The following is a 576,716-nucleotide window of genomic DNA, read 5'->3' on the forward strand; positions in this document are numbered from 1 at the left end:
CCCTTGGAAAAGAGAGTTTAGATCTCAGCGGAACTATCCGATAAATAAAGGTTAAATTAAAAAGAAATTAATTTTATTAATAATTAATATTCTCTCATTAGTGCATGTTTTAGTATATGTATATATAGTTACATATTAACTTTACACATTCTCGTCCAACTCAAACACAGCCTTGTGGCTTCAAACAGCTTGCAAAATTGTCCTGTTAAGAAATGGTCAGTGTGGCTATTTTTTACCTCCATTTGTTTCAATTGCTAAGTCAAAATATCAAATGAAATTTCTAAATGCTTAGATTCCTGGCTCACAGCTGGCAGCAATGTGACATATGTTAATTCTGCTTTTTCCCCACATTTTCTTTGTTCCACTGTCTCTGTAAATCCTCTGTAACTGCATCAGCATCTCTCTGTCATGTCAATGGATATGAGTTCATATCGTCTCTCGTCGTTGCGTCTTAATTCTCTTTTATTGATTTGAGCTTCTCCATCTCTGCTTCATGTGGCTGTGCTTTTCATTTAGAAGTTGCATTTTATTAGACTGCCTTAAGTGGCTGCTGGATGCTAAAGGCTCGTGTAGTAACCCAATTACAACGTCCATTTACATGAGATCTGATGTAGCACCCGGGACAGTTATTCCACCATATCCTGTGTTTTACACAAACATCTTAACTTTAATTATAATGCAATCAGCATTTGCAAAGTATAATTAAGAAAAACTTTAATTCTGAGGCCATATGTACTCCAAATCCAAGAAAAATACTTCAAATGTATATTTTTTTTAAATCGTCCATCATGTATTTTTAAATTCAATTTTTTTAAAGTTTGTCGCAGTCATTCATTTAAAATGAAATATTCAAAGCCAGGATTTGTATGGCTGCACCATTCCATCAAGTGGAAGCATTCTGTCCTGAATTGTATACTTTTGTCGAAAGCAATTGTGATTTCTGCCTCACAAGAACTCATCACACTAGAACGCTCCCTGTAAACATTTAATCATTGGAAAAAGCCGAAATGTGCTTTACATCAGGTACTGTACCATCAACAAAACCTGTTTCTGAAACGCAGTTATTTTTCTTATAACAAAAAAATATATAAGCATTTTAATAATAAAATAATTAACGTTCTTTTTTATCATCATATACAGATGCACAATTTGACCTCTGCATTAATGACTGAAGCACCAGTTAACAAGTTGAAAAAGTATTCAACATTCAATATTAATAGAATTGTTTTGAAATATTTGACAATATTTTGTTAGAATATTTTAATATGTTTTGGGCACTGATTTGGTTTGGAGATTAGGGTTTGATGTATGTGTTGTGAATTTATATTTTTTTATTTATCTTTTACTTACATACTGCAGTTTGTCTCTTTTATGTGAATCATTTCAATATATTTTGTTAATTTGTTAAATGTAATTTAATATGTAAATGTACATAAATACAATTTAAAAAGGTTAGGCTATCAACTTTCTTTTCTATTATTATCAAAATTATTATTATCACAATAACAATTTTTAACAAAACCTTTGTATAGAAGCAATAATAATTTAACGTGTCATAATAATGAAGCTATTTGTATGTATTATTATTACTTGTAGCAGCAAACGTAAGTTAGTACCGTAGGAGCATAGTAGCAGCACCTGTAGTGTCAGCACTATGTGAACCGACCTGCAGTGTGTGTGTGTGTGTGTGTGTGTGTGTGTGTGTGTGTGTGTGTGTGTGTTGCAGTGTCAGCAGCAGTGGCTGCTGATGCTGATGAAGTGCAGAGGCTCTGGGGCTCAGGAGGCCATCCATCATCTCCATCAAGCTTAAGTGAGGCTCTCTGGACGGGGACGCCACCAGACGACGACCCGGGCCACCGGTCTGAGCTGGACTAAATAAACACCAGCCCCTTCATCATCATCATCATCATCATCATCATCATCCTGAGATCCAACTTGGGTCAACAGCAACAGCAGAGAGAGAGAGCTGGTGGGTTGCATGGTATTGGGTGGTGACATTCTTTTTTCATTAATTTTGAACATCCGACAATCACTCCACCACATCACAAGCTCTGACAGAATTGTATACGTCCTGGGAACATGGCATTGGCATTGAACTTCTTCATTTTCAACAAGAGTGAGCCTTCTTATATTGTATTGCTGTTTTACAACTGTATAGCACTTTGGTAAACTTTTCTTGTTTTTAAATGTACCCTATAAATAAAATAAACTTGAAACTTGAGTCCTCTCGTTTCCTTCTCATCTCTGGTGAGAGTTGCACGTGCTCAGTGCCGACTGGGCACTTGCAAGAAAATGGCAGCAGGTAAGGACAATTATCCTGTAAACCTGGAGGAATCCTGGAGTTTAGTTGGGTGGCGTTAGAGAGGATGTGAGCAGTAGCTAGATTTCTGAACCACTTACCCAACCGGGAGAATGAAAAAAAAACATTAATGTTGAACCCTGGCAGGTCACTGCCTAATTTCATTCAAACATACATTTGGAAAAAATAAATGAGTGAAAGATTTCATATTCAAACCAGTTCATTACAAAAGTGTGTCAATGTAGCGTACTGCTTGTTATGACTGATAAGCTGTGGGTGAACGTCTTGATGTATGACACATAATGAATACTCCTTTGTCTGGTCTGGATGAATAAACATTACATTTGGCCATAAAACACCAATTCAACACCTTTTCTATCACAAATGTGCTTTAACAGTTTAGATCACAGTCACTGGGTTCAGCTCTCATCGACTCACTGAAAAAGACAGATTTGCACATCCCTGAGAGAGATGCTCACAATGACACAGTTGATTGTTGCTCTCACTCTCACTCTCACTCTCACTCTCACTCTCACACTCACACTCACACACTCAATCGCGCAGTCAAGTAGTGCATTCAGTGTGCACACAGTATAATGTAGCTTCATCTTTTTCAGTTAGCAGTGAGTCGACTTACTTTTATTTATGGTGCTAAACTGATAAATTAACAGACAGTTTATTTATACCATTCTTGGAAATTGCTGAATTAATAAGCAATTTAGGTCATAAAAAAATGCCAAAATCACATGAACAACTAAATAAAAAAATCATTAAATTATGTTTTCAGTATTATGTGTGACACAACCAATAGAAATACTACTGATGCTAAAACTGCTGCCACTATTCCATTCTTTCTTCAAGTCAGGTCTGATTCCATTGCAGATATATGGTCAAATGTACACAGGATTAAAAGGAAGTGTCACTTTGTGATACTTTTACCTCTGACGGAGAATGTGACTGTGTGCGTGTGTGCATGGACAGGTCATGCATCTCTGCAATCTCTTCATTTGCAGTACATAAAACACTACCACCCAGGAATAGCTCATTCACACACGCACGCACACACAAACACAGGTCAAGAGCCAAAGGTCATATTGTGTCTGAAGAGGATTTACTCGTTTGGCTGTTTGATCACACACACACACACACACACACACACACACACACACACACACACACACACACACACACACACACACACACACACACACACACACACACACACACACACACACACACACACACACACACACACACACAGAAATAGAATTGCAAAAAGCAGAGTGGCCGGTTCCACATGTGCTGTTGAATGACCTGGACCAGACTAATAGATATTATTCTGTTGGTGTCCTTTTATTATAAAAAGGGATCTGATGATGTAGATATATATTACTTGGTTGTTTATTTGAAGACTTTTTCTTGAATTTCAATGTATTCTCACATTTTTGCTTACATTGGATTCTTTAAAAGTGAAATTAGTATTTACTTTTATTGTATTAAATATCATTATGCTGAAACTTTGCACATCTGTTCTGATGAAACAGTAATATAGCTAAGTTTGATCACAGCCCTCTAACCCACCCAACAGCAGTAGTCTTAAGCATTAACCATTAGCTACAGTCACCATTAATGCTGGGGTGGCCAGACTATGACCCGCAGGCCGCGTGAGTTTTTAAAGATAAACTAGAATATGGCACATTTCTAACGAATTGTGTTGAATGTGATTGCACATCCTACTTTAAACACTCGATGTTGCCTAAATGTAGTAAAATGATCTGTCTTAACCTCTTGGTACAGTAACCGATATTTTTGTACCATCTTAATATTACATTTACAGATTTACATCTTTTGCATCGTAGTCTTTTAAGTGGGGCCTTAGACCATAAGCACAAACAAAAGAATTGGCAATTTCTGCCTGTTTTAACTTTACGTTTATACATATTTACACAAAACATCAAAATATTTCAAGTGGGCAATTATATTACAGATTAAAATGATTCACTTAATTTTAATTCAATTAAGAGCAGCAGATATATAAATACATATTTGGGGACACCAATGAACTTGGACCATGTCAAACAACTGTTTTCGTATATTTTGATAGAAAGCATATTTTGTACGGCACATGGGCTTTTCTGTCTTGAACACTGATCTTCGTGGAGTGTAACTGTTTTAAATTACATATTCGCTACTGTTCAGCCCGTGACTGCATATATTTGTCTGATTGTGGCCCATAATCCAAAAAGTTTGACGGCTGCATTATAATTTTAGAGTTTTATTAACATGGAATCGTTCTCCCAGCATCAGTTTTGAGACCTTATATATTCCTTTGTGTTTTATTAAAAATATAGAAAGCAGAGAATCTTGAAATGTCTGTAATCACTTTCCTCTTCATCTATTTGATTTTTCAAGCTGTACTGTGAGCCATCACCATCATCTAGTGAGGAAGAAGAGCCAGATCAATCACTGAACTAAATGTGCATCACTCAGTGATACAATGAGTGGTGAATGATTCCTGAGTAAGAACTGAACGTCGAGCTGTAGAACTGCAGGTGGTTGAAACGTGTCAGTAAAATCAAACCCAGATTTAATGAGTCAGATAATTGCAACAATTTCTCAGTACATTTTGTCAGTCATAAAGTCTTCTGGTAACCACAAAGAAAAAAAAAACACACACAACAGGAAGTGCATTTCCTTCATAATTTAAAGAAAACAATGAGGTTATAGCTCTAAATCAGAGATAAAGAATCATCAACACTATTAATGTTGTGAGTTTAGCCACGGTCAGATTTACAATCCAATGAAGAGGCTCTTATTATACAGAATTGACCTAGAAAACAAATCAAAAATGAATACATGTTGGTTGGTATTGCAACTAGCTTTCTAGTTCGGGATTTAAAAAACTGCTTCATGTTGTCATTCTGTTGGTTGCTATGGTTACATTCAGTGACACCTCACTGTTGCGGCTACATGCTAGCTGCTGGGACTCGAAGCCACTGGCAGTGACTATTATGCTGCATTGAGGTCTGATGGCACCATTGTTGAACTGATTTCATCATTGTGTCATCAATACGTCCTGATCAAAGTATTTTGATACTTTCCCCTAATGTAATGTCATGTGTGAGTAACCACTTTAATACATTCAATTTCAATCATAATGTGGACAAACGCTCACACGAAATATTAGCTAGTCGGTTCCTACAACACTGTAAATACTACATGACACTTGCTTTTACCTACATGTGCGACAATCAGAATTATTATGAAACCATCCATTTTAACGAATGCAGTCTTTAGGATTTACATGCATGTTCAATCAGTTTTCTCTTTAAAATTCAGGAGTGGACCCGTCATTTGAGTCATGTACAGATAACTTTCTCCACAGCGGAAGAAAGCGCTCATCTGATTTATTAATCAAAGATTTCTTAATCTGAATGCATTTGGAGTTTTAATGAGACCGAAATGAAATAGACTAAGATGAACTCATACACATAACCAACGCCGCTGCCAGGATAATTGGTCTACCAACACCCAACCTCGCAAAGCTTAACAATAAGCATTGCTAGCATTCTAACCTCAACAGAGCAGGAAATCACACAGCCACTCAATCACCAGCTCACCCTCCTGCCTCTGGGTGCTGTAGAGCACTGAGGTGTAGATGGACTCGCTTCGGGTAAAGCCTGATCCCTGCAGCCATGCAATAAACAACAGGCCCCGCTGAATAGACCTGAGTGTGTCCTGTTGTCTGTCATTGTAAGTTGGTACTGTTGAGCTGTTGTATGTACTATTGTCTAACGTGCTGTGGAGAGAAATTTACCTTTGGGGACGAGAAAGTCCAAAGTTTAAAGTCTTTGTGCAGTTTGGTGAATTGGAACACATACAAGCAAACCTCAAAAGAAAAACATAAGAGAGATTAAGGATAGGAATAAGACAGTGTTCTTGCATGAACGTGTCTAAGATGGAAAAAAAACATCATTTAGTATTAGCCACAGAAAAACAGATCTAGTTGAATCTTGACACTTAGACATTCTGGTTGATACCACTGGACAATGCATCAAGGTCATTTGATTTGCCGAATAGCTCTAATGTTACTGGAAATGCTACTAGAGATATTAGTGAGTGGAATTAGCGTCCCCTGTGTCACTTGTCCCACTGGTAAACGTGAAGCTGTTGTCCAAGTGGAAAACAGCAGCACTATCCCGGGATCTGTGAGGGCTGTGTTCCTCCTCCTCCCTCCACCAATCAGTAGTCGCCATCCGTTAGTGCAGTATCAGAGCTCGTCTTCATTGTTCCACAGTGACACGGTTTGAAAGACATTTCAGATGTTTCACACCTTTGATTAAAATCAAATAAGCACAGTCTCTCTCACAGTACAGTGGTGAATTTCATTCCTTTTTCTGGCCTTTATCGTAAGATTTATTGGTTGTTTTGAAAATTGTTAAAATCCATTTCCAGTGTTCCATACTTTCATGTATAGCAACCCAATCACCGGTTCCTATTCTTCAGTGCAGTGTGAGGATCTCTGGGACATCTGGTAGGTGGAACTACGCGGCCACGTGGCCAATCAGGTATATGTTGTCGTAGAGGTGGCCTACAAAGTCATCCGAGACGTTATGTGCCGCTCGGCGAGTGTTCCTGATAAACTCCCTCTTGGACATTTTGTTTTTGACGTGGGGGCTGGTCAGGTCGATGGACAGCAGGATCAGACTGTAGCACAGCACATACACCGCATCTGCAGAGAGATGATAGAGGTCGTTTTTGTTTCTCGCCAGCTTTCACGCAAACTCAGGAGAGTGAGGCTCTAAAGAGGACAGGTCATTTCTGTAGTGTTCAAACTGAGAAGTCAAAGCCCCACTAGAGTCCCATAAAGGCTGGTTTCACTGGTCAGATAGAGAGACTACCCTGTCATGGATTTCAAGCATGTTTAATAAAGTCAGGACCTGAGCCTCATCTCACCTTAAACCCAAATATTACTGAAGAAAGAGCCACAATAAAAGGGGGAGAAAAGGGGCAGTAAAACAAACAAGACTTATTAAATGACATCCTAAGATGATGAATAAGACACATACATCTATACTGTACTATTTATAAATTGCTCTCTAAGGAGTGAAGGGGGAGAACAGCAGTGAAATGAAAGCGCTGACTTGAGAAAGGCAGCCATCCATCCATCTCCAGCCTTGGGCTCGAAACCATTTCACTAATCCTACTAATCATTTGAGGAGGTCCAAAGAGTTAACAGTAACTTAGTCAGGGATTGGTTTCTGACATTAGCCAAGCCCTCAGTTGGTAGATGCACGGTCCAGTGACAATACTGAAGCCAGGGATTACTTGAAAATAAAACCTTGATGGTTTCCCCCTCATTTTGTGGTTGGGCCAATGAGTCAGAAGTAACTTAAAGTCTGAGTTTTTGGCTCGAGTTATGGTCAGGGTAGGTTGGGTACTAATAGTCCGAAGAGGACGTTTCTGAATATTCCGATGACCCCCTAACCTCTCTTGTAACATAAAATCTAAATTACGACCCAAACACCAGAAATATAAATGGAATCACTCTTTGGAATCGACTGAATGTATTGAAGTTCTCCAGAGGATAAAGCCTCTTTCATTTGGGACAGTCCATGAGCTTTCCTCTAGTGCCACCTTCAGGTCAAAGTGTCAATGTACACAACTGTGATGACAGTTTGTGTAGACAGTTGTGTACAAATGGATCGCTTTAGCTTACAACAGCTGTAGTGTCTGAGTATATCTTGGCTACTAAGTAACAAGAAATTGCAGGATAGAAAAGCCAAAAGCATGTGCAATGTAACATAGATCCATTCCGCCCAATTCAAAATAGTTCTATGGTGTGACAACGGTGGAAGGAGATGGAAAATGAATGCAAAGGTATCCCAGTACAAACAGTGATCACAGACCACAAATTAATGTTCACTCATCGTGCCCATCTGAACCCCATTGTCTCATTCAGCCTGCACACCTGGTTTGATGTTATAAAGCAATTTAACTTGTGGATCCAGTTATGAAAACTTAGATGGGTTGCATATGACACAGAATTTAAACCAAATTGTATAGATTCTAGATTCAGGTACTGGACCAACCAATACTGCTTTCTGCACAATAACGGAGAAAAACACATTACACAGTTTTCAGACATTGAAGGAAAAATACAATTTAGAAAAGTATGATTTTTTCAGATATTTACAGTTATGGCAGTACTTTATAAAATAAATTAGGAAACATGAGGTAACTATGGAACCTAATGAAATAATACAATTAATAGTACGAGCATACATTGGCAGCTCAAAATCAGTAATTTTATAACTTTACCAGAGAATTACCACGGGCAGAGGAACTACCACAACATATATCAAGGAGAGATGGGAGAAAGAACTAGAAGATAAAATATGGGTGTAACCGCGTTCTCTACTTCCTGTTCTGTGTATTGTGTGAATTTGGCTGGAAGAACCTTGTTCGTTTCTTTATTACCCCTAAAATGAAGACTTAACCACAATAAACCGTACATGCTATAGAAACTGTGGGGAGGGAAGTGCAAACCACCATCATATCTTCTGGTGCTGCCCCAACATACAAACATTCTGGTAAAACATTTGGAGAACTATGCAGCATATTCTTGGCCAGCAGATCCTATTCACATGCAAGTTACTTTATTTGGGCGATCTACCAGAAGGAATAACAGGAAATGACAGATACCTCCTGAAAATATTAGTGGTAGCAGCAAAAAAAGCAATTACTCGTAAGTGGCTACAAACCGACCCTCCTTCAGTAGAAAATTGGATTGAAATCATTAAAGAAATTCACGCTATGGAAAGACTGACTTTCCTTCTGAGACTAAGAAAAGACACATACATAGCAAGATGGACAAAATGGAGAAAATATTTGTCAGAACAAGGACATTGGCTGGTGACTTGACCTCCATAACCTCATACCGCTTTTCTTTACTCTGTTTAGTGTTGATGCTCATTATCTCTTAAGAAGACAAGTACTCACTTCAAACACGATGCTACTCCATGTGTTTGAATCTAGACTTAAAATATCTAAGTATAACAAAATGTAACAGAAAGTGTCAACAGTTAGTGATAACACATTTATTTTAAAACTCTAAAATGTAAAATGTCAGCAGCAAATATCTTGGTCACAATTTCTAATCTAAATAAATGTTTCTGTTTTTTCAGTTAGGCTTTACATAAGATATGAAATACTTCATGTGTGTACATTTTTAAGATGAATCCTCCCTTAACCTGGAAAATGTTCACTACAACACAACATTGTTCACAATCTGATTACAATGAAACTTACTATACATGCTTCTTAGATCACAATCCTTTGTGGTTAATGCATGGCATTTCCTCTTTAGTCACTCTTTGGCCACCTTATCAAGACTGTCTAATTGACATGAAATCAATCTTCTGCCATCCTCGCATCAACATTTCTATGTTACAGTAAATAGACTTTGAGATCATAGAGATTTGTCAAGATGTTGCTGCACTGTTTACACAGGGTTACCTGTTCCTTTATTATGCCTGGTTGTATTACATAGTGGACAAGGATTGCTTTATGAAAAACGCAGCATAGCTAAGACTCATTTGTCTCATTTGTCTAAACCAGACTTGATTGTAACGTGTTGTTGTCAGGCCTGCTGCGTACTAGTACTAAAAGTCCTCAAGTGGCTCAGAACGCTGCAGCTACAATTTGACCTAAAACTAGACATTTGACCACATTATACCAATCTTAGCTTTCCTACTTCTATCAGATCAGTCTTTAAGGTGCTTCTGAACAACATTCTAAATAGACATGCACCGTCATGAAGTCCGTTAAACATATATTTGTCCCTGTTTCCGGAGTTAAAAAGCAGTCAGCAGGCTGCAGGGTCCATTCCTCTAATAACCTCACTGCTGACATCATGCAGTCCAGCTCTGTCAATTTGAATTCAAACTCATATCTCATCTTGTCTCTTTTGCACTTTCAACTCATTGCTTAACGGGCCAGTGAATATCATTTCTATGTTAACTATGTTTTATTATTGTATAATTATCTGAAACTAAGAATCGTTGTGTTTTCGTTAGCTTAGAATGAGCTTTTCATATCTACATAGGGAGCAGAGCAGGTCCTCTTCACGGAGTCAGCCACATTGCATGGTCATGTTTCTACAGTAGCCGGAACGGAGAAACCAAACTGATTCTAGAGCGGCCCTTTTGTGTTTTTATGTTACCTTGTTTGCCACCGCAGCGCTCCGATATGATTGTGAACCTGTGGTAACATGAGACGCAGAGTGCAAAAAGTAAATACAATCACCTAAAGTATTTTTATTATGGTAACGATGGCCTCTGAGCGAGGCCGTACCATGGTTTTGCACTCAGCGGCTGACGTTATTGCAGTCTTGGAAAGAGAGCAGTGAGCGGAGGGGTATATCTGCTGGTTGCAATCTGCAACCTAACCACTAGATGTCACCAAATCCTACACAGTGGACCTTCAATGATTGATTTCTTCAGATATGTACCTGCTACCATTAGTCTCACTGAAGGTGAATTCGGTGGTAAATTTGCCCATTTGCTATGTAAAGATATAGTGGATTAATGTCTACCTGAGGAGAGAATGAAGTCACTCTTCCTCTGTGTGTGGTTTACTCTTCTCTTTTCCCTTCGGTGTGAATGGTGTGCTTGAATTTTGCCTCTAGTGTGTTTGTGCTTTCTGTCCTTTTATGTCTCCATGGTGGACAGGAGGCCTTGTGGCTCAAGTTCTATCTGCTTAGCACCTGAAGTTGCTTGACTTCATCCTGGATCATATTCTTTACACATGTTTACAATCAATCTAGTGCTGGGCTGTATACCCGTATGATATGAATTTTTTACACACCCTTATACCAGTGCATGGCCGGAACAACTGCTGTCACTCTTCAACAGGCAGCTAGATATATTGTTCGCCGCTAAGAAGGCTACAGTCGGAGCTAGTTGTATTGAGAACTTTATTTATAACACAACAATTAACAACCCACAACTAACTCTCTTTAAAAGGGCAAAACACCACGACACAACAGTCTGTGACACATAAACAATTTGTAACACTAATGATTGTAGATTTATAAAATGTCACCGCCGAAAGGCATGCTGGGTACAGCTCACTAGCTAGCCTGCTAGCACAACAGTCTGCTCTCCCAACAGCTGGGAGAGGCTCCGTCGCTCCAGTAACGTTACATTAAAGAACAGAACAGCGACGCAGGATGAACAAAGACAGACCGGAGATGCACCGATAGAGTTTGACACATATGCAACACTGATTACGTGTAATATGTGTGGTATTTGTTATAAATGTACGTTGGTACATAGAGGGTGATAAGATGCTGTACTTGGAGGGGTTTAGGACCCAGGGGAATGTAGGTGAAGTAAACAGGAAGAGACGAAAGACATGCCACACAAACAGCGTGTAGACCAGAGAATCTCAACTGGTGGGTAGTCGCGACCCGTTTTCAGTGGGTCGCGGGCCTTTGCCTTAAAGCAGCGGAGTTATTCATGCTCCTTTGCAGCATTTACGGCACTTGTTCAGCGGTGCAGGAAAAATACAGGCCAATGCGTTGTAAATCACGTCACGTGATGCAGTTTAGCCAATCAGATAAGGGTATTCTGATACGTTTCCTGACTCCAGTGAGATGTACCCACACCGTGACACAGGGAGGAGAGACAAGGAAAGACATCACAGAGCAGATCTCTTATATATTTTAAAGTGAACATTAAATAACTTGATGGTCTCTTCAAAGAATCAAATGGCTAAAAAGACCACAGTCTTCAACCTGTACACTAAAAACACTGTATTAATAATGTTTGCTTAATAATTAAACCGCACAATAAAATATATATTAAAACACCGTGAACAGAGTCTTACAATATACCGTGAAACACATTTTTTGCCCAGCACTAAATCAATCTAACCTTTTTTTATCCTGATTTCCCATATTGTAAGTTTGCTATATTGACTGAAGTTAAATGATCATGAAATAGTAACAATCGCAAGAAAATTTCTTTAGTTTTTACAGTGAATATTTAGTTGTGACTGACTTGGTTTTATACCAGCATACATTTAGCGTGAAGACACTTTTGTTGTTTGCTATGAAGCACAGTTTCATAAGTCCGCCTAAGACCCATAACTATAACTATTGTGTAAGTATTATTATTATTACCAATAAGCATAGGACCACAACTACAAGCCCTTATAGTTAACATACAGTATGTGCTCAGTATTTATGTCTGTGTGTGTGTGTGTGTGTGTGTGTGTGTGTGTGTGTGTGTGTACTAACCAGCACTGAGGCCCAGCTCTCGGACAAGGACAGGGTTACAGGTACAAAACCTGTGGCTGAACTTGGTGATGAGGGTCTCCAGATACTCTCCTCTCTCCTCTGGTGCGTGGATGTGTCTGAAGAAGTCCCGCAGAGCGTTGGGGAGGAACTGGTTGCTGAAGTTATGGAGGGTCACCAACTCGTCCAGGACGTCCCGCCTGCACATCCATAGACACACACAAATACACACCAAATGGCATGATGGGACATTTTTATTTGTACACAGGTAATGAAAGTTACTGAATTATCAGATTTCAAAGACGAGGGGCACCAATAATGTATATTTCATATTATAGCAGACACATTAGATAACCAGAAAAATAATAATCTAAAATCATACATCTAATTATTTTAGGGCATGGTTAAAGGCAACACAGAAGAATCGCACAAAAGAGCAAGTATCACGTGTTGTTGTGGAAGTCTAGTGATGACATTTCTGGGTATTCTGTGTGGTTCTGTGTTAACCTCTCATCCAGGTAAATCCTCAGCATCTTCCAGTGGAGCCGTCTGGTGTAGAAGATGAACTTAGCCAGCTCTGTTGGATGATCCACTAGTATACCTTTAGACATGAAATAATTGATGCCCTACACACACACACACACAAGAGAGTGAGAGAATCATATCTTGTGAATGCAGATCTAACAGTCTTAATTCATCCACACACACACACACTTTGTTGATGTCATCATTCTGAGCCTCTGATGTTTCACTTTTCTCTCACTTCAACTTCAAACATCATTTAGTCGCGACATCACTGTTCCACACATCGACATGTGCTCACACTCAACACACACTGCAGAAGCTGTCATGTGTTACCTCCTGTGCATTAGCATTGAATGTCAGGCAGCCTTCATCTAGTTGTAAGTAGAGTCTTCTATATGAGAAACCAGCAGGTAGTCTTCTGTTGTAGATGGAGCAGTGTCCCCATGTGGACTTACACAGCCTGATGGATCGACACATGTGGGTTAAAGGATAGAAACAGATAAAAAACAACATATTAGAACTTTACTGCATACATGTGGTGAAAAATGAAAAGCTGTCTGGTAAGTTGACAGAAAACAACTGACAGCAGTTGACAAAACAAGTTTTTACTACCTTGAACTTTCTCCTCAAAGTCTATCTGTCATCATTTCTTTTGTATGTCAGTGTGGCAGATCACACAATGCAGTTCAGAGATAGACACTATTCATTTAAAGTACTGGCCCATTGGGTCACCAAACCCCTACATTTGGTGGCCAAAGTATATTTTTGGTGGGCCAAAAAATGCATGTAAAACAATACAGCCTTTCTTAACTGTGACAATGAAAAGACATTAACAGAATGGAAATACACACTAATCTGTTTAAACTGAAAACTCAGTGTCTTAGCTCCGAGCCCTCTTTTCCCTTAACCTGTATTTAGACAGGTAAGCTTATTGAGACACGCACCCCTGCCATAGATATTCGTCGCTTCCCAGGTCCTGCCACACACAGCCAGCCAGGCACAGGTCAGTAGCATTCAGGTATGACAGGATGGTGATGCCTAATTCAGGTGGCAACATCTCCAAATCTATAAAACCATGTTGTTCCTTACCTACAGTAACAGAGAAAACAGATCAGTCAACTGTTTTACACGTCCGTCTCGAAGTCAACAGGTTTTTGAATGGGTTTTTAGTGAGATGCCTGGTCTGTCTTCAACACAAGCTTAAGAGATTTTAACGTTTTCTTCTACAACATAAAATACGTCAGTAAATATCCCACAAAAAAATGTTGAAGCTTTTACGTGTCTTAAAAAAGACAGTTGCTAACAAGTGGCTAAATGAGACTACAGAGGTTGTCGGGGACATTAAAAGTCATCACGCCGAACACGGAAAGTCATCTACTCACTAGTCAGCCTCTACAGCCTCTTGTCTGTATACTCACACTTATGTGACGGTGGTGTAGTTTGTTTATAGCATAACGTTACCTTGTGAACAAAACGTCTAAGTATTGACAACATCAAACAGAGTTTATTTTCTGCAATAATCCAAAACGCAATGGAAAAATCACATTGGCTGTTTGTCGAGAAAACGAGTGCAATGCTAATTCCGGATTGGCCAACAAAAATACCTTATCCCTGCAGCCTTCTTTTGCTGATAGAGGACAGTAATATTCCATTTCCCAACCCTAAAATGAATTAAAGAGCAGTGCAGAGCTTTTCACAAATAAAAAAGGTAGAAGGAGGTAGGACAAGCGCTCAAAGAGATTGACTGCTTTGTTGCCTCATGACTTCTGTTGAACACACCGCAAAAATAAGCAGCTCTCTCTTATTGGCTGCCTTAAAAGTCCGACGCATTTCACAGTTGTAAATGTAAACATTCCAGATGTGTTCCAGTTTAGTTCCTGTTACAGTGTATGTGAATGACATAAACTGACAGGAAGTAGACCTGGTCCCATTGAAACACTCTATTCAATATGTGGACGGACTCATTGCAAAAAGCACAGGTGACGGTTGGCTACTCATGGCCCGTATCATACTGAAAAATTAAGAATAGAGACTCCTGTCCTGTGCCTTGGTGGAAATGTTGAATTTGGTTTAGATTTAATCTAATCAACCACTGCAAGAGTAGAAATATTGCTTGCACTAAACTTGCATTCCATAAGACTAAGATCCTTTTAGTAGTTTTTCAAGCCTAATCCTAATGTACTAACTGGTGTTAAAGCCCTTAACTCACCTCAATGAAATCAAATGAAGGCAGCAAAAATGCATGAATCTTGTTGGATTATCTATCTCTGTTTGGAATGTATCACTCTGTACGTGATTCAATGGAAGTGATGGCTTCTTCTGTAGGTGGGCAACCGATCCCTGTTATTTCTAACTATGCTGACTGTATACACACACCATCATAAATAATGGAAAGGAGAGGGGCAACCAAAGATCTGTGAAAACATTCAAAATGCATAATAAGAGCGAGTGTTAGTAGCTAGAGTGTGTTCGTACCTCCCATGCGTGTTCTCAGCAGATGATAGATGTCGGGGCCATAACACGGCTGAGGAGCTCTTTTCTGGGGGTCTCCATCTCTCCCTAAAAGAAGATACATTCATGTTTCTATTATTATTCCATCACTTTCATGACTTGCTTACTGCTATTTAGCATGACAGAGAAGCAGGAGACTATCCCAACATGCATTGTGGTTTAAGACTGACCAGACAGACTGAGTTTTTGTCATCATTTAACTTGATCTACCTTATGAACCATCCCGACCCCTTAGGTCATCTGGACCGGTCTACTTCCTGTTCCCAGAGTCAGAACTAAACATGGAGAAGCAGCGTTCAGTTGTTCTGCTCCACATTTCTGGAACAAAGTCCCAGAAAGCCACAGGTCTGCTGAGACCCTCAGCTCCTTTAAATCAAGATTCAAGACTTTCCTGTTTGCTGCTGCCTTTAATTGAACCACATTCAAGGATATTAATCAATTTCTGCATTTCTGCATTTTATTACTGTATTTTATTTCTTAAACTGTACTGCAACTTTTATTCTATTTTTAGCTTTTTAATGTTTCTACGAATGTTCTTAATTGTTTTTAAATCTCCTTTTCTTTTGCCTTATGTTTTGATGCTTTTATGTGAAGCACTTGTTGTTGAAATGTGCTGTAGAAATAAACTTGCCTTGCCTTACCTTGATCAATAGATAAATTCAGTCTGATTTATTATCTTTCGCGCTTTTTTATTCTTACAGTTTTGTTAATATTATGTTCATACAGTATGGTTTTACTGGTGTCTTTCTTCACAATGTACAGTATTTACGTTTAGTTTATTGTGTAAATTGTAGAACCCTGAAAATGTGACTCTCATTATAGTGTATATGTATGAAATGAGGTGCTCGTTGAATTTCAGATGAATGAAAGTAGTGAGTTTTTTGCTCTACTCGCCTCCTTTGAGTAAAACGTTTGCATTTTTGCCAACATGGAACATGACTTACTGTAAGCCACTACAAGAGATTACACTTCAAGGCTTTTGTTTGCAAAATCCACGGGGCATAGCAACAAGAAAGAGACACATTGCTCGGGGCAAAACAATTACAAGAAAAACAGCTTTGAGAAACACCGGAGCAAGAATGACAGGTGGGGTCAGATTTATAGCACACACAAGGATGAAAGTATTGGAATCCTGGAAACAGAAAACTAGTAAGAGTACGGCTGATGGAGACCAAGCTAATGAGGTGGATGTAACTCTGTAACACTAACCACTGATGAAAACCACTTGTTATTGCTAGTTGTTATTTGGATAGTGATAGATAAACATCCAGTGTATTTTATCCACTTCATTTAAAGAATTACTCTCACTTTTGGCAGTAAACTGAAGCTTGATGCGACATGACATGGTGCATGTCATTTTCAGCAATGATTCTGCACAGATTGAGTTAGATTTATTTCATCGTCTGTCAATTTGAAACTGTGTTGGTTCTTTTAAATGTCTTAAGAACTTTTATAAAGGTACACAATGACGTCTGACTCTGATTTACCTGCCCTTATTCTTTTTTTGGTGTCTGGTGGAATTACTGAAGGAATACACCAACAGTGATTATATTTTTTTTAAAATAACACAATCGTTAGGTTCAAAAAGTCTAGTCAAACAATTAAATAAATCCATATTCTTTATTTTATTAACATTAGAGGTACATAACATAAACTTAAAAAAAATAATGATATTTAAGTTGGTGCTTGCTGTGCGAATATTGAGTTGAATGTGTATTTATACAGACTGAAACCCAGAACCTTAAATAAATATACAAATAAACCTTAATAACAAACTCATATTGTATCGGAAATTAAACACAAACTTTGTGATAGCAGCAGTCACGCACAAACTTTAAAATCCTCAGCCAAAAGTAATTAGTTAAGAAATGTGAGGATTACCTTGCTCTTGTCCTTGTCCTCCTCCTCCTCCTCCTCCTCCTCCTCCTCCTCCTCCTCCTCCTCCTCCTCGGTCAGCCAGTCGGTCTGCAAGCTCTTCCTGAAGCTGCAGCTGTTGTCTGGGAGGCAGCCTCCACAGTGCTTGACCCATCTATATGGCAGCGCAGTAACACAGTACAAGCTGGTCACTTGGATGATGATATAATATAACAATATGCTGTAACACAGCTGACCCACGTGTATGGTAATAAGTGACACACTGTGCCTGCACACTCGTTCTCATTTATACCTCACAGGAGTACTGCTCATGATCAAAGGGTATACTGTGAGCAGCACATTGGACAACTGCTCGTACAGCAGTATGTTTACATGCAATAATCTGCTCATATTTGTGATGATCTATTTCAATATCCCATTTATGTATTGTGCATAAACAATATGTGGTTACATACATCTGACTAAACTAGTTGTGGTTTTCCAAAAGTCAACATCTTATCTATGTGTATGTCAGTGAGTTACTAATTAGGCAGGAAAACAATTAATATAACCTGTTATGATCTTCCATTACTGGCAACCTAATGGAGCAGGCAACTCCACAAGACAGTGTGAAAATCAGTTCAGGGAAAAAAATCCAGAAACACTTTGATTGAAGATGATCACAAATAAGATACGACTCACTCATATAAGAATACCATATGCCCACTGTACTTCAAACAACATGTAGTAACCACTGGGCGGAATGCTTCTCAGATTGTTACAATACATTGTCTCGTATCATATCATTCCGAATATCCACTAGTGAATCAAATAATGCACCACTAGTTATATACAAAATCTTCCCAACAATCTGGTGTTGACAACGGGAATGATATAATGTGTTATTATCATTTCCTCAGGTTAATTTGTTCGCACTGCTTGTCTTTCATGTTAAAGCATATGTGCTGCTGAAAAACACTAAAAACTGGTAAAACCAGACTGTTCCATGTAAGTCTCAATTCTTAGCAGTGTACAGTGATACAGTTTGATAGACTCAATCATGCCTATGATAGTATCTTCTTCAATAAAATACAGCTACCATTCAACAAAGTCAGATTATATTTGGGTCAGCTACAGCTATTTTATAATTCAATGCATAATGTTTTACAACTGCTTATTCACTTCATTATATTATGAAAACAATAATCAATGAACTAAGTGATCATCTATGAGGGCATGCTATATATTGCATTCTATAGTTTCCTGTGTTAGACAATATTTCAGAGTTCTTACAATTAAGAATGCATGTAACCCTTCTGACACCTCCTCAGCACCTACTTAGAGCATTGTCACAACTCTGTGCTGATGAACTTCAGAATAGAAACAAAGCAGCAATGCACTGCCGGACGGTCCTTCTTTAGCATTAAACTGCCCACACTTCTTTCCTCTCAGCCTGTCTAACGTCAGCTGTGTTGCATAAACAAATCCATTACACTGTTGTAAACATCAACGTTGGAAGTTCGAGCAAGCAAGGTAGTCTGACCTTCAGTCCCGCCTTCCCTTCTATATCATTGGTCACACATATCACAACAGCGTTCAAAATGGAAGGTCAATGGCTGAATTAGCTTTCACTCACAATCTGATCTTATAAATCCCCGAGTTAGCTTACAAAGCTAGTTTAAGTTGACGAAGACACTGCCGACCCAAACAGATTGATTTTGCTGCACTAGGACGTTGGCCCCATTTATTTTTAAAGCATGGTGCAGTATTTCCTAATGAGTACGATACAGTAACCCTGAACTACTTACCTGAGTTTAGTAATTCCTCTGACAACCCGACCGGCACACAAGTACAGCTGGAAATAGGGTGTCCTTGCTATCCAACGTATCCAGTTGTCATGTCACTTAGCAAAATACAATTACAAATAAAGCAGTTGCTCCCGTGCTCAGGAGGAACCTTTCATGTCGTTGTTCTACCACTACCATCCTCTGTTTTCTCACTCCTCCTCCTCCTGTGCCATCTGCCCCGGTCATCACAGAAACTGATGAACTGAAGGAAAATTAAGACTTTCACAGTGAGTCAACATCATTCGTTTTCTTTGTGAATACGCGCTGCCTATGACAAATTAATAAACTAACCTCAACGGGGGAAAAGCAGAGAACAGTGTGCGTACAGTTTACGTCTCTGACGTCAACCTGCGTGCAACAGCCAATCATATTTCGTGCTGTTGATCACCCGGTAGAAACAAAACGACTGTTCCTTCGTTTCCCCAGACGGGACGAAATAGAACTTAGCTAGGCAACACTAGAAGACTGCAGCGAGCTCATTGAAATTAAGACACTGTCGTTTGCATATTCAAACACAACGTAAAGGTTGTCGTTAGTGTCTAATTTTGCGTCGACCGTATTTGTGTTGCCACAACACAAACTAACTCCAGTTAGCCGTTTAGTTTGGCGCGTCTCTCTCTTTGTTACAGATGATGCAGTCCACTGGAGATGTGCAAGGATGTCTTCGTAAACTGGAAACTCTCCTGCGGGCGATAAAGTACCCAGGATATGTCGACTACAACGGGTAACAAAACAACACATATCTGCCTGACGGACGCTTTATAGAAGCACAGCAACTCCAACGTACATAAAGGTTTCTAGTGCTAGAAGCCCACATAAAAGCACACGTTAATATTTAACTAACTAGCCTGGCGTGACATGTAGCATTAACGTAGTCAGTAGGAAGCTAACGCTAGTGGTAGCGGCAGTCAGCAAGTTTAGCTAACGTTAACCGCTTACCGTGTTGTCAAACGGAATATGAAAGATGTAACTGTTACATTTCTAACAGTTAAATAATACCGATGCAGTTTACAGTCGGGGACAACTAAAACATTTACATTTTCTTACTATGCTTAACGTTACGTGTAAGACTTTATCTGCTGTTTGGTTCAAACAAACACCAGTATGTGATGGCCTCTGCCTCAGCTGGTGTAATCTGCAAATGTTAATGAATGACCTACCTCGTTAGTCTCTAGGTGTTCATTGGCCACCATTCAAACACAGCAATGGTTATGAAATGTGAGAGCTGGCTGGCATTGTTTATGTTTCAAGATCTGATACACAACTTTTTACATGTGCACCAAACCATTATGAGCATAACACTTCCATGTAATAAACATCAGAACCATGTGTTGAAAATGTAAACTGTGAGTTGACATAAACAAATGCAGAGTGTGTTCAGATAAATATGTATTTGAACATAGAGTCTATGTCAATGCATATGTCTGTCTACACACATGATGTTTCTGAGCAGCATTACTTGATAGACTGTATGTTTGGTCATCTAGTCCAGATTAATTCAGATCAATAATAATGAATTCATAATTACCTTTCCACATAGAAATAATTGTATATAAATCATCAGTACATCACTGTTTAATTGCCAATGAGTTTATATTCACTTCATTAAGCAAAATATGTCTGTTGACTTTGCCAACTATGGTCTAATACAATTCTGGCACCATAAAGCAATGAAATGTGTTCGTCACTTTTTGCCAAAACACAACTGTGTATGAACTTGATTTTAGGATGAGTTGTGACAACTGCAGAATTTTTAGCAGCGTGGACTTTACATATCAGATTATCTCTGTCCTCATTTGCAGTTTTTCTCACAGTTTAGCACGTTGTTCTTTGTTTCTCCACCAGCCTTTCCAAAGGAGATCCCTCTGCTTTTCTACCAATTGTGAGCTTCACCCTCACCTCCTTCTCGCCACCTTTTGCTAAGCAGCTAATGGAGGCTGGACTGGAGCTGACTGGCAAAACTGACCTCCGATTCACTGACACTCTTTATAAGGTAACACATACACACATTCTGAGCACTGTGTTTTCACAGATGCAGCTTTGCAAAATGTTGTCAAGTTTCTCAATTCCCATTCGTCTATATTTTGGGCTATATAAATTGATTTGAATTGAACAGTGGATTTTTATTTTATACTCAAAATTCTTCCTGTCGTCCGTTCCACTATGAGTGTGTGTGTAGGTGCTGAGAGATATCTTCCACTATAAACCCATACTGACCAAGCAGCAGTTCCTCCAGTGCGGTTTCTCTCAAAGGAAAATCTCTGTCATCTGTGACATCATTAACTTGGTCCTGAAGAAACACAACCAGCTGAAAAAGGTACAGAACTTTGTAATGGTTTATTTGTATCTACATGTGTGTCTATGTGCGTCTTGAAAGCAGATTGCATAATCCGCAAGTGTAATTGGTAACATTAAAGGCAGCAATGCCGTCTGCCTTCTTTTATAGATTAATCTGAGATTTTGGATCATAAATTCATCAGTTCTGCTTGGTGACACCAAACTATTGAAGAAAACTTCTTTCAAATAAGCTTTCATCCAATTGATTTTATGATTTTAAAGAGCTGGTACTTAAAATTTCTCACAAAATGATGGGTTGCATAATTAAGAATGCTGCTTTGTGGAGACAGTGTCAATTCTGATGTTATTAATTTAAGCTACACATCCAGACGTGGTACCTTTTTCTGATTTGCATATTTATTTAAAACAAATGCAATACAACAATGAGGCCCGTGGATTGATGGAATAAACACCTATTACGAAGACGGACCTGCCACTTAAATGAGAGAGCTTCACTGCCACTACTGTTTTTTGAGGCATAAATAGAGCATTTGCCCAAAGTTGGATGACAGATGTGGTCCAGCTTAGTTGGCTGGACTGGTAGCTCTGGATTAAAATTGTAATGATCATCGGGGTAATGAAAGTTTCTTTTCACTAAGCTACAGATGGCCTGCGTGTTCCAGTCACACTACCAGGGGACAGCCACGCACAGCCATAAAGTGTAGCAGTAACTCAATCCCCGAGACCTAAAACAAATCATTGGACTGCTACTATCTGTGCGGTGACAGTAGGGAAGTTTAGAGGTTAACAAGACAACGGTCATTCGACAAACAGCAACTCTGTAACATAACCAATGGGATTGTGTGTTTATGTGCGATGTAGCCAAGAGTAAGATGTCCTGCCTCACACAAGGATGACCGAGGAGAAGCTCATCCAACACTAACTGATGCAGACACTGTAAGTATCGTGTAAAGATACCGGCACACACTCTGACCTTACAAGCCCAAAACTGTATTTTCCGTCGACACATCAACACTGACCACAGAGTTCAGTGTTGATGTATCGAAAATATATATTTTCCCTTTTGACTTGTTTCATTTGAGGAACAGAGCAGGTGTATACCCATACAAAATAGACAATTATGTATATTCTGTACAATTTAATAAAACAAAAGGCAGCTTTCTTGACAGTACAGATACCTAGTTAAAAAGCCAATTACCTAAAGACAAAACAAATTAGTTGTCGATTATGAATGGATCCGTTCTTGGGTAGTTTTGTTTTTGTAAATGCAATAAGCTGTTCATCAGGCATAAGTTGTGAGAGCATTGAATGCGCTTGTCAGAGGGTGTGTTTTGTTACAGAGAAACAATTCATACTTTTAAATCTAAATGAATGTCACTGAAATATACAGAACATTAGCAAGGATGTCAAGTGGTAAATGAGCAGCAATCAGCAGGTAGGGGGTGATATTTACAGAAAGGTGTGATGTGTCAAATGAATGAAGAAATATGCACTAGGACCTTCTCTTCAGTTAAATACTATTGTGTTTTTATGTGTTTAAGGTGTCCGAGAGGCCATTTGTTGTGAATCACGTAGAAAATTCCTCTACTATTCCTAAAAACTCCTCTTCTGTGGAAGAATTCTCCTCCAATGATGTAACCTGTACCTCTCGTAATGACGTGTACTCCTCCAATTCTCCTGGAAATGGGATCACAGAGCTGGCAGGACATGAGGAGGACAAGGATAACATTCTTTACGTAAGCATTTATTTAACCAGTACAGAGACTAAAGCCGGGCTCTGACTACAGGAGTTTTAAAATCATGACACGCATAAGAAGAATCTTCACAAATGTTCTTCTCTCTAATCTCAAACATGCACACACTTCGAGATTTGAAGATTTGTAATGGCACATCACAGACTACAGGGTATTATTAAGATTTTTGTGCCAGAGGGAGCAACAAACCACCTCACGCGATCCAATGGGGAAGCAGATGTAAACAAAACTGGCCTGATGTGGTTCTACAACTTGCTGTAGAAATTCTTTGCAGTGAGAAACGACAAAAGCAGAAGGCTAAAAGAGTCTGGATGAGAAAAAGAATGGGGAAACGTGGTCAACACGGGTTCTTCAGTGAGAACCGGAGGTGGGATTTTAAGTGTCCGTTTTAATGTCTGTCAACAGTGGTATGCTAGCTAACGTTATCCTCAAGAGCTAGCAAGTTTACCGTTGCATGGAAACACCATCAGCTGCCACGGCTCGTCTCTCATTGGCTATTATGGTTATTATTATTTCCGTTTGGAAATTAGTGAGGCTGCGAATGGTTCAGAAGGATTAAGATTAGATCTGTAGTCACATTAACAGATTATCTGTGCCGAACATCAGTAGGGCTGCAAATCCGGTAACTAACGATTAGTTACCGGATTTTCCCTCCAATTGTCGGGGGGTGATTCAGGGTTGAATTGGCCCTAAACTCCTGTAGTCTGAACCCATCTTTAAGCAAACGCAACCTTCGAGTGGTCACGTTGTTCTCATGGGAGAAGCTACAATGCTGGGGTTTGAGTTCTGTTCCGGAACCTTGAAAGGCCTACAGTTCTGAGGACCACTGGATCAACCACACATCTTTGCAGAGGAGTTGGAACACGTGTAATGTAACTGTGTTTACTGTGTGTCAGTCATCAGAGGTCGAGGGAAGGCTCTCAGCTTTGGAAGCTCAGCTAGGGAGTCTTCTGTCTGGGATGGTCAGGCTCAATATCCTGGAGAAACGCCTGGAGAAACTTGACAAACAGAGAATCACAGACAAGGTTGATATGACTTTCTTTACTCTACATCTTTAATATTTTCTTTATTTGACAGGCAGCAAGAAAAGTGGGTAGCTCAAGTCAATCAATCTGTTTGGTTCATACAGGACTCAAGCTCAAGGAATTCCCGTTGGCCCTTAGCCCCAGAAAATAGGATTGGGAAGGAAACTTTATTTGGGATAAGACTTGAAAGAAAAATACCCTGCTACGTTACAATGAACAGAAATTAAGGAAACGATAGAGATTATGGCCAAAAGTGGCCATAGGTGTGAAACCTCTCTCCAGAGCTACTGATTATTGAAACTCGGACCGGAGAGAGCAGAGCAACATCTTCACCAAGCAACACACCTCCGCTTAACAAATGCAGGCAAGCCTAATACAAGCAGTTATCAAAGTCATTCTACTGGACACTTTTTGAGATAAATGTAAATAAATAGCCAAATTGAAATCAATATAACAATAGCATGTGATGAAAAAAGAAATATGCTAGCTGCCTGTGTAGACTACGTTCCATAGCACCCGCCTCGATATGTGCAGCCAGCCAGCCCAGGAGGTACGATTTTAAGATAAGATATACTTTATTGTCCCCAAGGGGGAACATTGCTTGGGCAGTAGGGCTGTACACCGCTGCAATCCTCTCAAAACAATACATAGCCAAAAGACAAGGTAGAAAAACATGTCAAATGGTGGCCATGCCCTGATAGATCCAAATAACTAAATAAATAGGCACCATAAAACAGGTAAGAATCGTGAAAGACGTGAGACCGAATACATGAAACCACATAAAACAGTGCCTCCTTCCTGTGAACCACAAAAACAAGGATTGACCTGTTTTCTTCATTGTGAATATTGTTATTCATTAAGAAAAACTTAAAATTGAAATGTGGCTATAACTCTCATTATGCCACCCTTGATGCCCGTTTTTATAAAAGCAATAGCTCACTTCAGCCTGTGATACGTTGTGATTGTATATTATATTGTTGTAACATACCATTGCAGCCACCTTTTCTATTTACCATGTTCTACTCCAGAATGAAGAAGTCATCACTATATCCAGAGAGAGCTGGGAAAATGTGATGAGCAGAGTTCTGTTATTGGAGACTAAACTAGATCTGAGCAATATACAGGTAGTGTACATGCTGTGACATTTCATTTGAATCTCCTCCTAGAATGTTACACTGAATTTCTGGTTTTGTGGTCTGTTTCTGCTTGTTAATGTGTTTATTTTACTAAACAAGCCTTTTCACATGACAATGGTGGGTTGTAACAAATTGCTAATCAAAGCTAATGCCCTGTAATGTAATGTATACACTACAAGATGAAAACCCTGAAGACAGGTCGTTGTTTGGAGGGCTACAAGACAGAATTATTGGATTTTATCTGGAAAAGGTCAAATAGCCTGTCGTAATGAACACTAGAATGTGACCATGATCAATACTGTAATAAAGTGAAGTCAGTCAGTCATATTGATGTATCAGGAACATAGCTGTTCAGTTGCATCAAACATCTCACGGTTGCCGAGACGGTGAGGTAAGCATGTGCATCTGAATAGACTGGTACATGAAGAACTTCAGTCTCATGATGCTCCATCTTCACTCAGTCAAGGACAGGGGGTTGATGACGGAAGGTCACTGCACTTACCAGATTACAACTGTTAAATCTGTTCGTAGTGGGAAACTTAAATAGGTTAAACTGTGGTGTTGGTCTCCTTCAGAGGTGGTTAAACTGTGATTAGCTTGAAACTAGCACTATACCAGTTTTCAGATGAATCCTTGACTAAGCACATTTTTAAAATGACTTTTGCTTTCTCGTCTCTTTATCTTAGTTAAGTGTCCCGCTGCCATGTCAGTCATCTGCCTCGTCCTCTTCTTGCACCATGTCTGATTCTTCAAAGGTGAGACAGCAAAGGACTCATCTTGCTGTCACGATGGATACAAAAAAAGATTAGATTTCAGTCATTAGGTCATTATATTATTTTATTTTATTTTATATCAAACAAGTAATATACTGTAGCCACAACATTGAGGAAAGCTTTGTTTTCTTGTCTGTCCTGTTTCTTCTTCCAGGAGGACCTCAAAGACAGACTAGAGAGGATCACCAGCATGTAAGTTCTCCAGACTTCACTGAAAAGGAGTTCACATTCACCACCTCCTGGTTGGGAAATCAGTCTGCTCCCTGATTTTCAATCATTTAAGTTGTTTGTTTTTAGCTTTCCCTTTTTCTCTTTTAAATTGTGGACACAACTTAAGCTCCAAATCCGGCTAACCTTGTTAGCTGTGCCCTCCAACAAAACGACAAAGTTAGCTGTGTTTAAGATCTGTTAGCTTTCACACAGGGGATTTTAAGTTATTGATCTTTTTGCTGTATCCATCCTGCTTTGATAATAGCAGCACCAGTTTCCCCTCCAACCTTGAATCTTATGAATGTTTTTTTGATCTAGTTGGTTTATCAGATTAATAATTAAATCATTTTTACAATTTGTGTGTTTGTGTATGTCTGAACATTTTAGGTTGAAGAGCACCTCCAGTCTGCTGAAGAATACGGAATCTTCCACAACACTGCAAATTAATTATGACAAATATTCATCACTTTAGTTTGGGTTCATTGAAATAGTTTACTTTTCTATTGTTTTGGCATTGTCAATGTTCCTAATTTAACCTAATTATCACCATTATCTGCCTGTCAGCTTGCTTTGTATTTTTCCTAGCAAGCTATCTGAACTTCAGACAAGAGAATCTACTGTTGGAGCTTTTAACTCCAGTCTTACGGGCAATGACTGAATGAATGTCCAGGAATAAAGGCCTCGGCTGATGAGAGCAGTCAATGATTTTCTAATTATCACAAATAAATGCACAAATGTTAAAACTGAAGGTGCTTGTTTGAAGTTTTTCATTTAGTGAAATTGGTAACTCATTTCTCAATATTGTGTTCACTTTTTTTCACAACTCACACAGTCAGCCCAACAGAAGTCAATGTTATCTATACTGTGGATCACTTTTCATTGCTTTGACAATGAACACACAAAATCTTTCAAGGCTCATAAACCAAAAAGTAACCAGAAACTACCAATAACGACTTTGTAGACCCCTTGTAAGCAAAGCCAACTCATTGACAGCAAGTGAGGAGATGAACATAAAGAGACCATAGTCGGCAGTGGTCTAGGCTGCATATTGTCACATTGAAGGACTGCCTACTCGACACACGTGTGTCGCAATAAAAGCTCCAGGCGTACACTCTGCAGCTCAACAAAATAGCTTAATATATAGTTATAGCGGATTGCTTGTCTATGTTTTGGTTCTGCATCCTCTGAACGTGAGTTCATCAGAAATCAAGAACGCGGTAAGCTTCGTGTTTCAACTGTTTCACTGCTGACAAAGAATGAATCTTGTAAGGCCCTGATCAGACGGAGCATGTTTAAGCAGCCTGGGGCAGCTTTTTGTTATTAGGTCAAACAGATGGGTGCATGCACATGTTTACTTCCGGAAAACACTGCTTTTAAACTATTCTACTGTTGAATGTGAATTATGTCATAATTAGGGCCCGAGCCACCGACAACGTCGGGCCAGCGAAGGCCCTATTGTGTTTCTAAGGGTTATTATTTTTATTCTGATTTTTATTTGCAAACATTGAGCGCATATTTGGAGTATTTCCCATACCCCAAAACTCACCAAATTTTGCAGACTTGTCAGGTCTGGTGAAAATAGCCATCTGACATAGGTTGCATATTTGTGTGTAAAAAAATGGCTCTCTAGCGCCCCCTACAAGGCGGCCCGGCGACGCCCCTTGGCCAGTTTGTCCGATTGACTTGAAAATCAACACGCATGTCCTAATCCGCTAGATCTAAAAAAAAGCCTCTCAGACCTCTAAGCTCCGCCTACTTAGATTTTCCGCTCCTCCTACACGCTGGCTCCTATTGCTACCAAAATTGCTGTGGATCATTAGTGGATGTAGATCACTCAGATGTATCAAAAGCTTTTTGATATCTCTTTGCGTTGAGAAGATATGGACCAATGAACTTCCTAGGGGCGTGGCTTAATATCAATACACATAACTTCTCAACCATTTGTCGAAAATTCACGAAACTTTCAGCATATGTGCACATCGCATACCGTAACATACCCTGAGATTTTTGTTGCATTCAACCAATAGGGGGCGCTACAGTAAACCCACAAATTTGTGTTTTTTGGCACTTTTCGCATTTTGCAGCCTTCGTACTTCAACGAAATCCTCCTAGAGAATTTATGCGATCGACTTCAAACTTGGCCAGGATGCTCTTAAGACCTTTGTGATTAAAAATTATTAAAAGCTAGAGTTTTCGTCGAAGAACCTTGACGTGGCGTGGCGGCCATTTTGCATCATTTTTATGAAAAATCAAGTTGTTATAAATCTAAGGTACATTAACCAATCCACACAAAACTTCTTGATGCCACTTCAAGCATGAACACACGCAAATTAAAAAAAATGCAATAACTCATAGCGCCACCTACTAGCTGAAGGCAATTTTTTTTTTTATACTTTCATTTATTCCTCCTAGCCACGTGACCCGATTAGTCTCAAATTGTGCTAGGATGGCCTTAAGACATTGATGAAGAATCATCATAAGTATTGTGAGTTTTTGTTGAACGCTGTTGCCGTGGCGACGCATCGTTCGCCATGCAAAATTGAAGTTGTTATAACTCCAAGGTACATTATCCAATTTGAACAAAACTTCTTGTGCATGATGCCACTTCAAGCCTGAACATACCTGATTTGAAAAAATTCTAAAAACTCATAGCGCCACCTACTGGCTGAAGGAAATATGGTTCAGTAGGTTAGGATGCTCAAAAATTCATGGCACTTTGCACATGTGTCAAAGGCATCGGAAGAAATATGTGGTATGATTTCTGGCCTTGTCCGTTTTAAATTGCCTCTGTAGCGCCCCCTACAATATTTCAAAAGAGCAGCCCCGGCGCTACGTTTGAGCTACATGTACGAAACTTGGTAGGCACACGTATCCTGTGGAGACTTAAAAATAAGTCTCTTGGCACCATGCTGGAAAACCTACCAGAAGTCGGCCATTTTGATTTTGGTGTCATTTTTCCTTAGCATAGTACTATTTGCAAAGCATCATTTCCAGCATCAGGCGGTCCACGCGGGAACGACGACGTCTCGCTCGCGGACGCGCCGTCCCGCGGTCGCGGACGTTCTCCGACGCGCAGGCCGGAGTCCCGCCTGCAGCCCCGACGCGCCTGGGAGGTGAGGGCCCATTCATCGCTGCTCGCAGCTTTAATTTTCTTCTGATTTTCATCAAATGTTATTTTAAGAGATTTGTCTACATTCACAAATGATTCTGGGGCACTTACACCATTTAACCCTCACCCTACCCATTTATTTAAGACACAAGGACTGAACAACTGAACAAAATAAAACTACTGAAAGAATAAACTATTGTAAGAAACAACCATCATAGATAGATGTTAACTTATTTATTCTCAAAATATTACAAGTTATGAAATTGGTGTCATCGTTATTTAATTTGCTTGAGTAAAACAGAAACAGACAGAGCACATGAGGAAATCTGTGTCTGTCTCATATTCAAAATTACATTATAGAGACTCTAGTTATGGATCGTTATCTAAGAGCTCTGCCTTATGAGCCTAAACACGTAATCAGTCACCAGAAATGAACAACGGCCACAGAGTTGGTAGAAGCAGTGGAGCAGCAGCCTACCAGGCGGCCTCAGACATGCTCGGCCCTACCCGTAAAGAGCCTATCGCTTCTGTCCTTGTCCAACCTGGTGGGCCTCACCAAGAAGGTCCTAAGCTAGCCAACCCTCATTTTGGCCCACCCCATAGACTAGTTAGTCAACCTAGGCAGCCACGAGGATTCTGGACCACCGCAGAGTCCGCAAGCAGCCCTCGTGTCCACTTTGCTGCCCTCATGGGGGAAAGGAGAGACCGCAGATCAACCTGCCCCGTAATGGTGAATCAACGAAATGTCGAAGCCTTGCTCGATTCTGGAAGTGCCCGGACCCTGATCCGTGAATCTGTGTTGGAGGCATCGGCCCTGGCTCATGGAGACCCAGTTCCAGTGGTTTAAGGGCACATTTAATGTTGAGGTGGGAGTAATCAAGACCCTTCCAGGTCCAGTACTGATAGGTCGTGATTTCCCGGCCTTCCGAATGCTGTGGAGAGAAGCCCAAACGAGGCTCAGACGGGAGCCCCGAAGACGTAAGCCCCATAATAATGAAATATTGTGTTAATGTTGCAGAACCATGAGAGAGGACGGCGGCCGGAAGGAGACCAGCCGATCCGTAACTTCCTGGATGACCGAGACGTTCAGGCCCGGCACCAGACATAGACCGTAAAGAGGGCAGCAGGAGACATGTACGAAAGTGGGGAGGGCTGGACTTTGATCACGTGAAGACAGGAGCTGAACTGGAGAAAGAGTGGACTAGTCAAAGGCCTGGACCAAAATCCTCTATGGACATGATCAGGTCCATAACCGGCCGAGAAAGAACAGAGTACCTGCACTGGAAGAAGGAGCGTGAGCAGATGGAAGGAGAGACTGTGTTGGTATGTTGTTGTTTTCTATCCACTCTAATTCTGTTAGGTGGTCAAGGGCTATACATCTTCAGACTGCGGGAGTACTTTGGGTGCATTCCCCCCTCTTTATTCTTTTTCTTCTTCTAATTTTCCCTTTAGGTGTTATATTATATGTATCTTTAATGAATAGATAGTAAAAATAACAAGCATTCAGTGCATTCAAAACTATGTGCAAACTGGTTACAGTTACAAGATTAACCAAGATACACACACAATATAAGAGAGCTATCTACCCGCGTATCCTTTCTAAGGTTGCAGCAGGCTGAAGCTCATCCTGGACCCAGCCAAAGGCCAATTCATACTTTCTGCTTGTCCACAAGGGTCCACATTGGTCTGTGTGACGTAAATGCCATTACGCGTGCAGTCCGAAATGTGTGACTGCAGAGATTGTACGCATAGCAAGCCCACCAACTGTGCACGGTCCAGTTTTGCTCCTCTCCAGTTAGTTCTGAAGAGAGGTTGTGTGAGGATATGCGCCGTTACCCACATTTGTATAATTTGTCTTTCAAGAAAGACAAAAACAGTCAAATGGCATTGAACTCCTAGCAAACAGCGTTATGGTGCATTACCACAAGTGGAACAGAGTGCTGATTGATAAATGTGCATGTGTGGAACATCAGACCGATGTAGACCTTCAATTATAGTATGAATGGAACCACGTTCAAGACTGTATAAGTCCGCAGTTGTCCGTGGAGTGGGTAAAGTATGCAGGGTGAAAGTTTGGTTACACTCTGGACAGGTAATCAGGTTGTTTCAAATATTGAGAGAAGATGAATATATTTGTAACATGATACTGACAATGATGTTTAAGTTATATCTTAAATCTTGAAACTTCTTCCAGAAACATGTGACCTCCAGTGCACTAATTGTGAGTGATAAACCCTCACTGTAGGACTGGCCTGGATGAACTCTCAGAGGACAAACAGCAAACGCAGACTGGGCTTTTCTGGAAGGGGGGCTCTAAGACATAATCAGACAGACGGTATGAGAAAAGAAATGCATTCTTTGAACATCAAAGCATATAAACATCTTCTAATAGCAACCCTAAATGCAAGTATGAACCTGAAAATAAGCATATGTCCCCTTAAATTGAGGGAACAAATTATATCTTAGTAAATTGTGTCCTCAGTATACTTATTATTTCTCTCTATGGCCCATGCCCTGGCTATGATCAACAGCAAGACGGTCTGATTGCTGCAGCTTCGAGTCTCATGTAGATGATTAGTTTATATAGAAGGTAGCGCCCACTACTACAATGAAGTTACTTTTTTTTATAGTAGACTGTTGTGTCAGTCAAAGCAATGGATGTGTTCTAAGTAGGATTTAACTCACGTTTTGTCAAATTCTTAAATCATTTTATCATCATTTGTGACTTTGATGAAATGGTGGGGCAAACAAATTTACATAAATATGTAATGATTATGTTAATAGACGTGTAACTGTTGTATCCAATAGATGGCGGTAATGGGAAGGATGCCAAAGAGAGAATGAATTACTGTGCGTGCCAGGCAGTCTGAACCATAGACTTTCTCACCGTCTCTCTTACATATTGTACTCTATGACTGTCATAAGTTAAGGTAAGTTATTGTGCTCATGGTTGTGAATGGAGTCTTCGAGTCATCTTAGCAAAAGGAGTCGGAGTTTGTCCTGACAGGCAAAGATCGGGGCAAAAAGGCTACACCAATAGCGCGGGAGATTTCATCCTATATCGTGTCGAGGCAATGTGACGTAGTTTTCTGCCACGGCTGACTGTGATGTTCAGCAAACATAACAGCATACAAGGCCAGAAAGAAGCAGAGACACCACGACTAAGACCAGTATTTGGAAGACTATGGAAGAAGTTCAGCAGCCGAAGCCAGACGGGTAACTAGCTTTAGCTTTTTGTCTTGAGAGGCACCACAAGCACCGAGAGAAAGTAAAGTTACCGGTAACGTGAGGCTATGAGACAGACACTCTGGTGGAATGAGGTCCGCCCACATGCTGTTGTGTTTTTCTACACTGTGAACTTGTTTCGTCTGTTTTACGTTCAGTATTTCCGTTTGTCATATTTCAAACACTAGCCTGAGTGAATCTGTAACGTCGCCACACACACCACTCTTTCACCCTGCTTCATATTGGAACACACGCGTTCACTTTGTTAACGCCTACATCGTGTAGAAAGAAAATGACGTAAAGCAAATCTTTGATTTAACCCTCAGCCTACCGAGAGGACTACTTTCATATCTCACAGTGTCTTTATTCTACCATTCCAGTTTATTAGGATTGTCATGTCAATCAATTAGTTCTTAATGACTTCATACCATTGTTTTGTGTTTCAGTTTTATTTAGTGTTTTTTTAATGATAGGGTACCAGTCAAAAGCATCCAATTGCAGCCTGTGCTGTTATAAAAGATACATGACAATAGATAGAGGAAATGTTAGCCATCAGTCCTAGTAAAGGTTCACAGTCTGTCACTGTCAGTCATTTTATAAGAGACACACAGATGTCCTCATGTGCTCCGTTTTCCTTTTACACAATATGCAAAGGATATGTAACTTTCCTAAATTAATAATCCGATTTTTTTTCTTCTTCAGATTTCATTAATTGCAGAACTAAAAACGTTTTGCTATGGATATTGTTTGGTGGTTTATTCAGTTTTTTCAGTTGGTAGGATTGGGGTTAAATGGTGTAAATGCAACAGAATAATTTATGAATGTTGACATAACTTTCAAAATCATATTTCTTCTGTTTTAAATTTGAAGAAAATTACAACTAAATTCATCAACAGCAGTTTACAGGCACATTGTGCGTTTAGGAAGTAAAGATGTGCACGCACAACGTTTTCCAGATGTCTCCTAGCTTGTTTGACCTGCTGTCCATGTTGTTGGAATGCAACATGTAACATATCGCGACATAGCTTCTCTGTCATTTTAGCATGAAACGACTGACTGCCAAAAACCCACAGCACTCGATATTAGACAGTCAGCTGCAGCAGAAGTTGACTTTTGTCAGCAGTAGACTTACTCAACAATTTTTGAAATGCAAAACCTGCAGATCTGTGTTGGGCACAAACACACTGACACGGGAACGATTTAGAAACAATTAATAAGAGAACTAGAATGGCAGACAATGACCCATTCACATGATCCTTTTCATGCGCTGGGAAGTCGTTCTTAAACGCATCCTTATCTGGAAACAACATGGACGCTAGAAAGATGTGTTGCGTTATATTGTTTAAAGAATTGAGGGGGTGTTTACTCAAATTTTTTTTTTCCATCAGGGAACATATTTTTCCGATTTAATCCAAAACTACGTGAACCCTGCAGTGTTGATGAAAGCAAAATATAATGCATGTACATACGAGCCAAACCTTGGCAGAGGTACTTACGTACTTGTGCTTTCTTGTTGAAATGTGATTGTGACGGGTTGTTGTGTGTGTGTGTGTGTGTGTGTGTGTTTGCGCGTTTTTTACTATATAAAAACAATCATTACATTTAGAAATTACCATTTTAAGACCAAGAATTTGAGGAATAATATGGAAAAAGCCATGCTATGATTTGGTATCAAAAACCTGACATTTACTTTTTTGCAAGAATTCGATTTTTTTTTTAAGATTGGATAGTGAGTGTTTCTGTTCTGCAAACCCTTATTGTCAATATACTGTGGAAGCTATACATCAGGCATGTCCAAAGTCCGGCCCACGGGCCAATCACGGCCCGAGGTCAGATTTTATACGGCCCGCGCCTTCTGTCTTAAAATGCATTATTTATGGCCCGCCAGCACAGTCAAAACGGAATGAATAAATCATACAAATTCAACATGCAATTCCTCTTTTCACCTCATGGTGGCAGCACCACTCTGTAACTGACTGGCTTTTTTTAATTGTCTCTGACCCTTCAACTGTCATGGCTACGGCAAGTAAAATAAGGAAAGTCGATACCGAGGGCCGCCGCTTTCATATTTTTTCACCGAAAACCGAAACAACTGTGTCTGCCTAGTTTGTCATGAGACTGTTGCCTTGTTTAAGTGATATAATGTAAAGAGACACTACGAGACAAAACATGCTAATACTTCAACAAGCTATCAGAGAGCGACCGTGCTAGAAAAGTGAAGCAACTCCAAGATAACTTGGCCACACAGCAGCGGTCTTTTTCGCGGGCCCACGAGTCAAATACACCTGCAAACTTGTTGCTTTTCAGCGAAATTAGCCGTTTTGAATGAAGATATATCATCCACGTGATCCGTAGATGTTTTCTCTTTAGGGGGGGGGTCACCTGGCCAGCCAGCCTTTCTCAGATTGGATTGAGACGAGGAAAAAAGGTGATGACGTGATCTTCGCAATAAAACATCTTTGATGTGTCGAGTCTTGGCCAATCAGCGTTAAGATGTCTACACCGTCTTTCCCTCCTTTACAGTTCAGACTTGCGCGGTTAAGGATAACGTCCACTGCATGCGGAACTTTGTTTGTTAACATTCGTCATTATCGAGATTTAGGAGGAAAAAAAACGTAACGCCATGAAACATGCCCGGTTCAGTTCACGCGGTCACTCGTTAACGTTAAACCGGAACACCGGCGGATCTGCTGGCAGGTTGTTTTTTTTTAACTCAATTTTTGATAGAACGATGATGAGGTCCAGATACTGATGAGATGATGAGGTCAAAGAGCTTCAGGGAGAGGACGCTGTTTGTGTAGCGCAGCTTGATGCAGGGCTGACATGTGAAGGAGCTGGGCCTGGATATAGGTGGAGCTGGGCCTGGATAAAGGTGGAGGTCTACTCTAAACAGACGTGAGTACAGCTTCCTGCTGTCGCAGTGTTTTAGAAATATTGATAAAGCAGGGTATGCTAAATGCTGCCTCTGCTCCAAGGAGATGAACTACAGTAACAAGGGCTCACGTGCCCTCTCATCACACTCCTAGACACTGTTCACTGTGATGACCACAGCCAGGGTACTTCCGGTCCCAACAGGGCCCTGAAGTATTGCTAGAGAGGGTTAAGGTGCCTGTATCTTCATTTCAGCGGGTTGCTAATGCAGAGGTGTGTATAGATCACAGCTATTACTTTACTCTTCATTCTAATTTAAATAATTGAACTGGATTGAATGCATATTATTTGCAAATAGAAGATAGGCCACAATTCTAACAGCTTTACAGTAACAGTGGAAGTTAATACAGTAACAGGGTTCAATGAAAACTAATCACTTTATTTGTACAGGCGATGGTTCTCGCTACTCTTGCTATCTTTGTTTTTAAATGACAAACTTTTGAAAATGAGACCTCGTTCAATGGATTTTATCTACATAAAAAGTTAATAATAATAATAATATTGATTGAAAAAAACTATCCAGCTGTTCAACCAGAGCTGAAATACTGATTAATAACTGAATAATAAATTAGTTTTTATCTTAAAGTAAATGTCTTATCACTTAATTTTCTTCTCAGAGTACACCAGAATGCTACATTTTAAAGAGCATATTTAAAATAAAATTATCCCTGCTGTGTCATTGAAAATATAATTATTAAATAATAGTGTATGTATAGGCAACTTGTATTGTTTAAAATAATGTCAGCAGGGACTTGGCCCTTGGGCATCTTCACATTATCAAATCTGGCCCTCTTTGAAAAAAGTTTGGACACCCCTGCTATACATCCTGTGAATGGCTGTAGTTTGTGGTTGTAAAGTTTCAGTAGACTGGGATTATCCTAGAGATCACAACATGTTATTTCATACAGTGACGTCAAGTTTCGGAAAATGGTCTCACTACATGAATTGGCTACTATGGGGACTAACCTCACCACACATGAATACAATTGGGCTCATTGGAACCACACGAGTGTCCGCTTTCCAATCATACCCAATATATGCAATTTCAACACTGTTTAGGGACCCGTATGCAGATAAATATTTAAAAACACGCAATAGGCTCTAGGTCGGCTTAGAAAGTCCAAGGGTGACGGTGGCTCGCGGCTCCTTGCCTGGACCTCGCTGCTGTCCTGGGCCCTGGACCTCGCTGCTGTCCTGGGCCCTGGACCTCGCTGCTGTCCTGGGCCCTGGACCTCGCTGCTGTCCTGGGCCCTGGACCTCGCTGCTGTCCTGGGCCCTCTTTCCCTTCTCCCAGCGTGACTGTCAACCAGCGTGGATAATGTGTCAGGGGTTGTGGTGATGTTGGCAACCCACTCCACCGGTCTTGAAACGCGGAGCCCGTTGCGTTCTCCATGCTTTATGTGAGTGATCACCATTCATATTTATTCATCATATCCTTTTACTGCATATTATGCACAGTAAGGAGTGGTGGAACGGACCATAGTTATACGGTACGGAGAAAATACAGTCTTTTATCTCGTAATCATTTGCATTGTGTTTTTTTTGCATATAACCACTATAGATGACTTTAACTGAGTAATAAGGTAACATTTAGAATTTCTGACGGTTTACACTGACTTCACGGCAGTTGAAAATATTGTTTGCGACGGCTGTAAAAACACTACTCTGGAGCCTTGTGTACCTGTCACAACAGGATTGGGACATCCCTAAAAGTTCTCTCTGCCGATCTGATCCGTGGTCCAGTGATACGAGCTGGATACCGTGATACCGTGTCTTTTGTGATCCATTTGACCCATTTGACCATTTGATAACATTCTTCTCAAATGATAATTTTGGTATTTTAAAGTGACTGTTTATGGTAATTGTGTTGCAAATCATTAGCAGTTTACTGTGTACACACAGCTGGTAACATAAGTGGACTTCAAACATAGGAGCGTGGATGGGTGTGTTAACAGAAGGAACCACTGCTCAGAAATGAGCTGTGAATTCAGTAAATGGAAAGCCTCAGGTCACAAAACATTTCAGCAGTTTTTGAATTGCGAGAAACATTTTCATTCTCTCTGTCTTTATGTGTTTCTCTGTAGCGGCACAACTAGGAAGAGGGACGACTACCTGGAATGGCCGGAATACTTTATGGCTGTAGCCTTTCTATCGGCCCAAAGGAGCAAAGACCCAAGCTCACAGGTGTGTGTGTGTGTGTGTGTGTGTGTGTGTGTGTGTGTGTGTGTGTTTGTTAAAGGGCTGTAGCAATTAGATACTTTACAAAGTTGATCTAATTGATTTTTGAGAAAAACGTGTGGCAGCCTAACTGACAAATCTGATATAAGGGTTCAGTAGGTAAGGGTTTTACTGCGTCAACTGTACAAGACTGTTGATTCATCCAGAGTTACTGTATTATCTGTTTTATGTATCCAGCGTGATAACGTACAGTTCGCAGTTGTAATTCAGATGTGTTATTTTCAGGTTTTACTGTGTGTAAAATGTGTTAATATTTACAGATTCCGATGAGAATTGTCAATAATCGGCATTCGTGATGTTATAAAAAACCTAATCAAGTCACAGGATTTGGAAAAAAACTATTTCGTGGCCTGAAGAAGTTTTGTAAATGATTAATAAACCAAGAAGTTTTGGCAATGTTGTGGACATTTGCCTCACAGATACCTATGTAATATAGAATATGTGGTTTAGTTCATCTGTAGAATACTCCAGGATTAAAATAATCGATGGCTGCAGCTCTACAATACTTCCCGCTCCAACCTGAGTTGCAGCTTGTACTTTTTGAAGACGATTAAAGTCTTCATTTGGACAATGAACTTATAAGTTGCGGCTCGAGCAAAAAATCCAGGGCATGCAAAATGTGGACTGTAGAAAAACGTTAATCATTTTGAACATGGAAGGCAGCGCTAGCTAACCATGCTTTCCCCAGTCAAAATCCGTGCAGGCTAGGTGGACTGTAGGTGTCAATGTGACAGACTTGCTACATAGGTTTCATCTGGACTCTCATTCTAGGGTGTAGCATGCTCGGACAATAACTTGGTGCACTAGGCTTGTAGATGTGTTCGGGCTTCACCCATATAGTATCTTAATCTGGATTCACATTTAAATTCCCACTTCCATAGTGGCCTAGCTGGAAGAGGTTTTTATTCCATTCTGTAGGTTAGTAATGCAGCACAGGGGAGAGGCCCATAAGCTCTTAAATCATTATTGGAAAATAAACAAAATAGGAAGATGCTCTTAGAGCAAACTTAAATCTTCAAACAAACCGAGCAACATATTAAAAAGATCTTCCCCCATACATATAGACCAAGTATGTGTAGAAGATCATGATGGTTGAAAGAAATGGATGTTCGTCATTCATGTCCAAGCCTTTAGAATGTAGTGACTGTTTCATTTAATGATGCATTATTCCTTGATACACTGAAAAATGCCAGACTAAACTGTGGAACCTCTCTCCGTCTCTGCAGGTGGGCGCGTGTATAGTGAACCAGGAGAATAAGATAGTTGGCATTGGTTACAACGGGATGCCCAATGGCTGTGATGATGATGAGCTACCCTGGTCCCGTTGTGCTGACAACCGGCTTGACACAAAATACCCTTATGGTGAGAATACATGTGCACACGCACTTCTTGCTTTGTCCTCGCTTCAATTTTGGATAATCATCTTGGTTTTGATTTTTTTCTGGAATCAAATGTGCACGAAGAAAGTAACAAAGAGCTCCTGGTTTCATCCACCACAACACAGAACTCCATAGTAATCATCTGATTTCTGGAATTTCCATAATCCAATTTTAAAGGCATTTGTGTGACTTCAGTACTTCATTAGTTGTCCATACTATGCTGCTGAGTTCTCTCCATGCATCAAGTGCTAAACTTTAGCCTGTAGAGGGTGGTAGAGGATAAATAAATAAATGTCACTGTTTCTTCTTTATCTCTCTCTCTGGTTCTCATTTTCTTCTCCCTTAGTGCTCAATTTAGGTACAAATAAGCAATCAGCATCTTTCTCCACTTATGATGACCAACTTGACTAGATTGACCAGGTGGTGTTTAGACTGAGACTTGTACCTCCACCCCAATACAATGGAGTTTAGTGCAATTTTGTCCGTGGTGCCTTAATGCACTGAAACTGTTGAAGATCTTATTCCAGAAGTGGTGTCAGGGTTACTCCACCATCCACAGTTTTCATTGGAACAATTTTCAACCAAATGTAAATAATAGAATGAATGTGAACTGGTTCCTGCATGGAGTGTGCCAAGATGGTGTCTTAACGAGAGAAGTAAGTGTGTTGTTGCGTCATTTCTTCAGTGTCATAGAAGACACACACCTCCTAGGAGCCAGGCTCGTGTATGTTATGCCTGTGTCTCTCTGTGGCTTGATTGCAGTACAACCTAAAACTCATAATGTCTTGTACTGACTGGGGTCTATCTCAACATTCTGTCCCACAGTGTGCCATGCAGAGCTGAATGCCATTATGAACAAGAACAGCGCTGATGTGAAAGGCTGCACCATGTATGTGGCTTTGTTCCCCTGCAACGAGTGTGCCAAGCTCATCATTCAGGCCGGTGGGTGTTTACAGCACACATACTCACTCTTACCTCCAGCGGCGCCGGTAGCTGTAATCCTGTACGCACCGTGTCTACATTTCTTCTTCTTTCTTTTGCTTGTTTTTGTTGTTGCTGATGATGCTGCTAAATGAGGGAATCCGTTGCTTTTGCGCTTAATGCTAACTTTTTAATCCACGTTTCGTTTCTCTGGGCTTATGCACGCTTCCTGAGACCCTGACAGTAAAAATGTTGTTTGAACGCCAACAAATATGGATTGAAGCACAATGTTTCATAAGATAAAAGCATGTTTAATTTAGAAATGATTACATCTTTTTTCTGTGAATGATGATGATTGGACTTTAAAATGCAATGAATATACAACATGCCAAAAGAAAGGGGACAAAAAGCAGAGCAGCATTCCAATCTTGAGTTTAAAATGTGAATGTCGCCGTTCGTGTCGAGTGTGTATGTAGGCTATGTTATGTGTTGAATTGTATACAAATTAATCTCAAAATATTAGCCAACAAACTAAAAGAGATGCAAATCAAATCAAACTAAATGACGCTTTCAGCTAAACCGCATTTCTGTAAATATCTTTGCATCGAAATAAGACTCTTTATTCACTTATAGAAGTAAAATACATACCAAAACCTTTTACCCAAAATTCAATCAACAGAGTATTACTTTCTTTATTGTTCTCCTATATTCCTGCTAATAAATATATCTTTGCATCACAAAAGACTTAAGATAAGGTCCTTCTTCACCTGATGTATATATTACAGCACATTATGCTTCTACTCTGGACTGCAGCTGAAACATTCAGGAACGTTTCTCACAAGCTGATCAATTCACAGATTTAGCGCTGCAACTAACAATCATTTTCGTTTTTGATTAATCTGTTTATTTTCTTGATTGATTGATTAATCGCTTTGGTTTATAAAATGTCGATTAGTGTTTCCCAAAGCCAAAGATGATGTCCAACTAATGTTTTGTGCACAATTTGAAGCTATTCAGTTCACTGTCACAGGGGAGTAAAGACACCAGAGAATCTGAGAATTCTGACTTTAAAAACTAATAAAAAGAGTCAAAGACTCACCAATTCAATGATTATCAACATAGTTGCAGATTAATTTAATAGTTGACAACTAATCGATTATCATTGCATTTCTACTTGTATTTAGATTCAACGTTTGAAATAAGGAACCTTTCTTGGGAAACCCTTCAATTGAATATATTTTATATGAAATTGATTTCATGGTGTGCAAGGAAATCTTGCACTCCATGTAGAACATTTACTTATGAGAAAGAACGGGTCGCTCCATATACAACAGTACGTCAGACTGTGTGTGACTCACATGACTGTTTATAGTTCCTGTGCTATTTCCTTATGCAAGTTAATGATCTGCCTCAACATACTGAAATCACAATGAAGTATTTATTATCCTCCATAAAGTGTGCTCACAACAAACCCGGTTCTGTTCACCTACTTTGTATTGTGGTGCAGGGACGGGACAGGATTTAATCACAGATCGAGATAAAACAGTTGATTGTGGTGAATTTCCATTATCTGGATAATCATGAACGTCGTTACCAGTGTTAGACAGAACTTTACCCTTTGTTATTGCAGGGGAACCTTATGATTTATTATTACCTTAACATTGTGTGTTTTTCACTAAAACAATAATTGTGAATGTAAGGTGAAGTGATTTCAGTATGTTGACGTCCCAGTGTAAGAATTGTAAGCACATTTTGATAATTATAGGGATAATGTGAATCACATCACTCAAGTCAGTTTCATACATACCCATTAACTTCCAGTTGACCTTTTCCTGCTAGACCTGTCCATCACCCAAAAGACTAACGGTGCTAAAGAGGGGTTTCCTTCCTCATTAAACTCCTCGCTCCATTTCTGGGTCAGGCCAGATAACGGCTCTGTGTTAAATGAACGCAATGGGCAGCGGCGTTATCGGTATATTGATTCAGGTATCGGTGAGACAACGGAATACGATCCAGGAAGTGAGTTTGTAGTTTCATCAGACACCTGGAAAGTTCTCACAGTGACAATGATTTCATTTGAAGTGTTTTTCTATAACATGAAATATTCATTAAACTAAAATGAAAGTAAAAAATCATCTTACGGGATGGTTAATTAAACACCCAGCTGACCTGCTTCATCTGGACTGTGTCGGTGTGTGTTTGATGATGACACACCAACTTCAGATTCATATACAGAAATCCAGAAATCTCTTATGTGAAGTAACCCAAAGTGCAGCTTAACGGCTTCAAAAGGAAGAGTATTTGAATGACTGTTCCAATGTCAAGGATCTTTGCAATTCTACCCAGTCCTTTGTTTAAAGGATTTTTAAGGATGCGTTTGAGTATCCTGAGCAAGGACTAACTTTAAACTTTGTTTCTACTTTTGGCACACAGCACGAGACTCGATCAGTGGGCTTTAAATAGCACTAGGCCGGCAATGGCAGAGAGACAGCGGCTTACAGCCAGCATGTCACATCTAACTCGGGGAATTAAGGCTTTATTTTGCCCAAAAGAGTTGGTGTCTGTTAGAACAGTGGAGACAGTTTTGATGAGATTTATTTTGTTTCTGTTGGGTTTGAATGAATTTATAAATGTACATAACATACAATTAATATACGCTCTCCTCAAAGCCACAAGACTCCATTTAAAAAAATACAACAATTTGACCTCACCGATTGTAAAACACCCCTCATCCAAAGAAAATAAAACTCATCAAAACTGTCTCATAACACATAAGGTGGGTGCGGGTATTAAGAACCCATACAACTTCTGCATTGGCTTTGAGTGTGAAGACATGAGAATTGGCACATTTGAATATGTTTGGTCCAATAAGAAGCCTAACTATTAGTTGCTATAGAGCATTGGTGGCTAACTACGGCAGTGAAATGAAAAAAAAACTAAAATATGGCTCGAGCATGGTCTACTACTTCATATGTACATTGCGCTCCTTAGTTTGAACACTAGCTGTCGCTGCCATTTTGTTCAATTACTAGTCGATGAAAACCTATTGGATTAGGTAAACATGGCGAAACGGAAGACTGGAAGTGAGTGCCAAAAACTGGTTGGTTGACTCCAGCCCTAGTGTGTTATGAACACACGTGGATTATTTGTTGCACCGGTAGATGCTTCATTTGCCATCACTACTCTAAATCTCCACTAGTGGGATGGCTCCCTTCATTTCCAAGAGTATGAATCCCAAATGCAGAAATGAGAGAAGCGATTTCTGAAATGAACCTCCATGATGCATCTTACTACTGGCATATATTGCAATGTCTTCGGGCAGTAGCAGCCACTATGTTCATTTGTTGCGAAGTTTTCGAGTGTTCACTGTACAAATGTGTTGGCCAGCATTATTGTCCTATTCTCTGAGCCTTTTTGAGGTGAAAAAGTGTACAATTTATTCTGAGGGAAGTCAGGAGAATTATTAAGATGTGTCCTCTGGCTCAGAGCTAAATATTTCAGGTCCTCAAACAGTTGGATGGATCTGATGCATAGCATGTCTGTGTCTGCCAGGGACACAAAAAACGCTCTGCTTTCTTTTTCCTGTTCTATCTCTTCCTGCTAAGAAGACTAATACTGGTTTTTGTTTTGCACTCCTGCCTTCTGCATCTCTAATCAATCCCCCCCTCTGTCCAGGTATCAAGGAAGTGATCTTTCATTCTGATAAGTACCATGACACACTGGAGATGATCGCTTCCAGAAGGCTGCTCACTATGGCAGGCATAGGTTACAGGTGAGTAAGTGTTTTTTATTATTATTATTGACATAAAACAAGGTCAAGGGATGCATAAAGGAACATATCAACAAATAAGAGAGAATAAAAAAACGTGTGGAGGTGTTGCTCCCTTAAAGGGAAGGTTTGGGTGTTTTCAAGTGGCTTTGTATGATCCATAGTCCGTGTATGACCTAGAGAGACAGCAGTGGGCACGCCCCCAGCTTAGAGAAACAGAGTACCGGCACCCCCACGGCAATGAGCCGCGGCCTGTAAAGGCCCGCTGCGGACAACATGCTTGACTCAGTCCGCACAGCCTTGAAGCCCCACTGCACAGCGTGATCGCTTGTTTATTCATAGTTTATTAATATTGAACATGTTGTGTGTCCGAAGTTGTTGCATCACATCCTTGGTTCCCCAGCAATACACACACCACGTGTGATGTAGATTAGTTCTCAAGTTATGTGAAGGACAGACGGACGTAGTTCAGACTCAATCCTTTCATAGTTCAATTAAACTATCCATCTTTATAATAAAATTGAAAGATCCACCTTGAACTGTACTTCTGCCAACATTCCCAGTTAGAGGATGATGAAAAGTAAAGCTAGCTATCTGCCCCAAAACACACCCAGGAATATGAAATTCACTCTGGTTTACTGAAAAAACACAAGGGCCAGAGCACCACAGTCAACAGCAGCGGTCATGACCTGCAGGAAGCGGGTGGTGATGAGTCTTGAGGGTGCTCCAAGGCATGCCAGAGGCCTCCTGGTTGATTACATTAAAGGTCAGATTGCTAAAGCTGAGAAAAAGTTCCTAGTGCCTCTGCTATGATTGTCTGTCTCTGACAATGTCAGTCATGTCCTTCAGGAAAACATGGCCGAGTGGTGGAAGCAGACCAACGGCCAAGAGAGAGCGGGCAGTTTACCAGTATTTTAGAATTAAAGGTCATTGTTATTTAGCCAATATTCAGTAAACCTGGATACTCTTTAAGGCCCTGTTTACATGTGTACAGAAAATGGATATTTTTGAAAAAGCATGTAGAAAAAAGATGTAGAAAAAAACACAACCTGTTCACTTTGTATATCATTTGGGAAACGATGACAACTTAACATAACAGATCAGTCAAACAGACCTGAAGTTAACCCCGTCGTTCCATCATGACCGCTCACCATAGACTGTATATAAGAAGTGGACGTAGTCATCGTAATGTCACTCACTGATGTTTTGAAGCTTTGAGTTTGACAATTTGGGCCGTCGCCATCTTGGATTAAGGCTGTCGCCATGTTGGCTTTTACTGAACGGTGAATGGAAGTTACCATATTTGGAATGCAGAGGAGTGACGTAGAGACGGCTCTGGTAGCAGCAGCGACCTGTCAATCACAGTAAGCCCGCCCTGAGGCATACTCTGCTTTATGGTCTGTTTGACTCTAAATCATGTACTAAATGAACATCACGCTGTATTGAAGAAGACTTGAAACTAGAGATTGAGACCATAAACTCATGTTTACAATGTTTACTTCTCTCTTGATTTATTCCCTCAGTAGAGTCATTTCCTCAGACTTCTATACAACCAGAGGAGTCACCCCCTGATGGACATTAGAGAGAATGCAGGTTTAAGACACTTCTGCATTGGCTTCACTTGTCAAAACGAAAGTTACGAATGTAACTACGGTTCTATGAATCCTGGATGACCGCCAGAGGCAGTGTTTAACACTGGATATCTTCTCGCGCACTAGACTGCAGCCAAACACTGTACAGGCATGATCCTGATGCTCTATAAGAGAAAGAGTTGTGCATTTTAGCGGTTTGTTTACTTGGACTATACCTGTATACATTTGCACTCTTGCTCGGGATAAAGTGAGTTAATCAGCAAATTTACACCCCGTCTACACGTATAGATATTTTCCTCTACATTTTAAAATAGAAATCTGTCCACACCACCTTCGTCTTACAAAATATCTCCATCCACATTAAGACGCAATAACGACTCAGTAGGTGGCGATAAATGCATCGTCAACGATACCAGAGGAGAAGTGTGAGCTTAGTTTCTTTTGGTGGTGTTAATAATAGCAGGAGCTCTGAGTGGCAAACTCCAGTTCTATTTCATCCTTACTGACCGCCAGAGGCAGTGTTTAACACTGGATATCTTCTGTCTCGCGCATGCGCAGGTCGAATATTTATATCAACAAAGTCACCTGTGACCTCGGATGACCCCCGTCGTCTATAAGTTCCGGTGTCATTCCGAGTTCAGTCCTTTTTCATCTTCTCGCTATGCAGGTTGGCTACCATGGTAGCATAAGCTTAAACAAAGATGTGTCTACGATCAAGACATATTGGAGCTTGTCGCTGTAGCCTTGTGACCACCGGTCGGAGTTGCGGATCTTTCGCCCTCCAAAGGCTGCGACAAGCTGTCCCTCTTAGGAGGGAGTGGCGTTTGTCGCCGTTCGGACCATTGAGCCCCGGACTGGTGGACGCCCCTATCATCGGTCATCACCAGTCTGATAAGGGCCACCGAAGTCGTGAAGACAGCAATCGGTGAGATCGATTAACATTGTTTTCTATAACAGTTGTTCGTTTTTCCACGGTTGGCAGAGCGCTTCCGCTCTAGCTAATCGAGTGGCATACCGACGAGAGCGTAGAATATACGCCGTCATTCCGCCCGTCACAGATACGGCTATCACAGTTAGCAGTGTCCTCGCTCAGGCTAACTTGATGTGATGCTAGTTCTACTAGATCGGCATTAGCATTGTGTACACTGACTTTGTAACCTTACGGCTGTCACAGCTAGCAGAGTGTCCTCGCTCAGGCTAACTTGGTGAGATGCTAGTTATACTAAATCAACACTGATGCTGTGTCCATTGATGCTTTTTATGCATTACGGCTGTCGCAGTTGGCAGTGTCCTCACTCAGGCTAACTGGTGGGACACTAACTAGACTAAGCTGGTACTGGGATTGTGTCCATTGACTTTGTAACCTTACGGCTGTCACAGTTAGCTGAGTGTCCTCGCTCAGCGTAACTGGTGGGACACCACTAGTTATAGCGACTGTCCTAGTGAAGAGAGTGCCCTCGCTCCCCTCTCACTGTAAGGACTGTTTTTTTTTTGGCCTGTTTCCACAGTGGCAGAGTGCTCTCGCTCAAGCTAACTGGTGCGACACCAATATCTGCAGCGAATGTCCTAGTGAAGAGTGTCCTCACTCCCCTCTCACTGTAAGGACTGTTTTTTGGTCTGTTTCCACAGTGGCAGAGTGCTCTCGCTCAGGCTAACTGGTGGGTCACCAATATCTGCAGCAAATATCCTAGTGAAGAGTGTCCTCACTCCCCTCTCACTGTAAGGACTGTTTTTTTTTTAAGGACCAGGAAGCAGTTCTCTTGTCTTCACAGGGACATGCCTGCACCCCGCAGACCTAGGGGTCCCACTTGGTTCCCCAGGGCCGTTTTGTCAGCCTCCAGCTTACCCCAGTAGCCGCCACAGGCCTCAGCGTCCCGCTGAGAGGCCGGCCAGCTACCAATACAACCCTACTTAAGTCCCCGCCGGGCAATCTCCGAACTTGGGGACTAACAGTCGCCCCCATAACCTCCAGAGGCAGGGGGGCCAGGAGACTATGTCTCCGGGCCGGCTGTCGGTTTTGTTCTCCCAGCAGCAGATTCCCAAGGGAGAGTGGTTCACGTCTGTCGACGCCTATTCCCATGTTCCCATGGTGCATCACCACAGGCAGCTTCTTCGTTTTGCCTTTTGAGGCCGCCACTTTCAGTCCAGGGTGCTTCCATTCGGACTCTCCCTTCTTCCCATGGGTGTTCAGAAGGTGTGTTACTGCTGTCCTTTTCCCCTGCAAATCACAGGGCGTGAAAGTACTGCTGTACTTAGACGACTAGCTGACCTGTGCGCCATCCCGGCTTCAGGCACCTCAGGACACTGCTCGCATTCTCTCACGTGGCCCGGTGGGGCTTCAAGGTGAACATGGAGAGGAGCTACCTGAGCCCTCTTCAGAGCATAACCTTCATTAGTGTGGCCCTATGAGGGCCTATCTGTTGCCCAAGCCTATGGACAAGATCCCCCACAACCTCTTCCGGGGGGCAGACGGTTGCCCTACATCCTTTTCTCCGCCTATTGGGTAAACTGACAGCTGTCTCGACTGTCGTTCCCGTGGGTTTGCTGATGGCTGAACAGCCTTCACTTGGATGCCAAGTGGCACAGACAGGGCAATAGTAGTATCAAAACAGTGCCTACTCACTCTATCCCCATGGAGGGAGAGTGCATATCTGGCAAACGGTGGCCCCATGGGCTCGGTTCCATTCCGCCGGGAGATTGTCACAACAGATACCTGCCTCTCAAGGTGCAGTGTGACAGAACAGGACTGCTTGGGGGCAGTTGTCTGCTCAAAGACCTCAGGGGCAAGTCAATGTTCTAGAGCTAAGTGCTCAAACACTTCCTCCCATATTTGAAGGGAAAGCATGTACCTCTGCTGTGTTTTCACATAAACCATCAAGGGGGCACCAGATCTGCAGAAGTTGCTATGGGGATCACCGTGCCCTTCTGACTTGGGCGGCCCCTCGCCTGACCAGCCTTCGGGCAATGTACCCACCAGGAGAACGGAACCAGGTTGTGGTTTTCCTGTTCCGTCACAAGCCTCCACCGGGAGAGTGGCGGCTGCATCCAGACGTGATGTCGACCCACTGCCCCCACTGGTTCTCCCTGACGGAGAGGACCAGTCCTTCTGGATCAAGATGCCCTGGCTCACACGTGGCCAGAGGATCTTCTTAATGCCTTTCCACCATACCCTCTGATCTTGCAATGCTTCTCAGAGTTCTTCCCCGACAGGAGGGACCTCCTGTCGCAACTAGAAGGCCGGACTTGGTATCCCAATCCCTGCCGCCTTCAACTATGGGTCTGGCCCAATCAGATGCTGAGTGGCTGCATAGAACCAGTCAGACTGACTATTCTGAATGCCAGGGCGCGATCTACCCATCTGCAGTACGAAAACAGGTGGAAGCTGTTTTCTGACTGGTGTGCGGCTCAGAACAATGTCCCAGTACAGTGCCCCGTGCCTGCTGTACTGAGTTTCTACAGTCGCTTCTAGATAAGGGCCGGTCGCCCTCTAAACCCTTGGAGGTATACGTGGCCGCTATCTCGGGGCAGCATACTAAGGTCGACAATGACACAGGAGAGAGCCACAGACTGGCGTTCCTCTTCCTAAAGGGCTCTGCAATTGCGTCCCCCGAAGGCCCCTGCATGGGACCTACCCTTGGTACTAAATACCCTATGCTTGTCTCCTTTTGAACCCCTGGCACAGGCGGAGCAGAGATGGCTATCGGCCAAAATGTTTTTTTCTCTGGTGAAAGACTCATGTCTGAGGTGGAACTCAGATGGCTTGGGTGTCACTTTGTGGCCTAATGCAGCATTTTCTCCCAAAGGTGTTGACACGCTCACATATCAACCAGCCTGTCCAGCTCACGCAGTTTGGCCCTCCCGTCAGGAGGGGAGAGGTCAAGGCTGCTGTGCCCAGTGCGGGCCCTCAGAGCTTATGTGGAAGCCACCGCCTGCATACGGCGGTTGGAGCAGCTCTTTGTCAGTTATGGTGAGCCTAAGAAGGGCTGTGCTCCTTCTGAAGGACAAACAGCGCCTATCCCACTGGATAGTGGAGGCCATTGCCTATACATACAAGGCGAGCGACCGTGCTCTGCCATCCGGGGTGAAGGGCCACTCTACCAAAGGTGTCTCCACGTCAGGGGCAACACTGAGAGGTGTGCCTGTGGAGGATCTATGTGCTGCGGCCTCATGGGCATCACCGAGCACATTCACCAAACACTACAGACTTAAGGTTGCCACCCCTCACCCACTGGGGAGGGTTCTTTGGCCAATTTTCTCTGCCGGAGCTATACGAGGTAGTTATGGTGATTCCTCGTGACTCTGTTGATATAAGTCATCCAGTGTTAAACACTGCCTCTGGCGGTCAGTAAGGATGAAATAGAACGAAAGTTACGAATGTAACTACGGTTCTATGAATCCTGGATGACCGCCAGAGTTCTTGGTCACTCGGAATCCCATGAACTCGCGAGAAGATTCCGTAGGACTGATCTCAGGATGACACCGGAACTTATAGACGACGGGGGGTCATCCGAGGTCACAGGTGACTTTGTTGATATAAATATTCGACCTGCGCATGCGCGAGACAGAAGATATCCAGTGTTAAACACTGCCTCTGGCGGTCAGTAAGGATGAAATAGAACTGGAGTTTGCCACTCAGAGCTCCTGCTATTATTAACACCACCAAAAGAAACTAAGCTCACACTTCTCCTCTGGTATCGTTGACGATGCATTTATCGCCACCTACTGAGTCGTTATTGCGTCTTAATGTGGATGGAGATATTTTGTAAGACGAAGGTGGTGTGGACAGATTTCTATTTTAAAATGTAGAGGAAAATATCTATACGTGTAGACGGGGTGTAAATTTGCTGATTAACTCACTTTATCCCGAGCAAGAGTGCAAATGTATACAGGTATAGTCCAAGTAAACAAACCGCTAAAATGCACAACTCTTTCTCTTATAGAGCATCAGGATCATGCCTGTACAGTGTTTGGCTGCAGTCTAGTGCATGACGTGTTTTGACACTATGGCTAGCGGACGTCCTAGATATTTTGTAATGGTGTGCTGCTGTGCCATATTCTGCGTTGGACTATAACCGTTGTCAGATTCGTTCATTTTGATTTGTGAGAAATCACTTTTTGTCGTCTGTTGCAATGCTGGAAAACCACACTAATGTTGCCTTTTGTTGCGGGAGGGCCTCGCTTGCTGTTGTTTGAGCCTGTGCTCGCTTGCACTCCGTATTCTTATTTGGACAATAATGCTTTAAGTTTGAGATATGTTCCTTGTCTGTTAACGCTGATTTCCTGCAGTTTGCAATATAGATACATATTCACACTTGTTTCTGTTAATAATTTGTCCAGACCTCGTGAGAATGTATCGGGGGTTGGGGACGGATGAATGTATGACTTGATAAGACAATGAAGAAGAGACTTTCATCCTCCTGCTTGTTTTCATGTGGTGTCCTCATACCTGACTAATGCTTGTGGTGTTTTTTCCTTTGTGTTTCTGCAGGCAGTTCAAGCCCAAGAGGACTGAGATTGTCATTGATTTTAATTCCATTAACCACCCTGGAATGCTGAACAGCGCCAAGTGAAAAAGCAAACGCTCACCTTGGGGAGCTGAATGAGGCAGACTGACGAGATTGAAAGAGACTTTGATGCCTCTTTTCTGTATGTCTTCTTGCCCCCTGCTTTGTCCAAAGGAAAACTGAAGGATACCTTGACTTTGGCTTTTTATATTCTGATTAACTGGATATTAAAGATGGTTTAATTTGGCGCTTGGCCCTTTGTGGATAGCTGTGGCAGAAGGTCTTTCGATGCTGCTTTCACACTTTTTTCCCCTTTTAGAACTCTCTTTGGGTTCAGGCATACACAGGGACTCTGAACACACTTTCTCCAATGTTGATTTAAAATATCTTTTGTGTTGTGAATCTGATCTTCTCTCGTCTCTCTGCTTAGGGGAAAACCAGAAATCAGCTTTTTTTTCCTCTCTTTTAAGAGAGGTTCCAGATTAGTGTAGAGGCACCTTGACAATTAGTTCATTTGACCTTTCACATTCACAGTGGAAGCTGCATTCAGTCGTTTTACGATTTGTTTCATTCAGGTCTGTCCAACCAGAAAGTAGCTGCTGTTACAATTTATTCTGTCTTCTACTTTAAGTGTAGCTCTTTCTTTAGACGGGCATCTAATACTGTACTACAGCTCACATTGCAGCGCACCTCTGAGACCTATTCAAGGCTAACGCAATCATTTATTTTATTAACTGATAAAATAACACCAGTTTGTCAGATTAGAAGGATTAATGGAGCTGCTTTGTGAATGGCCCAATTATTCCAACATTGGCTCCTCTTATCTTTACACACTGTACATGTTTTTGTTTCTGGGTGTATGATATGGGTTGTTTTTTGAATTCCCTGTCGGGGATATGCATCTCATCTTAGTTTTAATAACCATTTTACGATTGTTTTCTGAAAGACGTTGCTGTCTTCAATTGGTGAGACAGTTTCTGTAATATGTTGTTGAATATCTTTCTTTCAACCATAGTAAAAATGATGCAGCGGATTCTGTTCTAACACGTTTTATAGTCCCAACAGGCTTTATAGTCCCAACAGGCTTTCCTCAAAGCCACAAGACTCCATTTAAAAAAAATACAACAATTTGACCTCACCGATTGTAAAACACCCCTCATGGGGTGTGTTTGTCTTCAACTTGATCTGAAAAACAGATTGACTTTTTTTGTTTTACAACATATATGCAGGCTACAGTAGGCACTTATGGACATGTGGCTAACATTGGCTACCGTGCATCGTATGGTTCTTATGTCTCCGTCACACAGTACAATGAATATTAATGTTTCGGCTGCCGTGTAATTGGCCTGTTATGACAAACTTTTCATCCAGAATAAACTAGACTAGTTTACAAACCTGGATTAGTTGTAAGAGTAGTGGAAGCTGGTGGTTTTAGATAATAGCGTCACCAACAATGTAATCGCTGCTCAGCAGCAGGAAAATATATAGGCTCAAGTGTTTTTGGCTATTTTAAAAAGGTTGTTTTTAACTATTTGAAAGTCAAGGGATTGGAAAATGACATAAATTGTTCATTATTTTGATATCTGTTCCCTGGCATGAACATTCCAGAGACTCATTGTTTCCAGGAAACAAACAATTTGGCCCAACACCTGGTTTGGTGGCTGTTTGCTCCTTCATGCTTGCATAGATCACTGAACAAAAGTTCACAGTGGGGGTAGTTGAGAGTTTGGGCATGTGTTGAAATGCCTCGGGGTGTGGAGTGTGCAGAAAGCCAGAAATCTGGCATTGACTCTTGGGAAACCCCACCAATTTAATATGCTCATTTTGTGCAACGAGGCAGTAAAATATTTCTAATGAACTAAGCCGCCACCAGCTTGAGATTCAGACCTGATGAAAACCACAGTCTGATGAGACACATTAAGCACTTTCTGCACCACTGGACTGGGCTGCATTTTGATTTTGGCCGCTAAACAAAGAGCGAGAGGCGGATACTACACAAACACAGAGAGTGGGTGCAATCGAATCACATGCTTTATTAGCTAAGGCACTGCTGAGGTAAGAGCAGAGCAGAGCGACAAAGCACTCTCGGGGAGGAAGCAGGGGCAGACTGAGGAAGAGATGGAGGAGCAAAAAGAGGGAGTCTTCATGGGCTAAATAAACGAGAGCAAGTCCCGGCCTTGCTCTCAATAACATAAACTGCATGTATAAACCCACAGCAGACAGACATGAAAGAGCACAAGCAAAGGAAATAATGTCAACCTCCAGTCTTTCCTCTACTCAAGCAGGCAGCGTGTTCACGTGTTTGTAATTTATTTAAGACCGAAATGAGTCGGATCGTCTTCACATCAAGGCTGATGATGCAGAGTTTGTCGGTTTCCTTTTCATTAGCTTATTAGGTATAACTGAGGACTTGCTTCATACTTGTCTGATCACTTTTGTTTGAGAAGTCCTGCGGACTTCAATAAGCTGCTGAGTTGAGTAATGATAGCAATAATGTACCTGGTAGAAAAGCACTGTAAGTGCATCCCATTTACATTTGGGATGTATATCATGACCGAGTCTGAATACAGCCGCTGTGTTGCGTTTCCTAGTAGGCTCCTTTGGTTTTTAATATTTGATGTCAGTTTTCTGTTCTCCCTCTGGTTCCGTTCACCAGAGAGGAACTTTTCAACATTGGACCTTTTTAGTTTACAAACTACACTTGTCAAACTTTTTCACAACTTTTCACCCAACCGTAAAGTTCTGCAGAGCTTTTAGTCGGAGGAGCAGCAATGACATAGTGACAGCTGATGGATGTGGAATACAGCAATTGTAGCCAACATACAGAGCCATGCAGTTTTGTATTGTACTTCCCTGTAGTCCTGGTCACATGCATACCTCTGGTTATCGTTTTGTATGCCATAAAAAGTGTCAGGCCATGATTATTTTCATTATTCATTTATCTTTTATTATTTTCTAGATCAATCGTTTGGTCACTAAAATGTCCATCCCAGTTATTCAAAGTCCAGGGTGATGTTTTTAAATGTCTTGTTTTGTCAGTTCAAACCCAAAGATATTCAGTTTAGTATGATATAAAAACAGAAAAGCAAGACATTTGAGAATATAATATAGTATGCCTAAAACATTAATAATTTAGTATGTCATAAAAAAATGTCAAAATATGTTGTTAAACAATGGCATAATATAGTCTAATTTTCCTGTGCAGCCCTCATTTGCTGGCTCCTTTAATTGTCTTTCAAACTTGAGAAAGCCTGTCCGTGCTAACATGTCTCCTGTCACACTATTTGATCTGTTTCTTGTTTCATAGCATATTTGACTTCTTTACTTTGGACCTTAATGTTTACGTCACCCTATAAGGATCAAACAGCCTCAGGTCTTCTGTCAACCTGAGCTACTGGTCATACCACTCCGTCTCGACTAAAACACACAGTGAAACCTCTGCACAACCTTTCAGCATGACTGATTCTTCTACATGTTACAGATACAAATACAAGCCATCAATCTGCATCATAAAGCTCCTTTGGTTTAGTGTGGGAACACACTGGGCCTTCCTGGATCGGAGCTGGTTTTTAAATATCAGCACCTTCTATCGGTGAGCTATTCCTGAAGTCCACAGTTTACTTGTATCTGCTAAGATTTGTCATTTTAGGAGCAAACTTGAAGAATCTCAAGATTGGTTGGCTGGACAGGAGTCTTGTCCTCTCTGCTATTTGCAGACAATGTGGTCCTGTTGGCCTCCTCGGATCTTGACCTCCAGCATTCATTGGGGCGGTTTGCAGCCGAGTGTGAAGCGGCAGGGATGAGAGTTAGCACCTCCAAATCCGAGGCCATGGTGCTCTGCCGGAAACCGGTGGATTGCTCCCTCCAGGTGGGGACGGAGTGCCTACCTCAAGTGAAGGAGTTTAAGTATCTCGGGGTCTTGTTCACGAGTGAGGGTAAGATGGAGCGGGAGATCGACAGGCGGATCGGTGCGGCTGCAGCAGTAAAGCAGGCGCTGCACCGGACCGTCTTGGTGAAGAGAGAGCTGAGCCGGAAGGCAAAGCTCTCAATTTACTGGTCGGTCTACGTTCCTACCCTCACCTATGGTCACGAACTCTGGGTCGTGACCGAAAGGACAAGGTCGCGGGTACAAGCGGCCGAAATGAGTTTCCTCCGTAGGGTGGCCGGGCTCAGCCTTAGAGATAGGGTAAGGAGCTCGGACATCAGGAGGGAACTTGGAGTCGAGCCGCTACTCCTTCGCATCGAAAGGAGTCAGCTGAGGTGGTTCGGGCATCTAATCAGGATGCCTCCTGGACGCCTCCCATTGGAGGTTTTCCGGGCACGTCCAACTGGGAGGAGACCCCGGGGAAGACCCAGAACACGCTGGAGGGATTATATCTCCCAGCTGGCCTGGGAACGCCTCGGAATCCCCCAGTATGAGCTGGAAAATGTTGCGGGCGAGAGGGAAGTCTGGGTCAGCCTGCTGGGCCTGCTGCCACCGCGACCCGACCCCGGATAAGCGGAGGAAAATGGATGGATGGATGGATGGATGGATGGATGGATGGAGTCTTGTCCTTTCACTTGAGACTTTTAGGCTTCAGCCTGTCTTGCTGTTGTTGGGGTGCTCAGCCTGTGGATCACGCTGTTTGCATTTTATTCTATTGTTTTATTGTTGTTTAAGTTCTACCTATTACACAATGAGTTGTTTTTTCTCAAATTGTTTGGCATAATACGCCATGATATTTTAAAGCATACTTTACGATGATAAATGTAATCATATTTTATGGAATTGTATACTATGATACTTTATGATTCTTTTATGACTGACTATACTATCATGACATTTTATGACTGATACTATACTATGATAATTTGTCAAAAACATCATAGTATTGTATGCCATCAAAATTGTTAATGACTCTTTGTTTGCAGAAAGCATTCCCTCTATCCAGGACTTCTACACCTCCAGAGTCAGGAGACGGGCAGGAAACTGCAGACCCTTCACATCCTGGACACTAGTCCTAGAGCACTACACCAAAACACTACACTTTTTTCATATATATTTACATCTTTAGTCAAATGTTCATGTTTACCTTGTTGAGCTTTGTTCTTGCTTTATGTAGCTGAATGTCTTTTTCTGGGTAATTCTTCACATACTTGGCTAATTCTGACACTGACTTGATGCACCTGATGTTTACTTGATGGTTTGGAGACCTGAGGAAGATTGAAATGTCTGTTTGATAAAAGTGTTGTAGTTCGTCAGACACTCTGTGGTCCAAATCTCCTCAGGCTGAAGTTCATTATCTTTGAAATTCTGTTTATTGGGAAATAAACCATGTATGATCCTGCTCTTTTGTTTTAGTCATTCAGGGATTCAAACCAGCAACCATCCTGTAACATGTCCCCTGCTCTCCCCCCGGGCCACTGCTGTCCTCAATGCAGTCAGAGAAACCATAAAAGAGAGGGAGAAACGTTCTGCATAAATGATCTCATGTGAATCAGACTGAGTGAGTGAAAATGCTTGTTGACATAACCTAAATGACTAGTCAGTGTGATGTAGCTGAGAAAAGGCCACTGCTAGAGAGAGAGCACCAAAGTCTTACCTCACTGTCTCATCCTGAATCAGTGTGTTGTAACAAAGTTCAAGCAAGAACGAGAGCGAAAGGAACAGAAAGAGCAGAGTTCAAAACCCGCTACCTCCTCACCATTTGTGCTGCACGACAGCTCAACAGTTTCTTAAATTACTTCTGCTTCAAACACATATTATAAAAGTTCAATCAAAACACATGTAGCACAGTGTGTCTGTGACTGAAATCTAAGTTTAGGCATTTAACCATGCCTGGTTCATCATAGACACACTGGTGGTTAACTGCTGCCTTCTGGCCAATCACTGGAAGAATCCGCTGATCTGAGTGACTCATTTCTGCCTCAACTTTGCCAGGCTTTTTGGAATTATTGTTCATTTAGTCAAATAGACCATAAAGCAGGGTATGCTTTAGGGCGGGGCTACCTTATGATTGACAGGTCTCTACCAGAGCTGTATAAGCCCAAAGCATCTTTGTTAGTCTTTCCACTGTTCCAACAATCACCAGCTACGGTTTGAGAGACTGGATAAATAACGGATAGAAGAAGTAACTGCCGTCACATATTACCGTTTACCTTCTAACCCTGCTTCTGGTGCTGACCAGTGCGTCGGTGACGTCGAACGTGATGCACCAAGAACCCCCCCCCAGCAAAGCCAGAGCACCGGGGCGGCCACATGGCCTAGTTCGAGCGAGGTTTCACATGTTTTAAAAAACCTGCATCTATGCGCTCAGTTTGGTGGAAAACTTTCTTGTCTCATCTTGTCTCAGATGAGACATGAAAGGCAGACTCCTAAGTTCTTTTTAAAGAAAATAAAGCATTTTAAATTTCATTTGTGTTTTGATAACTGTTACATATCAGTTATCATATGTAACTGCATGTAACAATATCACACAATATCACACAGCTGCATGGTACTATGACACCACATTCATTGCTGATAGCAGCTTTTCATTGTTTGCCTTTGAGAGTGGATGGAAACAGAAACACAGATGTACAGTAAAAACACAACAATAGTTTCAAGGAGTTTTATTCTTTACCGTAGAAACACTGTACATAAATTACTTTCTCTGAGACTAATATTGATGTACGGATAAGTGGAATTTCTCAACCTTCAAAATAAAAAAGATCAACCCATAAAACATTTTCAACTCGTCTCTGAAAAAAGATTGGTAGCATATGACGTTAACACTGTAAAGTTCCTGTTCTTTCCTTTAAAATGATTTAAGATGCCTTCCCAACCTTGTAAACACACACATACACACAAAGAAAACTCCTCTGAGAGTACAGAGACCCACAATCAATGAGAAAACATCCACATCGGTTTTTGATTACCGTTACTCATTAAAGTCACTGACGGCGATGCACTGTCCCTTTAAGGAGAAACGAGCAAAAAACGAGGAGAGAAGCAACGATTAGTTACTACTCACAGCAACCCTTCCCCCCAAAGCCATGACAACATGTTTCTATTGCAAGCAATACTACTACCGTTGACCGATAAAAGCACAAGGTCTATGCATTATGAGTCACATTTTGCAGAAGTGAAGGGCTCCTGGGCTGACAGGGGACCAGTGTTTAACCAGACCGGTGAGCCCACTCGGTCCGCAGAGAATCAGAGACCGCCGTGGCACCGTGGTCGCCCCGTGTCCTCACAGTCTGACACTGTACAACTTTATAGACCTCGCAGGAGGACGGGGGGCGAGAAGGAGTGGCTTTACAACTGACCAAACAGATAATAGATAAGAAGGAAACAGAAACACAACTCAAAGTGTTTAGTTCAGATCATAGTCCATTCCGGTGGTGGTGGTGTAATAATAGTAGTAGTAGTGGTATAGGTAATACTATGCAACTGTTTTTTGTTCATTTTTTATCCCCTTTTTGTCTGAAGCAAATGCAAGTTTATATATAAAAACAAAACAAAAAATCAAAACAGAAAATAGTCTTTTTTTGTCACTCGTACAAATTGTAGTCCTTTTTTGTGCCCGTTAGAGAGTGTCCACAACAGTTCCAGTTCCTTCAGTCATGATGGCTCATGGGGGTCTATAACCCAGAGTGACTGGTCACACCTGGACCCACACAGATATGATACCTGCGATATCTGCGAGGGATCCACAGACATTTGTTACGTCGACTCCTGACAGTTTACAACTGTCGAAATGCTTGGGGGCTCATCTCATTGTGATGGCTGCGGAAATGCTCTGTCAGCGATTTGAACGAGTTTCTACACCCCACTGTTTCACAGCTAGATAGCACTCCGGTTAGCCCCGCCTACCAGAGAGAGGGGGAGGGGCATGCGTGCAGGCTGTTTATTAAAGGTAGAGGACAGGGTGAAAGAAAGAAAATATAGATAGAAAAAGAAAGAGAGAGAGAAAAGGCATTGGTCCGAAGACTAAACCTTGTTGCAGGCGCATGAAGATTGTTTGTAACTATCACAACTGTAGTTTGTGTTGCGGGTCATTTGCGTTGAAGTGATCGTTCACTATAAATCCTACTCCTCAGAATAAAACTAATTTGCAAAAATGGGGTCACTTCAGTGGCTACTTTTGAGTCTCAGGACAGTTCATTCTGTGACATCCACTTTGTGTTAAAACTCAACTTTTTGTTAGTCTTTGACAGTCACACGGGTAGAAATCGATGCCGTGTTACCTCCTCCCTATCTCACTCTGCCGTAGGAACTGCATGTTGTTAGCACTGTCTGCTAGCTCGGGATACTGCTCTATGGATAACACATAGTAGCCATCGTACCCCAAAACCTTCCCGCTGCTCAGCAGCTGCCTTTTCTCTCCCTCCGTCCACAGCCGAACTCCTTCCTCCCCGTCTCTCACCCGCTGCTGTTCGCGGGCCCATGCGCTCGCCAGCGCCCTCTGCCGGGCGTGCTCCAGGATTCGTGCCTTCTCTTCGTCCAGCGTTGTCCCGTATCGCACGTGGAGCGCCAGGGCACCGTACTGCAGCTCCACGTCAGCGAAACGCCGCGTTCTCCCATTCAGCACCGTCGTCGACTGGGACACTGTGACGTTCACACCGTTTTCCAGAGATTTTCTGCCCGAGGTGAGCCGCAGCGCGCTGAGGTCGTTCTCTGGCAGGCTGGTCTTGATGAAGTAGTGCGTGTCTCGTCCCTCCACTGTGTAATGTAGGTCTTCAAGGTAAAAGGCATTGTTTAAGACTGCAGCCACTTTGATGCAATCCTCATTGGCAATGTTGAGGGCGTTGGTTACCACGCGGCCTTGGATCACGGCGAGCATCACTCCCTTGCCAATCAGAGACTTGACTGTGGAGAACCACAGCCAGGGTTTGGCGTGGCCTGAATGCTGCCGGCTGAGCTGGATCTCTGGCATGCGCTCAAAGGACAGGAACGCCTGAGACTGACGGGTCACCTCCTGCTGGACACCTGAGATAGACTGAGGACGAGAGGAAGAGGAGCAACGTTTGACATCATGTGCTGCATTACCACATACGAAGTTCATTACACACTGCTTTAAAACAACATTACATGACAATATTTTTTGACGTTAAAGCCGCTACATTTTAAATTCAGAGTGGTTACGTTTTCACAGGTTTTGAGCTGAAGCTCTGACTACACACAAGTGAATTTAACACGAGTGTCCTGTCTATGGGGCCCTTTAGGTTTCACGTTTCAGATGGTAGGTTTATGGCAGGTGGGCTAATCCTTTTATTCATCAAATTGATATCAGTGATATTACATTGTTTGATTTGAGAAAGCTCCAGAATATCACCACCTGTATGGGCCCCGAACCCTACATGTTCCCTACAATCTTTGGATTCCTTGTGCCCTGATAACAAATTCAAGTTGAGTGAACTGGTAACAGGTAGGAAGTTAGGACAAACACACTGAAGAAGAACAGTGATTACATGCCATCGTGGTAAGGAGCTGGATATTCTTATGTACTCTAGCTACATACACCCACAGGTATTGAATAATACCTGTGGGTGTATGTTATTGTTATGTGATTGTATGTGTATTACATTTTGATTCTCCCTCCCAGGGACTGGGGGAGAAAATGAGACATCTGGCTGTATCTTTGGACACTGTATCTATCACTTATGTCTTTATTATTTTATTATTGCATTTACTTGCTGTGAAATAAAGGCCTGGCCTGGCCGATCAACATGCCTGTAGCTTCTGAATGTCCCGGTGAGCAAGGCCATTACTGCACAAATAAGTCCAGTACATTAGCACTTCAAATAACCTTTCCCTCCACATTTTCTGTTTGTCCTTTCTGAATCTGCCACATCTATTTTTGTCTCTGTTTTCATTAAGAAGTGTTCATGTCACGTCTCTATTTCACTGAATATCAGCAGTCTCTCTCTCTTTGTGAGAGAAGTGTGACTTCCACCAAACAAGTGTATAAATAGCAACCGTAACAGAGCGGCTGTACGGAAAGAGGAAGGAGCAGAGAATGCAGCTTTAAGCCAAAAGAAGCAATGCATGATTGGTTTCGCTGGATGACTCTTTATTGTCTCCTCCTCATTATTCTCAATCCATTTCCTCCTCTTACCCTCTGTTTCCTTATTTTCTTTTCTCGGGTTCTATCTGGATTTCCTCACCTTTTCACCTGCTTTGTTTATTTAGTTATGTCATTTGTTCCATGAGTTTTCTCTCCATTGCATCTGCTTTTCTTCTTTATTGTTTTTATTATTTTGCATATGAAATGAACTTTTCTTTCCTAATGGTCATTTCCTAATAGTATAGTATACCTTCATGATATATAAAACAATTTAATGTTATATTCAGTTTTCCTTTTTCCTATTTATGGAGCTAAAAAATGTGTGCTGCTACGCCATTGCAGGTGAAATAAAGTTAAAATATATTCAAATAATAGCACTAAAATCATAATACAGTTATGATCACATCACTGGTTGTGGCCTTGAAGGTTTGAGCAGTGCAGCAGCAGCATGTTGTGCTCCATGTTGATCTGATTCAGCAGGATGAGTTCAGCCTGCTGCTAATACAACAGGCCATTGCTGCTCTTAAGCCATCAGCCTTTCTATCTAAGAGTACTCGGTATACATACAGGCAGGTCGTCCCACAGCTGGCTCTTCTTCATCTCCAGTGACGGCTGCGTCAGGTCAAACTTGGGAATGGGGAATCCTGGGATGGCGTTGTGGAGATGGAAGCCAAATGTGACCAACCAGATATTGACATCTACAGAGAAACGGAGCATTGGATGTGGAAAAGAGAAAAATAAAAGAAGTTGATGAGCATGTTGCTTTGATGATTTGCACTCAATAGAGGCGTCTGTATATTTCTTATGATAACTTTATAAACCCTTTTAAAAGGTATAATATGCAAGATTTTCCTAATAAACAATGTATATACTGATCAAATATAATCCCTCTCAATCATCACTATGACCCTTTAGACATGTGTCTATATATGCAGATTTAGACGCTGCCCTCTGCCTGGATTTTCTCTGTTCTTGTGTTCATCTTGTCAGCAAATAACAAATAGCACAGTAACATCACTCAGGGTTCGCGGGCCTTTCAGGCTGTCAAAAACCTCCCCTTTGTCACACTCCTTGGTGTCTGATACCAAGGCACCCTTTAGCGTCTATGATACAAAAACTCACTTCATATCTCCGTGTTAAGTCTACTTTCCTCCTGGCAGATGGAACTTTTTGTCACCTGTTGCATCAGACTTATTTCACCATGCTGTTCACTTTCACTAAACAGCTTTCAGGATAGTAAAAGTATAGTGTGTGTTACAGCCTGCATTTCTAAGAATTAGTAAAAAACCCTCACTACTCTATTCAGGCTGATGGAATACAACATAAAAACCCTATTCGTTGTCAAACTGCATCCACTGCAGTAATTAAGTAATGCTAGCATGTTGTCACAATTTCTTCTACAAACAAATGAAACGATGAGCTTGTGTTTTTAAAAACAGCTTGGAAAATAGAAATATGTTTGGTTATCCGGCTTAAACATGTTTTTAGTTCCTACATTTACTATATTTATAGAAAGTAAAAGTATTAACCGTAGTGAATAGAAGGAGACCCAGAATAGAACTTTTTAGGACAGCTGTTCTTTTATAGCACTTGGTTTGAAACCATTGAAAACTCCTGCTCCACTTTTTCTCACAGAACATCTTTTGACCCAAATAGTACAATCCCTCTCGTGCTTCTTTTCTTTAAATGTCTCCTTGTTACCTGTGACGTATTCTTTGACCTGATGAATCTTGCTGATAGGGTTGTTGCCTCGAAACATGTAGAGGTTGAAGGGCTGGGGGTCTTTACCAACACGTGTCCATGTGCTGATGTCAGGAGTGGTCCACCTTTGTAAAACACACACACACACTCTTGTCAAATGTGACAATGACAGAACAATAGCGTCCTGTTGTAGAGAATAACCTCTCACGCTTGGACTGTAAAATGAGTGAATACCTTCCAGCTGGGATGTCGTAGTCTCTGTCTCCAAAGTGTAGCAGTCGTGTCAGAGGATCATACAGGCCTCCATGGAAACCAATCACCAGCACAAAGTCTGGGTTGGAATCAAAGTAAACCTCCCCGTACGCTGTGTACTGCACCTGCACACACACACACACACACAGATTTATGATCTGATATGGAGACACAAAACCATTTCAGTAACAGATACACACACACACATTCACATGCACACATACCTGTTTAAGCAACAGTCCGTTGTTGCTGAAGACAGCCAGAGGGGTCCCGGTGTTATCACATGCAATATAAAACTCCTCTCCACTGCTGATCTCCATAGCAAACACATGGCCCTGTGCAACAATAAACATAACAATTAAATACATTATGAATATAATGGTAAATAGACTTGCTGTTGTATTAGAACTCCACGTGGCAACAGGAGGGCTATAAATAATGGCATCACCATTATTATGAATTATTGTGGGTGTGGGTAACTGTATTCATAACAATAAAACACTGTTACGGGTTCCTTAACCACTGCTACAGAGAGAACCATCACCCCCTCTCTAATTGAGAAGCTGCACATTCACCGTGTTTTCCCTCTGGTCACTGGAGGGAAACCTACATCACACGGACTATCATAAATCAAAAGTTGAGAGTGAAAACCAAAAGTGACTCATAAATAGCAGTGAGTGGGAGATCTGTTCAGAGAAAGCAAGACTCCTCCACATGCTGCTCAATTTGTCCGTCTCTTGCTAGAAACACTGGAGAACTTCTGAGTTTGGAAAAATAAATTGTCCGTACTTTCCTTGTCAAATTTGACCAAATACAGTATTCTAGCAATAATGACTTCTCCAGTGCAGCTACCTGCAGATCGTAGTAAAAGGACGTGATCTCGGAGCTGGAGTGGTTGTAGACGTGAGTGATCCTGGTGGGGTAGTTCAGGTCAGCGTAGAAGAATTGCAGGTGTTGGCCCAGACTGTTTCTAGAAGCCACACGCCGACCCAAACCGTCATAGCGGTACTGGATGGTCCAACTAGCCGCTTTACTGTAGACACGAACTAGAAGACCTGAATCACAGATGAAGAAAAAAGGATGTGAAGAATGACGAGACAACATTAGAAGTATTGATTTCAGTGAGATTGTTACTTTTATCTAAAATGCTAAAATTTTAACAAAAAAAACTAGGGTTGAGGCTCTGCCACACCAGTGTTTAAAAGAACAAACATTGTGGCAAAGCTAATTCATTTAATTAGAATCACCTCGATCACAGGCCAAGTAAGCTTTGACACATGAGTTGGTGCTGTTGACCAATAACAAGCTGTCTTGGTGCGTCTTTATGAATCCCGCTACTCTTCTTGGCAGGACAAATCAGGTTACAAGTACCTTGCATGTACCTTACGTGCAAAAGCCGCCCTTTGCAGCATTTTGCTAGGATTGTCCAGGCGTCCAGGCTCTCTCCATTTTCATCCAAGGTCAGCACTGTCGAGACAGCGTTATTATGAATGCTCTTCTTTGCGAGACCCGCCCTGCGTAGCTTATTGAAGCACAGACGACCTGAACAAATGCTTTGTCCTATGCCCAGACCAGTCAAACTGTACTCATCACAAGAGGAGAGCATGATTTAAACCCAAACTACTCAAGGTCAATGCCTAACATTAACCAATCGTCTCAACAAGTTACGCAGGGCGGGTCTTGCGAAGAAGAGCATCTTCATAATAACGCTGTCTGGACAGTGCTGACCTTTAATGAAAATGGAGTCAGAGAGGAAAAAAAGGAGGAGCTGTGTGGCTTTTATTTAACCCTCAGCAACCAAGCTACCACGCTAAATAACTGGCAGTCATAAAGCTAGCTACCTCGGAGAGCTATTATACCATGATTGTAACTAGCTATCGGTAGCAAGTTCCCAGCTGGTACATATTCACCAACAAGCCCTACTACAAGCCCTACTAGTAGTAGGGCTTGTAGTACTAGTCACTACGTCATCAAGCTTCTCGCACAGCTTTTCATTAGGACGCACATATAAACTTCTCTGTGTCACTTTCTGGAGTGACCGGGCTTTTGTGTTACCATAATAACTCTCACCTTTGGAGTTGTATTCAAATATCTCGGCTCCTCTCTGTCTCAGGAAACCGTCTTCATCCAGCCTGTACTGAATGTCTCCCAGACGAGTGATTCTGTCCCTCAGGTCGTAGCGTAGAGGGGTCAACCGACCACTGTTGCCCGGGTTCAGCAAATGCAGATTCCCATTCAGGTCATAATTATACCTAGAAGGCCAGAACATTATACTATTAACATCTGGCATCATCAAATGATGGGGCTGTTCTCTGTTTAATGTTCTGATCCTACCTCCACATCATCTTCTCATTGAGGGAGACCGTCTGTAGCTGTCCGTCAACGTCATACTCGTAACCATATTTGGTTGTGTTGGCGAATGGTCCAATCTTGATCTCACGCTTGGTGACTCGGCCCATGTTGTCGTACTGAATGGTGATCCAGTACATCAGAGACCTGAAGATCTCATACTGGATCTCCTTGATGCGGCCGTGCTGGTCGAAGTGTTTGGTGTAGGTCATCACTGCTGTGGAGATGATCTAAGACAGGGGGGGAGAAACTATACATGACTGACCAGACAAGACATGGGCATCGACACTAATCAAGAGCCATCCAGGGACACAAACACAGTGACAACCAGACAACATAGGAGCCAGCCATCTGATTGCTATTTGGGGTTTACAGCATTAGCTTTAGAAGAATGGTTTTTTTTAGGCCTTTCTATCAAGCATCTCAGATTCACTCCTTAGCCGACTGAATGGTTCAGCTGTTATGAGCCTCATAGGTGTAGCAGGCCCCTTCTAACCCGTGTTAGAAGGGGCCTGCTACACCTTTTAGTGGGTAGGCTGCTACCATCTATTGAATCAATCAATATGAATACAAGAAGACGACGTTGACCTCTAGTGTCATAGTTATTATGATGGGAGCTAAGGAGGAAGTCAGGTGACTCATTGGATGGTTCAAACAAACAGGACTTTTACTCAGCACATTGCTGTCTGTGTCCCGTGTGAAACCTAAAGTTGACGTTGACTTAGTTTACCATATTTTTGTTAGGTGGCGTACGCACGGCACTAATGCCAAGTTACATAAGTTACATGAAAAGTGTGCTTATTTTACCCAAACCAGGATCTATTCTATTTAATTTTGTACTTGTATTTTAAAGATAACATGGAAGTCCCTATTTCTTTTTTTCTACCTTCACACGGTTCAGTGTTCGCATTTCAAAATTTAATTTGATTTATTAAGGTCTTTAACATATTTTGTTTGCAGAGTAAACCTTTGAAAAAAATGGGTATATTTACTGACTATTATTCTTAATAATAATGATGTCAAATACACCATACTATCTGTCAAATCATCAATTACGTAGAAAATTGTTATATGTTGTTCTAGCCGTATCTCCAACCCCAGTCCTCCCTGAAAGGATGGGGGAGGATGAAAAAGTAAAGTCAAACAATTGAGGCTTTAGCTGGGATGTCACTATGTTTGACCTGCACACTGATCAAGAGGTGGAAGGCTGTGGGTGACGCCAAGGTTCTGACTTAAACGTCCAAATTGAGGATGTATGATGTTCTATGCCTTTAAATGCCAGATTAATATTAAAGTATCACCTCTAACTGCATTGATTTATCCACCGTATCAAGATTTATGAGGTACTTTTTCTTACTTATCCATCATTTAAGGACAATTTAAATGAATGCATCCAATCCCTTCTTACCTGATTGATATCATAATAGATGACTCCGAACTTCCCAAACTGCTCCACCTTTCCAGATATATCATCAAATTGATAGAGATCGATTGGCAGTGGTGTCTCATTGATTACAGCCTGCATGCTGGTGACTCTGAAGCTGTTGTCGTAGGTGTAGTCAAAGCGTGCGTTCACCATTCCATCCTCGCTGAAGCGGAATATTTGCCGGTCGACCAGCGGGCCGATCTGACGGTACCGGATGGAGCAGATGAAGCCTTCACTCTGCAGGTTGACGGTCTTAAGCACACCAGCGGTCTCATCGTATGTGAAACTGACCCGCGTTGAGTCATAGAGGATCTCTGCCAGCTTGTTCTGGTGAGACGAATAAAAAAAGAGCAGTTTGTGTTTACCATAATGGACTTTGTAGAATATCAGATCCTATTCATCCAGGATCAGCAACAACATCAGTTACATTTAATGACTGACTTGAGTGGTCTAGTCAAGCTGTCAAAGTCCCTGTTCATTCTCTGCTGCAGCTGCTGCACCACCACCCTGGGGTCCACCTGACTCTGTTTCTTCATGGTTCAGGCTCTACTGATGATCTCTCCCTGCCATGACTGTCAAGTATGCGATGCAAAAACAGATCTTCTTTCCATTTATTATATATAGATTATACTGTTCAGGATCATATTCTGAAGAAATCCTATTCAAATGTATTCACAATGTGTAACTATTCATATGTGTGTTGACTCAACAGATAATAATGATTAACAACTGAAGGACAAATGATACATTATGTTAAAAGTCCAAATTTTGCAATATATATTCCATTTTTATTAAAATTATAAAAAAAAAGAAAATGTTCATTGCAAAGGACAATATTGCTATCGTACACAAATATAAAATATTGTATTTATTAGTATATAAACTATATGTACTTGAACATATATATATGTAAAAGCAAAGTCCCCGACCTGTCTACGATATTTGTAGAGTATGCGGCGGCCAGTGCCTAGATGGGCGACTCGGAGGAGCTAGAGACAGAGGAAAAAGAACATCAGTTTTAAAGGGGACATATCATGCTCATTTCAGGTTCATGCAGAACATGTTTACATGCTTTAATGTTCAAAGAACACATTCTTTTTCTCATATTGTCTTTCTGAATATATCTGTAGTCACCCTCTTTCTGGAATGCTCCGTTTTAGTGCCTTTCTCTTTAAGCCCCCCACCCCCAAAAAAGCCCACTCTGTTCAGATTGGCTTGCAAGAAAAATATAATGCACCTTTGTAAAGGTAGTTGTCAAGCTGTGGATGGTATATATTCTAATGAGCCTGCATGTGAGAGAGGAAGGGGAGTCAAATCTGAATGGCTTGTTGAATCACATGTTTTCTAAGCCCACAAAATACTGACTAGGTTGTCTTATTTCACAGTTTGTAGGTTGATAGGCACTTCCCTTTAATATCATGAAAATAATCAGACTTGAACAATTCTTAAGAAATAAAGGTGTGGAAGCTATTGTGTAAGAAAAAAGAACAACAGCAAGAAGGAAAACAAAAAATACTATCCTAAGACCTTACACACACACACACACACACACACACCTGTCCATCTTCAGAGTAGTCCACAGTGACGGAGGCGTTGCTCTCTGGGGGGTTGTAGATGTTTCTGTAGTATCCTATGGATCTGATAGTCTGCATGGTGTGTCGAGCCACGCTTGGCATGGTGACCGCTGACAGTCGGTCCCCAGAGTCGTAGTCAAAGATGTACTGGTGCTGGCTGTGCAGCAGCAAGACCATGGACTGTTAGAGAGAGGGCAGAACAAACATGCTATCAGAGCAGTAAAAGACACAATAGAACAAGCACAATGAGACACTTTACACTTACTGGAAAGTGTCAGCGAGCATGGCTTCAAATCTCTAACAGTATCGGTTGCCCAGCAGTGGCAAGGACAGAAGAAATAAAGCACCGGCACTCACAGAAAACACCCTTTTTTGTTTTATTTTTTGTGCAAGGGGTAGTGTGCTCTTAATGCAGCATGACGGATGTGGAGTGGTGGTGGGCGAGCAGTGTAGCACATCAGACTTTCATGCAGATCTTAGTTTGAGTCCTGTTATAGGCACTGGACGTAAACAATAATTATAATTGTATACCTTATATATGTCATACTCTGGGGTTGAGCAAAAATCATCCAATATTGACATTCTTCTCTGACAATACAGTTGGTTTATTAAAGAGGGTAGCTGCTTGGATTCCCTTCAAAAAAGCGGAGCCTTTTCCACCAAGTGTCCTGGTATAATCAATTTCTTTAAATGGTCAGTCAGTTCGTTGAAGCAGGATCATGTTGGCTGTTACGAGGTTTTCTCGTGAAGTTTTCTTTATTTTTTTAAAGCGCCTTATCACAACAAATGACACGTATTGAGAAAGACTGGACATGGTAGTTTAGCTTTCTACTTAATAGATTTTAATTCTGAAAATAATAATTTGTATTTGACTGAGACTCATTTGTTGCTCTGTCTACCAGAGTCTGGTCCGGGTGATTGTGCTTTTGTGCAGTTTGTGGAACTGAACCGCAAAAGCACAAAGAAAGCTCAGACAGTTATGAAACCGATTAGGACATCGCCTGCACATTTAACCAAACTCCAACAAACAAAGCCCAACATATTCCTATCATAAGCAAACAAGGCTGGGCGAGGAAATAGCTTTCACAGTAAAACACGAGACAACATGTTTGCTCTTTAACATCATTTTTCCTCAACTTGGATGCCCTGCTACCTCATCCGTCCCATGGGTGTTTTCCACGCTGCACTGGCATTGGGGCCTGGGGCTTAGCATGGATAGCTCTTCTACAGGATTAGAACAATGTGACACCAATTTCCCCCAGTCAAACAAAGACAAAGCCATCACTCTCAGGAATCCTCAGGGACCTTCCTGCACTGTCATTAGTAGAGGACGATAATCTGAAATGTGAGGAGAATGCAGATCTAATAAATAAGAAGACACAGCAGCAACTCTTCTTTGTGTGGGACAAAACTGTTTTAATCTCCTGGGTGTGTGATACTTGCCTCAGGCAGGAGGGAAAGATCACCTTGACCTCCAACTGAACAGGTCCGAGGAGTGAAACTGTTAACCCGTAAACTGGCTACTCACATTACTATTTCTGATACCGATACTATTAACGCACATTACTGACATTGCTTCTTCCCCGTAGTATTCACCTCGCAGGTTGCCATGGATCCTGGTTATACCTGGACCCTGGTCTGGCCTCCTGCCGTGGTTCTGTCATATGCATTAAATGTGTTGTAACTCTGTTATGTTGTTCATTCTGTACACATGACATCTATCACACTTCTGTCCATCCTGATAGAGGATCCTCCTCTGTTGCTCTCTCGAAGGCTTCTTCCTTTTTTTCTCCCTGATGAAGCCAGATTGTAAATTGTACAAAACAAATTGAATTGAATTGAATTGGCCGTGGTTACACTTTTATTTCTATGTGACCTTTAGCATCTGATCATGCCAGGATGTATTAACTGTCAAGTCTGTACGCTCTGAGACCAGAACTTGCTCACATTGGGATCTGATCAGCCAGACCACATGCCCGAGGTGGCCTGACTCGCACTGAGTTCTGATCTCAGTGAGCTGTGCCAATGAAGGCACAATGTGGACAATTTATCAAAGTAGGTCTCCATCATCTTCCCCCCACAAGGGAGTTCCTCTCCTCTCAGGAGCGAGAGCAGAGGGAAGAGAGGAGGAAAACTGGGGCTGGAGCTCATCTGAGACCTACTGTCTGAGTCCTGTTAACTTACCGCTGAACCCAACATTCCCTGATTTTGCTGCTTCAAAATAAAAGGTTTTAAGTTACAAAACAGTAACAATTTTATTGTGAAGAATTTCTAGGAACATGTGTTTTGGAGGCTGCTGTGTCTCTTGTCTTCTAATCAGAAAATCGGCGGTTCATCCTGGCTCCTCTAGTCCATCGAAGTGTCCTCGCATGGAAGCCCCTGCCATCAGTGTGTGAATGGGTGAATGTATTGTACAGTGCTTTGAGTGGTCAGAAGACTAAGGCGCTATACAAGTGTAAGTCCATTTACCATTTCTCACCATATTACTGGAGCTCCTGAGAGGACACAAGGTGTCACTACCGCCACTATCGCCCTTGTGGGGGGGAAGATGATGGAGACCTACTTTGATAAATTGTCCACATTGTGCCGCCATGCTGTACACAGCTCACTGATTATACTGGTTAGTGATGTGTGTACATGTGACCTATTATACTGTAGTTAGTGATGTGTGTACATGTGACCTATTATACTGTAGTTAGTGATGTGTGTACATGTGACCTATTATACTGTAGTTAGTGATGTGTGTACATGTGACCTATTATACTGTAGTTAGTGACGTGTGTACATGTGACCTATTATACTGTAGTTAGTGATGTGTGTACATGTGACCTATTATACTGTAGTTAGTGACGTGTGTACATGTGACCTATTATACTGTAGTTAGTGACGTGTGTACATGTGACCTATTATACTGTAGTTAGTGATGTGTGTACATGTGACCTATTATACTGTAGTTAGTGACGTGTGTACATGTGACCTATTATACTGTAGTTAGTGATGTGTGTACATGTGACCTATTATACTGTAGTTAGTGACGTGTGTACATGTGACCTATTATACTGTAGTTAGTGATGTGTGTACATGTGACCTATTATACTGTAGTTAGTGATGTGTGTACATGTGACCTATTATACTGTAGTTAGTGATGTGTGTACATGTGACCTATTATACTGTAGTTAGTGATGTGTGTACATGTGACCTATTATACTGTAGTTAGTGATGTGTGTACATGTGACCTATTATACTGTAGTTAGTGATGTGTGTACATGTGACCTATTATACTGTAGTTAGTGATGTGTGTACATGTGACCTATTATACTGTAGTTAGTGACGTGCGTACATGTGACCTATTATACTGTAGTTAGTGACGTGTGTACATGTGACCTATTATACTGTAGTTAGTGACGTGTGTACATGTGACCTATTATACTGTAGTTAGTGACGTGTGTACATGTGACCTATTATACTGTAGTTAGTGACGTGTGTACATGTGACCTATTATACTGTAGTTAGTGATGTGTGTACATGTGACCTATTATACTGTAGTTAGTGATGTGTGTACATGTGACCTATTATACTGTAGTTAGTGACGTGTGTACATGTGACCTATTATACTGTAGTTAGTGATGTGTGTACATGTGACCTATTATACTGTAGTTAGTGATGTGTGTACATGTGACCTATTATACTGTAGTTAGTGATGTGTGTACATGTGACCTATTATACTGTAGTTAGTGACGTGCGTACATGTGACCTATTATACTGTAGTTAGTGACGTGCGTACATGTGATTTATGATATAGTAAAACACAATATGGTTTTCATTGTGTCACTCTGTACCTTGTCCAAGTAGGTGTAGCTCCACGTCTTTCCGTCAGCAAAGACTCGGGAAATGATTCTTCCCTGACTGTCGTACTCCCACCTCTCTGTGGTTGGACCCCTCTGGAGGCCTGTCACCTGTCCCGTACTGGACAGACACAGACACACACACACACACACACATATATAAGACTATGTAGAAGCTAAAAATCGAGTTCATACCAGAATGTGTCATATCCAAGCCATGTTTTTCCAGGTTAAATTGAAAGTGTCCCTAAAATGATGAATTTACTAATTTACTTATGTCAGTGTATTAATGCCGCAGTTCCTTTTAAAATGTTAATGCAGTCTTAGAGGCTGTTTTAAAGTCCCATGTTCCATATAATCCCGAATCATAAACTAAACTTTTTTTTTAAGATGATCTTTTTGGCCTTCATTAGATAGATAGAACAGTTAGGCTGAAAAGGGAAGACAGAGGGGATGACATACAGCTCAGGGTCAGATTTGAACTCGGTAAAGAGCTCAGCCTTGATACATGGGGCACCCACTCCACCACCTAGGATTATCACGCCTTCATTTTTATTGATATTTTAAAATGCAATTGCTATTGTGAACACAAGGTGTCACTGTCGCCATATAGGCAGATGCCTTTTTCATACCGAAGAAACTTTGTCAGTCCAGTTTCTTATATTTTGCCCCCTCAGGGTGGACAAACTGTTAGGAACACCTTTCGATACAATTGAACATGCACACACAGACACACACTTTGACCTCAAAAATAAACATCAAGTAGAACACAAACTGAAAATGTATAAGCTTTGTAAGAGTAGAATTAATGGCAGAGCTGTTGTACTGTATTGACTTAGACCAGTAGTCACTCATAGGTGGACCGGACCCAGACCGGACCCAGACCGGACCCAGAACGGACCCAGACCAGACCAGACCAGATCCAGACCGGACCCAGACCGGACCCAGAACGGACCCAGACCAGACCAGACCAGATCCAGACCGGACCCAGACCGGACCCAGAACGGACCCAGACCAGACCAGATCCAGACCGGACCCAGACCGGACCCAGACCGGACCCAGACCAGACCAGATCCAGACCGGACCCAGACCGGACCCAGAACGGACCCAGACCAGACCAGACCAGATCCAGACCGGACCCAGACCGGACCCAGACCAGACCAGATCCAGACCGGACCCAGACCGGACCCAGAACGGACCCAGACCAGACCAGATCCAGACCGGACCCAGACCGGACCCAGATGCAGTTGTATCTGGACCATGGCGTTCTCCAAAAAGAGAAATGTGGACACTGAGATCAGAGCCTTTACCAAGAATGGATGTTAATTCTTCACACTGGCAGTTTGAAACCAGTATGTCTCTAGTATTCAGAGGTCGTGACGATTGATAAAAGCGGTAATGTGAAGCGCCACTACAGTATATCTCTTTTGAGCAAACGTACCCACTCACATCCAAAATGAAGGCACAGAAAATAAACAATCTATTAGCTCAATATGATCAGAATCCTAACACATTAATTAACTGACCAACAATGATGGTCAGTGAACAGAGAGGAATAGAGAATGGAAATAGGAATAGCAAGTGGTTTCAAAAACCACACACACATTTCCCTTTTTAGAAGAAGATCATCTGGTGTTCTTGGTTGACATCACTTCTGAATGAAGCTGCAAGGCAGTTAAATTCAGTTAAATTCATTTTTCTAAAATGAAGTGCTTTATTTTAAGATGCACATTTTTCAAAATCTTTCTGTTCTATTTTATTCTTAAATGCATCCCTTATTTGACTTGAAACGAGAGAACATTTATTTATTTATTATATTATGTAATATTTATAATTTGAAAATATTGTTGAGATATTATTTAATTTAATTTTCTTTATTTGATTTAACAGTCAGTTTGTGACTACATACAGACAGTATACTTCAATATATACTGTATGTAAACTAAATCATAGTGACATTTAGACATTATTGTGATGTTCCGGACCTTTGTATGAGGAAATTCTCTTTAATTGGACCTCGTTGAATTTTAATTGAATATCCCTGACTTCGACTATACAGGTGTACTTAATAAAGTGGCCAGTGAGTGCATCTGTGAAAATGGGGAAATAAGTGACGGTGTTCACATCACTGAATTTAACCAGCACAAAGCCTGTTTCTCAGCAGGATGTAGGTTTGTTCCATGTTAACCACAACAGACTTTTTCAACTTTATTTTGCTTTCTTTGTTCATTAGTGAGAATGTGGTGCTGGAAAAAACCTTTCTCCCCTTAACTAAGTCAGGTTATAGTGTCTCCAAGTGTATGTAATGTGTACAAACAAGTGCTGTTAGATGTCTGAAGTTGTAGATACAGTGAATACTGAAGCTATCCCTTTTTAACAGCTCTTTTGGACTTTTCTTCTGAGCCCAGTGGCACTGGCTTATCTCGTCTTCACCCTTTACATCTCAGCTTTCTGTATTTGAGCAAAGAAACTATTAAATACCCTAATATAGAAGCACTTACCTGGAGTAGGTCAAGTTAACAGACAGTAGCTTGCTGCTGGGAACCCAGAGTGTCGGATGGCCTTGGGTGTCATAGATGATCTTCAGCAGGAACTTCCTGTGGTCATCATAAATTTTCTCTGTTCGGAGCGAACGATCGTAGTCCACAGACAGCAGGTTCCTACCGTTGACCTGTAGGGGTGGACGCAAACAAATAACCACTGAATCATAGAGATCTCTGATCAGCTGAAACATGAAATGCTTAGTATGTGAAACTGATCATATTACATGCAGCAATGCTGAACCCCTGCTATGCTCCTTCATGGTCTGACTAAAAGCATAAAACTATTTAAAGGCGCCAATAATGTTGATTTCACCCCACAATACAAAAGTGTATAGATCAAACAACGCTGTTTTATTCGTAGAGCAATAGCAGAAGAGGGATTAAATAGATTGGCCTGAAGGTGGCAGTAGTGTTTATCTTCCTGGGAGCATGAATGTCCTGTGGAAACCATGGCAATCTGCCTGTTAAGTGAGGAGATGTTTCTGTGTGTTGCTAGATGAAAGCTCATGGAGAGTGCAAAATGGAAAGAGCCTTTGGGCAGCATGAACATGCTGAGTTCATAAAGATTTACTCATTTCATTTAGATATTATATACACGTGGAAATTAGTGCTGGAGCAAAGGTTAAGGCGTGACCAAATACTAAAGGAATCAACCAGAAAATGTCATCACTATCTGCATGGACAAACAAATCTGTTTCTCTGTTCTTTAATATCATGTCACTCATTCTCCAGGACCACGGGTGTTACTTGAGAAAGTTAACATAAACCAAAGGGACCATATTAGCCGACTGCTACACTGCTGGCAGACTACTCCGCTGTGAGGAGCCTAGGATCACAGTTTATCGTCCCAAATGTATGCAACAACGATTCTGGCACCCCACACCACAACAACATGACATTTTGATGTGTAACTTCAGCCCTACTCCGCCTTCACACTTTGTGTTTGCCTCCAGTCTTTCCTTTGTTTTGCCCCCAGCTTAACACCGTGAGGTAATCATGACGTCGGCTGTAAAAAGGGTCTGTAGGCTGAACAAACAAGAAATAAGCCCTGGTGTTTAATTCTTGTTAATAACTTGTTGCTCAATTTAACATATGCGCCTCAAGCAGTGAATTCAAACAAACTTCTGATCCAAGACATCCATAAAACACTGTAGCACCACAGCTCCTGCTACCCGCTCTTTATCGCTTTCTAAATGACTTGCTGTTTGTTCAAACACCAATTTACGAAGACAGATAACCCAGGTTCGGAGCTGAACTCACCTTATGGATCCTTGAAGCAAGGGGAAATACTAAGAATGAATTGTTTTACAGACCTGTTTCATTAAAGATAGAGTCTTGCTGGAAAACATTCAAGTCATTTTTCTCATCTTTTTATTCAGCCACCCTGTCATTCATGAATTAGCACCAGTTGAATGCAGCGAGGTGAATAAATGGGGGCAGAGAAAGAAGAAGGATATTGGGACGGTGGCTAATGGCCAGCTGGATGAGAAACAACATGGGATAACAGCCAACAGACGTGCTGAGTGAAACACACCACACCAGATGAAACAAATCATTTTTTCAGATTGGCATGGCCTGTCACGTTCATAATGGATTGGAGCACTCTGTGACTTTTATTTCAACTCAGTGCCAAAGGTCTCTCAGGTCTCTCAGATGGTCCTGTCTTCACTTCAGCCACTCATTTACCGTAATAACTGGTATAGAGAGGAAGAATTTCTGGGGTGTATTTACTGTACTCATACAGCGTTCGTAGCTATATCTTCCCAAATGAATGCGCAGCAAGTTCAAAAAACAGTCTCTCAGCCAAGAGATCATTGTTCCTGCACCATGTGAAACGAGAAGTCAACATTGATTTATTTGTCAATATACTAAAGTCATGCCACTTCCCTAGTTATTTTAACCCAAACAACGATCTTTTCCTAAACGTAGCAGTGTATCATAGTTTGATTGAATCCAATCAGCCATACATTATTGACAAACATGACAGTGGAAGTCAAATATATCATAAATACACAATGAACAAATACATCTAGGCTAACAAAGACTAACAATACCATCAAAAACTGCCCTACATTTATTTAATTCATCTCATCAAACTTACCAGCATTGACATTCTATGTCTGACAGCAGCTGTTTTCATTATTTCATCCAACAAGCTGCTAGGACATGCAGTTTCACATTACCTCACACGCTCAATGCACATTCCTTAGTTGGATGAGCGCACCACATAAAAACAGTATGAATATTAGCATTTAGCAGAAAGGCTGGTCAAAGGTTCCCTGCTGTTCATCCCGCCCCACAATCACCCCATCATCATTAACGCCTTATGTTGTCATCTGGTTGCTGCTGCGGGACAGCTGGACTGTCAAGGTGTTAGTGAAGACAAATTCTCACACACACCAATCACTAACGTGTGGCTGACATATACAGTGTACCTACTGTATTCATGCTCACCTTTGCACTCCCATTTACTGAAACACACCTACCTGCAACTCATTATTGCCAGCTCACAATACAACACTCCCCATTACCACTAGTGGGCCACACATGCTGTTGCATTCATTAGGGTTTATTGGACCATGCTTAGAATGGCACCATTGTGTCGATCAAACTCTCCAGAGACCACATGACTGCAGAGTTTTCTCCTATTAGGCTGGGCTAGTTAGAGAGCACTTCATGTAATATTCAAGCACTGCAGACAAATCACTGTCCCTTCCTTCTCCCCTAATAGCTTGTAAGAACAACAGACACAACGCCATAATGGACAGAAACAGAAACCTCCTATGTTACCCACAGCAAGCTGCTTGCAGAGGGGGACAAAATGATAGGACTGATATGTGAGCATTGTTGCCTTCTAGCAAGAAGGTACTGGACTTACATCTAATGTCCAGCTGGGGCCCCTCTGTGTGCAGTGCACCTGTATGCTTTCCCTCCGTCTGCGTGGGTTTCTCCCTCCAACAGCAGGTGAATTTGAAACTCTGTAATGTTTGCAGGTGTAAAGGTGCTGCTCTATTCAGCATGTGATATCCCTGTGTTAATCCTAGATTTATACAATAACTACATGATTAATTAAACTGAACCCTGTCCATTGGACCATGTGGACCCTATTTTGTCTTTCAGTTCAGAAAAGATGCCCGTGTTTGTAGATCACTAGTCAGTCTCAGCTGGAGAGCACTCACCCTGAGCTTCCTCCCAAAGACGATGACTTTTCCACGAGTCTGTTCCTTCCTAAACCTCCACTCCACCAGGTTCTGGCCATTCTCTCCCGGCAGTGTCATGTTGCGTCGGGCTACAGTTGGGTTAGCAGCACCTCGAAATGGATATGAAAAAGACATGAATACCAACAACATTTTAAACTACAACTGGTACAGCTACCGCCTCACGGTTGTAGCCGCCGCCAACCAGTCAAGCTACAGTCTACATCAATGTCGGTCCAAAAAGTCATCACTACATCATTTTATCCCATTAGACATTTGTGTGAAATTGTCATAAGTTGACCATCAAATTCTAATCAATTTATCCTTTAGTCCAGGTGGACGTTTGTGCCAAATTCCCTCCAGGTGTTCCTGAGATATTGTGTCATGAGAATGGAACGTGAGGACAGAAAACATCCTGCCTTTGATTGCAATATCCCGGGTACCTTGTGCACTATGTGGCGCTGTATACTTTTTTACAATGCATGGAAGATCATCCTAATCCTGCAAATATGGAAATATTACTGAGCAACTTTTTTTATCAAGTACAATATAATGCTCAAACTCGCTCAGACAATACACTCTGCAACGCAGTACATGCCAGTATGGATTTTGATCATTTACAGAAGCCATTAGCCTCTCTGGAAGGTTTAATGTTTCCCCCTCCAGACTTTTAATGATTTTACCTCAAGTTGGGCTTTGTGTGTGGTTTGAATCTTCTAATGTAGCCCATTGAATGTGAATCACATATCATATCGATACAATTTAATTGCTACTAACCATGTTCCAAAGTCTGCAGCAGTGTTTTAGACCATCAAATGAAAATCAGCCTGCAGAGACTTGACACTTGAGTTGGTCATTAATCACAGTGAGCATCACTTCTGTATTTATTGTTGTGTTGTATTAAGTTATATTGCTGCAGTTCGGCAGGTCAGCTGCTAATGCAGGCTTGTAAGTCTGAAATGTCTGCACTACATCACCATGCAATGATGAACAATGACATAAAGAAAAGCAGGCATATTTATTATGACGGATCACCGACAGGACGTGCAGCACATTTCAAGCTGATTATTATTATTAAGATGTAATCCAGTGGCTATCTAGAAAGTCAAAAGAACACAACGTATTTGAGTCATTAAAACGGTTGTGCTGCTTAGGAAAATGGTCAGCAACAATTTAAATACAGAAGATTTGCTGGAGACGCACTAAAATGTGAAAACACTGGTACGGCTTGAAAGATGATCTGATCAAACGCATTCAAATATGATATTTCATGATACTGATGATCCTTTTCACAAACGGGCTCATCACATGGGCAGACAGTTGTGATGGGAAAAAGGCCTCAGACAGCGCCTGCCACACAAAAACTCTCAGTCTTAGATGAAAACCATTTACATTGAATACTTAGCGTACTGAGCAATTCATAACTCATAAGCATTCAGCATGAAGACAGCCTACACCCATGCTTTACATGTACTGCATGGTGGTAAGCAGGATAGAGTCATTTAACAGAAGCAGCAAGGACTCAGCCTTGGTACATGGGGTATATTGTATTCAAGCTTCAAAAATCATAAAAGTGGTGTCCTTTGTGAAGATTATCTTGCTGAACAAAAGCCTAAACGCTTGTTTGCTACAGAGCTTATTTTCTGCAATAATCTAAAATCTAGTGGAAAAATCAAATGTTTTTTTTGTGGATGGAACCAGTGTGATGCTTAGTTCTGGGGTTTCCTACACAAATCCCTGCACCGCTCACTATCAAACATTTCGGGTAATGTGCTCAAAACTGCATACCTGCCAGTATATGGGGCTCCGTCTGGTAGTGTGTGTCCATCCCATTGGCATAGATGACCCGCAGCGAATGGTCATTACCCACCTGGTAGCTGTTACGAAGCTGGTCTGTGAGACAGAGACGGGGAGATGATTATCATGAATTACAATACATACATTATCATTACAATACCTAACATTGATTTTATGTTTGTTTCCAATGTGGCAGATTTCAAGGGATTTCTTCAAAAACACTATCAATGCTAAACTGAACTGAAAAGGAGAGAAAATGAAAGACAAAGAGAGGAGAGCAAGAAAATGCATGTGTGTATGTGTGTGTGTGTATGTAAAGAGAGAACAGAGTACAATTCATTTCCGTGGGCCGTGTTTGAACCTGCTAATGGAGCACAGAGCAGGTATTAACACCCGCCAGCCTCTTTTAATTAGGTTCCCCTTGACCTCTCGCAGGACTAATGGCTGTGTGTGCGTATGTGTGAGTAAGAGAGAGATCAAGGCTCTCCCGCCTAGAGACATTTGTTCTTTTTTCTCCCTCATTCTGATCCTTCCTTCATCAGGTAAATGATTCCTGTTTGTCTGATTGTGTACAAAATATTTCCTAAAAAAAAATTCTACTTTATTCACAAAGTTTTCGAGGGCAAACAAAAAATAAATAAAAATAACATCAACACATTTGATGCCAAAGTTATCCAATTTCACACAGTGATAGTGTGCAGTGTCTTCTTTTGTTACACATTGTATTTCTGAGGGAATTAGCTTTATCAATTATTTTCAAATGAAATATAAGATATATAAACTTTTTTATTTGAATTTCTTTTAAAATAGTTTTCATCTTCATTTGAGAGCAACTACAAAAGTCTTTATTTGTTCCTCCTTAGACTCACTGGGATTCTTTTCTTTTTGGAACTCTACCAAATGTTATTTCACAATGACATGGAGGGAAAACATGCAGCACTGGTTATCTAAATGATCTGGGGTCAAGTAATTCAAAGATAGTTTAACCTTTCAAATCTGTTCAAAATGTGATTCCTGCAAAAAGCGACTGGCCACTGTGTTATTTTTTATGCTGATTGTACGTTTTGGTTAAATATTGTGCGGTGGATCTGATCCTTCACTTCCACCCACACACATCAATTTTCGACCACAAAAGAGAGGCTTCGTACAATATGTTATGAATGGGGACAGGCAGCACACACAGCTTAGTAGAGCCAGCCCATGATAATGCATTAGTGTGAACATTGACTGTATTTTCCCTGTAGAGCCTCATTGTTGCCCGTTTTCACAAAGCAATCAACAACAACATCTAAATGACAAAATACAGCATCTGTATTAGCTTGTTTACCATTTCTGGGCTGCAGCTACACCTAATATGATTTCACATTACCTGGACCACTTGCACATTCTGCAGTTTAGATGATAGCGAGGAGGCGAAAGGATAAATAATGTACATGAATTGATGGAGAGGAATGCTACACTTGTCGATGGCTTTGAATAACTTATTACGTTCGGATCAATACTGCTCTGCCGTGAGGGAGACGCTACTCTGTTTTCCTCTCACTCGGGGCACATGTAGCATGCTCTGAAACAAATCACTGACGGCCACTCGAGGCCTCTCTTCAACTGGCTCATTAGTTCAGATTTAACAAGGGCATCAGTGCAAAATTATTGTTTTCCCTCGCTGTTCAGACCGAATGTCTGACATGAAGGATGATAAGGATGGTGAAACTTCTTTTTTCCTTTTGTAGTTTCCCTCAAATCGAGAATTATCATTGATGGATCTCTCAGGTCTATTCTTACAAGGTTTAAAGGTGTAAAATACGAGATTGGGAGCATTTCTTTTGCCTCTCAATGGCTCTCAACATGCGACGGCTGAGCTGGCGGCTCGCAGCTAACAGCGCTAACAGCGCTTAAATTGAAAAATATGGCAAGAGTGCTGACAGAGCTCACAGGGTTTACCTGAGGGGGAACTGCAGGGTGGGCATTAAGCTTCCGCTATCTGCTCTTTTTTTCTTTCTTTCAGTTAGTAAGTAGTTAATGGTTATGGATTAGAACAAAGGCAGGTCTTGCAGATGGAATTCACGTAGACATTAACATACTCTATCAATACTGTTAACTGTAGCTCAGTACATACAGTGGTCCCATGGGGCATTCACCAGAGCCAGAGGGTAATATTGTGGAAAGCAATGAGAATAAAACATTTTGCAATATGGCCATTGGTCAGAGAAATATAGATTTACTGATTTGGAGTGTTTGCCCTGGTTAACTAGGACTGGTGGTGGTTGCTGAAGATTCTGAACTACAAAGCTGAGACACTTCTGGATTACCATGGTGAAGTTATATTTACAATCGTGTTAAGGGAAGACTTTAGAGCCTGATCTACTCCCAAGTGGACGTGTACATTGCAGACACCACAAACACCAGGACGCGCTCCACACGCGTTCCACACATGCACAGTAGATCGGCGTCTACAGGAAGACCTATTCCATGGATGTAGTGTAGTCTGTATGATGATGTTTGCACAGAATCTACATGTACACCCTCTGATGACAAAATTTAAGTCAAGCGGATGCAGTAAGTATAATACTGGCTTTTCTTAAGGAGATTGGTCTGACTCCAAACTCACAGCAACACTACTGTGTAACATTTACCAGCCTCAGCACCGAGCAACTACTACTGTATCAGCTACTGCTGGTTTCTCTGCTGTCTTTGTAGAGCATACGATGTGTGAAACCTTGCACTTTAGTAGAAACCTCTACTTTAATGATGGGCTTTCTCCAAAGTGATTCATTTCTCAAACACAGCCACTCATCAGTGATTTCAATGGAAACGGCACCATTGCAAGAAAAAAAGAGCTGTTAAAAAATGTTGAATAGAGAAGACACAGCTCTTGTTTCTACTGGGACAATATCATACAGTCTGATTCACATTACGAAGGCATTTGCAGCACACAATCTTTAGCAAACTTTCTTACTTACTCTGTCACACACAAACACATAGACCTGTACTTCTATCTTTGTGAGGACCCTCATTGACATAATGCATTCCCTAGCCCCTTACCTTCACCTTATCATTAACCATCACAACTAAACTTATCTGGTCTTGAAGTGAGGACCATACAAAATGTCCCAACTTTCTATAATTGTCCTCACTCTGTTTAACTGTTGGTTAAAAATTAATTTTCAAGTAAATTCAATTCTATCTGTGTAGCCCAATATCACAGATCACAAATTGGCCTCAGAGTGCTTTACAATGTATATACCGTGTCTGGACCCTGGCATTGGATAATAACAGGGAAAATAAGGAAGCAACATCAGGGAGAGCAACAGAGGATAGACAGAAGTGTAATAGATATGTCATGGGTAGAGAATGAACAACATCATAGAATTACAACACAGACAATCCATATGACAGAAATGATACTGAGAGTAGTATTTGCAGCAGTGGATAGAATAGAATAATAATAATAATAATAATAAAAGCAGTAATAGTAATAGAAATGTGAATACACACACACACACACACACACACACTTGCGTAAACACCTTACCCTGCACCAGCGTGTAGAAGGAGTCTATTGATGACAGGTTGGTTGTGATGGAAACGTCCTCATCCCTCCCTGACGTCTCAATGTCCACAGCAACAGCCCCTGACGACATGTCGCCGTGGAGATTGGTCACCACGCCGGTGGGGAAGGTCACATTAGTCAGACGACCCTCACTGTCATAGCTACAAGGACAGTGAGGGATGCAGGGAAGGGGGAATAAAGGGACATTAGTGTCTATTACTGTAATGTGCTTTATGGAACCCTGTAGAAAAAAAAATACTCTACATCACACACACACACACACACACACACACACACACACACACACACACCTGAATGTGCTAGACCTGGTTATAAAGAATAGCAATTTCAGAGGAGGTGGAATGAAAACTGGATATACTCAGCAGGAGGAAGAGCTTGAATTCCAATTAATCTAATTCGAGAAAGTCAATGAATTACTCAGTTATGAGACTAGGTTTTCAATTATTTAATGTCTCGTCAGAAGACTAATCGTTCGGTGTCCACTGGTCCAACTAAAGCTTATGTCTCGACATAAACTAGAGGAGACAGGGAAGAAATCAAAGAGTGTATGTTATAAATCTATTCGTTCAGATTGATGTTGCCCACTTTGAGGTGATTTGTGCAGGTGGAGATCATAGGAGCTGATGCGATTGTCAGAAATGCTTTCTCAATGCCATGAAACCATTAAGAGCTAAAATAATTCTTAGTAACTTGGTAAAGTACCTGTAGATGGCTTATGAAATACAAAAACCCAACTTTATTGTTTGTTTTGTTTTTGCCTTTTGATTTCCAGCCTTCCATTATCACACAGCAGACATGTGCCCACATATAAACAGAGTAATGCTGCTCACTCATAGAAGGTCGTCCAGCCTATTTGGAGGCTTTTGGTAGCGAGCAAGCCACTGTTGCCATGGTAACTAAACAAGACCAGTTCCTGACCCTGAGCCGTGAGAGTCTTCAGACCACCGTTAGTCCCGATGGTCAGCCAGATGACCTATACACACACAAAAAGAGCAACAGCCACAGTAGAACATGGTTACGTGTTGGGAGTGTACCAGTCCTCTCTTACTTCATGTCAGCCGTCGTCTCAGACAGTAAACATCAACGTTTGCTTCATTTAAATATGAATGTTGTGTTAAAACAGTGTTTCCTTGAAACTTTAGTGAGAAGCACAATAAAGATAAAACAACAATAAGTGGTCCATTTGCTGGCTGAATGCAGGTGTTTTGATCACTGTAACTTCTGCAGCATGGCAAAAGACTTGCTCATCTCACCTGGTTGTCAGGGGCAACCACACGTACAGGCATCCTGTTGGTATCTCTACGGATACGGAGGGTATTCCCGCTACTGTCTGTCACCGCGGTTACATCCTCCTCATTGCTGAGAGTGAAGGAATGGAGGGTGGTAAATGACAAAGTGAAAATGAAGTTTGAAAAGAAGGACAACAATGAAGAAAGTGCCGAAACTAAATGTATTTCAAATGTAACAAATATTTCAAAGCAACTATGTGTTCATTTCCACACAAACCAACCTGTAGCTGAAGTTGTATTTATAGTCCCCAGTGACCAGAGACATGGTGAACTGGTGAGTCCCATTCCCATCAAACACATAGAGCTCTTGGGAGGCTGGAGAGGCCACTTCATAGGAGCTGGGACCTGAAGCCAGAGAGCCTGAAGACACACAGACAAGCAGATGGACAGACCTGTGATTGCTGTATCATTTACTGTATCTTCTTTTTTACTATACATATATTTATATATATATATATTATATTATATACGTTGGGAAATATCTGGGACAGTTCTGCTGACCAGCTTGTGCAGCAATCAGAGCCTCAGATCCTCCATTGAGTCTGCCTTGCCAGTGTGTAGCCACTGTTCAAACCTAAAGGTCATTGTTGTACAATTACTGGGTAGTGTGCAGGATCCTTACAGGCCCAAATATGAATCCATGTGGTCCACATACCATGTAATACATACGTCACGGCATGCAAATAAATGGAGATGCCTCATAACACATGAACTCTACCATGATTTTTTTCCATCTTCTTTATTCAAATTTTTGATGGGGGACAACATAAGTGTATTACACAGGATAGATTTCAAGAAAAGTATGGAAATACTCTGCCATTAAAAACAGTACAGTTCCCCATATTATTAGCACCGATACTTTATTAAGGTGTTTTGAAAAGAGCCATATTTACACTGCAAAAGTGTTCTTGCCGACTTTCCACGGCTGGTCGACAAAGCAGACAAATACGCCACTTAAGTACTGTAGCCCAGGGTTATGAATTATGCCCATACTTATGAAGGGAAACGATAATAACAGGGAGGCTACGGCGTCTGAAACAAGACTGCAACCTCTTTGTTGCTCCCACTATGTCAACGGTAGCAGCGGCCCACTACAGATTCACATATTCCGTTCTGACCTTTCACAATAAAAGCCCTGGACATATACACTGCATCACTGCTTACGGGAGGGCTACTTCAGATTCAGATTCAACTTTATTGTCATAGCACAGAGTACAAGTACTTAAATTCACTCATAGCATTTCACAAAGGGAACTCAACAAAATAGCTTACAGTACTGCTCCCTCTTCTTTAGAAGTAGCAGGGAGACATGTGAGGTGGAGAGGTGTGAATGTGTAGCGGATCTAAAGAAGAGCTTCACCAGTCCTGGTTGGATATTAAAATAGATTATGAAAAAATAAGTATGAACGCACTATGGTACAAAAATTCACTCTTGTTTATGGCTTCTTTTCACACCCTCCACTGCCTTGCATTGTCAAAATATATCTCCTCCGCGAATCGCCACCTTACCGTGGTGGAGGAGTTTGCGTGGCTCAGTGATCCTGGGAGCTATGTTGTCCGGGGCAGTAGCCCCTGGTAGGGTCTCCCAAGGCAAACAGGTCTCAGGGGAGAGCCCAGACTAAGAGCGGTTCAAAAGAACCCCAATGATAAGCAGCCCACGGACTTCAGCCACCTCGCCCGGACCAGGGCAACCGGGGCACCCTCCCGGAGCCAGACCCAGGAGAGGAGCTCGTCGGCGAGCGTCTGGTGGCCGGGCCTTCGCCCATGGGGCCCGGTCGGGCTCAGCCCGAAGAAACAACATGGAGCAGCCACCCTGTGGACCCACCACCCGCAGGGACAAACATCGGGGTCGGGTGCAATGCAGACCGGGCGGCAGGTCAGGCCGGAGGCCTGGGCGAGCCGATTGCCGGCAGCATAGACTAGCTCTAGGGACGTGGAACGTCACCTCACTAGCGGGGAAAGAGCCAGAGCTGGTGCAGGAGGTGGAGCGATACCAGCTAGATATAGTTGGACTCACCTCCACACACAGTACTGGCTCTGGAACCAAGCTCCTGGAGAAGGGTTGGACTTTGTCCTTTTCCGGAGTTGCCCAAGGTGAGAGGCGCTGGGCGGGAGTGAGGATACTCACGAGCCCCCGGCTGAGCGCCGCTGTGTTGGAGTTCTCCCCAGAGAACGAGAGGGTCGCCTCCATGCGCCTACGGGTTGCGGGAAGCAAGGCTCTGACTGTGGTTTGTGCTTATGCACCAAACAGCAGTTCAGAGTATCCGGCCTTCTTGGAGTCGGTGGGAGGGGTCCTGGAAAGGGTGCCGCCTGCCGACTCCATAGTTCTCCTGGGGGACTTCAACTCACGTGGGCAATGACGGAGAAACCTGGCGGGGGGTGATTGGGAGGAACGGCTTGCCCGATCTGAACCCGAGTGGTGTTTCGTTATTGGACTTCTGTGCTAGCCATGGTTTGGCCATAACGAACACCATGTTCGAACATAAGGTGGTTCATAAGTGTACCTGGTACCAGAACACCTTAGGCCGGAGATCAATGATCGACTTTGTAATCGTATCATCTGATCTGCGGCCGTATGTCTTGGACACTCGGGTGAAGAGAGGAGCAGAGCTGTCAACTGATCACCATCTGGTGGTGAGTTGGATCAGATGGCAGGGGAACCGGTTGGAAAGACCCGGCAAGCCCAAACGTATAGTGAGGGTGAACTGGGAACGTCTGGCGGAGGACCCTGTCCGGGAGGTCTTTAACTCCCACCTCCGGAAGAACTTCTCACACATCCCGAGGGAGGTTGGGAACATGGAATCCGAATGGACCATGTTCAAAGCCTCTATTGTGGACGCGGCCGCTAGGAGCTGTGGCCGGAAGGTCATCGGTGCCTGTCGTGGCGGCAACCCGAGAACCCGGTGGTGGACACCAGAGGTGAGGGAAGCCGTCAAGCTGAAGAAGGAGGCCTTCAGGGCCTGTTTGGCCCAGGGGTCTCCTGAAGCAGCTGAGAGGTACCGGGAGGCCAGAAGGACTGCAGCTGCGGTGGTCGCGGGTGCTAAAACTCGGGCATGGGAGGAGTTCGGGGAGGCCATGGAGAAGGACTTTCGGTTGGCCTCAAAGAGGTTCTGGCAAACCATCCGACGGCTCAGGAAGGGAAAGCAGGGCCTACCCCAGGCTGTTCTCAGCAGGGGGGGGAACTGTTGACCCGGACGGGGGACATCGTCGGGCGGTGGAAAGAACACTTTGAGTAACTCCTAAACCCGACCAACATGTCCTCTGCAGAGGAGGCAGCGCCTGAAGACCTGGGGGGCTCACCCATATCCCTGGCAGAGGTCGCTAAGGTAGTCAAAAAGCTCCTTGGTGGCAAGGCGCCGGGGGTGGATGAGATCCGCCCTGAGATGCTGAAGGCGCTGGACACTGTTGGGCTGTCTTGGCTGACATGCCTCTTCAGTGTCGCATGGGGGTCGGGATCAGTGCCCATGGACTGGCAGACCGGGGTGGTGGTTCCCATTTTCAAAAAGGGGGACCGGAGAGTGTGCTCGAATTATCGGGGTATCACACTACTCAGCCTCCCGGGGAAAGCTTATGCCAGGGTGCTGGAAAGGAGGCTCCGACCATTTGTTGAACCTCGGATTCAAGAGGAGCAGTGCGGATTCCGTCCCGGCCGTGGAATAGTGGACCAGCTCTTCACCCTCGCAAGACTACTGGAGGGGTTCTGGGAGTTTGCCCAACCAGTCTACATGTGTTTTGTGGACTTGGAAAAGGCTTTCGACCGGGTCCCTCTGGGATTCTTGTGGGGGGTGCTGCGGGAGTATGGGGTGCCGGACCCGTTACAACGGGCTATCCGGTCTCTGTACGACTGCAGTAGGAGCTGTGTCCGCATTCTCGGCAATAAGTCAGACACGTTCCCGGTGGGTGTTGGCCTCCGCCAGGGCTGCCCTTTGTCACCGGTCCTGTTCGTGACTTTCATGGACAGGATTTCTAGGCGCAGCCGGGCGGTGGAGAATGTCAGGTTCGGGGGTCTCGGGATCACCTCTCTGCTATATGCAGACGATGTGGTCCTGTTGGCCTCCTCGGATCTTGACCTCCAGCATTCATTGGGGCGGTTTGCAGCCGAGTGTGAAGCGGCGGGGATGAGAGTTAGCACCTCCAAATCCGAGGCCATGGTGCTCTGCCGGAAACCGGTGGATTGCTCCCTCCAGGTGGGGACGGAGTGCCTACCTCAAGTGAAGGAGTTTAAGTATCTCGGGGTCTTGTTCACGAGTGAGGGTAAGATGGAGCGGGAGATCGACAGGCGGATCGGTGCGGCTGCAGCAGTAAAGCAGGCGCTGCACCGGACCGTCTTGGTGAAGAGAGAGCTGAGCCGGAAGGCAAAGCTCTCAATTTACTGGTCGGTCTACGTTCCTACCCTCACCTATGGTCACGAACTCTGGGTCGTGACCGAAAGGACAAGGGTACAAGCGGCCGAAATGAGTTTCCTCCGTAGGGTGGCCGGGCTCAGCCTTAGAGATAGGGTAAGGAGCTCGGACATCAGGAGGGAACTTGGAGTCGAGCCGCTACTCCTTCGCATCGAAAGGAGTCAGCTGAGGTGGTTCGGGCATCTGATTAGGATGCCACCTGGACGCCTCCCATTGGAGGTTTTCCGGGCACGTCCAACTGGGAGGAGACCCCGGGGAAGACTCAGAACACGCTGGAGGGATTATATCTCCCAGCTGGCCTGGGAACGCCTCGGGATCCCCCAGTATGAGCTGGAAAATGTTGCGGGCGAGAGGGAAGTCTGGGTCAGCCTGCTTGGCCTGCTGCCACCGCGACACGACCCCGGATAAGCGGAGGAAAATGGATGGATGGATGGATGGATGGATGGATGGATGGATGCTTGGTTTTTTGATATATGAAAAAAATGATAATTTTAAGTTACACGTTCTGTTGTTGTCTTTAGGTTTTTGCCGTGGTATCGTTTCATATCAGCATCGAGATACTTGAGGCAGGTATCGCTTCAAAGCCATCATTTTGGTATTGTAACAACACTAACAGTATAAACATACCAGTAGGTGGCTGGTTGCATCGTATAGCTCGAATCCGGATGTTTCCCAGATCAGCCATGTACAGCGTCCCATCCGGAGACACCACCAAAGACGAAGGACTATTAAGCCTTGCGTCTTTAGCATAGCCCTCTCCTGTTTGATAGCAGTCACAGTTGGCATCGTTCTGCAAGACAGAGGGAGGTCGGGAGTGGGGTGAGGGGTGGGTAGGGTGACAGACAATGACATTACATGAGCAATTCAACTTGGCTTATATAATGGAGAAGTGGGCACCATCAAGAATTCAACTGGTGAAAAACTCTCATGAATCAAATGTTCTTTATTGTGTTATATTACTAATATATTAATGTTGACTAGATACTAGCTGCAGTGACTGTGCTATTGTTTTACAATTAAAGTACATATATTCTATATTAAATTGTATTCATATAATTATTTGACTGCTACACATTTATTGTGGGTTTGCTGACCTGGACTGTACTATCATGAACCAATCAAGATTAAGATATAAAATGAAGAAATAAAAGAAGGACATGGAGAATGCTTTTCAATGTCAGCTCATCTGTATGTAAGGGGGATGTGGTACAGACCTTGCAGTCACAGTCAGATGGCTCTCCAGCTAGAGGGGTCATTTCTCCATCAGTCGACACCTGGTGGGGTGAAAGTCACAAATAGACATTTTGCAACAGAAGGGTTCAAAAGAAGATTCAAAGTTGTGCTTCCTTGATGCAAAAATTGTTCATCTGTTAATCAGGAACTTACTGCACATGAATGTACCGTATACTGTATTTGCTGAAGATTACCTGTCGGATCCGGTGGATTTTCTTTTCGTCTGTCTCTGCGATGTAGAGGACACCGCTGTAGGACAAAGCGATGGCTGTAGCTCCCTCTAGCATGGTCTGGACCGCTCTCTTCCCCATAGTATATTCTATGCCAGGTACCTGGCAGTGCATGGGACGACCTGCCACGATACGAACCTGAACACATACATTTGCAAAGTTGTTTCTAGCTGCTAGCAAAAGTTGATTTACGAAACTAATATTTCATGAAAAAAGGCACATGTAACAGGACATTTGTAAAACATGGACTGTGGTTTATGTGGGTACCTGTCTATTTTCAGTGATCTGCAACACAACGTTGTTGTCCAGGACGTAGATGGAGTTATCCATGGGATTGATGGCTAGATCTGTGGGCCATTCTAACCGAACCTGGATGTTATGATGAGGGGAGAAGACAGAGAGAGTTTCACATGCTACCCTGACAATATACTTCCATTAAACTATACTGTATTTTGCTATCTGATCCTGTTGATTCTAATACTGATATAGGGAGTATTTCATGGTTTGATAATGACAGATGGTTTAAAAATGATGTAAATAAAATCAAAACCTTCATGATCTCTAGGTCTGCTGCCTCAGTAAAGAGAAAACAGGGACAGTTCAACTGGACTTGTTAAAACTACAGAGGACTGAGGGGGCATCTGTGACAGTAAATACACCCTCCGGATCAGGTTTACATGACATAAGGAGTTATTTTAAAGTACTTCAAATCTAAAGAAATAAATCTGGATGTGTTGTTTACATTAAATGTCTTCGATAAACTATGTCTATACCCACAACATGGGGTGTTTTTAATATCAGCCAGTTTATATATTGTCTACTAAATGTCCCCTTTGTTCAAATGCTGCATTCACAAACATTAAAGTGACTGTATGCTGAACTTGAAAAAGAACTACATGAATCTACAGAAAGCTGTAGTTGAACATGTGTGGGCTGTCAGTTCCACAAGTGAACTCAAGAGGTCAACTAGATAACTGCCAGAAGTCAAACTGAGCTAAAGTCTGCAGTGGAGAAAACACGGTCAGAGTTCAGATAAGTGCAACTCTGCAAGAAATGCCCCCAAACCATGATCCTGTGCCCACAAAACAAAGACCACAACACACACACTCTCCCTCTATCTCTCTCTCTCTAACACACACACACACACACACACACCTTAGGCCTTGTTTAATCTTTTCCTTAAGGTCTAATACTTGACACTTGCCCTGTGTGTGTGTGTGTGTGTGTGTGTGTCTGTGTACGTAGGTGGTGTTCTTTCCATTCTGAAGTCCATACCATGTATGAAAGATTGTACATTCTCACTAAAAACAAGCTGTAAAAATAAAAATATTTTTTTTCCCTTCTTCTATCTTACTCTCTGTCTCTTCTTATTTTTGCCAGTCTGATGAGTTTCTAAGATGAATTAAGGAAAAGTCAGTAACTAGATCTTAATCGTTCCTATCAACTGGATTGAATCTCAATCGTAGAGACCTGCAACTAATTTACGTTTACTGGAAACATTTAAATCCAATGCAAGTGTGATATTGTTTTATATATATATACAGGAAAGCAATCAGAGTCTGATGGGTGCCCAGAGCAAACTTAGGTACTCCTTGAATGTTACCTGTCTTATGTGCATGCTGGTGTCACAGGTCAAAGGTCGTGCAGAGGTCAGGTCATTGCTGCCCAGCACTGTGGAGATGATTCCATTACGATCCACTTTCCTGATCATAGTCCCATCCACAAAGTAAATCAAACCGTTTCTATCAACTGCGACGCCTGTAGGGAACACAAACACAAACACAAACTTCAGTATATAGTTGTCCAGTTGATTATCAATACATCAACTTTCTGAAAATGAAAGTGAGGTATTTCTCCTGTGGGGGAGTCCGGAAAACAATCAGTAAACGAGCTACGCAAAAAAGATCAGGACAAAAACTATTCAGAAGGATAGCCTGTTGTTTGAACATTTGCAAACTGCTTTGAGTGAGATGGAAGCACAAAGGGGCCTATGAACTGTATGTAACAAGCCTTTTAGAATTAGTATTAATGAGTATCAGTATCAGAATCAATGTAAAGGCACAAGACGTTTAACAAAACAAATGAAAATTACCTAGATTTCTATTCAATTCCATCTCTAGGTTTCAGGAGTGGAGTTAAATGCAGTACTGTATGTGTATGTAGGTCAGGAGGCCTATCGATTAAATGTGAACGTACAGTAACAGCCTAAAAAGTGTAAAATAAGCACGTCATCATGGCTACAACACACAAGGTTCATGCTTGCATAACCAATCAGTCAGTGTGTTTTCATTCAGTGATAATGACTCATTTAGAATATGTTCCCATCCAGACTTAAAGCAATGATGTTATGCCAACCATTAGTGACACTTGCAAATGCAGGGGAGCCTCCAATTTGCATAACATCTTTATTCAGCCACATTTATTGTCAGGGACATTGATGCCGTTGAGCTTTGAGGTGCAATAAACACAGACCCAGTTGTGAAGGACCTATATCATCACTGTGGTAGCGGTATTCCCATGTTGCCAATTAAGTAGGAGATGGAAGAGTTTATGTGAATGGATGTGTGGAGTTGGGACTGTTTGGTGGACGGAGCAATTGGTCCTTCGCTAAGCCCCACCCAAGCTGTTAGAGCTACGTTACCATGGAGCCCACACTGTCACTAACTGCTTAATTATTATCTATTTTTGGGAAGCAGTTTCCGAGAGAAGAAGACAGAAGGGTCTACAATATGTGTTTGAAGGATCTATCCAGGATGTCAAACTGATTCAGCAGTGAAAACAGGTTGAAAAGATAAAGATAGAAGCTATCATTTTTCGTTCTTTATTAATACCTGTTGTGCTATTATTGTTAAAGCTCTCTCTCTCTCTCTCTCTCTCTCTCTCTCTCTCTCTCTCTCTCTCTCTCTCTTTCAACCTAACAGGTCGAGGCAGATGGCTGCCCACCCAGAGCCCAGTTCTGCCCAAGGTTTCTACCCGTTAAAGGGGAGTTCCTTCTTCTCGCCCCGGGGACTTTGAACGTTTCAGTACAGCTCTACAAAATTCTAGCGCAACTAGGATGATTTTCTAAGGATAAGAAAGCTGATGGAATTCCTATGTTCCCTTTTCTAAATGTCAAACCAAATATGTGTGATGGGACAAACTTCCCACTCCAGGCCATGATTTGAATTAAGTATGAGTGTACAGGTCAAACTTTTGTGCCCTTGTTTCTGAACTAGGTCTTGAGAATCTTCCTCAGCAACAATAGTTATGAGGTAGGCTTGAAAAAGAACCACCAACATCTCTTGTGTTTTGTGTGTACCTTTTGGTCCCAGTAGTTGTGCCTCTGTAGCTTTTCTTCCATCTCCACATCGTGCTTCATCAAATGGAGGGCATTGTTCCCCTGTACCAGCCACTACTTCTCCATTACCTGAACACACACACACACACACACACACACACACACACACACACACACACACACACACACACACACACAAACAATTGAAAAAAACGGATTACTTTAATTTCTGTCAACATGGTGTTTTACTGGGGAAATTAAGTGAATGCTTACTGATGAGGTCACGGGCGCCGCTGAGCATCTTGGGTCGGTAGATCCGTCGAGAGTTGGTGTCAGACACATACAGCTGCCCCGTTACTGGGTCGGTGGCTAAATAGTAGCGGTGAGCAGGGTTGTTGCTATGGAGGGTGGTGATAGATGAAAGGGGAGGTGGGTAACAAACAGGATGGGGACAAGAAAGAATTGGTTTAGTCGTGCTATATCTTTAACAACTTCAGTATCTCTGACACCAGGGATTGAACACTTAAACAATTCAAGAAATACACCCAGTTTTGAACATGGACACTAAAATCCCCCATGTGTCCTTGATGGATTGTTTCCTTCAGATCGCCCTGCTGACACATGATCCAAAGTCTGACTGGAAACAAGCTCACAATGAAATCACCATCAGCAGAGCAGGTTTACTTTGGTTCCAGCATCATTATGATGGAAATAAAAGAGACTTTCTGGAGCTGAAAATAATGAAGAAGTAATTAATAAAAGGAGGGTTGATGAACTGAAAGACAAGAAACTGGTGTTAATTTACTTCCAGTGGAATACCAGGTGCTTGAAGGGTGTGTGTGTGTGTGTGTGTGTGTCGACAGTAGTTTGGTCAGTCTGAATAGACCTATGTGGTAGAGATGGGCCTTGACTTGACTATGACACATTCTTAATGATGCCTGCCACACTGTCATGTAAAATCCATCACACATGCATGCACACGCACACAAACACACACACACACACACAGCAAGTGTCAAGCATCAGACCTCAACACACTTGAGCGTGGATGTATACATATGCACTCGCCTCTAGCCATGAGTCTCAGCGGTTGGCGATAATCAGCAGATGATCACAGGCTGTTAATTAAGACAGCTAAAAATAGACAGGACTGTCTGTGCTTTACTGTACGTGCTGTGTGCCCTTTTGTTTTCATTTATCCTTTATTTAAGCAGAAAAACCCCACTTAGAATAAAAACATTTCAAGATGGAGGATAGGCAGTATCACAGACAAAACCCTGGTACCAAACAGACAAGCATAGGGACAAGGAATAAGGAGTGGTGGATGAGGCGATGCTGGAATGAGGAAAGGATAGAGGACAGGACAAGAGGAAGCCTGAACATGAGGGAATACACTTCTGAGAGAGTAGTAATGGAAAATAATGTGTAGGAAATAAAGTAAGAATGAGGAAAAGAAGGAGACAAAAGAAGGAACTAAAGGCGAGAGAAGAGACAAGAACTCAAATAAGAGAGGAGGGCAACCAATGAAACAGAACTCAGAGTCAAGATGGCGTGAATAAGTAAACATGAAGGAAGGGCAATAGGTAAAAAAAACTCAATGACATGACACAATTGTGTTTTAATTAAAGTCGATTTTGAATTGAAACTGCATTCGGATGAGTAGAACAAAAATGAGACCAATCATTGCACCTTGCCAGTGGCAAAGAAGCCCCAGGTATGGTGCTGCTCTTTATGTGTATGAGGAGATATAGTAGAAAACTAACTGGGTTCAGCTTCATTTTCAGAAAAGGGGAAAGGGGGGGGGGGGGGGTAAGCCAGAGTAAGTTGTCTTTCCATGCACTCTGGAACGACACATAGAAATCAGTTTCATGGTGTGACAACGCTACGCTTAAGGTTTGGTTAGATTTAGGCACAAAGACTACTCAGTTAGATTTAGGCAAAGAACATGCTTTGGGTTAAAATGTGTACTTTGTTATGGTGAGGGAGCAATCGTGGTCATACTTTAACAAAAAGGGAAACAAACAGCAGTTCCCCTTGTTCAATGCCGCAGTCACATGCAAACCGGATATCTTGTCTGTGGATGACAGCAGTACGGTAAGATAAGTTGAGGCCGGCAGAGAATACTGGCAACGATAACGGTTGCCTTCCAAAGTTCAAATATTTCCCATTTTGCAATCCTCCATAATGGAATTTACAAATAGATGTTACGTAGCTCGCTCACACAATGAGAAAGTTAAGTTTGCAATATAATGTTAAGAGAAAGCTGCATTCAGAATAAAACATATAACAGACAGAAGTTAGGAAAAGATGGATCACCCTCTCTCTAACCAGGTCACAGAAGTCGTTCACTATTTATGCTTACATCAAAGCTCACACCTCTTTAGAAGACTGGCTGTTTAGTTGGCTTATGGTTCTCTACCAACCTGTAGGATTATGGCACATGTTGGAAACATAATTGTATGAAGTAAGTGTATATCTTAACCGTTGGTATATCCCTGTCTAACTCTTTAATTTGGCTACAGGTGAATGTCCTATTTTCCACTCATACATAAACCAATACTGCAGTCTAGCAGGGGTTATAGCCTGAAGGTATAAGTTTGAAGACTCAAAATACCTTCTTTACTTTTACATTAACAGGGGATTTTACAGAGCATTTTGACTGCACAGGAGTCGGCATCAAGAAAATATGAGGGCCGCCAGGGCTTGTGACAATAACTGAAAATGTGATCGGTCACCCTGTCATGAAGCTTCACTGTTAGTCACCAGGAACATTCAAGTGTCAAAGTCAGATTTCCCTCTCTAATGGTCACAGTTGTTCAAATTGTTAATCTTCTCGTTGCTCCTCACTCAATCACCGCCAGTTAAAATCGCTCCTGAAGGACATGACAGTGCTTATAAAGAGTTGCCTCTCCACTGCCCGTTGGGTGGCTTAGTTGTTAGGAGGAATTTGCAGAGTGCATTGATTGGATCAAAGACAGAGGCGAAAACCGGGCCAGCTCTGTTTGATGCATGGAAAGCATTTTATTCAAACTGGAGCCTTTGGCTTCTTCAAACACCAGTGGGACATGTCATCACCCAAGCCTGTCAACTCTGAGGACATCAGAGGAGAAATTCAAGAGCTTGAGTGGGAATTCTCCACCAGGTTTCAAGATCTTTAGCAGTATTGGGCCAGTGGGTTCTTTGTTGGTCAAGCCAGAAGACTTAAAGGAGAAAAATCTGGATTTGCCCCCATTTAAATGGATTGGATTTTAAAATGCAGCGTAAGTCCCTTACTGGGACCCATAGTTCCCCCAGGTACTAGGACCTTTTGAGGAACTCATTGTGTTTAGACTTTTTAGATGTCAGCGGATTTAGCGCTCTAGACTACTATAGAAGTTAAATTAACTTTGAGTAGTGTTGTCTGACCGAACAAGATTATTTTAAGTCCATCTAGATGAGTAATCTTAGTTACACAAGTATTCAGAGCATTATCTGATCCCCGACTCATCAAAGGACAAAGAATCATGTACCATCAAGATTGGGAGCGCATGGAGATATCGTGAACTGCTTCCCGTAACCACTTTGCAACAGCAATGTATCAACTTCAAAGACATTTGCTAGACCCGTTTGGTGGGAATCTGAGGCCAGCTGAGGACTACCATTTCCTGACTCCTTCAACCGGCAACCATCGTTTTCTAACAGGAATCATCACCCACTGCAAGGTCTTTTGGAAATACGCTGCACAAAGTAGGAAACTCACACCTTCTAATATGATTAGGAGTTGGTGTCGGATAGCGCTCAGAATTCTTAATATTACATTTACATTATTCATATTTACATTTATAGACCCCCCCTGCAGTGTGCTCTCCCCACCGCTCTTCTCCCTCTACACTAACGACTGCACCTCAGAGGACCCGTCTGTTAAACTCCTGAAGTTCGCAGACGACACAACGGTGACGAGTCTGCGTACAGACGGGAGGTTGAACAGCTGGTCCTCTGGTGTGGTCAGAACAACCTGGAGCTAAACATGCTCAAAACTGTGGAGATGACAGTGGACTTCAGGAGGAGCCCCCCAACACTCACACCTCCCCAGTGTCAGTGTTGTTGTACTTGTTTTTTTTTATTTATATTTTTTCCTGTTTATTTGTAAATTCTGTGTAGAACAACAAACAACCGGAGTCAAATTCCTTGTATGCGTACGCATGGCCAATAAAGCTGATTATAGGTTAGAGTAGAGTCGGTATCTTATAGGAAATCACATCCTTCCTTCACTATCCCAAATCATTCCCATTTGCAATTTGAAACTAAGTTCATTTATTCATTGGTATCACTGTTCATTTGTTGATCCATCTATTCTTTCATTTGATTTTATTTTAAATAAAACACATATTATAAGTTATTGTCTGTCATATTCTTTCAAAGCGGGAACTAAAGATCAATGAACTTAGAACTTACTACTGCGATATTGAGACTAATTAATTAATTACATTTATTAATTCCTTTTATCTATTTTCCTTCCAGAAGGAGGTGCCGCAGAATATACAAGTGCAAGATTTAACATAACTGCTACACACCACAATGTCCTTGATTATTTATATGACATATTATTCACCTTGTTTATGTGAAAAGTGTGTAAAGAATGTCTGAAACTAGCTGTTGTTTTTGCTTTGCCTGTATGAAAACTTTCACGACCTTGAATGAATTTGAAAAGGACAGCAGGACCCCCCCCCCCCCCCCCCCCCCCCGACGTCTCTCCTTGCTAGGGGCTGCTGTTAAAGTGATGACATCATCTGAGCTGACAACGGAAGAATAGGCTCGATTTTGTGTGAACACTTGTCCACATTAGAGAGGGAAAGAGGATGAGACTGAGGGAGACAAAGACAAAACTAATGAGGGGGTTTCATGTGATGTAAACATCAGGGCTACTCTCCTCTCTCTGCCCCTTAGATTAATAGCTGAATGGATTATTCAATATTTCCAGATGTTACCAGTTGCTTTGGTGAGTAAAATGTGATCATGACAGAAATGATGGCCAAAACTAAGCTAAGCTAATTTATTAGCTGCTGTGAAGACTGTATGTCTGTCTGGTCAAACATCATCTGTTTGTCTGACCCATTTTGACAGCTACTCTACATGATTCATTCTGCAGCTATAAAGCATTAATGGACTTCAGGAAGAAATTACAAATGCTAAATTAGCCTGCTAACAGCTTGATCCAGCTCACTGTCTCCTTGATGCACCTTGGGCTAAGGACGTCAGCGTAATCAGGTCTGAAAGCTGCCAGGAATGAGCAACAGTGATTGTTTTTATTTTAAAAGGAGATAAGAAGAATGAAAGAAATGTGCAGACTAGAGTCTGGTGCGTAAGCAGCAGAAATGGATGGTGGAATGAAAAGAAGTTTAAAGGTTGAAAAAGATTAGTCACTCTTACCTATGTCTGAAATCTTTGTTTCTTTAATACAGCGCAAGCAAAGGAAGGAAAAAAGAGGAAACACGAGTTAGTAGAGAAATTGTTTTCTAAAAGGTAATATGACTAAAATCACTGGAAGAAAAAACATACTGGAAACCAAGAGAAAAAGTTGCAATCAGATTTAGAATTTAAATCATGCTTCAGAAGTCAATAGGAAAAGATTTCAGTTGTTAGAATAGGAGTTAGAGAAATGAGCACTCAACAGTGTGCCAGAAGCACATTTCCAGATTCCGAGCACTAAAACACTGATCTTTTCTCTTTTAGCACTTTGGCTAAAGAGTAAGTACTTGAATGTTAATCAGTGGCAAAGTGTCCAATCTGGCCACGCATCTATCCCTCTCTTCCTTTATGTGTTCAAGTACTGTTCAAAGTCATCCGAGACCAATGATGTGGAGTTGAACAGTTGAGTGCCGGAAGGAAAGCGGAGGCAGAGAGATGGATTCAGATGCAAGGTTTACATTTAAAACCAAGGACTCACAAGTCAATCAGCTCATTTTTCACACATGTGTAAACTGTAGGTCATATTTTCTTTTACTCAAATCCACCAACTATCATGCATTTGCAAAGACCCTGAGAATCCGATGGCAGAGTTTTACTGTTAAATGGATCCTGAGTCCTCTGAGTGAGACCTTTATCTTTGTGACACTCAGGGATGTATTCTCTGGATTAGGTTTAGATCCCCGATCTGGCACCAGCGGCCATCCTCCCTCCCCTCTTACCTCAGCTCCATGACACTGGTAACATTCCCTGAGGGGAAGATCCTCCTGATGTAGTTGAAGTCTCCAACGAAGATGCTGCCATCTGCTCCGCAGGCCAGAGCCAGGGGCGCTAGCAGCTTATTGCCCTCTGCCTGTCCGTTACAGCTGGGGCAGGAGATGCTGCGGCGACGTCCATTTCCTGGGACAGGACGTTGAATCAATTGTTACCGACTGAAACATTTGGTTTCTGCTCTTTCCACAAAACAGACTGATGCACTGTCCACCATCTTAGAGACCCAGGGTATAGCATCGCTATACAGACTGAGATTGCAGTCTTGGTGAGTACACAGAGAAACTACAAGGAGGAACTACACTGGATATGTGAGTTGCAAATGCCTGAACTAGGAACTGAACCAAATAAGGAAAAACCTTAAAAGATCTAGCAACATGCTCCAACCCAACAAACCTATACTACTGAGTCCATACAATCTAAATTTAAAGTCATCAGTTCTATAAACAACAAAGCCAATTTCTAACTATTAACTTGACCAAACTTCTGAAACTATGAAAGCCTTTCAAAACAACACTGCTATCTTATAATCTTCACTTGTGGCTCCGGCCTGTAGCTTACGTTAGCCATCTGTGTGTTTTCTGTGCTACTGACTGGCAGCTGTACAGTCTGTGCACACATTGATAGTGTATGTATTTGATTGAATCCAATACATAAACTGCAGCCTCTAAACCAGCAAAAATAAGAAACCGTGTAATTCTCAAAGCGCCCGCAAAGGGTGAGATGCAGTCATAACTGTGCTGCCAAGCAAACAGTGTGCCGGTGCTCCTGTGCTATTTGCATGTATTTAAATGAGGTAATATGTAGACATTTGGCAAAACATTGGCCTATATTTATGCAAATGAGCCTCATTGCAATTCACAAAGATCAGCGCTAATAGTCACTTGCAGTTACTGTGTGAAATAATTAGCATCCTCAGATAGTTGCTGGTAACTGAAGGGCATTTATAAGAGGTGTCTGCTCAAACTCATTTATTTAGGGATACAATGACAGAATGCAATGACAGTTGTGTCATGAAAAATAAATGAACAAAGCTGCCCTACATGTCAATTTGAAGAAAAGTACGGTTACTATATAAAAGAATAAACAGATCATTTCTTCCCTCTCCCTCCTTACATGCTTCCCTTCCTGTCTCTTGATTTCCTTCAGGAGCTTTGGATGGAAGAGGCACTCTGGCCAGATCCTCCTGGCAAGACCTCTGGCTCTGGCTGACTCTCACTGGCTGACTCTCACCCCTCACAACCTACGCATTGGCTTCAAGTGCATTTATACTTTGCCACATGGATAATTGTACTCAGCTGCAAACCTTTATGGATGTGTTTGCGCTGTCAGATAGCAGTTGCAAGTGATGATGCAGCTATCAGAGGCTGCAATCCATTCTCTGTGAATTCACCCCTCAATTTAGTTTTTCTTTTAACAAAGATTTCCCAGAGCTAGAGAGCTAGAGAGCAACTAGCACTCAGAAGGTATTTTTTCTGGGACCTGTGGCTCTCACACTTAAACCATTAGAGCAAAATCACTGACAGGTAATATAATACTATATTATAATCAACTCTGATCACAAACATGCAGGTTCAATCAAGTCAATTATACTTGAATCTGTATTTACCCATGATGCTGCTGATGACCGGGGGCTGCTGGGATATGAATATGTTCTCACCATTGCCTTTGTACAGTATACCTGGTGGAGAGAAGACATCAAGATGAATTATAGAGAGCACAGAAAGGCAGACCAATTCTACTTTGCATTAACGTCTGTTTTGTGATTGAGAGTTCAGGTACATTGGAGTTGAGATTTTATTAACACAGCTGAAATATGGCACAGATATCGTCCTTTTATTAATTAAAACTCTGATCCGGCCTGTCATTGGGGTTCTCAGTGATTATTATATTCGCTTGTTCATTGGACTATATTGCGTATTTGAAAGCGAGGGTGTTGTTATGAGGTTGGTGGATGTGGCTTAACCTAAAGCATGTCTATACTGAGTTCATGTTCATGACAGGTCAAGTTTTACTTGACTCAGTGTAACTAAAAGGAAAAAAAGTGCAATTTGTGGATCAGGATTTGTGCTCATTTCATAAAACATTATGGAATAAACTTATTTTCACTACACACATGAACTAAAAACAGCACCGCTTTTCCCTAACCCAACCCAAATCTTCAAAATTCTGGAAGAGTGTCAGCTAAAACAAAAAATTTGATATGGAGGAATTCGCGAACAGTGCCGATGAGGAGGAAAGTGTAAAGTATGATTGTGTGTGTGCATGTATATGCGTCTCTCCTTCCTATTATGTTTTATGAACCCTGGTCCCAAAAAAGCCCAGACTACAGACAGCAAGCACACAGATTTGTTGATAAGCTTGTGTTGAAACACATGACACTTTCTCTCTCTTTCCCCACGGGGGTCCCAGGGATCATACAGCATGTAAGATTAAAGGGATGCTGCTGCTGCTGTGTGTCTGTGTGTGTGTGTGTGTGTGTGTGTGTGTGTGTCTGCGTGTGTGTGTGTGTGTGTGTTTCACTTTTAAGCTAAGAAAACCAAATCATGGAAATCCGCTGTAGTTTAATGCCCATGGTACTGTATTTAGATGAAAATCAGTATGGCAGCACACTGGACTCCTAAAACATGTATCAGACTGAAAAAGGCAACATGTCAATGACAAACATTTCTTAAGATATAACGCAACACAAACAACATATTGCCTTTTTTATTCAGATCACAACCACTTTGTTCCTACACTGATGAATTTAAATAGCAGGTGATGCAGAAACAAAATGTGTTATCAGAGATTAAATGTCTGCAGGATGAAACCACCTGAATGATACTACTTGGAACGTGTTGTCTTTAGGCCAATCTAGACTCTAATATCTGTTGTTCTGTAAGAGAGGTACGGAGGCAGACAGTGGGACAGAGTTGTTCCACCACTGAGCCGGCCGCACAGGCCTCTACAGAGCCGACTTCTGCGTGAGAGGGACAGCCAGCATGGCCGGACGGGTGTGACGTTTTGACGACGTGTTGTTTGTGCGCCCTAACCACCGAGACATAAAGAAAAGAAACTCTAGCAGCAGTTAGCAGCTAACCTAGGAAATCTAGGAGCTCCTTAGCCTCAGGGCAGACGACCTCAACACACAGTTCACCTGCCATTATTGTTTAGGATGAAAGTCGCTGCCCGATGCGTACGTCATTCGTCACACTAGACACCAACACTATTGTGCTAAACCTCACGCCTCTTTTGTTCCCGGGATGTCGGCGTGCTATCTAAAAGAAGAAGAGAGAGGGGTGTGTTAGCTGACTTGCGAGGAGGTTTATGTGAATGAGTTGTAAGAGGATGAACAGAGGAAAAGAGAGGGATGCATTCGTTCTTCAAAGTGAGACATCAAAGAGGAACCTCCTGTGGTGAGCTGAATTATTAAAGCTCTGCTGCCATCTTGGAAAACCAGCCCACATTACGCTCCATCCGTCCATCCACCAGCTCTACATTCAACTCTTTATATGGATGCATATACCCTACAATTTACAAGTCCTTCAAACCCAGCAGGACACATCGCTATCGGCGCTTCAATCCTATATCAGTCGGTTCCCTTCCTGTCAGGCTTCCTCTACGTGCTTCTCCTTCTCTTTCCCTCTATCCTCCTCTCCCGCTTTCATCCCTCCCTCAATTGGTAGATGTTGATTGATCAACAGAGGCCAAGCCGGCAGGGTTCCTCTCATGCTGTGCTGTGGTCTACTCACAGGCAACCAACTATTTGCCTGACTGGAAAAAAAGTGTGCATATGTATGTGTGCGTCTGAGGGGGGCCAAAGAGAGAGAGAGAGAGAAAGAGGGAGAGAGAGAGAGAGAATCAGAGAGAGAAGGAGAGAGAATGCGAGAGAGCGAAAGAGAATGAGAGAGAGAGAGATAAAGATAGAGATAATGATAGAGAGAGAGAGAGAAAGAGAGAGAGAATGATAGAGAGAGAGAGAGAGCGAGAGAGAGAATGATAGAGCGAGAGAGAGAGAATGCGAGAGAGCGAAAGAGAATGAGAGAGAGAGAGAGATAAAGATAGAGATAATGATAGAGAGAGAGAGAGAATGAGAGAGAGAGAGAGAGCGAGAGAGAGAGAGAATGATAGAGCAAGAGAGAGAGAATGCAAGAGAGCGAAAGAGAATGAGAGAGAGAGAGAGAGATAAAGATAGAGATAATGATAGAGAGAGAGAGAGAATGAGAGAGAGAGAGAGAGAATGAGAGAGAGAGAGAGAGATAAAGATGGAGATAATGATAGAGAGAGAGAGAGAATGAGAGAGAGAGAGAGATAAAGATAGAGATATTGATAGAGAGAGAGAGAGAATGATAGAGATTTTTTGATTTTTAAAATCCTTTTATTGATCCAGAGCAGATCACTGTTTCGTCATTAATTCATAGACTGAATAACTAAACAAAACATCTCATCCAACCACAGAAACATACCAACGTCTCATACATGAACGATCAGCTCTCCTTCCTCCCCCACGGAGCATAAGACCCCCCCTGGATGTCAATCAGTCCTTGCCCCCCTTCCTCGACAGGCAGGTACAGAGCTGCTGCCCGGACCCAGTGCTTGCCCGACCAGAAAAAGTTGACGATGGATCTCTGGATGTCCTCAATCAAGCCTCTCGGTGGCGTCAGAGCGATGAGTCTGTGCCACAGAGTCGAGGCAACTAAGTTATTGGCAGCCAGAACTCTTCCCCTATATGACAACTGGGGTAGTAGCCATTTCCATTTAGAAAAGCGAGCACACACTTTATCCTTCACTCCCTCCCAGTTTTTTGCTTGAAAGCCCTCGGTGCCCAAAAAGACTCCCAGGACTCTCAGTCCCTCTTTGCCCCACTCAAGCCCACCCGGCAGACTGGGTACTGCCCGGTCCCTCCACTGTCCCACCAACAAAGCTTCGCTCTTGGCCCAGTTCACCCGTGCAGATGATGCCTTTTCATAAACCAATAAAGTATCCTGCAAACATTTAACGTCCTTCTGACTGGTAACAAAGACACACACATCATCTGCATATGCAGATACAATGGGAGGACGACCAAGACTGGAGGACCCCGGCAGTGAGAGACCGCCGAGTCGACCTCTCAATCTGCACAGCAAGGGCTCAATGGCTAAGCTATATAGTTGACCTGAAATAGGACAACCTTGTCTTATCCCTCGCTGTACAGGGATTGGCCGACTCAGCCCTGCCCCCGTCTTCACCATACATTGAGCCCCATTGTACAGTAACCCAACCCAAGCCACAAAACCATCACCAAAACCAAAAGCCCTAAGTGCAGAAAACAGATATGAGTGATCCACCCTGTCAAAAGCTTTCTCTTGGTCCAAAGACACAACACCAAAGTTTACATTATCGTTCCTGCCAAAAGTCCAAAATGTCTCACATGAGGAAAATATTGTCCATAATTTTCCTGCCAGGTATACAGTATGTTTGGTCTGAATGTACCACTAAGTCCAGGTTGTCTTTGAGTCTGTTTGATAAGGCTCTGGACAACACCTTATAGTCCGTACAGAGGAGGGCCACCGGCCTCCAGTTCCTGAGGAGTGCCAGGTCTCCTTTCTTTGGCAGCAGGGAAAGTACCGCTCGCTGACAGGAGACCGGAAGAGATCACTGACCACACAGAGCAGTAAAACCGTTAAAAGAGACTCACCTGATCATCCGCCTCAACAGAGGAAGAAAACACACCGTTAAAGACCCGAAGATCAGCAACCATTCAAAACTAGCGCCACTCGCTCTTCCGCAGTCTCACCTCCACACTCACACTCACTGGAAACGGAAAGAGAGAGAGAGAGAGAGACAGAGAGAGAGGGTGAATCAAGCTCCGTAGAAAGAGAGAGGCAAATCGAATTGTCCTGCTGTGTTAAAAGAGGGCCGTGAGGATTTCTCACACAGCTTTCTAGATGTGTGTGTGTGAGTGTGTAAATGAGCACATTTGACCTTGATCTCAAAAACCCACTAAGGGCTGGCACACTGATCTGAGCTCAACAATCTAACGCCAACAAGGTCACAAAGATTTGGCTCATAACTTTGGTAGAAGTTTCACTTGAACACACGGGGTTCATAATCCAAATAATCCAACACAAAACTTGGAGGTGGAATTGAGAATATGGGTTTTTTACAGCACAGGGTTCTGCTTGTTCACTGAAAGAAAGAAGGTGTGGAGTGCACCAGAATGGTGAAATCATAGATTGGTTATTCTGACTGCTCTCCATCACTGAATGCTCCTGCTGCTGATTCAACAAGGTGAAACGTCTGAGCAGCTGCTGATAACAGCAGACTAGACACAACTGTGCTGCAAGAGCTTCAGGTGTGGTCAGCAGTGCCCGAGCCCGACACAGCTGGCTGTTAACGAACACACAGAAGCACTCGTGCACATACATCCTTATGATAATAACTACAGGGCTTTACTGCTTGACAATGGATCTAATTCACAAATATTGATAAATAAGTCTTCAGTCATACACCAGACAACACACACATAGAATAAACAAGGGTTGAAGGCAGTCAAATACTAACTGACACACATGCACACAGAGTGTATAATGCATGAAGCAAGGTGAATAATGACTGTAGGTTGTCAGTCAGTATGAAGAACAGCCTTCAGCCAAAAAGATGGTCCCTACTGGACAAGGACAAATGAAGATCTTTGAGGTCTGAAAACCGTTTTCTCTTCATTCAGTACCAGTAAATGGATTTGATCTTCATCTCTGCTGTCAACAAGGGCATCTGAAATGAATTTGTAAGAAAAGTCTGTTCTGAATATTTTGTCAATATTCTTATTATATTTACTGCAGTTTCGTTTATCACATATTTGGAAACAAATTATATTTGATGGAAATCTCTGAATTTCTGTTGAAGGTGAGGGAATGTTCAGTTCATAACTAAAGTGTATTCTGGAGACCATCACAGAGCAGAGAAGCAGAAGGAAGCTCAGGAGTGTTCTGTCCCGGGACGACCATCCTTTGCACAGAACCTTTTAAGAAGCAGAAGCAACCAGCTCCTATTGCCAAGATGCTCCGCTGAAAGGCTCAGGACGACTTTTGTTCATAGAGGACTTTTTTATGAATCATGTTGATACAATGTCCCTTCCACTGTTTATTCATTCACTGTATATGGCAACTACTTACAATGTTATTGTCTGCATACTGTTCACATTGTTGTACAATAGTACATCTGCTCCTTTTCTATTTATGATTTTGCTTCTGATTAGGATTGCAAATTTGAAGCACTTTCCTTAATCTATCGTTGGTAACATTAACGATCAATACAAAATACAAAAATACAAATGAAAACATCAAACTTTTCCTGATACTGAACAATACCAAATGCATTTTCTTTTCTCAATCAAATGAGATTTTTGTTGTACTTATTTTAGTCAATAAACTGGAGATATATTGCTGATTTTTAGATGTTATTGTACTTACATTATTTAGTTTCATCATTCACAATTGTTTTTTACTTGTTAAGGCCATTTTGTTTGTAAGTTTACTGTCCTAAAATCAACTCACTTAACACTTACATTTGGGATTTGCGTCAAGACAATGGTCAGAAACCCCCCACAAAAATGGAAAGTTGTTTTAAAGTTCAGTCATTTAGATTTTCTTGTGTCGTGATAAAAAGCAACACTTTCTCCTGTTCTCTGGAGCAAAGCGTAAAGCACCCCGACTGTGGCTGAGCTGCTTAGTGTCTGAATAATGGAGTGCAGCGCTTCACGGGGCAGCTTACACACTCACACTCCCTCTGCACACACACTGGTGTATGAACACATAGACGAACATGGGCTCCACAAACTCACAAGTACACACAGAATACACCCTCACAAAGCATGCACAAGGAAAGGAAGCAGCCCCTCTACACATAAACACACACACACACACTCGCTCTCTCTCTTTCATCGAGTCTTATCAGAGTTGTTCAGCAGTGCTCACTACTCAGTGCTTACAGATCACACAACACCAGGTGTGTGTGTCTGTTTGTCCATCTGTGTGTGTGTGTGTGTGTGTGTGTGTATGTGTTTGTGTGCGGACAAGCTCCTGCACACCAATCCAGTGTGCCTCTTTTCCTCCGTTCTTTTCTCTAACGGCCAATTTATTAGCTTATGTTGTTCAATAAGAATCAGCACTCCCTTTGATTTGATGCAGCTATATGAAGATGAACAAAGTGAAAATCGCAAATTGTGAAGTATTGTATAAAAAAATATCCAACTATACAGGAGATGCTACTGTTGATACCGTTTGTCTGAATCAAAAGAAACAATGTTCGGACTCGTCACTCCTGCCCTATAGGGCTTCATTGCACCCTCCATGGGAAGCTGATTGGTGTTTAAAAGCTCAAAGTGATTATAGATTTCATTTAACATGACATTTGTAGAAATGATGGATTAGCAACATACAGGATTACTGCATAGATGAAACCACAGATTTACTGACATAATATTGGTTTTATCCGAAATCACTCACTCATTCACAACTGCTTACTACCCATCCAGGGAGTTCAATGTAGAGGACTCACGTTTCTATACATACGTATATATATATATTAAGAGAGAGAGAGAGAGAGGACTATATAGTGAGCTGATCAGCTAAATGAAAAAACATTTTCATCAATTAGGCTACTCGGGTAATTTTCTCTGTGCTGTTAATGAAGTCATTCCTGTTGCACAAAAACGTGCCAGATCATTTTTGTGATAAATACCTTGTGAGCCATTATGTGTAGTTTCCCCACTCAGAGCAAAGTGCTCCGAGTGATTTTAGTTCCCCCTGGTAATAGGGAAGCAGCGTATGTCCAGGGCTTTTATTGTGAAAATGAACGGAAGGAGTAATGCATATGCTCACTCTGCCGTTGTCAATGTGGGGGTGTATTTTCTCAAAGCAATAAATAAATAGAAAATAATTTGTGTTTGTGTTGTGATACTATGCTCACATAAAATATATTATTTTCCTGCCATAACTCATGGATTTGTCTCTCACTCCTCTTGTCCGTTGCGCAGAGCATGATGGTGTATGGTGCCTGTGTTAGTGATCATCATTGTGTACTTCTTGTCAAGATGCATTGTGGGATGCTTTGAGTCCACTATATGGGGTTTTATAATTCTTACTGTGTATTTGGACTGCATTACAAAATGGTGAACTCACTACATACTCACTACTCATTGAGTAGTGAGTGATTTTGGATACAGCCACAGACTTCTATTCCTCATAGGAAAGACAGAGAGGAATTAGTGTTGTGGAATGCCTCTATGATACTTAATACCGTCCACTGTTTCACTTTCACTTGCAATGATCTATTGTGTGCATAAACCTCTTCTCCTCCAGTTTATCTCAAAATCCTATAAACGTCATTTTTTAAACATTATTTACCATATTCTGTATGTTCTTTTTGGCACCGCGCAGGTCATCTGCATTTTGGTTTACTTTGTGCAATTGACCCTTCGCTGCTGCTTTTTTTAAAGATTGTAACAGTGAATAAATCCCTACCCACCTTTACAGTAACAATGCGGTTTCTTAATTTCTCTGTCTTCAGTATTTGTTGCCAGGTGATGTGGTGGTTCACTTCTATAATGTGATCTGTAAGATTCAACTTCTATCTTTATCTTTTTAACCTGTTTTCAACGCTGAAAACAGGGTTTGACATCCTGAACATATCCTATATTGTAGACCCTTCTGTCTGCTTCTCTCTGAAAACCCTTTTTCATTTTTAGACCATATTTCTTCAGGGAGTGCAGTTAGTGATAGTGTGGGGCTGTGGGCTCCATGGTAGCTCGGACTGCTTGACGGAGTAGCAGCGGGCCGCTTATGTTCTCAACGGTCCAAGACCAGCTCTTACCAGTTGTTGTTGGTCCTTGAATGGACTAAATGAATAGTTCAGTAAACAAAAGCAAATCAATACAAATATTTTAAAAAGCAGCCTCACTGCCATCTTCATCTGAAGATTAATATGAAGTTAAAGCTACAATTTGGACAGAATAAATTCAGTTCATAAGAAAGTAGCTGATCTTTCCTGTCAAAACATGAAAACACAGAAACAATGAAATCGCTGCCCGACGTCAACACTCACTGAACAGGGATGATATTTCCAAATCTAACTCATCATCCCATGCACATCATTAGTGGAGCTACAAGACAAACTACAAAGAAAGCACAGCAGGAGTGTTTGATGCTCCCCCCCTCTCCCAAACACACAAAGACAAGATTATTCTAGTCCATGTGGTGTCTTTTCGTCAAAAAAGGACAAACACACATTGTGCGTTGCAGTGTTGTCCCTTCAAGAAAAAACATCACACCCACAGAGACCAGCACACATATAGACAGGAAATCACAAATCACACCAGCATTTTAAATGCACACACACTCACGCAGACACACACGCACTGAATTGGGTGACAAGGTGTTGAAAGCCCAAGAGGACTGCAGGGAGAGAGGGATGAATGGCAATGTGATGGATGAGGTGACAGATAGAGGACAGCAAGGAAGGGAGGAGGAAGAGGAGGTGGGGCGGTTTGTAAAGTCAAAGTGCCTTTAAAGCGGCAAAATGATTTTTTCTAAATATGTATCTATCTTACATGGAACAGTTATTGAAAGGTGAGCTATCTGAAGGAAATGAATCTCTCTTCAGTCTCTCTTCAGATAAAGGCAATCAATATGCCTGTAGGTCATTCTGTAAACCGCACAGGAGTGACAGTGATGTATCCTTCACAAACCAGCTGATTATAGCACACATTAAGAATCAGAGAATTAAAAAAAAGGAACGTTCACACTGTGCTGTATGCTTCATACTCATGTGGAAATTAGTGAAGGAGACCTGGTATGGGGCCTTTGTTGTAGCATAGCTATTTGGAAATGTGTGTGGAGAGTTGTCCAACTACCTCAATCTGTGTGTGCATGACTACATTTGTAAATGTGTAAAAGAATCTCTAAATGCGTTTGTGAATGTGTACAAGTCTGTATTTAGAAGCCGCGTGTTTGTAAATGTGTAAAGAAAAACTCAAATTCTGTACTCAGATTTGAAAGTGTATTGAGATTTGCTTAAATAGATATTACTGGCTGAAAAGTCTTAGTATTTTGCTCCTGGAAATACAGACAACTCATCAGTTACAACTCAGACACGCCTCTCAATTGACCCTTTGTTAAATCCAGCCCCTCAAATCTCAGCCTGGCCAATCATAGCCTAGCATTGGGCCAGCACTGACCAGGGTCCGAGAGCTACCGGGCTCTGCTCCATAGACTCAAGCAATTATTTCAGGTTTTATTCACGTTCAGACTGGTTTAGTGGATTTGGAGCTAGTCCTGGTTAAACATTGTGTAATAGTGATACTTGTTACCTGGATTGGAAGGAGATAAACATTTCTAAAATGTTAGGTTTCTACATAAAAACTCTGAGCTAACATTAGCAGAGTACGCAAGCACATCATTAACTAGCGTTAGCACTATGCTACACTAGCTACTGAAGGTATGCTGAATGTAAACACATGCTGCTTTTGCTTTTTAATGATTGTGACATGAAAATTCTTAATTTTGCATTTTAAGATAAAGGATATAAATGTAGTTTTTTATTCTTGTTCTTGTTAATAATATCAACACTGAAATGAAGTGTTTCATATTATTGCTTTTTTAACTAGTCATACTAATTAGTGAAAAGATTGAGTGACAAAGGAAAAGTCATTAGTTATAGTTATTAGTTGGACATTAACATCAGCATTAAGTCTTACATTACTGCATGTTGGTGTCATGTTAGTGTCAAGAATCCAGAAATCTTGTTTTCCCACTCAAACAATATAATCTGATGTACCTTCCAGCTGGAATATACTTTATACTATTCAGTCAACATATCTCAACCCTGAGGTTTCATTGCATTATCTAAATATAATAATAATAATAATAAAGGAAATGAAAATAATAATAAAGGCATATAAGATGACAATACACAAAAACAAGCAGGCAAAGAGAGAAGAGTTAACCGAGGAGGAGACGAGGAGGAGGGACTGGTCTGAACTGACTGTATGAGATGAGGAAGCCAAATTGTGTGAGTGTGTGGGAGAGAAAGAGAGAGAGAGATGAAAGGCTGGCAAAATACCACTGGGCAGCTGGAACAAATCCAAGACGCCAATGAGGAACACACACACACACATCACTAAACTCTTTTCCTCCGCTCCATGGACCAAAGCCTGCATGACAACAATCATTTGGACAAGTGCTGAGATTAACATACTTTTAAACTGCTATTAGCGTTTTCCCTTTCTTCCACATGTAGCTAATGTGGAGAGAGAGGGAGAGATAAGAAGGGAGGCTATGTTTTGTATTTTGAGCTTCACATTTATGTAGAAAAGAAAACTCTTAACCTGGTCGGGGGGGAAGTGCTTTCTGAAAGTACAGGAAACTTCAGGGTGAGGTTTGCAGGGATGACCTTTCATTCATGAAACACACACAGCGCCACTGATTCAACTCGTGTACCACTTCATTCATATAATAAGTAAACTGGTATCGATTTAGGACCATTTTAGAACGATATATATCATTATAGTAAAGCTTTACTGTCACTTTCTGATTAATTTAAACAGAGACTAGAGAAAGAGAGAGAGATCGCAGAGCGGTACAAAGAGACAGAGTGACAGTGCTGTGAATTAGAGAATATAAAAGTTATTTTCTGATTGTTTCATGGCTTTTTGTTCTAAAGCTGAAATAAATAGCAATCAAACATTCAACAGATCTACTGTGGAGACAGAAGCTACTCTGCATTTCATTCATTACATCCAACATGCAGCAGTAAATACTATGCAGCAGCAAATGTCATCACAGAGACATGGGAGGCTTGGGAGATAAAACCAAGGTTTCTTTTTTTTAGATGTAACGGTCGGTCACACAGAAATACAGGACAACCTGCATGACAACAATCATGCAGGTTGTACTACTGTACATACTACTGGTGGTCGCAGTAGTATGTTCACTACTGCGACCACCAGCAGCCCACCTCAATCTCAAGGTATTTAGACTGCCACACAGACGACAATTGGCTGAAAGAACGTTTTAGTTCCTTGAAAAGTATTGATAAACGCGGCCTATGTAAGCATTACAATGTAAGCATTACTATGTAAGCTGCAGTACAATAGTGCAGACTGTGGTTCTGTCATGTTATGGCACCTACCGTTTTGTACGTCCAGGATGTGATGTTTGTCCAGCGTCCATCCTCCCATGTTGGATGCATCCAGCTCGTAGCCTTGCAAAATGGCCGTTCTCTTTTCCCAGAGGATGAGGTCCAGGCAGGACTCGTATTCAAACCCCACCGACACTAATAAACACACAAGGGGCAAGGCCAGTTACTCCCCTCTGTCCTTTGACTGTGCTCCTGTTCAAACCAAATGGGAAAGCTGCTGTGACTCAGGTTTGAACACGAAGCGAAACACAGACTTAACCTCCATTTGTAACATCCACTGACTCCTGCTGCTGGTTCACTGAGGGCCTTCATTCTCTGGTCCAACACACACAACACGCACACGCGCAATCACACACTTCGACTTTCTTCTTTGCACTGAGAAAGTTTTTGTCAGGCCTGTCTGCCTTTCTCTGTGAGGTACAACACTTTAGGATGGGACGTTTGAGTACACACACACACACACACACACACACACACACACACACACACACACACACACACACACACACACACACACACACACACACACACACACACACACACACACACAATGCTGTGCTCTGTCAAGTGCATTGTGTGAACTGGCAGCCACAAGAGATGTGTGTATTAAATTGAGAAGAGACAAAGATCTTCAGGGGGAGGAGCGAAGGAAAGCTAAAACTGGTGATACACAGAATGTGGCTAATAGCAATGCTAGAATTATATTTTACAGTAATTCACTAATTTTGAGGTGATAGTACAATAACAACAATAATACATTAAGTCACCCAAAGACACTTTACAAAGCAGATAAGACAGTCAATAAATAATACAAATTACAGTTTTTTTCAATTGCTAACAAGCAGTGTTCAATACTGAAACCACGTGTTCAAAACTCTTCACACAGTCTGCATTACCAAGATTCATTTTGGCCAAACGGTTAATCTAACCTCCAAAACTCACTCAGACCAACAAAACACTTCAAACACGTCTCAAAATAAGCTCGTTCCACCGATCACTGGCAACAAATTCTCATTCAGAAAACATGCATGTCACTCAGAACACACTGACCTAAAAAACACCAGCAACAGGGAGCATTACATAAATCATGAACTTTTATTTAGTTAGAATGAATTTTCACATAAACAGTATTTCAATATAGAATAACAGATTTTTAATTTATTGAATGTACTAAAGCATACGTATGTAACAAGAATGAATCAGAAATATATATATATTTTTAATATAGTACTTCATTTGTGAAAATACCGTAAATAGGTGACAAAAGAAAAAAAAAATCCTGAAATTCCAGGGCAAAAAAAAGAAAAAGTCAACAACACGTGTAGTCTAATCACTCATTGTGAAGTTCTGTGATGGTTCTAGTCCTCCCTCTCTCTTGGATTAGGCCACATGTTCTCATCAACATCACATCTGATGTCTTCTCTGGCAATGCATCTTGGAAAGTATCTTTAGGAGTCTAACCCAACCCTGGCAGTCTTCAGGAGAAATGTCTCCACACTCCGCATTCATTACCTCCAGTAAAGTCATCTGGTCATGTGGATGGTGGTCATAAACCTTCCACCTCCATGCAGAGAAAACTCCTCCTATTGTACTGTACTGTAATATGTATCATCTCACCTGTTGTTTTGCCGGAACATTTGTATTATTGACGCAACTGTTGAGCGGGGCAGATTAGGTTGCACCCTTAGACCGGCCTCTCTCAAAGTGAGACCGTGGTTTACAACATGGTCAGTAATTGTGGCCCTTATTTCATCCGATATCACCGCTCTTGGTCTTCCTCTCCTTTGTCCTCCACGCACTCTCCCTCGTACCACTCCTCTTTCCCCACCAACCTGTCTTCTGTGATCCATATTTCCAAACAAAATCAGTTCCAAGCTACCGGTAATTAGACTAAAACAAGACACCTGGGCTGGCTTTGAGCTGAAATTGCAATTAGCTTGGAATGATTATTATTTCATTTTCATTCATTTTCTATATTTCAAAATAATTACTGCAGAAATGTTTGAAATTTGCCATCATTCTGATTTGAATGTGCTTTTATCAGTTTTGAAAGCAGTGTGTTAGCATATGAAAAATGTCCTGCAAATACATAGTTTTTTGCAGTTTGTGGAGTTTGAATGACAAAAGTGTTTGTGAATTTTGAAAAATGTGGTGATTGAATGCATTTTGTCTGAAAGCAATGAAAAATGATTCACAGTTTGGTCCGTAGACACTTGTGTGTCGCTGGACGTGTGAAGAGTTTTGAACATGTGGTTTCAGTATTGAACACTGCTTGTTAGCAATTGAAAAAAACTGTAACAGTGAAAAGAAAATAACAATAATGATAATAACAAGGACAAACACAGTAATAAAATATCTGGACAGATTAAAACAAACATTTATAATAGGCACATTCCGAAGCACCAGGAAAAGCTAATCTATTTAGGTGGGTTTTCAGTTGCGAGCTAAAAGAAGCAACAGATGGCGTCTGGTGCAGACCCTAAGGATAAGCATTACAAAATGTAGAACCTTTTAGCTGTGATAGGTGCTTGGTTACCAAATGTTAAAACTTGGGTAGGTAACATTAAAGAAACCAACAAGGATAAGCTAGAATTTTCTTAATGCTCCAACCGAAAAACCCAGCCCATTGTTGTGGTCTCTTTTCCAATGAAAAGTCACAAAATCTTGGCCTACCACCAAAGCCCCTCCCCCAAAATTAACATAATTAATTTAAACAACTAACATTGCTATCGTTAATACTCAGCTGTCAAGCTAGCAGCTTGGTAAGAATTTGGTGAAGCACAATGAGTGCACCATAGTATGCACACGTATGTAGACAAGTAGATAGACCACCAATCTTTCCATGCCGGCCATATGAAATGACTGAATGGCCTTATTACAGTCAGAGGACTTGATTTATTGATTGCTCTCTGGATTTAAAGAGCATTTCTTGAAGACTACCAACTCCAGCTTTATTGGGTAATTATGAGGCAATATGGAATTAGCAAATATCCCATAAGCAAATAATGAGCTGATGGAGGGGCAAAGAGGAAGGGCTGGTGTGTTCTGGTCTAAAATCAGTTTATAGCTAATGTTTGATGCACAGATCTTCCAATAAATTCAACCTCGGTTTTAACAATTGCCAGACCAAATATTCTTGTGATTAGGCTTCCTTATTTTAACTTATGAGCACCAATTTGACAAGTGTTACAAAATGTAGCAGTAAATTGTCTTGATGGTCAACCCATTAAGCTGGGCTACCATAAGTAATAACTCAGCGAGGAGTACGCATGCTGGACTTTTCCCTCATAAAGGTGTCAGAGGGGTTAGCATACCCATTATGTCCTAGCCATTTCCCTGTTAAAGCCTTTCTGCAGACCCTTTTTGAACTTAGCTGTAATTGTTCAGCTTTGTGTGTGTTCAGGACAAGTCAGCACAACAGGAATTCCCTCCTCTCCACAGGAACTGTGTACAGTAAGTTGTCATACTTTAATAGTGAGTGCAGACCAGGACTTATTTTGTGTTGAATTTAATTGTTGTAGACATTTTCTCTCCATCTGTGTCATACATTTCTAAAGATCCTCCACCCCTGGGCTACTGAGAGGGTAACAGTTGCATTGACCAGATTAACGTAGCGGTTCAGACATTTTCTCCTCATTTCACTGTAAATTTGTCGCCAGGAATATCTCAGTTCATTCAAGTATGAATATGAACTTGTTTGCACAGACAGCTGGCTACAATCCAAGCAGCATTGATGTTATACTTGCCTGCTTTACATCCAGGAGACAAACTCAGATTCTGATTAGTGAAGCCAATGCAGTAGTGCCTTAAACCTGCATTATCTCTACTGGCCAGCAGGGGGCGACTCCTCTAGTTACAAAAAGAAGTCAGATTGTATAGAAGTCTATGAGAAAATGACTCTAATTCTCTCTTGATTTATTACCTCAGTAAACATTGTAAACATGAATTTATGGTCTCAATCTCTAGTTTCAAGTTTTCTTTAATAAAGCATGATAAATTCGCAGGTATACTTTAGGGCGATTGACAGGTCGCTACCTTGTCTGGCAATTGTCCGTGTCATCTTTCATCTTAGAACTTTAACCCTTTCACAGTGTGTTTTCAGTTCATGAAAGTTAATTGTATCATTTTGGGGGCAGCCGTGGCTTATTGGGTAGAGAGGGTCTTCTGGCAAACGCAGGGTTGGCGGTTCAATCCTCAGCTGCCAAGAGTCCTGTGCCGAAGTGTCCCTGAGCAAGACACTAAACCCCTAACCGCTCTCCAGGCGCTTCTCTCCCAATAAGCTAGGGATGGGTTAAATGCAGAAGTTACATTTCATATATATATGTACCTAATTTATATGACGACAATAATACAATTTAAATTTCAACATTTTGGTTGCCTGAAAATTTCAGATTCAGCGTTCGGTTGTACTTAATTCCATCCTCTCGTGTCACTTCTGGTAGCAAAAAAACAGAATGGCAACGGCCAAAATGCAAACTCAAGGTTTCAAAACTGTAGTCCACAAACCAATGGGTGACGTCATGATCACTACTTCCACTTCTTATATACAGGCTTAGTTCACATCCTGTAATATGTCTTTGTGTTTAATTGCATCTTGCAGACCAGTAACCTTCATTTCTGACATCACACACAACCAATGCTCCAAATAAACGCAGATACGGAGGTAGAGAGAGAGAGAGAGAGAGAGAGGTAGAGAGAGAGAGAGAGAGAGAGAGGGAGGTAGAGAGAGAGAGAGAGAGGTAGAGAGAGAGAGAGAGAGAGAGAGAGAGAGGGAGGTAGAGAGAGAGAGAGAGAGGTAGAGAGAGAGAGAGAGAGAGAGAGAGAGAGAGAGAGAGAGAGAGAGAGGTGTAATCATTTACGGTGTTCAGCCATATTATCGTAGCAAGGCCAGGGATTCTGACCAGTGACCTTCAGGGCATAACAACACTTAACCTCCAGGCTTCTGCTCCCATTATTTCATAAAAACAAAGTGAGTTAATTGTAAAATCATTAGGGAAACCACAGTTGCTATTGCATTTCCATTCTCTGTTGTGAAAAGAGAGCTGGCATACTTGTCTATAGAAGTCTGCTGTGAGGCTTTCCACGCGAACGTGTTTCAGATCATACATTGCAGTTAATTAGCTTGGCTCCCCATCAACTTCAGGAGTGTTTTTAAATTTCCCTGTCGACATGAAGGCATTTCATAGTCAGGCCCCTCTGTACTAAGAGGAGCCTCAGGTTCTCAGAGCAGGTGTCTCTGGCTGCTCCAAGTCAAGGTTGAAAATCCAAGGTGATCATGTTTTTGTTGTTGTTGTTTTGGAACAGCCTTTCACTGTCTCAGAGAGGTCAAAACAGTGCACACTTTTAAAAGGTTTATGTTATGTTATTTTATTTTAAGCAAACTCACCAACTGCCTCGGACAGTCCATAGACGCGTTGGCCATAGGCATCCGTCTTGTCCCATATGAAGGTGTAGGAGAGATTTGGTTGGGCGGGGAACCATTTCTGGAAAAGGCGTCCCACCACTGCCACCATCAGGTGAACCTGTAGAAACAGCACCAGACACAAAGGTCACCGAATGGTAGTTCAGGTTAGGGTTCCATTGATATGAGGGAGAACGCTGCAAACGGCGGCCGCAATGTATATTACATATCTTACCTTCATCAGGTTGAAAGGTATTGATGACTGCGTCATGGTGACTTTGAGGATCGGTTTATACCCCGCTGCTCTGGAGCTCAGGTAGATTAGGTTTAGATCGCTGCCTGGTATTGAGGTTTCTTCCTGTAAAACCTGCAGAGTAACACAGAAAATACATCAGCACCCAACACTAGCTTACTGTCTCGAAGCATCATATTTGTAGGGGAATGGACTGCTAATTGGCTCGCAGCTCAGAGGAGAGAAAACAAGCAACCATCTGGGACCATGACAGGTGTGCATATTTAAGAGCCTGGATACTGTTTGACTCAATACAGTCAAATGTATGCGTTAGAGCTGGGTGATATGGTTATCAGAAACAGTTTTAATCAGGATTTGGCTTTACAAAACAATTTATCTTATCAGAACCATAATGCGTGCCCCAATATCCCCCTTTTTAATCACTACTAAGAGAAAATGCTGTAATACTTAATCGAAATGATCAGAATTTGGCAAAATACCTGTACTGGCACTTTCTAAATTAAACTGGATCACATAGAGGTTTACAATAAGTTAAATTCACTGCTGACAACAATACCTATGAGCCTAATTTTGTATGTCCAACAAAATAATGAAGAATACACTTTCACTATTAGGTGCTGCCGGTAGTGGCATCACATAGATATCATTGAGTCTGTGTGGGGAAGGAATCATATTGGATCAAAATTGATCTGCCAGACAAGGCGGATCTGAGGCTGCGTTGTATTCTGACAAGGTCTACCATTGAGTGAGTGAATGATTACACTTGTTAATGTTTTGGCCACGAGCTACAGCTCCTCAAAATAACAGAAATAATCAAAGATAGCTGTGTCCTAGTCACTGCTGTGTGCGAACATGGTAAAGCAGCTGCTAACGAAGTCTGGCTGCACTTGAAACATTCAAGTGATGTCTCCAAACCTGAGGGGGTGCTTACGCATCTAAAAGTCCACATCGCCTGTTACATCTTTGAAGGACATCATCTTAATGTGCATATTCTATTAGGAAGACTTGCAGGTGAAGGGCGAGCAGAAGGACACTCTCTGATTCAGATCAGAACACACACAAACATGCATATTGACACCTCCATGACCTTTTAAAACTCACAGTGAGACACCGTTTTTATTTTCAAATCTGCCACTTCGCTCCCTGCTCACTCTCAAATGACACATAACCTTTGCTCTTTCTCTGCTTGTTAGAGAGAAGAGAGGAAAAAAATGACTGAAGGGAATGCATTTACAGGTGTACGTGTGTTTGAGTATGCTTATCATCTAGGCAGGTATATGAATGCAAGTGTTTTTATCTATTTTATCCATCTATGTGTCCTTGTGTTGAACCTGAGCAAGGTGAGCCATAAAGCAGAGGACATGCGACATGTCACAACGTCACTGATGATCACTGAGTGTCAACAGTGGGATGGCACAGAGCTGCTGGAGGAGAGTGAGGGTAGCAGCATGCCATCAGACTGGCAAAGTCACAGAGAGAGCAAGAAAGTATGAAGAGTTTTTTTGGTATTCTTATCATAGATTTGGCCATTATTTCTATCAGTTATGATAACAATGTACTCACAAAATGAATTGCCGAGACATGAAGGTTCAAGTTACACAAACAGTAAAATGTGTTGTAATCCGGATTAAAATGTGTGTCAGTATACATCATTGCACAGGGAAACTATGTGCATGCACACCTACAGCAAGCACAGTAGGTAAAAGTTGAAGCAGTGAGTCAGTGCGGCCGACTGCTCGTTTTGAAATGGCCCGCTGTGATTCTTTTCAAAATAAACTAGAATATGGCTTGAGCATAGCCTTTTTCTAACAAACCGCACTGTATGTACATTGAGCTTCTTAGTTTGAACAATAGATGTCTCTGATATTATCAACAAATACTTGAATTACATTGATAACTGGTCGATGAAAACATTTAACTCAGACGATTAAGTAAACATGGCAGAACCAAAAAGCCGGAAGATAGAGACTGAGTGAAAACAAAAAACTTGTACTTTTACACAGAAGTCCAGGGGAAGTGTGTTTGCTTCATTTGCATAGAATCTGTTGCGGTGATGAATGAGTATAAGGTTAGACGACACTATGAAGCTAAGCATCAGTACACTGATACATGGGGTGTTCTGGCTTAGAAACACTGATCTTCTTGCAGTGTAACTGGTTGAAAACTATGCAGTCACTATTGTTAGGCCCTTGACTTCATACATTTTTCTTTCTTTGGCCCCCACTCAAAAAAGTTTATCGAACCCTGACCTAGACAGTTTAGGAGACATGTTTAATGTTCTCTTCCAAAGGGGTTTGGCTGACCTGGGGGTTTGTTAACAACCTTGCTGATCACCTATATGCTTGTGTTTCTTGCCCCTACAGTTGGCTCAATTTCTGATTACACTGGTGGGGTCAGGTGTACGAGCTTACACCGTTTTCATTTTATGCAAACTGGCTAAACCAGCATATGTCATAATGACACGATTTGGCAAATTAAAAGTTAGCCGACATCAACAACATGTGCCGACGGCTTCCTTGTGCTAAATCCAATGTGTAATACATTATATGAAGCAATACGACAACGTGCTTAACGTAATGTCATGTTTATTTATGAACAGACTAATGGAGCCACTAGTGTCTGACAGGCCGTGCGTAATTTACTGCCGAGCTGAGGCCAGCAACTTGAAGGAGATCCAATTTCAGTAGATGTGGGAGGGAGAAGAGGCGCACGGTGCATTTGTTTACTAGAACGTTCATGTACTTTTTGGGGTGACAAACTATGCCAATATGGTTATTATGAGAAATTTAAAAAAATGCCCAACCCTATTTGCCCCGCCGGCAAGTATGGTTTTATAGATGTCGCTGTGCTTCCAGATGTCAGCAATTAACTTCTTGAGCGCAATGTCATTATTACCCGTAGAAATAAAACTACTCCTGCAGTCCTGCATTTCCACGGAAGTTACATGATATAAAAGAACACACAAGGGTTGAAGTGTGTCATTCTTGGCACAAAGTGTTCAAGTGCTAGTACTGATTTTCTACTGCATGGAAATTGTTCTTTTTTTTAGGGTGCTTTGGTTTCCTTTCCCACTACCCTCAGGGTTGAGGGTTTGCTTATTCCACGAACGGTTTGGCTGGTGAAAAAATACAAACATTAGAAGTTCAGAAACTCAAATACATTTTAATTTATTCCCATTTTAGACATCTTGAAAGGATAAGGAAGACCTGTGATGAATTGAATGGACTCCAAAAAAGAGAAGATTGGGAAGAAATATCAAAGAATACAAAAATGAAACAAGAAAAACAAAGCTCCTCAGGGAATGATCCATTTAGAGTGTTCCTGTGTTATATTTTTCAACTGCACTATTGCCTTTTCATTAGCCAGGCATTTAGTGTTCATTACAGATCCATTACATCCCCTTTAAGACTGCCCTTTTCTCTGCCCTCCTCACTAATGGACTCAGCTCCACCAAAAGCTAAGTAGCGGCTTTCCATTCGTTTGCTTTTGATCTGCACTCAGACACACACACACACACACACACACGCACACACACACACACACACACACACACACACACACAAGCTTTCTTTCATCCACACACTTTTTCTCTTCATCACAGATAGTCATGCGCATACACACATGCTTGTCAAATAAAAAATAATAATAGCGCCCTGGTTTAGGATTGTAAAAATATAAAAACACACATGGAGTTCTGTCATCCGTTTCATTTTCTCTGAGGACTGCTTAAAGCAATGTGACGATAAAGAACCACACAGATGTGCTATTAGCCTTATAGGAAATTAGAGGCAGGACAGTGTGTGTGTGTCTGTCCAGGACAAAACCTGTTAAATGTGTTAGCATTTAACAGTTTCTCTGACAGCTAGCCTTCATATCATGTTAATGGTGTTAAATGTGCTAGTCTGAGTGTTATAAAGACAGTATACAACTACATTTTTTTATTTTATTCAGAACATTTGGGGACTGGCCTCATCTTGTTTAAGAGGAAAACAGGAGTTATGCACTATATTTCTATAATTCGACCTAATCTGCATCACTCATTGACTCATTTTTAGCATTATGCCAATTGGAGCTGTCATCTCATGAAATAAATCACACAGTTTGAGATGAGGGCTCAATCTTACCAGATTTTATTCTTGAATTATACAGTCCAGGGATACATTGGTGTATATGTGCTGAATATTAAAATATAATACACTACTTCTTTCTCTTTCTTCTACTTGAGGGATAATACGTTTTCCAACAACAGCTCCCATGATGCTATGCGGGCTGTATACAAGAAGTATTCTGTTGCCATGCAGTCACTGAGGAACACTGTGGGCTACAACTTAAGCCCTTCTTTGTTTATCTGACATTAGTTTACACTTTGGTAGATTGACATCATTAAAAGTATTCTGAATTAGCTATTAGCAGCTCTGTTTTCCAAACTATCGTGACAAAAAAAAGAGTATTCTCAAGAAAGTTCTGGACTTATCAGGAGTATCTTTTTTACGATTTCTGATTGGATATATGAACATTTGTTTGAGATGGACCCAGCAAGTGTATGTCACACTGAATTTAAAATATGTGTATTGTATCTGCATGATCATATGTGAGTTATATCTGCAGAAGAAAGAGGCATTGAACTAAATGAATGCCTTAATGATTGATACTTTCGGCGGCTGATACCTTATGTACGCTGATACTTTCCAATTACTTTTTTAACTTAACTAACCATGACAGAATGATTCCCTGACCATTCTGACAGGCTGAGTCGTATTTGGCTTTGGATATTGGTCTAGTTACTTAAAGGCCTCCTCTGTGGGATTCCCTACCTGTGTTTCAGGTATGATGGGGCCATCCTCAGTTGAACTTCTGTAAAACGTAGAAAGAGGAGATGCAACGATGACAGGACTGGGTCTGATAAAGCCACTCAGGTCACAGCTAGGAATGTCATTCTCCTCCTGAAACAGCCGGACATAACGTGTGACATTTAGTCTTTTCATTGACTGAGAAACAAAGAGTTCATTAGTCACATACATAGTCAGCCAGTGAGTCAGTGTCATTTAGTGTATAAGTCATTGAAAGAACTTGACCACAGCTAGGAATATCATCTTGCTCCATGAGGTAATCAAATAACTATGTCAGTAACAAATTCAAATTCAAGTCAGTGGAAAACATCAAAAAGTCAAAGACAAAAGTTTCAAAATTGTGTTTTAAGTAACTAAAACGTATAAAAGTGTAGTTTCTGTCAGGCACTCATCGGTCCATGACTCTGTGATGCCAGACAAATATGTAGACAGACAGCAGTGACACCGCTCACCTTCTTCATGACCAGTGTGTCCATCACATAGAAGACATTCCATGGCACCCACACGGTTCTGTACTGCGTGAGGAAGGGAGCACGCTCAAAACTCAGTGTTAGGGATGCCCCACCATTGGCCAGGAGATCGAACCTGCAGCACATCACAAAATACAAATACATATGAACTGTAAGTGCTAGTGCCCTTACTATTAACTGTGTTTATATTTCTGGCCCTTATCGCTAACCTTCTTTATGTTTTTGGCCCTTATTTTTGACTCTTATCGTTAACCTTGTTTATATTTTTGCTCCTTATTGCTAACCTCGTTTATGATTTGGGCCCTTATTGTTAACCATGTTTATATTTTTAGCCCCTAACGTTAACCTTGTATATCATTTTGGACCTTTAATGTTAACCTTGTTTTTTATATTTTCGCCCATGTTGTTATACGTATCTGTTTCTTGATATTTGTATTTCTTGATATATTTCTTCTCTTTATATTTGCACTCTTTCCTACTTTGTACTGCAACTGCTGCACAACGATTTCCCTTGGGATAAATACAGGTCTATGTTATCCATATGTTGTTGAGCGTGGGTGAGTGAGTCTTTGCATGTCTTTTGTTCTCTGTGTGCTTCTGTGTGTCTGTGCGTGTGTACTGGAGTGTGTGTCCTGCTGTGATTGATGCATCCTTTTGATTCCAACGCAACTGTCTTACATTTCTACTCCTGCACACATTCACACCTCTTCAGCCGACGTGCTTGAGATTGAGGATAGAGCCTGTAGAGCAGTGGTCGCCAAACTACGGCCCGCGGGCCGGATGCGGCCCGCCTCCACATTTGGTCCGGCCCCCTGAACAATACCAGAGACGCATTATGATTTTTTTTCAGTCTGCACATTTAATCGAATTTTAATTGCGATCACGATTTTGGCTGCCACGATTAAATGAGCATGATCGTCTGCGATATTGACGTTTAAAATACGTGCTCTGCTACATATCAAATCAAACGCTTCCTGAATCAGCCAACCACCAGGGGGCGAACGAGATGAGAGCTGTCATGCGCGCACCCTGTAGAAGTAGAAGAGTAGAAGAAGTAGAAGAGCCGAGAGATGAGAGATGGGAGCTTGAAGGACGAGTACTTGTGCTTAATTTATTTACACGCCGGCATGTCATGTCTGTCACTACATGGTCGCGCGTTTTCAATTCCCCTGCTCTCTGTATCGCGCACGGTGGTGTTCCGCCCCGATCCGCGCGCACGATGCAACAGTCGCTCACCTGCGCGTAGCACCCCCCCCCCCCCCCCCCCCCCCCCCCCATAATCGGGCCCTAGGTCAAACGATATGTTCAGTGATGTGGCCCTCACAGGAAAAAGTTTGGGGACCCCTGCTGTAGAGGATGGAGGGGCCGAGCAGAATATACATTAAATGTGATTTAAGTACGTTCCCTTTGTTTTGTGTGTGTTTTGTGCAATTTGTTAAGTGCTATATAAATATGAGGTAATCTAGGCACTTTCTCAACGATTGAATGATTTATTTGTTGATTATTGCTGTTTTATTTCTGTTTGCCTAAAACATGAAGGAAATATGTTAATGAAACAGGTTGGTTGTTTCAGGAAGGTTTTGCTACAAAATGTTTGTTACGTTCATCCCTTCTAAATGCTACTCTACTTAAGTTACAATTCACGATTTACTATTATATCATGATTGTCAGAATAATTTAGACTTCTCAGTCAGTGGTACTATACATGTACCACACAAGTACATACAAGTGTTACACAGTTTGATGGTTTTTGGCCTGTATGTCAACAGGATATGAATGGATAGAGAACAGTATTGCAGGGATATAAGAACCATGTTTTGTTATAAGAAGTGTCTCATTTTTAACGTACATATATAATAGAAGTTTATAAATATTGTGTATACAAATAAATAATAAATAATCACACACATGCCATCCTTGCGTGTTACAGTGTATCCATGTTCAGCATAGTGGACAAACGTCACGTTGACTCCAATCAGAGGAGTTCCGTCAGCTGTCAACACCTGACCTCGAATTATCGACACCAAGCTGGAGAGAGAGAGAGATGGTAGAGAGAGGTTATCTTTATTACAACTGCACTATTCATCATTATTTCTAATTGTTATATGTTACTGTAACAAATTGAGAAAACTTAGCCATCACGGTGCGGAAATACCACCATGTGTCTTTGACCCGAGTCCCTGTGGTTGGGCTAAACCAGTGCTAGACAACTTTCTAGGACCAAACACACAATAATAGACTCGCATACTACCACTCAGAGAAACCACTGCCTTTCTCATGCTCACTGTTTGTTACTCCCTGTGAGAGTGCAGTGAGACATCACTTAAAACAACAACTGTGGAGGAAACTGCTGAGCTGTGGGAGTGGGAGCACTGTAACAGGACACTGATGTTACTGCTACACTCATAGCATGCCTGCACATCCTCATCACACTGAAATGCATATTTACACCACAGCACTGATCTCAGCAGCCACATTCAGTTTAACTCAATTTGAATTACCTTTCTTCTTTACCTTACTACTATTATCCACTTTTACTTATTTATGGTAGAGTTCCACTGAGAGCAATGCTGTCTTTTTCAGGAAGCCCTGGTCATTTACACATTACAAAACCAGTCTTATCTGTTGAGAGGTTTGGGGATTTTAACCAACAACCTTCACAAGCTTGCTGCTCTAACCTTTAGGCCTGCACTTCCCCATGTTTAACGTATGTTATGATGTTTACAATACAACAATATTTTTCTATTTTGGTCAATAACTTCAGAACCATTTACCCTCAAAACGTTTCTGTAATCTTGTTCTCAATTTCGCACCCGTTTTCTGTCCATTAATGAACATGCATGTCGCAGCGATAAAGGTCATTTAAAATCTCTGTACAACAAATGTCATGATTCATTAATATGAACTAAAACATGGAGATTTTGGTGTTTATTAGGAGATCTAATAGTTCAAGCTAGTGTTGATAAGTATTGAATTGAGAATAGCTTTAAATCTGACCAGTTCACAGACGTTCTATTATTCAGTACCCATGAGGAAGAAGAAATGAAGTCAGCCAGAATCTATTGCAGGTTTTACAGCCTGTGGAGTAAAGTCGTACCAAAAGACAATGAAATTGTTTCTGTTGGCAGAGATCTCATATAATAATCAATCAATAATCAATAATGATTACAACATAATATAAATTAAAATATATTGATTATATCTGGTCAGGAAGAGATTCTCATCTCATCAGATACAGACTGGATCCCATGTTAGTTTAAAACTGACCAGAATCTGCCTCAACTATCAGTCCAACCATAAAGCAATTTACGCTTTCGGGTTGTGCAACTTTTTCTTTTTTTTCTCTCTTATTTTCCATGTTTTCAATGACTGGAACCCCGAAAAATGTAGCTCTTGTAGGGACCTGCGTGAGTCCTAAACCATCAGCAGGCAGCATGGGTTAAAAGCACGTCCTGTATGAAAACACAGCTGTTTACCATCAAAATAGCCCCTACACTGTAAAACGTGTGTGCCAGACGTGTTACAATAGTACAGAACCTTATATTAGAATACTGCAGTTTAAACAGGCAGATTATGTAAAACTATGTCAATATAAGATATGATACGTGTTATCGATCAGCCAGACAGCATCGGAAAATAAATTCTGCACACCTGATTGGGATTTTCTTCTTCTGAGCTCTCTTGCATTAAAACAGGTGCTTCTCCCTGCAGTTTCAGAGTAAAACCATCCACCAGCTTATCGAAATCCAGGGTCCTGACTAGATCGCTAGCACTAATAGCCAATTGGAAAGTCTGGATTTGGACTCGGAAAATTTGCTATTCATGCATTTCAAGTCACAAAAAGAACGTTGAGCTCTTAATAAGCTGTCAGTCATTGTGCATCATACTGATTATGTCCACAGAAAACCGTCTGTATGTGTACTCCTAAAGGTGTGCTCTGCATATGTGCATACACTATGTACCACCGTGTATGTTTGTGTCCCTCTACAAGTATAATGTGAGTATATGTTTGTCAATGCTAGCTCAAGGGAAATTAAAAGATTGCTTCTTTGTCTTTTAAAGTGTGACCCCCCCCCCCCCCCCCCCCCCCCACACACACACACACACACACACACACTACTGTTTTGGTCTAAGGTCTAATAAAACATTTATATATTGTAAGGTTGCAGGCCCATTCCATTATGGAAATACAGGACATTTATATTACAGGGTTGTGGCCTTCTGCTCTTATGAAACATTCAGGCTACCACAGAAAATGTGACAAAAGACGAACGGCTGAACAGAATTGCCGTCATGTTTCTTCTGACAGGGGCCCTGCCTGTCGCGCTCTGTATTTTGCAGACAACCACACGCTCTTTTCCTCTTATCATAATTAATGAATGTTATGTCTGAGGCAGACGTGTGCATAAATGGCTTTTAGGCAAGTAAAAAAAAAAAGCAAACCTGTACTGTGAACTCTGTCTCACTGACACTTTTTCTGTTCTATTCATCCAGACAGAAAGCAGAGTCAACTGCTCATACTATGGTAAATATAAGTAGGGTGGGCTATGACCCGCAGGCAGAAGAATGAGTCAAACAATCACCGCGACAGAAAGAAAAAAAATATGAATGATCTCATTATGATGAAAACCAACTGTGTGTTTAAAGAACTGCCTTTCAGTAAAGCATGTAACAGATGCATGAAACTGCTCAGATTTGTTTCATACCTTATATTAAAGAATACAAATACAAGAATCTCTTCTTTTTGGAGCATCAGTCTTGATGTTTATTACATTTCACTCACAATATCTTTATCATTTGGCATCCAAAGGCCAAGAATTGGTTGCCACTTTTAATCATAAAAAAAGAGACAGCAAAAAGCTAAACCTGCACCCCAAAATAAATTAATACGGAATGTTTTTAGTATTAGTGATATTCAAATATTGTTGCGACATTCGGAACCAGAAGCAGACAATGCTGGAGGTGCGTTGGTGCGTTTACTTGCGTGCACACAGGCATCTGTTTTAAGGACAATTTGTACAGACAACTTTCTAGAGCAGGACTTAACGGTGAATTAGAATCTTAACTTTTATCAGTTAACGTCTCGTTAACTACAAAGAAACTACAAAGTACAAACTACAATCAAAATTTCAGTTTTGGTAACCAAAAGCTGATGCCTACTTTAAAAGTGAGTGTTGAGCACGGATGTGAAAACAAAGAAGAACACATTTAACACTTCCAGAGTCCACTGCATTGAAAAACCTACTAGATGTTGACAACAAACGAGTGCTTTCGTCTCATGGTTTGAAATGCAGGATTAAAATGTGGATTTGCTAACAACCTGTCTGACACTCATGCTGCCCTGCTGATGTTACTGTATGCCAGAAGAAAACAACAACACAGAGAGCGACACCGTTACCTTTTATTGAACGGGCTGTCTCCAGTGATGATGTGAGTGGATTCAGGACCAACTAAGAAATGGATGCGCTGGTAGAAAGACCTGGCAGCCTAAGGGGAAATAAAAGGACATACATAGATAGACAAATGCTGCTTCCTTTTGTTACAAGAAATGACAGTTAAGTTTTTATTTTGACTCAATTTCTGATTGGAGCTCCTTACTTGCTGAGGAGCCAATGGGGATGGAGACTGGCTGAGCACCTCCCCCGGGTCAGGTGACCCTTTGCAGTATAACTGGTTCTGACAGGAGGGCTGCAAACAGCAGTCTGGGTCCATACAGTCAGTCAAGCCATCTGAAATACACACACAATTATTATATTCAGAAACCTGAGAGGCGAGGACCTGAAAATCAAATGGATGATGGAAAAGTTACAGGTGGATGAAAGGAGGATGGAGGGATGAAAACAGGATAAGGATGGATGGATGAATGCAGGGACAAGCAGGCAACAGAGGGATTAAAAAGCAATGAAGGATGATGAAGGGATTAAGAATAATAAGGACAGAGGAATCAAGTGGCAATGATGAAGGCATGAAAAAGAGCCAAAGATGGAGGTTGATGGGTGGAGAGGATGGCCACATATACCATTAAGAATTGGGGAAGAAGAGAGGACAAGTCAGATACTGTGTTGTCTAAATAAGATAATTCAAACATGAATGAAATAAATAAAAAATAAAGGCAGAGATGGAGAAAATGTAATGAAAAGAGAAAAAAAAGTGAAAATGTACAGATGAACATAAGTGGATGGATCAACGTGTTGTGGCATCAAAGAGAAGAAAAAGATGGATTTCCCGATGAGGGGGAAAAAGAAGAAATTGACAAATGAGGGATAAAATGGAGCGATGCAGTAGAATTAGTATGTGAGCAGTATGTGTTTATTAGGTGCTGCCAAGAGAAATAAAGACAAGGAGGAGTTATGGATTGAAGGAAGAAGAATGGAGGGCTGCAATGATGAGAAGCAGGGGTGGAATGATAGAGAAAGAGAGATTAGGGAGGGAGCGATAAGTGAAGGACAGGGAGAAGGAGGAGGTGTGGAGCAGAGAGACAGATGGAGAGATGGAAGGATAGAAGGAGGTATGTAAGGTAATAAAATATGGGCAGCCATTTGTCTCTGTTAGTTTATAAAAGCCGTTGTACATCTGGTGAACAGGCACCAGGGACTGCCATTACACACACACACACACACACACACAAGCCTACACGCTCGCACACACACACCTACACACACACACACCCACCCACCCACCCACACACACACACACACACACACACACACACACACACACACACACACACCTACACACACACACACCCACCCACCCACCCACCCACACACAGACACACACACACACACACACACACACACACACACACAGACAAAGTAATCCCCCTTCTCTCTGAATCTTCTGTCTTGTTTTCTTTTCTTTCCTCTCTACCTTTCCAGTTACCTCACTGCGCTCATCAACCCTAGCTGATAGCTGATGTTTTGTGCTAGTAAGGCTAGGGCTGGCATCGTATCTTGGAAACCATTTTTAAATTGGTTGAAATTCTCTTTTAATCCTACCTACCGGTATCCACTACTAAATAGGCAACACCTGTTATGAATTGTGGGCTATATTCAGTCTCTTTCTCTTGCTTTCTCTGTGCTTCCTCACATTGTTTTTAAAAAAGTGACAACATAGTAGCATATGTGTGGTTTTGTGTTACTGTGGTTATATGATGTGTAATTCATGGTGCTGTGAGACTGCTGCTGGACCTCCTCGTTAATACAGGTGTGTCCGGGAGAGTAAAAACGTTTTGACTGCAGTGAAAATATGGATAAAAGCACAATAGTTTGCTAGACATGTTGTGAATTTCAGAAATGATTACACACATCTTTTTTTCAATAAATTTGACTTTTGGAATAAATACTGAGATAATTACAGAGATGGGGGCCCAGTGCTGTGTGTGTGTGTGTGTGTGTGTGTCTCTGTCTGTGTGGGAGAGAGAGGGGAATAGAAGGGAAGCCGGTGGACTGTTGCTCGCAATGTGTCTGTACGTTTTTAATAATAATAATTTGAATGTCAACATTTTGAATGAATCTTTGACTATTCGGTACAGCCCTAGTAATTACACTTGTAGCCCCAACTCCAGCAGGAAAGATGTTCTCTAGCATATTTGATGCAAATACATCTATTTGTTGATTCTTTGGTTTTTAAACCAAACAAAAAAGGAGAGCCTGAAAAGGTGAACGAAGTGATGTGCAAGCTCTGCCATAAACAAATCGGGACTTAAGATGAAAACACCACAAATCTCAGGTCTCATCTTAAAACTCAACATCCCGCAGAATACGCAAGTCTGCAACCGACTCATCCACAAAGAGTAGCCGGACCAAAACTTCTACCACGGTGAATAATCAGCCCTCAATTATCAGGGCTTCAGCAAATCTCTGTCTTCTGCTTTTTTGTTGGACAATAGCCGCATAATTTGTTGTTATCGTTGTTTCAGCTATGAGTACTTACAAAAGTTCATGTTCTTTGTTTACGTTCATAATGATAATTGGGGGGAGTGGCTTTAGAGGGAGGCATGAAGGGACCGGCTGTCAAGCGTTGCTGGTTTGGTGACTTTCCCCGTTAAATTTAGTGACTTTTGGAGCTGGTGCTGCTGGCTACTAAGAGTTGCCAACACTGGGCTGTTTTTTTTTTTGCTTGTATCATTTTAAAAAGCTAGTTAACTCTTGCTGGTTTCTCCAATATTTCTGACCCCAGATTTAAAACACATTTCTAACTAATTCTATTGCATTTTTTTCGATTCCAAGGTTCCAGTATTCCCCCAAGGATTATGACAGGAGCTGAGGAGCTGCAGTTTGCAGGTACAGTAAGTGAACAACCACTGCAGGTACACTACACATCAATGTGCAGCTCTCAGCAGGTGGCAGATTAGCCACTTAATTATTTAAATGTAGAAGTTTCATTCCTTTCAGATAATCAACAGTAGAGCCAAAAGTGATACTAGACTGCTTAAGCAAACATTTTTTAATAAATCAGATAATGATGTATTGGTTTTTATGTGTCAACAGAACACACAACATAAACAAACATTTTGGATAAGAATCCCTTGAATTTGGTAGCACAGGGTCTGTATTTGAAAAATAATCCCTCAAATATATCATCAATGCTTTTTGAAATTTGAATTTATTTGTAAAAAATAAAGTGATCGCATTTAATAATAAAAAAAGGATCTGGGGAATTAAGCGTTGACTTGCCAGGAATGAAAAGCGTTACTATTAGTTGATTCAGGAAATAAATGAATTCATGGCACACTTTTTAAATAACACATTTTTTAATCTTTGGAATTGGGGGAGGGTATCATGTATTTTCAAGTCAAAAGGCTCAGGTCCAAGTAACGTCACGAGTCATTGGTGTCAAACTCTTGCAGTCTCAAGCCGAGTTGGCAGTCTTTTTTGATCTTGTCGAGTCTAAAGTCAACAAACCTCTGATAGATCCCATACTTAAGCTAATACCTGTATTGACTTTTGTTGTCTTACTGTGAGTCAAGTGAGAATTTGGTTGATTGGTTGATGCAAATGAAAATGTATTTTTTGAAGGGGAGCATACAATTATGGCATAACTTTTTATACATGATCATCCACACGCTGATGTCTCCGGGACTCTCTACATTATGTGGATGTAATAACTGTTGGGCTAACATTTTAAATGCAAGTGACTTTAACATAAAAGCTAGACTAGGGTTTTAAGATGAGACTCGTTCCTAAACACCCCATCCTATCCATCCATCCATCTATCCATCCAACAAATAAACTGGGTTATCTAATAGTGGATATATCATGAACACAAATATACCTCCTTCGTTGTCCTTGCTGTCGGTACAGAGTGTTTCCATGGCCACGTGACATCCCGCTCCTCTCCATCCTGATTGGCAGATGCAATGCCAGCCGCTGGCCTCCAGAGTGCACCGTCCATTGTTGTTGCAGAGACCTGGACAACCCTCTGGGCACAGGAGACAAACGCATGGTTAAAACAAAAGTTAGAGCAGTGGGAGAGACCGGGACGGGGTCACGGCTGGCCATCAGGGTGTGAAATAGACTTCAACCAATATACGTTTTTGAAGATAGGTGATCATAGTTTTGTACTGGAGCTCTGATAGATGAGATAAATCAATAATTGTCACAACGCAACATAGAGAGTAATTCCCTCTCAGCTTGGAGTAAAAATTCTGAAACCGCACTGAGACCTTCACAGGAAAATAAAGAGCTGGCAGCCTCTTAAGGCATGAGGTAGGGTTCATTGCAGGTTGTATACACTGCTGGGTGGAATCCTCTGACACCACACTGAAGTATTTCTCAGTTCACCCATCTGACGAAATAAAAAAATATATATATTGTGTGGTCCAGAAGTAACTTTGGCTTAGATGTAAAACAAAAAAATCTAAATAAGGAGAGGTACAAATTTCACAATTTTCACTATCTTAAGTATGGTTGATTTGACAAGAATCTTGGTTAAAATAAACGTTGACAGCGTGTCAACAGCACAGCAGCTGCACAGTACTGCTGTGCATAGAAGTGATTCGTTCCCTATAAATGTCAGCATTAGAGATACCCCAACAAAAGTTTCACTTTGAGACAAGAATGGCATTGAGAGTAGGCTACTACCTGGACCATCTTGTCTTTTCTTAGCAATGTATTATTGTTGTTGGGAAGGGTCTGGTGAAGTGGGGTGGGGGAACATTGTTTGTCCTTGTCAATTGTACGAACACAGTGTTGGGGTCTGACTCTGACCTCATGGCTGACTAAGGCCCTCACATGTGCTTTTCAACAAAAGAGCATATGCTGGCCTGATGTTTAACAAGAGGCCTGATCCTGGTAGATGGGACACTCAAGATCTAAGGAATGTGCCACACCTCAGAGTTCCAGCCAAACGAAATGCTGGTCCCTCATTGGCCAAAAGGTTTTATGACCTGAGGACAAGCATCTGATAAAACCAAGCGCAAGTTTCAAATCTCTCCTTTCCGTCCGAGCTCGCTTGGTGCCAGGAGGTCCACAAGGAAACGTTTGTCTCTCAAGAAATCCTATTAGATCTCAAGTCAAATTTGCTGGACGAACATACACTGTGTTTTTATATTTTTGTTTTTGGATCCTGCAGTGAGAGAACGGATAACTTCTACGACCCGTTTTCTCACCATTAATGTATAAAGTGCCGGCCAAAGGATGACAATTTCCTTTTTCTTCGCCGAAGAGCCCTCCTCTCTGCAGAGACTGAGGCTGAATTGCGCCACGCTTGGAGCTGCACACTCAAAGGAACGATCCGACCAAAAGAAACCTTCTCATAGTAAGAGTTTAACTGGTGTCTGGGCTTAATTTAGGTCATTTATTGTGTTATTCCTTTAGCTTGTTTTGTTTAAGTTACTGAAGTGTTTAGAACGTGTTATTGTGCAAGCATCGCGGACCGCTGGGTCCCGTTATATTGGGTATTTTCTGCAACTGTAACCGTGTTGTATTAGTCACTGCTGGTGGATTTGGAGATTGTGATTTTATTACTTTAAAGACCAACACCACGGTGGGCCGAACCTCGATTCGCCGGCCAGGATTCGGGGTAATAAGAAAGCATTGTTTGTGTTTCACCGCCATCTTGTTTGTATGCCCACGGGGCGCGGCCCCGCTTGAGATTGCATTCTACCACTGTCTGAGTAGTTCACTCCTCCCCTACACACATACACCCCCCATACACATACATGCACATATGCATATATATATATATATATATATTCTCACACCACAGTTTGCTCACTTGACTTTAGGTATTAGACATATGATTGTATGATAGTGTTTGTTGGCTTTTGATATTATTTGGATTTAATAAACTGTTATATTTTAAAGAGCAGTCTTCTGTGATTACTTGTGCATATGTGTGTGAGAACAGCTGGATGTAGTGCCTGTGCTCGAATTCAACCTTCACGGTTCACTCTGAATGTAGAGCAGTACTTTGACTGTGGACATTCTGAGTGAACACTCATTTTGAGACTCAATTTATAGTTTGGTTATCGGGCCCTGTTCGCAGGGTGGTTCCCCGTTATTATTAGTAATTGTTACCGTTATCATTAGTAATTGTTACCATTATTATTAGTAATTTATTGATGTTAATAACTCCATTTCGTTCCCAGCAGCAGAAACATTGCTTACAGGAGCGTTTTTAACAGCGCCCACAGCCTAATAGACACATTGTGTAGTTGTACAAGTAAGTTGGAAAAAAATAGACTTAAAGCACAAAAATACGCTTCGGATTGAAATAATTTACATGAGAGACATGAGCTGTTACGTGGCCTGTGTAGATGGCTGTACTGATTACAACTGAAGAGTATCTCTTTCATTAGACACACAAGACAAACAACTACAACATGCAGCTGAAACGTGTCCAGTTTGTACAGGGAGACATGGGGGACTGCTTCAAGCACCTCAGCTCTGGCCACTCTGTTGAGGAACTTGCAAGTACATGGAGAAAATGATGGGTGTATTAGTGAAGCAATCCCAGAAACAAATCTATTTTGAAAAAAGCAATAGAAACTGGTTCCTGTCATATATTGTTACCATGGAAACAGCTTTTACGGGGTGTCTTTTACTGTGACGGAACACAAATATAATTTTACAAGTGGTATGATTGCATACGAAGTCAATGGATAGTGACACATATTTGCCCGCGGTGGTACGAGCTGAAGTTTCTGTGCAAGTTCAAAATGTGTCAAATTCACTAGAATCACCAGGACTTTATGAATTTCATAAAAGTACAGTGATGAGGAGAAGGTGGAGGGAAATAACAAAGAACTGAAGCTGAGTTCAGCCAGATGTTCTGGTTTCTGTTTGTACTCCGAGTAGTATTGACCAATCACATTTGAGTGGGCTTTGGTCAAATGCAGGTAAACAGTCCTTATGTAGAGCAAAAGAAGGGGAATGCATTGGCCGAAAATCTATTTGGGAAACAACCGGCTGTCTACTGACGAAGATTTAGCTTTCTATTGGTTTAAAATGACATCGCATAAAATGGCTACTTGTGAAACAATCCGGTCGTAGACGTTGTCTCTCAACTCCAGTCTCGCTTCTCAAGTTGCTAATCAGACTGTAAACAACGAGCAGCTCACAGAAGAGGAAGACTTGGCCCGGATATCAGCTGGCTACACTGGAACCCCAGAAATATAGCCCCCATGCCCCCAGAGGCTTATCGTTGTCAGAACAATAGTCGATGGGTTCCGAGATTGTTTTGGGGATAACATCATAACCATCCTGCCCCAGTCTCAAGGTCTGAATGCTGTTTCAGAAGCTTTACTCACCTCACACGACTTCTCAAGGAAATACTCAATACTTGTTTTTGTTTTAATTGAAACACATTTTATGTCAACACAGAATGCTAGCTTCAGTTCAAAAATACCTTCAAGAGACATCAAAGACCCATATTGGTTAAAGCCTGATGTGTATAAAGGCATTTGGCCCTGTGTGATGACCCTTTCTCCAACAAATGGAGTGACAGACAAAAAAGACAGATAAATATATTAACCCACATGTGAGGGACACAAACTGACAGACAGACAGACAGTCAGCCTTCGGTGAAATGCACTGAAGTTGTAGTTTCACATGAACCACTAAGATTGCCTACAGCCAAAATGGCTACTGTGCACTGCATGGCTTTAATCGGAAATTGTTCAAAATAATATTTTATCTGTAAACAAAGAAAGAAGGTGTTATTGTTGCACAATATGATGATGAAAAACAGGGCATACAAAACAAACAAAAAAAAAAAGTTGAAAGGGAAACATTCTGAGGATGTTGAAAATTGTAAACATTATCTGTGAAGTCTAACCAAATCTGAGGGGAGTTTGACACCCAGCCAGTTGACAAAGACTATTGTTTTGCTCTAAAATAGGGATTCCTTTGGTCTTGTTCGACTTGTCAGTGAAAAAAACAACATCATCGCAAGTTAAAATCCATGTGAAAACACAACAGGTAGACAGATACACAGCGCACAAAGTAAAGGGAGGACAGGGTGCTTTGGACTGCATGCCTAAGAAGGCTATACTTTTTGTCCCTGTTTGACATTCCTTGATCACAGAAAAGACAGTGAGGCTGGCAATCAGATTAATTAAAGGTGGGAATCAGAACCAAGCAAAGCCCAGCTGGACAGACAGAACAAGGGATGGAGGTAAAGATGGAAGGTGAGGAGGGGAAAGGGAGAGAAAGATGAAGAGCGAGAGACAGGAAAGGGAGGATAAGATATATGGAGGACAGAGGAACAGCAGCTGGCTGAATTCACGCATACATATATCAGGCTTGTGGATGCAAGACAAAACAGGAATCACACCTTGGGTTTGTGTCTGCTTGTATGTGTGTGTGTGTGTGTGTGTGTGTGTGTGTAAGCACATTTCTGTTTTGTGAGTATGTGCATGCGTGCATCTTCATCTGTATAGTCTGTGTTCTGTGTGAAAGTCAGAGACAGGATCAATAATAATGTGACAGAAAAACAAACAACTGCAGAAATAACAACAGAGGTATAACGATAAGACAATACAAAAACACGAGTGCCGTGCGTTTAGAAAGACTGATAGACAGAGAAAAAGACTGAGGGAAAAAGGAAAAGACAGGAAAAAATGAAATGAAATGGAAAAAAAATCTGAATCAAAGGAAGTGAACAAAGCAATGCGAAGTGGTGGTGTTCTGGGATAGTAAGGCCTTTATTAAGTCTTTGGCATGAATTACCTTTATATCCTGAGAATAGGAGAGGGCACGAGGGAGAGAGGGAGGAAAATTAGGGAAAAAAAGTAAATTGAAACAAAAGCAGCACTGCCAAATATACTCTCTGTGATGGACAGATGGAAATGGCAGCCAAAGGAAGAGGAGGAGAGGAAGAAAGAGTTGGGATCACAGGAGGGCAGTAACATAGAGAGAGAGACACAGCAGTAGAACCTCAACAGAGTCAAAATGATCTCCTCACTCAAACCGGTCTTCTTTCACATTTAGACCACACAAGAGGGAAGAAAGACAAAAGGCAGCAGATAAAACATTTAAATAAAAAAAAGTTCCAAAATGTTTGTTTTGATTCTCTAACAACGTCTTCTCCTCTGATTGTGTTCTAGATAAGATAAGATAAGATAATCCTTTATTAGTCCCTCAGTGGCACCTTTCAGTGAAAACAAAAGCATCTGGGTGGAAAATAATACAGTTGCTGTCAAACAGAAATGGTTACATTGATATACTGTTAAATGTAGTGCACGTTAGCATTTTGAAGAAGTGGTGAGTAGAAGCAGGATGAAGCTGCAACCACCGCCGCTCATGTGTCCTAAGCTGCCGTTCCTCTGATGACCACTAGATGCTGACTCCAAGAAAGATGTATAACCCTGGATGATGGCATGGAGCTTTAAAGACATGGTGATTAACTCGCATTAAAGAGCAAAAGGACCTTTTGAGTTGCATTATCAGCGTAGGATCAATCATTTTTGGAGCTTGACATAAAGTCAGGATCGGGACAACACTAAAACACTTGGTCTGTATTTTATGGGCTATTTCTATTACTTTTCAGATCTGAAATTTGACAATTTCTGTTCAACTAATACCTACAAAGTGAAGGATTCACTATTTTCTCACTAAACGTTAACTCCTGGTAGTGTGGAGAGAACTGTGAAACAACATTAGACCTTATTGTTGGGAATTTGAAGGGTTGTGTAGTTCACTTGACCTTTAAGCAGCAGACTGGACTTAACATTCTGTTACAGACCAAAAACTAATGTTAACGGCTTTGTTTTTTTACAATAACTACAATCTTTCCCTGACCTGAACCAAGTGTTTTAGTTGCCGATCCTTAACTTTAAAAACTAAGGTTTAATCACCACAACTGTAAAAACCATCATGTACGCAGTATGTAGAGTACACAAAAGCCGACTGTGCGAGTCAGATTACGGCTACTTAAACACATTCACACCCATGTAGGAGTACGTCTGGGTATAAAGACAGGGACGGGAGGAGAAGCAGCTTACAGGAAACCTAAGCCTAAAGCAGAGCCAGGATTTCACGGAAATGTTCAATATTATATTGTCTGTCCTTGTACTGAGTCTTCTAAAAGATGACAGATGTGTTGACCATCCAGAGCCACTAAGAATGTCAAATATTACAATGTCAAACTTGGCTCAAATTTTTTTCAAGGGTTTTGTTTTTGGAATTAGTTCTGTTTCGTGCTTAATTTCCTTTTTGTTTGTGATCCAGCTTCAACATAACAGTTAACTGCAGCTGTACAGTACAGAAACTTAAAATATACATAATCAATGTCAAACCAATTCATAATAAAATGATAAAAAGCCAGAGACCTCATGTTGGAGGTCAACATAACTCAATACTTTAGAGACTCCTTCCAATTGTGACTTTCTGACCTCCATTTTTTTGTAACTTTTAATGGAAAAGAACAAGAGACGCTCCGATCCAAAACTGATGTAGGATCGGTGCGTCCCTAAAAAGAACAATTTACTGCTAAAATAATAAAAGGGGGCTTGCAAGAAATGCAGGAGGCTGAAGTTTGGTTGAGTCGGTGACAAACACACAATGTTAGTTATATTGTATTGTGTCAGGATGAACTACTTCGTGTATCATTGTTGTCGAGGGAGTCCCAGTATTGGAAAACTAAAAAAGTCAAGCTACTTCTGAGGAACCAGTGGACAACATACAGAAAGAAATTCATTCAAAAAAAGCTGTAAAGTAATTCATTCTTTTCTATCGGAAAACATCAAAGTGTGCAACCCAATATGCAAAAGGAAATAAAGCCAATGTGCATTTTGCTAAGGACAATAATAAAGTCCTGAAATGTTCAGAGCAACAGTAAAAGTACATGTCATCAGAGCTGGCAAAATGATAGAGGGGGTGAAGGGAAAACACATAATATACTCAAGATACTTCAAATAAAAAAGTCTGAATAGATAAATAAAAGCAGCCACAGCTCCACAGAACATGAAGAGAAAAGCCAAAGAAGAAGGGATGATGAGAAAAAGCTGGGGATGAGGAGAAGAAGAGTACAGTACCTTTTACTCTAATGTCCGGATTGTGAGCTTTGAGAAGGAAGGACAAAAACAAAAGAAGAAAAGAGATAGATAGGAAGAGCATTTAGTCCAGAAAAATAGACAGTAGAATAGTAAAAAAGATCTCATATCCAGTATCACAATCAGTGAGGGCAGCTGATCACAAGGGAATCAATGAAAACAAGAGAGAAAGAGAAAGGGAGACAGACAAAAGGAAAATATAATGTTCTGAGAACCTCATTAACACAAGTGAATTTTCAGGGTCCAAAATCAGGCCGACTTTTGTTTCTGCTATTTTCTTGTTAAACACTGAACTGCTGTCTTTACGAGAAATACAAATCGTAAACATGATGTAAGCTGGGATATTTCCATGCTGAAATATAAATACAGCCAATCAATGAATATGGAAACAAAGCTACAGCGTGGTCACAGTTCCTAGCAAACCTAAACACCAGGTATAAATGTGAAGGTTAGAGACGAGAGGACAGAAGACGTATGAATCCTCTCCCCAGCCTTGCAGTCTGTCTAAACAATCGAGCTGTTGGCCAAGCATTCCAAATGGATTTCCCCTCATCTCACTGCTGTTTGCAACTCGTTCCCAGCAAAGCTGTAGCTGTCTGTCTGTTTGACAACAAGAGAAGCGTTTGGTGGTGAGCTGAAGCTGCCATAGAGGTTCTACTGCTCATCTGTTTCACTGTTGAACTAGTACCACACAACAGGATAGAGTCTCCCAACTCATAGATACTCACTTAAAAACCCAATGTCATTGTCAATACTGTAGATACCAAGCAAATTAAGTTTGTGTGTATATATTTGATTTGATCTTATTTGATTCAATTCAGGGGCCTGCGATCGATATGAGACGATCAGTTACATTTCACAAAAAAATATTTGTCGATTTAATTCTGGGCTCTGTAGGAGGGAGGTGCACTTGGACAGAAATGGTAACATAGATGTGCCATGAATATTTTAAAATAAAAGCATATCTTAAATATGATGTATTGACTTTTTCACTTTACATCAATGACATTGAATCGTGGACGATTGAATCGGTATATCAATCCAGATCAATGTTATTGTTCTTAATCATTTTTTCATTCTTCTGTACAATTCTATTTCATTATGATCATCTAAAGGTGTCAACTCACAAAAAGCAGTCTCCTTTTTTTGCGGCTCTGAAAAACTCACTGTACACTACCTGCTCAGCAGCAAACAGCAGACAGACTGTCTGTTCAGGACACGTCTCAGAAACTAGGGCCACAGACGCTCACCATCGGCCCAACAATGGCTGACGGTGGGTTTGTCAGGGCTTTAAGGCCCCGAACGCACTGAAAGCATATGACACACATGTTTTGTAACACAACTTTTGTTTTAAAAATCGTCAAACACACACCAAAAGCGCTATAAGGCGAGTCCAACTGCTTTGAAAAATGACGACACAGCGACCAAAGCTAGCGGCAGACCAAAATAAAACTTGGTTGCTGTCGGGTTTGTGTGCCCTCTGCAGGATGGTGTCTGTATTCAGCCAAAGATTGTTTATGAGGTAAAAGAAGCAACAACAACCACAACAGAGATGCGTCTTCCATCTAGCAGATCATGTGACGGCTATTTCACATTATCCAGGTAAAGTTTCATCTATTATCCATCATATTCATAATTTAATCATATCCACTTTATAGTTTTGAACCAGGACCTTCATGATTGAGACCAAGTTAAATGATTAAGAGTTATTATAATATTGCCTAAGTAGGGACTTTTCCTAAAATAGTGCTGGTTCTGTGGTGTTGGCATTTCAAATGGAATGCCTGCCGTGTGCCATAGGAGCATCAATTCTCTTTCAGTGCGTTTGGGCCTTAAGAGTCAGATATTCTTCTCAGGAGTAAGTGAAGACTAAACAGAGCTAAGAAGAGAGTGAATATGGGACTAACATTCAACAGTTGGACAGACACACTCCAAATTAATGTCAATGTTAGTCTTTATTAGGATCACAATGTATTAATCTAAATTCTAGTGCAGCAACCTGGATCATTCTTAGATAATATTGATTACTATTAACAAGGGTTGGACTATCCGTACTAGCAGTGTTTTCACTTGTTTTAACTTGTGGGCTAACCACAGGTGATAAAAAGGAGTTCATGATGATGTCATCTCCCAGCAAGATGGCAAACCATGACTGACTCTACTGGACAATTTAGTTTTTTTACAACAATGGATATCATTTTCACAAGAGACACTATCGCAGCTCTGGTATCATTGGACGCCAGCGACAACCAACAGAAACATGGACATCCGTATAATTAGCAGCAACAGTTCCTGCTAATCTCACCGTGGCAGCAGCCATGAAGAAAAGAGGCTATAATATATCTGTCATGGCGTCCTATTGCAGAAGAAGAGTTCGCCTACCCACCAACTCTTCTAAGGCTGTGTAGTGATGTGCTACTGTTTTATTGTGTCCTACTGGGAAGTAAGTCATGAAGTCATGCCGGATTCAAGTAGAACTTTACTGTCTTTTCATTGCGATCTGACTGCCGCATTTCCTCTCACTGTCTTTGCACAGAGCACAGATATGCTTTTCTAGTCATCCTCATTTCACTACATGTTGAAAAACCAGTGACAAAAAAAACGCTTGCATGTGGAAGTATGAATCCCATGTGTGTGCATCCTGAGTAACATCTTAATCACAGCCTCACTTTCCCTTCTTACACGTTTTCCTGTAGTGTGTGTGTGTGTGTGTGTGTGTGTGTGTGTGTGTGTGTGTGTGTGTGTGAGGCATGTGATCCACTCACCAATATTGCAGTGCTCCCCTGTCCATCCCTGGTCACACTCACACTTCCCTTCCTTACACACTCCGTTCTTGCTGCACAGAGGGTGGCAGGCCTTCTGGTCACACACCGTTCCTGTCCAGCCCTCCTCACATCGACACACACCGCCGTAACAGACGCCATGGCTGCCGCAGTTCACCTCACACACCTCTGTTGGAGAAACAAAAAGAGATATTAATACATTGAATCACAATACTAACTGATTTTATACTTTATACTGTATTTACTAGCTCATGGCACATCAATACTAAACTTCAGTAAATGTGGTTTAAGGCACTTAAAAATGATCATAAACAATAGAGTAATTATGCATAATATGAAATATGAGTCATGGTATCTGCCTGGATTGTAACAATCTGTGTTGTGAGTGTGTTCATAGGTCCAGAACACACCAGAACAAACAGTATATTTGTGTTTGTGTAATTCAATTTTTTTGCATGTGTGTTTCACAAAGCGACAGCTCTTAATTGGTTTATGTTTAATGGGTTTGAGAAGACAATACTCGGCATAACAGAAGTGAGAACGCGTACTCACACACACGTACTCTTTCCTGTTTTTATGTCAAGCCATCTGTTACTGATCTGCATTCCTCCAACAGCTTTTATTATCTCACCTCTTTATCTGCATTAGTGCTGTCACTTGCTGCTGTTTTTTCCCTGACCTAAACCGAACCCTCTCTATAACAGCGGCAGGTCAGAAAACAGACATATGAATCTTGTAAAAGCCGTATTCTTGAAGTAAGGAACTTTCAATTGACTTTCAATTTGCAAATGCACTGACACAAAAACTATTCTGTCATTTAGTTTTGAAGGACTTGTTTTATTATTTACATATAGGAGGAAATGAAGTGACGGTTATGCTTGACGGTGGATTTGGTTAAATACTTTAAAAAGTAAATATGTCCTGTTTCATGCTGTAAGTTAGCATTGACTTTTAAAATAATCAACCAAGACCACAATCTTTTCAAAACCTTAATCAAGTGCTTTGACTTTCCTAAATATGATCATAATCATTATTATTGCTTTAGCTGCCAGCAGAAGATATTGTCGGGAAAAAAACACATTTTGAAAGTCAATGTTTTGCAAGTAACATTCAATATTATTGTTTCTTATTTAAAGAAATGTAATTCAGGTGTCTTTATTCTAATACCAGTTGTATATGATGGTTATTTATAAGAGACACGGTTGTGCATTGGTACCATAGCAGAATATTTACAGTGTTGAGAGTGTCTCCAAGAGAAAGTTCCCTTTTTTGTTTCTGAACTGTTTCAGTGATTGTGTCAACATGTGTCATGTTTTATCTTACTTATTTATCCACAAAGACCATAAAAAACGTATCTGTGCTACTTTTTCACATCGCCCAGATTGTTGTACTCTGACTCCTTCCACTGTCAAGAGACGGCTCTTTTATTTGCAGCTACTGCAAACCACAGCTGCAGGGTGTGCAACACACTGCAAGTCATCTTGAGACCATCGCTCCTCTCTTCTAGTTTCTCTTTATTGGCCGCCAAAGAATTGATTTGGAGAGGCTGCTGATTTCACTGGTCTTAATGTGGTTTAGCCCCCAGCTATGCCAATGACCTCAAGCAAGGTTCTCCTGGCTCTTTCAAACTCCTGGCTAACTTCTAGAGGTGAACATATTTTTGCCATCACAGCAGCCGTGCTGCAGAAACGTACACTGCCTGTAAAACTAATCTTTTAAATCACTCCACAGAATTATGTTTACAGGTACTGGTTTTACATACTGGACCGTCTTATTCACCTTATGCTTGTTTTACAGAATATGTATCCCGTTTTTTATGCCTGTTCCTAGGGGCTCACATCTCTAACACTGTTATCTTAATTATGTTCTGCTCTGTAATTGCTTTTTAGTTTTAGTTTTATGCAGATCTAGCTCTTCTTTATCCACTCTTAATGCTTCCGTAAAGCACTTTATTAACTCTGTAAAGCTTTGTGCCATGCTGCTTTTACAAATGCCGTAAAAATGAAGTCTAGACTTTTTATAGATTGTCTAAGTCATGAGACAGACATGAAAGACAGGCGAAAGACAGAAAGAAACATCTACAACGACAGATTGTCCCACCACAAGACATTAAACGTGACACACACCTAAAGAGCATTCGGGCCCGGTCCAGTTCTGGTCGCAGGTACAGGTGCTGGTCTCTGCGTTGTGGGTGCCGTGACCCGAACACTGGTCCGGACACATGGCCTTTGCAATCTCACAGCTGGCTCCGCCCCAGCCGGGCTGACAGTGACACTCCCCATGAATACACACCCCATGGGCTGAACAGCTGGGGTCTATGCAGTCCACTGGAGACAGAGAGATGAAGAGGGGGAGTTAACCGTATAGCTAATAGTGACTGTCGTACATATAGTACACACACACACACACACACACATTACATTTTGTACAGTTTTGTACACTTGAGGGAATCAAACTTAACTAGGGCTGTAGTCAAGACCACTTAAAGGGATAGTACTGATCCATAGTCAGTATTAGCTGCAGTAGATGACAGACGGCATGCCTCGTGTTTGGAGAAGCAGACAGGTGGTACAGCACCGAAGAAAAGCAATGTACTGCTGCGGACTGGGTCAGTAGCAAAACCTAAACAAATCAATATCAGTGTGCACTATATTTAGAATATTTTCGACATTTTAACTTGCCATCAGATAGCTGTTTCTGACGGGGAACTGAGGCCGTTGTATCCATCTATCCTCTCGCCAAAGCCACCAGACTCCATTGGAAAAAAAACGGTTATTTTATCTTGCAGAACACATTGGGTTGATGGTCTCCCTGTTTTTTTTTGGTTTTTCTTGGTTTTTCTTGGTTTTGGCAAGAGCAGAGATAATGGATTCAGATCCTCGTCAAAAACAAAGACTGCATAGCTATATCACGGCAAGGCAGACCAGAGAAAACCTTTTAAATATAGCGGACATTTCAACTGATATTGATTTTTTTTTCCTTTAAGTGTTAATTATGTGATGCTGCTGCCCTCGTCCACAGCGGAAACTCCTGTGTGTTTCTCCAAACTTGGTGCGTACCGACCAGCGTCTAGTAGGTAACACTCGGACTATGGATAAGTACCTGATCAATACTTCAAAACATCCAAACTGTAAGACCAACATGATTTAGTATGACTCCACCGGAATTATATTCCATGCAGTACGGTGAAACTCTTTCTAACCATAGAGCATAATGATGTCATTAATCTGTTGAAGATATGATACACTGACATTCACAGCTAACATGATTAGATCCAGCTGCTTGATTTAGTCAGCTAATGTGTTATTTTACTTGTTAACAAACAAACTAAAATAATTCAGGATTCTCTTTATTTTATTTCAAAGAACTAAATCAGGAATGACTCAAACATTCTGTAAACACGGTGAACCAGGAAGAAAACATGATGAAGTACTTTTCTGCAATTTGACACATATATTCAAAACTTTGGGGGCTTATTTTAAAACTTCACTCAATACGTTTTAGTAGTTCAGTTCTCTCCCACTGTATATTAGGCTCAAATTTGTATATTTAGTCAGTTTGTTTTGCTGGTGGTTATTGAAAATGTCACTCACTACTACACTGCTGCCACTTCTCTTGAAAAAGAGCTGAATCTTGTCTGCTTCACACACAAAAATGAAGGGGCATAACATATTCTACACATTAAAAACACTCTATTCACAGTACAAATGAATTTAGAGAGCACAAACACAGTAGTCAACTGCTGCTCATCATCGTCCCTTGATAGGTCTGAAATGCTGATATGAAAGGTTATATCTACACAACGTTACATTTCCATGAATAAGCAGCTGACCGAGGACAGGGCTATAGCTTTCTGTTGTTTGTAATACACAATAACAAGATTTGCCTCAACATCTTGACCTAGAATTATCAAATTAAATTAATTTATAATTGCTAAGCTGTGATAGCAGCGGTAAAAAAAAAATCAGCTCAGTGCCATAAGACTCCCGCAGCTTACCTGTACTAACTAAATAGAATGCTACGCTATCACAAGCCATGAGATAGCGAGCTAGAAGACTAATCAGCAGTATTGAGAGATGGCTGTTAACTTTAGCTGATAGGCTAATTGCCAGCTATCTTGCAACGCAAACTATGCCTATTTCTCAAATGTATGTAAGGTGTGTGTATGGTTGGAATTAATCAAATTTGATTTTCACAAAAGGATTGATGCTCTACTAACCAGTTCAGCAACACACCGTGACGCTGTAGGCTACACCTCCTCCAGTATTAATGCATACCTACCGCTGCAAACCAATTACAGGGTTGTGTCTGGAAATTAACTCATTCATTTAGAAAATGTGCTTAAGCTCTTGCGAGAATCCCTGCCAGACGACCTATCCTAACTCATTGACGTATATAACCTTAATCATATCGCGATAGTAGGATTTTCTTTATCAATTATAGCAATACATTGCATTGCACGAAGAAATATAACTATATATATAAATATAACAATATATATATATATATATATATATAAAAATAATATATATATATATATATACACACACACAAATAAATAAAGAGTAGTATGTAATGTCTTTTGTCTTGCAATAAAAAAAGAGTATTTTTCAAATGATTTGAGAAGCCTTAATAGCTTAGAAACTGTAGCTCAACACAGAACACACATAAACACACATAAGCTCATAAACACAAGCTTTATGGACAAGACAAATAGCGTTGATGCCATTTTTTGTAGATTGTAAGCCTTTATATTCAGAAACAATACAACTTTTAATATTGGTGTCAATCTGTTAAAACTTAGATAAAACAATAAGGCAACTTCCATCCAGATCCCTTGACCTTCTAGACATTACCCGACTTCATCAAACCAGTTTCATCAAACCAGTACCATAGGGAGTGGGGAGTTGTGACATTTTCAGGTATTCTGTGACATTATTAGAATAATATACCTGACTCATAATGTGTGATCATAACTACATACTATATATTTTACAATAATAAAATAAAATGTTGTGACTTTCATCAGCTGGTTGCTAACTGCCTGCTGTTTGGTGCAGTGCAGGTTGCATGCAGTGTTTATATCTATTTATTTGTTTCAGGGAACCTGCATCTGCTCGTTGTTCTGATGCTGACAGTCAAGAAAGAACTCAAACCTGGAACCCATCCCCCTTCATAGGCTACTCACCAGCCACCGGCTCCTCTGCCCTCTTTCACACGCAGTGCCGCTCTTTACAATTTGACTGTGATACTTTATCATGACAATTCTACGTGGCATCTTTGACATAATTTGCTGATTCAGCAGTCGTAAATGGGATTAACACACACACACACACACACACACACACACACACACACACACACACACACACACAGGCTCCGTTGTTCAGGGAAAATTCTTTCTCACTCTCTCCTTCTTTACACTCACTCACAAAGGATTAATGTGATAGAGGATTGAACTAATCTGAAACTAATCTGGTTACCGTCCCCTATGATTTGTATTTGCATTTTTGAACGAGTGTGTATGCATATGCAGCATGTGCACACCTTTGTGTCTACATTTGTACACACCTGATGTGAAAGTGTGTCCCCGTGTAGAGATGCTGTCAACCACTCTGCATTGTCTGTGTAGCTATGTGTGTGTGTCCAACCAGCAAATAGCAGATTAGTATTGATCAATTCAGATTAAATTAGTGTAGTGTACAGTTTGGAGCCTAATTTAACCAACTACCTGTCAGCAATTTGACAGTTACCATGTATGTGTATTTGTGTGTGTGAGAAAGAGATTAGAGTAAATTAATTTAACCATGTGGTAGTGCTGTCTTAATGAACAAGCTGTCAGCAGCTGCACTTTAGGGGTGATTTTAGCTCATATTTACATGCAAGTAGTGGGATTATAAGATTGTAAACTTTAAAAAATGACTTTAAACTTACAGAACATAACATGTACCTGTAACAAGTACATGTTATACATGGAAAGATCATTACATGAGGTGAATTACAAAAGCTTCAGGTGTTTGCGAGATATGGAAAACATGTTCTTATTTCACAGAGCAGCAACATTTTACATATAAACATGGAGAACTAATAAATTGGGATATTTTGGCACAGTAGGTGTAACAAAGTGCGCTGACGCCAAACAAGAAATAATCAAGTGTCTTCTTTACGTCTTCCAAAATACTTCTATTAACATATCGACAGCAGTTTAATTATCCACCTAATAATACATGGCATTCATTTAGTGTCCTGCAAGGTCCTCAATAATGTTGGTTAAAACAATGTAAACTTTGCAAGTGAAACCGATTATGAATTATTATTCTATTATAACAAATTGCATGCTGTTTGTATTTCAAAAGTAAATGTCATGGGTAGCAATAAATGTGCGCTAAATCAATTATTTATGTTGACATTTGACATACTGCCAATAACATAATATGTAACTAATGCACCTTTTTGTGTTTGTCCTTGGAGGACATTAGTCTTACCTTCCTCACAATTGTCGCCCTTATAACCAGTATTGCAGATGCAGGCACCCATTATGCAGATGCCGTGTCCTCCACAGTGGATGTCGATACACTGGTTGGTTGGCACGTCACACTCAGTGCCTTTCCACCCGCTGTAGCACTGGCAGCGGCCACGGGAGTACTGGCCATTGCCACTGCACAGCACTGGGCAGGCAGCTGGACCAAACATGCAGTACAATGGATCAGTTAGACATGCTGGCTTTATAGACTGGTTAAATCAGACACTTGAACCTACAAAGTTCCCCTTAAGCTCACAAATTTTCAATTAGTGTAGTCTTAAAATTTCACAAATGACTATGTCCACGGTCAAAAAAGACAATTGATTTCATCTCCCAACAATTACTGCCTCTCTATGGGTGGCAGAGTATTTGTATTTGTGTGTGTCTGATTACCTCGAGAGCAGTCAGGCCCCAGAAATCCTGGGAAACAGTGGCATATTCCTGAGAGACAATCTCCGTTTCCATGACAGTTCTGAGGACACTCCATAATCGACTCTGATTAAGAGTGAGAGTGAGAGAGAGAGAGAGAGAGAGAGAGAGAGAGAGAGAGGTGGTTTAACGTGTAAGTTAATTGGGTAGACTGGATATGCAACTGTACGTACATCTTAAAAAAATAACACACACATAAGTGCACACAGCATCGGCCCTCTGTGGTTGCCGTAGTTACAGCCAGTCCAATCAACACATTCTAACATCCATTTATCCCGCTGCCTTTCTTTGGCTCTCTCTCTTTTTCTGTCACACACACACACACACACACACACACACACACACACACACACACACACACACACACACACACACACACACACACACACACACACACACACACACACACACACACACACACACACCATTGCTGGCTCTCTGCCACACCTAACCATTTCCTGCACACTCTTGCATGCAGAAAAAAAAAAGAAACATTGGCAAAAATTCCAATTGTTTCAAAAATGTTCCATTTTAACAATAACTACCATGTAAAAATCTTTAAAAAATGTTATTTGACCGACTACATGATCTTGTGAATGCTAATAATATTATATCAGATCCACCATAGAACTGATTTATTCAAGGTAAGAAATTACCTGAACATTTCTACTGATTCAAACAACACAGCTGTACTCTTTCTGTTAGATTTCAGTGCTGCATTCCATACAATTGCTCATGGCAGATTTTTTTTTCAGACTTTGTGTGACAGACATTGGACATCGAATACGGTACGCACACTGCTTTGCACTCTTTCGTATTATAAAAATATGTAGTTTTTATCTGACTTCCTGTAATGACAAGGTTGTATAATGCAGGTTTAACTGGTGGGCTCACAGTCATTAAGTAATGTTGTATGATTGTTGTCATGTGTACTTTAGAAGTGCACCTACACCTCCTAACACCAATAAACAAAACGTACAGTATTCACTTTATTACAAAAATGCGGCTTTCTCTCACCTATGACAATGGTATTGTAAGAGACTTGTTCTGTGCTGCGTCCGTCGTTGTAAAATGCCAGATGCCAGATTCCTGTGTCCAGGTACTGGATGAAGCCAGCCTCGTGCACGTTCACGGAGCGTGTGCGACGGGCTCCTCTTCCAGACTCCTCCTCATGTGCACCAGCTGGGTGTGCATGTCCTGCGTCCGCGTCACTGAGCGCTCGTTTGTCTTTGGAAATGAGGCGACTACCGTCCAGTAGCTCCACAAAGTCGTACTGGAGGACGAGAAATACACAAGACATTGAAGATATTTTTTCTCAGTACAAGATTTAGCATAACTGTAACAAACTTAAAGTTGTACAGCATTGTATATGTTACATTACTGGGGGCAAGGCCTATGGATAGCAATGGTGCTCAGTCCAAGTGTCTGTCCATCTTAACAACTAGCCAGATTTCCATTGAGTTTTGGAAGATCATCTATGAACTTCAGAAAAATATGGATTTTGGTAAGTCTCTGACCTTTTATCTCACATAATAGTCAACTAACAAAACACTTTGGTCCATGACAAGATATATCAATCGCTAACGGATGGATTTACAAGGAATTCAATTTAGGTATTTATGGTCTTTAAAGTTTGATTCCTGATGTTTTAGATGTAGGGTTTAATAAACAGCCTTATGTTTGCTATTTTTTTTAAATTTAATTCATACATGACATGGATGATAATTGTTAATTGATTCAGTCTACTTGTTGATAGTTTGCCTCTGATCAAATAATATTTTAATCTTTTAATCACAAACTTAGATTAACACACAGGTCACGGTGAACTTTGGCCCTTGACCACCAAATTCTTATCAGTTCATCCTCGAGTCCAAGCGGACTGTTGTGCCTAATTTGAACAAATTCTTGTCTGACGTTCCTGAGAGATCTAATTCACAAGAAGGGGCCGGCTTTGAGGTCACATTGACCTCAATCTTTGACCTTTTACCACCAAAATCCAATTACTTCCTCTTTGAGTCAAAGTGGACTTCCAGGCGTTCCAAAAATATCACGTTCATGAGAATAGTGGACGGCCGGACGACCTTAAAACATAATGCCAGTGTGGAGCCATAAAAAAGAGAACTTAGATGGATTAAGGTTACGACAAGGACACACACACACACACACACACACACACACACTCACAGCACTGTCGATTATCTAAAGTGCTAACATTGAGCTGTGATAGGGGTGGCATTGTATGAAGCTGTCTTTTACAGATAAGTGGATTAGTCCCTTGATAGAAGACATGATTCATCACACAGAGATGTAAGTGTAGTCAAAGGGTAGTTTAGGTTTGTAAGAAGCTTATCTGCTTCATTATTAACCAAGAATCCATAAAGCACTTGACCTAGACACACTTGCTAAGTTGCAAAAGGGATTAATGGTTTTGACATTTTGAGAGGCAGAGTTTTTTCATCACTTGTGGTATTTGTTAAAAGTAGAAAGGCCAGAGGATTCTGGGTGGTTGAGGGCAGACTTTCTTAAACGCTATGTCAGAGATCTCCAAATAATGGTGGCTACCGATCTGATTAGATAACATTTCTTTCTGTGGACACAGATGAAAACACCAAATCCTTTCTTGAACACAGGGTTGTTATTTAGCAGTGGACTCCGGTGCTGCCCTAGCTTCTGTGAACTTTGCCTTCTCATATTGTTCTTTCTCACACATCTCATGTGAGGGCCCATGTTGGTGGCAGTTTTACCATGGCATCTATTTCAAGCTTAACTGTCCGAAAAGTGGATTCCTCTCTGATTTGCACAAACTTTCTCTTCCAAATAAGGTTCTGTCGATGGTTTTCATTCTATGCTCACATGGTTGGTGGTGCTTAGTGATTCAAGCCCTTTTAAGACATGGATAAGGTATGGATGCATAACAATGCTGGCTTCAACTATCGGTTAAAGTGATGGCATTTTGTCACTGTTTTATCAAATCCAGTGGGGCACAATGACGAGACGTTAAGTTGGGACTCCCGTTATATTCTTACTTGCTCTCATGCTGTATGTAAAGCCCTTTGCGTGATATTCATTTATTCGTCAATGTTGAGTAAGTGTATTCTGAAAAGACACTAGGCATTTAACAAGCGTACATTGACACGTCCAAAACTGACACTTGAGGGGTAACTAAAGCGTCTGAAGTGTAGGGTCACTGAATTAGCATGTAATTGTATGTGCATTCACATGCATGTGTTTGTGCAACCAACCTGTGTGTGTGAGGGCGGCAGGCCTTTGCGTCCATACACTCCAACAAGAGCGTCTTTCTGGACGGAGATGTTGAATTTCAAAAACTGCGGTTGGTCAATATATAGCTGAGACCTCCAAAACACACCTTGAATAAAGAACAATAACAAACAAGCAGGAGTCAAAATCTTTCTTTTGTTCTAGATATATGTTCAGAAAATCCCCTCTGTACACCACATCCATCAATATGCTCACACAACAATACATGGATCCTAGATACTCCATCACGCACAATAGAAACACATATTTCAAACATTATATTATCAATTTTCTTTCCAAAAAACGTATTTCTTTGCAGCTGTGTTGACATGAATTATTAATTTCCTGGAACTGATGTCAGTATGCTGACTCACTTATTTAGAAATAAAGTATGTCCCATGCTTAAAAACATTACAATGAATTATATTGCAATCAGCTAAATATTTAATCTTTAAAACCACTTAATGATTATTTAGAGAGGCTCAAACAGTATGTAAACGATAATGTCATAATAAATAAGGGACAATGTAGGCGAGCTGGTCATTATTGCAAAAGGAACACCAACAGGTTGAGCAAAGAAATCAATAATTTGTATCAAAATATTGATTTGAAAATGTATTGCTTCCAAAAAAAAATAGCCCTGTAGCTTAAACATAGTAACAGTCTGTTATTCATCTGCTAAAAAGAATATCAGAATGCTAATCAGAACTGAATATCCAACTAAGCTGTGTAATAGAAAACAATAGTCACCCTCCAACATGCTTTGATTATTAAGGATTAACATAACTGTCGGTGCTATAGAGTAGCATTCCTTTACTTTGTTAATGATCTTAATTCATGGTTTTGCTTACAATATGTCCAACCATACTAAACTATGAACTATCTTAGTACAATGATTTGTTTGATAATTGTAGTTCCCATTTATGGTAGCCCAATATTCAATTAACACATTCACACTAATATAAATGGGGGAGACACAATAATAGACACAGTCAGTGTAACACAATACAATTCAACAACCAAAATGATCATACAGTTGAATCAACACCTCTCTAAAACAGTGAAATCAAAAACTGAAAAATGACTGTATAACGACACGGTAGTAGGATATATTGCAGGACTGTGGGATTAGACTTCATCAGTTTCAGCTTGGGGCACTTTAAAAACTGGCAATTTAGTGTATTAAGCTTTTGTGAGTGTATCTTGTTGTGTGGGAATTTACACTTTGTTCATGACATATTTGTGTGTGTAACTTACCTGGTGGGACATCTTGTATGGCTCGTCTACCCACGTCCACCTCTCCTGTGTCAATGGTACTGTTCTCCAGAAGAAACATTTTACCTGCAGAGAGATAAAAACAGAGAGTGCAGGAAATGAAAATCACAGTCTTGACCCTTCACTAAGCCCCGCCCTCCTCCGTCAAGCTGTAAGAGTTAACATTACTGTGGAGCCCACGCTGTCACAAGCTTCACACCCCGAAAAAATTTCATACCCTATTTGGGAAAAAGTAAAGGTGATTTAAGAGAGAAGAAGACAGAAGAAGACAGAAGGGTCTACAATATGTGTTTGAAGGATCTATTCAGGATGTCAAACTGATTCAGCAGTGAAAACAGGTTGAAAAGATAAAGATAGAAGCTAAAGCTACAGATCACCTGGAGATCCAGAGAGAAGACGATTAAATGAAAGAATAACACTGTTCCTGTAAAGCCAGGTAGGTCTTAATTCACTGTTACAATCACTGAAAAGCAAAAGCAGCATGTGTGGACATTCATTCATTTGGCGACTGTGGCTCAGAAGGTAGAGCGGGTCATCCCTTAATCAGAAGATCGGTGGTACGATCCCCAGCTCCTCTAGTCCATTGTTAAAGCGCTTTGACTGGTCAGAAGTCTAAAAAGGGCACTATACAAGTACAGTCATTTACCATTATAGTGTGCTGCAAGAACGTGTCTTAAAACCAGGAAATGAGTAAACTAATTTGCACCTCCGGTTCCCTTTTCTCTAAGTCAATGTGTTGTTCTATGATATTAAATTTGGCAGTAGATTATCCACCTGTCTTTAAAGAGACAGTTGCTAAAAACAAAAGAGACAAAACAGCCATCATGCTAACTCGTCTGCCTACAGACTTGTGTACTCGCACTCATATCACTATCGTGTAGTTTGTTTATAGCCCGACATTATCTTTTTACTCCTGATGCTTGCATCCAGCTTCAAACATTATAAAAGTGTTGTTCATTTGTAAAGATTAAAGTGCTTAAAAAAAAAAGTGTATCATATACCTTGTTTGCCGCAGAGCTAATTTTCTGCAATAAATCCCATTGGCCTTTGTCGAGGGAACCAATGAAATGCTAACTTCCGGGTTGGCCTACAAAAATACAACATCCCTGCATCATGCTATAGCCATGTCTAACTCCGAATCCACAAAACCAGCCTGAAAATGAAGAAGCTCTGAAACCATTGCAGGACAGTCTTTGGAGCAGAGCTGGACAGCTGGACAGATGTCAGACCCTGGTCAGAGCTGGCTGATGCCACGCTAGAATTGGCCAGTCTGCATTCTCGGGGTAGATTTAGCAGGGGTCAGTTAAAATCATCCCTTTTCAATCATTTCATTTTTAATTTAATTATTTTAACTTTAATTAACTTTTAATCCACATTTGTCTGAGCTGTACCTCTCCAACATGTTGTCATGCAACATGACTTATGAAAAGGTTCATAACCTATCAACTTCACTTTGGTTAAAGTTTGGGGAAAGTAGAACACTTCACACAGTTGTCTCAGTTGGGATCCAGACCTCCATCAATGTAATTGAATGTAAACGTGTCTATAACTTCTATAAGTACGATATGAGAGTTATATAACTCAGTATAACTTGCGATGTGTAGACATCGAGGGCAGACAGACAGTTATGCGCTGCACTCTCCCCATGAGCCTGGCTGCTGTTGGCAGATTTAACGCCCGTTGTGAGGCCAGATTGAGCGGGTGAGCGAAACACTTCACATGCAGGAATCCCACTAACTGAACGGCAACGCCCACGTTAGAAGCATTGTCGGTTACAACCACCAGGATTTTGTCGGCAATCCCCCATTCTTATGCTGCATTTTGCAGGAGGTCTGTCATGTTTGCCCCGGTGTGACTTACATGTACTGCTCTAGTTTGGAGAAAACGTGAGTCAGCAGTCGCCAGTCCTCTGTGAGATATTGTGCTGTTATAGTCACATAGGAATCCACTGCACTTGACGTCCACGCATCACACGTTAATGCAACTCTTTCTGCTGTACTCAAAGATTCCTCCACTTTAAGCTTCACTTCTCTGTAGAGCTTGGGCACGGTTGTGTCTGTGAAAAAACGCTGTGTCGGCCTTCGTTGTTAAAAGAAAATCCAAAATAAGTCCAGACGTCTGATTTAAAAGCGGACGGCGTATTTCTGATTTCTTTCTCTGATGTCTCCATCTTTGTTTTGACCAATCACACTGACCCGTGACCTCTGCTGACCTCACCAGAAAACAACTCAGCGCCATCTAGTGGACTGAAAAAGCAATTGATTTTATTTTTCTAGTACCAAAAAGTGTATAGTTTATAGAATAAAAGATCGATACTTGGCTTCCGTGTATCGATACAATATTGCCACGCAAAATATACTATGCTGTATTGATTTTTTCCCCCAACCCTATTAACTCATAACATCTGGGCAGTAAACCAACACTGAACCTGATCTGTGTGTGTGTGTGTGTGTGTGTGTGTGTGTGTGTGTGTGTGTGTGTGACAGTCTATACGTTAAGCGCATTCGCTACATTCATATGAGCTTCAACATATGACACAAGTCTTCAAGCCCAGCTTGAAGGCACACTCATCCATCTTTATCTCTAACACAACACACTCACACCACTGGCCTCCCTCTCTCTCTCTCTGTCATGGCCGAGCAGACCATTCTGTTGTTTTTAAGTTCTGCAGAAACAATTGAGGACAAACAAAGTTCAATAACTTGACTCTGCTCTTAATTTCTCTCAGTCAATTCAATGTGACCCATGGGGGAAGGCTTCCATCGGAGTTCCTTTTTTTTAGCGTCATTCCTCTCTAGAGAAAGTTGAGCTGCTTCTATTTCATACGGCACATTGGAGGTTTGTAATAAAAACAAAAGTTGACAGACCGTCTATTTGGCTGGTGTATTATGATGGGAAAAAACTATATCCTACATATTTAAAGCTACATTGAGGAACTTTTATTTTTTGTTGATATTTGCGGTCTCTGTGACAAAAGCAGTAGTGTTTTCCACACCAGAGTCCCTGCAGCAGGGTCTGACAGTCTGCTCTGTGCAGTCCAGGTTCTAGTTCTCTAGTGCCCCCCTTCACTCACATATGACCAGCTGAACCTGCATGATTTTGTCTGATTTATGGCAAAATCGGATCCGTTGGCCACAATGACAAGCATTAAGAAATTCTGTATAGAAATAGCCAATCCTCTCGCTGATGTTTCATTTACTTATGTAGGTCATATAGAGGCATCGTTATTAAATTGAGACAGTTTAAATGTTTCAAGTCCCTCAGAGTAACAAACAGAATACACTGTTGTGTCCTGTACATCACTATTGACAGTTGGGTGTCCTGAGGGATGTCCATGAAGCTGGCACAGTCTGAGTGTGAGTGTGTGTGTGTGTGTGTGTAGGCTTGTAACTGTGTAACTGTCTGTAAGAGAAAACACAGCTGACAAAGCTGTACGCTGTGGGTTCTAGTCATCACACACATTTTGCGTGTACAGAATGTTTTGGTGCTTTGCTTATTTGGTCATTTCTGGCCCTTGGATTAAACCTCAGCTAAATATACTGTGCCATGCCTGCATACCTGTATTTATGAGTATCATTTGATATAGTCATTAGACACACTCAAGTTCAATTAGACTGCTAAGGTGAAATTAGTTTAAGCCTAGGATAAAACTATAGATGGGGAAGCAGACTACAGAAAAGACAAACATGGACAAAGAGAATCAATATTGAGCTAAAAACACTACAGAACAGAATTGGCTGCATACCACTGTATATACAATAATTGATTTGCATCTTTGAATGAATGATACTTGAAATAATAATTAGCGTGAGGTTCAGTTGATACTTTGATTGATGTATGATGCATAAGTAGAGCAGGATTAGTAGGGGTGGATCCATCTGTTAATAAGGGGACTTCATTATGTCGAGGTCTGTTGTTCCCCCATTAAAAAACTGGATGTTCCCCAGAACATCCCCATGGTAAATCCTGGTGACTTAGGATATTTCCAAGTCTAATATGTAACTGGTACTGAAAGACATTTCTTTGTCATGTAATAGTATATAAATAAAACCCATTCCCAATGGAACATGTTTCAATAGATTAGCTTACATAGACAATAATGAAAATAATTGTAAAGTGTGTGAGAGAGAGAGAGATAGATAGATAGATCATACGGAATACATGTCTTAAATGTTGCAGTGTTTAGTAGATATTCACTTATTGTATGTACGTTTGTATTTCACGCTTGCTAAAGCTCTTTTATATTGAATTGAAAATTGAAGAGAGAAGCCATTTAAACCAAGAAAATCCTTTCACATTTTTTTTTCTACATTAATTATTTATTTTATTATTACTGTTTGTCCATTGTGTAATGGTCAAGTTATGTACTATTGGAAAAAACATTATTTTACAAATATATTTCAGAATGAACAGGAGTACTATAGTACATTTTAGAAGGTTCTGTGTACATCAAAACATTTTGCTGTTGCTACAAGATGTTCAATAAAAGTTGGACACATCCAATCACTTTTAAAGCAAGCTGTTTTCATGTACTGTTCACAGCTATACCTATATGAAAAGTGATACACTATAATTCATATATTACCCATGTAATTATGAATCAGAACTGGCAGTCCATGTATTGAAGAGGTGAGGATGAACGAAGGGTCAAACAAACACTGGACAGTAACCCAGGAGACCGCTGTAAGCAGTAGTAAGTAAACGTTGATTTATTTGTTACGTAACTTCTATGTGTAATTAGAGCCACTTCCATACTTATTTTTACCCAAAACTACAATATTTTCCTAAACCTAACCAAGTTGTGGTTAGGAGCACTGATCGCTTGTGTTGCTGGACATAAAAATACTTTTTTAAAGATACCATATGAACCATTGTATGAGGATACGTTAGTTAAAGTGACGATGAACTAAAACTTCAATTTGATGCTAGAAAATCAGCTTGACTGGAAATGGCTGGGTATGTCACTTCCATGCTACTTTTCACTATTCCTTTTGATCTGAGAACGACTAACAGAAGCTCACGTCTCAAAGAAAGTCAGAGTAGTGTGCGAAGACCGGCAGATGGTAACACCAGGTAAACACTGCAGGCTATACTGTGAAAGGATGTGTTCATTATGTTCAAATTACCTGACAGGATGGAGGGAGGGACTGTTTACTGGCAACCATTTCGACTAAGAATTACATTCAAATACACAGATTATGTAAAACCCCTTCTGGAGGAAACATAATGCCACTTACACCATGTTTTTTTAAATCTATATGTCAGACAACATACATTAACTGCAAGATGTTCCCTGCCAATGCATTTTGCACATATGTTCATACTAAATGGATCTTCTACTAACGCAGCCTCCACTATCACAGTCAAACACTATCCATCTCCGTGACCTCTGCACTCTTAAATCTGCAGCACACTACTTCCTGCATTGGCACTGAACATAAACCACAATTGCATATTAGTTGCATATGGATTTAATTATCAAAAGACAAGGGGTTGTCTGCAGTGCTGCAATATGAGGATATGTAACATTTAATACAGCAGGCAGAGCTTTCCCTCAGGTACAACGATTTCTGTTTGAGGCTAAGTGGCCTTCTCCTTACTGCGTCACAAACTGTAGAAAAACTGTCACTGGAGCAAACATCATCCTCAACAACTTTTCTCACACTTTTTGTTGCTTTTCTTGTCAGAAGAAAGGATTCAAAAAAGTGTTTAACTCACCATTGTCTGTAGACACCATAAAGGTGTTGGGAGTTGTATCTCTTTCCCCTCCTCCGTTTTCAAACGCTCCATATCCCTCATTCTCCTGAAGCTGCCAGTTTAGACCAAACAGGTGCATCGCTAGAGATGAGGAGGCAGAAGAGGACACAAGAGGGAAACAGGTAGGTCAATACAGGGTGGACAATTAAAAAGAAGATAGAAAAGAAGAGGAGAGGAGATGGAAAGAGAGGACAGGTAAAGGGAAGATAAAAGAGGAAAACAATAGAAACACATCTGCCTGAGTCACTAACAGACAAAAGAAGAATGAACATATATATATATATATTTATATATATGTGTGTGTGTGCGTGGGTGCTGGCTGTGTTAAGCGTACTGAGCAGTATGTTTTTGGAAACATGAATAACAACAAAAATGCTCTCAGGCTAGATGCAAAAATGAAATGGGCACCACACACACACACACACACACACACACTGAAGCCACAGTAAAAACTAAAATAGTGCCACACACAACCACTCCAACCAATTTCCCTCATTCTCTCCACATACACCAGTACCCAGGGAAAGATACAATGGAGTGTGTTAGCATCAAAGGACGCCTCCAGCAGCTAACCTCTACCACCTACATGTTTCCTCTCTTGCTCTCTCTATCTGTGTGTGTGTGTGTGTGTGTGCACGCCCGCCCTTGGCTCGTAAATCATCTGCTCACTAGCTATCTCCCTCCTCCTCCCTGCATCTCAATTGAGATGTAACCAGATTTTTCAGAGGCCAAAAAACAGTCAAATTGGTGCAAACCTAACAGAAGAGAAGCAGCCACACCGGTGAGTCCATTTCTATTCACCATCACACCTCCCTCCTAAACGTCACTCCTATATTCTGCATGCTGTCTGCTCAGCTGTGCTGACTGTCCAATGAAAAGGTGCAGACCCGAAGGGGCATTTTATAAACTGAAGCGGCAGAGGGGGAATTCCGTTTTCTGCTTTGCCTTGTCAATCCAACAAAATTAGACACCACAATGTAATAATGTAGGATGTTGTCTGAGTTTACACTGACGTATCTTTATTACACAGCACATTCATTGTTTCCAGTCTCATTTTGCTGGAGTCAGGCAGGTCTACAATATGTCAAGTCAAGTGTTCAGTATTTAAGGACCTGTGGAAAGCTTGCCCTGAGGGTGGCGCTAGAGGAAAGACTACTGAGGAATTAAACATTGATGGGGGGGCATAAATGTGCTCAAGTCTGCTCATGCTCTATACATCATTTAGAAATTACGCCTCAAATTCAGTTTGTATAACTTTAACCGTGACAACAAAATGTTCTCCAGAAACGGGAACGTGATTTGCAAAAACTGCTTTAAAAGAATACATGTAACCTACAAGGTGTGCAGAATGTTAATATTTGATCAACTTTAAGAGAGAAATGATTGAAAACAAACCTCATATCATGTTGAGTGTGTGTACGGCAAAATGTATTTCATTCATTGGTATTTTGTGCAGTTGAGTTCTTTGTAAGTTAAAACATGTAGGCATTCTATGACAACCTGGAGATAATCAAGGCATTTAATCTACATTGCCTGTAGTCCCTAGTTATTTTACGTTGAGAGAAGTTAGTTGTTGAGCGTGTGAGGTGGCCCATGTCCCATGACAGCGTATGACATGATAAGAAGCACTAACCTGTTTGTGCTGGTTAAACATGGACAAACACATGAGGAGCCTGGACTGGATTCCTCACACAGCAGATATTAGACAGAGCCGTGTCAAGGACCAATTACTGATTCAACTTGGGAACATTTAGAGAGAGAAGACCAACTCGCACACTCACACACACACACACACACTAATTCCGCACACACAACTACACCTCAATGCCTCATTCGATGCCTCATTAAATTAGAGCCGTGCTGTGCCAGCACGTTATCCACAACCCCTCCTGGTGAGGACAGGAGCAAAGGGTCATGGGAGAGTGCTGGCTAATCGACAGGAGCCTGTGTGTGTGTGTGTGTGTGTGTGTGTGTGTGAGGATTAATGGCCATGGTTACCAGTCATACAAGACTGGCTCCCTCTAAAGGAACCTTTTTAGGAAATTTTAGGAATTAAAAGAACATTTCAGAGAAATTTAGTGGTGGATTTAAGGAAGTTAGGGTACATGAACGTCATGGTAATTTGGCATCTACTATACATACAACAACGCTAGAACTAAGGTGATTAGGTATATCAACTACCCAATATTTCCTATTCTTTTTAAATATGAACTGATTTGTGATTTCAAGCTGTGAAGAGACGTCAGTGCTGGATACCATCCTAAAAAATCCCTGCAGCAGCAGAAGTACTTGGATCGATGGAAGACAAACTATCCCACTGTGTTCAAAGAAGGACTGGAATCAACAACCTAGCGCTCACGGTCAGTCTTTGCAAACTGATCCCAGTTCAGCCCTGATGATCTGACACACACAGACAGACTGCAGCGGCCTGATTCACCCCTTTTAATGAAAAGAAGTGTAAGGACATACCAGCGGAAACAGTTTTGCTTGTTCTTATGTTTTAGTAATAGTGCTGTATTCACAGGTGTAGCTGTTGAAAATGACTCATGCCCTGAAGAATGTGAAACAACTATAGAAATGCTGACAGAAGAAGAAATGCTCCCATCACAGCCGTAGTCCACCCACTGTTTCCACTTATGTTCTCTGATTAGACTTCATCTCAGGACTGTGTCTGAGTGCTCAGACTGTCCTTAGTAGACCTTTATCACAGAAGGCATTTTGACTTGACATAGGAGGAAAATCACAGGGGTAACTATGAGCATTAATATCAGCTCCATCCCATTTAAAGGGGACATATCATGCTCATTTTCAGGTTCCTACTTGTATTGTGGGTTTCTACCAGAACATGTTTATGTGCTTTAATGTTCAAAGAACACATCATTTTCCTCAGACTGTCTTTCTGAATGTACCTATATTAACCCTCTGTCTGGAACGCTCTGTTTTAGCACCTGTCTCTTTAAGGTACCATCCAAATCAAGCCCAATCAGCTCTGATTGGCTTGCAAGAAAAATATGGTGCACCCCTGCAAAGATAGTTCTGGGCAGCATATTCTAATGAGCCTGCATGTGACAGAGGAAGGGGAGTCAAATCTGAATGGCTTGTTGAATCACATGGCTTTTTTTTCAAATCCAGGCAACCCACAAAAAACTGACTGGATTGTCTTATTTCACAGTTTGTGGGTTGGTAGGCACTCCAGATACCCAAATGTATGCGCACAATTAACAGGAGTTTTTCAATATATGTCCCCTTTAAGTCCAGTGAGTAAGTATGCCTAATAGCAGAGAACACAGAAATGGATTGCAGCCATTAGTTACAACAGTCCATTTCTTGCTGTGATCAGTCCACTCTGTATTTTGTTGCACCTTTATCATTCTGATTTGTTACATGGAAAGTGAAAAGTTATTCGAGTCCAGTATCCCGAGGAAGTGCATCCATATTGGATGATTCTGCACCACACGATTTATGTCCACTGCCACGCTGAATGCCAGAGCAGGAAGTATTATGACTTTAGGTAGTGAGGCTGAAACTACGGCGGGGAGCTGGATGGCTATATAGCTTGTCTGACTTCCATGCAAGAAACTGAAGTTGGCAACCAGACACAGACCTGTAATTAGTGTTTGCTTTTTATTTACTGTGACATCGATGTCTTCCTTAAACTTAACCAAGTGATTTAACTTTTGGACCCTGAGCCTTTTTTTAGGCCTTTTCTCGAAAATTGTAACCCATACAAAAGAGACTACAATTCTGTAACTACAAGGTCTATTTTAAAAATGTTGATGCTTGAATAACACTAGGGATTGTGAGATTTGATGAGATGAGTAAATATTGTGTATATGTTACTGGTTAATAGTAGCTGAACAGCAAACACGGCAAACAGGGAAAATTCCCAAGTTCGTCTGAAGAAAAAGCACTGTAATTTATTAAATGAGGCCCTGGCTAGCCTAAAAACATTCCCAATTCATAGCACAAAGGGTGCAGGTGCCTCACAAAAAGATTTGGTGTAAATAAAGTGAAGCAAACCCCAGTTATAGGTGTTTATCTAAAAAAAACATGCCAAATTCTCATTTTCTAACCAGAATTTGTAGCTGTTCCATTTTACTTGTATATACTTTATAATTATATATTTCACTATATTTCACTTTATTTATCACTCATATTGTACAATCTATCATAACAGAGCTGTTTGGCATCATTCTGACCCATTTTGACCCATTTTGACCCATTTTGACCAGTCATATCTCTCCTGGATGTCTCTGTCTGTTTGTCTGGAGCGCTTGCTCAGGCTCTGCCAGGCGGATCTTGTCATGACACCACTCGTTACAACCAGGTGCTCAAAACGAACACACTCATGTGTTCCATGAAGTGATTGACAGAATTTTCAGCCAATAAAACTCCAAAACCGTGCAGCGGTCAGCCCCCAAGCCCCAAGCCCCCTGTATGATTCGCCACCGGCATTCTGACCACCATGTTGGCTCAGATGAACGGAGAAACGCCATTTTAACTTCCAGACGTACCTACTTAGCAGACGAACACATTACTAATAAGGAATAATTGCGGATTTCTACGACGCTCTCTTCGGTTAAAAATCTCACATACCCGCAGTGTCATGTCGCTTAACCCGACCCATATCTTAACTAGAGCTGAACAATTAATCTAATTGAAATCGACATTGCGATGTGACAGAATGCAATTTTCAAGTTGCAAAAGCTGCGATTAAAAGAAAGAAAGTTTGTATTTTTAATGCTACACAATCTAACCAGCCAGAGGGTGGGAAACACCTGGCAACGTGGGCTTCACCTGCACACACACTGCGCTATGCTCCACCTGACATGAGCAAACAACAGACAACATCTCCCCTGTGCTGCCCAATCACGGTCTGGAAGCTGAAGCAGGAACAGTTAACATGTTAACAACCAGGTTTTGAGTTCTGTGAATGTTCACACCAGGCCTGTTGATGTCCTGTCATGATGATTATATTACATGCTTGAAGTTTCAAGTTATAATAGATACTGAAGGTTTTTACGATTCAATAGCTAAACAAAGATACGTTATTCATATCCATTCATGCATCAGTTCATCAGAACCCTTTGGCCTGGCCTAAATGAAAGAGCAGTTTATATGTTGTGTTGATTATACTATAGAAGGATTTATTGCTTGTGTAGAATGAAACATACAGAAGATAAGGAACTTCAAAAAATCTAATGCTGAATGGAAACAACTTCAACCTGAGCAGAGGTCTAATGAATCTCAGTGAGTGGAAACAGCTACTGCAAGTAGGTGTGCACATCATTTCAAACATTTTATTTTACATTTCTAATATGTTCTCATCATATACATTATTCATTAATATGATGTAAATAATTGATACTATTTAACCCCTTGCTTCATTAGACAGCCTTTACTTTTGAGGATAAAGTATGTATTAGACAACAGACACAATTTAATAATCCGCAGTAAGGGGAATTCTTCAGGCATATCAGCTGACTCTGAAACAAGTGGTATCGCTAACTAAATGTCCAGGTATTTCCCTGCAGCTCTTTGTGTGTACAGGTGAAATGATATGATATAGAAGGCAGCTAAAAACAGTGCATTTTCTATAAGAAATTACAAGTAAATTATAGCTGACATCTAGCACACAGAAGAATTAAAGAGATAATAGGCTAAACATAAGAACCACTTCCATCATTTAAATGAACTGATTTATAAACATGTCTTTGAGCTATGTTTTGGACATAAATGCTGAGCAACGTGTGACATTGTGTCCTTGTTGTTTCGCAAACTACTGTCCTGGCAGAATCACAAGAGATTAAAATCAGTCTCTGCTAATTATTACAAAGCATTAGGCTTTAGCTACCAAAAGGATACTAGACCCATGGCAATAAAGCTTGGGCCTGCATGCAAAATCTATTGCAAACTTATTTGGACTCACGCTGATGGGAATAATCAGATGAACTGGTTTTAGACCAGTGTGGTTGAAGAAAGTCATCTTTGTGTGAGATGTACGGGACCAGAAAAGACTTGAATTAATGGATTTTACAGAATCATTAAAACTCAGCACACCCCAGTGGGAGTCACAAAGAGACATTCATGGTAATGGGATTACTGAGTGGGAGTGTAACAGGTCTCATAGCCGCTGAGGATTGGTTCGATGCCGGACCTTGTTTTATGGGGCACACCTTGGCTGAGTTCGTAACAGGGGAAGCTTTATGTGTGTCTGTATGTTTGTTTGTTAACACAGTTCTTCTGCCTGTTAGCACATAAACTCAATGACTAGGAAAGAAAACAGCAATTCTGGATCATCCTTTTATATTTGCATATGTGTTGCTAAAGGTGCATGCATGCAGCAGCTGGTCTATTTCCATGCGCTTTGCATGTGAACTATTTATTCTACCAGACTGTTGAAGAGGAGTAGTGGTGGAGCCCGGTAGCACAACAGTCTGTTAACAGCTGGGAGAGGCTCCGTCGCTACAGTAACGCTACATTAAAGAACAGAACAGAGCGATGCAGGATGAACAAAGACAGACCGTAGATGCACCAATAGAGTCTGTGCCCAGGAGAGGAGCTGTCTCTGCTGTTTGGAAGTGTTTTGGTTTTAAAAAGTACGACGTCCAAAAGACTATATATTACAAAGTTTGTCGAGCCACTGTTGTTGCTGCTGGTAGTAACACGAGCAACTTACTCCAGCACCTCAGCAGAAAACAAGCGGTGGAGCGACATTACGAACGCAATAACGATCCAGCTATGCAAGGACATGGTCCCGCTACAGACAGTCGAGAAAGACGGGCTCAGAGCAATGAATATAACACTGGATTCAAGGTACGTCTTACCGGGGCGAAAATACTTCAAACCGCTATCCCAACTTTATACGAGCAAACGAGCAAACCCTATAGTAAGCAAAGCCTTTAGACATGATGACATTAAAATGTTGTATATTCTATGTACTCCTGACAGTAGAATAAGCCACTATAAACCTATATAAAAACACAGTCATGGGAAAAAAAAAATACCGTGATATACCGTGAAACCGCCAGAATCTTAAAATATACCGTGATTAAAATTTTTGGTCATACTTTCACTACTTTTATGCAAATGCCAATTCCTGTTTAGCTGTTAGCCGGACGCTTCCAGTGAGTCCGGCAAGGTTGAAGAGTTGCATGACTTCAGTGGCACACTCTTAAATTGAGTGTGGATATCACAACATGTTCTGTTTAAGGGGATGTTTTGCACAAAAAGAAAAAATAATAATTGTGACAAATATTAAATATGTAAGAATAACACATTTCAGCACTGGCTTTGTCAGCTCTAAACCTAAATAAACCCGACAATAAACTCTTTGAGTTATTACTCTGAGAAGATTCCTGCCTTTCATCAGCACCCTGAGGGAAAGTGAACAAAGCATTCCTACAATTTGACAAACTACATATTTGTCTGTCATCACTGTTCTGCAGAGTTTTTCTGATAAAGAGAAGAATTTAGGTCTTTAAATCAATATTTTATTGTGGCTACATTTAAATAGAAATATGAAGGAGAAATGATCATGTGAACCATTTATTGACTCTGATGTAGTGATGTTGAAAATCTGACGGTCCAGCTTGCCAACAATTCATCACGGCTCACTGTATTATCAAAACCATATTTCCAAAGAGTATTCCAGCTACAATTTACCGTGAAATCTGCCTGACATATTAGCCTACATATCACCTATAGCACATCCTGGAACATGGTGGAGAGGGAGGGGGAGGAAGAAGGCCTGGAGAAAGGAAAACCCTGGCAGTCTGCTTATCTGATGGGCTCATACCACAGAGTGGAAACCAACACATGCAGCAACAACAGTACAAGAACGGCTGATACAGAGAGAGCTAGAGAGGCAAGGGAGCTGGACAAGATTGGAGGAGAGAAGAAGTGGGATTAACTTTGGACAAAGCCGAAATAAAAGTCCCATCTGTCATCTTGCACCTGGGCCAAACTAAACCTTTCAGACTAATGTGTGTGCATGTATCCACAGCACTGATTAGCGTGTGTCTGTGTGTGAAAGAGGGAGACAAACAGAAAAAAGGTGTGTGTGTGTGTGTGTGTGTGTGTGTGTGTGTGTGTGTGTGTGTGTGTGTGTGTGTGTGTGTGTGTGTGTGTGTGTGTGTGTGTGTGTGTGTGTGTGTGTGTGTGTGTGTGTGTGTGTGTGTGTGTGTGTGTGTGTGGTTTTACCTATGCAATAACAGAGCAGGACAGAGAGCAGTACAGATAGTCCTACTGCACTGAGGGCTGTACACCTGAGGGAAACAAAACAAAAAGATGGTTGTTGTGTTGCTGTCACCTTCATCAGTATCGGTTTTGTCTGAAATAACCTCCATAATATAAGACACATTTTCTAGATTCACTGCTGCATCTTCGCAATTGCTTAATTTTGGATGTATGATCAACTTTCACAATACACTCTATCTGTAAACGACTTTATTTGTTGTCATCTGTTCCTGGAATAGCCAGTGCTCACTAAAGTGCTACACTCTGACAACCCAGGCCCCCATCCCATGATGCTGTTCAGCAACATGCCAGAACTACACAATAACTGGTCTTAGCTAACATTAGCAGAAAGACATTTTAGTAGTGGGGGAAATTTGCAAATGTAATAGTACATGTAATATTGTACAAAAGTACAGTTGGACACAGGAAAACAGCCAGTTATTATTAGCCAGAAAACCATGTAAAATTGTATATTTCATATTGATTTAACAGTTATACAAACAATTACAACAACAACACCCTGGATGCTCTTGTTTGCAAAGTCTTGAACCCAATTAGATGCCAGCTGGCCGGCAATTGGTCAACTTGAAAACTTTATCAAATCTGGTAGCAATTCATTTTGTTTTCAACTTCTTTTGTGACTGGAAAGTAGTTGTCTGTCCCAGCCAATGTTATCTGTAGGGAATTCTAATGTATACCAAAATGAGTTGCACAGAAGAGAAGGCCAGCACCACTTCCACTGACAACTCCTCTCCAAGACCTTCTGATAGTTTCTTCCATCTTACCTCCATGAGCAGTATTTGGAGGATTTTTTGAACTTGAACGCAGAGCGGGACAGGGTGTTCCTCGGCAGCGGCCTGGTGGGCGGGGAGTACACTGAGCCGGTTGCCATGGTGTAGCCAGGAGTTGCCGTGGAGAAGAGGGGGGTGGAGCCTGTACCTGTCTTAAAGAGGAAGTGCCTGGAGAGCGGAAGAAGAGAGAGAGGGAGAGAGATTAGTTTTGGTACATTAGCAGGGAACATTGGCTTTGTTTATATGCACTGACGATGATCTGCAGCACACAGTTATCACACAGTTTATTTACACAGTTTAGCGTCAGGTAACTGTGTGAAGTATGATTACTACTCTATCCACGAGTTCTATAAGGTTATCCCTTCTAAACTGCACTCAGGCCCGGCTCTAGACAAACAGGAAGCCCTCGGAGACACACACAAACAAGCAAAGATTAAAAGTGCTGAACTATTTTATTGCAAATGATGGATTCTATTATCATGTCTTTCAAGATTATTGAGATCTTTAGTTCTTGCTGAAAAATAAGATTGTCATTAATTATTGAATGTATGAGCTGTGCTTGAACAGCGTTTTGAATACATTTGGTTTCAGACTATAACATCATACATTGCTGTAAAACCTAATAGAAACTTCAGTTTTTCTTTTGACAACTATATTTAACTACAATCAATAAGTGGAGATGGATTTCATGTTACATGCAAAGCAGCCTATATGTACACTGAAACATTACATCAAACTTCACTATGGACAGCATGTTTTTATTGTTGTTACTGTGCTGTAGCCTACAGACAAAGTTAACACCATTCAAATCCCAGTTATGAACAACATGGATCAAATATATGTGGCTGCATTTAAGTTTTTAAAAATACATTCCTCCGCATTATTGTTTCATGTCTGTATTTCATACATATTGTCAATTACATTGCCCCAACACAAAAATAGCCTAGATGGGTATTTTTAGCGGAGCAGAGCTGAGAGCCGCTTCGGAAACGTGCCGCGACTCGTCTGCTGGAATCACAGGCTGTCTTTGACCGCGATTAGCTCCGGCCGCCAGAACGCGGCGCAGCTACTCCCAATGGAATATCGATCCACCTGCAGCTGTTATTGATATAACATCTTCTCTGCTTTCCTTCATGTTTTATTTTTACATCACCTCTCTCACACATTGTGCTGCTCATCAACTATATAAACAATAAGAACTACCACTGCCATTGATTGGTTTTAAGTCTCCTAACTTTCGTTATTCAAAAAAGGATGTGTGGGGCCCTACGTAGTTGCGTATTCAGGGTATAGGGCAGGCGGGCACTGACTACACTCCATATCATGTTTACCAGTGCTTACCTGTGACATTGATATACTTTTGGGAACATTTCCAGGAGCAAACATTTCCAAAAACTGCACTTCTTTCAAGTGCGCATGGCACAAGACACACAAGTGTGTGACGCACAAGACTATTAAGTGTCTTGAAGGATAATGGCATTTTAAATGAACTTATGTAAGTGTCTCTAAGCCATGTTGGTGAGTACAGACTTTTCATAGCCAATAGAACTGATGACCAGACTATCCTTGCTTTTCATTAGTATAATCTGTTCTCAGATCTGTTCTGAGTTTGAGGCTGTTAGTTTGGCTTATGTGGGTTTTCTGGAGACTAGAGAGAAAGCTCTGTTCTTTAAAGTCTCTGTGTTCAGCTCTCAGGACTTCTGTTGCCTCGACCTGAATCCCTGTGGTTTGGAGTTTAATTTCAACCCTGCCACTGTTCCTGTTTGTACTTTCATACATCAGCCGTATTTCACTGTTGAGTTGTGTAATTTTAGCGTTAATGCAAACCAAACATTTATCGTTGCTGCTGCTTCACATTAAGAGCTTTCCACCAGGGAACCAACAGGATGACTTTTATTGTGAAGAATTTATAGGAAATGCTGTGTGTTAGCGGGGCTTCATTAGTGTTGCTATTCTTCAATAAAAATGGTCTAATCAACACACATTTTGCCTATTTTGTCAGCAGATCAGCTGTTTAGGTTTACTTACCAACAAATGCTCACTCCTAACTCTTCAGAGACAGACCCTTGGGCAGGGGCCTTAAGCTTCAAACTGTGTTGCTCTAGGTTCCCCTCTAGCATCAGTTTTGGACATGTCAGGGATGAAGGGTAAATTTCCTCTTGTTACATGCATAGTGTCTTTTAGAAATAAACTTCCATCTTCACACAAAGTCTGGTTAAGGCAATAAAACCACTTAGTTTGATTTAGGAAAAGAGCAAGTTTGACTTTAACTTGACTAACGACTCACGTGATTAGCAAGTGACAAACGCGTCACATGACTAGTGAATCATGTGATTCACATTACTCACGTGACTAACAACAACTCACAGGTCTAATGACTAACAAGACAAAATTTCATCAATTACTTTTAGTTTGACACGGGACACAAACAGCCTCCTGGAGGACAGTCCTTGTTTGATCCATCAACCATCCTTCCGACCCGCACTGTGTGGAGTATCTCACTCTTTATGCGTCAGTTGCTCGAGCAGACTAATATTGAAGCAAGTGGGTTTACATTGGTGCTAGTTGAAAGTGTGGTGCGTCAGTATTAGATACCAAAAGGGCACTGACCAAGCGTTGGTATTTGTCAGGTGTCAAGTGACATCGGGTTGGATGTCTGGATTTTTTGTTCTTGTGTCTCTTAAATTGAATAAGTTTAAATAAGTCAACATATCACACAGGACACGAAGAGCGGTCTCCTGAGTGACAGTCATGAGTTTGTTTGACCCAACCACTCCCCTGACCTCCTTCATACACTGACGTTGTCACTTTTTATGCTACGTCACCTGGCTTCCCCCTTTACTTCAATCATAAAAATGGCCACTAGAGGTTGCAGCCTAACAATTTTGGCTGCCACTATCCTGTGGTGATCCAGCATACAAATTAAGAGATAGAGTGGGGCCATACCACCTCAAATCTATGCTCCCGATGACAACTGATAACAGCCACTTAGAGGGCTAATAACACTTTAAGCCGGTGACACAGATGGAAAACAGGGTAAAGTGAGGCAGATATATTGCAGGCCACTGCAGTGACATGGTATAAGCCACTATGACACACCATGACACTCCATTTAAACCAGTGTTTTGTCTTTGTGTAGACCTCAATGGCTGGGACTCTCATAAGTCAGTCACAATGCATTCTCATACTGTTTGCACAGTCAGGTGAGAAAGCTTTATTATGCTCATTAACTTGATTAATGAAGCCTGTGACATGCATCTTTTTGTCTCATCTCTTAACTCAAGCACAACCACCTTCTGCAACCGGTCCAGAACTAATTTATAAACTATAATTCATCCACTACTAATTCTCATGAACAGTGAAATACAACAACAACGTTGCCAATATTTATCAGGGAACTCTGAAATGGTTGAGATTCGTTTTGATTGCTTTAACAGGGACGTTTATAAGAGTTGGAGGCCTTAATTCTCAATGAGAAGATGCTTTCTGTTTTCACCAAAACAAGAAACTCTCAAAACACTTATGTGTTATCACCCAAACAAGCCAACCAGGTGACAATGGTCTATATGAAGCTAACATTTACACTGCTGCCCACATGATAGCCAAACTGTTCCTTTTTCATTTGCAAAAAGGCTGTCGTTCCCACGGAAGAATTTCCATGAAGAAAATTACTGGCACACTGTGCATGTATGGCTGCAGTAATTACCAAGGTCAAAATGTCTAATTAATAACAGAACCCTGGCTAATGAGCATCTGTAATTACAATCAGACTGCTCTCTAAATAGGCAGTGTGATTAACAATTATAACCTATTATAACAAGGGTCCTTCAATTAATACCTGCCTCCAGGCAAGAGATAGGAGTTTAAGAGACTGAATAAATAGACAAAGACACTGAGCATTACTGTGTTTCGTGTGTGAGTTCTACCGCAGCAGTTAAAGCACAAACATATTGTTAAGCATTTAATGAAAAGCATGAAATGTATCCAGTCACACAGGCAAACAACAAACCCAGACAACAAGAGGAGATGCTGTATTTCACAGGATCAGGGATGACATGATGAGGCAATGTCATCAGATCTGTTCTTTATATCGATGTTCATCATGTCAAATCAGGCAACATTAAATCAGTAGTTTACGGACATGTTCCACATCCACATGAATGAAAAAAAAGAATAAGTGCAATATCCCTGAGTGCTCTTCTTACATATACTACTATACTATTCTGTTTTGCCTTTGGTCGCTACTTAAAAACACATTTTTTATTCTATCAATTTATCAATCTGACATGAAGCTTTGGGAGGTTAACAAGTATCTACTTGATGTGATGATCAGCAGTTAAAGGTCAGAGAAAACTCATTAGTATTAGTTTTTTACTTTAAGTGGAGCGCTGTGAATGAGTAAAACACTGCTCCTCAGGACTCACAGCACTGCTGCTTCTTATCTGCTAGTTCATGTCATCTCCCTGATGTCCCTGGTGTAAATCAGGATGGATGGATGGATGGTAGGGATGGGCCATTCCAGGTTTTTTATAATTTCTTATGTTGCTGTATTTTTATCAACAGGTGAAAAGTAGTAATGTGACCCGACAGATGGTTTATTACACAGAACCATCTGAGAAGCAAGTAATTGGAAACTGTATTGAAAAGGGAGGGCACTTTAAAAAACAGGTGATCAGATGACCCATCTGTCAATCATACTCTTGCCAAATCCATTCAGAAGAAGAGCAAAAACACTTTCACTTCCACACACTTTAATGTTACATTATTAGGTTTTATATTGGGATAGCAAATCTCTTAAATCTTTATCTCTTGCAATGTGCATCACATTATGTCTTCCCCTCCCAGTGGCTTTTAACATAAACTTCCTGATTTTGTGCTTTAATTTTAAGTTGAAGTTTGTTGAAATGGAAAACTACAAATACTTCTTGCAAATGTGATCTCTATCTGACATGGTATCAGAGAGCTGTGTGTGTGTGTGTGTGTGTGTGTGTGTGTGTGTGTGTGTGTGTGTGTGTGTGCACAGGTACATTTTTATGCCTGCCACTTCATTATTTATCACCATATTAAAGTGTAAATGAAATATAGCCACATTTCATTGTGCTTTCATTCAAAGTGAGAGGACGAGACACAGAGGCCAGACGTAGACACAAAATGACACACATATATACACACACGCACACACACTTACATGCATGATTTGATGGAGATCAAAGGGCAATTGGGGAATGTAAAACGTTGCAATTTTAACAAGCTTATGTATAAAAAAGAAAACTCAATCTAACAAAAAAAACAAAAAAAACACCTGAAATGTAAAAGCTTGTTTAGTCAGAAAGTAGCTGTCACTGATATCAGCTGAATTAAACATTGTCAGTTGTTAGTCACGTGACTAGTCCGTTTGAATGACTTATATGTCACTTTCATGGGAGTCATTTATCAGTGACGTTAACGTCAAGCGTGATCTTTTATAAACCTAACTAAATGCTTTTGTTGCCTAAACCTAAACGTCCTGTAAAAATGGAAGTCATAGACATTAATTACATTTTTTTAATCGCTTATTTAATTTAGTTGTATGTAAGTAAAATTGTATTATATTTGATCATTAGTTTATCAATGTTTTTATTGCAAAATGTTATTCTACTTTATAAATATTTCATTGCACTTAATGCTGTTTTATTGTTTTTTTATTAATTTAGCTTTTATTTCAAGCTGTTTTATTTATTTATTGTTGAAGTTATATTGTATTTATTACATGTTTAGCATCTTATTTTTGAACATACATTGGTCTCAAATGATCAAATTGTTAAATTGCTGAAATACTGTCTTTTTTGTGGTTTGTACTGTTCACATTAGTTCCGTCCCATTTTCAGCTTGTCAGTCATCTGTGAAGTATTTTGAATTGCACTAACCTGTATGAAAGGTGCTATACCATTTACAACTTGTTCGATTGATCTGTTAGTAGTTTGTCATGCTTGGAAAGCTGAGCATGATGGCATGTATTTTTGCATTGATGGTCATATTAAGCAGTTTGTTCTTGTGATACACCAGAGAAACACAGGGACATTCATCATGCTTAGCTGAAATTACAGAGACAGGAATCACATTTGTTTTACAAAATCTGTCACCAAGAAGAATTACAGTTTACCAATACCCAGTCACAAATACATATAGGAGTAAAGCCTAGGTTTTCCCACTATGGTTTAATTTCCACTCAGATAAGATACATTTAAGGATACAGCTGGATCCTTGCATTTTTTTAATGATTTAGCATGAAACTAGAAACCTTTAAAGGGTGTAAATCAGCAGCTTTGATCATTAGTCCTGGTATTTGCATCATCTCCACTGCAAGTTATCGTTATATAAATACAGCCATTGTTGTGACATGAGGTTTTTCATGATGCTGCTGCACTGGGACATAAACCAGGACTGGGACAAACATGCAGTAGAGCTGCAGATAGCAGACCAACTGGTCTATATGTCTTTGTGTTTAAGTGCAAGTCAATTATAGCAGACAGAGCGAGGATAATCAAGTGTAAAATGACTGTTACCACAGTGAGCTTAGCTGAGAGTAGCATGTTGTCAACCATAACTAATCTACTAGTCCGCTCATAATAGCAGCCCTTGAAATGCCCTATTCTACAACCTGCATTTACATTACATTAACACTATTTACACCGGGCCTTTTAAGTGTCTCTAACAATAGGAGCAACACAAGGAGGCTGAGCTTGTGTGTGCGTGTGTGTGTGTTTAAGTGTGACATAAAGTAAGAAAAGAGAAAACGCAGACAGGTTACGGGTCCTCGGGGAAGAAAATGACTGTAACTAATGTGTGGATAGCAGATGTTGTATATACAGAAGCCTAGCAGGCATGTCTAACACTGTGACAATAGCCAATGAACAACAGCTTTCTCCATACATTCACGCACACAGCCACTGCCTACAGTATGCGGGATAAAAGAAGAATGTCATTTACATGTCACCATTTAATTGCTCTTTCTCTCCATGCCGAAAATCCTGCAACCACCCACACAGACCTGTGGAAACGAGTGCCTCTGATGTGTGTCTAGTTTGGCTGCCGTACATAATGTCCTGTCCAGAGAACAGGGAGTTTACAGTATACCAGAGGTGGCCACACTTTTGATCTTGGGCCATATACAGAAAAACTTAAAGGGCCAAACAATAGTAAATGCATTGTTTTCAACCAGTTAAACCGCAAGAAAACCAGTGTTCTAGACCAGAAAAGCCCATGTACCAATTCTTTTTCTATCAAAATAACTACACAACACCACTAAACACTTTAACGTTGGACATTACAGTCTTAAACTGGTGTACCCACATACTACAAAAACTGTTTCTGTATCTGCTGCACATACCTTTCATTTAAATTAATTCAATTCTTTTAAACTCTAATACAGTGCATGACCTAAGTCCCCACTTAAACTATTAGGATGAAGTGTGTAAATATGTAAGTAAGTCAAGTTAAAACAGGCAGAAAACAAATATTGGTTTATGTTCATGGCCTAAGTGCCTTAAAATATGATGATGCAAATGTAAATGTAAGATGTAGCTCTGTTTAATATCAAGATGTAACAAACATAACAGGCATACATATTAGTTTCTTTGCTAAGAGGTTAGGACAGAGATGATTCATCTAAATTGAATCAATATCTAGTGTTTAAAACAGGATGTGTAATGTACATAAGGTGTAATTCATTAGAAATTTGTTTGAGCAATATTCAAGTTTATTTCTAAATATTCACCATAGTTTGCCAACCCAGCAGTATACTATAACATTTGACTGGCTTATTGAAACATATAGATTACAATACTTATTTGTTTATTCACATTCCACTACAGTGGAGTAATGAATGTGTGAAAAGTATTAAACCACATTCTGAGATATTTCTATTTCATGTAAAAAGCGTACGATATGCAGCGAGCATCTGCAGCTACTCCACCAAATTTCATAGAGACTTGAATCAATCTTCTGTTTACTCCTTTTGTATCTCTATTCAATTTATATTTGTTTATGTTTAAAGGGTTTTGTCAGAAGCATCTCCAATAGAATCCTAGAAGGTAAATGAGTGTCGCCATGGTAATGTTGCTGGCTATATTGAGTGGCTATTAAAATGCCTGGCAGAGACCAAGAAGCCAAACTAAGCTGAGGAGGAGAAAAGTGTGCTTTTAGATGAATATTCCAAAAGAAAACACATATTCTAAAATAAACAAGATCCAGAAGTACCACCCTGACTGAAGCTAGCAATGCAGTGGCAAGAAATAATAGGCCAATAAATGAATTAAAAAAATAAATAAATGAATGGTGACAAGTTGCTATTGAAAGTACTTTAAGGTTGGTTTTGTTTGCCAAGAACATTTGTGCAGTTCAAACATAACAATAAACCCTTAGGGCATGAGTTAAGTTAAATATGCCATACACTTTTAGGATAATACATATATACATGTTCATTAAAATAATAATATAAATAATTAGCAGCACTCATATTCACTATTTCCAGACACTATCATCACAGTATATTTTCATTTCGGGACCCAATACTGCAGCTGTGTGTGTGTGTGTGTGTGTGTGTGTGTGTGTGTGTGTGTGTGTGTGTGTGTGTGTGTCTGGAGAGAGATTGACGATCAACACCTGCTCAATCCAGTGACCAGTTGGGTCGAGTGTCCCCTGAAACAACAAGTGCACATTAATGTGTGTGTGAGAGAAGAGACTATGATTGTCAGAGGATATGTCTTTGAGAGAGTGTGTGTGTGTGTGTGTGTGTGTGTGTGTGTGTGTGTGTGTGAGTGTGTGTCAATGGAGGGATTACCACCTCTAAATGAGGACATTCACACCCTCCTGTCATATGTCACCCCATTCTCTCCTGCTTCCATCTCCTAATAAATGCCCACAACGCACCTCTTTACTGTCTCTGTGTCTATATCGACATGTTTATGTGCTGTCACTCACAAAATCAGCTGGAGCTAATAGACAATACAACACTGTCAACATAAATCCTACACGCTGTATATACAGCACACAGACATCTCCACAGGTACACACATACCATAATACTCATCCCATCCATATCCATGCATAAATTATAGCATCATAGATAATTAGTAAACATTGTTATTTATCATTGTTTGTTAATAGTAAAATAACTATTCATTTTAATCAGCTATCAATTTAATATAAAAAGTTACCAATTCTGAGCTACAAATACAAAAAGTGAAGCTGAAACTGCATCTGTGTCAGAGTTTCACATGTATTTGATACTTTCCTCTGAAGTACTGTCTTCTATTGACTTTGAAAGTATATCGTTTGCATTTAAAGAAAATCTAGGCTGCAGACTCAGTCCTCTCCCTGGAAAGATGTCCTGTTTTGTCAGAAAATCATTTCCAATACATTCTATTTTCAAAGTATCTGTATTTTCTCTATTCTCATTGGAAAGCATAACCCCAGTTTCTTTCAATACATGTAAATTGTTTTTGTGGGATGTGGAGCAGATAGTGGGGGACACTGTATCTATGTGATGGCAATATACTGGAATAAATGTCTTTCCATAGTTGAAATAATATCCCTAGAACTAGTACTGTGTATGCAGAAAATTTGACGGATTCATTTACGTGTCAAAATATTTTTTCTTTTGAAATGTTGTACTTGTCATGTGTACTTCACACAGAAGACAAATATTAAGCAGCAAAGTAATTATTTCCGCAGAGAGGTTGATTTTTCTGAGCACTCGCATTGAGAGAAAAGGCTTCAACCAATCAGGTTGTGTGCATTGGTCATATATAAAAAGTGTGGACAAGGGTTATGAGTAGGACAACACGGAGGCTTCGTAGTCCCAAAGGGTCAACCTAGAGGGCAACCTTTAATACTCTTTCATAATTATTAACCACAGGGAACACAAATTCACTTAAACATTTTGCTAAAAGGAAACTACGAAATATATTACAGACGCTTAAGCTTTACAACAATTTCCCTCACACTCTGGGTCAATAGGATCCTGGTAGTTGGTCCACTTCCTGCACAAATCTACTCAAACCTTTTGTTGAACAAATGTTGCAACTGCTGCAAATTTGCATTGCTGGCGGTATGAATAGTTTCGATGCGAAATATTCGCATGCAAAGAAAAAGCAGGGGGACAGGAAAGACAGTCAAGGTATCATGTTTTGTGTGTGTGAGTGTGTGTATACGTTTGTGTGTCTGTGTGTAAAAGAGGGTCAGAGAGAACAGTATATAGGGTAAAGGTATGTGGCAGTTGGTGAGTGTTTTGTCTGTGAAGATTAACTATAGTCTATATGATACCATGTCTGTTTGACCCACACACACACACACACACACACACACACACACACACACACAGGTCTATCTGATACCATGTCAGCTGACAGGAATGTTGAGGAGAGAAACAGCCAGTGTTTGAACAGGACATAAACCTGGACCAGACGGGTGTGTGAGAGTGATATTGATCTTTACATCAGGTCTGGTATGGTCAGCATGTCAAACTCTAAAAAGACGATCATGATGGAGTTTCATTGATTACATATTAACTCTAGATTTAATCAGTTTGTTGTGTGGGACAACCTTAGTGTTACAGCTTCCAAAAAGTCTTTGCATCACCACTGATTTCTATACTTTGACTTAGTTGTGTACTTCACCATATTAAGAAGGTGACAGGGAAAGCTTTGAAATCGTCTCATCTTTTTCTTCTTTAAAAAGGAAAATATTCAAACAAAAGACAGAGCGACACTGACTGAAGAGTTGAGTGGGAAACTTGAGTTGCTGATGAAATATTGGTCTTTCAAAGTGATCTGGCAGTTTATACTTAAAAGATTGACACAGGTTTGAACTTGTGTTTTAGACCAAATTGCTGATGAAATTTGACAGAGAAGAGACATAATATGGGAATTAAAAGTGGAGGATCTTGAGGACATAGTAGAACACAGAAGGGCAGCAATAGACCATCATCTGCCCGTGTAACTGCCACATAACTGCAGGGCTGTCACTGTGAAAAAAACAATTCAACGCAGACATGAATGCTGATGAAAATGTTTTACCAAAGAGATTCATTACATTTTGTACTCTTTATGAACATGGATGGTCATTAGACACCCTATGTTCGGATACTTGTCACTGTGGATATAAGACTCATATTAGTCTGCATACATCAACTATCTTGCAAAGTGGGATGATAAGGATGAATGCTGAACTTTTTTTGGAATGTAACACTATTCTATGTAAAATGCTACCCTCAAACATAATACTTTATTAAAGTGATGAACACCTTCTCATTCACAACTGGTCAAATTGGCCCTCAGTTAAACATTGACGCTCTATGTACCCCTCTGGCGTCGGTTTTAGATGTGTCATGGATGGTGTGTCAGTTTCCACGCCTTACACGTGTCTTTTCAAAATAAACTTCCATGTTCGCAGAAAACGTACAGCTTCGGCTCGCATACAGCCTCTCCAAAATAAACATCCGAGGTTTAGCTTTTAGATATATTTACGCTTTAAAAAGTACTTGGTAAGGTTGAGGCAAAAAATAACTTGGTTTGTGTTAAAATAAGTACATTTTTATGTAAACTATAGTAAAATAAGTCAATATAGACTTGATTTCACACGGGACGGGAACAGTGGTCTCCTGGGTGAAAGTCCTGTGTTTGTGTCAAAAAACTTTTTTGCCAAGAAACTGACAGTAGGAAGGACGAACCAAGCAACCAGTAGGCGTCAGTACATTCAGCTTTGAAGATGTTGGACTGGAGCGCTGACTGCTGAATGTGTGTGATTTGCCATTCAGGCAGAGCCTCCAGGTCACACGGCATTTATTTTTCAGCTCCAACCCGCAAGTTGTCTCATCTCCCAGTCTGTCTGAGTGTGTGTGTGTGTTTGTGTGTGTGTGTGTGTGTGTGTGTGTGTGTGTGTGTGTGTGTGTGTGTGTGTGTGTGTGTGTGTCTGTCTGTGAAAAAGAGAGAGAGAAGTACTATTTCTTACACACACCCTCATACATACCACACTCACAGGGACTGTTTTTTCAATGGGGGGGTGGGCTCAGATTTGAAAGATGATTCTCTGAACTCTGCGTGTGTGTGTGTGTGTGTCTGTGTGTGTGTGTCTGTCTGTGTTAGCCTTTCATATGAATATAAAGCTGAGCCAGGGACATGGTTTGGCTGTCCCAGAGGTCCAAACATTCTCCAGCACACACATGCAGCCAAAGTGCTGGGGGTTGTTAAGATCTTAGAGACAGACATTTCCCCCCTCTATCAATCTATCAGCATCCCCTTTTTTTACTCAGGGAATGAGACAAAAGAGAGCGAGACGGAAAGAGAAGAAAGAAGGAAAGACGGAGTTGGCTACAAATTGTCTGGTGAAATAAAGGTGAAGGTTAAAGTTACCCTCATAAATTGTGTGTGTGTACTAGACCTTCAATAGGATATACAACCTCACCAGGGTTCATGGTTTGGCTCTCCCAAAAGTCCACACATTCTCTCAAACACACACGCAGACACACACACAGACACACACACATGCACACACACACACACACACACACACACACACACACACACACAGCCCAAATACAATGGCAGACATTTCTCCATCTATCAATCTGTCACCCTCTTTTTCTCTGTGGGTGAAAGACATTAACGAGAGTGGGACAGAAAAAGGAAGACGGAGTGAAAGAGGGAGTGGGCAAGAAATTGTCGGGTTAACAGAGGGTCAATGTTGCCCCCATAAATTGTGTGCGTGTGTGTGTGTGTGTGTGTGTATGGCCAGATTGGATGCAATAGGCCATTACACTCACCTGCGTGATGTTACACTCTGCTGGAGAGAACTGTGATTTTTAAAATATCAGAGACCGGCGAGGGGAATTTGTGTTCAACAAAGACAGAAAGAGAGAGCTACAAATTGTTCAGTGAACAGGGATTCAAGGTTCAAATTATCCAATAAAGCCTGTGTCACCGCTGAAAAGAGACACGCCGACCTCGGGTGCTCACTTGTGCTTTGAAAGGACAACTGCGATTAGAACTGTAATGCCGTGTTCACACTAGGAGCGACACAGCAACACACTACAAGACATTTTCAATGGAAGCCAGTGACATGAAGCGACAAACTGAGGCCCGACACTTGTTGCTATGTGACAGGCGTGACACGCTACAAATCCAATTTTGTAGCGCTCCAATGATGTGGTAAAGCATCAACCAATCTGGTTGTTTTCTCTCCCTGTTCTATTCCGTCTAAAATGCCTTTAGCCCAATGCCAGTGCTATTTACTGATATTACTACATCAACGAGCGCTTAAGCAACATTTTGACAGTTACTCAGCAACACAGTAGCTGGCTACGCTTGGCCGTTTTGTTGCTTTTGTTTCTCGTAGTTTGAACACACAGGTCTGGGAATAGGCTTCAACAAAGCTAGTTTACTGTACACTTGATTGACAGTCTGTCTAAAGAGATCAGAAAATGAGCAGTTTATTGAAAGATGTCTTAGATGTTGGTTGGAGTTCCTTTGTCTTCTTGTCACATTATGTCCAACAATCACTTCCCTCCATCTTGTTCTGCTCTGACCGCTTTATGCCAGACATTTTTTAGAGGCTTATGACATCTCTGGTAAAAGCTCTTTGCGAGTACACTTTCCAGACCTTTAAAGTAGTAAACTGCTACTTTTTCAGTCTCCCTTTACATCATATAATAAGAATCCAACCATAGCCGTTGAATTTCGGTGGACCCCTCTATTTAGGGAAAAACCTGATACACAGGAAACGTTTAACAAAAATAAAAGGACGGTGCAGAAATAAACACAATTTCATTCTACATAGATTTCTTTATCACAAGCTACTGTATGCTGGTTCAGCGCCTTTGTTGGCTGAAGGTCATGAAAGTGTTTCACATGTTTTTCCACTGGTGTCCCCCACAACACCAAAACAATTAGGATGTCAGTCCATTTCACTTTGTCACACAGTCACGTTCAAATCAATGTCTCTTCCTTTCAATCTTGTATCCTGCCAGGATCTCTTATGAATAAATGATGGGGTAAACTGTATTTCCTTTTCCTTTTAATTAATACAAGGATCTGTTGAAGATCTCCATGGCACCCATGATGAAGTGGTGATCCTGTTTCATCTTTAATACTGGTGTCACTCTCCATAATACATCACACGGAGGCTGCCTTGCACAATGAGAGTGAAGGCTTGGGGTTTTCACATGACATGAGATTCAGCTTTCAAATACAAAACATGTTTTGTAAAAAAATTTAAATGAATAAATAAACAGCACAGCAATGGGTATTAAGATTCTTCCTGAATTACTTCAATCAAACATATTATTAGTCTGCTCCTCCAGAGTAAAGTATTTTAACACATCTGAAATTATTTTAATGACCCTTAAAATTAGAATAAACCAATTTGCAGTTTTTCGTGACATTTTCAAATTTCTAAGAGTTTCATACAACAACAAATATGTTCAGGATGAAAAAGACCAGATCAGGATTGACCCTGTTGCTTATATCATCTCATTATTAATCATCTCATTATTATTATTATCAATCAGGACAAAAAAAGACAAAAGTTGAAACAAATTTAAGAAAGGGGATTTCATACCTTCTTGTTATGTGAGGAAAAAAATCGATCTAGTTTTAGTTTGATTGGCTGTTACTCTTGGTTTACAGTTTGGGAAGCTGTTACACTTGTGTGTGATGTGACATCAAATGTACTTTCATCTTTGTCTTTTCAGGGTGAAGAATATTTTAGACTGTTTAGTTTATGTGTGCTGCTTGAGGACACTTATGTTGGTGTTAAACGTTATAAAAATAAAAAAGTTGAAAATCTGGAAAGCCCCACTAAGCATTAGTCAATGACATCTTTCCATCACCCTGGTGACCCTGCTGACTCCAACTTTTTAGTTGGATACAAAGTAAGTTGGTTTACCTTGTTTCCAGAGGCACATTGCTACCCAGCACCCAGCTGTCTTGCAGCGGGACGCTCTCGGGGGGTGTGGTCTGCAGCTCGGCTGGTGATTGGCCGGCCACAGGGGCCGGGTTTCCAATAGGAGGGGTTAGCTGCCGTGTCGAATTCAGCGAATGGCCAGCGTGGTGCGAGGAGCCCAGGGACTGGTTGAGAGCTGTTACTGAGGGCTGCTGTCGGTGAGGGGGAGGTACCGGAGGCAGGGTGGAGCCGTGGTGATTGGATGGTTGCTCTGTCAAATAAAGAGGGAAAGCATGTTGGTCATTGTACTGCATTTATTAAACTTCTTTCTATCCTGCTCAGGGGAAAATATTACATTATATATATATTATATTCAACACACACACAGGAGCAGATTGTTTGCTTCCCAACTCAGTTGATCCCTTTCCTCACGTTGCCAGGTTTTTTGGTTTGTGTTTTGTTGGTGAGCCATTGGTTACTAAACGTTTAAGCATTAGTTTCAGGGAGAGTGTGACAAGACCTGACAGATTTGTGATTTGGAATCCCCTCAAATCATAAACAGACATCTGGATAGTTAACAGAAAAAATTCCATCAGATTGCACTTCGCGCATCTCCATCTTTCAAAAAAGAGAGAGCAATCTGTGGAAGACTTTTACTGGTCATCAAAGTAAATATGAATTCCTGTGCAGTAATTGGCAGAAATCTAACTATGGTGCCTGTAGCAGTTCAACCTAATGAGACGATTCCGACGGTGATTCTTTCTTAGTCAGACATCCCCTCTAAAGATATCAGCCCTGAGGCTACAGATGCACAGATTGAAGATCAGTGGCATAACTTTACCTTTATGAAGGTAGTGGCCATGAAATGAAATGCAAAGTTAAACATTCACCTCCACATAGTGTTCTGTGTGTGTGTACAAGTCAGATTTTGTGTGCGTGTCCCAAAAGCCATTTATGGCTCGAAATGTGAACTGGTTGTGTTTGAGTGGTTGTTCTAAAAGTGAATAGATAGATAGTCTGCAACTGCAAACTGTTGCTGCTGTTTTTCTACATCCAAAATGTACAGCAAGTTTATACAAATTCTAACTTTTCAATTGGTTTAATTTAATTTTAGCTATGACTTTTCAATTTCATTTCAGTTTAGTCTTAGTTAGTGCTCAGTGTGTTTGCTGGATTAAGTTTAGTTTCAGTTTTTCAGAAAGGTAGTTTCTAGATTTAGTTTTCTTTTTGTTGGGACCATAATGTCTCAGACATGTGCAGCTACATATACATAGAGAATACATGGTTGGAAAACTGTGTAGGAATGGCCTCAAGGCTTACATCTTTTGATTTGTACCACACTGAGAAGAAAACTACCACAGTTGGTTAACATTAGACCTGAACTGAATAGCTTGGTTAAATAGCATTTGATACACTGTTTAGATCATGCTATTGTTATTTATTATACAAGACTAGACTGCATGTGAAAAACAATAGGGATTCATTTTAAAGCAGCAGGAGAGTGGATGGAAATTCATGCTGTCTCTGTTTTTTGGGCAGTGATATGTTTGAGCTTAAAAACTAAAACTGAAATGAATATACATCATTTTTTGTTAGTTTTTTAAGCTGGCAATATTGTCTCAGTATAGTTTTAGTTTTTCTTAAAGAATGTTGTTTATATTTAGTTCACTTTACTGAAACTTGTTACATGCCTTTTTCTCATTTGAGTTTATAATAACCCTGGCGGACACGTGCTGTTGACGAGTCCTCTCATGTCCTGTTCAATTGTATATCCCTGAGCTGCCATTCCCCAGAGTATCAGGTATTCCTTGTTTACTGCCAATGCCCGATGAGATTTCAATCAAATGTATAACGGTGATGAAGAAATTCAATGAAAATGTAAATGTGTCGACTCCATCTGCTGATGTCAACATCATCTTAGACAAATGTCAGAAAGAAGCTTGTAGCTGTCAAATTCAACATTTACCGACTGTGGGCTTGGATGTTAACCACTATGTAAATTCCCTTGCGGTCAAGGCTGGTGAGAATTGTGACCCAGTGCTGCGCTGAGCTCAGCCAGGCTGAATACTGATCTGTGATTGGCCTTCACAAAACCCTGCTCGTTTTCTTAAAAATATTTGTTTAAAGTTGACCCGGCTTCAACTTTTCCCTGCTGTATTCTTTCCCAGTGCTTTTTGGCTTCTCTTCTGTCCTCAGGGTGCTCTGAAGGAAATGAATGGCAATGCTGGTATTTGATTTGCATAAAGAGCATCACGTCTCCATTTCCCAGCCCTGCTGTTATTCATTCTCCACTGCCCTCACTGGAGAAAATAGAAAGCAAAGAGAGAAAAGGAGGGACATGTGCAGGAGCAGTAGGGTGGACGAGGAAGAGCTTTTTGTTTGACGAGAAAGTGCCCCCCCCCCTCTGTCTCTTGTCTCTCTCACTCTTTCTGTTTCTCTCCATATGCTGTTTTGCCAGCTTAGTAATTGCTCCACTTATGCAAACCTTCAAGGCTAAATGCTGAAAGTCACACACAAACACACGCATGCACAAAAACACACGCACACACAATAAGTCAGATTTCTGGATGATTGTTGAGGCATCATTAACAAGTCTACATCTGTGTATCATCACTGAAAATGTATATCTAAACACCTTTCATTCACTTGGATGCTGAAACACACATACACACACATTATTCTGGGTACTGTTTGCTTAATAAAAAAAAAATCCTGTGAAAATGGAAGTTTATTTTGAAAGGACATGATGCGTTTAATGAGCATATATTGACTCGCGGTCCCGAGGGGGTACCAAGCGTTGGTATTTGAAGAGTTGGGAGTGAGAATGTCTTGTTCCATGTTGTACTGCAACTGACGTCCTGGTTATGTGTGGATGTGAATGTGAGTCCCAGCTTGCGGGGACAGCTACTGTGCCCCACCAGGTGACATCCAACTGGGACATGAGGCCTCTCAAAGAGCAGCCGCAGGCAGCTTTCCAGGGAAATACAGGGGTCATCAGTTCAGCCTGGTCTATTTTCTAGCTGCACCAAAAATCACCTGTGTGTTGATTTGTTTTTCTGGTTGTTAAACATGCCGTCATCTTCTACCTGGACCTGCATCAAATGTACATATTACATCTAGGACTGTCCTCGGCTGAAGAAATCTAAGTCGACTAAGACCAAAACGACCAACTAGTCAACTAATCGACTAGAACGGGACGGCCCCAATAACATCGATACAGTCAGTGATAATCATTAAGACAGCTTTTCTAGATGTTCCAATGCCATTTTCACCACTACCAGTGTATATATATATATATATATATGCAGTATATGAATTAACCAACAATATTTATTCAAGTTTCTCAAATATATAATTAATTCATAATTATAACTCAATGTTGCTTTCGTTTAGGTTAGCTGTTAGCTTCGTTATTCAGCCAATCAGGACTCTTCTGCCCACCTGCTGCTAAGAGCTAATATTAGTTCTCCTGCTGCTGATTTCAACACCGATCACAATGTTTCATTATCAGGTGTGTACTAGTAGATTGCACATGTGCAGTGAGAGTATACTTCATGATTTACTTTATAATAGTAGAGCTGACACGGTCGTTATTTCTAGGATTTCCCCTTTATCAGCCAGTGAAGAGCTACTCAAAGCTTTTGAATGTTTTATGAAAATGGCCCCTGAAGTGTTTTCATTAATCATTCATCGCCATTTGCCAAAACAAATTGGCATGGACTCTTAATAGTCTCTTGTCTGATTTGATTCCTCTGGCATCAAGGCATTCTTTGGTCCTGGTTTCCACAGTCATCATGTCATTTCTAACATGGTTGTCAATGTAGTTATTAATGACATGGTACTGTACTGTAACTGCAGCTCCAATAATCATCCGTGGTGTGGAGGAGGAATGGATCGCCAGTAAAATCGAAACTGCACATGTCGAAGACAAAGTAAATAAAACATTCAAGGGCATTTAAAACACAGTTCATGTTTACTGGTCAAATATGAAAGTTATATGACTCACATGACAACCTGTGGTTCCTTGGTTCTACCACTGAACCCACTAACATGGTCATTAAAATGGTTTCTTCCTCCCCTGCAGCTCTGCCAGGGACAAAAGATTTGTGTAACTAAAAAGCTGGTCAGTTACACAAGTGGACTTCACCACCCAATATCAGTTCCATATATTAGCAGATTAAAATAAGATAGGACAAAGTGTAAGTTAGCTGAGTTCAAATCAATTTCCCTGTGTTCCAAAAACCATCAGGGAGGAAATGGTCTATTGTTAAATACTCTTAAGGCAGATAATTATCTGTTACACCCAACTCCCAATTCCTGCAGGACAATAAACAGTCAGGTCACGAACCAGCACACTGGATTTATTTCAACAAAAAAAAAAATCCAGATTGAGAAAAATAAGAGCGAGACAGAGTGAAGAGAAGACGGGGGCAACAGACCCTGAGAAGAACAGATACAGGTATGCAAATCAATGAAGTAAGATTAGTGGAGTGAAAAGCAGTGGCGCCGCATGAGAGGGGACAAAGATATTATGTCTCCCCACTTTCATGTGTTATAGTAATAAAGTGGTAATGTCTAAGACAGGTATTACGGTCATACTGATGTATAATAGTAAATAATGTCTAAGCCTATGTCCAACAGGTTGGACCTTTATCCAAACATAATCAAACTTGTGTAGCTTAATTCAAATGAAATTAAAGGGATCTGACATTAAGCTAGACATCCATCTCGCCAAAGTTTCAAAATAATCTGCTTATATTTTTACACTTTTTACACAACTCAATGAATGAAAACCGCGCAGTCTAAAAACAAAGTTCTATTATAGATGCAACCTCTTAATTTTGCTTTCAACGTTCTCTAGAATATAATTTTTGAGTTTGACATCGTTAGGTTTAGAAGATGTTTCTATAATATCATCCAGCACATACATTATGTCATACTTGTAGCAGGACTAAACATTCATTTATTTTTTTAATCGATGCACAATCAGTATTGTGGAGAGGCTGCAGTCTTCTGCGTCAGCTCCCAAAACAAATCACAGTGTGGAGAAAAATAATGGACGCAACTCCTTGACTCCAATTCCCTGATTATAAAAGAAAAGTACGAGAGCGTCTCAATTTTAGCGTTTAGTCTTTGAAAGTCATTACTGAGATATTTTTTTATTTTAATTTTATTTTGACTTGCCTCACCCAAAAATATGAAACCATTGAACAAAGTAATGAAACATAACTGATATCAGAACATATTCATAATTCTGTGGGATGACATTAAAATGTCTCATTAAGTCAGTATTTGTCAAACTGTGGGGCGCGCCCCTCTAGTGGGGCGCAGTGGTATTACAGGTGGGGCGCAGGGGGAAATGCAGAATTTTTTTATTATTTCAAGAACTTTATTGAGAACTTCACATATTACAAAAGTACAAAATACACGGACATAAAACTAAATGATAAATAAAAACATGGCGAAATACCTGTACTTTCGTGTAAATGTTTACGTTACGCCGTTAACAGGTTACGATGCGCATGCGCGACGGCCAAGATCGTTGGTGACTCACATTAGTAGCTTAGTGTGCAAAATAAAGAGACATTATGGAGATGACGTCCGACTCTACCCGGAGCCTGAGGTTTACAGCTCAAACACTGAGTGAGTTCTGGCTTGGTGTGGAGAGGGAGCATCCACTCATCGGACAGAGGGCTGTGGGCATTCTGCTTCCCTTCGCCACATCCTACCTCACTTTTCTGCTGTTGCCTCTCAAAACAAAATACAGATCTGAGCTCAACATGGAGCATGAACTGAGAGTGGCCGTATCAAGTCTGCAACCCCGTTTTAAAAAGATTGGTCGTGGAAAGCAGCTCATTGCAGCCACTAATGCTGATAAAACCTGATGGCTCACACATATCTGCACTCATTTTGTTTTCTTTTGCACAGGTTGCACGTTATTGTTGTTTTGATACGCAGTGTAAAACTCAGTAAAACTCTATATTGCCAAATATTTGAACTTATTTTGTTTAGTTTTTCACAGGTTGCATTTTTATTGTTAATATCTTGAAAACAGGTTAATTGCAGCCACAATAAGCTATTTTTTGTCAAATATTAGTTATTTTTTGCACAGATAGAACTTTATTTGCATTGTTCTAACAAAGTGATTGCACATTGTATTTGTTTTTGTCTGATGGAGCAATCTGGTTTACTTGAGAGTGATTGCAATTTTCTTTATTCTAGTATTTGAAAAAGCACAGATGGAGGAGTCACAAAATGTTATTTCAATAAAAGTTCAACATGGACCATTTTGATACAATTTTGTTGGGGCGGTGGGGCATGAATATTTGTCTTCCTCCAAAGTGGGGAGTGACAGAAAAAGTTTGAGAACCACTGCATTAAGTATAGGTATATGACGTGTTTCATGTATGACCATCTATTGTGCAGGTCTGAGTGCCAGTATCTCCTGATATAGCATGACTACTTCATCTCTATAAGTCAGAAGGCAAATCACTGTCAAAATCCGAGAGCGCAAATGAGATCCATGCGAGTGCGAAAATCGTTGCGTATAACAGTCCTGCGCGTATTTTACTTTGACGAGCACTTTTATATCACTCCACGAGCAAAATTCACTCTTTTAGCTGCTCGCTTGCGAGTAGTTTTTCTTTCTGACAGTAAGTGGGTGGACCCAGTCTCCATTGTATCTCTACATCTAATTGGTTACAATCCTCGTCTTTAGATAAACCGGATATCACTGACACAGACTCCAGGTCTGTGAGAGGTGGTTTTCAATCCACCACTAAACACGACTCCACTACATCTCAGGATGGTCTACATTTGTCTGACAGGTTTTGTAAACTTTTCAGACTGTAGAGGCTGATGAAATACAAAGTATGTTAATAGTGTTGTTAAATACAATAATACAAAATGTTAAAGTCAAGTTGCTCAGATTGGTCAAATCTCAAATCTCTTTGATCTTAATTGATTAAAACATGATGCGATCATATTTAATCATACTGTTGTGTTTACAGAAGAGATATAATGTAGTTGTATATAATATGAGCAACAATTTGGACCTGCTCAAAGATCTGGAGCCAAGATTAGGGACCACTGTTTGTATATTAACTGTTTGCCCAACTTAAACCACTGACAAGTAGTTAGTGTTAGTGGATGAAAAAGTATTCAGATCTTCACTGCAGTAAACGTACTAATACCTACTGATGAAACACTAATCCACTACGAGTAAAATACCTGCATTCAAAACCTTAGTCAAGTATGTTATTATCAGCAAAATGTACTTTAAGTGCAGAAAGTAAAAGTACCCGTGCAGTAAAATGTACATTATTTGCTCCTGACCTGTAGTGCAATCTGAAAATCTGACGTCTGTGTCAGTGATATCCGGTTTATCCAAAGACGAGGATTGTAACCAATTAGATGTAGAGATACAATGGAGACTGGGTCCGCCCACTTACTGTCAAAAAGAAAAACTCGCGAGCGAGCAGATTAAAGTTTCGCGAGCGACTTTCGCTCGCGTGAGTGTGAATTTTGCTCGCGATGAGTGATGTAAAAGCGCTCGTCAAAGTAAAATACGCGGGCGTTTGTTTGATTTCCGCGTGCATGGATCTCATTTGCACTCTCGAATTTTGACAATGATTTGCCTTCATACGGGCCGTGCATTTTATACCTGGGCCTGCACTCGAAAAAATTAAGCTCAACACCTACAAATACACGATGAGAGCAGATACATGAATACCTGCATGACGGGATGCGGCGGCATTAACGAACAATGCATATAGTCAAAATCAATTCAGCTAAAACACGCATTCTGCCACACACTCAAGAGCACGGGCCATTCAAATATTCATATCAGAGGGAACAATATTACCCATATCATGAAAACGACACGATAGACAAATGAACAGAGTAGTAACGATCACTCCCTCCAGGAAATACACGACTCCATAGTTCTTGTTCCTGAGGGAAAATGAGTCCACTTGAAAACACATGAGCGCAACATAGGACGTAACAATAGTTCCTATCACATATAAAACCAAACGAAAATCCATATTCATAAAAACAAGTTGTACAAATAATAACATATAAACAAGCATATTAAATAATGCCATAACTAATATGTATGGCAGTTAAAGCTGCTGCAGTTAACTTACCAAAGCTGCTGTTCACTATTTAAAGACAAAGTCCATCCTCCTTTCCTTGTTAATAAAGAGTTTAATCTCACGGTTGTTCAGTACATCCGTGCGTTTTAGTTCCAGTAAGAAGTCCTTCCCGATTCATGGACGCCAGTGAAGACAGTCGAGCCTCCCCAGTTGTATTTCTTGAATACGTTTTAATGCGTTTGAGGGCTGAAAATGTCCGCTAGACAGAGGCAGCAGATATTGGGATTGTCACCGCCCAACATGTCACACTAGCCCACTGACCAACCACGTACTTATAGGCCAGCTAGCAGGCTCTGGCACGTCAAAGAATACGCCCAACATGTCAAACTCACATACTCGCTGATACCCAATCCAGCTAGTATTGGTATCGGAACAACTCTGAAATGAACATTGATCAGAAATATCCCTTAGAAATGTTGGTTGAATGGATGATTTACCGATTAGTTTTAATCTCATTCCACCTAAAGGTGTCTTGCAGCACACTTATATGTCAGTCATACTAAAATGATGTCCCATTGGGAAAAACACTATGTAAATATGAGATGATTACCTAACTGTGGTGTTCCGTGGTTGCTCTGTAGGCAGCCCTCTGCCTTTGGTCATTGACATACCAATGCACACCAGAGCCAAAATCACATGGTTTAGCCCCCTTTCTCATTGCTTAATTACCTCCCAGAGGGACTTTGCTGTGTGCTTGAATTGTTAACTGAAGAAACATAATGTAAGATGAGCTGACGGGAAATTTGATAAAAGAAGGAAAAAAGAAAGCCTCATTCACGATGAACACCATGCTTCTGTGATCCTCCTGGAACTGCTCTGTGTGAGTCTCCGTACTGTAGTTACAGTGTGAACCCTCAGGCATGATTGTACTCCAGAATGTGAGTGAGTATTTCGACGGTGTAATGGACTGATGCACAGTAAATTGCCATCTCGGTGGAGCAGTGAGGTGAGGTGCTGTTGAGGGCAGAGGTTATCTGTCAAAGCTAGTGCGACGACAAGCTTCACTGTGACTCCATCTCAATGTATGTATGTCTTTATGCCGAGAGCTGACTCTTTGTTCTTTTACGGCACGTATTCTCTCTCTGCATCACCACCTTTCAACTCTGTCTCTCATAAACCGAGTCAACAGATACACATTTCTGTTGTCAGTGTTTCCAGGGTTTTATTCTTCTGTTCTTAACTAAGAATTCGGAGTAGACTCAAAAAAAGCAGATCTCTTTTCTAAAATGAACATTTAAAGCAAAATATGTCTGATGCAAAGGAACATAGAGCCATTAAGGCAACAAAATTACCTGGTTCGGCAATAAGTATGGAAGTTACGTAACGATACTATGTTGAAATAAGTCAATGCTGACTTGGTTTCACACAGGGGACATAGACAGCGGTCCTGTGATTGTTTGACCCGTCTTCTCCTCCCCTCCCATTAGCCCCACACTGATTTTCTCTGTCCTTATACTACGTCAGTTGCTCTGACCGTCTCATAATGACGCGGTGGGTTTACATTGAAGTTGAAAGTCTGTTTAGTCTTATACAGACAGAGAGTGCCTTAGTGCGTTGGTCTTGAGACGCCAAGGGTCACTGACTAAGCGTTGGTATTTGAGGAGTTGAGAGGTTGGAATAACCCAAATTAACCAAAACAGCACAAAGGTAATGGAGTGAGATAAAACTAGCCCTACATTCTGTCAAATGTTATTGGCATGAAAAACTAAATCTTGTTAGAAAAAAAAAGAATAATTAAAACTGCGAGCAGTGAGTTGTTTTTTTCCCACGTGGACCGCGTCACGCTGGAAATGATGCTTTGCAAATAGTCCACCGCTTCCTCTATCCGCTGCCTGCCGCTACAGCACACGCACAAACATGCATTATGTTGCTCTATAACAAGTGTAAACCATATTGTGTAAAAGTCATGTAAATCAGATGCTGTTTGTCAGAAAACGCTGATTTCCTTTTGCCAGCAAAAGTGAGTACTAGTGAAAATTAGCTTGTAGACATCCTCAGGCCATGAGTGTTATCAAGTATGGGAAGTTTGGGACCGTTTGGTCCAGTGGAGTTACATCAGCTTTTTTGATGGGGAATCACGTAAAGTAGCCGCCCGCTACGGCTAAGCCATTCTGTCAAACGTAAAGCTTTTGATAACTTTTAATCACAAAGGTCTTGAGATTTTACTGACAAAATTTGAAGTGGATTTGACAAAGTCCCTAGGAGGAGTTCGTTAAAGTATAGCAAAAAGAAATAGGCCAAAATCGATGGAAAAATGACACAAAAATCGAAATGGCCGACTTCCGGTAGGGTTTAGATCAGGGGTCTTCAACGTTTTTCAGGCCAAGGACCCCCAAACTAATAAAGAGATGGAGCAGGGACCCCCTACTATATATATTGTATACAATTGTGTTTTGTATTAAACTGGGCCTAGTGTCATGTATAAACATACCTTGTTATTGTGCATGCAATACTAAGCTATTCAAATAATGCAGAGGTTGATATATTCATGTTGTTATTTTAAACATGTAAAGGTACAGTGAGTAGGGGGGCCGTGCCACTGCCATTTAGAAACATACCGTGTCAACTGATACCAATGCCAATATCAACACTGTCAATTGCATGATAATCATGCATACAAGCTATTCAAATTGACGTTTGTATTTTAAACATAAATGTGGAAACGAAAATGAGTGATGGCCTATTAGTGCCACTGCCATGCATACACATAGCTGTTATCTTGCATACAATACTGAACTATTAAAATAATGGAGAGATTTATGTTTGGAAAGAATGTTGAAGACCTCTGGTTGGTGAGCATGGTCCCAAGAGATTTTTTTTTAAAGTCTTTATGGGCTACATGAGTATACCAAGTTTTGAAAAATTGTAGGGGGCACTATAGAGGCAATTTAAAATGGCCAAGCCAAAATCCCATATAAAATATGTCTTCCCATGACCTATGACACATGTACAAAGTTTCATGAGTTTTTGTGCATCCCAAGCCACTGAACCATCAGCTTCCTTTGTCATAGCGAATGATGCGTTGCCACGGCAACAGCGTTCAACGAAAACTCACAATATTGGTGATGAAGCATCTTCAATGTCTTAATTAAGGCTTTCCATACCAAATTTGAGTTTGATCAGAATAATTGGATAGGAAGAGTAAATAAAAGTATAAAATGTGAACTTTCCTTTTGCCAGTAGATGTCACTATGAGTTATTGAAAATGTTGTAGCATCATGCATAAGAAGTTTTGTGCAGATTGGATGATGTAAATTGGAGTTATAACAACTCATGAATTTTATACATTTTCATCACAAAGGTCTGAAGAGCATCCTATTGTAAACGCATATAGATATCAAAAACTTGATGATGTAGATCCAATAATGATCCACAGCAAATTTGGTTGCTATCGGACTCAGCGTGTAGGAGGAGTTTGCAAAAATGTGTTTTTCACAAAATTCAAGATGGCGGAAAATTTCGGTAGGCGGAGCTTAGGAGTCTGAGAGGCTTTTTGCAGAAATAGCGGAGCTGGACATGTGTGTTGAATTTCAAGTAAATCAGACATACTGGCCGAGGGGCGTCGCCGGTCCAACTTGTAGGGGGCGTAGAGAGCCATTTGTTTACACACAAAAATGCAACCTATATCAGATGGCTATTTTCACCAGGCCTGACAAGTGTGCAACATTTGGTGAGTTTTGGAGTATGGCAAATACTGCGCCCCAAAGTGTAAAAATAAAAATCAGAATAGAAAATAATAATAATCCTTACAATTTCAATAGGGCCGTCGCTGGCCCGACGTTGTCGCTAGCTCGGGCCCTAAATAGTGAAAACAAACAATAAAACAATAAATGAAGGGAAGGCCAATTGCAGCTCAGGTCAGGGTTCGTGTTAAACTCTATCACTGTTGACAGAAAATTGAACACGGGGAGGAGAAAAGAGGGTACAGAAAGAACAGGAGGTGACACAAGAAGTCAATTAAAAGTTTCAGAAGCACAACAATGGTCAACAGAGTTTAGACGAGGTTGAGAGAACAACATGGCCTGAAAGAGGGGCACAGCAAGAGGCAAAGGCAGAAAGATAGACAAAAGAGAAGAAGGGGCAGGAATTAGAGATTTCTAGGAGTGAAAAGAAAAGAGAAGTGAGACTAGATCCTGGAAAAAGTAAAAGGCTCATCGACACAGTGAAAGAGGTCAGTAAAAGAGGTAAGACTAGTGGTTTTTGAGGCATGAAAACTCATTCCACCTCTGGACTCCCAGTAAGGAGAGGGAAGTGAGGAAGGCCTCTGTCCCCAGCCACAGGCTGCCTTTGTGGGGCATGTAGTTGGAGAGTGCCCCTCTCTGCTCAATGACCCACACCAGGGCAAAGGACAGAAAGAAACACAGGAAAACAGAGACGGAGGCTGCAGAGATGATTGAAGGTGGGATAATTCCATTGAGACAGGCTTAGTATTACATTGCAACAAAGATCAAGAATACAATTTTACTTCAGATGTGTTTAGCCAGTGCCAAACTACAGAGAGAGAACTGTTTTAGGAGGTCAGACACTGGGCGAGAGGTTCATAGTTTTGACAGAAATAGACAGAAATGTCTGTAATGACAACATGAAACAACATGAATTCTTATGAACAATTCATAATCAGACTGAAACCCGGAGGGACAGAAAGTAAAGGTGTGCATTGGGCACAGAGCATAATATGAATTCACACACACTGACACAGTATGTATTGAAACTTACATAATTAAAAGGCAGATCTATTCCTTTTAGCATGGTCAGGTTTAGACATGTAGAAAGATGAACTGCCGTGGATTCTGTCCGATTCTTCTTCTGAAAACCAAACACCCCCCAGACTCTTCTTCTCCATAAGACATAATGCACTACACACAGCGGAACATTCTGTTGCTTTTACAACTGCTGGCTGCATGCCACACAACAAGAATTTACTTTTGCATCTCTAAATTTGCACAGCAAAAGCTGCTGTTTGTTGACAAAGATTTACTGTTGAGAGGACTATGGAACATGGGGGGGTTATGGACAATGAAACATGCAATGTATTGCATTTGTTTGCCGAAGGAGCGTCTTTCAGCTAGTAATGTGAGAGTGTATTTATTAATCTCCACATTGGCCCAATGTCTTTGCAATATTAACCCAACAATGCATGGTATGCAGGAACCAAACCCAAGCCTCTGGTGTCAATGTCCTTTGTTTTGTATTCTCAACCATTCATTCCAACCTCCTTCCTTTGAGTTCCGTGTAGTATATGAATGCATGTCATACTTTCTGAATTGGAAAAAAAAAATTGCCAGTGAAAGTAATCAGGGCAGTTAATTAGAATAGTATAGAAAAGTTCTATCACAAGGTTATTGTTTTTTTATTTCTTAGAGCACAGGGTAGATTTCTGATGGAAATATTTAATGTGAACCCTGAATTGTTGCTTCTATTAATTATAAAATATACTGGCAGACTAATTATGCTACTATTTTACACAAATGCACTATTTTCAAGCAGACTGAACTTAAGTCTCTCAATGATGGTCCTCATCAACTTATCAAGAAACCTGCACCCAGACTTTAATTGAAAAAGAAGGGAGTGCATCAGATTAATCTCCGGCTAGATTGAGCTGTATAACCTTTAGAATCTAACATAGTTTTGAGCTCTTAACGGTTCGTTCTGTTCTTCATAGCGATTCTCTGCTAGCCTACAGCCCTGCTCAATGCCTGAGGGCCTCTTGGTCACTCACAACCACATCAGGAATAAAGTGTGATGCAGCGTTCATTAACTCTGCTTCAAATTGTGGAACGCTGTCTGTGAAGATATTCAAAATCACAGACTGTGGATACTTTTATATGATGAAATATATTTTAGTATTCTTTGTCTCATCTTTCTGCATGTCTTTTTACCTCAGTGCACTTTGACCACCATGAGCTATATTTTATGTATGAAATAAAAAAAAAGAAGGGGGCAGAAAACAAGGGATTGAACTACTGGGGAAACTCCCTGAGAGATGTGAGGCCATTCAATACCTTCATCGTCAACTGGGTGGATTGCAAGACCTGAATTGATGAAGTGAAAGCACCATGTGTGTATCTAGCAAAAGAAAACCATCGACAGATGAGTTGGAACCCAGACTTTTCTCTCCAGACAAGACTGGAAACATAAAACTGTGTATGAGAGTGGTGATGAACAGAGCAAAATGCTGAGCGGAAAAGTCCCTGACGTTGATTGCTCCAGACAAATGGCTGAAACCATAATTCTGCTAGTTACCCAACGGAAACAAATCCCATTCCAGTCTGTTAAAAAACATTTGGGTTATCTATTTTCCAAATCTGATCTGAATTGTTATCCCTCCTCATAACGACTGAAGGACAGGTGAAACTACATGTACCTTGTGTTACGAGTGCACAGAGAAATTAAAACTCACCTAAATGAAAACATGAAGGCTTTTAGTGTTGCACTTCAGCCTTGTGGCCGAAATTAGTATTTCAACAACAAACACTTTTCAACAGTAACTTTAACCTGCCAAACATAGTTTAAAGATGAATGAAAAAGTAACTAACAAATTACTTTGGTTGAAGATTTTTTGTAACCTGGAATTATTTTTCCCACCTGTTTGATGGATGAAAAGTAAATAAATGAGGGACTTAGAAAGATTATCTATGCAAAACCTTTTTTGCCCTGTTCTAAAGTAATAAACACAGAAGTGAAACTATTTAGATCATATTTAGAAAGAAGATCACCATTTTGTATTCTCACTTGCCTCTCAGGGCTTCGCTACATCTGCTTAAGATATGATACAATTTTCTTTCCCTAAATAGAAAGCTTAAGCAGTTTCAACTTTTTATAATAAATATGATACATCATTTTTGAACAAAATGTTTATGGTGAAGCCAAACAGTGCAGTAACCTGGGCCTGAAATGAAAGTAATACAAACGTTAAAGCGTTAAAAAAACTTTACAAATGTGTGTGTGTGTGCGTTATGGTGGTGCTCTTCCTCCTCACTACTCTCCAGTAACTAATGTTCCTGAATTTCTTTGCTGTAAAATTGGTGTTTTCATGGTCACTGCATCTGACAATACACATCACCTTTTAAGGAGAAAGAGACGTGGAGAGGAAGAGAGAGGGGGGAAAGGAGGAAGGGGAAGGGCAAAGTGAAGACCTGGAGAAAGAAACAAAAAGTGACACATGTAAAGGTATTAAGGCAAAGTGAAAAGAGAAGAAAAAGGGGAAGGGAAAGCATGAAATGAAAACATAATGGGATGCAGCAAAGAAGGGAAGGAAAAAGCATGAGAGGGAAAGGGTAGCAAGTCACAGTGCTTCTACAACAACAGGTCGGCCAGGACTGACAGTTTGTACTCGGAGACCATTTTAACGGCAGCGTTAGCATCACAGTAATCCTCTTAGACACAAGCGCATCCTCTTCGATACAGGGGATTTCACTCCATGTAATTAAAGAGGTCATTTAAGCTACAATGGTCCACATTTATAAAAAAGGAAAGTGGGGCCACATTGTACTTTCAAAGTATTTACCTACTGTAAATTAAATGCTGGTGCTATTTCCACACAGGAATCAGTGACTCTGAATTCTAGAGTTCAATGAGAAATTTTGTCAACTGTGACGCTCTTGTAAATACATTATGGAGTGGCATTACAGTGGTTTCTAGCCAGAAAACAGTGCTCTGGAAGCTGGATAGGTTGATCTCACAAAATAAAGTCTTAACTAAGCACAACCATATCTTTTTTGTAAATCTAAATATTCTGTTGAATGAATTAATCACCACTCAGATCCACTCCCATCTGATAACCAATTTCCTGATTAAACTATTAGCTACAGTATATTTTAATCTGCACCGATATTTGTATTGTAGTTGTGAAGGCACAGCATGATTCCATGCCTCCAGCTCATCATTAATGAGTCCTGTCCAGTGGGTGGGGACTCAGAAATATAACAAACAAGATCTGTTTAAATTGGTGTCAATTCAAATTGCAGTGGCGGGCTGTGCATTTTATACCTGGGCCTTCACTGCTGTCCTGCAGCTGAAACACAGCTACGGTTATTATTTGTTTTGTGCCAAAATATAGCCAACACCTATAGATAGAGTGCGTCTCCTCTCTGCTCTGACTGCAGCGCGAGGCGCCTGTGTGTGCTTTGGGGCGGCGGAGGGGCTCACAGCAGCTCCCGCTGCTCATTCACAACAGTGCAGAACGTATGTGCTTTAACGTCAGAGTCACCAGAAAAGTCTCCAATAACACCAGAAAAAAGTTGCTAGATTTGTCACTAGTAGCTTTTGACAAAAAAAGTTGCCATGAGGGTTTGGAAAGTCGCCAGATTTAGCGAGAGAGTCGCCAAGTTGGCAACACTGGCACCGGCTAAATATGTCCCCAGAGCAACATAGGATGTAACAATAGTTCCTATCACATATTAAACCAAACAAAAATCCATCTTCATACAAATAGTAATATATAAACAGGACAAAGTCCTCCTCCTTTCCTTGTTAATAAAGAGTTTAATCTCACGGTTGTTCAGTACATCCGTGCGTTTTAGTTCCAGTAAGAAGTCCTTCTCGATTCATGGACACCAGTGAAGTCAGTCGAGCCTCCCCAGTTGTATTTCTTGAATACGTTTTAATGCGTTTGATTGCTGGAAATGTCCGCTAGACAGAGACAGTAGATATTGGGATTGTCACCGCCCAACATGTCACGCTAGCCCACTGACCAACCACGTACTTATAGGCCAGCTAGCAGGCTCTGACATGTCAAAGAATACGCCCAACATGTCAAACTAAAGATCTGATTGGTTGAACACTGACAATCAACAATATCATCCCCATTCACTTAACCTGCACTTGGATTCACTGGTGAGTCTGCAGGCTGGGGCCTCTCTTCTTACTAGAGACACAGAGGTGAAATCTGATTGGATAAAAGCTCTACTTAAAACAAGCTGCACTGAAGCAGAGCAACTGAGGAGCACAGTAGCTGTGCAATGAGAAGATAAGATAATGGGAAAAATATTTTTATAAATGATAATACATGTAGTGTATTTAAGAAAGATTATTAGATTATAAAATAGCTATAACTTTGTGATTCTGTTTAGGCCAGCAGAGAAGGCCCTGATGGCCCACCAGTGTCAAATTGTAATGTTGTTTGTAGCCTATAACTTATCACACATGAGAAAAATAGCACAGAGGTCACCTTTGTAGCTTACATTTTGACCTTTTAGGAATGAAATTCAATAGTATGCCCTCTATTGTAAAGTGTGAGGGAATCCCTCCACAGACAGCTGGACCAATAACAGCTGAACCTCTACACTAAGTATCCCTCACACACTGAGAAACAGACCAGCGCACAGGCTTTATGAGTAATACAGTTCTCAACACTATCCAAAAAACAGTTCCCTCACTATTACTAACTAAATCCTAAGTTATATTCAACATTTTCATCCCAAAAAGTGTTTATTTGAATTTGTCTGTGTTTTTTTTTCAGCAGAATAACCACATCTAATGAAACATGAGGCTAAAAAACAGCAGGCAATCTGGATTATCTCCTTGTATACCAATCTGTCAGTCTGTCATTTCCCATTTTCACCATGTATAAGTGATGGGCAAAGCAGGTGAATGGATGAGGCCATGTCTGGGTAGATATACTATAAATGTGGAGTATCAGCTGGGTTTAGGTGTCTGTATATCCAGTTCAGGCTCTCTTCAGATACAGGCTGACTTGTGGTCTGTGATACTTGATCAAAAATGACTTGAACATTTTAGTACCAGCAGGATAGAGCATGATCTTTGTCATACAAAATACACCATAGAATGAAGTCCAACATTGAGACTTTACAAAACAACCATTTAATTGGTTGACTTGAATCTTATCAGGTACTTCATTGCTGTGCTAATGTGGCTGACTAGCACTTGTGCCAATGAAGCTCATTTGGTTAAGAATGGAGCAGCAAAACGAAAGAAGGTGCTTGCTGATGATAGGAATACTGATGGTTACAAGGAAACAAGATTAATGAAAACAAGGAAGTGGAGAGATAAACCATGAGATAGAAGAGGGCATCAATATATGTTCTTTTCCTCACATTCAATTGATATGGACAAAATCTTCTTCTTCGCTCCAACGTTGGCATGGCTCGATTTCCATCTTTTCTTTCTCTCCCTCCACATCTTCACATCACCTCCCGCCATCCTCTTCATCTGACCCCCTCTCTTACTCTCCTATCCTCTCAGTTATTTAGTATAGGCAGCTGCAGCCTTTTCAGAGCCTCTCATCAGTCCACATTTCTCACTCCTTATTGTAGCACCAGTGCACTGACCCCTCATCCACCCTCCCTCTCCTCTCTGTCTCTCTCGCCCTCATTCCCTCATTCATTTTCTCCTGCCAAGTCAGCTCTCGGTGCCCTGTCTCTCTCCTTCCTTCCCTCCTCCCTCTATCCATTCTTTTACTCTCTAGCTGTGGCCAAGTCGTTTATATGGAAGACTGTGTTCCTCAAAGCCACTGGGTCTTCCTTTGCTTTCTCTTTTTTTACTCTTTCATCTGTTTTCTATCCTTTTTTTGTCACAGCCACCAGGATTTGTTTGAACGTATGTCCCACTCTTTGTTTACACATTTCCATCATATTCCCCTTTTTTTCTCACTCTCAAAATGAAATGTTCTTTTTGGGTTGAGTATGAGATGAAACATATTACTGAAAATACAATTTAATCTCAATAACAACCAGAATAAAAGCCCCTTGAGACTACAAGGTTCCCTATATGAAGATTGCTGGATGGAGTGCACATGCTGACACTTTTGCTATTGTTAGAGTTTTACCAGCAGAAGGGCTATAATGATGACGTTTGTCATGAGGGTGATGTTTGAAGAGAGGATGTGGGTACATTAAAATGAAATGGGTTTTCCCCATGGGACCATGTCCTCACCAGAAAAGCCACTACATCAGATGTGTTTTCAAACAGCTTAAAATAAGACAAGCGCTGCATTTTCTGACAAGCACCCAATTGCAGTCATGAGAAAAGCGAAAGTGATGGTCATTTGATGACACAACAGAGTATTACAATCACTAGTAAAGTAATCATGATGTTGTATACATATTTAAAACTAAATATTTAAGGTTTGAGGTTGAAGTGGCTCATACATCACCTGACTTTGACAGAGGAGACAAGTCAGTGTTATCTATTTAAATCCTGACCACAAGTAGCTTCATTACCAAAACGTAATGGCAACGTGACCATAGAGGTGTGAGATCAGGATCCACTCTTAGTAAATGTTTAGTAAGGTTTATGAGGATCCTTTTGGAATGCTAAACAGAATATTGTCATTCAGGTTTTGAGTTCTGCTGGCAAACCACCAAAAGAAAAATAAGAATGCATATAAATCTACCACATTCCTTTTGTGAGTAACAAAACATTACCTTAGTACAATTACACTTGGTTCTGCTGTCAGTAATTGAGTGAGGGATTGTGTTCAACACCAACATATAAAAGAGCTTTTACTGTGTTGTCTCGACTTGCTTGCTTATCTCCTCAATTTGAACATTTAGGGCTTCATTTATATATTGAGAAATGTTAAGGTTAATCGTACCCACTATTGACATCGGAGACAAACTTGTTTGTAATTGCTCTGCTTCCATTAGATGTGTGCTGGCAGGTTTGTTTGGACCTATTTTATTCATAACAGCATGTCTGTCTTTTTCCAGGCAGACGAGAACAGGCTTTCCATAGAGACCCCGGGTACAGAGATTTATTGGTCGATATGAACGCTAATTGACAGGGCTAGTGCTGAAACCGATTCTACTGCGTTCCGTCAAGAACAAATACATTTAAACGAAGTGAAAATAACATAATTATACACTGGTCAAGGTTCCATTTATTCTGGCCAAGATATGACACTTTTAACTGACACATGCAGTGTCAAGATGGTTAAGGTTACAAGAAAAGTCTGCTTCACAATCTACCAATGTGCACCAAGTGTCTTATTCAGCAGATGTGTGTAAATTGGCGTCCTTGGGCCCACTCTGTGGCTGTAACCCACTAATCCACACAGCGGAAGCGAAGCCAACATTACCCTGGAGTGAGGTATTTATATATGGATATGATGTATTTTGAATGATAAAAAAGATGCATCTGGAAAACACATCAAGAATGCAAAATGGACATTATCTCAATGTGTATTTGATTGGTAAACAATATTATTTATTCAGAATTCCTATCTTGAAACACGTCGTAGCAGATGTTAGCATCATGTTGCACATTTTAGACATTTTGTTAAAAGGACACCAACAACTTAACTTAAATTGCCCAACTTCATAGCAGCATTGGTTTCTTTTAAAATAACCCTATTAGCCTTCTTATATTATACAGATGTCAGTTCTAAAGTTTGTCCACCTTATATCATCACAAAACCTACAGTACCTGGTAAAATAGTACAAGCAAAACATTTGCCCTCATCCTCCTCCAAGATTAGCACTCACAGAAGTATTTGATAATAATGTGACCCAAGCTGGTTTCACTCACAGGGTGTCGAGTACAGACGCTTGGGCGCACAACGTACCCTAAAGCATCTGTACGAGATGCACCAAGCTTTCGGTCAACTCCAATGTTAACCTAGTCTTGTCATTATTACACAATCAGAGCAACGGACATAACTTAAGAGCAAGAGGAAGTCTGCAAAGGGTGGGAGCGAGGGCTTGTTGGATGCGTCAAACAAACAGGATTTTCTCCCAGGGAACTGGGTAAACTTAACCAAGCTGTTTTGTTGCTTAAACCTAGGGTTGTCATGAGAACCAATGACTCAGTATCAATGACAATACTCATGTATCTACAGTATTGCATGTAAGTACTTATAGAATATTTCCCTGATAATTCTGATGTTGTACTGTGAACAATAAATTCCTGTTGAATTCGTCACGACGATGGACAGTTAACGTTAGCTGTTAGCAGCTGGTGAGCTACACAGTCCTGCTTTGCTACATAAAGGAGCTAAGAGCTAACATACTGAGGTTGCATTGACTTGCATTATGATGCCTTCAAGCTAAATTCGTTAACAAATACAAAAGGGTGAAGTTAAATTATAACATTACTATGATGTGTTCAAATGTAATCTTGTGAAAGAAATGTTTTGGTGAGAAATTTGAGTTGGATCATCAGGTCCTGAGACCCGGCAATTCGTTTTTGTACACTGTAGTGCACATTAAGTTTTTGCTAATTCCTCTCATACTCTATATGGCACTCTATTGAGTCCTGATGTTCCTTAGAGAGACAACTGCAGCTTTAAAATGACATCACATGTGGGGGGGGGGGGGGGGGGGGGGGGTGTGTGTGGCATTGCCAACTTGCCTTTGCCAGTCTTTTCAAAATGGCAGCCATCACAACAAGCATATTTTATGGAAAAAAGACAGGTAAGCATGATATTCGTATTTAAAAATGTGTAATGTTATATTTTGATTGTTTTTAGTAAGTAAACATCTACGGAGTAATTTGAGTGAGTTTTCAGAGCTGAGCTTTTTTATTGTCGTAGGAAAAACAACTAATTTATTAACGTACACTGTAGTGCATGCCAGGACTTTGTGCTTATGTTTATTTCAATTTTTTTAGTGGAGAGCTCTATGACAGAGAGGATTCTTAAAGTAATCAATGAGGGAGATTCAGACCTAGACCTATCAGAAGATGAGAGTCCAATGGCCGAGACAGGAGAGGGTGAGAGTGAGGAGGTTCTAGTAGTTATTGAAGAACTTGTAGAGGTTAGTGAGGAGGTTCTAGTAGTTATTGAAGAACTTCTAGTGGTCAGTGAGGAGGTTCTAGTTGTTATTGAAGAACTTCTAGTGGTCAGTGAGGAGGTTCTAGTTGTTATTGAAGAGCTTCTAGTGGTCAGTGAGGAGGTTCTAGTTGTTATTGAAGAGCTTCTAGTGGTCAGTGAGGAGGTTCTAGTTGTTATTGAAGAGCTTCTAGTGGTCAGTGAGGAGGTTCTAGTTGTTATTGAAGAGCTTCTAGTGGTCAGTGAGGAGGTTCTAGTAGTTATTGAAGAACTTCTAGTGGTCAGTGAGGAGGTTCTAGTTGTTATTGAAGAACTTCTAGTGGTCAGTGAGGAGGTTCTAGTTGTTATTGAAGAGCTTCTAGTGGTCAGTGAGGAGGCTCTAGTTGTTATTGAAGAGCTTCTAGTGGTCAGTGAGGAGGTTCTAGTAGTTATTGAAGAACTTCTAGTGGTCAGTGAGGAGGTTCTAGTTGTTATTGAAGAGCTTCTAGTGGTCAGTGAGGAGGTTCTAGTTGTTATTGAAGAGCTTCTAGTGGTCAGTGAGGAGGTTCTAGTAGTTATTGAAGAACTTCTAGTGGTCAGTGAGGAGGTTCTAGTAGTTATTGAAGAACTTCTAGTGGTCAGTGAGGAGGTTCTAGTTGTTATTGAAGAGCTTCTAGTGGTCAGTGAGGAGGTTCTAGTAGTTATTGAAGAGCTTCTAGTGGTCAGTGACGAGGTTCTATCAGTTATTGAACTTGTAGAGGTTAGTGAGGAGGTTCTAGTAGTTATTGAAGAACTTCTAGTGGTCAGTGAGGAGGTTCTAGTTGTTATTGAAGAGCTTCTAGTGGTCAGTGAGGAGGTTCTAGTTGTTATTGAAGAGCTTCTAGTGGTCAGTGAGGAGGTTCTAGTTGTTATTGAAGAGCTTCTAGTGGTCAGTGAGGAGGTTCTAGTAGTTATTGAAGAACTTCTAGTGGTCAGTGAGGAGGTTCTAGTAGTTATTGAAGAACTTCTAGTGGTCAGTGAGGAGGTTCTAGTTGTTATTGAAGAGCTTCTAGTGGTCAGTGAGGAGGTTCTAGTAGTTATTGAAGAGCTTCTAGTGGTCAGTGACGAGGTTCTATCAGTTATTGAACTTGTAGAGGTTAGTGAGGAGGTTCTAGTAGTTATTGAAGAACTTCTAGTGGTCAGTGAGGAGGTTCTAGTTGTTATTGAAGAACTTCTAGTGGTCAGTGAGGAGGTTCTAGTTGTTATTGAAGAGCTTCTAGTGGTCAGTGAGGAGGTTCTAGTTGTTATTGAAGAGCTTCTAGTGGTCAGTGAGGAGGTTCTATCAGTTATTGAACTTGTAGAGGTTAGTGAGGAGGTTGTAGTAGTTATTGAAGAGCTTTTAGTGGTCAGTGAGGAGGTTCTAGTTGTTATTGAAGAGCTTCTAGTGGTCAGTGAGGAGGTTCTAGTTGTTATTGAAAAGCTTCTAGTGGTCAGTGAGGAGGTTCTAGTTGTTATTGAAGAGCTTTTAGTGGTCAGTGAGGAGGTTCTAGTTGTTATTGAAAAGCTTCTAGTGGTCAGTGAGGAGGTTCTAGTTGTTATTGAAGAGCTTCTAGTGGTCAGTGAGGAGGTTCTAGTAGTTATTGAAGAACTTCTAGTGGTCAGTGAGGAGGTTCTAGTTGTTATTGAAGAGCTTCTAGTGGTCAGTGAGGAGGTTCTATCAGTTATTGAACTTGTAGAGGTTAGTGAGGAGGTTCTAGTAGTTATTGAAGAACTTCTAGTGGTCAGTGAGGAGGTTCTAGTTGTTATTGAAGAGCTTCTAGTGGTCAGTGAGGAGGTTCTAGTTGTTATTGAAAAGCTTCTAGTGGTCAGTGAGGAGGTTCTAGTGATTATTGAAGAACTTGTAGAGGTCAGTGAGGAGGTTCTATCAGTTATTGAAGAGTGTCTAGTGGTCAGTGAGGAGGTTCTAGTTATTGAAGAGCTTCTTGGGTTCAGTGAGGAGGTTGTGCACTGTTGTACACTACAGTGCACATGTTGTACAATTTTACTTTATTTATTTAAAAAAATATTAATTAAAACACTTTTTTTTCCTGGGTCTCAGGAGGATTGTTTAGTTTTTTACCTTGATATCATGAGAATTCTGAAATTTAATTTATTGGTATCAACTACTACATTTTTGGTATTGTGACATCCCTACTTAAACCTAACCACCAACGTTTCAGAGTGTTAACCATGTGTTACAACGTTAACAGCCACCGTTTCATAAAGTAAACCAAGTATTACAATGTTAACCAGCACCGTTTCACAACTTTAACCTCATGTACGAAGCTAACCTCCACTACATTAACCATGTGTTAAAAAGGTAACCACAACCGTGTCACAACCTTAACCACGTGTTACGGTAACCGCCAAGCAAAATACCCAGGACTTGAAAAAGACCAACCATAAAACCCTGCAAATCTTTGAGAGCAGTGCAAGGCTGAAAAACAATGAGAGATTAACACCAAGGATGTGGACAAATCTCAACCAAAATAAAGAACTTTATCTTTTGTCTTTACATTGCCACAAATATCAACTGGATTAAACTCAAACAAGACAAACGGGTTGTAGTATATCATTTCAAAATATTCTTCCATCTGTGTCTCATTTCATAGTCAGGGCAGTGCACTGGCTGTCACACACATGCACAAGCACACACACACCCTTCCACTTTATCTCCTTGTCTGCCTCTCTCTCCGTCTCTCTGTCTCCTGGTATGGAGTCTGCTACAACATTTTGATTTACTTAAGTGACTCCATTCTGCAATCAGCCTCAGACGTGAGCAGTGTGTTTGTGCCTTTTACCTTGCATGTGTGTTTGATGCTTGAATACCAGCCACCATCCACTACCCTGGGGTTCATTAGCCTGATCAATGATTGACTCTCTTCTCGTTCTCTCGCCTCTTACAATTTTCTTTCAAATATCTTTTCTGCAGTTTGACCCGGCTCTGTGCCTCTATCCATTGATTCCTTCTCATGTCAAGAAGGGTCTTTTCTTTCGTTCATCCTTCCTAGTCTCCATCCCTTCCTCCCATCATTGATCAGGTTTGGTGTTGAGGAGAAATATGTTTTTCTCTCTCTCTCCTTTCTCCCTCCTTCCTCTCTTCCATTCAATGGTCCATTGATTAGTTCTGGTGTTGAGGAGAATTGCATACTTGGTCCCAAAGTAAAAAGCACTAAGTGTTATTCGTGTTTCTCTCTCCGCCTCGGTCTGACCTCCCTTTTGCTTTCAGCATAGACGCTGTCAATAGGCCTTGGCGTCACCCCTGTTTGCAAAGAAACTTGTCTGTTTTCTGTTGCTTTTCCCGCTTCGAGCTGATAGCCATGGCATCTCTGAGGCATCTAAAGGCTGGATGCTGGAGGGGTTTTGGCGTCTTTTCACTCTTGGGGAGAGCTGAGGAGTGGCGTGCTATTACACCAACTTTGTTCACTTGCTTTAAAACAAATGCCACTGCATGGGTTAAAACAATTTACAGAGCTAATACTGGCTTTTTAATGGAAAATATATATGGTGCAGTTTTTCTGAATAGTTACTTTATTTGTTATATAATTAATCAATATCACATAACTTGAACCAAATAATGTGACATTTTGATCAGATAAGAAATTGTCTTTTTAATATCCTGTCTTTGAATAGACAATTTCAAATTGGTAGCTAATTATTGTTTGTAAGTAATTATTACACAACACATGGCTAAATACGTAGCAGGTAACCTGAGATGAGATGAGATGAGTTATACATGCAAATTGTAGCTGAATGTAAGACAGTAAATGACAATAGAAGTCCTGTGACAACATGTTACTTTCTGGTATTGTTTTGAGGATCATGAAAGACTAGTTTTGTACCAGATTTTTTGATCCAGAAAGAGTCTATTGTCCATTTATATCTTTGTAGTACGTGAATAATGAGAGAAATAACCGTTGTCATTCTGAGAGACTGAGGTGCATTATAAGAATGGGTTGGACACTGATCAAGCAACTCTGCTACACCCAAACAAATGCAGACTGGAAACTGATTCCCTGGTTGTCTATGTGCTTCGGTGATCAACAATAATTTAACAGATTTGTTTATGATCCATCTTAGATTCTTCTGCCAGAGTGAATACATTTTTGTATCAATTGTAACAATTGGCTTCCCACTGCAGAGACATCCATAGATAGAAACAACACTGTCATACTATGCTTTAAAGTCTGCTCTGTTCAAACACCTTCATCTGCATATCGTTCTTTTACACTCTAAAGAGTGATGTGTCAGTTTCAACACTATTGATATGCAAGCCACCACATGTTTTCAGTGCCTTAAGTGTGAATACAAACACATAAGCAAAGGCTATGTTGAATGAATAAATTGACAATAGCACAACAAATCAACCCTTTCTGTCAATTCAACGAACAACAGAACGGACCGATACTTTTATCGTCTCGTGAGCACATGACTGTGATGCCCTGCTCACTGGTCAGCCAGAGACATCAATTAACACTTCGACTCGTACAAAATGCAGCAGAGTACTAAAAACAACAGGAACAAGAGAACATATCACTCACTGCTTATATAATGATGCATGTGATTCTGACTTGATTCATTGGTTGTTGCCTTTTATGTTTTTGGTTCTTGACCATGACTCTTGGTCCTTTAATACGTTATTTTATATCTATTATCGTACTTTTTGACCTTTTTAACGACTTTGCCTGTTTTTGTTTTTTAATCATATATATAATCATTGTTATAAAAAACAAAAGTGGTTTCTTGATTTTTTGATGAATGAATATGCTACATGCACATTTGTATGAGCACTGTACATTACCACACAAATAATGCTCTCGTGGTAAATTCAGCATCACATACATTTCTACAACAACAGAGTGATCCTCACCGATCTGTTCTTAGTTTCCCTTTTTGAACATGAATACTGATTTCATCCACTAATTATCTGCAATCACTTCTACTTTGCCTGTTTTTTTCTGATAGTTGTTGATTTACCATTCATGAACCTTCCTGTATCCCATGTCTCACATTAAAAGCCAAAGCAGGAAAGGGATTAGATTATGTCCTTTGAGCCTTGAGCTGGAAGGCTTTTAATACGAAACACCTGTGGTTCTTTTCCTTTCTGTAGTTGAGGTAAATAAAGGCTACTATTTTAGGATTTAAGGTAGCCACTATTGCCAATAGCTGGAGTAAAGCAATGTCGCATTTTACACTGTTGACATTTAAGCTTTATCGCCATTACATAAACCAGCAATCGGGGACGAGCACACGGGGTGGCTAAAGTGGCTCAAGCTGCTGTTACGCCATTAAATCAAATCAAATGCTGTCGTTAAGACAATAAGCTCCAAACTGTGCTTCACGGAGCACCAAGCAAAACGTGTGAGATGGCTGCAGCGCATTCAGACCTTTAAATAACAAAAAACAGCCTTTTGCCTGATATCACATTGATTAGCTTATAAAAAATCACACTCACTCCCGTTATAAGGCAGTGTAAAGTGGCGACTGTGGCTGAGTGGAGAGCAGGGCCATCTTTCGATCAGAGGGTTGATGGTTCAGACCCTGGTTCTGGCGCTGCTGGTTGCATTTTGTTGTGTCCTTGAGCAAGACACTTAACCCCATAATTGCTCCCGTAGCTGTGCCTACAGTATGATAGCATCTGAATTGTAAATCGCTTTGGATAAAAGTGTCAGCTAAATGACTGTAATGTAAAGTTCTTTCTCATTTAAATAAGTTAGCCATCAGCAGCAGAAAGGTAACTGCAGTCTCTAGTTTTTGCTTTATAGCAGATATATATATTTTTTGCAGCGATCGCACAGTGGGTACTTTGAAGCAACCAGACTCGCATGGTAATTGACCCTCTGTTGAATATAGTAGTGGGACTGTTGTGCACATGCATACCCTCATATGACTAATGCAACCCTTTAAAATATGTGATTAAAAACAATTACACAACATATGTTGTGTTGATGAAGATTGTTTTTATATACTCACTGAAAGGAGTTTCAGGCTCTCTGGAAATTCAACATCATCTGCTGATAAATAAATATTTGGGATCCAAGCACGCTGGCACGCTTTACATCTTCAGAGAAGTATTTTCTTCTTTTGTGGTCTGATTTGTGGTTTTGCGGTTTTGCGGTATCACTGGCAGCCATAATGTAATATTAATTATTGATATTACCTGCTTGCTAGTGCTAGCTTTAGGGGTAAGATAATGTAGTCGGTTATTTTTCTTCCTTCTCTGGTGTAGTTTAGCTACCTTATTTGATATTTACCTGGAAGCAAGTTGGCATATTTGTCAATTATATAATGTTCATATTGAGTGCTGCACATTACAGTGACAATGCTCTTTTCAAGGAGGTGGCAGAGACAGAGGCAGAGGCAGAAATATCTGAGGGATGCAGCAAAGGGAAGTGGAAGCCTGCTTTCAAAGCAGCAGACAGCCAATCACCTGAAATATCAAACGTGCAGTTCTCATATCATTTATCTCCATTAAAGTATATTTGTATCAATGTCTTTAGTTAATGTAAAGCTATGAAATCATGGACAAAATGTGTATTTTCAAAACAACAATTAAATTGGACATTGGTATTCTATGTGTATCGACAAAGTGTCCTTGTGTGTATTTAGTGTTCCAACATCAGAGGGAGACATGGGGACAATAAGTGGTGTTCTTTGAAACTCAAAGTATGCATTTGCTACTACATTTTATAAAGTAACTCCGCAGATACAGTAGTATAAAGCCATCAAGTATTGATCAAGCTCATTACATTTTTGATAAAACAGTCAAAAAACAGTCATTTTAATACCAAACTGATTGCTGCAGCTCCTCTTGATAATAATGATAAACGTACTATTCTATTTCTATTGTGTGTAAATGGTTTGCCTACAGCCTGGTGTCACTCCCAAGGTGTCAAATACCGATGCGTGAACATTCAGTGTAAAGAAACTACACAAAAGGCTTCGTTATGGTGACGCCAGGGGCTCGGCCACTGACCTGGTCTGAGAAGGCAGGTGGCACTAGTGAATCCTGGTCATTCTTGACATCCAAATGAAACACTGTGCTGTTTGTTCTTGACTTACACCAGTCCCTTCTCAGTCAGTCAGTGCAGCCAGGTTCACAGAAATCTCACTGAGATGCAGACAGGGCAGCACTGCCAAACTGCCCATCGGCTCACACAAGGTGTTTTTCTTAAAACTTGATGTTCCAGCATAATTTAGATTGATACAATATGTCCTCTATCAGCCATTAATGTCGCCTGTACATCACTGTCACACTAGTTTGTAAGATTGGCCTGAACCTAAAACCCATTTTCCATGACAGACTTTCAGGAAGAGACTTTATGGGCATAAAAAGTACTATTTGCCGCTGTCTCTGATGCTTCACACAGTACTTGGCTGTCCCAATAAATAGCCAATAAATATATGTGTTCTGAGGGAAGAAGGGAATAGAAGAGCCTAGATTTTCTCTTTCGTTCTCACACTGTGTTTCCCCCTGCTCAGCATCCTCCTCCTGTAAACAAGGAGTTTAAAAAAACATTGGTTTCTGCATTTATGTACGTTCCTCTTCATGTGCAAAAAAATATAAGCTAGGGGCCTCTAGTTTACTTTGCCTCAATGCTGGACTTCCCGCAAAATCACTGGTGCAAAGAAAAGAGAGCTGGGAGGAAGGATACGGAGTGATATGAGCAAATAAAAAAAAAAAGAATGTCTAAAGAGTGCAGGAAGTGGTGAGAGATATTTTAGATGTTTGGCTGAACATTGCTTGGTTAGGTCAGGCTGGGACTGCTTTGGGATAAGAGGACCACACGCACATCCACAAACACCCACACATGCACAACCTTTTAGCCATTTAGAGACCCTATTCCAGAGCTGTTTCTGATTATGTTTAGAGGGCAATGTATATACGAGGAGACGTCTGTCTGTCTCTCTATTTCCTTCACTCCATGCAGCTAACTTTCTGTTTCTCACTCTCCTTCCTCAGAAATCTCCTCCCTCTTTATTTCTCCCTTTCATGCCCTCTCCTGATGCAGCCTGACTCTAATTGTGGTTGTCTTAGTTCCTTTCTTCAAACCATCAAAGTATGTTTCCTATCAAACTCCTGACTACAAGAAGACTGATCCAGGGTCATTGGCCAGCCAACACGACTCTGCATCTGGTCCTTGTCAACCAACACAGGCAAACAGATCTCAGATCAGTACTCTGATTTGATCCAAACTCAGCCCCTTGTGGTCCCATGTGGTTCAAACAGCCAGACTTGGGTTTCATCCTCAACTTTTGCAGCCTAACATTTGCCATGTGGAGAGCTTCCAGGAGCAGACCTGATGAAACATGGTTGGACCGATCATAAATGGCAGCTGTCTCACCTTTGTGTGTCCATTGTTGAAATGAGAGTGAAAGATATGCTTTGCACACTGCCTTAATTGAGAATTGTCTGTTTAAGGAGTTACTGACCAAAACAAAGTGGCCTGATTTGATTAATGGAATTGATCTAAACTGTTTTAATTCACCCCACTTATTTCCCCAAAAAATTGATTTCAGCTGAGTCATGCCTTTAATGCTTACTGTAGAATTTCTATAGTCGAACACAGTGGAGCCATTTGCAATGTTCCTCCAGCACTTCTTTCTTTACATGACCCAATAAGAAGCAGAGTTATTATATATATATAGAGTCGGGCAGCAAACTCCTGGTCTGAAATGAGAAGCCAATGCCGAACTGCCTTTAACTTGCATTCTCTCTACTGGCCAGCGACTCCTCCGGCTGCAAAAAGAAGTCTGGTTGTGTAGAAGTCTATGAGAAAAGGACTCTACTTCTCTCTTGATTTATTACCTCAGTAAACATGAGTTTATGGTCTCAATCTCTAGTCCAGTTCCAAGTCTTCTTCAATACAGCCTCGCATACGTTTTCTGATAGATACTGGAATCTAATAGTCACGATTATATTTACCTTTTTTAATTCATAGTTTGCTGACCTTCGCTTGGACTCACAAACTGAATTGGTCTCTTTTGTGTTAATATCAGTTGCTCTCGAAGAGTAGACACAATTTTAAGGTTTTGTGTGATAAGACACAGAAGCACATATGAAAGGGAGGGAAGGTTGGAAAGCAAACAAGCAATAAATGACTGAGAGCAGCCGTGACAGAGATGGAGAAAGTGGACCGATCTCACGAGCACAACCATTGGCAGCACACTGGAAGTCAACAGCAGTTCAAACCTCCATACCGTGCTTGCTTGCCAAGTGTGATAAGTGATCTCAACATTTATTATAAGTAGGAAACATGAAAAACAGCTACAGCTCATATATGCCGGAGCCTGCAATAGACGACAGTCACAAATGAACTGAGGGAGGGAAGATAGTGGAGGGAAAGTTGGGTTGACTAATTTGACTCCCTGCCTGGTTGAGAGGAAATATGACAAAATATGAGCAGGTATCTGAATAATCAGAGCATGTGGACGCACATGCTGCCAAGCATCTCCTGCAACAGCTGGATGTTTAGATTGAGACGTAAGAGTTCCCAAGACAGAGGGAGGGCCTGCAGAAGTATGTAATTTCCCCCAAAAAAACTATCGCTCTGATCTCACTTACATAGGACAGTTAATCCAAATGCAGACGGATAATAATATCCACATTATCTTTTACAAATGACTGGGATTTGACTGATGTTGTTTATGTAGACAAAACCCTCTTGTGGGTTTGTATTTTTGGGTGAAGCTGTTGAAAAATTAAACTCTGTAAACATGTTCATCATTTGTGTTGCCAATAAATATAATTCAATAAGATTGTTGGCGAGCACTTTTTTTTTTCTTCTTTTTTTTACAAAAGGGAAATATTAACCCAATAAATCTGTCAAATTCCAGTTCAGATTACCAGGAGAAATGAAGTAATCTCTAGGAAGGTATTAAAGTAAAGTCCCTTTACCATGTGTTACAGGTAAATACAATCTGGCAGCATACTCCTCTTCATCTTCTTCCTCCTCCTCTTCCTCTGGCTCAGCCACGTCGACTAACGACAGTTTGCCATGTGGACTGGCTGATTGTGGATGTGAGTGGTCAATGACAGATGATGGACAGGAGGGGGAGGGCATTGGAGAACCTATGGAGGAACACAATCAAAAAAAAAAAAGGAATGATGAATTTGATTAATGAATAAAAGTAACAACAACAACAGCAACCAAAGTCTTTAAAAAAGAGAAATGAGTGAGCAATGAAGTATGATGATGTCTGCCGATGGTGTGACTAAAACATTGTGGAATGAGACTGAAGGAGTTACAGCAACTGAAAGACCATTCCTGGGTTGGAAATGATCCTTCGCTAAAGCCCGCCCCCCGCTGCTACTCCGTTAGGCTGTCAGAGCTACATTACCATGGAGCCCACACTGTCACTAACTGCACTCCTGAAGAAACATGATCTCATTTTTGGGAAAACGACAAACCGATTTCACTGAGAAGACAGAAATCCTCTCTGTCCCTCCTCATCCCTCTCCCATTTCAAGAACAAAGTTTGATGAAATTCCACATCGAGTCTTCTCTTCCACTGACAGTGATCGTAAAGGAAGTTCTAGAACTGTGTGAGGTGTTAGTCCGTCTGCATCAGGCAGCGCTGGCTATATGCTGTTGCCTGTTTGAAGCCAGACTCACAAGCAGAGTGACCAAAATCAATAATGTATCGATGTGGTAACCTTGGCATTTAGTGTCCTCAGAATGTTAAATGGCCCCGCTCTGTTTGCACATGTGCATATTTGTGTTTGGGAGTCTTTGTGTGTGCGTTTCACCGAGACAGATAAACTCCACCTTCCATTACAAATGTGCTGGCCAAAAAGAATTTAATTAGTTGGTGAAAAAAAGACTCATGTTTCATTAACAGCACTTGCCATGATGGCTGCCTTTACAGATACAAATGTGATATGTCTCTTTCAAAATCACTTAATCGCTCACATTTGCAAGCAAGGAGGGAGGAATTGAAATACAAAATCAATGTTAGATTATTTGCAGGAAAAGATTTGCAATCTTGTTTGGAATGCAACACAGCTCTGCTCCTTTTTCTCTAACATGGAAACATCCTCATACTTACACGACAGAATAGCTTGTTTCCCAATGACTCCTAAAACCACATATATGACCGCACTATTTAACGTTGTGAAATGAAATTACTTGGATAGGTTTAGGAAAAGATCACGTACATGATTTGGTTACATACTAAGATAGTTACACGCTAACAGTAATTAACTTAAAGTCGTTTTGACTTTTGGTTTCACACGGGACACAAACAGCAGTCTCCTGGGTGAAAGTCCTGTGTATATTTGACGCATGCATCCACCCTAACCCCCACAAGACTTTGTGACTCTTTATATTACCTCACCTTGCTTCCTACTTTGCTTCAGTCACAATTTCTACGGCCAATAGAGATTGCCGCCTAACAATAAACATAGATATAGGTCGTAATAAGCTGCTTGCACTGATGACCTATACTGACACTTGTTAAAAAACTAAAATAAATCAGTTGTACTATTTTCTTTAACGGAGTAACACAATGAGTAGGACATCACACACTCTACATCTATTGCTTACGCATGAGTTGAGAAGTCCACACACTGAAGCAATTTCACACACACAGTCACTCTTGTCCCTTCCAGCTATCTACTGTACTGTGTATCCCATCCTGACATTCACTTGGTGTTTGGCAGTTTCAGGCATACAGCGACATATACATCCCAAATAACACGACACGAGTCTCCGTTTAATTATTTACTAGAATGCCTTTTCTTCTTCGTCTTTCACGAAGATAGAAAATCACATGGATGTGGCATTTTCTATTAAATACATAACCCCCACTATCTCCCCTAGAGTGATGTTGTTTATGAAAAACAAGAAACAGGAACAACACAGGATTACTGCTACACTACATGTGGGCAATATTAAACAACAGAAATGATCGGCACTGCACTGTTGTCTATGGCAAGCCCTCCCTTTCAATTGATCCTTCTGAGACATGTTAATCAGTTTCCAAACAAGTGCACCTGCATTTATTTTATGGTTATTAACATTACCAAAATACAGTTTATAATGCCTTAAAAAAACGCTTTTAATTAATTCCTCAAGCAAACAATGAATAGTGCATTATGTTACCCAACTCATTTCAAGTAAATATTTGAAATTTGTAATACTTTACTCATGCAGTATTTTAATAAGCAGCAGCTTCTGTACAAGAAAATCACCATTTGCAACCCCAAACTATTAGATGTTTAAAATCATGAAAGAAAAGTATGAAGAAATATATCTTTCTCATCCAACAATGAACACTTTTAGCCCTACGCACATTGTTTCCTGCTGAAGAAAATCATCTTCAGGTCACAAATAAAGTACAGTATATAGTTTTGATAGTTTTAATGCAGCAAAGCTCTGTAGTGTTGCCCAATCAGGAGGAAAGAGTGCGTTTGTAGGGCTCTTGTGAGTGTTTGGGGCAGCAGGATGGTGTGTGTGGGATTGAGTCAAAGTAAGTGAGTGTGTGCTCAGGCTCACCCATTCATTGGGTTCATTGGGGTGTTGCAGATGAAGCAGATATATGAGGCTTTGATACACACACAATACTTAGTTAGTGAATATGCTCATTGTTGGTCTGGTCCACATGTGGGAATGTTGACAATAATGAAACAAAAATACATTAAATATTAACATTAATATTAACAGACTTATGTTTTCATAAATAAACACATCTGTGTCATGACTGGAGGCCCTTTTTCTTCCACCCTTAACTGACTGATGGGTTTGAGCTCACTGAGACAGGACTGACAGACTGAGTGTGCTCTTATTGTTCTTAGTGCATCAGACAGTACAATGCTTTCATCTGCCTGCTCCTCAATATTTGCAAACCGTATCTTTAATGGAACATTGGCTGTAATATATGTATGCCATTAACGGGTTTCCAAAATGATTGGTACATAGCGTATTTCTTATATATCCTATTAACAGGAAATTGTTAACAATCTCATCATTGAAAATAAAAGCAGATTACAGTTAAGTGCTTCTTTGCCTTAGAGTAAATGGATTAGTATCTGCTGTGGTCAAAACAAATCTAAAGGCTTCTGCCAGACAGGGGTTCCCACACTGTGGAGCTAGATATTTAGTCTTTCAAGGTCTCTACTAGCGCCAAGAAAAGAGAAAATGGGATCTTAGTTTTCACATAATCATACAGCACATCAAACGATTACTGCAGTGTGTATGTCTGCCTGTGTGTGTGTGTGTGTGTGTGTGTGTGTGTGTGTGTGTGTGTGTGTGTGTGTGTGTGTGTATGTGTCAGAGAGCGGTTAATAAAACCATCATTTGCTTGGTTCCTACAGAGACTGGTGGTGTTTGTTGTGCCAAAGGGCTTGGATTCAGATCCAAGGCTAGTCTACTCTCAGTGGTTCAAATCAGCCAACACTGCCTGAAGAACACACACAGGCATACAAACACCATATCAATGGTGCACATATACATGCACAGGGATGCATAACTACAAACACACACAATACACACAACAGGATCAGAGTGTATAAGAAACCATCTATGCAGAACAACATGGTAGGAGGAGCGGTAGACTGAGAGAAATGGAAGCGTCTTTTCCCCCATGAAAACATTTGCAAAAACAATTTTCTGGAAAGTTTGAAACCTGCATTGTTTATCTCCATGTTTTATTTGCTAGCAGTCTTCTTCCCTGCTTTAGTTGGTGTATTATGAGCACCTGTAGATCAGCCCAATAGTAGATATAGAAACCATTGACATTGGAATGTCCTACATGCACATGCCTTTGCATACGTACGTGTGCACGAGGACAAAGAAAACGGGGAGCCACACGTAAAGCATTGCTCCACAGCGCTATTAGCAGACATAAACTCCAGGGTACCTTTAAGACGCTGATCATGAACTACAATGTCCCTGATTTATTTCCAGCGCAGGGGACTTTTGTGTCATCTCCCTCTCCCATTGGCTAGCCGATGAATATATAAAATACAAGAAAAACAGGAGGAAAAGAACCAGCTTTAAAGAGTACGGGAAAATGAAGATGGCTAAACAAAAAAAAGTAAGAATAATGGTGAAATCAGAGACGATGATTCCTTTGAAACAAAAACAATTCACATGGCAACATGGCTGCATTACACACAAATGAATCACTCATGGGAACTGCGGTTTGGAGCGGCCAAATTTCCAAACTGCCTTGTGAAGCTTTCAGGCATTTCACTCAAAAGCAGCAGGTCGGGTGTGATGTGTATGAGCACTGTGACAGCCACTGAAGTCCAACCTGAGACTTTGACATATTAATGTATGTTATCCATGTCTACAATACATGTGATAGGAATGGTCATTTTCTGTTGCCAAATTAAACAGCAATTACCAACACACCATATCCATACAAACAATAAAGACGTGAACTAAAATATCTACAATATTCACACATATAGCCTCAAAAGCTGGGACAGACAGGCTGCTATGCATAGAGAATGGGACCTGGAGTTTCAGGCCAGCACCAAATGCTGAGTTTCAGAGAAGCAATTCAGGAGAAACATGTGAAAAGCTTGTTTTAATGGCCACAGAAACAGGAGAACAGAGTCGTTTACTACTCTAAGCCACCTGTGAGGTGGGGATTGCTCCTATCGCGGATACAGGACCGCAATGGGAATCAATCTCGCCAGCTTGGGTGTATTGAAACAGTTTCGACAACATGCATCGCAGACACAAAAATACAAACAAAATCTACTACTCGGAAAACAAACTGTACAACAAGGAATGAAAGTTCCTTGCGTGTAGTACGGCGGCTATGTCAGATCACAACTGTCCAGTCGAAGCACATGCTCACTGAGCTACAGCTTCATGAGAGGCCAGAGAAAAACCCACCTGCATTGTTGTGGAGTTTGGAAATAATCTCTGGGTTGACATTCTCTGTTTCTTTCCTGCTCTCTCGATCTCTGTCAATCTCCATATCAAAGACGCCCTGGTAGAACACCTTGTTACTGGGATTACAGAGGGAGAGAGAGAGAGACTGAAATATTTCTTTAAGGCCTATAGAAAGACCGTACCTCCTTTAACTCTAACTCATGGACTTCTGTGTGTAGTTGTGTGTGTTGTAGTAAATGGGTCACAGACAGATGTTGTGATGCAGCTGTCCAGTCTGCTCCATGGGGACACGGTGTTAAACTGGCTATGATTGTCCGGGAGCTTGTTGTTCTGGATTGAGACAATATTCTTTCATGGCTCTGATCAATGGAGTAAAAATATCTTTGCAATGAAATACTCAGTCTGTCAACTGGCTAGGTGCCTCCTGGATCTCCCCACAGAGCCTGAGGGAACGAGGTAATGCTGCATTCACATCATGAGGGAATAATCGTCAGAACAACATGGCGCTTCAGAGGTTTGGACGTGTTCTGGTGTCTGAACCGAAGCCATCGAGACTGGAATGAAATGTTTAGGAGGCTTTGTTGCTCCTGATCTGCTCGGTTTACAATCAGCAAACATTAATTCAATTATGATACATTTTTAGTTTATAATGAAAGGCAGCAAAACACTGGAATGTATTTTAAGAGTCACAAAATAATATGAGTAATACATTATTAGAAATGAATCCTTTGGTAATGAACTTGGTAAGTCTTTCAATAAACCTGCGATATACAGTCCAATGTTTTATCATAGGAATTTGCTGCATGCAGCATTGCACTATGCTCTGTATGCTCCCCTTACCCAACCCAACCCAACGCATCCCTCTCTCTACTCGACTTCAGATTATGCCTGAGGGTGGGAGGATGCAGAAGAGAAGGTGGAGCAGAGCACGAAATGATGGGCTAGAAGGAGAGATGAAGGGGTGGCCGAGACAAAAAGATCTCCCAAGCAACCATTCTGACAGGTGACTGAGATTTTGCTACAGTTTACTTTAAACAACAAACAAACAAATCTAAGGTGACTGATGCCTTTCTCCAACCATAAGCTGAAGTTACTACGCTGAAAGAACTTTGGTAGCAATCTATTTCTCCATAAAGGGGTTCATTTCTGGAGGTAACACTGAAAGCCCTTGTTTATTTTTATCATCATGAATGATGTCGACAAGAACAGACTCAAAGCTGCAGCCTGGACTGAAGAACAGTTGGAAACAGCAAAGCCAAAATGAGTCCATCTTTTCTCAAACCATGGAGAAAAAACAAACAAACCGGCACATTCTGTTGCATGACTTATTACTAATTGGGAATTTTCCCTTGTGTGGCTTGTTTATTTTGTAATTATCTTATTATCTTGTCAAATGCTTGCTTCTGTGGATTTAAAGTCTTATAGTCTTGCAAACATTCAGTCTCTGTTGTTTTTGAAGAAAGTGCTGTGGAGATTTGTTTGATAGAAAGAGGCCCCCTGTGTACTTTAGCAATAGCTGGTTCACGTCATCTGAATGGAAAACTCTGCAGAGCTTTTTAACCCGGTCGCCTTGTCACGCAAAACGAGTCGAACCTTAGATCTCACCCAGCTGTTCTGTAGAGACAGACAGTTTGTGTATCTGTATGTTTTGAACACCTGGCTCCTTCACTGCTCTCCTCATTCTTCATCCCTGCTTGGCTTGGTTTTGGCACACACACACACACACACACACACTGATATCAGCCTGCTGTCCTGAGGTAGCTCCCTCTGTACTCTCTCACTGTGTTCTTGGCCTCTCTCTCTCTGGTCTTCTTCTCTACTTTTTATTCGTCCTGCTGTTCTTCTGTGAACTCTCGTCCACACCGGTCACCCCCAGCTGTGCAGCACAGTAGGTGTGCTCTACTTTGCTTTGTAAAGTTTCCCTGGATGAGTCAATAACAGCGACATTTACATTTTAATGCAAATTCTCCCAAAGTTAAAGCTACAGTGACAGTAATGTTTTTTTAAACGTTCCCTGGACAAATTAGGGACACAAAGAAGTAGAAGAAGAAGTAATTAAAAGTTAGGATGCAATATACTACAAACACGAATACAGACAGTACACACATTTAGCGTTGTCCAGCTCTGGAGCAAAACAGCATCTGTAGAGGACTGATTAAGTAATAATGATCAACAGCAGTGACAAAAATCCTCACAACTCACTTTTTAGATATTATTGGAGCGAAAGAGATTTGTGAAAACCAACTCATTACAGACTCTTCCCCCGTTACACCAACTTTTAGTGGAGGTAGTGACACAAATTATGAAACTTTGATCAAACTACAAGCAAATAAAGGTGACAATAACAATAAATCAACAGAAAATCAAACACAGATTGCAATAAACTCAGTCAAATAATGTAACATGGTTGTATTGCAAACCTCTTGGACCTTTGGTCATTGGCTGACATTGAGACCACTACGACAGCATTTCTTGTTACAGACACTCATTCATTTGTGATTCATAACACTTGAGTGTCAAATCAATCACAGCTTTTAAATAAGTGACTGATGTTGAACAACTTGGCACTTACAACATCTAAATATGAAACGTTGGATTGAAAATGTAACCAACCACTGTTAGTTTAATGAAGTACACTGACATAACTGGTTTCCTTTTGTTTTAGATTGGTTGTTGGTTCCTTAGCATTTCATTTAGTTATTTGTATAAATGACTAATTGAATTCAAAGGCATTTTTTGGTTCTTCAAAAGGTGGTAGTTTTTCTTACTTGCACCTAAATGTCGGTCACATAGACACATGTGAATATATCAACACTTTCTCACTCCCAAGTCGCCAACTCTTGGTGTCTGATACCGACACACCCTGTAACGGCTCTATGAGACACACATGGTTTCACTAAGTCCAACTAAAGTTTCTTTGCATGTAACAAGCGCTGTGAGGCACGCTGTCCCTGACACGGTTACCTAGAGCATGACAGTATGATGCGTAGGGCCACTGACCAAGCAATGGTATTTGAATAGTTGGGATTGAGAATACACAAACACACAGACAGGGTACTAATAAGTTAAGTGGCCACCCAGAAGTTAGCTGTTTGTTAATGTCACTTCCCAACACAGAGGAGAAGAAGAAAATAACATTTCTGTTGTTGTGATCATAGGGAGTGGAGCGGAGATTATGTCTAAGAGGCTGCAATCAGAAAACAGAATATCTCCAGATGTAATGCTTGTCACAAACAGTTTGCTTATGTTTACATACTCAATGCCTTCTGTTGCATATTGTGCCTACAGTACATATCTAGTGTAATGAGCCATATGTCTGATTGGAGCAATTTTCTCTGACTCCTTGTATTCACATTAACCAGAAATGGTTCTTGTGAAACAGGCGTGGACCATTGTGAAACACGTTATTGTAATGCACAATGATTCCCGAGCAGAAATCAATCACTGCGATAGAGAAACAGACGTACCCCCTGGAGTTCTTTTCTGCAGCACGGGCTGGTGGAGAGATTGTGGAGAAGCTCAGCTAATTTAAAAAAAAAATTATAAATTATGATTTGGTGAAAATGAACATTTCCACATATCCGTGTTTAGGCAGAAGATAAACGTACAAATAGGATTACAAATTGGCGTGAGGCTGATCTAGGGTATATTTTTATACTTTGTCAACGTTAGCAATACATGAACGGCTAAACATGGACACACTCCCTACCAATCTGTATCAGGCCTCCACGGTTATATTGTGAATCACCCTCATCAGTTAACATTGCATGAGCAGCTATTCTGCCACGGGTGTATCTGCTCATGGAAAAGTAAAACTATCAGTCATTTTGCTTTATTAAAGAAGACTAAAGAAGACAGTCCGCACAGTAAAACAATCAACCATTGTCTTCCACATCACATCCAGTACATTCATGTGTTGTTTCCTGCGTGAGAACATAATACTGTGCAGGAGAGGACTCCACCAGTAGCAGTAATTGATTGGCTATTTCTGATAAAAAAGCTCACCATAAGTTAGATACAAATAGAGTATAACAGAGAATATTTGCTGTTTGAGTCTGCAGTGCCTCAATCACTGTGTGATTTAGGCTGATCTGAAGGCTGCAGTAGTTTCACATAGTAAATGTGGCCTGTGGCTACTTTACAAAATCAGAGGCTTCTCTGAGTCATTATGGTTATATATAGAAGAACCTATTTGTGGGTGCTTGGTGCATGCAGGACCTCTTGTGATGTGAAAAGTGAAGTCAGACTCTCTTCAGTAATCTCCAAATGCTACTAAAAACATGAACACAAAACACGCAGTCGACACAGGGTAATGAAGTTTAACATGAGCTTGTGAGGGAGAGACCAACTCTGTCATGTTAACCTACATCATTTAGGACTGGGAGGATGTGTTTGTGTGTATGGAGTTAATGGTCATCATCCTGCTAAATAGGCAGCGTCCAAGTGAATATGTGTGTGTGTGTGTGTGTGCGCATGTGGCAGTCCATAAACAAGGTGTCAAGCCAGGCCATCACACACATGCTAATTAAATGAGGGCTAGATGCTCCTGCTCCCTCCTCCTTCTCCCGCTGTACAATACACACTCACAGACATACACTGACACAATTCCAACTGAGGCCGGACAATGGTAGTTAACTGTATACACCATGCCTACACACACACACACACACACATACACAATACCGGCTATCATTTTGGTTCAGTGAGGAGGAAAAGAAAATGTCAGTAAAAAATCTTCTTTGTTTCTTGTCCCCCCACTTCTTCTGGAGACGGACGGATAAGGGGGAAAGAAAGCAAAAGAACAAGAAAGTCAAACTTAAGTGGCTAGAGTACTCTGCACTCTCCGTCCTTCATTATCTCTGTCTTTCTCTTTTATGAGTCTGTGAGATCATGTTGGCCTTTTGTTCTAGTGGACTATAAGCCAGTGTTAAGCCACTATGTCCCCTGGGTGCAGTTACAGTAACAACCATGATGACAGAGAGACACATGCTGAAACCATCTAGCCGCACTCCCTCAGCAATACAATCCTGACATGTACGCGAGTGTAGAGGAGAAGCAGATTGTGAAAGAACAAAAGACAAATTTCCACCACATGAACTCAACAACTGTTCCTTTTATTGTCAGCACTGATTTGATTTGAAGTGTTTTTTGATTTCCGCGCTGCTGTGATTGGTTTAACGCTGACCAATGGGGGCAAGCGTTGATGGTAACAAATCCTGTCAGAGAGGTGCAGGCCCAGGAAGACTACGCAAAACCTGTGATTAATAGGATCTGGCAACCAAGCTGCCAGATCCAAGCTAATCCATGTTGGAGTGTTTTGACTAACAGGTGTTACATTGCTGGTGTGAAAAAAAAGAAAAAATAGAGTAACCACAATGTTTCCATGACATACTCAGGTGTATAATCAACCCCACACACACACACACACACACACACACACACATGCCCTGATGAACACGTAAACATGCACACACACAAGGTGTGCCCTGTCCCCTGACATCAGCTTTTTTCTGCTAATGCGTCCTTAATGAATGGAATGATTTGTACGTGCGTGTGTTTGTGTGTGGTATAAATTCGACCGATCCATAGGGGACACCACAAGAGAGAGCAATACATTACCCTCTCTTTCAACAGCCACACTGTCTGCCTCCTCCGAGAGAGCAAAGCAGCCAGCCGACCAACTCTCCTAATCTCTCGAAGTCGAAGGCAGGAAGTGGAAAATGGTGAGATCAACATGGTAGTTGTGCATCTCCCCGTGTACTAATTGTCGAGCTCATCTATTTGTCTTTGTCAAGTTGTCCTCTAAGAACAAATCTCTGAAGCATTTTAGAATTTCTTTTCAACAAACAAAGTTGTGACGTAGGAGTAAGGAGAACTGATACTTTTGTACCAAGCTGATGCCCAAATTGTGAAAACGTGACTGTACTTATTTTTCTACAGTACAACACGCCCTGGAGAGGCATCCCTCCTCTGTTGCGCTCTCTGTTTTTTGGGGGGAGTACTTCCTGTTCTGATGTGAGGGTCCTGGGACTGAGGATGTCACATGTGTACAGATTGTAAAGCCCTCTGAGGCCAATTTGTGATTTTGGGCTGTACAAAATAAATTGAACTGAATTGAACAGGTATCGTCACAGCTTGAGACTAACGGCATCTTAAATCCCAAAGGACACAGTACACTCACTAGCGACTTGTCCAGGGGACGCACCCTATTTTTCCCTGATAATGCTAAATTGTGAACAACACATCTGTGTTCAAATTGGTAGGAGAGCTAGCTAAGGTTAGCTGTTAGCAGCTGGTGGGCAGCACAGACCTCCTTGAGAGAAAACAGTTAACGGAGGTTTTGTCGAGTCACATTATGATGCATTCAAGCTCTACAGTATAACGTTATCATGATGTGTTTGTTTTAGTTTTTTAGCATGATATCAAATTGGGAATCAAGAATCTTGCAATTTCACAGATAATGACTTCTATATTTCTGGGATCATGACATCCTACATAGGAGCAATGACTTTGGGCTTCCAGGGAACAAAAAGTGAATGCCCTGTTCATTTTCTGCATGGTGATCCCAGGTGGCATTTTGGTCAGAAATATCCAATCAAAGAATCAAAGGAAGCCGATGTTTACACTTTGTAGAAACCTGGGAATACATTCAGGAGTTTAGGACATTTTACATTTATCGGTACTACTTGCTATCTGAAATAACAAAAAAAGCAGACATTTTTTTAAATGAAACTGCAGTATCATTAATTTATCCAGGTATCTTGTTGAATAGAATATTCTTAAATGAATGGGAATTTTCCATTGAAAATACGATGGACCGTTCTCGCTTCACAGCTCTATCTCCAGGTCAGCTATGGAGCTCAACAACAGCACATAATTCAACTACTCATGATGAAGACGATAAAAACGGGTTTTAGCATCAAACACTCACAAACGTGCCCCATGTTCACAGACTAGCTGACTCTACTTTAAGGCCTAGAGACCTAAAATGCAAAAGTGAGTTGGCTTTCAAGCCATGAATCCCCTTGGCTGCAAACTAATCTGAGTGTCCGACTGAGCCAGAAGCACCACAACCAGGTTTGAATCCAAGTCCCAGTGGTGTTGGGGAATTTTGACTTCTTCTGCACCACAGGAACCCCTCAAAGCCCAGATGAGCATAAGTTTCATGTTTTCTTCTTTGACATAAATCAAACCTGTACACATCCCATGTGTACATTTTGGACCTTTTATTGCCCTGATGCAATAAGGTGCTTAAAATGGGTTTGAGGGTCAGTTGGTTTGCCGTGATATCTCTTGTTGTTACACTGCTTTAAAGCCTCTGATCTCAAGTGTATCCTCATCTTCTTTAATTTCATTATATGCAATATTTTATTACAGGCTATTCTTGATATAGATTTTTTTAGTACCAATCACACATTTACACTGGGAAACATGCTAAGGCAGTAGTAGAGTTCTGAACATATTTATATAACAAATGTTAGTTAAGTGAACTGGACAATTTGTTGATTCCTTTTCGATTGCTTCTGACTATAAGCACTACTTCATACATTTGTAAGAAAGAGCTTACAGAAAATAGAGTTCTTCTGATACCAGTACCAGAGTCACACATGCCTGTGATACTCTGAAATGCTTGATCTGGTATCAGTGAGAACACGTGTCTAGGGGTGCAACGGATCACAAACCTCACGGTTCGGTTCACGGTTCTTGATCATGTTCGGATCATTTTTCGGATCAACAAAGAAAAGGGGAGGAGACAAATATAACTTTGCTTTCCATTTATTAATTAAAGAACTTCAAGAACACTTAAAGAAAAGAACTTTGGGCTATAGTCTTACATAAAAACAAAAATATTGACGATTTCCAATTTGAAACAAAATGAAATAAATTAATACAAATAAAACATTCAAGAATATTCAATTCTGTTAAGTTTAAGTGCAACATGAGGTATGTTGGTACCCTCGTCCTTTGATCAATATTGAAAGAAAGAAACAGCCAGTGAGCTAGCTTCCACTGTTTACACTGAACGGAACAACTTGGGTCTATGTTTACTTCCTGTCAGGTTATGTCATTCAAATACACAATAATGTTTACCATTACTGTGACATTATTTTCAAAAAGATGAGAATATCTACATTGCCTGGGGAGAGGGTCGACCTTTCTGTTGTGACTGGGATATTACTATTGGGCCTGTCTAGCGTCCACTCTGCTGCTTCTGTCAGCCCCAGGTGTTTGTCTGTGTGACTCTCAGAGGGGTCGTGTCTTGCAGTACCGGACTATGAATCTCCACTCCGCCGTGGTGAAAGCGATTACAGTCTTTTCCTTTTCATAGAGGCCTGGAACAAGCTTCATACTGAAGTGGGTGCGTGAGCTGATTTCGTAGCGTGGCTCAAGCATTTTAACCAGATTTTCAAATCCTTTGTTTTCCACAATGGAGTGTCCAACGTCGCTGACAGATGGGATGGTGGAATTTCATATGTGGACATGTCCGATGTTTTGCCGTTGTCGTATGTCTTTCTCTTTAAACAACGGCTACAGACCGTAACGGTTTTGTCCTCATCCGTCATTTATAAGTTCATTTCATAAGTTAGAGGGAAGACAAAATGCTCCCAAACTTGCGACTTAAATGACGCCGGGAGCTTCTGAAGTTCCTCTGCTCGCCATGACTTTCACCGTTAAATGCTTCTAACCTGCTCCTTTCACGTGAGCACACTACTGCTTTATATCTGTTCACTGACACTCTGCATTGATATTGAAAAGGAACAGCAGCAGTACAACTTTATTACACACTATGATTATTACACTGTAAGTCTAACATTAGTTCTAACACAAGTATAACATTATCATATCATTTATTAACTTATTTACGCAACACAGGAACAACAACACCTGCGAATCGCTATCCGATCCGGCCCAATCAGAACTGCACATGTGCAAACTAGTTCTACACTGTGGTTAAACTCTCTCGTGCACACTCTTTTTTTCCTGATAATGCTTCATCGTGAACAACAAACCTGCATTGAAAGAAAGTGAAAAGAAAGAGAAAGTTAACCTCAGCTGTTACAACTTATAAAACATTAATAAAACTACTTCTGCCAGGTTTTATTTCAATCAAAGCCAGTATTTCAATAAAAATACAATCATTTATTTCCTAATGTATGCAAATATCCACTATAGATGACAACAACAAAGGATAACATTTAGAATTTTCTAAATGACCAGAAATAATTAAATATAAATAAGTTCTTTAATGCCAAATCGGAAACATCTTTGTGTCTGTGCATATGTGCACATCTCAACCTCTACTTTTGTCCGTAAAATTCTCATCTTCTCAACACAATAGATCAAGCGTGCACCCATTAACATGTACCGAGTGAGCAGCTTACGGGCCCGAGGCAACAGAGAGGACGATTTCTGAGCAGTCAGCCATGCTTTAGTGCATGGAAAGGAGCAGTCCTGACACACAATAGAGTCGGCTGAAAACACTGACACATTGACAAACCAGGTCACACTTGCACAAGAATACACTCTTAGAGGCTTGAGTGACTGCTCTGCTTTTGCCTTAAGGCTGATAGTGACCTCCAAGCTAAGTCTCTCCCTGTATCTGTGTGTGTGTGTGTGTGTGTGTGTGTGTGTGTGTGTCATGTGCTGACCTTACAGAAACTCCCCTCTGGTCCTAGTCTACCTCTCCTGTGTTACCAGTGCTAGTGGGAGTGGAACACAGAAAGCTACAGTGTAAAGTGTATGCAGATGGCACTATTAACACAGCCCTGGAACAATATTGACAAAGGAGTAAACCGTATGCAGTAAATGTATTGGAGCCATTAGAGCTGAGACAGCCTGTGCGCTGCAGTAAAGTGTAGAGGATTCCCTCTGTTTGAGAGAGACACCTGCTCACTGTCCATGGATCTGAGGGAGGAAAGCGAGTGACTCATTCATATGACGTGGACAACAACAAGGGCCATCCTGTATGCCTCTGTTTGAGTTGTCCTTTTAGCTCAGTACCATCTCACCACAGCTATGCACATGGGCTTAGAGAACACGCAGTATTTCCACATAGTCAATATTTCAAAATAACACAAGAAAAAATAAATGTCCCTATATGTACAACAATTGCATCTTTCAATTTCTTTTATACAAATGAAATGTGTGTAAAATTGATGCAGTCTTTATGTAACCCAGTTGGGATCAGCTTTAAAGTTGTACACAGAGGGGCTTTAAATGCCAACATGGAGATTAAAAATGCTCAGTTTTTGAATGAGGTGACCATTGCTTTGTAATGTAACATACAATGGAGCACTAAATAATAAAAAAACAGGTAGTGCGATGACTCTAGCAATAACTCCCAACATCCATTTGCAACCTATACTGCAAATCAGTAGATCAGTTTCTTGTATATTAACTGCCAAGAAGTGCAGTCAACATCAGTATATACTAACAAACAAAATAGTTTATGCAGAAATAAATGTTTGTACATTCAACACTTTGAAACCAAGATTAAAAGTAATCAAACAGCAACAAGCATGTCTGTATTTTCTGTGCTATGCTTGTGTCATCAGTCTGGGACCATTTCACCACTTCCCCTGTGGCAGAACTTTCACCAAAATGTTCAAGCACATGTTCTCTTGCAATACACTGTTATGTTTATGTTTTATCATTTCATTTTCTAAACAGACCACCTCCTCATTGTGTATGTTTTTTTATGATATATACTATGTCTGCAGATTTGTATCAGCCTTAATGGGAAGTAGGTATGAAAGGAAATGAATTAAATGCAGCACTGTGTGCTAGATTAATGTTTTTCCCAATTTCTGTTGTGTGAATTCGGTCTGTTCACTGACCAAATGTAATGAACTCTATCCCTCATCTGTCAATGGAAGAATTAATCCCTCAATGTCTGTGTATGTGTGTCCACCACTACGTATTCACCAGCTTCTTTTCTCTCTGCCTTACCACTCAGTGTGTGTGTGTGTGTGTGTGTCCATCCATGATATATACAGTACATTTAGTGCTTGTGTGTGTCATGTCTATAGAGCTGCTTAATTGTATGGATGTGTTCGTGAGCACATACTCATGCTTCCGTGTGTGTGTGTGTGTGTGTGTGCTTAGCAGTGCAGAACAGATGGTATTATGCGGATCACCATTTGCAATAATCGTCTATGTTTCACTAACTCATAATTATCCTGATTGGAGCTGCATGCTGTCTGAATGACTATGACATGTGACACATGCCAGTCAGCCTGTGGTGTTTATAATGGAGAGCTTCTCTGTATCATCTCCCACCTTTACTAACACTGTGTTATGTAAATGCTACAGTATGGTATAAATGTGTATGCAAACTTGCATGTAACTAGTTGCAGTAAAGTCATACATATCACATGTAAAAACCTATTTTCATAATAGTTATAAAGCATTAATGCTGAATTAGAGTCTTCAGTAGGGCTGGGCAGTTCATTGAATATTAATTGCGATCATGATTCTGGCTGTCCACAATTAAATGAACATGATTGACTGCGGTATTGACATTTAAAATGCGTGCTAAGCTCATTGAAAACTCTGCTGCATATCAAATCAAGTGCTTCCTAAACTAACAACCAGCCACCAGGGGTCGATCCAGATGTTTTGCCTCACTTTGGGGGAGCTGTCATGCCGCTGCGTGCGCACCCAGCAGCAACTTTCTTGAATAGTGCAGCTGCAGTCCAGAGTAGAATAGTAACAACAGAGAGCAGGAACGAAGATGCAGGGAATTCAGGTGAGGAAGAATCTTATCTTTAGTCTTACTCTGATGCAAAGATTTGTACATTAGCAAAAATGTAAGCACTGCAGCACTCTGTTGATTTAAATGTGAAAGTGTGATAAAAATCCAAAAATAATTGTGATCTATAAATTGATCAAAGTAATCGTGATTATCATTTTGTCGATAAGCATGCAGTCTTATTCTCTTTATTCACTGTATGTACTGGGCTGCTGTAAATGAAAACTAGACTATTCAACTGATATCTGACACACACACTTATAACCCAGATTACACATGTGAACAGATGCATGTTTGTGATTAACCCAACAAGAGCAATAATTAGTGGACGGTACCAGTCCCTAGTGTCAGACATGAACACTGCCAAGGTTGCATCCAACTGTGTGTGTGTGTGTGTGTGTGTGTGTGCGTGTGTGTGTGTGCATACGTGATAATGAGGACCTAAGATAGGGGGGTCCATAGCCAGCTATATCTCTCTTCTCTCTTTTTCTCATTTCTCCCTACTTTACCTCCCCTCCCCCACCCCTCCCTTTACCTCACCCCCATTCTGGTTTGCCTGTACTCTCCCCCTCTTTGTCTGTTATTCTCTCTGTCTCTCTCTATAATCAGTGTACTGCAGCACGGAACTGGAGGAAACCTGAGGAACGTGATTTATTACAGTCACTCACTCACACTCTCTCGCACACACGCCGTGATTTATTGCTGTGCAGGTAGACAGTAGTTCAAGGGTAAGAGATTAGTCAAACACGCGCTGAACACCAAATCATTATTACACATTTAGATAGAGGACATGGTGGCTCTCACACACACATAAACCACTGCATAAACTCTAAGTACATTAACTAAGTTCACACAGAAAGAAAAGGGAACAGAGAGCTTAAAACTAGAGCGATGTGGCTTTTTAAAGGCTCTGATATTATTTTGATTGTCAAGATGAAATGAAAAATGCCTCTTTAACCCTTTTAGATCACATCTGTTTTTATGTAAAAAAGAAAAAAAAGCCCGCCCACTTTCTAGTGGTCCAATCAAATGTGAATGACTTGATTTAAATCCCTCTAAACAAACACCGCTCAAATCTTCTATTTGCTGTGACACACACCACAGTACAGAAGCTAAAGACACTCTAAGCTGCTAGTTGTTCATATTCAACCATTTATCTAGTAAAATAAAATACAAATATATATAAAATATTCCTCCTCTACTCCTCTAGTTATCTTCTATACTAATAAATAATATGGAAGATAACTCTAAAAATATCAACAATCTGCACATTCAAATAATTTATTCTGTGTTTTCTTTTATTGGAATGTGCAAATAAGCAAACAGTAAAAACAGACCACATTCAAGCGCATAAGTACAATGAATTATTCAGAAAATCAACATCCCATTTGTAATTAGATTGTTTAGCACTCTCTGGTGGAGGTTTGGTCCTAACCAGCCACTTGGTTTGATTTATGATCAGCTGGCAGGTGCTTTCATTTGAAATAATTCGTATCAGCCTTAGAAAACCCACATCGGTCAAAGACATTGGCTGAAAAAGGCTGCTGCGTAGACCTGCGAGCCAGATACCCCGACCAGATAGACGCTCTTCCCCGGAGCTACGTAATCCATCAGCTCTTCAGAGATGCATTCACATTATGCTCCGAAAAAGAGCGCTGACGTCCACACTGAGCCTTTTATAAGCCACTTCCATTGTTCCCATCTAATTCTACTTGTGTCAAGATCGATTGAACGGACTGAATATGAAGTGATGCACCCTGGGGTCTCTCTCACACACACACACACACACACACGCACGCACACACACACACACACACACACACACACACACGCACGCACGCACGCACGCACGCACACACACACAGCAGCTCTGGTTGTGTGCTTGTGTAGAAGTGAATAGACACAGTGAACTCTTTCTCAAAAAAGTATTCTTAAGGGTTTGATATCAGATTTGATGACACAGAGCTATAATGTTTATCTATAATGTGTGTGTGTGCGTGCTGCAGCCATGCACTGGTGTGTGTGTGTGCTTCCCCTCCACCAGACAAATAGGTCAGCAGTTAAAATGCCAACGCTGACCCTGCTGTCACTTCACATGGCTGTCTACTGCCAGACGTGTGTGAAGTTTTTGTGTGTGTGTGGAGCAGTGTGTACCACAAATATACATTTATGGAAGAACAAATTGCAGTGTATTGGCATGTTACTAGAACGATAAGGCACTGCTGTCCTCTGGTTTTGGATCGATGTTCTTCAAACACAGTCACTTCTCTGTCTGTGGCTCTTCCAGGTATTTACGTAACTGTCAAAACACAAAGATTTCTGCTTTGCTGCCTCACTCTGTTGATGAGACGGCACTCCAAAGAAAAAACTTTTCTGCTACTCGCCCCCCCCCCCCCCCCCACCCCCACCCCCCCGTATCTTTCTCTTTCATTCTCACTCTCACAAGAAATGTCACCTGCTAACAAAGCAAAGTCTCTCTCATCCTGCTAGTTGAACTGGTTTTCCTCTTGTGCTTTCTGCATGTGCGCTTTGTGTAAATGAACCGTAACATTTATTTTCGCTTCCTCCCTCTGTTACTTTTAAGCTCCTCTGCTTCTTCCTCCCTCTAGCTATTAGAACTTCTCTCTTCGTCCCTCTCACCCTTTTCATTTGATATCAAATCTGTTTACAACAGGAAAGAAAGCGCTAGATTATCAACAGAAATACAAACATGCCTTCCTTGCTATCGCTTACCAAATGTTACCATAAAAACAAAGATCTGATTGCACCCTCACATTGGGACATGAAGGAGGCGTTGTATTCATGGATGGTCCACATTCCACGGAGCTACTCGAAGAGAGAAAAGAAAAGTGGGAGAGACAGAGGGGGGAAACCCTAATTGACGGATTCAAATCTGATCCTGATCTGTAGTTCAACTTCTCTCTCCTCCTGTTCTCTCCCTTTTTCTCACAGTCATCATCTCTCCTCGTCTCAGCTCTCCTCCCTGTGAACTGTGCTCATTCAGCTTCCATTTCAGACCACGACGAGGAGAAACAGTAATGACATAAAATGAGAAATATTTAATCTTTGGAGCCATCTTTCTCTCTTAGACCTTCAGTCAGTGAGACTCCAGCTCATCATTTGATCTGTTTTGCTCACACTTGACACCCGGTATAGAAGGCTTGGCATTTACAATTGCCACAATTCAACCCTAATCTTAAAAAATACTTCCTCACTAGTATATTTATGACATTAAATGACTTGCCTCCTCTCAATGGTTGAGCATCCGTCTGGCTCCTGACAGAACTGCAGCAGTCAGTCAGATGGGTGAAAACATGGGAATGGCACCAAGTGATCCTTTGCACTGCTTCAAGACTCTTCCAATTATGAGCAACTTGGCTTACAGAGCTGACAGAGACGGACAACTGACATAATCTCCGTGGAAACGCTGCTATAAAGCCGTCAGATACCTTTGCGGAATCTTGTTCTGTGACACAGCTTGTTTCTGGAGTGTTATATCTTCTTTAGATATTAAATGAAGCATTGGAATTGACATGAAAACCGGCTATCATAACAACATTTGCCTGCCTACCCTGTAATTTAAAGCTCCATTAAGCAATACGGTTGATGTTGACACTGAATCAAATGATTCATTAAATAACATCCCAGCCTGCAGCATTGTTTGCTTTGCCAGTCTGTGTGGCTGAGTGCGGACAGATACTGAGCTCAGACAAGATGATTGGACATTATGAGTCCACCATGACATGACTGAAAACACAAGTGAACGAGTGTGTGTTTATCGTCAGTAGTCCAGCCCTCTGTCCGACAACATCTGTATACACAAGGAACAGATATGTGCTTTGGAATAAGAGTAGTTGCTGCTGTGTTGTTTTTATACTGCTCAGAAGTTGTAAGAAGGTCAGTTTACGTAAAAGGACTTTGACATCAGAGACGGGTCCTTGTGTCCCATGTCTGATTAGCTTCAGGCTACTTAAGCTCTCAGGAAACACAGCGGCTACAGTTAACTATTGAAAGTCACCATGTTGTGTCTCATGCTTCAGCATTCATCATCAGGACCACAATCTTTCCCTAACCTGAACCAAGTGCTTTGCCTGAACACAACCATACAAATGTCTAACATGCTTATTGCCAGTACTATTGTAGGGAAACAAATGAACCACAATGACAGTAAAGCTTTGCTGATACTTCTCAAACAAACATGATGTGTTGGCTGTGAAAGGCTTTCAGGTAGTTTCTATAGTAGTGTGTCAAAATGAAGTGCTGGAAACTTCTTAATGCAAATTTCATATATATGAACTGAATTTAAAAATATAACTAAGCTCTTTGTTAACGATCATTGAAAAGAACATATATATACATATTGTATATATATGTCCATGTTCAAGTCTCTCCTGGCGTTGGGACTGAAAAACAGCTGAAGGGATTCAGTACCTGTGAGACAGGCACCTTCTTCTCATGCACTCTCATCTAAAAATATAAATATTTGATTCTATCTGATGGTATTTTGTATATTTGTTTACTGCCCAGGCTGCCAGCCTTAAAGCAAGAGTAGCACAACAATGAAGTCCAACAGTGACAGAGCTCCAATTCTGGCTTCTCTTTCAGCCTTTAGTCGCTGCTCTGCCTCTGGTGGTCCCTTCCATACTTTCCAATAAACGGTCTCTCTTTCTAACTTTCTTCTTCTCCTCTTTCTTGACAGCACCCATCACAAACATAATGCTATAAAGGTGTATGCTTGCATGGCATGTTAAACCAGGTTTGTGTGAGGGAGGGATAAGAAAAAAGATAGTGCTGATGTGAGCAGACGTAGACCTGATTGCTCGGCTTCCCTTCTATTAATATCTGGTTTTGTGGGAATATTTTCAGAGCAATATTTCCCTCACAGGCCACATCAGGGAACATTGTTCCAAAATAATCAGTATGAATGCGAATTCATCTGAAACATACTCACAGGTGTAGCTTCATCAGGACATTCAGATTATTGTTGATGACATCACAAAGCACTCAGACATCACATGTCATTGTGGCACCAACACTGTAACAGTAAACACGGATACTGTTGGAATCACAAAGCCTTCGGTTATCTGCTATCACTGCTTCTTTGGTCCAGTGACTGATCCTGAGAAAGTGGAAGAATTACACGTAGCATCTCTGAGCGATCACTGAGCTGAAGCTTCAAGAAATATGTCAGACCTTCTGTGTGTTGAGCTGTGCATGCTTCCATGCACATTTTTAAGCATTGCATTAGAAAAGCTGGATGAAATCGACAACACTTGATAAAACATCCTGAACAAGTTTTTAAGCTCACTTTAGGTGAAAGAATCAGAGCAGAAACACCTTCGGCAATAAGTTGTGACGTAGCAAACATAGGGCTGCAGGATTATGGCCAAAATGATTATCATGATTATTTTGATCAATATTGAGATCACGATTATTTATCTCAGTTAGTCATTGATTTCATGGTAAATGTACGTGTATTTCTCTTTACTAGTCTTCCGACCACTCAAAGCTCTTTAACATCATCATTCATTGGCACACTGATGACAGGGTTACCATGGAGCCACCTGCACATCAGGACTACCTAGGGACGACCCTGCTCTGCCACTGAGCCACAGTCGCCCGGTCAAAACATTTGTATTGCACTTTAACATTTAAATAAACAGAGCACGGCTTTCACTTCAATGCTGTCTCTATTTTTCTACCACAGACAGTACGATAGCCAAGGAGACTTTGCTTCCTCTAAGCTGTAGCCGGCTTTTATTGGCTCCAAACCAGTTGATGGAATTCACATTCTTTTTTCATTTCAAAATTGTGTTTAAAATTTGCTTGACAATTGAATGGAAATACAACTACTGTGTTATTATACCCACAGAGTGTCATACCTTGCACAACCAACAACAAGCGCATTCTTCTTCTTTCACACACAGCCTTGCTCAAGGACAGTTGCACTGCAGTTGGTCATAGAGCAGCACATTTCTACAAACAGAGAGTTTTGGGATTCATACTAACAACCTCCCAGTCATTAATCCACCTCTCCAACTGAATGTTATGGCTTATAAACACACCACTTTGTTCCTGATATTTACTGACAAGGTTGCTGAACCACACACACACACACACACACACACACACACACACACACACACACACACAGATGCCCTTTAGGTGTTTACTATGCAGAATGTATTCACCACACACAGCTTTTGTTTATGCAGCAATATGCTGACTAACACAAACCAAAAACTCAACCTTATTATGCACAAACACACATTCACCCACTGTCCCACACACAGAACACACATACAGGCATCACACATGTGCACAGCCACAGAGTGTACCTGAGTGGGACCTTGCTGTGATTTAGGTCACTAATCCGTTTCCACGGCGATGGCCTGCCTGCACATCAGAGCACTGGGCTTTGTTGTCATACACATCTCTCTCTCTCTCTCTCTCTCTCTCTCTCTCTCTCTCTCTCCACTTGTGTTTTCTCTGTGTGTCTTCTTGTCTCTCTGCTTATCTGTTGTAATTTCATTCGATCATGTGTGTGTGTGTGTGTGTGTGTGTGTATGTGTGTGTGTGTATTAAATAGAGGCCAAGATGTTTACAAGACTATGGAAAGGTACTGTTTAGTATCAAGTAAACACGGTATGAGCGTATAAACACACACACACACACACACACACACACACACACACACACACACACACACACACACACACACAGTTGTATGTACCTATTTCATGACATGGTTCTATTCGCTGACAACTCTGATTGCTGCAAAGGAAACGAGCAGCTGGGTCTTTGTGTGCGGAGAGTTACCCGTTCTCCTCATTCTAATAGGATTTCCTCCCATGAGTTAAAGACCCTTTAAGAGCCTCTGAAGGTGCTACATTCTGAATTCAGAGCATATCTATGATTGAGGGAACATAACTGAGAGTATAAATGATGATACCAGTGCTGACGGAGGTGTTACAGCCTACAACAGGTGTTTCTTTATAACAGCCTGCTTGTTTAGTCAACTTATTCTGTACAAATACATTTTTAACCAGTAAACTAATTCCCTCTTGCAGATCTTAGGAGGAGGATCACTTCTAATTCTGCCCCATTTGATTTTTTAGCTTTCTCAGGCCATGACCCAAATGCATCATTTATTGTCCAACCCTTGGACCCTGGCTCATTAATAGAGATTAAGAGTTTTGGCATGCGGGGACACAGCTGACGCCGACTCCACATCAATGTTAAGTTCATATTTTAAAAGAAGGATAAAGTCTCTTTCTGGGGAAATTTAAGCCCAAAACAAATGTCTAATGCTCCACGAAAGAATGGATATTAATGAAATGCATAGTTCAACTCAACACATATGATTCGGTACACAAACATCCACATTCAGAAGCCTTTTTCCTGATAAATGATATTCATTACGACAGTATGAGCTATTAGAATAGCAGACTGTCAACAAGTGAACACATGTGGAAGCTTGTTGCTACCTACACAATAATCCCAATCAGGCTTTGTCTTCTGCAACAAACTCATGAGAAGTGACACGCCAGCACGATGGGCATGGATTCATATCTAGGAATGTCTGCTTAGGGGCCCTGTGTGAGAGCAAGGACGAGACAGGACTGAAATATACACACGGTGTCATGCACGACATCACGATGAACACATGAACACACATTCCTCAAGTACAAACTATGGAAATGTGATGACATATGTGAAAAAAATGCTGTTCTCTTTGTATCCTCCTTTCCTTTTCTCTTTGTCACCAATCTCTCTATTTCCCTGAGACGCAACATTAAATGAATCAGTTGATCAAACTAATTAATAGATGATTTTACCAGATTTAAATGTGTTGCTATGGTTGCTGTTGCTGAGGGACCCTCAAAGAGATCAAGATGGAAACATATTGGTTCAAAAACTACTGGGTGAATTGTCAAATATGACTTTTTCAAAAAGCAAATATTTCTTACTAGTATGTTAGCAGCCTGCGATCTTTAGAAGCGTTGAAACAAGTTAGAAGTTTTAGTTGTGTAGCTTTACTCTGCGTCTACTGTAGCATTTCATTCTGAATTGAGAAGTGATCAAGCTCTAAAGAAGTTGGAGAAGGAGTTGATTGAGCTCATAAAATAACATTACACATCTATGAAATGGATTTTAAAACATACATAGTGTGTCTGTCAATTATGGAGTAGCAAATTCAGTATAATTAAAAAGAATTCCCCCTGCTAAATCCTTCATTTTCCAGCAGACTTCATGACAAAAAAGTGGATGTTTGGGCCCCTGACACACAAACACTTTAGAAAATGAGGGATGAAATGCAGCACACTTAACCCAAATAGTTCTCTAGAAATTTGCCTGCAAACTAAATCTAGTAGTGAGCATCTCCCTGCTCGGCAACCACACAATGACATAAGTAGCCCGAATTCAGTCCCTTTGAATGCAGAGTAGTTTTATGGCGAGCTGTAACTCTGTGGGGCTATTAGCCTGAAGGTAGTGAGCCAGGCTCTGGGTGAGCAATGGGGGATTTATGACTGACATTTAAGAGTACATCTAAGGTAGCTGTGCCATTCAGGAGCCCCAGTGCAATGAAAACACACCAGTTGGACTTTTTTTCAAATTCTGGGCAAAGTCAACTTTCCCCTCTGAGAACATTAAAAAGGCTGTATCTAATGGACACATCAAGGTTTGATTATGCCGTCTGATGATTTTCCCCATAGACTGAAGTATTTTTTATTTTTTGAGGCATGTGCTCAAAACAAACTGTAAGTGTGACTGACCATAAACTTTCCAAAACTACGACATATGACAGTGCTTCAATTACTTCTTATTATGCCGCTTAGATTACAGTTTGGCTAATGTACCACCTTTGATAGCTCCGCATTTATGCAGAATTTGCTTTTTCAATTCAATTCAATTTATTTTTGTATAGCCCAAAATCTTGAATCACAAATTTGCCTCAGAGAGCTTTTCAATCTGTACAGCATACGACGCCCTCTGTCCCAGGACCCTCATATCGAAAAAGGAAAACCTTTAACGAGGAACAATTTGCAACAAATTGCCACCGTTTGTCTCAGTGGATTCTTCATCTTACTATGGCTATGCAAGCTAAAGGTGTCTTGCCAATGACTCACCAGAGTAAAACCATTAACCCTCTCTATAGCACGTCCGGAATGTGTTTAGAGCCCACTTAAGTGTTTCGCTGAGCAAACAGTGGAATACCCCACTACACACTGCAGCAGGACTCCCTCAAAGACATTTGTTAAGTCTTGAGGTCAATTAGTTTCAAGGCAATTAGGTAGTCTGAGTGTCACTGAATGCAAAGGAATAAGCCTGACTATTTAAATGAACACACACACACAAGATGGAAGACAGAGAGAAAGACTGAGAAGAATGGGTCTACTGTGTAGTAACACAGACAAAACTAGAAGGTCAGTGATGACAAGTGGACATGTGTGTGTGTGTGTGTGTGTGTGTGTGTGTGTAGGGTGAAGAGAGAGGAGAAGGCGATCCCCAGGAGAAGTTATTCAGCGCTATTAGCTTAGTGCCTGTTGTAGTTAGCTCTCCTCTGTCTTTGTCTCTATCCACTAGAGAAAATGTAATTATATCCTGAAACTACAGTTAAGCCATACCCACTCAACTGCACCACATATTCAAATGAAATGCATAAATTGAATAAACCTGTCTGTTAGAGCGTAATTAAAAAGGGGGGGGAAGGGTGAGAAAAGTGGCTGTGTGTGTGTGTGTGTCCATCCTGTGAAACTGTGAGTGGGCAGTCAGTGTTTCTCTACATATGGAAGTCAACTTAATTGGTTGACTTTAGCTAGCCTCACCACCGGCATTAACCGCACTGAGTGGGTGCAACAACTACATACACATGCAGAAGGTGCGCGCACATACACACACACACACAACACATCGAGGTAAACAGCAAGTAAATACAGACTGCATAAGTCTGTTTTGTGCAGCGGTGTTGGAGTCATCATGCAGACTGTTAAGCCTCATTCACACGTGCAGTTGTGCACGTGTGAATGAGAACATGAATCGATACTCGACAATTTTACACCTCAAGACCTCGTAATATTTCAGGGACAATGTGATGCGAATGAAAGCAGTAAGGCTGTGGGGACAAGCACAAAAACACGTGTGAGTTTGTTGCAATGTAAATGTAATCCTGTTTATATATTATTATGGTTTAGGGTGACTGTGGATCAGTGGTAGAGCAGGGTTGTCCTTCATGTCCCTGCGGTGTGTGAATGGGTGTGAATGTTAGGCCACGTCCACACTACTCCGTTTCCATTTGAAAACGCATATGTTTTGTTACGTTTACACTGAGCGTCCACACTATGCCGGCGTTTTCGAGCACCAAAAACAGAGAAGTTTGAAAACACTCCCGAGGACGGATACGTTTGAAAACTCCGGGGTTACGTCTTCGTGTGGACGGTCGAAAGCGGATACGTTTGGAAACGATGACTTCCACACCCGCGTTCGCTACTTGATTGTTTCTTAGCAGTCACGATGTGTCCTTCCCTGATTCCTCACGCCCCTATCACGTGACCGTTTCCCGGAAAATCATAAACAACAACATTGATAATCGATCGACTACCAGGTTAATTCAACATGGACAACTGATTACAGGTGTTGCTGACCTTGTTGTCTTTACTAGCAGCTGTTGTTCAGTTAAATTCTGCCTTACAGACCTACGGAGCGGACTCTGAAGTCACGTTAGCGGCTTTGAGGAGGACGGACACAAAACGGAGGACTTTGATTGTTGTCCAGTACGACAGAGACTTCAGCCACCAGCAGAGCTACGAGTGAGAACAGACAACAACAAAGCCGAGAGGAAACGAGTGAGAGACGTGTGTTGACCACATTTATGGACCCATAATCTAGTCAGCTTCTATGTATAAGTGTTCATTTTAAAGTAAATGTGATGTGAGAGAGAGAGATAGAGCAAGACCTGCAGTGTTGTAGCTAAGTCTGAAAAATATAACGTCAAACTTTCCACGAAATGTGTCTGTTTGAGTTTATAGAGGAAGATTTTAGAGAAGATATTAAGTATCAAACATGACCTTTCATTATTAAAGACTACTTTATTCGTATAGTCGTATTTTTTTAACTAAGCAACCAATCTACTTCCTGTTTACACGGCACCATCACTCCCGGTGTACGTGAATAGTCACGTGATATTCGTTTTCAGCCGTTTTAGTCTGGACGGAGATCATTTCTAAAACGATGCTGAAGCGCCGTGTGGACGGAGAACGTTTTTGTGTTAAAACTGTTTTAAAACAAAAAGGTATTAGTGTGGATGTAGCCTCAGTAAGAGTCCTGACGTGCAGGTGGCACCTTGTATGGTAGCTCCTGTCATCAGTGTGTGAATGGGTGAATGATGACATGTAGTGTTAAAGCGCTTTGAATGATCGTAAGACTAGAAAAGAACTATACAAGTACAGTCCATTCACCATTTACAGTGCATTATATAACAATGGTAATGTTACGTTAATGTTGTGTTATTATTAAAATATTGTGTACTTTTTTTATTTGCTTTATTTGCAACATAGTTTTTTTTAACTTTCATGCCACGTTGAATTGAAACTGTAGACGCTTTTACTTGGAGCGAGCAAACCAATCACAACAAGTCTGCGACTTGAGTTTAGAATTCACACCGACGCTTTTCCTGTTCTCACAAACTTGTGATACAAATCTCACAAATCTCACAAATCACAAGAACGTTGCAGCAGAAATAAACAGCTCCTCACCCGTCACGTTCCTGAAAATAATATGAGACATCTTCCGTAGCGTCCATATAGAAACGTAGACACTGCGGTTACAACTGGAACGCCTGCACCTTCGCCATATTGGAGCGGCCAAACAATTTGTATTGAGCGATTCAGACTGTAACTCGCTTAATTCTGAACCAATTTTCATGAAATTTGGTTATATTATAAAGGTAAGAAATTGAACATGATACTATGCAGACACATAGCGGTAACTTACAGCAGCAGCCATGCGTACATGTACATCTGACCTTGCCTAATCTTCTTCTGTTGTGTTGCATTACCGCACAGGGCTAGACATGTGTGAAAAGGTGCAAGACGAAAATGTTTCTGAATAGCATGTGTGAATAGTAAAACTCACAAGCGGTGCATGAAAGGATATCCCAGTAATTTACTGGGAACTATGTGTGAAAGAGGCTTTAGTTGGTGAGCTCACAGAGACAGGTAGAACAACAGGAAACCAGCAAAACAGAGAAAATAAGATTCCTCCATCAAAACAAATCTGTGCTTTTCTTTCTTTTGTCCTGCTGCCTGTTTTTTGTCTTCAGCACAACTCTCAATCACATTAGTTGCCACACTTACACACAATTTCACATCAGTGTGTACTGAGAAAAATACAAGTTGAAGTGGGTCTTTGCTTTAAGTTTACACAACAAGGTTTTGACTAATTTAACTCAATCTAATTTTTAGAGAACACAATGCAGATGGTCGATATGCCATGTGCTATATTTTATACCTCAGTTATTGTGACAACTTTAAGAGTAAATGTCTTTGAAAAGAACAATTTCACATTGTAAACATGCCCGAGCGGCTATGGAGGCAAATGAACAGATCAGGAGTCCAGAGAGGTTTCAGAAGACGCTTACTTTATTTTACAAGTCGACCATTGCACCAACGTTCCCACCAGTGTCTAGTGGCCTCCACTAATTTTCCCCCCACAAACAAAATGAGGGCCGTTTTGTACACCTGGTCCATCTAATTGGACCAGCCATACCACCTACAGGTAAGTTTATTGCTAGCTATCTATGTATAATAAATATTTACCTAATGTTACCCACACCAACCATACAAATATTAATTAACAGCTATATATATATAAGTCCTATACCTAATGTAAATGATCAACCCCTCGCTCTCTCTCTCTCTCTCTCTCTCTCTCTCTCTCTCTCTCTCTCTATATATATATATATATATATATATATATATATATATATACTTGTATTGTCCTTGACTCCTTCTTCACACACTATCCGTAGTCTAAGTAACGGCGGCGCATCGTTACACACATGCAGTCGACATGACACAATATCATGTCTCAGCTAGAGCTACAGTAGGTTGTATACTGCAGCATTCGCAGCAATGAGGGTGAGGTGCAGGCACATCTTAGATGGCACTTAACAACCGAACATGCAGGGATGAAATTAATTGATGAAAGAGAATCTCGCTTTTTTATTTCTCCTTACTTTATGAGCAAGAAAGAAAAGTAGTTCGCCACCTGATTCCAAAGTGCCCCAAGTTATCACCCACGCCTGCAGGTTGTTTGTGTCCATTCATTCATGTTACACAAATGAAGAAAGTTGACAGATGATAGGAACATTTCCTGAAAAATCCAAATGACTGCTTTCTTTTTCTTACTGCATTTAGATGAGACGACTGTGTTGAGAATGTAGCCAACAGAGTGTGCGTTCATGTCAAAGATGAGTATGGAGGTTACCTCATGAGGGTTTGTGTTCTTTATGTTGCTCAAAACAAGAGCGCACATTTTAGCATGAGAATGCATGAAGACCGTTATCACCTGGAAACAGATGAAAAGCAGAGTTTGCACTGAGACAAATCGTCACAGAATCCGAGCTGCACAAATTAAAGAAGCTGGCATGACATGAATGAAGCACTGTAACATCTACCATGAGACTTTGGCAGTAAAGAAACTGTCGAAGGATTTCAAATCTGTGCTGGGCTGCTGTCAGAGTTGTGACATTTCTCAAGGCAAGATCAATGACTTCACAATGTTTGGTCTGCTCAGCTCAGAGAAGGGCAATTGCCACAAGTAGCTTCTTCTGCACCCTGAAGAAAGGTGGATACAAAGGAGAGAAGAGTTCACAAGACTCCCTGAACTACACTTTCAGGTGGAGATGTGCATGAGCAACATTCTTCCTTCGCACATCTTATTGTTGCAGTATGCTATCAAAAAGAGCTAACCTGGCAAATAATATACAATAACAATAGTATGACTAGTGACACTTCCAACACTATCTGTGTTTCTCCCCCTTCTCTAGATGTTGTTTGCTAGCTTTCTCTTCTGCGAATGACTGTAGAATGGTATGAATATGAAACAACGAAGGCTTTCATTGAAAGCTTACGACATGTCAGCCTAAATACATGAAAAACATAAAAAAGCTTTCTGTTAAAATCAAAAGGAGGGACTTCAGCAGAGAGCACATGAGTTGATCTCTGGAACTGCTGCTCAAAGTATTCTCTGCTGGAAGTATCACTGAGGAATCCAGTGTAATAATGACCACAGGATCCTTTGTCAGCCACAGAGCATGTGTTTTGATTATTCCCCATGTTTGAACATGCAACAAAGTTCACTTGCTAATCAGTCAAAAGACAAAGTTTACTTTGAAATATTAAGTGTTGCCAGTACCATGAATATGATTGGACAAAGAGATACAGTTATATAATGAGGAAGCCCTTACATAATACATAGACTGTGATTTAAAAATGGGAATATTCTTCCAGGGAGGGCACTATTCTATGATTGTTGAAGAAGCGTTATTAAGTGTTGGCTTGACGAACACTGGGTTTGATCAAAAACACTTTTACCGATTTAAGTCGTTCCTTGTAAGTGCTCTTGCCATTTGCAAAAACGTAGCTGTGAGAGCAGAATACCAGAGAAGGTTGGGAAACCAGACTTGGTTCCCGTTGAGAACTGGTACCTAGTTGTCCGATTCCTAGGAATCGCATGCCTCTGTGAGTATTGATTACTCTTTCTGTGAGTATTGATTACTCTTGTTGATGCTCTCCGACAGTTGCGCATGCACCATGACATAACGGGATGTGCACGCTGTCTCATGTTTATGTTTGTGTGATACTGGAGCAGAAGAGAAAAAATGCCGCCAATAAACCTCAGGAGATGCATAACTGAGCTAACTGCTAAGGTTAGCGGAGGCTGCATTGAGTTAGGATGCATTCATGCTCTATTCAGTAAATATGTGTATTGGGAGGAGGACAATTATAACATTGTCATGATGTGTTCAAATGCTTTCACAGAATGTCAGGGTATATTCTATATATATATTGTATACAATTGTGTTTTGTATTAAACTGGGCCTAGTGCCATGTATAAACATACCTCTTTATTATTTTTTATGCTCAACTCCACCCGCCGCTATGAGCACATCACCCCGGTCCTTCGCAACCTCCACGGACTCCCGGTCAAATACAGAATAGACTTTAAAATATTACTCACCACCTACAACCTGGCCCCTCGCTACCTTTCAGACCTCCTCCCCCTCTACGCCCCAACCCGTTGCCATCAGGACCAAGCAGCGGACCTGGGGTGACAGGGCCTTCTCAGCTGCTGCACCCCCCCTCTGGAACTCCCTCCCCATCCACATCCGTGAGGCTCCCTCCCTATCATCATTCAAACAAGCCCTCAAAACCCACCTCTTCAAACTCGCCTTCACCTGCTAACCCCTGCACCCTGCCCTCCACTACATGACCCATTCCGCACAGCTTCTCCAGTTTTCTTTTTTACCAAAATGTTCTGTTTGTTTTAATTGACTTTCTTTTTTTCTTTTTTGTTTGTTCTGTTTGTCTCTGCCCTATGTAAAGCGTCTTTGGGTATTTAGAAAAGCGCTATATAAAATTAAAGTATTATTATTATTATTATAATTTATTGTGTATTCAATACTAAGCTATTCAAATAATACACAGGTTCATATATTCATGTTTTTATTTTAAACGTGTGTAAGAGCCAAATTCAATTTGCTGTTAAATATTTACCTGTATTTACATGTTTAACTTTGAATGTTACGAGGATGTTGTTATAATTTGTTATAGTAAGAAATACACGTAAGTGACAGACTGCCGTCACTTTAAGGACACTGCGACAGTTAGTGACGGTTGTCAGTAATATCTGGAGCAGAATGGAGCTGCACAGTTTTCCGACCGTGCCATATGAAACATGCTATCTGGATTAACCTGTGGATCCTTAAAGTGTGTTGAGGTAATCGGGATACTTTTAGGAATAAAGGAAGTCGTTTCACAAACTTGTACGAAGGAAATTGGATCAATAAAAACACGTATTGCTTTCATCTACGAGCGGTGTCGGTGTGAGCTATGTGCATAGGACCAGAAACACGCGTCAACTTAAGGTTTACATTCTGCTAAAGGTTTGGACGCTACCATGTGCAAGGTACAGTGAGTAGGGGGGCCGTGCCACTGCCATTTATAAACATACCTTGTCAGCTGATACCAATGCCAATATCAACACTGTCTGTCAATTGCATGATAATCATGCATCCAAGCTACTCAAATTAACGTTTTTATTTTAAACATAAATGTGGAAACGAAAATGAGTGATGGCCACTGCCATGCATACACATAGCTGTTATCTGGCATACAATACTGAACTATTAAAATAATGGAGAGATTCGTGTTTGGGAAAAAAAATATATATATATATGAAAAAAAGAAAATTGTCTAATCAAACAACAATTTCGCGGACCCCCTGCAGTACCGCCGCGGACCCCCTGTTAAAGACCTCTGTCCTAGAGCAAAGATGAGGCTAGCGGCTCTATTCCCAAAAGCAAGGCACTAGCACTGCAAAGGTTATGGGTTCCATTCCCTTTGTGGCTAAAAGGGCAGAGCAAGACATTTTGCAAAGTATAGCCCAGGGCTAGGTCCTGAATTAGCCCTCCACAGTCAGGCTAAATGTTCCCACACACAGTGAAGAGTCCAGTTGGCTCAGTGGTGTGTAGCTGTGGGCTACAGTAGCTGCTTACAGTAGCCCACAGCTCCTTACAGCGGAAAGACAGAGAAAATGATGCACTTACAATGAGGCAACTTTAGCCTGCGACCAAGAAACAATCAAACATGTTCCTTTATACAAATGTATGTAATGTTTCATATTCTTGATTTACTGACCCAACTAATCATTCAACATATGTCTGATGTCTGAGCAAGTCATAGCGTCAGCCGTGCTGCGTTTCAGCTCAACTCTTTAGTTTGTTCTCAGTTTTGATCCTTTTACATTCCTGCAGCATGTGTGTAAAATCATTTCATAGGAAATGATTCCATTCATCCTCTGAGAAACAAAAGCCACTTTCACACATGCACCATTTACTTTGAATTTGACATAGCATTTTGCCATTAAGTGGTCGTAAGCCAATATGAAGCCAATATCACGATAGCAGTAAATTAGTTACGGCAGTTTGACTGCTCAAGAAGTAGTCAAATTGGTGCTAAGCTCCCCACTGGCACACTCTGCTTTTCATTAAGCTTTGACGCTCAAATACTTCCTGCAGCAGTGCAGCACTGGTCAAGGCATGTAGATGGTCACATTGCATTACAATGATACGTTTTTGCTTGTGTGAATGAGAGAAGCTCCCACTTTAATGTGAGAGATGTTGGGACTCTGTGCATGAAATATGCCATCTTGCATTAAAGTTCAATAATCAAATCCATCAGAGATGGCAAAGTGTAGCTCAAGCCTCAACAGCTGCTGCACAATATAAAGCTTATGCTACTTTTTTCTCAAGTGGAAAATCACTTTTACTTACTCCACCCACACATACAACTCATATGTAACACCTTCATGCTCCCTCTCTAAGGGTTGTCTAACAGCATTCTCATAAATGATAGAAACCTGAAAGTAGACAAGGAGACCAGACAACTCCAATAAACACCAATGAGTGATCGTCTTGTCTCCGGCATGGAAAAAAGGCTGCTGACGAACGTCTTTATTCATAGTTTTCGTTAATGAAATGAACATTGGTTACTGTTGTGACATTTTCTCAGGTTGTCAGGAGTTCTTCATCCAACCAGAAAACAAATCAGTAAAAAGAGAGATGAAATCATTCAAAAGAGGAAGAAAGTATGCAGCCAATAGCGCAGAAATACTCATGTTCTGCCACACACAGGTCATCCAGATGAAATGGTGCTGATCAAGCAAAACTGATGAAAGACAACAGCACGCACACACCGTGGCAAAATGAAAAACAGTTTTTGATTAGAATCTCTCATCGTCTCCTCTCTCTCTCAAACCACCGGCTGTTTGGCCGCTGTGTGTGTTTTGGTGTGTGCCGCCATGTGTGTCTATCTATCACCACGACAATCCGCTTTAAGGTGAAAGAACCACAACACTGCATTAACAAAACCACAAATGTCAGCACAGGTCACACACACACGTACACACACACTTCCTGTAAATTGACCCCGTGGCCTGTTGGGATGGAGGACTTGCCTTGCCCCTGACATGACTAAACAAAAGAGATGGAAAGAGGTGGAGGAGGGGTAAAGGAGGAGGAGGGAGTGGTAGGAGGGGGGTAAACACAACAAGGACATGGGGTTAAGTGTGTGTGTGTCCTTTGTATGCAGTTGCTTCTTCTCTGTCATTTTTTTAAACACACTCAGACTCAGCTTATCACTCTCTCTGATACCCCTTCACTTGGTTTGGAGGGATTTCTCATTTTTGATGAAATCAGACATTATCATAAATACTGGTGTCTATTGTATATTGACACAAAGTGAATCATAATAAACATAAACAACAAGAAAGTCATGCGTTATTTTCCTATACATCCCCTTCGGCCCTCTCTCTTCCCCATCCCTCCTTGAGTGTGTGCGACTGCATACATGAAAGGAGCATGTTGTCTCTCTCACACGTCATCCTGATTGTGTTCCTGTGTGTTCCTGTGTGTTTTGGTGGAATACAATTATATGCTAGTTACTGTATATACATATATTTGATTAAAATACTGTAGCACTGTGTTTTTGATGAAAAGCAACACTTGAGATGCGATGCACTAAATGGCTTTTCCAGTAAAGATGTATTGTGAAGTAGCGGTGTGGATTGCTGGATGTTAGTCACTGGTGGTAAACGAAACACAGCCCAGGTGCTGCTGAACTCCCAATGTTCTACCTACGGGAAGCACTGAGTTACTCAGTACATATGTAATGTGAATATACTGAAATAAAAATGGTTAAAGCGCTCAATTCAAACCGGAATGACTATGGTGAGTGTACAGGACTGTCTCAGAAAATTAGAATATTGTGATAAAGTTCTTTATTTTGTGTAATGCAATTAAAAAAACAAAAATGTCATGCATTCTGGATTCATTACAAATCAACTGAAATATTGCAAGCCTTTTATTCTTTTAATATTGCTGATTATGGCTTACAGCTTAAGAAAACTCAAATATCCTATCTCTAAATATTAGAATATCATGAAAAAGTATACTAGTAGGGTATTCAACTAATCACTTGAATCGTCTAATTAACTCGAAACACCTGCAAGGGTTTCCTGAGCCTTGAAAAACACTCAGCTTGGTTCAGTAAACTAAATCACACGTATGGGGATTATCACAATATTCTAATTTTCTGAGACAGTCCTGTATGTGTGTGTGGTCGTCAATCAGCTACCAAAGCATCTGGAAACACAAACATGTACACACAAGGATTTCAGACTGTTATTGAGCTGTTGTATGTCCACCCATCCATCCATCTGTCAGAAGACACAGCTGCTCCACATCGTCCTGAACGCTGTGCTAACTTTCCACAAGAAGAAGAAGAGAAACTATAAGATCCTTACACCTACACTGCAGACACAAAACATAACTGGCAGGGAATACATCCATAATCATCACAATAATAATGATGATCACAATGACGGATTAAAAACAACACTGATTTTACATTGATTTTAACTGTGGCATTTTAGGCTCTTCTCACTGTAGTTCTGTTCATTCAAAATTAATTTACATGAACGATACAAATGAGCAGATTAGTCGTCAGTTGCCTGAAATGTTTGGCTTCATCATGAAACAAAGAGGGGGGACGGCTCCCTGCAGGATGCTGAGCAGTAGAGCAACAACAATAGGAATAGAAACACACACAGGAAAGAAGCAGGCCCAGGTAAACACACACATTCTCTGTGATCACCCCTCCTCCCACACACACACACACACACACACACACCACCTCCAGGTGCTCATGGTTCATTTTACCGTCACATCGTCTGTCTTCATTTCCCTCAGCAGCTAGATAAGACCTGAAAGGAGCCTACTAGTGAGACAAGGCCCCTGTGTGTGTGTGTGTGTGAGTGCATTGTATAAGGTAATATTTCTCAGTGCTACTTTGGAATGTTACCATTTTCCCCCAATTTGCTACTATTTTTCTCCTCAGTTGTCAACTCATTTCTGTAATATTACTAATAATAATATTAACTTTGAAGTTTTAAGTATTTGTAAAATCTAGTTTTGAACATCGGTGCAGTTGAGTTTTCGCATCATAAAACAATACACAGGGATTTTGAATTTAGATATGAAGTTTTTTTTCAGGGTGAAACTGAAAAGAAACTTAATGGTGGGTTAATGGTGTAAGGCAAACACTAGCATTAAATAATAAAATGGAACAGTATCTGAGTGGAGATATATTCTTTACAGGATAACTGTTTTAAAGCTACTACGAGAAACTTTCATTGTGTGTTGATTTTGGCGGACCCTGTGTTTCAAAATGGTAGTGTTTCCGAGCACCAGAGTCCCTTTAGAAAAGTTATTTTTTTGTGTCCGCAAGGTGGTTGCTGGAGTCTGAGCTGAAAGACTTTCTAGTGAACCTCTGTGTCGTAAATCGTTGCGCCGATTCAGGATGGATGACAAGCACTAAGAATAGAGAACGTCTGCGACCGTCAGACAGTGCGTCCGTGAGTGAGACGTGTTTTTCCTGCGTGGACCGCGTCACACTGGAAATTACGCTTTGCAAATAGTCCACCACTTCCTGTATCTGCTGTGTGGCGCTACAGAAAACACGCAAACATGCAATATGTTGCTCTATATCAAGTGTAAACCACATTGTGTAAAAGTCATGTAAATCGGATGCTGTTTGTCACCAAATGCAGATTTCCTTTCGCCAGCAGGTGGCGCTATAAGTATTAGTAAAAATTGACTTGTAGGCATCCTAAGGCCATGAGTGTTATTAAGTATGGGAGGTTTGGGACCGTTTTGAACAAGTCCAGTGGAGTTACAGCAGCTTTTTTGATGGGGAATCACATAATGTAGCCACCCGCTACGGCTTAAGATTAATAATTTTTAGTCACAAAGGTCTGTAGATTGTACGGACAAAATTTGAAGAGGGTCAAACAAATTCCCTAGGAGGAGTTCGTTTAAGTATAGCGACTACAAATGGGCAAAAATCAATCGAAAAATGACACAAAAATCAAAATGTCTTCTGATATGTTTTAGAGCATGGTTCCAAGAGACTCCACGTCATACATTTGCCTACCAAATTTTATACATGTAGGTGAAACGTAGCGCTGGGGCTGCACTTTTGAAATATTGTAGGGGGTGCTATGGAGGCAATTTAAAACGGCCAAGCCAAAACGTCATATAAAATATGTCTTCCCATGACCTATGACACATGTACAAAGTTTCATGAGTTTTTGAGCAACCCAAGCCACTGAACCATCAGCTTCCCTTTTCATGGCGAATGATGCGTTGCCACGGCAACAGCGTTCATCGAAAACTCACAATATTCATGGTGAAGCATTTTCAATGTCTTAAGGCTTCCCTTACCAATTTGAGACTGATCAGGTCGACTGGCTAGGAGGAGTAAAAAAAGGAGTAAAAAAAAGTAAGTTTTCCTTTTGCCAGTAGGTGGCGCTATGACTATGCGAACATTTTGGAATTAAAATGTGGTCAAGCTTGAAGTAGCATCATGCATAAGAAATTTTGTGCAGATTAGATGATGTACCTTGGAGCTACAACTTCATGTTTAATGCCGAATAGCGCAACATGGCTGCCCCGCCACGTCAAGGTTCTTCCAGGAAAACTCACACATTTTAAAATGTTTCATCAAAAAGGTCTTAAGAGCATCATGACCAAATTTGAAGTCAATCACCTTAATTTTCTAGGAGGAGTTCGTTAAAGTACAAAGGCAGAAAAAATGATGAAAAATGACAAAAAAGCAGAAAATGGGTGAATTACTGTTGCCCCCTAGTGGTTGAATGAAATGAAAATTATAGGGTATGTTCTACCATTCAAGGTGCACATACACAGAAAATGTGGTGATTTTTGGACAAATGATTTTGAAGTTAGGTGTATTGATATACAAGCCACGTCCCTAAGAAGATTATTGGTCCATATCTTCCACACGCAATGAGATATCAACAAGCTTTTAATGATTTTTGATGATCTCGATCCACTAATTTTGGTAGCAATCAGACCAAGCGTGTAGGAGGAGTTTGCAAAAATTTGTTTTTCACAAAATTCAAGATGGCGGAAAATTTCGGCAGGCGGAGTTTAGCGGTGTGAGAGGCTTTTTTGTAGAGCTAACGGAGTTGGACATGTGTGTTGAATTTCAGGTCAATCGGACATGCTGGCCGAGGGGCGTCGCCGGTCTAACTTCTAGGGGGCGCTAGAGAGCCATTTTTTTACATACAAATATGCAACCTATATCAGATGGCTATTTTCACCAGGCCTGACAAGTGTGCAACATTTGGTGAGTTTTGGGGTAAGGCAAATACTCAAAAATGCGGCCAAAGTTGAAAAATAAAAATCTGAAAAAACCCAAAATAATAAGAAACCTTACAATTTCAATCGGGCCTTCACTGGCCCGACGTTGTCGGTTGCTCGGGCCCTAACTATATAAAAAAAGGTAGAACATTCCTGCTGATTTGTTTTACTTATGTAGGTCATAAAGAGGCATCAGTATTACATTGAGACTGTTTCATAACCAGTTAAAAGTTTCTCACAGTAACTTTAAGACAACTCCAGTCAACTAGGAGATTCACTCACATCATTTTCACAAAGACTGGACTCCCAACGTGCAGCTGGGCCTCTACAGGGCTGTCATGACGTAATTGTAATTGCAGCTGACAGTGATCCAGTGAGTGCAGCTCTTTGGAAAAAAAGGCTTTATTATCACAGACACGGTCAGCGTTTATCTAAGGTGGTGCACAATTTATATCATGGAGGTCACACTGGAATTCTACATGCAAAGGAAGAAAGGGATTACAAGTGTGAAGAGATGGAGGAAATGGGGAGAGTAGTAAAGAGTAAGGAGGATGGGGAGAGGTTGAGAGAGAGAGAGGAAGAAGAGGAGGTGTGCTTGCAAACCATCTGGACTCAGTCTCTGATAAGAAACACTTAGTCAGCGAGTACCTCATCACTCAACCAGCTCCCTCTCTTTTTTCTCTCGGCCTTGTGTAAACTAGTCTGAATCTTCCGTCTCGCTCTCTCTTTTTTTACTCTCCATTCACTTCTACAGGAAGTGATGAAGTGGAAATGAGTGATACGAATGATAATGATAAGACTTATGTGGGAAAAGTGGAGAAAAAAGAAAGGTCAAGAACTGTTGTGGCTCAGGAACTCGATACACAAAAGGTTGCTGTTTATCTTATTCTTACTGTCCACAGTGGGAACATTTTATATTCAGCTAGTAAGTAGACAATTACATGAAACATGTTTCCACAAACTCACAAGTACAACTCATTCACTACACATTTGTTAAACTCATTACTTTTACTTATGTTTTAATGTATTGTGACGCACTACAAACAGAGTGACCATTAAGCTTTTGTTACAAGGTAATTGGACGAAATACACAATGCTAAATGTATTATTATTATCACCATTATTAATATGTTCGTATTTTTAAGAATATTATCATTATTATTCAATTGAAAGCATCAATTGTTAAAGGTGCCATATCGTATAAAGTGAGATTTCCATGTCTTTTTAGATTATAAAGCAGGTCTAGGTGATATATAAACACTGTGAATGTATCCAAACGCTCAATCCCTGGAGAAAAGTACACAGCCAGTATTCAGAAACTGCCGTCAGGACTTGTGTAAGGTTGTGATGTCACAACTATACAGTGACGGGCTGAAGTGCTGCTAAACCCCGTGTAGCTGACACACACAGTGAGCGGCGCTGTGCGGACGGTGACAGCACAGATACGTTAGAGCAGGGGTCTCAAACTCATCTTCACTCTGGGCCACATCAGCATCACGGTCGTCCTCAAAGGGCCGGTTGTAAATGTAAGAATGTGTAAATGTAACTACTCCTAACATATTAGTAAATAACTGTCTCTGCATTTGATTATTGTTTATTCAAGTGTAAAAATATTGTACATGCTGTTATATAAATGTAAAAATATATTTAAGCACATTTCTGTTATTATAACTTAAATCCTTTTAATTTAGGGTTAAGAAACCCACATTACTCTATCAAACGTTTAAAGAAAATAGCAAAGACAAATATCAAACACATGTTATGACAATAACTTTGTTCAAAGCTTAAAATCCTTTCAAGGGTGCGTTTGCACAATCCTACATGAAGTATTTCATGTGTTGTAAAGCCACGTTTAAAGTAGTCTTCAATGTACTCACAATACATTTATATGTTAAATGTAACCTATGAGCTGCTTCTATGACTGTGTGGTTAAGTATCTCATAATTATGACTTTCTATCTCATAACTTCGACTATGGGGATGTTTTTATTATCAAGTCTAACTTTTCATTATTATTTTCTTTTTTTTTTTGCTGGCGGATTCGCAGGCCACATAAAATGACGTGGCGGGCCGTACCCGGCCCGCGGGCCTTGAGTTTGAGACCCCTGCATCCCCTTAAAGAGACAGGCGCTAAAAGTACATTTGAGACAGAGGAAGAATACAGACAGTATGAAAAAAATAAAGGGTTTTTGAACATTAATTGATGCGTCGACTGCCAATAATTGGCAACAATTCTAAAAAGCAATTAACCATTTCATTGAAGTTGTATAAATTTGTATACATTTTATAGATGGATAAAAAAAAAATCATCATCGAGTTTATATTTTGCTGCTTCTTCCTACTTTCACATGTTATAATTGTTCATCAGAACCGTTTAATCAGAATCAGAACCGTTTATTGACAGGGTATGTTGCACATACAAGGAATTTGACGTGGCCGGTGGTGCATAACATTAAAATCTTTCTGCAGCACACAAGTCCTGAATAGTTCCTCTAACTAATGCCTCTGTGGAGTAATAGTACCTGTGGTCACCTCATTCTTTATGTGTAAAATAATTTCTGCGTTATGGACCTGACACGCACCTCCTTCCACAATATGATTCATAATAATGTGAATGCTGTGACTGCTTCTTTTGATTTGTCTTCACTCCTGAAATGAGAAGCAGAAAGTTCTTTTTTTTTCAATTTGTCCTTTTGAATTAGTGATAAGGAGGGATGGCGCTGTGCTCTCTCTCGGGGAGCTGTCTGACAAACACACATACACAACAATACACAGACACAAAGTGGAATACTTTCAGACACATACGAGGTTCATCACACACGTATATAAATTCCCACTAACATGCACACACTCATTCACACAGCAGTCCAAAGGCACACAAACACCCCACAATAAAGACACATTACTGCTACGCTCGTATGATAAATGAACTATAAATGCCCTTGTATGTCATGGAAAATAATAAAAGAAAAATATTGTGAAAAAAATATAAATGAGCTGGACCCTCTGTGCCGCCCCTAGTGAGTGTTGTGTGTGAACTATTGTAAATCTTTGTGTCTGTTCAAGTATGCTTAGCGAAGAATAATGTTATACAGCACATCACTGTGGATATGTGTGTGTGTGTGTGTGTGTGTGTGTGTGCAGTGTACAGGGCATTTTAGGAATAATTTAAACTCCTGTTTCAAAGTGACGTCCTTCCTCTGATGACTTTCATCATCTTTCTAGCTTTGAAACTTAAACACACACACACACACACACACACAGGCCCCTATATCGCAGACACCCAATCTATCTCACGCATCACTCGCAAAGGCCTTGTTGCTAGGAGATAGTGCTCTATTTGTGGAGAGAGAGCGACAGAGAGACATACAACGAGATGGGTGGTGGTGGTGGAGATAAACGAAAGAAAAGTGCAGGGATGAGAAATTGAGGAGATAAGAGAGTCAAGTTCCTTTAAAGCAGGATGAATCTCTCAAGACTCTCTCTCAAACATGGACCAGAAACACTGGGACAATGTGTGTGTTCCTGCAGGCCACGCATGGTCGCTCATGTGAATGTGCACATATCCGTGCAGTAAATGCCAGTGTGTGTGTGTGTGGGATCCAGCAGGTCATATAATGGTTGGCTGGTCACATTGTCTGCCCCAGCGGTCAGTCCTTCACACACACACACACACACACACACTGTCTCCTTTAATCTGCAAATACATCTATTATAATCTGATAAAACCTGCAGAGAAAGAAAATCATCTGAAACGCTGTGGGCCCAACTACACGTCAACAGGCTGAAACTTAAAGGAACACACTCGCACTGCCTTCCACTTGTTGTCCTTCTGAGGACAACAAGCATCTAGAAAATAACTAATTCCATAATGAATCCAATCAAAAGTAACACTTTACTTGCATATGAACGGACCCACCATATTGATAATAATACTGATATACAATAATGACAGCTGGTACGGATAAGTATATTCAAACTGCAGTGGCACTCGGGTCTAGTTTCCATTAGTGGGAACGTACCGAAGGGTAAATGTGATGCAGTGTGGATACATTTTTGTTGCTTTTAATTCTCAAACATCTGTGCTTCTGCATTTCTTTCTCCATAAGGTGGACCCTCCAACTGACACTGTTGTATTTAGTAGAAACACACATGAACATATGGGAGAACTGTAGTTCGATTTATTCATTTAAAATTGGCCGGTAATTGCCATTAAAAGGAAATAGTCTATTATGTCTGTTGCACTACTAGTGGATCATCTGCATCAAATGTACCCAAATAAGCTGCATGCAGACATAAATAAGAAGAGACACAATTTGTTTATTTCACTACACTTTGTCAATTTCAAGTTTATATAATGCCTCATTTGGATGTTTGAACATACCATTTCTGAACATAATACAAGTGATAATTGTCTTAATGTAACTAATCCACTAGTGGCGTTTCATGGTGATATACTGTATATGTTTTTTTTTATTTTTACACCATTCACCTTTAGTGTCTTCAAAATATCATTTAACACAACATTTAGAGGCTGTTTTCTCTAAATGAGACTAGCACTAACATCCACCAAACTTTCCAGTTTCGTTCCTATCTATATTCTGAAGGTTCATATATCATTCATAGCCTAATGTATACATCATTTTATTAATAAAAACATGGGAGTAAAAGTATTTTCTGATTTATGGAGTTGAGTATTTTGAACCTGCCTTCATCCAATGTTCAGATTTCTGTTCTGGAAATGTATGCAACTCATATTTGATGTGACGATAAGGGCTTATTTGCATATGTAAACATCATTTTTCAGAAAACTTGTAATACAAAAAATAAATGTGTTAATGTTAGTGATCACCTGGGGAAGTTTCATAGCGATATCTATTATGTTCCATCTATACACCTCGGGTGTCTCCCAGCAGTTATTGCCTAACAATTATTACACCTCTGCATTGTGAAGCCCCAGAGGGAAACCCAGAGCGGGTTCTAAGCAAGCTGCTCAATTCAGTCCATTACAAAATATATTAAAAAGAAACAAATGTTATTGGTTCTGAGCTTTACATCTATTCAAATGAAGCTTCTTTGTTTCCACAGTATAATTAGATAATATCACTCAGTTGTCATGATAGCAAGTCATAGATTATACCGTGTTCAAATGCCTTTGTATCCTTTTTCTATCCCGCTGTGACGATCATCATTCTGAAATCGTATTAGTTTTATAATGAAGCCTTCTGTCGTTTGAACACCACAACAAGTTAGGTCATCCGTAATCGCACAGTTCAAAACTTCCTTAATATGCCGCTGCTGACTAACTTTACCAAATGAGACTTTTTTGGTGTTCCATTGCACCAGTGGAATGCAGCAGCTGTCTGTGCTGGTTGACTGACTGCATTTTCTCTCACAGTGGTCGGTCTGAAGCTCACAGTCCGCCTAATCCACTAAAACATTCCAGAGGAGCAGAAAGAGCCCGTATACGTATGTGCACAAATAAATCACCTCGACAAACCTGTCAAATATATCCAGTAGAATGTAATTAGTCACATACACAAGGACTTGAGACAAAAGCTCTGCCACTTATCATATTATTCTACACCACACACATGCACCATTACAAATCAGCATCTCTTTAGGTCTCATACTACACACAGCATCTGTTAGTATCACCTGAAAATAATTCCACTACTTTACTTTGTGACATCTACAGCATCTGTACCTGGCTTTTGCTTTCTGCTCACATACATTTGAGCAAAACTTCCTTTTTAGACACATATGTGAGCAAATAAAAGCAAATATGTTTGCAGAATTGCCATTTGACCTTTTGTGCAGAATGGATAATGAATTCAATATGAAAAGGATATATCATTTTATAGCCCCTTAATTCTCGCTCTGACGTCTGATCATTCCTAATAGGGGCACTGGAATCTTAATCAGTGACACATGTTCTTCCCTCTACCACCGTCTTCTTTACGATCCGTCCATCCACCGGCGTTTTGAAGATCTTTTCCTCTCACCGTGACAGTTTAATTCCTTTCATCCATCACTTGCTTTCTCTTTTTCGGAACTTGCACGCACATTTTTTTAGGAGTGTCTCGAAATGTATGTTTCTAATTGAAAAGGTAACAGGGGGGGGGGCAGTAAGAGGAGAAGACTGAAAGAGAGAGAGAGAAAGAGAGAGAGAGAGAGAGCGAAAGACACACACACGGAGAAAGTAATGGAATGCAAATCTCGGTGTCTGGAAGCGATTAGGCAAAAAGCTAAAGCCCGTCTTCTCTTTCTGTGTCTGAGCAGCAGAACACAGTCCAGCCACCCTAACCCTCACACACACACACACACACACACACACACACACGTCAACATGCCTTTCAAAATACACAAGGCTAAAAGCAGAAGTGTTAAATTGTCAGAAAGTCACTTTAGATGTGCTGATGCTTTCCTGGGTTAACCTTTGTTTTACTGGGTTAAATACAATTTACCCAGTTCCTTCAAAGTGACCAGACAGCAAGGTTCCAAACGTATTCCTATTTCAACTTAATCATCCTTTTCATTCATTCAGTTCTAAGAAAAGAAAATATCATTTAATCAACCAATGACAGATGTTTCTATTAGTACTCATTAGACAGCAGAATTTATTTTTACTTTTGTGCTGTAGATAATTTGTTAGATAAAATAAAAATTAGACTGACAAATAAACATGTTTTAAAAAAAATATAATATATAAATATTACACAAGAAATGAAGACAAATGTGCTCATCTCATTTAAATACTATATACCTGTGAGGTACCATCAAACTGTCTCCAGGTGTCAAAATGTGGAGATTGAAGAGAAGGAATATCTACTGAGTGTGCTCATACATCGAGTCACAAAGCTTTAGAGCACAGAGCGGTGGGCCGAGCTGGAGCTGACGTTCTCTTCTGTTTACAAGGTAGAGAATATACCTGGGGCCTCTCCATGGATGTCCTTTGGAATCATTGGAATTAGTCTTTTTTATACTTCTATAGTTTTAGTTATGGGAAAAACATGAGATAAATGTAATGTAAATTATTAGACATGTATTAAACAAATCTGCAGATTCTAAGAGTTAGAGATTTGTTAGATAAGACCGTAATCTAGGAACTTTAAACCGGGTTCCTACACATATTTACCAATAAAGACTTCTCCATGTGTTTGAGGGAACTGTTTATGATTATCAGAAACATCTGTGTGTACATTACAAAGAAGAATAAAAGGCCGGAGTGTGACGTTACCCCAAACGTAACATTATGTGACATCTGCCTGGACATTATTTGTTGAACCAATACAGATTTTTCTCAGTCAATCTACACTGAAGCACATATGTACTCTGTTATACAGGTATTTGTGAGGCACATTTCAATTACTTTTTCCAAGACTTCAGGCCTGGAATTTGCTATTTCCTGTGTTATAGATTTAAACATTAGCATAGTAAACAATATTATTTGTTATATATGTGTATATATATTATCAAACTGATGAAAGTTATTATGGGCATTATGGGGTCATATAATTGTATATATATATATATATATATACACACACAACTAATTTATAATTTATTTTTTCTTTGTGTATATATATATTAATTATTTATTTTATTGTTCAACAAATATTATGTTAATGTTTACATCTATAAATATATGTGTATATATATATATATATATATACACACATACATTTTTCATATCATGATAATTTCAATGGCATTTTTACGGACCGTCTGGCAGATAGCCATGGTCCCCTGGGGGTCCCCGAACCCCACCTTGAGAATCATTGAGCTAAAGGTAAAAGAAAAAGCAACAGTGAAGTGAATTTTCATAAAAAGTGTGATCATTTCAAAGTAATCCTAAATATACAAATGTCTGACAAGAGAAAAAATGATAACGGGGATGCAGTTTATGCTTTTTGAATTACAGAACAGAATTAAAATGCTTTGCATGAATGTTATAAATAAAATAAAGTATAAACTCAAATTAGACATCATTGTATGTAGCGTCAAGTTAGACTTAAACAAGAATAAATCAATTAAAAACATTAAAACGTTTTCTAAATGATTTATATAAGTGCAGGCTGCTTCTTAACGTCATAGTTTACCATCCATTGTATTGTATTAAATTGTAATTATTATTATCATTATTGATATTATTATAGTATTTTATATTCTACGTCAGAGTCCATTCTATCTGCAGGGATTTGATAAGTTCCATTTGTTCATTCTCAATATCAAACTGATGAAAGTTATTATGGGCATTATGGGGTCAGGGTTGACCGAACGGAGTTCTGAACCTTCTTCTTTCTTCCCAGCACATTACAAGCCGTGACAGCGGGACGGAGAGCAAGAACAGGCAACATGTCTACTCTGGATAAGGAGGAAGCAATCTGAAAAAAGAGATCCAACACTGGTCACAAGGAGACATCTAGGGGCTGAAACGTCTTTGGTAACTTTGCCAACAACTATGATTGACAGCAGTTTGTCCTGAATGTTTCTCATTATGTCCTCCACATTGATTGGAACCCTAATCAAGGTAATATTCCCCATCTCCATTCCCTTTGAATATTGCCCCTACATACGTAATGGCCTCAAAATCAAAACCAGACCTTCAGGCTAATGCTTACTTTATGATTAACCACTGAAATATTTATACATGTGTGTGTGTGTGTGTGTGTGTGTGTGTGTGTGTGTGTGTGTGTGTGTGTTTGTGCGTGTAGCACAGAGATGCAAGATGATTGATTGGCAGCCTTTGCTACTTACTAAAGAAGCTGACAGTGATTTTGATGAATCCGAGCTGAAATAGTGAATTACTGGTTGGCGTGAGGACTAGTAGGAGACTGAGTGAGTGCAATAATAAAACGTATACAAATCAAATGACTGCTTGCTTGGCTGGCAGTCGGCTTACTGACTAACTTGCCGCTTGATTTGACCTGATAGTCTTAACTTCGGAAAGTGTGACCACGGCCAAGACTACGAAAAACAGGGGACAAGGGACAAACGAGAGAACAGGCAGTGGATAAAGAAAACAAATGTATTTCAGGGCGGAAATAAAAGAATAAGAGAAAGATGAGAATGTGGAAAGAGAGCAAAGCGAGAGAGAAGAAAAGGGAAAATAGAGCAAGACAAAATACACAGTGCTTGGCTCCGATGCAAAGACGGGTTTTCCCTCTACCTCTCTTGCCACTTTCTCACCAAATCAAACCACGAGGCCCCAGACTGGCACTATTTTAACACACACACACACATTGATTGACTGTGAGTTTACATTCAGTCAGTGAATTCACACAATGAGAGGCAATTGACTAGAGACCAAGCAATTTCCCAAGGCATACACGCACACGCACACACACGCGTCACATTGTGTATCTTGAAGAGAAGAAAAGACAAAAAAAACTCAGTGTTCTATTACCTTGTCTGTGTGAGTACTCCAGTGTCGCCCGGCTTGAAGGGTTAATGCTCCCAAAAAACACATAGGATCCTTTCAGGCACGCATGAACACTCGGAGTCGTCCTGCTGCGGACAGGGAAAAGAATAAGACACCCCCGTCTCTGTCTTCCCCTCTCTCTTCTTTGGTGAGGGTGTACAGAGCAGCAGTCCCTGTTTTCTGAGGTTTGTTCTCTCCTCTCTCTTTCTCTATCTGTGGGACTGCCTCAGTCTTTTTCTCTCACTTCTTCTCATCCAGCCTCTGCGCTCCAAGTGAGAGATGGAGAAGGAAACACGCTGGAGACAAAAACAACTCTCTTCTCTGATTCCCTTCTTTTTCCTCGTCTCTGTCAGTTAAAGAAAATGCAGTTCCCCTCCTTTATTCTCTACTCCGGTTCCTTTCTGTCTCTGCCTGCCTGCCGCTGCCTCTCTTCGTGTGTGTGTGTGTGTGTGTGTGTGTGTGAGCACCGTCTCCTCGTCTGCCTCTGCCACCTCTGCTGTGTGTCTGCCTGCCTCTCTCCCTCTCTCTCCCTCTCTCTCCCCCCCTCTTTGCTTCTGTAAATTTGAAGCTCTCTTGCTGGTTGAGCGAGGAGGGAGGCGGAGCCATGAGGCCAGGGGGATCGGAGGGAAAATGGGATTGGTTGACACAGAGGGGGGTGAGTGAGAGCGAGAGAAAGAGAGAGAGAGAAGAGTGAGAGGGGGAAATGAGCGGAGGGAGGGATGGGCGGGGTTTGGGCATTTGTAGGCTGGAGGTGTAGATGTGAGGAGAGGAGGAGGAGTGCTGGGGCGAGAGGCACTCCTCTCTTTCTTTCTCCCTCTCCCCCTCTCTCTCCCCCCTCTGTGCATTCTTTTGCTGTGATCTCCCCGATTTCCCGACCGCATATGTATTCATAGCACAGAAACTACACCTCTCAGCCGCTCACACATGATCACTCTCACACACTCACACACTCACACACATACGCACTCACACATTTATGTGGAGTGTGTGTGTGTGTGTGTGTGTGTGTGTGTGTGTGCGCGCGCGTGCGCGTGGGCGCACAGTTAGGTTTTGGGGCAGCTGTATAAACCAAAGGTAGAAAGAGGAGGGTGATAGGTTTCACTAAAAGGGACTCAGCAGCAGACGTACACAAACACACACACACACACACACACACACACACACACACACACACACAGAGGTCCACATTTTTTGTCATGTTTTGTCATTGAAATTGTAATCTTGACCTTTTGTTTTAAATAAATACCAATAATCTAACAGAGCAAGTATAGTCAAATATTCTATTGGAGTAGTGTTTGTGCAGATGTGTGTGTGCTTTGTGTAACAGTCACTGTGTGTGTTCCTGAGCCGACAGTGCGGCTGCAGCTTGGTGTATTTCTGTGAGAAAATCTGAATCCCTTCTAGCAGAATAATCTGAAAAAAATATATTTAAAATATATACATATTCACTCCAAGTAATATTTCATTATTCACTGTAGATTACTTGAATGCATTGTGATAATAAATTACACCAACGTACAAAAAAGTAAACTGATGTTAAATCTGGTGTATTGAAATTAAAGTTCAATCATTTCTGTTGTTATACATATTTATTCATTTTCTCTTTGACTGATTCTTTTTTCTCTGATGTTCTTAATAGTATTTGTATTATTAATGAAAGTGTAAGTGCAGGTGTAAATTTAAGTGAAGCTGAAAACAGCATAGGTTTTTTTTAAGTATCAATGGAACAAAACAAAAAAAAGAACTCTATATAATATCTACAGTATATGAATAGATCGATTATACACCAACATAGTATAGAAAGAAGTCTGTCCAGTCTGTCTGTGTAACAAGGGACTGAGGATATCGCTTGGAAGGAAATTGACATTCATTCCATTCTTTCACACATGGGCAGCCTTTCACCGTGCACACACACAAGCATGGACAAACACACGAACGTGAACAAGTGTTGGCAATATTTTACAGAACACATAAATGTCCTCCGTTCCTGTTCTCCAAAGAGAGGATCGACAGAACAACATGAGTTCGGATGACTTTACTGCACAAGAGACGGGGCATAATGCCACCAGAGGATAAGCGGATGATCACACAGAGAGCATCGATGCAGACACATCCGCTTTGACAACGCTGAGGCAGGCCGGGTTTAGTGAAAAGGCTCCATGAGTGTGGTGTTCTCTGGAGCAGCTGTGACATTGAGGAGGAATACGACTCCATGTCCAGCCCCAAAAAGTTAAGAATATCTTTGCTTGGAAGTAAATCTTTTCATGGTTGGGTGAAAAAAAAAAAATGGCGTTATTCAATGTACTTTATATGAGCAGAACAATGCATGTACTCGAACATATCCTTGTACAATGGTTCATATAATCTCTGAGGAAAAGTTATTTTGTTGTTCTTCATGCCTACCAATGTCCAGCAACTGTGCAAGCATCTACGGTGCAGCACCTGCAGGCCACAACACCACTTGGTCAGGTTCAGGAAAAGATCCTAGTTTGAGATTAAATAAGTACAGAAGTGGTTTTACTTTTTAGAACCACACACTTTATATAGAAGTATGAACAGTGTGGGAGCCCAGCCTGTGAAGTCCAAAACTACTGGTTTAGAACCTCCGTCCAGGCCCCGAGAAGGCTGAGCTCTGTGTTTGTTATGGAAGTGCCATACTCCTGGATTACAGTATGATCCCTTTTGTAGAGTGTGTAATGAGCCGAAAGCTTGGTTCCATGAAACTCAAGAACCATGAGCTTTATATGCTGACTGCACACTGTAAACTCCAGCGTTTCTGTGGCTGTTTGTGTCTCTGCAGTCTGTTCAGCAAATCCAAGGCTGGATGGTTTGACACAATTCAAAAAACCTTCGTCACAACACCAATGGAACCAGTCACTTTTGCTGCAATTGTGGACATTAGGCTATAGACTTGATGAATTATGAATCATACATGGAATTAAGTCTATAAATCAGTTACTTGTTCTCTTAATGTCAACCTGAAATCTACATTTTACAAAATGTTTGTCGAAGAAAATATGAAAATATAAATAAAAAATGTTAAAAGGAGAATAAAACTGTTTTTATATATTAGAAAACGTCTAAGCCTTAACACTCTGAGTGGGCATTTACCTTGGCATCAATTGACTGACAACTGAGAGTGGGCGCCTCCAAGAGATCTGCTGTCAACTTCTGTTGTGCTCCACTGACTGGAGAATCAAATCCACATAGCATTAGTTAACGAGCAGGTTAAGTCATGTGTCCCTTCCAGACATATGTGAAGACTCATTGTGCTGTTAGGTTATATAGAAAGGGTGTTGTGTTAGCTCTATCGCTCTTCAACTGGTCAAAATGTGGTTGATAAAAAAATTGGTGTGAAGAGCAATAACTGGCTGGTTCTCTGCCTGCTCACAGATATTGTACCAAGTGCTTATGACACAATTGGTAGCAAAAGTTCATGCCCCCTGGAGAACATTAATGCTGGGGGTGGTGTCACTGCAGAATGATGAATACAATGTTCTTTTCTGGTAATGACAATTTGACCACACATCAAAACACATGTATATAGTATAGAGTAAACTGATTTCTTTGGAAAACATCATTATCATTTAAGTTTGACTTTATAATTAGTGTTGCAAATGAAAGTCAAAAATCATCGGATTAAGAAAGGACCTGATGATATTAAATAGGAGGAAAAAACCTAAGATGCATGTATGACTATAAAGAAAGAAATAGGCCGACAAAAGATACAAGGGAAGGAGAAAGAAATGCATATTTTTATCTCCGAGTCCTTTTTATGATCTCATTTTATTCTGAAATGTAAAGATAAATAATTCTGTTCCCAAAGAACTCATTTAGTCATGATACACACAGCCTAAATATTGTATTAACCTATACATCTTCATCATCATCTTCATCATCATCATCACACTTACACACACAAGCTAATGATATAAGCATCATCTCCCATAGAGGTTAATGGAGTATGGATTTTGGCATAGAGGCCACTGGCAAGGAGATGAGGGTATTAAGGGTAGAGTTATCCTTAATGCCACTGCTTTTATTACATATTTCCCTGGTATATACAATCACTATGTTTTTTATCTTTGTACCTTTGTATGGACAGTAGATATATGTAACCATCCATGTCTCCATCTCTTTATCTATCTATCAATTTGCCAGTTTATATATTAAGTGCTTCCATGCAGGGTCTGAAATTAGAACCCCCCACATGTGGGTTAATTGTTGTCAGTGGCGGATACAATCATCATGTTTTCCACGACTTTGGCAGACGGGGAAAACGCACAAATGAAAGACGTATTTTGTAAGGTCAGCGTACGATTGGAAAGAGCTACGCAACTTCAAATTCGCTCGCAACTGCTATATAAATGCAAAGCTCTTGGCAGTAGGACCTTGTTCATTTTGATTGATGGTCGAAATTCACCAACTTCTAACCAATAATCATCACATTCACACATTCATACGTACCCTTTCGCTATTGTATTAGCCTCACAAGCTACCTCCCGTATCAATTCTGTCTGAAAGTCACGTCATGCACACCAAACTCTAACTTCTGAAATGAATTTACCAAGGTTGAAAATACGGGACTTGGCTCCCCTGAGTGAGACATGAGCTCCCCAGGAAGCCTCATGAGATACATTTGTTCCTGCATATGTGAGTCAAACATGGTGTGTCAGTCCCATATGTGTAGGGTGAATGACTGTAGCCACCTACTGTATGAGGTGATTACTATTCCGTCTCTCTTTCTGAATGACGTGAAACCACTTGAAACCGACAGCTATCAATAAGACAGCGATCTGTGCGGGAGAGACTTAATGCCCTTGTCGGCCATGCATACCCAGCATGCCTTCTGTGAAGACCCAAACTGAAGACCCTACTCTGCCTCTGATTGAAATTAAAATTGAATGTATTGCTGAGGTGGTGAAGATGTGCAGGTGAGGCAGAGTGTCTCTCCAGTGTGTTCTTTGCTCCTTACGGGACAGTCCTGTTCACTGCAGCGATTCTACACACAAAAAATGTGTGAAAACTCAAACCGCACATGGAGATATATATACAGTATTAGAAGACATTATGAAAACGCTGATGCTCTGTTCTGCAATTCTTTAATGGCATTTGATATTAACTTGGATTTCTACAACCAATGAAGATAATTCCATCAGTCAGCCTACTTGAGCGGTTGAGGAGAGAAGGACTCAGTATATTCAGAATATATATATATATATTAGTGCTGGGCAACGATTAACATTTTTAATCGCGATTAAGTTCAATAATGAATTCAAAAGTAGTGTATTGAGCACTTGTATTTTAAAAGTACTGCTATATGAACAAAAGTGCAATAACATTTGGTTTAGAAACACTTTAAACAAATAAGGTGCTTTTTAACAGCAGTATTCCCTTTACACAGCAGCAGTTAAAATACAGTTATAATGATTCTGATCATAGATATTCAGCCGGTGTTCACAACTTTATTTTCATGTGTGTAATAAATGGAATTTGAAATATACACCTTGAAAACTGCAAACCTCATCATGTCATGTTTTAATGTTTGTTAAATTCTCAGTAGCGATAACTAAATGATATGCTTATTATACATATTCCAAACAAAAAAACTCTAAAAAAATAATTTAAATGAATCATTTCTTTTTTTCTTTTTTGGTATGTTGGTCAGACACATATGCAACGCTGATTACCGTAATATGTGTGGTATTTGTTATAAATGTACGTTGGTACATAGAGGGTGATAAGAAGCTGTAGTTGGAGGGGCTTAGGACCCAGACGGAAGAGACGCCACACAAACACAGCTGTTCACGGCTCGCTGCCCGGTTCTTGTGTTAAAAATGTCCGCTTAATAATAATAAAAAAACTGCGTTAACGCGTGATAAAATAATTGTCGACGTTAATTACGCGTTTACGAGTGAAACACAATGAATGCCTGTACGGACGCTGTGTGAACTGTTCTCCCGTCTCATCGTCTCTGCCTTTGAGTGTGAGCGTTCTGAACAGCTATAAACACTTTAGCGTTCAGATGGACGGTTATACAACACCTCGTACAAACTGATTTGACTTTGTGCAGGCTCCTGTAGTCTTACTGTTTTGCATTGATATCCTAGAGGGTAATAAACATTGCCCAGAAAACAAGCCATGATCTCTGTCATGAACCAAATCATCAGTTAAACATGGTGATCAGAAGGACATTGAGTTTCTACTTCACTGACAACTGAGCATGAACACATCTGACAAGAAGCTGCTGCTTCACACATCAATTTATGGTTCATATTTTAGTCCAATCTTTTTTCCACTTGGCTGTTTTCATTGGTTACATGCAGAGTCATACGAGGAAACTGACATTTACACTTTTTCTTTGCAGCTGTGTATATAGACACTTAAATCTCTCTGATGTTACTGATCCATATGCATTTCACAGCAGCAGGTTGCCGTAGCTCACAATGCTAATACTGCCACTTCACACTAATGCTGGCAAACAACTGCTGAACAACAGCCACAGTCAGAGTGTAGATCAAGCAATATTAGATGCAAAATGTTTTGTTCACTTTACAGACTTTAACAGATGCTTTACATAAGCCTCTTGTCATTTACCATTCAGCACATGAAGGTCACATCATGGTTAAAGGTCTTGTGCTCATGTACAGTAAATTACAGTTTCTCGTCTCATCCAGTTATCATTAGGGCCCGAGCACCGACAACGTCGGGTCCGCGAGGTCCCTATTGTATCTGTAGGAATTCTTATTATTATTATACCCAATGTTGAAAAACCGTTTAAGGGTATGTGTCTTGTACCAAACCTCCCCATATTTGGCGAGCATATCAGGACTGCGGAAAATTTTGATATTTTATGGGTCCAATGCTCGAGCATACAAAATTACTCGCTAGCGCCACCTAGACGTTGGAAAGGCAAGACCCGACAGCCCGTATGTTCAAATTACTTAAGATTTTACAGACATGAGCAACTGAATGAGTTCTATAAAAAATAATATTGGGACCCTAAGCTCCGCCTACCAAAATCTTCCGCCATTTTGAATTTTGTAAAAAAAAAATAAAAAATCATTTCTCCTAGACCCTGGGTCTGATTGGTACCAAACTTGCTGTGAATCATTATTGGATATCTATCATCAACAGTTATGAAAAGTTTGTTGATATCGTATTGCATTAAGAATATATGGACCAATGAATTTCATGAGGAATTGGCCTTCTACAGCAATATATATAACTTCAAAACCATGTGGCTTATCATCACGAAATCTGTAGCATATGTTCACATTGTGTCCTGTAACAAACCCTCAAATTTTTATTCCATACAACCTCTAGGGGGCGATGCAATAATACTCTCATTTCTTTGCATTTTTCGGCATTTTTCATTGTTTTCAGGCATTGTACTTTAACAAACTCCTCCCACAGAATTTATACAATCAACTTCAAATTTGGTCAAGATGATCTAAAGACATTCATGATGAAAAGTTACTGAAATGGTGTACTGACATTGAACGACCTTCGTTTTATGTGGCGCCCATGTCAGGCACATTTTGTGCCGTTCGCCATGAAAGAGGAAGTTGTTGTAACTACAAGGTACTTTATTCAATCTGCCCCAAACTTGTTTTGCATGATGCTGGTCCAGGCCTGAACACATCTCCATGCCAACATTTTCACAAAGTCATAGCGCCACCTACTGGCACAAGGAAATGACAAGTTTTATACTTTGATGTACTTCGACTAGGAAGTTGCCCAGATCACTCTCAAATATGGTAAGGTAATTTGTAAGACAATGATGATGCTTCATCATGAATATTGTGAGTTGTCGTTAAACGCTGTTGCCGGGGCAACGCGTCATTCGCCATGAAAAATGAAGCTTCTTTTTCTGTGGCTTAGGATGCTCAACAAGCCTTGGAACTTTGCACAGGTGTCATAGGTGATGGAAATAAATATTTCATATGGCTTTTTGGCTTGACCCTTTCAAATTGCCTCGATAGAGCCCCCTACAAATATTCAAAAACGCAGCCCCAGCGCTACGTTTGACCTACATGTATGCAATTTGGTAGGCACGTGTATCATATGAAGACTTAAAAAAAAATGTCTTGTGACCATGCTCTAAAATTAACGGAAAGTCGGACATTTTGATTTTTGTGTGAATTTTCCCATGCTTTCTAGTCGCTATACTTTAACAAACTCCTCCTAGGGATTTCGTCAGATCCACTTCAAATTTGGTCAGTATAATCTAAAGACTGTTGCAATTAACAGTTATTAAAAGTTTTACGTTTGCTGGAATGGCGTAGCCGTGGCATGGCGGCCATTTTAAGTGATTCGCCGTCAAACAAGCTGATGTAACTCCACTGGACTTGCTCAAATCTGTCCCAAACTTGCCATACTTGATAATAGTCATGGCCTGAGGATGTCTATGAGCCAATTTCCACTTAAAGTCATAGTGCCACCTACTGGCAACAGGAAGACAGCGTTATGTGACACACTGAATTGGATTTACACGATGTGGTCTATACTTGATATAGAGCAACATAATGCATGTTTGCGCGTGTTCTCTAGCGCCACATAGTGGATACAGGAACTGGTGAAATATTTGCGTTACATAATTTCCAGTGTCACACAGTCCAAGCATTACAAATACGTCTACCTTGTGGGCTCGCTGTCTGATGGTCGCAGATGTTTATGGCCGCTTCTGCCGGCTTCCTGCCAGTACCCCCGACGTGCGGGAGGATGCGAGGGCCCGTACATCGCTGCTTGCAGCTTTAATTTGTCTTTGTATTTTTTTCCTATCGTGTCATAGCGTACTGTATGCTTGGACCAAAGAATAAAAAAGACATTGTTTCACCTCTCTGTAAGGTGTTTTACTCATCTTGTGTTACTGATCTTACTGAAACTCCACCGGAATTGACAGAGTGTCCTTCAGAGTCCCTGTCTCTCAAGGAGAAAGGATTACATTTCAATCTCATACATTTCTGAATGTTTTCCCTTATTGAATAAAAACTTCAGTGTCGTCCATTTACTTATTTTATAGCCCAATTCCCTGTGGTAAGAGAATGCTGGAGAGAGGGGGTTGTACTCACTGGACTTTTCTTTTTCTCAATCTCTATCCTTCCAGCAGTGAGGCTTTTCTAACACCAGTGTATCTGCTGGTGCCCCCCCACTGACACACACAATATAGACTCCATAGGCCTTAGTGAGTGTGTGTGTGTGATCGATAGAGAGAGGGGGAGGTGTGTGTGTGTTCCAGTGCAAGTTCAGCTGTTCCCGCCATTTAAAGTAGGAGTGTGTGATACGAGTTCCTAAGCTCTTTCATTGCATTGTGAGGGACCCCTACTGAGCAAGTTCACAACCTTAGAGAGAGAGCGGGCCAGAGAGAGATGGAAATGAAAGAGTAGTGTGAGGGGAAGACAGGGGAGAGGGAGGACAGAGAGAGAGACAAACAAAGAGAGAGGACAGAAACAGAGAGAGTGGCTTAAACAAGCCAACTGGTGAATTAAAGAGGGGGAAAAAGCAATGAGGCAAGAACTCTAAACCGTCAGAAGGGAGGGAAAAGAGAGAAAAAGAAAGAGAGCTTTCTCCTTTTTCTTAATCCTTCATTCAGTATGAGGGGATTTGAGTCGATGGTGAGATAACGTAGCGTAACTCCCTCTCACTGTGGTGGTGTGTGTAGGTGTGTGTGTGTGTGTGTGTGTGTGTGTGTGTGTGTGTGTGAGAAGGAGCCACTATGAGGTTGGACATTTCAGCCTCCTGGCCAGACTACAAAATAACAGTAATCATCTTGACCAGTGCACCCTGTAGCTGTGTGTGTGTGCGGGCAACGGAGAGCAGCCTACATGTATGAGTGTGTGTGAGTGTGTGTGTGTGTACACACATTACCCTGTCAACCTCTGCGCACCCCATTCTAAATAACAGTGATGACTAAGATCATATGGGGGTGGACTAAACCATTTAGGATAAATGATGGCGATCTCCTGTTCTACCCACCTGTGGTTTATAACACACACGTACACAAAACAGCATGCAGCTCAAACCCACGCACATTACTACTATCTGATGAAAATAACCCAAATTGATGGCCACACAAATATGTGCTTTATCTGAGTGATAAACAGAACGCACACACACACCCTCTCTGACTCATGGGGTGTGTATTACAGAGACCCTTGCATATCACTGTCTGCCAGCATAGTGTCACATGGTATGTGTGTGTACTGTTTGCTTGTATGTGTAGAGAATATACAGGTGTACCAGTCACACGAAGGTACTTTGTGGTGATTGCAATATTACTGCTGTTAAATGCATTGTGTACTATTTAGTACTATTTAGCCAACTCCTACTGGTGTGGTGTGTGCATGTGTGTGTGGGGGGTGTTCTCACTTAAACTCGTCAAATCCCACCACTTGGTCAATGTTATACGCTATATCTGCTGAAAGTGGGAGACAGTTTTTGGACCACAGGGAAAATGTTCCTTTGAAAGTTAAATATTTTGTTAGATAAAAACATATTGTCAATTTTGTAATTCTTTACATCTTTTTAAAAAATGTTTGCGTTGCTTCATTGCTGTGTGTATGTTTGAGAGCTTCGAAGCTTTGAATTTAATATATTTGTTTTTGTGAACTATTCGGTACAGCCCTAGTTCTAGCTGTGATTTGGATTGTGTGAACATAGAACACATCTATGAACATAGAAACAGAGAAACACTGGGGTCTCTACAGTGTCATAGTTTGAAGCGTAGGGCCACTGAACAAGCGGCAGAATTTGACAAGTTGGAAGTGAAAATATGTTGGTGTCACAGCCACTTTTTAAATCAATCACACTACACACTCAGTGACTTGATTCCTAGCAAGCACTCATTGTGTAAATGTAACAGGTTCAGCTTTGCGACGGAGATACAATGACTGGCCTTTCTGTGATAAAGTGAGAGAGAGAGGTAAGGTTTGAATCTATTATAATGCCACTATAAAGCTTTATCATTCAAAAACGTACCTTGAGAATACAGAATGAAAATCAATAGTTTCAGTATTTCATTCCATATTCTCATGCATGCCAATTTTCAACATTCACGATTTTGTGGTTTTGCTGAAAAGGGGTAGATTTGAATACCAAACAAAACTTCTGTAATCGTGTAAGATGCATTGAATACTACTGTATGTATACTATAGAGTCCACACCACACACATGCATACATACAATATCTATAATGTAGCTATGAAAATAAAAATATAACATTGTCACACACACACACACAGAGCTTCTTAGTGTTGGATCACTGGTCATTTCCTCTGAGGAGGAAAAAAAAAAACACAATTTTGTGGAACACAGCCTTAGGAGTGGAGCGTGTGTGTGTCTGATTCTATATCCGTTTTATACAGAGGAGCAAGGAGCTATGATAATGTGTAGCTTCCTCCTTTATTCCCAAGAGAAAATAAAATAACAAAAGAAGAGAGATAAGGAAGGATAGGGGACAGTGAGAGATCCAGATGAATTATCTGGAGGAGAGGGAGAGTGTGTCGAGAAGAGAGGAGGCGGAGGGATCTCTTCCCTCATTACTACAGTGGTGTGAGGTTAAATACTGACTTTGTCACGGTGTGTAGGAAAAGGAGACAGGAATTAGAATTAACCAGATTCTTGCACCAGGTAAACTCAGATTAAGAAGGTTAGTCTAAACTTTAGGCAAGGTCTCACTAATGAAAAATTAATGTTTTGCAGTGGAGCAATTTGTGCTGCCCATATAGAGCAAATATCATATTTAAAGCATATAACCATTGTTTTCTTTTTACTATTTTGGTAATATTTTGTCAATAAAAGTGCCCACAAATGGAGTGGAACAGGTAGCCATCTGATGGAATTTTAGGTATAGCGTTTATGGTAATGATTACATCTCAGGTGACATTCATCAGGCTAATGTTTGTGTAATTAAAAGACTTTGGTGGATCCGAATTGAAACATACGAGCAAACCTCAGAGAAAAAGTAAGAGAGATCTACGATTAGAATATGACTTTGTGTCTTTCTTGGTCGGGGAAAAAAAAGGGTTGAAGACTAATGCTGATGACATTATAAAATGAGGGATTATTTTGTTGATTTTATATATTGGCACACTAATCTACTTTACTCTGAGGGCCAAAACCCAAGGTTCAGAAACTTTAACCATAGTGTGACACATTCTCATCAGGTTGCTTTGCCAAAGCAAGGCTGGTCGAAATAATCTCGGTTAAGCTCTTCATATAGGTCAAACTGTAATGTAACCACATGATGAGAAGAACAGACTGAAACTATTTCAGGTTATTTAAAACAACTGCTGAAAATGCATTAGAAGAAACACAGCTTCCTTCTGTCTCTCTTTCATTTTCTGTGTCACATACACACAGACAGCCTGTAAAGCTGTTACCAGAAGCTGTAGGGAGTGTGTGTTCTGTGTGTAAGGAGAGAGTGCGGGGTTATAAACAAATAGAGGGTTTCAATTAGAGACCTTAGACTCCAGGACCAGCTGTGTGTGTGTGCATGTGTGTGTGTGTGAGAGAGAGAGAGCATGACTATGAGAGCATGACATGATTGAATCCAGCTGGTAATGATATTTGCTGGTTTTCCTTTTCTATACAGAGCAGTTCCACAATGTCACAGAAAGCTTGCGCACGCAAGCACACGCACACACCTACACACGCAAGCACACGCACACACCTACACACGCACACACGTACACACACACACACCTGCAAATCTACACACACACACAAACACACACACACACACACACACACGCACACAGACACACAGGGTGTGACTCCATGCTCCCCTGGAGTTAGATTTGGCTTGCTTCATATAACACGATACAAAGAGGGCGCTGTTCATCCAGCTCAAACTGAGCTTGAGTTGAGCTGACTTTCTAGTTGATTGAAGATTGTGAAAGAAGTGTAAAGCTACTAAAATAAAGCCACCGCCAACACATTTTTTTTTCAGGAAGGACAATGAAATGTGACGCAAGAGGTCTTGTGGGAAATGCGGTCCTATTTACACTTTTGTTTCAGTATAGAAGCTACCAATTTTGTTATGACAAAGCTGACACTAGAGGGTTAATGATTGCAGTCACAAAAGTCAAAGGCTTAAACCCTACTAGTGACCTCTAGAGGTTCAAATGTCCATTGCACCTCAAAATACAAAAAGAGAAAAACAAAGTCTGAGAGCTTTGGCAGTAGATGGTTAACAACCTTCGGCCATGAATGTAGACAGGTCCATTTCATGACAATCTGCTCATCAGAAGTCTATATGTTGGCCTTATGATGTCTGGCCTGCTGCCGTGGTTCTGTCATATGCATTGAATGTGTTGTAACTCTGTTATGTTGTTCATTCTGTACACATGACATCTATCACACTTCTGTCCATCCTGATAGAGGATCCTCCTCTGTTGCTCTCTCTAAGGTCTCTTCCTCTTTTCTCCCCGTTAAAGTTTTTTTTTGGGGGAGTTGTTCCTGTTCCGATGTGAGGGTTCCGGGACAGAGGATGTCATATGTGTACAGATTGTAAAGCCCTCCGACGCAAATTTGTAATTTGTGATTTTGGGCTGTACAAAAATAAATTGAATTGAATTGAATATTAGTTTTGAGGGATTTTGTCATAGAGACATGTTGATCAAGTGGAACTTTCAACGTGACCTATCCTATCCCTAGATAGGTCCCTGCAGGGTAAGTAACCATGAAAAAAACAAAAAACAAATTGCATGTCAGTCTGGCCAGTAGGTGTTGTAATATCTTCATCTATCAAAGAGTTGAATGGGCAGATGAAGAGCAGACTATATCCTGCAACATATGGTCTGCTGCCCCAAAGGAGATGTAGAAAATAGTGATGGGCACTTTGATTCATTCTCAGGTCTGACTATATAGCTTCATTCTTCCAAACCCTTTCTTCATGCCTTCTTCACTCCACCGGTAGTTCCTGTGCATGCCATTGCTCATACTGCATGCAATGTCCGAACCTTCCTTTATTTAACTTCTATCCATTCACTAGAACAGCCATGTTGTGAACTCTTCACCTTGGATTCTTCATCCATGTCTGTGTTTGTGTGTGTGTGAGAGAGAGAAAGAGAGGGAGATGTACAATGGCAGGTGGTGAATACAATAATACTGCGACCTTATATCTATTACACACACACACACACATACACACAGGGGCAAGGCCCATATTAAGTTACAATGTAGAAGAAGGCTGAACAAGTATAAGCGGATTACAAATACCTTGAGTGTGCAATATGAAGGAGATAAGACCTGCGAGTGGGATGGTGATGGGGGAGGTTCCGAGAGAGGGAGACAGAGTGAAAGAAAGAGATAGAAAGGGGACGACTCATTCATAAGAAATGGTCCAACTTCCTTTCACACAGCTTGTTTTTTCTCTCCATCCCGTTCTTCTCTCACCCTCAACTTTGTTCTCTCCATTTAGATGATGTGATTAGTTAAAAGCCTGCATCCTCTCATCATGCTGATGTAGCTGGAAGCAGAGGGCTGCACTTGCATGTCCGTGTGCATGTGTGTGAGTGTGTTTGGCAACCTTCCGTTGCTCAAGCCACTGACCTGTCCCCTCTTTCTCTGACGCACACACACGATGGAGGTATGGAGGTATAAAGAGAACTGGGTAGAGCGTTGGAAGTTTGACTTCAAAGATTAACATTGTGACAAATTTACCCAGATGTGATGTAACTCACACTGCGGCAGCCGGCTAAATGGAGCCGCACAGCCGGTGTCACCATATTTATTTTTGTCAAGCCTGTCCAACCTAGCAACAGTAGCTAAGGGGGGTGGGTTTGTAAATGTGACGAGGGCCCTGTGGTTTCACAGATCAGAGTAATGACTTTACTTTGTATTGTTCAAACAGTCAGAGATTGACTTCCTCAGTGGGTTACTAGCTGTTTATTGCTTCCAGGCCAACATGCCACACAAGCCTTTAAAGACAGAACGATAAAGGGTTTTATTGCCCCCTAGTAAGAATGGATGGGCATGTAGGGTTTGCTGATCAATATCTGTGACTGAGTAGTTACTTTGTGTTTAAATAAGAGGCATGCAAAATGTGTTGAACTCAAAACTGTCCAGAGAAATCCACTAAGAATTGTTGGTGTTGTTACGTAATTGTAGTTAATATCTCCTTGTAATTCACATCTAATCACTTGAAGAAATCATTTCAATATGGGGATGATGGCGTACATTTTCAGACAGTCTCAATGTTGAGCTTGGCCGTATAGTACACATCAAATTGACAGAAGTAGTTGTGTCACAAATGACAAAAGCAAGCTAAAGAGAAAATTACAAACCGGTTTACTTGTTCACCTCTGCAAGCCTGACCAATCACTGCATTAAGTGGGTGAGAATGTCAGGTTGTCAGTTTCATAACAGCTCCCTCTGTGTGGGGGGGAGGCGGCTTCGGAAGCTGTTCAACCATCTGACAAACAGATCTGACGAGTGTATTGGCACCTCTCAGATGTTGTGACCTGAAATTCAGCTTGTCACAAAATTTGAGAGTTAATTTATTTGATTTGTGTTGAATGCAACCGAACCAAACTTTTGGCACAGAACTGATAACTAATAGCAACTAGTTAAATGGTTGTAATTGGTTATAATTTAGACTTTGTAGTTCATTATATCCATTTAGTTTACTTTGACCATTTGCACATCATTCACATTGCATTTACACGATAAATGATGGCACACATATCTTGTTTCAGAACATTAGTTGTATTTGTGGTATCCACATTTGGGGATTGTGACTTATAGTTTAGAGATTTGTTCATTTCATAAAGGGACAGTGTGTTGGATTTGGTGGCATCTAGCGGTGAGGTTGCAGATTGTAACCAACTGAATACCCCTCTGCAGAACGTGAGCTGCCACGTGTTAAACTGCGGTAATGCTGTTTGCCTCACTCAGCGGCCATCCTTACCATAACACTACTTTAGGAGCAACGGAAGTCAGAAGATGGCGGTTGGTACAACATTTTACAAAATAGTACAAACATTTTGCCCTCTGTGGCTCAATTTACAGCAGATTCACAAGCATATCAGAGAACTATCTCCGATGTATATCAAGCTCTTCTTTTGTGGAACCAGCTTCCTGTTTCAGTCCGGAGGGCAGACACTCTCACCACATTTAAGATTAGGCTTCAGACGTTCCTTTTTGATAATGCTTATAGTTAGAGCTGGCTCAGGTTTATAGTTAGGGCTGGCTCAGGTTTATAGTTAGAGCTGGCTCAGGTTTATAGTTAGAGCTGGCTCAGTTTTATAGTTAGAGCTGGCTCAGGTTTATAGTTAGAGCTGGCTCAGGTTTATAGTTAGGGCTGGCTCAGGTTTATAGTTAGGGCTGGCTCAGGTTTATAGTTAGGGCTGGCTCAGGTTTATAGTTAGGGCTGGCTCAGGTTTATAGTTAGGGCTGGCTCAGGTTTATAGTTAGGGCTGGCTCAGGTTTATAGTTAGGGCTGGCTCAGGTTTATAGTTAGGGCTGGCTCAGGTTTATAGTTAGAGCTGGTTCAGGTTTATAGTTAGGGCTGGCTCAGGTTTATAGTTAGAGCTGGCTCAGGTTTATAGTTAGAGCTGGCTCAGTTTTATAGTTAGAGCTGGCTCAGGTTTATAGTTAGGGCTGGCTCAGGTTCATAGTTAGGGCTGGCTCAGTTTTATAGTTAGGGCTGGCTCAGGTTTATAGTTAGGGCTGGCTCAGGTTTATAGTTAGGGCTGGCTCAGGTTTATAGTTAGGGCTGGCTCAGGTTTATAGTTAGAGCTGGTTCAGGTTTATAGTTAGAGCTGGTTCAGGTTTATAGTTAGGGCTGGCTCAGGTTTATAGTTAGGGCTGACTCAGGTTTATAGTTAGGGCTGACTCAGGTTTATAGTTAGAGCTGGCTCAGGTTTATAGTTAGGGCTGGCTCAGGTTTATAGTTAGAGCTGGCTCAGGTTCATAGTTAGGGCTGGCTCAGGTTTATAGTTAGGGCTGACTCAGGTTTATAGTTAGGGCTGGCTCAGGTTTATAGTTAGGGCTGGCTCAGGTTCATAGTTAGGGCTGGCTCAGGTTTATAGTTAGAGCTGGCTCAGGTTTATAGTTAGGGCTGACTCAGGTTTATAGTTAGGGCTGACTCAGGTTTATAGTTAGAGCTGGCTCAGGTTTATAGTTAGGGCTGACTCAGGTTTATAGTTAGGGCTGGCTCAGGTTTATAGTTAGGGCTGGCTCAGGTTTATAGTTAGGGCTGGCTCAGGTTTATAGTTAGGGCTGGCTCAGTTTTATAGTTAGGGCTGGCTCAGGTTTATAGTTAGGGCTGGCTCAGGTTTATAGTTAGGGCTGGCTCAGGTTTATAGTTAGGGCTGGCTCAGGTTTATAGTTAGAGCTGGTTCAGGTTTATAGTTAGAGCTGGTTCAGGTTTATAGTTAGGGCTGGCTCAGGTTTATAGTTAGGGCTGACTCAGGTTTATAGTTAGGGCTGACTCAGGTTTATAGTTAGAGCTGGCTCAGGTTTATAGTTAGGGCTGGCTCAGGTTTATAGTTAGAGCTGGCTCAGGTTCATAGTTAGGGCTGGCTCAGGTTTATAGTTAGGGCTGACTCAGGTTTATAGTTAGGGCTGGCTCAGGTTTATAGTTAGGGCTGGCTCAGGTTCATAGTTAGGGCTGGCTCAGGTTTATAGTTAGAGCTGGCTCAGGTTTATAGTTAGGGCTGACTCAGGTTTATAGTTAGGGCTGACTCAGGTTTATAGTTAGAGCTGGCTCAGGTTTATAGTTAGGGCTGACTCAGGTTTATAGTTAGGGCTGGCTCAGGTTTATAGTTAGAGCTGGCTCAGGTTTATATTTAGGGCTGACTCAGGTTTATAGTTAGGACTGGCTCAGGTTTATAGTTAGGGCTGGCTCAGGTTTATATTTAGGGCTGACTCAGGTTTATAGTTAGGGCTGGCTCAGGTTTATAGTTAGGGCTGAGTCAGGTTCATAGTTAGGGCTGGCTCAGGTTTATATTTAGGGCTAGCTCAGGTTTATATTTAGGGCTGGCTCAGGTTTGCCTTGGACCAGCCCCTAGATATGCTCTCCTTCTGTATGAATTCATGTCATTAACGCACATTACTGACTTTGCTTCTCCCCCGGAGTATTTGTGCTTTCTCGCCTCACAGGTTGCCATGGATCCTGGTTATACCTGGACCCTGGTCTGGCCTCCTGCCGTGGTTCTGTCATATGCATTAAATGTGCTGTAACTCTGTTATGTTGTTCATTCTGTACACATGATATCTATCACACTTCTGTCCATCCTGATAGAGGATCCTCCTCTGTTGCTCTCTCTCTAAGGCTTCTTCCTTTTTTTCTCCCTGATAAAAGGTTTTTTTGGGGGAGTTCTTCCCGTAACAATGTGATGGTCCTGGGACAGAGGATGACGTAAAGCCCTCTGAGGCAAATTTGTGATTCATGATTTTGGGCTAAACAAAATAAATTGAATTGAACTACGTTGCCCTTCAGGTAACATAAAAACACAAAAGGGCTGCTCCAGAACCAGTGTTTGTTTTTTCCGTTCTGGGCTACTGTAGAAACATGACGATGCAATGTGGCTGACTCCGTGAAGAGTTTCAGTTTGATAGGTCAGTTTGGTTTGTTTAGTTCTATTTAGTTAAAGTTAAATTGATGTAGCCTGAGTTTAGTTCTGTATAGCTGACCAATTTTACTGACCAAACTTATTTTTCATATTTTGTAAACTGTAATTTTAATTTTGGGGGACATAAACACTCCTTTTGAAAGTCCACCTGTGACTCCTCAGTCCCTCATCAATGGACTATGTCTTTGGTAGCTTCAATGGCAACTTCAAATAACTTGAACTCAACTGTATTGGGCTGGAGTGTAATACTGTGTGTAATACTGTAAACTCTGTGAAAGCCACTGCATCTCTAACCCTTCTGCTGTGCATTACGTTAAAGCTATACAGAGAGAGAATCGGTGAAAGAAAGGGAACAATACTAAGCGTCATCTTAAGCAGGCGGGGAGATAGACAGACTGCCCTGCCCACTCAACAGGCCTGCATACACACATACACACACAATCAGCGAAACAGCCTTTGTTAGTGTCATAATCACATTTAGTAGAAGCCATATGACAGTAGAAATAGCTGCCAAGGACAGACAGACGATGTGGGAGAGTGTGAGTTTGTATGTGACTAAGAGAGATGAAAATGAGGAGAAAACAAGGTTCTGTGTGTGTGTGTGTGTGTGTGCCGGTATGTGAAGTTTCTCAGTAAAATCACCCATATGCTGAGGTCAGCCACACTATCACTAGCTTTCTAGACCCTTCTGTGAAGGCTAGTGTCTGTGTGTGTAAGAGAGAAACAGTAGGAGGTGGGGTGAGACATTCGTAGATTGGTAGTTATTTCTCCATTCACAGTGCAAATTTGTGTTTGTTACAAATGCTCACTTGCTTCCCCATTGGTTGTCAAAAGTGTCAGTTCCAGACTGTTTCCTGTTGGTTTAGGTGTCAATAAAAAACAGTAATGTTAACTGGCTATGGCCCATACTGTAATTCAGAGTGGTTCATCTTAAAATGAATCACACGGGAAGAAAAGGGCCTCTAATAAACACACACACACACACCTGTCCCACCTTTATAATGAACACTTCACTTCCCAACTCCCTCTGTAGTCTATTTAATTATCTCTTTTAGCACGGGCACAATTGATGTACCACCATGGCACTGTAATTGCTGACAATTCACATTGCTCCAAGTGACAGAATGCCTCCGTGGTGACGATGAGGGATTGCATCTCAGTGGTCACCGGGGATGCACCCACACAACTGTAAGGCCATGTCAGCAGAAAAAACACCGCCTTTAACAGTTTTTCATTCTCATGTTAGTCTTCAATGACGCACACATTACATATAAGGAAAGTACAGTGAGAATTTGTGATATTTTTACAATATAAATATAGAGCAAGTCTGTGTAAAAAGCAGTGTCAGTAAGAAGGGCACAGTGGTATTGTTCTCATGATGTAAGAGTGGAAAAGAAGAGAGAGAAGGAAGGAGTGAATGAGGGAAGATAAAGATCGAGAGAGACAAAGAGAGAGCGGCCGAGTGGTAATGTCCTAATGATGTAGTGGCTGTCAGAGCATTTGCTTCAGAGGCCAAATGATCCTGTAAGAACAGCACAGCTATTGATCCAGCTATTACACAGCACCACATACTAATGATTGTGTGTGTGAGAGAGAGAGAGACAGAGAGAGAGAGATAGAGAGAGAGAGAAAGAGAGATGGAATAACAATGTCTACAAAAACAGCCATATACTGTTTTTTATAGACAACAGTCAGGAAGAGAGGAAGAGGAGGTTGAAAGAGCGAATGTGTACAGTGCGTAGGTGTTTTGGCTTATGAGTCTGTGTGTTTGTGACTGTGTACAATTCTGACATGACACTTCATCAATACTCCCATTACAGTGTGACATATTTGAAACCCAATCTAAACCTAATCTGGTTGATATCCGATCTCAGTTCTCACCTTAAATACTTTCAATACCTTCCATCCCACACACACATGCAACCCCCCTCCACACACACACACCCACACACACACACCCATACACATTATACATATATATATATATATATATATATATATATATATACACATTTTACTAAAACAAAGCAGAAGCTTGAGCTTGGGAAGGTTTGACATTTTCTTTGAAAAATGTTCTTTGAAAAATCAATTTATAATCAAAATAGTTACTCATTCATTTCTAATTGATAAATAAACTTTCAGGTCTAGTTTCATGTACGCTTGGACAGCCGAGAGCTTTGAGTGACACAACTAAAAACACTGCATGTGATGTGCTGCATGTCATCTGTACAGAGTGGGTCGTATCTAGAAACCGGTATCTGAACCGGGTACTGTTGTGTTCAAAAGAAGAAGCAGCCCCCCCCCCCCCCCCCCCCCCCCCCCCTTGCTCTCTTTGTTCCATCAGCAAGCAGGGCCAGAATCAAATGGTTCAGGTTCAAATCAAAAGTATTTAATATTCTTAACAGAAGCCAAAACAATTGCTAACTGAATTACACTATCGACAGTAAAACAAACATAATATTCCATGAAATATGAGGCCCCGTTCACACCACAGGACAGAATGGTGTGTCTGTCCCATGATGCGAAGGAGGTCTGAGGATCTTCTGCAATTCGAAGATCCTTTGTCCCTGCTGAGTCTCTCAAAAGTATCATGTTTCACATTTCTCAGCCAATCGATCAGCTCAGTGATTGGCCGAACCCTTCGGACTTCCGTCGGCCATCTTCCTGACCCATTCCTCCCTCCTTGAAGGCTGTGCTCAGAAACCTTTCAGCAACATCCCCCTCTCTCTGATCTTTATTACTTTATGGCGGTGTCATAAATTCTCTGGTTTCTCTCACAGTGCACAATACATTCAGTAACTCCTTTTAGTTTAAACCTTCTACAAGTAAACATATTGTAACACATAATATCCATGCTAGGAGCGCTTTAAAACTTAAATTCCTCACAGTACTCAATAATGTTTCGGGACACGTTTGAACCTCCACCAGTGTCCATATCAACATACTAATGTCCGACCAACGAGCGGATCCTGACATGTTCTACAGTTGATGAGTTCAGCATGTAACTGCTTACAAGAGACAAAGCAAAAGTAGTTTGGTAATACATGCTAAGTGAGTTACTGTATGAATTTTCTGCAGAGAAAGCTTCACCTGTCACCACATGCAAAAGGGACATCATCCACATCATGAGGTGCAGAGAATCTTCTGTAGAATTTATTAGGCTGAACACTCCCTGGTCTCCCTCTCTCCATCCCCCCTGTCTGTCTATATGCCTCGCTCACTCCTTCTGCATCTGCACTTCTGGTAATGGATTCTGCTTAAATGGGTTCTGAGAAACACAAGTGAAGAGCGGACAAAAAGAGGAGGTGAGGTAAGGGAAGGAGAATGGAAGACTTGTTGCTTGTGTCCTGGTAGCATATGATAGAATCATGACAATTGGTAATGTGATAACTTTAACAATTTACAAGATTAGTTTCAATCGATTGATTCTTTGCATCTCCCCCTGAAAGTGGTGCACATCGTTCTTCCCAGGGGTGTAAAATGGTTGAATAGTTACAGTAAACCAGTTGGCCTGTTTTTTCCCCTTGACATTGGGCAACGTCATACGATATGAATTGTTACAACAATTGTTTTTTTCTGAGAATGGAGCTGTTTCAATAACTGTATGTTTACTGTAAATTGAATGTGTTTTAACAGAGAGGGAGGGTGGATGGAAAGAGAGAAATGAGGGGAGGAGGGAGCGAGCAATGCTGTATGGTTAATGATTTAATGTTGGCCACTTGATGGAATGAAGTGTCTTCTCCATGTTAGCGGCGCCAAAGTTAAACCCTCTAGTCAGTTAGTCTGTTATTCATTGATTTCTCTGGTCAGCACTAGATTGCTATTGAATATGACTGGCACCAGGGCTCTGTGTGTGTGTGTGTGTGTGTGTGTGTGAGTGTGTGTGTGTGTGTGGGTGAGTGTGTGTGTAAGTGTATATGTGAGGAGCGTGGATCATGTGAACTCAAGTGCACTTCAGTTGCTGGTGAAACGTATTTTTCTGCATACACGTGACCTCTCCAGTGAGAGACACACACACACCACACACACACACACACACACACACACACACACACACACACACACACTTACACACACACACACACACACACACACACTTACACACACACACACACACACACACACACACACACACACACACACACACACACACACACACACACCTACACGCACACACACACACACACACACAAAATCAACTAGCTCTTGGAAGAGTGTGAAAGACGAGCCGGAAATACATCTGCAGTCTTTGTGCAACATACTCACTGCTATACTCCACACCTTCTTGCTGTGAGAGATGATACATTATTTATTCCTGGTTGCTTTGTATTAACCATACAGCACCCGCTGAGCAAAAACATAACCAGCAGTAATATCTATGTATCAATACCGCAGCATGGATGACAGAAAAATGTCTTCAAATGCATACTGGCAAACGTGCATGTATAATGTCTCTATACTTTCATTATGCACCTTGGTTATTGCAGTGATCTGTCTTCTGCAGCAGTCACATCTGGTGTCTCTTCCTCTACCATGATGTGCGTATGTGTGTGTGTGTTGTACTGTATAACTATCTAATATATGAAGTTCTTTTGCAACAGCATGAGCAAATATGTTGCGAGCATATGAACACTGTGTTAGAGCTACCTGATGTATAGTTTAATAAGCCTGCAATATAAATATTTTAAGGAATACACATTATTCTAAGCAGCACATAGAACTTGTGGGCACTAATACAGGAGCAATACCAAAAGGAATAACTATAATAAAGATATTTAATCAATTCAGTGTCTTGTATGCTTATCATCAGCTAGGAAGTATTTAAACCAGTTTAAGTTCAAAACAATCGACATCAATTCTAGCATATCTTGAATGAAGTGTATGGTAATAATAATCATAATCATGATCATTATAATGATGATCATATTAATATGTGTTATTATTATTCTTGTTCTTATTATTGTGTCAGCCAGTGTTAAAATATCTGTTAAGATTTTCTTTCAAACTCAACCATTTGCCTCCAATTATTCAGAGAAATCTGATTAAAAAAAATTCTAAATGTCAATTTGTTAAAAAGAATATACAGTATATATATACGGAAAATAATATTCTAATGTCTTCACTGTGGTTAGTTTAGTTAAACATACAATATTATACAGTCAATATAGATACAATATACAAACAATAACGTAGATTTGTATTTCCAGGTGACACACACACACACACAAATGCTGTAAGGCATACAACGGTGATGCATTGACACAGAACGTGAGAAGAAGAATGTGTCAGTCGATACAATCGTCTGACAATAGTCAAACACTGTAGTCATTTGTAGCCCATGGTTCTTTTTCTGTTTTTTTTCAACAGCAATTCAGGTATAAATAATATGAATGACTGATGGAGGAGAATTTCAGATACACAACCTGAATGACCATGTCCAACAGAATAAACAACATAGACACTAGAATATATCATTGCCTCGGTGTAGTTCAAACCATGACAGAGCACATGCGCTGTGGCCATTGTTCTTATCCTTTTGAGATGTGATGATTTCTAAAGATTCTGCCAACTTGTGTCCAGTGATTGCTTAACAATAAAAGTACTGAGAAAAAGACAGAATAACTCTAATATCTTGTCTCTTACAGTGCAGGGGCCACTATTACCCGCTTAGAAATGCTAAAAGGAAAGTGGTGAAATGAAAAGGAGTGAGACAAAGAAGATGCTGGATAGGGGGAAAGGAAAGAAAGAAGAAAGATGAGGCTCAAATGACAGAGTGGACTGAGCTATCCATAAAGAGACAGAGAGACATTACGACAGTGATTTTCTCAAAGATAATGCCACACACAGTCCCTCCAGCTGTCACAAAGCTCCTTATTGATGTTGTTTCCAGGTAAGTGTGTAATTCAGCGGTAAAATGAGAGCGTTGTACTTTCAAAGAAACTGACAACAATACTGACTGCAGAGTAAGTAGAGGCTAGATCATCTGTTCTACTTTGGTATTGTGTATGAATGGAATTCATTTTGTCACCATCTGCTTGGGCGATGGATCGCATCCCTGCACCTTTCCAATGAAGCAGCCACTGAACCGACTTGAACCAAACAGAATTGCATTGATAGAATGAGAGCAAGGTATGAACTGATCCATCATTGTCTGTTTTATGTCCCTGTCTTTCTCCATCTGTCTGCCTTCCTGTTTGTTGCTCTGTCAATGGAGAGCGTTCAGGTGACACATCAAACACCCTCTGGCACCCACACTGGAGGTCTGCAGCTGACAGGTGGCAGAGGATATCATTTTATATTTGCTGTATAAATGACAATTTGCAATGTTAGCAACAGAGTGTGACCAAGTCGGGCATGTGCCTACAACTGCATACAGCGCAAGGCCAAAAGTATGTGGGCACCCGGACATTACAACTATACATCATTGTTAAACATCCCATTCCAAAATGATGGGCATTAATCTGCAGCTAGAACAGCCTCCACTCTAACAGTAAGGCTCACCACACTACTTTAGAACCTGGCTGCAGGGATTTGCCCCCATTCAGCCACAGGAGCATTAGTGATCACTGATGTGGAGCGTGCCGTGTACATGGAGGTCTGTCAATTAAATCCCCAAAAATCTCTGAAGGAGTCCCATGTCATGTGCAGCCTCTAAGATTTACAACCATGGTGCATGCTTTGAAAGTGCATAAAAAGTAGCCAGAGTTTGCAATGCAAAATGTGATCAAAAAGACAGACTGTACACAACAACAACACTAAGAGAGAAGTCAATTTAAAAAAGGACTAAAACATCAAATAACAAAGTTTAAGATTATGTTGAGGTTTACCTTTGAAGTTTTGAACCAATACCCATTTGGATTTTGGGTCATATTAGCATGACAACTTTACTGTGCTGATTGTAAAGACAAAGAACACTGAATGTCGTAGGACTATATACTTGTGATACTGTGTGTGTGTTGTCTGTATAACAGCTAAGGTTATAATGTTAAGCTGCTTAGGGATGCCAAATGGATTAAGTGTTTTGTTGACACATAGTAAAGTAATCTGGTTAGCAAAGAGGAGATACACCCCTCTTCCTCTCTATCCGCCTGTCTGCTTCCATCCCCCTGTTCACCCTTTCCTTTGTGTTCTGCCATTTCCATCACATCGTGTCTTTCTCACTATCCCAGTTCATCCCTCTGCACACACCATAAACACACACTTTTAACACACATTTAGATTTAAAGAGATTGAGCAGGGGAGGTCAGCTAATATATGTTAAGCTTCTTAGTATGGCACAAAACTAGACTCTGTCTGTTCCTCCATGTACATATCCATAATGTGTTTGTAATGTATTCCTGTTGGTTGGTTCTTACATGCTGGATCCCTTTGAGTCTTTGAGTGTAGCACATCTTTTAAACACGATGTTACAATCGTGAAATAATCTACACAGTTCTTATGTTAGTTCACAATAAGCAAGACATGTAAAAGACATGACCTACTGTGTATCTGATGGCGTATTCAAGGATAGACACACCTGTTTCAGTGTGTTTAGAACAGAACATGTAAATGTATCTTCCTCTTTCTGTCCCCCTAGTTGAGATCACTGATATCAAGTAACTGGGCACGCAGCAGCTGGGCACCCATGGGTTCAGACACCACAAAAGTGTTTACGTCTGCCAGTGTGTGTGTGCGGGTTTGTGTGTGTGTCCACTGGGGAGCCAGCCAGACGTCTCTGGTCTAATATTTCCTCTCAGGAGAACAAATAATGCAGATAGGCTTCTCCTTTTCCCTCTTCTGCCTTTATTCTCGACTTTCCCTGCCTCTCTTTTGAATGATTCCATCACCATTGAACTGCTTTCCGTTTTCTTCTCCTCTTCCTCCCTAATGTCTTCCTCTCTTCTCCCATTCTTCATGCCCTCCCTGTTATCTATTCTTCCTCCCGCTTCCTCTTGCAACAAAGCGGCAGATAGAATCACAGAAGTTGGTTTAAGTTACTGTACAGACACAAACGCGTGCACAAGCCCGCGCACACACACACACACACACACTTTCTGCTGTGAACCAGGGTCAGTATCAAGGGACGCAGCAACAATAGGTGTCTCAGCGGAGGCAATGTATCGTCTGCTGTTTACAGAGCAATAACTCGACTATCAGCCCCATTCAGAGAATGAAGAGAGGAGAGGGTGAGGAGGCTGCTCAGGGTCTCACCACATACTTTCACTCTCACAGGAGCCTCTCGCCACGACTCAATAATGCATTGATCATAGAGAAGAGCAGTTTATTTTGTGAATGTAAATCTATAGGGTTCAGTCTGTTTGGCTGTTTGGATGCTGACACTCAACAGGCTGGATCAAGAACAAACTGATCTTTACAGGTTTGCTACAATGCATTCACACCAGGGCTCAGAGTACTTTCTTTCCATGTTCAAGCACATTTTTTTTAACCTGAACCAAATAGTTTTTTATTTATTGCTCCATTTAGTGTAATTGTTCTTCTTTCTCGGCTCTTCTGATAGACGGATCTGACCGAAATTTCAGCAAACCTTTGAAGAAATGTATTCATTTCATGTGGGTTTACAAATGAGCACATTTTGTGTTTGAATATGTTAGAATATAGTTTGAGCTGACCTCACCTGTACAATTAATTTACATGGTCATTGCAACATTGTGAGCAGCTTCTAAGCAAAACTAATTTTCTAACTTTCTTTGGTCATGTCACATAATCAACAAGACTTGTTTGATATATGATGTGAAGTAAATTATTGCTGGAAAGTCTTTCTTCATCCCTTTTGGCCACTCCAAGTAGGCCTACTGGTACTGTGTTGTGACTCACTCATTGATAAGTGGACATATTAATCAGGACATCCCCCATCGGTTTGTGGACAGCAGTTTTGAACCCCTGAGTTCTGCATTTTGTGAGCTAATTACAACTAAACGCTGAATAAACTTAAACCTTATTATAATCCTCATTTACATTAGCTACATATATGAAATATTTTACCCATCCTTAGCATATTAGGAGCAGTGGGCTGCTGTGAAGTGCCCGGGGAGCGATTTGGGGTTCAAGGTTTGTTTGGGCTCAAGGACACTTTGGTACAGGACTTGTTGCAGCCAGGGATCAAACCGCCATCCTTGTGGATACCAGACAGCCCCCTCTACCCCATGAGCCATGGCCGCCATGTTTTTAAGCGACTGCAATGTTACAATTAACTGTCATGAAGTGAAAACATACTGTGTAAGGGTTAAAGTTCTGAGATGAAAACACAGACAACCCCCCGATCTGATTAGGTCTTGGTAGCGACCTGTCAATCACAAGGTAGCCACGCCCAGAAGCATACCCTGCTTTATTATCTATTTTAATTCTAAATGGACCATCATTTAGTAAATGAACATCATGCTGTATTGAAGAAGACATCTGAGACCATAAACTCATGTTCACATAGTTTACTGAGGTCATAAATCAAATGAGAAGCAGAGTCATCCAACCTTAAATGAGCCTGAACAGAGCTGCCAGCAGGTGGCTGGCAGTCATGACTCACAAACTTGGCTCGGGTCTTGAGGAGTTGTAACATTGATTCACTCACAAATAAACTAGGCACAAACTGTACTGCTACATTCACTGCTATAACGTCACTGATACCTTCATACTCCCCACCACGCTCTCTCTCTCTCTCTCTCTCTCTCTCTCTCTCTCTCAGACACTCACTAACGTTATGTCAGTACACTGGCGGAAACAGACACACAGCTGACAACCTCATAGCTAAACTTATGTGATGGAGACTTAGGGAAGTTTTTTGTATTTGTCTACTACAATGCATGCAACATATTGGCTGCTAAGTCTCTGGCTGCTAAACATCAATAACGTAACAAACATTTCCATCTGAAGTCCCGATGCCCATACTAGCAGTAGTGACGGGTGGTATAGTCTCTGGGTTTGTGTTTGACCAATCAGGGAAATTCAGTCCTTCAAACTTCCGCCTGATAGTTGCCCGTTCATCACAGAGCGCTGAACTAAAGCTGCAAACTCTAAGGTTCCTGGAAACGTTTTTGCAGTGGAAAGAGGCCAAGATATCAACTTTGTTGATGAGCAATTCTATTCTGACTGATAGTGCTCACGTAGATGTGAGGCAATGGTAATGCCTAGGCAATGGCCTCCAGCTGGTGATTTAACCATTAACTATGGTTCGTTTGTGTAAAGTCATTTCTTTAACCAAAGAGCAGCATTTCTTTATTACACAATGCAATTGCTTTTGCCCAATACAGACCCACCAATGTCTTACTTTGAGAACACATACACAGCGAGGTGCAGACCAGTATGAGCTCCAATGCCCTTAACAATAGAACAAGTGGCTCAACTCTTCTCCAGTCCGGAATGTGTTATCACCAACCTGGACTAGCTTGCCGTCATCAGGGTTAATCCCTACCCCAATAATGACGAGCCACCTCTATCCCCACTGAAGGAACCGGTCTAAACCACAAGGGACCATGTGTTAGCAATTGACCACTTCAACTCCACACTTACGCACACCCTAAAAAAAAATGAGAGGTAGTAACCCCCCCCCACCCCACACACACACACTCACACACACACACACACACACACCTGCATTTTTAAAGAGTCAATTAGCCTTTGAAAACTTGACGACTACTCTCTTTTAGAGATTGGAAGTGTATCCTCCAGCGCACTGACATCCACAGCATAATGTCATTTAATAAAAACATTATCAAACTTAATATAGGAAATATAACGACTCAGCACTTTATCTCACTGTTAATTACAACACCACATCTCTTAATGAAAACCCACTGAGTATGTGTGTTTGTTTAGCTTAACGGAAATACAGCGGATTTGTGTGTGTGTGTGTGATGGTGTGTGTGTGTGTGTGTGTGTGTGTGTGAGCGTCTAAAATCAAAAACAAGTCCTTTATTAAGTATGAAATTCACACCTGTTAAGGAAAACTACCTTGGGGATCTATACATGCACACACATAAAAACACACACACCGGCAGACAAAGAAGTACTTTACAAAGATATTTGAAAACATTTCCTTGCTTACATCTATGTGATGCACACAAACACACACTCAGAAGGTCAAAAAAATAAATGCCGGCTCAGCTAAATTGTGATCATTAATTAAATTAATTAGCAGGAGATTCTTTCATGTGCTGCTGCCTCCCCCAATTCCCTCCACTAAAAAGGACACTGAGTGTGGGTGTACATCAACAGTACGTATCAATATGAGAGATTTAATTCCATGATGTTTGAAACAATAACGCCTATTCACTGACTAATGGGCTATATTATATATTATATGCCGGGTTCAATGTCTAAAAAATACTCCGAGAGCACTTTTTGTTCTTAAGAACAGAATTGATTTGTGTGCTTTATAATTTGCTTCTAATTCACCAGAGCACACACACACACACACACACACACACACACACACACACACACACACACACAAACCGATTGCCTGCCCATCGGGACCAACTTGTGGTTCAGTGTCTTGCTCAAGGACACTCCACCATGTGGGGAGGAAGAGTCAGGGATCAAACCCCCAACTCTGCAATTAGTGGACAACCCACTCTACCTCCTGAGCCACTGCTGCCCCAAACACAAAGGAATACAATAGAAAAAACATAGACTCATGATAATATGTTTGTGGATAGATAGATAGATAGAAGCTGGCACTGGAACATACTGTAATGAACTGTTTTGACCAACACTGAAATCATTAAAGCAAGAGCTCTATGATCAGAACATGCAGTACATCAATGATTATTTTTGCTTCCAATAGTCTCAATATTTGTATAATTGTTCAAATGTTCCCTCAGTAACAAAACAGTAGCATTAACTAACACTGCTGTAGCTGGAGATTCAGCGAGAGCAGAATATTCCCCCTCACAAACACACACACCACAACCAGCACACTCACAGCAGCACATGGAAGTTCCATCTCATGGCTGGTTTCTCTTTTTGTTAGAAAACATGGAGGACAGGGTTTATCAGTAACTGTACCAAGTGAAACGTCTAATTTCTCTCATTAAATAAAGGAGAGTATGCACCAGTCCTATCAAAAATGAGCATAATTCACTATCATATATGCATACTACCGAAGGGCCATGATCAAGGCTGAAGAAAATTGGCTGCCTAAAAAAAAAGTGTTCCAGTGTGTACCTGAGAGGAAGCTGTCAGTTAATAATGCACTAAAAATCTATATTGTAGCTACCGCTCTTCGGTTGAAATAGCATCTTTTAGGTGAGGAGTGGAGCGTAAAGAGGGAAAGAGAACCAGAAAGAGAGAACACGTTTCCATGCCGTCCTACCGTTGTCGCTGTCCGACTTGTTCTCATGCTCGGTGTCGGTAAGAGTCAGCACTGAGTTGGAGCGGCTGGACAGACAGGAACTCCTCCCTGACGATTTACCCAGACCCCCACGGCCCCACAGCCGCATGGCACGCTCTGGTGACATCACAGCCTGACTGTCGGTGTCTATGTCCTGGGCCGTGCCAACTGAGAAGCCGCGGTGTGGGAGGCCCATCTCGGAGCAGAAGGCCAGGCCACGACGCGAAGGTGGCTCGCAGATTCCCAGCTGACGAAGACTGAAATGCTGACCTGAAAGAGAAACAGATGGAGATTTTAAAACTGTGAAACTTACATTTGAATATATTATTATACATTCTAGTGACTAAAAGTGTCTGTTTCCATTATGGCTAATTGCTATAAATATTATGTATGATATGTACTCATGTTTTATAGCAACTTGATTACAAAATAAAAATCTGAAATGTAATGGGCATATACCTAAAATTGTTAGTTCGAATATGAAGGCAAGTTAAAACTCCATTAGATTCACCTTTTAATACAAATATTTTATTCACACATGAAACCACCTCATAAAAAACGTTTTTTAATTGATTCTACATTGTTAAAATATATTTTGAAAACGTTCTTGTCTCATGTTTCATAGCTCATTTATACACAAAAGAGTTCATTGTCTGGCTCTAAATGAAGTAGTGAAAAAGGTCACGTCTTCAACTTGCTTGTTTTTCCAAACAGTAAACAAAAGATATACAATGTTCAAAAATACACAAATCCTCATATTTGTGAAGCTGGAACCTGATCATGTTTGGCATTTTTGCTTAATAAATTACTTAAATGAATCAATTAACAAAATTGCTCTCAATGATTTCCTGTTGCTCCACTAATGTGTGTAACTAACTGTGTCATACATTGTTGACCCTTTGGCCTAACCATCACAGTGTGTGAGTATGCAGCAGAGAAGGATCTCAATTAAGAAAGGAAATCACACTGACAGCAGCTGCTACATGTACAGAGAGGCTGACTCATGCAGCATCGAAGACCAAAAGCCTTGACCCTGGTTATGGGGCTGAACTAACTGCAGCAATGCTTTTAGAAAGAGCTATAGTTTCAAATACATCTCAAAACTATTTCAAAAGAAAATAGAAGCAGAAAGCCAGAAGACCAACCCGACAGAGATGGTGAATACTTAATGACGAGATCCTTTAAATCCCATTTAGTCATTACAGGAGAAGAGACGGATTAGCAGAGGGATTTCAACTGTGAAGGTGGTGCAGCTCACAGTAGGAGGTACACCATGCACTCCATCATTCATCAAAATGTATGTGGACTGTATTCTCGCAGTTGCTCCGATGTAAATTATATCAAATAATAACATTTCTATTTTTTATTGTTCTATTTTTATTTGAGTAGTTATTGAAGAGTGGCAACTGCACTAGTAGTGGAGAGCGGGTGGTTGTCCTGGCATATGCTGACAATGTTTTTGTAATAATACAAATTATAAAAACATGAACAGGATATAATAAATAATAAAAGAGGAGGGGTCTGGTTTAGATGATCAATGAGTTGGGATTTGGATTTAGGATAAAAAGGAATTGAATTAAAATAAATGTAGGTGTAATGATCAGTTATAAAATGTGCTAAGAAAAGAACTGGAATGACAAGGATATAGAAATAAAACATGAACTATAGCAATCATAAAACTAGATTTTTTTATCTTATCTAAACCGTTCTTCCTGGCAACTGTATTTCCTCTTAAAGAACAGAAATAGATTACATTGCAGTTGATTTTGTATGATAAATCAGGGAAGTCACAAAAATGAATTTACTGTACAACATTAAAACAAGGCCCTGGTGCCACAGATCTGAGTTCAAAACTAAAGAGAGCTTTCTGTAAAAACGATGCATCTGGTTTAAAAGGAAGGCGATGTGGATCAGCGAAGCGCTGAGATGGACCAAAGAGAAAAGGGCCGTACCGTATTACAACCCTGTGTATCTCATCACTCATGTTACACATTATTGATTGGATGATGAATGATACTTCTTCCTTTTTAAAATCTCAAATTATTATTATTAAAAAGTGTAAATCCCTCCACTATTCAAATAGTGGTTTCATGACAAGCCTCTGATTATGACAGCATTAATTGATGCTGGTTATTAATGGGAGGCCTTTATCTCATTTCCATCTACTTCCACAAAAATATGTATTCATAGACATGATAAACTATCATCCCAGGAATAAATGGGAGTTGTTTATATCTTGTTTATGTGATGAAAGATACAAATACAAATGTCATGTGTAAAATCTATACACACACACACATTCACACATATACATGAAAATCTAATATAATTTAGATATAAAATACTTGTTCGCATCATAATGGCATATCGTAATGAGGGAGGCTCAATGAATGCAGGGCTGTAAGCCTTTTTGTGATTACATCTCTCGCAACATTTTTTGTCACAGTTCCCCCCAAAACACCAGGAACACTAATAACTGGTGTTTAAATAGGGTTCTCTTTCTTCCTTTCAAAAAATGCTCCTTTAATAATGGAAAACATGCAGACTGGGTAAAGTAGTTCATGAGTGGATTAAACATTAAGAATACTTTTTACATTAAATGTAATAAGTCAGCAGGAGTAACTCTTTCACATCAACTGGAAATAGGCTGAAATCTGATTCAAATAACACTCGTAATAATCCTTTAAAATATAAATGAAAAGAAGACAAACAAATCATCTGTAAAATCTCAGTATGTGCCTCTTCATCTTTAATCAGCAAATGAAAAGGGAAATTATCAAAGCTTTCCGTAATTAATGGCACAACACGAGATAACGAGTGCTGCCGTTCAATTAAAAGTTATATTAATTTTAAATGAGCTCCAATTAGGCCAGCAGCGAAAATGAAGTAGATAAGATGATTGAGTAATTATATTTTTTTCATTTCTCAAATATTGACGGTGTGTTAATTGGAGCTGGAGAAGAATGAGTGAGTTCTGTGGAGAAGCTTTTTTTCTGTCACTTTCAGTGGTTCATTATACTGTAGCTTTTATCCCACACATCTTTATATTTACATCATTTCAACAGAACTCTCCACTCAACCATCTGACCTGCATCCATCCATAATTAAACCATTGATGTGTTCAGAAACTTAAAAAAATTCACAAATCTGTAAACTAATACAAAAACAAACACCAAATAACAGTATACCAAGCAAATTAGGATTTGCACAGGATTGATAATAATTTCAAGGTGCTGATGGCAAGGCTACCAACAGAACACTGAGTCTTGTTGCTTGAAGTGTGCACAGATAACCAAACAGAGCCGCGGACTCTCACCTTGTCTGTTATAATCATCCTGTTCACGGTGAACCATGTCCTTGTAACCCTTGGTCGTCCCGTACAGTAACCTGTCAAAAACCAAGGACACATGTTGTCAGTTGTGTTCCTATAATAAAAGATAGTCCTTCTGAATGAATACAGTGAAAGTCATTGTGCAGCTTTGTTTTGTCCTTTTGTTGGGTTCAGGTACCCAATCAGTTACATTTACCATTCGGCATCAAACAGGACAGGGTGTGTGGATGTAAAACAATACAGTAAACACAAGGCCAAGTCTGATTTGTCTCTACAGAGAGTGCTAATCATCAATAACAGTATATACATTGCGTATGACCCTGTTTGTATGGAAGGTAATAAGAAACACATATAAAGATAAGGGGCAGAATTGAAATGTTAATTTCAAATTAACATCATCTTCAAAACACATAATTTTAGTAGATTCTATTTTCAAGAATCCAAGGAAGTGGCATACACATTTGTTTTGTCTGTCTGCTATTGTGATGTATAAAGCATGTGCTCCACTGAGTTCTGCTGGATAATCAAGGGTTGTTGTTAAAATATAGCACTCTGGTAATCTGATTTTCATTCACTGAGAATAAAGCACATCTAATGTGGCTCAATCCTTGTCTGCTGTCTGCAATGTTCTGTTCAATATAGTAAACAGACGTGGAAATGTAAAAACGTCAGTAGGAATAATTGTTTCGATCCTCCCTTGTGAAAAAAAACTCAAGCTATCAGCTCTCTTTTGGAATTATCAGAAGAGATGTGACTCTACCAAACCATCTGTGGCTCAAATCATACTTGTAAATATGTGTTTTAGTCTCAAGAGTAGACTTTTGTGTTTCACTGGGGGTGGGCGATATGCCCATGATGCAGTGATGGTATTATATCAAGGTATTACCAATATCAAAAGGGATACTCCACTCAAAACATGATTCTACCTCTTTTCACTCTATTGGCAAAGTAAGAGGACATGTCCATAAGAGTGAAAAAGAGTGAAAAACATATATATATATATATATATATATATATATATATATATATATATATATATAAAGCACGGATGTGTTTATTGAATGAAAATGTGGTATGGGCCTGCATCAGAGTGAGGTTTGGGCCACATATTTCGGTCTGAACCCAACCTGAGTCCCATAGAGTAGTAACCGAGCCTGACCCGAACCAGACAGCCATTCTGTTTTCTACGTATGTCTGAACTGAGACAGCTCCGACGCACTCCGAGCACCAGGGCTCCCAGTTCTAACCTGGTCTGGTCTTGGTGCTGGTCGAAGGCCTTGAGTGTTTCACTGGAGGAGTAGGACTTCTGAGTGGGGACCCGAAGTCCCTGGGAGCCGATAGCACAGTCTTCACTGTCCCCTGATGAACCTAAAAGACATAAATACACACCCATGAGAAGACACACACATATATAGTCACAAAATCACACATGCACTTCAAGGCAAACACCTAAACATCCTCAAAAACATTGTGAAGACATTGCTGCCCAGCCTCTACACTGTGGCTGGGTTATATTATTTACAATTTCCTTTTCTGTTAAATGTATATTCATAGACATATACATCCAGTATTAAGAAGCGCTAAGAGGTGAACACATGTCACTCATGATGAGTTTACTGTGCAATATCATTATTTAGGTTTCAGAATGTTTTGGAGCAATATATCAATACAGCCCCAGTCATTATTCACCCCCAATACAAACATGATTTTCCAAGTGTCTATGCGAGCAGGTACACGCTCTTCTGACGTCTGAACTTTTTATTTATAACAGCAGATGATTCATTTGTTGAGGAGACAGTTTCACTGGCTGCAAGTAAGGTGATTCTCACCTCCTTCATCTGGTCTGCAACACAAAATATAATTCTGTCCGAAGTGCAGGTAAAGCCTGAAAGCCAATATTCTGTGGCTCCTGGGGATCAGCTCCAAAGCTGTAGGTTGCTCTATGGAGGACTGCTTTCTCAGCAGCTGGACTAAGTAGAGCCTCGGGCCAACTGGAGAAATCACCCAGAACCTTTCTCATGTACTACACACGGAAGATCTACTTCTGCCTTCTGGGAAGCACTGCTAGGAATTCACATGTATTTTTTGGTCCCATAACTTTCTTAACACATAACCCACCCACACTGCCTGTTCACACACACTTGACAATGATCTACATTGTGCTTGCACTGTTGATCTTCTATAAGATGTATTTTCCTTTTGAAACAATCTTTAGTCTAATTTCCGTCACCTCCTCTGTCAGATCTGATGACATTTTACTCTTCTAAATAACCAATTAATTTAAACAAAGTGATGTAGCAAGAAATTACACTTTGGACCATCAGGCAGGTTGAAAAGAAAAAGATAATAGTTAAGGGCAGATTATTTGCCTAATAACAAGTTAAAACCAAAAATGAATGCCCGAACTCCTCCCATGCCCGAGGTTTAGCACCCGCGACCACCGCAGCTGCAGTCCTTCTGGCCTGCCGGTACCTCTCAGCTGCTTCAGGAGACCCCTGGGCCAGACAGGCCCTGAAGGCCTCCTTCTTCAGCTTGACGGCTTCCCTCACCTCCGGTGTCCACCACCGGGTTCTCGGGTTGCCGCCACGACAGGCACCGATGACCTTCCGGCCACAGCTCCTAGCGGCCGCGTCCACAATAGAGGCTTTGAACATGGTCCATTCGGATTCCATGTCCCCAACCTCCCTCGGGATGTGTGAGAAGTTCTTCTGGAGGTGGGAGTTAAAGACCTCCCGGACAGGGTCCTCCGCCAGACGTTCCCAGTTCACCCTCACTATACGTTTGGGCTTGCCGGGTCTTTCCAACCGGTTCCCCTGCCATCTGATCCAACTCACCACCAGATGGTGATCAGTTGACAGCTCTGCTCCTCTCTTCACCCGAGTGTCCAAGACATACGACCGCAGATCAGATGATACGATTACAAAGTCGATCATTGATCTCCGGCCTAAGGTGTTCTGGTACCAGGTACACTTATGAACCACCTTATGTTCGAACATGGTGTTCGTTATGGCCAAACCATGGCTAGCACAGAAGTCCAATAACGAAACACCACTCGGGTTCAGATCGGGCAAGCCGTTCCTCCCAATCACCCCCCGCCAGGTTTCTCCGTCATTGCCCACGTGCGCGTTGAAGTCCCCCAGGAGAACTATGGAGTCGGCAGGCGGCGCCCTTTCCAGGACCCCTCCCACCGACTCCAAGAAGGCCGGATACTCTGAACTGCTGTTTGGTGCATAAGCACAAACCACAGTCAGAGCCTTGCTTCCTGCAACCCGTAGGCGCATGGAGGCGACCCTCTCGTTCTCTGGGGAGAACTCCAACACAGCGGCGCTCAGCCGGGGGCTCGTGAGTATCCCCACTCCCACCCGGCACCTCTCACCTTGGGCAACTCCAGAAAAGGACAAAGTCCAACCCTTCTCCAGGAGCTTGGTTCCAGAGCCAGTACTGTGTGTGGAGGTGAGTCCAACTATATCTAGCTGGTATCGCTCCACCTCCTGCACCAGCTCTGGCTCTTTCCCCGCTAGCGAGGTGACGTTCCACGTCCCTAGAGCTAGTCTATGCTACCTGGCCCACCACCTGGTCTGCATTGCACCCGACCCCGATGCTTGTCCCTGCGGGCTGTGGGTCCATAGGGTGCCTGCTCCATGTTGTTTCTTCGGGCTGAGCCTGACCGGGCCCAATGGGTGGAGGCCTGGACGCTCCAGAGGCTCGCCCCGGTTCCCCTGGTCCGGGCGAGGTGGCTGATGACCGTGGGCTGCTTATCATCAGGGTTATTTTGAAATACTCTTAGTCTGGGTTCTCCCCTGAGACCTGTTTGCCTTGGGAGACCCTACCAGGGGCTACACAACATAGCTCCCAGGATCACTGAGCCACTCAAACTCCTCCACCACGTTAAGGTGGCGATTCGATTTTCATATCACAGTAAATTGTATTTCTTTGGGTATTGTACTGTTTGATAGACAAAGAGACCAACATTTTGAAAATGTGATGGCACCTTTCCTTTTTATTCTGACTTTTAATAGACTAAACAATTTAAGGATTTATATATATAAAACAAAACTTGAATTGCAGCTTTTACTTAACTACTGTACTATGACAGGAGTGAAAAATGCCCATGTAGGCAGTTCAGGAACACACCTGGTGGCTGTTTTAGCCAAAAGACATCAAGAGCAAAAGAATTTCAAATATAAAATTCATGCAAGTGCAGTGTTACTTGTGAAGTGACAATTCATCTACATTCATGAGGAGTATACTGTATATATCTACTGTATATATATATTTACATACATGGATATGGACAGATACCTACATTAGTCCATGACAGCCTGAGAAGAAGAATCTATAAGTTTGAACCGCGATAGCTTTGTCTCGTCTCGGGATTGCTGATTGTCAGTTTATGAATTGAGTGACCAGGCCTGCTGGTATTTGTGCCACTCTTTATGCTAAGTTATAAGTAATGAAAAATGAATGCACTCATAATTTTGGTAATAATCCCTCACTGCAAAGGAAAACTGTGGGCAGTACAGGGAAATCTGAAACGGGGAGGTGGTCTGTAAACTGTGATGAATGTTAACAGCTGAACGTTGAAGTAATATTCTCAGTTTTGTTTTTGTTTGTCCAACCTGGTATGTAAATATTACTGATAGCAATGATGGACATGACTAAGGCAACATCCAAACTACTACATTTTTGAGTTTTAAAACAAAAACGTTCTCCGTCCACACAGTGTTTCAGCATCGTTTTCGAGATGATCTCCGTCCAGACTAAAACGCCTGAAAACGAATATCACGTGACTATTCACGTACACTGGGCGTGATGGTGCCGGTGTAAACAGGAAGTAGATTGGTTGCTTAGTTAAAAAAAATACGACAGAGTAATAAAGTGGTCTTTAATAATGAAAGGTCATTTGATACTTAAGATCTTCTCTAAAATCTTCCTCTATAAACTCAAACACACATTTCGTGGAAAGTTTTATTTTTCAGACTTAGTTACAACGCTGCAGGTCTTGCTCTATCTCTCTCTCTCACATCACATTTACTTTAAAATGAACACTTACACATAAAGGTTTACCAGATTATGGGTCCATAAATGTGGTCAACACACGTCTCTCACTCCTTTCCTCTCGGCTTTGTTGTTCAATGGTGGCTGGTGGCTGAAGTCTCTGTCCTACTGGACAACAATCAAAGTCCTCCGTTTTGTGTCCGTCCTCCTCAAAACTGTGACTTCAGAGTCCGCTCCGTAGGTCTGATAACGCCGCTGGACACACCGCTCACTAATCGCTCCAACAACTGCTGCTTCCTCCGCAGAAATGCAGAATTTAACTGAACAACAGCTGCTAGTAAAGACAACAAGGTCAGCAACACCTGTAATCAGTTGTCCATGTTGAATTAACCTGGTAGTCGATCGATTATCAATGTTGTTGTTTATGATTTTCCGGGAAACGGTCACGTGATAGGGGCGTGAGGAATCAGGGAAGGACACGTCATGACTGCTAAGAAACAATCAAGTAGCGAACGCGGGTGTGGAAGTCATCGTTTCCAAACGTATCCGCTTTCGACCGTCCACACGAAGACGTAACCCCGGAGTTTTCAAACGTATCCGTCCTCGGGAGTGTTTTCAAACTTCTGTTTTCGGTGCTCGAAAACGCCGGCATAGTGTGGACGCTCAGTGTAAACGTAACAAAACATATGCGTTTTCAAATGGAAACGGAGTAGTGTGGACGTGGCCTCAATACGACCCATTGATGTAAAAAAACCTGGCTGTGAAAGGTTTGGCGATGCATACTGTACTCAAGGGTGGTAGGTATATGAGGAAAATATTGGTCTTTAATTAAAAATGTGACCTTCCCTTATCACCTCTGTTGTAATGAAAATTATAGACTTTGATAAACACTTGTCAATGGGCGACTCTTAGGAAAATCATAGCTGCAGTAGATATCTTAGTCTTAACTTGAAGCTTTAATATAAAAGAGTAGATGTGTTGATCCCTAAATGTGAGGCCAGCAAAGGATCTCTGAAGACTGAGCCACTGACCGACTCAGCAAATGAATGAATGTAGAAACACATGAATGGGTGACTGAGCTGAGTGAGCTATCTCACCAGTGTACGGCCCCTCCTTGTCCTTGCGGCTCTTGGTGAGTGAGCAGTATGGACGTCGCTCTTTCACTTCCATAGTGCTTCTGCTTGTGCTGCTGGCAAACATACAGGCATGCTGCTGTACAGCTGCAGAGACAGAGAGACAGACAGAGAGTCAGGGTTGTTGGACTGAACCTGCAAACACACACACACACACATAGACAAAGGAGTAATCAATGACAAAGTGAGAACAACAACAAGGCCATTACATTTTAAACTGACATCAGTGCACTGTAATCAACGACAACTCCTACTACAGCAACAGTAACAGTATGTGCGCCTGTGGTGACTTGATTAAAACATAACCATCTACACTGTGTGTATTTCTCTGTGAGCAGCAGCACACTCAGCTGTTTTGTTCATTCCTATTGGTTAACATGGATACCAAAGAGACACATTCTGCGAGCCGTGCACGTACAGTGTGTATATAAAAGGCTTCACACAAATACAGACACAAATGCATAGAGGTTAATTCATATTATACAAACGTCCATTTACGGGATTTGCTGTTTTGTTTGATCAGACATCATGCAGACATTCACATGTAATGTAATTTGTCTCTATTTATTTTGTTCATCAATGGATTGTTCATTATCCCCGCTAGGAGATTATGTATTCAGTTGTGTGTGTGTGTATCTGTGTTGTCTGTCCACTGCTAATCGTGAATATCCTACTACTCAAGGTTGTACCCAAAGTTTGTTCGTTGTCTCCAAAACTATTTCTTCACATCTACAGAAAAAAAAATTGTTCATAATGTGAATGCATGTCACTTGATTGTGCCATCTGGCATTTAAGGTATGTAAACGAAAACCTTGGAGTGTAGTGGAGAGGCAGCACATTCCTGTTCCCTTTGGTTGTATTATACAACACCTAGCAGTAATAGAGGTGGCCTGAATACATATTAAGTCAAAAGAAATGGCTAAAAAGAGGCAAACAGATGCACTTCTCAATGAATGAATTGATTGTTTAAGTAATCTATTTAGCAAAAATGGCCACCATTCTCTTGCTGTATTGATGATTAGCTCCTCCCAGTTGGGCGTGCCTGGAAAAACCTCCAATGGGAGGCGCCCGAGTATCCTAATTAGATGCCTGAACCACCTCAGCTGACTCCTTTCGACGCGAAGGAGTAGCGGCTCAACTCCAAGTTCCCTCCTGATGTCCGAGCTGCTTACCCTATCTCTAAGGCTGAGCCCGGCCACCCTACGGAGGAAACTCATTTCGGCCACTTGTAGCCACGACCTTGTCCTTTCGGTCACGACCCAGAGTTCATGTTGTTTCTTCGGGCTGAGCCTGACCGGGCCCAATGGGTGGAGGCCTGGACGCTCCAGAGGCTCGCCCCGGTTCCCCTGGTCCGGGCGAGGTGGCTGATGACCGTGGGCTGCTTATCATCAGGGTTATTTTGAAATACTCTTAGTCTGGGTTCTCCCCTGAGACCTGTTTGCCTTGGGAGACCCTACCAGGGGCTACACAACATAGCTCCCAGGATCACTGAGCCACTCAAACTCCTCCACCACGTTAAGGTGGCGATTCGATTTTCATATCACAGTAAATTGTATTTCTTTGGGTATTGTACTGTTTGATAGACAAAGAGACCAACATTTTGAAAATGTGATGGCACCTTTCCTTTTTATTCTGACTTTTAATAGACTAAACAATTTAAGGATTTATATATATAAAACAAAACTTGAATTGCAACTTTTACTTAACTACTGTACTATGACAGGAGTGAAAAATGCCCATGTAGGCAGTTCAGGAACACACCTGGTGGCTGTTTTAGCCAAAAGACATCAAGAGCAAAAGAATTTCAAATATAAAATTCATGCAAGTGCAGTGTTACTTGTGAAGTGACAATTCATCTACATTCATGAGGAGTATACTGTATATATCTACTGTATATATATATTTACATACATGGATATGGACAGATACCTACATTAGTCCATGACAGCCTGAGAAGAAGAATCTATAAGTTTGAACCGCGATAGCTTTGTCTCGTCTCGGGATTGCTGATTGTCAGTTTATGAATTGAGTGACCAGGCCTGCTGGTATTTGTGCCACTCTTTATGCTGAGTTATAAGTAATGAGGTAGAATTGATGCTGCGATGGGACAGTAAGCTGATGGGATGGATCCACAGGCTGTCAGCAGTTCTTTGAGTAATGTGCCTCTTTGGAAATTGAGTCGCCAGCTGCTGTGACTGGGGAGTTTTACAGTGAGAGCTTAACATGTGCCTTGGTAGCTGCTCAAACACAAAGAAATAAGTGCTGGCTTTCAAAATGGGTCTGGCTTTCATGCTTTGATGGATAGGTGGACAGAGAATAGAGGGTGAAAGCACACACATAAACCCAAAGGAGAAGAGGAGGTAGACACATGGCAACACGAGCAATAACACCGCTTATAAAAGCCAGGTGTGATAAAATGTACAGCAATACTAATTTTGACTTTAATTCAGACAGAGATAAGAAAGTCAAAGTACTGAGTGAGAAGAGGGTTAGTTTGCAAGAAGAGACATGAAGAGAAGCTGAGAGGGGGGGGGAGTAAAGACAGCCAGTCGTGGTCAGACAGCTTTATAAACCTTTAACTTAATCTGAGACACTGAGCCTTAAATCCCCTACCTTATGTACCTGGATGCATGCATGTGTGTATGTGTGTTTGTTTGTGTGCTTGTGTCATGATGCACTTTGCTGTCCAGACTGCTTGGTTTATGCATTCTATTCTGCTTCAAACTACATCTAGTACCTGCCAGAATTAATGTCTTTTTGTATCATTTTATCTTTAATGACAGCAGGACAAGAAGGACTATCGCTGTTCTGAAGTACAAGCGACCCAAGTCATTCATTTACCATTCTTGCGTCTCTCCATTCAGAGTAACACACCTGAGTTAGCTTACAAAGGGATTGAACCCTAAACATGAGAGCCACCACTTCACCTCACCGACACGCCTTTGGACAGCAGAGAATCAGCAGGAAGCCCGCTCAAACATAACAAGATCATGCCAAGTAAAAAGAAATGCTCACCATCGAGCCACTATGGGGCCAAGTCCTAATGAGATACATGTTATTCATACATTAACTGCTGATCTGCATTGGGGTGGATAATCATGGAGTGCCATGCCGTGATCAGGGGCTGTGTTGGCGGGGGGCCCCTGAATGATTCAGAGGAACAGGAGGCGCTGTATGTATTCATTCGTACAGAGCTGTTGTTTAGTGGTTTCCTTCTCCTCACAAACCAACCTTAACAGTGGAGTTTTGTTTCATGCATACCATAATATAGAATGCACTTTGATGTTACTAAATGAAGCTTAAGCGCAAGTTCAGTCAGGAAGAAACTCATTCATAATCTCGGTCTCTCCGCTCCTTGTAATTACTCAGCTGATTGGGGACGTGCACTTTTAAATAACCAACCAGCTTCTGCACAGTTTCCTTAAGCCAATCACATCGTTGCTGTCAAACTTGAAATAGTGTTCTCCTCTCTGCTGCTGTCAGTTGTCATTTGAGCTTTAAGCAGATGTGACCCTCCTCCACCCCAGTCACCTCCAGTCAGCATCACAGTCATGCTCCTGATTCATCATCAGATTGCAGCAACTCCTTTCACCACCACCACCACCACCAGGGTCTGGACTCCAGGGGGGATTAGGCCTATTGGACCTCAGCATCCCTAGCCTCGGTGATATTACTTCAGGATGTCCAATCGCCAAAGACTTTGCACTTTTCATATTTGATGCATGTATAATAAATCATTGTTAAATTATAAAACGAGTCTCTCCTGATTGAACTGACAGTATCTGATAGGGATGTACCGATACCAGTATCGAGTATCGGTCATGTGCTCGTAATCATAAAGAGACTAAACCAAACCCGATACCACTTCTCGGCAACGTGAAGTTAACCTCTTGTCAGGTGAGGAGGAGCAATGTCAGCAGTTTGGAGATATTTTACATCCCTCGTAAAAGGGATAATTTACCGTGAATTGTCAAGATTAGTGCCTTGCATGTAGGGGTGCTGCGGTTGAAGTGCCTACCAAGGCACCCAGCTGCAAGGATAAAAGATGCCCAGACAGGTTGAATCCATCATTTACTGCCAGCTGCAGTGTATGCACAAAAAGGACAACTGTCCCCAGTTCACCTGTCCGGAAGAGTTGGCAGCCACACTGTTTGTTGCATTGTCGAGGACACATGCAGACACATTCCCAGTAAGTCTCCACTTTATCAGTTAGTTTAGCTGCGAGTGTCCAGCTGAGAGAGAGAGCGAGCGACGAGAAGAATGAATTGATCAGTGATGTCATAGCTGTAAACGTATTAGTGCAGTGTATGTTTAGTCTATTTGGCCATGAATAAATGCTACATCTCCTCAAGACCAGAGCCAACTCCCTGTGTCTTGCATGCTACTTGCTGGTTAAAGTGAAGGGGGCGACGGGGGTGACAAGCCACTCCTCTGAGTTTTGCTCCGCTGTTTTTTTGTTGTTGACATTTTCAATATTTCTTTTAATGGTTTGTCTGACAGCATTTATTGGTCCAAATTCTCATTGCCGGTTGAACAGTAAATTATTTTATTATCAGTAGCAGTAGCCGGGCTCATGGGGAAAGTGCAGCGCATAACTGTCTCTCTGCCCTTGACGTCCATGCATCGCTTGTATATAACTCTTATATCGTACTTATAGAAGTTATAGACACGTTTGCATTCAGTTAAGTTGGACTATGTCGACTGTAATACAAACAGTTCAGTTTGTCAGGTGCAACATTTATGACAGTGTTGGTCAGTCTGTCTGCATGACAATCCCATTTTGCTGCAATAAAAATGATTGAAGTGAGATGAACAGACTGAAAACTTTATGTTATTAGATAAAACATGTTGACAAAGTTTTCCTTTGGGGACATAATTTGCAGTAGAAAAAAGGTAATAAATCGCAATATATGTTATAACAATACTCAGCATTATGCAGTATCGTGATAATATCGTATCGTGACTTAAGCACCGTGATAATATCGTCTCGTGATAATATCGTCTCGTGATAATATCGTCTCGTGATAATATCGTATTGTGACTTAAGTATCGTGATAATATCGTATCGTGGGACCTCTGGTGATTCCCACCCCTAATTTACATGGTTATAGGTTTTACACAATGTCATATTATTGATTGCAGCCATGTTGATGGGAAGTTCTTAAAACATATTTTGAAATGATCTGGTTAGACTGAGTTGTAAATTGTTTTAATCTGATCTGTTTCAAGGGATGAATTTGTGTAATTAAAACTCATTCACAGCAAAGTGAATGAATAAGAAAACAGTGCAGCTCACTTCAGTTAGATTAATTAAAGGAACAGAAAGTTGATCAGTCGACCTTGTAGGACGCAGTTTTATTTAAAGCTGGAAAACATTCCCCTTGCAAACAGGACCTAAAAAGAACAAATTATATTATGTGATGTTTGTTTTGCTGCTCTGGCTGTACATCATATCTAAGTTACTGTAGGGACAAGTTAGATGTCCAGCTTTGGAAATTGTGTCCAGTTGTTCATTTTCCACAAGTCCACAATACAAACCAAAGAAATGTAGATGTGTATTTCATAAAACTGATGAACTTTGTGTTTGTGAATGTGACTGACTGAGTGTTTATTTAGTTATGTATGTTTGGAGGTACGTGTGTGTGTGCGATGGTGTGTTTATGTGCTGTGTGTTTTCATGGGTGACTGAGTGTGAGGATACAGTTTATGTTGGTGGACACGCTCTGTGTACACAAATGGGCTGGAGCATTTTTCTAACCCTTACTGCTGCTGCTGTTAATCACTCTGCTATTCATTTTTATGTTTAGCGAACTACAGGAATTCAAGGGTTCACAAGAATACACACATTACTCGCTCAGTGACATCCCTCCCTATTTCTTTTTCAATCTGCTCAATCTCACTCAATCTTTTATTCATATCCCATCTCTCTTTTCTCTTTCTATTCACAAATAATAAATGATGACTGGAAATTGGAAAGACAGACAGACAGATGTCTTTAACTCCCAGTCTCTCCATAATTGACCTCTGTATCGCAAATTATGTAATACATGGACAAAAAATGTGCACAATTCATTTCTGAATGAATAAATTAAACTTGCAATTCTTCAATACTATGAAGGTTAAGAAAAAAATTATTTGCTGGAGCCCATTGAGAGAGAAGAATGATCCCCTTGTTCCTGCTGGCAGACCAATGATTTGTCATAAGCTCAGCTCTTAAAATATGACCCTTGTGTAGGGCTGATGGGTTTAAAAAAATACAAAGACAGAACCAAAAGCAGTACCCTTAAAGTGATACCGATACCAGAAGAAGCTGTGTGTGTCCCTCTGGCGAGTTAATCGCTCATACAGCAGGTCCTGCTGATAACGCCGTCACCCGACCCACAGCGGCAGGGCCGTGTTGTCAAAGAAGCACCAGTTCCCCCCAGGGAAAAAAATGTTGCTGTTGTTAGCGCTGTTAGCTGCACAGGTGCAGAGCAACTTCCTGATATCTCAAAGGAAGTGTCCAATGGCTACCGCCAGGTGAGGCCACCGCTGTGTGCCTCGAACAAGAGCTGCAAACGATTGTATCAGCCTCTCTCTGAAGAGGTGCTTCTAGTGGAGTGCTCAGAATTAGTGCTGGGCGGTATATATCTGGCGGATTCACGGTATATCACCATATTTTTTTAAGATTCTGGCGGATTCACGGTATATTGCGGTATTTTTTTTTCCTTGACTGAATTTATAGACCTAGGGGTCGGCAACCTGCGGCTCCGGAGCCCCATGCGGCTCTTCGGCCCCTCTGTTGCGGCTCCCTGAGTCCTCCGTCCACACGGTGTTTAAGCATTGTTTTCGAGATGATCTCCGTCCAGACTTAAACGCCTGAAAACAAATATCACGTGACTATTCACGTACACTGGGCATGCAGTGGGTGCCGGTCCTACTGGTTTTCAAACCTACTGGTTTCCTTCCGTGCGTGTGTTGTGTTCGCGTAACAGCAGCAGCTGTTTTCTGCCTCTGTTGCCAGATTATTCACACATTCACAAACATATTGCTGGAGATCTAAAAGCCACATCTCATATATATTGCGGGGATTAGGATTGTATAAATGAGCACTACATCACAGCCACGTATGAAGAAAAACATTGAAGAAAATATATTTATGGAAAGATCACATCAACCTGGATTAGAACCCTGTCGAGCAAAATAGTAATATATTCAAAAACGGCCGTGCTACGCGATCCGCCACATGTATCTTACATCGAAATGCGCCTTTTCTTGTAGCTGCCTGATCATGATTTGGAGACCTCCACCCTCGTTAACCTATCGATGGATAAATCCAAAAGAAGAAAAGTCACGGAGGAAAATAGAGAGTTTAATTCTGCGTGGACGTATTAATTTGCTTTCACTGCCAGCGATGCTGGCTGACCTGAATGCTTGATATGTGGCGAGAAATTTGACATCATATAGCTTTTGCGGCTCCAGACAAATTTTATTTGGTGGAAAATAGGGCAAAATGGCTCTTTGGATAGTTAAGGTTGCCGACCCCTGGGCTAGAGGTTAAAAAGAGATATGAGAACAGCGCTCTCTGCAGAGGCAGCCTAATTAATGGCCACATCTCCAGCTACAACCTGACCATTTGATGATAACTATAGAATATGGAATGTACAGTATTACATATTTGACACATAAAATAACAAGTGTACCCAACTTACACACCAAATCATGTGTTAGGAATGGAAACCAGATTATCATGATGCGATCACTCTGATCTTGCACTATTTGTACTACAATAAGTCTCAAATGCTCCATGTTACATATTGTGTTTCATTGTTTGGCTCTACATATTTCTCATTCTCGCCACATATAGGTAAGCCAGCATCGTTGGTAGTGAAAGCAAATGAATACGTCAACGCAGAATTAACCTCTCTATTTTCCTCCGTGACTTTTCTTTTTTTGGTTTTGTCCATTGATAGTTTACCGAGGGCGGGGGTCTGCAGATCATGATCAGCAAGCTGAAGGGAAAGACGCTAGACAGCGACGTAAGATACATGTGGTGGATCGCGTAGCACGGCCGATTTTGAATATATTACTATTTTGCTCGACAGAGTTCGAATCCAGGTTGATGTGATCTTTCCATAAATATATTTTCTTCAATGTTTTTCTTCATACGTGGCTGTGATGTAGTGCTCACTTATACAATCCTAATCCCCGCAACATATATGAGATGTGGCTTTTAGATCTCCAGCAATATGTTTGTGAATGTGTGACGAATCTGGCAACAGAGGCAGAAAACAGCTGCTGCTGTTAGGCGAACACAACACACGCACGGAAGGAAACCAGTAGGTTTGAAAACCAGTAGGACCGGCACCCACTGCATGCCCAGTGTACGTGAATAGTCACGTGATATTTGTTTTCAGGCGTTTAAGTCTGGACGGAGATCATCTCGAAAACAATGCTTAAACACCGTGTGGACGGAGGACTCAGGGAGCCGCAACAGAGGGGCCGAAGAGCCGCATGGGGCTCCGGAGCCGCAGGTTGCCGACCCCTGGACTAAGAGCAGGAACATGACAGACAACCAAAGACCAGGGCTGCATTGGGAACATTGTTTTCTTTTCAATAGATGAAATCCCTGTTTTAAACAAATCCAATGCAAGCCAGACAAATAAATGTTTATCAATTAATAAGGCAAAAAAAAAGCAAAGCACTGAGTGAAAACAAGTGTCTGGTGTTTTCACTGTGCTGAGAAGAGGGACAAGGGGGGCAAATGAGGGACGAGTATGAGAGGAAAAACTGAAATACAGAGAAGGGGAGGAGGGAAAGGAAGATAAGTGCAAGCAATGATCACTTTGCTGTTGTTTTTCATTAATAAGGGAATTAACAGAGGTTGATCAGGTGCTTCATCAATAATTCAATTGTTAATTAAAAACACTCTGCTTCAATGAACAATGAAGGAAAGCTAATAGGGATTAAAGAGCCAGTTCAAAATTCCTCTTTATTCAAGTATATCAATTAACCTTTAACTGCTGTCAGTAGAAAACCTCATTGCTTTTGATTATTTTTATAATTATTATTATTTTATAATAATATTCTTTATTATTATTTCAAAATACATTTTATTTTTTTGATTATTTTTTTCAAGTAATATTCAATTAGTCCCAAACCCAGAGAATACAGTTCCTACATCATTATTTAAAAGATTTAAGACTGTACAAGGTCAATTTTCCTGAGCTTTCACATTGTGAGTAAAGGCATCAACCAATCATGTTGTTGAGTTATATATATTATACTTATATTTATGAAACAACAACACAGAGGCTCCGGAGTCCGAACCAAGACGGAAAACTTCATTAATCCTTTCAATCTTGACAAAGGCAGCTCAGACCAGGTCTAGTTCTTCCGTTCTTACTTTTTACAATAAAAGCCCTACAATATCATATTCGCAAGAAATACTTTTGCATTTCACTGATTATTTGTAACCCCCTCAGTGTGTAAAGGCATTTACTTCTGCCTGATCAGTTTTATTAGTGTCTCCTAATTAGTGTTATCACTTATATTTACAGGTAAAACAATAAAAATGAAGACTCATTGACTGGGCTTTTGCTGCTTAATGACCGGGTGTTGAATGGAGAAAGTTTCATGGAGTGTTTTGTGATTGGTTGTGAGGATTTGGGGAGGGTTCTGAGGTTGGCTGGATTAATGTGCTGTTTGGTATGATGACGTAATGAGTGGTTGTACGCCGGTGCTGAGTCCACTGAGAGGGGATGGAATTGACATGTGTTAATTGTGTGTATGCGCTTGTTTATGTTGCCTTACACCAATCTATGGTATATGTTAAGGTAGTATTACAATGTACTGAACCGCCAGATTGCTTGTTACACAAAACCATCTGAGAAGCCGTCAACTGAAAGGGCAGGACCTTTCAAAAATCTTGGTGATTGGGTGCACTATCTGTCAATCAAAGTCTTAAGTCAGTCGGGAAAGGAGCGAAAACATCTTTTCCATTGAGCAGAGCCTTTAGTGTCCTTCTTTGTTCTTCTTTCCATGAAGACATACTCTCCAGTCATGATATAATTGATGCTATTGCAGCTACGCTAACCTCTTTAGGAGCCATTGTTGTTGGAATAAACAGTTGTCTCTCTGTGTCGCATCACACTCAACCCTCCCTAAACCACGCCCGTAGCTGCCAGTAGCTCCTCATGGGACGCCTATTGGTCCAGACACAAACCCACTACTTGAAGCCTGATAAGATGGATTTTCTTGTGATCTCGTGATATCGCGACAATCAAGATAATGTAAAAGTTAAGGCAGTCTATTATATACATGCAAAAACATTAAAGCAAAAGCCCATAAAGAAAGGTGTGGAATTGTAAATAAAAGAAAAAGAAGAAAGCATTAAGTAAATAATTTAAATAAACAGAAAGGAAAGGTTCATGTGTAAAAATAAATAGGTTTAGGTCTGACAAACACCACCTCCCTTTCCTTTGCCTCACTCCATTGTTGACTATAAAGTAGGACAAAAAAGCCATAAAAAATATGTTACAAATCTCATGTAACTGTAGCCCTGAGTTATTCACTCAGGAAAGACTGCTGTAGAGTACATACACATGATTTATAGTAACACTTATATACTCTGTGCTATGCCTTCAATTCATTCTATGCCTACAGCTAGAAGTAAAATCCAGGTGCAGAAAGAGAGGATTTAATTCTATTGAATACAATTAAGCTGAGAAGGCAATGAATGTGAAACATTAGGAGACAATAGCTTTGCATCAACTCTATCCAGAGGCACCCTTATAATGTTTGTTTTTGATATGTCACAGTTTTCTACCACTGAAAGGCCGAACATTGACTCTGATTTACTGATATGAATAAGAAACATTACAGAGACATTTCAGCAGGACACTGAATGTGTTGGACGTGAACTTTTTAGCCTGGAAATGACGCCCACAGGAAATCCCAACACGGACGCCACTCGGCCAGGTGATAGACGCTTTTAACGCTATTCTTTTAACGATCATTGGATTGTTTTTATCCTTCTGTATTTTAAGTTTCTCTTGTTCGACCGCACTTTTAAACTTTTATTCTTGGACTACAAACACCGGTAGACACCAGCATTCTGCCACTTCGCCCGGACGGTCCTGCAGCCGAGGAGTGTAGCCAGTCCTCCAAACCCGAGCTGGTAGCAGCTGCTCTAGATCTGAGCACAACACCGCCTGAGCCGGCAGCAGTTCGCACTGGAGTCAGGATCAAGGCCCCGGCCCATAGCTTCACTCCAAAGCCAGCATATCCATGGCCCAAACCATCCTGGACAGAAGTGGTGTGCCGCGGCCGCCAGAAAGATCCAGCTGGGGTTTCTCTGGAACCTCCGTTAACCATCTCCAACCGCTTCACGATCCTGTCGGATAATACTCCAACCAGCTCAAACTCCATCTCGGCTGTGACCGTTCCGGCCGCATCTGCGTCTATTCCACCTGTGGCCAGCGTTGATCGGACGACTCGCCGCACCGTACGTTGCTGAAGGAGGATGTAATCAGACGCTCAGGAGGCCTTCACCCCTGCTCATCGGCGCGGACGGAGGTAACTCAACTTCCATTGTCCTCTCCAACCAGTCCACACGCTTCTCGTCCCCTTTTCCTCACAACTACATTAATTATTGGGGATTCAATAACCAGGAACATCCACTTCATAAACGCTCTCACTCACTGTTTGCCCGGAGCAGCATCCCCGTCATCCTGGATAAACTCCTGCATCTACTGCCTTCACTTCCGACCTCAATTAAGATAATTGCAGTTCATGTGGGGTCAAATGACCAGTGGTTGGCCGTCAGGGCCAGCTAAGCCTTCTCTGCTGGCCTAAACAGAATCACAAAGTTATAGCTATTTTATAATTTAATCATTTTTCACAAATACACAACATGTATTATAATTTTTTTCCCATTAGCTTATTTTCTCATTGCACAGCTCCTGTCTTCCTCTGTTGCTCTGCTTCCAGCCTGCAGCACTGCTTCCAGCACAGCTTGTTTTAAAGAGAGCTTTTATCCAATCAGATTCAGCCCCTATGTCTCTATGTAAGAAGAGAGGCCTGATGCCCGCTAGAGAGCCTTTGTAGTTTAAGTATATGGGGACGATATTGTTGATTGTCATAGTCTTCAACCAATCAGATCTTTAGTTTGACATGTTGGGCATATTCTTTGACGTGCCACTGCTACCCAGGTAGCCTCCTAAGTATGTCTGCATTAACGTGCGCCGTGATTGGTCAGTGGGCCAGCGTGACTTTTGTCAAACAGAAAGCTAGCTAGCAGATGTTAGTATTTAGCAGTGGTGGGCCGTCAGGGCTTGCAAAGCCTTCTCTGCTGGCCTAAACAGAATCACAAAGTTATAGCTATTTCATAATTTAATATTTTTTCTTAAAAACACTACATGTATCATAATTTATATGATGATGATATGATAATAAGATAAGTGATACAATTGATCTTATTTTCTCATTGCACAGCTACTGTCTTCCTCAGTTGCTCTGCTTCCAGTGCAGTTTGTTTTAAGTAGAGCTTTTATCCAATCAGATTTCACCTCTGTGTCTCTAGGTAAGAAGAGAGGCCCCAGGCCTGCAGACTCACCAGTGAATCCATGTGCAGGTTAAGTGAATGGGGACAATATTGTTGATTGGCATAGTGTTCAACCAATCAGATCTTTAGTTTGAGATTCTTGGACGCGCCAGAGCGGCCTGCAGGCCTACAACTACGTCAGCATTAGCAGCAGCGCTGCAGTGAGATTCTGTGCTGTGATTGGTCAGTGGGCGAGCACGTGACTATTTTGAAACGAAATTTACAGAAGAGGCCTAGTCGAGCAGTAAGAGTTCATATTGAAATATATGAATGAAATTATGATTTTTTTGCATTTTGCTTGGTGTAGATTTTTTTTTAATTTTACCTAGCTTTGTTTTTTAACACTCAAAGGCTGACACTGGAAGATGAACGGATTTGTGAGTTGGGATTTAACCGTGGGATTAAACTCATTGTCAACAAAGAAAAGAGGATGTGATCAGCATTTGGTAAGTCAACTGGTTTGTTTTTCTACATCTAATATCTGAATGGCCCTTGAGTGTGTAGCAGAATGCGTCTTACTGCTGTTGTTTTTCCGTTAAGCTAGTTAGCCTAGCCTCCCAGAACACTTGCGGGGCACAGCTGTTTTTGTTCCGGTTCAGAGGTCACACAGACCGCTGTCTCTTAGTGAGTGCAAACATTATATTTCCTACAATTTAAGCTTCTGCATTTTCCAAATGCACTAGTATTATTCAAACGTTTTGTTCGGTTTGTAAGCCTCGTACCGAACGGTTTAGTACAAATACGTAACGTTATATAGTTACAGCCCAAGAGACGAATAATAACCCTAGCTGTGGCGCCATCATGTGGTTATATGGTGGTATTTCAGCAGTGAAGGCCCAGGTATAAAATGCACGGCCCGCCACTGGTATTTAGTAAGAGTTCAAGTTGAAACATATGTAAGAGAAGTTATGAAATTTTTAGCGTTTTGCTTGGTGTAGATTCTTTTATTGTTTTACCTAGCTTTATTTTTTGAACACTCAATGGCTGAAGGAGGAGGATAAATGGATTTACGAGTTACTGACTTTGTTAACAAAGAAAGGAGGATGGACTTTGTCTTTAAGTGAAGGCAGCTTTGGTAAGTCAACTGCTTTTTTTTTTTTTTTACATCTGCAGTAGCGTTACTACTGTGTTCATTTATCTATTGTGTAGTTTTTATGAATAATATGAATGGCAGTGTTGCTGGATTGATTTGTTGCTTTGTTGTCATATAAATATATGTGACTGGTTCTTGTGAGTTTGTCATTGTGTTAATTACATTGATTTGGACTATATGCATTATAGATAGATAGATATAAACTTTATTCATCCCCAGGAGTAAATTAGTTTGTAGAACCAGCAATTTACAGAGTAAAATAAAATATTACATATGAAAATGCACAATATACACAGTACAATAAAATAACAGAGCAGATATTACATTTGAAGAAATAGAATAATAGAAAATAAGATCAAATAGAATAAAAAATAAAAATGCTAAAAATGCACAATGTATACAATGAATTAGAATGGTATTATCCGTTATTTACGAAGCATCCTGTCATGCGCAGGGTTATTGTCTGGACAATTGAATCCGTTTGGGCTGTTGTTTTCTTTTTACAAAGCAAGCATGATGGTCTGGAGAAATGGGGATTGTGTGGCGATTGCTTTAGCCCTGTCTGAATCAGTAGGGAATAGCTAAACGCTGCGGGGAGAGTTCGTAGATTGTGTGCCGCAGTTGTTTCCCCGCTAAGCTAGTTAGCTTAACTTCCCTGAAGTGCGGGGCCTCAGCTGTTTTTTGTTATTGTTCCGGGTTCAAAAGGTCACAGCCCGTTGTCTGTTACGTGAGCACAGTCCACCAAAAACATTATATTTCCCACAATTTAAGCTTCTGCATTTTCCAAATGCACTAGTATTATTCAAAAGTATTGTTCGGTTCGTAAGCCTCATACCGAATGGTTTAATATGAATAAGTGTAGTTACACCCCTAGAAACAAATAATAACCGTAGCTTGCGCATCATAATGAGATTATTAGGAGCTTTACAGACTTTTGTCACTGATTTTATGGATACTCTGGATTCTTTTAACCTCACTCAGGCTATACAGGAGCCTACTCACTCATAGGGTGACCAAGTTATTTACTGTGGTCTCAGCCCTGATAACTTTGAGACAAAGGATATCGATAATGTGGTTTTATTTCATCCTCAACCATTAATTCACACTTCACGCCGGGTTTTTAACTCTATGTCTGCGAGCATGTCTTCTGAGCATTTTTCCACAGCTTTTTTAACTGCTTTTAATACTTTAGAATTTAGAGGAGCTGGTCTCTTTTGATCAAACCTGTCAGACTGTCCTGGACTCTGTGTTCCCCTTTAAAGACAAAGGGCCAAATATAACACTCCAGCCCTGGCTAAATGAAACCACCCATGATTTAAAGAGAGACTGTAGGAGAAAGGAACGAAAATGGAAAAAAACATTTCTACATGTATTTTACGAGAGTTAGAAAAATGCAAGGAGGAATTATCAAACGGCAGTTAAGGGTCCCAGAAATGTCTTCTTCTCCAACTTAATTTTAGCAAATCAGTCGAATCCGAGAATTTTATTTAAGATAATCGACTCTGTGGTCACCCCCTTCTGCTGTCATTTTACTGATGCCTCACACGAGATGTATGAGCAGTTTTTAAACAAGTCAAGGACATCAGGCAACAAATTACCCCCCCCCCCCCCCCCCAGACCGTGTTTTACATGTCAGGAGGGGTATTCCTAGTTATTTTAGCAATTTTAAACCTGTTTCGCTGTCTTTTTTAGCTGAAATCATATCCCGTATAAAATCAACAACGTGCAGTATTGATTCAATACTAAGTACATTTCAAAGAGGTTATTAACACAGTTGGTCCCAGTATTTTATTGATTATTAACAGTTCATTAGCATCAGGAACTGTTCCAACTGCTGTGGTCCAACCTCTTTTAAAGAAACCCAATCTTGATTCTTCTGTACTTCGCAATTTTAGACCCATTTCTAAACTTACGTTTCTATCAAAAGTTTTAAAGAAAGTGGTTTCAACCCAGCTTTTAGCTGTCATGTGTCTTAATAACGTTTTCGAGAAGTTTCAGTCAGGTTTTAGAGCTTTACATAGCAAAGAAACCGCCTTCCTCAAGGTATCCAATGATCTCCTTTTAGCAGCCGACAGAGAGGAGAGCTCCATTTTAATTAGTTTAGACCTAAGTGCAGCCTTTGACACAATAGACCAAATCAACACTTTTAAAACCTGGGTTGGCATCAAGGACACTGCACTTAGTTGGTTTTATTCTTACCGTTTAGATAGAACCCACTCGGTCACCATAATTACTCATCCTCTAGATCTCACATTACCTGTGGTGTACCACAAGGTTCAATTTTAGGTCCAATTTTATTTTCCATATACATGCTCCCACATATCATCCAACGTCATAATGTTTCTTTTCATTGTTCCGCAGACGACACACATATACCTTCCCTTGAGACCTGATGACCCCAGAAGCCTAGCTGCTGTTTTAGACTGTCTTAATGATATCAACTGTTGGATGGCACAACATTTTCTTCAACTCAATAACTCAACATCAGAAATCACAATATTTAGTCCCCCAAACCCTATCGCTCCCATTAAAAATGACCTTGGCCCCCTGACATTAACATAAAGTCTACTGCCAGAAACTTAGGAGTAGTTTTTGATTGAGATTCAAGCTTCAAACCACAAGTCACAAAAGTTGTCTAGTCCTGTTTTCTACAAATTAGAACCATCGCCAAAATCAAAAGAATCCTCTCTCATCCTGACCTGCAAAAAGTAATTAATGCATTCATCTTTTCAAGACTTGATTACTGTAACTCCCTTATTTCTGGCATCAACTAAAAGTCACTCTCTCGCCTCCAACTAGTTCAGAATGTAGCAGCTCGGCTTCTCCCTGGTTCTAACAGACGACATCACATCACCCCAATCATGGCCTCTCTTCACTGGCGCCCTGTACGTTTTACAATCGATTTTAAGATTGTACTCAGTGTGTCCCCCCCCCCCCCCCTTGAAGGTTACTTTTGTTTAATTGTATTTTCTACCCCGCACAGCTTCTTATCACCCTCTATGTACCAACGTACATTTATAACAAATACCACACATATTAGAGTTTTTAAAGTGTTTTTGTTTGTAATATGTATAGTAAACATATCATTAATCACTGCTGAGAATTTAACAAACGTAAAAAAAACATGACATAGATAGGTTTGCAGTTTTCAAGGTGTATATTTCAAATTCAAATCTCTTACACACTTGAAGATAAAGTTGTGAACACTGGCTGAATATCTATTATCAGAATCATCATAACTGTATTTTAACTGCTACTGTGTAAAGGGAATACTGCTGTTAAAAAGCACCATATTTGTTTAAAGTGTTTGCAAACCAAATGTTATTGCACTTTTGTTCATATAGCAGTACTTTTAAAATACAAGTGCACATAACAATCGATTAATCGCAAAAAAAACATACGCTTAATCGCGATTAAAAATTGTAAACGTTGCCCAGCACTACTTAACACATTTTTACAGATTGGCTTTTATGTGATGTCGTCGCTTTCCTGTTCTAACTCTGTTTTCTTTTCATTTGTTGATTTTACTAAATTATTTTACTAAATGCAGTTGCACTCGATAGTTCGCCCCCTATTGCGGGTTGGGTTTGTTGGTGGGATTCACAGGCTTTTGGATTATTTTCGGTGAACGGAGCAGTTTGAGTGGCTGGGCACAGCTGGTGTTGCAGGTACCATTAGACCCGGGGTGATCCCTCGGGGGCGCTGTCATCAGGGCCTGGTGTCTGGCTGTGCGTCGCGTTTGCATTGGGTCGTGGCAGTGGAGGGGTGCTCTGCCGGGTACTGGAGGTGCTTGTCATGGGGGGGTTGAGTGGTTTTGGGACTGCGGTGTTCATTGGTGGTGGCACTTTGTGTTTTGTGGCAATTTGGGTTGTCCTTGTTTGGGTTGTTGTTGGGAGCGGCTGGGGGTTTGTAGATTTTGCGGATGGACCTGATTGGGGGTTGAAACATTTTGAGTGCAACTGTGTATGTATACAAATATCCATATACATACATACTGCATACATACACGTATGTATGCAGTATGTATGTATATGGATATTTGTGTGTATGTATGTATGTATGTATGTATGTATGTATGTGTATATATATATTTCTATTTTTTTATTTGATCCATTTTAACGTATCCATTGGTCTCACTGAGCTTTCTGTTGTTACTATTGCCTTGTTTTTTCTGCTTTGACTGTCAAAGCACTTTGTGAACTTTAAAGGCACTATATAAATAAAGTTATTATTATCATTAAGGTAGGAAAGCAGAATGGAATAATTTTTTTTTATCTCTCATTGAAATTCTGCGATTCTTTAGGATTTATTCTTTGCTTTTACAACCAATGACAGTGGGACCAACAATCTGCTCAACCTCTCTGAAAACCAAGGACAATGTGAATTTTATACAATTTATATTAATTTGTTTGTATTTAGAGCTGTAACCGAAAGAAACAATTTTGAGGAGAGGGATAGACTCCAATAGTACAAACAACATAGCCTCTACAGAAGGCATAGAAAAAATTCAGCTCTATACTGCTTTGCTGCTACTTCAATGCTTTTCTAAACTAATCACTACTTACTATACTATACGGTCAGTTGGTTGACAAAAATCACCCAAGTAAACACGTGTTCCCACTTAGCTCTGTTGCGTTATGTAGCCGTTAGGGAGGTTTTGAGATACCTGCTGCTAAACCTCCTGCCCTAGTCAAAAAGAAAACCAAAGCAAAGCTCCGCTGCTAGCCAGAGGAGGAGTTGTTGACCGTCAACTCTCCGCCTCCAGCCGGGTGCTCCGACTGCAAGTCAAAGTTGGCAGCGAAGCCATAACTATCTGTCTGACGACGGCTGGTTGCTGCTGGATGCCCCACTGGAGACTGAGCAGGGGGAGTTTCTGGTGATTTTTAATTGATATAGCACAAATTGCGACCCAGTGGCGCCAATGACAAGCATTAAGAATAACTTTATAGAAAGAGCCAATCTTCTTGCCGATGGTCTGGACTTTAATCCCTGGATCTGTGTGATCATGACAATGTTGAATAGAGATGTATGGCATAAATGGAAATCTTCAGTGTGCATCACCAGAAACGAAGCAGTGAAAAACTATTAAACCCAATAACGTTGAAAGGTCTGCAGGTGCTCAACCACTACCAGTGCTAGTAGGAACACACGCAGACGTACTTATTTAAACCCAGAACGTGACATTTTTCTGGAAGCGTTTCACTACGCTAACCACGTGTTACAGTATCATTATAGTGGTTGCTGCCCAAGTGGCAAAAACATGACTATGGGATGAGACCATATTGATGCAGTAGTTGGCCAGGATTTTGCCTCTGCGCTCCATCCACACTATAAATTTCAGTAGATCACCCAGCATGTTGTAACCAGATGATAGCTAATCATTCAGTCGGGGTTAGCTTTCTCACAATGATCCTGTCACTCGGAACTGACAACAGCCTCAGGGGTATGTATGTCTGTTTGTATGTCAAAGAGTAAAGCTGTCTCATCACGGTCACCCTTAAAACAGCTCGAGGGAATATACACACCCGTGTGCACAGAGACACACACACTCGCACACACACTGTCACTGTCCATCTAAGAGGCCTTTGGGCAACACTTGTCCCCTATTCCTTGTCGTGACCATCTGCACACACACAGCATGCCAGTTAACTCCGGAGAGAATGCAGTGACTGCGGAAGTAATGGAGGAGATTGACAGATTGATTGACAGATACTACATTTTGACCAAATGATCTTCAAATGATCTATCACTGATATCTCAAGTTGAAGCTGCTAATAGCAGAAGCTGGCAGCTGATATTTAGCATCATTGAGTTTGATCAGTTCAGCCCCTAATAGCCGACCACAAACAAAACCAACTATTCAGCCAATCACCTGACAGTTCAAGTTTGAGTCTCATGCCGAGTCTCATGTCAGAAATACCAGTAAAATGTTTATATCGACATATTGTAACGATGCTAGCTAGCACAGCTATACATATGACGAACAATACAGTAAGCACCCTAGCAACAACAAAAAAGGTTATTTCTAAAACATCTATATAACCAATGCTACCAATCAAAGCCACCAGTATGTAACTTTGAATCCAAGGTACTCTCATGAATACATTTTAAAACATCACTGATGTTGACTTAAAACTTTTGCTGACCATGTGATCTAAATTGAGGTAATCCAAAAGTAACAAAAAGTAACCAAGTTGTGTTATTTTCAAACTGTATCGGGATACATTTGGGGGAAACTTTGTTTCAAGGCTGATTTAACTGGCCCCTATGTCATTGTCCCAATCTGGCCCCTGTGGTCTAAAGTGTCTACCAGTCACCCATGTGCCCCGGTGTAAGAGCCTGCATTTACCCAGAAGAAGGAAATAGACTTGCTTCTCTTTTCCCCTTCTTTCTTCCCACTTTATCCCACTTCCCCTCCTCAGCTGATAATTGCTGCCCACTTCTCCCCACTCACTCGTTTGATTTACACTGTAACTCTAATGCAAAAGGCTGACGATGCACATTTACTCTGTTGCAGAATTGTCTTGACAAGTAGTTTCTATGCCTGAGAGAATCATAGTCAGACTCATATCTACAAGCTTAAGGTGCTGATCTACTCCCATTAAAAAGTTGAAGAGTACCACATAAAGTCAGCTATACAGGGCAGTTTGAGCAGCACATAATATGTCAAAAATAAAAGCATGTGGGTATTAACATAAAACATGTCCTTAGGTGATGTGGTTTATTGAAAGGAAGTGACTTGTATGCTGTATCATCTTTCAGTCAGTAACTTACCTCAGGTTTTTTGTCCATCTGTCCCAGCTGTTCACATATTGGCAGAATAATCAAGTCAATCGTACAATGATCTGAAATATTTCACCCATTACGTTTTCCTTCTTATTTTTTTTCTTCATCCATCACTCCCTCACCCCTCCTGCTCCATTTCATTCCCCTTTTTCGCTCTGCTGCTTGTCTCATTCTTTCTCTGGTTCCTTCCTGTTCATGTTAATCTCCCTCTCCTATCTGTCTTCTTATTTACTTCTCTCTCTCTGTCCCACGTTATCTCTCCTGAGTTTCAATGAGTTCACAATTCCAAATCTGTTGAGATAATCTCTCTCTCACTCTCCCTCCCTTCATTCTCTACCTTTCCCTTTCCCCCACTTAATCTCCCTCTCTTCTCTCAGATTAAAAAAGAGAGGGGGATGAGAAAAATAAAGACAGTTGCAGGGATAGAGTTGTCTGTGAGAGAAAAACACAGTCACACTGAGATTTACAGAGAATAAATGGACAGGGAAGTAGGCTACTTGATACTCAGGCACAGAAGACCACAAAGCAACAAAATATAGGTAATGAAGAAATGAGAGATGTAAAGAGAAAGATTTAAAAAGGTTGTGAGAGAAAGTGTGATGACGCCTTGGCAAGGCATGAGTTATCTCACCAGCCTCTTTTTTTGCTACAGAAACAACACTAATCCATGTATGTATTTGTGAGTGGGGGGGCAGGGTGAGAACAGGGGCAGCCAGAAGCACCAACGCTGGAAGAGGTTGGGGGTTCAGTGTCCGGTTCAAGGACAATCCAACACAGATGGACACATCGCAGGGTTTCACAGGTATCGATTGCTGTTGGCCAATGTGCCCGGGTCAATCACAGGTTACCTGCAGTTCACGTTTGACATTATTTTGTACTGTTCCTGAAATTGGATTTAAAACCACTTTAAAAACCCTACTGCTCTGAAAAAAAACTAAACAAAAAAAGCATCCTGCCAACCTGCAGTGTAGACAGCTGGCTAACGTTTTAAAATGATAAATACATCCATCTAAAATAAGGTTAGGAAATAAATTGTTCAGTGACCCAAATAAACAGAACTTGTGTGCATTGATGCAGACTACGATACATTGCCAGCCATATTCACTTATTTGATAAGCACAATTCATTTAAAATCTCTATAACACCTCTAACATTTTGAAAATTAAAGTTATGTTATATTAATGATGTCTTGTTTGCAACAAATATATATATTGTCCTTGGATTCCTTGAGGTGGCAGCAGTTTGCTGTGCTCTCTATAATAATGTCGTTTTTGATACTAACACGAGACAACAGACAGAAATGTTTAAAACACTACATCCACAGGCTTTAAATGGAAATAGGATCAACTAAGACCAAAACAAATAAATATAAGGGTGAATCCTGCTTAGTCAACACTGAAGAGACAAAAAATAGCAGACAAGAAAAATCACATCTGTGTGCAGCAATGAAAAGATAAATGAAAATAAATACATGTAGAGCGACCCGCTAAACGAGTAAAAGTTTGCTGCATGTCATCCCCCTACTCTCATTCCTCATATTTATGGTTTATTGGCACCTGAGTGAAACTAATATTCAAATGGTGCTAGATAGAAAGTGTATTCATTCTCAAATCCATTAATATTCTGAAAAGCTGGTTTAAACTTTAAGCTCTACATTTGGATGGACACTTTATTATATATGAGTCTCATAAGTAGAAAAAAAAAGTATTTTTTTAGTTTGGGGAAAATACAGGGTGTATTGAAAAAATCCTTATTGATGACAATCCTCAAGGACCGTCAACAACATCAAGGACACTTTGAAAATGCAGACCTCCACCAAGGCCATATGCCCTATCTTGCAGTGTTACAAAATGTTATGGGTTATTTCTTGGCCCATGCTACACCCTTCAACCGAGTTACATAAAAATAGAAGATTTTGTACAAACAAACCAAAAATGTAACCTCCTTGTCCAAGGTAATAGGAATAGCAGGATAAAGTAAACCATTGTGATCCAACTATGTTTCAGTGATGAAAGTATTTGATGAAGAGCTTTGAAAAAGTGAACTCTTTATTGCCTGAGGGCAGAGCTTCCCACAAGCACTATTAGCTGAAATCCGAGGTGGCTGGTGGATACAGTAGCTAACACATAAACAGATACCCTGAGCAGTTGGAGTGAGGGATTTGAGGGAGGGGTGAAGGTCAACTCTTGTTAACAATGAGTCCATTGATTCCAAGTGCCCAGCCTCTTCTCAATCCCTCATTCTCTTCTTTCACCCCATGTTTTCCATCTCTCTTTTCTCTCCTCTTTGTCTTTTCCTCTCCTTTCTTAGTTCCTCTCCTATTAATGGCTTTCATGCTAACTTTTTTACATCAGACACTTCAGATGATATTGGATGGATTTATTATTATTTATTTTGTTAAAGGTTGAATTTCTCCATTCCTGTCACTCCTCAGCCCAGTTTACCATTTTGTTCCCTCTTATTTTGCCTGTTATCGCCCCACCTCCTCCTTCCTGTTCAGGTAGCAGCTTTCAACTGGCCACAACACAAAGGACCAATTGTACATTGTGTGCCTTTATGTGTCAGCATGTCTCAGTGCACCAAGAGATACATTTATGGCATGCATGTTCCTCAACATCTAGCTAACACAGCTTTTATGTATGAGCATCTACAATGGTGGCATGGAGGGGGCAGCTGTAATAAACACAAACCGACTGCAACCGAGGGGCAAAGAAGATGGATAAATACTCAAAGAGAGGAGAGACGAAGAACAGGAGTGAAATGTAAGATGAGGCTTAGGCTGAACACGTCCATCCATTGTGAAATAAAAAATAAACATTTATTGCTATTCTGAATTTAAAAAAAGGGGAGCACTTACATTTAACTGTTTCTATAGATGTCGGTTAAGATGTACAGGTAATGAATTACATCGTGAACCTGCCTGGAATATTCCTGTGTCCTGTGTTTCTTTGTGGTTTTCCCTCTTCTTTCTCTCTCGTCGGCCTTGCTTTGTTTCCTTGTGTTTCTTCCACCAATCAGCTTGCAGCCTGCCCTCGTGTCTGCCCACCTGTGTCTTGTTGTCTGATTAGTTTCTTGTGTATTTATGGTCCTGCCTTTTGTCTGGTGGTTGTCAGTGTGTCTGCTATGTTTCCTGTCTGTATCCCTCGTGCAGTTATCCTTTTTACCTGATCCTGTTTCCCCTGTTTTTGTTTTTTGGATTTTCAGTTAATCACATCAGCCATGTAAGTTTTCTAGTCCTCGTTTCTTTCTTAGTCCTCCTTTTGCCTCTCTTGTTTGTCTGCATTTGGTCCATCCCCTGTTGTCTGTCTGTCAGTCCGTGATACTATTTGAGAATCCCTCAGTCACTGCATGTAGTGGATCTCACAGAAACAACCTGCTTTAACTACATATTTCCTCTGTCCAATTCTAATACTGTCCATGTTCAATGCTGAAAGAGCACATGTTGTCAATACTGATTTGTGACAGGGGTATAAAGAAGTAAACCACAATGGTGTCCTATTTAGTCAGAGGATTTTCTTTCAAAAGTATGGAATCTTTTTTATTTCTAAAACAGATATACATATTTTTATGGATTTGTACCACTGAGGATATCATTTCTGTCTGAAATGTCTTCTGTCTTTTCACATGAAGCTCACACTGATCTCAGCTCAGATGTGGCCCTCTTGAATTCCAACAAGTGGCAGCCCTCTCCAGCCTAACCAGTTCATACTACAGTCTGTTACTTTTTCAGTTTCAAAGTGAAATGGGGGGAAAAACCCACTGAAAATAAAAAAGATGAAATGACTTGATCCGTCAAATTCTTATTTCCTGCCATTGCTGTGATTTTTGCTGTCCGGTTTCTCCCTAAATACCCTGGGGATCTAAATACGACAGACAACCGGTTTAAAGGCTAACATGGTAATGTTGAGGCTTCTGCTTGGATTCTGTCTCAGTTGTAGGTCTTCAAGTCTCGCATAGCCAGACTTCAACTGCAGTTCAGCAGACATCGTATGTGATTCCTCACTGCATGTTGCATCTGGAGTATACAACTGGATGGTAAAGCCTTTAAAGCAGGGGTCACTATTAGGCGGACCGCGGTCCGGATCCGGACACAGACGTCGTTGTATCCGGACCCAGGAGCTAACCCGATAGATAATTGAGAATTATTCAATTTTGACGGAGCGCTTCTATTTTAACTGGCGCAGCTTTTTCGGCCTTTACGGCACCGACTCAGTCAATCAAATTTGAGTATTATGACAAGTTTCCTGACTCAAGTGAGATGTACACACACGGAGGAGAGATGAGGAAAGAGAACGAAGAGCAGGAGAATTACGAGTCAGAAAAGTTATTTCACATGACCTTCTCCAAAAAGAGAAAAGTGTTCAGAGAGCCCAGGGAGCCCAGAGTCTTTAACCAAGAAGGAACAGACTCTTATAGGTTCATTCTTCACATAGACAGTTTAAAACCAGTGTGTCTCATATGTTCAGAGACTGTGATGATTATTAAAAGTGGTATACGAAGCTCAACTCTTTTGAGCAAACGTACCCACTCTCGGGATCACCTCTCTGCTATATGCAGACGATGTGGTCCTGTTGGCCTCCTCGGATCGTGACCTCCAGCATTCATTGGGGCGGTTTGCAGCTGAGTGTGAAGCGGCGGGGATGAGAGTTAGCACCTCCAAATCCGAGGCCATGGTGCTCTGCCGGAAACCGGTGGATTGCTCCCTCCAGGTGGGGACGGAGTGCCTACCTCAAGTGAAGGAGTTTAAGTATCTCGGGGTCTTGTTCACGAGTGAGGGTAAGATGGAGCGGGAGATCGACAGGCGGATCGGTGCGGCTGCAGCAGTAAAGCAGGAGCTGCACCGGACCGTCTTGGTGAAGAGAGAGCTGAGCCGGAAGGCAAAGCTCTCAATTTACTGGTCGGTCTACGTTCCTACCCTCACCTATGGTCACGAACTCTGGGTCGTGACCGAAAGGACAAGGTCGCGGGTACAAGCGGCCGAAATGAGTTTCCTCCGTAGGGTGGCCGGGCTCAGCCTTAGAGATAGGGTAAGGAGCTCGGACATCAGGAGGGAACTTGGAGTCGAGCCGCTACTCCTTCGCATCGAAAGGAGTCAGCTGAGGTGGTTCGGGCATCTGATTAGGATGCCTTCTGGACGCCTCCCACTGGAGGTTTTCCGGGCACGTCCAACTGGGAGGAGACCCCGGGGAAGACCCAGAACACGCTGGAGGGATTATATCTCCCAGCTGGCCTGGGAACGCCTCGGGATCCCCCAGTATGAGCTGGAAAATGTTGCGGGCGAGAGGGAAGTCTGGGTCAGCCTGCTTGGCCTGCTGCCACCGCGACCCGACCCCGGATAAGCGGAGGAAAATGGATGGATGGATGGACCATAATGGTACAGTCCTAAATGAGAAAAGAGTTCATCTATATACTTTGGCTCAAATAAATACAGACGGCCATTGATTTCATAGACCTCATCCACAGTATCAAACTCATCTAATCATTCAGCCATGGCACTGAAAACCCTTTAGAAACATGAAGCTATGCCTCACGTTTCAACCGCAACACGTCACCTTGCGAGATTTCAGAACGAGGCTTCTCCTTTATGAGACTCTTCCTACAGTATTAGCGCTGTCACTCAATACTAGTTGTCCCCACTAGTCACTTACATACAAACACATGGGGAAATAGGATCCAGGTGGAAAATAAACAAGTTCAGATTTAACTATTTGGAGCAGCTATTGTTGTTTATAACTGATGGCCAATTCATGACTGTTACGGTGCTGTGATTTCTGGCAGCTACACTGACTTGGAATGAAGTCTCCCATCCATTGATGTTTGAGTGAATTCAATGACAAAAAGCAATTCTCCGATTGAGGTCAAAGACCTCTGAGGATAGAGGGCGCAAAGCTTCCACGGAGGGTTTTCTTCACCTCTTTATTAATGTTTCTATGTAGGTTTGTGTGAAGAATTATTTAGATAATAGATTAGTATTGAAAGATCCGTTGACCACACAGAGGGTCTTAATACCAATGTTAATGAGGTCATTTGTTATGTGGTTGTAGAAGAACCCATTTTAACCCTTTTTATTCAATTTGAAACACACTGTTGAATGTATGCCCCAAAATGATTAACCATGAATGGCCACAGTAGAAAGTCACCGTGATGATGGGACATTCTGTTTCTTTGCCACAGGAAAAGGCACATTCCCATTCTCTGTGCAAAAACCTGACACCTCACGAAACCAAATTCAGTCTCCAGTAGAGACCATGATTTGACCACATTTAGACACATCATACATTTTGCAATATTATGGTCTAATTATGATTCAGGTCAAATTGTAAATGTGGGAATCCCTGACTCCGCTAGTCGCATGTCGATGTGGCCTTGAGCAAGACACTTAACCCCAAAATTGCTCCCGTAGCTGTGCCTACGGTGTGTGAATGATAGTTTTGATGGGCCGGTGGCACCTTGCATGGTAGCCCTGTCATCAGTGTATGAATGAATGATGACATGTAGTGTTGAAGAGCTTTCTATGGTCGCAAAGCGCTATACAAGTACAGTCCATTTACCATTTGTGGAACAAAACACAGTATTAGATGGTATCAGTTAAGGAGTATGTTTTTCATATACATGACACAATTACACTCGTTATTGTTAGAAGCTGGGCTCATTGTCTTGTTCAGTATTTAATGTATAGACATACAGACTGAACTATTTTAAAGGCTTTAAATCTTTAATAATCTGTTTATTCACCAATCAACAGTTACAGTTCAACAGTTTTGTTCCTATGCTGTGTTCTGCTTGCTCTAATAATACAATATAGCTTGTGTTAGTCATTTTAATAGATTTGTGTCAGGAATATTAGCAGTCGGTAGATGTGAGAAGTCCTCCTTATTAAACTGAACTCCTAAACTGAAAAAACAAAAACAAAAGAGAGAAACATGTTCAAGACATGTCATTTATTTCAAATGAAGGTTTTGTTCAGAAAGTTCAGGGTTTGGTTTTAGTGAACAGTGTCGTTTGTTGTTTTTGGCAAAGCTCATCGCTGAGGTTTAAAAGAAACTGCTCTGAACTTGTGTTACATATCGTGTTTAGGTTTCCCCTTGACCGGGTACATGTCAGGATGAAGAAAGACGTGTAAAAACAGTACGGCAGACGCAATGTCTGCAAATGTCAACCAAACTGGAAATCTCAGGATGCCAATCACTTTAAACAGTATTATGCGTCGACAATGTTCAGTGGTTCACTTGGCCTTTAAGTATGACTGTGGATCAGAAATAGATGTCCCATAGATCAAGGTTCTTTTGCCTTGACTAAAGAAGAGAACAGTCCATTGAAGCTGGGGATGAAACGGAGAAAATATCAACCACTGATTGTGAATATTTGAAAAATGGGATAAGGAACAATACAAATACTGACCCAGAGTCAGTAGCAGGCACTGCAAACCAAACTGTCATATATGAGCTGTTTTCATTTGTATTTTGTCATGTGTTGTGTCAAACTAGATGTGGGAAACTGTAAGGCACATTTTGAGTGGAAATATCTCCAGTTGCTTGCAGAGGGTTTATAGAATGAGTATCTGAGTAGATGATCTATGACACCAACTATATACTTATTCAAACAAACTTCCACAAGACAGGTTTCCACAAACCTTCACATACACTCGCATTGACACTTCATTATTAGTGACCAAAGTCACACTGTGCCCTTCACACTGTGCCCTTCACCGGTGATGCAAACATCAAACAATGAATGACCAAGATAAGTTCAAGTTGTTTTTTTTATTGTCATATACATATACGAACTCCTGCATTTAACCCATCCCTAGCTTATAGGGAGCAGTGGGCTGCTGAGAAGCGCCCGGGGAACAGTTAGAGGTTCAGTGTCTTGCTCAGGGACACTTCGGCACAGTGTAGCAGCCAAGGATCGGACCGCCAACCTTGTGGTTAGCGGACAACCCTCTATGACCCCATTGAGCTAAATAAAAACATATACATTGGTACCTTTTAGACTTATCTATCACACTGCACCTTTCATGAAGCATCTTTTAAATCTTAATCTTTCTATGAAATAGCTTTTTATCCATAGTTTTAACAACAACTAATTTTTGTGTTTCCCACCAAGTCAAATATACCAATCATCTTAACTTCACCTGTTTACAATTACATGCAAATTATTTTCATGGGATTCATATAAATTACAGCGTATTACTTTTCGTAGGTATAGCTACAAACAGTGTATGAGAACAGGCTGGTTAGGGCTAGGCTGCATCTGTTGGTCTTACAACTGAAGTGCAAAAGAAGAATGGTTCCCAAAGGTAGGCAGAGCAGGGAAACCGGTAGCACCTGGTGGAGTGGGCTCTGACTAAAGAGGTAGACAAAGAGGCAGGAGGAGATGGTGCAGGTGTCACCATGATTCTTCCTTAACAGTGTATTCAGCAAAGCAAACATGAAACCACTCAGGCTTGCTTGTTGCTCCCTACCCATGACCCCTTTTGCACTGCTTAAAGGCTTCAAAGACTAGAAAGCCAAAGGGGAAATTAAGGATTCCAACAGAGAAGTGAATCAACTTTACTGGATATGATAAGGGCTGGCTGTGGCTCAGTCCGAAGGGACTTGACTTGGGAACCACTCGCTGGAGAGGGACCAGTTCACTTCCTAAACACTGCCGAAGTACCCTTGAGCAAGGCTCAGAGTGCCTGCTATGCAGCAGCCGTATCACACTGAAATATCTCCACAACAATGCAAAATTAAAATGAATTACTTTCTCCACGGGTATTTTTTTCTTCTTCTTCTTCTTCTTCTTCTTCCTAGAAGTGTCAGTGGGGTGATAAACATGCAAGAGCAGTAAAAACTGAATTCCGCATGAGCAGAATGAAAGTGGTAGACACAGTTTACTCACAGTCTCAGTGGAGACACAGTTAAAAAAATAAATGGGAGGTAATGGGAGTGAGATAGAATAAGGCAGCAACTGCAAGTGACAGGTTGAACAGAGGAAGACCAGGGACAAGAAAGGAAGATAAAGCACCGCTATGAGGACAGGCGGACTGCGATCCTCATATAGACGTACATGAATATACAAATGTCCAAAACACATTTGCCACATGGCAATATATACATATACATTTTTAAAATTAAGATAACCACCCACAGCATATACAGAAAACAGCCATTCAGATACTCCTGCTTTATAGAGCATGCAACCAGTTTGTAGCTTGTTTGATTCAGCTCTGTGTTTTTTTGATGAGCTCAGCGTTAGTGTTAGAACAGCCAGGGAGCCAAGGCTGACTAAAATGCCACTTTCTGTTATTATTGTCTAAAACGGCAAGAGGCCAGACTGGAAGGTGACCCTTACTCATTTATCCTCTAGAGACTCAAATGATTTGAAGCCCTGGAGGCTGGGAATTTGAGGCCTTGCCAACTCTAATCTAATTTAGTCAGTCAAACTGGAATTGGCAAGTGCCATTGTAACACATGTATAGAAAATGATTCATGACACTGGGACCAAAGACAAACCACAGATATGCACTGTAAAATGACAAAAATACATGTCCAAGTTTGAAACTGAACTAAAAATGTTTGCACAAATCTTTAATCCTGTAACATAAAATCAATAAGATATTTGGTAAATGTTTTTGATTTCTCTGCAGATAGGTTCTGTCACGCAGACAGGGGTCCATCCCCTGCTACCATTTTTGCCCACAGTGTTCTCCTGTGGAAAACTATAGAACATAGAGATAAGAGAAATCCTATTCCATTCAGTGGGAGAGCCCTCGTTGACAGTGTGACTGCTCTCTGCCCCAAGCAAGCACACTCATATTTACTGTGAAAACACATTACGGTAATGGCTTGTCGAAACCATTTTCATAGTTTGTAGATTCCCGTCTCCCTAACGAGTCAAATGTACATGATTTGTTTAACAGTGAAGTTAATGTTCAGGATATAAAGTAGTCCACAAGCAAAGATTACATTGCTGTCGTTTAAATAAGTGCATATATTTTCACTCAGTAGGGTTAGCAGTAGTAACAGCATAGTACAAATTCATGTGTAACAAATTAAAAAAGACAAGTTCAAAGTTCAAACCCAGTTTACTGTCTCACCACACAGCTGGCCAGTCTCGAATGTTGAAAAGGTGTAGCGAGAGGAACTTTCTGGAGCTATCTGAGGGTGCAATAAGCATTTCTAGTGCAGTATACTGGCCCCTTTAGGGGACGGAAGGGTTGAAGTTAAGATGACTGGCTGAGTGAGGGCTGCAGTAAGGCTGGGTTCAGGTTAAGGTAAGAGGGAAACAGTATTGTCTTTTTTGGTTTTGCTCAACGAGTAGCATTGCAGTTTATGCAAAGATTTACTACAAATAGTTACCGGGTCTAAAAAGTCAGTATCAGATTTGATCCATAAAAAACTCACAGATATTTAGATATTTAGTGCTGACCTGAACCAGATTTCTCCACCTATTGTCGGAAAGGGAAATTGGAGATGAATTTGCCCAAAAGATATCTGTTGTGTAGTCAATCCTAAGGACCGGTCCAGCTGATCCAGAATACTGCTGCCATGGGCTGCTTCTGCTAAGATAGCCCCCAGTGGGTCTATTTCCTCCTGTCAGTGGTCTTTTCAAGATGTTGCATAGTTATTGCCTAGCTGTGAGGTCACATCAGTCATTACCCAGGGCTTACTGTACATGGTTATGCAACCATAAACTACTGAAGTTCAGGCTAGACAGCAGAGGTGGTTTTCTGCCAAAGACGGAAGAGGCTGGGTACTTTAAGAGTCTGTTTGTTTGTCGACACATTGTGTACCTGACTGGGACAACTCATGTGAATGCCCCCTCAAGTCAGGACAACAACTCAAAACAGCTAAAAAAACATTTAGTTTTTAGTAACTTTAAAGTCCGTAGAACGCCTTCCCAACGAGGGAAATGTGAATGCATCATTAGGTGCCCTTCTAGTTATTCTTATTATTTGCCTCTAAATTGTTCCCGTGTCAGTGTGTTTGTGCCCAGCACAGACCTGCAGGTTTTCAAGCCGTGCTTGCTGCCTTTCCAAGACTGTTTAGTTTTCGTCAAACTTTCATCTGATATCAAGTGCTTAGGGTTTTTGGCAGTCAGTCGTTTCTTGCAAAAAAAATCTCAAGTCAAGACAGACAAGATAAGTCGTGATGTAACATTTTTGTTCAGTTTCACTCCAACAACACAGACAGCAGGTCCAACAAGATATGCTCCTTCTGTGTAACACACAGTGCTTATAAACTGATCAGCTGTAATTTTCCTCTGATTTAAAACAAAACAAATTGTTATGATTTTATGAGTGTTGTCAACATTTACAAATGATTCTGTGGCACTTCAACTGTTTCAATAAATAATCCGCTACTTGATTTCAAATGTTTCTAATTCCTTTCTGAACAATGCAGGCGTTAATAAATAGAATGTGTGTGTTCAGGGATGCCTAGAGGAGAACAATATAGAACAGGGGTCTGAAACTCATCTTCACTCTGGGCCACATCAGCATCACGGTCGTCCTCAAAGGGCCGGTTGTAAATGTCAGACTGTGTAAATGTAACTACTCCTAACATATTGGTAAATAACTGTCTCTGCATTTGATTATTGTTTATTCAAGTGTTAAAATATTGTACATGCTGTTATATAAATGTAAACATATATGTAATCACATGTCTGTTATTATAACTTAAATCCTTTTAATTTAGGGTTAAGAAACCCACATTCCTCTATCAAACTTTTAACTATTTAACCTCTAAGCCTATTTTGAGGCCTCTGCTCGAAAATTTCATACCCATACTGAAAAGAGCTTTTCTCTCTAACTACAAGGTCTATTTCAATAATTTAAATGGCATAATAACACAAAAGAATGTGAGCTTTGTTAAGATGTGTACATATCAGTGTATATGTTACTGGTTAATGCTGAATGAAGATAACACACAGCAAAAATTTAACATTTTCAGGTTTGCCTGGAAAAAAAAAGCACTTTTATTGTTGATTATCAAAAGCACAATAGAAAAATAGAGGCTTTTGTATGGAAAGTTCGAATTCTCATTTTGAATGCAGCTGCTCCAGGTCTCCCATGCTAATTTGATATACTATATAACTATATATTTCACTTGTTTTATCACTAAAACAATAGTTCAATAGTTCAATCTATCTAATACAGCAGTTTGGCATCATTTTGAGAGCCTGGGCCCTCTATAAACATGTAAAACATGGGTCACCCTCATCTGAGTTCAAGTTTTACAGACTACATATAAACCTTACACAGCCTGTGATTGGCCGATTTGCGCATACGTCCCAGATTTACACCTGGAAGAGTCTGACACGTCTAATGGTATGTTCTTTGAGTTGATTGACAGCATTTTAAGCCTATACAAATACAAAAACATGAGGCTCGCCCCCAAGGGTCAAACCCATTGGCCAAAACTGAAAAGATTACCCCTTTTTCATAGACGCTCGTAGAGACTCCGTTTTTTCACAGAACGGAGAGAGACCGGGAGCACATGGCTGCAAGGATTCCTTTTTTTGGGGGCCGATTTTCATCTAGAAAACCATCTCAAGGTGCGAAGTGTTTCAATTATTTTGCTGTTTGGCTGTGTTGATCTCTGGCAGATGAATTGTAACTTTTTAATGGTTTGACGGAGAAGAATTTGGAAGATATTGTTGGATTCAGTGTGGAGTCCTCATGCTCTTTGATATGCGGGTTTGTCTGTGAAAGTGCCGTAGTTTTTGGCTGGTATCGGTAACGGAGAACATAGCTCTCCGTCACCTGGCGAAAAATAGGTGAAATTGTGGTAGTACTTGTAGTATGTTGTAGTACTTTGTGTATACATATATGTTTTTGAGTGATTACAATAGCTTACATGGTCCATTTTATCAGAATTTCTTCGTTACGTGGGGACATGATATGTCATAAAAAACACTTTTATGTGTTCTCAGAAGTACTTTGTACTACATGTGTACACTCTGTCGCCCCCTCTCTAGGACCAAATTGGGTCCCGTTAGGGGTTAATAAAGAAAATATCAAAGACAAATATCATCAAGCACAACTTATTACAATAACTTTGTTCAAAGCTTAAAATCATTTCAAGGGTGCGTTTGCACAATCCCATGTGAAGTATTTCATGTGTTGTAAAGCCACGTTTAAAGTAGTCTTCAATGTACTCACAATACATTTCCATGTTAAATGTAGGGTAACCAGCCAAAGAGCTGCTTATGACTGTATTTAAGTATCTCATAATTATGACTTTCTATCTTATCATTTTGACTTTCTATCTTATAACTTTGACTTTCTATCTAATAACTATGACTTTCTATCTTATAACTTTGACTTTCTATCTAATAACTATGACTTTCAATCTAATAACTTCAACTTTCTATCTCATAATTATGACTTTCAACGTTGACTTTCTATCTAATAACTTCGACTTTCTATCTCATAATTTTGACTTTCTATCTCATAATTATGACATTCTATCTAATAACTTTGACTTTAAATCTAATAACTTCGACTTTCTATCTCATAATTAGGGCTGCAACTAACGGTTATTTTAATAATCGATTAATCTGTCGATTATTTCTTCGATTAATCGATGAATCGGATAAAAAAACAAAGCATTCATTTCCAACCGAAAAAATCGCGTGGTGCGATAGCCTATCAGCGTTGAGATGTTTCTCCTGTCATCACTGACGTCCTGCTGTTGTTGAATCAGGAAATTAATACTGTAGCAGTCTGTGTTCACCCAGAGCTCTACGATCCCTCGTATCAGTAGAGACCGGACTAAATTATGTGTATAAATGTGTGTGTGTAAACCATATGGTGCAAACAATGAAATAGACGCTGCCGTATTTACGTCTAGATGACGTTATTGTGAGTGTTGATGGAGCTGCTACAATGTTAGCATAGAATAGCACCGATCGATCCGAGCTCCATTGAGAAAACAAGTACAAATGGGCATCATTACGTAGTCCCTTTGTCGGTTTATTGCCGTTAAATCACAGCCAAATCAGTTCATTTTGTGTTCATACAGCTGTGGTAAAAAGCCGACGTGTGGCTCGCTAGACACAGTGAGCTCGATGAAATCCACGGAGCTCCTCCAGACTATGTTATGAACCAGACATGACGGCGTTTAGTTTCCCGTGATATCTGGGACTTCCACAACACGTACTAGGCAGAAATAGAGGTGATTTTTTCCACGGTTGATGGCAGACAGTTGAACGGCTTTCAGGCCGATAAGCGCGATTCACGCGAATAAACACAAATAGTCCCCGGAGAGACCGGCGGCGCGGATGACGCAATTCGCACCGCGTTCATCGCGTTTGGTGTGAACACGGCATTATTGAGTGGCGTAATAATCGCGCGACACAACGAATCGATGATGAAATTCGTTGCCAACTCTTTTAATAATCGATTATCGATTTTATCAATTCATTGTTGCAGCCCTACTCATAATTATGACTTTCTATCTCATAATTTTGACTTTCTATCTCATAATTATGAATTTCTATCTAATAACTTTGACTTTCTATCTAATAACTTCGACTTTCTATCTCTAATTATGACTTTTTATCTCATCATTTTGACTTTCTATCTCATAATTTTGACTATGGGGATATTTTTATTTTCAAGTCTAACTTTAATTTATTTATTTTTTATTACATTCATTTTTTTGCTCGCGGATTTGCCCGCAGGCCTTGAGTTTGACATCCCTGATATAGAGCAATGGAGATTGGGGCAATAGTAGCAGCAAGAACTTCAATCTACTTTCCCCTTGAGTACTCTGTTTTCTGAGTGGAGAAAATACCTTTTGTAGGAAAATAAAAAGAAATGCAGCTGTGGATGTAACTAAATGCTCAAGTACTCATTACATCACATTCGTTGGGCAGACGCTCCAAAAGCAGTTCACATCTTTTTCACATCTTTACTCACACTTACATCCTCAGGACAATTTGTTACTGTTACACACCCTTGCACATCTTTTTTCTATTAAAATACACTTGCCACTCTACTGTTTATTGTTTGTTTGTTTAACATATTTCTTTGTAAATTATGTCTCATATTATTGCTCTGTTTATTGTTATGCATCATTCACCTAGCCAAATTCCTTATATGTGTAACATCCTTGGCAATAAACACTTCTGATTCTGATTTCTCATATTCACATATTTGGAACAATTAGGGTTTGTCCTGCAGCACGGGGGCCCCACAAGGAACCGTGCTAGCTCCATTCCTGTTTACCATCTACATCTCGGACTTTAAATACGACTCTCCCACCTGCCACCTGCAAAAGTTCTCTGACGACTCTGCAATCGTCGGCCTCATTTCTGCCGGCGATGACAGGGAATACAGAGAACTGAACCAGGACTTTATAGGATGGTGCCAGCGGAACCGCCTCCAGATCAACTCTGGTAAAAGCAAAAAGCTGGTGGTGGACTTCCGCTGGGGTAAACGCTCTCCTCCAGTACCAGTGAACATCTAGGGAATGGACATTGAGATCTCATAAGTACCTGGGTGTTCACTTGAACAAATAAACTGGACTGGACTGACCATACACACGCACTCTATAAAAAGGGTCAAAGCAGACTCTATCTGCTGAGGAGACTGAGGTCTTTTGGAGTGCAGGGAGCACTCCTGATGACCTTCTTTGACTCTGTGGTGGCATCAGCCATCTTTTATGGAGTGGTCTGCTGGGGCAGCAGCATCTCTGCAGCCGACGGGAATAGACTGAACAAACTTGTTAAGAAGGCCAGCAGTGTGCTGGGGTGTCCACAGGATACTGTGGAGGTGGCGGTAGACAGGAGGATGATGGCTAAGCTAACCTCCCTGATGAATAACACCTCCCACCCCATGCAGGACGCCCTGGCAGCTCTGTGCAGCTCCTTCAACCACCGGCTGATTCAACCCCGGTGTGTGAAGGAGAAGTACCACAGGTCCTTCCTTCCTGCTGCTGTCAAGCTGCACAACCAGCTGTGCTCCCAGTAGACCACACAACACTAACTAAAAATCTGTGCAATAGAAATACCCTGTCTGTGTCAAGGCCAGCAAGGCCTTCTCTGTTGGCCTAAACAGAATCATAAAGTTATAGCTATAATTTAATATTTTTTGTTAAATACATTACACTAGATGTATTATAATTTATAAAAATATTTTTCCCATTATCTTATTTTCTCATTGCACAGCTACTGTGTTCCTCAGTTGCTCTGCTTCCGGTGCAGCTTGTTTTAAGTAGAGCTTTTATCCAATCAGATTTCACCTCTGTGTCTCTAGGTAAGAAGAGAGGCCCAAGGCCTGCAGACTCACCAGTGAATCCATGTGCAGGTTAAGTGAATGGGGACGATATTGTTGATTGACATAGTCTTCAACCAATCAGATGTTTAGTTTGACATTCTTTGACGCGCCAGAGCGGCTTGCAGGCCTACAGCTACGTCAGCATTAGCAGCAGCAGCGCTGCATGAGATTCAGCGTGTGATTGGTCAGTGGGCGAGCACGTAACTATAGTGAAACAAAACTTACAGCAGAGTCTTAGTCGGAGTAGTAAGAGTAGGTAAGAAGAGAGGCCCGAGGCCTGCAGACTCACAAGTGAATCCATGTGCAGTTTAAGTGAATGGGGACGATAACCATAAAGTGAACAATTACAGTAAATTCTAATCTGTATGTAAGAGAGAGTTCAAAGCCTTTAAATGCATCCGTATATGAACTTGTGTGTATTTGTGTATGCATGTTGGATACATGTTGTTGAGTGTAAAACACCATTATTGTCCTTTGTCATGAATGATGTGCAGTGTTGCTGCGAGAGAGGTCACAGCTTAATGAGCTCAAGTGATTCAAACACACGCTGCTTGTCAAGATAAACTGCTGCTGTGCAATGAGGCATTATATACTCATGAATTTGCTTATTTTTCTGTGTGACAGTCTTATAAAAATGTCTTATTAAGTCATTAGTACAGGTGGACATAGAGTTTGAATGGATCAGTGTTAAATGTTACACTCTCTAAGTAGCTACCCCTTGATGTTGAAAGTTGACTGGACATTAATTACTGTAAACTGCCTTTCTGCACGTCTTTTCCTCTTGTTTTCGGAATCTATATTTAACTGCTTATGCTGTCTAAGCTTTTGCATGAGCTGTGAGTATGTGTGTGTGTGCCTGTGTATTCCTGCTCTTCGAGTAAATCTATTTAAATTTTGGCCTCCAGACATTTCTGTGAAGGGAGGTCATTCTGGGCCTGTCTTCACTTGTTGTATATTTTAAGCTGGCTTCTAGTGGCAGGCTCTGCAGACAAACATGCCCCCCAAACAAATTGCGGGCAACATGTGGACTCAGTGTGTGCCTCTCAAAAATTGAAACATCAATGTCTGCGTCAGGGCTCCTTGTTGATGATTGGTCACTGGTCTGTGGGAACCTTGACCCAATCACTTACTTTTTCTGCCTCCTCCAAAAACAAAAAACATGCAGATAATCACATAACCAATGTTACTATTAAGACCAGAGGAACATAAAAGCCAGTAGAAAAACATAGATGAACTGTCCAGTGGCGACTTACAGTACAGGCGAGTTATGTCAATTGTTGCGCGAGCAGAAGCCAGTTTCCTGCAGAGCTAATCTCTCTCTCTCTCTCTCTCTCTCTCTCTCTCTCTCTCTCTCTCTCTCTCTCTCTCTCTGTCTGTCTGTCTGTCTGTCTGTCTGTCTGTCTGTCTGTCTGTCTGTCTGTCTGTCTGTCTGTCTGTCTGCTTGTGTGTGTGTGTCTGTATGTGTGTCTTGTTTAGACACAACTGCCAATATGTGGAATAAGTTGCCTCCGTAATTTAAAAATCGACAGAACTACTAAAAATAGTGGATGGGCAGATGTTGTAATCTGATGTGTTTTTTGCCAGATTTGCTGACGGCACACAGAGAAAATAGACTGGATGATATCGCTAATTAGCTCTATTACAGTCAGCTACAACATTAAAATGCATCTCACATATATGCATCAATTAGAATAATAATATGATACTATCATAATGGATATTAAAGTGTAAACATTAGCTATACAGACCACTTGTAGTAGCATGGACGGCAGCTGTCAGTGCTGCCACTGTTCAGTTTCCTCTCCTAGTGTACAATATCAGCTATTTAAGATAGAATGTTCCTTCATTTCAAAAGTGGTAGTCACACTGTGCTCAAGATGTCAACAGCAGTACCCCAATTTTTAATAACTGTCTATTACTTACTGGTGAGGTCCCATTTTCATCAACAACATGGCCAAGCAAAAAGGTACATAAACTGGCAGATGTCTTTAATGAGAATGGTCTGAAGTCATTTAATAATATACGTAGTACCTTCAATTTCCTGGGTCATCATTTTTTCTATAGCTACAACTAAGCTCATCACTCAAAACTGTACTCCTTCTTTTCTGTATCTTCTTACAAACCTCTGCATATTGAACGGGTCTGGACTAAAGACCTTGAACACTTGACGGAGAACGTGTCATTGGACTGGAATTACATTTGGAAAACTATAACTGAAACCTCTAAAAATCCTAATCACCAGCAGATCCATCTCAGTTTTCTTCACCGAGCTTACCTCACACCTAGGAACAATTCCTTAATGAAAGTAATTCCATCACCATTTGCAAAGAAGGACTTGATGGTTCTTTTGTGCATATGTTTTGGTTTTGTAAAGATGTAACTCTCTTTTGGAAAATGGTATGCTCCTTTTTGACAAATGTTCTGAACTATGTTGTTCCATGCATCCCAACTGTATTGCTCCTAAATGACATGTCCCTGCTAAAATTATCACAGCAACAAAAATGCACCTTACTAACCAGCCTAACAGCTGCAAAACAATTGCAATGGAGTCCTTCACATACTCCCACAAAATCCCAGCGGTTAGCTAGTTATCTTGATGTTATAAACATGGAACTCTCAGTAGCTAGAATGCATGGAGCTAAAGGAAAAAGGGCATGTATGTGTGTATATTACTTTGTATTTTTCTAATGTATTTATTTATTTATATATATAGATATATCTATATACACATTTTATTATTAATATTATTTGTATTTATTTATGTGTATTTATGTATGTATATGTATGTATGTATGTATATACATATTTATAAATGTTTGTAGTTATATATATGAATGTGTGCGTGTGTGTGTGTGTGTGTATATATATATATATATATATATATATATGTATATATATATATATATATATATATATATATATACATATGTATATATGCATGTATGTATTCATTGTAATGTATGGTTGATTTTTAATGAATATCTTGAAAATCAATAAAAATGTCATCACAAAAAAAAAAGATGTGAACAGCAGGTGAGGACGGGATGCTCACTGTGACTTGATGTGGACCAGTCGCTACATGTGATTAAAAGACTTCAATGTGTTTTAGCTCAATTGTATTCAAACACAGCCGTGACATGCAAGGTAAAGGTGTGTGTTGAGAAGCCAACAGCTGGCAAACTGTAGCAGGGAAATCCAAAGTTAGTCAACTTGTTGACCTTTTTTCCAGTGGAGACTTTGTGTAGTGATAACTTTAATGTGCACACATTTAAGTAGGATATCCTGTAGCTAGCTTGTGTTGAGCCCCTCACCACAAGTTCAAAATGCCCAAATGGAAACAGGATTTACGTATATGGAGATTAGATATTATCCTTGTACAATCTGTGTCCCTCTGACTGGCTCAGTTGGCCTCCTGATACTATGTTCATAATAATAGATTTGATTCCCTGCAGCCCCACATAATGAAATAATGTGCTGTTGAGTTATGTCACTTTAACAGAGAAATGACAGCAGTATTTTCATCTCAAAGAGTTTATAGTCAGTGATGCCCACCATATAAATCTGTCAGAATGAATAGGAATCCTATCACATTATTAGTATAGTCAAAAGGACTAGAGCATTTGGCATCCAGCATTTTGAAAAGATTTCGTAGGTTAACAACTGGAACCATAGTCACATACAGCATCATTTATCATAAAAGAACAACAACTTTGTAATCCCACATTTACTATTCCGAAGTCAAAAAAAAGTCTGCTAATCAGGCTCTGTTGAATGCAGAGCCCCCCCCCCATCCTCTCAGACACACACACACACACACACACACACTGCTGTCCTTCAGCGGAAACAGCTTTTCCTCAAGAGCTGCCTTCCAAAAACACTTGACAAGAACAGAAATTGGCAATTCATTCCTTCATTTTTTTCCTTTTTTTTCACCCATCTAATTTTTTATTGATCGCAATCACTTGTTCCCTGCACATGTTCAAATTGCAGAGCGGGTTTTTGTCTTTTTTCCTCTCCAAGTGCAAGAAGAATAGCCTAATCAAGGCAAATTGGTGCTAATCTTCTCACTCTTTAACGGGAGATTTAGAGAGAGGAGCCGAAAACAATTTCAACAAGAATGAGCAGGATAGGCAGCAGAATATAGTGTACAGGGAATAACTGAGAGGCAGATAGACAATGCCAAGCAGTGATCCAGTGAGAAACACAAGAGACACAGATGGAGAGACAGTGAGAGGCCTCGAGGGCCACCTACCAACTTGTTGAAGGGTCTAGCAGTTGAATGGCACTGGTCCACTGCCAACTTGTGTCATTCCCTTCTGTGCTTGCAAAACTAAGGACAGAAAGACAAGGAAATGTATAAAATCAGAAATAATAACTGACCATCAGCCCTCACCTTCCTGTATGTTTGTCTGTGTGCTTTAAATGACAAATTGTTGCTTTCATGCATTCAAACAGCAACATTTCATGTGAATGAACTTCTAATCTGAAAGCAGACTTTTAAGAAAACACACTGCATGTAATCAATAAAGATTAGATCTGGTCTAGTCAGTGTGGTAAACCTCTGACACATGATGGAGGTATTTTCAGTGCCATAACAGACAATAAGGTCACAATCTCCGACATGCACCATGTCATTGACCGCCACATTAACACAGGTGTGCTTCTCTGTGTGCCGCAGCGGGAGAGCAAACTGTTTTTGGAATGCAGTGAAAAATACTGTTTTTAGAAAGCTAAATGCTAACAATTATTATAATGCATATCAATCTAGTTTATTTTGTATGAAAACATCTTTTTAAAAATAAATTCATAATCTTAGAAAAATCTTGGTCCCCCCCCTACTAATTAGTATAATAGCAATAGTATTAGAGAAACCTGATCTTTATCAGCCACTTTGCAGAAAACGCAGGTTTAAACAGAAATAATAGACATGCCAAAAGAAAAAAACTAAAACATTGCAGCATTTGATTTACACTTGAATGTCAACATAATGAATGACGCGTTGAACTATTCATTACCTCATTGTATACAATTTCTCAAAATTGGCATGAACAGTGATGAAGATTATAGCGGTACTTCTTTTAGCAAAAGAAAGACAGGAGAAAAGAATCTCATCTCATCATATTCACACAATTGCACAATTAAAGTAAGTACAAACAGGATCAATAGGGGGAGTTGTGGGTTCATTGAACTGTTCTTACACTATTAGCAAGAGCTGGTGTGCAAAGAAAGCACTGCTCACTGGATATTGTGCAGATTGCAGGTGAAGTATATCATTGAAACATTTGAAACAATAAATTACTTTGCCGGAAAAATAAATGTTAACACTTTTTATGACGTCTAAAATAATCATAATTTGCTTATTGTATGGTATCATTATAGTTCTAAGCACTCTTATAAGCACATAACCCCCCGATTGCCACTAAGTATTTCTCACATTGCTTATAACACATTTTAAAATGCTTTATAATGTGCTATGATTATCGTGATAAAGAATTATGAATAATTATGTGCGCTTTTACCTATAATTATAAAGGGCCATAAGCAGACTACAACACATCAGTATGTTTATAGTGCATCCATACATGACCCTCCAAGAATTCTTGAGGAATTTGCTTGTTCAAGGTAAACTCAATATAACAGGACCGGTGTTTTTCCTGAAGAAAACATCCCATTTCCTGTGATGAAGAATCATTTTTCCACACTGTCTCATTTGTTTTAACCCTTAAACAATCACTTCTGATGAAAAAAAGAAACGTTAAAAAGAAAAAATGTGTGGAAGACGAGGAAATGGGAATACCAAAATGAGTAAAGGAGCCCTGCATTCAAAAGTGGTCTGTGTCCAGTTTGCTCTTTGTAAGTTCACGAAGAAATGTGGATGAATATTTAATTTTTTCATGAATTTCTACGATGCCTAAATCTGAGAGCACTTGTCTATTCCAAGGTTAAATACATGAGTAGATGGAGATTGTGTTTCACCACAGCAGAGTAAAACGGCCACCAGGATTAGTGTGATGCTGTTTAGGCCAACGAGAGAGACGGCAGGGTGTGGCTGACAGAGAGAGAGAAAGACACTTTTTATAGTGATCAAATTAAAACTCACACAGGCAAAATGCTAGCATGGAGGACAACACACACACATCAGAGACATGAGAGGTCCAACTCTTCAATGTGACATTGAGCTAATCAGATTTGAGGGAGAAGTGTTGGATAAACAAATCCCCCCCAACAGAATCTCTCCCCTACTCTCTCACTAATCAGTAGAAGAGCTTTTAGAGTGCAGGGAGAGATTCATATTTACTCATTAATTCATGTCAACAGCCAAATCTACTCCATGACGATGAATAAACAACTATTTACCCCATAACCACTCTTCACATGGAAAAGCCAACTCTTTCACAAAAGCCACAAAGCGTGATAGCAGCAGGGCACCACCAGCCAAATGAAAGGGATCATGAAATACATTCGGAATACTGTTAATATGCATACAACACATGTGTGTGAGGAGGGTTCAAATCTGAGGCACCATTTCTGTTTGAAAGATTAAAGAAATGCAGTTTGTGTCATGCACATCTGACAAAACCAGCAGCTAGACCATGATCGCTCCAAATGACAAATGATCAATAAGTCCTTTATAGACATTCTTACTTATATTCATTTATATTTTATGTTTGGAAAATAACTCATGTTGTTGCTAGTTTCACGATCAATGTGGCTCAGGTTGAATGCAGTCACACAATCAGATAAACAGGGATAAATACAGATGTTATAGAGAGACATAAAATAATTATAAAAAAAATAAATGCATTAGAATATGTTTCTTTTTGCTGTTCTCCAGCAGTGCTGCTACCACAAAGAGACAAAAGGGCTTTAGATTCAAATCATGCAATCATGCATAAATTGTGGCTCTATCCTGAACAGACACATCGTAAATGGAGAGTCATTATTAAACCTTACTGCTATATATCTCAACAGATAGATGAAGACAGCAATGTTACAGATTCCATGTCCACTGTGGCAAAAGGCAAGGAAATGCCAACAGATTTCCAGTCTGTCACAGGACTCCCTCACACAAGCGGGCACATTTGCATTCACATGTTCACCATGAGATGACTGTCTTTGGTCTGTTGTCCATCTTATGTTGAATCTAATCACAGTATTTCACATAAGCATACCAATGTATGCTCATCAGTAATTTCATCCACGGAACAATCCAACAACAATTTAGTTCCTCGTCAATTAACTGTCATTGTACAACAAAGGTACAAAGGAGACAAAGGAGACATACAGTTGTAGTCCCTTAATACTACATAAGAAAAAACTAATTATAAAAAACTAAAACTAATTATTTGCTGTTTGTTTTTGTTTGTATCTTTAGAAGTCTCTACAGGTGAGCACGAGCGCCAGCGCCAGCGCGAGCACTACTCCTCCAAGACCCGTTTGAGAGGAGAACTTTGGCGGAGAAACTTCAGGCCAAAGAGATGATCCCAGATCAGCCTGACCTCACAATCAGACAGCAGATTAACGTGAAAGGGAAGCAGTACATGCGAAGCTTCTCTACTGTACACCAGAAAGCTTTGGCTAGCTGGATGCAGTCATGCTAATAACTTATTTAGCTTTTTAAAACAACGGGGACAGATCCAGCACGGACAGTTAGGGAGTGAGGGATGAGGAGGTAAGGAAACATGAGAACACCAGGGCACACATGAGAACTCTGTCAAGCTACATATTAGGCAAAGTGAACATCTGTTCTTCTACATAGTTGTCCTCAGTCTCATCTGCTTAACTTGGTCATGGAGGCATCAACATTTAATTGAGATGGTAAATTAACAGTGAAAACTCATCATAGCTTCATTTAACATCAGTATTCAGAATTACTCTTTGGTCACACATGACCTGGACTCTTTAGTCAGACATGACCTGGACTCTTTAGTCCAGGGGTGGCCAACCAGTCAGAGACCAAGAGCCACATTTTTTACTGTGTTACCGCAAAGAGCCACATCATACACATGGGCACACATGAACATCACCCTATCCCTTCCTCACACACACACATACCTTTGCTCAGCCAGATTTATTGTAAATGTCACACACCAATATGATAATGACAGAAATTGACTCCTAAGACCACAGGCCAGTCATTTTCAACAATCCCTCGGGGGGGGGGTGCTGCTGCTCCTTCTTCGTCGGCGGGGAGGGTGGCTGCTGCTGCTGCTGCTGCTGCTGTCACATACGCTGGTGGAGGTGTGCGCGGCGCGTGCGGATCGGGGAGGAGCTCCGCCTTGCGCGATACAACGGATATTTGTAAATTGTCCGACTTTTACATTTTTACTTAAAGCGGGGCTTTCAAACAGTCCGTCTCGGCGTTAAATGGGTCGACGAGGAACGTAATCTGTGGCCGCACATGCGCGTTTGACGAAAATACCGTATTTAACTCAAGCGAAGCGAACACGAACATTAAAAAAACACAAATACAAACTTCGATATGAACGTAAGAGCCGCATGAAACCGGGCAAAGAGCCGCATGCGGCTCGGGAGCCGCGGGTTGGCCACCCCTGCTTTAGTCAGACATGACCTGGACTCTTTGGTCACACATGACCTGGACTCTTTAGTCAGACATGACCTGGACTCTTTGGTCACACATGACCTGGACTCTTTAGTCAGACATGACCTGGACTCTTTGGTCACACATGACCTGGACTCTTTAGTCAGACATGACCTAGACTCTTTGGTCACACATGACCTGGACTCTTTAGTCAGACATGACCTAGACTCTTTGGTCACACATGACCTGGACTCTTTAGTCACACATGACCTGGACTCTTTAGTCAGACATGACCTAGACTCTTTGGTCACACATGACCTGGACTCTTTAGTCACACATGACCTGGACTCTTTGGTCAGACATGACCTAGACTCTTTGGTCACACATGACCTGGACTCTTTAGTCAGACATGACCTAGACTCTTTGGTCACACATGACCTGGACTCTTTAGTCACACATGACCTGGACTCTTTAGTCAGACATGACCTAGACTCTTTGGTCACACATGACCTGGACTCTTTAGTCAGACATGACCTGGACTCTTTAGTCAGACATGACCTGGACTCTTTAGTCAGACATGACCTAGACTCTTTGGTCACACATGACCTAAACTCTTTAGTCACACATGACCTAAACTCTTTGGTCACACATGACCTGGACTCTTTGGTCAGATGGTCTCTTTGGTCAGACATGACCTGAAAAACTGAGGGAGGCATCTTACTTTATTTTGCAACTTTTCACAGAGATAATCATTATCACAAGAAATAATTAAAGATGAATTTACAAGACAAGAGAGGAGGTCCAAAGAGCATTTGGTTGGCACTGCTGGAGTGATAATGAGACACATGTCACCCTGTCACCTTCCCACCTCTTTAACATATGACACCTGCATCACCTTACAGCTCGTCTACACTGCAGCCAAAATAAAAGTCCATCTGTCTATTCATTTCTGCTCATAACTATCTAACTGCACTTCAGCACTCCACGACAAGAAAGTCAAGCTTTTCTGTCTATATACAGTAGATATAATTCTAATATAAATAGTTAATTCCCCAAAAATAAATTAGATATAAATACTACTGCATACATACATGATGATATTTAAGATACAATTTTGTTTCCAAATTTATAAAGACAGTTTGTGTATCATTCAACATGACAATGTCCTTATGCACAAAGTCAGGTCCATAAAGAAAAAGGATTCCCAGACTGGCCTGCACACAGCCAGCATCAGTGGCTGACCTCACCAATGCTCTTGTGACCGAATGGGAGCAAATCCCTGCAAGAATTCCCTTTGAAAGAGAACATCCAAACACAAACTACACAAATAGTGTCTAACTTAAATTTAGACACTTTTATTATATTATACAATTTGTTCTGATTGTATATGTAGTTTTATCCAACTCAATTATTCATGCACTTATTTGCCTATACATCTCCCTGTCAGTAAATCCATTCGTCTGTTCATCAGTGTTCTATATCTTACTTAGCTAGCAGCTTTTTCACTGTGCCAAGGAAGCAGGATAACATTCTGTTCGTAGGAGGGCTGGCTGAGCCACGCTGTTCCTTTTCCATATTTATGACTGAGAGGTGTGCAAGGAATTGCTTCCACACCCCCTCCCACTTTATGTCTTCTTCTTCATCTTCCAACTATCTATCCATCCATCTGTCAGTCCCTCCATAGTACCTGCTGATCTGTGGGTTTTCTTCTCTGCTGAATGTACATTAATGAGTGAGTTGTATCAGTTTGAAACAGCATCCCACCTTGTTCTTTGCGGTCTTTCATGATCTGATAGTAACGTTTTTATTTGGAATCTAGCATCCACAGCAATCCATTCAAGTGAAGTTTTCTCCCTTTGTTTATGGCTTTTTTCTTCTCCATTTTGAATGGACCATAGCCAAGCGGGACCAGCCCTATTAACTGACTGAGTGGTGAAGTTACACCATTGGTCAGAGTGAGTGGTGAAGTTTCACCATTGGTCAGAGTGAGTGATGAAGATACACCATTGGTCAGAGTGAGTGATGAAGTTACACCATTGGTCAGAGTGAGTGGTGAAGTTACATCATTGGTCAGAGTGAGTGGTGAAGTTACACCATTGGTCAGAGTGAGTGATGAAGTTACACCATTGGTCAGAGTGAGTGGTAAAGATACACCATTGGTCAGAGTGAGTGGTAAAGATACACCATTGGTCAGAGTGAGTGGTAAAGATACACCATTGGTCAGAGTGAGTGGTGAAGTTACATCATTGGTCAGAGTGAGTGATGAAGTTACATCATTGGTCAGAGTGAGTGGTAAAGATACACCATTGGTCAGAGTGAGTGATGAAGTTACACCATTGGTCAGAGTGAGTGGTGAAGTTACATCATTGGTCAGAGTGAGTGATGAAGTTACACCATTGGTCAGAGTGAGTGGTGAAGTTACACCATTAGTTGGTCAAGAGAAGCTTTCCCCATGGCCATTCTTTCAAAATAAAAAGGTACAGCAGTGTTTCCACTCTTTTGGTTTTGTAACATGTTGTTGTTGCTGCAATATTATCCATGGAGAAGTAAAGCATAGGTGGTAGGTAAATAGGGTAGGAATTCAATAGGTAAGTTAGGTAGACCATATTACAATGTGCATAATATCTGGACCAGGAAAATTATGTTGCCAAAATGGATATAATTGCATTGATGCAGTTAGGTTATTATTTATGTATTGTAGTTACATTGTAACATTACATTGTTACACTACGTTGTGATATTATTATTGTAACACAAACTTTCTAACTTTAACCAAGTTGTTTTGTTGCCTAAACCTAACCAATCGTTTAGCAACATGCGGCATTATGCGTTGCATTTTATTGACTTGGTTGTACAATGTGTAGTTATATCTTGAAAACTGTGTTTTAAATGTGATGTGTATACCCGATGGCATTTTTATGTAAAAACAGTTAAGCACTAAATACATTTTAGGAAGCCTTAATTAATTAAAACAATTAGACATCATTCTCTATAATTGTCTCTGCCTTTTTGCATGATTAAACGCATGCAATATGTTGCAGCCTAAATGTAATCGGTACATTAAGATGTATTGTAGATTATATGGAAGTTTTCTTAAGAATATTGCTTTATTCTAGAACAGTTGGCGTTGTGGGATACTTTATATGCATACAAAGATGGTTATTAGAAAGTTTGGTTTTCTCTCGTGATTGGTTTCAGGGTTAATGACCAATCAAAAGAGAAGGAAAACAAACAAGAACACACCCTACATATTATCAAAGCTAGTGATGTCTATGAAAAACAAAACTCTTTACATAATGAGATGGTAAGCTGAAACACATCTTCTCAATCATATACAACCGACAAACAGTAAAGTTATAATGATACCATTTCACCCTTTGATGAATATCATCTCTTATATGAGATATCATCTGGCTATCCTTTGCTGTATGCTTTGACTCACACAGTATAGGAGACTCAAACAACTTAAAGAAAATGATAAATAAACACATTTGGGCAGGAGGGAGACTGCACCGGCTGCCCTGGAAGCTACATAATTTCAATTGTAAAATAAATATCCCAATAATGTGAGCATGTAAGATGCTTATGATAGAGAGAGAGAGAGATAATGCAATTAAAGAAAGAAAGGTCAGTACACTCTCTTATCATTAAAAAGCACACCAATGATAAACACACAAGATCAGGGGTGAATGGTGCTCTCGTGTGGGATACAAGACACTTCTCACCCTCAACTGTCACCATCTTTGCTGAGTAGCAAAAGGGGAGGGGCCACTAATATTTTTCAAACTGTACAGTAAATCCAGGGAAGCCATGAAAGTTTCACTGTGAATTGTTTGATCACTATTAATGTGTATATATTTTAAGTTTCCCATTTGTTTACACTGATAATAGAATAAATAGCAAACCAGTCAAGTCGCAGTTTACATCCATGTCTGTCCAAAATGTCATCACTTCATCATTATATCCTATTAGACATTTGTGTGAAATTGTCAAAATTAGCATATGTATTCTTGAGTTATGGCCAGAAATTTGATTTGATCATTTGATAAAAAAATTACAACAATGTATTCAAACTAAAAACAAGTTTTAAGGAAACAATTTTAATTCAGTTCTGGAATTATTTTGAATAAACTATTTATTTAAATGTTTCACTTAATTTTTTATATTAAAGGTCTTGTATTTTTTTCCCCTTTCACTTTCAAACTTTTGGCCCTGATCTGGCGTGGGGGGTGTGGCATCAACTGAGAGGGGCGTGTAATCATGAGTGACAGCATAACAAAGAAGGCTGAGGACCTTCCTCAACTACGTTGCCTTCAGGAAACGTAGGTACGGCGAGAATTATGAGTCAACACTTTCTATACAACATATTCACGTGAATGCAGTGAGAAAAAAAACTGCAAGATGGCGCCAGCTATACTGAAGGAAACTTCGAGGGAACGAGCTGATTGGTCTTCCCGCCCCTATACCCAGGTTGGACGACCGATACGCATGTTAGGACCGCTACGAGCCTCCCCCAGAGTTTCCCCTGGCATAGTTTACCATCTTTAGGGTCTTATCGCACGGGCTCACGGTCCACCTCCCCAACGTTGCGGGCAAGACAGGTGGTGATCCCGACCCCGTGGGGCCGGGATCCCACCTCAGCCGGCGCGCTGGCCCTCACTTTCATTGCGCCACGAGGTTTGCTTCACCCTCTGACTCACGCGTGCATTGCCGACAAGGAGCACTGAGGACAGTTGTGCCGGGAGAAGGGGAAAAAAAGATTTGAAAATGAAAAAATAAGATCTGAATCTCAAAAATACAAGACCTCAAATATCAAAATATATATGAAAGTGAAAAATGAATTCCAGAACTGAATCAAAGTTGTATTTAACCCCTAAAAACCTTTTCTTTCACTTATTTTTATTTTGAATACATTTTTCAAAGTTTAAGACCAACTTGGCTTGGATTTGGCTCCATTGAAAAGGAGCTTGGCAAAATCCAGAGGCCTGCAATACGAAGCGAGTTTTAACATACCCAGGGTATGTTGTTGTTATCTGGATTAACTAACCACTAACTACCACGATCATGCTAAGCAGTCCTACGAAAATGGATAGCAAATCAGCGAGTCAACCCAGGGTTTCTCAATGTGGCTATGAACATGTTCACATAAAATCAGAACTCACTGCCCCATCTAGGGCATGAGTAGATCTATAATGACATTTGTGTATTGCGATAAATGAATGTGTTGTTGAAGATGTATTCTTATAGAGTAGAAAAGATTATACTTTATACATCAACATACGGCACAGGAAGCTGATTCAAATAAGTGAGTATATGATATTTCACGAGTGAGGGTAAGATGGAGCGGGAGATCGACAGGCGGATCGGTGCGGCTGCAGCAGTAAAGCAGGCGCTGCACCGGACCGTCTTGGTGTCACCTATGGTCTCGTGACCATAGGTGAGGGTAGGAACGTAGACTGACCAGTAAATTTCTAATATTGCAGCGGATGGGTTTACGTTGACGTTACTTGAAAGCCCAGTGCATCGCATGCAGACGCTGAAGGGTGCCTGGTGTGTCGGTAGTTAGACGCCGAGGGACATGACAGAACGTTGGTATTTGACGCCCTGGGAAGGAGACTGTGCTGGATAGACGGAATAACAGCCTGTGGCATCATTCATCCTCTGCTCTGTCCTCCCTCTGCTGCTGAAGAGACTTTGAGTTTTGTCTTGTCTAACAAAGTACAATGTTACAGATGTCTCTGCTTGTTTATATAATCTGAAGTTTGAACAATTCACAACTTTGTTTTTGAGGGATGTAGAAACTGAAGGAGAACCAGGCACGTTGATACAAAGCTAATAGACAACAATTAAATGACATAAATTAACTTCTAATGACAAATTACATGAAAGGCAACACACACACACACTCGCTCTCTATCTACTTCCAAATGTTCTGTGTCTAATTGACATAAAGAACAGTCTTGTTGAAGGCTTGAAATCTTGACATTTAACATGAAACCCATATCCCTCTAATTTCTGTGTTGGGTCAGTAGAAAAGTACACTCTTCTTCCTCTGTATCTCCCTTTGTCTCTCTGGCTAGTTCGAAGGGGCATCTCCTTGTGGAAGTTGATTATGATAATAGACAGTGATTGTCATGTATAAAAAAAAACTCAGCTATAATTGTTCATCAATGAGCAATGATTTCTGACTTGATTTCAAATGCCTAGTGTGTGCACGTATGTGTGCGTGAGTGTGTGTGTGCATGTCTCACACACTGACAGATAAGTTGTGAAAGAATGAGACCAGCCACTGGTGGAAATTTGAACGAATCTTTGATGTCATTTTAGAGACAGACTGACCAAATAAATGGAACTAGAAAAAGCATAAAAGATGCCTGGTATGAAAGTGATGTGATGATGCATTGGTTTGGGCCATAAAACGAGATTATCAGTCGACATGATTATATTCAGTGTGTTATATTCAGTCTCTATTTTGTCTTGCCTTCTCTATGTTTCACTACATTGTTGTCGCGTATCAAAGAAGTAACATGCTAGCATAAGTCTGATTTGTGATATTGTGGATATATTCTGCAATTTTATGGTGCTGTTAGACTGCAAGTCTGCCACCAACTTCATCCACAAAGTGCAGCTGGACCAAAACTATCATGATGAGCAATCAACCCTCAATCATTACAAGGACAGTTACTAACAGCTGATTGATCTGGTTTACTGATCTCAGCAAGCCCTTGTGTGAAATAGCACCTTTTTGTAAAATAGCGCTTAATGCCTATGCATGTGCATCTCCAGTCAATAGATAGTTATACCTGTGTGCGTCTCTATCTTCAGCTTTTAAAGGACGATCGTTTTGTATATTGTTGTTTTTCTTAAAGCAATTTCATCACTTGGTGGATTTCAATATCGCCAACCCTAATGCTGCTGTTATTTTGGTGTAAAACTGGAAACATGCTGTCATTGCTCGAACATGCTTCATTTTTGTTATGTTATTAAAATTGTATTGAGTGCACATTATATTGCAACTGCAGCCCTGACTGACTATAACACATGCATTCTAGTGTTGTTCTACCTGCTGCTTACATTTGATTACATTTCTTTCATTTTTCATTTGATTTAGTTGCCTTGGTTACCATGTTTACTTTGTTCTGACCCCAACACACATACAGACAGACAGACAAACACACACACACACACTTACACTCACACACACAGCTATACAGAAGCCTATAGAAGTACTACACACAAACATGCTCCCTAATGCACACACTGACTCACAGACACTCAACCTGTGCAGAGAGAGGCGACTATGTAATGGCATCCAAGCAACAGCTGCATATGACCTCACATGACCCTTCAGGTTGTCATGGCAGCGTCAGCCGTGTTCCCACAACAACACCACACTGTTCCATTACTGAGCAACATCATTTATTTATGAAACCTTCACTTTACAGGTTTACTGTGTGTGTGTGTGTGTGTGTGTGTGTGAATTTCTGTCTCCAGAAACATGACAGAATGTGGATATTTTTGTTTGTGCATACTTGTGCGTGTGTATGTGTTCGATGCATGAGGTTGTGTGCCTACATGCTAAGGCTTGCAGCCAGGCTGAGATTCCTGTGTGATGCATTCATAGATAGATAGGTAGACAGGTGAGGAGGGAGGGAGGCCAGTAGCAGAACAAAGCTATTTCTATCTTTGTCATTTATGCACTTCAGAGCCTTCGCCTGATTGGGACAGCTTACCCCGAGCAAAAACATGAATGTTGAGAAGGACCTTCACAAGTAAATACATACATACACATAGTTGTAAAAGGTTTTCCACCAGCTATAGGAGAAAACAATTGTATTTGAAAATATAGTGGACATATTTAGACCTCAGAAGAGGTGGTGGGGTGGCAATGGTTTTGTCATAGCACATGCATTACAATACATATTCTAAACATAGCAGCACATAATCTGACATTCACCTGGGCATTGCAGTTATTCTATAATGAATAATAGAATTATTAGGAAAACATGATGTGATAACACAATCATAACTAATTGCTGAGCTGATATTTGAACATGACTATGTTGCCATTTTGGTTTCACTTAAACTTTAAATACCTTGAAGGACTTGGCCGTTAGTGCTGATTCATATTAAAGCAATGATATATCATACGACACAAAATGTGACCTGGCCTACCTGAGATATTATATACGATGAGTCTGTGTGCGATAACCTTGTGTGTGTCTGCTCCCTGTCACTAGCTTAGGCGCCTGCAGTCTGAAGGAAAGCATCTGGTTTCAGCATCTGGACACACACACACACACACACACACACACACACACATTGGAAGTATGTTTGATAGAGTCAGTGAGCGGACACCAAGAAGGTTATCTGTGATCAGAGCCTGCAGTTATGGCACGCACGCACGCACACACGCACGCCACACACACACACACACACACACACACACACTTTTGTTTCTCTCTGTCTTTTACAGAGCATGATAAAACAGTAGATATATAGTGTGGCATCAGCAACCTCCACAACTTGATAATCCAGACAGATGTTGTCCATGTCTTCACTGACTTCCATTCCCTAACATGTGCTAAGATGTATCTCTGTGGGGATTACACACTGTCCCTTAAAGAGAAACGTTAGACATTTTCAACCAGCTTTGTATAATTACAATGTGGGTAGAAGGGGTGTGTATCTTTCCCTCTCAAGATGATTCAATACGCAACTCCATAAATGGTCTGCAGCAACGTACAATAACAACAGAGTTCACCATGTATGATTCAATATAGTGGTTGTACTCAGCTAGCTGCTATAGGGAGTGCAGCAGAGGGACACTTGGTGGTCTAAACCAAGCCCCAAGGAAGCCCTGCCAGGCTTTGAAACAAATTTAACCTAGTGGCCAAACTGTGGAATTACAACTTTTGGGTGTGTCACGTCTTACCACTGGGCACAAAAACATTTTTCCCATAGACTTGCAGTGCGAAAGAGACATCTGTAAATCAGCAGATCATAAAAAAATAAAATAAAACTTCCCAATACTAACACTTGAATAGCCCTAACTTAAATCAGTAGATCCTAAAAGTTACAAAATGCTCAAATAGCATTCCTCCATTCATGTGAATGAGTCCGAGAACAAGGCTTGCTCTTTGGGCATCCAAAGCTGTATCCAGTTTTCTTCAAACATCCATGATATAAGCTAACAATGTACATTTATTAGCTCTTGCAAACGTTAACGCAACAAGCCAAAGAAGGTAGCCAAAACTCTTGTGTAGTGCTAGACATAGTGTAATGTTGGGATCAGACATTCTGGGCTACTTATATGAGCCAGAATACAGTAAGGAGGAATAACAGCGTGTGGAGGAGTAAGAGGCTGCCACAGCTGAGAGTCAAGTTCCATCAACACTCTCAAGCCTCACCTCCTTCCTTCAGTCCTCATCTGGTTGTCAATTGAGGTTAGCTGGCAGTGGGTTAATGGCATTGTGGACGCCAAATATTTTCCAACAGAATCAAATTTACAGGTAATACGAAAATGTATTTCACATTGGTGTAAAGTCAAACGTTTGAGTCTCAAGAGTTTCCTCAGTTCAGACCGAGGAAAGTCAAAAAATATTCAAAATAATTCAAGCATGTTAAGTGCTATACAACATAAAAAGGTAAAAAATGTTTGTCAGCAATTATATACAGTACATGTTTTCTGTGCACTAACAAACTTGGTCTCAGAGTGTGTCTTTGGGACATTACAGTAAGTGAACAGGTCTTAGCTTGGCTTATTGAATGAAGGCTGGGCCACGGTCTTGAGCTTTGGGGGATGAAAAGCAGGGTATCAACACAGGTGATTTATGGTTGCCCTTTGGGTATGCCAGCGAGTGCACCATATGGTGCAAACCATAATATCATATCAATATTATTATTATAGTGATCAACAACTTGTATGGATCAAAAGGCTTCGGAAACATTCATTCTTATACAAATGCTGTTGAAATTAATTCACTCATAGTAATCAAGAAGTCCGCTTTAAGTGTACTTTTTTTTTTTTTTTCATATATGACAACATATGGGAAAACATTTTAGAACTACTGTGATTCTACTGTGTTTACTTTACTCCCTCGATACTTTGCCCCGTTGTAACCCGTCTGCTTCCGCCTTGCTGCCTGAGGCTGGTGCTGCATGCACACTGAGATCATGACGGGAAAAACATCATCAGAAAGATGGTGTTTCTCAGACTATCTGGTGAAATCGACTCAAAGAACAAGACACCGTCGTGGCTGATTGTGATGGAGACAGAGCACCATCCTTGAAACAGCTGAAGCTGAGATTGAATCAGCTGGACTTTGTTTTGAATCAGTCAATAACATTCAGGAAATAGAGAAGCTGTCTGTTTCATTACTTTATATTCATGCAATTGAGATACAATTGACAGATAGATGCTAATCTGCATGATAAATAAAATAAAGTAAAGGAGAAAAACTCGCAGTAAGAAGTTTCCACTGTATACATCCAATTGCCTGTATGTGTGGATGTGATTGTGTGTCTTTATGTGTTGGACCTGTGAAAAGACAGACAGACTTCCTGACGGCCTGGGGACAGAACCTGTTTCTTAGTCTCTCTTGGTTGGACTACAACTACAATTGCCAACCACAGCTTGTCCCTCCCACCAGCTCCACAGTAGAACGTCACTGTTCACTGCTCGGCTTGTGAGCTCTAAGCCCTCTGCTGTAAATTAATATGAAGTTATTTGTTTTTGTATTCTAAACACGACCTTATGTGATAAACAATAGAGACACTAAAGGGTTAATGATGAAGTCACGTAGAGGTAGAAGTGGAAGGTAATACTACGTTACTGTATGATAAGCTTATTCATGACCTTTTGGAAAAGCAAAAAGAGGATATTCATTTAATGCAGGGGTCTCAAACTCAAGGCCCGCCACGTCATTCTATGTGGCCCGCGAATCCGCCAGAAAAAGAAAAAAATTAAAAGTTAGACTTGATGATAAAAATATCCCCATAGTCAAAATTATGAGATAGAAAGTCGAAGTTATGAGATACTTAACCACACAGTCATAGAAGCAGCTCATCATAGGTTACATTTAACATATAAATGTATTGTGAGTACATTGAAGACTACTTTAAACGTGGCTTTACAACACATGAAATACTTCACGTGGATTGTGCAAACACACCCTTGAAAGGATTTTAAGCTTTGAACAAAGTTATTGTCATAACATGTGTTTGATATTTGTCTTTGCTATTTTCTTTAAACGTTTGATAGAGTAATGTGGGTTTCTTAACCCTAAATTAAAAGGATTTAAATTATAATAACAGAAATGTGCTTAAATATATTTTTACATTTATATAACTGCATGTACAATATGTTTACACTTGAATAAATAATAATCAAATGCATAGACAGTTATTTACCAATATGTTAGGAGTAGTTACATTTACACATTCTGACATTTACAACCGGCCCTTTGAGGACGACCGTGATGCTGATGTGGCCCAGAGTGAAGATGAGTTTGAGACCCCTGGTGTAGCCTTTTGGACCCTAAGCCTTTTTTAGGCCTTTTCTCGAAAATTGTAACCCATACAAAAGAGACTACAATTCTGTAACTACAAGGTCTATTTTAAAAATGTTGATGCTTGAATAACACTAACACGATTGTGAGATTTGATGAGATGAGTAAATATTGTGTATATGTTACTGGTTAATAGTAGCTGAACACAGCAAACACAGCAAACAGGGAAAATTCCCAAGTTCGTCTGAAGAAAAAGCACTGTAATTTATTAAATGAGGCCCTGGCTAGCCTAAAAACATTCCCAATTCATAGCACAAAGGGTGCAGGTGCCTCACAAAAAGATTTGGTGTAAATAAAGTGAAGCAAACCCCAATTATAGGTGTTTATCTAAACAAAAACATGCAAAATTCTCATTTTATATACTTTATAATTATATATTTCACTTTATTTGTCACTCATATTGTACAATCTATCCTAACAGAGCTGTTTGGCATCATTTTGGCATAGATAGATTAAAAATCTCGTAAACCCCAAATGGGGCTCGCTCGGGTCCAAGGGCGATGTATGTATTCGAAGAGCGTTTTTGTTCATTCGGAGAATCATCAGATTCACCACTAATATACAGAGGGATAGGGTGTGTGTGGGCTGTCCTTGACTATACAAATATGTGTTACCTGATTTTCTACCTATCTGGTGGTTTAATCTAAAAATCAGTCAAATTATTTCTCCAGTATTACGGTCAGGGCTGAGGTTAAGATATTGGAGGAAGAAAACGCAGACTGAAAGAGTGAGAAAAGAAGATAATCTCAAATGACGAATTACGACCCTGACAATGTGCAAATCAGAACACTGCTGGTAACTTCTACGTGAGTCTTTAGGTGTGACTGGACCTAATTAGTTAACAGTAATACAAGACACACGTGAAGTATTTGGTCCACCACGGAAAAAAAACTACTGAGTCATTTTTAACAGTCAACATTATTGCCCTCATATAGCAAGATTTTGACTAGAGTATTGATACGAACTCACACATTTTATGTAGCACGAACATAACGTAAACACTCGTGGTAGGACTTGTACTACCTCTGCTACTGATGTAGTTTCACAGTGGCATGCGTGAAGTGTTAGTTGTGGGTGCACAGATGAGTGGATGTGTATCTGTGTCCCTCCCTGCAGGAAACCACAGGGGCCGATGATAAGCCCTCGCGGAGCAATTTGAGCCTATGAAGATGTACTAGTGGGAAGCTGAGAGCTAATTAGAGCAGCAGAGGAGTGAGTAGACTGTTCCTCTGAATAGGGTCGGATCCAAATATCTATGATTCATTTATTAGGGCTTGGGACCCAAAGTTTTGGCGCCCTGCTTTCGGTAGGTTCCAACCTGACAAGCTCATAAATATGGTTCAATGAGCATCAAGTCTGTTGGGGCCATGTGCTTGGCTTCACCATGCGCTTTGAAACAAAGGAATTGGATTTGGGTAGGGTGCATCCAAACCCCCACCAGAAAGTATTTCACACTCACCTGTGAAATCCTCACCCAAACGCAACACTGCAATCTAATTGGCCGAGGGCCACAGACACCCCAGGACCCCCTGCGGCTCAGCCCTTGTTTCCACAAAATTGTCTTTCCCCCCCACCTCTAGGACAGTCCATCTGATTCAGTTCGCAAGTAAGGAGGCAAGAACGCAACGTTGCTGTTTGAAAATAAAATCCTAGGTTAAACAGTTTTATATTTGCTGGACGAATAGACTTGCTTTGTTTTGTTTTTGTTTAACTTCCTGAGAAAGGGAGAAGTGGACAATTTTCCTGCAGAAGTGAAGAAACGAATTCTTCAGAGAGAGAGAGAGAAGCACATTTCTCCTCTCCACCCAAGCCGCCTTTGTTCCAGCCGTAAGGAACGAAACATTCCCTTACTGAGCCGAAGGAAGTATCTCTGACATAGAGAGTTTTTAATCACCGCGCCGCCTGAGTTCCATCGGACGACCAACCGATCAGACCACGGAATCTACTTATAGTGAGGCAAGGAGTCTGAGCAGATTTAGGTTATTAGGGCCCGAGCACCGACGTAGTCGGAGCGGAGGACCTATTGTTTTTCTAATGCTTATTATTATTATTTGTAAGGTTTTTTCGCAAAAAGGAGGTGCTTGGGATACTGGCAGAACTTTGAAATTTTGCATGCAAGCCAGAATTTGTGAAAATTTTAATCTGATTGGGTTGTCCAGCTGCGTTATGAAATGTTGGCTCGCTAGCGCCCCCTATTGAGTAGCCCCAACATTGGGTTTCACCTAGCTGTATGAAATTTGGTAGGTATGTGGAACGTGATGGGGCGTACAAAAAAATCCTCTTGGAATTTTCCACTAAACCAAACAGGAAGTCGGTCATTTTGAAGTGTATGACGTTTTTGGACCATTTCAAGGCATCATACTTTAACGAACTCCTCCTAGAGATTTAACCCGATCGACTTGAGATTTGTTCAGTATGCTCTTGAGACCTTGGCATTTAAACGTTACTCAAAGATCAAAAAGTTATCGTACTATGTATCCGTGGCGTGGCGGCAAAACAACACCATTCGCCACGAAAAAGGAAGTTGTTGTAACTCGGCCGTACATTGTCTAATCTACTCCAAATCTCTCATATGTCATAACATCCTCACTCAGAACATATCTATATGACAATTTTGAATGATAGTAAGAGCGCCACCTATTGGCAACTGGAAGTTGCACGTTTTGTACTTTGACATCCTGCTCCTCACAGACTAATCAGATCCCTCTCAAATGTTGGCAAGAACACCTTAAGACCTTGATAATGCTTCATTGTGAAGATTGTAAGAAGTTGTTGGAGGGCGGTGACGTGGCGGCTCGGCGAATTTCGATCCTTCGCCATGAACGAATAAACTGATGTAACTTGACTCCACATCATCAGATCTTTACCAGATTTCACATGTTTGATTAGACTCCAGGCCTGAAGAAATCTGCAGGCCAATTTTTAATCATAGTCATAGCGCCACCTACTGGTAACAGTAAGTTAAAGTCTTTATACTTTGGCTTGTTTCTCTTAGTAGGTAAATCAGATCAACATCAAACTACTTCCACACAAATGTAAGAAGTTCATAATGCCAGTTCATGAAGCTTTTGATGTTTCGTGACCTTCGTGAAAAACGAAGGTTATTTTGAGAGGCTAAAAAAGCTTGAAACATAAGCAAACTCTGCACGCAGATTACAAGCCCAAAATGTAGTTATATAATATGATTTTATTCATTCAGAGTGGCAAATCGGCTCAATAGCGCCCCCTACAACATTTCGACGAAGCAGCCCTCGCACTACGTTTCACATAGATTTACAAAATTTGGTGGGCACATGTATCACATGTGGACTTAAATAAAAGTCTCTTGGGACCATGCTCTAAACCCAACCGGAAGTCACCCATTTTGAATTTATTTTTAATTTCTAGTGTCGTTTTTGTCATTTCCAGGCGCTGCACTTTAACGAACTCCTCCTAGGGAAATAATCGAATCAACTTCAAAATTGGTCAGTACAATCTAAAGACCTTTGTGATGAAAAGTTACTCAAAGCTTGTTGTTTCGTGAAAAGCTGTTACCGTGGCAATGCATTCTTCGCCATGAAAAATGAAGGTGTTTTTGAGGGGCCAAAAATGCTCAAAACATAACGAAACTTGTCACACACATTTAAAACCGTGAATGTAGTTGTCTGATGTGATTTTAATGCTTCAGAGAGGCAAGTCGGCTCGATGGCGCCCCCTACAATATTTAGACGATTCAGCCCTCGCAGTACGTCACACCTAGATGTATACAATTTGGGAAGTAGGTGTATCACATATAGACTTAAAAAAAGGTCTTAGGGTTCTAAGCTCTAAACCCAACCAGAAGTCAGCCATTTTGAATTTTATATGAATTTCTAGTGTCGTTTGTGCAATTTACAGGCGCCTTACTTTAACGAACTCCTCCTAGGGAATTTATCCGATCAACTTAGAATTTGGTCAGAACAATCTCAAGACCTTAGTGATTAAAAGTTACTAAAAGCTTGAGGTTTCATTGAACGACATGGATTTGGTGTGGCAGCCATTTTACATGGTTCAACATCATCCATCAAGCTGTTGTAACTCTACTGTACTTTGTCAAAACTGTCCCAAACTTGACATGGTTGTGACGGTCATGACTTTAGGACTTCTGCATGCCAATATTAACTCATAGTCATAGCGCCACCTACTGATAAGCACGGACGTAAGCAGGATTCTATAATTACAGCGGACCAAACACTGAACTTATTAAAAGGGTTTGTGGGCACACCATGAGAAAAAGACTTCTTTGATCTAAATATGTGCAAATGAAGATGCTTGGAGAGCAAAAGTTAGATAACAGTGGGTTTTCAAACCATGTCAGTCGACATTAGTATAAATGATCTGTCCAGAGATTCTACATGAGAATCAGGTTAAATATTACAATGAATGCTTCACACTACAATCTAAAGTTACAGAAGAGTTTAAAATGAAAACAGTGTTAAATTAAAGTGTTCAAGTGAAAGCAAATGATACTACTGTTTTCTTAACTTTCATGTAAGTCCAAATACAATCAGCAGGACACTGCAGGGAGTTGAACCCCATCCCAGTAAACTGACAGTCTGATATATTACCAACATTGAAGCGCATTCACGCACATTCATTTGCTTGATGATCTTAACAGGCTTACATTTATGATTGTATTGGATGTACCCTCAACACATTTGAGGCTTGAGACCTGGCAACACGATCTTGCTACGCTGCTGGTCGACGCAGGAAATATAATCTAACTCGTGCATGCATTGTATGATGGTCACGGAAATGCACGGCCGCGTCAACCAGAGTCCTGCCAGTACCCTCGACGTGCGTGAACGTGCGAGGCCACGTGCCCGACCAATGCTGCTCGCAGCTTTAATTGTGTTTGTTATCTTGTTTGTGTTGCTTAAGTTACTGTGTCATTTTTAGAACGTGGTGTGTATGCTCAATAATCGCCGAGATTAATGATCAAGATCATTAATGTTGTGTAGAAGTTACCGTGTATTTCATACTGCTGCAACTGCGTTGAGATGATTCACCCCTAGCGGAGGCGGAAGTTGTTTCTAATCACTTGAAAGGTCAGAGCCGCGGCTGGGCGACTCAAAGATCGTCAGTTGTGTTTCTGTAGACGAGAGAACAATCTTCCGTACTCCAGCGCGGCGGGGAGGATTTATTTTGTTTTGTTTGCTTTCTTTCTTCTTTTACTAACACACACACACATAGCTTTAAGCTAATGTAGCTCCGGGGTAGAGCTAACTGCTTCAGGCACATGTAGATAGCGCAACCTCTCTTTTGTCTATCGCCATGTTAGAGTCCCACTATTACACTTTCACTCTGAAAGTGTAATAGTACTTTGACTGTGAGTGAATACTAATTATGAGACTTAGTTTGTAGTTTGGTTATTGGTCCCTGTACGCAGGGTGGTGCCCTGTTTATTATTAATAATCGTTAATCATTTTACTGACATTAATTCTATTGATGTCAATAATTTAGTTTTATATATGCTGATAACTCAAACACGCTCTTTTTCATTCCCAACAAGTCCCAGGATGCAGCTCAAAGTATCACAGCGCAAAGATTTTTTTCTTTTCTTACGAATTGAGGTAGCAGGATAAGTGAAGCCTTGCTCTTCGTTCCCTACTCTCTGTTTTGTCCTGTGAGAGGTGCAGAGCAGTTTGAAGGGCATGTGATGCGTGTGTTGCGTGTCCATGTGTACATGTCATTTGACATGATATCTCAAATCTATACAAAGTCATGGCCAATAAGGATGTGACGTCTTTTGTTGGTCCATTTATAAAAGACCATCTGCATCCACTTTTCTTGAGCATCTAACAATGACTATTGACAGTCTCAATGGATTTTGTGAGTGAGCATACATCTTCTAGGAAAATCTCCTGAATGTTAGCCGAGCTGTTGAATTCCTGCCGTGCCGCTCTCGCAGTGAATTTAATTGAAACAGTGGGCAGATTCTACTTTGTTCAGTGTGTCAATGTCAATCTTATTTTATGCCTCGTCCTAACTAAACTTTAGACTGGCAAAAGAAGTGAAATCCAGATCTACTGAAAGCTGCCTTGCTTTTTTATAGAGGAGAAGCTAGCAGTTCCACACCGGATCACCTCATCTCCAAGGACAAAACTATCAAATAAGGACCTTTCCTTACATGCTTCATGCAGAACACATTATGTGTTAGCCTGTAAACATTTTCAGTGGGACCATGCTCACAGAGAGACAGAAAAAAAAGCCTTAGCAGTGAACCTTTATGAACACATGTGGAGGGGTTAGGGCAGTGATTTTCAACTGCTGTGCCGCGGCACACCAGTGTGCTGTGAGAGATCACCAGGTGTGCCGTGGGAAAATGTCCAATTTTACTTAAAAAAATATTATTTAGTTGTTGCAAATACTTCGCCATTGTTGAGCGTCTGAGCTGCAATATAGTGACTGGTTAAGTAACAATACTCTTCCATGCCAGTGGGTGGCAGTAGGTAGCGCAATAATGACTGTTAATTTAAAACAGTAGAATTAAATGACACGCGGGAGAGGTTGTGGTGACAAGACGAACAGCGATGGAGAAATATTTGAAAAGGAAAAATGCAGACTCTGAACTGGGCCCTGGACAAAATAACCCAGATGGAAAGCCTCGTAAGGATCAACACATTGAGAGACTTGTCATTAAATTGTCAGCATATAACCGGCCCTCGGTACAACGGGCCGCCAGAAAATATCATGTTTATCATAACTGGCCCGCCGCACCACAGAGCTCCGGGACGAAACGTGGCGATGTGAGCTGGCTTTTTGTGCAACATAACGAAGCATCTCACTGCGCTAAACTTCCAGCTTCAGGGACGTGTGTGATCAGACATGTGTGATGCAGTAAAAGTCTCCACCGCTGTGTTCTCGACTGCGCATTTTGCTGATAACTGGGCGCACTTAGTACGGAGTTCACTCGGCGATTTGCCGACTCTCTGTGATTGAGTTTGACACCATTGCATAGATGCTGTATTGTGCTAACATGTGTCATTTTGTAATGTTTTTGGTTGTTGGTGTACCGCGGGATCTTTTTAATGTAAAAAGTGTGCCGCGGCTCAGAAAAGGTTGAAAAACACTGGGTTAGGGTATGCCCAGCTGGCATTTCACTGCACATCATTTCTATCACCTTCACCTATCATGCTTCCATCCATCTATCCACCCATGAAAACCAAAGCAGGGCTCCAGCTATGCTTCGTTGGGCTAAAAGGCTACAATGTTGTTGCTGACAGCCCCCAGTTCAAGCTGTCACTACACTTCAGGGCCGAATGGTTGCTACTTAAAGATACCAACACCATAGTGCTCCCTTTGGGAATTGATTGAAATGAACCCCTGATGGTCTGTCAAAGTTGAAAATATTCTGTCACAAAAAACAACAAAGAATGTGCAAAAAGGAATCTATTCATCCAAATTACTGGAGGTTTTCGTTTCAGATAAGTAAACAGGGGAGGGTTGGGTTACAGGATGTACTGTCTCTTACTAATTGTTAAAAACTGATGAGTAGTTACAATTAACACAAACAAATACATCTTTTTAAATTTTGTGTGTGGTTCTTACATGATGAAATTGAATGGACTAATTGCAACAAATTGGCATAATATTCAATCGGAAGACACATTTTCAAAAACATCTGCAAATCCACCAACTAAAGCCACGTGAAACGCTGTTTGCCCAAGTTCAGTTTAACAACGAAGTGATCTGTCACTCCACTGACCTTGGCAGAAATGGCATAGATTGGAGCCAGGACAGGTACAAGAGCACAAGAGTACAAGAAAATGGATAGTGTCAAACACAAATGCCATTGAGTCTGTGTTTCCACTGCTGCAGCACTGCAATTGCATTCACACAACAATACAGATCCATGTGTTTTTCTGCCTGGCCCCTGGCTCAGCATTTGGCATGCTGGTGCCTCTTGTGGTCCTTTTTCAAACACATACATATGGAGACGCACAGAGAGAAGCAAACATAGATTTCCTCAATTGCCAGTATCTTGTGGTATAACTACATTAGGGACAAGGAGACTGAAGAAGAGAGACATGAAGTGATAGATGGATGGAACTAAAGTAAAATATTGTGACAAGTCAATTCCACCCACTCGCGGGGAACAATGAAGCAAAGAAAAACTCTATTTGTAACAGTGTGTTTAGCCACACAAACACTCACTGGTGCCACCTCACCAGTAATGTTTCACTTCAATATCAAAACCAGCTTTCACCTAATCCACCTGGAACCAAAACCCAAACATGTATAAGTTATGAGAGGAGAAATGTGATGGGAAACAAAACAAGTAGACACTCTTCAAGAGAATCTGAGGACAGGAGAGGTTTTTGTAATGCACGCACACACACACACACACACACACACATACACACACACACACACACACACACACACACACACACACACGCGCGCGCGCGCTCTATCATTACACACAGTCTCTCACACTCAAACCAACCAAACACATTATTATGTATTCAAAGTCATCTAGGAGCAACCAAACCATTACACATGCTAATTGTTGATGTGTTTCATTAAATTGCACACACACACACACACACACACACACACACAATCACACACAATCACACACACACACACACACACACACACACACACACACACACAGACAGACAGGCACACATATGGTTTATATTTATTTTCCATTATGGACATTAAGAATGCTTCACTTACCAAGGTGATCAGGAAACATGACATCAACCAGATCAGAACTGCTTTCTTTGATCAGTGCACACATCTGCTGATTTTGCCTATCCATCCCATTATAATGTAACACATTTTTACATTTCATTGTCTTTACCTGCTGATTTCTATATAATGCCATTCGTAAGATTGTACTAAAAATATCGACAGTGACAAGTTTATTATTTCACTTTTTCATCATTAAACTCAAAATGGCATGATTGTTCTTTGATTGTAATTGAAGTTGCTTGAAATGTTTGGTAGTCAATGATTCCCACAAGTTCTCTAAGCATTAACCAGGATGTTGTTTTTTAGGCAAATACAATGAATACATTAAAGTCTACAGCACAAGGCAGTTAAAAGCCATTTGTTTTAGTTTTGCCATTTAACACACCTCTTCTGTCTTTCAATCTTTCTCTGAATCCCTCCGTTTCCCCACTCTCTGCTTATTCTTTCCCGCCCTCCATCTGTTACTCTCGAACATTCTTTCTTTATCTTTTCCTCACTTGCACTCTTTGTGAAAGAGTGACGGAAGACCTTGGTTTCCCATCCCGTCTGTGTCTGTGTGTGTGTGTGTCTGTGTGTGTGTCTGTGTGTGTGTGTGTGTGTCAGAGTAAAGACAGTAAGGATCCCTGGCTGTGCACTAACTCACAAACAACTCTGTAGGGTGTGTGTATCCTAAATGATGTGTTCGTCTCTGTTACTCGCGTCTCAGTTGTGAGATCTATCATCAAAGAGTGAGAGGCTTGCGGCTAGCAGGGGGAGAAGAGGGAGAGGCAGAGTGGGAGCAAACAGACAGAACGCCATCTTCACTTCTCACTGAGACCATCTAAAAAGGCCACATGGATACGAGAAAAAGGACAGGGCAAATCAGGACATGGAGGTTCAAGTGAAGTCAGCAAGATGGAGAGCACAGAATAGACAGTAAGGACAGCTGTTGATAAGAAACAAACATATTGGGAGCTTCATCCTATCTTCCAGTTTTCCATAAGCGTCGGCTACTTTATTCTATTCATTTTTTATTCTAATAAAATAGTTTTGAATAACATGATGCGATGCCTTATGATTACTAGCCTCCACTTCAAAACAATGCATGCATGATAATCTTTATGTATCAGTCCGCTCCCCACGTGCTCTATATGAATGTTTGTGAGCGCTCAGCTGAGAGGTTGTGACCAGTCAAGTAGAGAGCGGAGAGTCGGATTCATTGTTTGACAAATATTAGCAAAATAATTGATGATAAAAATACATTACCAATAGCAATGATTACACAGACAGGGGACATCCTAGTTACACAGGATATACTTTGAAAAATAGGGGACGCTGTCAAAGTGACAGGAGGAAAAATGTAGGTTATGCCTCATGCTCACACTGTCATTTTAAACTTTGAAATATCCTAAAGAATATCAATAAAGTGAGTGGAGGTGTCAAAAAAGAAATACAAGGTAATAAATAGGGTGTAATGATTAAACTGGCAATATTTTTGATAAGTCAGGAATGGCATTTGCTGTGTGGGCTAAAAGGCACAAGAAAGCTAATTCTGTTCTCCAATAATTCCCCACATGTTTACTATCGGGTAGGCTAAATAATTAAGATTAGTGTATATGATGGAATAGTGGCATTAGAATGTTACAGATCAAAATATTCTCCCCTAGCTGGCTACTTTGTCCCACATGGCTGGATACTCTGAATCCCAAAGCCCTGCTCTTCTTAGTCCAGTATGAAGAAAAAGACATCACCTAAAGTACATCGTCTGTATATGATTATAATTATAATTATAATTATGTGCAATGCTTCAGCTGTAATTTTTAACCCTAGTCATGTTTGACAAAGTAATGTTTTGAATATCTGTGAAGAAGCCTTGGATTGTCAAATATGATATGCTCCTGCTTAACATTACACAGCCATCAATTGCACCTGCAGCTATAAACCATGGCAATACTGCAACAATGAACAGAGCAAAGAAACACCCAGTCACTCACTTCTGCCCACTGACAACTTCCCCTTTCACAAGAAAATTACCACACATCAATTACAAATTCAATCAATGCAATTAGCAATTAGCCTCCTAATTAGCAATTAAGTATACAATTACATCAACAATATGCTAACGAGACCTTGCTAATAGCTAGCTGGATTGTCATCAACAAAGGGCTTTGATTGCTGGAGTCTGCGAGGGCCTTGGGCGGCTCTTGTTCTCTGTAATGAATGGCGGTGAATGAAATGAACATCAGTATATCTACATGGAATCAAACACAGTCAAGTTCAAGAGGACCAGCAAGGACACAAAGCAGCAAATGAACACTTGAGAGTAATCTATTTAATCTATACTCTCTCTCACTGTCAAGTGTGGAAACAAGGTCTAAGTGGTCACTCTTTAAGGGCCACGACAGCACAGCACAGTAGGTATTGTGCAGCGCAAGAAAAGATGCACATATACAGTATATGCACATGTACGGTAAAAAAGGTAACAAGATAGAAATATGTTAATTGCACATTTCTCATTAAGCAAAGAAAAGTTCAAAGATAGTCAAACCCCCAGTTACAAATAACAAATATATTCGTCAGAGAAAGCAAAAAGATGGTTCATTAAACTCAACTCATCCAGAAAAGTGTGCAGCCCAACACAAGTGAACTGTGAAACACCATTCAATATGTGAAATGTCCAGAAAGCAGCAGTTTGTGTTTCCTCTGATGAATCATGTCTCACTGCAAGATGAATTGACTCTTAGCTGTGCATTCATCCAGTTACTCACGATAGAAAGGAGGTAATAATTACAGGAAGGCATCGGACGGAAATCAAATGATCTTGTCAGAAGAATACAGTGAACTAAACATGAGTGTAGGAATTGTTAAATGTTACTTCTTAAGTCAACTCACATGCCCTATGTCCTAAAATCGTATGTTTTCTTGCCCCATGGATATGTCTTACATACATGTGTCACCATACAAACATTAATAAATAACAGGAGCTGTACTTAAAATATCTAACAAGTGTAAGTCAATGACACCCGTGCTAAGCCTGGACACCAGAGTGACACATTCCATATTGCATCAACATAGCCGTACAAAATAAAATGTAAGCTAATACTGTTCTATATTTGAATGCACTGAAAGAGTGTTTGGATTAGTGGATCATACGGATCATAAAACTCACGGTTCAGATCGGATCACGGATCAGAATCACAGATCGGATCAGCACAAAAGAAAAAAGGGAGCAAATCAAACCTTTAGATCCCTGATCACGTTTTCTTTACCACCGATACTAATTGATGATCATTGATGATCCATATTGGCAGGTACAGATCACTTTGTTTGATTATAGCAGCTGGCCTACAAGGATCTATATAGGATCTGTATATATTTTGTGCAACAGTTAAAAAAATAATTTTAACTGCTCTGAAGTCTGTAAAACATCAAAAATTCTAAATGTTATACTTTTTATTTTTAGTTATAGTCATCTACAGTGTTTATTTTTCTTCACAAAAACACACAATTCAAATGATTAGGAAATAAAACATCGTATTTTTATTAGGGGTGGGAATCACCAGAGGTCCCGCGATACGATATTATCACGATACGATATTATCACGATACTACAATATTATCACGATACTGCGATATGCTGAGTATTGCGATAACATACATTGCAATTTATTACTTTTTTCAACTTCAACTTATGTCCTCAAAGGAAAACTGTGTCAACATGTTTTATCTAATAAGATAAAGTTTTCAGTCTGTTCATCTCACTTCAATCATTTTTATTGCAGCAAAATGAGATTGTCAAGCAGACAGACTGACCAACACTGTCATAAAAACCTGTCATAAACGTTGCACCTGACAAACTGAACTTTTTGTATTACAGTCTACACAGTCCAACTTAATTGAACGTAAACGTGTCTATAACTTCTATAAGTACGATATGAGAGTTATATAACTCAGTATAACTTGCGATGTGTAGACATCGAGGGCAGACAGACAGTTATGCGCTGCACTCTCCCCATGAGCCTGGCTGCTGTTGGCAGATTTAACGCCCGTTGTGAGGCCAGATTGAGCGGGTGAGCAAAACACTTCACATGCAGGAATCCCACTAACTGATCCAATATTCTTATGCTGCATTTTGCAGGTCTGTCATGTTTGCCCCGGTGTGACTTACATGTACTGCTCTAGTTTGGAGAAAACGTGAGTCAGCAGTCGCCAGCAGACAACAGATATTGTGCTGTTATAGTCACATAGGAATCCACTGCGCTTGACGTCCAGTCCACGCATCGTAAGTTAATGCAACTCTTTCTGCTGTACTCAAAGACTCCACAACTTTAAGCTTCACTTCTCTGTAGAGCTTGGGCACGGCTGTGTTGGTGAAAAAACGTTGTGACGGAGTTATATCCATGTGTCATATTCATGTGTCATATTCATGTCCTTCTTCCCTTCCTTGTTAAAAAATCCAAAATAAGTCCAGACGTCTGATTTAAAAGCGGACGGCGTATTTCTGATTTCTTTCTCTGATGTCTCCATCTTTGTTTTGACCAATCACACTGACCCGTGACCTCTGCTGACCTCACCAGAAAACAACTCAGCGCCATCTAGTGGACTGAAAAAGCAATTGATTTTATTTTTCTAGTACCAAAAAGTGTATAGTTTATAGAATAAAAGATCGATACTTGGCTTCTGTGTATCGATACAATATCGCCACGCAAAATATCGCGATACTATGCTGTATCGATTTTTGCCCCCACCCCTAATTTTTATGTATTAAAACAAATCTAGTCACTAGTAGTTTTAATGATTTATTATAAGCTTCTTAGAGCTAGTGTAAACCGCTCCTAATTCATCTAATATCTATTCATTTCTGTGAAAAACATCTCCTTCAAACAACTGGATTTAATCAAGTTTCTCACCAACATTACATTTTACGAGATCACACTGAACAGAGCCTGAAGGCATCATAATGTAAATAAACGGAACCTTCGTTCGTTGTCCGTTAGCGATACTGCTAATGTTAAACTAGCTCTCCTCCTGTTGATTTAAACACGTATTAGTTGTTTACAATGTAACATTATCAGAGATCAGAGACTAGAAACACATAAATGATGTCCTGATCACATATTACTGAATATTGACTGATAACGATCGTCAGTGAACTTTATTTCACACTGTGATGGTTACTGTTAAACTGTGGAATTAATCCGCGGAACCGTGAGGGGGGGGTCCGTACGGATCAAAGATCGACAGTGGTCCATTACACCACTAGTTTGGATATATGTTTATGTGAGTGTGTTATTTTGTCTATGTGTGCCGGTCTGAATGTGTCTCAGCACCGTGTGTGACTTAGATAAGATAATAAGATAATGTCTTTTTATTGTCATATACATATACACATAAACGAAATTGACCTCTGCATTTAACCCATCCCTAGTTTATAGGGAGCAGTGGGCTGCTGAGAAGCGCCCGGGGAGCAGTTAGGGCTTCAGTGTCTTGCTCAGGGACACTTCGACACATGACACGTCCCAGCCAAGGATCGAACCGTCGACCCTCTTAATTAACCCAGTGTGCCACAGTAACTTTCTTCAGTTTAGCATCAATGGAAGATTATTCATTTATTTACCAAACCCTGTTCCTGTTGCTTTCAGGAAAACAGAACAAGGGCAGGTTGTGGTCTGGGCAGAACCAGACCAAATATGCAGTACAATAAAATGACAAAGAACAGATCATGTGTGTGTGTGTGTGTGTGTCTGTGTGTGTGTGTGTGTGTGTGTGTGTGTGTGCGTAGGTGTGTGTGTGTGTGTTAAAAAACGAGTGAGACAGAAATAGGGCCGTGATTAACACCTAACTAGAGGATTCTTCATTTTTTCTCCAATATTTCCAGGCCATTTTATTGGTCTTTATTGTCCCATAGGAACCACCTCCCTACAGTTAAAGCCACTTGATTGGCTTTTATGCTCCCTCAGGGGCCTAATTTAGGAAGTGAAGAGAGAAAAGTGGATGAGAGGGTAATGGTCAACCTTTAGAAATTCAATCAAAATCTCTTAGGAAGGACCTTAAAGTAAAGGAAGGAGCAGACAACTTGGTCATCTATTTTATAGTTTATGCTGTTGTGTCATAAAGAACAAAGGAAACATTTTTATTTAACATCAAAACTCTCCGTTTTTTATTGTGCTCATCTTTCTTGCTTTTAAAACTTGCCGACCAGTGATTAGACTCCGAGTCCTTGAGGTGTCTATAAACCTTGACAGATCCTTAAATAAATGGAAGCGTTTGAAATCTTAAATAACATACAGATACACAATACAGTTATGATTCTGATAATAGATATTCAGCCGGTGTTCACAACTTTATCTTCATGTGTGTAATAAATGCAATTTGAAATATACACCTTCAAAACTGCAAACCTATCTATGTCATGTTTTTTATGTTTGTTAAATTCTCAGTAGCAATAACGAAATGATATGCTTATTATACATATTCCAAACAAAAACACTTTAAAAACTAAAAAAAAATAATTTAAATGAATCATTTATTTTTAGCTTTTTTGGTATTTTGGTCAGACACTATGCAACGCTGATTACCGTAATATGTGTGGTATTTGTTATAAATGTACGTTGGTACATAGAGGGTGATAAGAAGCTGTACGTGGAGGGACTTAGGACCCAGGGGAATGTAGGTGAAGGAAACAGGAAGAGACGCCACACAAACAGCTGTTAACCGTTCCCTGCCGGCCGGCAAAAAAAGAAAACTGCGTTAATGCACGATAAAATAATTGTCAGCGTTAATTAATTAATGCGTTAACGCGATAATAACGCGTTAACTTGCCCAGCACTAATAAAAACCATACATTTCAATGACAACATGTGTGTATGGTTACACCATGTGCTTGAGTCTGCAACATGCGAGTGTGTGTGTTTGTGAAATGTAAAATGTCAAGGTACCCTATTGGGACTTGAGTGGGAGAGAAGAGTAGATCGACCAAACACGAAAAACTGTCGATGTGGACATTATTCCAAAATCACTTTGTGTGCGTGTGCGTGAGTGTGTTTGTGTGTGTTTGTGCATGTGTAAGTCAGAGCATACTGTGCTGTTTAGATCGCTGTGGGACTTCTTAGTGTTTTGGTCAGACAACATCATATATCATGGTGTTTTTTATAAAAAAAAAGAGCTGTCTGAGAAAGAGCAGGAGGGGGGAGGGGGGGGTGGGAAAAAAGAGAGAGCAAGACAACAAGGAGGAGCTTGCTCAGAATATTGCAGTTCAACAGATGTGAGGAAAAAAGGCCTCCTGTCTTTGATATTTGTTTTCATATCTCTAATGCCTCATTCAAAAACACAAACAGTTGGAAATAAAAAGGAATATTGCAATGGAGAAAAATTGTTCTGCAGATGTCCTTCACAAAGTAAACATTTTAGCTGTGTTCATATTGTTTTATCACTGTTGCAATATTTATTACTAGGGGCTTGCTTGATCCGTTCTGATGTTTACTGTCATTACCACCAATGTTTTCTAAACAGATCTGTGTAGGTCATGACTATTTCCACACTAGAACATGCAAAAGCGGGTGCTGGCAGCAATAATAAGAGATGGTTAGCTATCATCGTCAGCAAAAATTATACGGCAATTTCTATGGCTCATTCATGTCAAATATCTACATGATTACTATATCTATAATAATCATGAATCTCATCACTAAAAAGCTGTCTAGGATGATAGTATGTATTGTATATTGATAGTATCGAGAGAGAGATAGAGAGAGAGAGAGAGAGAGAGAGAGAGAGAGAGAGAGAGAGCTTGATTTGAGAAACAATTTTGATACTTATTATTATTAATCCATTATTTATACAGAGGGACCTAATGATTCATCTCATTAAAAAATATGTTTCCTAACAGATTTTCATATATTTCCATAGATCACATGTATGGTAATCCATTTGATAAAATCTCTCATAAAGTGCAATCTAAATTCACATTGGAAAGACTTTTTCAGATTTCCAACAGTGCTTGAAAGAATCATGTGTGACAAATGCTTCCATCAGAAAAAAACCCAAATCTAAGTTCAAAATAGTGACATTTCATCATTCCACATGTTTCATTTAAAATCTCACCAAAATTGAATGTAGGAATCTTTCAATCATTGTTCCTACATGAAACTGCTCGAAACAAAGTCTGTCGCTTATCGTGAGGAAACAGGTCATGGTTTATGGAAAGAGTTTTTCAAATGTATTTTTGGGCACTTTGAGCACCACAAGGCAGACATCACTACCGCTGGTATCTCCAACACTCTGCAACTCACACCGAAACAATCTAAGTTGATAAACTGCACTACGGGTAAGAGGAAAAACATGTGTTCTGGATTTTGGGGTGAACATTCCCTTTAAAGCCTGCAATTGCCAAGCATATATACATAATTGCATTACAAACATATGCCTCCTCAAAAGTTATGAAATAATGGCAATAACTCTGCACTGCAAAACATGCAAATAAACAGACACAAAAAACCCACATAAAAAAAAAAATCATCCTCCCCTCCTTTCTTTCACCAGCTCTGTGTACAGGACAGTCGTGATAAGCTGCAGCTTTTAGCCGGCTGACAGAGTAAAGCATGAATGAAATGAAAATTGAATAATGTGCTCCAGCTGTGTGTGTTGGGTGTTTGTGGCTTCATACGCTACTTCCTGGGAATCCACCAACTCCCTGTGCAACAAATGAGAGCCAATACGGTCCTAAGAGCTCAACTCAGCCAGTTGTCTTCTGGACTGAGTGGGCTGTGTGCACACGCATGCACGCACAAACACACACACACACACACACACACACACACACGCTCACTGGCCTATTTGGCAACCGTTGCTCTCTGCAAGCCCTTGCAGCAGACAAAGCATGTGTGTTTGCAGTCATCTTTGACATCTTTATCTGTGCTGGCAGGTGTGTTGCAGAGGGGAGTCGTTCTAGACCGTACAGCTGTTCACAGCGCTAAAAACAAAACAGCATAACATGTCAATAAGAAATGCAATAAAGTAGTGAGGATCCTACTGGTTCCATTATGCGTGGGTAAAAAAACTTCCAATTAGTTTTGGAATTATGTCCCAAACTAAAAATAAACACAAAACTGCAAGCAAGCGTAAGAGAAAAGCACCTAAACTCTTTGCAATGACTTGTCTATGTCATTGCCTGATGTCATGATATCAATACTTCAATACCCAATACATTTGAAACTGATGAAAGCCGCCCTCTAAACAAGAGGAACCACTGCCTCAACTGGGCTGTATGTTCATATACTTGAAGAGCAATACAAACGTAATGAAAATAAGAATAAGAATTATTTAACTACATCACACACCAAGTACAAAAGGAACAACAAATTAAGTAACTCAAAGTTTGACTTTAAAATAACTACGACTGAGCTTTTGCTGCATGAAGGAAATTTTGAATAAACACGTATCAGACAGAGAAGTATTAGATAGATTACCTATGAAATGGCTTACTACAGTAAGTAGTACTTTTACTTTCTTATACAATATTTGTCAATGCTGTCATTGTTCACCCCAAAGAAAAATATATCTGTTTGCCACAGGAGCGACAGAAAGGTTTAAGCCACGCCTCTGGCAAGAAGCAGAAAATGAACAGGAGAGGACACATGATGTGGTCCACTGAACACATGTTCAACCTACACCTTACCATTCATACAAGTCTTTAGCTTTCACTAGTCACAGACTCAAGTCTGCACCTGGAGCTCCATTCAAAAGCACTGCCAAACCACTGTGACCCAAAATTGACAGCAGAGGTGAGATGTGAGCGGTGTGTACAGTAAGTACTACAGGTTGACCCATCTGTGAAATGTACACCGCCTCAGTCAAGGCATTACACCTATCCTCACAAGCAGCTGTCCTTTCTCCCAAGAAACTGAGAGCACTGACACCTGCCATACTGTTTTCCCCAAGATCATATACTGTATAATATAGTAATTGGTAACATGCATTTTTCAATACTGAGTTCATTTTTTCAAAACTCTTTCACAGCCAGCACAACAGAGGTCAATGTGGAATCAACTGTGGATCACTTCATTGCTGTGACACAAAATGTATTCAATGACCACATCTTTAAAAGCCGTGAACCGATTTCTCACTCAAATTCAACCACCAGAACTCTAATACTGTTGTAAAAACATAATACAACATTACTGTAAATTAGACTGCAATTTGACACATTGTGCTGCATCTTCATCTTCAAAGACATTAAAAAATGTGTGGATTGATACATTTGTAAAGATAGAAAAATGTGACGGTTTAGTGACATACGTCTACAGATACGGTATGAAATGCGGGCTGTGTGAATTGGCTGCAGAAGCTTCATTTTATTTTCTTCTTGCGAGCTCATTTTTGTAGAGCAAACGCTGCGTTCTCACTGGACATGGAAGAAACTTCCATAGAAGCGCTGCCCCTGTCCTTCCATCGACCATGTGAACCTGTTGGACTGTTCACTCAGGACACCGGGCCCGCCGAGCTCCACGGCCAGCTCCCGGTCTGAGACAGTTCATCTTAGTTTTGCCGTCTGGTCTATTTTCTCTGTCTGACACAAATTAATCTGGCAAGAAAACACACTGATAATCTACTTTAAACAATATGAATGAGATATTATGATGGATTTATTTGATTCAGATGAATGATAAAATATGCATGCTTGACAACACTTATTTTCCTCCCCCTCTCCCTGCTGTTCTCCTGGAGTTTCAATCCCCCACACACGTAAAACAGCCTATTGTCACTGTTTCTTTAGTTATGTAGGCTACTTATTTCACATATGTGTTATTTGTGTCTAGACAGTGAGTGAGTTTGTGAGACACAAACAGACAGACAGAGATACGTTTTACTGTTAATACTTTTATATTTTGAATTAAGTAACATTTTGACTATTACTTGTAATAGTCAAAATATACCTAAAGTAATACCTCAGTATTTCTACACTGAGGTATTACTTTTACTGAAGTACAAGATCTGATTAGGCTTTTTCTTCTTCCACTACTGTGCTCTAGTAAACCATTTAATCATAAACACATTGGTTGTGTAGATATGAATGGTGACACTGCACGAAAGTCAAAATCACAAAGTATTATAAACAAGTCGGGATCTGTGTTCCATGACGGGCCGGTCGGGTTGCTGACATCGCTGCAGACACCCAGCACTGTGGACCCTAATACCGATGGGAAGCATGTTTTTGATTGAGAACGTGCACATTTCAGGCCCTGGACCCTGTTTCTGTGCTAACCACAGAGTCATCTTGATGTCCAGCCACTGTGTTCTCTAAAAGAGAAGGGAAACACCTGTACTGGGTTCACACTGACATCGAGATAAAAAATGATTTGCACTATTAGATTGCGAGAAGTGGGGAAAATCCACAAATGAACCCAGGTTACATTTAGCCAGAACCAGCTGATCTCCGCCTCTCTTTTGTCCACCACATACTTCCTTAACTCAAATATAATCAGTGTTCCACAAGAAATATAAATTCAACAGTTCTAACCACGACAGAATAAAGTCAAAAAAAGGAAATGGAATGTCCTAATACCATCCATTCCGGCAGCCCCTGATTTTCACTGCCCCTATGTGTACTTCAGTTTTGTCTACCATATTTTCAACCATAGTCTACTGTTTCCAGTTTCTGCTCAGACAATTACAAAGCTACAACATCTGTCCTTACTGACAGAGGGCCCTATTTTGTGGAGGACCAGTGCAAGGAGCGCCCCAACGCTGGTATTTTCCTGACACATAGTCCCTTATGTGTTGCAGTTTTTGGTGCAGGAGGAGAGTTAAATAGGGTCTTAGACGTTTCACAAATCAAATCTGGTCCAACGTCACTCTACTGCCTCTTTCGTGATTCTTTCAACCAGAGCAAAATAAATGCTCGGAGCAAATAGTTAGCGATAAAGGAATGACTAAAACATAAATATGTTCAAATTTTACAATATGATGTAAAAATGTACAACCTGAGATAGAGCATTCTTTAGACTGAAAAAGCATCACATTGATGTGGTAATAGTAATGGCGTCATCAAATATGTTTTAACATTTATTTATTTTTATTAATTGTATTAATGCACGGTAAATAAATGTTTAATGTTATATATTCCAGACAACATTCCTTTCCATTTGTTGAGCTGTTGGAGCAAAGCATCATTCTGATTGGCAGAGCTATTTCAGAGCAATTTTAGTTTACTGAGAGTGTATTTATTGATCACTACACACACAATAGCAGCATAATCCGTGCGCCCAGGACCTGCAGCTTTGCACTTGTCGTTGCCCTTTTGTGCTCAAAAAGGCCCGTAAAGTAAAAAAGGTATGGATATAACTTCCAGGTCATCCGTTTTCTAAATGGTAGCTTTGGAGGAAAGGTATACTTTCTGTAAAATATGCTGTTGTGCTGTTACGTATAACCCCCTTCACTTTCAATAATTAATTAAATAGGGTATGCATGCTTGCACACTTGGATTCATCTGACTGACTCAGCACTATTCATCTGAGAGAACAAAGGCCTCTGGGAAAAAGCTAAGCCTGGAAACAGTTATAATTGATCAATTACCCTTTGATCCCTCAAAAAGGCCAAGTGCAGAAGTGATTATGGTCCATATCAAGCTATAGCATGTTGCTAGTTTATTATCCGCTATTCCACTGCAATGTACTAGCTGAGCTATCACTGCTAAACTACCTGACTGGCATCACTAACAGTAACTTTGCAAAGAGCAAGAGCCTAGTGCCTCACCTAGGGTCTGATATATGCCAAAACAGCAGTGGCGGGCCATCAGGGCCTGCAAATCCTTCTCTGCTGGCCTAAACAGAATCACAAAGTTATAGCTATTTTATAATTTAATATTTTTTCTTAAATACACTACATGTATCATAATTTATAAAAATATTTTTTCCATTATCTTATTTTCTCATTGCACAGCTACTGTCTTCCTCAGTTGCTCTGCTTCCAGTGCAGCTTGTTTTAAGTAGAGCTTTTATCCAATCAGATTTCACCTCTGTGTCTCTAGGTAAGAAGAGAGGCCCCAGGCCTGCAGACTCACCAGTGAATCCATGTGCAGGTTAAGTGAATGGGGACGATATTGTTGATTGGCATAGTGTTCAACCAATCAGATCTTTAGTTTAACATTCTGTGACGCACCAGAGCAGCCTGCAGGCCTACAACTACATCAGCAGCAGCGCTGCAGTGAGATTCTGTGCTGTGATTGGTCAGTGCGCGAGCACGTGACTGTCATGAAACGAAACTTAACAGCAGAGGCTTAGTCAAGAGTTAATATTGAAAGATATGAATGAAATTATGATATTTTTTGCATTTTTGCTTGGTGTAGACCTTTTTTTTTTTTACCTAGCTTTGTTTTTTAACACTCAATGGCTGAAGGAGGAGAAACGGATTTGTGAGTTGGGATTTAACCGTGGGATTAAACTCTTTGTCAACAAAGAAAAGAGGTTGCGATCAGCATTTGGTAAGTCAACTGGTTCGTTTTTTTACATCTAATATCTGAATGGCCCTTGAGTATGTAGCAGAATGCGTGTTGCTGCTGTTGTTTTGCCGTTAAGCTAGTTAGCCTAGCCTCCCAGAACACTCCCGGAGCATCAGCTGTTTTTTGTTGTGGTTCTTTTTGTTCCGGTTCAGAGGTCACACAGACCGTTGTCACCTAGTGAGCGCAGGAAACATTATATTTCCCACAATTTAAGCTTCTGTATTTTCCAAATGCACTAGTATTATTCAAACGTATTGTTCGGTTTGTAAGCCTCGTACCAAACGGTTTAATACACTTAACGTAACGTTATATAGTTACAGCCCAAGAAACAAATAATAACCCTAGCTGTGGCGCCATCATGTGGTTATACGGTGGTATTTCAGCAGTGAAGGCCCAGGTATAAAATGCACGGCCCGCCACTGCAAAACAGACACACTGTCTTCTGTCACTGGGGGCTCTAACCTTCACTGTGTCCACCAACTCTCTGAGTACGGGTCAATGTAAGCCCACATCCGCTGACAGACTGGGATTGACCTGCCTCACCTGCCATCTGGAACTCCCTCATGGGATTGTCATTCATTTTCCAACTCTAATAGAAAACAGCTGAAAAGCAATATTAGGCCACAAACGTTAACAGTACGCTGAGACCGTTTGGGTTTTATAAGGCATAGAACTCTATCGAAATAAAAACGACACGCCTTTCAGCCAAAGGCTTTTCCTAAATGTGTTTCTATGATGCTTTCGGAACCCTAAAAGGGACTCAAATAAATCTGATCTCTACCTACGACCATGTTCATATAGATCATGACAGGGATTGTCAGAACAGCAGAAAGACCTTACGCACCTGCGAGGGTTAAAGTAGTTAATTAAATGTAAAACCTCATAGAGGACCCACCATGAGCATTTACCTACACCCAGCATGCACCTGTAGGTCACCCAACATCGTGGATGTGCTTGTTTTGGGTTACTTAACATGCCTTCCAGGTGGTGCATTAACTAAGGTAGATGCAATCTTTTGTTACCTATGACGAGGTTATCCTAATCTCAAATATAGATTAAGAAATATTGACTTGGAATAATTACTTCTGTCTGATTAGTTTTTTGCAAGATTTATAAATATGCAAATATATGTTATCCTAAAAGGTTTAACTGCAAGACACAAGATGTAATCTCCCTCATTAATGTGTATTCACAGTGTGTGCAATTGAGGCTTTATTACATTACAATTGTGTAAGTTGCATGTTGGAGCACAATTGGCTTCCAAACTATATTGCTATGTCATAAATCCTGCTTCTACGTCCACGTCTTAAACTGGATTCAAAGTGACCAGTGACTGAAGAGAGGGAATAATAGACAAAACACGTTGTGACTAAAAACACGTACTACCGATAAATGGACGGCATCAATAGTTTTATTCTTTTCCAATTTACCTTTCCTTCAGCCATTCTCACTCACTCTCTCTCTCACACACACACACACACACACACACACACACACACACACACACACACACAGATGGCAGCATTGGGATTGTTAGTTATCAACAATAAAATTTAAATAATATCCAATACATTTCAGCATTTACAAAAATGAAAGAGTGTAAAAGATTTCATATTAAGTTTAGTATTAATAATTTCTTTCATTATTTCACAAATTGTTGGTTAATTTATATTATTATTTATTTACAAAATGTATCCACATATATTTCAATTTCACAATGTCTTCTCTTGCTATTTACTTGAAATAATGTTTCATGTTGGGGTGGATTTTCTTTCAGTTAATTTTCTGCAATTGCTAAAACAAAATGTCTGAAAATAGGGCCCTCTTTGTTAAAAATCTACACACAAAAAACAAAAACATTGACACAAAATACTAATACCTCTCAAAATAAGTTTACAACATCTAGAGTCTTTGACATTTTCAATTGGAGCATTCTGTAAGTATAGAGGAAGACCATGAATGTCACGGGGAAGACAATTTAGTTTATTGTCAATGCTCATACATCAATTACTTTAACTTAAGACAACATTAACATATTAACTATATTGCACTTGAAGCTAAATTCCGTAAATTGCAATAACCGTACAAACCTGAATTGATAATGTTCAAGCTCTGATTTCTAAGAGATCTAACTGGTTAATGGTGTTTTCACAGGTGCATTCTGGGTGCAGGTAATTGATAATCGAGTGTGTCATTTCAACAGCAGCGTTCAGCAAACAACACACAGGCTTTTAGTTTTCAATGATGTGTCTAATGTAGACAAGTGTGTAGACATGTGTATTTATTTGTAAAAAAAGTATTCAAAGTTAAAATGTGTAAAAGTGTAAAGAAGACAATATGCTTATGGTTTAGCATACCTGGTCAATTGATAGACTAGAGGAGTTAGAGGTTAAGTACCATTTTTTATGTCTTGGCAATTGCAAAATGAAAAGGACAAAAAAAAGCTCTTATGTCTTGGACTGAAGCGAAGCCACAGTGTGGCTTAATTCCATATCAAAGACGCAGTGGGAGAGCGAGAATGAGGTTAAAGGTGATACACGTTGAAGAGGAAGTGACGTGTTCTCTGCTACATGCATTTGCACATGGAAATGTATGTGTCAATGGGCTGGAGCATGCTGGGATTTTAGACACGCACAGTACATACACACACTAGTGTTTAAGCCTGACTGAGCACCAATGAGCATGCTTTTAATGTAACCAACCAGCCAGCAAGAGGTACACACAACCAATGTGCTGAAACACACTGCCTTCCTGTGTGTGTGTGTGTGTGTGTGTGTGTGTGTGTGTGTGTGTGTGTGTGTGTGTGTGTGTGTGTGTGTGTGTGTGTGTGTGTGTGTGTGTGTGTGTGTGTGTGTGTAGAAATGCTAATGTACCAGTCAGCCAGTAAGAGACCCACAATTTCAATGTAGGGTGGCAATGACCTTTTAACACACTAATAAACACACACGTTTGTGTTTCTTTGCTGGATGGCTGGTTACATAAAGAGCACTGTTTTTGTTGTGTGTACACATGTACATATTACTATGCACAAATAGCTCCAGAATGCTTTTTGTGGCTACAATGCTTTACTAGAGCCTCATCTAGTAGAGAGGGTGCCCCATGTACTAAGACTGTGTCCTTACCACAGAGACCTGGGTTCAAATCCGACCTGTAGTCCTTTGCTGCATGTCGTCCCCTCTCTCTCCCCTAGTCTATCTGTCTCGGCCAGGGGTCGGCAACCTTTATTCCAAAGAGCCATTTTGCCCTATTTTCCTATTTTTTACAATATGTCTGGAGCCGCAAAAGCTATTTGATATCACAGCTTATAAAGTTGTATCTATAGTTATATTATACATAGAAAAACTATAGTGTGTTGTATTTATGAAAATATAGAACAAGAATAAAGACTATTCTTGACATTGTATTGCTATTTTACCTGTTATAACAATATTAAACTCTTATGGAGAGGAGAAGAAAACTTTCTCAGTTTGCTGCAGCAGTTGAGAAATCACTCTTTTTCGCTCATCTCCAGCGTGATACTTTTCAGCAAATGCTGTGTGTTTGTTCTGGAAGTGTTCATATCAAGCATACAGGTAAGCCAGCATCGTTGGCACTGAAAGCAAATGAATACGTCCACGCAGAATGAAACTCTATTTTCCTCCGTGACTTTTCTTTTTTTGATTTATCCATTGATAGTTTACCGAGGGCGGCGGTCTGAAAATCATGATTAGCCACCTGCAGGTAAGGCGCCTGACAGCGACTTAATAGGATGTGATGCACATTTTAGTTGACAAAATATTAAAACATTTTTTATTTTCAGTGACACAGTATCACCTCAAACTCCAAGATAAGAGGTGTTCCCTTTGAAAGATTGTCCACAAAGCATACAGTAAATTAAAAATAACCGTTATTTATTTCTCTGTTATTTTTTGTCAAAGCCTCATGTCCACACTACTACGTTTCCATTTTAAACATATGTTTCGCTACGTTTACACTGAGCGTCCACACTACACCGGAGTTTCGGAGCACCGAGTTACCTCATCGTGTGGAAGCTCGTAAACGCATAAGTTTAGAAACGATGACGTAGACACACACGTTCGGTACTTGATTGGTTCTTAGCAGTCACGACGTGTCCTTCCCTGATTCATCACGCCCATAATACCCAGAACATCACAAACAATAACAACAGCCTTGATAATTGATCGACTACCGGGTTAATTCAACATGGACTGATTACAGGTGTTGCTGACCTTGTTGTCTTTACTAGCAGCTGTTGTTCAGTTAAATTCTGCCTTACAGACCTACGGAGCGGACTCTGAAGTCACGTTAGCGGCTTTGAGGAGGACGGACACAAAACGGAGGACTTTGATTGTTGTCCAGTACGACAGAGACTTCAGCCACCAGCAGAGCTACGAGTGAGAACAGACAACAACAAAGCCGAGAGGAAACGAGTGAGAGACGTGTGTTGACCACATTTATGGACCCATAATCTAGTCAGCTTCTATGTATAAGTGTTCATTTTAAAGTAAATGTGATGTGAGAGAGAGAGATAGAGCAAGACCTGCAGTGTTGTAGCTAAGTCTGAAAAATATAACGTCAAACTTTCCACGAAATGTGTCTGTTTGAGTTTATAGAGGAAGATTTTAGAGAAGATATTAAGTATCAAACACGACCTGTCATATTTTTTTAACTAAGCCATCTACTTCCTGTTTACACCGGCACCCACCCGCATGCCCAATGTACGTGAATAGTCACATAATATTCGTTTTCAGGCGTTTTAGTCTGGACGGAGATCATTTCTAAAACGATGCTGAAACACTCCCACAAACTGCTGACCTGCTGCATGCACACAGCTCTGTCAGGGGAGTGTCAGGTCAAATGTTGCTTCCCATAACTCCACTGTGTTAATGTTAACTTGTTTTACACTGTTTTACTAATATTACTAGTATTAAAGCTTTTAATTATTTCCATTTGATTTTTCAGTTTTTGTTGTTTTCACGGTCCACACTTAAGTACTTTGAACTGCACTAACCTCTTTGAAAGGCGCTATACATATAAAGACTGACTGACTGATTGGTTGAATAATTGGTTAGTTAATTAATTGACTAATGGCTTAATTAATTATTTGATGAATTGATTCATTTATTAATTGGTTGATTGCTGATCCGACACCAAATCCACAAACAACAATTATGATAGGCATCCAAATCAACACATGAAAGCAGCCAATGAGCTATGATACATTAGAAAAACAGCCTTTGGATGCAAATTAAATTTGGTTTTATGTTATGTTTTATGTATATTCACTGCAGCATTAGACATTCCAGTGGCAATTTAGCAGTTCTCAAAATTGTGTTGCTTCCAGGTGAGCTCGGTTCTCTCTTTTTGGGAATGCTAAGCCCTGACTCCCCTGTAATTTGAATACCAATGTGAATTAATTCACACATAGACTATATAAATACGTTTACAGTGGGCACCGGGACGTGGGTTTGTTGGGGACTGGAGCAAGGCTAAAGAAGATGTGGTTGATGGAGAGTGTCGGCACAACACAGCCAGAGTAACTTTGAAGGACGTGGTTTCTCAGCAGCTTACAGTAAACCAATATCCCATGCTCAATAACTCCACTGTAGTTTAGCCCTTGGGCTGCATGTAAACACTGACGTTTAACCCAAAGAACACTTGATCAAGATGTTTCCATAGACTTACTGGACGTGCTAATTAATGTGTGCTATTAGCAGCAAAGCCTCACTCACAATGCTGCATATATTTAACAGTTAGGCACATATCTGTTACACAAGCGGTATTATGAGTAACAACAGTACAGCAGATTTTCTTATATTTATTATTCTTATTTTATAAATTAGATAAAAGTGGAAATTCTAAAAATACTAATTGTTATTTTGAGATGTGTATGCTCTTGCGCACAGCAAATTATAGATTGTGAGGTTCAATTCTGCAGTCTTATCGCTTATGTGTTTTAAAGAGTTGACTTGAGTTATTGGAGTAATACAAGAGCATGAAGGATGACGGCAGGAATTTCCCTGAGAGGTGCCAAGTGAAAGTCAGCGAGGGCACATTAGAACGACCAATCCACGGGGCTGGAGAGCTCCTGAAGGACGCAATCAAAGAAAGAAGGTGAGCTCAGTCTTCAACCACATTCAACACTGAGTCTTGCAAAAGCTCTGCGTTGGAAGCAGATTTCTAAAAAATAATATTTAGAACTTTTTTTTTCTTCTTCTTGTTATATAGAAATGTGTAATGCCACTTGGTAAACTAAACTAAACTAAAAAGAGTGAAATAAATATGCATAGCACGTATTAAAATAGGTAAACTATTTGTAGACATGATTCAACATATTCTACTGCAACTATATGCAGTAAGATATGTGCACAATTATAAAAAACTGATATTGGTTCCGTTATCTGTACTTTTTTACATTTTTGTGTAGGCTAATTTATTAGCACACTGAAGCGTGCATCTCCGCTGCTGTCTGTGCGTGCACGCACACACACACACACACACACACACAGCAAAGTCAGCGAACAGATCTGAGAGGCCTGAGTAGAGACAGTGAGGTAAACCAGGTGAGTCCAAGATAAATACATCAACTACGATTGTTACTGTAAGTACAATAAAACATTAGTGAGTAAAAAGACAATACTTATCAATACACCTGTTCAAAGAGCATAAACCTGATGTAAACATGTACAAAAGTGATATTTCACTCTGCTTTGTCCGCAGTCGCTATGTTTACACAGGCACAACGCTCTAGCTTGGCTTATAGCGATTTGTTACGATCAAGCTAAAAGAAAAGCTCTCTGTGTGTAGTAGTTTGCCACATATCTTAAAATTCGGCAAAGTCTTGTTAACTTCTCTGCTGGCTGAGACAAAGCCGCCGTCCTCTGTCTTACTGTATGGCAGTGATTCACATTAGCAGAGGAGGAGTGACTGATACTGACTGATGTCTGTGTTCTTCATTCTTTCTAAACTTCACTAAAGTATTATTCATTTTATTCACAATTAAGATTTGTTTCAAGTGAGATATCACGTTTATTTAGTTACTTTGCTGTTGTAAACATTACTGTTGCTGCTCTCGAATGGGTGTATTTAAAATACGAAAATAAATTGAGAACAGGATTATATTTCTATTTGTTTTTATTATTTTTTTAAAGCAGATTTTTGCCATTCAAAAACAACCGACGAGTATCGATAAAGAACCTAGATATAAATTTACAAAAAAAATAAACCGCGCACCAACAAAATGAACAGGATAGAATTCAAGTGTAAACCCTTTTAATGCAGCACCCAATTATCAAAACATATATATATATATATATATATATATATATATATATATATGTATATATATATATATATATAGCAGTTTATAATGCATATAGTATGTGAACATTAGGGCTTTTTTGGTTTTGTATTATCTTTAAACACAGGCGAAGCGTTCACAATAGGACCTGATCCAACCAATTTGTGTGGACACACAGCGTCTTGGATAAATGTACAATCCCACTCTATTGTGGCCCAATTCTAGTTGGAACACGTATCTGATATAATTATTTGTGTAGAGAAGAAAAAAAATACTTTAAAAAAAATCTGCTGAGGATATCCTCTGTCGTATTTAAATATGATATATTTATGAATACAATATTCAAATTTGAACATTTCAAGCAGATTTCCAACCCGAACAACATAGACACACAGGTATTAGCCATTATAAACTGACGGTTAACAACTAGTGTATTTTGTCAGGAGAGGTTCAGATGTGTCCCTTTTCCTTCTGAAGTTTTCCAGTCATGAACGAGTGCACAGCACGGTCCCACTGACTCAAGCTGAGGCAGTGAAGCTGCAAGAAGTTACTACAAGTATCATCTTCATCCTGACGTTGTATCTGTAACCTACAGTAGTCCTGCTATATTCATGTAATGTCATTTATATTTCTATCAGGCAACAGCAGCCCATTAGTAAATCATTTAACAAAGTTTTACTTACAAATACGTGATTAAGGTAAACTTGGTTTTACTGTAAAAATGCCCCTAACAAAGCAAACATAAACATATAGTGTACTTTTTTACACTGTTAACACATATTCTGTAATGTTTGTGTACAGTTGCCTAATGGCCTGTGGAGAGCCACGCTGGGGAAGTAATAAAGACAAAAAGACACACACACACACACACACATACATATCTATCTACAAAGATATGTGTATATGTGTATGTACATACATACATATTTTAACAATAAATAAATATATGTGTATATATACATACATACACCCCATAAAAACCCTTTAACTGGAAAAGATGGAAGACACCTCAGGAAGAGGCACAGAGGAGGGATCTCTCTCCCTGGACGGATGGATGCAGTTGTTGCCTTGTGTACAGAATAGACCAAATGAGTGAATAGAATGTAAAAACATATGAATAATATAAAAATAAATGTATTAGGTGGTTACAGCAGGGTTGAAAAAATCAAACCTGTCCACCATCAGTGGTAACCTGTTCAAAGTTGCATTTAGTGGAATAAATACCTTGAATAAGCTTTCAGCATTTTACTCACACACACAGACGTTACCTTTACATGACATGAAAATGTACTGACTTCCAATTCTTTATACAATGTGCTGAATAAAACGGTGTTATGAAATCATTGCCAATTAAGAGCAATTATGTCACCTACTAGAAAAGTCCTCCCAAATGTGACATAACGCTGCTGTGTAATGGAAGCGATGAGCAAATACAACACGCCTCTGGTGACCTGGACGTTATGAGGGAGAGCAGTTCAGAGGCAGCTGTACGCCACGAGGTTGTTGTTGTTTTTTTACTGTGTCGCCTGCATTGCCTTGTACTCTGGAGGCTACAGACACTCAAGCCTGTGACAGGTGAATGAATACCAGGGCTGCAGAAAAAGCTTGGGAATGCGTCTAGAGGTCCTAGGACAGGTCTAGAACAAGGGGCATGGTCTAGCTGCAGGCTACGCTGCAGAACAGCCAGATACAAATGTATTACGTCGAATGAAATATGTCTTGATTAACAATATGGTCGATACTCTCTAATTAATGCTTAATTAATCCATTTAGCTACATTACAATTTCAACTTTCACAAACTGAGGACTTATTTACCAAATCACAAAATAGAAGCATGGCGGCAGCAAGTGCCTGACAGATCTGGTAAAGCTTCCCTAACGAAATTCTGACAAAACTAAAACATTTCAAGTCTACTGGATTTTCAGTGAAGATTTAGGCTTAGTAACACGAACGCACGAACGCAGGCACGCACGCACACACACACACACACACACACACACAGGCTCTGCTGTTGGACAAAGGGCCCATTTATGAAGCTCCAGGTAGCTTTCATCAGCTGGATCTTCAGTCTGAGCACTCCCTGGACAATACACACACTCACACACACAGACACATACACACTATGGATACATTTTCAGTTTGAGGGCTCTCATGGTAATTATTGAAAACACACACACTGACACACACACACACAGTTGAAACAGCCCACAAGGTACATATGGACACAGAAAGACACACACAGCATACTTTCAAGTCCTTACAGAAGCATACAAAGACACAGGCTCACGCACAGACACACACCATCTTACAAAAATACACAAAAGGACATCACTGTAGCCCAGTGTTCTCATCCAGTGACAAGTGTGTTTATTTGCTTGTAGGTTGCTGCTGGACCCCGTGCCCGTCTCCTGCTCGTCGACAGCGTTAGCATATCCACAACACACACTCGCACATGTGCATACATGTACAGTAGAAACTGTGTCTGTTTTTCCTCTGTATGCACAACTCAAACTAATATAAATGTAATCCAATCATAATGGCGTGCATGTAAGCACCCACACACCCATATGCACACATAAAATAAAGGACACATTCTATTAAAACACACTGGTACGAAAACTCCCCTAAAAGTGTCTTTCGCTTGTTGCTTTTATCCTTTTATCATGTTTGCTTTTCTACATTGATGTTGTTAGAATTAACTGGAGATTAACCAGTTACATATAAAAAATAGCAATTACATTTATTTGAGTAAGTAATAAAAATAATAGATATAAAGCCCATTTCCAGAGGACTGCCTGGGTCCGCCTATTAAAAGTGTACACAGTACACATAACAGAATTGTGTGATTGTGGTGTTAAGATGTCTGCAGTGCTTGAGTGCTACTGGGAAGCTCAAACATGCAGCACTTCAAGTCCAGCGGGACACAAAGCGTCCATGCTGCTTTTCTTTAGAGAAAGAAATCAAGATGACTCATATATGTACTCCGTAATTATACTTCTACTTTCCTTAAAGAGAAAAAAATAAGCTTATTAGAGTAGTTTCAAAATAGGAACTTGATTTATTGGAGCTAAAATGTCCGTGATTTAAAACTTCCCACAGCTACCTGAACATAGCAAAACATGCAGATCGCTCAAATCAAATTGTGCAAGAACAGAGTAAGTGTCAAAGTAAAACCGGGCAAGATGAGACGTGTTACCTAGGGCAGGGAAAATGTTCACAATGCTCTAAGTTCTTTAACATAACCACATTAATTCTGTTACAAATTAAAGAAGCATGAATTGGTATGTACTGTTTAAATAGAATACATACACTTTAGCGTCTACCCGTTAGTCATATGCTCTATTAAACCTGAAACTGTCACATGCAATTTAAACAAGATATTTTCATCACCCTTCCTCATGCATAATACCAAATATGTGTAACACTTCTGCTTGTTAAGTTTAGTGAGGGGGCTGCCTGAGCCATCTGTAAAACCGCCAGCGGTGTACAGTACACTTCCGCAGCGCTACAGTGTCTGTGCAAGTACCATTCTCTTCATTTTACCTTCCTCCTCAGCCTGTGCGTTACCACTGATGAATGGTCTATATCGTTGGACTATTCTTGTCAACAGTACAGATTGGAACAAGCAAACTATGCTATGCTATTTAAGGTACCACTGAATATCCATTTAACTGATATGGCCTCACTTGACTCCACAGCGCGCCCTCATTGCTGTGCAGAGGCTGTAGTTCAGATGTGATGACAAGACTCTGAGAGACTTTCACTAAAGAGTACCATGAGCTCAGACAATTGCACCAGTTTGCTGTAATGCAGCCACAAAAAAGGAAAGGCAATGCATGCAGTATATGACAATATTGTGAAGTCTATATCATACAAACATAAACAAATGTTCTCAATCAACATAATATCCAGTCTCATATCACTGTATCAATATAAATATATCTCGCAGCGCTCCAATAAATCTCTGCATGTAAGTAAATCACACTTTGTATGAGCAGCAGTTACACAGCGCTTCTGCTTCTATACAAGTGGACCACGCAGTCATTTTAGCACCTTTCTTGACCCAACTTCTTTCACAAATCAATACCTTTATTTATTTTTACCATTTTCATACCATCAGTGACACACGGAGTGCAGACACCGCCAGCATAAAAACAATGGGGTTATGTAATATGAAGATAGTTTTTAATAAAAACCTTTTACTTTACTCAAGGTCGCAGTTATCACACACTTTACCTTTGCAGCACTCTACTGACGGCCACACTGAGCAACGCCGCTGCAATGTTCATGAAGCTACAGCCCATGCCAGATTTTCCATGAAACTTAACTTCACTATTGTATATTCCAAAGCATAATAACTGAATGGGACAACAATTACTATCTGTCAAAGAGTGCAGTGGGGGGGCCGAGCACATGTGCTCTCTAATACTTAAACAAGAGGAAATGTTGAGCACTTCACTGGAATACGAAGTCAAAGCAGCAGATAAGTTCACAAAAGGAATGACTAAAAATACTAAATAAAGCACACATTTGTAAAAACTACAGAGTGTACCAACACCTATGTCTATTTCACATGAAGGTAGTTAAGGACATCACAGGACCTACATGGGTTAACTGAGCGAAAATAGCTGCTAGAAATGATAGAGACATGAAAGATAAGAAGTACGAGGAGAGAAAGCAGCTGAGAGTCTAACCTGCCCGTTCATTCATCACTACAGTTTGAATACACACACACACACACACACACACACACACACACACACACAAAAGCCTCGAACAGGGTTTATTCCTCAAAATGTACCACAGGCTATGCAGGCAGGCTCCTCTGGGCTCTTATTTGTAGTCATTACCAGAACAGAGGTTACACTGATACAACTGTAATAATCTGTTATTTTATATTCCATGGGTATGTCAAAGTATGTGCAGGAACACTTGGATGAGGAACAGTTTAATTTCGGTCTTATTTAATTCACAAGAAATCGGCCCAATTACAGACTACAGGAGAATGGCAGTTGGAATAATAGCTTCCACTCTCACCTCTATTACAGTATCTCTCCAGCGCTCAAATTCACGAATAAAATCGCAATTGAATATCTTCCCATACAGATATTTAATTAAATGAATTTTTTTTTTTAATAATGAATGGTGTTTTAAATATGGAAAACATCTGAGAAAACACACAGACGCAGAGAAAAATATCCCCACATCCTCAGTGCTTTACTGAACTTGGGTTCCTTTCTTTTTCTTTCTTTTGTTCAGCCCTCTCCTCCTCACGCCCCTCCGTTCACACTACGAGAAGCACGCAGCACTGTGAACTTCAGCGCCTGTATTTGTCAACGCTTTCGTTAGGTCGTCTCGCGGTCGGTCCGTGCTATTTTACGGTTACATGTTGACTGTGAAACACGTCATGAACGGACCAAATCTCAACTACGTAGAGAACGCCATGTTCTAAAAACGGTCAATTGAATTAACTCTGGCTTAACGGCAACGTGCATAGTGAATTAAGATTCAAACATGTCATACATGTGTGATGAAGAGGTCAATATTTGGGATATAATTCAAGAAGAAGCGCTAAACCTTTTGAAATAAAATCAACTTTTAGAACAGCTTCTCATTGATGACTTGTCCGAACATCTAGTTGAAACGTTTCATACCAGGCCAACCAATTACAATAGTACTAAACAAGTGGCGTTTGCTTGCATTTATTGTTGCCGAATTGAAGAGCCTTAATTGTATTTTAATGCTCTGGAAAACCTGCATTGTGTGGAACGTTTCGACATTCCAAGCCGCACGACCTACCATTTTATAACGGAGAGAAGGCATGTGTCGATACGACACTAGCGTTAAGTGAAGCTCGCTTTGCTCCATGCAATTCAAACAAACATAGCGTGTTCTGTTCGTGTCACTTCCCGCTTTGTTTCTTTAACTGTAGTCATGTTCGTGGTTGTCGGGGCTGTCCTACCTGTTCGTCCGCGTGAAAGGGACCCTCCTCTCCCAGCTTACGACCAGAACCACCGTTGTGTAGCCGGTTATTTTCTTCGACTTTTTTCCACAAAAAAACTTCTTCGTCTTGTTCAGCTTGTCGTCGTTAATCTTAAGAGTGAAAGTGACAAAGGAAAAACTAGAAAAAGCTCTTTCAGAACATCATATTCATCCGCACAGTCCTTTTCACTACTTTACTCACGTTTCTAGAAGGTTTATTCCAAATCAACGTCACACACATTCGAAACACGGATAAAGTGTTTTTCTTTCTTCTCCCGAGGACTGAGTGATTTTAAATTGTGGGTTATGTTTTCTTCAAATGCACCGTTGCATGCACCAGCCGGAGAGGCTCGAGGACCCTGTTTCCGAGGCTGCACGGCGCGCGCGTCTGTCAGAACGACGCACACGTGAAATGAAGTGTCGGCTGTGAAGACAGATGAAATGATCGATTCTCCTGTCTCCCCAGCTTGAAACTACAATTAAACTAACAGTGAGTCAGTTAAACGCTGACGTTTCTTTCGTCCATAACGTCCTTTTTTTTCCGAAAACAAATCACTCAGGTGTTGAAACACCTTTCCCCTTTGCGCTCTACTCTTTCCTCGCGCTGTCCCGGCCGTCCAGCGCAAGCGACGGCTACAGTAAGAACCGTCTCTGCAGCACAGGAGCGGGAGAAGAGATGGAGAGAGAAGGAGCGAGAGAGCGCGCTCCGGTAAAACGGAGAAATAACACTGTCCTCTGTTACTGCTGCCCTCTGCGAGTGAGAGCCGGCGCGAGCTCATCTCCTCTCGGTAAAAGATGATGATACGCCAAGCGAGGCAGAAACTGAATGCTGGGGATCCCCTGCTGCGTCCAATCCTGACGTCTCTACTGGTGTGCGCGTGTGCTGCTAGGGACTGCGCGTGTGTGTGTACACATAAATGATCGGTATGGGGTGGGGGGGGGGGGGGTCAGCCAGTCGTGCCTTTGAACTGTGTGCCCTGGATGTGACAGGTGATGGCGGAAAGCGAGCTCTGCACGAGGACGTAGTAAGACACCCGGTTGATGAGGTGTTTATTTCCGCTTTCACTCGGAGCAGCAGTATAATACTTATGGAAAAGAACAAAGCTGAGCATACAGCCACACTACTTCATACAATCGAGATTTAAATATTAAAATGTATATATGTTTATTAAATGATTGTATGTTCTGATCCCGTTTTGATTTTATATTATTGTAATATATTATTGTAATAAGAACTCGTCTCCTCAAAGCGACTTGGTGATCCTACATACTTCCAAAAGGCTGTCCAGATATTATGATTGCAATTACTAAAGGCTTTGGCGACTTCTCATAATTATTTTCATCCCTTTTAGACTCGCACATCATATTGTGATGGATACACTAAATAGAAAACCTAACATTGCAATGTCATGTCACCTCTAATCCATGAAGTAAGTGTGCCCTGTCACAGTGTGTTCAGAGCTGTACAGTGTTCTTTTTTCCCAGATAGTATTCAGCTTCTGAGAGCCAGGGTGAACAAATGAAGTGAACACAGTAAGTAACCTAAATGCATACACCATAATTCAACCTAAATGCATGAAAAAGTTGTTTTTTTCTGCATAAAGACAGTTTCCCGTTTCAGTGATTTTGTTTCTACAACGGGGGACTACTGCTACAATGACACAGTCAACTAAGAAGAGACAATGTTTAACAGAAATATAACTGTGAGTCATGTATTAAATATGTAAACATGCACAATTACCATTTTAACTGATCAATGAGGGACACATTCTGTATGGCATTTTCTGGGTACTAAGCAAACAGTATAATGATCTAAGTAGAGAGTCGGCGAGTCGACTAAAACTAAAAATCCATGTGGAGCAATCAGCTTGTGTGTAATTTACGGTGCCTTGGGTTGTTCATTTTGTGCCATATAAAGGTCGAACAAGAAAGCTCTCTCAGTGTGTTGCCTTCAATGAATACCTGAGTTGCTCAAGCATTGCTTTCTACCTGCAATCATCATTGAGATCAGCATGATTCGGAAATATATTCACAAGAATCCGTTTTAAAGTGACATGCTCGTTGGCCATAACAAAAGGTGGCACATGCAAGGTATAGAACAGCTATTTATTAGGAAAAAAACAATGGGAAAGAAAACAGCAAGGTGCCGAATAATGCACAGTTAGAGGTGTATGAATGTGCATTTGTGCAGTGACCAAAGTAGTGTGTATGTTAATGCAAACAAAACCAAATAATAAAAGTGTGGTGCATTTTAGAGAGAGCACATCTGGGCAGTCAGGCAAGACTAAAATGGGAATAGTGCTGCGGCCATCACAGCCTCCAGAAAATAATTATTCCAAAGAAAGCTAATTTGTCGGACAAAAGATAATTCTATTTTTTTATTAAAAAAATGTAGATTGTAATATTGCTTGGAACTTAATCTTTTTCTAACTATAAAATATAATTTGTACTAAAGTTTTAGAAAAAGAAAAACACAGTTCCACCTTTTTGTATCTCCCCATAAAACAAATATTGTTTAATAGTACAACCCTACTTCAATATTGTCTGAGTTTGTCTGAGTCAGGGAATTATTAAATGTTTTATTTTGTAATACAATCCAATAGAGCAGTGCTGTAATAAATACTGTGTGAAGTTTCTACTGTGTCGGAGGAGCTCATTCAGCTCTGCCGTGAGAGTGGACTTGAACATGTGAACTGCATCAGTGCATCTCCTCCCCTTCATGCGCTCCTTGTGTGGCTGCAGCTAATTGGTGTGCAAGTTACAGTGCGAGAGAGAAAACAGGAGATAAACATGGAAAATATAATATGGATTTTACAGAGTTTCTATGCCTTTGGATTGCCTGTGTGCGTGAATGAAAACCACATAAGTGCATATCGTATCTGCCCATGTGTTCACGTGTGGAAGTGTATGACCACATGGTAGAGCTGAGTGCTCTCATTAAGCGCTCCAAAGTCAATGTAACATATTTTAGTTGGTACAGCTTTACAGCTAAAAGGCGTTGATTGAAATATTACAGAGACATTTGCCCTTGTCCAGCTAAATTATTTTTCATTCAGCAATACCTTGTTTGCACAGCTAGCTTTGCAGTATTGTAGAGCAGAGTGATATATTAAGTTATTTCATTAAAATGTATTTAATTGTCTGAAGTGATTTCACTTCAGTGTTGTTATGAGTGTTTTCTTCCCCTGTTTAAGATATAAAACTGTCTCTGACAGGATTATAAACACTGCATTTTATACCTGGGCCTTCAGTGCTGTCCTGCAGTTGAAACACCACCTAATAACCTCATGATGGCGCCAACATTTTGGGAAATATAATGTTTTCGGTGGACTGAGCTCACGTAGGAGACACTGGGCTGTGACCTATCAACCCGGAACAAAAAAAAAAGAAAACAGCTGAGGCCTCCGCACTTCTAGGAGTCTAGGCTAAACTAGCTTAACAAACAATAACTCTGCGCATGATGGTATGCTTCGTAATTAACGGACAATGCACATAGTCCAAATCTAAATAATTAACACAATGACAACAACAAACTCACAAGAACCAGTCACATATATTCATATGACAACAGAGCATGACAAATCAATCCAGCAGACCTGCAGCGGAACACGCATTCTGCTACACACTCGAGGGCCATTCAGATATTAGATGTAAAAAAACAAACGCAGTTGACTTACCAAATGCTGTTCACTTAAAGACAAACTCCATCCTCCTTTCTTTGTTGACAAAGAGTTTAATCCCACTGTTAAATCCCAATTTACAAATCTGTTTCTCCTCCTTCAGCCATTGAGTGTTAAAAAACAAAGCTAGGTAAATAAAATAATAATCTACACCAAGCAAAATGCGAACAAAATGTCATAATTTCTTCCATATCTTTCAATTTGAACTCGTACTACACCGAGTAAGCCTCTGATGGCTATTTTAAGTTTCGTTTCACAATAGTCACGTGCTCGCCCACTGACCAATCACAGCGCACGCTGCACCTCACTGCAGAGCTGCACCTGAAAACTGAGCTGCCCGTTAATGCTGACATACTTGTAGGCCAGCTAGCAGGCTCTGACACGTCAAAGAATACAGCCAACATGTCAAACTAAAGATCTGATTGGTTGAACACTATGACAATCAACAATATCGTCCCCATTCACTTAAACTGCACATGGATTCACTGGTGAGTCTGCAGGCCTGGGGCCTCTCTTCTTAGAGACACAGAGGTGAAATCTGATTGGATAAAAGCTCTACTTAAAACAAGCTGCACTGGAAGCAGAGCAACTGAGGAAGACAGTAGCTGTGCAATGAGAAAATAAGATAGTGGGAAAAATATTTTTATAAATTATGATACATGTAGTGTATTTCAGAAAAATTATTAAATTATAAAATAGCTATAACTTTGTGATTCTGTTTAGGCCAGCAGAGAAGGCCTTGAAGGCCCACCACTGCTATATAGGAAAGATGACATTGAGGACAAGCTGAGAAGATGGATATGTGGGATATGCAACATATTTAAATGAAAGAAAAAAATAATCTATGGTAACATATGCAGAGTAACCAATGTTTAATTTGAGTCTTTGCAATTAGCTTCACTTGTGATGCAGATGAGGATCAATATAAACAGTACACAGTGTTTATTTCATATTATAAAAGCCTTTCGTGCACTTCTGACAGTGTGCACTTTTTTATTCACTGCATATACTACTTTAGACATATAGACATTTTTTCTGAGGTTTTGGCTTGTACACAACACAAATGTGTGGAGAAGCACAGACAGTACAGGCTTCTGATAGGATGTCAGTAATAGCCTCTGAATTGAATGGTGTGAAAGCAAAAATAAGAGTGTTATATCACAAGACATCCATATGCATGACAATATACGCCATCTTTTCAACACCCTGTCTAATATAAACTTAGCACTGCGTGGATTCAGCCAGGTCAACCTTTATGGATGAGGCAGGTCTTTTTTTTCTCTTATTATCAACAGCTCCCATTGAAACAAATAATGTGTTAGTCTGTCGCTCAATACCTCCCTCATCTGCGTTCTAGCCCATCTGTTCCTCCTGAACATGTACAGTACATCTTCAAAAACGGCTTACAAATATAAAGTTTTATATAGTTTCCGTCATTTCTTCATAACAGATGGGCCCAGTGGGTATTATTATATCATTCAAACAGAAAGAAATAGTGCATTTCTTAGGGACTATTTTCAGACTGCGGATTAATAGATATTTGGTGCTCTAGTGAGTATTTGTGGCAACAGGACATTTTATGTGGGATTGAGTCAAATGAACTACAGTGTGTGTGTGTTCATGGTGATGAAGGAACATGTCAGCTGGTGCTCATTGATGTGTGTTTAATAGTTGTAGATATATCAGGCTCTGATAAACACACACACACACACAATACATTTTTTTGCAATTGCTAAAACCCAATTTCTAAAGCGGCCATCTTTGTGGACACTATACATTAAAAAACAAAAAAATGTACACAAACTAAATATTACATCTCTTGCAAAGGTAAACACTTAATTCAAAACTATAAAAACCCGTTAAAAAAACATGCCCACACACATTCATACACATCTGATGGGAGAGTCTGCCATGCAAGGTGCCAGATGCTCATCAGGATCTAAACTAATGCACATTCTGTTCGGGAATTCATTCATCTGTCCAAGGACACTTTGACACGGGGACTGGAAGAGCTGGGGATTGAACCCCCGACTAGTGAAAAAGTTTCCCCTTGCGGGATTAATAAAGTACCTATCTATCTATCTATCTAGAAAACGGCTTGCTCTGCCTCTGAGTCACAGCTGACAACCTTTAACTAGAATTAGGCCCTCGTACAAAATACAACAAATGATGACCACTGAGCCACAATGCTGCCCAATTTCAGAGTCATGCTTCACTTTCAGAGGATGGGTTCATACATTTTCTAGTTTGTCTAGTTGATTACAGCAAGAAAACCCTCAATGTTCATATGGGCACATGACAACTGTTTTAAGACAGACTAAAAAACATAACCTATCCTTTAATCAATGACCTCTAGATTGACTTGTTCATGCAATTTGAGTTGCGAGAGGTTGCAATTAACACCATCATTTAATGATTTGCCTCAACTTTATTTTGGTGGCTGTTTTTCACACTTGATGTTCCTCGTAAAAACTAAGATTAATTTTATCTGTCCGTACACAGCCAAGGACGTGTTCAAACTGATGTTACTTGATGTGGAAATTGAAAATTCAAGCAAAAGTCCAAGGATGGGGTTAGAGCTCCACTGGGGACCTTTGCTTCATATCTCTTTCCTTAAATTATTGTCATCTTTCCTACTTGCACTCTCTATTAGAGGAATAAAATGCTTAAAAAATAATAATAACAAAAAGAGACCAAGGATACTGTTTCTCAATGTAAAATTACCATCAACTTGTGGCCTAGGAGTCAAATCCAACTTCTGAAAGAAACATCATCATCTCTTTAAAATGAAACTCATTTTGATCCATACATTATGCCTGTCTCAAGTGATTTGTGAGCGCAGTTGACACACAGATTGCAAATGGTGGCACGGTCAAATCTCACAGATGCCTGTCAGCTTCAAATTGTTGATACAGTTGCAAGTCCTACATGGCTCTCTGATTCTCATCCTCATAGTTGCAAGAAGCAAGTAGTTTGTTTTAATTAGTGACGAAGTGTAAAAATAAAGGAGACAGAAAAATATCTCATGTTACAAATCCCAGCTTGCATGTTGCAAATGAAACAGGCCCCAGGATGGGATCAGACACAGAGCCTTCAATAGGTATTCATATTTACTTATTTACTTACTTATTTACTTCTTTAAGTCTATAATGCCATTTGTATTGGTATGCCGTTCGTAGATCCCAGATTCTTTTAATGAAATTGACAGCCTTTGGCCTCTAATTTGACCACATCAATTGCCCTGACGCTGTACACATTTTAAGAAGAAATGGTCTGAACAAGAATGGACTGACAATAAGACTCAAACAGACCACAGTTTTCAATATAATCGGCTCACATCTTCTCTGCTGTGGTTTTCTTAAAAACATATGTGCTTAAATTTCTTATTTGCAACAAACAATATATTTAGAGCCAAACATTATGCCGATAGTATGTTTTCTATTACCATAAGGAGGAAATATTGTTAATCAACGTAACTGGCAAGTGGATGGGTTAAACAAACTTTCACTCAAGGGACCAGTGTTTCTGTCTCGTGTGAAACCAAAAGTTGAGTTATTTTTACTGACGCCGTTATGTCATGTGATGCTACGTCACTGAGTATCATGACATAGGGTCTGTAGCTTATATTAATCAACAAGTGTACTTATTTTAAGCCCAAAAAGAGTTTTCTTCTGTAACCCTAACCAAGTTTGTTTTTGCGTAAAGCTAATCAAAACCGTTTTACAACAATAACCCTGTGTTTCAACTTTAAATGCAACCATCTGAGTCAACATTTTTTTTTAAAAAGGCTGCCGGGGACTTCTGCCCAAGCAACAAAATATGACGACTAGGGATGAGATCACGTTGCAGTGAAATATTCCCTGACAACTTATTTTATTCACTTTCCACCAAAATATCAGATCTCCCAGTACAATATCCACTCGTAGTAACTGCAGCATTATAGTTTGTATGTTGTGCATGCTTATAGTGCATGTGAAGCGTAGTAGCCACCCTACAGTACCCCCTTCAGTTCAACACTGTGAGCTCTGCCAGCACGTTTGCCATAGTTTGTACTGTTAGCGCTGTTATCAGCGCTGTTGAGTGGCAATCAAAATCTTTAGGCACGGGCAGCACTTGGTTACGGTGGGAAAAGGTCATGGATTAATACAAAATAAGTCTGCAGTGATTTAAGATGCAACATGTTGAATCATATTTATTGGAAACCACAATCTTCCCTTAACACCAAGCCTAGCTGTATGTTGAGTCTGTATGTGAACCCCCGGACTCATAGTGGTTTCATAGTCCTACGCTTTGAACAGTTTAGGACGTAAAAGTAGGGCTTCAAACATACTCAAACATAATCACTGCCCAGATGGTCAGAAATAAAAAAATGTTGTCACCAAAACCTTGAGTAATTGAATTGTAAAAGTCCATCTAGTCCTAAGTCATTCCTAGGAGACAGGGTTGCTTAAGTCAAGGTCTGGCTAGTTCACTTCGGTGAGCTTCATTTTATTGGATTGATTTGATTGAAGTTTGATGCAACATAGCTCCACACTGAAAACTGGCATATCATGAGTGTGTCTAAATCTGTAAAATAGATATGGCAATTATTTTGACTGCATTACACTGATGAGAGATCATGTGATGCTGTGCACCCAAGCTGGTAATGTTGGGTCTGGTAATACCATCAGGTCTGGTAGACAATGAGTACCATATCATCATTTTTACATATCTGGCAGAAACAAAAAGATGGTGTTGGAGAGAGCTGTTGGAGCACATTCCTACGGACAACCAAACCAACGCCATGATCTGCAAAGAGCCCAGTGGAATCGGTAGTCCCAACAACACTCTCGTATTGCAAGGAGTTATTTGATGCAGTTTTAATGATAATGTTACAAATGTTACAATGACTATGTTATGACAAATACATTTTAATATTTCGCTACTTCAAACATATTTGATATTAAGTTTAGATGTAATTACACAATGTAACAACCCGGTCCCCCTGGTGATGTATGGGTCAAACAGATTTCATCCAAGAGACTGCTGTGCCTGTCCTGTGCAAAAGTCGCTAGTCATGTGAATCACTTGTCACTCTGTAGTCACATAAGTAGTCTGTTTCTAAACCTAGTAGTTTTGTTGCCTGAACCTAACTTCCTGTGCAGACTGAAGTTTATTTTGAAAAGACACGATGCATGTGTCAAGTGAAAACTGGCTCGCCGTCCCTGACTGACACTAGAGGAGTACTTAGAGTGTCAGTTTGCAGAGCTCCAGGCTCTGTGCCACCTCCAACGTTAGGACCCATCTCCAGGACCCTTGAAAAATCACATGCGTTTATCACGCTTCCTTATCAATAAAAACATTTACATCCATCCATCCATCAATTATGAGTAACCGCTTATCCTTTTCAGGGTCGCGGGGGAGCTGGAGCCGATCTCAGCTGACATCGGGTGAAGGCAGGGTTCACCCTGGACAGTTTACCAGACTATCACAGAACGTGGGTTCTCACAAGCTATTGTATCCTGAAGATCATCTCTGGCCTACATATTTTCTGACATCAATTCCTTCTCCAAGCTCTGGACCAGACAGGGTCCAACAGAGGAGGTGGGCCAGAGCCTGGAGCTCTTCAGCTAGACCCTTTTCAAACATTTATTGGAATCATCTACTTTTCATAAAAAATATAAAAAAGCTTTTTTTGCACCACAGAATAAGGCAGTACTCCAATTCAGATGTTATAATTGGTTGCTTATAGGACCACTCTGCAGATCACAGTCCCATTAATAGCTGAAAATTCCAAACTTGACATGATGTTACAGCTGGTTTTGTCCAGTACAACTTTAAACCTGATCTCCCTGTCAAGATGGTACTATCTCTGTACAAATATGACAATTAAACCGTGCTATGAGCTGTTTTAGTGTAACTTGAACATGGTACAACACAAAAAAAACCTTGTCCAAAAGAAGTACTACTTGTTAGTCTTTTCCACAGCAAATATTTCATATGTCATCAGAGGAAAAGCACTAAGGTAACAAATAACATAGATGAGTGCTCGAATCCATTTAGATTTGGAAGTGACCTAACTGAATGGAATACAGACTTTATTCATGCTAGTAGTTACACCTTTGACAGTTAATCAAGTAAAAGCGCTTTAACACTACTTGTCGTCATTCACCCAATCACACACTGATGACAGCGGCTACCATGCAAGGTGCCAACTGCCCATCAGGACTATCTAAGGATTCTTACCCAATCATACACCGATGGCACATCGGGAGCAATTTGGGGGTCAGTGTCTTGCCCAAGGGCACATTGGCATGGACTAGAGGAGCCGGGAATCGAACTGCCGATCTTCTGATTGAGAGACAACCCGCTCTACCTTTTAACACACAGTCGCTCATGGCCCTTGGTATGTGTTTGCTGATAAACACTTGGGTAGTTAGATCAGAATACTCTTGATAAACATTTCAATAACACAACTAAAACTGATGTACACTAACTATTATACTCTTTCTCTCTCTCTATATGTATATAGTATTATCATGTCTTCATAGAATCAATCTTACCTTGGCTTAAATCACATCATTATAAGATTATTAGTGACTTACACGCTGCCTGAGCAGCACTCTCCCACCAGGTTCATGGACTGGAAACATCACAGGCCACTCTACTAGAGCCCTGCACAGGCCAGGTCCACTCCAGTCAAATTCGCCTAAAACGCCTTTCCAAGGCATACCCAAAGTAAATTGAAAGCTGTTCTTGAACCGTTTGGAGTACATGCATGGAGTCAGAATCACTTTAACTGTCACGGTTTAGGCTTTGCCCCCTTTGTGTCTCTGTCTCTGTCTCTGTGTCTCTGTCTCTGTAGCTCCGCCCCTGGTCTCCTCCCGGCTCCCACCTGTGTCTCTGTCTGTTTCTTGATTTGCTTCATTCACTACACCTGTGCCCAATCACCTGCCCCTGGGTTTTCCCTCTGTCAACCCCTCTTATTTAAACTCCCCTGCTTCCCTGTTTTGTGGGATCGTTTAGTTGCTTCCCTGTGTGTGCGCCGTGTTCCAAGTTTGTTCCCGCCACGTCCCAGGGTTCGGACTTTGTCTTTTTGGACGTTGCCTTTTACTTCAGTTTGTATTTTTCGCGCTCCCTGTTGGAGTTGTTTTTGGTTCCTGTTTTTGTGCAAGTAAACAACCTTGCCTTCCACCTCGTCTCCATTGTCTGCGCTTGAGTCTTTGCTCTACCCCTGCACCACATCCCAGGACATTAACTGCCTAAAGCATGAAGCCTTAGCTAGTCCAAGTTCAAATTTGATAACAACACCACAGGAAATGAATATTTTACACATGGTTTTTCTAAGACTATGTTTAGGCATTTTCCAAAAAAGCCCATTTGGAGATCCATGGTAACCATGGTCACATACCTAGGCTGTGTAAAAATGTGTATTCATAATTCAAACTAAAGCTTATTTATGTTGAAATACAGTAATCTATAAGTTATTTCGCCATTATTCACTTTCCTAAAGTCTCCAAAACTCTCAAAAACCACACGTTGCATTTTACGCACGGACACAGGGAGCAGACTCTCGCGGTTACGCAATGACTTCCATGTTGTGGCTTAAATCCAACCCCTGAAGCTGTATATCGTCATGTTTTAAATTTCATTGGCTATACGAAGCGTCAGTCATCAGAACGATCGGTTGCAATTGGCTCAGTCTATACACAAAAGAAGAGGGGCAGGCACTGTCCTTCAACGCGGACTATCGTTGGCTATAGTAGGCTGTAGACAGGACATGGAAGCTCCTATTGGGTCAAGTGAGGTGTCAATCGAAAGGTCAGAGTGCAGCCGCCATTTTGAGACCCAGAGACCGGCAATGTTTACATGCAAACTGGAGTTATGTTGGAAAATACATAAAAAATTAGGCATATCTGCCGGCTAATTTGAAATGATGCAACTGTGGGTATTTATTGACGTAATAATGTGTTTTGGACTAAATATTTTACTGGATTGGATCGTCTGGACCTTTGGCAATGTAACAAGAATATCATGGATGGGTGGATTACTGTGAGGCTTCATAGGTGAGTTGCCTCAATTTTGTAATTGTTTGTTTGTTTGTTTGTTTGTTTGTTGGTGGTCTGACAGAGGCGTTGAGTGTACCTGCTGTTGTGATTGTATCTTGAAATGGTTTGCATAAATCAAATCACAAGAATGGTTCCTCCTCTGCTGCATGCGATACTGACATTGGATAGCTGTTTACAGTGTGTCTGTGTACAGTATGCTGTATCTCTCACTGTGGAATAAACTGCAGTGATTTTACTCACTAACACTTAATGAAAACTCATATCGTACTCGGTGATATATGCACAGTGTTAGAAGATTGAAAACTATTGTCCATCTCTTCTACATTTCTTTAACACTACTTTAAATGATTTCACAGATGATGATCATTTCATCAGCTGCTCCACAGCTGACCACGAGTGTCAGTAGTTCGGTCTCTCCTCTGCGCTCCGGGGTGCAGACAGCGCTGATGAAATATTAAGCAAAATTTGATTTGAGGTTTGAGTTGGTTTATATATTTTACAATAGAAATGTGCTCATAGTAGGCTACAAGCACTAATAACAATGCTGGTTTGACCGTTTAAAAGTGCAAAGTAACGTGTAATATGAAGTGAAATTAAATGTGAGAGGCATCATTATACCTGTAATGATGTAGAGTTTAAAGCAATAAAAACTATAGCCAATTACTAATTGTATCCATTGCTACGAAAGCTCATAATATTATAAAACCACAACCAATTACTTATCAAAGCAAGATGGACCCACCATGTGTCTGATGAGAATCAAATTAATACAAACCTCTAATCGTGGCAAAGATTTAACATATTTCACTTTAAGTTTTTATAGTTTCTGTTTATTTGTTCCTTTTTTCCTCCTTTCTTTCTTTATGCATTCTGTAATAGTATGACGTATGTATTTTATTTGGCACTTTGAAATACTGACAATAAAATGTGTGTTTATCATGATGTAAGTGTGCAAACTGTGTTCTAGCCTTGATAATATAATATGAACGTATATCAAATATTACTCATTCACATTACAACTTTTATTTTCTTTATTGAAATACACAACTCCCATTTACTTATGCATGCAGACACACGTGTCCAAAAAGGGAGACACCCACTGACACGCCACAATCTGACTCACTGACACACTGACACGCCACATCTGGGGACATTTCCGAAGGAAAATCATGCAGATTTATTCCTCCTATGGGTTAAAAAAGAGAGAGCCCTGGGGAGAGAAAGAGAGAGACACTGAAGAAGGTGAAAATGAATACCAGGGAGTAAGTGATCAAAACAGAGTGAATGAAAAAACGGAGGGACAAAAAGAGGGTAAGGCTGTTGTACAGGACTTTTTGCCTGTGAGGAGCTGTCTGTGGACACGAATACCCTGGAGGCCCTTTGACACACAGTCACACACACACACAAACACACACACACACACACAAAAGAGCATGGTCTGTGGTCAGGCTGTGTGCTGTGTACCATAAAGCGAAAGGACAGGTGTGTATTCAAGCGAAACCTCTCTCTGTGTCACTGTCAGTGTGTTTGTTTGTGTGTGTGTGTGTGTGTGTGTGTGGACTGTGTGTGTGTGTGTTTGTGTGTGTGTGTGTGCACGTGATAAGTGTAGTTTTGACTAAGGGTTATGCTCATATGTACATTCACTGCCAATGTGCATCCAACAATGGGCATGAGTCGCCCTTTCTCAGCCTCACAAAAACACAAACATGCACACACACGCACACAAACACACACACACAGACGTATGGCAAAGCTTTGTCATAGTGTCAGTAATCTATGGCCTATCTAATGTGATAGAAAACACACTCTTTCTGTGACAAACTTGCACCCATGTTTTCAGAAGCCAATGTCATCACTCTTTTGGTGCATTTTTCTGTCGTCTTTCCATCTCCGTCTAACTAATGTTATTTGTATCTGCTACGACACTAAACATGAAGTCTTCATCAGTATTTGTATCTGCTACGACACTAAACATGAAGTCTTCATCAGTATTTGTATCTGCTACGACACTAAACATGAAGTCTTCATCAGTATTTGTATCTGCTACGAGACTAAACATGAAGTCTTCATCAGTATTTGTATCTGCTACGACACTAAACATGAAGTCTTCATCAGTATTTGTATCTGCTACGACACTAAACATGAAGTCTTCATCAGTATTTGTATCTGCTACGACACTAAACATGAAGTCTTCATCAGTATTTGTATCTGCTACGACACTAAACATGAAGTCTTCATCAGTATTTGTATCTGCTACGACACTAAACATGAAGTCTTCATCAGTATTTGTATCTGCTACGACACTAAACATGAAGTCTTCATCAGTGTTTCAGACATTTCTACATCAGGTCTCCTTTGTGTATTTGTATTTGCTACAACATTTCACCATTACGTCATTGTCGGGTGATTTGCGACATTACATTTCTATCAAGTATTTGTACCCGCTACAATGTTTCGACATCACATTTTAATATGCCATTTTCATCTGCTATGATCTATCGATATTCCGCCTTCAATTGGTATTTGTATCTGCTAAGATGTTTCTACATTACGTCTTACCTTCTATGACGTTTGACAATATTTTTTCCATCAGATATTTCTACTTTCTATAATGTTTCTAGATTGAATCTTCATTGGGTTTATATAGTTTCATACATATACATAATCCCTGATGAATATCAAACACTGTAGCTGTACTCAATACATATTTTTCGGGGCATCATTTCAGTATGTAGTTTTAATTGGTAGCAACTAAAACAACATACAGTATATAAGTAAAAACATCATGTTTTAGCATGAGGCCCTTGGAGAAAAGGGAATTGAAAATAAGTATGTGTGTGCTTGCATCTCCTTTACAGGCTTAACACAGGAAATCAACTCCGACGGTCCTCACACATCTTTTGTCAAATATTGTTCACTGTCTAACCACTGAGTGTCTAACCCGAACCTCAGAGCCCAATAGTGCTCACTGCAATGTGTGTTCATTAACATCTGTGTTCTGAAGGGTCCCTTTTAAGGAAGAAACAGTTTACATTACACGTCTAAACACAGCAAAAAAGAAAGATGGACCCTTTTCTTTGTTTTTGTCTCTCTTTTAGGGAGAAATTGATTGTGTGATCTTCTACATGTCTGTAAGATGACGACACACACACACACACACACACACACACACACACACACACACACACACAGTGTTGGGTTCAAGCGGTTAGGTGGCTTGAAGGAATGTTCCACAAAAAATGGTCTTACATACAGCTATGAAAATACGTTTGAAACCACTTGGGGAAGTCCCTGTGTCAGGGCGGTTTCCCATGTACCTATGTACATATACACACATCATGCACAAATCCCACTCAAAGATCAGTTTACTAATGGCTACACGTTAAGTGCCAGATGAACTTGACTGGACTTGCCTTAAGGGGGGCTTAAATGTGTTTTCTTAGCAGAGTGTGTGTGTGTGCGTGTGTGTGTTGCTCTTTTTCAGACATAGAGGTCACAGAGGTTTTCTGTCTTTCTTTCTTATACCACACATAAGGGTGCAATCCTCCCTATCCTGTCCATTTTGATCCTGATGCATTTTGCTAGGGGTTTTCCGTGTAGTATTTTCTGCACATTGGGATACACTTTCTATACAGACACATTGTGGGTGACAGTCCATTCGTTTCCTAAAAGCTGAATGAGCAGAGAGACTTGGCCAATACACTGTTGGTCAACCAGTTTGTATTCTGTAGTCTTTTGATGTTCACAGTTTTGAAAATTGACTTTTCAATATTGATTATGTGTAAGGTAAGGTGAGGCATGCAATACATCCAGCTATTTATATTGGACGCTGGCCATTGATTTCAGCTCAGGTGTATGTATCAGGTATTGGCGGATATGAAAAGTATCTGTTTGCTGTGGTTAAGGCTGGTGCCATGTATTTTAGAGGTAATTAATACCAACAAATACTAAAGATGCATATTTACTGTCACATTAGCAACATGAAAAGAAAGACAAAACATCTTTTAAAAGTTAATCAAATTCAGAAGTTGCCCACATGAGACACAGAGAGTCCTGGGAATACCTGACTGGGAAGTGTCAATAGAAAGGTTTGGTTTCCAACATAAGCTGTGATTGCTATATAAGCTTTTATCCAAAAGTGGGATATAACACACCCTATAATCAACCCCTGGTAAAATGTGCCAGATTGTGAAGTTGGATACCTACTACTATACTAAACTTGTGATGATTAGGCAAATTGCGGATTACCTTTACCTATTTATCATAGTAACACGAGTACATTAATGGTTAATCAGAATGTTGTCAATGGTTTATTTGCTGTTGACATCATACTTGATAATGTTTATATTTTATGTTATTTCATCATTAGTTTGTAATATGAAATAAGTATTTTGTACATTATATATTGTGTCATAGCTGATGAGACAATAGCAATTACATTCTGATTACATTAGTAAATTATTTAACCAGTCTATTCTTGCACACATAACATTTTATATTCTACATTGAGTATTTGTAATGATGACTTACTGATTTGTAAAATTTAAAGAAATTGTTTGAAAAACATCTATAAACATTGCAGAACTACAGAAAATAGACACTAATTATGAACCATCGACAGAGTGTGAACTATCTATCATACAATTCATACATGCTTTACAAAGTTTAATAAGGTATTCTTATAATTATACATTACTACTTTATAACATATCGATCCATGTAATGTTTAGAGTTGTTTGACAAATCATTTATTTAACTTTTAAAGCCCTCGCCTAATCCCTTAGAAAAAATGACTAAAATAACTAAATACCCAAAATGAATCAGGAATAGCTCCTCCATCATAAGGCGTATATGCTTACATCTCATCTCCTTTGAAAGGTAAGATGCTAAAGAATATGAATTCATTGTAAGTACATTAAACTAAATTACCATTCCAGAGAAAATGGAAAAGCAATGAAGGAAAAAAATAATATTTGTATAAAATCTCAATTTCAGTGACAATATCACCATTACAATCAAGATCCCATAGACCCCAATGCAACTGAATGTCTTCTCCTACTCTTTGACTTGAAATGTAACTTGACAAAAAGACAATTACAGAAAACACAATATACAGTTATAAAGATACATGCACTAGTATCTGATCATGTTTTGGCGCGTTTATTGTTTACATGTTGACTAATTACTGGGAGTTTTCCTTTAAACACTATTTATATCCTTATAACCATGTTACAAATAACAAAATTCTCCCAGAAACATTGAAATAGTAGTAAACACAATGCATATCAATCTTCCAATGACTGGTGAGCTCCATGGTATACAGGCAGATAAACAGTGCTTTATATGGTATCCACAGATATGGATAGATGATACAGAAACAATGATATATAGTTTGTTGCTGTCTGTTGCCGTCTGGTGGCTGTATCTAACCTTTAAGAGCCAAGCGTCGGCTGAATGCAAAAGTATTCTTTCAGGCAAAATGGCACTTTGCTCCTATCCCAGCTGATCTGTGTTGCTGTCTGGTGGATTACAATTGCTGCATACATGTTAGTAACTAAATCTGCCGTTTTTGGGGGCAAAAATGAAACTGTCCTTATAATATATAACATAGAAATACTTTGACCAGACAGCGGCTGCTGTGTGTTTTGATGCAAGGTGCGTACAGTTGCATCAGAAAGTTATTCCAAGCTATTCCAAGCATGATATCGTAGACTGATGAAGAAATGATTCTTTTGATCACAACTTGTACAAAGTTTATTATCTGTACTAAATACTTCATGATAAGACCTAGTTTGGACAACATATGATTGGTTTATGAATTCTGAAAGATGAAGACATGTTTTCAAAACACTAACAGTCATATGTTCTATGTGTTAACTCTATAGTTGCAAAATTTGAGTGTGTAACCGTTTAGCAAAAGTATTTTTCCTTATAAAATGAATTCTCTTAATATTTTTTTTTCCTCTCGAAATTATGATTTTATTCTCATTACATTGCATTTCCCCCCAGAAGTGGCCCTGATATACTATATATAATACTATAATGTAACTAGCAGTCCCCCAAAATGCTATTCTTGGAGTCCTCATAGTATAAGTGTTGTTATGTTCAAAAGCCTTCGCCTGGTTAGCATGTACAGTTCAGAATGTCAAGGGATCACAGCAATCAGTAGGATTCAGCCTCTGAAGACTATGAACATCCACAGAAAATGCAATACAAACACTGGTATTTGATGTCACAACTTAACCAGAGGGATGTCCAAATGAAGGGGCTATATAATCTGGTGAACACAAATGTGATTAATACAATCAGATTTTGATTATTTATTCTCAGAAAAATTGAGTTCTTAAAAAATGTGTCCGGAAAGATGTACTAAAGAGAAGTCCTCAGCTGAAACCATTCATAAATATTCATACTAAATTTGATTATGCTTGCACATTTGCTTGATCAAATGCTCCCTTGCATCTTGCTGTGCCCTGAGGTCTTGCTTCCAGCAGGGGGACAAAGGGGGCTACAAATTTTAAATTTAGGATTCAACAAAAGAAAGAAATCACAGCCAGTTCAATTATAAGGTCCATGAAACAGCCTAGCAAACACAGCAAAAGAGCCTTATTTCTATTTAGACGGTGGCTTTGGGACACAGGATGGAAGGGCAAGAGAATGAAACAGTGTGGAGGAAAAAAGTGAATCGTTGGTAAACACTATTTACATGAAATATGGCCAATATCCAGCAGTCAGGTTTTGCCTTTCAGGGCAGAGTGTATGCGTGTGTCTGGGGAGAAAACTATCCAAGCTTGGGGATCCACACTAAGTCCTGCTGACTGGGCACTTTTACATGGAAAATAAAAGGGGATGGGAGACGGAAAGATTGAGCCATTTACACACACACACGAACACACGCACACACGCGCACACACGCACGCGCGCACGCGCGCACACACGCGCACACGCGCACGCACGCACACGCGCACGCACGCGCGCGCACACACACACATATATGCACATATGTCTACGTACAAAAACAGCTTATTGTTCTCCAAGGCAGTTCATCTCCTCCATCACCAGCTTTATGTTGTCAGGTGCACTAGTTTCTTTCATCATGATGGCAGTTATACTGTTTCTCCACATGCCGCTGCTGCAATTCTGTGTTATTACAGAAAAAGCGTCTCCAACTCTGCCCAAACAGAAGCAAGAAAATCACTTTTTATGTCACTGACATAGCAATTTTGGAATACTAATGTCAGTGAACAGACTGTATTATTCAGGAGGAAATCTACATGGAGACAAAACGTTCATTTAAAGATCATTGCCTACAGTTGCAATTGCATGCAAAAATCACAATATGTGTACTGGGCTCCACATTTTGCAGTAATATCTCTTCAGTTCTGGAAAGGTAAACTCTTCTGACCCTAATAGCGTGCACGAAGCTTTAAAAATAGGTGTATCATAATGTCTTGTACAAAGTGACTATTCGTTTGGCCTTATTTATAGCTGGGCTAAAGAAATTTAAATGCAATTTGACTAAAGACTTTTTCTCTTTAATGATATAACTTTGTGTGTACGAAACCCAACATAGTCTTGAATATTTAGTTTGCAAACCGGCAAATAGAATATGTAAATAAGGCAGCTTTGGAGCTGTCAGTAGGCTTTCTTTTTCACGTATCACAGAGCTAAAGCAACAGAGTCTTTACTGGACACAGAGATACAATTGTAATTAATTTCCTCATATTGCTGGAAATGAATAAAAATTAAAAACTTCCAAACTTTTTTTTTTGGCGGGGGGGGGGGGGGGTTATATCCGTTTATGCATGTTATCTGTACTTTTGCACATTACCTAGGATTTATATATATTTTTGTAATCTGTTCATGTAACAATGTTGCAATGCTGCCCTTTTGAACAGATCTCACTTGAAAAATAGATTTGAATCTCACTGAGACTATTATATAGTTAAAGAAACAGAAAAGAAAAGTTGCAAATATGTCTGTGTAATTGAAACTTCAGATAATGCTTCAATAGGAGTGCGACTGGTTGTGGTATGTAGAAATGGTTCATCCTGCTCTGATGGGGATTTTGTGGATTTTTTTTAGCTCACACACGTTCTCACTGAGTGACTAGTGACAGGGTTTTATTTGTCAAAGCCACCTTTATTTGACCTCTGTGTCCATGTTCACCTTCAGAGAAGTCCTCAGAATGATGGCTTACTGATTTATATAGTTGTTTGCCTTTGGGCCATAGTGGTGTGTGGTTTGTTTTTCCTTTGAAAAAGCTTCAGTGCACATGAAGGATGTCTTTTACGCTGGGGTTTGTTTAGAAAGGAAGAGTGAAGTGTAGTTGTTTGAAGAGATGTTTTAGCATTTAGGTTAAAACAAAGCTCTATTTTGTTGTCAGTGACAGTAGATATAAGCACTGTTTCAACAGCATTTCAATGTTTATATTTCTGCATTTAGCAGGCTTAATGAAAAGCCTGCTACATAGAGGCAATCATGCGAATGTAAACTACAGTATAATGATCCAAAACTATGCATACAAAACAATGGCCAAATGAGAAACCATTTGCTACACACAACTCAACTTTTAGACATCTAAACATTCTAAGATTACACTCTTGCTTATATATTGTCTGAGACCTAAAGCCTTGCATAAACTCAAGAAGTTCAAGATTACAGGAAATGTATACTGCCATCATTAACATAAATTGGTTCAGTGCTGTAACCCTTTTGAAAAAAGCCCATTTTGGTCACTGATCCGCATGCGTTGTCCTAATAGCGGATGATGTAGGCATGATCTGCTACAAGCCTCAAGCAGAGATGAGGAGTTGGATACACAGACAGGAGTGAAAGAAACGCCTCTTTCTAGCTCCACCATTTAAAAAAATTATCAAACATGAAGTTTTCAGCCGCAATGCCCCAACAAAAATCTGTTTTTCACATATGCAGCAGGAATCCCCAACATATGTAAACTAACTTTGATGTATATAATCTGCTGACTTTCTCTTTAAATTAATATGCAACCTGGTCTCCTAAATATGACTGATACAATGAAATTGTAGATTATGATAAGAGGTATACATACTTGATGTATCATGAATATGTTTCTAATTATAGTTAGTCCATATAGGAATGAGGTTAGGGTGGATGGATGGGTCAAAAAAACACAGGGCCTTCACCCAGACTGCTGTTCATGTTCACCACTGTGTGGTACCAAAAGTCAACTAAACTAAAGTTAAGTTATGTCACAAATTAAATTATGTTAAGCCAACTGTGATGTTCTACTAAACCTAACCAGTCTTGTTGCATTTTTGTTTTGTTTTGTTTCCATTCACAGCATTAATCAATACTGCAACCATAATCTGGGAGAAAATATTTTCCTCAAAATGTTATTGAGAATGTTTAGTTGGATGGAAAGGTCAGTTTTAGGTGACCGGGTTATAACATGAGATATGCAGTGAACACTTTCCAAAATGAACAGACTTCCATCCATTTCCAAATACAAAATTCTGTAACACTTTATAATAACTACACGCTATGAAGCATTAGTTAAGTATGAGTAAACACTTAATTAATCATTTATAAAGCATTGTTCCTACATTAACGCTCATTATTATGCAATGTATAACAACAGTTATAAATGTTTTATTCTTGATTAATAAGCTCATCTATTATGTGTTTCATGATTGTGTTTTCATACTTTATAAATGATAGATTCAGGTAGTTACTAGTCATTAGTTAAGTATTTTGTGTGACCTCATCTAAAGTGAGGACTATCTCTGCCTTACAAAGCATTTATTAATGACATTGAAAGGCCATCAGTGCCTCAAAACCCACAGGGTCTAGCTCCAGTAACGGAACAATAGAACAGTTTTTGAAATATCCTCCCAATATAATATTGTATAGTTAAAAATGAATTTATAAACCAAAATTATGTTCAGATGCACCACCATTATCATGTAAGGGTGTGATCTACATTTAGTAGGTGATTTCTGTTCAAACAAGAAAAACACGAGGATCACGACATCAAAGCCTCTTCTAAAGGTGCTAACATGCCTCCCAGCGACACTGACACAGCACGGAGAAAACTGCAACATTATATGGTGATTACTTTGACGAAAGGTTAATGAGTTATGAACACAGCTTTCCACAAATCCTACACTGTAACAAATTGCTGTAAAAATACAAGAAATTCTCAACAGCAAGGTACTGTTCTTCGTAAATACAGTTGAATACAGTTAAATCCAGCAAAAGTTGAGGCCTTGGAAGAAAAAAAAAATTAACAGCAGCTACTGTCCAATCTTGCAGTATACTACAGTATTTTTTCCTTTTTCAGTTGACTAAGCCCGCCCCTTACTCTTCAACAGCACACGGCATCAAGTATCTACTGCTTAGTTAGCACATAGTCAACCTAAAGAAAATGAACAGAAAGCTTTAGATATTATAGACCGGTGATTTTATTCAGGATGGAAGAATAATAATAAGAGGGAATTTGAGAAGACGATTTTCAACGGACTGTGACCGAAGCACCGAAGCAGACCGAGCACCACCTGCTGCTTCAGCTCGCCTACAAACACGCAGCGGACACCGTCCATCCTGCCCCTGTGGCTCACTGAACAAGGTAATTTAGATGTTATCAAAGTTAGCATGACGGTGTTCAGTCATTTTGTGTTGAATCTACATTGTATTGTACTGATTTTTTGCCGATAACGTGACTTGTTGCATGCTAACATGCTAACGAGCGGTGCTTGCAGGACAGCGACTGCTGCAGTAGCTCACGCGGTTCACTGTGCATACGTGGTGACCCGTGTGTTAGAAAAGAATGGCATGCGATCTACCGGCACTGCCGGTCGATCGCGATCGACGTATTGGGCACCCCTGCTCTTGATTGACAACATATCGTTATTTTTTTTGTTGTACCGCGTTACCAGCGAGAGTTATTTCATTTTCATAGATACCTGATTGAATTTCTCAGCAATTGAATCAACAAGCTGAGTTAATATATATATATATTTGATATGATTTCAGAACATTAACTATAATTGTTGTCTGCATTAGTTGCTGGTGACGCTGCTTGATAAGCATTGAAGCCACGTCGTCTGTGAAGGCATCCAGCCAAGCTTCATCACGTTGCTGCTACGGTTTTCTCCAGCTACGATGTGTTCAACTTGCAATACCAAGAGGAAGCTGCAAGGACACTGGAGTTTGTTCAAAGGTAAATCTTCTGCAGTCTTAAATATTATTTGGATATTTTTCTGAAGGTTAATATGTTGCAACATGATTGAGCTTGTAGCCTTGATGTGAGAACGTGTAGAACAAAAATCAGACCTTGTATGTTCACATTTTTTGCTTATATGAAATATTCACACATATGTTAGATGAAAATAAGATTATTCTCTCATTGTTAGTAGACACAGAGGTCAGAATACTTGTAATTTGTATTTGTTTATTCCAATGGGGTTCAGTATTAAGTGTGAATACTCTTTACATACCACACCTAATATATATATATGCTTTCTCTGTTATTTAGGCGCTTCATTGGTCTCAACCTGGAAAGGGGGACAAAGGCCAACCAGGGGAAGGTGGTGTCCAGAAAGACAGGGAAGCTGGTCCAGAAGAAGGCAGGAGCTGTCAATCCCCATGTGGCCACCCTCATAAAAAACCTCCTGGACTTTGAGTGTGGCTTTATGTAGTCCACAGCACATCTCCACATAGGAGGAAGGAGAGGTAGCCCACACTGCTGGTGTTCTTTTTTCCTTTTAAGGTAACACGTTTCAAAATTGCATTCTGTTCAGTTCTATCGAGTTGTCTCAAACGTGCAGTTCCAGATTTGTTCTTTTACTTGCTTTCTATTACACTAATGACCATAACTAAATAAAAAAGTGATACTGAAGGCGGGGTACATTTAGTAAACTATAAGAGTTGTATATAGATTGTTGCGAATCTGTTTAACATGATACAGTGTTCTGGTCTGATTGTATTGTACAATAACGTAATTACTGACAATGTTTTTTGTTCTAATTTACTTTAATGAATACAATTTTATATGGTGCTTTTAATATTTGTATTTTGCAAAAATGTGATCACTGTAAAATTGTCAGTTATTGAATGTGTTTGACACTGCATTGGCTTTAATAAAAGCTTTTTAATGTAAGGCCATCTCTTGTTTGAGTCGTTTCTATGCTCGCAATTTTCAGGGGTTTTATTTTGAAATGTAACATTTTAAATCATTAGCTTCTAGCAGTGTCATACTGTAAATACATTCTACGGTAATGAACTGTTCATGCATTTTCTATACAGCACTGTACTGTCATACTTTTTTACAGTATGAAACCGTTGTTGTACATTACAGTAGGTATGCTGTAGAATTACAGTTAGAAGCTGGAGCCTGTAGCTGCCAGCTCTTTACTGTAATTTAACGGGGAAATTTGTTACAGTGTACTCTTCTCTTTTGTGAACTGCAATTACACTCAACAAAATGTCGAAATGTGTCAGCATGTGTTGGTCTTTGGCACATCCTCTACTTGCAGGGTTGTGCATTAAACATTAGCTCCTCACATTCCTCAGCTTACACATTTTTCAGATCGGACAGCTGTATTATGCTATTTTATATTAAGAACAAGTCAGTATGTCTAAATAACTTTTTTTTCCCTTTTGCTTTTGATCGTTATGTTTTTGAATCACCTTTCTGTCACAAGCTCTGTCTAAACAGACTTACTTAAATGATTCATCCTTTAGTATGACATTGGTCTGCTATTGTCTTTATTTTTATTTTTCCCCCAGACACCTAAACAATTAATTCAAATCAATTATGTTTAGCTTGAAACATATTTTCTCCCGGATTAGTAAGCAGTTTTAAACAGTTTGGAACACTTGGTTTACTTATAAATTGAAAAAACAAAAACACTACAAACTACATGGTTATGTTTAGGTAACAAAACTATTTGGTTATGTTTGGAGAACAAAACTACTTGGTTATGTTTAGGTAACACAACTACGCGATTATGATTAGAAAACTAAACTACTTGGTTATGTTTATAAGATAAAACTAATTGGTTATGTTTAGAAAACTAAACGATTTGGTTATGTTTACAGAACAAAACTACTAGGTTATGTTTCGAAAAAACAAAACTACTTGAGACTACAGAGAACAATTACAGCAGTGGTGGGCCATCAGGGCCTGCAAAGCCTTCTCTGCTGGCCTAAACAGAATCACAAAGTTATAGCCATTTTATAATTGAATCATTTTTCTTAAATACACTACATGTATTATAATTTATAAAAATATTTTTCCCATTATCTTATTTTCTCATTGCACAGCTACTGTGTTCCTCAGTTACTCTGCTTCCAGTGCAGCTTGTTTTAAGTAGAGCTTTTATCCAATCAGATTTCACCTCTGTGTCTCTAGGTAAGAGGAGAGGCCCCAGGCCTGCAGACTCACCAGTGCCTCCATGTGCAGTTTAAGTGAATGGGGACGATATTGTTGATTGGCATAGTCTTCAACCAATCAGATCTTTAGTTTAACATTCTTGGACGCGCCAGAGCGGCCTGCGGGCCTACAACTACGTCAGCATTAGCAGCAGCGCTGCAGTGAGATTCTGTGCTGTGATTGGTCAGTGGGCGAGCATGTTACTGTCGTGAAACTAAACTTAACAGCAGAGGCTTAGTCAAGAGTTCATATTGAAAGATATGAATGAAAATATGATATTTTTTGCATTTTGTTTGGTGTAGACTTTTTTTTTTTTACCTAGCTTTGTTTTTTAACACTCAATGGCTGAAGGAGGAGAAACGGATTTCTGAGTTGGGATTTAACCGTGGGATTAAACTCTTTGTCAACAAAGAAAAGAGGATGTGATCAGCATTTGGTAAGTCAACTGGTTTGTTTTTTTACATCTAATATCTGAATGGCCCTTGAGTGTGTAGCAGAATGCGTGTTGCTGCTGTTGTTTTTCCGTTAAGCTAGTTAGCCTAGCCTCCTGGAACACTTGCAGAGCATCAGCTGTTTTTGTTCTGGTTCAGAGGTCACACAGACTGTTGTCTCCTAGTGAGCTCAGAAAACATATTATTTCCTACAATTTAAGCTTCTGCATTTTCCAAATGTACTAGTATTATTCAAACGTTTTGTTCGGTTTGTAAGCCTCGTACCAAACGGTTTAATACACTTAACGTAACGTTATATAGTTACAGCCCAAGAAACGAATAATAACCCTAACTGTGGCGCCATCATGTGGTTATAAGGTGGTATTTCAGCATTGAAGGCCCAGGTATAAAATGCACGGCCCGCCACTGAATTACATATAACTTTATTTTGTCCTGTGACATGTGAAGTGGATAGTTTGAAGAATGTATAGGTATTTTGTCTGTGAAGTGCATTGAAACAGGTTCTGACGAAGCACAATTGAAATAAATAGATTTTTACTGCCAATGATGCCATAAGCAAAAGATGACTCTTTCCGGTAAACATTTTGTATTTTTCAATAATTGCAGAGATCCTTTATAATTTTATGGTAGACGCTATTACTACCCAGGTGGCAGAAGTCGGTAATACTAATTGCAACATCATTTACTTGGCCTGGTGTGAGTAGCTAAATAGCTGCCGTGTGACTATTCTTACCCGGGTGAAAATAGACACTTTTAAAAGTGAACCTACTGTAATTTGGTGAAGTTGAAGCTTCCATGATAGTACTAGTATTATCCTATTGCAAGACAGAACATTGATATTGTAAAATTCTGCAACACTGTGTATTAGGGTTATAGCAAAGAACAATGGTTTATTAATGGTTTATAATTAGAGGAAGCAACTCAATTTGGTTAACAGGAAAAGATGCTGGTTAAAGCTATCTGCAGGACAACATTGTTTTTCAGTGTCCTCTAAATTAGACACAACCATTACAAAAACGATTCATATGACTATGTCTTGTCTGCCACCTTTACACAGTTATAGGTTTTATTTTAGGGTTAGGTACAAATACTATTGGTGAAGTTTGGGGAAAGATGGTCATGGATAAAAGAAAGCAAGTCACATGCTTTGTCTGACATCCTTAGGTGATAGGGAAAGATCACAGTGAGAGCCATGCTACACACACACTTTTTTAGAATTGGAGCTGAATGTTGCCATTGGATGTTTATTTGTGTTTATTCTTTGGTACACTGGGCTTTAGTGCAGCTACAGTCAATTACCCTTTTTGGTTTCTCTCCGAAGTGAGACAGAAAACAGAAAAATAATTTTCAGCACAAACTTAGGGTTCGGTTTTGCTCATCAGTAAGTGACATTCATGAATGAATCACATATTCAGGAAATGTCATTTCCCTTTGTGAACATACTTCAATAAACAATGATGTGGGAAGATAATGTATTGGTGTCTCTATATGTGGTCCCCACATAATGCCAATGTAGTGTCAGTTGGCCTTTAAAAAAAAGCCTATGACCCATTTCTTGGTCCTGACCCATCATTAAAGGCCTACAGCAATGAGGACAGTGAGAACAGGATAGAATTGCCTTGAATATTTAAGTGGAAAAGAGGGCTATCCTCTGTGTGATATATTGAATCCCAAGCCAAGCCATTTGACGGTTCCAGTATTTGAAGAAACACAGGAGGGGGCCGCTTGAAAATCCCCTACTGTGGCGGCTCTTTAAACTTTCTCAGCCTGGGACAGAAATGGAATAAATTTTGCATCTCCCATGAACTCAAGCTCATTAGGACGCTCTCTTGTTATGGTGGGACCCACCAAAAACAGGGGCCATGACCCACTTTTGGGGTCTCCACTTATAATATGAAGAAATATTTCAGAGTGTCTATTAAGTATGCATTTGGTACTGGTACAGGAACTTCTAATTTCTTCTTAATCAGCCTTTTCAAATATGAATAGGTTGCTTCAAAGATTTTACAGAAGTATAGCAGCAAATGTTACATTATTGCAACTAATACATAATAATTAGTAGGTGTTAAAAGCATACTTTCCACATTCTAAAATAAATAGCATCACTGCTGATAACTGGAAAAATGATCTTATGTATATATATCCATTTCCATATATTTGCATTAGTTTTTATATAAAATGGAATACATCTATTTATACAATGGTTTTATTAGTATGTGTTAAATGTGGATCTGTTTGAACTCTGAGCTCACCAAAGTACGTTCCCAACAATGGTTTGTTGTAATGGCAAAAAGCGTACAAAAAATAGTTTAACAATGTTAAGCATAACAACCATTCCATTAACATGGATTCATTTTTGGAAGGTGATTCTTTAAATAGGCTGATTATCATGCCATATTTTCATGGAGGTCTATCTTTGTCAAAACATCTTTAAAAGTATGAAGGAATGTTGATTTGTAATGACAAATCCTGAAACATTAGACACTGCTGTCAGCATTCAATAGGACAACTTTTATTTGGATTAAAGCAGATTCACTTTTTCGCTTTGTCCTTCGCTCCTCAGAACTGTATAAATAACAGAGCAATTTGCTTTGGGATTTACAGGTGGCACATGGGATTTCAATAGGTAGTTTTGGAGTTAGCAGTTCACTGTGTCTGATTTATCAGAAACGAATGAAGGGATACTGCATGAATCCGTATAGTCCAATGCAGACAATCTGAGTCTACTGTACTATGATATACAGTTTCCAGGTGTGCTGTCTGCGAATGATGGGCTATGTCTGTGCACTCTACCTACACTGTATGTATGATGTATGACTATATGGAAGTACAAGAGCATCCTGATTGCCAGTTTATGTGTGAGCAAATGCAATAGTGTGTGTGTGTGTGTGTGTGTGTGTGTGTGTGTGTGTGTGTGTGTTTGCAGACCACTCCTGTGTTTAGGTAGGAGGTGGAGGAATTCTGATGTATGACACAGGGAAGGGAACGTTGAGATTGACAGGCCAGACTGTATTGTGACGGCTGGGTCCTTAGGGTCCTTCAGAAAAGGCCATGTCTCCAACACGCTGGGGTGATTTCCATAGCTATTGGACCAGTCATAATATTTGAGACACTTTTGGGAGCAATTCTTTGATTAAAAGAACAGTTTGTGAGAGAGCGAGGGACAGCAAGAAAGGGAAGAGGACTGTCTCTCTGTGTGGTCGCACTAAGAACAAAAGAGAGGAACACAGATGTTGAGGAAAAAAAGAGGCTGATCTGACCTTTTCCAGTCAATGCCAGCTTCTATAAGGAAGATTCTATGAGGCCTCCAAACCATACACATGATAATAGACCTCCATTATCATGCTCATCCACATCTATTTGCATCAACTCCACTCAGTGGCAGATCCATTTAGACCTTGAGTTTAACTTCATGGCAGGTTGCGTCCTCAAAACAGAAACAAATGAGGCATCTCAGACAGCACATTTGGCCTTGGATGGCTCATATAATAACAGCGTTCAACATCTGACTAGATGTCTCTGATGTAAAGAAACCTAAAAATAAGTTTAAAGCTTCAGTGAGAAAGTTAATATAGCTATGGACTGCTTGGATATGCCTGGGTGGTTGTGATCAGTTTACACACACTATTATTGTAAGACAGCTTCTCATTCAGTAAGTGGCAGAGGCTGTGAGTGAGATATAAAGACTGATGTTTAATGACGTGTGCCTGAGCTGCTCATCTGAAATGGATTTCATCCAGTGTATAAGATTCCCCATTTTACATTCTTCAGTCAAAACCCCCCCAAAAAATGTTTCAAGGAGGTCATAAATGCAGAGTAGAAACGAGGATACTGTGGCATGTCAACAGCCCCCCACTATCCACCACTGTCCTAAGGTGTAGCAAACCCCAGCCAGACAATGGTGAAGCGTACTGATGTTCCAGAGGCCTTTGTTCATGTTCAACTGTCAGCCTTATTTTGATGAGCATGAATTTACTTTTCTCTCCTTCACAACCAATCTCCAGAAAACACTGTAAGAGCTACGGAACCGATAAAACATAAATGAGCTCTTACGAGTATAAACATTCATTAAATGACATTCAACTATACATGTGGGCATTAATCAAAACATTTTCTCACATATATCCTTCTTAAAAAGCACATGTAAAGACTGAAATCTAGCATTAGCATAACATTACAGCATAGCAATTTAGCCATTTCTTTTAAGCCAACATTAGCATCTTGTTACAACAATAATACATTTGACCAGGTTAATTAAGATTATATGTCACTAAACATGGTCATAAAGCACAATAAAACACACAATACCTTGTTCCCATTCCAGCTAAGTGCTTAACCGTCAATAAAGTAACTCTTATTGCAGAGGAATATCTTACTAACACTTTTTCCGCGAGTACACACCGTCAATTATTGTACTTTTTTCATGCAAAGTCAAGATACTACTCTCAGACGAAATTTGCATTTACTTCCGGTTTTGCAAGAAGGGCTTAATAAAAAAAGGACCCGGAACATAAAAAAGAACTTACAAAATATAGGCTTCCTGGAAATTGTTACATCATTTACAGTAGGAAGGCATTTTACTGAATCTCTATCCAACATTGAATCTGCAAAAAAAAAAAGACCCCTAATGGAAGTTCAACTAACAACTTTTATAAGTGATTAAATTCAGAACTGGAAGAATCAATTGCGATATTTACCATTTTGACATTAAAGGTGCCCTGTTTTCTGGTTAACAAACTTGTTAACTCATGTTATGATAACTTTCATTACCACTCACCAAAATTGATGTGTGTCTATCATTGAGGTGATAGCATACTGAATTCACTTCTGTCATATAAAAAGCCATTTTTTTTAACAACTTCAGTCCTATATAGTTTATTAGATTGCAGTCTTCTTCTTCCCTGCTTTCGTTGGTGCATTTCTCCATCTCTTGGTGCATTACCTCTACCTGTAGGTCAGTGGAATAGTGTGAAATCATTGGCAGGGCTGTGTATTGTGTCATCCGAATGCTTATGCATGCATGTCCTCATATATGCATGATACAAACAAAACTGGGTCCTACTCATAGATAAACAGTTCCATAGCTCATCTGGAGATCAAAACTCCACAGACGTGTGACATTATACCTCTCTCTCCCTCCCCCAAGCCACAGTCCAACAGATGCCCCCTGACTTTTTCTTCTGTCCCAGTCCCCCTGTCCTGGCCTGCTGTAATTCCTTTCCCTCTAGTCGCGGACATCTGACCTGGAGTATATAACCAAGGGGCAACCTCTGGGTCTGAAAAGGTAAGCCAGTGCAAGTTTAAGTGCCTTAAACCTGCATTCCTTCTAATGGCCAGCAGGGGTCTAAAACGTGGTTACAAAAAGAAGTATGATTGTATAGAGGTTTATAAGAAATGACCCTACTTCTCACTTATATATCTCAGTTAACATTGTAAACATGAGTTTATGTCTCAATGTCTAGTTTCTTCAACAGTCTTGTTCTTTGTCTCCAATACAGCATAATGTTTATTTATTAAAATGCGCATCCCAATTAATGTCACAGTTAACGTGAATTATGGATGCACCATGCTAATAAAGCTAGCTGGCTAGATATATAGTGTTAACTGCTAACAGTACCTGGCTCTGCTGGGCAACACTTCTCCCCAGCTCTACTCTCTCTTCCAAATATGGTCACTTCTGGTTCCAAAATGGTGAACTCAAGGCTTCAAAACAGCAGTCCACAAAACAATGTGTGATGTCACCGTGACCACGTCCACTTCTTATATACAGTCTATGTATATAACCAGCCCTTATCCACTCTGTCCTGGCAAGATTGTTATTGTTGCTTTGTGCTTTCTGCCTTTGCATTCCTGTCTCTATATTCTGCAATCAGTAACCTGTAATCTTTACCTGAACCCTGCAACCTGTATTTGGAAACTTGTATCTGTACCTGCCTGCCTGTCTGCACCTTTTATGCTGCCCAAGTCTGGTTACCTGTGGATTATCACTTCCTTCTGTTTGGACTTTCTGCCCATGCGCCTAAGCTTTTGAAACCTCACTTGTGTCTATTTATAATTGAACCATCCTTGTCTGTCTCGACTGTCTGCATTTGGATCCTTCCGCCTTGAGCACACACCTGCATGAAAAGTTCATAACCTGTTGATACAACTTACTGATTTGCGCAGCATAAGCTTTAAAAGTACATCTGACACATTGACACAAATTAAAAAGACAACAGCCAAAAGTTAATTTTCACTAATTAATTAATGTTAATTAGTGAAACTGATATAATCTGCCACCGCCATGGTTTGACATTTGAACTGTCATAAGTGATGGTCAGGGCTGTCTATAAAATTGGAAGCTACTCGAATCGTTTGTTAATTGCTTTGCTAATAAAAGGCTCGTTGAGATGAGTCAGTCCTGCATAGAATTGATCACTGGCGATCGCCTCACAATGCATGCCGGTTAGATTTGTGTCCGACTTGATCTCGACTTGCTCTGACATCATGCACACGTGGTCAACGATAACCTCAAGAGAGCGAGGCGCTGCATGAACTACAACACCCAATGCATGATGGGAAACGCCTGGCTGTCGCCAGATCAAAGAGCTGATTGGCTCTTAGATTTGACAACAAACACCACGTTTTGTAGAAAATCATAATTTTCTGTGTAATTGTGCTCGATTGTTGGCTGTTAGTCTCATGTTGAACAACGAAGGTTTAATCTAAAAACATATCTTGTGTGATTAATAATAATAAAGCTTATTTATTCAACACATATCACAACGAGCATCAAAGTGTTTCACAGGCAGACATAAAAGAACAAACGATAGCATACAATGCAGATACACGCACATGTCCACATAAATATATATTTACAAACATGAATAAATCCAAACGTGGTCTGCAAACTAAAAGCACCCTACAAACAGGATGTAACTCTTTTTTTGTCTTCCTGTTTATTCTTTGAAGGCGGATGAAAACTGTCCGAGTTTTTTTAACGCCTGCTCTCGTCCACTTTCCAGGTGAGGCACAGTTCTTCTCGAACGAGCCTAATTTGAGGATGTATATATTTGATAAGAACTTCGCAAACTGGCAATCAAAGCCCAACGTTGGCATTAGATAGTCAGTAAAACAAAAAATAAATAAAGTTTGAATCATGTTATTGCTGAAAGAAAAGAGTCTGATATTGATCCTATTGAGCTTAAATTGCGTCGCCTGTCTTCTACTGCTGATGAACCTATGGAGCTGCCAAACCCCACAGAGTGTGACCAATGCAGCAAAGTTCAGGCAGCCAGAAAGTTATCGTCAGGGTAACTCAGTCAGGAAATAAATGATCAAGACATACAGATGCATCATTTTCCCAGAATATGATGAAAACTAGGATAACACACTAGGGTACATATAAACACACTCAATGCTCACAGTTAGTTCTTAATAGCGTCTTGGTGTCACACTGTGTATGTCTGCTTCATTGGGTTTCTTTCAGTGTTTTGGATCGATCGAGTGTTTGCATCACAAGTTCTGATTGTTGGTTGACCTTGAATGACCTTTCCGAACAATGAAAAAAAGGGTATCTCACTTTTGTGGGTGGAGGTAGCTACTGTTTAAGGAGAACTGTGGCCATGAGGTTTAATGTCACTGGCTCTCCCATCTGTTAAACACTGATATTAATGTGACCCTGATTTAATCTCAAACTAAAAGAGTCCAGTCTGTCAGACAAACAAAGACACATAATTAATTGACATATTGTGGTGTTTCATGAGTCATCGTGAGAACTTATATTATTAAATCAAATAGTATAAATTCATGATGCAAAAAAATCATGATCCAAATTCAAAACATTTGGCTATTAAAAGAATAAATTAAAGAAATGCTCTTCAATGAATTATCACATTTACCTTCTCTTACTGCTGCTCCTATAACAAAGCCCTGTTGCCTTCTTTTTTGGAGGGAAAAAGTTCTATGCAGCTATATTGTGAGGACTTGCAATTGGAACCAATTCCCACACTTTCACTTTACAAAAGTGCTCTCAAGCTCTCAGACAAATGACAGGAACAGCAATTTCCACACAGATCATTTCAATTTCCCTGCAATACACATTATAGTGAAAACACTCGTCAACAAGCAATTCACCATCACACTTCCCTCAGACTTTTGGCTTTTGTGTCATTCTTTTGCATTCCTGCCAAAGGGTTTCATTGTGTGTCTACACTCAATTTGAACCTGAATATTCAGGATCTGCATCAAAAAAACCTTTATGGAGGGTTAACGACCCATCTGTTGAAAACAGCGATAATTAAATCAACTGAATAATAAAAAAAATAAGCAAATATTTAATATAATAAAACATGAAAAATTGTTGCAATTCAGCATGGATCAAACTCATTTTATAGAACTGCCGTAGTGCCATCAGTTTCATAAATGATGTTACAAGACTTCCCCTACTGTGTGTAACAATGGATTTAAAAATGACAACTGATCAGCTTTGAGTGCAACCAATACGGAACTAATATACACAATGGTCCTTGCTGAGCAATTTGCAAAACCGTATTAGAGAGAGAAAATGAGAGAGAGAGAGAGAGAATAAGATAGAGAGAGAGAATTAGAGAGAATGAGAGAGAGAGATAAGACAGACAGAGAGAAAGAGAGAGATAGAGAGAGAGAGCTGTGAGAGTTTTAACAGAGTGCTGTTAAAATTGAAAACAAACAAACTGAATTCTTCACCCAGAAAAGAGGTGTTCGTCAGGGTTGCAATTTTAAGTCCGACTTTATTTAATGCAGTGGTAGGCCGTTCATTTTATACCTGGGCCTTCACTGCTGAAATACCACCGTATAACCACATGATGGCGCCACAGCTAGGGTTATTATTCGTTTCTTGGGCTGTAACTATATAACGTTACGTTAAGTGTATTAAACCGTTTGGTACGAGGCTTACAAACCGAACAAAACGTTTGAATAATACTAGTACATTTGGAAAATGCAGAAGCTTAAATTGTAGGAAATATAATGTTTGCACTCACTAGGAGACAACAGTCTGTGTGACCTCTGAACCGGAAAACAAAAACAGCTGGGGCTCCGCAAGTGTTCCGGGAGGCTAGGCTAACTAGCTTAACGGCAAAACAACAGCAGTAAGAAGCATTCTGCTACACACTCAAGGGCCATTCAGATATTAGATGTGAAAAAAACGAACCAGTTGACTTACCAAATGCTGATCACATCCTCTTTTCTTGTTGACAAAGAGTTTAATCCTATGGTTAAATCCCAACTCACAAATCTGTTTATCTTACAGTTTCAGCCATTGAGTGTTAAAAAACAAAGCTAGGTACAAAAAAAAAAAATCTACACCGAGCAAAATGCAAAAAATATCATAATTTCAACCATATCTTTCAATTTTAAATCTTACTACTCGACTAAGACTCTGCTGTAAGTTTTGTTTCACTATAGTCACGTGCTCGCCCACTGACCAATCACACGCTGAATCTCATGCAGCGCTGCTGCTGCTAATGCTGATGTAGCTGTAGGCCTGCAGGCCGCTCTGGCGCGTCAAAGAATGTCAAACTAAAGATCTGATTGGTTGAACACTATGTCAATCAACAATATCGTCCCCATTCACTTAACCTGCACATGGATTCACTTGTGAGTCTGCAGGCCTGGGGCCTCTCTTCTTACCCATAGACACAGAGGTGAAATCTGATTGGATAAAAGCTCTACTTAAAACAAGCTGCACTGGAAGCAGAGCAACTGAGGAAGACAGTAGCTGTGCAATGAGAAGATAAGATAATGGGAAAAATATTTTTATAAATTATGATACATGTAATGTATTTAAGAAAAATTATGAAATTATAAAATAGCTATAACTTTGTGATTCTGTTTAGGCCAGCAGAGAAGGCTTTGCAGGCCCTGACGGCCCACCACTGATTCAATTAATGTGTATATAAATGAACTTGCTGTTCCTGGGCTCTCCCTCCTAGATAGAGAGGTGAAGTGTCTGTTTTATGCCGATGACCTGGTTCTACTGTCTCCTACTGAACCAGGACTACAGCAACAGCTGGACAGAGTAGAAAAGTTCTGTCACAACTGGGCCCTGGCAGTAAGTATGAAGAAAACTAATGTCAGGATTTTTCAAAAACGCCCCAGATGTCAGGAGAACAAATACCAGTTTACCATTAATAATAACATCATTGAACATAGTATGAGTTATAACTACCTTTGTATGACCATAACAGCATCAGGGAGTTTCAACATGGCAGTGAATGCACTAAAGGAAAACGCTCAAAGAGCTCTAAATGCAATTAAGAGAACATTTTATAATTTTCAAATCCCAATTCAAATCTGGCTTAAAATATTGAACAGTGTCATCCAGCCCATTGCGCTATACAGTAGTGAAGTATGGGGTCCACTCAGTCATAGTTATACCCCATGGACAAACATCCAACAGAATCTTTACATGCAGAATTCTGCAGATACATTTTACACAGAAACACACCAACAAACGCATGTAGAGCAGAACTAGGCAGATACCCACTGATAATAACATTCAAAAGAGAGCACTCACATTCTTCAATCACCTTAAATCCAGCCCCCTAGACACCCTCCACTCCAAAGCCCTCCAAACCCAAGAGCTGAGCCCAGAGAAGAGTCCCCTATGTCAGCTGGTGCTGAGACTAACTGCCTCCTCTCAGACACACTGGGACCAGTCTCACAACAACACTGCTCTCCAAACACCAATCAGATTAAAACACATTATAACGCCATGTAAAGAAACCCATCTGGAACACTGGCAAGAAGAAACTAAAAGCCAAAGTAGATTAGAATGTTATCTGATGAATAATCAGTATATGTCTCTACTGTCAGAGATAGAAAGCAGAGACAGATCCTCACCAAGTACAGGCTCAGCGACCACACACTGGAAATCTAAAGGAAGACACAAAACATCATGGCAACCAAAAGAAAATAGAATATGTGGTCACTGTGGGACAGGTGAGGCTGAGACAGAGACGCACTTCCTCCTAAAATGCGAAACATTCAGTCAAATTAGGAACATTTACTTAAAAAAATTCAATTCTGTAATTTCAGATTTAAAAGAATTTAGTGACATCTCAAAATTCAAAATACTCCTAGGAGAAGGGGATAGGGCACACCTTGCTGTTCAATATGTATTAACATGCCACAACCTGAGGGACAGTGAGTGACCCACACACACACTGTATGTATATATATATATATCCATCCATCCATTTTCCTCCGCTTATCCGGGGTCGGGTCGCGGTTATATATATATAGATATAAAATTAATAATCAATCTAGATGTTATTAATGTTATTGTGTATTATGTTATTGTGTATTAATATTATTGTATGTTTAATTTGTTTGATGCTTTGGCAATACTGTTTCTAAACTTTCATGCCAATAAAGCAAAATTGAATGGAATTGAGAGCTCTAACAGATGGAAATCTCATGTCATCCTTGTTTGTGAACACCAGACATGTACAGCGTTTTTGTGAATATTGTAGACCAAGCTTAATTCAGAGAAGCTTTTCAGGATGTGCAGTGGACCTGTAAGCTTCATAAATACATTTGTTGATTTGAGGTATCAGAGGTTAGAGCTGGTTCTGTTCAGGCTGAAGGGAGGAAATGGCTTGCTGAGATTCTGAATTGGTGGAGCTTGGGGGTGATTCACAGCCTGGATGGAAGCACTATAGAAAGGTTTTAATAAATGTGGGAGGAAGTTGGTTCATGGCGGCCTGGTTTCATTTGATCCAGGTTTCTCGCCAGTATTATTAATTGGGATGTTTGTATGAAAAAGGCTAGTTGGATTCGAAAGTTTTTTATGGAAATATTTCAAGGGTTGGGCAAGCTTTTGCAAATTATGGACATATTTCTTTTGCGATTTGCAGTTCCACTGTAAGCATTCAATCTGAATTTGAATCTATAAGAGCAGAACCACAAGAAAGTAGCTGAAGGTCGAAGCAAGGATTGACATTTACACTGCAGGGAATCTACTCATTCTCCCCCTTTGTCCTTCTCATAGCAATAAAGACATTATGAAATTTGTAGCCCTTTTTCAGAAGATAATTATCTTTTAATTGCTGTTCTTTTTGTCCTTTTTCAACCTCGTCCTTTTCTTCTTCTTTTACACTTTGTTAAATCTCTCTGTGACAAAAGGTCAGAGTGCACCGAGTGTGATGCCGCCACTGCGTGCGGGTGTATGAGATGAACAGATCTATAATCACGCAGCTCATGCTCTCTGTGTGTGTCATTTGCCATGGTAACTGGTAGTCAAATGGAATGGCATGCAGTCAGACAGAAGCTGGAACAAGAGAGCAGAGAAAAGATGAAGGGAAATGGAGAGGACAGAAGAAAAGGTAAGACCTGGACAGCTGATAAACCTGTCGCCTTGTCAGGGTCAAGTGAGTACCCTTTTCTCTCCTCGCTCCTTCTTAATAGAATCATTGTAGAAGTGGTAAAGAGAGAGAAAAAACAGATCTGCGTGAAGGAATGTGTGTGTTTCAGAGAGTGACGTCCAGGTGTGTGTGCCACAACAAGTAAAGCTATGCATCTTTGTTTGTGTGTGCGACTGTGTGAGGATCTCTCTCTCCGTCTGGGTCAAGCGTCGTCTCTCTCAGCGTGCGGTCTTGACGCCGCATCCCACTCCCTACCCATAATCCTTTTCTCCCCAGGCGCTTCACTCTCCCGCAACTCACCCCCACGCTGAGATGAAGTTATCACACTACGCACACTACCCTTGCACTACCCCTGTGTGTATGTTTGTGTGTGCGTGTCTTTGTGTGGTGTTGTGTATTTTCCCAAACCTCACCCATTATGTCTTGCTCTGCTCTTTCTGTGCAGAGGTTCTGCAGACGGACACGCCTGTTTACTGCATAATAAGACAGAGCTGCTACAAACACCATTCTATTCACAGAAACTAATAGGAAAAGAGAGCCTATGAATACTCTTGCTGTCTGCTTTTCACACTCTCTCTCACACACACACACACACACACACACACAGAGGGAGAGAGAGAAAGTGAGAGAGCATTTTTGTGAGAAGATACACAATGAATCAAATACAATCTGTACACAACGCATGGTGTTTCCTCCCATTCGGGTGAATTAGCTGTAGGTGTAATTGTGGTTTCCTGTCCATTTGTGTTAGCCCTGTGAAAGACTAACCAAGTTCTATCCTGCTTTTTGTCCAGCCTCCTGTGTCCCTAGGAGAGTCTTTACACTCAGTATCTTGCTATTCAGAATATAAAGTGTGTCCGGCGGATGGTGCTAGAAGAAAGGCCATGAGGTCATTAACGTTTTATTGTACCACCCACTGTTTTGCCGTTAGGATACTAGCGTTACATAGAACTTTCTCCAACTGCCAGTACTACTCACATCTTTTCTGTCATTGTGGTTGTTGATGTGATTTTTATCGTCATGTCAAAAAGAAAAAAGAATCCAGGTACGTACACAGCAGAATGTACCAAACCTGAACAACACTGCCGTGTCTGCAGCCATTCTAGCGCTGCTCTGAGGCTTGGCTTAGGCACAGTTGAGCTAAATGTTGCACAATGACATGCAAACATGGCAGTATTTACCATGGTCACCATCTTAGTTAACATGTGTTTGCTAATTAGCACCAAACACAAAGTACAGCTTAGGCTGATGTAATGTCAGCAGTATGTATCGAGTCATAAACCTAAGTGAAATGCGGAATTTTGACCTGACGATGGTGAAGGGATCACCAAACCAACATTTTTACTAAATTTCTAATAGTTGTTGGGGCAGATGTCAACCAAAATGATTTATATTGCCCAATATCCCAAATCTCAATATGCCTCAAGGGTCTTTACAATCTGTACAACACCTTCGGTCCTTTGACCGAAAGTTTTAACAAACTACCCAAAGTCCATCTACCACAAACAGTGTTTGGCGAACATGATTGTGTTGAGTAAATTACATGTCAATCCACCCATTCGATTTATCATGTTTTTATTTACAGGTCTTCATTTAATTTTTGGCCTGATGTGGCCAAAGTTGTTTGTATTTATTTAAACCAATCACAATCATCTTGGGCGGCGCTAAGCGCTATCTATTTTGCCTTAGCAAGCGTAGATAGCTGAAGAGGAGGAGAATGCCGGCTGAAATTGGTGGCCAATGGCAAGCTACTACCACAGTCTACATTTGATCATTAAACTGACCAACACTGCAGTTCTTAGTCCATGTTGCTACATGAGAATGGAAAACATTTTTAAATCAAATATACCGATCAAGAAAGTGTGAATGGACACATAATTCTTCACAAGTTCAGTTCTTCAGAGGATTGCTGGTAAGAAACAAAGTAAGCAAGTCAGACAGAAAGAACCTGGGAGGAAACAAACATACCTAAGGAAACAAAGATAAGAATAGAATTTCTGAGAGGAACTCTGTGGAGATTTGCTGTGAATGCCAAATGTCACCTCTGCATCTCCAAAGCTTTAGTTTGTCCTAGTTTGGTTTGAGATGCAAAATGCAGCACTTAAAAGCTGCATCAAGCTCATTTTTACCTGAACAAAACACAATTTTTCTGACACTGAACTACAAAGTAGGGCTGCAACAATAAAGAGAGGCCCATCCTGACTAATTGAGATGCCACAGATCAATTCTATTTCCTCAAACACTTGTGTTGATATGGACACTGGTGGGTAATTTCATAACTTTAAATAAAAGCAGTCAAAACTTCCTTAACATCAGTGAGTGTGGGCTCCATCCAAACACTAGCCATGTTGCAGAGCAATGCGTCCATTGAATCCCTATGCACATAGGAGCCATCTTACCAATGCCTGAAGGTGCCAAGGTGCCGGAAAGTGAATGTGATGATCACTGCTCTTCTGGAACGTTGACGCCCGTCGACCATACTGAATAGGACAGTGTGATAACATGCATCAAGAGGCCAGTGTATGGCCTTAAATATGAAACAATCAGTGCGGGTGTTTTGACACTGCCGTATGCTGCCGTTGTGTGTTTTCCTAGTTAGGCGCACACATATCGCCTATTAACAAAGCATCTTCACAGAGGGAATGTGTACTCCTTTGCATTAGGTTGGCTGAGGAGCTGCTTGGTTTATTAACTGCAGCAGTTTGGATAGCCTAACATGCACCTGTAGATCTGTTTTTTTAGAAGGGTAATAAGGTCTTCCCACCTACATACAGTAGAGTGTTGCAAACAACCAAGCTGTGGATCAGCCTGCAAATTCAATTGATGCATCTGCACTATCAGATCTGCCTTGGAATGAGAAATAAAAATGAGAAAGGAGCTTTGCTTTTATAGTTTACGGGTGCTTTAATATTTTTTGTTCATTCTAAGAATGGAGCAGTGATTCCTGCCACAGTACAAAACACAAGTCAGTATCAGAGTCAGCATTCCCAGTATTGGTAAACTTTGATATTGGCTTTAACATTGGAGAGCCAGTTGACTCTCATCGCCCAACATACATCTGAACGAATAGGAGCTCTTACATGGCCACAATTGGTGATTTTTGGACAAGAGAGAGAAGAATCAGTAGAGAAGAAAGAAACCCAGGTCAGGAAAGAAGGAACACAGAGAGTTCTTTACACCTGAGAGTCTCTGATATAACAAATTCTTCAGAGGTTTGGATAACAGGTGCCAAATGTCAGCAGCTCCATCTCCACAGAGCTGCAGTTGGCCTAGTTTGTCTTGAGATGCAGCTGTATGCTCTGTCATAGCGATGGCAAATAAGCACCAGAGGGGGTTCTGACACACACAGACACACACACACACACACACACACACACACACACACACACACACACACACACACACACACACACACACACACACACACACACAGATACACACACACACACTCAGATACATATGCATCACCAACACACACTTACGATAGACCTGTGTTCACGCAAGCTTTTCCAGCTACACAAGGAAATGTTATTCCAAGTCAAACATGGGCATATGTGCAAGCATGTACACAAACACACACACACAGACACACACACACACACACCAACACACACACACACACACACACACAGAGTATGCACAGTGTGATGCCGTACCCGGAGTGAGGAGTAAAAAATAGGACAGCGTGGATACACACCACCCTTGGTTGTTGGAGGGGATAACTGTCAAAAAGTTCTATTCTCTCTCTTGCTTTCTGTATTTCTCTTTCTCTCACTTCTTTTCCTTTTATGTAGTTTCCACACACATTTTAGAAACTGTGCTTTCAACATGAAGAACTCAAGTTGATTCTTCAGAACGCCTATATATATATATATATATATATATATATATATATATATATAGGCAAAAGTCAAAAGACAAAAGTATACTTTTGCTTTTCTCTCCTCTTCGTCTCAATTAAAAGGCTGGCTTTAAATCAAATATCGAAAATATTTGTTTATTACTGTTTAGTGGTAGAACTTTGAAACAAATGACCATTCATTTTTAGTGCAACTACTAGAAAATAGAAGTTATAGTGTAAGTGGTTAGCATAGATATATGTCAGTATATTTTAATATTAACACATGGATTGTCTAAGTCAAGGCAAACTCTTGTATGTGAACCCTAAATAGATGACTGCTATGTGTTATTACTGTTTGTATTATTATGTGTCACCAAAGAACAAGTCTTTCATTTTGTAGAATGTATTTATGTATGTAACAGTATCTGAATACTTCTATGTGTTTGCCTGCCATGCAGGTGTATTTTTTTTGTGTAAATTCTGAATGCTCAAAGGCAGTTAGTTAGGTACGTGGTATGTAAGTGAGGCATGTATGTCATGCTGTTCATTTCATTGTCCAGCTTTTAGTGTCAGTGTTTCTAGTGTAGGGAGCCAAAAAGTGTAAATCCATCAATAAGGTTTTTCTCATAGTTTGTTGGCCTAGAACAATAATAACTGCAGCGAAATGACCACATATTGACACCTAGTTGGTTCCATTCTCAAATGTTTAGTACACTGGTCAGTCAGTAAAATTATTAACAATATGTTTATTATAGTAGATTTACGATATTATTGTTACACAACTATAAAGGCTACACTGATGATCCTATATTCAAATTACAATGATTTCAGTGGATTTAAAACACAAACAGAGTTTGTACATTTCCTTCAAACAAACAATGTCATTTTTATCTCAATTAGTTTTTAATCTTTGCAATAATTTGTTCTATAAAATGAGGTGTATTCTATGCCATGTGAATTTCAATATATATATTTTGTTAAAATATTCTCAATCTATGAACAAAGGAATTTGATTGGCTTGTAATCACTGATATATAAACATCTCAACCACTTAGAATAAATTAACTTAAAAAGTTCAACCGTCCAACATGACAACTACTCAGTATTGTTAAGCAGGCCGTCTTGAATGATTGGCCCTTTATTTTATCTTCAACAGGGGGCCGCACCTCTAATCCCTCACGGTGAAGGGCGCTCTGTGACCGTCATGCCAGAGGAGTGTGAGGCGTTTCCCCTTGCTCCCTGCTCTGCCATCGTAACCAGTATGCCAATGCTTGTTTAACAGAAATGCCAGTCTAGTGAGCTGAAACCAATCAAGTGAACCATAATCAGTTTATGGACTTAACGTAGCAGAAGGGGCTGCAGAAAACCCTGCTTTGTGATTGGGTTAGCTCTCCAAGCCACGGCGCTGTTTGGCTGACCTGCCTCTGCAAGCAGCATTTCAATTGGTTCCTCACCTAGTGTGGTTTTCCAAGTCATGTTGTTGTATGAGCTCCTTCAAGGCAAACCTCTGTCGAAATGTTTTCATCCCAAGCATGAAGGCTTTCCCATGGCAACATTTGACAGCCAATGAACATGCATTAGTGCGATGACATCACTTCCTGTTTTAAACAAAGGGCTCAAATTAACCATGGCCATCGTAGTACCCAATCGAATCATGACGTCTTGCGGAGGACCAATTTTGCAACAGCAGATGCAGCGATTCACAGCGATATCTGTATTGTAGTGTAACTGATGTTTTCACACGCCATTTTACAAAATAAATCTGTGTCTCATGGTGTGTGTGTGCCATGTGGTCAGATGAGGCACTGTCAATTTTATTCCATATTTATGCTGTGTGGGAGCTGAGTTTGAACTTCACGGATGCTTTATTTAATGCATATCTGCATAATTAATACATTAACTAACAAAATCACAGTGTTGTTGTACCTTTGACACTGAACTATAGAGTCAGCGCTCCACTGTCTGTTTTCATTTTAGTTCGACTCCTAATGCAATTAACTGAAGACTGAACAATTTCATCCTAGTCTGATTATGAAATATTCATATTTATGGGTAAAAAAAGGCTTAAAGCTAAAAAAAATGTTTTAATCTTACCGGTAAGTTATGTCCGTAAGAAGTCAGGCAGCGTGTCTTTGTCCGCGGATATTCTTCGCAAACACCCACATCTGGATGATAGAGAACGACAAAGAGAGAAAGACATGACAACAAATTTGACTTGAAGGATCAGAAAGCGATAGGATTTAATAAATCATGATCCCTAAAACAATAAGAAGAAAACCACGGCAATACATTTGTGTTCATTAAAAGCCAAGAGAAAGCCAAAGCATATTAAAAATGTAAAGTTTACTCCGTTCCTTTTCAATCAGCAAATCACATTCCCCGGACGCAAAGAACCGAACCGGATTGGTCTAAATAATAAAGGCCTTCACCTCTCCCTCCAGTAAAACTGCTTCAAAAAAGAATTTGTGTGGGAACTGAGGAGTGGAGAAGGATAAGACCAAAAGCTTTCCATCCACAGGTTTTGAAAGGACGAGGGCTTCAACAAAGCACAGATGACGTGACGAGCAAGGCAAGGTAGGCTTAAAGCGGCGCCTTAATGTACCCTCTTCTGTCGGTCTGCTTTGTAATGTGTATTGTGCCTCCGCCTTCATAAGCCATCATGTTTCCAAGCCCTTACAAAATGAACGGTCATGGGAAACTCAGTAGGCAGCACACGGACTCCACAGGGAAACCCAGCTCTCCTGGACCCCCCATGGACGAGCAGTGTCTCTCTGTCTGGTTCTGTTCCATGGCAGAGTGTCGTGCCTGGGGCAGCCAGTTCATGTATGAACAGTGAGGTAGGTGCTGCTTGGATAGCAGGCCGTTTATGATCAGCAGGTTATGATATTGTGTGATGTGTGATCCTCCATAACTCAGTCTGTGTGTAATGTTGCTCCATACCACTGTCCTCTCTTTTCTTATTTCACCATTTTGGTACACCAAATCTGACTTGAACAGTCCTGTAGAAAACTCATAACTCATAACTTTCTTGTATAGTGAGTCCACATATTTCACAGTTTGTGGAAGTATTATGACATAAAAGTGTTGTCAGAAAAATGTGTACAAATAATAATGTTATTCTGTGGAAATAACCGTGGAAAAAAAGTAGTATTTTATCAGATTTATATGACTTTCTAATTACTTTCCCAATCCATTTTATGAAGGACAGATACAGTATATCTAGATTCAGAATTGTTTTAATATTTTTATCTGACACTACAATTCCTTGTTTGCTGTGAAACATGGATTAATGTGTTTAGTGAATTGAAAGAGATTAAAGGATATCCAACTCACTGGTGTCTCGGCATCTGAATGAAACAGTCTGAAGATGAAAACGTCTCCAGTCTTTGAACTGTGAAGATGTTCTGATGGTTATTACCATACCATGTGAAGGCAGCATCGCAGTGTCATGTTACTTGACATAGTCCTGAAACATGTTATATACTTGATACTACTTAATATATTTTTTTCAGTGTACTCTATCCACTGTAGGAGTTACACAGTTTGACCCCCTACACAGCCAGCCAGTGTCTCTCTGACAAATGTCATTACATGCCTTAGCCTCTCTGCAGTCAGCCATTTTGGGTCACAGAGGCAAACCCCCCTAGTTCCGCAGCTCCTTTCTGGTCTAGTATTATTCTAAGGCTTCCACTCACTCTGCAGGCGACCCATTGTGTCCCGGTCCCTGAATGAAGTTTGAAGCATTGAACCCCTATGGCCTTGAAATGTCCTCCTGTCCAACCCTTTTCCATGCCATCTTGTCCCCCACTAGGCAGCCATTTTGCACTAAATGGAGGAGACGCAGCTGAAGCCTCCAGAGTCATTGTCACTTACAATATTGCTTATTTCATTCTGCTATATTGCCAAGTTATTCAGAGCAAGGCAATTCACATTTGAGTGTGCATCTGTGGACCTTTAAAATGATAAATATCTGGCTGTGTACTGCTGTATATTTTACTTGTATTAATTTAAAGAAAACAGTAAATAAAGAGAACTTTGTGTTACAAATGTTGAAATGTTTCCAGTTTGTAAAATATCGTAATCCCCCTCTGCGGTTCTTAAGACCACCTCTATTGCATTTTTGTGTTGTTTTAATAAGGTGTGCCTGGATCCTAATATCAGAGACCCGAAACTGGGACCAGAGAAGGGCCGTGTTGTTAAAAATATTTGTATACTGTAACATGTGTAAAGGCTCCACACTGGTGCTAGTACTGTACCTTTTTAGAGTGAGACAATTGATTCAAAAAGACACAATGCTCACCTTCACTCATATTCACATTACTAATAAAACTAAGATGAAACAATTCCTACAAATCATGCGCAAATAAAGTAAAGAATAAAGACTTCCATTAATGCCTTCAAGTTAATAGACACTATTTTTTAAACAAAGCATCTCTAAATACAGCCTAATGTACCACGTTATAGAGTCCATCATATTGTATAATTATTGTACATGCATCATATTGCAAAAAATTGCGGAGTAGTGGCATAAAAAGTACAACATTTCCCTGTGAAGTAGTAGCATATGGATGTAGTACATAAAGGACCTGAGAAAAGAGCGATGGTTCAAAGATGGGAGGATGGACTGATGCACGGATGGACGGAGACATGATAAAACAGGTGAGTTGAGGTCAGGAGATACCATCCACATACACAAAGGAATGTGTGTGTTCACTGTATTCTGAGTGTTTGTGTTTCTGAGACCACCTGCAAGGACAGACAGGGCCAGTGTTGGTGGAGGTGGTTGTGGTGTGGGCATCTACACACAGACACATGTTCACACACACAGACCCCCTGCCAGTACAGAAGAAGGTGAAGGAGACTCTGTGCTGGTTGATAAGCAACAGCAGCACAACTCCCGGGGAAGTTGTGCTTTCTAAAAAAAAAACACAGTCTTAATTTGTGCGTGCTAAGTCTGGACCCAGAGTCTATTCCCAGCAGGGAACCACAAATACCTAAAGACTGGGCTCAGATCCATATCTGAAACTGTACTTTTATGAAGAGTCACACAAAATCACTGTGGTCCTGCGGGTACCATTGAAAAAATATATTGTCTTGCTATGAAATGCTGTTTCTTATATAGTGCAATTATATTACTTCTAAATTATCAAGGAACATTTTTTGTCTCCTTGTTCACAGTACAAATGTCATTATGCAAGCAGCCATTAAAGGCATACTATGTATGAAATGTAGCTTACTGTTTGTAAACAACATTCAAAGTTGGCCCCTCCTCCTCCGGCAACGGACACCAGAAGACACGCCCCCTTAACATAGAAGCCAGAACACAGCTCAGTGTACCGGCATCACACAGCAGAAATTGAAAGCCAACCCCATGTTCTTGTTTGAGAAGGAGCGTTGTCCATTTGTCGCAGGTGAAAATGAGCACGTCATGACTTAAACTGAACAGGTGTAAGACAACTTTAAATGTCACTGTGAACAGCTCCTGTGAGAGGCAAAAATATACGGAGCCCGGCAGGTATCAATAGTAACATTTTTGATAATTTGAGTGCATGAATTATTCATTAGTACCCTTGCATCATTTTGACAAACATGCACTTTTTACCCCTTAAATTATTACTTTTGTACCATCGCCTGACTTGCATTGCTCCCTTAAACTACTTACAATTTTGACTTCAATTTGATTCATCCCCTCATAGTAGACTATTAACAGTAGGGACTTGAGGTTGTGTGCTGTTAACTTCTGCAGACATCAGATCAGCTGAGTTGGCAAATACAAATTTGAAAGGCACACTGAGCTAATCAATTCCATTAAAGATGTTGCATATGTTGCAGTATCTATCAACAAATCAGACAATTTTCCTGAAAATCTATGTTGACTGTGAATTTATAAATGTGCTTGTTTCAAAATGGGATCTGTCAGTAAAGAATTAGACCAGGCCTATTTCTTCCCTTCATCTAGCTTTTTGCAGTAAACATTCATTGTCTTTCTGATGACATTATAGTTCTCAAACCAAATGAATTTGTGTGAGCCTGTTTACCTTTTTGTAATATTTATGAGATGTTGTGGAACAACAAATCAGCTTTTCTGCAGTGCAAGGACTCTCTTAAACCTTCGTGTGTTTGAAGGGCTTAATTTATTTGCAGTCATGATGACTGCACTGTGTACCTTTGGCACACAGTCTCTCACATATCATTTTAGCCCAAAATGTTACTTCTGATGGGCCTTGATACCCTACAAACCCATAGTAGTTCTCGACAAGCATATCCATCTTTACAAAGCCTTTGCCCTCATTGGCAATCTTAGCTTTTTAATGAATCTCAACCACAACTCTAAACACCAGGCAAGGCGACTTTTACCAGGTCAAGCCATCCTGTCTTGTTTGTCTCAGTTTTACCTCCCCCTCATCCATTTAGTTCCCTACCTCATCCCTTCCTTTGTCCATGCCTATTCACATTCATTCAACCTCTTCTCCATCTTTTCATCATCTCTTATTCAATCCTGTACATAACTCTCCTATCTCTCTATTTCCACAGATTGTCTGGGCAAGGCAAGTTTATTTGTAGAGCACATTTCAACAACAAGGTGATTCAAAGTGCTTCACATAAAACCATTAAAAGCATCAAAACATAAGGCAAAAGAAAAGGATATGTAAAAACAATTAAGAACATTCATTGAAACATTAAAAACAGTCATTAAAACACTAAAAAGCAGTGTAAGAAATAAAATACAGTAGTAAAATGCAGAAATGCAGAAATTGATTAATATCCTTGAATGTGGTTCAATTAAAGGCAGCAGCAAACAGGAAAGTCTTGAATCTTGATGTAAAGGAGCTGAGGGTCTCAGCAGACCTGTGGCTTTCTGGGACTTTGTTCCAGAAATGTGGAGCAGAACAACTGAACGCTGCTTCTCCATGTTTAGTTCTGACTCTGGGAACAGGAAGTAGACCGGTCCAGATGACCTAAGGGGTCGGGATGGTTCATAAGGTAGCAGCAGATCAGAGATGTATTTTGGCCCTAAACCATTCAGTGCTTTATAAACCAACAGCAGGGTTTTAAAGTCAATTCTTTGTTGGACAGGAAGCAATCAGCATTTTGCCTTGTGCGATAGGATTTACTGTACTGTCACAATGTATGACTTTGTATTATCCGTATTACTGTAATACAGAACTATTATAAGTATGTGGAAATAAGCATTTCATTCTGTAATTTTATAATAATTAGTTATTGTTTGACAATATTATGTTATTATCAACATTTCATCCACAAATGCAGCAATGTTTCATTCTAAATTTTGTTTAAATTCTAAACTTTACAGAAGTTTGATTTATATTTTTCTGCACCCACATTCTGCAAAGACCCGCCCTACTCTGCCTCTGATTGGCTAGTACACGTTGCCTTCTTCGCAGAATTACTTTTTTCAAAAGTTTATTGCTGATGAACAAGATTGGTAGGAGGTTGGTAGGGTTCATGATTTCAACTCAGATGTGGTTGTTTTCATAATGATGGCAGCTTTTTGTATAGTGCGCTGAATTATTATTACAATGTCCTGATTATAGGAGAAACTGTTTTTTTTAAATGTTGTTATGCACGTTGCCTATATGGATGGAAAATTATAGATCTGCTTGAAATTTAGTTTTTGATGTGGTGTCAGGACTTCACCTCTGTAGACATTTTTTAAAGAATCCTTTAGATCATCATGCTATAGGAAGATGTTTTATGAATAAAGTTGAGTTGGGTAGTATATAATTTAAATTTCCATTATACAGGATTAATTGTAATGTCTCATATGGTGTGTATATATATATATAGAGAGAGAGAGAACCCACGGTGGGAGAGCATGTGCGATTTCAATCTGGGCCCTCTTGATGTGACAGTGCCAGCCACTACACCATTGTGCAGCCCCATTTAAGGAACATTGATACTTTATTTTACTGTGCTCTGAAAACAGCCTCCTACAGGAATGCTGGTTGTTGTGTGTATGAAAAGATACACTCGCTTGTGTAAAGATACACACAGGAATGTTCCATTATTCTGGCACACTTCATGAAAAGGAAATTGGATTGGTTAGGAAGTAGGCTCTCTACAGCACATGCACATTACATAAAGACTCCCAAACACTGTAAACAATTTCAAATCTAGATGACAACATTAAATGAAATTGCAATATCAAGTGGAAAGTGCTGTGCTCTTGTGTTGATGGAAATATATTCATAAAATCTTAAAGGCTGTTGTATGTAGTGCATCCATTAATATTAATTAAATCTTCCAATAGTCTTTTCATAGAGCAGATGTAACCTGCAGATACTTTATTTGTTGAAAATATGTGATGTTCTAAATACTTTTTGCTTTCTGTTTTGTTTTCTCTAGCACCTCTTGGATGATTAAAAGTAGATAGTAAAGCTAAAATAGTCATGATATCTAGCAAAGGGCCCAGAGCTTGAAGTAAAGGGTATTTCAATAAGAAACTGGGAGAGAGAGTAACAGATGGGGGTGAGGTTTTCCCTGGGAAAACAACAGCATTGGTTCCTTGCTAAAAAGAACTGTTCTTATGAAGCAGTAAAAAGTACTGCAAATGTGGATGTCCTGGTGGAAGGCTGAGCAAACAAAGTTTGCCTTTGTTGAGTGGTCTTGTGACTGCTGAAGATGTTATTTTATTACAAATCCATACCACAAATGTACTAAATAATTTCAGTTGTATAGACTGCAAAGTTTCACATAGGACACTAACAGTGGCTTCCTGGGTGAATGTCCTGTGTTTGAGCTTCCTATCCACCCAACTTAAGTGGTTTATGTGGACTTTATACTACATCAGTTGCTCTGACCATCTAATAATAAAGTGGATCGGTTTACATTGGAGTTAGTTGAAAGCCTGGTGTGTTGCATATAGACGTTAAAGGGTTCTTTGTTGCATTGGTATTAGACGCCAGGGAGCACTGACCAAGCAGAGGTATCTCATTGAGCACTTCCTTCATTGGTCATCCTAAAAAAAAGTAAGCATGTTCCTGGGGTTTACTATCCATATTCTAGGATAAATTGTCATTAGAAATGTTCATACTTTTATAAAGTTGAACAGCGGACAATTTGTTATCAGAAAACTGCAGCTCCCCTAAAAATGTACTAATGCTGCAGTTTGTGAACTCACGTCATTGGAAATTTGTTTTTGTTTTTTGTTTTTTTTATCTTTGAAAAACATTCTTCGAAAGTAATTTAACAGAAAACCTTGAACTTCCACAGTGTTCAGTCTCCTCTGTGCAGCAATATCATTTTTGCTACAAGAAAAACGAGAGTAGTTCTATCCTTCTTAACCTCTATTGTGCAGGCTATTTATTACTATCAATCATCACTGGCCAAAAGTCAGTGCATGATTTGATAAATGAAAGGAACTAATCTTTATGTACTCGGCCCTTTCATTTCTTTCAGACAGGCCAACACCACGAAACCTGATTGACTGTAAATTGAGCAGTATGAGCTGATATTAAAAACAGTTCCTGTACCAAATGTAAAAAAAGGTTGACGCAGAGACTTAACTAAAACCAAACGACATCTCAAAATCTAATCTCCTCCTGATACTTGGCCAGAGGAATAGATTGATATATTAGCTGTTAGCTTTACCCTATCTACTCATGAGGGACTTGGGGCTAACTCATGTAAGAGCCCGCCCCCCCAGATATATGTTGCAAACCCCTTCCTGAGTAAATGATCTTTCTCTTGGGCAAACATCAGGTAGGACAGAGGAATTGGAAAGTGAAAGGGCTGGCAATTGGAACAAAATAAAAGAGGGAAGAAAGACGAGAAGCAAGAAAAGAGAGAAAGTGAGAGAGAAAGTAACAGGGAAAGACAAATAAATCAGGAGAGAATGAAAGCAGAGCAGATTGAAACAAATGGAGCAGAATGCGAGCTGGGAGTTTCTAATTCTCCCACGTCTCTGTCTCACTCACACACCTGGTAGCAATTGAAAAGTAACCTTATTACCTACAATAACTCTCTCTCTTTCTCTCACTCTCATGCATGCACACAAAGAGTCATACAACTAGACACCCACAGCAACACACACACACACACACACACACACGCAGCCTATTAGTCAGGATAACAAGGCCTATTTATGACCAACATCACACTTACTCCATTTCACTTTAATAGCTCGATGTATTCCAGAGCAAATTGGTCATGTCACAGACACACCAGCTAACACAACTGTAAGCAAGAGCACACATACAGCCACCCACACACATTTTTGAGTTAAAGCACAACCAAATGTGTGGCTGCACACACGAATGTTTTAGGAAACAATTGCGAGGGATGGAATCACTGAAACATCTTTTTGTTTTCAGTTTTACCTGATGTGTTAAAAGTAATTTTTAGAAGATTAAATTGGTAGAAATATAATACTGAAAGGTACATAAAGTCATGAAAAATAAAACTCAAACAAGATGAAATATGAAACTATTAACTCCTTCCAGGAGTGTCAACGTACATGTGAGACCTTTTCAAAATAAATGGTTAAAAACAAAGTTTCCCTTTGACATCGATTGGAAACCAGTGAAATGCACCAAGGCTAAAGCTGCTGAGCACAACTACAAAGGTTAATAGAGGTTGCTTCAGTTCTCAATAAGATATTGTAAAACCCCACATCTTATCACTGTGCTTCAAAATGAAACACTTTCTATAAAAGGGGATTTTCTGGGGTGTAGCAAATCTCAGTAGTTGTTGTGAATTTATTGTTTTGTGGTGTAATGGCATAACGAAAACTAAGACCATTCATATTTAGTTTAATATTTCCCAAGAGTAACCACTGACTTTTGAGAAAAAAACTAAACAAAAGTGAAAGAGCCACTTTGCTGTGCTTCTGTATTTTAACCACATATTTTCTCGCTTACACCTTGTGGCATTAGCCAGTTTAAGTTTTATGTTCAGTGGTTTGGAGGTATTGGGCCCTGACATATCTGACTCCAATTCAATATAGAGGAAAATAAAATGTTGTTTGTGATGCACAAACTAATTAGAAATAGTTAACTTGTCTCTCCAGAAACAAGGCTTTGGTTACTGTGGCAACCCGTTCTCAGTCCAAACTCATCAAATCAACCGCTTGGTCAGTGGCCCTTGGCGTCTGATACTGACGCACCAGGGCCCCCTTTAGTGTCTGTATGCGAGGCACCAGGCTTGGTAAATGGACTTGTACTTGTATTACACCTTTCTACTGTAGTCTCCCGACCACTCAAAGCACTTTAACACTACATATCTACATATATCATTTACCCATTCACACCCAGTCATACACTGATGGCAGGGGCTACCTGCCCAATAGGACTAACCAATCATTCACACCCATTCATACAACAATGGCACAGCCTTCGAAAGCTATTTGGGGTTAAGTGTCTTGCCCAAGGAGGATCTGGGGATAAAACCCCCGATCTTTTAGTCGACTTAGTACAAAGAGCAAGAAAGTCCACTAAGAGCAGGGAGGGGAGGTTGTCTAACAAGTAGAGGACTTTCACCCAGCAGACTGAAGTTAGTGTCCCGTGTGAAACCAATTCAATGTTAACTTATTTTGCTGTAGTTTTGTTAGGTAACTTTCAGACTTTACATCACAAATGTACATATTTGAAACCATCCACAATCTTTTCCTAAGCCCTAACACACAGTATTGTTGCATAAGTAAACCTAAAAACCAAATAAACCTATGTTGGAATATATATTTTTGATGTAGCAAGTGGAAACTGACACACGGTCCCTGACACGTCCAAAACTGACGCTAGAGGGGAGCTTAGAGCATCATAGTGTCAAGCTTAAGGCCACTGATCAAGCAGCATCATTTGACGAGTTGGGAGTGAGTGTGTTGCTGTGGATAATAAACAAACCTAGCTGTCAACAGCTTTCACTGGAACTGCTTTCCACCGACTCTACCACTCAACCATGCGGTACGTTTTCAGTGATGCCCATGGTGAGGACATCGACAGTCTTAGACACTGTATAACAGGCTATAGTAACTTCTGTGAGGAGAATGCCGTACCCACCAGGACTGTATTACTGTATTACTCCTGAGATAAAGGCCCTCCTCAAGGAAAAGAAGAAGGCAATTAGGTCATGAAACAAGGAGGAGCTGAATACTGTGAAGAGGGAGCTGAGGAGGAGGATTAGGGAAGAGAAAAACAGATATAGGATGAAAATGGACGATCAGTTGTAGCAGAAGAACATCAGTAGGGGCTGAAGGGGCTTCAAAACCATGTCTGGCCACAAGGGGCCCAACTCCCAGCCTCTGGGAAAAGTGGGTGAATGATATGAACTCTTTGTTCAACAGATTTGATTAGTCATCCTCCCCTCCCCCTATCCAGTCCTCCCTGCTGATGCAACCCCCATTGTCTGCACCCCCTGTATATTGCCCCACCTCCACCCCCCTTCCCACAACATTCAGCTCCCTTCCACCCTGCACATACACTGCACTTCCGGTCCAATGCCCTAACCCCCCACTAACAACCTCCAGCACACATCCCCCACCCCCCCAACTTGTCCCTCACAATAAACCAATTGAAGACAGAACTGAAGAAGTTCAAGGCAAGAAAGGCTGCGGGTCAGGATGGTATCAACTCGGGGCTTCTCTAGTCCTGCGCAGATCAGCTGTGTGAGGTAGTGGAGTATATCTTTAACCTGAGCCTGAAGCTGGGGAGAATGCTACACAGCTGTGGAAAACATCCTGCGTGGTACCAGTGAACATCCAGGGAATGAACAGTACCTGGGTGTTCACCTGAACAATTAACTGGATTGAACAGAAAACACAAACACACTATTCAAAAAGGGTCAGAGCAGACTCTATCTGCTGAGGAGACTGAGGTCTTTTGGAGTGCAGGGAGCACTCCTCAGGACCTTTTTAACTCTGTGGTGGCATCAGCCATCTTTTAGGGAGTGGTCTGCTGGGGCAGCAGCATCTCGACTGCCGACTGGAAGAGACTAAACAGACTGGTTAAGAAGGTCAGCTGTGTCCTGGGATGCCCACTGGATCCAGTGGAAGTGGTGGAAGAGAGGAGAATGATGGTTAAGCTATCATACCTGATGGATAACATCTCCCACCCCATGCAGGACACATTAACAGCACTGTGCAGCTCCTTCAGTGACGGACTGCTTCACGCGATGTGTGAAGAAGGGATACTGCAGGTCCTTCCTTCCTGCCGCTGTCAGACTGCACAACCAAAACTGCTCCCAATAGACCACACACACCATATAAAAACCCGGCAAATTACTCATTCCTTCGTTAGTGTGCAATATCAGTATCAATAGCAAGGTATTTATGTGCAATATAAATACTCTACAATATAAACACTTCATACTTCCGTCCTCATATGTGCAACAATGCACTCAATCTGATTATATTGTATTTTTTGCTTTTGTTGTTTTTTTGCAATTTACTTATTTATTGTACCTTCACTGTTTGACTATTTATTGTACTTGTTTTACTTTTTGTTTTGTTTTCTACTCATGTCTCTTGTTGCACTGTCCACTTTGCTGATGCAATCCTGCAAATGTCCCCGCTGTGGGACATCAGGGTTTCTACTGACCCAAAGCTGACATGCAAAGGAGTAATGGACATAATATTTTTTTTTTTTTTTTTGTATGTTTGTTTCATTTGCCAAAATGGTCTCCATCTTTAGATATGTGCTTTTTAATGATACAGCACAATTTTAGAATTCATATAAAATAATTTCACTGAGTGCTATGGACCTAACTTTACCAATCACAAGAGAACATGGGCTTTTCATTCAGCCAAGGACAGTATGTGATGATGAAACACCATCAGGATTTCTGTCCGTCCACTTGGACATGTGATGATCATTACACACACAAATCACATAAAATGAGCCAGTGGTTGCAGCACAGTGGCTTGCTTCTGGGGGCCAGTTTGAAGCTACCAGCTGCAGCAGTTGGCTGAATAGTAAGTGAGGGGTGAAAGCTAGATGGTCTGCATGGAAAGGTGACTTCACGGATTCCCAGCACAGAGCAAAAATGTCCAGACGATTGCTGTCGATTCTGTCCCAAGCGACTTGGAGAAATAGAATAGACATAAGTCTGAAACAGGAGTCATTTTCAAAACCGTAAGGGATTTTTAAGTTTCATCCAGATGGCTGTGTGTAATGTGCACTACAACTTTAAAGTCAGGCGCATATGGCTGCTACAGATATGTCATATTTTACATAGTCTGTTGAAAAACATGAACCTGGAGGAAAATTCTGATGGGGTGATTTGAAGCCTGGATTTGGTTTATGATCTATGACAGTTGGAGCCAGATTACTCTGTAAGCCTGGTAACAGCTGAGGTGGGACAAGGAAGAGGCAACATCTAGGGTCAGACTTGAAATCAGCATTGTTCCACTGACATGACTCATTACATCACAACACATCTGGACTCAGCCCACACACAAACATCCAGGTATCTGTTGAGTTAGAGTTGTATGGAATTTGTTACTTTGCTTTCGTATGGTGTTTTTGTTTTATTTACTCAAACATACTGCAAACTGCTTTGCCAGCAGTAATCATTTAACCACTGTCAGGAAATCACCTGGAAGTGCAGTTTTGCTTTTAAATGTTAAACTTTGTTAATATATAATGAATAAAAAACAGCATTCAAACTCTGTAGACTGGAAAGGGAATGGCTGGTCAAACTAGACCAACACCACCTTTTAGCTCTGTTTGAAAAAATATGTAACCTTGAGGTTTTCATATTTAGCCTTTTAACCTCTTAGCCTATTTTGAGGCCTCGGCTCGAAAATTTCATACCCATACTCAAAGGGGCTTATCTCTCTAACTACAAGGTCTATTTGAATAATTTCAATGGAATTATAACACTAGTGATAGTTTGTTAATATGTGTACATATCAGTGTATATGTTACTGGTAAATGCTGAATGAATATAACACAGCTCAAATTGAAAATGTTCAGGTTCGCCTGAAAAAAAAAGCACTTTTATTGATTTGAAATGATGTAGACGAAGGCTTAAACTCTCCCAAATCATATCACAACATGTCAGCAGTCCTTTTAAAAAAAAAATTGGCTTTGATAAAGTGAAGCAGGCTACAGATATCGATGTTTCTGTACAGGTCAGCCGAGGTCAGCCGACGTCAATTCTGATTTTGGAAGCAGTACTTTCAGACGTTTTTTTTACTTTTATATACTATATAACTATATATTTTACTTCTTTTTTCACTAATAGTGTTCAATCTATCTAATACAGCAGTTTGGCATCATTTTGAGAGCCTGGGCTCTATAATAACCTGTAAAACAGGGCTCATTTTCGTCTCAATTTCAGTTTTACAGAATGCAATTGAACCTCACACAGCCTGTGATTGGCCGATTTGCGCATGTGACACAGATTTGAATCCGGAAGAGTGTGAGGAGTATAATGAGTTGATTGACAGAATTTTAAGCCTATAAAAATACAAAACTATGAGGCTCCCCCCCAAGGGTCAAACCCATTGGCCAAAACTGTAAACATTACAATTTCCTCATAGACGCTCCCAGAGACTCCGTTTTTTCACACAACGAAGCAGAGACACCGGGAGCTAATGGCTGCATGGATACATTTTTTTTTTGGCGATTTTCATCTAGAAAATCATCTCAAGGTGCAAATCGTTTACAAGTTTCTGCTGTTAGGCTGTGTGTTGATCTGTGGCTTATGGAGTGTAACTTTTTAATGGTTTGAAGGAGAAGAATTTGGAAGATATGGTTGGATTCAGTGTGGAGTCCTCGTACTCTTTGATATGCGCTTTGTCTGTGAAAGTGCCGTAGGTCGCGGCTGGGATCGGTAACGGAGAACATTGCTTGCCTTCTCCTGGCGAAAAATAGGTGAAATTGTGGTAGTACTTGTAGTATCTTGAAGTACTTTGTGTATATATATGTTTTTGAGTGATTCAAATAAGTTACATGGTCCATTTTATCAGAATTTCTTCATCACGTAGGTTTTTGAAATATCATAAAATATCATTTAATTCGTTCTCAGAAGTGATTGGTACTACATGTGTACACTCTGTCGCCCCCCAGATAAAAACAAACTGTTTCCCTGTCCCCATTCCACATTTTGTGCTGTTCATGTACAAAATAATTGGATTTGCTTGGCAAGTCCATTTGTGGCTGTGCAGTGGCATTAAGTCATTGTAGACAATAGCACGAGTTACAAACTGCCAATGTCTCTTCTAATGATTCTACCATCGGCATTGCCATATTTAGTCATTTCCATATTCAGTCATTGCCACACATTACAATATGGTATATATTTCTTAGTGCTTTAACTCTTTCACACAAATAACAAAACTGCATATTGTTTGTTGATATTTAAATTAACATTCAATAAAGATGATTTGTCCTGGTCAGAAGTAGGGTTTTTGAGTGCTTTCTGTTAGTTTATACTACTTTAAATAGTCCAAAGTCTCATGGTCTCTGAGCTGCAATGTTTATTACCCCCAACAAAATGAAACTGTTTTATAAAACAATTAATGTATTTGCTATTCTTTAAGACTATTCGGTACTGGGGTCAAAAATATCTGATTTGTCCCTCAAGTCGTGAGAAAGTTGACGAAGTGATTAAATGGGAAGAGTTCAACCTCTGGGAAGCAAGTGCATGTGAATATGATTCGATAATGAGACACCTTGTTTTTGGTTTTAACTGATACTGAATGGAATATACAGGAATAAAGGGAATGCTATGAGAAATGTTAAAGAATCAAATAAGTCAGCTCTGCTAGGATTCATGTTCTCCAAAAGTCAGGGCAGTAGTACCAAATGTTATGCCAATCTGGCTTTTAAATGTGGAGCCACTTTGCTTTAGAACTAAATGTTTGAACAATGGATGGATGGATGGACCCACTGGCCAACAGCAGCACCCTTTTAATTGACATACAGTAGCATCACAATTCTTAAGGCCCTGAGTCTTTATCATTAACGTTTTTCTGACTTCAATGTACTGTATTCGTATATAGTTACATTATAGCTTCTCATGACACCAATCTCACAGGACTGTGATACCATAGAGCCATGATACACACTTACACAAACACACAAGGGCGTGTTTTGCCATTCATTTTTTTAGGCTAAGCATTTTCAAGCTTATATCTCATATAACCATCTGTTCAGCACATTTCAATTGTTATTCCTCATGTTAGTCCAGCCTACTTTTATTGCATAGCGCCAGTATTTATCATTTGTTTTGTTTAAATACCAAGCCAAACATAAACAGCCATAAATCTTCTATGAAAAACACAGCACATATGTCCCAGGGGACTCAATGTTTCAGGTCTCCATGGGAGAGCTGTTCACAATGCCTGACTGTAAATGGCAAATTCCCCTGAAACACTTTGTCCCATTTTAACAACGATGCTCTGGTCTTACTTTCATTTCAAGGCAGAGGGAATTTTGCATTGTTGTCTTAATTTTAGTTTAAAGAATAAGTCAGACACAAACAGCCTTCGTCCCCACACAGGACATTTGAGAATGTTATCACGCATACAGATACACACTTACAAACAAGTCCACTGGCATGTACATCCAAACACACACACGCAGTCGGTAACCTGACAGACTATTTGAAGGTTTTGACCATAACCAATGTTAAATCTGACAAGGGACTTGTCGACGGCGAGGTGATTGCCAGTGAAGTGCTTTCCAGTGGTTAAGGGGTGCTTTGGGTCACAGCACTTTCAGTCTCTAATGCAGTCTGAAGAGGTCATCCAATAAAATGGCACCCTTAATCCCACCTACACTAAAACATACAGCACAAGGGCAAGTAAGACTTTGCCATTTGTTTTGACCTTCTTTTGAATGTAGAATCAAACTAGTACAACACATAAAACAACCAATGTTATGCAAATGTAAAGACATACCATTTCTACATGATGAATTCCAAGCTAAATGTCTTTCATGTCTCTATTAACAACTTGTTTCAGGTGATCTACATGTCTTCTCACACCTGTCCTGGTTGACTGTTCCAATAATGTCAGTTCAAAATAGATCCAACACACTGGAAAAGACAAAATGTCACATTACAGTAGTATTTAATCATATTAAAACCACTTAAGATATGCCCATTAGCACTACACCTAGGTAGCTGGTCGAATAGCTTCAAGTGTTTAAGCCAATTATAACACTTGGCCAGTCACTACATTTGTTCAGAGGCCTTTCAACGGCATACCCGACCAACTTTTTTTAGGAGGCTGTAGTGAACCATTTCATTCGCATATCTTGAGAGTAATTTGACGGTATCTGTCTGGAAACTGTGCTGCAAGTACAACACACCTAAACTTTGGCAACCTCTAAGAACATTAAACAGAATAGTGTACAAATTAAATCAGGATTTATTCCAGAAAATGTGTGCTTTCACTCTTGCATACAGAACACCCACATGCACACACACAAACACTCTGATTCTGATTCATGGATAAGCATGCACCTGCACTTAACTAGCTAATATATATGCAGCTCCCGGAAACAGATGACAGCACATGCTTTGCCAATCTGGGGGACATGAAGAGGCTTTAATGCTAACGCAGCCACATGATGTTGTTGTCTTTCATACAGTCCCTCTCAATGACTCTTAAATACAACAAAAAAGGAGAAGTCATGAAAATCAGTCCCATGTCAAGACTGACATACGTAAGGACCAGTATTGTTCAACGTTGCAGAACACACCTAAAGTAGCTCCTTTTCCAAGCACAGATATTGGTCAAGGATCAGTGTGCAACACATTGGTTCAGAAAAAATATTGACAGCTATGAAGTATGAGAATGACCTTACAACAAGTCGCGCAACAAGGAAAATGAGCCTGGTCAGATATCGATGGAATTTGCTGTGGATATTCACTGGCCTTAGAGAATGACTGAACGCTTCTGTTGACCTTGTCACTTTTCGTCGACAGATATTGACTGCTAAGCAGCTACAAACACTTCTATAAGCTAATTGAGCACACTTAAGAAGCACTTACAACCAAGGCTTTAAAATCTGAAAAAAGACATGAAAATCATGACAGCTCACTTCCCAAACATGTAAAAGCAAAACTTAAAATGAAAAGCAATCAGCTGAGAAAAAAATGACACCAAAGTAATTAGATATGACAAGAACAATAATGTGAGGGAACCGAAGACAAATGGCAACAAGTCTGTAAACACGTTTGTTTAATGTGTTTACAGACTCACAGTGTGCATTAACAGAGTGGATGCCACATGTTCACAGCCCATGCTTGTGTGTGTTTGTGCAGAGGAATCCTCCAAAGAAGTTCACAGTCAGGACTTCATGTCAGATAGTACTTCAAATGAATGAAGGGTTATTGCTCCTCTCTCCGTGAGTGTGTTTCATTACTCCATTTTGACTTCATTCCTGTTGATGCATGCTTCTTTATCTTTCTGATGTGTGTTTGAAGCAAAACTACATTTTTGAAACTGCAGCTAAGAGAAAACCACTTCATGGAAAGAGCAAGAGACAAAGAAGACAGAAAGATAGAGAGAAAGAGAGAGAGGATGAGAGAGAGAGCTAGAGTTTGAGCAGAAGCAGCCAGAGAAACTAGATCTATCTAAACACACCTGCTTATAATGATTTTCACCAATCTGTCTCTCACTGTGTGTGTGTGTGTGTGTGTGTGTGTGCACTCAAAATATGTTGAAACATAGATGCACAGGAACACATACACACACTCAAAGTATGGTATAGATTAGCGAAGAGCAGACTTTCTAAACATACTCATGTAAACAGAGCAGATTCACTCTCTCACACACACACACACACACACACACACCGCCATTTCAGACTGTCCTCTTAATGGTATAAAGAGCGATATGAACAGAACATTAGTGCATTAGGATATAATGTAAAACACAGAATCATGGTGTATAAACATGTCACTTTCACTTAGAAGTATTGAGACGGATGGAAGTCATTTCAAACATAGGCCTACATCTTCCTTCATACATAATTGACCCTCCGGAAGGAGACGCTGCTTTTCCATCAAGCTGTCAGGAGGCCACACTGTCACTAATTTCACTCCCCAAACGTTAGCGATTTCAGAGAGAATCATACAGAAGAGCTTTGGACAAAACTATGTGTATACAATAATGTGTTTAAACCATAGACTGCTACAAACAGTATAGTCGCTGCCGTATTAATGCCAAGAGGATTTTGTTTTGATTGTTGATGGAGCAGCTACACTGTTAGCACAGTCAAACATCAATCAATCCGTACTCCGTTCACAAAACCAGCATTTTAAAAGTCACTGAGCAACTTCAGATGATGCTATGGACTTAGATAGGATGGCGTTTGATTTCCCAGCGTATCAGGGACTTCCAACAAGTACAAAGCAGCAATAGTGGTTTTTCAGACATTGGTTGATGAAACGTTGGCAGGGCGGACCATGTACATCTAGTGGCCCTACGCAGGATATGGTTGGGGGTTTGGCGCTAGAAGAAAATTCTTGGCAGTCATTTTAATACTAATACAGTGTTTACAGTTCCTGTGGTATAAAGAGAATCAGATGATGCAACTGCTAAATAAATATCCTCACTGAAACACTCAAAGTAAAGGTGCCACTCTTACTTCTATTTAGTTTTTGAGAGTTGACATTTTAAAAATGGCATTAACTGTGTTTGGGAGATTCTAGGACTTGAGGACATTCAGACATACATAACTCTGTAGGGACCCCAGAACAGTGCTGGAATGTAACCAGGTACATTTACTTTAGTACTGTACTTAAGTACAATGTTGAAGTACCTGATGTTTCATTTTATGCTGATTAACAGAAGAGTAGAAGTACTCCACCACATCTCAGAGGGACATGTTAGACTGTTAATGCTCTACATTTATCTGACAGCTTTAATTACCTTACAGATTCAGATCAAAATGCTAGATATTACTAAATCACCTGATAAATGATGTATTATTAAAACTATATGCCATTGTATGAAGAAATTACAATGAGTTCCTTTACAAGCTGCAACATTAAAGTGATGATTACATGAAATTTCATGTTAAGATTGTTTCACTTTTGTTTCATAATGTTACATTCTATCATGTCACTGCCTCCTCACCTCACATGCCCCCTGCTTCTCTCAAGATGCCAAAGTCATCAATTGCTACCAAATTTAGCCAGTTAGCTCCTGTTAGATGATAATATACTGTATATAAAAATATTTCTTAATGAAACAACAAATAACTATCTAAACCTGACAATAACTAAACTTCTTTTGCTTTTAATTAAGTCTTACTTTGCAGAATAACTAACTAGTCATCTTGGAGAAAACCCAGTGCTGACAGTGTTACCTAGCTACTGATGGCTGAGTGTCTTTCTCTGAATAACGTCTTAAGAATCAGAATGCAGCTGAAGTAACTGAATCATCCAGCTGTCATTAGCTGCTGGCAATAACATTACCTCTTCACTTTAATGAAACAATATCACAACCGACCTACTTAACCAGCTAGGCAGGTAGCATATATACAGGACTGTCTCAGAAAATTAGAATATTGTGATAATCCCCATACGTGTGATTTAGTTTACTGAACCAAGCTGAGTGTTTTTCAAGGCTCAGGAAACCCTTGCAGGTGTTTCGAGTTAATTAGACGATTCAAGTGATTAGTTGAATACCCTACTAGTATACTTTTTCATGATATTCTAATATTTAGAGATAGGATATTTGAGTTTTCTTAAGCTGTAAGCCATAATCAGCAATATTAAAAGAATAAAAGGCTTGCAATATTTCAGTTGATTTGTAATGAATCCAGAATGCATGACATTTTTGTTTTTATTGCATTACACAAAATAAAGAACTTTATCACAATATTCTAATTTTCTGAGACAGTCCTGTATATATTAATGAAAGGAGCTGTTGGTTTCTGTGTCTGTGTGTCCTGTGTATCTACAGCAGCTAGTTACCAGATAGTTGCTGTTAGCTAACTGGCTAAAGATGGTAGCAATCGTTTATCTTACTTGTCTTAGCGGAGGGGGAATGAGATGGAGGCTGAAAGAGATTCCACTCATGACAAGTGACATTATTCAAAAAAATCTGCTAATTTGGGGAGAAATGCATGATGCATTATGAAATAGAAACAGACTTTTCAAAAAGGGTATTTTGAAATAAACTAAAAATTACATCATATGATATAAAATATCTGACATATACCACAATACTGCAAATATATGAACAAAAATGTAAAATACAATGTAAAGTGTTCAATTCAATGAACTGACATATGTCAGCAACAACTCATTTTGTTAGTATTAATTATTATTATAATTAAAAACTTTTGAACCCGAGAGTGCCCCAAATGGGGGACTAGAGGGGAGGGCGAAGAGTGTACACATGTAGTACAAATTACTTTTGAGAACGAATGAAATGATATTTTAAAATATTTCAAAAACGTACATGACGAAGAGATTCTGACCAAATGGACCATGTAACTTATTTTAATCACTCAAAAACATATATATACACAAAGTACTTCAAGGTACTACAAGTACTACCACAATTTCACCTATTTTTCGCCAGGAGAAGGCAAGCAATGTTCTCGATCCCAGCCGCAACCTACGGCACTTTCACACACACACTTCATATCCAGGAGCACGAGGAGAACACACTGCATCGAACTATCGCCTCCAAATGATTCTACTTTAAACCGTTATAAAGTTACTATTGATCTGCCACAGATATCAACTCAGCCCATCATCAAACATTGAAACGCTCCGTACCTTTTAGATGTTTCCTGGATGAAAATCCAAAAAAAAATAAATAATGAATCCGTGCTGCCATTTCGAAACCATCTCTCTGCTGTGCTGTTAAAAAAACCGAGTCTCTGACGAGCTTCTATGACGAATGAGTAATAATTTCAGTTTTGGCTAATGGGTTTGACCCATGGGGGCGGATCACAGTTTTTGATTATTTTATTGGCTTAAAATTCTGTAAACAACTCAAAGAACAAACGACTACACTGCCCAGACTCTGCCGGCTTCAAATCTGTGGGAATTGCGCAAATCGGCCGATTACAGGCTGTGTTAGGTTCAAATACATCACGTAAAACTGAAATTCTGACAAGAAATTGGCCATATTTTACAAGTTTTCATATAGCCCAGGCTCTCAAAATGATGCCAAACTTCTGTATTAGATAGATTGAACACTATTAGTGATAAAAGAAGTGAAATATAAAGTTAGATAGTATTTAAAAGTACAATAAAACAGCTATATCGGCTGCTTCCAAAATCAGAATTGAGGTTGGCTGACCTCAGCTGACCTGTACACCGGCATTGATTTCTCAGGCATACTTCACTCTATCAAAGCCAATTTTTTTTTTTTTTAAAAGGACTGCTGACATGTTGTGATATGATTTGAGAGAGTTTAGGCCAGCTTCTGCATCATTTAAAATCAATAAAAGTGCTTTTTAGGCACAAAAAAAGGCGAACCTGAACATTTTCAATTTGAGCTGTGTGTAACATTCGTTTTAGCATTTACCAGTAACATATACAAAGATATGTACACATATTAACAAAGCTCACATTTATTTGTGTTATTTTGCCATTTAAATTATTCAAATAGACCTTGTAGTTAGCGAGATAAGCCCCTTTGCGTAAGGGTAGGACATTTTAGAGCACAGGGCTAAAAATAGGCCTAGTGTTCAATTAAAATGCCTGGAATCATTCATTTGGACATGATTTTTTAAATGATGGCCAATATACAGTTAAAGTCCATTAACAGTCAATAAATAATAACTGTCTTGAATTGCAGCCCAGTCAACTAACTAAGCATTATTACATGCTCTAAATACACTTGAGAGGTGATGATAATGCTTTTAGATGGTTTTGTTTATGTACTTGTAGAATATTCTATTCTCTCCAGTTCCAACTGAGCATGTGCTGTAGCAGCCCTGACACAGCACATGTCCCAGACCTTTCTGTGACCTCGTCTCTCCCTATCCAATATTCACCAACTCTTTCCTCCTCGTGTCTTCTTCCATTCCCTCCTCACTCCCTTCCAAAAAGTCTTTCATATTTCAGTAGGCAAGGATAAACTCTCTAAGGTTAAGTTGCTCTCTTTAAACGGTTCCAAATGTGCATGTCTGCTTTGTGACAGCTGTGTGTGATGCTGACATTCTTACTAGTCAATGCAACGCATATAGATGTTCAACTTGTGAATCTTTCAAATGTATTAATCCTGTTACTGAATTTTATACTTTGATAGCTAATAATGTTTCTAAATCATTTCTCTTTGAAGCACCATTGCTGCCAAGGCTTTTTCTTTTTGTTGATTTTTTAGGGGTGGTCTGTTAAGAGGGTGTGAACATTCTTTTATTTCATGACGTAAATTATTACCAAACCGTCCGCTCAGAATTGGCCATGCAATAATAGGATTGATTTTGAACTGTAGATGACGTTTTAAGTCATTTTCAAGCATGAAATGCATATTTTAATGAATTTGGTGTCAAAGTGTCAAATTTAAAACCATAAGTGATCATTCGTGTTTCATCGCAGTACAGTCATATGATTTAGTTTACAGCAAAAAACAACAACTGTTTAAGTGTGCAGTTACTCTTTAATAAGTGGTCTCCAGAAGACATGCTTATAAGCCTTCATGATACTGTAGCGCTAGTGGTTAAGCTTCCATTCAAGTGTTGGTGCTTCAAAAGACACCTTTACTTTTATTAGGCTGTCGAGTGGGGAAACTATATCAGAAACTTTAGGAAACATGAAGGAATTAAATAATTATACCATCTAGCTTTATTAGAACTAGTTCTTTCTTTGTATATTACATCAACATAAGCTAATTACAAACCTCAATTCAAGCAAATAGCTCAATGCAATATGCCAGCATAATAGCCTGCTTTGTTAATATCAGAGGCAATTAAAGGAGAATATTTCCATCAGTTGACTGAGTGTCTACTTTTTCAAACTCTGCAAATTTAAATATAACAAGCCTGTCTTCGTTGTGGTTTTTTGCCTCCACGTGTGTGTGTGTGTGTGTGTGTAGGTGTGTGTGTGTGTGTGTGTGTGTGTGAAGGCTATATGCTTGCATTAACATTTTGACATTTTTGTTGTTTCTATTTATGTGCTGACAACAACCTGACCTAAATTGTACTCTCTGATCGGGTCCCTGGGAGGCTTGCACAAGTGCATTCTGGGAAACCTCTCACCAACTGACCCTGTCACACCTTTCTGTCACTCCTCAGGAAGTCAATTTGTATGTTTTTGTGTGTGTGTGTGTGTTTCCCTCTTTTACCTTTTCTTTTCTTGTGATCAGTTTTTTCACCTCTGCCGCCCTCCGGCTGTCTGAAACTAACCCCATCAAGTGAAGTGTTGTCGTTATTAATCAGCGTTTTGTACATTGTGTGAGCTTTTTCCAAGGTCAGTCCTGATACTTCTGGTTAGCAAGTATAGCTTTGTAGTTTAATAGTTTACAATGGAACGTGTACAGATAAATATATCTTTCTAAATTGACAGTCCTTTTGATTTTGGTTTCTGGTCTTGTATCATTCCTGTTCTTACTTTTGCTGTGTATTTGATCTGTCTCATAGTGTGTCATTTTGTTTTGGTTTGTGTCGGGGTCCACATTCACGTTATCAGGTTTTACCCTCTGCGTTAAACATGAATAGTGAGTGGGCTTTGAGAATAGAGACATTTCTCATAACAAAATGAAATCAGTAAAATCACATGAAGACATTTAAGTCATGACATGTTTTCTCATGACACCAGCAATATGTTTTATTGATAGGGATGGGTATCGTTTGGGTTTTTTCCGATACCGGTGCTAAAATGATACTTTTAAAACGATACCGGTGCCTAAACGGTGCCTGAACCGATACTTTTTTTATTGCCAAGTCAAATTTAACAATATATTTAACTGTTTAAAGTATACTATACATAATAGTGCTGGGCAACGATTACAATTTTTAATCGCATGGAATTTTTGCGATTAATCTCATTGTTATGGCAAAGTTCAATAATGAATTCAAAGGTAGAGTATTGTGCACTTTTATTTTAAAAGTACTGCTATATGAACAAAAGTGCAATAACATTTGGTTTGCAAACACTTTAAACAAATAAGGTTCTTTTTAACAGCAGTATTCCCTTTACACAGTAGCAGTTATATCTCTTCACTATCTGTGCTCAGTGTGTGACTTCATGTGACCACACTGTCACTAACTGCACTCCCTGCATAACTGTTCTTGGAAAAACAATAATGTGATTTCAGATAGAAGCAGTTTGATGTATATATATATATATCCAGGATGTCAAACTTATTCAGCAGAATAAGTTATTTAGTTACTTATTCAACAGGTTGAATAGATAAAGATAAAAGCATAAACCTACAGATCACAGTGCAAAAGTGTAAAAGTGAAAAGTTCTTATTTCTAGTCTTATTTTGATATAAAGAGTGAAAAAAGTATTTGTCCCTAAAATGAATGAATAATGTTGATAAATAATGGCTATCTCAACATTAATAAAATAATCATGATTATCATTTTGGCAATATTCGTGCAGCACTATCTGAATACATTTCAATGTTTTATTCTCTCCAGCCCTGGCAGAGGCTGTTCTGCCACAGTGGTCCCCCATCATGTAGCAGCACTGACACAGCACATGTCCCAGACCTTTCCATGACCTCGTCTCTCCCTATCTAATATTCACTCACTCCGTCTCTGCATCTCCTTCCTCCTCTCGCTCCCCTCTTTGTGTCTGTCGTGTTCAACCTCCTCCCCTCCTCCCACCAGGTCTTTCATATTTCAGTAGGTTTTAGCAAGGATCAACTCTCTGAGGTTAAGTTGTTCCTTTCAGAGCTCTGTGTTTGCATGTGTGTGTGTGTACTCAGTAGACCAGCATGTCCCAGAGGTTAAGTCGAGTGTTTCAGAAATCAGTAGGAGAGGTGCTTTACTGCTCTATAGTCAGTGCAGTGTGTGTGTGTGTGTGTGTGTGTGTGTGTGTGTGTGTGTGTGTGTGTTTCCCCATCAGCAAATAAATTGTGAAGCATAGGAAGAAAAACAGAGAACAAGCTTATTGAGGCTTTGGACATAAAAAACTGGAAATTCTATTTCTACGCTAGCTCTTTGACCTGGCACCCCATGTGTTTATGTCATTATGGCAACAGCATCATCGCCCAAACAACAGAGCATGTTGTTGATCATAATTGTGGGTAATTGTAGACACGATGCACAAGAATGTCTTCCATATGTTTGCTATGTTCCACTGGCTAACGATGCAATCTTCATATGCATTATAATCTAGTTATTCCCAGTTAGAGGTACATAGTTACATTATCTGTCCATTATTAGTTATTATCTTGTCCATAATAGTCTACTTACATACACAATCATCATTGTTTTTTTTGGAGAAAAACCTAAAGAAAACATCAACATACAACAAAAAATAAAAAAATAAATCATTCAGTCAGACTTGCATTACTTGATTTAAGCATGAAATTCGGGTACTTGCAAACATCATTGCAGCTTGTATGAGATAGTAGAATGGAACACTGCTTCATTTTGCCATATTGCACTAACTGCCTCGGTTTCTATGTTGTCTACTGATGCCAAAAAGTAGCTGCAACCTCAGATTATGCAGACAAATTAGTGTCATCATTTCTAGAACCATCACTGTTTATGGTGAAAGCGCTTTTAAAGTTTTTGAACCCTCATCTTGGTGTCAGCTACAGTCACTTTTAAAACTCTTCTAAAGCTATATAAAACTAATTTATAAGCATTCAAGATTTTAAAGAAGATTAAGGATCATTTGAGCACTGAATGTACAGGTCCTGACGCCGACACAATTTTCTGGTTGGTTACTTTTATATTTTTAGAACAAGACAGAAATCTTGGTTTAGTCATGGACTCAGACCTGCATTGCCAACTTGATCTCACTCCAGACTCGTCAAATTCCGACAGTTGGTCAGTGGCCCTCAGCGTCTGATATAAACCGCGCTTTCGACCTACTCCAATGCAAACCCATCCGTGTCATTATGAGACGGTCAGAGCAACCACTTTATGTATTAATATCATTTCCTTTCTTATTAACATTTGTTGTAGCAGGGTAGAAAGATTCATCAACAATCTAAGAACAGTTGTATTCCTCCATCCAGCTCCATCCCTTTACTCTTCTTCTCTTGTTACCTCTCCATTACTCGATCTCCTTGTCTTCCCTCCCACTCTTTCATATTGGAAGTTTACCCAGTTTCTTCCCTCTCCTCTCCCATTCCCTGTCTGAGTTACCAACAGATAGAAGTGTCCATTTGGGAAACAAACGAGTCCACTAGTGATTTATGCTCAGGTGTCTCGAATCCCCCTCTCTCTTCTCTCTGTCTCCATCTCACACACATGCCCTTTATACCTTTTAGTGACCCATAAATCTGATGGTGATGAACACAAACACACACCCTAAAATGCATCAATTCACACCCACAGACATGCCTGTCCATGTACTGTGTCATTCTGAAGGTAAAAGAACATCTTCCTGCTTCCTTTCTATCTGTCTCTATATATCACTCACTCACTTACACACACATTTCTTTTACCTGGTGACATCAGCCCCTCATCATTAATTTTAATGACCACCAATAACCCATAATACACCGGAGCATGCACGCACACACATCCGCACAGCAACAGGCGCCACAGATCCTGGAGAGCAATTATAGTCTGCACTTTGTTTATTATCCGTTACGAGAGGCAAGGGACTGTGTGTGTGTGTGTGTGTGCGGGGGGGGGGGGGGATTTTGAGAAGATCAGCCCTGTGTTTCCGCTATCCTATCCCTCATTGGCACCTCTCTTTGTCCTGCTTGACACTCCACCATTACAGATGCCCAGCATCAAATTGAGAGTGGATAAGATGAAAACATAGGGAGTTTGTGTGTGTGTTTGTGCATTCACGCACATGGGACTAAAATACAACTCTATTAAGAACCTGATTACAGTACAGTGTGGTTGTAAATGGAGCTAAACCTGCAAAGATTAAGCAGGGATCTTTAGTCAAGGTGCAACTCACCTGATTCATTCTATTTATTCACCATGGATGTGTTGGTGTTGAACTCTTGCACTTACAACATTTATTTTCTACTCATGCTAACATAGTTCTAAGCTAATTTGATATATTTCCAGGGTGCACCGAACTGAAGAAAATTGCACACCCAACCAAACCTCATCCGTCCCAGCCAACGACATGGACCATTATACCTCTGTAACCAACAGCAGCTTTCTGCACTGCCAATGGCTGCAAAAGCCTATGAAGTGGTTCTGGTCAATGACAACAGGTCATGTTCATGCTTAAAAAGCATTCAAAAATGATACTTAGTATATGACAATGCAGTTTAACTCGTTGTTAAACTATTAAAAATAGTCACGTTTAGTTATTAAATATCTTCAACACATTTCTTCAGACATCCTTGTCCGTTGAATCCAGCCTTAACTTTAGGATTTGAAATTAGATATCAAAGTAAAAACTGTGAGAGGAAAGGACTGAGTTGACTCAAAGTCAAGAAAAGAAGGCATCAGAGAAGGTCAAGTTTCAGAGAGGTGTCTCTCACAGTGTGACTTCTCTCATTTTTATCCCGCTGAACAGGTTACAGCTTCTCTCTGTTCTTCCTCACCATGCTATCACCACACAGCTAGAGAAGAGAACGCAGGGAGAGGGGAAAGAAAAACAATCCGAGAAGAATAACAGATATCCAGGGGCTACAAGAACACAGCCAAGTGGAAACAAGAGTATTGAAAGACAGATGGTTGCAAGATGGCACCAGCCACTAATAGAATACATAAGTGGCAGAGGGTGAAGAGGAAGACGAGTGAAGAAATGGACAGTAGAACATATAGTCCGAGAAAGTGTGTGTGAAACACGATGAGACATGAAGCGAGGTAGACAGCAGGGTGGAAGAAAGTGGACAGAGGTAAAAAAAAAAGAGAGAAATGGAAAATACATGAAAAGATAATGTATAATGCTGTCTTCTGTGGCAGCTTGAGACAGATCAAAATATCTGCCTCTTTTGGATTCTTTTCCTCGCATTTCCCTCTCCTCATCTTCTATTCTGTCCTCTCCTGTTCTCTAAACTCCCCTCCAGACATTCAAGTCTGCCTCTTTTCTTTTTCTCAGTTTTAAAACCTCCCTCTCGCTTCTATCCTGCATCACCCCTCGCACCTCAGCGTCCACCTGCTTTCATCACCATAGCTACAGCACAGCCAGTGTTTTATGTTGTCATGGCGACTCAGGTCGAGGCTCAAGCCATATTTAACGAGGTGGAGATGGCATAGTCCTCTGATAATTGTCAGGGGATGCTGAAAAAAGTTCTATTTCAGACTGTCCATGGTAAGGGAAAGGATTATATACATATAGCTCTATAATGCCTCAATGAACCCTCTGATCTACTGGTAACTTTTTATATATATATATATATATATACACTTGATATTGTGGTTTGGGTTAGAAGACCTACAGAAAAGGCTTTACAGTATGGAAGTTACTTAATGTATATAGTTTTCTTGCTGAACATGTTGAGGGCACTATCACTTTTTTAGAATGAATTTAATGAATGATAGAATTGATTCTGAATGTAATGTCTGACATTATGCTGTACTTTTCATGTCCAGTATATTCAAGGAAAACCTCTGTAACAATGCTATAAAAACATCCATGATGTCTACCAGTTTCTTGTAGGAAACATAAAAGGGCTGAGTTGTCAAACTCCAAGTATTTGAACGGTTGATGAAAGGTCATGGTACAGTAAAGTATGCATTTTTCACTGTTTTGAGTCAGGTAGCTTCTTTTAGAATCTTTTCCGAAATATGCATGCAGCTCAGCAGATGAAACGATAAGAAGTCCTCTGAAATAATTAAAACCTGTAAAAAACAGACCTATTTTTTAGGCCTCTGCTCAAAAAATTGCATACCCATCCTAAAAAGAGTATATTTCTGCAACCACATGGTCCATTTGATTACCGTTAGTGTTATAATAAAGGGAACATTTGTGAGATTTGTTCAGATGTGTAACTATCAGTATATATGTTACTGGTGTAAATGAAGATGGGACACAGCACAAATTGAAAAGTTTCAGGTTCGCCTAAAACAAAAGCACTTACAGGATTATTATTTCTTTGTAATGATGCAGCTGCAGGTCTAAACCTCTCCCAAATCATAGCACGATATGTGAAGTCTCTCTGCAAAGATTTACAAATCGGCGCTGTGCCATCGCAAATTCTCGTCACTCTAGTCTCATCGCGTCTGTGCATAGACTTTGTATGTAATCTACTCGTGCGAATAATTCACACCGCGTTTGATGTGAACGCACCATAAGAATGCATCTAAGCAAAACATTACTTTAATGGAATACACACATGTAATTATAGTCATATCTATCATGCTCTAGATGGGAAAGAGAAATTATAAACCTATTCATTTGCTCATTCACACAGACAGCGAGATTGTTTTTGCCAGCTGTGCTTTCTGCTTTGCTGCAACTGTTGCTGTTTGCTTGGATTATGACTTTTACTTCTTCGGATTTGTGAAATATTATTTTGCGATCCACACACCAAGCTTCCATTGGTCAGTAAGCAAATGCATCCATTGTTAATGTATGGATTCTAGCGTGTATTGGCCATAGATCAGGATATGATGGGAGTGTCTTTCTGTCTTTCTTTTGATTTGTCATTTCACAAAATAAAAAAACAATTTAAGTCCGTCAATGATTCTACCTCTCTCCACCATATGCGCTTTTTCTCCTATTCCTGGCACTATTTTGCGTTTCCCTGTCTTTTTGTATTAAACTACCACTCTTTCTCACACTCTCACTCACAAGTCATACACATTTAACACTAAAAGTATTATAATAATGAGCATGAGCATTAACACACCATATTGTGTTTTGAGCAGATTTAATGCGAGTAATAATAAACAAATCAGAGGGTAGCACAACCTAAATAAATGTTGACTCATGAAATCGTTCCATTATGAATATTGGTCCTCATGTACCTTATGTTGTCTTTTAAAATTCTTTGGCTTGTAGATGGTGTGGGTTTGTTATATGGATATTTCTCTTTATATGCATGATAAAAAAATTATCATACTCATCCATGATCGGCAAAGTTGCCTCTATTTAACTTTTGAATATGAAATGCTCTATTTTTCTTAGTGATCGCGATTTATATTGAATACATAAAATACTAACTTAAATTCATGTTTGTAGGATTTGGAGTTCCGGTGGCCACTTTCAATGCAGTAAACATGTCTATGCCCGAGTATGTGGGTTATGACTGGATGGTTAATTAAGGGGCTTTGAGGGAGTTTTCTTGTTACTTAATCTTTCTGTTAATCCGTTTTTTTTCTGTCTCTCTCAGTCTAAATCTCCCTCTCTCCATGCCGTGCTTCAAAGAGCGCCCGTATGTGTATCTGTCGGCCTACCTGCATGCTGTCACATCTGTCTGTGTGCGCGCACGCATGTGCGTCTGCATCTCAAACATAGGCTACCTCGATGACATCCAATGAGCACATCCACAGGTGGTTCTGAAATTTCCATGGTAACTATACTTCCATCTGTCCGTATTCTTTCCTGTGCTCGGCTCACATCAGTCTAATGAGCAGGTGAGATTTCCCTCCTCAAAAAAACCTGATACAGTACTTTTCTAAATACCTGAAAATGTAATTATTTGGTCTTGACGTGTGTTTAAGTAATTGAAAATGTAGCATGTTCACTCAAGGACTAAGAGAAGTGCAATGTTATTATGAATGTCATGCTTGGATTGACTTTTCTATCTAGTATGACTAAGTCTTTACTTCCGCTATTTAACAGAAGTGGAATGCATCGTTTTAGTGACTGTCTTGAAAACATCCAATGAATGTGTCCATCTTGACCAAAGAAACAAAGGTGGTGAAACATGTATTACTACAACATCAACAGTCAACTGCACCACTGCAGAGGTTACTGGCTGCATACACAAACACACATTGGAATCATTCCTTCCACCTCACCTTGGTACAATGTGATGGTTATTTTGGTGTTCCATTTCTTAATCAGCAATGAATAAAACAATCAGAAGGCAAAAGGCCCTGATATAAGTGTAAAATGCAGTCAAAATGAAATGTATGTCAACATTTATTCTGTCAAGGTGTTAGCCAAAGAAATGTTGTCCTTCTGCAGACATAAGTGGGAAAGCAAGCAAGTTCTTAAACCATGAATAAAGGAGTGCTCTACACTTTCTCATCAACGTTTGTTAAAGTAAAGCTTGAGGGATAAAAGTTGTTGACACAAATTAGGGCCACAACCAAGGACAAATTATTATGCTCCTCCAACATAATTGGAATTTTGTGTCATTAGCAGGAAGTTAGCTAATATTTAAGTAAGGCCATCAGAATGACTCTGGCTAAGATTGGGGTAAGGTTTTGGTCGTTTTCGAGCTAAAAAAGAATAAAAAGTCTGTGGAACAAACGTAGATAATATGCTCAGCAGTGGCAAGAAGAGTTGATGATTGTTTAACTTTTCAACCTGCCGTCACGGCTCTCCGTGTTACTATGACAACCACAAAAGCCACAGTGTGGAAAATGATGCCGGGGCTAATTTTACTGGTATCTGATCTACCATATCTACCAAGAAAGAGGGTCCTGGAGCAATATCAGCTTCAAGGTTTCATGTATGTGTTGGCTCTGACTGGATTAGTCCAGTCAGAGCCAACACACATACATGATACTTGTTGGCACACATTGCCATATTAATAGGTGTAGGTGGATAGCAGCAGCCTGTAGTGGTTACTGTAGTGAGAGAGTCATGTACCCATCCCCTTCTGCCATCCATTTAAAATATAGATCATTGGAGTTGCCCAAAGACCGACAAAGCGGTAACTGCTCACTGTCAGAAAGGATCTTAATCATTCATTTGTCCTTGCTTTTCAGTGTTCAATGGAACTCTTCTTCAAAGTTAATCTTAAAGAATTGGGCAAAAAAGAATTTGGCAAGTCAAGGTCCAAGGCTTTTGCAGAACTTGCAACTACATGTTTAGTCTTCCTCAGAGCATCTGTTTTGTGCTCAACTAAAGAATATGGCTAGAGAAGCATCTTGACAGTGCTCAAACACACAAAAAGACCATTTCAACAACATTTAATACAATGTATATTTGATGTGCATGTCATTAGCTGATATCAATTGTAATCTTTTATTTGATCTCATCTGCTCTATGCTCAGTACACAATACTGTGCTTTGATGCAAAAGAAATCGGAAAATTGTTCATGTTCAGTAAGTTTTCTATGCAGGCTTATGGCTGCCTTCCTACAATTGACTTTGTAAAAGAAAAGGCATGTTGATTATGAAACCCATCCTGTAATTTTAGCATTGATTTTGAAATGAGGAGCATGGCTAACATCTAAATCCCATTCAAACAGGGTTGTCGATACAAAGGTATAATACAGAGGTCAAGATATGAGGTGTTCTCGAGCTCCTCTGGAGTGCTCTTGAAGGCATTGGGCCATGAAATGTGAAGTATTCTCAATTACAAATTAGGCTTTTAACTGACACTCTTATCTAGAGCGACTTCACAGCACTCCACAAGGGTAATAGTATTACTATCATACGAGAACTTGGAGCAATAAATTAATCCTGCTGACCTCCACGCTGTGGGAAATATACTTGGGGAATTTGAAGGTTTTTCACTCAGTGACATACGTCGGCATTCCGATTTTCTCAGCTGTCAAGCTTTTTTCTCATAATGTATGGCTCTTCATTTACAATTTGCCAGTAACAGTCAAGAATAAATGTTAAATCTGCTCTGACCAGATTTAGCTGAAATCATTATTTACCTGGCAGTTTTATCTTGTAACTGCACCATTTACATTTGATTTATGAGCCTCTGTGTTAGGGGGTTGTCCCATATTGTCTTTAATGTATCAGGTTTTGAAATCCTGCTGTGGCATTTCCATTATCCGTGTTTACCTGCACACAGCAAGGAAAGCCCTAGCCCTGATGTTCTGCTGTGATTTGTCGAAGCAATTAGACCTTCAATGGAAGTGTGTTCCTCCTTTTAAAGAGCACAAAGCACAGGGCTATGTCAGAAGTTTTATTTCAAAGCAAGATTACAACTGCAGATGCTTGTTTGACGACCGGAACTTGGCATTCAGGCATAATGCAGAATGCTTTAAGAGAGCTCGCTATCACGTGGTTGACCTCCATTGTCACGCAGTTGCTGTGGAGCTGTCAAATGCATGTTGCTCTAAATAGATTATAGGCTCTTCAACCTTAAGTGGTGCTGCAGCGGCTCCATCGTTTTGTGAAAGGATGTTGTCTTTAAATTGCTGCACACGTTTGGTTTTGATCTTTTAATCTTGTAAAATGTGTTGCCTCCAAATCCATTGTGTTGTGTGATTGTGTTTGGAACGAAATTTGATTAGACTGATTAACGTGCGTGGTGGCCACAAAACAGTCTGCATTATTGAGACGCAAACAGGATAGATGTAAATGTTTAAAATGTTGTGTAGGACACGGCAGGGTGACCTCATTGTGTCAGAGCCTGATTGAGTACAGTGAGAGAGAGAGTTGTAGAGTCAGAGATGGTAGAAGGGAACAGCGTAGAGAAAATGATGATTGTTATTCCCAAAGAAGAAACAGTTTCTTGATAAGGACAAGATTAAAGGACAAATGAAAATGAGAGAGAAGGGGAGGTGAGAAAGAGGAGGATTCACACAGTTGTTCATACAGTGTATCATTTATTGTTCTAGTTTTTTGTCATTTCCACGAGGAGATTACGTTTTCAGTCCTACTTTTCACTTGGGAAGAGGTAAAGCAAAAAATCTGATTGGTCGCTCAGACATTTTAAAAGCCTTTTTGTGGTGCATTCACTGGCTACCATGAAAGTCCAACACTAGGGTCACTCAGTGTCGCTAACGGACAGCATTGCATATCGACAATGCATGTCCATCAAAAATTAAGCCATCGCACAATCCAGCACACAATGCTTTATCCACCAAATGCCTTCCACTATCTTGTTTAATTCACTGGTATCCCTCTCTCTCTTGCCATGTTTGCTGGGACGACGTGTCAATATACGCTATTGTATATTGTATATTGTCTAGCGACTCATGAGACGACACAACCCCTTCACTGACATGACAAAATATCAACATCACTTTTAGTTTTGTATGGGACACAAACAGCAGTCTCCGGTGAAAGTCCTGTGTTTGTTTTACCTATCCACCTCCTCTCCCATCGCCTGTCCACATATTACTACATCAGTTGCTCTGAGTGTGTAATAAAAGACACGGGTGTGTTTACATTGGAGTTAATTGCAAGTCCAGTGTATCTCTTACGCCCACTAAAGAGTATCTCCGTGCGTCGGTGTCAGATGCGGAGGGGCACTAACCAAGTTACGATATATGATGCATTGGGAGTGAAAATGGGTTGTCAGCAGAACTTTATGAAATTAAAATCACACCAGTTACAAGTATAAACAGTAAAACACCAAAGTACGACAAAAGGCTCGTTGAGATGAGTCAGTCCTGCGTAGAATTGATCACTGGCGATCGCCTCACAATGCATGCCGGTTAGATTTGTGTCCGACTTGATCTCGACTTGCTCTGACATCATGCACACGTGGTCAACGATAACCTCAAGAGAGCGAGGCGCTGCATGAACTACAACACCCAATGCATGATGGGAAACGCCTGGCTGTCGCCAGATCAAAGAGCTGATTGGCTCTTAGATTTGACAACAAACACCACGTTTTGTAGAAAATCATAATTTTCTGTGTAATTGTGCTCGATTGTTGGCTGTTAGTCTCATGTTGAACAACGAAGGTTTAATCTAAAAACATATCTTGTGTGATTAATAATAATAAAGCTTATTTATTCAACACATATCACAACGAGCATCACAGTGTTTCACAGGCAGACATAAAAGAACAAAGGATAGCATACAATGCAGATACACGCACATGTCCACATAAATATATATTTACAAACATAAATAAATTTGAAGCAGGTCTGTAAACTAAAAGCACCCTACAAACAGGATGTAGCTGGTAGTAACTGTTTCTGTGACTTCCTGTTTATTCTTTGAGGGCGGCTGAAAACTGTCCGACTTGACCGCATATTTTTTTCAACTCCCCCTGCTGCCGCCGCCTGCTCTCATCTACTTTCCAGGCGAGGCGCAGTTAATCTCGAACGAGCCTAGTGTCAGGAACACAATAATAGAGAAGTCTGCAGCAGACATCTGAAAACAGATGCTGTCAAAGGCATGAAATTCATTTAAGTCTGCCATGTGTAAAACTTACCAAAATCTGTCTTTTGGCACTTTAGAGGTAATATCAAAATTGACTACACCTCTCTAATAGATGGATGTCATGATAATATTGATTAAAATTCGTTGGCAGAGAGAGAGCGCGTCACTTTTGTCTTTCAATGTTACATTTTTAAACTGAGTTAATTTCCAACAAAACAATGGGAGCTTGTGGGTTAAGAGCCAACAGTATCATTTTAAATGTATGCTGTTTAGCTGGGTTATGGTCATAATCTCAAACAAATGTATACTAATGTGTTTGTGTATTTCAATAGAGCTTGTTGGAGGTTTTTGATGGAGAATTTTTAAACATTAATCAGTCTTTTTGTGGAATAAGAAAACCCCAAAAACATGCAGAACATAGAGCATACAACCCAAGTAATGAATGAAAATTACATCTTATGCTAATGTTAAAATTACTTAATTGATTCTAGAGAAAATGTGGGAAGAATAAATGCATGGAAAATTTACATTTTATTGCTGCATGGCTTTATTAAAACCAATGAAATTATCTCAATAACGCTGAAATAAAAGAGATAAATGAATACAGATTTACATTTACGGTTTTGGGTGCCTGCCATTCTTAAACCCACGGCCCAGCCTCAGTATTGTTCCCTTGTGTTTCTCTCTCCTGCCGTGTCCCCTGTTCTCTGTGCGTGTGTGTGTGTGTGTGTGTTTTTCTTGTCCTGCCACTCACTCTCCTGGCTCCTGGATCCCTGTTTATCTGCTCACCTGCCATCAATCAGCTCATCACCTCCCAGTCTGCTCACCTGCCACTCATCAGTTCATTGTTCTTTCAGTGTTTCAGTACCGGCTCTTCACACATCTGGTGTCTAGTCGTTGCTTCATTTGCTGCAGGCTTCAATCTGTTCTCTGTGCTTCTTTCCTGGATTGTACTAACTGCCTCTTTCTTGAGCTCAGGATTATCCCTCGTTAGCCTGACAGCCTGCTCGTTTGCCCTCTAACCCCAGTGCGACGCAAGCCTGCCCACGTTGTCCCACTCTGCCCAGCCGGTCCTGCCAGTCCTCTACTCCTTCCTGCCCTCTGCCATCCATCTAAGATGAGCACTTTAAATGAATCACTTAAACTTTGTCTGTCTCCTAGTTGTGTTCTGAACTTGGGTTCACCACTGCAACATTTAAGACGATTAAAATGTAAAACACCTAATTCCATTAAAGACATAAATAAATGAGATAGAGATCAAAGTAAGATATTTTGACTAGCCATACAAATCTGTAAAAAATCGGACTATATTTGAATAAAATAAATTACAAACATTTACACTTAACTTTTAAATTTAACGTTTTAATTATATTTTCTGTAAATTGATTTTCTTCATATTTCTCTCACTGCAATTGTAATTCCAGTGAAAAATACTATATCACTAATGTAATACTAATTATTACATTTGTTTTGCCTAAAATATGATACATTTAAAGATTAAGATAAGAAATATTAGTATAAACATTTCTTTTTCTATAAATTGTGTATAATCATATTGTAATTGATGAGTGTCCTGAGTGTGACCCTGTGCACAACTGGTTGCATTTGTCGTCAAAGAAGAAAAGGAACTTTCTATGACTGAATCTAATATGTAGAATGTTGTATTTACTGGCATTCAACAAACCCTGATAAATTATTACAATCTTCAAAAAATACTGAGCAATTTCCAACTCAAAGAACACCAAACACACTTTACCTGGCAGCATATCTGTGCAGGTGAATGTATCAAAGGGACACAATTAAAAGTGTCATTTCCTCCTGAGTTGGACATTTCTTAATAAATATTGTTTCTGTTACCAGGTAGGGATGGAGGCATTTGAAACGTTCTAACTAGCACCTGCTGGAGGTCAAAAACAATCAAAATAACACATTTAAAATGTCTTTTATAAAAAACGAATGTTTCATTGTGTGTGCGTGCGTGTGTCAATATGTGTGTGCATTCACTCAAACTGTACATGTGTGACCTTCCGTTCACATAATCAGTGTGTGTGTGTGTGTGTGTGTTTGAGTTTTAATCTGTCAGCTGCCTAGTCCTTACAGTCATCAGTTGGGAGTAAATCTAAATCCATATCGACAGCCGGGAGACCAGGACATGATCCATTATTTACACAATCAACCATTTCTCTCGTCTCTGACCCAGAAAGAATGAATTTGTCACTTCTGCTCAGCCCGGGTAGTTAGTGTGAGGAGGGGAAGAGAGGGACAGAGATCCTATAACAAAGAATATGTCACTTCATTGCACAATGCTCTGGTGGCCATTTCTCCCAGGACAAAGTTTGAGGACTTCATACGACTGTTGTTAATGCTAAATATATTTATTTGTGTGTGTCGGAGATTGCAAGTATTTGTTTAGGTCTGTAGCTGTGCATTTATATGTGTTTTTGCAGTCTATTTCCTTCGTTGTATTTGTGTATATATATATGCGCCAAGATTTTTTATTTTTTCCCCGATTCATCAAAGGAATACAGCCAAGGTGGAGCCAGCATGTTTGCATGTGTGTGGACCGACTACTTCAAGAAAATAACTTTTTCCACACCCATACACACACAAATAACTATGAATATATATGAAGAGAAGTAAAGACACACATACCTATGCCTTTAATGCTGTTGAGTAATAATTCCATTGTAATTAGTTAGTCTTAATGCAATGCGTCTGGATGCTGTGCTTGTGTCCTGCCACTTTAGAAATTTTAATTTTAATGTTTGAAATGATTCTGTATAGTTGGCTAATCATTTCAAACTTAAAGCCTGGACAAACCAGACCACCACTATGTATCTGTACTTTGTTCACACATATACACACAATGATCTCCTACTACCCATACACCAACATGCTCTTACAATTTATGCCCATTAAGACAATCACAAACCAATTCCAAAGTCCCTCTAGAAAAAAAACATGATTATCAAACTGAGCGAGTGAACAAACCAAAATAACACCATCATAATACCACTATTTAACTGAGGTATCACACCACTTTCAATTACAAAGCTGCCGCATTTGTTTCCTTCTATTGTCGATGTTGAGCACAACTGAACCCGCATCGAGCCACCATTAAAAACACCAACTGATTAAAAACCATTTAATTTGATAGCCAAAACGGCGGTTCCCCGTTTTCAGACGACCCATCCATCACGACGCCAGACAGACAAATGCAAAAAAACAATTTGACTCCAAATGTTGTAAGCGTTGAATCACGCTGCGAGACATGCTAAAGCTAATTTGCCAGACAAATTAGTTGGCTCGATTCAAACTTCATTGGCGAAGTTATAAAATCTCGTATGGAGAGAAAAGTGCTCCTGCCGTACATTTATAGTAATTGTTTCATCGGAACCCCGCTGTGGGGGGCATTTTAGACGCCCACCCCCATGCCATTTTTTAAACACTGCGACTGTCAAATGGCTTGGCTCAGGATCCCAAACATTACAAAGACAGCTCCTCCATTCCTTTTCACTACTGGAGTCCATCTTCCCTGCGATGCCAACACATGCCGAACTGGTTGTAGTCCAGTATTTTTAGGCTAAAATGCTCCATTAAATCGTGTTCCAACACAAGGTAAAAGTTGGTTTCACATCAGAATTAGTTCTATTCAAAGATCTGTGGGCAACTCGAGAAAGCTGAATAAAACAGAAAAAACATTTTCAGTTAAACTAAACAAACATAGACAGTTGTATTTCAATAGCACAGAGCTTCTAAATGTCAGAAAAAAAGCCTTTCCTATTTTGAGATAAACGTTATGTCTGTGTATGTGTTCCATGTAAAGGCGTTCTGTTTGGAGATGTTGTATGATTGGGTTTCTCTTTCCTGCAAACCCACTAAGATTTGATTTAAGGTTGGACACATCCACGAACGGAATGTTTCAGGATTTCCAAAACACTGGACAGAACAGTCAGTGTATCCTCATAAACCTCTTAAAATATAATAGCCAGTACTGCTCTAAGTGAAACTATGCTAACGTAGTGTAGTCTAGCTTTCCGGCCAAGTGCATAATAGCAAAACAGCATCAATGGTAAAACCAATGATGTTAACTTACTACCGATGCTCGCAGTCCAATTGTTGTTAAGTACTGCAATTTGTTTCAAGCAAAGACAAAATGCTCCTTGAGGACAGAAATGTAAATGCTGTTATTGTCCATTGCCAATATTTAGTCCATCAGCCATTTGTCTCAAACCCAGCTTGCACTCTTTCACTGTCTGGCACCAATTACAAGTTTTTTTTTGGTCTTTTTACCAAATTTGAGAGTCCACATAGTACCAACACTCTTATGCATCCAAGAACATGTCAACTGATGTTACTGTATTTTTCTGTTCTCTAGTCAAACATTCTCAAAGATGTTCATTGTGTTTAAGGTGTGGTGACTGTAGGGGGACAAGTCAGCGCTCTTTGTTCTTTATTGGTGTTCAAACAGACATGGCACGGCATCAGTGCCTGTTCAGGCTCACCCACCTGCTGGAGATTTTGTTCAATTTTAAACCAGAAGTTAACCCAGTTTGGCAGTTTCTGCCTATATATTTAGCAACGAAAATGCTTTGTATATTGGCTGTTAAGGCTGTTCTTCTTCGTCATTTTTGCACTTGGATAGTTTCTCAGCCATTGGAGAACAGCTCTGCCCCCATCTGCCTTATTATGCATCATTTGAAACTTGAGTCTGAGTTAGCAAAGCATTTGCTTTTGCTGGACAGATGTGTTCCTTTTATAATTGTTTAGTCATACTCTCACTGTGATGGCTGCTACCATGGAAACCAATCAGATCCACTTAAATTCCATGACTCCAATTCACACACACGCACACTCCCAAAACTTACTCTCGCACTTACATACCAACATGCATGTTTTTTTTATCTTCTTTTCACCACAGTAAAGAACAAAAGATTTATCTTTCATGCTGTTACAGGTTTCCATTTTAGTGTTCAAGGCTAGGGTGAGCATGTTTTGTTTGGGGTGTGTGTGCGTGTGTGTGCGTGTGTTCACTACACAAACACTGAGGCAGTCCAAAGCCTAAAGCAGCGCTATTGTATCGGCTATTGGATTAACTGAACGCATGCTAATAGACATACTCAAACCCATGCCAAGGGTTTACACTGACAGACGCACACTCTCCCACTTTCTCTCAAACCCATGACACACACACACACACACACACACACACACACACATATACACTGCCAAAAAAACTGATTTCAAGGCTATGTGCTTGGTGAATTGTGTACAGTCTGCTCTCTGATTATGAAATGTTATTCTCTTTACAAGGCCACAATTATTTAGATCAAAAGACTGCCATTATTCCTAAAAAGATTGTACACTCCAAACATCTTGTCTGGATGAATCTACTGTCACAGAACAGGACGCACCTAAACGGACGCCTCTATTCATTCAAACTACGCAATTTATTGGGATTAAAAAATGCACTTTATTATCATTATTCATATTATCATTAGGCCTACATCTATGCTCAGGTTCAAAATACGATATTGTTGGGAGTGATTCCTTTAAATTTAAAATCTCGTCAAGATAAAACAATATCCCACAGTTTGCTGGCAGATGTCAGATGGCCTATTGTAAAAAAGTGGAATTAAGAAATGTATATAATGCAGCACATCCAAAAGAATTCAACATTCTCAAGCAGCTCTTTACATTACAGAAACATGGTGAAGTTTCTTTAAATATGCAGCAAAGCCCTACAATGATCAAGGATGTCATGGTGGGTTTTCACTTGGTATATTAAATCGGTATAAATTGGGTTTGGGACTAAAATAAAAAAATTATTTACCATCTTTTTCTTTTTATCTTGTTCTTTTCTATTTTAGCTGGAGTCTTCAGTACCAACACTGATTAAATTATACATCAAATCATGGAAATTATAGTTCATTATAGTCAATACACACAATACACAAGTAAAAACATGTTTTGTCTTGCATTTTCCCAAAATGTGATAAGAGGTCTGCCTAGAATAATTTGAGCTTCATTACATTTTTTTCTTTATAATACTACTACTACTACTACTACTACTGAGTGTCCTATCACAGAACATTTTCTTCCTGCTGCTGCCACAACATGTTAACATGCACACCACTAATCCAGCCATTATGAGGCAGTAATGTAAGTAACATGGGGCCCATGTAAACTGGACTGATTACTAAATGTGAATGTGATTGTGCTCATATTATAGAAAGAACAATTACAGTAAAACATGTGCAGCACTTAGTTTTTAAGTCACATTATTTAAATACATTTTATTTAGTCTATGGACACGCTAATTCAAACGTTCCAAATTACATTTGTTTCATCACATTTTGCAGCACATGTGCAGCAGTGCAACTGCAACATATCTTCACCATTGTCTGTCTCACGGAACAAAAATGAGTCCATTTGAACCAGTGCAGCTTTAAGTGTGCAGTGAAGCTGGGACAAGTAAGCCAACAGTGCAGTGTGTAGCGTGTAGAGAGTGTAGCTCTCAGATGTCCGGAGCCATTTTTTATGTACTGCAACGAATTGCTGTAAATTTATGGTGGATTTTCAACGGTATCTTACAGTATTTCATAATAACTGTAACATACAGTTACATTTTCATCCCACGCATGTAAATTAACAGTTAATACCGTAAATGAACAGTTAATGCCGTCAATTAACAATAATAGCAGACTACCGTAATTTAACACCATGATACAGTATTTTTTTTGAAGAGGTGGATCCATGCATCTCCATACAAGTTCAGTGAATCACAATCCATCTACATCGTATTTTCTATTGTGGGTTAAGTCTTTGATTATTGCTTGTATTCATACATGCTTCTATCGGTTCAAAATATTGCCTAAGTGAAAATTTGATGCCCAAATGCCATAATGTGCTGGTGTGAACTGCAGAACGCACCATTCCCTCTTAATTGAGAAATAATTGTCAAAAATATGAAAAGTTGATTCATTTATTAGTCACAAGTAATTTGTGTTAAAGTCAAGGCCAACTACTAAATCTTTTATGGCCTATTCACGTCCAGTCTTAAGTCAACAGAATCATGACTCTAGTCGGAATCATGTGAAGCGAGTCCACATCTCTGGTAGATTGACAGGACTCACAGATGTTACCGTTCTGCTGTGATGTGCTGCTTTCACCACGTGTCTGGTGTAGACAAGAAGAGCGTCTCGCACATTGTTTCATGATTACTGATGCTCTGTAGCAGGTGTGTAATCCCAGTGGGAAATGTGAAGATCCCCCCCATAGTTGGTAGACCTGACCCACGAATGACTTCAGTCACATGCCGTAAAACTCAACATAAACCAACCACATCCATGCCTTGAATGCAGCAACTGCTACTAATCTATAATGATCTATAATGCTTAATGGATATCAAATCTGTGTTTAGTTGGGAGTCAGTTTCTTTTATGATTCCTTCTTTATCAAGCCTAAACTCTCTAACAGGAGCAGGCAACCTTAGACACATGTACCAATGGTGGCGATATTTACAGTAGTTTATTGGATTTCTTTTCAATCCAGTCTCAGTCCCAACTTGTCAACTACAGAGCCATTGTTTTGTTGCCTTAACCTAAAGTTCCTGTGAAGATGGAAGTTTATTTTGAGAAGACACGATGCCTGTAACAAGTGGAAACTGACGATAGAGGGGTAGATGGAGCACATCATGCTGTGAAGACCTGTCCTTCTCTGCCTCTGATTGGCTAGCCGCCTCTTGCTCTATAAAAAACAACAATAAATCAAAATAGACACGGTGCTTGCTCCTTCCTCCAGCACACGCCGCCCTCGCCGTCTCTACAACAGCAATGCAGGAAACGTGCCATTTTAAGCAAACTAGGAAGTAACTAGGATACAGAGGTAGAGTACCTCAGGCATCAAGGACCCTGTTTAGCATAAAATGATGAAGCTTGTGCTACCTGTGTTGCTAATTAAACAAACATGAGGTCAACCCGTGGAGCTGGTGCAAGACAATGAACCAATTAGGTGAAGTAGGAGGACATTCAACAATAAAAATACAGACTTAGCCCTTCTGTTTCCCCTCTAGTATGCAGGGATCTCTGGTGTGGCTGTATGAGTTGTTTACTTTGTTAATACTCACTAACATTCGCCACTCCTGCTGATATATACAAGTCTTATTATGCTTCTGACATAGGGAGCCTTGAAGAATCACACTGAGTCCTCCATCCTCATGTGCCCTTTTTGATTTGCTTTTCAACTGATGTTTGTTCAACGGCTAGAAATGGAGGGAAGGTGGAGAGAAAGCGACAACATGCACGGTAAGATGAGAAAGAATGAGAGAAAGGACCACAGATCAAGAAATAAAAGAATCACTGCTGGAGATTTTTTTCAACGGGATTCTCTGACGAGGCCGCGGCTCTAAGGTCAAAGAAGTGCAAAAAGTTTTAAACACCACCGGCTCAGATCCTATATGAATATAATGTAGTGTCGTTTTTAGAATTGTATTAAAATTAACTAGTCACTTTTTAAAGTAGCAAAGCCACAACATCAAGTGTACAGAGAAAAATGGAATGGCCTTCAATATTGTGTCAGTGCAGTGATTATGCTGTTAAGATAGAAACAAATACATTTGACTGCTTAAAACTGCATTTCATCTGTGATTTTCTTTCCTCTCCGGCTGATCTATTCTCTTCTGTACTTGTTCATTCACAGATCATGAACTCAGCCCTACCACACTGGAAACTCATTTACTGTCTCCACAGGCCGTCCGCTCCTCTCACCACTCCAACAACATACAACAACCCCAATCATTTAGAATGACACACTGGGCTCAAGGCTACTGGGCAGCACCTTTTCATTTAACACTGTGTCCCACTGCGAAGGGACACCATGTTCAAAATGCAAAGAAATAATTGGAAAGTATCTATTACGTCATTGCAAAGTAGATCGTGGATCAAGATGGTTCACATCATATCTCCTCCCAACAGTCAACGTAGGTTTCTTTAGTCCATGAGGGGGATCATTTTCTAACCTTAAATCCTAACCATTTCAATCAAATACTATTTCAGCAGGGCAGTGACAAAACGTGGGAATGAGACCAGGCTGGTCGTAAGGGCAAACCAAGAATTACATTTCAATATGTTTCCATCATTACATTCATCATAAATGACAGGTGCCAGATTGACTTCTTTTGTTGCTGTTCTTTGCTCCCACAATCTGGATCCCACAAAAACATTTAAGCGGTGCGGTCCGTAGCTTCCAAATGTTAGAACATATTATATATTTTTCTACATACAGTAAGTATGTAATTTATCCGAGCCTGCCCTCTCAGAGTTTGCTACAGTGCCTGGTATAGCACATTGTGTGTATACGTTGTGTGTATACACAATGTCAGTTTGTACACACACACACACACACAATATAATGTTGTCCTGCACGCTGATTTGGGGTTGCTGTCTGGCTCTTCACCCTGCTCCAGGTGTAACCTCACGTTTAGGCAAGGTGTATAATTATGACAATGACATCGTGACTGCAAATTTTGCTCCAAGATTGATTTTTGCACTTTGCTGTGTAACATAAAACTTAGGTCAAGATCCCCAGTTTCTGAATGGGCATGTTGTCAAACAGCAAGCAAAGTTGTTTTATCATCTCTGTAGTTCAGAATAGCTAGCTACTAATTGCTTAGATGTAAAATACTGCAGTGCTCCCTGCATGTGCACTATGTCCTCTTGTTCTCCCGCTTCTTAGCCATTTCTTGCCCAAGGCTCTTTCTTTAGCATTCATCACCCAAGGGTTGGAAGTGTGAAGCTGTCTTGTGAATTGAAGCATGCTATATTTATTATCTATTTTCACAAATAGAGAAGCAGGACTACATGGGTTAAAAAGGCATTATACTGTTTTAAATGTTTTAATTCCTCAACGGAATCAGTGGAGCTGTGACATTCCAAGGATGTGATGAAGAATAGACATGGTGGCCAGACTTCCTCACCAAATGATGCCCAGGTGCTACTTTAGGCCACCTACTGTATCGGCCCCTTGAATTGACCAAATGCCACCGTGTGTCCTTCCTGCAGGTATTAATGTGAATGCCCCCCCTTCCTCCTTTGTTGTGTGTCTTTCCTTAAATGCCCCCCCCCCTTTTCTCCTTTGTTTCCACGTGTAATCACATTATGCCTGGTCATAGTCCCCCTTACTCTTTTCTTCCAGTATTTACATACAGTCTGAACACTGCTCCCTACATCAAATGCTTCTTCTTCATTTGGTCTCGGTCAACTCACCGGCTCAGATCTGCTCTGTGTCTGTGAGGTCACAACACCACAGCAACTTCTGAACTGGACTTGAATGATTTCCTCAACAGATGACAGTCTCTGTTGTGCTCTCGGTCACTAGCATCTGTCACACGTCAACCTTTGCTGATGCTACAGTTGGTAACTTTAGTAGGAAGACATTTTAGTCATATTTGCTCCTAATGGCATTTACAAGATTCCACCACGTCCAAAGGAAAACAACTAATCAGAGACAATCACTGCTTGTGAACTACGATCAAACTGTCAAACTGGGAAGCGCTGATTAAATATGAATCAATATTCGGTTACAGTATTGCCTATTTATCGCCTCAGATGTTTTCAGAAACATATTCTAGTGTACTTTTTGGCTGCAAAATGACAAAATTGGCTCTGTTCGGTGGGCGGTGCTTAATTTTGGCTTGAGTGTTTTTAACATGGCGACCGGTTCACAAACGTTCTCTGCTGGAATGAGCTTGAGACTCATTTGAGGTCCAGTTGTCTCATGCTTTGTGATGTGCTTTTTAGATGAAGATACAATAGGCACACACACACATCTTCTGTTACAGCCCCATAGAGGGGTTAGTGACTCTTCACACATGCATACAGTGGAGCACAGTAGTATCCTGCAGAGTGGTCATTCACCTCTCACTCATACACACTTGATTCTTGATCTCTACTACTTCTGCCATATCAGAGCTGCATCATGTACACACATGCAGACACACATTACTGATGAAGAATAAAATGTTTTCTCTGATGAATGTGGTCATCACACACACACAAACAGTAGTTACAGGGACATACATCAACTATAGCTGTGAGAGTTTGTGTATTAGTGCCGAACCGTCATGGTACAGGGGTCACGATCTGGGGAAGCAGAATACACGGTTTGTAGATTTATGCACCTCAAGTGAAACCAAAGATCACAAGCGCGAGTTCTGCCCGAAAAACATTGAGCTGTACCATGTGAGCAACATTTGCTGAAGTTAGCACAACAAACGGATTGACTTTGCATTGAGTGCAAATGACAGCCGGAGCTGGAAGACCCGCCTGTGACTTCTCTGTCAGCTACAACAGCAACGGAGAGAGAGTCGTGTATACGACAAGGAAAGTGGTTTCTCTCTAGAAATTCAGAAACTCAAGTAACAAGTAGAAGTTTTTCATCTTTCAGGTCAAGCAGTTGAAACCGATTGGCTGTTCCCACAAAAGATCAGGAAGCTCGGTGCATAACAGTGCTGTGCCACCGCAACACACCACAAACACAACAGTGGCTGAGGCACAAGCAAAAGCAGCAATAATGTACATTTTAAAACTTGGTCCATCATATTCATGTCAAACTGCTATTATGCTCATATGAGAGATGAGATTAGGGACAGTTTATGCAACCTGTAGGTCATTGGGATCATCATCTGAGAACACTATTGCGTCCCCGTTTATAAAACAGAACACTGTCATTAGGTGGCAAATGCAGCAGGAGGAGCTTACTTTCTGGAAGCACTTTTAATGTAACCTCTGACCATAACAATTCGTATTGTATATCCAAAATGATGAATGGAATGGAATACATTCTGGAGAAGTTGTCAAACTCATACATCTCTTGCAAAACTTTGTGGAAAAGTGCCTTAGTAGTACTCTTACACATAGGGTTGGGTTATAGTTGCTTTTGTCAAATCAGCCAATTGTGGCTCGAGATCGCTGGTAGGCGATCCGATCGCCAAGGGGCAGCTGTGTCATATTCCGTTCACCATTAGGCTATTATTTTATCTTAAATATCACAATCCAAATCACGTCCATTGTGATTTGGATTGTGATATTGTGGATAATGATGCTGCCCCATTAATACTTCAGCCATTATACCCTGTGCATCATTGTGCATTACACTTTTTTCCCAGCCTCATCATTGTTTTCTGTATCACACGTCGGATGGACCTCCCTAAAGTCAATAAGAAAAAGCCATCTTATGTTATTCATTCACTACCTTGTATCTCTTCTTCATATGAATGTAGTAACTATTTGGTGTAAATAAAGTGAAGCAAACCCCAGTTATAGGTGTTTATCTAAAAAAAACATGCCAAATTCTCATTTTCTAACCAGAATTTGTAGCTGTTCCATTTTACTTGTATATACTTTATAATTATATATTTCACTATATTTCACTTTATTTATCACTCATATTGTACAATCTATCCTAACAGAGCTGTTTGGCATCATTCTGACCCATTTTGACCCATTTTGACCTCTCATATCTCTCCTGGATGTCTCTGTCTGTTTGTCTGGAGCGCTTGCTCAGGCTCTGCCAGGCGGATCTTGTCATGACACCACTCGTTACAACCAGGTGCTCAAAACGAACACACTCATGTGTTCCATGAAGTGATTGACAGAATTTTCAGCCAATAAAACTCCAAAACCGTGCAGCGGTCAGCCCCCAAGCCCCAAGCCCCCTGTATGATTCGCCACCGGCATTTTGACCACCATGTTGGCTCAGATGAACGGAGAAACGCCATTTTAAGTTCCAAACGTACCTACTTAGCAGACGAACACATTACTAATAAGGAATAATTGCGGATTTCACTGTTTTGGCCCTCAAAACTGACTCAAGGTATGATACAGTTCTAATAATTTCACAGTGTGGGAGTTGTGCTTTCTGTGGCTTGTTGGCTGTAACTCCTGAACGCTTTGACGGAGAGTAATTTGGACGATACCGTTGAACTCTGTGTGGAATGCTAATGTTGTTAGCGGTGTGATATGCCGGGTTAGACGTTATGCCCGAGATTAACGAAGCATTCTCTGAGTTGTTGTCTTGCCGGCTGTGGCGTAAAATGCATGATATTGTGGCGAATCTTCTTAGTTAGTTAGTAGAATAGTTTATAATGGTGTTTGCAGTGTGTAAAATGGTTAACGTGATTACATTAAGGAGACTTTTTTCGATAAAAAAAAAAAAATGTAATTTCTTTTTAAAATTTCTTTATGAACTTTGCTTTCTACGACGCTCTCTTCGGTTAAAAATCTCGCTCTGAACCCCAAATGGGGCTCGCTTGGGTCCAAGAGGACATTGCAAATATGGGTTTATGGTCTCAATCTCTAGTTTCAAGTCTTCTTCAATACAGCATGATGTTCATTTAGTAAATGATGGTCATAGAGAATAGACAATAAAGCAGGTTATGCTTTAGGGCGTGGCTACCTTGTGACTGAGTTTTCCGTGTTTTCATCATAGAACTTAAACCCTTTCAAATTGTGTTTTCAGCTCATGAAAGATGATTGCAACAGTTTGGTCACCTGAAATGTCTTATTCAATTAGTTTGGTTGCAATTAGCTCCACCCTATGGTGTCACTTCTTGTTGCTTCAAAATAGCAGTCCACAAACCAAAGGCTGACGTCCCGGTGACTACGTCCACATCTTATATACAGTCTATGGCATGCAGCAATGTTGGCAGGAATGGTTTCAGGTACTATGCACCTTTTACATAGAATGAACTACACCTGCCCTCAAACTAGAGTCTTACATCCCCTTTGGATATTTTAAAGCTTTAAAATCTAATGTTTTTATGATTCTTGTAAGTTTTCAATTCCTGTTTATTGTGTAGTTGTGATATTTCCGATTTGCTTCTGATTGTGTTCTTGTGAATATTTTTTGTTCTCAGGTCCCTCTTGAAAACAAGATTGGTATCTCAATGGGAAAGCCTGACTAAATAAAGATACCATTTAATTGAATAAATAAAAAATAAAAAAGATGGTCATCTTAAAACTATTTTGAGTGAGAGATGTGAAAGCATATATGGTAAAGATTCACCCAAGTGAGGGTGGGAGAAAGACTAATACTAGAACAAAGGAAAAGAAGATTAGATGCGGCAAGTAGAGTGAGGATATCCCTGTCTTTGCTTAGCAAACAGGTGAGAGCGAAAAAGAGAGTGACAGATTACAGAATGAGATAAAATAAAGAGTCAGAGAGGAGTTCTGCCATCCTACCTTCGCTCAGCAAACACAGCACAGTAGACGAGGGGTTTTAGGAAGGGAGGAATGGAGAGACAGTGAAAGAGAGATACATGGAGGAGAGCAAGAGAAAACAATAAAGCACAAGTGAACAGGAAGACTGAGACGTTTAAGGACAGAATGAGAAATCACTGTGTAAGGGGAGGCAGAGTGACAGTGCTGAGGGCTTGTTGAACAGGCTCCTTTTATGCAGAAGCACGGCTGCCTGACAGACAGATCTGATATGGAGCATTAACACACACACACTATGCACAATACACACTCAACTAGTGATAGGGTGTATTACATATTACAAGCTGTTAAGTCTGCAGTCAGAGCAGATGTTTATTCATGACAAGCACAGGAGGAGAGTGTCAGGGCTTACCTGCTGCTGAGCTTGTGCACACGCACACACACACTGGTTGTGTGTATATGGTTGAGGTATATGTACATGTATAGGGGGATATAGCATGAGGCACAAGGGGAGTCATTGCTTTGTTCAAGGGCACATAAGCAGTAATAACATTTCTTCTTTAGTGTGTTTTTTGTTAAAAAAGATGCAAACATATGAAAATATGTTACAATTTATCAGTAGTGGTAACATTGTATTTCCCACATTGTGGTGCGACTGTGGCTCAGCAGGTAAAGCGTGACGTCCACTAATCGGAAGATCAGAGATTGATCCCGGGCTCCTCCCATCCCCATGTCCATGGGCAAGGCACTGAACTCACACCTATCGGTGTGTGAAGGATCTGAATCAGGTGGCACCTGGCATATTTTCTGCCATCAGTGTATGAATGTGAGTCGGAATGGGTGAATGTGACATGCAGTGTAATGTGCTTTGGGTGGTCGGAAGACTAGACAGGCGCTCTATAAATGCCGGTCCATTTAACATTTACTCACCAAGTTAATTCCTGAGATCTGGTAATGCCGCAAAATTGCAAAAAAAAAAAGAATGATTTTTCAAGAAACATAAGCAATCCGATGAAACGGCTTGTAAACAAACTGTGGTAAACCCAACTTATTTTGAAGAGAGAACGTGTAACTCTCCTGTGCAATGAGGGATCATTACCAACATTGCCAGTGCGCTCACTTTCTGTTTCACCTCAACATTAGGTGGTTATAGTTGCTGTACTGTTAGATAGTACTTGGATTTAGTTTTTTTTAGCATTGTTGCCATGTTTTCAGATCTTAGCTATTACTTTGGTAAGTACTATTTTATCATAACCTGACAGATATACTAAAGTATAATTATCCTATTACACCCTTTAAATTTTGTAGTTGCACTACCAGTATTTCAATCAGAAGACAAGTGAATGATTAGTACATACAAACTTGTCACTTTTTTGGGGGGGGGGGGGGTCAACTGTCCAGCCAGCGTTTCACAGATTGGAGTGACACGAGGAGAAAAGGTGATGTCGTGATCTTCGCAATAAAACAGCTCTGATGTGACGTGTCGGGTCTTGGCCAATCAGTGTTAAGATGTTTAGAGCGTCTTAATTTCCCTCCGTTACAGTTTAAGTTCCATTATGTTCCGTTACCGTTCAGACTTGCTGGGTTAAGTTAACGTCCACTGCATGCGGAACTTTGTGGACTGTTAACATTCATCATTATCGCGATTGAGGAGGAAAAAACGTAACGTGATGAAACATGTTTCAGTTCACGCGGTCACTCGTTAACGTTAAACCGGCTGTTTGTGTAGCACAGCTTGACGCAGGGCTGAGATGTGAAGGAACTGGGCCTGGATAAAGGTGGAGGTGGGTCTGGATAAAGGTGGAGGTGGGCCTGGATAAAGGTGGAGGTGGGCCTGGATAAAGGTGGAGGTGGGCCTGGATAAAGGTGGAGCTGGGTCTGGATAAAGGTGGAGCTGGGTCTGGATAAAGGTGGAGCTGGGCCTGGATAAAGGTGGAGGTGGGTCTGGATAAAGGTGGAGCTGGGCCTGGATAAAGGTGGAGGTGGGTTTGGATAAAGGTGGAGCTGGGTCTGGATAAAGGTGGAGGTGGGTCTGGATAAAGGTGGAGCTGGGCCTGGATAAAGGTGGAGGTGGGTCTGGATAAAGGTGGAGCTGGGTCTGGATAAAGGTGGAGGTGGGCCTGGATAAAGGTGGAGCTAGGCCTGGATAAAGGTGGAGGTGGGTCTGGATAAAGGTGGAGGTGGGTCTGGATAAAGGTGGAGGTGGGTCTGGATAAAGGTGGAGCTAGGCCTGGATAAAGGTGGAGGTGGGCCTGGATAAAGGTGGAGGTGGTGGAGCTGGGCCTGGATAAAGGTGGAGGTGGGTCTGGATAAAGGTGGAGCTGGGCCTGGATAAAGGTGGAGGTGGGCCTGGATAAAGGTGGAGGTGGGTCTGGATAAAGGTGGAGCTGGGCCTGGATAAAGGTGGAGGTGGGCCTGGATAAAGGTGGAGCTGGGCCTGGATAAAGGTGGAGGTGGGTCTGGATAAAGGTGGAGGTGGGCCTGGATAAAGGTGGAGCTGGGCCTGGATAAAGGTGGAGGTGGGTCTGGATAAAGGTGGAGCTGGGTCTGGATAAAGGTGGAGCTGGGCCTGGATAAAGGTGGAGGTGGGTCTGGATAAAGGTGGAGCTGGGCCTGGATAAAGGTGGAGGTGGGTCTGGATAAAGGTGGAGCTGGGCCTGGATAAAGGTGGAGGTGGGTCTGGATAAAGGTGGAGCTGGGCCTGGATAAAGGTGGAGGTGGGTCTGGATAAAGGTGGAGCTGGGTCTGGATAAAGGTGGAGGTGGGTCTGGATAAAGGTGGAGCTGGGTCTGGATAAAGGTGGAGGTGGGTCTGGATAAAGGTGGAGCTGGGCCTGGATAAAGGTGGAGGTGGGTCTGGATAAAGGTGGAGCTGGGCCTGGATAAAGGTGGAGCTGGGTCTGGATAAAGGTGGAGCTGGGCCTGGATAAAGGTGGAGCTGGGCCTGGATAAAGGTGGAGCTGGGTCTGGATAAAGGTGGAGGTGGGTCTGGATAAAGGTGGAGCTGGGCCTGGATAAAGGTGGAGCTGGGTCTGGATAAAGGTGGAGCTGGGCCTGGATAAAGGTGGAGCTGGGCCTGGATAAAGGTGGAGGTCTAAACAGACATGAGTACAGCTTCCTGCTGTCACAGTGTTTTAAACACATTGATAAGGTAGGGTATGCTAAATGCAGCCTCTGCTCCAAGGAGATAAAGTACAGCAACAAGGGCTCACGTGCCCTCTCATCACACTGCAGACACTGTTCACTGTGATGACAACAGACAGAGTACTTCCGGTCCCAACAGTCCCACGTTACTCCCAAGGGCCCTGAAGTAATGACAGAGAGGGTTAAGGTGCCTGCAGGTTGCTAATGCAGAGGTGTGTATAGATTACAAGCTCGCAGTTAAATCACAGCTATTATTTTACTCTTGATAAGATACCTTAGAGTAGATTATCATTTTAATTTAAATAATTGAACTGGAATGCATATTAATTGCAAATAGAAGATAGGCCACAGTTCTAACAGCTTTACAGTAACAGTGGAAGTTCATTAATATTAAGCAATACAGTAACAGGGTTCGATGAAAACGAATCACTTTATTTGTATAGGTGATGGTTCTCGCTACTCTTGCTAGTTTGTTTTTATGACTAAAACTTGACAATGAGACCTCGGTCTCAATGCATTTTGTCTAAATAAAGGTTAATAATAATAGAGCTGAAATACTGATTAATAACTGAATAATAAATTAGTTTTTTGCTTAAAGTAAATGTCTTATCACTTAATTTTCTTCTCAGAGTACACCAGAATGCTACATTTAAAAGCTCATATTTTAAAGCCCCCCCCAAACAGGGTTTCGTGTTTCGGTGCTTGTCACCTTTTTCACCTCATGAGTTTACAGGTATGTTAGTAGTTAACATTTATTATGACAGATGCTGCATTAATGAGTTACACAGAAATTCTTTGGCGCTTGAACTCGACGAGATTTCTGATCGAGTTGTGATTGCCCCCTGAGTGGCAACAATATAAATCCCCCCGTGGAGTCCAGACACTGGTGGTGGTGGTGGCTGATGAGGTTGATAGAATGATGAAGCTGATGAATCTGATGAAGATTGGGCGGAGATGGGGAGGTGAAGGGTTGCGTACTGAAGGTAGAGAGACAATTATATTTAAGAGAGACAGCAGCAAGATGATAGGCTAACGATGTCCTTGTGTCATTGTGCTATTGGCGAGAGAGACCAGCTGATCTAGACAGCTGATCATAATTGACACCCTTGAACAATAACAACAAGGAAATAATGAGTGTGTCTGCATGAGGACTGATAGCAGATGTATGGTAAATAAGCTATGGGCTTAGGCATGCGAGAGTATAGTCTTCCTGTCTGAACTTACACTAGAGCTTCATTTAGCATATGTGTGGCTAGATTACCATGTGGCAAACAGCTGTCTACAGAAACATTGGAGTACTTTTTTAACAGGGCTCTGTGGCACTAAGATATGGGGACGCTCTGACACTTCCCACAATCCACCTGTACATCACATACAAAAGCAGAGTTTTCTCCATCCAAGGACACTAAATTCATTGAAGGTTAACTTGACCCTTAAGTTACTACTACTACTCTGCCACAAAGCGTATTTTTTAAAATGCAAGAGGGGAGTAAGGGATCAATGATTGTACAAGGCGTGCCCTCCTGGCTACATTGGGAGACTAAAACATAGCTTTGCTGCTTTTAAAAGAAAAACCTAGGTCACAGTCTTAGCTTCGCTGGATGAATACCAAAAGAAGGAGAAGCGGACAACTTGCCTGCAGAAGTGAAGAAAACGCATTCTTGAGAGAAAGAGAAGGACAAATTCTCTTTCCAATCAAGTCAACTTTATGCCGGTTATAAGGAAGAAAAATTCCCTTACTGAGCCGTAGAAACTGTCTCTGACACACAGAGTTTATTGCCATGCAGCACGGAGCTCGCGATCCTGAGCGAACCAAAGAACTCAGAAAGACCGTCGGCCACTAAAAGGACCATTAAAAGGCCATCTCAAAGTAAGGCCTTATTTGCTGTCTGGGCTTAGTTAGGTCAAAGTGTGTATATTACTTTGTTTGTTATGTTTAAGTTGCTGTATTGTTATAAAAGTGGTTTGTGTATTCAATAATCGCCGAAATTAACGACCGAGATCGTTAATGTTTTGTAGAAATGACTGTGTATTTTCACACTGCTGCAACTTTGTTGAGCTAGATCAGTCATCGTGAGAGAAGCTGGTTATCGTGACTTTAACATTTAGAAGACCAGAACCGCCGGTTTCTGTGTGATAAGTCACGATCTCTGTATCTTACGGCGATGGGGAGGATCTAAATTGTTTCGGAGGATTTATTTAGTTTTGTTTGCTTTCTCTCTTCTTCTACTCACACACACTTATAGCGTTAAGCTACATGTACTGTATATCTGGGTTGAGCTAACTACTTCTGTCACGATTAGGCTTTGCCTCTGTGTTCTGTGTCTTTGTGTTTCTCTACCCTTCTCACTCTACCTGTCAGTCACTCCCTCAGCCTATTCCCTTCACCTGCCTCTGATTAGTAATCAAGCACTTCCCCCTCATCAGCACAACTCTTCTCACCTGTTCTTCCCCCTACATAAGCTCCTGCCCCTCAGTCACTCCTTACCAGATTCTTGTATTGTCTACCCGCCTGAACAGTTTTTGGGAACCTGCCAGGCCTATGGAGGGCCTCTGAGCATCCAGAGGGCTGACCGGGAACTAAGCCGCTCTGTTACCCCCAAGAAAAGGCAGAGGCAGAGGAAGGGTCAGTCTCCCGTTCCCGCTGAGCCGCAGCGATCCCCCGTTCCCGCTAGGCCACAGCTAACTCCAGCTCCCCGTGTCCTGTCGACGGTCCGAACGACTCCAGCTCCCCATGTCCTGTCGACGGTCCGACCGACTCCAGCTGTCGCCTCAGCGCCGCAGCAGTTCCCGGACCCGGCCACCGCCGCCGCCTCAGCACCGCAGCCTCTCCCGGACCCGGCCGCCGACGTCTCGGCGCCGCAGCGGTTCCCGGACCCGGATGCGTCGCCTCAGTGACTCAGTCACCCCACACTCGGCCGCCGCCGATGAAGTGAGCCTATTCCTAGCAGGCTTTGCCATTTGGATGAGCCACAGCGACCTCCTGCTCTCAGTGCCTGCTGCTGCTGCCGCCTCCGTGCAGCAGCGTCCTCCAGTCCTGATCACTGCAGCGACCTCCAGCCCCTGCCGCCGCCGTCTCCGAGGAGCAGCGACCTCCAGCCCCTGCCGCCGCCGTCTCCGAGGAGCAGCGACCTCCAGCCCCTGCCGTCTCCGAGGAGCAGCGATCACCAGTTCCGGAGCCCGCTGCCGAACACCAGTGTTCCCAGTCCGGCTCCCCTGAGCCGCAGTGTTCCCAGTCCGGCTCCCTTGAGCCTCAGCCCCTGCTTGGGAAGCAGGTCCGGCAGTCCGGCCGTCCGCCGGAGCCCCCGCTTAGGAAGCAGGTCCGGCCGACCGCCGGAGCCCCCGCATCTGAAGCAAGTCCTGCAGCCCTGTGCCCTGTCTGATTTCCGGCCTCTAGAGCCCTGTCCCTCCTCCGGACCCCCTCCACCCACCCGGTTTTGGATTCTGGCTCTCGGCCTCAGCGGAGTGCTATGCCTCCTCCGGGCCCCCACCGCCCTCCCTTGGGAGAAGTTTGTTTTTGTTTTTTTGGGACGTCTGGAATCCGTCCCTTGGGGGGGGGGGTGTACTGTCACGATTAGGCTTTGCCTCTGTGTTCTGTGTGTCTTTGAGGAGGGTAGAGAAACACACTCTACCTGTCAGTCACTCCCTCAGCCTATTCCCTTCAGCTGCCTCTGATCAGTAATCAAGCACTTCCCTCTCATCAGCACAACTCTTCTCACCTGTTCTTCCCCCTACATAAGCTCCTGCCCCTCAGTCACTCCTTGCCAGATTCTTGTATTGTCTACCCGCCCGTTTGGCTTGTCCTTTTCCCGTCTCACTGCCTACCCTGCTGGATTTAACCCCCTCGTCTCTTGTCTCGTCCATGGATTCCCCATTGTGTCATGCAAGTCTGCTGTGGGATTAAATTGTTCATTAAATTACTTCTTCACACTACTCTGCCTGGTCTTTGCTTGAGTCCTCCACCATGCCCCGTGACAACTTCAGACACAAGTAGATAACGCAATCTTTATTGTCTCTCACCATTTAGTGGTCACGCGCCATTTTGCTGTCTTGCGAGGCGTGGTCACGTACAAAACTCTCCATTTTGATAGTTCGATCTATCTTTCACTTATAGTCCCACGTGACGTGCCGCGCTTTATAGTGCATCTGCCATTGTCCCCCCCCTTACTTTTTCTTGGTCCTCCTCTTTGACTGATATAGATAGCGTGCTTATGAATGTATAGTTTTGTTGTTAGTTTTAGATATTAGTTGACTAGATCATTATTATTGTAACTTAATAAACTGTTATACTTTAAAGAGCAGCTTTCTGTGACTACTCTTGTGCTTGTGTATTGTGATAATAGCTGGATATGTGGTCTCTTGCTCAGACTCAACCTTCACAGTTCACTCTGAATGTGTAATAGTACTTTGCCTATTAACATTGTGAGTGAAAACTAATTATGAGAATTATGAGTTTATAGTTTGGTTATTGGTCCCTTTTTCCAAGGTGGTGCCCCGTTATAAGTAATTGTTAATAATCTTACTGACATTAATAATTCTATTGATGTCAATAATTTAGTAAGTCATAATTGCTGATAACTCAAACACGCTCCTTTTCATTCCCAACACTGTAATGTAGCTAGGTAAGAAGCTCTATTACGAGGCTTACCCAGTGTGTATGTGTGTCTGTGGCAGAGAGCCATAGCAGACACCTAGCCCTGTTTGTCTCAGTTAATATTAGTGTTCATTGGCCCTGAATATCTTGTCAAGCTCTTAATATAGCACAGTTATTGGTGTTATATTCATAGTGTTGTGTTTACTGCCATTGAAGAGCAATAATTCTTGTTCCTGTACGACTTAGTCAACCAGCGTCTGTTAGGCTTGTTAATGCTGACGCTACCAGCAGCTACACTATGTGTGAGAGGTACAAATTGATGCTACGGTCAGCCAGAGTGCTGCTATTTATACTTGGAACAGACACACAAAATAGACCTGAGTTTTTTCTAATTATGTCACAGTTGGAGATGAGCGGGAGTTCAGTTGAAACAAACTTTAAAACCCATTTTTTTTTTACAGACAATATATTTTCTGTTGGAAAGAAATCACCTGGATTATTAATCACCTGGATTATGTGTCCGGCTAAAAAAAAGAAGGTAATCATTTCATGCTTTTTATAGTGCTGCTACAGCCACATGTACTAGATTTATTTTCCCTTTTTTGTCAAAGTGTTTAATTTATTGATTGCTTTTGGGATGTAAAGACAATTTCACTAAAAATAAGTAAATGCAAATATTTTGAAGAAGATTATCAACCTTAGCTTTAACAAATGTCTAACGGCACCATTATTCTATTCAATTTGACTCTTCCAGAATTTAGCCGTAAGTAAAAGTAGTGTAATCATTCAGTTTTAAACTATGTGGCGCTATTTCGAGTGTCTCTAGTTCTGGATGTAAAAGTCCCAAATATTATCTCCATAAATCATTTTATCAGCACTTCTACAACTTGAAACTCTCACGGTACAAATGTTTAACATCTTTGTAAGAAAAAAAATTTTTTGCTGATAAAAAAATAATAAACACAAATTCAAGGGAAAACTACTACTCCTGGTTACATTAGGGCAAGAAACATCCAATCACTAAGCTCTAAATTGTAAATAGAAACAAAGGTGAAATAATTAAAACCGGTTGTCAAAACTAGGATTGTTACATTATCTAGAAGAGTTTCACTGTTAACTAACATTGAATGAATAGTTTAAAGAAAAAAAACGTAGCGGACCCTCCCACTTCACATCATGAAGAACTTTTTGAAGAATTTCAGATTTGCAGTCATGGTTCACAGATTTTTGATTCTGGCAACTGCAACCTCTTGCTGCTTTTCAAGCTAACCAAGTTAAGATTTGCTCAAAAAAAGCTGGTACTTGCTTCTAATGTTCTATTGTGTTATATTCTATTCTATTTTCCTCTATTCTATGGTTGTCAGGCACCTTGTTTGGTGACCTGACAATGGCTTTCACTAATGGAGTCCTTCTGTCAACACACACACACACACACACACACACACACACACACACACACACACACACACACACACACACACACACACACACACACACACACACACACACACACACACACACACACACACACACAGTGCTGTGGAGAGGACAAGACTTTTGATTGCACTTCAGTGCTCTGCTGGTATTGCCAAATTGCCACCTTTACCCTCCTCCCCACTTGTCTCTGCCTCTATCGCCTTCTTCCATATATGTGTCATCCAAAACAAACCATGGGCGAAGGACAGAAAAGGACACAGCAGAAAACACAAGGGTCAAAGCACAACAGCGTTTCAGGACCTGAACAATTACATAGTGCCAAAGCCTACTGAAAACACTACAACACGCCAAGACAACTCAAAAGAGAGTGAATATGCAGTTAAATCAGCAGTATAGGTGTGGCAGCAGTTCTTACTTTAGCTTGTAACAATTTCCAATCAAAATATTGCTACTGTTTGACATGCATGCCAGTTTTTTTAACTTTTGGTCCATTTGTAGACACTTCATATCTCTTTCACAATCAAATGAAAATGAAACCAATTGACTATAATATGCAGTTATTGGACATGTTTGAATCACACAAGTTGGAAACAACGCAGCCACCACTGATATGTAATTCTACAAATAGTATAATACTAATATAAGTGTAGCCTGATTGTTATCCGCAACTGTGTAGTAAAACAGAATTAACTAAATAAATTGACATGCAAAAAAAACAGAAGCTGTGCAGCATTCAAATATTGATTTGGACTCTCAAGGTTATTATCAGGTGGTCCTTGACCTCCTTCTCCACCTGTTTCCTTCGAAAAGAAAGAAAAACAGACCAAAGTCTGTTATTCTTTCTTTTCTGCATTCCACACTATTGTCTTGATTTCGCCAGTATTTTTTTTCATTTATAATTTTTAGGAGCTATGCTTCCCAAATTTACTATAACTTCACTGCTTATCACAGTGAAAACCCTCTGGGCAAAAGGATTACCTTATTTCAATCAGGAGAGACTTGTTTTATAGTTTAACAATGATTTATTACACATGCAAATATGAAAAGTGCAAAGTCTTTGGCGATTGGACTCCATCATGAAGTACTATCACCGAGGGTAGGGATACTGCGGTCCAATAGGCCTAATCCCCCAAAAGAAATTTATTTATATAAATAAATAAATAAATACCTTACTGCTGTGGTGAATTTCCTAAGAACATAGAAAATTAGTCAAAAGGGAATTCAAGGCTAGAACGTGAGTGAGTAGATGTTAGAGCAGAGGTAAGAGGTCAAGGTTAGTCAAAGCCAAGGATAGAGGAATGTCACGAAGGACTGCAGACTAGGACAGGTTGGGTCAGGTTAGACCGCAGATACAGGATAGTGCGGGGCTAGATAGCCCATAGTGAAGTATGGTAGGATTTCAACAGATCCCGAAATATATGGTGGATCGGCCCTGCAGAGGGCCCGAGCGCAGGACGGGATAGGTGAGGGTCAAGCTAGACCGCAGACAAGGATAGGTTGGGTCAGGTTAGACCGCAGCTTAGGATAGTCGGGGGTCACGTTTAGACCGCAGAGCAGAATAGGGGGGTTCAAGGGAGAACGCAGAACAGCATGGTTGGGGGTCTTGCTGCCTCCGCACAACCAGACCGGGCCGCCCGGGAAACTAGAACGTATGTCAAGCTTTTGACAGGTCTCACAACATTCGGACCACGAAACTAGAAATGTTGTCATTCTGACTGCGAAACTAGAAATTGTGTCCTTGGACCGGTCTCTTTTCACTTGGACCAGGAAATGAGAAATAGGGAACCTCAGACCCATCTTTCTTTTGGGAATGGAAAGTGGTCCCGTCGGACCAGGAAACAGACACGTTAAGCCAGGTCACGGTCACCTAGGAAACACAATTACGTTAAACCAGGTCACGTTCACCTAGGAAGCACAGTCACGATAAGCCAGGTCACGGTCACCTAGGAAACACAGTTACGTTAATCCATGTCACGGTCACCTAGGAAACACAGTTACGTTAATCCAGGTCACGGTCACCTAGGAAACACAGTTACGTTAATCCAGGTCACGTTCACCTAGGAAACACAGGCACGATAAGCCAGGTCACATGAGACCAGGAGATTGAGAAACAGTGTTGGACCAATCAGATGGGAAAACGGTCGAGTCACACCAGAGGAAAATAGAGTAAGGTAAACACAGCAGGGAGGACACGGTATTATACCGTGATGAGAGACTATCCATTAGCACGCTAGAGAAATATCTTTAGTGTTATTAGAAGGAATATTTTCAGAATGATATAATGCTATCCCCTGCTATGAGCCGATACTAATAATATGACCTATCAATAATATAACAATCGACGTGAACATGTCACCACCACCAGTTATATGCATTCCTTACTGGTTTTTAAGGCTTCAATGATCTTGCTTCTCAAGGATGGTGTTGAGATCAGAGTGGACGTAAGACGTGAAGGCAGAGGATGACCAACGACCCAATTTTGTAGGGTAGTAGAGGAGATGCCTTGGTTAGCTGCCGAAGTAGCGGCCCTATTCTAAAAAGAGTGCCCAGAGTGTAGCTGAGGTGAGAAGTTGAGTCTAGTGAGGATAACCTCCAACTGCTACCACGTTTTGGATAAAGGAATGTTACCTGGGGTAAGAATAGTGGAGCAACTAATAGGTCTTACCCAGAGGAACTTAAGCATGGATTTGAAAGGGCAAAACCCAGTCTATCTACGCCACAACTACTGTGCAGCACTGCCGCATTTGGAGTGTTTAAGCCATGTGTTACCAGCCAAGTCACGTACCAATTAGACCACAATGGTGTGAGTCCAACAGACTTGAGAGCCAATGTCTTATACCGTGATGCGAAGATCCACTGGAATAGAATGCGAGAGGTAGCTTTAGAGATAATATAAAGAACATTTTGTATGAATGAGATAATGCTATTGGACAAATTAAATGACATGCAAAAATGCCGGAAACAAAGTCAACATGACACCACCACCAGTTATATGCATCACTTACCGTACACATTTTTAAGGCTTTAATGAGCTTGAGTTACCCTTTGAGTCTAGTAAACCACAGGCCTTGACAGAACCCCCCAAAACCCGCGGATGGCCTGCATCCGTGTCGACGTTTTGGTAAATCAGCGAAAATCACCAGCTTGTTTGTAGAATATTACACCATTCCAGTGACTGCACAGCGATCTGACACACAGGTCAGCGCAGCACCTGTCATCAAGGTAGATTGTGCATCTTAGGAAAAGGAAGATGCCCTGTCCAACGAGCAGGAGAGGAAAAGCGCATCCCTAGGGGAAGAGCTTGAATTGAGGCAATTAGACTTGATGTATAAATGTCCAAGTATGTTTTGCCACTAATCCGCCTTAACCAATATGGACAGACTCTTACATGTCCATTCCTCCCCTGCAGTTTAACCCAGTGTGTTTCATATGTCCAGAGACCATTACGATTATACAAAGCAGCCAGGTGAAGCGCCACTAAGCAACATCTTTTGAGCAAACGCACCCACTCCAAAATAATAGAGGTACTGATATGAGCTACGAGCCCAATAATCGGAATCCTATCGCATGATTTCACTGCCCAACTATGATGTAAAAAGAGGAATAGAGCTGAACCAAGTGGTTTAAACCACAAATAACATTGCTGCACACAATCCTCTTTAAGATACGCTGTAATGTCATACTTACCTTTACATCGCATCACCATGAATGCACTGAATTCTAACGCTGCGTAGCGATACAGTTCCATTAAATTAAGTACTTTATTTTTTAAGATGCCAGTTCTTAAAAAGCTTCTGTTATGTCATTTAAATTATAAAAGCAACCCTTACTTACCTGACATATTCCTTCGACTTCTTGATTTAATAATCAGCTGCTGGCTACATACAAACGTTGATACAACTGTTGGGCTACGTCCATTATATGGGACTAAATCATCACGCACTTTGATGTTCCGGACCTTTGCATGAGGAACTCTCAATTTGGACTTTGTAGAAATCCATTTCAATACCCAGCTCTATGCGTTATTATTCTCTAAAACACCAGAGGCGTACAAACAACATGGCTGTGAAGAATAAAAGATGAGTGTTACTCATAGATATACCCATAGAATGTTGGTATAGCTAACACAAGCCATGAACCAACCTCCACAATGCAGAGGAGGGATTGTAGCCAGCTGTACCCTCATATTCATGAACTACTTATCGCCTTAGCCAAGCCCTGTTAGGAAAGAAGTAAAGTATTACATGTATCATAAAGAAACAAAGGTTAAATATCCTGTAAACTATTGGATTTGGCTGCCAAACATTTACTCAAATTAAACCCTGCTGTTCTGAAGCATCTCAAACGAATTGGCCCATCTCCTATAATCCCCAGACATGTCAGTGTTTTCTCAGTGCACTATTTGTGATATACCATTGATCATGAGCACAGCCCGTGCCAGATTGAATTCGGAGGTGCATGACCAAACCGTGACCACTTGCGGGCCTACCCGCATCACGCGCCTGCCGTGATTACCTGCCGCGAGTACACATCGCGCCCATCACTACGGAGATGATAAACTAAGTTTAACTGCTGCTTAGTTGTGTTTATTCCCGCTCATAAAGATTGTAGTCTCGTGAATGCGCTCCACTTCCACTACTGGAACAGGCGCTATCATACTGATTAAATGAGTGATGCTCCGGAGCTGCAGACGTGTGTCAGACCCATGATTTCCTCATTTGTCGGTAAATGACGAGGCACGGAAACAAAGTCTCTGTTAAACCGCGAGGAGCCTGAACTGTCCTGTGGAGCTCATTTAACATGGCTACTGGTTGCCGCATGGAGTCCTGGTGGCGCCGATGTTAATATAATAGAAGCAGCATCGTTTACCAGAGATTGAAGACCAGCATCGACGGAGTGGATGAAGCTACCCAGTGGCAATTACGGTTTTGTCTGCAATGGAGGCCAGGTGTTGCTGGTGGAGAAAGATTACGGGACGCGACTCCGCCCGCGGAGCTCGGATGAGCCTGATTCTTCCGGTGCGCCCACCAGTGATGGATCGACTGATCGCGAGTAACTGTTAGCCTTACTCGGATACCACCGCGAACTTCTAGTTGAGCCAAAGGGGCCTCTTCCTTGTCTGTGGGGAGCTGCTGCGCCGCGCTGGGCGAGTGCTCCTGCGCCGGCCACCTGGCGGGCTGAATGCCGGCTCCGGCTAAACATCGATGTTGAGACCCGACTCTTCCAGAAATGATAAAAGTCGGGATCCGTCATTGTCTCAGTTACCCACAACTAGATGTTTAAAAGGGTAAGGGGACTTGTATCGCCTCGCGTCTGCTTAGCTGAAATGACAACTGACAGCAGCAGAGAGAACACTTTTAAAGTTGACCGCACAGATATGATTGGCTTAAGGAAACTGTGCCGCATCTGGTTGGATAGTTAAAAGTGCACGCCCCCAATCAGCTGATAGAGTAATTACAAGGAGAGGAGCGACAGAGATTACCCGTTAGTGTCTTCCTGACTGAACTTGTGCTTGAGCTCCATATAGAGAAAAGGGGGTGTGGCAGTATACTGATTTCAAAAAGCAGGCAAGCGCCTGTCAATTTAGAATGATTCTGATTCCTGAACATATGGTTATGTTCGGTGGTAAGAACTAAATTGGCTGGTCCGCACATGTCATGAATCTCATGGTAATTTTGTGTGTAGACTTATTTTGTGAGCACAGTAAGAACATTCCTTCCTTTTTAGTGAGTCATACAATCATCATATGGCTCATAGGTTTCACCTCTGTAAAGTTTTAGTATTTGTACATTACAGTCATTTAGCTGACGCTTTTATCCAAAGATATGCTATCTCCATAAGAGATGCTATCATACCGTAGGCACAGCTACGGGAGCAATTTTCAGGGTTAAGTGTTTTGCTCAAGGACACATCGACTTGCAACTAGTGGTGCTAGAGCCGGAACCGGAGCCAGGGTTTGAACCACCAACCCTCTGATTGAAAGACGGCCCTGCTCTCCAATCAGCCACAGTCGCCCACAATTTAACAAAAAAACATCACCAATGTATTCACAATAACAAATTTGAATACAGTGTAATGAATTGAGTGACTAACCAGGTGTAGGAGGAGTTTATGTTGACAAAGTATAGCAGCTGTCAGACGGCTGTTGGCTAGAGACTGATCCAATCACTCACTGAGTCTTTTTGATTTACACCCACTGATGGTGCCCGTGATGCAAGCAAATGCCAATTGAGCCATGTCAGACCATGATGAGGTAAGATAAATCTGTGGGTCGGCTGTATGAGGCTAGTTATATTGATATACAACAATATATAAAGAATATATTTTAAAAGTAATACACCTCCACACTTGGTAAAGTCGACTGGTCTTAGAGCAATTACATATTTCCACCAAGGGAATGTCAACTTTTAAGAGATAGACAGAAAATTTGTAATTTTAAATTAAATTTAAAACTCTACTTTTCTTCAGCCAGTATAGTTATGTATATCATTAGCCGTACAATAGTGGAACCCCTTTGGCATTTTGTTGAGCTGTTTAAGTCTACTACATTTACTGGGATACAGATTTACTCTGAGGCCTGAAATGGAAACGCAGAGTCAGCAAAACTCCTTTATTAAATCAGTAGTGAAGAGTATGAAATGCAGAGCATAGAAACGATGGAGGCAGAGGGAGAAAGATGGAGATGGAAAAAGGAACAGGGTATTAGAGGGGAGAGGGAGCAGAGAAAGAGTGAGTCGAGAAATATGGATTATAGATTTCCAAAAGAGGAACAAATTAAATATTACTGAAGCCCAGCTGTGCTGCGCCTACAACTTGCTGAGTTGACACAGAAAATCTAAAATTCATCTATCATCATCATCTAACTAGTCAGTGAATTCCAGTCCTGTACTGTGTAGCATCTACCCAGGCTCCTCTTCATCGCTCTGGATTGGTCTAAACTTTGTCTTATTTGTCATGTTACATGGATTTGGATTATATGTCTTTATTTCTGGTCTTCATCCTGCCATCAAGAGAAATGTTGTCAACATGTGCCTCACTATTGATGTGTACATTCACATTTGCTGAGTCAGCCCTGAGCCAGCAGAACAACACACAGGCACACCCACTGGAAAAATAGTTTTGACCTGATTGCAAAATGTCTGGTTTTGGTGTCTGGCAAAATGTACAACTTGATCAAACAGTACAGTACAGCGGTACGTACTGCTTAAAATACAAACACACTCCAACTTTGATCACTGACCAAATGCCAACCAAAATGCACAGCTAGCCCAGTGTTTTTCAACCTTTTCTGAGCCGCGGCACACTTTTAACATTAAAAAGATCGCGCGGCACACCAACAACCAAAAACGTTACAAAATGACACCTTTTAGCATAATACAGCAGATATGCCATGGTGTTAAACACAATCTCAGAGAGGGCCCAAACTAAAAATTGGGACTACGTTGAGGGCCAATAGAGTCACCATTTAATAAACAGGATAGAAGGGATATTGGACAAAGTGCAAAAAGAATACATGTTTAGGTAGCTACATTATTGTATGCATAGTACCAGAGCCAGATGTTTGGCATCTTCTCTTGGCTGCCAGTTCATTAATATCTGGGTTAGGTTCTGTGGAAACCCTCAATGTGGAGTGAAGGTGTGCATCAGTGAGATGACTCCTGTGTGGGTTTTTGTTCATCACAGAGAAAAGCTGCTCACACAGGTATGTGCTTCCAAACATGCAGAGCGTTTGAGCAGCATGGACAGTAGGCGGAGTTAAGGCATCGTTTCGGGGATGAAGCTTGGAAACTGCAGCGCCCACAGAGTCACACTTTGCCTTGAGTATCATTAGACTGGAGGTCTATCAGCTCCATGTGGATGTGCACAGGTGCTCTTTCCACTTCAACTGCAAAGACTTGGAGACTTTTACTGCATCACACATGTCGGATCACACGCCCCTGAAGCTGGAGGTTTAGCGCAGTGAGATGCTTCGTTATGTTGCAGAAAAAGCCAGCTCACATCGCCACGTTTCGTCCCGGAGCTCTGTGGTGTGGCGGGCCAGTTATGATAAATAATGATATGTTCTGGCGGGCTGTTGTACCGAGGGCCGGTTATATGCTGACAATTTAATGACAAGTCTCTCAATGTGTTGATCCTTACGAGGCTTTTCATCTGGGTTATTTTGTCCAGGACCCAGTTCACAGTCTGCATTTTTCCTTTTCAAATGTTAAAATTGCTGATCAAAATGAAAACAAAGACATTAAAGTTGATAATCTCAATGATATTCTGTATGTTATGTATATACTCCGTTTAGATCTTGAATCTCATAGCTGCTGCAACACAGTAAATATTTGGTCCGTCTCTGGTTATTGGCTGTCTCACACTGTGGCCTTTACTTAGCTCACCACAGTGTGTAATCTCTCTCTCTCTCTCCCTCTCTCTCCCCCCAGTCTCTTGTCCCTTCTGGCTGAGAGCCGGCCACAGTGGATTTGTACACCATACTGTTCAAACAAAGCACTGAAAGAAGCCGAGCCCTGCAGGGACGACTTGATATTAAAACCTGTTTCAAAGGAACACTCATGTGCACACATAAATGCATGCAGACGCTTGAATTAAATTCAATCATATTATTTTTCTGTAATAAAACAACCCAAATAGATGTCTCAATATCTGACGTAAAACGGTCCTAAACTCACTGTCCACTGCCATTGATGATGTATTAAGAGCTCAATAGACAAATAAATGCATAGACTACTGACTAGTTTTTATAGACCCCCCAGTTCTTTTCTCTCTCAACTGGTTGCTCTTAACGTATCTACAGGCCAACAGCATCTCACATCTCGCTATTGACAGGTATAGGATGGCAGTGATGGTTTGTGCTTTGTGTGAGCTTCACATGATTCAGTCACTTTAAAAGGCAACGTTTTTTCTAAACCAAAGGAGTCCAAATAAACAGTGTCTGTCATCTGTCTGTCCGTCCATCCATCTTTGTACTTATATCTATAGTAAGTAAAGGCGATATTAATACTATAGTGTATAGATTTTTCATAATGATCGCTTTAGCCTCAGCCTTTTCCCTCTCTCTAAAGACAAGCTTTCATTAATAGATCAGAGAACAGAGCAGCATCACTCATGCTGTGGGACATTCTGAGCCTTACTTCTGTCCAATAATGTATTGATGTAAATTATTTTCAAATTATCTTCATGTATTTTGTGACTCCTGAATTATAGGTCCCATCATGCTTTGGGTGATGCAAACAAGGGGCCGTAATGATGAAATGAGGTTCTGCATTTATAGCCCTGCTAGAATATGTGCTAATCTGTAATATTATTACATACACTACTAAAGGCTGCAGATCAATCAGTGTGCTCCAGTCATTTCTTGTTTTCTGAGGGAGCTGTTATGTTGCCATTGAGTCAATGACCCCCAGATTTATCTTAACATTTATCTTCAACAAACATTGGAAAAGTTGTGCTGATTCCAGCAGTATGTTAATTAATCTCTGTGCATTCCAGTTAGACTGAGTTTTGATTTTGAAAGGAGGGGGTGTGGTTTTTGACAAAACAAAAAGCCTAAATGTGGCACAATGGGGTAACAGACCTGCAGTTCATTGTAATATAGTGTCACTCCTGTCCATTTGTAAGCATGGCTGCTAACAGTAGCAAATCACAGAACTAATATAGGAATGTCAATTGTTTGTAATTGTTTGACTGTTTGTAATACATTTTTATTATATATTGTATAAGAAATGCTGTGTTTTCCTATTCACAAAGCAAGCAAGCAGTAAAGCTTAGGCCTTACTTGGTGTACATGGATACATCTGTCAGGCTAGCTCTGGATAACCAGATAAATATGTCCATTCCACTAAAGAGTGAGTGGCTGTGAGTAATCATTTCGAATGCAGATTAAACAAAATGAAGGAAAATATTTTTTTTCCCATAAATAGTGAACTTCAATGGAAAAGGCTTTAAGTAACTATGGATAATAGGCGTAACTTCTACCTACTACACTAGTAAACATTTGTTTGTGTTTTTTACATTGAATGTTGTCTTGAAAGAGTAAAAAAAGAAGACATAAAAGGATGGGGGGGGGGGGGGGGGGGAGAACGACAGCATGACAAATTGTTTTCCTCTTGACTGCCCTCTCACAATGGGTCCTCTCCTCTCATATTCTTTTACTTCTTCTATTCTCATTTCCTCCGTCATTCATGACGCTTATCTATCCACTTCCATCAAAGTGCTTTATAAGGCGTAGCGGTTACGAATGTAGTGAGCCATTATTAAGACATTATTCTTGAGGTCTTCTGATACATGTTTGTTTCACAATTGCTGTATATTAAGCTTTTGGTCAGATCACAGACTATAATATATTATGAAAAAAAAAATACATTCTGACACAAAAAGCAACTGTGAACGTTATAATGCAAGTCTCTGCAGGTCTGACAATTTTCACCAGAAACACACTAAAACACAACAAAGCAGGAAGGAAAAACAGTGCCAACAATTCCATATCTCAAAATGAAATGCCATCCACTTCACTTTTCTGGCAGTAAACCATGATTGTAGCGAACCAAGCTCAAAGAACTAATTGTACCAGAAAACGTATTTGCATAGTATGTTTCTGCTAATAACGGGATATGTTGAATATTGAAGTTTCTGAACCAAATATATGTTTTATAAAAACTTTCCATATCAGCCTTGTGTCACAATTGGTTGAAACGCACAATTCCAGACGGGATGATGTTGTGAAATAATTAGTTATGTTTAGGCTACAAAAGGTTAGAAAAACCTCTTGGTTTGCATTTTAACAAGATAACAAGCGTACATAAATAACCACACTTTATTACGTTACGTAACAAGCATAAGAATGTTACATAACACGTGCAGAGTTAACATTTATTATAGGACACTAACAACGGTCTCCTGGGTGAAAGTCCTGCGTTTGATGATTTCAGAACACCATTCCCATAAGATCACAGCTTTTACAACAAATAGGTGACTTTAGAATTGCTAGTAGATAGGTAAAGAGTAGGAAAAAGCAGCATCTTTTGTCACTTGAACTTGTGCCCTTAAATTTGTAGCTCCATGTGTGAGACCTTAACATTTGACATGGAATGTATTGCTTGAATCTGTGAAATCTAATTTCAACAAGCTCTATAATAATTAACCATATATATGCTTATATAACTACAGGAAAGACATATGCAAAATAAGGATACCAACATAATCAATGGCAGCTCTGTAGTGTCAGTCTGCTTATTCGGAACCATACTTTTATCTGCCTGGCTATTTTCCAGCTTGTGAAGAGGAAAGAGCCAGAAGAGGAAAGGTGAGAGCAATGGAATGGGGGATTGTTTGCTTTTCCCTTTTATTGCCAAATTTCACCTTGACATTGCCTTCTTGTCCAAGGCCTGATTCCTTTTGAAAGCTCATATGTCATCTCCAACTAAAAACAGAGAGGCTGTGGCAAAGGTTGGATTGAGTATTTTTTTAAATGGACTCCCTTAAGAAATCCTTTTTATATTGATATTCTCAAAAAACAGGGTTACAGTAACAGTGACACAATACACTCAGCCATGAAAAGACAACTTCACTGGAGGTTTCGGCATTCCAATTGAGATCTCTAGAAACGTCGTCTGAATCAATCAGTGAAGCTGAATCAAACCTGAAGGCTGACCAAAAGCAAGCTCACTGAAGGGACTCAACCACTGCCACTTCCTGACCATGACCCCAAGTATAGTTCTATATTAACAGTGTCTATAATCCCCAATGCAGGGTAGGAAATTTACATATTTTTTAGGGGGCAATTTTTGCCCCCACTGACTGAAATCCAGGGGCATTTAAAAAAGATTGGGGGCACTTTTTGAAACTTGTGAAATATCTTTGTTCAAAATAATAAATATACTTATTTAGGCTTACAGTATATGAGCAATTGTCATCAAATGGCAATAATAAGACTATTAGGCAGTAGTCTACAGATTCAAAGTGTTTTCTTAGATTTTTTGAACAAAAAACAATCAGAAAACATAAATCAGACAATCATATTCAATTTTATTCTTATTTCTTTGTATTATTACATTTTGTAAACAATTATTAAGTCAACGATGCCTTGATTACATATACATCAGTCATTGTATGGAATTATTGAGAAAAATATTTTTTATAGCACCTTAACATTTTTAAAAATGTGCCATTTGAAGGTACAAATTCAGTTCAGAGTTTTAGTAAAATATCTTGATCGACTGTCAGTCAGGTATTATAAATTTCCATTATGCAATATGTATACTTTGTTGGCATCTTATTCTGAAACCCGGATGCTCGTCTGAAGAAACCGGATGTTGTCTCACGTTAATCTTTCCGCTAACTTTGAAAGTCCTTCGCTCGCTCCCGATCTGTGCCGTTTGAATGAGGTTACCGTGAATTTCAGCGTATAGGTGCACTAACATGTAAGTGACTGCTGACGACCACGGAGATCTGAGTGTCTGCTGACTTGACCGCAGTCTCGCAGTTACAGGTCTGATTAAGAAGCACTCCGATGTTTTTGACAACTTCATTAAATTATCATTATTATTAGAGGAAATTATGGGGGCATTTTTTGCCCCTCTCCTAGTGATATCAGGGGCAAAATTATATTTCTTAGGGGCAGTTTTGCCCTTTGCCCTCATGTATTTCCGACGCTGCCCCAATGTGTTCTGGAGTTCCCCACTAAAGTACCTACATTTCCCACACACAATGCATTGACAGCATTTGCCAAAAGGGTCACAACATGTTTTCTGAGCATTGAACATGGAACCAAAATAAAAGAAAGCTCTTCACACAATACTGTCTCTCTGTCAGGGTCTGGTGTTCTCAAGTAAATATAGATTATTCTACACTTGCAGATGAGGAGGCCTCACCTTTCCCATAAAATAATACAGAGGTAGTGCAATGACAATTTTTTGGTGAAAAACCATGATAGACAATCTTAGGAATCTTTAAAATTCACTGTACACCAGAGGTTGTTGGTTAAAAATAAATAAGGGAAAATTATAACGAACTAACCCTTAAACCAACCGTCATCTACACTACGCTTTCTCAGCAAATTTGGACATCTGACAGCGGGCACTGTGGCATTTGCATCATGTCAACACTGGTGATTCTGCTTGTATTTACTCATTTTATTTGACAACCACTCCTTTAAACAAGCATAAGTAATAATCAAGCATCACTTTATTTTTTCTTTCATATGATATTGTTTCTCAAACACAAACAACAGCAGGCCTACATCACACTCTGGCCAAAGGAAACACAAAAGATATTTCATTTTTACTGTAATCACGGTGAGCTCTGTTGCTGAGGAAATCTTGTTTGGAATATAATGGTAGCTTTACAAGGGTGGACACAATAACATGAACACCTGTGCAGTATAATGAAATCTAGTGCAATAAATATTACCGTAATTTTAATATTGAAGCTAAAATTAGTAAGTAAAAGAAAGCAGATGAGAGGAAAATAATGAATGAGTATGAAGAGAAAAAGGACAAGAAAGTTCAAGAAGAGGGGGCGAGATTCATGGAGAGGCGTGGGAAACAAAACAGCGAAGTAGAGGAGAGGGGGAAAATGAAAAATGGAAGATGAAGCTTAAGTGAGAAGGAAGACAGGGGAGATGACAAAGAGGATGAATAAAAGATGGAAGATGAGAAGGTCAGGTGAAGAGGAACAGGATGGTGGAGTAAGAGAAGTGGAAAAGAGAAAAAAAGGCTGTAAAGTGAGAAATGAAAGGAATTGAATGGTGATGTGAGTGGAAGTGAAATGAGATGAAGAGAAGTCCAAAAAAATGGCAAGTAGTGACAAGAAAAAGATTGTACAGAAAGACAAGACAAAAAAAGCCTTGTAAGGTAATGAAATAAGACAAAAGCAAAGTGAAGTAAGTAAGCAATAAGTAAGCAATGAGTAAGCAAACGCAACGACAGAACTGCGATGAGTGAAAACAAACAAGAGATGGAGAGGAAGAGAAGCAGTGGAGCATGGGTAATGTGTTGGCATAGAGAGAGAGAGAGAGAGCAGAAGGGTTGTAAATGTTGGATGAGAGAAGTATACATGGCACTGTGACTCACTGGAGCTGCCCCAGCACTTGTGAGGGCAAGTGTTTTACACACGCACACACACACACACACATAGCATTACCCTTGTTGCGAGGACTTCATACCCTAATCCCCTTACCCAGATAGTGCGCTATTTTAATCTTTAATCCTAATCCACCTCCTCAAATGATAACTGGGTTAGTGGTGGTTATAATATATAAATAACCATTTAATAATTTTATAATTTTTTTATTTTTTATAATGACACTATATAGCGGTGTTTATTAGGAGTTTACAGGCTAAATCAGGTTGCAGGAGCTCCCTTGCATAAGATGCAGGGGGGCTGGAGATTGGCTGAAAGGTGAGAGGGTGGTGACATTACCACTGTCATGAAATATGACTGTAATAAAATGTGTCATTATGTAATGGATGGCATTATAAAATGAAAATGGGCTTTTGAAAAATTGCATTTCTATACTTAGATGAAACAAAGCTATAAAAGTTATTACATTGTTAGAATAAGTAACTTAGTAATTTAATAATATTGCAAATGTATACATTTTACACTATTTATTCACATGTCTATTTATTTAATGTCTTTCATAATAAGTCGTTATCAGTCTAACCCTAAAATGGAGCCCTGGGGGTCGCCATAGAGCAGACCTGTGCATTGTACGGCCGCCCGCAAGCCATATCCGGACCGCTGGCTTTTGCCGGCGCGGGACGTCAATGGAAAATTAGGAATAAAACGTAAAACATACAGCTGCAATGCTGTACGTTTTACTACATTAGTACGTTCGTGGATGTGCGAGCAGCAGCGTCACTGCAATCCCAATAATAGCAGTGTCGGAAGCCGGACTCGGGCTAGTGTATTTGGCCCGATTCTGGCGCGTAATTCATCCCGAGTGTCAGCCGAGTCAGCAACCGGATGCGTTTCTTCCGACATGCCGAACTTACGCAGGAGCTGGTCCAGGTCAATATGGCTACCTGGGATGTGTTGGTGATGCAGAGTGGCACGGACATCTGAGGCTTTGTAGCTAAGCTGCTAAAGCAACATGCTCAGAAGATGTTGGTTCTCTTTGGATCGACCTACATATGTGAACAAACATTCCTCGTGATAGAGTTTAACAAATCCAGATCCAGATCCTCTCTCACTGACATCACCTGTCAGCTGTCCTTCACATCTCACCTCACATTCAACCTGACTTCAGTCACTCGTTCACTGAACTGACAAACATTGGACATTGGACTACAAACAATAGTGATACAAGTAAAAAATGTGCAGAAACATGTCAGTGTTTTACTATTATATATGGATATTACATATGTATATTTGTTTGGATCATTATTCCTGCTGCAGATGTTTTAGGTGGAGCTTATTTGAACTCTTTTATACACTGTTGTTCAGTTTGGATAGTTAGGAAGGGTTTGACAAATTATATTGTGCAAAGTAACTAGTAACTAAAGCTGCCAGACAAATGTAGTGGAGTAAAAAGTACAAAGTTGAACAAAATAGAAAATACAAAAATACCCCCAACTATATGTATTACAACAAAATACAAAATACTGGTGCCAGAAAATGTAACAAAATACATGTATTTTGTATTTAAAATATAGGAAATACTTTTTTCTGGATTTTCCGTTTTCTCACAATTTGGTATAGCATTCAGGTTTATATAATGTACACAAAGCTCTGGTGAACCCCACAAAAAGGAAGAACAGTCACAGAATGTCAGTGTAACTAAGCAAAGCTATTGAAAGACAACAACTTGATTATGTATATATTTGTATTAATGGGACTTAACAGTCCATACACTTTGTTTTGTATCAACAAGAAAATATTCATCACATATGACATACAAGCTCCCAATCTCCCTCTTCCTATAGCTAGCTACTCGACTGATAAGTTAACTTGCTAAACACTGGCTATGCACTAGCCTAGACAGCATGCTAGCATCATTAGCATGTTGGCATCGATCGCTAGCTTGATTTTATAACCATCACCATGTATATATGTAGCCAGACCCAGACATAAATTATACATCTAGCTTGTTGACATCTGTCACACTCAGATAAAATATTTACCTTGACAGACAATCCGTTGAACCTCAACCTGAAGATCTGAAGACTGAACTCTTGAACTGTTTTTTGATTCGTGGAGAAAGTATTTTGAGTATTACAAATACAAAATTACTCCACTTTAAAGTATTTTGTTACAAATTACATTAGATTTTTAATCGGCCCTATCAAATACAAATTAAAAAATACTCAAAATTAATTGAAATACGTATTTCAAATACAAGTAATAGAAATACTGCCCATCTTTGCATATAGCCATCATGTAACATGCCCGACTAGCTAGCTTCTAAGCTAATTCTAACATTGCAGCCAATGGAGAAATGCACAACGTTGAGCTCTGAATTTTAGTCAATTTAAGGGTCATGTGACTCGCTTACACCTGCTTCGATTTTGGATTTTTGGTCGCGTGTGATTTCCTGTATTCTATGTTAGAACTAAATTACTGCAATTGTCCTCTAATTTGTGTATTCAGAGTTATTTTCTGCGCATGTGAACGTGCAGTGTGACATGCGTCTGTCTTTCTCCCCCACTGTCCCTTGTGAACACAGCACACCAGACAAGTATAGTGCTTTTTTTCTTCCCCTGGTTGGGCAGGTAAAATATTTATGAGTGTTTTAACCTCTGGCTGACCCCAGTACAGCATTACAAGGGGCTTCTTGGAAAGCTCCCATCGAGGTGGAAAGGCTAATATTTGGAGAGAGCGATTGACATGTCCTTAGGTTCTTTATGATACTGTGTATGTTGTATATTGGAGTGAGGAAGTTGGATTCAAATGTTCAGTATGGGCATATAATGAAGTAAGGTGATCCTTAAACTGTGCATGCATACGGGAAGCCGTGAATGCACACATGTACAATGTCATATATAAGGGATTTTTTATCTCTTTTATCTGCCTCAGTATCAGCCAGCCAAGCGTAGCTGTCTAACTGCCTCTTTTTGCTGCCATTTTCTGTCTTTGTTTTCCCTTTTTACATTCACTTGTCAGTATCTCTCATGTCTCACCCGCCGATGTTACTGTTCTATTGACAGGTGATAATTTTACACCCCAGTAGTTGTTTATCTGGTACTTACATGATTGAGTAATAGCCGGGAAAGAAGAAGCTTCCCAAACAGCTTAATTATGTCCTCTGTCACATTGTTTAAGGAAAATAAACCTAACTGTGTCTTCCCCTTCACTTGATTTATTCTCAGTTCCTGTGCTTTGTGGTCGTTCTACTATACAGTATGTGCTGGTCTCACTAAGTTATCTTTAACATGCATGGAACAATAAAATATACCTGGCATTGTCTCCCAGAAACAAACTGTTTTTCTGCCATTTCAAAGTAACGAGAGATTTGTTCTAAAAAGTGCTATGGTCTTTGGTTAAATGATTGGATGCCTTGTTTAGTTTGAAATGATGTTTGTATCAGAACTCCTGGATTGAAACTGATATGACAAGTGATGCAGGGTAGAGTTTTAGAGCATGTTTCAAGACAACATGTAGGGACAACATTGTCCCAGCCTTTACTCTACTGTCTGTAGACACTGGTATTGTGCAAGATACAAATTAGCTTCACAGATTGCGTCCACAGACAGATTTTATTTCATCTGTCCAAAGGACTAAAAGCCTCCAGTGTGGTAGTTCCTGCTACAGAAGTTGTCTCCAGGACTACAGCCATCATGACTCAAACCCAGACTCACAAGGTGAAAAGGAGGACACTAACAGCACAAAGACAGACAATACAGAGCCTCACAGCACAAAACACCACGGTACCGTGAGCTGTCTTTAGTGAAAAACAGGTCAGGTCAGCAGTCACTTGGATTGGACTTGGAAGAAAGACTCGCATTTTTGCAATAATCTCTCAAATGTTATATACCAAACAAAACTGTCAGCAAGATGTCCTAATTTAATAAAAGGTTTTTCCATATATAACATATTGAAAATCTGCAGTCTTTTTTTTTTTGCTGAAAACTTCTTCATGCAATGCTTTTAAGCCCTACTTCAAGTTGTATACGTACCGGCCCTAATCTAAAAAATGACCTTATATCAATAATATCAGTAAAGAATACATATTATTAGATTGCACTAGAATACATTAAGAAGCAATATGTAATATATGTGTATTTCAGTGAAACCTACTTACAGCGTATCATTGCATTGTTTTGGTTTTCCCAAGGAAACATCTGTTGTACATTCTAACAAAAGAAAAGAAAGTGCTATAATTAAACACAAAATGAAGTATCCAGCAATAACTGAATTCACCTAACTATTGACATGAAAATGCACGGCACAACCAGGCCATTCCACCCACTGTCTACTAATCAACACTTGTTGTGTATGTATAGCTCTAATTGAACCTTATTGAGTTGCTTCTCTGGTCAGAATAGAGTAGCCAGCTTGCTCACATTGACGAAGCCGCATGTCCGGCTCAGGAACATTGAGCAACACATGTCAGAAGGCAAAGTTGTAGGATGCTGTGGAGTTTTTAGCATGGAGTGGAACTGCAGGGCTCTGCCACAGCAGACAGGCATATGCAAATGTTTCAGACCTCAGGGCCTGTGTGTGTGTGAGTGCGTATGTTCAAAGTGTCAGGGGCTGAGATTGCAGGGTGCAGGCGGACCATTGACGCATGTCCAAACCTCGGCCACTGTCTCTCTTGTCTCAGAGACACACACGCACACAAACACACACACATGCACATACGCACACTGGTCTCTGACACATCCCTGAGGCCGATCAGTCCATTGTACAGGCTCTCCAGTGAGCCATAGCTTTTACATATATTAAAATGAGCCTTGGGTGGAGAGCTGCCCCTGAAGACTTGCTACTCTCAGTCCACAGTGCACACACTGCTGTGCAGCAGTGTTCTGTGTGTGTGAAGACAGGAGTGTAGAGAGAGCAGCAGACCATATCTGAGGCAACATTGGTCCCTTCTTCTTTTTTAGTTAAAACTTTTCTACTTCATGGAGTTCTTTAACTTTATTCACCTCTGATATCCTAAATGATAGAATTTGGACTTTCACTGAGACCCAAACTCAGAATGACCATTATTACCTTTATCATATGAGCGGACTTCTAAGACCAGTCCAGCAGGAAGGGAAGTCTACAGTCTGAAGCAATGTTCACCTCTTCCTGTTCAAAGGTGTGAAAGAAGTCAGAAATACACAAAAACTTGAGTGATCCCTCAAGTTTGGAATGCTCTGGGCTCCTTTAAAACCAAAAATAGTTTTTAACTAAAAAAGTTCAAAACAGAAAGATATTCCAAGTCTTAATTATAGCACTTTACCTTTTAATTCATCATTATACTTTGTTTAACTAATTACAATATAGAAAGTGAAGTCTCCAAATCAATCAACTGCTTATTCATTCAACACAAATAACTAAACTTCAACATTGTCTTTGTGTTCCCTGCAATAACTCTAAATATTTTTAAATTAGGGTTTAGAACGATGGTAAAATGGTACCAACGTTTCTCAAGACTTCTAAATTACAGCTTAAGTTTGTTTTTCTTGTTGAGGACAATGTATTGTTGTTCTTATTTATTTTGTATTTACTCTTTCAAGGCAAAATATTGGATCATGTAATTTATTATTCTGATTTACAGAGAGGCCTATGAAATGATATGAATGTGTCAGAAACAGCTATTTTAAAATGCAAACTCTAATTTTTGCAGGCCTCTTACTTCGTTTTTTGATCATTGGGACTGATCCAAGGTACATCTTGGGAATAAACAGGGTTGTCACCATGTCGCCTCTTCTGCCACTCTGAAAGTCGTGAAGGTACCATCTGTGATGATATTATTCCAATGTGCTGGTACACCCAGGGATGTAGCTAAGCTTTGGGGACCATATATAAAGCAGCCACAAACCATCCAATACCACACTTGAACCATATTACCCAGGTTACTTTCAGTCTGCATGAGAAAAAAAACGAGCAATATCTTATTCCTGCTAATTGATAACAGCTGAAAGAATGTTTTGACAATGTTGTTTGATTATGTGAACTACATACTCTTCAAAAACAGGGTACTGAAAGAAAAAGCATGTGTCAGAATAGTTATTTCAGTCCAACTAAAGGACTTTTCTTGAGATTTGGGCCATTGATGGAGTCAGTTCCCCTATTGTACTATAATAAAACATCTTAGGATTAGTTATTTTTATGGTTGGGAAAAGTCATTTAGTCTTTGTAATTCTTTTAACATTTATTGTTAAAATGGTGAATGTTATGAAAGAGAATGGTGGTTAGGAGATTGAAAATAGAATTTCTCTTTCACTGTGATGACTGAGTTGAGGTGGCCTGAATTGACCCATAGACAAATGAGTTGGTCAGTAACAAAAAAAAAACTGAAGGTGAAACTGGGATGGAGAGAAGAAGCTTTAAGAGAGGTATCGATGTTTCTCTCCCTGCAGGAATTCAAAATAAACAGCTGAAGAACTGAATATCAAATGTCAACTAGCCTTCCCTTTAATCATTTTTAAGTTGATTGATTTGTCTTTTTGGCACCCGAGGACACTTGCAGTTAAAGCAAAAATAAATATGTGCTCTTAGTTTGTCCCACCACAGCAAAATATGTCATTAACCACCGAGGCAAATTTGAATGAATAGAAAGTGTACGTCTAACTACCGGTATAGCCCTATGCTGCCTTTAATGGGAATAAAATAAATCAATATGTATATGTATACATACACAATGTATGTATCTTCTAGACTTTCCAAATGTTATTGGACCAAATTGATCAAGCTCGCATGTGTACCAGGAATGACAAGCACACAGAGAGGGCCAGTAAGGAGACAGACAGGGCCGGTAAAAACGTTTTTGACGGTCCACCAATGTGATGGCCCATTAGGGATTTGACCCGGTATGCCAGATGGCCAGTTCACCATTGCTAGCCAGCAAACTGTAGGCTGTAGTAGGTAAGTGTTGCAATTTACCTACCACAGCGATTGAGCAGCAGAACCACTGAGGCTATGTGCTCTAGTTTATACCCCTCCCCTACAGTGTTAGGGGAGGGGTCATGCTAAGGATCATTGAGCCAAGATTTAAGGAGAATTTCTAGACACTAAAGTAGTGGCAAATAGTTCACTTCACAATTCAGTAATATTTAGTTTAGTGTTTTCACATGTCAGCAATCATATTCTATCATGTATTTTACTTTAAAATTCATATCTCATGAAGAGTTTCAAAGAAGAAAGAGCACTTACCAGAAATCCCTGTAACCGGTGATGGCTTGAATTCTGCTATTTCATCAGACGACCTGAAAGTGGAATTGGAGAAATAAAAAATAATATTGTCTAATGATTGACTGAATGCACACTGCAGAAACAGAAAACATGTGCTTGAATTATAGCAAAATGAAAAGAGGATTGTGATCAGAAATGGAGACTGAAATATATTTACAATGCCTTTCATCACTCAGTGTACACGACAAGTGAAGAATGAAAAATGTACACAAGGACAAAATGTATTTCACAATAATTTATCTCAGAGAGAACTCAGTTAACAACACAAAGAGGAAATTCACACAATCTGCCTCAGGAAGTACTCGTGTGATACAGAGGACAACTTGAACACAAGGAGAAGAAAAGTTTTCAACGTATTTATATACAACGTTGTACACCTATGCAAAGGTACATTGTCACTACAGGACCAGATCTTTGAAATGGAGCCCACCATCCACCAACCATCTAACTTGACAGTTAGTGGAAATAAAACAATACATCAGAGAAGCAGAACAATGCAGCCTCTTGATGAGCAGCTAATTAGACTGAAAGTATTCATTAATAACTTATTGTATTTACTGTCAAAAGAGATTTAGTTACGACTGAACCATGACATAAACACATTTGGCGATTTGATGTATTTAAGTGCCAATTTATTTCAGAACTGTGATGAAGACACTAATGTTTAACTCCGCCTAAGTTGAACAAATAAATTCTGTTCCAGTGTGTCCTATCACCCTATTATCACATTCTGCACAATAGTGGAGAAATACATAAAAGATGTGCTGCCAGACAACTAAGACAATAACTTAAATCCTGCTGATGGAGGGATGAGCAGTTGCTGCCAGGACAAACAGAAATGTAGTCTGGAGATCTGTCTTCGATTTGGCTAAGCAAGACTTAGCCAAAGATTTGATTCCAAGACAAAGTTTAAAAAAGGTTTTGCATTATTAGCAATTTAAATCTGGTCAACACTAAAGGCCATCGTTTTTGAGGGTAGGGTGGACATGTCATACTCACCACACTACTGCTCTGAATTTAACCAAAATACTCTTCACTTTCACAAATTGTTTCAAAGTGATTTTACTCTGCTGTTTGTTTTACAATCTCTGTTTAGATAGCATCAGTGACATTGAGCACTTTCTTGCATTAAAAGTCCAGATGATAGTGTGCACACTCAACTCTAGTAAAGGAGAGCAAAGGCAGAACCCATAGCAAAAAGACACGCCTCCTATGGGCAATGTTTTGACCTTCTCCATAAAGTCAAATATCCACACCACATGTGACACACCGGCAGAAAGTGTTGACTCTTTATTTAATTTATAGGCAATAGAGGAGGGAGAGAAGAATACTAAGGCTACATCCACACAAATACATTTTCGTTTAATACCGGGGTTTTAAAGATCTCTGTCCACACGGCGTTTCAGCATCGTTTACATAGTGTGGACGCTTAGTGTAAATGTATCAAAAGATATGTCTTTTCAAATGGAAACATAGTAGAGTGGACATGACCTAAGAAAGACATAACTATTGTGCAATTGGAGACCTACATAATACTGGATTCATCAAGACAACATGGACGACATTTTGGGTTTGCATTCAAGCTGGGGTTGGTAACGTAGGTATCTGTGGCTGTCGCAGGACTGTAATAAGCCTGTCCAATCATTTTGTTTGGCCCAGCCTGTTTACCGTCTTGCTCGCCTGCCTGCACTCTTTTACACGCTGCTAGTTTGACAGCTGTAAGTACAAACAATGGACACGTTTGTTGTTTATGTTCATAATGATCATTTTTGGGGAGTGGCTTTTGAGGGAAGCCTGGAAGGGGCAGGCTGTAAGTGTTGCAGACTTTCTCGCTAGATTTAGCAGCGTTTGGAACTAGCTCTACTGTCTACTTTCATTGGAAAGGAGTTGGCAACACTGGGCTGGGTTTTTCAGTTGGATTATTTTTTAAAGCTAGCGTAGTCTTGCTGGCTTCGACAATGCTGCAGACCCCAGCTCTAACAGTAAGCAGCTGAAGCAGAAAATTGAAACAACAGTTTAGAAAATAGAAGAGTGTCTTAGTAAAATAATAAAAAAATCTACTCATTGAGCAGGGGAAATTAGAAATAAATCATTGTCACTAATAGAAGCCAGTTTATGTAATGAAGACTCCAATAGATGTTGCAAGTGCCTTTCCCCTTCCATTGTATTCACCAACAAGTGGTTACCTGTTAATTGCACAAGCTGCATATTTCATGGTAGAGTGTAGTGAGACTCACTTTGTGTGGTGGTGTGTCAAGAGTCATGTACTGTAATCCATTGTAATCTAAGTATGTGGCTAGCTAACTTTAGGTAATGTTTAGCTTGTCATCTAAGCAGTTGTGTCGCGTAAGCTATACACAAGTATACGGCCTATTCCTACTTATTTTTCAGGTGTCCACCCACTTCTGAATCCCCTCTGAAGAGCATCTTTGTTCTACATTGTTTGAGGTTATATTGCGTAATTGTTGGAATGCTGTTAGGCATTCCAAGTATTGTTCTTCAAATCTTTATTCCTCCGTTTTATATTTCTTCCGTACGTATTTTGCTACTTATCTCCTTCCACATTTTTTAAGCTCCAGAAACCATTCAAATATCAATGTTCAGCTTGTTAAGGACACGTGTGTTATGTCTCTTCATATTTCTAATCTTTAAACTTTTTGAATTATTAAGCTTTTTGCAATTTTCTTTTGAATGGGATGTCTATGGAGACATTTTTTAAATCCTCTTAAACTTTTTCAACTTTCAAATCCTTCTACTTCCTCATACTTTCAGCTACAGACACCATTTCAACTTTAAAATGTTGAGAAAACCCTTAACTATCGCCACATGATTCAGCTTTTTGATATCTTTTACACTTTTTGAACCGTCTCATTTTAAGTTTTATGATTTTTTCAGTCCTTTTCTGACTTTATAATGGGTGTGTATTGCGCAGCTTAGAGTGCGACGTCACCGCTAGAGTGAAGGGCAGCTTCAGAATCTTATGAAAAAAATATTTGTCTTTTGCCACTGACTCCACAATTTTCTCTCTTCATGCATCATTTTTGGATGGAAAAGTAGCTAATCTTGTCCTTGTCGTAGACAAATGACTGTGGAATCCCACAGATTTACACATTTTGCACTACAGCCTTTAATTGACAGGAAAACCAATTTTCTGCTCCATATGTTAAATTTTGACCAATGTTAAATTTTACTTCAAGAACATCTTCCACAGAACTTGGTACCCCATTTCTCAATCGCCAGTTAAGCCACATTTCTTTACACTACAGACACAGTTTACACAGGATCTTTTTTTCAAGTCATCCTTCCTCTCATTTATTGATATAGGAGCAATAGGAGCTACGGTTATGGGGGTTTTGAGAATTTGTTTGAGAGGTTTTTCATATAGTTTCATCTACATTTAAAGCCTGCAGGCACACAGGTGTTTCTAATTAGTGATGTTGATAAACACACACTCACAGACACATGTGCACATACACTCCTCTCCGTCTATCTCTCTGTGAGTCTCTCTCTCTCTCTCTCTCTCTCTCTCTCTCTCATACAGTCATTCAGGTCTTAGAGGACAGAGAGTGAATTTTAACTGAAATGCTTGAAGTCTGTCATTTAATAACCTCTGTTTGTGTGTTTCATACATTATGATTCTGTCTCCTCTCCTCCTCTCTCCCCCACCCAGCCCCACCCTTTCAAAATAATAGCCCCATTTTTTTTTGAAATAATGAATGCTGTTACTAATTATGCGACAACTACTACTACTGCTGCTAATATTTCTACTACTACTACTACTTTTACTACTATTACTACTACTACTGCTGCTACTGCTGTTACTGCTACCATCAATATTATTACTACACTACTGCTATTACTACCACTACTACTATTACTGCTACTACTGCTATTCATGCTGCTACCAGTACTAATACTACTACAGCTATTAGTACGACTGCTACTAGTACTACTACTACTGCTATTACTGCTACTTCAAATACTGCCATTACTATTACTACTACTACTACTACTACTTCTTCTTCTACTACTACTTTTATATTATATACTACAACCACTACTACAGCTATTACTACTGATACTACTACTTCTTCTAATTACTAATACTTCTACTACTACTAATACTTCTACAACTACAACTTCTACTACTACTGCTACTACAAAAATCACTACTGCTGACATTTTTTTAAGCTACAGAAACCGTTCGAATATCAAAATGTTCAGCTCTTTCAGGAGATGGGTGAAATTACTTTTCATATCTGTAATCTTAAAACTTTTTGATTTAAGCTTTTTGCAATTTTCTTTTGAATGGGATCTCTATGGAGAAAATCTTCAAATCCTGTTAAATTTCTTCAACTTTCAAAGCCTTCTCCTTCCACTTACTTCCAGCTACAAACACCATAGTTAGACCTTTCTAGCTACTAGAAGGGTTTTCAGCAGCACAGTTTAAATGCTTTCGGGCTTCAACATTTTTCAGACGGGTGGTCTCCCATTTCTGTATTTTCAGCAAGTTTATTGCAATTCATTTCAGCTTTCAGCATTCAAACGCATTTTCAGCAGGAAATGCATTTTCTAGTTGTAAAAAACATCACTAATGCTAATGTATGTAATGAAGCTGTTATTTTTCTCAGTTTGACAATCTAAGCAGTGACAACGCATTTGTTAAGGTTGTAAGGACTATAGATGATGATAGTTGTTGATGTTTTGTTTATATACGCAAAATTACAATTTTAAACCACAATAGCTAATATGTGCTAACTTCAGTTGTCAGCTTTGTCGATGTATCATTTTTGTAAATAATTTGTCTACCAAAAATTTTTATCAATAAGACCTTTAATAACTGATCAATGAAGCCCATCATATTTATGAATGGATGACAGGTGCCATCATACACTAATCATCTGAATCTGCAGAAGATGACATCATTCTTTGGAGTCTATCGCTGTGTGAAATGTGGTGACAGGTTGATGCCAATAAACACTCACACCCAAACATTTACATAACACTCAAACAATGCATGTTTAAGGGTTATGTACATGCTTGAAACATTTCAAGCATGTCCACACACACATCTGCATCCCTGTAGCATTTTTTTAAATGATGATTAAAAATAGAAATCTAGTAAGCATGGTGCTCATTGAAAATTCACACTATCCACCCTACCCCTCCCTCTCTCCCTCCCTACTTGAACTTGTGAACTCTACATTCCTTTTCCATAGTGAGGAACGTGAGAGCAACCACCAGAGTTGTTCCAAAGGGACATGATTTGGAATGCAGTACACATTTATTTAGCTTTTGGGATGCTGTAATCCGTGGTGTTGTACAAGACTACGTTACATCTTACGGACATATCAACAAGATCAAGAACAACACATCATACATGGGGGATTGTGGCTCAGTGGTAAAGCAGGGTGGTCTTTCAGTTAGAACTGGGGTGTCTAACTCATTTTCACCCTGGGCCACATCAGCATCATGGTCGCCCTCAAAGGACCGGTTGTAAATGTAAGACTGTAAATGTAACTACTCCTAACATATTGGTAAATAACTGTCTCTGCATTTGATTATTGTTTATTCAAGTCTAAAATGTTTATTTTTAAGCACATTTCTGTTATTATAACTTAAATCCTTTTAATTTAGGGTTAAGAAACCCACATTACTCTATCAAACTTTTAAAGAAATTAGCAAAGACAAATATCAAACACAAGTTATTACAATAACTTTGTTCAAAGCTTAAAATCATTTCAAGGGTGCGTTTGCACAATCCCACGTGAAGTATTTCATGTGTTGTAAAGTCACGTTTAAAGTAGTCTTCAATGTACTCACAATACATTTATATGTTAAATGTAGGATAACCTATGAAGAGCTGCTTGACTGTTGTGTACCTTCTAACCCCGAACGGGACCCAATTTGGTCCTAGAGGGGGGGGGGGGGGGGGGGGGGGGTGACAGAGTGTACACATGTAGTACCAATCACTTCTGAGAACGAATTAAATGATATTTTATGATATTTCAAAAACCTACGTGACGAAGAAATTCTGATAAAATGGACCATGTAACCTATTTTACTCACTAAAAAACATATATGTACACAAAGTACTTCAACATACTACAAGTACTACCACAATTTCACCTATTTTTCGCCAGGAGAAGGCAAGCTATGTTCTTCGCTACCGATCCCAGCTGTGACCTACGGCACTTTCACAGACACACCGCATATCAAAGAGCACGAGGACTCAACACTGATTCCAACCGTATCTTCCAAATTCTTCTCCTTCAAACCATTAAAAAGTTACACTCCATAAGCCACAGATCAACGCACAGCCTAACAGCCTAAAATTGTAAACGATTCGCACCTTTGAGATGATTTTCTTGATGAAAATCTGCAAAAAAAAATAATGAATCTATGCAGCCATTAGCTCCCGTTGTCTCTCCTTCGTTCTGTGAAAAAACTGAGTCTCTGGGAGCATCTCTGACGAATTTGTAATGTTTTTAGTTTTGGCCAATGGGTTTGACCCATGGGGGTGAGCCTCATAGTTTTGTATTTTTATAGGCTTAAAATGATGTCAATCAACTCAAAGAACGTATCATAACAATCCTAATTCTCTTCCAGAATCAAATCTGTGTCACATGCGCAAATTGGCCGATCACAGGCTATGTGAGGTTCAATTGCATCATGTAAAACTGAAATTCAGACGAAAATGAGCCCTGTTTTACAGGTTATTATAGAGCCCAGGCTCTCAAAATGATGCCAAACTGCTGTATTAGATAGATTGAACACTATTGGTGATAAAAGAAGTGAAATATATAGTTATATAGTATATAAAAGTACAAAAAAACGTCTGTAAGTACTGCTTCCAAAATCAGAATTGACGTCGGCTGACCTGTACAAAAACATAGATATCGCCAATTTTTGTTTTAAAAGGATAGCTGTCATGTTGTGATATGATTTGGGAGAGTTTAAGCCTTCGTCTGCATCATTTAAAATCAATAAAAGTGCTTTTTTTTTCAGGTGAACCTGAACATTTTTTATTTGAGCTGTGTTATATTCATTTAGCATTTAAAAGTAACATATACACTGATATGTACACATTAACAAACTATCACAAGTGTTAGTGTTATTATTCCATTCAAATTATTGAAATAGACCTTGTAGTTAGCGAGATAAGCCCCTTTGAGTATGGGTATGAAATTTTCGAGCAGAGGGCTCAAAATAGGCTTAGAGGTTAAAAGGTTAAATACCTCATAACTTTGACTTTCTATCTCATAATTTCGACTATGGGGATATTTTTATTAATCAAGTCTAACTTTTTTTTTTTTTAACCTCTTCCACTCCCCCCCTATTTTGAAGCAACAACGCCTAAAATGACATACCCAAATTAAAATGGCTGTAGCTTCTGAAGCACCCTAAAGTTAATTGTGAAAGTGTAAGAAAACCTGTAGGTCATACAGAAACAGAGCAGTGGGCCTTTGAAGTCAGTACAAATTGAAGATTTTTGTCCGCCTAAAATAAAAAAGTATCTTTCAGTATAAATAACTGCCTTTGGCTGTATATGTACAGGTAAAGGACAGTAAAGGGCTGTAACTACACTATCAGTAAACACCTGTCTCAAATTTGAAGAAGATAGGACAAAGTATGACCATTCTACAGTGTTCCTTTCCATGAAGAGATCCAGGCGGAGCTCTAAAGGACATTTGGAGACCAAAATGGACACATGATAACCAAATGATATTCTGACACACTAAAGGTGTTTTTTCCTTTACATTTTGCAATTATATTATTTCCCTTTTATCTTTAGCCATTGCAAAAACTAAGTAAATTTGGTCGAAGACGTGGTATGTAAGTAGCAGACTTGCTGTGCGTAATAGCCACGACCGAGTATGTGGGTAGCTCCGTTACGCGAGACTGTATATGCCCCCGTATTGCTGGCAGATTCACGGGCCACGTGGCCTTGAGTTTGACACCCCTGAGTTAGAAGAACGGTGGTTTGATCCCCTCGTTAGTCCATGTCGATGTTTCCTTGGGCAAGACACTTAACCCCAATTTGGCCCTGCAGGCTGTTACGGTGTATGAATGGGAATGTTAGATAGTTCTGATGGGCAGGTGGCACCTTGCATGGTAGCTCCTGCCATCAGTGTATGAATGGGTGTGAATGGGTGAATGATGACATGCAGTTTTAAAGTGCTTTGAGTGGTCGGAAGACTAGAAAAGAGCCATACAAGTACAAGTCAATTTACATTAAAATATCCATAAAGGAATTTATTCCAGGGCTGTATTTGTTAAAAAAAAATGTGTACAGTTGTCCATATTATTTTCTGGTATTTTAGGAATTTGTGTGTAAATTTGTACATTAACATTAAAGTGTATTTAAGAGTAAGTTTACAACGAGACTGACTGCATATACGTACATACTGAATACGTTGGGTAAGTAAGTCCCATACAACATCCATACATCATTTTCAGACAGTTTTAATGTCTATTTTACCTTAATGTTACACTGCTGCCTCTTTGTTGTCCACATAACCCTTTCAAGCAGAGTTTAACATAAGGGATCACTTACATGGGACACAGTATTGGCTGCATAGCTTGGCCACTTTCTTCTTCTTTCATTTTCTTTTCCCTCCACCTCAAGAAGGTCGCAGGCCAGTCTACAGAACTCAGCTGATAGTGATTCAGTGCCTCATCAGGCATACTTTACCACAGCGGATCTCACGCAGTCCATGTCATCAGAGCAGACTTGTTTCAACTTCAGCTCTCATACAGATAAATATTGAAGTTGAAGCTGGGGACAGAGACGCTGAGCAGTGAATAGTTAACAAGCTTCATCGTGGCTGTTCCTGGCACCTAAATAGTATTAGCTCCTCATTTGTCAGTAAGCACTCCTGCTTTCCTGTCAAGGCTCATTGACTGCAGTCTTGCTATGCTAGTATGTCATTTAATGCACAGCTGTTCAAGTTCATGGGGGAAGGACAGCTCTACCATTTGCAGTCATGGTGATCTCAACAATCCCATAGCTGCCCATTTTACACAGCCACAGCATCCTGTTGGAGCAGTCACAGAATTGGATAGGGCAAAGTGTCCAGACATAGATTGGACATGGACAGTGAGGTCAGAGAAACATCTTGCAAAATTTGCAAGATGTTTCAAGAGTGAATTTGTTGATAAGAAATAGATACATCACCTAATTATGTTATTGACATTTCTTGATAGGATAGAAGTCGTAAAAAACAGCACCGTAAAAGCATGTGTAATTTAAAGCCACATCAGTTGGTTTCTGACCACTAAGGGGAGGCAGAACTCCAAAACAAGCTGACACATGTACTTCCCCAGACCCAGTTCTTTAAATGTGGCTGAAATAATTCAGGATAATATGTTGTCATTAGGATAAATAATCCTATTTATTGACATCCGGCTAAATTGTCTCTTTGAAAGCACTTTGAGGATTGATTTGTCAAACCTGGATGGATTTATCTTGAAAAACAGGATGATTTTTTTTTAACTTTGAAATAAAGGCAAAGTAGAGAGTTGAAACCATCACAGCATTCATATGATTGGCTGAGTGCTGGTCATATGATTGCAGCATGAGGAAAGTGTATTTGGAACCCTCCCAGCATGTACTAGAGCAACAGATTCTTGGGGAACAAAGTTTATGTGTATTTCTGTATTTTTTCTGTAATGGACTTGATAGAGACTGTTAGAGCCAAATATGGTGTTGTTATTCTCTGTATTGGGTGGCACTATACTAATGTCCTGTGCTCCGTCTATATAGCTATGGAAATCACTGTTGTTGTCAGGTGTTTGACCCCAGAAGGGCAAAGGGTTTTGACCGCTTTATGCTATACGGTAATGGTGTGTTAATGCAACTGGTGCGTTTGATGTCGGTGGAAAGAACGGGACTGTTTGTACGTTGTTCCACGCCGAGAAAATAAACAAACTATCATTCAACCAACTTTTCTGTGATGATGTACCCGATGCAACGCACATCCAAGGTAATCTAGACGTACAATGAGCGCGTCAACCAGGTCACTCCAGAGGGAACGACACCTCAGTAGCTTACAGAACAAGACTGGGCTTCTTTAACAGAGACTTTGAAATCCTAAACTTGTAAGCCTGCTATGAAAAAGTAACCTTACTATAAATTATCCCAAAAGAAGCTTTAATTGCATTCACAGTTTTCAGCAAAGTGAGTTCTTCACATAATCATTAAATATGTTTTAGTATTTAGTGTTGCCATTTGAATATCAAATTCAATTTGGTATGTTTTGGCTCCATTGGTCTTTTAACAGTCATAATATTTAAATTGAGTTTGTTTATCTTTGCTCACAGTATCTCAAAAATATATTTGTTTTGGTCCTTTTTTAGTTTACTAACTTTTTTTGTTGAAGTGAATACCCAAGTATGAACTCTTAATTCTAATTATTAAACCAACAGATTATAGTGATTTTTTAATAGCCTGCATGTTATCCTCTAAAATCACTCTTGTTACAAATCTAAGAGAGTGAGACATTTATATTTGAAACTTTAGTTAGTATGTATCGTTAGTAAGTATGGAGTTCACCCTAAAACATCATATGTGATTAATGGAAATTGGATAATCCCTCACCCGCTCCATCGCTAACTGTAGCCTCCATCAAACTATCACGACAGGAGATATGAATTCCCCCTTCCCTCTCACATAATCTGTAGCTCTCTCATAGCCGACTAGCTGACTGGCTATCTCGCTAGCCCTACTGTTATCAAACCAGGGAGAAAGTAGTAAAGCCTGCCTCTTGCTTGATTTGATTGGCTGCCTGGGGCAAGTGTGACATTGACGAGTGGTGCGACTCCGCTAACTTAATTATCCACGTAAGAAGGACGGGGCCCAGATGTAGTATATAACAAGCCCTCCAAACTAAACAACACAATATGTCATTGTCCTCCAACATGACTCACCTGAACATTGTTTGGTTCGACTCTCACTGCTGGCAGGATGGCATTGTTAAAGGAACTAAAACGGTTAGGAAAAGAGTGATTTTTGCTTGAAGCATTATGCACTCACTAAAGGAACCTGCATCTCACCAGGATTTACTGTGCAGAAATATTCTAAGTTAATGTAACAGCACAATAACTAGAAATAAATTCCCCTGTATCTCAAAACACAGGTTTTACAGAGCAGGTCCACTCAGTTAACCATTGCAGCACAACAGCACATAAACACAATTACATTACAACTGAAAATTGGAAGAAATTACATTAGAGTGTTTTCAAATGTAAAAATGTAAATGTGAATGTTTCTGTGTGACTTAATGAATTTGAGTCCAATATTGACTCTCATTTTAGCTCTGTCTCCACCAACACCTGAGAAAAATATAACGCTCTTTCTCCATCAGCTAGTCTCACTGTGTCTGTCTGCTGTTTGGTGCTGGGCATGTAGTGTGCAGTGGGATTGTTGGATTGCTGAAAACAGCTGCCTGCTGCTGCTGGTAACGTGGCTGATGATGAACGGGAGACTACACCACCAAACAGTAAATGCAAAGCTTTCTGGAACTGATACTGGGTTAACTGTTTTAACAAGGATTAAAGGATTAATGTCTTCACACTTGAACTATATGTGTTGGAGGGGAGCTTGTACTTTTGGACTATGCTATTCTGTGTTCTATATTAGTAAGCCTCAGCATGCTAGCTAGCTGACAAGGTTACCTTTTTGTGCACACTAACTGCCCAGGAGCATACCGTCTATTCATTCCTGCACAGCTGTGAGAGGGTGCACACACACACACAAATCAAGCACAAATTGAAGTATGCAGCAATAATCAGAATTCTCCTCGCAACAGTCGGCCACTGTGCTTGACTGAAATCACATAATGTCCGCCACCTTTTGGTTCTTTATTTAAACCACTGAGTAAGTGGAGCCCAAGAGTTGGCTTGGATCTTATTTTTCCTCCTTTAAAAGATGCACCAACATCTACAACTCTTTACTGTTGAGATTCTCAGTAGTGAACTGTAATGCTTCCATGAGCAGCACTATGGCCCTGTGGAGATCTGTTGCTTTACACTACATGAACAATTGAATCCATACTGGAGATACTGGAAAATAACACAAACACATAACTATATAGTCCAATTCAATATACTGTTAATAATGTTCTTAAGATGGGGATGTGTGATATGTCGATATTAGATGGTTCTATCAGTTGGAGTTCTATCAGTTTCAGTTCTATGTCTCCAGTGTTTCCCCTCCATACAGTGGGGCAGTCCTGTTGCTGTGATTGCTCTGATTAATGTGACATGCAGTTAACACACCGGTCATAATTTAGTTGTAATGAAAAAGGACATTTGTTCTGGGTGTTCTTCACTTCTGTTTTGAAAGATGGAAATAACAGCAATAACGGGTGAACCAGCTGTACAAGTGACGTAGTTTCTTTTTCAATGTGTGTTGGAAATTTGAGAACTGAATTTTGTGTTTTGTTATCTTGTAGGGCTACATTTTTTTAAATTGGACATTTTGATGGTTGCCATATCGCCCCCACTATATTATGAATTAATTTTATAATGAAAAAAATTAAAAATGACAGAAAAACAAGTATTTTTAAAAAGAGCTATGGAAATAAGGGGAAAAAAGGAATGAAAAAAAAGAGATGACAAACCCAAGTGGTGACTTTAGGGGAATAGACAGTCGCCACTCAATGTCTGCACCATTGTGGGTATAGCAGGGGAGAAAAAAAGTGTCCCTGCCCTGACCTGGAAGAGACTGACAGCATGTATCACAGAGAGAGAGAGAGAGAGAGAGAGAGAGAGAGAGAGAGAGAGAGAGAGAGAGAGAGAGAGAGAGAGAGAGAGAGAGAGAGAGAGAGAGAGAGAGAGAGAGAGAGATTGTGTGACAGATAGAGTGACAGGGACAGCGAAGCAGCAGCGTCCCCAGCGATTGTGGTTTCTTGTCTGGTAACGTATTCAGTCCTGACAGGCACTGAAGGCTGAATAAGGATTTACTGGTCTGGACCGTTACAGACAGAAAGATACATTTCAAATGAACTGATTAACTCGGCTAAAGGCTAGCAAACCAGTTAATTTATCAAATACAATATTTATCAATAGCTGGTAAGTCATTATCGTTTTTCTTTACCTACTAACCTACTAACCTACTAACTTTATGTGAAGGTAATGTGCAGTGCCAACAAACATTTTTTGTCAACCAAGGTTTTATATTGAAAAATCTGTACTTGTATTACGACTCTCTCTCTCATCATCTCATCATTCTTCAAAAGGAAAACACATGGAAAACGCAATATGAATCCAGAAGACAAAATTCTGCGCAAAAAGTGAAATAAATTTATGAAGAACCCAAACATGTGAGTTTGTAAAAAAGAGAAATGGAACACCCAGGGTGTTGTTCTATTTCATCCTTACTGACCGCCAGAGGCAGTGTTTAACACTGGATATCTTCTGTCTCGCGCCTGCGCAGGTCGATTATTTATATCAACAAAGTCACCTGTGACCTCGGATGACCCCCCTGTTGTTCCGGTGTCATCCTGAGTTCAGTCCTTTTTCATCTTCTCGCTACGCAGGTTAGCTACCATGGTAGCATAAGCTTAAACAAAGATTTGTCTATGATCAAGACATATTGGAGCTTGTCGCTGTAGACTTGTGACCGCCGGTCAGAGTTGCGGATCTCTCGCCCTCCAAAGGCTGCGACAAGCTGTCCCTCTTAGGAGGGAGTGGCGTTTTGTCGCCGTTCGGACATTGAGCCCCGGACTGGTGGACGCCCCTATCATCGGTCATCACCAGTCTGATAAGGGCCACCGAAGTCGTGAAGACAGCAATCGGTATATATATACATCAGAAGGCCGAACCCTGACGGCCATGCAGGAGGTGGCAAAATTTGGCCTTGCACGTATGCCAGCCATTTAGCCGACTATTGCGTCCCTCATAGTTTCCCCTGAGGAGAATCTGAGGCCAGGTGCCCTCGATCTCAACGATGGGTCAAAGATGACCTGCTATCCAGGGCTTATGAGACAGCAGCACTGTGGACTATATCGGCAACTCCATCTCCTACCTCATGCTTGCCCTCGCAGCTTCTCTGCAGCAGGCTACTTTCAACGCTTCCGCCGCCAGCCTAAGTGAGGCTTCATTGCAGGCGTTTGCGCTCATGTCGAGGGAACTTGGACATATGATGTCCACCCTGGTCCAGACTCGCCGCCAGGTTTGGCTGGCGCAGTCACCCCTGTCTGAGACATGTAGGAGGACTCTCCGTACTGTCCCAGTGGATTCTGGTGAGCTGTTCGGATCCGCTGCTATACAGGCGCTTGTCTTCACAGGGACATGCCTGCACCCCGCAGACCTAGGGGTCCCACTTTGGCCCCCCAAGGCCGTTTTGTAAGCCTCCAGCTTACCCCAGTAGCCGCCATGGGCCTCAGCGTCCCGCTGAGAGGCCGGCCAGCTACCAATACAACCCTACCTAAGTCCCCGCCAGGCAATCCCCGAACTTGGGGACTAACAGTCGCCCCCCCCCATAACCTCCAGAGGCAGGGGGGCCAGGAGACTATGTCTCCGGGCTGGCTGTCGTTTTTTTTCTCCCAGCAGAAGATTCCCAAGGGAGAGTGGTTCACGTCTGTCGACGCCTATTCCCATGTTCCCATGGTGCATCACCACAGGCAGTTTCTTCGTTTCGCCTTTTAAGGCCGCCATTTTCAGTCCAGGGTGCTTCCATTCGGACTTTCCCTTCTCCCCATGGGTGTTCACAAGGTGTGTTACTGCTGTCCTTTCCCCCTGCAATCACAGGGCGTGAAAGTACTGCCGTACTTAGACGACTGCCTGACCTGGGCGCCATCCCAGCTTCAGGCACCACAGCACACTGCTCGCCTTCTCTCACGTGGCCCGGTGGGGCATCAAAGTGAACATGGAGAGGAGCTACCTGAGCCCTTCTCAGAGCATAACCTTCAGTAGTGTGGCCCTATGAGGGCCTGTCTGTTGCCCCAGCCTGTGGACAAGATCCCCCACAACCTCTTCCGAGGGGGCATATGGTTGCCCTGCATCCCTTTCTCTGCCTATTGGGTAAACTGACAGCTGCCTTGACTGTCGTTCCCTTGGGTTTGCAGATGGCTCAACAGCCTTCACTTGGATACCAAGTGACACAGGGCAATAATAGTATCAAAACAATGCCTACTCACTATCCCCATGGAGGGAGAGTGCATATCTGGCAAACAGTGGTCCCATGGGCTCGGTTCCATTCCACCGGGAGGTTGTCACAACAGGTACCTGCCTCTCAAGGCAGGGTGCAGTGTGACAGAACAGGACTGCTTGGGGGCAGTTGTCTGCTCAAAGACCTCAGGGGCAAGTCAATGTTCTAGAGCTAGTGCTCAAACACTTCCTCCCATATTGAAGGGAAAGCATGTACCTCTGCTGTGTTTTCACATAAACCATCAAGGGGGCACCAGATCTGCAGAAGTCACAACGGGAATCACCGTGCCCTACTGACTTGGGCGGCCCCTCGCCTGACCAGCCTTCGGGAAATGTACCCACCAGGAGAACGGAACCACGTTGTGGTTTTCCTGTTCCGTCACAAGCCTCCACTGGGAGAGTGGCGGCTCCATCCAGACGTGATGTCGACCCACTGCCCCCACTGGTTCTCCCTGATGGAGAGGACCAGTCCTTCTGGATCAAGATGCCCTGGCTCACACGTGGCCAGAGGATCTTCTTTATGCCTTTCCACCATACCCTCTGATCTTGCCAATGCTTCTCAGAGTTCTTCCCCGACAGGAGGGACCTCTTGTCGCAACTAGAAGGTCGGACTTGGTATCCCAATCCCTGCCGCGTTCAACTATGGGTCTGGCCCAATCAGATGCTGAGTGGCTGCATAGAACCAGTCAGACTGACTATTCTGAATGCCAGGGCGCGATCTACCCATCTGCAGTACGAAAACAGGTGGAAGCTGTTTTCTGACTGGTGTGCGGCTCAGAACAAGGTCTCAGTACAGTGCCCCGTGCCTGCTGTACTGAGTTTCTACAGTTCCTTCTAGATAAGGGCCGGTCGCCCTCTAAACCCTTGGAGGTATACGTGGCCGCTATCTCGGGGCAGCATACTAAGGTCGACAATGACACAGGAGAGAGCCACAGACTGGCGTTCCTCTTCCTAAAGGGCTCTGCAATTGCGTCCCCCGAAGGCCCCTGCATGGGACCTACCCTTGGTACTAAATACCCTATGCTTGTCTCCTTTTGAACCCCTGGCACAGGCGGAGCCGAGATGGCTATCGGCCAAAATGTTTTTTCTCCGGTGATAGAATCATGTCTGAGGTGGAACTCAGATGGCTTGGGTGTCACTTTGTGGCCTAATGCAGCGTTTTCTCCCAAAGGTGTTGACACGCTCACATATCAACCAGCCTATCCAGCTCACGCAGTTTGACCGTCCCATCAAGGGGAGCTCAAGGCTGCTGTGCCCAGTGCGGGCCCTCAGAGCTTATGTGGAAGCCACTGCCTGCATACGGCGGTCGGAGCAGGTCTTTGTCAGTTATGGTGAGCCTAAGAAGGGCTGTGCTCCTTTTAAAAGAAAAACAGCGCCTATCCCACTGGATAGTGGAGGCCATTGCCTATACATACAAGGCGAGCGATCGTGCTCGGCCATCCGGGGTGAAGGGCCACTCTACCAAAGGTGTCTCCACGTCAGGGGCAACACTGAGAGGTGTGCCTGTGGAGGATCTATGTGCTGCGGCCTCATGGGCATCACCGAGCACATTCACCAAACACTACAGACTCAAGGTCGCCAACCCTCACCCACTGGGGAGGGTTCTTTGGTAAATTTTCTGTGCCGGAGCTATACGAGGTAGTTATGGTGATTCCTCGTGACTCTGTTGATATAAGTCATCCAGTGTTAAACACTGCCTCTGGCGGTCAGTAAGGATGAAATAGAACAAAAGTTTCGAATGTAACTACGGTTCTATGAATCCTGGATGACCGCCAGAGTTCTTGGTCACTCGGAATACCGTGAACTCGCGAGAAGATTCCGTAGGACTGAACTCGGAATGACACCGGAACTTATAGACGACGGGGGGTCATCCGAGGTCACAGGTGACTTTGTTGATATAAATAATCGACCTGCGCAGGCGCGAGAAGATATCCAGTGTTAAACACTGCCTCTGGCGGTCATCCAGGATTCATAGAACCGTAGTTACATTCGTAACTTTCGTTTTAACCCCTAAATACATGGGTGTTTTTACTAACATTCCTACAGGTCCTTACTGATCCAGCATTTACAGAACGCAGATTAATCGTATATTAGGATAATATTGGTTGTAAACTTTCCAGAACAGATTATTTACAAACACAAACACACAAAGACATTTTTGCCATTTGTGATATTTAAAAAAAAAAGTATAAATGTCAAATATTTTTTAAATGTGTTTTACCTTTAGCTTTACCTTCTGTTAACCTCCTCAGCTGTCACTGCTGAGCTGAGCTCACCACTCATGCAGAAGGCTAAGCTACTATACCACAGGAGAGAAGAAGAGAGAGCCCGCTGTTGGGCTCATCCTCTGTCTTCCAGTTCAACATTTAATGTATGGTGGAACCAGAAAGCCGACCAGCGGACTGCTGGCTACTTAGCCAGCCTGCTATTCCCGCCATGCTGCCAGGCAACACTGGCCACAGAGAATGACCCAAACAAAGTTGACATTCATCTGGCGATGGCAATGTGCTTTCCTACACTGTGACAAGTATGTGTGAATGAAGCATTAAATTGTTAATAAATCTTATTCATTAACGGCTGGCTATTTCTAAGTTTATTTAGTCCAATGGTCAGGACTACTGTTTTTTCCTAAAATATAATGGAATCAATAGCTAAAACAGGATGAATGAATTAGACAGGGTCTAATACAGTCCCATGATGTAAAGACTCAAGGTAGGCCTAACCATTGAAGGGTTAATGATACACAGTATCTGGTAGGTAAATGTTGACATTAATCTTAAATATCCATGTACCATGTTGGGTCAGGCATCTTAGATTTTTATAACAAGTTTACCAAATATTTTCTTTAAAGGAACTGATTAAGTTAACTAATGCAGTTTGTATCAAATACTGTAGCTACAGGTCCAAATGTATGGAAGCCCTAAATGACTATTATTCAAACTTTTTTGAAAATATTGTTATCTCGTGATTACTAGTGTGTTATCAGTGGTGGGCCGTCAGGGCCTGCAAAGCCTTCTCTGCTGGCCTAAACAGAATCACAAAGTTATAGCTATTTTATAATTTCATAATTGTTCTTAAATACACTACATGTATTATAATTTATAAAAATATTTTTCCCATTATCTTATTATCTCATTGCACAGCTACTGTCTTCTTCAGTTGCTCTGCTTCCAGTGCAGCTTGTTTTAAGTAGAGCTTTTATCCAATCAGATTTCACCTCTGTGTCTCTAGGTAAGAAGAGAGGCCCCAGGCCTGCAGACTCACCAGTGCATCCATGTGCAGTTTAAGTGAATGGGGACAATATTCTTGATTGGCATAGTCTTCAACCAATCAGATCTTTAGTTTGACATGTTGGGCGTATTCTTTGACATGTCAGAGCCTGCTAGCTGGCCTATAAGTACGTGATTGGTCAGTGGGCTAGTGTGACATGTTGGGCGGTGACAATCCCAATATCTGCTGCCTCTGTGGAGCGGACATTTTCAGCCCTCAAACGCATTAAAACGTATTCAAGAAATACAACTGGGGAGGCTCGACTGTCTTCACTGGTGTCCATGAATCCAGGAGGACTTCTTACTGGAACTAAAACGCACGGATGTACTGAACAACCGTGAGATTAAACTTTGTTAACAAAGAGCAACAAGAAGACGCGCGAAGCGGCAGCGGTCAATATACTCCGCGCAAAGTGTTAAAGTTACATTTAGGTTTTTAAGTGATCTACTTTGAAGGTTCATGTGTTTTCAAGTGGACTCATTTTCCTTCAGGAACAAGAACTATGGAGTCGTGTATTTCCTGGAGGGAGTGATCGTTACTACTCTGTTCATTTGTCTATTGTGTTGTTTTCATGATATGGGTAATATTGTTCCCTCTGATATGAATACTATTTGAATGGCCCGTGCTCTTGAGTGTGTGGCGGAATTGATTTTGACTATATGCATTGTTCGTTAATGCCACCGCATCCCGTCATGCGGGTATTCATGTATCTGCACTCATAGTGTATTTGTAGGTGTTGAGCTTCATTTTTACAAGTGCAGGCCCAGGTATAAAATGCACGGCCCGCCACTGGTTGTTACCCAGTGGCAGTGGCAGAGAGGGCGCTAGGGCGCATAAAAAATTGAGCCACATAAAAAATAATAAGAATAATAAATTATACAAATTATACAAAATATGGAATGCACCCAGTAATATGTGTAAAATATGATAACTGCGCAAAATAGATGCTTTTCCTGCATGTCCTCTCCGCCTGTCTGCATGTCTCAGCAGCTCTGGGGGCTGGAGAAATTGGCCCACAGGAGGCGGGTCTATGAAGCCAATTGCTGATTGAAGATATAAATGAGTGACATACAATTTAGCCAATCAGCGTCCTCAAATAGATTCAGCATGGGGCGAAATTTGTATGTCCCGAGCTGCGTGTCCTCGTCAGGACTAGTCTCTACAGGTGAGCGTGAGCGCCAGTGCGAGCACTTCTCCTCCAAGACCCGTTTGAGAGGAGAACTTTGGCGGAGAAACTGCAGGTGACAGAGCTGATCCCAGATGAACCTGACCTCACAATCAGACAGCAAAGTAGCGGGAAAGGGAAGCAGTACATGCGAAGCTTCTCTAGTAGCTGTACACCAGACAGGTTTGGCTAGCTGGATGCAGTCATGCTAATAACTTATTTAGCTTTTTTAAACAACGGGGACAGATCCAGCACGGACAGATAGGGAGTGAGGGATATGAAGCACCTATCTGAGAAATAGATGTATAGTTATAAATAAATAATTTTATATATATATTTATATCAGAGGAGAAGAAGCACCCCCCCTTGCTCCCATTCTGATGGAGGACAGGAATTGGCAGGTCCAGATCAAAATCACAAGATATTTAATAACCAACAGAAGCCAAAACAACTGCAAACTGAAGTACACCATGAATGATAAAACAAACACAATATTCCATAAATGTGAGACCCCGTTCAGGCCAACCAGCAAACTGGTGTGTTCACTGGATGGCCCCAAGGAAGTCTCTGACTCTCTCCAGGGATTCACAGCTCTTTGTCCCCCCAAAGTTACATTCCTGAGCCTATCGATCAGCTCCCACGATTGGCTCATCCAATAAGCCCCTCCTGGGCCGAAGACCCATTGTTCTGTTCTTCTCACCTAGGTCAGCCAGCTTCGTTCCAACCCCCACTGGCAGACACCTCCTTACATTCTTGGGGCCAGTTCCTTTGTTTGATTCGCCAAACCCCCACTTCCAGTACACTCCTCACACCTTCCTCTTACAGTATGAAATTACCTCTGATGATGAAATTACTTTTTGGTCTAAACTCTTACAAGTAAACACACTGTATCATATAATATCCAGCACTAGGAATGCTCTAAAACTTAAATCCCTCACAATAGCGTCCCCTATTGAGTAGCCCCAACATTGGGTTTCACCTAGCTGTATGAAATTTGGTAGGTGTGTGGAACATGATGGGACATAAAAAAGATCCTCTTGGAATTTTTTACTAAACCAAACAGGAAGTCGGACATTTTTAATTTTATGACATTTTTGGACCATTTCAAGGCACCATACTTTAACAAACTCCTCCTAGAGGTTTAACCTGATCAACTTCAGATTCGGTCAGTATGCTCTTGAGACGTTGGCAGTGAAAAGTTACACAAAGATCAAAAAGTTATCGCACTATGTGTCCGTGGCGTGGCGGCAAAAAAAAAACATTCGCCATGAAACAGGAAGTTTTTGTAACTCGGCCGTACATTGTCTAATCTGCTCCAAATATCTCATGTCATAACATCCTGACCCGGAACACATCTATATGCCAATTTAGAATCATAGTAATAGCGCCACCTAGTGGCAACCGGAAGTTGTGTACTTTGACATCCTCCTCACAGATTAACCAGAACCCTCTCAAATGTTGTCAGAAAAGCCTTGAGACCTTGATAATGCTTCATTGTGAAGATTGTAAGAATTTGTAGAAGGGCGGCGATGTGGTGGCTCGACAAATTTCAATCTTTCGCCATGAAAGAATAACCTGATGTAACTCGACTCCACATAGTCAGATCTTTTCCAGATTTCACATGTTTGAGACTCCAGTCCTGAAGACATCCACAGGCAAATTATGTGTAATAGTCATAGCGCCACAAGTCTCTATACTTTGGCTTGTTTCTCTTAGTAGGTAAATCAGATCAACATCAAATTAGTTCCCCAGTCGAACGTCGTTGCCGTGGCGACGCAGTCTTTGCCGTGAAAAATGAAGGTGCTTTTGAGGGGCTAAAAGTGCTCGAAACATAATCAAATTTGTCACACACATTTAAAATCCTGACACATAAATCACATTTGGACTTAAAAAAAAGTATCTTGGGGCCATGCTCTAAACCCAACCGGAAGTCAGCCATTTAGAATTTTGTATGAATTTCTAGTGTCGTTTTTGCAATTTCCAGGTGCTGTACTTTAACGAACTCCTCCTAGGGAATTGATCAGATCAACTTAGAATTTTGTCAGAACAATCTAAAGGCCTTTGTTATTAAAAGAAGCCATGGCTTTGCAATGAAAAACAAAGCTGGTTTTGAGGGGCTAAAAATGCTCAAAACATAATGAAACTTGTCACACACATTTAAAATCCTGAATGTAGTTATCTGATGTGATTTTAATGCTTCAGAGTGGCCAGTCGGCTCAATAGCGCCCCCTACAATATTTCGACGATGCAGCCCTCGCAGTACGTTTCACCTAGATGTATAAAATTTGGTAAGCAGATGCATCACATTTTTTAATTTTGTATTCATTTCTCATGTTTTTTTGCAATTTCCAGGTGCTGTACTTTAACAAACTCCTCCTCGGGAATTAATTAGATCAACTTAGAATTTCGGCAGAACAATCTCAAGACCTTTGTGATTAAAAGTTACTAAAAGCTTGAGGTTTCATCCAACTACATGGATGTGGTGTGACAGTCGATTTACATGGTTCACCATCGTCCATCAAGCTGTTGTGTACTTTGTCAAAACTGTCCCAAACTTGACATGCTTGATGACTGTCATGGCTGTAGGATTTCTGCATGCCAATATTAACGCATAGTCATAGCGCCACCTACTGGCAACCACGGACGTAAGCAGGATTCTATAACAAACACTGAACTTATTGAAAGGGTTCATGAGCAAACCACCAGAAAAAGGCTTCTCTGGTCTAAATATATGGAAACTAAGATGTTTGGAGAGCAGAAATTGGATAAAAGAGGTTTCCAAATCTCGCTTGTACGTGGAGTTTTAATTAATAGTAAATAAAATTTGTTTTTGTTCGTTTTGGAATAGGCCATAATGTAAAGTAATTTCATGCAACGTGAAGTTTGTTTAATAAAATCCAACTGCACCCCGCCTAATTTGTATGATAGATTATTCTACATTGGCTCACCTTTTGGCTTAAACTTAATTCCTTACAAAAATATGTTTTTTTTATGCATGGAACGATACATTCTCCTATTTCTCCTTGACTCTTCCAGCTTTGAGTCACTCAGCAGTGATTGTCAGAGCTACCTGCAAAAGCAAACGACCTGCATTGACTTTGACAGTCTGTTGTTACTAACACTGAAGCACATTCACACACATTCATTTTTTTTGTCAATTTTTACAGAATTACAGTTATGATCGTATTCGGAGGTACACTCAAAACATTTAAGGCGAAATGACCTGGCTATGCCATTGTCGACACAGGAAATACCGTTTAACTAGTGCACGCAGTGTATGATGGTCACAGAAATGCATGGCTGTCTCCACCAGAGTCCTGCCAGTACCCTCGACGTGCGTGTTTATGCGAGGGCCCGATCAATGCTGCTTACATCTTTAATTGGATTTGGTCTTTTCTTGACAATAAAATGTTCTCCTTGAATACAGAGGATTACCTTATCCACCAGCTCTTCTCCTTGGCTTATGATATTGTATTGGATCTACACTTCCATTCACCTCATGCATGCTGGAATCAACGTATCGTTATACAATGGTTCGTATGATATCCTACAAAAAGCTCCTCATATTTTGTGCATTTTCCTACAAATTCCGCTCGTTACATACATCTTCCATCTTCACAGTCAACAACTTAGTTAGGTTTACGCAACAAAACCAATTAAATTTAGGAATAGATCATTATTTGGGTTAAAAATAACCACGGAAGTGCTGTGACTAAAGTTACGTGACAAACACATCAACATTGACTTGTCATTTGTCATGGAGAATGAACTGTGGCCTCCTGGCTGGAAGATCGCTGTTTGCTGGACCCATCCACCTCCACTATTGGTGTTAAGGCTGCATAACACAAAGTATGTGATTTTCTGAACGTACTAAACTTTTGTGTTATTTATCTTTACACATTTAGTCATTATCTCAATATTAATGATACATGTTTTTTTTTAAATCACAACACAAATAGTCAAGCCTACAATATCGTAGGTATATAGAGGTATTTGGTTAAAAATATTATTAGTGTTAATTGCTTTTCTTGAACTTCAGGTGCCTTTAAAGAGCTATATAAATAGTTAGGACAGTGAAATGAATCAAACATGTAATAGAAACAGCAGCTGTTCTCTGCCTTTCCTCCTCTTCCCATCTCTCCATCTCTGCAGCCATCCCAAAATCCATCCATACCCCTAAATAAAGAGGTTAACATGACCGGGCCTGGATTCTAAATGTGATTACTGAAGTGATTTTTTAGCCCATCCAACCACTAATGTGACAGGCAGCCATTTTCCGCTAGAGTTACACAAACACACACACAAACCCAACACCCTTATGCAGACATACACACCACATCTTGCGATACACACAATTACACATACACACACACACACACACACTCAAACAAACACAAACAAACTCCCCAGACACTCATAAAATTAGATGGACAGAGATGAGAGGAGGGATGGGTAAAAGGTGGTGGTGGTGGAGGTAGAGGAGGAGGGGTCAGGAGGAGGGAGGGAGGAATTTGATTGTTATTGTTTCCTCTGGGTCTGTGCAAGCGTGTGTGTGTGTGTGTGTCTGTGTGTGGGTTCGGGTGGTCGGGAGAGAGCGAGAGATAACGGCGTTGAGAAATAATACGAAGAGACAAACATAAAGAGAGGAAAGAGACAAACAAAGAGAGACATACGGCATCAACAACAATACGCTGGTAGAGTTTGTCAAAAGGGTACACCATTCAAATGAATTGCTCCCACCTTTCTAGCCTTACGCATGTTTAGGAGAGTTGAGTTGCTCAGTCAGCTGAAAGAAAACCAATTATTATTATTATTATTATTATTATGTTATCAATTCATAAAGTCATAGTTTGTTAGGAGTTCATGTGAGGTGAGCTTCTTTTGAGGAAAATCATTTTCTTTTGGGAAGTATAATCTTTGTTTCATAAAATAAAAAATAAAAATGACTGACTGACAGTGTTGAATAAAGGCAATTTACTGTTACTTAAGATAAATGTATTTGTAAGGACCGGAACAATAAACAGATTATGTATTTCAATTAAATTTAAGTACCACGAATTGCATGTTAAAAAATGGTGTGACCAATATATAAAAATGTATAATCAGAATAGTTTGTTGGCATTAGGCATATTGTGCATTTTCAACACCATTTGATTGTGCATTGTAAAAAGGGTAGGTGTCGTTTTTTTTTACTGTGCAGTATGAATTTCTTGTTAATACTTAAACAAACATACATTTGAATAGCAAATATCTCTAACCAAGGTCGTCATATTATTCAGATAAGGTTAAAATAAGATGCAGATAAATTTACTATTTACTTTAAAGATTAATATTTCACATGTACATCAAGAAATTAAATATGATACATTGCGATGGATTACGCTAACTAATTACGAATAATAGATCAAATTAGCTCCACTTTAGTACCATTGCCTCGCAGCAAAAGGCTTTTTCTCCGGATGCTCCCACGGTCCCAACCATGCAGGTTAGGCTAATTGGAGACCCGATGCCAGCTGATATCAGCTCCAACCCTCCGTGACACACTATATAGTTTATGGATGGATAATAATACGTCAGATTTCATAAATATAATTTCAAAAGGGGACATTCTTCATAAGGAATACTTTCACTCTTGATATTTCAGTAATTTTGATGATCTTTACGGTTATGTAAAATATAGAATGTTTCCATTAAATAACATTTATGGAAACTATTATTATAGTTTAATAATTTAGTAGTTACTGGAAGGAGCCACATAACTTGGCATTAAAAATGGGGGGAAAACAGATGTTTTTGTTAAGTCAGAACTCATTTATTCATTTTGAGTTTTTAACAAAGAATTGGGAAATTATATTGTAATAAGATATTTTTCTTGAGTTAATTTGCAAAAGGATGTTACTAAAAGAACTGCTGAAATCTTATTATACTAATAAATATGAATATTAGATTAGCATAGAATTTTTCTTTCCAGGAACTTCCCTATAAATTTACAGCAACATACAATATATTTTTTAGGAAATAATTAGAAAACAATGGGACCCTTAGAATAAAGTGATACCTAGTATTTGTACACTATGATTTAGCAACTTGTGTAAAATATTTAAATGTGTCTTACATCAGTGGTAACAAAAGGGTTATAAAAAGAAGGGAAAAAAAACTTTTTGGAATTTAAGTGTTGCCATAAACTAGAGTCACACACAGAATTCTGTGCTTCAAACAAACTGGGTGTTTTTTGTATTTTCTATGGCTCTGGCATTATGATAGAAGCTTGTGTTCAGTTTAACAATACATGGCAATGGAGTACATATGATGCCAAAAGGAATACAAGGAACACAAACCACTGAAATCTGCTGTGAGAGAAACGAAAGAGAGCGACTGGGAGGGAGAACGCAGAGTCTTATCTCTTCCTTTCTCTCTGTTGCTGTCTGGCTCTCCCTCGCTCTCTACCCTCCTAGACAAATGTGACACTCGGGACTCCCCTCTTTCCACTCTCCCTTGATGGATAGCGCGCTCTCTCTCTCTCTCTCTCTCTCTCTCTCTCTCTCTCTCTCTCTCTGATGTATTGCCAGAGGGTGGGGTGTGTGTGTGTGGGGGAGGGGGTTGAGGGCTAACGATTACGGGAATTGTCATTCCCCGATCATTCGTCTGCATTTGTAAACCATCAACGTCAAGAGCTCACACTCACACACACTGACACACATATATATAGACACACAAACACAGATGTTGCTACAAGGGGGGTTGTGGTTATATGTGTGTGTGGTGTGTGTTTCTGCCATCTGATTTCTGATTTCTAAAACTCACATTAAGAACATTAGAAACAGATCATGTATCACTGGTCTGTCTGTCAGTGTGTGTGTGTGTGTGTGTGTGCGCAGAGACACTCTTCCACTGCCCATTGACACTGATGGGTTGTAAATGCAGACAGATTCTTTTGTAATTAACGTTTTCAGAACATTCAAACATAATGGCACAAAAAACAGTAGTTATCAATAAAACATAATCAATAAAACAAACCAAACCGAACAAAAATAAATCGGGTCATATGAAATTAGCTACAAGTACAGTACAGAAAAAGGGAAAAATATAGGAACAAATGCATAAATAAGGGGGAAATGCAGACAGATTATTATTATTAAAGAGTAAAATGTAATAAAGAAATTCAAAGAACCACATCGACCGCTACAAAGTCTTCTCAGAGAAAGAGCCTTGTGTCTGGGCAGAGGTCATAGTGTGTTTGTTACCTTGTTTTGTTCTAAGTTTACTGTAATATTAATGTGTTATTGTGTATTTTGACGGACCGCTGTATTCCCTTAGTGCTGTGAAGAAACTACTGTTGTATTACATGCTGCTGTATTAGTTTTGTGTTTAGATCAGTCACCACGAGTGAGGTTGGTTCTGTAACTTTATCAGTAAAAAAAGACTGTATTTTACCGTGGCGGTGAGGATCTGCTTTGTTTTGAGTGTTCTTTTTCTTATATTCTTCTTTTTCTTTGCCTTATTGTTTAACTAACCCACACAAATAGTCATACACACATACAGGTTTTGCTACTCATCCCAGACGTGTGTAAACGCGGCCTCTATCGTGGCCCAGACGCCATTTTTGTAGTTTTGCATAGCATAATCTCGTACGAGACTACATCCGCCATTTGTGTAGTTTTCTCTCCAAAACGCGTTTACTAACGAGCTTTACTAACGAGGGGTTGTTTATCTCCTTGGGTGAATTTTGTCATGAATACTTTCAAACAACACAAATATCAGGCAGAGAAAAGCAAACAAGGCTGATTTTTATGAGCTTTAACGTTGCAGATAAAGACATAAACGGACATAATCAAGACATACATTAGTGTACAATAACACAGAGACTCTGTAGGCCCAGCTATGAAGGCAAACTTTATTACTCCTTTCAACCTTAACAAAGGCAGCGCAGACCAGATCCACCCCTTCGGTTCTTACCTTTCACAATAAAAGTCCTGGAGGTATACACTCACTAAAGGTGTGTTCACACCAAACGCGATGAACGCGGCGCGAATCGCGTTCATCGCGCCATTCGTGCCGCCGGTATCGCCGGGGACTATTTGTGTTCATTCGCGTGAATCGCACTGGACACGCCGGAGAGGGGGCGTGGCTTATCGGCCTGAAAGCCGTTCAACTGTCCGCCATCAACCGTGGAAAAATCACCTCTATTTCTGCTCAGTACGTGTTGTGGAATTCCCAGATATCACGGGAAACTAAACGCCATCATGTCTGGGTTCATAACATTGTCCGGAGGAGCTCCGTGGATTTCATCGAGCTCACTGTGTCTAGCAAGCCACACGTCTGCTGTTTACTACAGCTGTATGAACATAAAATAAACTGACTTGGCTGTGATTTAACGGCCATAAACCGCCAAAAAGGGACTCCGAAATAACTATGTAATGATTCCGATTTGTACTTGTTTTCTCAATGGAGCTTGGATCGATCGGTGCTAGGCTATGCTAACATTGTAGCAGCTCCATCAACACTCACAATAACGTCATATAGACGTAAATACGGCAGCGTCTATTTCATTGTTTGTACCATATGGTTTACACACACACATGTATACACAGTTTGGTCCGGCCTCTACTGATATGAGGGATCGTAGAGCTCTGGGTGAACATAGGCGGCTACAGTATTTATTTCCTGATTCAACAAGAGCAGGACTTCACTGACGACATGGGGAGCAACTCAACGCTGATAGGCTATCACGGTGGAGCGTCACGCGATTTTTTGCAACAGTTGCAACAGAAAATTATGAATATTTGTGATGCTAAATATGGATGAGTAAATACTTTGCATTTTCTTGTCTTTTATTTGTTTTATTTTACGAGGACACATCAATGCATTTCATTTGTTTCCATAGAACATCCACTCTTGCAATACAATATTCACACATAGAGACAAAAGCATGATAAAAACTTTTTCAGGCAGTCAAAGTACTTGGTTATAGTCAGGGAAAGACTATGGTTTTGGTTTACTACAAAAAAAGTGCAAAGTGATTTGATACATCACATTGTTTCCCTCATCGTAACCGTGTGGGGGTCAGGATGGGGAGCTCGGTCTCCACCAACAACTTGTGTGCGCTATAAAAACGTAGCACTTCCTTCACTGAAAAAGTACACGCAGCTTTACTGTTCCCTCACAAAATGTAATTTCTAGGAGACATGGCTGCTTCCTACATGAACTTAATATTAATAATAATAATAATCTCCCTCTGGCATTTACTCTCTCTATATTCACTCTACTGTTTAATTCTTAAATATTTTTACAATATGTTGTTAATTGTTTTTAAATATCCTTTTCTTTTGCCTTATGTTTTCATGCTTTTAATGGTTTTATGTGAAGCACTTTGAATTACCTTGTTGTTGAAATGTGCTATACAAATAAACTAGCCTTGCCTTGCCTATAATAACCATTCCCTGATCAACTCATTTACTATTTTTTTAATGATTAGTTTATTAATTGCCATGATAAACACAAATAAAACACAAATAGTTATTAATCAATTAAAATGATCACATGAATAGACTCATACTGAAAGACAAGCAGATTGATGCTAACATATGTGGAGGCACAGAAGAATGGGCACACACACAGACACACAGACTGTGTAAAGAGGGCAAATGACTCAGCGAGATCCATCTGTCCAAAATGACTAGTAAACACCAGGCAATATGGGATATGGGATATGTGTGTGTCTATGTGTGTGTGTGAGAGCGAGAGAGAGTCCGTGTTCTTTCTAACAGCTTTACTGATATAGCTCAGCCAATCATTCTATCTCATCTGTCTGACAAACTCACTACAATCATATTCTATTAAAAGTGAGCTCAGAATTGATTCCATCTATCGATACTGTAATCACAAAGGCCATGACGTAGTCATTTGTTTAGAGGACATTAATGCGAAATTGATCAAATGCAGTATTAATTATTGAAAGATAAGTGTGATAATCAAAATTTAAATCATAATGAAGTGTAAACGAAGGAATGCATTTATCTGCCCAGCAATCTCCTTCATTCTCTGTCAAGACCAAGACTTAGACATGAAAGAAACACAGATTTGCATGAATGATACAACAGTGTGATACTTTGACTTGAATCATGTCCTGTGCATGGAATAAAATTAATACAAAATAATAAAAAACAAAATCCCAGAAAAAATCCCTGTTTTCTGTTGACAGCTGACATGATGAGGTACAATTGGTGACTTATCATACTGTCTGTCACTTTAAGCACAAGAGTACAACAAGTGTTCTAAAATTGGAGTTGGTAAGGCCACTCAGTGTTAACGTCCCCCTGCAGAGGGGGATTGAATCTGACAGTGAGGGAGGATTTCATCATGCTGGTTCGACATGTCAACAGGAATGCAAACAGTATTGAAGCTGTTGCTTCATCTGCGGTGTGATGTGGGCTGCTCAACAGGAGGTGAGCGTCATGTAAAATCTGCCCGCCTTTGGCCTTTACAAGATGTATGAAACGTAACGGGATAACAACTTTAACTCTACTGCTCAACATTTATCTGTGATATGATTTGTATCGATGTTGATGTTGAAGGACAGAGATGGCTTTCATCTACATGTGTCTTATTGTCTACAAACCTCAAGCAATGTGTTAGTCCGTCTCCCTACACCTAACAATTTCCCTAATCATTTTATAATTTGACTTTTAAAAAGGTAAAACACTATGAGGACTATTTTCAGCAGTGGATGAATCTACATTTGGTGCTCTACTGAGTGTTTGTGGCAGCAGGACGATGTATGTTGGATTGAGCAAGGTATTGAGCTCATACAACAGTTGGTATGATATCTTAAGTCGAGTTACTCCTTTTTTTGTGTTTATTTATATGAGCCTTTCGATACTCACACACACACACACACTTATTAATAGGATCATTATATTGTTGTTTGGGGTATTTTAGTGCAGCTCTTAGAATTCAGTCAACACTATGTTCAAGTTGTAAATGTCATAGAATATGTCGGTGCCTTGAATTAAGTGGTTTGACAGCAAGTACAAGCTGTGTTTTTATTCATGACTTTGATCGTCCTTTTACAGATTTGGACTGATAATAGAGATGTTTTTTGAAAAAATATATATATATATATATTTTCATACTTGTGTAATTTGTGTTATGTATGCTACACAAGCAGCAATTATGCAGCACTTTGCCAACATTGTTAATGTTTTGCTCTTTTCATGGCTTGAACTTTCAAGATTCATCATCATGAAGCAAACACTGGTGCTGTTGTGGTTTTGTTAAGCAAAATTGTGCATGATCTATTTCTAACAAGAAAAAGAAGATCAAATTACAATAAATTGTCACTTTATTACACATTATTTTTTTTACACAGTATTTTCCTTTTAATTTTGTTTTTCTGTGTTCAACTTTAGGACTATTAAACACGGCGCATCAACAAAATGAGAGATGATCCTTTGCTGAATTATGTGGCAACAAAATTGACGTAGTGCCAAAATATGCATTTTCATATTACAAACACTTGTTTTGATTATGTCTAAAGAATAAATCACTTAATCTCTTGTACAAAATTGAGTTCATGAACTGTGAGTTAGATTACATTATTTACATTTGAAAGATTATGGTAATTTAAAACCAAACATATTATTATTCTTTCATATTTTAAATGATTAGTCAAGTTTTCTTAAAAAACACACCTGGCGTATGAACTGCATGTTTTCTTACTTTTTCACTATGACTCCTTACCGTCTCAGTCCATCTGACGTACTGTTTCTTATTCACATTAGGCCATTTTGCTCAGATCTGCATTTCTACGTGTGATGTGTCATTCATGATGGGCAGAGAAATAGTATGCTTGATTTATTCCATAGACATCTTTTTGGAATATAGGCATTTATCACTGTGATCCTTTCACAATCACTCTTTCACTACTGAGCTCAACAGTGCAAATGTAAATGCACAGCATCTGCACATATATGTACAAACACACACACAGACAAACCTGTTCATTGATTTCTTGTACATGGAGATATTTTTGCACAGCCATAAAAGTGCAGTTGTTTTGGAGAGAAAGTCTTATATCCAACTCAGTGAGGAGAATCTCAGTTATACTCGGCAATATGTAAATGTACCTCTCAGTAGAACGTTTTATTCAGGAAGGAATACATATTTTCACAATATCTTGTTCACACCAAGTAAATTTAGTTTATTCTACATTGCCAGCCTTTGTACAAGGACAAGACAAATATCTAAAATCAGTGTAAGCCATCAGAATTAACAATAATCTGCTATAGGTACAAGACACGCTGGGGTTTAACATTGAAATGTGGCCTGAAATTGAGGTTGCATTCAAATTATGGATTTTCTTAACTGAATTAACTTTTTTCTGTCCATGTTTTATATGAAGCTTTGGTGAAAGTTCAAAAAATAAATATGAATTTTTTTTCTCATGTTCTGCCTTTGGTTGGTAAAATTCTGCTATTTGTTCCCATTCTAATCATCTCGGTCACTTCTGCATTCCCACGCTGTCAAACTCCCTTCACTCACAATCCTGCCATCACCCTTTCTAGCCAATGATCTTTCTGTATCAGAATGCTTTTTCTTTAAATATGATTGTATTTGTGTCATTTTGTCTTTCAGTCCTACTATTGAACTTGTTCATGAGTAAGGGTGAAATGGAGCGTGAGATGGACAGGCGGTATTGTGTTGTGTCAGCAGTGATGTCGTCGTTGTACCGGACCAATTTGGATGTAAAAGCTCCCAATTTACCAGTCCATCTGCGATCCTCACCTATGGTCAAGTTACAAGTTACCGAAATGAGCTTCCTTCGTAGAGTGTCTGGACTCAGCCTTAGAGATAGGGTGACTAGCTCGGACATCCAGAAGGAGCTCAGAGTACAGCCACTGATCCTTCGAGTCAAAAGGGCCATCTGATCAGGATCCTCCTGGACGCCTCCCTTTAGAGGTTGTAGACCCAGAACACGCAGGAGAGATTACATGTCTCGTCTGGCCTGGGAACGCCTCGAGGTTCTCCAGGAAATGCTTGAAAATGTTGCTGGGGAGAAAAACGTCAGGAATCCATGCTTAGCCTTCTGCCCCCGCAAAAAGGCCCCGGATAAGCGGAATATGATGGATGGATGGATGGATGGATAGATGGAGACCTACAATTGAGATTCAAACATTTGCCATGGTCGCAGTCAACTCTACACTCTAAAACAATGCTTCCATGCAGCGAAACAGATCTGCAGTGACTGAAATTAGTCTTCATCATTATCATCATCATCATTAGCTCTGCCAAAGAGATTATACTTTCGGTGTTTTCTTTTTGTTTGTTTGTTTTTGAAAGTGTGTAGCATGAGCCAATGAAGAAACCATCACATTTTGGAGCAGTTCCAAATCATGGGGAGGATACATTCATTCATTTTCAGAGGTCTGCACTCTCTCAGTGACCATGATGTTGAGAATGAATACCCAATACTTCATCACAGTCAAGGGCTATAACAGAAGCTTAAATTGTGGGAAATATAATGTTTTATATGGACTTTGCTCAAACTGGCAACCCACATGACGTAACAGTCAGCTGTCTGACACTCCGAACCCGGAAGAAAAATATTCTACACGCGACGCTAAACTAGCTTAGCGGAAAACAATAGCAGCAAACACGCTACACTCTCCCCACAGCGTTTAGCTGTTCCCTACTGATTCAAACAGGGCTAAAGCAATCGCCACACAATTCCCATTTCTCCAGACATTAATTCTTGCTTTGTAAAAAGAAAACAACAGCCCAAACAGAGAATCAAATGTCCGACCCTAACCCTGCGATGACTCGTCATTAACGGACAATGCATATAGTCAGGTGCAGTGTAATTAACACAATGACAAGAACAAACGCACAAGAATCAGTCACATATATTTATATGACAACAAAGCATGACAAATCAATCCACCAACACTGCAGCGCTAAAACAGTATTCCACCGCACACTAAAGAGCACGAGCCATTCAAATATTATTCACATCAGAGGGAACAACATCAACCGTGTCATAAAAACAACACAATAGACAAATGAACACAGTAGTAACGCTACTGCGGATGTAAAAACACAAAAGCACTTCACTTACCAAAGCTGCTGTTCACATTATAGACAAAGTCCATCCTCCTTTATTTGTTAATGAAGAGTTCATTACCGCGGTTGTACAGAACATCGGTTCAGTTCAGTTCCAGTCAGAGGTCCTCCAGTGAACGTGTGAGCGTAGCTTGTAAGTGTCCTGTCGTGCTATGGTGTCGTTTTGCTGCCTTGGTTAGCGTAGCATAGCTCCAAACAGCTCCAAACACCAAGACGCTCAGTTGCAAATAAAACGCGTTTCCAGCCATAAAATGTGCAACGTTTCTCCGATGCTGAAATACCGTTCATACAAATCCTTTTCCATGCTGGTTCAGGGCTGCTAGCTGTGGGGTTGACCAACCCTGTCCAGCTTTTCATGAAATGTCCTTCTCCAGAAATCCGTTTCTCCTCCTTCAGCCATTGAGTGTTAAAAAAACAAAGCTAGGTAAAAAAAAAAGAATCTACACCAAGCAAAACACAAAAAATGTCATGTCAATGTCATAACTTTTTACATATCTTTTAACTTGCACTGTTACTACTAATACTAAGCTGCTTCAGCTTCAAAACAGTCACGCTAGCCCACTGACCAATCACAGCACACGTTAATGCTGAGCCAGCTGCACGTTAATGGCACGTCAAAGAATACGCCCAACATGTCCAACTAAAGATCTGATTGGTTGAACACTATGACAATCAACAATATCGTCCCCATTCACTTAACCTGCACATGGATTCACTGGTGAGTCTGCAGGCCTGGGGCTTCTCTTCTACCTAGAGACACAGAGGTGAAATCTGATTGGATAAAAGCTCTACTTAAAACAAGCTGCACTGGAAGCAGAGCAACTGAGGAGCACAGTAGCTGTGCAATGAGAAGATAAGATAATGGGGAAAATATTTTTATAAATTATAATACATGTAGTGTATTTAGGAAAAATTATTAAATTATAAAATAGCTATAACTTTGTGATTCTGTTTAGGCCAGCAGAGAAGGCTTTGCAGGCCCTGACGGCCCACCACTGGTAAATTAGCCTCCGTGCCTCAGTGCTCCACAGAACAGAGAGTAAGAACTCTTAAGATCAACTATTGGTCGCAGAATAATGAGCTCAGAGAAGTTCTTTGTCATAGTCTCTGCTCTGCAGTTGTCATCAGATGTTTGTTTCTACTAGGACAAAAAAACAAGAAAAAAAAACATTCTACTTGCTTCATTTGGAAGAGTCTAGAAACCCAGCATTGGGAATACAGTCAATGAGAGTGCATCTTTTTGGAGCTCTGAACACCTATACAGGTTATGAAACTGGTCATGTTGTTACTTACATCACGTTGACACTGTCTGTAAAGAGGAGTATTTAACAATCTGTGCTGCTAAAAGTGGGTTAAGGGGGGATTTAAGAGGTGCTAGGAACAGATGGCCGAATGGGATAAATTTACTGCATTTATGACGCTGTTAAATCAATTTTATGTAATGTAAAATTCTTTGTTTTTTTTGCCTTTTCTTCCGGGTTTTCTTACTTTTTTTCCCAACCTTTTACTGACTTTTATTGATCTTGTGTTCCAATGTATTTTTCTTTTCGAGTATATTATACGGTTATTCTGATACACTCCAACACTCCATGTTGTAAGTCGCCAGCAATAACTAAATTAGTCTTTTCTCTTCAAATCCCCATATTTAAGCTCACTGAAAGCACATTTGACTTCACAGTATGTGTGTATGTGAGTCTATGCTTCCTTCCTAATAACCAGTTTGTGGATGGATAAGATTTTTTATTCATCTGTGTCCAAAATTGTCACTTCTGCCCTGTTCGCCTCCAGCTTTTAACAGTCTGCTTTACAATGACCTCAGTGTGCATGAGCGATGAGGTCAAGTCGAAAACATTTTATACAGATGTTAATATTTAAACACTTGTTTTTCTCACCAAAACCATGAATTAAACACTCTCCTTATGAGTCACACCTTGCTCTCTCCCCATCTCCATCGCTGTGTATCACACAGTCTTGTCTTTCTCTTCTCTTAATCCATCCATCCATCCCCTTCTGTCTTCTCCTGTTCCCACATATATCTCTCAATGTCTCTTTCTCCCTCCCCCCCTCTACCCCTCTTTTTCTTTCTGAGGCTTAATAATTGATGGGAGACGTTCTGTCTCCCTTCAGCTGGCTGGGGAGGTTTAAGAGACATGACTCGGCTATGGAGGGCACTTTGTACAACCCTTGACACGCACACATACAAATATACACACACACTGACACACACACACGTTTTACTGCAGAGTTCAAGCAAGGGTCATTTCTGTTGCATTAATGTTGCAGGAGAGAAAGTGCTTGGTGTGCGTGTGTTAAGAATATATTGAGATCCTCATAAGTTGACACCAAATAGAGTGACTGGGTGTGAGTGTGTTGAGACCTCCCCTCCCTTGAACAAACAGCTAACACTGGCAAGGTTACGGGTTCTCTTGCATGTTTCACTTTTATCAAACGGTTGACTGTTGACGGTTGAACAAAGACTGCCTTTTGGCATACTGCAGGTGACACTCTTTGTTAGTTCAGCTATTCTACCCGTGCTGACTACTCAATTCTTTTTAAAGCAAACCAAAAACAATAAAAAAACAACATCTCTTCCTGTGCGCTCGAGGGGTTTCCATAGCAGCAGGAAGTACAGTAGGGGTGCCACCCCCCCAGAGGCTGAAGCATACTATATTTAATGTTTTTATTTGACTTCCTTTATCTCATATTGCAAACCACCCCTTCTGGTCCCTGCTGCCAGTGATAAATATATGTTTCCCATTTTTCAAAAAGATATTTTGAGCAGCGCTGGTTTACTGTTTCTGGTCCAGCGGCACAAGGTGAAGTTCTACCGGGCGGGAAATTGTTGTTATTTGTGTCCTGTGGCGACGTTATTCTTTCACTGCTTGAGTGACTCTGGCCTGTAGCAACATCGTTTTGCTCTGTTATGGCTGCTGTGCCTGTCATTTCAAATGATTCAAGTACGAGATGTAATTATTTTCTTTTGTCTGACGTCACGTTACAGTGCTGTGATTTATTGATGTTGCGTGGATGTGATTGATGATGTGACAAATAATGTCACATAAATACTACAGCTGTTTCATAGTCAGTGAGAGATATTCAAGGATATTCAAAGCTGTCATGCTTTCCTCAAATAAAAATCGCACTTCAAGATTTTTATTTTTATTGAATCAAAAAAGGCTAAATGTGAAATAATGACATCAAATTATTGACAGCTGTTGCCCATAAATGTACTCATATGTAGCCCTATAACCTAATGAATCAATACAAGACTGTAGCCTATATGAAATGAAAGACCTTTGTTGAGACTGTCTATAGATCTCCTGCGCTTCATTTCAGTGCCTGAGACAGCGCTGCTGCCACACACACAAACACCCTCTGCACCGACAGCGCTGTTCATCTGAGAAGAACTAATCAAAGTGGATGCACAATGAATAATGTGAGATTACTATTCCTTATTTCCTGGGCGATTTGGGATTTTTGGGGTAATGCATTTAGATGCCGATTATCATGGTAATGGTCAAAGCTTCAAAGCATTCGGGTCAGCTTTAATTTGTAGGCTTATATATATATATATATATATATATATATTAATATTAATATTATAGTAATACAAGTGCAAAAGAAAAAAGAGGTTGGTTTCAGTGAAGAAGGCAAATTTTCCACAGTGACGAGCTCCAAGATGCAAGATAAGAAAAGCAAAAGAAAAGCAGTCTCTCAAAATAGTCACTGAACGCTCAGACATGCTTTTTCCAAGAATGGTAGACGTGTGTGTGTGTGTGTGTGTGTGTGTGTGACCTTTTTGGTGGTCATGCTCATTTGGCTTCACATGCCTCAACATGCCCCTGTTTGGTGATTTTGTCATTTCCTTGTGCACCAGGGAGGAAAACAAGGTCTGTCTCAGTGACCTCAGTGTCAGCGGAGCTGGGTGCACAGCTAGCATTTAGACTAATCTGCTGGTTAATTTGTATGTTGTGCTCTCTGTGGTGGTCAAGTGAACTTAGGTTTACTGACATTGAAAGCAAGGAGGGTTAGATTGTTTTCAGTCTCATAACAGTAGTATGATACTGGTTATGACATGGGCTTCAGGATAAAAATGAAAAAAAACTATATTTAACCATTCCTGTTTGAACTCCTGCTTGGTGATTTTGAAAGCGCTGTGAGGCTTTTTTTCCAAATGTCCTCCCTTTTTGATTATAAATCAGTAGCACAATGGCTCTGAGGGCTGGTGAGTTGCATCAGGAATGTTCAAAACACAACACTATGAGTATGTTACTAACTATTGTTGTATCGTTGATTTATTTTATACTCCGCTAGGAGCTAATAAATTGATGGTGATGACAGTGGGTTCTGTAGATTGGCTAAAAACACTCATGTTATGGATTCACAGTACATAAAAAATAACATTTATAACACAGTCATCGTACTTTAGCATCATTGTTCTTGTGCTCATACGCTAACTCCCTAGCTATTTGGCTCTCAGTTAGTGTGATGAGCATAGTCTTATCAGTGCTTATCATCGTGCATTAGGAACCAGCAATGATTAGATTAGTAGATGATTCGCTCTCATCGGCGATAATATGAAGGCCTCCTGCTTTTGCAGGACGTGAACATTGGATTGATAAATTACAGCATAATCGTTCTCATCCCCTTTCCCCTGTGTCGTCTTGTGCGTTGGCTCGTCCTGATAATCTCAACATTGTTTTTACGTTCATGCAGCTTAGGCATGCTGCAAAACCGCTAGGGTGGTGCACCTAAGCTGTTTAATGGCAAGGAAACAACAAATACATACATTTTCCAATTATGTTTTTAAGGAAACATAATTGCTGCCTGCACGTCAACTAGCAACACTTTTACAGTATCCATAGTGTTGGGATTTTGCACCACATGCTAGTCGTGCCACAGGTTTAAATCCTGAGGTGACAAAAGCCGATTTGGTAAAGGTTCGGGGAAGACTGAGGTCTCGCTTAATACGTGTCATACGATTCGTCACATTGACATTTTCAGAACTAAACCAGTCCCATGGTCTTTAACCCAAGTGCTGCAAGTGCCCAAACATTCCCATAAACCTGTTTAGTCTTTTTTAGACATTATATTGAAGGAACGGATGTTGTAGGAAAACAAATGGCACATGTTGTTTTGTAGATAGATTTGATATTCAAATTTGGCAACTTGAAAGTAATTAATGATTTTTTCTCATTATTTTCTCATTATCTTATAAATCTGTAATTTGGTGGCATCACAGTTCTTTGCTGCTGCAAATTAGTAATATATACATTCTATATAAGAGACAGGCGTGGCCTGCGAGGGTTTCCTCAGGATGCTCCAGTTTCCTCTCACAGTCCAAACACCAGCATATGAATTATAGATGATGGATGGATGGTAATAAACCAATCCATATTCTCTTGCATTCTTGCAATTAAATATATTAATTATGTAATTTATTGAAAGTGCTGTTTTTTGGATATGCAGAGAGTCTGGTCTTATGTTATGAAGGATTTCATGGAGATCAACCACATTTAAAAAGGGCTTGATAGAGCAGTGATTTGTGTCGTAGCTTTTCTTTTTCCAACTTGAAGTTAGCTGGAGCCACTGACCACATCTGCTCAGTAAAGTGTTGTAAGGGGTGAAAAGATGTCTAAATATCTTTGACAGATATCTAGATACCTGGCTGGGCTTGGATCTTTAACAGAGCTAAATTGAAGTATCATTCTTTAGACATATGGATTACATATAACCACATTACTACATTCCAACATGTAGCAGGTTATACAGGATATGTGATTACTTCCACCGACAACCCAAATGAGTCTATACCAGGCAACGATTCATTTTTGTGGGCACTGTGAGATGGAAGGAAGTGTTAACCTTTAATGAGCCGAATCACTGTATTAATCAGCAAGTAAGTGTCAGAGTTATTTCTCAAGTTAAACCCTGAAGTGTCAAAGTCACAGCCTTCATGTGGTCAACCCCATATTAGTGGGAATATAGCGTTAAATAGGAGAGTTGGCTGAGAAAGTGTATGCTATGGTCATTCAGCAATAATTCAATATACTGTATTAAAAAAGGTTTTCATAGAATCTTAGACCATCCTACCGTGGCCCTGAGAAAACACAATACAAGCAAATGAAGAAACAGCTTAACAAATGCACAACAAAATAGAAACTATTTCCAGAGGACACTAAAAAGTGATACATACAGCTGTTTGTTATTGTGTGGGTTTATATATGCATCATATCTGAATCTTGCTATCACAATGTTAAAATAAGCCAACAACCCTCCACAATTAAGTATTTTTCCAACACTGACGGACAGCCGTGATAGGGGATGAGCTTGGGGGTGCTGTAGCTACCCATAGGATAGCAATAGCACCCCCAAGAAAATGCTGTGGTTTATTTATGATTTTTAATTTTGAATGCCTTAGAATAGGTGGTACTGAGTGTGCTTGTGGGAGTCACATTGTGTGTGCACATGAGTTTCTGACCGGGGACTTCTATCCGGTCAGGGGGAGAGGAAAAGTTTTGGACCGCATCAAAAATCTATAATGCCTAGAGCACATCGGACAATGAACTGGCTGTTCAAACTAAAGGAAACCAAACAGTCAGAATGCTCTGGTGAATTTAAATCCCCTCTGGTAAACGGTCTATGTCCGTCTAGTGAAAGGTAAGAACAGAAGGAGTGGATCAGGTATACGCTGCCTACAACAAGGTTAAAAGAAGTAATAAAGTTTGCTGTCTTGGTTCGGACTCATGAGCCTCAGTGTTGTGTTGATTTTGAATACGTCCTTTTCACACAATGATGATTGATGCCTTCATTTGTGATGCATAAGCTCCACAAAATTGACCTCATTCTGGAAGGAAATGTGCTCACTTTTTTGCCGTGAAGAACAAGATTTGCGTTCTTTGTAAAAGTAACATGCTAATAATTCACACAACAATGGCCCCAGTGTGTAAAGGCCTTCAGTGGGATGTGTCAAATACAAAAAATGAAGGTCTTTCTGTCATATAAACTAAATCTGGCTCTACTTTTGCCACAAAACATTTCTATGTCATCCAACTTTTCCTATCAAATATGTGTAAGTGCACATTCTCGATTACTTTGTAATGTCAATGCTGGTTTTGACCTCACAGGGTCTTCACCTGGGTGGGCTGAAATAATACCAATACACATGGTATTCTATACCTACAATGCAAAAAATAGCTATCACAATATCAAAATACTAACAGAATTAAATGATTTAGAAGAAAAGAATAATAACTGTACAAATAACAGCACAAAGTACATCGATATGGTCCTTTATAAATGTAGTTGCCATTTTCAGTCTAAATACCTCTATCCCGTTTTTCTCCAGAGGCCATTTAAAAACAACACAATCCTTAGCTGATCCTTTCATTTCTCAAACTTGGCATAATAATCAATACAATTAGATAGGCACACTTTAAAAAGTTCACAACCACCCTAAACATCCCTGGAATTAACATCCAACCATATATTTAGTGCCAATTACAGAAGAAATGCAATTAAAATATCTCTTTCTAATTTTTGATGAAAAAGTAAACAGGTTGATCATTTTATTTATCGTTTTTGTCTCATCTATATTTCAGTCCGTCTTTCTCTGTCTCTTCTCTCCCGTCTTAATTGAAAGGCCATGGCAGGGGACCCGGGCAGCAAATAGCCAGATCAATACAATGCCTGATGTGTAAATTGATCGCGTTTGTGTGTATGATGGAGACTGTGCTTGTGTGCAAGTGTTTGAGTGACGGAAGGAGTGTTTCTGTGTGTGTGTGTGTGTATGTGTGTGTAGTCGTACTGCCTCTTATTGAGGTGTTCAATCAGTCTAATTCATTCTCGCCCAGAGACAGTTGTGGTTGCAGGACAATTCATTTACTCTGCAGGCTCCAATCAAAGCTATTCCCAGCATTCCCTGCTGTAATAATCACTGCATATGAAATTAGAAGATCCATAATGCTAAACTGCTGTACACAAAGGACCAAACAGGCTCATGCAGAAGTGTGAATGACTAAGTCTTTATGAATCCTTATGCTTTAAATTGATATTGGATTTTTATCTCAGAAAACACTCTCATTGATTTCTCCAGTCAAATATCTATTGAGAATAATATCAAGATCAAGACAAAGCATAAAGTCATGGGTATGTAAAGCATGTCATAGTCAATCATTGAAATAAGATACCAGTGCCACAGCAGACAAGTGTATGATGGGATGCCTGTAGCAAACATGACAGGGTTCAACGTTAATTTTACAAGTGGGCAATCCTTATCGCTGATCATGGTCAGACAACATGTGACCAGTACTGTACTGCATATGCACCATAATGTACGGTGGCCTGTAAAAGACTACTTATTATCATACAAACCTCTGTGAGCAGATTACAGAGTTAAATCAAGAAGTCAGAAAAGCAAAACGTTTCCAAAACTCGAACTCACAAAGACACATATTTTTGCTCCATCTGCAGTAATAGACTTCCTGTCATGGACGTCAGTGTGACATCAGCTCAATCTCACTTTCTTAATAACCAAACCCAGACAGCTCCCTTGTTTGTTAACAATAATTCATTTTCTCCACTAAGAAAGCTATTTCCAAATGTAAACATCATCCCAGAACACTCAAATTCCAGCCTACATTACAATTATTATTATGTGCCAGCTTCCGCGCAGGCCTCTTCTCTCAGCTTGTCAACAATCCTTTATTAGATACATATGAGCATCCAAATGTGAGTACACAAACTGAGAGGTCAGGAACAACAAGGCAAGCATTGAGAAGTTTAGGAGTGCCTGTAATCTCTGCTGCAGTGGAAAGTAGAATCAATGATCATCTTGTATATAGAGACAAAGCAGACAGAGTAGAACTGCTAACAATGTGTATTTGTTTGCATTTATATAAACAACAGCATCAAGTATACTGTACACGTTCATGTCATTTCTGATAGAAACAAGATTCAAAGGGCATTACAGATGGCTTGGTATCTGTATGATGCCATATGCATACAAATAGTTACTGCTGTAATCCTTTATTTTATGGGTTTTTAATTCTAGAATTATTTACCAAAAAGTTACTGGGAAAAAAAGTGTGTCTTGTGGTTCTAACTGTACGAAAAATAGAGACAGTTTTAAATTGTTATACTTCCAATCATTCTTCCCATAACCGAGGAGTCTTTGCAGGTGAGCTGAACATGCAAAAAATGGAAATGTGTCTTCAGGCAGGCAGGCATACAATTCAACATGTATTAGGAATGAAGTGACCAATCATTCGATTGCTAAGATGCATGAGTCAAAGCTGAAGTCCCATTGTCAGAACTCTACGTGGAGAGTCTATGTGGAACCAAACTTTAACTTCATTTGTTCATTGCTTTCATACAAAATGCATTCATTGACCAAATTTTCCAAATTCCATGAACTCTTTTCTCATTCACACTCTTCCACCTTCAAAACACGTAAGAAGTCAAAAAACAATACTGGCAAATGCCGGGTATTTCTGCAGTAACTGTATTGAAACATATTTCAAAAATCTTGGTAGAATATTTACAATAAAATGAAGTATGAATCATTCCATGGCTGATTGCAATTTCAGCCGAAAGCCTACCCAGATGTTCCTTTGAAAACATGAATGCCTGTAGACAGGTTGGAGAGGAGGAATGAGTGGAGGCCAAAGCAGAGGAGGACCAAGAGCAGTGGTCTCTGATGAGATAAGGGCCACAAGTATTGACCATGTTGTAAACCATGGTGTTATTCCGCTTCCATAATAAAATACGGATGTATGTGAAAAGTCATTAAAACTTCAAAGATAAAAGTGATTTATGTGATGCTCCCTGTTGTTAGTGTTATTTTAAGTCAGTGTTTTATGAAACATTTTTTCCTGTCTGAGTGAGAATTGTTGCCAATGTTTTGATCGAAGCATATTTTGAGACATGAAGTGTTTTGGTGGTTTGAGTGAGTTTTGGAAGTGATTACCTGTTTGGCTAAGATGCATGTTGAGAATGCAGACTGTATGAAGAGTTTTGAAAAAGGGCCTTCAGTATTGATCGATGCTTGTCAGCAATTGAAAAAAAATGTAATTCATAATTTCACCCTGGAAATATGTTAGCAGGGCCTAATAGGGCCTATTTCTGTATGATGGTATTAAACCTGCAGCATTACACTTAGCATGCTCCAAACAGGCATATTTTTACCAATATATAAAACAATACATTCATTTAATTTTAAGAAAGTTCCTGTTTTCCCTATATTGTAATATTTCTTGCCAGGAAATGTATCATTATGGACTTGTAAAATAAAGCGTTGCAATGAAGGCTTCATCAAATGGCTTTATAATGGGAACATGTAATGAAGGAAGAATTTGGCAGATTTTTTCATTTTAATAAATTAATATTAAGAAGAAAAAAAAAGCAATGTTAAGAACAGTAGGGTGAAACATGCGAAATGGCTAAATGTATTGAAAGTAATCTGTTTCAGTTGTACATTGCATCATGCATTGTTAAGACCAGACTGAAATGGTTACTGTAAGCATTGAATGGAACTAGGAGAGTATTATACTATGAGCATGTTCAGTTTGACTGTATATTTGGATCAAATGGTGTCCGTTATAGGGAGATTGAAAATACCAAACTCAAGAAAAAAGTGACTTTGCAGTTATTTAAATGAGAAAACAGCTAAAGGTCCATTAGTTGAAAGAGAAATCTCTGAGCATGCTCAGCGGATCAGATGTTGGTCTGGAGGATAAAAAGTCTCTTTGGGATCTTTCATCAAATGTCCAATAGACCTGCCTCTCTCTTAGTCAGTGCTGTTAATCCTCTTCTGTCTGATGAACTGGCTCTTCCACTTTTACATGTACTCTAACGGTGTGTATGGTGTGTTGTCGACGTCTATCCTGCTGTATTTGTTACTGTATGCTTGTCTGAAATGTCTGAAATCTCGTGTTTGAAAAGAGTATTTAATAACTAAGACACAAACAATAAAAAGGAATTTCACAGATACAAATTCCTAAGCATTTGTTTAGCGCAGATAAAATAAAAACGTATTGTATTTTATAGGATATTCAGTCATTTTCAGTTATATGATGCATATGACTTGATAAAATGACACAAATAACATACATTATTGAAGGAACAACTGTCTGATTGAATGGTTATATTTGTTTTTTATTTGGTTATATTACCAGAATTGGTATTTGGAATTTGGAATATAAGATATGTGTGGAGATAGATTTGAACTGATCCCTATGAATTACTGTAATGCTAAATAATGATTTTAATTGTTTAATGACAGCTAATGAGATATTGGTTACTGTGCAAAAATACAATTCTATGAAGTTAAGAATCCCCATCATGTCTTCTGGGCACAGAAACCTTTTGTCTTTCAGAACTCTAAATCTATTTTAAAGTGTGTGTGTGTGTGTGTGTGTGTGTGTGTGTGTGTGTGTGTGTGTGTGTGTGTGTGTGTGTGTGTGTGTGTGTGTGTGTGTGTGTGTGTGTGTGTGTGTGTGTGTGTGTGTGTGTGTGTGTGTGTGTGTGTGTGTGCGCAAAGGTATGTTGGGTGGTTGGAGATTTAAAATGGCGCCTGTCTGGAAATAGGTCCATTATGGGTTTAAAGCACTTTTAGTCTTCCAAACATTCCCCCCCCCCTCTCTCTCTCTCTCTCTCTCTCGCTCTCTCTCTCTCTCCTTTTCGATGCTGTCTCCAAACTTCTCTCTAGCCAATTAGTGCTCAGTCTGTTCCAGCAGAAGACAATATGTCTGCTCCAAATCCAGAGAGGAGGCCTTAAAGGCTCTCCAGAGAGAGGGATAGGGAGGGTGAGAGAGCAGAGAGAGCATGCATTAGCTTGGGAAGTACTTCTGGGTGAACTGATTAGATTTGCATGTATGAACTCAAAATGATATTGCCTTTTTCAGGGGAAATATGCAACTGGCAACACCTGCACTTACTTCAAGCTTTATGAGGAGACCAAAAACAGGTGTGAGTGTAAGATTAACAGGCATGTTGTTGATATTACTATGATTTAAATAGGATATAATAAGTATGACTGTACCTAATACGTAGAAGAAGTTCATGTGCATATGTGTGTGTCTAAATATACATCATGTGAACAATGATGCAATGTCACCGGGGAGAGATATGGTCAACACTGACGCCAGACATCAGACATACCCATTACACACACCCACGCACACACCTACACACACACACACACACACACGTCAGGTTTAAAGATGATACAGCGGAAAAAAGCAAACTGACCTATGACTGATGGAAGACTGAAAGAGTCAGAAAGATGTGATTACACAGAGGATGATGTGTAGTTTAGACTGATATTAATAGTTTGAGATTAAATAGTTTTATGTTGCATACTTGTGCTTGTCAGGAGGCCACTGGATATATTCATAATCAAATTATTGTTTATTATAAATTGTAAATACTAATCTCGATAAGACACATTTGATCTGTGCCTTTTTTGTATGTCGTGTTTTTATACTATGGTCCTATGAACTTAATAATTAAAAATGCATCATTGTAAAGCTGGGCTAACATCATTTATTAATGATAATAATCCATCACCATCCCTTCTTTTTAACATTATCTCTGTAGTGAAAATTTGTATTTGCACTTTTGTGACACATTGAGAGAACTAGAACTCCCTTCCTGCCAGTGGTGGGAAATTGAGATCCTTCACTTCATGACACTTTGTCACAATCCTGCATTTAACATGTTACCTCAGTAATAGTGAAAAAGAAATATTAGTAAATTTATTATGCATGCATCTCATTGCTTTATTGCTTTATCACAAGGATTGTATTACTGGTGTATAATGTGTAAGCAACTTTTAATGTTGCAGCAATTACCAGCATTTAAATACTTTATACAGTGGACAATGAAACATCATATTTTACAATGTAAAATATGAATCTAAAAAGCAACTACCCGATATGAAAAGAGTGAAAAGAAAGATTCTCCTTGTGGAAAAGCTCAAGATAATTAATCAAGTACAAGTGCCTCGTAAATGTACTTCAGAACAGTACTTAAGTACTGTCATGTTCACCCTGCTCCCTCTTAAAAAAGGAGAATTAATGAAATTTAATATGCAGAGTAAATAGAACATAAATGCATGAATACAAACATAATGCATTTCAAATGAAAATGTAAAATATATACATTTTAAATGATCTCTATTTATCTTCCATCCCAACAGAAATGAATCATACCAACTAGCTGCATGAGTTGGATTCACATCCATGGGACATATAATCTCAAAAGCAGGTGTAATATTCTATTTTAGTGATTTAAAAAACATCTCAAACTATGACTCTACTTAAGACTAAAAAGTGTAACCTTGATATACTCTCAATGTTCTTTGAAACAATGCGTTGTGTGAATGTCTGCCTGTCTTTACTGTGAGCTTCTTTTCTGACAAAGCATCAGACGTTTAAAGGGTGGAACCACATTTTTCAATCACCAATAGCTGTTTGTTTTTTTTCTTGTTGTAGCAGGGTGTTTGACAATTACTGTATCGTGTTCTTTTTGCAAATTGTTGCCACTGACAGTGTGTGTACACTACAGGCTCTTTGTGGGAGTTGTTGTAGAAGATTTAATGTCACCTGCTTCTGCCCAGAAATGATTTTAGGTTCACAGGGAGACAACTCACGCATCACATCCTCACGACCGGTCCTCCGTCAACACATGTTTGCCATTGGGCCTGTTTCTCCATTTTACTCTCACATTTAGAGCTCCACATGAATGCCTCTTAGCAGTCACTGTACCTCGCTACCATGCTGAGTGACTCCTTTACAACACCAGGATGGAAGAAATATCGGAGATTTCAAATTTGCCAAAACTATACAATATTTTTTGTCAGAAAAAAGGCCAGATTAGCCCCCTTTTAACAATCTAGATAAAAGCAGAACAAATTATTATTATAAGCAGAAGAATAATTTGGATGCAGTTAAAATACTCTGATCAAGGGAGTGATATTCTGTACACATAACTTCTCCTCGTCTGTTGTAAATAACTCTTTTTGCTGTGTTGACAGCTGGTTGGTTGATACATAGCTAATTATGATGCTGTCCAATCCCAGTCCAGCAAGGTTTGCCCTCAAATGACCAAAATAAACTGTAAAAAAAGTTACTACATAGAGATGAATTGTCAATAATAAAAATATGAATAACAATAATATTAATTATAATTATACATCATAACAAAGTTTCACACTTTTCTCTTCTTGAAAATGCTTGTGGTAATTTCAAACTGCCCACTATACTCCACAGCAAGTAATTTATAACATTGTATTATATCAACACTGAGTAGCAAAATGTATTTACCATAGATGAATTCATATTTTTTTACTACTAATTAATATATATATAATTTTATTGCAACACAGTATCATTAACTGAGTTCAATCTCCTGGTTTGTATGTTAGTCTGAACATAAGAGACATTGGAACATCATTCTGACACACAGCCCCAACTTGTTTCATTTAGTTTTAGTTTTGGGCAAAAAGCATTTGAGTAACTTAATATGACGCCCATGTCTGTAATGTATTAAAAACCTAATTATAATAATCTTCTTATTGCAATGAAAATCTATATACATGTTTTTACCTTGTTGCTGCTGAACTGACTGAATTCTGTTGTATCTTTTTACAATGACAATAAACATCCTTTATCCTTTATAATTATGAGCACTATATTAATATATTCAAAAGATATTATAAAGTATTTAATAATAACTAATAAGGCAAAGTAACAATATTTTTGCATATATAATTATATTTGACTTAGTTGTAATATAGCATATTTTCAATATGCATTATAATAACTGTGATAATATTTTATTATGTGATTTTAGATTGCTCATCAGGTGCTTTAAGTCAAGTGAAAAAAATATAATTAAGCATATATAAGAACAAGAATGTACATTTTTACTTTGGTCAACAAGCGACCAGCAGTTATGAAATATTACAATACTTGAGTCATTACAAAATACTTTATAATGTGTTATGATTATTGTTATTAAGCATCATTGATATTTATGACTTACAACTATGTTTATACACGGCTATAAGTATAGCGCATCATTTATAATGCCTCAGACATGGTGTCATAGGAGGTGCTACTCCTCCACTTTTCACCATGCAGCTGTTGTATTCTCTCAGCTGTTGTATTTGTTTGTTTTCTTTATGTCCATGTACTGATTCTTCACACCAGAAGGTGAGAGAGAGAGAGAGAGAGAGAGAGAGAGAGAGAGAGAGAGAGGACTGAAGTGCTTTTCACTTTCTTTTCCTCTCATCATTCCTCTCCCCCTCACTTTCTCTGTAACCCTTTGGAGAGGATGAGAGGAAAGAAGACAAGTGTCTGCAGCATTTGCCCCTCACTGTGTGTGTGTGTGTGTGTGTCTTTGCGTGCGTGTGATCGTCCGACAGCAAACCCGGTGAAATCTCCTTCTCTCTCTCTCTCTCTTCTTTACCTCACCCCTCATCTTCTTCTACCCTTCTTTTCGTCTCTCAATCTTATTTTCCTTCCCACGCACGCACGCACGCACGCACACACACACACACACACACACCTATTCACTGCAACACATCCAGCAGTCTCTGCTGTAGCCACTCTGCGAGGTCAGAGAGTGTAAGTGTCGTGAAATGCATGTCAGCCTCCTGAGACTCTGCTCCTCCCTCTCCTCCCTCTCCTCCTCCTCCTCTGCTTTTAAGACACAGAAACCACAGTAACCACGACAACTCGGGACAGAATTACTACCTGCTGCCTCGTGTGTGTGTTTGTTTGAGAGAGAGCAGTGATTTGGAGTTGAGACCACATAACAGAGATTTGGCCTGGCTTTCTTTAGACAGAGAGAGTTCCCCTTCTTAACATGGTCGCTATAGTAACCAGCTTTGGGTTCAGATCATGTAACTGGTGTAATTGGGATGGTGTAACCTCATGGGCAAGCTCATACTGCGAATAGATGCAATCCAGTTAAAGCCTGTCAAAAGTAGCATTCAATGGTGCGGTCAAGAGTTTATAGAGTGATAACTTCCTGTTTTGGTGAAAAGAACAAGTCTTTGTCTGGATACATGACTTGATGAAAATATGTGATTGTAATTTTTCTAACTAACTGGTACATTTCCCCATAGGTGTATGTGTAACCCTTGTTGATATGAGACTTCTGCTCCAGCTTTATTAAACTACTCCCAGTGTTTACAACCTACTAAAGAACACTACGGCCTCCTGTACATTCTAAATATCACAATTAAAAAGTATTTACCATCGAAGAAGAAAGTGAAACCCAGTTGGTGGGCAAATATGCTTCTGCTAAAGCAGCACAGACAGAGACTCGGGTTCGTTAGCTATCAAGTCACTTCACCCAGAGCTGCTCAACATGAAGCATGACATTCATCACAGTGTGACTATGATTTTACTCCTGTTACCCAACAAGAGATAAACATTGTCTGATGTTGCTATTTTCAAGTTAAATAATATGTTCTAAACAACCATCGTTTTTAGTAAACCAAGGTCCACTGACTGGGTGATGCTTCAGCCCCAAAACTTCAGGAGCCTCATTGTTGATCTCTGCCTGCAGCTGAAGCTGTCCTTTGCCTGGACTCTGTGGTGTGAACGGCTCCATCTGTCCCTGTTAACAGGACTTGCTGTATAAGAGCATGCATCAGACAAGCCGTTATAAGTATAACGTGTAGTATAATAAAAGAGTCATTCTGGAATGGTACAATTTCTATGTTGAAAAGGTGAATATGACTTCAACGGTTATTTACTATCAGCAACATTTTAAAACATTGATATCTCAACAATAAGAATATCAGTGGCTAAAGTGTTATTGTTACAAACTCATGTAGCAGAACTGACCATATTGATTACTTTTTCTTTTATTATCACTCCATCTATAGTGCTGTTAGCCGGTCTGAGTGCTCCCGTCAAGGTATTTTGTGCTATGGTCATGAAATGAGAACCTTGACAGCAGGTATGGAGAGTTGTGAGCTCTTAGGCTTCATAAACACTCCGGACTCTAAAATCTGTATCTTAAAATACAACTCTTCTTTTACGGAGGTGAAAACACCAAATGAATGACACATTATCACTATTATTATTAATATGAATATTATTATTCATATTTTATCTTCCTAAAAAACAATAAAACTAATTTCAAATCTCATCCTTAGGCGAGATGAGATCCTAGCGCGGATATACTTGTTCTTTACTTAAAGATGTCTTTTATATAAATCCACAGCTGTTTCTATTCACTGATATATATGTAGAATTGATTCAAATTGGAACTGAACTGACTGTAGTTAACAGGGAACAGAGACTGACTGAAATGGTGAAGAATAAAGGAAAACGATACAGAAAGTTAAAAATATAAGAACAAGAAGAAAAAGAGAGGGACGGTGAATGTAACTACAAATTGAAAAATAAGGTGAACAAAAGAGAACAGATATAAAGGTAGAAGAGAAAAGACGGGCGAAAGAAAAGTTTTACAACAGCAATCATATAAATCTATCCAATTTACTTTGTTTTTGTGCATCTATGGGTGTGTGTGTGTGTGTGTGGGTAGCGAGGGTCCACTAAAAAGGACCTATGTGGCACATAACCAGACGTGGACCCATGATATTACCACAGGGATCTGTCTCTGTGTCACACCAGCACACACACATACACTCACACGTAAAGGGGACGGGGAGAGTACAGCAAGCCTTTAATGAGAAGTCTGATGTTCTCTTAGTGGCCTATTCCTTGAGTCACAGCTTCATTTACAGATGTGTGCGCATGTAAGTGTGTGTTTGAGAAGGAGAGAGATTTTTATAGTCTATTCCCACTAGGGAGACTTGCATGTGGTGGCCAGAGCCAATTGGACATGCCTGAAAGATTTCTTTTGGAGAGGAAAGTGGGGGAAAGGAACGAGAGAAAAGAGTTATCTGAGAGGCAAAGACCAACCCTCTTCATTATCAATTCTCATGGTGAAAAGAGGATGAGCATAGTGGAGGATACATCTTTGTAATAGGGACACCATTATTTTAAGAAATGATTATGAAAGCAGTTCTCTCTTTGAAATAATAAAACCCTTCTCTACTCTCTCTAGAAGAGCAGAAATAGCTCCAGCAGTGAATCTTAATCTTAACCCAGCAACGAGAAACTTAAGAAAATACCCGAAGAAAAGAAACAGTGAGCCGCTCTCTGCCACATTCCACACAATCTAAACCTGGATACACTGGCTAATAGAGTTGTGTATCTTTAATATCTTTAATGACACACTGATGCATTTACTCTGGTACTGTACATCAAATTAAGACCTCCATTCCACTTTCCATTCCAAATATGTGATAATGACGTAGATAGACCGACACCTACATCACTCAGTTGTACCAGTATTCAGATCCCTTTCTTGTAAAAAGAAGAATTGATACATAAGTATAGCATCGGTACCAGCATATTTGTTACTGTAATTCACTAAAGACAAACTACTATGTAACTGCAAATTTATATCGAATTAGGATTATGTAAACTGGTATGGCGGTTCACATGGTGTACTCGTTAATTAATTGTGTTCAAGTTCCAGTTAAAGCCCAAATACCCTCCTTTCATTTACTATTAAATAATAAACACTCAAAGTCTAAAGTCAGCAGAAAATGGAATCACTATGAACTCTCATCACTTTGTGCCACCACTGACAGATAGAGTGCAAGTCTCATAATTGCAATGTATACACAAAATGCAAAGCACTGCATTATGGCAAGAAGACTAAAAGTCTAGAGCCATGATAGCGTTACTTGGGCACAGTGGTGCTTTGTGCTAATGTCAGTGTTCACCATCTTAATTTACCTCGCTAACATTTGGTAATTAGCACTTAACACAAAGTTCAACTGAACGCTGAGGCTGATGAAGTATTTAGCCATATACAAAAGAATTGGAAAAACAGAAATTGTCACTTGATGATAGCGCTAAACCAGAAGTCATTTTGCTTAAAATTCCATGGTAACCCATGCAACAGTTTCTTGTGATTTCACTCCGAATCATAAATGTCAACCTCATGATGGTGCTAGAGGAAAGGTCAGGGGATTCCTGTCATCTGTAGGATCAGCTTCTGACTCAATCAATATCTTGACAACTAATGGCAATTCATCCATTAGTCGTCAAATTGTCAACGTGCTGATGATGCTAGAGGGATTGTTACCGGATCATTTAAGTCAGTAGGATTCCTTTTTTGAGGATCAGCAATTACTGTTTTCCATTGTAGTCCCTCCAACAGCTGCTGAGAGATTTCTGTCTGGACCAAAGTAGTGGACTGACCAACTAACAGACCATCAGACTAACATTGCCATCTATAGAGTAATGCTGCTAGCAGGGTTGAAACAACAGTTTACATGACACGGAGTCCATTGGGGAAGCACTATATAATGCACATATTGAAGACAATTAGTTAGGAAGGGGGCAGGGCATAAACATATCTCAGTAGTTTAAACAGTGATCTTGGACATAGTCCATCTTTGGCTTTTAACTCCTCACTTTGCATTGCTGTGTATTTTTTATACTGCCGCTGGGGCCAACAGTCAGATATTTGCTAATTCTAAACATAATTCCTAGGATCAAGAGTAAAAGTAAGTCTGTAACAACACATTGTATTCTATTAATGATATGTTTTGTATGTAACATCTTTTCTACAAAGTAACTATCGCGGTCAAAGAAATGGCATTAAAGGAGCAGTGTGTAGGATTTAGTGGCATCCTCCACTCAGCCCTCCCTTTACTCCACAGTGGCCTTCAGGTAACCTAGGAATGGAAAGGCCCTCTCTGGAGCCAGTTTGGTTTGTCCGTTCTGAGCTACTGTAACAACATGGTGCAACATTGCGGACCTGCTCCCTACGTAGATATGAATGGCTAATTCTGTCTTTTTCAAGCAAACAAAACAATTCTTAGCTTCAGGTGATTATACACTGATGAAAACATAGGTTTAAATATTATATTCCATGTCTGCCAATGCACTCCAAAATTCTACACACTAATGGTTTAGGTAAAAAATATATATATTTTCTCTATTATGTAGACCAGAAGTATAACATACTGTATTATTAATGGAAATACTCAAATAACTGGACATAAGTACAGTATTTGTGCACTGACCATAACTAAATAAACCAATACATAAACAAATAAAGAGTAAATGCACAAAGTTACTTCACTCAAGTGCAGTGAAGTGTCACTTAGTCTTTTGTGATTTGGAGGAAATAAAAACTAACACAAACCCCATAACATTTAAACTTCACACAATAACACACACACACACACACACACACACACACACACACACACACACCTCTGTACTTGAATCTTTGTGGGTTAATGCATTTGCTAGCCCCTTACCCTAACCATAACAGTCACAACAAAATGACACACTGAACCTACTTCTAACCTGAACCTTAAAACTAAGTCTTAACCCTCAATCAGGCCTTTGAAGAAGTAAGGACCGGCCAAAATCTTCTCACTCTGGTAGTTAAAAACTTGTTTTGGTTCTCGCTATGTCGCCGGTACAAGAACATGAAACACACATTCACTGAGGGAAAGCAGATTTTTCTGTAGAGTAGACAAGCCGGTGGCCACTCTGGTGGTGTTGGACATTGTGTCTGTCCAACACCACCAGAGGCTCTCACCAGACGCTTTCACTTGGCTGAAGGACTGTTGCTAAATACAGGTTGTAGCCCATTCGACGATGGAGCTGGTAGGTTTGGAACCGCAGCAGTGCTTTATTTCATCTCTTTTTCCAACTTGTTTCAGATGACCGTTGGGAGGGTTGAGAGTTTTCTATCCAGCAGTATTTTGCTCTGTTTCACCATGTTCTAGTGATTCCTCCCTCAGCAAACTCTTTGATTTTACAAATTCAAGGTGTGAGCCGGCACAAGTTTGACAAGGGAATATTTTCACTGGCAGCTGTGCTAAGTGTAACGTCTGTATATTTAATAAGAAATACAATATGAAGACAAAACAGCTCGTAAATAGCTGCTCGGGAGGAATGTCTGTCTCTAACTTCCTTCCTCTCTCCTTATGAACTTTCTTTCTATCTTCTTTTTCTCTATCATCTGTTTCCTTTTCTCCTCCTCCCCCTGCTTATGCTCTCTTGTATTTCTACTTGTCTTTCAACGCCTCCTCCTCCTCCACTCCTTGCCTCCCTTCATCTCTATATGCACCACTCTCTTATCACCAGCTGAATATGTTTCTCGTCCTCTTTCCTACCTCCCACTCCCTGCTTCATAGGATACAAAAACCCCTCCCTTCAGTATTTTGAACAAATCAGGAGATGATCCGAGACACAGATTCCCCAGAAACTCAAATTCTCCCAGCAGTGAGGCAAGCTAAAGCCGTGATGCAATGTTGAATGGCACAGCAGAAATCAGAAGGAGAGACATCATAATGAAAGATGGATCAAACATTTTCTCTTTCCTTGT

At 40.3% G+C, this 576,716-nt stretch overlaps 4 protein-coding genes across 4 annotated transcripts; 2 read left to right on the top strand and 2 right to left on the bottom strand.

The window, feature by feature from the left end:
- Positions 1-4,869: 4,869 nt before the first annotated feature.
- Positions 4,870-19,621, bottom strand: fbxo8 (F-box protein 8). The gene is made up of 8 exons (XM_079159444.1): positions 19,298-19,621; positions 17,517-17,664; positions 15,600-15,683; positions 14,069-14,213; positions 13,458-13,584; positions 13,107-13,225; positions 12,603-12,799; positions 4,870-7,031 (listed from the first exon to the last, which is right to left on the bottom strand). The coding sequence occupies exons 2-8, from the start codon at positions 17,662-17,664 to the stop codon at positions 6,844-6,846; spliced, it is 1,008 nt and encodes a 335-aa protein (XP_079015570.1). The 5' UTR covers positions 19,298-19,621; the 3' UTR covers positions 4,870-6,843.
- Positions 19,622-19,732: 111 nt separating this feature from the next.
- Positions 19,733-27,200, top strand: cep44 (centrosomal protein 44). The gene is made up of 10 exons (XM_079159749.1): positions 19,733-20,060; positions 21,182-21,329; positions 21,516-21,653; positions 22,496-22,570; positions 23,176-23,370; positions 24,285-24,413; positions 25,442-25,537; positions 26,236-26,304; positions 26,477-26,514; positions 26,920-27,200. The coding sequence occupies exons 1-10, from the start codon at positions 19,966-19,968 to the stop codon at positions 27,002-27,004; spliced, it is 1,068 nt and encodes a 355-aa protein (XP_079015875.1). The 5' UTR covers positions 19,733-19,965; the 3' UTR covers positions 27,005-27,200.
- Positions 27,201-32,740: 5,540 nt separating this feature from the next.
- Positions 32,741-51,447, top strand: dctd (dCMP deaminase). Its single transcript, XM_079159569.1, has 6 exons — positions 32,741-32,857; positions 37,882-37,981; positions 39,262-39,397; positions 40,240-40,356; positions 44,011-44,107; positions 51,185-51,447. Exons 1-6 carry the CDS (start codon positions 32,826-32,828, stop codon positions 51,264-51,266), a joined length of 564 nt encoding a protein of 187 aa, XP_079015695.1. The 5' UTR covers positions 32,741-32,825; the 3' UTR covers positions 51,267-51,447.
- A 6,374-nt stretch (positions 51,448-57,821) lies between these two features.
- tenm3 (teneurin transmembrane protein 3) lies at positions 57,822-305,576 on the bottom strand (the record flags this gene model as incomplete). The annotated part of the gene is made up of 53 exons (XM_079160005.1): positions 57,822-60,160; positions 61,796-61,926; positions 62,930-63,054; positions 63,164-63,306; positions 63,406-63,516; positions 64,034-64,236; positions 65,252-65,433; positions 65,516-65,760; positions 66,939-67,283; positions 67,886-67,945; positions 68,513-68,710; positions 72,370-72,496; positions 74,877-75,046; positions 78,098-78,228; positions 79,904-80,008; positions 83,445-83,623; positions 84,314-84,456; positions 84,737-84,842; positions 84,994-85,132; positions 89,803-89,965; positions 90,390-90,449; positions 90,603-90,776; positions 90,906-91,007; positions 92,242-92,396; positions 93,937-94,044; positions 94,189-94,313; positions 100,083-100,260; positions 101,741-101,812; positions 113,281-113,424; positions 118,676-118,811; positions 118,926-119,057; positions 123,758-123,886; positions 124,246-124,378; positions 126,172-126,291; positions 129,662-129,750; positions 129,862-129,992; positions 133,540-133,686; positions 143,527-143,712; positions 145,671-145,871; positions 150,030-150,224; positions 150,461-150,562; positions 151,514-151,769; positions 153,739-153,863; positions 155,012-155,095; positions 160,748-160,867; positions 168,989-169,053; positions 169,810-169,983; positions 184,738-185,005; positions 216,512-216,685; positions 296,030-296,317; positions 299,364-299,434; positions 300,626-300,746; positions 305,474-305,576. 53 exons carry the CDS (start codon positions 305,574-305,576, stop codon positions 59,405-59,407), a joined length of 8,430 nt encoding a protein of 2,809 aa, XP_079016131.1. The 3' UTR covers positions 57,822-59,404.
- Positions 305,577-576,716: the final 271,140 nt, after the last annotated feature.

This window comes from Pholis gunnellus, assembly GCF_910591455.1.
Source record: "Pholis gunnellus genome assembly, chromosome: 5".
Lineage (NCBI taxonomy): Eukaryota > Metazoa > Chordata > Actinopteri > Perciformes > Pholidae > Pholis > Pholis gunnellus.

Bases quoted from the DNA above. Each gene is read 5' to 3' on its own strand.
- fbxo8 (XM_079159444.1), bottom strand. From the start codon at position 17,664: ATGGGTCAAGCACTGTGGAGGCTGCCTCCCAGACAACAGCTGCAGCTT. The intron at 13,585-14,068 runs GTGCGTGTCTCA...TCGATCCATCAG, and splicing joins GACGAATATCTATGGCAGGG to GCTGTGTAAGTCCACATGGG. The intron at 13,226-13,457 runs GTAACACATGAC...GTGTGTGTGTAG, and splicing joins TCAATGCTAATGCACAGGAG to GGCATCAATTATTTCATGTC.
- cep44 (XM_079159749.1), top strand. From the start codon at position 19,966: ATGATGCAGTCCACTGGAGATGTGCAAGGATGTCTTCGTAAACTGGAA. The intron at 21,330-21,515 runs GTAACACATACA...GTGTGTGTGTAG, and splicing joins TCACTGACACTCTTTATAAG to GTGCTGAGAGATATCTTCCA. The intron at 23,371-24,284 runs GTAAGCATTTAT...ACTGTGTGTCAG, and splicing joins ACAAGGATAACATTCTTTAC to TCATCAGAGGTCGAGGGAAG.
- dctd (XM_079159569.1), top strand. From the start codon at position 32,826: ATGGAAGAAGTTCAGCAGCCGAAGCCAGACGG. The intron at 37,982-39,261 runs GTGTGTGTGTGT...CCGTCTCTGCAG, and splicing joins GCAAAGACCCAAGCTCACAG to GTGGGCGCGTGTATAGTGAA. The intron at 44,108-51,184 runs GTGAGTAAGTGT...GTGTTTCTGCAG, and splicing joins ATGGCAGGCATAGGTTACAG to GCAGTTCAAGCCCAAGAGGA.